This window comes from Python bivittatus, unplaced genomic scaffold (assembly GCF_059951505.1).
Source record: "Python bivittatus isolate LINGU-HERP-01145 unplaced genomic scaffold, Pbiv_v1 ctg000610_np1212, whole genome shotgun sequence".
NCBI lineage: Eukaryota > Metazoa > Chordata > Lepidosauria > Squamata > Pythonidae > Python > Python bivittatus.
This window is the reverse complement of record NW_028277088.1, coordinates 47,720,251-48,266,988: the sequence shown is the minus strand read 5'-3', so window position 1 is coordinate 48,266,988 and position 546,738 is coordinate 47,720,251. Positions and strand designations below refer to the sequence as shown.

The following is a 546,738-nucleotide window of genomic DNA, read 5'->3' as shown; positions in this document are numbered from 1 at the left end:
GATTGTACCATGTGACAAATTAGTAATACAGAAGACATTATGGGGAGGTGCCAGGAGATAGACTGAAGAAAGATCAAAGGTTTCTGAGAGGGTCATCAGCTAGATCCAGACCATTATCATCTGATAGGAAAGGAAAGTTTGCTGTTATGTTCTATAAGCCCTTTTCTTAAATCTGTAGGCTGGGCACAAACAAATATTAAACTATATTATAACTATGATCTGCTTATGTAGAATTGTTCTGAGGCTACTGAAATTGAGAATTGTTCTGAGTTAGTGCAGGAGAACAAAAGCTTGTTTGGTACTTTTGAATCAGGCTCTGTCATTTGGGAGGGGAACTGTTGAGAGTCATCCAAACACAATAAATGCAACAAACAAAAGTAAACTGCAAGAGGATGCAAAACAATTAGGCTTGGAGTTGGAAAAGTGAATCTCCTTGACAGGTCTGATAAAGATTGTTTGAAATTCCGTCTTAATTGTCTTTTCACTGAACAATAAAAAGTGGGGGGGGGAGTGTGCCCCAGCCTCTTTCAGGTGGATCTCTCAATCCCCTGTATGCATTCTGTTAGTTCCTTTTCTCTAATCCTGATCCTTATTGTCAGCCTATAAACAACTTGTCATTCAGCCATGAATCTCTCAAATGTTAGCCAATTACCTTTCAGTATATAGTCATTACTATGACTGTGGGCCATTAGAAAGTTTGTGACATCACAGCAACTCAGCCACTACTGTAGTTTGCTTCAAGAGAAAGGCAGTAAGCCAGCTTTAGTCTATTGCATGCATGGTTTAGTGGAAGTAATAACTATGCTATATCTTCATTGTCAAGTGACATGCATATGTGAATGATATTCCAAGGCACTATGGAACTGCTGTTAAAATTCCATTTTAAATGCTTGTTTTTATTCTACAAGCAATTATATGGTTTAGCGAACATTAAGGAATACAGTCATAGTAACCTGTTAGTTGTTAACAGAAACATGGGAAATCTGAGCTGCCCAAAATAAGGAAACACTATGGAAAAAGTAACCCCAAGAGAAAAACGTGAATGATTCATACTGTCCACATTTGTGCATTGTTAATAAGAACATGGTGATTTGTCTCCTGATAGGATCTGGTTGTTAGGCTGTGTTAATAAGGGATTTATTTATGTCCGTTACAGTCCTTTCAATTGCAGCCATTTCAGAAGAAAAATGAAAAACTAAAACTTGGCAGTGTTTATTTTCCTGGTTAAAAGATTTGCACATAGATATAAAATGAAAGGTCATGATTTACTTTAGTACTAACTACTGTTTAGTAATAGACAGGGGAATGCTAGATGCAAATACTTGGCTTTTACTATGATTGTATTACATATAACTCTTTTTCTGTTTAGGGAGAAAATTAGCTCCACAACATAAAATACAAAACAGAGACTCATATTTTTTGTGAAAAACAAAAAATATGTCTGGTTAGTAAAAGCTGATTAAGCCTTTATTTTAGGGACTTTAAGGCTTAACAATAAATTATGCTTTGGTTAATACATATTGTGTCCTATTTAAACTGCCATCTGGAATCTTGTAGTTTCAACTCAATACTGAGTGTTCATTACATCTAGGGATTTTGTTTATTTAAATTTAAATGGTTATAGTCACAAACAAGGCCACACTGCTGTGGAATATTTTGACCATGAACTATCACAAAATTGATCTCAGTATACTAAATATGCTATCCTTTCTCTGCAAGGATTCTTTTTAAAATACTAAACTATTATTTGGAGATTCCTAATAGCAAAAACCTAATTAATTTAGATACCAGTATAAGGGTGTTCCAAAAGACTTAGTGCAAGACTTTTGGGATACCCTGTATTTGATTGATTTATGATAAAATATTGACTAACCTGGTTATTTATTTGGGGATAATATGAGCTCATTCATTGAAAAAAATATTAGCAAAACCAACGTTATTAAATCAGGTAAACATTACTTTTATGCACTATTGATATCTTTCAGTGATTGAAAAAAAATCTGTAGAAGAGGTATGGATAAAATGATGATTTGATTCAGCAATAGATTTAAAGTTCAAACCCCAAGCAGGAAATATGTATGAGGCAGGAATTCTTTATTTAAATGTAATTGCTTTTCCCAATGTGATGCCCTCTAATTCTGGACTAAAGCTGTTAGAACTTGGCTAGCATGGTCATTTGGAAGATACTCAGTTGGGAAACTTACTAGAGCTTCACTGATTATGAGCCTGCGTGTTTTCTTAGCAACAATATAGAAGTAGTCAGCTGTTGCCTTCTTCCAGGATTTTTTTTTAAAGTTTCCCAGTCCAGCCTACAGCCCTGGTTTTTCCTTGTGGTCTTCAGATCTGACCCGGTTCAGCTATGTTTAGCTATGTGCTACCACCACATACCTCCTTTTAAAGCAATCATCTGCAGTTGCAATAACAAAGTTACTCCAATTCCTTGTATAAGGAGGTTAGAAAGAAAACAGAAAATCCAGTCATCTTTAAAACATAAATGTCACACTTCTCTAAGTATGTTCTAAAACCCATTCATCCTGCACATAGAAATGTGACTGTCTTCGAAAACAGAAATTTGTTCATCCTGCTCTCCAAAGTACTGACTTCACAAAAGGAATTTGATGTTGCTTAGTAGTGCCTTTTCAGATAAACCTTATATCTGGGAAGTAACCATGATTCAACTGGGAGTACTCAATCCTTAGTAGAGTGGCAGATCATTCCAGTCCCAGCTTCTTCTAATACATATACATATACCTAGTGGGAGAGGGAAGTTAGTGTTTGCATGCTAATATTCTTTCTACTCAGGAGGAGATGACCTGTTTCTGAGACAGTCTTTCATTTAAGTTGGTGAAAAAGCAATTGATTAGGTAAAGCTATTTAATTAGGTGGCACACCTAGTAAAACAGGAATAACTCTGGACTCTATATGGGTTGCTATGTGTAACTATGGAGAGAAGGATTCTACCTGTCTCAGGATCTCAACAATAGAAGGAACTATAAATCTAAAACATTGATGTAGAATTGCACTGTGGCTTCTTTTCATCCATTTCTCTCTAAGCTTACAATAAGAAAACACATTTCTTAGTCACTAACAAAGTAGCTTCCCCTAGGAGGGAAAGACTTTTTTTTTTTTTTTTTTTTGCCACCTATTACTGGTGATGCTGCTACTCTCTTTTTCTTCCCTTAGGGAGAAGCCCATTCAGAGCCAGTTTCAGTGACAGATGCTGCTGGAGACAAACAATAACACATGAAAGCAGCAGGTTTGAGCTTCATTTGTGCCTTAGTTTGCAGGGTGGATGGGTAGCTTGTTTTGACAGAGTATACAAGAATCATTTATTGTGTCCATAAGAGACAATTCCATTAGTGGTGGAAACTCCATGGCGTCACTGCTGCTGAGGTGGCTTGGGTCTCTGTCAGAGCATACAAACTGTATCTCTATAGGATAATGCCAATTTCTCTTGGAAATAACAAAAACAAAATTTAAAAAGAAAAGGAGCCTATTTTACATTATTACTGCTTGATCCACTGCATGTTTACTCAAGTAGAATCCATCTTAATTCAATCTAAGTCCATCTCAGTGTGTTTGTTAGAGGTCTATGGTTATGATCCAAAAAGAGCCACATCAAGACTAAGCCTTCCCCCCCTCAGAGCTTATTTTAATTTATGATTGTGTTGCTAGCAAGTAGAAAAGGAAGAAGTATAATGAGATGAGAATTTTTTAAAAAATCTTGTGCAGCTAAATATAATCCTTGCATTATTGCTACATTAGTTTCTACAGAGCTTGAGCTATCCAGCAAAACTAGAAGTAATATATAGAAATAAATGGATAGGTATTTCCATTAGACATCTCACATCACCTCATCAACATAATATATATCCACAGCTTTGTGGGTTATTGTAGGCAACACTGTAACCACATATTTTCTTTCTTGAAAATTACAGAGGTATAGTGATGTGTAATCACATCCGTAGCCCAGAGGCAATTTTTCCTGAGTCTATGATCAGTCCCTTAACAATGATGAGTGTTATATTACTGTAATTATGACTGAATATAATCCTCAGAATTTCTATGGGAGGCTGGGAAGATGTTCTCAGCAGCCTTAAACTTAAAATCTCACAAGCGTTCTGCCTTGCAGGGATTGCAGTAATGTAGAAGGACCAAAATTAAATGTGGGAAATGTGAAGATGTTCCTCTCTCTTCTTTGCTCCAGGAGCAGGAAAGCTTTTTACTAACTGCTCCATCAGCATTACTCTAAAGAATAACATGCTAACTCTTAGTAGATCTCCTATTTTTGGATAATCTACCTACAAAAAGCCTAAATACATATGACCATTTATTGGAACACAATGGAGAAATAATTGAATTGCTACTGCTAGCTCATTTATGACACGTGCTTGCAACTTGGCCCAGAACAAATGCTACACTTAATATTGTTTTTTGTCCATTGCAGTTGATAGCCCATTAAATGAATGTGGGTAAAGAAACCCCAAATACTGAAATAATTATTAGGATTTTATTTATTTTACATTATTTGTGTGCCTCCTACTTTGCCTCAGACTCATGACAATAAAACATCAATAGAAATCTCTTAACCATAAAATCAAGATAAACATTATAGGCCCAAATTACTTCCTAATAGTTAAAAACATAAAACTATAACTTCCAGGGCCAAAATATTCTTTCAACCTATCCTCCAAAGGTTCTGTGAAAGAAGATGGTTTTCACCTGCTTTCAGATCACCAGTAAGGACAGAATTGTTCTGATGCCAGGAGAAGGGAATGCCAAAGGTTCAAAACAGCCACAAAAAAAGTTTGCCCCCATTCTGCCTTCCCCCAGATAGCAGACTGATCATGTTGAACGAAAAGTATCAATCCCTATGGTCCTTTGAAATATTGATTTCTTTGGATGGTGCCCCTTTCATGTGTGCTGCGTGGGTCTCCATCTGCCTCCTCTAAAAGTAGATCCTGGGGAGGGTGCTAGAGGAAATCCTCTCCCTTCTCATTTCTTATTATGAAAATCCATTGAGGAGAATGAGACACAGTACTGTACCTTCATAGTGATTTTTTGTAATGTTAGGAGTTCTGGAAATAGAACTGTGTTCCCCACTATGACATCTTCTCCTAACCCAATGTTTTCCAGATGCATTAGCACTACAATTTCCAGAATAGAGAATGGTATAGTATTGTCAGTTACCCTGCATCAAGATAACCTTCCTACTGTTTATACAAAATCATCTCATTTTGATTAGCAGAAGGCTTTCCCCTCCAGGTTTCCCCTACTTCAACCAGTTTTTTCAAGCTCTGGTTTACCCTCCTCAAACTTTGTAAGTAAATCAGATACACGTGTGACAGCTTCTAGCTGACCTTGGCTGATCTTAGAAGCTAAGTAGGATTGGTCTGGTTAGTGCTGAGATGAGACAGTGCCTGTGAATTCCAGGTCAACTGGCTAAATGACAAAGTCAAACAAACAACATAATCTCAGAAGAGGACAATGGCAAATCTATAGATGCCAAGAAAACTGAATAGGAGCACCAGGAGCTGAGTCCAGCTTGAGGGTATTTTCACTTTTTAAGATACTAGATTACAGTAAGAGGGTAAAGAATATTGTTTCTTTTCAAATTACCAAATCCTCAAACATGTAAATAAATCAAGAATATGTAAAACTAAGGAACTTTTCATCTCTGGATGATGGACTGTGTGTTTGAGGAAAGAGGAAGGGATAAAATCATCAGATCTAGCTGCATTTAAATCAGTCAATAAATACAACTTTCTCCTACTTGGTACCTTCCAGTTGGAAAGATAAAGTCTCCTAGTTGAGCTCAGCTCTTGAGGCTTCATGGACGTATCTATGCAATTTTGCTTTTTTCTGGGGTGTTTTTCATTTTCCTAATCTAGCCTACACCCATGGAATTCCCTGGTGGTCTCCTATTCAAGTACTAAGCCTCAACCTCTTAGCTTCCGTGTCCTGACAAGATTATAACTCCCATTTTCCTAACCTGTATACCCATGCTTTCTATGAATAATGGAAGTTGAAGGGCATCATGTAGGGATTGGCTGGATCTAGGCTAATATACTTCTGAAGCCTTCTCAAACTATAAAGGATTATTGCAAGAGTGAAATAAACTAAACAGACTTTCAATTTTATTTGAAACAGGATAAGCTTTTTTTCAGTTCTTGTGCTCAGCATGAACAAAGGTAATAATAAATAGTTTCCCACCCTTATCTCCAAGGCACTGCAATGGGGTTTCTTTAGCCTCGGTTTAAAAAAAAAAACGATTGTCTTTATTTGCACAAATAGCTTAACTTGGTTAGTGAACTAACCCATTTCTTGGGTCCGCATGATATACGGAAGCATAAAATAACCCTGGGCTTCCCTTTGCACGACGCACCAAGCCACCCAAAAGAAAACGTTTATTACAGTTCCGTATGACTAGTAAATACGCCTGTAAGTACAAGGAGCTAAGTGACGACAGGCTTCGGGCGTCCCCTTTTCCCTGTCACCAATGGTGGGACGGGCAAACTCCAGGGTGCTGCTTGCTTTAAGTCCTTTCTGTCTGCGAGTCAGAGGGAGCGAGCCAGCGTGAGAAAAGAGAGCGCGGGCGCCTGAAGTTGCCCTTCGAAACAGAGAAAGTTGCCTTCCCAGAGCCTGGCAAGGGCGGGGAAGGTGGAGCCCGGGAGCGAGGGCGGACGAGGCGCTTGACCTGGCCCCGGGCGAAGTTCTCAGACGGAGCCAAATCTCGCCACCCGGCCATGGGTTCCGTCACCTCAGCGCTCACCCGCTCGCGCAACACCGTGGTGCAGCTGAGCTCGGAGCCGGCAGCTCCTCCGCGGGTCGCCTCCAGAAAGCCGCGAGCCTTTAAAAGCCGGAGCAAAGCGACCACAGCGGCAGCCGTAGAAGCGCCCGCCAGCAAGCCCCCACCTGCTCCCGGCGCCTGGGAAGGGAGCGGCAGGCCAGACCTAGCCGCGGCAGAAGGGCGTCAGGAGCTCTCCGAGGTGCTGAAGTGCTCAGAAGCGGAAGAAAGACCCTCTGGGCTACTCTTGCCTCTGCCCCGCCGCAGTCGCAGCGCCTGTGAGTGTAATCTCGTATTTTTCCGCGGAGGGGGTAAGGGAAACATAGGCTTTGTGGCTTCTGAGGTTGTACTCTGTTCTCGTACTGTTCACTTGATCTCATTTCACTGACCCGCTTCCAGCTTCAAAACTGTCCAACTGCAGCAGGTAATCAGGTAAAACTTTCTTTGAAGTGACCTGAACCTGTCTAAGGAGTGGGAGGAACTATTGTATAGCACCAAGACGCAATAGAGGGAAAGACTGGTCTATTTTCAAGAGTTCTAAATGAGTAGAAAGCTTAGGATGGTGCAATTTTTCATCTCCCTTCAGCACCTTGAGATAATAAGCAGTACCAACTGAAATTACCTCTGGTACTTCGATTTCAAAGAAGATACACTGTTTTGTACTGAAATGTGGTCTTCATATAGCCTCAGGTTTGCTTACTTTGGTGTGATGGAACAGCAGTTTTGTGAATTAAGTTCAGTTTAGGTGTTTTCAACCCTATTTGTTGCCAAAGTTTTGTAGCTGGATTTCCACCCCCAACATTCTGTGGTAGCACCTCCCACCTTGATGGTGACCAGCCATATTGGACTAACTATATCCATCATGATCCAAAAGGCTCCAGATTGAAAAGCCTACTCTATTATTGTGAGTTGCAAGTTATCAGGATACTTGGCCCTCCTGGAATCTACAAAATGACTAATTTGCAGACATGTATATTTATACAGATTTCTCATTGTACATGATGTTTTGCAGAGTGTGAAAGGACCAGTTCCTGTTTAGATAATTTATAAGTTGACATGGAGAAGGCTAGGAGGAAAAACAAAGGAAAATAGGATTAAATGGGTTGTATTTATGTCATGTATATATTATTCCAATAGAGTTAGCTACTGATCCCGCTCAGTAGCTAACTCACATAATATGTGATCGATTAGAAGCTACATAGCACCTCCTAGCAGTTTACACAGGACTGTGTAAACAAGCATGAATAGTACAGGGGAAAGCTCTTCTGTTTCCAAGAAGGCTTGCATATAAGCATGCGCTCCCTGGCTTTCATAATCAAACAACTCAAAAGCTGGTCACTTCCACCTCCTCCCATTAGATTCAGTTTTTCCCCCATAACTTAGAATGAATTGGCATTTTAAATAGCAATTTCAAAATAAGATCCTTTTTATTTCCCAGATTTACTTTTAGGTTGCCTGTACTGAGATTAAAGACATTGTCCATTATGCAGGGTTTTCGTGTCATTATCAGTTGTTAATTTCTTTCCAAAGGAAGAACCATGCAGCCAGCAAAAACTGTCCTGGCCTGGTTGGGATTCAAGGAAGTCAGTTAGGAAGTGATTACTAATAGAGAGGGGAAGATGTACACAAAAATCTAGGTTCTGGTAGTATAACAGTATTCTGCAGAACCTTTACCTGCTAGGTTAACTCTGAAAAGAGCTGTTGTTGTAGCACTTTTCTGTGATCTACTAAAATTTTAAATAGTCTAGAAAGGCCAGGTAAAGCTTTAAGTAGGAGGGCAACCTCTGCTTGCTGTTGATCATAGAGTCAAAGAATTCTTGCCCCTTACTAGCAAATTAGCCCCAATTATCAAAGTGTACAAGGCCAAGGTTACTCCTATGCTCCTATATGGCACTGAAGTTTGGGGCTTAAAACACATATCACTATTAGAACAAATGCAATCACAGCATCTGAGAAGTATCTTGGGTGTGGATAAAAGAACTTCAGCTGCTGCAGTTAGAACTGAATTGGGAAGCCATGCAATTTGTTCTTTGTCTAAAATCAGGGCTTATAATTATTGGTGCAAAATCAATGCTATGGAAACTGACAGATCCCAAAATTGTGTCTGTTAGAACAGACAAAATCTCAATTACAGACTTCTTGGATAGTACAATTGACAAATTATATTAGGAGCTGTGGTCTCCCTGTCTCATGTCCAATTGTTTCTGGAGGACAAGCTAAAAAGATTGCCACACCCACAATATTGGATATAGAAGCACAGAAAGATATAGCCACTTTTGGTAAGGTTGGCACACTGAAATGGATGAGCCATTACAAATGTACCTTCCAAATTGCCAAGTATTTAAACACAGAAATGCCCAAATATCTTAGGGCAGTATTTACTTGAGCAAGATTTGAGCAGCTGGACACAATGGTTAAATATGGAAGATTTAACCAAGTTTCTTATAATGAACACACTTGTATTTGCAGAGCTCCAGAGATAGAAGGCATAACACATATATTATGTGAATGTCAATTGTATAAAAAAGAGAGGGATCAGTATCCTGGACTGCACATTAGACAAATGGCCTATTGGGATTCTTATATTAAAACAATACATTTCATGTGTGGTCAGAATTCAAAAATTACATATAATATGGCCCTTTATTTGAACAAGACAGTACAGTTGAGATCTACGTATGTGGATCTGATCGGAGTAAATTGTAGGGATGATACAGAAATATGATTTGCATCTTTTTTCTTTTTTAATTTTAATTCGTTCCTCATCCTATTTTTAATATGTAGTCTTATTAATGACTTGTGTTTTATATGTTTTATATTCTGTATGCTGATATGGCCTAATGGCTAATCAATAATAAACTGAACACTAAACTAAACTTGTCCCTTATTATAATCTCTGACTCCTGCATGGCTGGAAAACTGCAAGGACTATGAAAAAGTTAGTCCCTAATTCTAAGCTCTCAGATAATGGAAAGGCTACATCCTTGAACACACAAAACAGATGGCAAAGGCTCCCTCTGAATTGGGGATCATTATATTTGAAATCTTTTTCAAGGCTTAAGGGGTCCTGAGCTAGGGGATGTGACAACATCTGTGAAACGGCTTTTTGCACTATGAGAAATATAGTATAGTATATTTATTAAGATATGCGTTTTTGTGAACTATAGCCATCAGAAGATATACAAAGTGTTTAATTTTTACTGGGTAAGCTACACATGGCTTTAGGGATGAGAAAATATAAACAGAAATGTCAGCGAGAAATGAAGATGAATCTCTGAGGAGTTTTAGGCTCAGCTCCAGGTGAATAATTGGAGTATAACAGGAAGTAGGTGTGCTCGTCTATTAAGAAAAAGCCCCCAAAGCAACAATAATATAGTATCTTTACAGAGGCCAGAAGACACATCAAACATTAGTAAAAAAACAAACAAACTTCAAATTCCCAAGAATGCTTCTTCAAGTTACAGAGTGAATCTCGATAGCAATACAGCAACAAAAATGGTCAGAAAAGAGAAATATTTCAGGGTTTGGTGCAATAGCTCTTTTTTTTTTTTTTTTTTTGTGCTATGTACAAGCATATGCTTTATTGGTCAGCTGATATGCATATTTTAAGAGGGCCATGCAGTTAATGTGAAGAACAAGACAAGAGTTATAAGAGTGCAAGTGAGACTAAGCAGGGCCTAACAACTTTTCTCCTTTGCCTATCTCTCCTTTTCTCAATTTATTGTTGTCATGTGGTCTAATCAGAATAAATAGGCACAACATACCTAATAATGAATTTTAAAGAAGTAGGCATTCCTCAAGTCCAGTACAAATACACTGAATGGGATTCAGAGAAGCATATGGTCTATTCTACATAGCTTAGAGGTCTTCAGCCGCCTCTTCCACCAGAGAAGAACAGGATAAGTTTTTTGTACTGGACTTTAGATCTTAGTCATTATATTCATTTTCAAATATAAAAATCTATAAATGTGCAATTATAGAAATTTCTACAATCTTGTTGCTTCAGCTTTCCTAGTTGATTCCTCATTTGTATCCACAGATTTTGTTCTTCATAGGTTTATTTAAAATGTCTGTATGCCTTCCATGTTGATTTGGAACTGGCAAAATAAGTGGCAATATCTGATAAATCAGAAAACAATTAATGTCTTCCTTGGCAAGGTACACTAGGAGAATATCAAACCCTTGGTAAAATATATATAAATAAAATGAAGCAAGCTGGTAGAAAGTATGTTACATTACCACTTTATATAAAGGAACGCTTACAAGTAGTCCTTGGGTTATGCCCATTCATTCAGTGACCATTCAAAGTTACGACGGTGCTGAACAAGGGGGACTTACAACTGGTTCTTGAAGTTGTGGCTGTCGCAGCATCCCCACAGTGACATGATTGTGATTCGGGTGCTTGGCAACCAGCTTGCACTTATGACGGTTGCAGCATCCTATGGTCGTATGATCACCATTAACGAGTTTCTCTGCCAGCTTCCCGCAAGCAATATCAATGGGGAAGCTGGCAGGAGGTTGCAAGTCGCTCCTGCAAGTCACTCCTGCTCCCGCCACTTTTTCTCCTGAGAAGCCCCTGAGTGGAAGGAGGATCTCATACTCTGTAGCGCCCCCCTGCCCACTTGCACTTGTGCCCGCCCATAGCACCCAACTGTGCACTGGCCCGCACTCATGCCTGTGCCCACCCATAGTGCCTGCCTGTCCACCCGTCCACACTTGGGCCTGCTTGCACTCTGTAGCACCTACCTGCCTGCTGGTTGCTCTCAACCACCAGCCTGCTTGCAAGCCACCTAAGAAGGAAAGTCTTGTCATGACTGCAGCTTGAGACTTCCTGCTGGCTTCCCCACTGACTTTGCTTGTTGGAAGCCAGCAGGAAGTCGCAAGTCGCAGTTATGGGAGGTCCTTGCTTAATGACCTGCATGGTTCTCGCTTAATGACAGCAATGGGGACTGCCGGGATTGCCATTGCTAAGCAGCATGGTCATGTGATGTTGCGCTTTATGACCGCATTGCTTAGCGGTGGAAATTCCAGACCCAATTACCGTTATAACTCAAGGATATCTGTATAGAGAAATTATATGATTGGTCTTGAGAAGAAAGGCCAAAATAAGATAATTTAATCTCATTACCCTGCCTTTTCTAACTTAAAGTCCTCAAGATATAAAGGAATTCATCTCCCACAATTCATGCTGAGATTATTCCTAACCATCTTTGGTCATGTGAATAGTTGAATATTTTGGGGGTGCAATTTATTTTAGGGCAAGGTGGCACTTGGGCTTCGAGTGGCATGTCAAAACTGAACTCTAAAAACTAACAGGTCCAGGATAAAATATAGTAAAACTTTAAATTTAATTAACATTAAATTAGTTGTGGGTATGCTGTTTCCTAGCTCTATTTTGCAATCTCTAGAATGCACCATGAAATCTAGTGGCAAAAGTGCTGGTTTTCAATAGTGAGTTTTTAGAAAAATGAGGGCGAATTATTTATCCGATGACATAATTGCATAACTAGCCATGAAGTGACTTTGAAGCCCCCATAGGAATATGCTGCCATCTTTATGTTCTTGCCTAGTCTTCCAGATGTTACAATGTCATAACACAAGCAATGTCACATATTTTTGTCCAATGTTGAGAGACTACTATAAAAGGCCAAGGTTCAGTCATCATTTTTTTAAAAAAGTCATTGTGGTTTGTACCTGATGCCTGATCACTTTGGCTGGGTATTTTGAAGATTGTAGTCAACACATCTGGAAGGCTGCAGCTGATTAGAGACAAGGGTAAAAAGTTGTATACTATAGGTGTAATGAATGTTTTCCAGTTCACAGATTAAAAGTGCATCATTCTGTTTATCACAAAGGAAATACATTAGTAAGCTGAGTTTATTTTAAGCCATCATGAGACATATATTTCTAAATTGGGCTCTTGAGGATTTATTTATGGGGAAAGATGTGCACAGCTCATGAAATGAACTCACTAATGATTAAGGCAAGTAGACTATAAAAAAAGGAAAGCCATAACAATTAATCCATTTGGTCAAGGTAGGGTTGCATCTTAAAAGGTGCTTAATCATTGAAGACTTCAGCAGGAACTATAAATCACCTAGAAATCTGCCAGTTAGATCTAGATCTGTCCTCTGTCCATCTGTGCTAGTGTTCATTGCGGATATTTGATCTGGGTACAATCTATTTTTCTTTCCATCTTCTTTCTTATTGTATTGATGCTAGAAGTAATACAATGGCATTTCAGTAGGGGACAGTATATTATTTTAATGTTCCTCTTCATAAGAAAGTAACAGGTATAGAGAATGGTCCCAGTACAGTCACCAAATCAGAAGAAACAATACAGTACATACTGTATATCTGACTTAGAATGAATACATTTTTACAGAATACTTACAGATTACAATAGACTGTCAAGTGATGTCTTATCCCAGGAAATTATCTCAAAAAGATCTTTGGCTATCTAAACTGTTCTGCTCAAAAACTCTGTGCAGATGGAACAATACTGGATAACAGCAATCGCTTCATTAATCTTTCTGCAATTGAATAATACAGTAAAATAATCTCTGGCCATTTTTAATTGGAGTCACTGTGACTCTTGCTCTGGTTTTCCTTCCAATTATATTTTCCTGAGCTGAAAAGGAATCCAAGGTAGGACTACCTCCTGTTTTTCAATAGATTCACATCTGGCTTCTTTTTTCTGAAAGGCTTCTATTTCTATTTCTTTACTGTGTACATGCACGCATACTGCATCTTGGGTATTTCCTGTATATTTTTATTATAAGGAGATTTAAAAAGAGAAATAGAAACACATTTAAGAATTACTTTGATTCAGTAGCAAGGGTCAGATTCACAAAACTGTCATATAATCATAGTTCTCATATCTACTTGTCACTATTGGCTATTGTAACAAATTGAAATAATCACATCTGGGATATTGGGAATTAAAAAAAAAAGAAATCTTTCAAGCTGATCAACTTACTAAGCTAATGAAGGTAAAAATGTACTTTTAATTGAACAACATGGGGTTTAGAAAGGAAATGCCATTTAGAACAATTACAAATATGTTTGATTTAGTCTCTAACGATGAAGAGGGAAACTTGAAAATTCAGACTGTTTCTTAAAATTATATACTTGTATTTGCTGGAGGATGTTCATCTATGTCCTCCATCTTTCCAGTATGACAGGCATTTTAACTGGAAAAAGACGAATATGGTGCTTTTTTGTATTTATATTAGGTATATTTATACTGTGGGCTAGGAGAGCTCCAAGTTTCATAATCCAGACCTTCAGACTCTCCTAGGCCATTGCCTTGCCACTAGACACCTTATAGGTTATTACCACTAAATTTTGTTGTAGGGGCTTGCTTACTGCAGGAATTCAAATGAAAACACCCCCACAATCTATCCCAGAGTTTCTCAACCTTGCCAACATTAAGACATGTGGACTTCAACTCCCAGAATTCCCCAGCCAGCATGCTTATCCAGTTACTGTTTGAACACATCTGGCAAAGATGTCAACGCCTCCCTTGGTAATTGATTCCACCATAGCACTTCTAATTTCAGCAGGAGATTTTTCCTAACATTCAACTGAAATCTGTTTTTTTGTGTCTTCAGACGATTATTCCATATCCTGTGTTATGGGATGACAGTGAACAGATCTTGGCCTTCTTCCTTTCTAATTCTTGAAGGTGCTATCCTTATTAATTGTATTTTAACAAGGTTCTCTCCCTATGAATGAGCTTCCAGTCCCTTGATCATCCTTGTTAACCTTCTTTGCACCTGCTATTCCTCTACCCCCCAGCTCCACCAGCAAAACTGCACCAGGAACTTCAGCTTGGGAAAGGAGGGTATCTGGATGCAAATGTTTGTTCTTGTTTTATTCTACACAAACACTCTGAACACGCATTACTCTGCCCACTTTGGTTCTGGCCACATCCAGGGCTGACATGTTGACCTTGGCAGCAGAAAATATTTTCCCTCTTCTAGTTTTTATGAATCACTAGGTCAAAATGCTAGCAATGTATAATTCTTGACCTATAGTTCAATATAATAATATCTCACCAATACAGAGTTGTCCTTCCTGAGATGCTTTTGATGAAGTAGGGTCTTTAAATGGCCAAAGGAGTGTTTTTCTATGCTACATTCTAGAGCCAGATATAAAACAGGCAAGTCTCACGTCATGTATTCCTTCTGTTCTAAGCAAGGAAATCATAGTTCTATGATTGTGTCGGATGAGATGCAAGCGCATGGTTCACTGAGGATAACAAATTTCAGTGATTTGGTGAAACCTGTTCTGCATAGTCAGCATGGGATGGGGACTGATGCTGCTTTTAAGGAACACCTTGCATGTGAATATATAGCAATCAGTTCTTGTAACAGGAAGCCTCAAGGAACATGATTCCATGGATATTGTCAGTTCATACCTATCCTATGATTTGTTTACCAAACTGTTCAAGTAATATAAGAATGGAGGATCCCATGAGAAGACTGATTCTAGGGCTTCTATGCTTGTCATAGGGGCGAGACAAGACATGGAACTCATCTGCAGTATGTAATTAGACAACCCATCTAGTTTATTCCTTGATGTTATCGGAGGAAACATGTTCCTTCTCTAAGTGGTAGCAAATGAGAAATGACCCAAATTGTGCCATCCTACCAAAAAACAAACAAAAAAAAACCCACTAAGAAAATAAGGCTAGTGATTATGCAAGTAGCAATCTTACCAGTATAGCTGCTGCTGCTGCTCTTGTTGTTATTTAATAACTGTAACTGGAGAAGTTGTAATTGTAGAATAATTATTTGGAAAAATTAAGAAAAAAAGCTTCTTTCTGCTTACATAAGGAAGATAGATCAGTGATAATAATGGTTTACAGAATCCATTTCTATTGTTGAACTCATCCATCTTTTAAAGTACTCTGTACTACAAACAGGGAAACTCTTCAGAGAAACAACCTTCTGTGTTTCAGCCAATAGATTTTCTGGGTCCCTGTTCCCCATTTCATGTTATTTGAGCTCTGTGAAATAATGGTTGGTTAGCTCTGCAGCCTGCAGCTGCTGAACTTTAATATCAGTCTGCAGAAGTGAAATGGAATGTGCTGTTGGTGTAATGCACTGATTGTGGACTACTTTAACAAATGCAAGATATTAATGTCATGCCACAACCTCTCCAGAAACAAACCAGGATTATTCAGATGTAAACTAGGGGAAAAAATTAGCATGTGTATATAAAACTAGAAAGAAAATCAAGGATTTGCACACATATGGTTTGGAAATGAGAACATCATTTAAAGTGTTAAAAAAAAAAAATTTTCTTTATTGGAGCTCTAAAATCCTGGGAAAAGGAATATTTTTCCCCTTTGGATCCAAGCTTCATATTAAAAATGAATCAATTACAACTCAAAACAGCCATAGATTGGCCCTGGAAATATACTGCAGTGTATGTTATTTTATATTTTTTGTTGTTTTGCTGTTTTGATATGTTTAAGTCAAAAGCTTTTTCACTATGAACAACATTTTTATTTCCATTTTTTGGGAATTTCTTGATTGTCTTTCTTTCTTCATGTTCATTTCTGTTGCAACATGTGGTAGGTAGTACTATGTACTACATGTAGGCAAGAGCCAAAGAAAAAAATTAACAATGAAATAATGAATAGAAGAAGCAAATGTATAAGCATCTTACTATTTTTAAAATTACCTCTGAATAATTTTGAGAAGAGTTTAACACTCTATAGATCTCTTTTCCTCCCTGCTTCAGATATTCTCTTTTGTACCTACAAGCTTTCAGGAGAGATTTTCATTGGAAAAAGTTAAAATGCCTCACTTTTACCATGGTTCAAATACAGATTTGGATGAAATGCTTTGGGTAATTGCAGTGCTGTTAATTTAAAAAAAAAAAAACAACCCACACATTTGATGCAATTTACTTTGAATTAAATATAATGCTTAAATTACCAGTAGTTGAAATCTGGAACTAGATAACAGATCCTGCAGGCGTGGCAACACTGGCGATAGACAGCCTTGGTATTTTCATAATCTGTTGTTATTCTTTTTGTTTTGCTTTGGAAATATCATAATTATCTGGGCATAAAGCATTCAAAATGTTTGAGGTCAAACAATTTATTAACACATTTCGTAGTTTGCTTAATTTTTACTTTGTGTAATGTGTTACCCCAACCATTGTGATTTGGCAACCATGATTTATGATTTAGTGTATTTAATGAACCTAGCAACTGTGATGTATTCAATACAGCACTGTTAATAAACCATCACCTTGTGTGATACGTGAACTTTGTGTGTATTCAATCGCCATTGTAATTTCAAAATTGATGTATATTTTTCCAGGCTACATACTGTGTGTGTGGAAAGCCAGTAGAATTGCTGGAAACAGGACTGTTGTTGTTGTTTTTTCATTTGTACATTGCTTCATTTAATTCTTCAATATGTGGTTTGGTATTTTGTGTATCCCTGTCCAAATGGAGCTGGGTGGGACAAACTTGCAGAGAGGATTATGTTGAATACAGCATTTGCAAACTGGTTTGTATAGTTCTTTTACATCCAGCTTTCCTACTGTTAGAATTTAAACCATTATTAGTCACTGTTAATACTTATATGATGCACTTTCCTGCCAAGGGTATAATTACACAAGCACCCAACTGTGTTTTTTAAAGAGTATAAGAAATGACTCAAGATTATTGTTCTTGTGTACAATTACACGCTCATTCTACTTAATTTGGTCCTGAAGAGAGCATGACAGTTATTATTAAGTGTAACTGTTAATGGAGTAGAATCAAGCTCAACTGCACCTGTTTTGTAGTTGTCAATATAATAACCATAGTTAGAGTCCCCTTGCCTCATTTATTCATTCTGCTCAGAAAAGTATTTCCGCAATCATGGATATTTCAAGGGCTGTAATTTATATGCTCAGTTAACATGGCACACCTATGTATATGGATACATAGATGCAGAGCAAGGAATTATGTCTGCTGATCCCACCTTGCCCTCTTTACTTTCAGAAGATGGTTTGAACAGAGTTAAAAATGAATACAGCATGTAGGCTCTGCTGATATCATCCAGAACCCTCTAAAAGGCAGTGTTTGCATCAATGCGTAGAACTGTATGAATCTCTCTGTGTAGCAGGATGAGAATGTATCAAGTGGGCAAGATCTCGTTTCCCATATTCATGCATTTATATCCACTGAGAAGGCATATGACTGGATATATGCAGAGTGAAAAAAATCTGCTTGGGATTCCTTTGGGACGAGCCACAGTCCATTTGTAATATATTCATTTTCTGAAATAAGTAAAATAATCTGCCTTTCTATATACAGATCTGATGCCTTCTAGGTGTGCTGGGACTGCAACTCCCCCCTGGCTGGGAATTCTGGGAGTAGTGGTCCTGAGACAACTGGACAGTACCCAGTTCTGAAAAGCTGCTATAAATGATTGAATACATAAATTAATAACATAATACATTATGTCTTTGCCTCCAAAACTTTTAGTTTTATGGATGTGTTTAAGGGATGAGCTAGGTTCCACCTGAAGAAAAAATTAGCTTGTTTGTGCCAAGGAGCTAAAAATTTTAGAATACGTAAGAACCATAGCTTTTCTGAGTCTCAAAAGGAGGCAAGGCCCATAATCAAACTTGTTTCCTCTGAGTGTGTTACATTTCTGTGAAAGATTTAATTTTGAGATCTTGCTAAGTTTACTATCTTCATTTATGTTCATATATGTTTAAGGGTGGACCGGATCACTCATGGATCTCCAGTCCCTATTCCATCTCTATAATGTCTATTCTGAGTCATTGCTAAATGGTATTATTCGGATTGGTGAGTGTGCTGGTCATTATAAACAAAGTGATTGGTCTTCTTGCTACTGTCCCGCTTTAGCTTGTCACCACTCGATGGGGCAAACCCAATCAATCAAGGCCCTGCCGCATGAATGGGAAGGGTCTGATTCTGCCTGGGCTTCTTCGCTAGATTGATTTGCCGGTTCTTCTTCATGCTTCCTATCTGGACATCTCTACAGTTAAAATCATCTGGTAGTAGAAGAACATATGGGAGATAAAAGAATATATGGAAAGATGTCAGATACAACAAGAGAGACAATGTACAACTAGCTAAGCCCTGTATGTGGGCTAACTGAGTCTGACTAGCTGTTGGGCAACCAGGCCTCTTATTTTAGGGAAGGGGACAGGAAAATTGTTGAAATGACAAATATAACGAAACTGGCAAATAAGCCACAAAATCCCAGTTCACGAACTTTCATTACTTTCATGATATGATAAAGAGAAAAAGAGGGGCTGATGGACCTAAAGGTAAATATACCCACTGAAGTGATTTCAGAACATAATTTAAAATGCAATAAGTGCATATAATTTTCCTCTTCCTCCCTATATAATATAACGGCAGTCTGGTCATTTCAGAATTCTTTAAGAAGGAATAGCACTAATATGATGATTCTTTTTCCCTGAATAAAATACTGGAGGTCTGGTTATTTCAGAATTCTGTTAGTCAGAAATTATACAAATGTGGGATTTATTTTTCCCAAACTAAAATAGTGGGCTCTGCTTTACTGGAAGCCTGAAGAGAAGCTGATTTCACAAGGAAGCAGGAGAGATAGATGCATGAAAGGAACTCAGAAAGCAAAGTCCTGATTGAAGAGCAAAACAAACACTACGAGAGGGAATTGACTGCAGTAGAGTGTACTCATGGCTCCCAGCACTTCCCAAACAACCTCTGATCACTCTTCCCCCAAATAGATCACTTGATCCTGTTTCCGAAACAATGGGTAATAAAACTTGATTGATTTTATGGGCCTTGAAGATGCCGTGGAAAAATACAGCTTATATACTGGTATGTGTATGGATGACAAGGATGTTTCACATATCCGTTGAGGATGAGATAAGGGCAACTTTATGCAACTAAGGTAGGGCTACTGTATTTGGGGTGCAAAAATTCAGATGACCACTAGATGCAGATGACCACTAGATGGCAGAAAACTAACTCTTTGTTGCCTTCTACTTGTCTTCTGGAGTTTTGCACCCCAGATATGACAGCCCTACATCAAAAAGGTAATTTGTCAGGCGATGATGGATCATGGTAAAGTTCAAGTCGGGACAGAGCCTTTTGTGCTTAAACACTTTCATCAATAGCCTTTTCTAGTTTGGGAGGAAGGCATGTTGATTCTAGGAAATCCTTGCAGCCCCACTACTAGAATATGATTGAGCAGATACTGTGCCAAACTCTGAATGAGCCTGTTGCTGAATTAATTCTTCTTAGCCTATGAATACTGTGAATGATTCAGTGCTGCAAGTGTTTTATTTTGGCTGTAAATTGGCGAGCATCCACTAAATGTCTTTCATTGTGTCCCTTGTTATAAATTGGAGCTGGTTTACTCTTCTAGTCTCATTATTTCAGTGCTGTACTTTGTACCTGTAGACCTATGGCATCAATTAGAGTATAAAATAGCATGAGGGTTTTGTTAGTCAGTGTGTCTGTAGCAGAAGGCAAAAACTCAATTTTGTTTTTGTTTTGCCTGAGTTGCAAAAGATAGAGATACACTGCCATCAGATAATCTGATGGCCATTTAAACTAAGTCTGCTCTGTATAATGTAGCTGAACAGCAGTGACAGTATTAAGGAGATCAGATTCCTTTCATATGTTGTATATTTGGGGGTTTGTGTATGGGGAGGATTCTACAGTACTTAATTTGTGCAATAGGGATTGTTAAGGCCATGGCTTATCTATAAGTCACACACTAATCATACAATGGGCTTAACTGGTTTGCGTGACATATGAACAACAAGGGAACACTGGGTCAGAAGAGGGGCAGTTTTAACTACAAATAGCCCTGGTTTGGTTTGGGTGTTACTTTATTCATTTAATTTGGAACATAGATCCAAAGAACAACTAGAAATTAGGTAAAACAGATGAAACAAATAGCAGTAGGTTAAGAAGTAATATAAAAACAAAGAAGAAAGTAAAATGGCAATAATATTAATAACAATAGCAAAATATAACAAAAGATCTTTTGAGCTTCACAAGTCAGTGTGGAAATCGTGGCCCAACTAATCATTCTAACTGTGATTGCTGATGGTGTTCTCTAGAGTGGTTGTTTAGAAGGAAAAGCACTATTTATATTTAGGGTCAGCCCAAAGATCTAGTAACATCTTGGGAGATTTGCACTAGGCACCAGGTATGGTATAAGAAGCATATCAAAAGAACAACTGTGCGGCTGATTCAAGTTTTGTGTCAGCGATGTTCTTGGTAAGTGATGTGCTATCTCCCCTCCATCGGTTTTGAGGATAAGGCATCAACCTTACTAAAGCAAGTATCCTTCTGTGTGTGACAAGAAGAATATTATAAAAATATTTGGGGATAATTTAGGAAGTGCTGATAATGTTATAAAGAAGAAATTATGTGTGTGTGCGCCTTCGAGAGAGAGAGAGAGAGAGGAGATATATACACACACACACACAAATATATATATATTTGAATCAGTATTGACTCCTGGTGACTGCCTGGACAAGTCCCTGCAGTTTTCTTGGTAACATTTTCAGAAGTGGTTTGCCATTGCCTCTTTCCTAGGACTGAGAGAGTGTGACTGGCCCAAGATCACCCAGCTGGCTTCGTGCCTAAGGTGGGGCTAGAACTCACCAGTTTCTAGCCTGGTGCCTTAGGTGCTACACCAAACTGGCTCTCTTTAATTGAAAATGATCTTTTAGCTCTATCTTTTTTTCTAAATCTAAATAAAAAACTTTATATTTAACCTTGGTAGGACTTTTTCTAAACCCAGAATAAGTAAGGCATGAGCTGAGAGCCTGAAATAAGCCAAATAACCATCTATTCCAAGAGGGGAGAATATGTCAGCCAGGATGAAGTGGGCTAGAGACTCACTCTCAAAACATTTGTTTCAGCCAATATTTTAACTGGTAGGATCTCATTTGGGTCTTTTATGAGGCAAAACCAAGCTTCAGCCACTAGGGTACTGGAGGACATCTCAGAAATTTGGGCTGAATCACTTCTAATACAGATGTACGGTTGTAGGAACAAAACTATACACCATACAAGAGAAGGCTTATCACTGTGGCTTTGAATAATTTGACTGCTGCCAGACTGCAATTATTATCTTTATAGCTGGTGAATTTAATTATAGCATTTAATTTTTTGCCTGTACTGAGAGGTCATAAAATTGATGTTTCCAGCTGGTAGAAGATTAGAAGTAAATGCCTAGATATTTGAAGGTCTTGACCTGCTCAACTTTGATTTTATTGATTTTTTTTTCAGTTATGCAATATGTTAATAAAGTGCTTCATAAATACCTTCTTTTTTGTATAATAACATTATTAAATTTTGAAACAGAAAAATAAAAACTAACAAGAACTAATAATCAAGAAAGAGTAGAAGAAAAGAAAGAAAAAGGAGAAAGGAGAACAGAAATGCAGAAAGATAAAGAAAAAAAGAAACAGATATACAAAAAAAGCATGACTTCTGACTTCTTTTACAGCAGATCCATTTCTTCTATGTTAAATTTACTAATCATCAAATCCACATATCATAATTTCATTTTTTTCTGTTTCCCGCAAAAAGTCCAAAAGGGGTTTCCAATTAGCATTAAAATTAGTCAATGTCTTTAATCAGAGCTGTCAATTTGCCATTTCAGCTAGCTCTATCAACTTTACCATCCATTCTCCCATTGCAGGTAGTATCGAGTCTTTCCACCTTTGAGTATATAAAAGTCTTGCTGCAGTTATCATATATATTTTTCCAATTGTTTCTCCAGCCTCAAAAGAAATGTCTCTGGTTTTGATTGTATATTAATCTTCAAAATCTTCTGAATTAATATATGAATTTGAGTCCAAATTTTTTTTAGCTTTTTTACATGCCCACCAAAGATGATAAAAAGTCCCTTCTTGTTCACATTTCCAACATATATTTGAAATCCCTTTGAACATTTTTGACAATCTTTCTGGTGACAGATACCATTGATACATCATTTTATAAAAATTCTCTTTAAGGTTATAACGTAGTGTAAATTTCAACCCTTTCATCCACATATTTTCCCATTGTTCCATCTGTATATTATATCCAAAATTTTTAGCCCATTTTATCATACAGTCTTTAACCTGTTCATCTTCTGTTTCAAATTTCAACTACCTTAGTTCTGGAGTGGTTAATTTTCAGTTTTTCATCTTGACAATATGATTTTTTTTTCTCCAAGTAATTTTATTAAAGATTATAATTACAATAGTAAAAACTAATACAAACTAAAAGAAAGATAGAAAAATAGAAAGATAAAAGGTGCAAAGGGAAAAAAGGAAAGATGTAAAGAATAGAAAGAAAAAAGAAAAGAAAGAAGAGTATAGTAAAGAAAAAGAAAAGAAATATATAAAGAAATGACTTTCAACCTTTATACAATTTTAATAACTTTCTACCTCCTCTTAAATTACAACAAATGATTTCTTCTTCTCATAATCCCACTCTTATCATTTATCTATCCATAAAACATCAGTCCTGGTGTCAGCAAAAGTCCATTAAGGGTTACCAGAGATAACAACATATCTTGTTTTAACCTTGATCAAATGAACCAACTTTATTTCCTTCCTTTTACTTCTAACAATCTTAATCTTTAGTCCATTCAAATAATTTCACAAAATTTGTTTTCTTTTTGTTTCTTCTTTGTCTAAGATTCTTCACAGTTTTAACAAGTCTTTTTTGTAAGTCCAATATGGAAAAGTTATCCAGGTCACTCTCTTGGTTTATTGTTTATCATTTATATGTCCCTTTTAATTTTTAAAACATCAGCTGGTTTTTGTATGTCCGGTATAACATCTTTTTCCATGTCATTCATTTGTAAATACACTTTCAATTCAATCTCACGAGGATCAACTGTCTGGAGCATTTGAGGGTAATCTCTTGTCCTTTCCTTTGTGCAGAGAGGTTCAAAAAGCTGGTCTACTCGCTGGTTCTTCATTCTTTGCTGTGGTTGTCAGCTCCACTTTTTGCGGAGCCATCTTCAGTCTGCCATTCTTCCTCTGGAAGTTCTGACAATATGAAGCTAATGCCCATATGTTGCAGAGTCATCTGGGATACAAATAGGATGATAGTATCATCAGTGAAGAATGGAAACTGGTTTAGGGGCCCACGTTGAGGGTGGAAATCATATTTGAGAAGAACTAGAACACTATTACTAAAAAAAGAGGAGCCAGAATGTGGCCCTGTTTGAAACCTTTAAAAGTGTAAATGGTTTCCATCAGGCTGTTTTTTTGTGAGCATTTGGCAGGCATAAAGGAGTTTTCATATGGGATCATTATCAGCTGGAAGAGGCAGTGGCATCAAATAAATGGGACTGCCAATTTATTCTGCACCCTCTCTCAGGAAAATGAGTCAGATGCTACCCTCAAGTCAATGAAGGTGGCATAGAATGAACTTTAAGTGAAGCCAAAGTATTTCTCTGCCAGGTGGAATAGAGTGGGGTTTTGTCAGCCTTCCCAGATAGACCAGACAGGAAACATGACCAGATGAACTAATTCTACTCTATTGTAATGCCATATTAACAGAAACTTGCACGTCTGAAAGTATAAATCTCCCACCGTCTCTTTTTACAGCCTGATAAGTTAGGGAGGATCCTTTCTGAGTTTCTTTCTCTGCCTGTTATGCAGCTGCAGGCTCTCCCCACCTTATCTGATCATTCCCTAGGCAGCAACTCTTCCCCCCTCTTCTCCTAAGGTCATTCCCACATACCATTACAGGTTTAGGGGTTTCTAGCTTCCCTAAAGATAGCAGAATTCTCATTAAATTTAAAACCCCAAATACCCTGTTCATACTACTTAAAATGATAAACTACTTGGACTTCTTTTAAATCTTTCCAATTTATATGTTTGTGACCTAAACCTTAAGTGATTATTGCCTAACATAAAATCCAATGTGTGATCAAGGCTTTAAACCCCAAAGTGAAACTATCTTCAAACAATGCCAAAACACCAAATAAGACAGCCTTGAGCAATGACAATCAAGATTTCACTAAAGAAGAGTTAATCTCTTGAAGCTAAGTGCTCTTCCAGAGTAAGTTGCTGTAAAGCATTCCTTTATTCAAGGAAGGAAAAAGTTATTATGATACTATGGTACTCTCACCTTGTCTGCCATGTTATGGAAACACAAAAGGTAGAGTTAATGGAAACCAATCCCACCCCCCAAAAGGGAAACAACTGTAAGCCTTCCATATCTACTGTCTTGTTTTAGGGTGTGTTGTTGTTTTCATCACCTATGGCACCGAAACAGGACAGAAAGAGCTCTGGAAGAAGAAAAGTTTTCTCCCAAGTAATTTTGGATTTATTTATTTGTGGTGGGTTTTTTTTTTAAAGATAGCTCATCAGGAGATGGAGATACCTATGAAGATGGCTGCTTTTGATGTAACTAGGTAGCTTTAAATTTTGCTGATAGTTTGCTACTCATTTGCAAGTTATTTGCAAGTCGTTTATCTTGGGATGGCAGCTGATTTGAATTTGTCATATTGTGTGAACCCAGCTAACAAACCCAGCTAGTGAGATTCAGAAATATATCCTGATCTTCTAGATCAGTGTTTCTCAACCTTAGCACCTTTAAGATATGTGGACTTGAACTCCCAGAATTCCCCAGCCAGCCATGCTGGCTGGGGAATTCTGGGAGTTGAAGTCCACATATCTTAAAGGTGCTAAGGTTGAGAAGCGCTGTTCTAGATCAACAGAGAATGGCTATGGTTGCTTTTGGGCTTCAGCACAACTAGCCTTCCACAGTCTACACTATCAGTGGTGAGTTCCTTTTTTCTGACAATTCTGTGACACCATGGATCTTAATCAAAGTAAAACCTGGCTCAGTTTCAGAGACCACCAGCTCCTACTTCACTGGGCATAGGTTGTCTAAGAGGAACAACAGAGTACCAGAAAGCTGCACAAGATGAGCTCTAAAAGGGAGGCTTACAAAAATGTGTTACAATAGAGCCCTAAACAGAATATTTCACTAGGGAATAGCCAAAATAAGAACACAAATAATTTTCCCAGGAGATATTGGAGGTCAATGAAGGGTGAGATTAGAAGACAGGAAACCCTTTTTATACAAAAATGAGAACTGAAAGATCCAATTAATTATCCATGTAAGTTGTAATAAACCAAGAGTAATAGCTTTATTTTTTTTTATTTTGTACTTCCCAGCTTGTAGGTAGCTTAACAGTGTAATTGTGAAATATTACTTTTGGGTGCTTCAACCCAAAATTAATTTTAAAAATTATATATTTTCTATTTTGTGCTTCCCAGGTTGTAGATAGCTTAAATGTAATTGTGAAATATTCATTTTGGGTGCTTCAGCATGGGTTCTTTGCAAGCTGCAGAATTACTTCAGCACTTCTGCAATTGCATTCTGTGTCTGGCAGTTGAGCTGATTTATTTGTAGTTTGGGTGTTGTGCATTTGAGATGACAGCAAAGCTAGTCTTCGCCTCTGTAGAACTTGCGCATGGTCCACTTCCCCGTTTTGCCCTGCCACACACGTTCAGATACCTGGACTTCAGCTCCTTTAGCAAATCTTCAAAGAGGAATGGTGGCATGACAGTTGCTGATTCAGCTCATAGGAATCACTCTGTTTTTAAAGTTATTATTCAGCTGACAAATGTGCATAACATGAAGATATAAATGGGAACTAGGGAAGAAGCGCTTTTGTAAAATAGTGGAATGAAAAGATGTTAATTATTCAGTGAAGATGGTTATGGATTGTCTCCAAACAGCTTTTCAGGGATTTGGAAGTAGAAAAGATAGCAGCATTAAAATGCTCTTAGTCATATCGCAAATACATAAGCTGACACAACAGGAGTGGACAATGCAATATAGTAATAATATTTTAAATAGTGATTGATCAATAATTTGGCCAATCAAAATAGTTTATAAAATAATCTAATACATCTCAAAGATTATTATTTTTTGTTATTGAAATAAAATGTTTACTGGGAGGAAAAGAGAAAATAACAGCTGGCAAGCATAAATGGTTTTCAGAACATAGGTTTTTAATCTAATTCCATTAGGTTTCAGTTAGCTGTTCAAAACACTGGGAGAACACAGCTGGCAATTGTTCTTCTGTTTTCTTTACAAAGCACAGAGTACAGCAAACTATTAATCTCAATGATTTCAAATACTGTGAAACAGCATAATTAAAAGTATAACTAAAAGGAAAAATGAAAAAAAGAAAAGAATAAGCTGCAAGAAAATATATAATAATAGATTTTATAGCCCAAGGTAATTTGAGCAAACTGCTTGAAAATCCTTTATCTCACTGTGGAATAAGAACCCAATTTAAATATCGATAAGGACTACATTTTTAAAAAATCATTGTTGGAGATAACAGCTGTCTTTTACATGTTGCATAATGGTTACTGATAATTCTTGCCATGTTGATCAATTTCTGAATTCTAGTTTAATGCAGACATTAAGCTATATTTCAGACCAGACATAACAGAAGAAGCCCCAAATTATATTTTCAACAGGAAGACTTTAATTATCCCTTATTAAGTGTTTTCTGCGGTATCCAATAAGTGCAAATTAAAGTGTTCTGTTGTTAACTACATTTTAAGATCAAAAGAAGCCTGTTTCACTGTTTTCAAAGCAACCGGCCATTGATTCAAATGATAGGACATCCAAACCCTTTATTCTAAATTCATATTCATTTTGTTTGTGTCACTTAGTTTCTGATAAGGTACAGATTTTGGTCAGCCAATTAAGAGATCTAAGCCCCTTAATAAAGATTGTATTTCAAAGGCTGTACAAAACAGTAGGACTAAATAGCTTGAATAGCACATACTTAGGCTGAATGAACTGCAAGCATTAAGGTAAGTACCGCTAAAGTTTTGAAAATTGCATCAGCAGAGATAAACTAATCTTATGCAAGGGTATAATGAGAAGCTTGATTAACCTCCCACCCCGCTCCTGTAAGCTATTTTTTAAATAAGATCTCACCATTTTATTCCTAATAAAACTAGCAACATTGTTTGACTGTGAGATCTGGTTGTGGATTCATTCCTACTGATTGGTGAATTTTTTAGACGTCCTGTATTGTTTGATAAACATCCTAAGTTACATCCTGGACATTCGAACTAGGAATTGTTCCAATGTCCAGAATGTAGATAGGATTAAGCCAAGTGAGCTATCCTGGGAATAATCTGGGTCTGGCTTCAGAAGTTTCTTCACAAGCAACATCAACTTCTTTGATTGACAGAAGCTTTGGTATTTGCTTGATCTGGAACATTGTCTTCTTTCCAGCTTGTTCCGATGATTATGCCAACTTTCAGCTCCAGTTCTAATTATAACTCTGAAGTGTCAGGGAATGGTTTGGGGTGTGGCCAAAAAAAGCTCCAGCCCACCTGCATTATTTTATTTCTCCCTTTATTTCTCTACCGTCTTCACTACCTCTCCTTGTGCCCGCCACAATGAGCTTTGGCTCTGGTCTCAGAATTATGCAGAGTGAAGAAATACACTTTCCTCTGAAGCCAGCTCTTAGAAAAAAACAACTCATTTTCAAACTTCATTGGGAGAGCTTTTGTGTTAGGAGCTCAGGAAATGATAGAAATAGTCCATATTCTTTTCATATCTAGTCTTAACCACGTTTCATTGCTGCCTTTGATACGTGTAAGCACAGCAACAAAGTGCGAGGGATACACTATAGCAAGGCTTCTCATTTTGCTAATTGTATTCCACTTCCAGACACCTTATAGATCACAAACTGAATTAGCATTTGACAGAAATACATGAAGACATTGCAGAAAGTGTTCACCTGCTTTTTCAAAGTTTGAGCTGTGATGGCCTAAGACCTCCAAACGTAAACTGACCTTTGTCAGACTTTCAACTAGTAGGGATATGACAGGCTGTGGGTAATAAGTAAAAATGCCAGGTTCTGACCAAATTACACAGAGAGGTATCACACATTTCAGTTAGGAAACCAAACAATTTATTTGACTGAAGTAGTGTGAAAACAAGACTTGGTTGTTGCTGCTTTGAGTAGTTTTCTTAATGTGCATTGATACTGTATCTTTAAATATGATAATTTAACAGCACCTTTATCAAACATCTGCATATCATTATTAGACTGAGGTCATAACTTGTACTAATCAATAGTTTGTTTGACAATAGCTCATTAAATAAATCACAGTTGGCTGAATTTACGTAAAATTCTTAGCCAACCCAAACAAAACTCTGAGCCAAAACCAAATTCTTGTCTTATTTAAAAATGTTTCATAAAAATAATCTCAGAAATCCTTGTATCAAGTCCCTTGTTAGGGCACAGAGGCCCATTTCCAGATCTGCAGCAATGTTAATCAGGTCTGAAAAAGGGTTGGGTGAAGTTGGGGCAGGATTAGTAGCCCCTTCTCCACTCATTCATTTTACACATGGAAAGTTTTATTTATTTTAAAAGACTTATATAGCCATCCATATTATAACCACAACCCAAGACGGCTCATAAACAGTAAAAATAACAAAGCTCCCAAACAGTCAGAATGCAACTCAATAAAAACTCATGGCACCCTAGGGCAACCCTCTCCCTCACATCTACATACCACCTTGTTGGGTTCCAGTTTCATCCTACCCTATGCTTGTGAGAAGAGTCAGCTCTTCAAGACCTTCTGGAAGGCAAGGAGGGTGGGGGCCTGCTGGATCTCTGGGGGAAGGGTGTTCCACAGGGCAGGGGCAGCTACAGAGAAGATGTGCTTCCTAGGTCCCGTTAGATGACAACATTTAAAGGAAGGTACCTGGAGTGTGCCCGCCCTATCTGACCTGGTGCATCAAGCAGATACCCTCAGTAACTGGCCTCTGTGCCATTTAGGGCTTTTAAGGTGATAACCTGCACCTGGAATTGCACCTGGAAAGAAACTGGAAGCCAGTGCAGCTGTGCAGCAGTGGTGTAATATAGGCAAATTGTGGAGTGCCCAGAACTGTGCACACTGTCACATTCTGGACCAGTTGTAATTTCCAGATGGTTTTCAAGGGCAGCCCCATGTAGAGCAAATTACAGTAATCCAACTGGGAAGTAACCAGAGTGTGACTGACTGAATAAATTGGTGCACAAGATGGATTTATGCAAAGCCCCCTCCCCCAGCTACAGCTGTCCAGGAGGATCCCCAAGTTGCACACCGGCTCTTTCCAGCAACAATCAACGATGACATATCACTAGACTAAGGAAGACAAAAAGCCCAGAGACACTCTGTCTTGCTAGGGTTGAGTTCAAGCCAGCTCCTCCCCATCCAGACCCTTACAACCTTCAGCCACTGGGCCAGCACCAGGTTAATGTTGCTTGGATGGCCAGGGGTGGAGGTGCATAAATGGGTACTGTCAGCATATTGAGGATACTGCACCCCGTGCCATTAGATGACCTCTCCCAGCGGTCTCATGTAGATATTAAAGAGGAGGAGAGAGACTCAAGCCCTGAGGCATCCCATATTGCAGGGGCCTAGGGCTCCATCTATTCCCCCCATTAACCAGCCACAGAGGAAGGAGGAGGACCACCGCAAAAAAGTGCCCCCCCCACCTCCTGGAGCTGGTCCAGAAGGTTAACACAATTGATATAATTGAAAGCTATAGGGGGCTAGGAAGGATGCACTGCCCCCATTCTGAGCCCTCCCCCACACACAAAGGGCTGCATTATCTCCATAAAGAGATAATGTACTATACAGTCCTTTGAACTGGGAATACAAGCTCTGCAAAAACGAATTCCCATGTTCAGCCTCTGACATCTGACACAGGGCAGCGTTGCCAAACAGTAATGGAAGAACTTCTATTACTCGGTTGCAATCACTTCTGTACACGGGCCTACATTCTTGTTGAAAACTTTTCACTGTAAGTTTTGCTAGAGAAAGATTATTCATTGTAGGACTGAGCCCCTAGAATACTTTTAATGTGAGGACGTGTGTGGGGGGGGAAATCCAGTATAAGAAAATAACTAAATTACAGCAGTCAGAGGGATTTATTTTATTTACAGTATCACTGAAAAAAGTCTTAGTGAATATTCTTTGAGTACCTCTACTCAATTTTATCTATTATTTTTGTTCAAGTCTCCTAAATACTAGAAATGAGCACAAAAAACCCATCAAAGCCTTACTCTGAAAGTTTCAAAGGCCTGTACAGTCTATGAACTAGCCCACTGTATTCAGAGAAGAGCTCAATTTAGCATCATCTGAGCCATGGAACGAATGGGCATTGGATTCACACAGAGGACATTAATAGGTTATATCTAAATTTTGGCTGAATTAGTTCAGGAAATGTTCTAGGTCCTGTTTACACAGTCTTGAGGATCACATAGATCTTTTATTCTAAACAGGCCCAGGGTCTGTATCTAGCTGTATCTAACTCAACAGGCCCAGTGTCTGATATTCATGCTGATTTCCTTTTAGGATAGATGGAACTGATGCTGATCTCTCTTAGGATGGAGACTTTTGACTCTCCAGTTGTTGCAGAAGTACAATGTTGGTCTCAGCTAGCAGGGTCAGGAGAGAAAGATGTTAGGAGATGTAGTTTAGGACCATGGATTCTTCACTGTTGTAAGGTAAAAGCTAGTGGATGACGATGATGACAGATGTAGCTGCCACAACTGGGCTGTACCAGGCTGTAGTAGCATGGAATGTCTGCAGCTGTGCAGCTTTTAGCATGCTCCCCTTCCCTTTGCTATCCATACTGTCTTTGCCCTCCTAAGCTTTGAGGGAATCATCAGGTAATGGATGAACTTGTTTCTTGGGGTCCTCTCAAGCATGATGCTGACCCAAGTGTCTGTAAGGCTGTGCTTTATGAATTTACTCAGGGCTCTCATTGTTCCCCTTCAAAAACAACCGAGAGGAGTTCTTAGCCAAGCTGTAATTAATGTCCATCTGTAAATAGAGAAGCACTATCAGTTTGAAGTTTGGCTAGCTGTTAATACTTCAGCTAATGGATGCCCGGTAATTACTATTGACAAATAGGCATAAATTAACAAAGGCAGCTCATTTATTCTCTGAAAATCATATATCCTGCTTTAGAGAGGACATCCCTTCATTTGAACAGCTGTCATAACACAGTCCTGTATCTGAAGATGTTCTTACTCTGAAGAGCTATCCCATCCATTCTGGGGTGTGTGTGTGAGTATACATAAAGGAGAGTGGGAGCCTTGAAGTTGTCAATCAACAGTTAATACTTGGACAGTAGGCTGAACAGTTTTACCCATTATGATGAGAAGTATATATTTCTCTTTGAATTACAGTGGTCTCATCCATATTTGAATACTTGGGCCAGCATCCTATTTGAGAGGGCCCCAAGAAAAAATATCCATAAATATGAACTAGCATAGACATTTTTACCACAAATCAGTGAATTATTTTACTCTCATTTTTTAAGGTGATGTACTTGTGATAATCTCAATGCAATTCCACACCACAGTTTAACCAAAGATGTTGCATTCAGAATTGCACCCATACCACAATTAGTTAAGAAGAACTTCAATACATTCAGATAAACGTCTTCTATTATTTAGTCCAGGATGGACAATCTAAGGCCCCACAAACTGAACAAGGTTTTTTGTGGCCCTGGAGCTGTCTCATTTATATATCGTTGAAATTTGGCAAGATCACTGGCCTTTTCTGAAGCAGCAGATGCATATGAGCTGTAGTGAATCCTCCAAAATAGGTTTAGCATGTTTGAAAAACAAAGAAACTTTCTCCAACCCACCAAATCCAGGAAACTACAGAAAATTTTGGCCCTGCCTCTATGTAGGTGACCTGACCCCACATACTTGAGACCTTTGCCCCACCAATTGTGGCCCAAATGTTAAATGATGTCCCTGGTTGAGGTTACCTTTTCAGAAGCCAAAATTTTAGGTGTTCCTTCAGAGATCCAGATTTTTTAGCTGTGGTAGATGTTGTCATGGATCCTGAAGGTTTGGGGAGGAGGAGGAAACAATGGGAACAAAGGTTCATATTCCCTAAACACATCAGCAGTAGCCATCTCTCTTTACTGTAAGAAGACAGATAAAGATAGGTCCCTACTCCCTGATTAATGTTTTTCCAATAAAGCTGATAGCTGTGCCACTAGAATCACACTTTGGGAATGGAATAAAGGTGTCATTTATGTTCCATCAGTGTTGACTTCAGCCTATGTTTTGGGTGTGAGAATGCTAGAAAATAAAGCTGAAAGTAACTCTGCATTTTGCAGAATTATATCTAATTTCTGAGTGTTAATTACATTTGAAATCTAAATCACACAAACAAGAAGTGAGGGAGAAAACTTGCAGCTGGATTATGCCACTAGAGATTTCAGGTGTTGGTTTATAACAAGCCTTTTATAACTGAATGTTTCTCAATAGCAAAAATAAATGGAAAAAAGTACCAAGAGAGGTGTTATACTAAGAGAAGGCTAGTCTCCTTAGAATTTAGTTGTATGTTAGGAATTGTATGCATATGTATGCAACATTCTATCATGCCAATTTTTACATGTGCTCTGCACAGTGTAGCTACTATTTACTTTGTCCTATATGAAACCTAAATTGGTGGTCCCTTGCTTTTAATACTTTTGCCCAGAACAAGTGATGTGCATGTAACACTTTGATTCCCAAGCTACATACTAGAGTCAGTAACTGCAGTTCATACCACTGAGAAGGAACATCACAGTAGACAGTTCTTCATTTGACCTTGCTAAACAGGATAACATCTAATATTGATGTTAACCAAGAATCCCCCATGTACATATGAAGTTCATACATGAGCAAGTTTCCCTATTTTTTTTTTCAGTGGTGTGTGATAATTCTATAGTCACTTTAATTTTGTAATGGGGATCATCTCTCCACTGAACTAAAAAAGAATCTTCTATATTAAAGAACTATAACAAGTATTCTTTAAAAAACAGTAGGTCAGAAGACACAGTTTATAACTCATATGACATTTTTTTTAAAGAAAAATATATTTTCAGTATGGATAAATACTATAACTACTGGTTGATTATTGCACCACATGGATCATTAGTACCTTAATAATAATACACTACCAAATTCTAGATGTCCTTGCTTAGTGTTATGATATTGAACTCATTCTTCCTTGCATCTACACTGATGCGTTCATTTATCAAAATAGAAATGTAAAAAGACATTTTGTAATCAAAGAAGAGTACAACATCTTATTAGCATCACAATCTTCTTTGTATTAATGAGAGGGCTCATACATTGCTGACAAGCCATAAACGACCAATCACAGGGGCTGCTTTCATACAACCTACTAATGCAACTCAAATGTACTGTTATGATCAAAGATCCCTAATACTAAAAAAGTTGAACAAGGAGGATAAAATTAATGAAATTAGTAAAATTAATATTAATAAGATAATAAAATTAATAAAATAGGTCCAGGTGGAAAATTTATCGCATTTGCACTAAATGTTGCTGTGTTTTCACTGTGGCCGCACAGAATTTGTCTATCGTATTGGTAATACGTGGTTGGGAGTCTGACAGCAGTAGATTGGTGTAGTCTTCTGTCCTTTCTGGAAGTGTTGCAACAGAGGAAATATCTAATCCTTACACAGATCCCTGTAAAAATTGCAGTGAAACACCATGGGTTGGATAGTTTCTATTTCTCCAGAGTCCCACGTGTAAGTATGTTTTATTAATGGAATTTTAGTGAATCTGCCCTGTAATAATGCCAGTGGTAGCTCATTGTGTCTGGTTCTTCTTCCTTAGCCTAGGGAAGGTCACTGTATGTAAATAACTTGCAAATTGCCAAGTGCTTTTTGATTTTAGGGTTCTGATATTCCAGGAGAGGATGCTAGTTTGGGTTGAATGTCATTTCCGTGGCACTCGATTTGATACCTGATGTCATTTAACCTTTGGAGAACTCTCCTTTTTGCCTGGTCAAAGCTGGAAGCTAAGAGCAAATCTGTGGCAAGATGAGAGCCCCTCAGTTTCTGAATCACTGTTGAAAACTATAATGATAGGTGGACAGCTGAGAATATTAGCAGAACCAGAGTGTAATTTTCAGCCAATATATCAAAACTAACCACCATGCCCTTGTTTCTATTTTGACCATTCCTGTCTTGAGCCTGAGTGCTGCCTTGGGGATGCTCCTTGGGGCTGCAAGTATGCACCTTAAAGTTTTTGTTCGATAAGCTCAAGTATGTTTTTCTTCATATAAAGTCTTACTGGGGTTCTATATAAAATTTGGGTGAAGGTTTTGGCTTCAAATAATTTTAAGGCTGCTGGTATTAATTCCCTTCCTTTGGAATAGAAGAATTTCTTGATAGCTATTGAGGACTTTTGAGCAATACATTCCTGATGGGGTTTCTATATCTTCTAGGTATGGAAGATCACTCCCAGGTATCTGAAGATAAACACTGTTTAATTTTATTTCCATTCATTATCCGGCTGAATTGCTTTGGTTTCCTTGCAAATACCAGCACTTCCAATTTTTAGTAGTTTATAATCAGTTTGTCTGCTTTGCTGAATTGGGTTGTGGCTTTCATAGCCCTTTTGAGTCCAATGAGAATGTGCAAGATGACTGCTGTGTTGTCTGTATGGATAAGAAGATGGATGCTGGTCTAACAATTTTGGGTGCATGAAAGTCAGGGTCATTTAGACAGTTGGGCATGAAGGTAATGTAGATGTTGAGAAGGGATGGGGACACTATATAGCCCTGACATACACCTCTCTCTATGAGTATGGTCTAGAGAGTGTTTCCTGTGGGCCGTACCTCTCTTGAAAGCAGTGTCTGAGTGCAATTTCTGGATTAGGAAGACTAGATGTTTAGCCCAACCCATCTCACAGGGTAGTTGTTGTGGGGAATATAGACAGGCAGGAGTATTAGGTATGTCTGCTGCCTTGAATTATTGTCAGCCCTTCAAGGTAGTCTAGACAGGAAACCAAAACCATGAGTACCAACACTACCTTTGTTGTAAGGTTACAGTAACAGAATCTTACAAGTCTGAAAGCACTTCTCCCCTCCCCTTACTTTTACTTTCCAGAGAACTAGGGAGGGTCCCTTCTAAGATGCTTTCTCCACTCCCATCCCTTCCGTGGGCTGAGATATCTCTTGTCACACAGCTGTCTAGGTGCGGCTCTTCCTCCTGTCTTCCAAGGTTATTCTCACCACCCATTACAATGATATATAAAAAAGCTGGGAATAATAATAATAATAATAATAATAATAATAATAATATACTTGGAACAACTTACATCTTGTGACAATACCTTTAACACGATCAAACAACATCTGCCTATCCCAGGTCCTTGGGAAGGACTCAGTAGGTGGATAAAAATGCCAAATCCAGTCTAAACATCTGGCTGACTGTGTGACCATCAATAATAATAATAATTTGTGTTTTGAAGCCTTTCCCATAGAATTGCTCATGAAATGGAATCAAATGCAGCCTGGAAATCAAAGAAGGGCATATAAAGAGAAGATGTTAGTTTGTGAAAATGGTATGAGGTGGTGGAGTATGAAAATATAGTCTATGGTAGGACATCTTCTCAGAATCCAGTTTGTTCTTGTCCAACTATACCTTCAGATTCTATCTGGGCTAGAAGCTTCTGGTGCAGATGCTTGTCATACAGCTTACTTACCATACTCAGGAGACTGATGGGTCTTTAGTTGGCTGGGTCTTTTCTTTCTTGACTATGCATAGTTGTTTTTAAGCAATTCAGGTAGAACACAGTCAGTGCCTGGGGCCTTTGCTACCTTTAAGGTTTTAATCAGTTTGGCCACTTCAGAGGGAGAAGTTGGTAGCTATTTGTTAAGAGTGTCAAGAGCTCACTGATTTTGGGTGATCTTCTGGGCATGCAAACATCTAAAGTGATTCTCCTAAACTTGTACTGGAACATATTAGCAAAATTTGATGGAGATTTCTTTAAGCCATGTGCTGTGATTTGCCAGAAAAGGGGAGAGTTTCTTTCCTTAACTAACTGAATCAGTAGTTGCAATTCCTCTGTTGTGGCTTTGATCTTCTTGTCTCTAAGGAAGGATTTTTTTTTTTTATAACTGATTAACAGTTGAAGGTGTTCCATGGAAGAATTTAGTTTGTAAATGCAGTACACTTCCCTGAATTTTCTCTTAAGATGCAGGCATTCTTGGTCAAACCATTGTTGGTGCCTTGTCTTAGAGTTAGTCTGACATGGGAAATTCCTCTTGCTGGATCCAATACTTATTTCAGTTCATTAATAAGTTGCTTGTAGAGCTCTAACAATCAACATCTGGTTCCATTAGTCGTGTCCAGAGTAGAGCAGAGCCACGTGGCTGATGCCTTTGCATTTCTTTCAGTCCACCTGACACCATGGCAGAATTCTGGTTTTCCAAGACCTGGGCAAATCTTTCCCTTATTCTTTCAATCTCATTATCAAGTGACATCCTTAGTATTACTGGATGGCGATCACTATTGACATGTAGTTCTACATCTAGGTCAGATGGAAAAGATGCTCATTGCAGGATGCCAGCCCCAAACTGACCGTAGACTGTCTTTTTCTTCCCCAAAAGGTGCATTCTGCTGGGCAGTCTCCTTCTGTGGCACCATTAAGTATATAAAGGTCCAACCTGTTGGCCGCCTGCCTTATGCAGAATCCTGCAAAATTGCATATACTGTCTTTTGCTTCTCTTGGGAGATACATACTAATACCAAATCCACAAAATCTCATTGTTGCTCAGATAATAATCAAAACCAATCATGAGATGCCTTTCTCCATTATGTAGCCTTGGGCAAGATTCACATAATACTAAACTAGGCTTTTAAAAATAATGGTTTGCTGAACACCTGCTTGTCATGCAAGAGTAACCCTGAATGATACATGTGTATTAAAATGGTGGGACAGAACTCTTTATATAAATAAAAGTGTATTTTTTTAAAGCATATGCTATTGCATAAACCAATTTTTCCCTATAGTTAGCATTACATGTGAACAAAATTCAGAATTCAGCAGCCAGCTGTTTATGGTTAGCCCTGACAGTTTATTGCTTGGCAATGGAATGTATCTGAGATTTTATTTATTTATACATCACATTTACATAGCCACCCATCTCTCATAAAGCAACTCTGGTCGGTGTACAACAATTAAAATAAAATAACAAGTAAATTAAAAAAGGCATTATAAAAAGATAAAAAGTTATTATTAGAATAAAAACATTATCACAGATTTTTAAAAAATAGATTTTAAAGTATACAAACCCCACGGAGAGAGCAGAATATCAACCACAGTGGAGTCATCTAAGGATGTCTCCAGTTCCCAAAGACCCCCAGGGCTGATAACACAACCAGGTCTTGAGGGACTTCTAAAACGACACGGCAGGGAAGGGGCGAGATCCTTATTTTGACAACATAATTGACATTTTTAAGGAGCTGTACTTATCTTACATTTTGTATCTTGGTGGGAAGCCATGGCTTTTAAGCACAAGATACCCAGGCAAAGTGGTGAAATAAAAAAAAAAAAAGGGCTAGGAATTGCATTTCTTTAATAGAAAAAGGAGTTTCAGCAGCTTTAAGCTTGTAGGACAAGCCAAAAAAACATTCAGAGCAGGAACGAAGGGAGGACTGAGCAAAGCAAAGCGGAATTACTAAAAGCAACAGTGACACCTACTGATAGCAGGAGGCAATTGCTGTTTCTGAGGCATGAAATACTTTTAAGTGGGCAATTTTACTACTGTACACTTCTCTGCATCAGAACAACGATACTAATACTCGAGATGTCCACAATTTCACTCTTCGCTCCCTTCCTTATATGCAGCTGCATTTACTTTGAAGTAAGATCTAGTGCCTTCAGTAGGTTTTATTTCCTAGTAAGGGTAGTTAGGAGTGCAGTTAATCTAGTCTATCAGTGTCTACAAATAGAAGCTAGAAACCAGGAAATTACAACCTACTATTTTAAAAAAATGGTTCTCTAGCTGACCTCGGCTGATGCCAAAAAGTGAAGAAGACTTGGATCTAGTTTGTAAATGAATAGGAGATAACCACAAATATCATAGCTGAAAGCTAAACTGGGAAGTCAAAAAACGCCTGGGAGGTGGCAATGTTAAACCACTTCTGTTGCCAAGAAAACAATTAGGATGAAGTTACCAGGAACTGAGGTTGATTTGAAGAAGACTCCATCCCTCCATCCATCCCTCCATCCAACATGGTCATCCAATTTCCCAACTGCAGCTCTGGGCACCTTATATGTGATGAAAACAAAAAGTAAGCAAACAAACAAAAAACAATAATCAACAAAACATAAAAACAACAACAAAACCTAGTATCCTAACCATGCTAATTTTCTCAGTACCAACAGGATCTAACTCTTCCCAGATAACCATGCCAGATCATACCTTAGTCAATTCCAAAGAACCTGAGGCCAACTCAGAGTAGATCTGAACAACTTCATCCAACATCTAAACATCTGGCTGACTGTGCAACCAACAATAATATGTTACACTTGTATGTTGCCCTACCCTACTAGCAATAAGGATCTTTCAGAAATCTAAGTGATTCTAGTTTTCTGAGCATGCTTGCTTTGGCAGACTCATCACCACCATGATGTTATTGCCTGCCTTTTCCCCCCAACACGCCAGCCCCCCCAACTCCTGCCAACCCTCCTCCAGATCAAAGGGTCTATCTCATACCCCAATACCACAATTATCTTGGTTAAACTGGTTCTTGGGAAATTTCTGCTAAGTACTCTGCATCTGAGTTTCAGATATCAAGGTCCCCCAACCAGCCACAAAACTACCACAAAAATACCACAAAACTTTCCCTGCTCACCCTGTTCTCACAGGGATAGCTTGAGGCAGTATTTCTCAACCCTGGCAGCCTTAAGATGTGTGGACCTTAAGTCCCAAAATTTCCTAGCCAGCATGCTGGCTGGGGGATTCTGAGAGTTGAAGTCTACACACCTTAAAGTTGCTAAGGTTGAGAAACACTGGCTTGAGGTCTAATCACATCCAAAAACTCTACTCAAACTGGGCAACTGGAACTTCCACTGCCCTTTCTATATCCCACCCAGGAGGGAGCAGACATCTACAACCCAATCAACATCAACTTCTTCTCAGCACTGTTTACTGAAAACCTCTCTCAAAGTTCACTAGTATGGATCCTGTCGTCCACTTCTTTAGAGGGAAAGTTCTGGAGCTGCTGAAAGATGAACTACACAGTACATGCTGAGCTGGAGGAAAGATGGCCACCGCCAGGTGTGCAAACCTTGTGACAGCCAGCTATGAATTTTCAGCCACAGAATAGCAGTGGCTCCAACCCAACACTGTGTGCTATTCAGAGCTGACCGGCAGTGCTGCTTCTGCTGTTACTCCATTGCCAACTCACCACACAATTCAGTTGGCTGTGCAGCCTTAAACACTACATAATTTCCAAATTGTCCATCCTTGTTGGCTGCCTGAAAAGCTGCTATGTAGGCTGTGTTCATCCCCCACTCCTGCATGAATTAACAGTCATTACATGAATTAAGTTCCATTGCATGAATTAACAGTCCAATTTGTTCTCAGGACCTTTTAACTTCCACAGGCCAGCACCAACGTATTTATGCCAACAACTTATTTGGCCTGTCACTAACACACATCTGGCCTCCATGCCATTACACAAACACACACACACACACACAAACAAAAAGCATAAACCCTGAAAAAACAAATTTGATTAAACGAAGCCCCATTAACTCAATGCAATAGCTGTTAAATACTGCATGGGAAACATTTCTAAGTAGGGAAATATTTTAATTAAAGACGTGATTAAGATTGGAATTAGAATTCGGGAATATTTAAATTTGCAAAAGAAAGAGAAGGGACAAAAATGTTTGTAAACAAGCACAGTTTAAATCTTTTCATTTTTTAAAACTATCTTGGCCTGTACCACTGTGTTAAATTGGCATTTTTGATTTGACTGATTATGTGCCATCAGGTCAGTGTTAACTCTTAGCGACCACAGACAGATTTGCTGCATGACGATCTGTCCCTAACATGGTCTAAATGTTCAGATTGCATTTATAGCAGTGTTGTCCAAACTTGGCCACTTTAAGATGAGTGGACTTCAACTCCCAGAATTCCCCAGCCAGCCATTCTGGGAATTCTGGGAGTTGAAGTCCACTCATCTTAGTGGCCAAGTTTGGACAACACTGATTTATAGTGTTTACAGAGCAATCTCTGTTTTGAATATTCATTTGCATGCTAAAAAAATGCTAGTTTCTAAGCCCACTTAGTTTGCTGTTCCTGGAGCAAGAGGCTCAAGGCTTTCTTTTTTCACTTTTTAAAAAAAATTGCCTATTAACATTAACAGATGGTTTCTGGGCAGAAATGCAAGCTATAAATTAAATGAATAAATAAGCAATAAGAGCAATGGAGGAGAAAAATGATTATGCTAGCTCCAAGGTCACTAATAATTTAAGAGTCTGACCACTAGTTACACAGCCATGCTCCTTTGACTCCCCTTGAAATGTCCCATTTGGGGTATGACTCTTATTACTACTAGTAACTCAGGAGCATAATAAGCTGAGGCTGGTACACTTGAGACAAAAATAGTGCTGGGAACAGTAGCAAGAATTGTTGGACTCCATTGCAAAGTTCAAATGGTGCAGACAACACTGTAGGTCCAGGGGATCAGATGTATAATTGGAGAACAGAATCAAGATGACCTCTATGTAAGAGAAGCTGTAAGAGATTTTGTTTCCAGCATCTGCCTTGTTTCAAAGCAGCCTTTTACATTCTAGGCAGTGATCCTGGGACCATATAATTAGAGGGTACATCCTCTTCCTAGGAAACACTTAGAACAGTCATGACAGAATCTTATGGGCACTGTCACAAAATGGCTACCATGGGGAGGGAATTGCCTATTCAGTAAATGGCTGCGATTATGGCTGTGGGCAGTAAGAAACCATCCTTTTATCAAAAGACAACCAGATGTGATGGTTTCCCACCATTTCCTTCAATCCCTCAGGAGCCTTTCTGCTACAATAACTGATACTTAATCAGAGCGGGTAGGCACAATTCTCATTTAATTTCTTTTAATTAAAAGACTCTTGAAAAATAATTAAGCCAGGGAGGTATATCCACCCCCATGTTGGACTCTAATTCCGAGTCCAAAGTGGCCAGTGGATGTGCTAGCTGGGAATAATGGACATTAAACATCAGATTAGGAAAGATTGATCTATACCAATTGGGAGGACAGTTTTAGTTACTTATACATCACCTTTCTGAACCATACTGTATATAGAAGAATGTGTGATCACTGATAATCAGGGCAGCCCATGAGGTTAGAAATATACCTCTGAAAATATACAGCCATCTGGAGTTGCATACAGACGGGGAAAGAGCTGTGAGATAGCAACCCACAACTTATCTGCTGTAAGCACATGGTTGGTTTTAATGGAATAAAATGCCTCCTTTCAGGTAAAGTAACTGCTTCCACCCTGCCTGAGTTAGCCTTGCATGTAGAATAGCATCATTTGTTCATTTAGTATCCTGCAGACCTCCAAAATCTCCCAGTGGTTACAATTAAAAAAAAAGTTAAAATCAAGACATTAGAAGCAATGAAAACAGCAATTAAAACAAATAAAATGAAACAACTAGTATTGATAATTAAAATCTGTTTGGAAAGCTGTGTTTTAAGGGCCTTTTAGAAGCTAATGAAGATGTTAGGCCCCTTGATATTTCAGGGAGTATTTATCTATCTATCTATCTATCTATCTATCTATCTATCTGTCTGTCTGTCTGTCTGTCTGTCTGTCTGTCTGTCTGTCTGTCTGTCTGTCTGTCTGTCTATCTATCGTATTTGTAATAGCTCCAAAGAGCTAAAATGGCAACAGAGAAGGCGCAACCCTGAGTGGCCACCAGATGAGCTTGAGACAACTGGAGGCAAATCTCCCCAGATGACCTCAGATCTCCATATAGAAAGAGGTATTCTCTCAAATAGCCTGAACTTAAGCCTGAACTTAAGCAGGGCTTTAAGGGTATGATCAGTACTTGGTTCAACCACACTTTCACAGGTCAATTAAGGTCAATTAAGTAATGAGAAAGAGATCCTATCTATATCCCTATATGTATACACACATATGACCACAAAGGAATCTCTCAGGCCAACATCAAAGCAGAGAAAACCATCAGGAACTCTTACATCTATTAGGCAGGCTGAGTACATATCCCCTGAAGTGTCAACCAAGCTCTGACAATTGCTCCCCCAATAGAATTACATTGAATAAGGTAAGAACATTATTCAAACAAGCACAAACGCACTGTAGCAACCCAGAACAGCAGAAGAAGGAAACAGACCGCCCATACAACACCTTCCAACAAAATGGATATCCACGCAACTTTATCAAAAAGTGCCTGGCCACTCAACCTACTACAACACAACACAACCAACACAAGCTATGAAAAGGATAACACTGCCATACATCAGAAACATCTCAGAAACTATCAACAATTACAACCACATGGCTTCTCCGTAGCACAGAAATGGAGAAGCCCTCCAAAACATCTTAAGCAAACCAAAATCCCAGTAGCACAAGAAGAAAAAACCGGAGTCATCTACAACATACAGTGTAAGGACTGTAGCAACCACTATGTAGGACAGACAGGCAGAAGGCTTGCAGAGCGCATCCATGAACACCAGCTAGCAGTCAGAAGACATGATGAAAACTCCTTAATCTCACAACACATGGACAGACTTAACCATAGTTTCAACTGGGAAACTGTCAGCATCTTACACCAAGCTAAATCCAAAAATGCGAGGGAATTCCTGGAAGCTTGGTATTCAGACAAGACAGCCATCAACAGGCACATAGAGATAAACAACATCTATACGCTATTCAAAAGAGACAATAGAAAGGAAAACAAAAGACTAGACTATCTCCTCACCACCAATCATCACCCAGATAAGCAGAGGTTAACACCAAGATTACCAACAGGCATACAATCAGCAGTAAATAATACCCTAATCAAGGATCTACCAGAAGAAAAAACAAAACAAAACCCCCACCCCCACTAACACTGGCAGGGCATGCCACTGTATATAAACAGAGAGCAAATCCCATTCCATTCTAGCACTGAAGGTGTTACCTAGCCGGGTAACAAAACGTTTGCAAGAAAACAGCCAAGCTCAGAGAACCCCAAGGACTCCACAGTTATCCCTTTACCAGGATGCCAGCCAGGCTTCAATCATCCTCCTAGCTGCTCTTGCCTGTCACCCACAAGTAGCTTCAATCATGTATACACACATACTATCAGGTCCTCCCAACCCAGGAGCACATCCAACTACCAGGACCCTCATGTCACCTCTGAAGTGACTTCTGCATTTGAGGCATTGCTGGCCAGCCAGCAAGCCAGCCTTCAAAGGGGCCTCTGGCCAGATACCAAACAGTCCCAGGGCAGGATCCTCAGTGGCTCTGAGTTGGAAAACAATGAGACCTCTGTTTCAGGGCCAAGCAGGGCCTATTGGTGAAGAAGTACAGAATGGGATACAGAGTCCCATTCTTTTCCACTGGTGTTTTTCCCTCCAGCCTCTGCCTTGTTCTGCTGGTATCAGTTTAAAAACAGTATTTACATACCAGTGCATTTTAAAATCAATACACTGTTTTTAAATATGAATACAGCATATTTTGCATTTTTCATCCCCTAATAAGATCTTGATCAAATAATATATCTTGATAATCCACTGTTGCTTCAAGGGCATACAAAGTAACTTGTACTGTATACTTTCTTAGTATAAAGGGGTTCTGACTAATTATATTGCTATTTTAAATTCTTTTTTATGAAGGCCATTTTTAAAGGCATATTTTTAAAATAAATATAGAATACAACTTATTCAAAGACCAGCTGTCATGGTAAGTGGGAATGACCTTGGGAGACAGGAGGGAGAGCCACAGACTGGACAACTGGCATGTAAAAGATTTCTCAGCCCACAGAAGGAGAGGAGGCGTGGGAAGTGTTTAGAAGGCACCCTCCCTAGTTTTCCAGAGAGTACAGGGAAAGGAGGGGAGAAATACTTTCAGTCTTGCAAGATTCTGTTAATATAACCATACAATAATGATAGAGCTAGTATTCCTGGATGTGCTTCTTGTCTGGAATACCTTGCAGGGCTAAATAATAAAGTCTCCTTTAGCATTAGGCTATTGTAGAATTGATAAAATCTACTTAATTGCTGGAATATTATTGGTGTGTGGTAATTTCTTGCACATGGGGCTGCCAGAAATTTCTTTATTTTTTTGTAATAATTTTATTAAAGTTTACAAATGCAAAGATAAAAGAGTAATACAAACTAAGAGAAATATAAAAAACGAGGAAAAGAAAAAAAGTGGAGAGAGAGAAAAAAGAAAAGGAATATTAAAGTGACTCCTCCCTCCAGACACGTATAAACAACTCCCATAACATAACACCTTCTCTAGTATTTCAATAATAAAAAAGGATCTCTTCTTCCCATAACTCATCTCTTATCAATAATTAAATTGTAAAAACTCATCATTCAGTTCTATGCAGCAAAAGTCAATTAAGAGCTACCAGAAGTAATAATATAGAAGGCTGCCAGAAATTTCAACTGGCTGGAGTCTTGGCTTCTAATCTGATACTATGTCAAACCCATTATTATATTTGTTACAGGAGCTAGTTTGTTCCCAGGTGCAATTTGAGTTGATGGTTATTATCCAGAAATCTGTATATAGGTTGGGACCTAGTTATCTCAGTTACCTACTGCAGGTAGAATCTGCCCATTCTGTGCATACAAGCAGAGTGCATGTTAGAATTTCCACCTACTGAGAAATTCAGCAGAAAAAAGGCTTATAAGTGAGTTTTCTTTGTGAGGGCCCCCTGTCAGCCCCACTAGATGGATGAGACTAGGTTATCAACTCCACATGAAGGCTATAACTACTTTTATTGAGAGTGGCTATAGTAACAGATCTCACTCGAGGCAGAAATTGCCAGGCTCAAAATTATCCTACTTTGGACACATTATGCGAAGGTCTAACTCTCTAGACAAGACTCTAATGCTGGGAAAAGTAGAAAGAAAGAAGAGGATGACCAGCAACAACATGGATGCATTCAGCTACAATGGCAATGGGTGCACCATTGGAAGATCTGAAGATGATTTTGGATGAAGATGATCCTGGAGAAAATCTATGTGGTGGCTAAGAGTCAACGCCAACTTGGTGGCACATCAATCAATCATAACAGTCTCTTGCAAGACCTTATATTCCAGTGAACTAGAGAGGTGTCTGCCTGAGCCACTTCCAAATGTCGCCTCATTGTTCTGGACTTAAAAAATGCTTCAGCCCCTTTTGCCTAGGTGATGGTTCCTGCATATTTCTCTCAAGGTCATCTTTCTTACTTTCTACAGTCCCTTCCTGTGGAACAGCTTGATCTCAAGAGGCAAAATTGGCTTCTCCCATGATGAGTTTTTCAAAGCTTGCCAAATTTTTGTTTCAAAGATCCTTTGGGCTGGGGTCTGAAGAAATGAATGAAGTGTAGAATGCTATCCTGGCTGAGGAAGTAAGCACCGTGGGTGTAATGAAGATACAATTGCTTTGTTTTATTATGTTTGATTTCTTTTCTGTTGGTTTGTTTGACTTTTGTAAGCTGCCTAGTAGGCCCCTTCATTTATTTATCAGCAGAGGAGAACCCTGATGTGAAGGCTAAACTGCTGTATGCCTGAGGCTGAAATTGCAGCTCCTCTGCTCCTTCAAAGTGGTGCCGATAAAAAACCAACATTATTTTTAAATATAATTTTTAATTTAAAAATGGTTGGCATTGCCAGGTCTTTATAGATGTCAGTGTTGTCTTTGGAGATTTCAAAAGATTTTAGGATTACAAAAATCTTACAATGAGGCAGTCTCATACAATTTCAGCTATGCTGCAGTTATTATTTTTTGATGCTGGCACCATCACACAAGATGACACAAGGGAGCCCTCCACCTAAGAAGACTGCTGATTCTTGCTATACAGATTCTCTATAAACAAGCCCCCTCCCCCCCCCCCCCCGAATTTACTCTGGAGTAAATGTGTATCAGATTGCACTGTTAGGCCTCTTTAAAAATATTTAGGGAGGAAGCTGTATGTACATCCCATGTTAGATTTATGTTAGATTAGATTTCATGAGGGGGTAGACTGCCACAGGTGTGACTCTGTCAACCTATTAATAGCCCTTCCAACTGAATGCCTCTAAGAGGGATGTGCTGAGCTTCAAACATAAACTGCTTTGCAAAACAATGCCATGCACTGGGTTCAGTTCACCTATTTTGCTTGCTTCCTCTGACTCCTGGCAATTGTTGGAAGAATCCTCTGATGGGCCTGGGCTGCAAACCTCTGCAGCAAAAAGATACAGGAAACCCAAGGTCTTTGCTGCCATCTGGGTTTTATAACCCAGATTCAATAGCCCTCGACTACACTGAAGTCTCAGATGCTTCCAGTCGGTTATAAAGGGACTGTAAGGAGGCTGTAAAGTGAAGCAAGATGCCTTCCAAGGACAAATTGCCTTGCTTCTTTTCCTCAGATAGGTGAACTGAGTTTCCTTTGCAGCACAAATTGCCTTGTTGAGATGAATCAAGACTGCCTTACACAGGCCTAACTGTAAGATGGGTTGGGTCAAAGGTTGTTCTAATCGGAAATTCTAGAAGTTGCGCTCTCCACACATCTGAAGGGCATCCCATTTGGAAGACTATACCAGGTTTCTTTCAGAGTACTATGTATGATGCTAATCAACCATAAACCTCAACCACAAACAGTTACTATGAATGGAACTATTTCCAAAACAATTTGAAGGGTCTTCCACATTTTCAGCAAATCCAAGCATGATTTTTCTCTCTCAAACATGGCTGAGAGTAGATTTTACTGCATGGTGGTTTCTGCATGCCACTGCCTGATGCTTTATTTATAGTGATTACATTACCATGATAAAGGACTATTACCAATGGCAGCAAATGGAAGAATCAATGACTTGAATTGCGTCAAAGCATTTTCCCCCTTATAATTCCACTCCCCACTCTCACATAATTTATTAGCAATATTTATTATTTAAACTCTTGATTTCAAGCTCCGGGAATAATACAAAAAGCCATTGTTAAGAAAATCTGCCCCTTTCTAAAACATCAGGCAATTAACATTATTTTTATATGAGGTTATACAGTTCTGTATTTCAGACTCTTTATATTATCACCTGTGTTAATTTCTGGTACTAGCTAGAAATCTAGTAATTTGTAGGAGGACAAAGTATGGAAGGAATTCAAAGGAAGGCTCTAGCTTTATATATATATATTATATATATATTATAGCAATATGCCATAATCATAATTACGATGCTATATGTCAAAATATATCTAATTTGTATCCCGATGATCAGTATCAGCCATCAATAAGGCAATTATATCTTTTAAATACATTTATGGGCAAATAAATATGCAAAAAGAAGAAAATTCAAATGAAAGCATGTTAATTCAGGAAATAAATTCATCTACCAAATATATAGAAAAATTGTGTGCTGCCCTTGCAACAGTGAGTCACGTTCATCTTGCATTTCGATCATTGCAATATACTTTAGATGGGGCTTCCCTGGAAGATGCTCAGAAGCTGCAGTTGGTCCAAAGTATAGTGAGTTTTCAATAGTGTGACACTAATGTTGATGTCACTGCATTGGCTACCAAAATGCTTCCAGATTCAAGGTGCTGGTTTGAACCTTTGAAATCCCTACATGGCTTGACGTCCAAGTATTTGCAAGCTGTCGTCTCCTGACCAGAATCTGCCTACTTTCTGCATTCTTCCAAGAAAGGCTACTCTGGATCTCTACCCCACTTGAAGTTGGTAGTGGCAGCATGGAGGCACACCTTTTTTATGGCAGCCCCCGAGTTATGGAACATCTTGCACTCAGTGGTAAGGAGAGGTCTTAAAGAGACCGTGCTTGCAATTTGCAAAGCTGTGAAAAGAATCTTGGCATAGATGGTAGCCCTGAGTTGCTTGTTTAATTTTTATGTGTACTGATATTTATTTTCTTTGCAATCACCCTGAGTCATGGGAAGTTAAGGTAGTCTAGAAATGTGGAAACAAAGAAGCTACTTCCCTTCTGCTTTATCTTTTACAGGTACAGTATACTCACCTTCTCTTCTGCCCTAAAGTTCCAATGCTTATAACTCTTCTTCCCTGCTGATTAACAAGTGGAGCAATCTCTGCTGAGAACCACTCTCTGGACATTCTGTGGCATTTAAGCAGATATTGTCTCTGCTCTTGGGCAGAGATGGGATTCATTCTGAAAGAGAAGGCTATGCTTCTTCCTTCCACAACTGAAAAGGGATGGAATACCTTGAGCTCCCCTCAGCACTTCCAAATGCATCCCTGCCTGAAATGGCTCTGCAACTCTCTCTCAGTATAGATATAGAGAATTCCTTAATTATGGAGTTCTTGGTGCTCTCTGAGCTTGATTGTTTACTTGCAGACATTTCATTGCCCAGCTAGGTAATGTCATCAGTGCAAGTGACTGAGGTTTGCTGCCTCTTTATATGCAGTAGCTTGGCCTGGCAATTTAATGGAGGTGTAGTTTCCTCTTTGGTGGTTCCTTGATTACGGTATCATTTTCTGGCTGTTTATTTGTCTGGTGCTGATCCCCGCTTCCCTGAATGTGGGCTGCTGATCCCTGCTTCTAGTCTTTTTGTTTCCTTCTTATGTTTTTATTGTCTCTTTTGAGTGGTGTGAAAAAGTGGTTTATCTCTATGTGTAATGGTATTTGGAAATGACCTTGGGAGATAGGTGGAAGAGCTGCAGAATAGACAATGGTTAGACAAATGGCAACTGAGTCCACAGAAGGAATGTGGACATGGCAAATGTCTCAGAAGGGACTCTCCTTAATTTCTTGGACTGTAAAGGTGAGTGGGGAGAGATGCACTTTTAGACTTGCAAGATTCTGTTAATGTAACTTTACAATAAAGTTAGAGCTACTACTTCTGGGTGTGCTCCTTCTCTGAGCTACCTCACAAGGCTGACACTATGTGCCTGTTGATGGCTGATTTGTCTGAATGCCCAGCTTCCAGAAATTTCCTAGCATTTTGGATTTGAATTTTTTGGAAATTAAAAGTAGTCAGTGCTGCTATATATAAACAGACAGCAAATTCCACATTCTCTCGCAGCTGGTTAATGAAATGTCTATAAGCAAACAACCAAGCTCAGAGAGCACCAAGAACTCCATAGTTCATCCCTGAGCTACAGATATTCTCTTCTATTGGGACAAAAGCCACTACCTGCCAGATAGCAACAATGAGTATGATTCAATTTATTTATTTATTTTTTGACCACTGCAAATCCCTTTTTCCTTATAGTGAGATTTATGATAATGAGTAAGATTGCCCTACTGATATTAAATGTTTATATGCCTCTCAGAGGTGCTAAATCTCAAAATCAGGATCACTGGGCTACACTTAAAAATACAAATAGGATTTGTTCTAGAGGACAAATCCTCTATTATCTAGAGGATATTATCTATCCTCTAGATAATATTATCATAGTGGGTAATTTTAATGCAAGAATAGGAGATGATAAGCACAAAATAGCAAAACAGTTGAAACTTGACATTGATGAGCTTTACCTTACTTTCCCTTATACACTGAAGGACTAAAGTAAACATGGCAGAGCTTAAACTAAATTTACTTTACAAATGGATTTTTTGAATTCTGAACGGCTCTTGCTTCAGAGATTCTTCCAGTAATTTTACATACTTATTGACAAATGGAATAGCGATAATTGAATGTATCTCTATTTCTATTTCTATTTCTATCTCTGTCTCTCTCTGTCTCTCTCCTATCTGCCAAAATAGAAAAATTCAAAATATGGAGGTTATTCCACAAGGCCGTTGTGATCACCATCCTATCACATTCCAATATACTGGCTTTGAAGATAGTGGAATGTTGAAAATACATAATGATCACATGCCTGCACTAAAACTTTCAAGCCAAAAATAGTTAAATCTTTTTGGTCTGTTAATTTAGCTGATAAAATCACTGCAATACTTCACTCAAACCATCTGGCAGATATTCATCTTAAATTGATTAATGCTGACCCAACTTCTCCAGTTATCCTGATCCACTGTCCACCAATCATTGACCATTTAAATCCAGAATTAAGGCAGGACACCTCTAAATTAAGTTCAATTCACCAATAACATAGCCACTGGTTTGATATGGAATGTAGAACAGCATGTTGTATGGTTAGGAATTTGGCAAGCAGAGCAAAAGATAGTTGTGCCCCATGAGTAACTATGGAACTGCTTAGGAAGAAAAGGGAACATAAACTTCTCCTAAAGCACAAGAAGACATTATATCAAACGACTCTTTGGCACTCTCTCCTGACTGCCATAGTTTCTAAAGACATAACATTATTCTGGAAACTGGTAAACACCAATTTGGGTGAAGATAAGAACATCTTAAAAGTTAGAGTGTCCAAAGAGGAATGAGAGAACCATTATATTGTTTGCCCCACATCCCACTCCAGTTAATTCTTCAATCAATCTAAAACTTTGTGAGGCTACACCCTGGCCCCCTGGCTCTTAAAAAAAAATATGAATATTTGCTCCTGGCATTGCCAACTGGCCAAGCCCCTGAAGAAGAGTATACCCCTGGTGATTTATTAAAAGCTAGCATCGTCTGGTGGAAGCCTATTTTAGCTAAACTCTTTAATAACCTTAATTCCTTTGGCCAACTTCCCCATGGTTGGAATACAAGCATAGTGATCCCAATATATTAAAAAGGTGATCGTAGCTACCCAGACCATCTGATTAACATTGCAGCTCAAATTTATGCAAAACATCTAGCTAATAAATTAGAGGACTGGATCATTGATAACAATGGGTATGAATGTCACTATCTGAAAGATAGCACACAACCTAAGAATTGTAGCACAACTTCCTTGGCAAGGGATTGGGAATTACATATCTCACTTTAGTTAGTTCTGGCAAGATATCTGAATCAGTTAGATCAGTGTTTCTCAGCTTTAAGATGTGTGGACTTCAATTCCCAGAATTCCCCAGCAGCCATGCAGGCTGGGGAATTCTGGGAGTTGAAGTCCACACATCTCCAAGCTTAAGAAACACTGGTCTAGATCCTTCTCTATAGTGGAATAGTGTTTCTACTGTATGTGCTTTTAAATTTGCCACCTTTGATTTTTTTTTTTACTACCTCCAGATTTTAACTGACCTGCACTTTTCTTTTTTCTTTTTGCATTTTTCTCTCTCTCTGCCTTTCTTATTAACCCTAACCCCCCTACCTGGTTTTCCAAATATTATTTGTGCATTTCTTAATTTTTTTGGAGCCGCATCTACTACATGCTACTTAAAAGAAAAATGGGTGCAACTTTAAAATCATCAGGACTATCACATTTTAATGGAAATATTCACTGATAATGAATAAAATACAATTTCATGACCTAGTAAAAAGATTTCACAAAATGCTAAGGCAGGTAGTTCTATGATATTTTACTAGATGAGCCCTTGCTTCATATACAGGGTTACATATAGATTATTGAAAGAAACATGGTGCTCAGCCTCTGCAGAGAATTCCAGCATTTTCCCCATAACATTTTTTTTCTGTGCTTATGCTTAAAAATATGTGGGCTGAACTCTCAGAAGCAAGATAAGTGGGTGCATTACTGTATAATCCAACCCAGGTTTGTTTAATCAGAAATAAGACTCAGTGTGTCAACCAGGCTCAGTGCTAGGGATTGCAATGTTACTTTTCTGATGATGGTTAGGTGTGTCTTCATTGCCCTGGCTCCTCTATAGCAAAGCAAAATAAATTAATACACTTTTGGTGAACATTATGCAAAATAAAAGAAATTATGCTCATGTTCTCAATATTTATTATTTATGCTCATGCCCAGCTAGGTGGAAGCAAGTAGCTAACTTTAGCTGATTTCAAAAGCTAAAAAAGATCAGGGAAAGAATCAGAAGGAATCTGGTAATACCTTTTCAGACCAACAATTTGTTGGATGCAAAGGAGTGGCTAAGATGATGCTGGATTGAAATTGGGATGAGACAAGGGGGGAAGAAGGGGGGTATACAGAGGCAGGTTATGTATGAGACAGGCTACAATTACCTTATCAATTAACAATTGTAATGTGTTAAAATTGTTGGGTTTGTTGAGACCTTCAGAGAATAACCTGAAATCATTTGATGTATGTGAGTTCAGCAATCTCTCAATTGTGCTGGCAACATTTCTTTTTTCCAAGATGGCTACTGTGAGACCTGTAATGGAATGCCCTGGAAAGTTGAAGAGCTCTGATATTACTTTGCCCTTGAGTCCTGATGTCAGACTTGTGTCCATTAATTATTTTGTGGAAATTTTAGGCCGCTTGTCCTATGCAGAATACAAAAGGGCCTTGCTGCCAGATGATAGGACTTGCATGGGACACAGCCAGGAAACAACAGAGCTATAGGCTAGACTAGGATTTTTTTTTTTAATTCCTGGAAAAGGCAACAACAAACCATTCCTCATCTAGATATGTTTATGAGAACATCAAACTTTACTCAAAGGGAATTATACTTTTTCTTGATATTGATTTGCTAGTTTTAGCACATCATGCATACAACTCACTTTACACGGGCCTCCATAACGTTTATATTTGTCTTCATATCCCATATCTGCAAATGTTCCTGTGTTTGATACTGTGAGAGGTTGCCCTGATCTCAACGGAATTAATGAAATAATTGATAATATGTTTTTGTGGGTGTGCTTGTTATGTTACCTGCAACAGTTCATTCAAAAACAGAGAATCTTGCGACACCTTAAATTTTAGCAATTTATTATTGCACACATTTCTGTTGGATCGCAGTGCGCTTAGATTGTGGATTGTGATCTATAGGAGCTCACGTAGTAATATATTTGTGGTCTCTAAAGCACCATAAAAATCTCTGTTGCTTTGCTGCAAAAATCTAATATGGCTATCCTTCTAGAAACAATAGACTACTGTAGTGCAAGAGTGGAGATTATTATCTAATAAAACTTTGTAAGTGTCTGTAGGTGACTTCTTAGGTAAACAGATACAAAACATAAAATATTTGTCTATTTCAAAGTCTACTAAGGTTTTACTATATTTATGGATAAACATACAAAGAAATCTAGTGGTGATGTTGGTTGGGACATGAATGTATGTGTACTTTTGTATAATGCTGTGTTGTTGACTGAGAACCCAAATTTATTTTCAACAAATGTTAGAGAGATCACACGATTCACTGAAGAATATGGATAAAAAATTAATGTATGAAAGACCATGGTAGTTGTGTTGACAAGGTAAAAGGACTGAACAAATCACAAAGAAACCCAAGAGCAAGCAGATGAACTTGTGTATCTTGGTAGAATGTTTAGAAAGATGGATGGAACAATGGATGGAAATTTTTTGTGTTGAAAGAAGTAAGAATGGCTGTGTATAAGAGTATGCTTTTGCCCTCTTTGTTATATGGAAGTGAGAGTTGAGTGTGTTGGGGGAAGGATAAATGTAAGCTGAAGACAGTGGAAATGGGGTACTTAAGAAGAGTGTAGTAAAGTAAGAAGAGATAGGGTCAAGTAGAATGGATGCTGACTGAATACTGTTTTAAAAGAATAGTGAATGGCTGCTACATAAAAAAAGTTTCGTCATATAGAGTATAGAGAAAGAGAGAAGTCTGAATAACAAAATAAATATATGAAAAGGTTGAAATAAGAGAAAGGAAGCCATTGTTGGATGGATGTGATGAGATGAGATGCTCAAAAAGAGAGAAATGAGAAGTTTTTTTAAAAAAATCAATGTATAAAGTTGCATACGGATGTGGTAGAGTCAAGGATGGTTTGCAAGGACAGAAAAGTTTGGACAGATACTGTATAATGAATACTGTTGGTATATGCTAGGTTTGGTTTATTTCCTTTCCTTTCTTTTTCATGCTTTTATTTATACAACACTGCTTATCTCAAAAGGGAGTCATGTGATGGGTATGTATGAATAATGATATCAATAACTATTTATTTATTTATATTTATTATTCAAATTTATATAGCTGCCCATCTCATATATATTACTCTGGGCAGCATACAAACAATTAAAACAAATATAAAACAACAACAACAAAGAACAATACAACAATAAAAAAAAACAATATAAAAGCATATAAAAAACCATCATGAACAATTCATAAAATTCACAGCTGAGGTCATCATATCTAATAATAACACTCAATACAACCACTGTGCTGGCTCTGCCACATTCCCTGGTCCCCATGCCCACTGGCAAAACCAGGTTTTCAGGGTCTTTCAAAAGGCCAGCAGGCTCGGGGCCAATCTAATCTCCAGGGGAATCATGTTCCACAGGGTGGGCACCACGGCAGAAAAGGTTCTCCACCTAGGCCCTGCCAGATGATACTCCTTAGCTGATGGGATCCAGAGCATGCTCCTCCTGCCAACCTGACGGGATGGGTAGATGTAATTGGGAAGAGGCGGTCCTTCAAGTAACCCAGTCCCATGCTATGAGGGCTTTATAGGTCATTACCAGTATACTGAATTGAACCTGGAAACATACTGGTAGCCAATGTGACTCAAGGAGCAGAGGTGTAGCATGTGCAGATCATGGAGCACATGTAACTGCCCATGCAGCTGCATTTTGAACCAGCTGAAGTTTCTGAATACTTTTCAAGGGCAGCCCCATGTAGAGTACATTGCAGTAATCCATATGAGAGGTGACTAAAGGGTGCATGGCTGTGAACAGGGCCTCCCAGTCCAGGAACAGACACAACTGGCTCACAACACATAGTTGTGCAAGGGCCCTCTTGGCCACAGCTGCCACAAGTCCAGAAGGAGCCCAGATTGTGTACAGGTTGTGTTTGGGGTAGTGCAATCCCATCTAGAAAAAGAGATGGAAAGTCCCTAGAACCAGGGGGCCCCACATCCAAAGCCACTCAGTCTTCCTTAGGCTGAGCTGAAGCCTGTTGTCCCCTATCCAAACCTTCACAGCCTCTAGGGACTGAGACAGCATCACTTAGTTGGTCCAGGGTGGATATATGAAGCTAGATAAATCATCAGCATACAAATGATACCTCACCCCGTGCTGTTGAATAACCTCACCCAGCAGCTCCATGTATATGTTAAACAGGAGAGGAGAAAGTACTGAATCCTGTGGCATCCTGAAAAGCAATATAGTGCTGCCTATACCCAGCTCCAGAGCCAATCCAGAAGGATACCATGGTTGATGATATTGAAAGCTACTGAGAGGTCAAGAAGAGCAAGGATGGATGCATTATCCGATCCCATTCCTGCCAGAGGTCATTCAAAAGTGCAACCAATGCCATTTCTGTCCCATACCCAGGCCTGAATCCAGACTAAAGGGGTCCATATAATTTGCTTCATCCAGGATCTTCTGAAGCTGCTGCATGACCACTTTGTCAACAACCTTCCCTAAAAGGGGAAAGTTGGAGACTGAACTAAAATTGTCCAGAACAGTTGGGTCTAGTAATAATAATAACTATATAGAATAATAATATCAGGTAGTCCTCGCTTACCAACCTCTCATTCAGTGACTGTTTGAAGTTAGGATGGCACTGAACAAGTGGCACTTATGACTGGTCCTTGAAGTTTGGCTGTCACAGCACCCCCAAGTCATGTGATCATGATTGGGATGCTTGGCAACCAGCTTGGACTTAGCATAATTTCAGTATCCTGCAGTCATGTGATCGCCATTTGCAATCTTCCCTCCCAGCTTCCCCCAACCAAGTCAAGGGAAGGTTGCAAGTTGCTCTGGTAAGTTCCCCCCATGCACTGTGCTGCACCCTCCTTCTCTCAGTCTTCCTATGCTCACACACACCCATGCCCTCCTTCCCTCGGCCATTGCACCACAGTACCTCCCTCCCCCAACTCATGTGCAACCTGCACCTGGCCTCTCAGGACCTCCCCCACCTCCCTGCGGCACCCACACGCTCCTTACCTGGGACTCCTGCCACTTCCGTCTTAACAACCCATGTGTCTTCAGGTTACAACAAAACAAACGGGACTGCCTGGATTGCCGTCGCTAAGTGATGCAGTCATGTGACACTGCACTTTATGACTGCATTGCTTAGCGACAGCAATCCTGGTCCCAATTGCCGTCATAACCCAAGGGCTACCTTTAATAATATAGAATAATAACTATTATTATTCTGCTAAAGCAGACAAAGCATTTTTGTAATGAGGCATGTATTTCGGATAGTTCAATAATAAAACATGTTAGCATTTCCTAAAGAATTCTTATTTACTTTTGTTTTTTCATTTCAATGAAGGAGATGAGTTTTATAATGGGGGTTTTCTTCTCTTCATATGCAGATGAAGACACTGCAGATACTAATGGTAGCCATCAGGGTAAGCTACAGGGAAAATAGTTTCCATTATCTTAATAGATTATTAGAAAATAAATCACTATTACTGAAGAGAAGGTGTAACCTTAGTAGGCATGCTTACAAAATACATCAGCAAAATACATCCCAAGTGGAGTTCTCTTGAGCCCCCTTTAGAAGATTACTTTGGACTTCTAAGTCCATGCACAGTTTGCCCTTAGTGCTGTTTGTGGTGAGATAGATCTGTGCGGTTATAATGCTAACAAATCAACACATTTAAGAATTTTCCAGGAAAACGTAAGACAGGACAGTCTGACACAACAATGCAGTAATTTCTTCTTGGAGCAGAAACATAAAACACTTTCCCCTCTTCCATTGTCTTCCAAGTGCACTCTAAAGAACCCATTCAGAGGTATGCACACACACTGTCACATAGGCAGCATCCATCTGTAAATGGCTTTTCAGCGAAATGAAATTGTCCTCTAGGACTACACAGATTCTTTCCCCCCGTCATCTTGCAGACGATGAGCTTTTGTTTTGCAGGTCTGTTGTTGATGCTGTTGCTAGGAGAGTCCTGCCACACACCCACCCCATCCCTAGCAAGAGCTTACAGCTGTAGTTCTGGAACTCAGCAAAATCAAATTAGTCATCTTTAATTTCACAAATGCATCTGTTCAGTTTAGTCCTAATCTAAAAACATAATGAATGGAGCAGCGGTCCATGGCACTTTCGGTTCAGTTGCTGCATGAAGATTACAATAATGCTCTCTAGTTGCAGGTGCTGTTGTTAGAGATCCTGATTATTAGTCAACGAGGAAACTCACAAAGATCAGAGGCACCCCAAGAGTCATACAGAGAGTTTATACAAGTTAATGCACGTAAAATCAGAATCCAAAGAAAAGCCCATAAGACAGACTGAAAATAAGAAGCCAGGAGTTCAATGTCACTGAGCAACATTGTTGACATCAAGTGTAATCTGAGGTCAATCCAGTGTTCCAAGAGCTAAAATATAAAACCTCCAAAATTCAAAGTGATGCAGAGGTATCTGAAGTAAAGTAATTATCATAGTTTCACTACTACTGTATCAAAACTGAAGGCATTCAGGATTTCTCAGAGCTATTTCCATGCTCAAGCTATTGTATTCAGTAAGTTTTTTTCAAGTTGAGACACACATGATCTTTTGTTATGTGCTGGAGACCACACTCCAAAGAGTGTTGGGACCAGATAAAGAAGTAGATGAGGCCAGGATAAAAATTAGATTATATGTAACTGAAAGATAAACAAAAATGTAATTAAAATATAATTAATTATAATTAATATGATTACTCACCATTCTTTCCTATTTTTATTTATTTATTTATTTATTTACAAATCAAATTTATATCACCGCCCAACTCCCCCACAAGGAGGGACTCTGGGAGGTTCACAACCAAACAGTTAAAACCAATAAAAACATAAATAGTACAGCATAAAATACAATTATTAAATATGATAAAATCCAAGCGATGGTGGTATTGTCGCAGCCTGTGACCAGATAATATTGGTCAGGTAGGACTAGGGAACCAGCCATCCCCAAAACTGGGGATTTTCTTGTGTTTTGCATGAAAATTTATAATTCAGTGGCAATTTCTGACCCAAAAAAAAAAAAGTGTATTCATGTCCCACCCTTTCTTACAAGAAACAAGAAGTAAAGCTTGGTTTTCTAAAGTAACTCACTGGCTTAGATTTGTGGGTCAACAGACATTGAACTGGACACAATTGTGATGCCTGAATCATATTTTGTCTTGGATGCATCCAAAGGAAATTGGGTTTCATGTCAGTAGGAGCAACTTGTTACAGAGGGATCTCTTCAGACCTAGGTTATATTCCTCAGCATGATTAAGTATTGTAAGTAAAATTATGCATTATACCTGGAGACACAACTGTTTGAAACCTTCTCTGAGATGTGAAACTAGCCATTATTTCCTTAATAAGGTCAATTGTAGAAGTGTCCTATTCTGTTTGCCATTGTATTGCTTAGTATATTTTAATGAGCTATGTTATTTTGTATTAAGTATGGTTTTCTTTTTTGTCTTTTTGTACACTGCCCAGAGTCACATAGTCTGAGTTGGGTGGGCATATAAATGCATAAATAAATAAACAGAAATCAAACAATTAAAAATGAACACAATTGCAAGGACTAAAATGAAGGTTTTACAGCCCAGCATGTTTTCCAGTATTGTTTGCCCTATTCTGTAGTTTGTCCACTATCCTGATTAATTAAGGTTTGGTTGACAGAAAAATGAGAGCAAAATATTTCTATTCCTTTATCTTAAAATGGGGGTGGATGTAATATTGCTGGCCATGAAAAATACAGACTGCCAGTCAGAGGCAGCGGTTACACACATGAATGCATATCTAAATGTGCACTAAATTATACTTACAGGTAATCCTCAACTTATGACCATTTGTTTAATGACCTTTCAAAGCTATTACAGTGCTGAAAAAAATGACTTACAGCTGGTCCTTGCACTTACGACAGTTGCAGTGTCCTGGGGTCATGTGATTGCCATTTGCAACCTTCTCAGGGGGCTTCTGACAAGCAAAGTCAATGGGGGGAAGCTGGGCTCGCTTAATGATGACATGATTTGCTTAACGACCATGGCCAAAATGCTTGTAAAATCGGGCACAACTTACTTAATGACCACATTGCTTAGTGACAGAAGTTCTGATCTCAGTTGTGGTTGTAAGTCGAGGACTACCTGTATTTACACATATCACATACCCTCTGTGAGAACAAACTTATTCACGACTTACTAATTTGCTCATTCCATTAATTTGCTGATGAATACACACCATACTTTGTTCATCCATATTATACAGTTGATTACATTCTTAACTTCCCACAGAAAAAGTGTCAAAGAACTTTCCACAAACTTTCCACTTCCCATTTATGCAAATACATATATACTTAAAGAGTCATTTTAGTTTTTAGCAAGTACGTGAAAAACTTCTAATGCAATGAAGGCATACATTTTGTTTCTATGCTTTGCATGGAAACTTCTGGGATTCTGCAGTACCTCTTTTCAGTCCTTTTGAGAGGTAACTCTAACGCTGTTACATAACAGTGATTTCACATTATACAAGGAACTGCTAACTCTTGATATTGTGTCAGACATTACAGAAAGTGCTGTTTCTCCAGGCTCCTCTTTAAGCTGCTTTCTTTCACTGCACGTGATAGAGAGCAGTGCAGCATTTATGGAAAACACACGGCCTTCAAAATGGTTGGTGATAAATAATTACAATAATATAGGCTTAGAAACCCTAACAGCTTCACAGTTTATAATATTTATAATATTAACATAATATTTATAATATTCAAGGAATATTATATGTTCCCATAACCTCTGCACCATCTCCCCCTGCAAGCCATGTTAGTCAAATAATTAACCTCACAAAAGAGGTCTGAAAGAAAAAAGATTGTTGAGGCATAGAAATAGAGAGTACTTCTGCATTATTGGATTCTGTAGCCCAGACTCATTTGGTATTCTTCAAAGTGTGGGAAGTGTGAGCTGTAAGCAGAGGGATAAACTGACATTATTGAGGGCACCTTTGTCTTATACAAGCCTATTGCCACATCAGCAGGCCATAGGTACTTTTGTCTGGATGGTTCACAGTGTACCATTCTGTGGAGGACAGGACTTTTCAGTAGGAGCCAAGTTTTCTTGCCTTGATGTATGTGTGTGCGTGTGCTATAGAGTCAGTTGATTCCTGGAGACTGCCTGGACAAGTCCCTGCAGTTTTCCTGGCAAGATTTCAGAAGTGGTTTGCCTTTGCCGCTTCCTAGGAGTGACTGGCCCAGGGTCACTCAGCTGGCTTTCCACCTAAGGTGGAACTAGAACTCACAGCCTCCCGGTTTCTAGCCTGATATATAAGGGAAGATATTTTGGGAAGCCTCTAAAAGATATCTATTGCCTCCATTTGTAATTAACATCATTAATTCTGTTCCCTACTTCAATGCCCTTCTATAAAAGAAATACGAAATTTGCAGCAACAGATGTTACAATAAAGGTACACCTTTTCTCTTCTGCTGTGGTCAACACAGAATCATGAAAACCTTTCTTTATTATTCTTCATTTTAGATCTGCATGTTAAGAAACAGAACACTGAAGACTGTAACTTTACTACAAATGTAAATCAGCTGTACATTTGTTTCAGTAAAAAGAACAAATGACCTTAAATCAATTTAATCTTACTGTTGACAAGTTACAACTTGAGCGTCCAGGTTCTGTGGTCTGTGAGTAGCTGCTATAGTTACTAAGTTACATCAGGTGGAGGAAATGGGACATATATGTTTGGAAGTCTCATCTAATTGAGAAAAAGAGCTGAATGTAAAGCAATCATTTCTGATTTGAAAACTAGTAGTTATCCTATTCAAGTGTCATTGTTCTCTAATGAATTTCCAATAACATTTCCAGAGTGCTTCATTACACCAGAACTTTTCTGTACCTGAAAAAAGGCCTGATGAATCTAGCAATGTAGGAGTTTAAGAAAGGCTGTTGACCCACAAGAAAATTCATATGGGAGCTGCTGTGTTGAAGGGGTGGAGCCAGAGCCAAAAGTGGATAGTGTTGTTAACATTGTAGGATTACATAGCGTTTATTCTCTACTGCTTCATTTTTTATGTATCTCTACTGATCTTTCACATGTACTTCCTTCCCCTCCACACGCATGTGAAATGGAAAAGAAATAAATTCTCAAGCGACCAGTCTAGAGGGCGGTGTGGGTCCACAGGGCAGGTAGGGAAATAAATGACTATAAGGGCTATAGGAAACTAGACTGAGAGCACTTATGGCCCATGGCCCATAGATTCCGTATCTGAGGTCCATCATCTTTTTTGCAGTGACCTCTGAGATGTAGATACAGTGTGAACATTCTGTCTTCCCTGTTTCAAGGAGAGAAAGAATGTATTCTAGTTCCTGAAAAGCATAATTTTGCCTCCTTAAATGAAGCTTCAGTTGTACATATTATTTGCTGACTAAAATTTACATATACAGTGGTACCTCTAGTTACGAACACCCCTCCTTACGAATTTTTCAAGATATGACCAGCTCCGGCCCCAAAAATTTACCTCTACTTGCGAACTCCGCCTCTACTTACGAACCGGATCCGCGGCCATTTTCCCTGCTGCCACATGGTCGCGGCTTCCTGTGGGTGAGATCGCGGTAGCAAGGAGACGTTCAGTGAGGCTTGTGGTGTGTTTTGTGGCGTTTGGAAGGTTTTTGTGGGGTTTGGAAGGTTTTTGAGGTTTAAAAATAAAATGCATATGTTTCAGAACTGTTTAGCCGTATTTACATTGAACCTTATGGGGAAATTTGCCTCGTGGTGCAACCAGATTTGGAGGGTGGAACGGATTAACCATATTTACATTGAACCTTATGGGAAACTTTACCTCGACTTGAGACCAACTTGAGTTGCAACCAGAGTCACAGAACGGATTAAGTTCGTAACTAGAGGTACCACTGTATATAAAAAATTCCCCTCTCACCCCTGTGGGTGGTATGTGTCTTCCTCAATCTTGGGTTCTCTACTAGAGGCCTGGGAGTTTGAGGGTTCTGCGCAGTATCTTAGCTGTTCCTAGCACTGCACTCTTCTGGACAAAGAGCTCTGATGTTGTTCCTGGGATCTGTTGGAACCACTCCCCCAGCTTAGGAGTCACATTCCCTTAGCAAACACTGACATGAGAACTTTATGAAGGTTTCTAGATGAAGCCTTGCCCAGCAACTTTGTTTTCTCTTTGTAATCTTTCTATGTCTTTCCACTGTTGCTTCCATCTTTTTTCTAATTCCTGGAATAATGCATGAAAGAAGGAGAGATGGCATGCCTGCACAATGTTTTGGGAACCCTACAAGCTGTCCATACATCAGAGATATCAATATTTAAATGGAATAGTTTGGGTCCATTCAGCTTTTCCTTTCCTCTCTTAGATTTTTCTGCAGTGATACACATTCCCAGCCTTTTCTCCTTTGTCAGCAACTGTTTTGCTCTCCCATTTCAGAACATTCAAAGAGATGAACAAGTTGGCTTGGCAACCAAGAAGTTGGGAGACTGAGTATGCTGTTAGTGAGTAACTCACCTAGTATTATAAATATGGTAAGGTTTAGTTTCTCTGTGTCTCTGTTGCTTGGCAGCAGATTTTGAATGAAGGAATTTTAGGGAAGATACTAAGAAGGCTTTTGCATTATTGGCATGGCTCATTAGTCTGGCAGGGTGATGATGATCAAGAAATTTGTCAGAGGTTTTTGCCCATACCTTTATTGTCTTTTATTTAGTCAACTGAATGTATATATAAAGCACAGTGGCGTTACAATCACTTAGAGTCACCATTATGCATATTCAGATGAGTCTTTATTGGAAATTCTGGGATTTGTAGCCCCAGCACATCTGGAGGGTTGGGGAAGGCTAGAGCATATATGCTCCATGTACACACATGAGTTGTGAATGATCAGAGAGGTCCACCCCCTCTGAAAGACAGTAATAGCATGGAAAAAGCATACATGTGTACAACTTCTGTGCTCATATTTTCTTTCTTTTTCCTAAATGTGTGTCCAACATGGAGACCTAGAACAGAGACTCTCTAAGCAAATGTGATTCCACATTTCCCCTCCTCTCATAAATGCTATTTTGTAACAAACTTTCTTAACATAACCTTTTTTTCCCTATACAACCTTTCCAAATATCTCTGATGCTATCTGCAGGGACCATGGAGTCAATCCTTCTCAGTGGCTGCTCCCCTTCTTTGGAACAGCATCGTTCCTGGAGTTTAAGTTGGCCCAGCTCTTTTTCAATGAGCCTTGGGTGTCTGATGTCTGAATCTGTTCATCCTGTGGGAGAAGCTTGTACTTTAACTGGGGTGTTCCCTGTGCTTGTACATTTATTGTTTTGGTTTACTTATTCTTTTATGTTTTTAATCATATAACTGTACTCAAATGTGTAACCTGCTTGGAGTTGGTCGTGATTGGAGCTGCAAGTAGTCCTAGTAATTAAATTAATTAATTGATTGATTCATGCAGTGATGCTGGATAGGAGAAGAATGTTAAATTTCAGAAAGCTCCTTTACAGAGTTCTGATTGAACTGTTGCCCAGGCTCAATTCTAAGTGAAGATCTTAACTCTGCAGTCTTTCTATTCCCAGGAAACCCTCTCCCATATTAACCTCTGCTACATATTAAGATCAGCTGGTGGATCCTAGTTCTTTAATTCATCTTTTTCAGTTGTCAAATTTACTGTGGCACTGAGCCAAGATCAACCTCAGAGATTTTACTATCTAAGATGGAAGGAGCAACAAATAGTATCCCCCATCCAAAGGTATCATACCAGAGCATTTGCAGAGTTATTTCAATATCTGAAGAAGAGAATCCACCAAGCAGTGCTTCCATCTCCCAGCAGTAAAGATACAATAATATTAAATTAGATAATTAACCATTTAGTAGCTTTTCATGAGATCCCTAATTTGCTGCTTGAACAGTTCTGTCTATTGGCGGGTCTAGCCCTATAATGGAGAGATCCTTTTCAGTAGAAATATTTTCTCCCAAGATTGTAATTTATGCTGCAAATTTTGATAACTAATGGTAGACTATCGGCTATGTTAGCATATTTGGTTAATGAATTTTGAGCTGTATATTGCTGTTTGGTACCTTTGTACTATTTTCAGGACATGACCACTTTTGTTTTCAGGTGAGTAGAACTTTTATTTGTGAAACATATTTCAAGAGTTCTCTTTTGATAATTACTCTTCTCTATCTACCAGTAAATAATTCTTTTCACTAATGAGGATACTTGAAGTAGTAAAAAAAAAAAAGAAAGAAAAGAAAGAAAGAAAGAAAGAAAGAAAAAGAGAAGAGAAGAGAAGAGAAGAGAAGAGAAGAGAAGAGAAGAGAAGAGAAGAGAAGAGAAGAGAAAGGTTTACATTGTTTTATCGAGAACAGAATATGACCTAAGTAATGAATCTCTGGAAGTTTCTAAATTAACTAATGGTAATTTGGAGTTTCTGATTTCAGCAAAATGGTTACCTGCTCTGGATGCAAAATAAAATGTCTAATTATGTTTTAAAATACTTCCAGGTTTGTCTGGGGCAGATTTTATTCCATCTGCTTTTTTTTTTGTTATTAGTAAAATGTCCAAGTCATAATATTGTTCCTTTCAAAAATGAAGGAGGACTCCAAGAAATTTGTACTGATAAGAAAACAGAAAAAGGCTTTGTAGCAGTTTGTGAAAGGTTTTTACAGACATTCCCATCAAGTTCAAAGGACTTCTTGCTGTGATAGAAGCCAAGTTAAAAAAATGTAATAGAAGAACAGAAAAGGAAAGGAAAGGAGAGGAAAGGAAAGGAAAAAAACCCCAGAATACTGAGTTCTAAGAGAGAACATAAGATGTTACTTTACTTGTCAGAAAAATCAATTATTGTCTTGCCAAAGTGGCCAGTTTAGTGTGGCAACTCTCAGTGTCTTATTGGATGTAATGCAGAGCATGGCAAGAGCTGAGACAAGTACTAAGAAATGGTGAAATATCTAATACAAACCCCATTCTGTTTCTGTAGGGTGGGATGAACTTTAACAGAATGTATCTTAACGGATCGTTGAACGGATTCCTTAGCATATGATTGCTAGGGAGCCAATCCAATATAATCCGAAGACAGCTCTTTCTTCTCTCGGAATGGATTTAGGAAGAAATTTCTCTACCCCCCCTCCCCACATTGCTGGAGAGTGTTCTGTAAATAGATATACAGCATATAATAGTAGAGCTATTGAGTGGGGTTGGGGAGTGATTTCAAGCATGCCTCTAGTGATGTGATAGATTTGTACAGAATCTGCCATGATTTCATTTTTCTGTTTGTATTTTCTTTGTAAATGGCGTGGAAAAAATATCTTCAAAGTCGGGACAATGATGATTGCACTTTGGGATAGCTTGTCCCTTGAGGTCTGGATTGCTCCCACCCTATTATTATTTAGGAAGGTGGTGAAAACTGTGCTGTTCTGCAGGGCTTTCAGAATGGAAAATCATTATGCGGCCGCAATGGATAGAATTGGAATGATCTGATTTTGAATGCTGTTATAACAGTAAGCTGCCTAGAGCCCGAGGAGTAGGTGGCATAGAAATCGTTATAATAAACAAATTTGAATAATAATAGGAATGAGAACACTGCTGAAAAGATACTTTCTAGCTGATATTTTCTCAGTGATGCAATGACCTGGTGAACAGTTTATTTAGTTCTACTTATGAACTCATCCTGCTCTGCACAAAACTATATCCTCTATTGTCTTGTACAAATACTTAAAAATGCAAAGAGATTGTTTTTCATAAATCAGTATAACACTTGGACTATAAATTAATACATCTTTCTAGCCACTCTACAGTATTTTTCCTTTAGAAATAAAAGTAACACTTTTCAAGCCTATTTGCAACAGAAAAATGAATAACTGTATTAGCTCAAGAGATTTCCACAGCTTTTCTACTGATCTCAAGAGAATATAAATGGGTTGCTATTAGTGCATATTGCAAATCATATTGAGGAAATCTTGGGATAGAATAGGTGCACTTAAACTATATTTATTATTTATTTATATATTATTAAATTTGTATGCCGCCCATCTCCCCCAATGGGTGACTCTGGGTAGCTCACAATTAAAATCAAAAACCCATAAACAATTAAAATACCCCATAAATGATTAAAATTAATTAATCCATTAAAAATCAATTGTAAAAACAAACCCTATACATAAATATTAAAAACATTCAAGATGACGGGGGGGACAAAATCAATTACCCCACAAGCCACCTCCACTGGTGCGAGCCCCCATCCGGCCCCCAGACCTTCTGTCATAGCCAGGATTTTAATGGATATTTATTATTATTTATTTTTATTTTTATTTTATATTATTATTATTATTATTATATTATTTATATATACTTTTTATATTTATAATAATATAAATACATTTATATTTATATTATTATATTTAATGATATCAATGGATCGGGAACAATTCTAACAAAGGCATTTGGAAATGCTGAAAAGACTTTTTGTCAGATAGTGAATCTGGCTGTACATGTGTCATCTCTGTCATAAACAAATCAGCCAGGAATTACTGGAAGTCCATGTGGATTTGTCAAGAACTTTTCCAAGACTAACTCCATCTCATTTTGTGCCTGGGTAACTTCCTTAACAGATTATGGAAATACTCTAGAGATATCTTGATTTCAGAAACCATTTGATGACATTATATGTCATTCTAATTAACAAGGTAGTTAAGTTTGGGTTGGATTGGCATGACACCTCAGTACATAGATTGCTGGCTCACAATTTTACTCTGAGTCCTCATTAATGACTCATCAAACTGGAGAGAAGTATCAACTTTGAGTACCAACAATGTTTGATCCTTGGGCATTTACTCTTTGATATTTTTATTAGTAATATGGGTGAAGAGGTGTACAGAATGCTTACCAAACTTGCAGATTTATACAAAATTAGATGGGTACAGTGCACTAGAATAAAGACAGGTATAGGATGGGAGACACCTAATCTGATAATGGTACTTGTGAAAAAGATCTTGGATTAGTAGCTGATTGTGAAGTGAGTGATCAAACTGTGTAAAAAATATGAAGTGGCTATAAAAAGATAAATAGAATTTTAGACTGCATCAAAAAAGGTAAATTTTCCTAATCACAAGAAGTAACAATTCCTCTTTATTCTGTGTTAATCAGACCCCATCCTGAATACTATTCCAGTTCCAGGGCACACCAAGAAAGTTTCAGAAAAACTTGGATGAATCCAGAGAAAAGCCAGGAGGATGATCAGGAGATGAAAAATTAAGCCTAACGAAAAGAGATGAAAGGAGCTGTAAGGACTCGATTTGTCAAAATTAAAAGCAAAGAGCCAGAAATCACATCATTTCATTATAATAACAATAGACAGATGTTAACTGCTCCTTCTAAAGTCCCTGCTAAACTCCTGATAAAGTCCCAAGTTAAACCTTAAGCATATCAAGTCTTATTTAAATATCAGGCAGTAGATATGTCAGAGTAAATGAACAACTAGGTGGATTTATAAATCATTGCTTCTTGTATTTGCCTTTTTCATCTTCTAATTTATAGGATAAGTGAAAGTGTTAGTTTTTGTGTATAGTATGGTAGTGATTCCATTTCGTAGATGCATCTTCCCTTCACTTACTCAACAGAATACTTTCTTTTCTTCCTGTGGGCAAAGCAAAAGGACCAAAGGGAATAGTTTTCTGCTGTTGGAAAATATTACACTGAATATACCCTAGTGAAAAAGATTGTTGTTCCATTTTACAAGCAGACAGGGCCATGAAGTTTGCCTGAGGAGAGCCTGCTGAATTGAATTAACCATATCTTTGCATTGAAAGCCCATATCTTTCTGGTTCAAGTTCAATGCTTTATATTATGGGTATGAAAGAAATGTCTGCGTTCATTTGGCAGGATGGCTGATTTTAACCCATCATGAATTCATGCGCTATTCAATATGACAGCAGCAGGACTGACAATTCAAATAAGTAGTGAAAAGAAATGCTTTGGTTTGAATTCAGCTCGTAATCAATTTTATTTTCTCCACTTTTTTCAAGTAACTCAAATTTACATTTTTTTCCCTCTCTCCAAAGTAATGACTACAATAAATGAAAAATCTGAAATGATACAAGCATTGAGAATTTCCCAGGACTTTGGAGAATGCTTGATTAGCACTTGGCATGCAGTAAAATGGTCAGCTTTGGAGGAATTAAAAAAGAAATTTAAAACAGTTGAATTGTTTTAGCAAAATTATTGTATTGACTTCAGGATATCTAATTCTTAAAAAAAAAATAACGGAAGTAGAATGTATTTTCCTGATCAAGTCATCTGAATATCCAGATGGTGTATTTCTAGCGAAAAAAAATTCATAAATTCGTTCACATGTAGAGATCACAAATGCCATAACCAATTTGGAAAAGATTATCATGTTAACTTTCTGGGAAGTATCATAGCATAATTACAGAGATCCTGCTTTATCCCTTTTGAGGATTTCTTCCTTAATTTATACTTGGGGAATGAATTTTATTCATGCTTGAAGACATGTTAGAAACCTGGAAACATATGTCTGAATCGAGAAGATTATAGGATTAAATTTTTGTAGAGAAATAGCACAATTTATTAAGTTATCCTTTTATTTAGAGTTCTTCTAAATGTCTCACTCACTAACTCATACATACACAGAGAATTAAAGATACAAGCTCATTAAATGTTATATCAATAGTCATGAGAAAAATAATATGTGAGGGCCCAAAGTCATTGTCTGATCATTATTGCCTAATAAAATTGATGGTATGAGCTTAGCACATGATTGGAATTATCTTCTAATTTTGTTGTTGTTGTTTAGTCGTTAAGTCGTGTCCGACTCTTTGTGACCCCATGAACCATATTGCACCAGGCCTTCCTGTCCTTCACTGCCTCCCTGAGTTTGCTCAGTTTCATGCTCATTGCTTCAGTGATGGTATCTAACCATCTCATCCTCTGCCGTCCTCTTCTCCTTTTGCCTTCAATCTTTCCCAGCATCAGGGTCTTCTCCAAAGAGATCTCTCTTCGCATTAGGTGACCAAAATATCTGAGCTTGAGCTTCATTATCGATCCTTCCAATGAGCAATCAGGGTTGATTTCCTTTAAGATTGACTGGTTTGACCTCCTAGCAGTCCAGGGGACTCTCAAGAGTCTTCTCCAGCACCACAGTTCAAAGGCATCAATTCTTCGGCGCTCGGCTTTTTTATGGTCCAGCTCTCACAGCCATACATTACTACTGGAAAAACCATAGCTTTGACTATGCGGATCTTTGTCGGCAAGGTGACGTCTCTGCTTTTTAATATGCTATCTAGGCTTGCCATAGCTTTCCTCCCAAGGAGCAAGCGTCTTTTAATTTCATGGCTGCAGTCTCCGTCTGCGGTGATCTTGGAGCCCAAATAAATGAAGTCTGTTACTGCTTCCATTTCTACCCCTTCTATTTGCCAGGAATTGATGGGTCCAGATGCCATGATCTTAGTTTTTTTAATGTTGAGTTTCAAGCCAGCTTTTGCACTCTCCTCTTTCACCCTCATCAAGAGGTTCTTTAGTTCTTCTTCACTTTCTGCCATTAGGGTGGTATTATCCGCATATCTGAGGTTGTTGATGATTCTCCCTGCAATCTTAATTCCGGCTTGTGATTCTTCCAGCCTGGCATTTCTCATGATGTACTCTGCATATAGGTTAAATAAGCAGGGTGACAGTATACAGCCTTGTCGTACACCTTTCCCTATTTTGAACCAATCGGTTGTTCCATGACCGGTTCTGACTTCTTGGCCCGCATACAGATTTCTCAGGAGACAGGTAAGGTGGTCTGGTACCCACATCTCTTTAAGAATTTGCCACAGTTTGTTGTGATCCACACAATCAAAGGCTTTTGCATAGTCAATGAAGCAGAAGTAGATATTTTTCTGGAACTCTCGTGCTTTCTCCATGATCCAGTGAATGTTGGCGATTTGATCTCTAGTTCCTCTGCCTCTTCGAAACCCAGCTTGTACATCCGGTAGTTCTCGGTTCACATACTGCTGAAGCCTAGCTTGTAGGATTTTGAGCATAACCTTGCTAGCATGTGAAATGAGTGCAACTGTGCGATAGTTTGAGCATTCTTTGGCGTTGCCCTTCTTTGGAATTGGAACATAAACTGACCTTTTCCAATCCCGTGGCCACTGTTGCGTTTTCCAAACTTGCTGGCATATTGAGTGCAGCACTTTAACACCATCATCTTTTAGTATTTTAAATAACTCAGCTGGAATACTGTCATCTCCACTAGCTTTGTTGTTAGCAATGCTTCCTAAGGCCCACTTGACTTCACTCTCTAGGATGTCTGGCTCAAGGTTAGTGATCACACCAGCATGGACATCAGGGACATTAAGATCTTTCTTGTATAGTTCTTCTGTGTATTCTTGCCACCTCTTCTTAATCTCTTCTGCTTCTGTTAGGTCCCTGCCTTTTTTGTCCTTTATCATGCCCATCTTTGCACTAAACGTTCCTTTGATATCTCCAATTTTCTTGTAGAGATCTCTAGTCTTCCCCATTCTATTGTTTTCCTCAATTTCTTTGCATTGTTCATTTAAGAAGGCCTTCTTATCTCTCCTTGCTATTCTCTGGAAATCTGCATTCAGTTGCTTATATCTTTCCCTTTCACCCTTGCTTTTCGCATTCCTTCTTTCCACAGCTATTTGTAAAGCCTCATCAGACAGCCATTTTGCTTTCTTGCATTTCTTTTTCTTTGGGATGGTTTTAGTTGCTGCCTCCTGTACAATGTTACGGACCTCCGTCCATAGTTCTTCAGGCACTCTGTCTACCAAATCTAATCCTCTAAATCTATTCATCACCTTCACTGTGTACTCACAAGGAATATGATCTAAGTCATACCTGAGTGGTCTAGTGGTTTTCCCTACATTCTTCAATTTAAGTCTAAATTTTGCAGTAAGAAGCTCATGATCTGAGCCACAGTCAACTCCTGGTCTTGTTTTTGCTGTCTGTATAGAGCTTCTCCATCTTTGGCTGCAAAGTATATAATCAATCTGGTTTCGGTATTGACCATCTAGTGATGTCCATGTGTAGAGTCTTCTCTTGTGCTGTTGGAAAAGAGTGTTTGCTATGACTAGCTTGTTCTCTTGACAGAACTCTATTAGCCTTTGCCCTGCTTCATTTTGTACTCCAAGGCCAAACTTGCCTGTTATTCCGATTACTCCTTGACTTCCTACTTTAGCATTCCAATCCCCTATGATGAAAAGGACATCTTTTTTTGGTGCTAATTCTAGAAGGTGTTGTAGGTCTTCATAGAAGCGGTCAACTTCAGCTTCTTCAGCATCAGTGGTTGGGGCATAGACTTGGATGACTGTGATATTGAATGGTTTGCCTTGGATACGCACTGAGATCATTCTGTCGTTTTTGAGGTTGTACCCCATTACTGCCTTTCCCACTCTCTTATTGACTATGAGTGCAACTCCATTTCTTCTAAGGGTTTCTTGCCCACAGTAGTAGATATAATGGTCACCCGAATTAAATTCACCCATTCCCGTCCATTTCAGTTCGCTGATTCCCAAGATGTCGATGTTCAATCTTGTCATCTTATGTTTGACCACATCCAGCTTGCCTTGGTTCATAGATCTTACATTCCAGGTACCTATACAATATTGTTCTTTACAGCATCGGACCTTCTTTTCGCTTCCAGATACATCCACAGCTGAACGTCCTTTCGGCTTTGGCCCAGCCGCTTCACTCTTTCTGGAGCTACTTGGAATTGCCCTCCGCTCTTCCCCAGTAGCATATTGGACACCTTCTGACCTGAGGGGCTCATCTTCCGGCGTCATATCTTTTAGCCTTTTAACATTGTCCATGGGGTTTTCTTGGCAAGGATACTGGAGTGGGTTGCCATTTCCTTCTCCAGTGGACCACATTTTGTCAGAACTCTCTGTCATGACCTGTCCGTCTTGGGTGGCCCTGCACGGTATAGCTCATGGCTTCAGTGAGTTACGCAAGCCCCTTCGCCACGACAAGGCAGTGATCCATGAAGGGGATCTTCTAATTTACCCAAAACCAAATTAATATGCTATTAATGCAAATGTAGGAATAATTTCCATACTTTATATGGAATGGCAGTAGATCTATCCATAGTGGGGAAGACTGCGACTCTGTACAGTGGGCCTGCTCAGTAGGCCATCCAGCTGCCAATGATTAGTGGTTTCAAACGCCTTCTGTCTAAATTCCTCTGCTCTCACCTTCTTTTTCTGTGATCCCACTCTTCAGATCTTGGGTTTCCCTGTATATCTGTCCCTCTCTCTGCCTTTCTCTTTCTAACTCAAACTCCCACCTGATCCTTATCAGCTTGTTTACTCTCTTCCAGCCTCTTCACTGCTTTCTCAGTCTTTTTGCAGATTCCCTGCACTGTCTTCCCCAACCCCTACCTGATAGTAAGAGGTCTTCAAAGGGAGGACTCTTTTGAACCATGGCCTTTGACCTGGATCTGCAGCAATTGCTCTTTTAATTAAATGACCAACTTAGATATTCCACCCAGTGGGTAATGAGTTCAACACTGGAATGCTTCAACTTTCCCATTCCGTTGTGGTGACTCTCACTTGGAGGATGAGTCTCCCAAATGGACAGAGGTATTTTGGAATGAACTAAGTGGGGTTGGTCTTACTCAAATCGTGATGCCTCTTGTTGAGTGGATACCACTTGAATTTGGACCCCTCCCCATTCAGTTTTCATTAATGTCAATATTTAAATGGTCACATCATTTTTTAAAATTCTGTGGTCGTCGGTTTTCTTCTCATACATTTAAAGAGTTTTCTGTGGATCTGCGATTTCAATACATAAAGTAGAGCTTAACAGAAAGAAATATCTCATACTATTGCACAAAAGCGTTGCACGTATTTTGAAAGTTACCTGCATATTAGTTGTACAGAGTTGGCAAAGCCATGTGTGCAGCAGCTTCACTTTTCATCCGTAAGAGATCCAAGCACCCAACAGCATTCACACTGAAGGAGAATGAATATATTGTGTCCTGTAATTGTTTATGGACAGGGAATGCGATATTTGGATTGAAACAATTAAAGATGTTGAGCTATCATTCAAAATGAAAGTCACTACGCATTGTATCTGATGCTGATTTATTATTACAGCTGGAAGAATCCAGGACTCATTTGGCTGGTTATGATGTTATTTATTTCTCCCAGACTGGAAGTGCAAGAGACAGGACTTCAGGTCCTGTAAGATCAAGCCAAAAGTTTATCTAGGCAGGTCTCTTTTTCCTTGCAGGATTCTCTGGGGGGTGGGTGAGTGGGGAGGACATTAAAGGCAATAACTCCCCATGCCCCCACAGTTACTTGGATTCCTGGAGGCATTGTTGTATGGGATGCTGGAATCATATATGCTGCCATCAGGACCATATGGATTACCGTGTGACATCATGACATAAAATAAACTCTCTTGCTTTTCCTCTTTATTAATTAGATGTATACCTTGCCTTTCATTCATTAATGTAAGATGGTTTACATAGCACATCCTCCTCCCATTTTTCCTCACCATAACTCTGAGAGGTAGGTTGGGATGAGTGACTGGTCCAAAGTCACCCAGTAAATATTGTGGTTGAAGATAGATTTGAACTTCTTGGATCTCCTTAGTGTCTGTTCAACAACTTAAACATTACTGTACACTGCAACATTCAATTTTATAAAATTCAATTCAATTACATTATTTCTGTTGGGCATAAACTTGGGCATGAAACCAGTGCATTGTTGACAGGCATTGTGATACTATCTGGCATCGTGCCACATTATTTTCCAGCACAAAGATTCAAATATGTTTAGTGAGCTATTTGCAGGAAGCAGTGTTAGGTGTTGAAGAATAGCTGCGGGGTTGATGGCAAATTGCTTAAGAGATAAGAGCAGAATTTAAGGAATGGACATTGAGGAAAATTGCAAGCTTACTGAGATAACCAACCTTCATTTACTTTGGAGTGATTTTTCAAGGGGAGGAGAAATTGCTACAAATAATAGCCAAATGGGAAATATGATTTTGTGTATTCTATTCATTGCAGGTTCTGAGATATATTAATCTCTAGGATTCTCTTTCTTTTTCTTTTTAATGAGGCAGCAAATCCACTCTTTAGGTGACCTAGAAAGCCACTTACTGAGAAAATTTTTTCCAAAGAGCTGGAGAAGCAGAGTAATAGTCATACTTTAATATAACTTTACTCTTGGCAGGTTTCAAAAGACCCTTAATGCCTTAGAACTCCCACTGTGCTGAAGCTCCTGCAGGTTTACAGATCAGTAAACTAAGGGATGTTAGTGATGATTTGATTTGTAGAGTCCATCTCACATTTGTGACTCTGAGTGGCTCACATAATTAAAACAACTACGGAAAAAAAGCAAAATACAGATAGCAATAAAAAATAACCCCATTAAAACAAAATTAAAACCATAAAACATAATCAGTGGGAAAGTGTAAGTCATGTGTCAATCAGTATAACCATCTAGCGGGCTCCATAGCATTGAATTTATAGAGAAAGATTAAAACAAAAACAGTGTAATATTTGCTTTTACAATTTGGTATGAATAATTAATAGAAATCTGTAAAGAAAAGCAGAGTAGATATTGAAAATAGTAAAGTGACTTCTGGATGTGCTTATCTCCAGTGTACCTTTACTGAGTGCAGTTCAAAGTGCTTATATCAACACCCTTAGCTGGATAGGCCCAATGTTCCTTAGGCACAACATTTTCTTCCCAAACTGTACATGATACACCATCTTTTCTCTGTTGGAAATTTCCTGTTATGAACACTTTTTAAATCTGTCTTATAAGGCTATCAAAGGTTCACTTAATGTGACAACTCTCTACTTATGGAAGCCCAAGACTAGGGGTTTTCCCTTGGCAATGGAAGACCTTTCTATTTACATTAACATATAATGGCCAAGTTAAGTATGGGTTTTTCTGGGCACATATTTATATAAAGTATTTCCCAGTAATACAGTCTTTGATCTAGAAAATTATGCCTCCTCTGGGTATAGGATCCATTTCTTGAATCAATAGAGAGAAGAAAATCTATACATATATGCTTATGAATTATTAGTAGAGCGAGAAGCTGGATAGGAAGAGTACTGATGCTTTTGAACTTTTTTTTTTTTTTGGAGAAGACTCCTGAGAATATCATGGACAGCCAGGAAAACAAACTGATGGATCATTGAATAAATCAACCCATAGTTCTCACTCAAGGCACAAATGAGCAGGCTCAAATTATCCTACTTTGGACACACCATGCAAAGACCTAGCTCTTTGGAGAACTTTCTAGTGCTGGGAAAGGTGGAGGGAAAGAGAAGAAGAGGACAGCAAGGTGGATGGACTCAGTTACAATGGTGATGAGTATACTGTTGGAAGACCTGAAAGACCAGGTTAGGGACAGATCGTCATGGAGAAAATCTATGTGGTCACTCAGAGTCAAAAACGACTTGATGGCACATAATCAAATTAATCACTTATGCTAGAGCTGAGCAACCTCTGGGGCTGGAGCACATAAGGAGTTTTAAGGATAAGTGCAAATCACACTTGCAAAACAGCCTGCTGAGAGACTTGTCTACATATGAAATGACTGCTATGATGGATGTGGCCAATGTCAGCTCTATGAGATAGACCAGACCAGGAAACCGACTCCACAGGAAGACTAGAAGTATACTTTATTGAGATAAGCTATAATAACAGAATCTTGCAAGTCTGTCTGTGTTTTCCCTTCCCTCCCATTTACACCCCAGGGAGTCAGAAGGGAGCCAGTCTGAGTCTTTTTCTAATACTTGCTAGCCTCCCTCAGTTTAATGCATGCTTCAGTACCTGTTATTGTCTCAATGACTTCCAAGTGTCTTTTCCTAGGTCTTCTCCATGGCTCCCTATAACCAATCCTAAAACAGTCATTTATTAAATGATGCTGTCTTGTCCCCACTGATGCTCTCTTGTCTTTGGGTGGGACCTTTGTGGGACCCAAAAGCATTCCTTCAAACATATATGATGCTTAATGCTGATGTTATACTTTGCAGTATGTCAGTTTTTTATTTAATCATTTTTAAATTAAAATAGTATTTCAAAAAATCAGGTGTGACAAAGTCTGTTGGGCACTAAAGGAAGTATCTAGAGGTACACTGGTGTCCACAGGTGCCATGTTGCTTTTCCTGGCTTACTACTGAATTCTGCTTTTTACATATGTATGTGTATATATTTATATTTTTTGTTTGTTTTACATTTATTTGGTTTATATCCTGCCTTCCTATTGCAACAAGATGACTAACAATAATTAAAAGAAGATAATTCAAAAAGTTGAAAAGCAATTGAAAACTAATACTAACAGCCTGCTAAAATTGAGACCAAATGTAATTCCCAAGAAAAGGTCTTCTACAACTGGGAACAATGAAAGAAAAGACCCACTTTCCTGTGCCAACAAGACATCTGTGACAGCAGGGGCATCTTCAGAAGGGCACCTCCTGCAGGTCTTAAATGCTTAAGCAGGTTTATAACAGGGAACTATTTCTTCAGATACTGAAGCTCTAGGGTATTGTGCCTGATAAAAAACCAGCAGCCAGTATAGGCCTTTCAGCAACAACTGGTCACTTTTCAAGGATAATTTTATGTGTGTGTGTGGGTAGGTGTGTATGTCCATATGCATATGTGTAAAAATTAGGGATATTCTCTTCATAGGTGAAGGCTCAATGAATCCTCTTCTGCAGTGCCTAAGGCTTATGGGAAAAGTAGCAGATTTACGCCAGTAAAAGCTCATTAAGCAGAGATGTAGTGAGCAACAGTCATGTAAGCAGTGTCACCTGAGGTAAAGCCCCAGTCAGTAGAATCACTCAGCTTTCATTGTTGTCAAAAGACAAAGGTTGTTTCAGCAAACAGTTGAAACCATCTGAAAGCTGCCAAGGATAGACCAGGCCCCATAATGTCCTTCCTCTTTGAAGGAGCCCGCGATGCTCTCCAAGAACTCTTATGTGCAAAGGTGGAGCTATTGCTAGAGGCTCATATAGTTACTCTAAGGATACCCTTTAGCTAGGAGGGCAGGAAGAATTACCAAAGCTTCCTCAGTGGAAAAGGAAGAGAGATACTGTTCCTTTATAATTATATGTGTGGATAAATTCCAATCCCACAATGTGAGGACTCCTGGATTCTTAAGGATTGCATGGAACAGGTTGCACAGAATAGTTTATAAGCCTTTCCTCTTCAAAGTGCGATGGGCAAGTTTAGAAGCAAAGGAAACTTCTCACAGCCAGACCTGGATGTTTACCCACCCAAGAAATCACAAGATAAGTTATGCGACAACAGTATGTTTTTTAGTGACCTTTTTTCCTTTAACATACATACAGAAAGTTCAGAAGGACATCTTTAGGAAGCAAAGGGAACTTTTTGTTTGTTTGTTTGTTTGTTTGTAGATCTAAGGGGCCTATAAATCCTCCAGCAAGTGAGAGTCCGGCCCTGCGTCGCCTGCTCTTTTTAAAGGAAGGAAGAAAGCTTGGGACAAATTATGTCCCAGCAGCACTGAATATTCCACAGTGTTATAGCAGGAACTCCTGCTTGGAGACATAGGTAGCCAGTATTGCTGATTCGTTTGTCTCAGAAGCATTACATTAATTGCTGTTAGGTTTGGGATTCTAGCATCTCCAGTCAGCAGCTCCGAGTAGGTATGGCAAGTGACAGTCTTAGGGGTGGAGAAATGCTGCCGGGCGCGTCTCTCTCCCTCGTCGCTCTCCCTCGTCTCTCTTTTGGCTTCAGAGCTGTGCATTAGGAGATGGTGTGAAGTCACTAGTGAGGACTGCCAACAGAGAGTCAAGGGCAGCGAATTGCCGGCTCAGAAAAGCTCACATCCCACAAGGGGAGGTTTGCTGCTGCTAGAGCTGGAGCCGCCGCCGCTGCCGCCGCCGCCGCCGCCGCTGCTGCTCGAAGATTTGCTGGCAATTCCATCATGACCGAACCCAGCAACCGAAAAGAAGGATTTAAGAAATGCCGGAGTGCCACTTTCAGCATTGACGGCTACAGCTTTACCATTGGTGAGCCCTTTGGTGGTGGGGTGTGTATTTTTGCAATCCTTTGGGTCCTCAAATCAGAAACCAGGATTCAGGGAGCGGGGTGTGTGTCGGAGCTGCCTGCCTTTTGAACAGGGTCGTGGTCCTGGAACTTCTGCCTTGCTTACCCTCCGTTGGTGCTTTGCTTCATTTCTTTTATGGAGGAAATGTGCCTTTCTGAAAGGCCCTCCCGTGCTTTTTGTTTTTGGCAGGGCTTCACTTTTGTTACCCTGAGAGCCCTTATCTCAGGAAAGCCTGTGTTTTTAGGATGACACGTTTCCAACTTCTCTGTTGCCTTTCTCTCCGACAGGCTCAGGAATGCAGAAGCCCTGCTGTGCCCCAAAGTTGTTTGTTTTTCTTTCTGGAGAGTTCACAAAGCATCTAAGCCCTTCCAATTTGACGTTTGGAGCCAAACCCTTCCTGCAATTGCCCCTATACTTTGTGAACAGGAGAGAGGAAAGGAAAGGAAAGGAAAGGAAAGGAAAGGAAAGGAAAGGAAAGGAAAGGAAAGGAAAGGAAAGGAAGAGGAAAGACATGAATCATGTTCTTTCTTCTTCATCTCTGCTGCAAACAATATCACTTCTTTAAAGACTGATGCTCAGGTCTTTTTGGAAAATATACCTCTGATACCCTATTACCCAAGATACGGAGGATGGTTGTAGAAGTAGGTTACTCAGTTTTTAGAGACATTTTGCACATGCTCGTGGGCACTCTTCTTGTTAGGATGATTTCTGTGTTCTTTTAGGAGCCAGGCAAAGACGTTCAAGAGTTGAGCCTGGTGTCCAGCCTTATCCCTTTAAGGCAAACTTGTAAATTCTTCAAGCCTAAGATGAGTTTACCCTGATCTATTGATTATCTTACTGAAAGAAGGAGGAAAATTGCTCAAACCGCAGGTGCCACTCTTTCCCCTTGTCCTTTTTTCTTCTTATCACGTTCACTGAGTGCAAAGGTTAGACTCCTAGGGTAAATGAAGCAGGCTGCTCTTTGAAAATTGAGCCTCTGACTGAACCCTACTGTGCCAATCTTTGCATACTTAACAAAACATGCTCTCCAGCTGATTTAATTTTAGTCTGTAAACTGAGTGAATAAACTGCAAGGAACAAATGATCAGTGAAGTTCTTTCTGTATGCTTTCTCATATATATATATATATATATATATATATATATATACACCCATTGTCTGATTAGGTTACACTCATTCTTTGTTATACTGGATTGAAGTTGATGGAACTATCGCAGGCATGCCACTCTGAATGGATACCTTGAAGGTTTTGATTGTGGCAGAGAAGAACTTTGTCTTGGTCTTCTGACTTTCTAACACATACTGTACTGATCTTAAATGTACAATGTCTGTAAAGAGCCACTTGGAAATTAGAATATGTGGTACTAAAAAAAAAAAAGTTGCAGCTACATGGAATTAGCTGCTGCTTCCTTTTGTCAGGATTTTGGATGAGCAGGAACTGTGAGTTTTCATATTTATATACATATTTGTATCCTGCGTTTCTTCCAGATAACCACAGCAGTTACATAGTACTCTTTTATCCAGTTTTAGTCTTACAACAACTAACCTATGAAAGTTTGCACAGACAAAAAGTGACTGGCCCAAAATTGCCCAGTGAATTTCTATGACTGAAGGTTGATTTAAATCTGGATTTCTCTGGTTGTACCTCAACAACCCAGGAAATTCTCTACACTATATTGGATCTCAGTGAAGACTACATAGGTGCCACGGAGAGAAGACAAACAGAGCAAATCTATAGCTAGTCAAAAGGCAGCTGAAGGGCCCTTAAGATCTGCTTTGCCAGAGACATTTCAGCTGTGGTCTCAAAAAGTTCACTGGTGTAAATTTATACTTAGCATTTCCCCACTGGCAATAAAACCTGGAGCAGGACCTTCCATGGCTATCTTGGGGCAGCTTTTAGATCAACAAGATCCAAAGCCTCCTTATTTGCTCAATCGGACGTACTCAATATTCCAGTCTTTAAAACCAATCTGTGTTTTTTCACTTATACGATGCTCATAATCTGCACAATTCAAAAAGCTTTTGTTGTGGTATTATCATACAGTTGCAAGTTTGGAGCTTGTAAAGCATGCCTTCAGACAATCATTATTTGTGGCTTCTTCATCTGAACCAATAGATAAGCACAGAAAATGCCAGCCAATCTGTGCTCACTCTTTCAAACTGGTCAACTGCTGCATGTCCTGCCCCGGTGCTGCAGTGTTCCATGAATTAACAAGTATTCCTTCCTTTTCCATTCACAAAAAAAATGCGAATAAGCTTCTTGCATCCCCCGCTCCTCAAGCACATGCGTATAGTCCTCGAGCACGCACATGGAGTTATCTATATGTGTGTGTGGCCATTGTAATTATTCTTCCTGACAGATTTAGCAGGAGATGATTTCAAGGGAAGACCAATTGCTGAAAGTATTAATGAAAATACTGAAAAACCTCCAAAACATTGTGTTCACTATGACACCAGATGTTTGTTGCAGGACAAACTCTGAAAGTGGCATTGTAAGAAACCCTGTGAATGTGATTTTCCAGCAAAGTCTATCAGAGAAGCAGGCTAACACAATTGCACTGGAGAGATTTTTCCAAACACAGTACCATGTTATTAAGCAGGTTAATTTGAGGGAAGGGAAGGGAAGGGAAGGGAAGGGAAGGGAAGGGAAGGGAAGGGAAGGGAAGGGAAGGGAAGAAGGGAAGGGAAGGGAGTTCTGGGCAATTTACCTAACCCTGAACCTCTTTGGGTTGAGCACAGAACAGGAAGGTACATAGGAAGTATTCTGTCCAAGGAGAAGAGAAATGGCTATAAGCCTAGGATTGAAACTGCTAGATTGTGTTTGGGTAATCTGCCTTACAACAGTGCTGACATAAATACAGTGTCATGTCAACAAGGTGTGTGTGCCAGCCAGATCTTAGCATAATAGCAGCAGGTGTTAGTCCTCAATAGCTGACATAGTTATTTTCCATCACACTGATGCCAATGGAAATAAAAATATAAATAAATGAGATGAGAGAGAGAGAGAGAGACAGAAAGAGAGAGAGAAAGAAGGATAAATGCTAACACACAACTCTTACCATGTAAGTAGGAAACTGTCCAGGTTTAAAAGTACTAGTTCCTCTACAATGGGATCTGCCCTCACCTTTCTATGTTAAGATAGACATATAAATAATGACCATCAATGATCAACTTTTTAAATGACATAGTGTTAATTGTATTAGTTTGGTCTTTCTGATTTTAAACTCTTGAAAGCCTGTTACCATCATGGGATGTGAATATCAACACAATTAGAGTTCACTGATTTCAGAGGGAAAAAAATTAAGCCCCTACCTAATTTGGCCATTTAAATCAAAGCAGATTTAATCAATGCAGGCTGAATATATCCCTTTTTACTTAAAAGTTACACTCTGCTATTGTGTAGAAGAGCCATGAAGACCCAGCTTTTCACCCAGACCTTTGGCCAGGGTGCGTGAGACTCCTTGCTTCATCACACTTGCCATCTTTGATCTTTGATTGATTTTAGTGAAATTTTTTGTTGTGAGCCTCCCAGAGTTACTGGGAGTTGGGTGGCATACAAGTTTAATTCATAATAATAATTACATGTAGTCCTTATTGTTTAGTGACTGTCCCATTTAGCGACCATTTGCAGTTACAACTATGATGAAAAATAACTTGACCAATTCTTGTTTTTATGACCTTCACAGGTCTGTAAAGCAAAGGAAAACTGAGGTAAAATCATAAGCACAGTCATGGTTTTACTTAGCAACTGTTTCACTTAATGACTGACTTGTTAGTCCCAATTGTGGTCGCTAAACAAGGACTACCTATATTATTATTATTATTATTATTATTATTATTATTATTATTATTATTATTATTATTCTAGTCAGTTCCGATACAGCCTTAAAGTGGTTATAAAATGTTTCAGAGATAACAGTAGAATAGTCATGAAAGCCACAAATATTGATATAAAAATGCCACAATACAAGGATATATGCCATATAATAATTGTGATTAAGTATTTGCCACCTACATAACACTTTGGAGCAGTCCAAATGTATTCTGTACATTATCTCAGGAGTTTTTATAACAATGCTACAGATAGTAGCACTGAGTGTTACTGCTCCCCTCAGCCCACAAGGCAGAGGATGACGGGTTGAGCAGCAATGATTTGCTTCCAACGACAGAAATTATGAATGGTGAGGATTCATCATCCTTTTCAAGATTGGGGTCAGTTCTGAGCTGATTGGAAATCAGTCTAGTTTGATTAGGACTGATTTGGAGATGGTTCTGGTCAAATCAGGATCAAAACCAAAGTGGGATTTAGAAACCCCAAACTTTGACCCTCATGGATAATCCTCAAATGGCTGTACCTTTTTCTTCTTTTTTTTAAAAAACAGAATTGAAGAACATTTGCAGGCACAGCAGATTTTTTAAGCAGGTAAAGCTTATCACATTTTAGAAAATGGGTGCATGGGATTTTTAGTACCAAGCTACTTTAAAGGAAGTGCCTGGAACTTCTTTGAGTTTTTGAATGTGATAGCAGGCATGTTAGCCTTTTGAAGAACATCACTAAATTTCAGTTAGTACAAAATGCAGCAGCCAGACTACTAACTGGTATACATTATTGCCTCTATAATATCACCCCCACCCCCGATTCTGAAAGATTTACTTTAGATGCCATTTGTTTTCAGATCAGTGCAATCTAAACATAAAGGCCTGACCCCTCCTTTTCCTTTGCTTTGTTGGAGTATCCCTTTGAAGTGAAGTGACAGGGTGGTGCCCCACTTCTAAACATCAGAGCAGAAGGAACTTCTCTTATGTATTCATCCATACAATAAAGTGTGTGTGTGTGTGTGGGGGGGGTATCCTGCAATGTACAAGGCATGCACACCCCCCATATCAGATTGAAGTGGCTGATTGAGCTGAATTGGACCAGTCTCAATTATGACTAGCAGTTTGAGACTGTGGGCTGAAGGACCATATTGAAGTGCATTGCACACAGTCCTAATAATAACCGATTTAAATCAGGAGGAACTCTCTATGCATTTTTTTTATTTTTTATTTTTTGGCTTCAAGGATTATCTGTGGAAAGGCTGACTGCTCAGGCTTGCACATATGCATATGGACAAAGATGTATAAAGATGTATGTGCACTTGTATGCATAAACATATATGTATATGATCTTCCTGCTGGGTTGGATCAAGCCTAAAAATTATGCAGTAGGATCTTCAGCTCTTTAATTGTTCTGCCATCAGGATAAGACTTTGGGGAGAACGTTATGGCCCCTCTTTATAGAATGGGTGGAAGGGCCTCACATTTTGAAGTTAATGAAGTCATCTCCTTTGCAATCTAAAGTGGGGTGCAGGAACATAAGATCTTTAAGTCCTAAATTTAGTATTATCTAATTTCATTGTTACCAGTAGCACTACAATGTCTGCATATTTTCTTTTCTCATCTCTCTGAACTTTTGAGGCAATCAATTCTGAGCAAGGCTGTTGCACTGGAGACTAAAAGACATGCAACTTTCAAATGCATTCGACAGTTTGAAAGCAAATACAAACTCACATGGGATTTTTGTTTTATAAGGGAAAAAAGTGCAGAAGAACTCCGGCTCAGGCTTGTCATATTCCATTTGCATCCTGCCCTTCTCCAAAGCGGCCCAGGTGGACTGCTAATCTCACAGCAGATTGGTGAGGCAGGTTTGACTGAGAGGTAATGACTTGGCCAACCCCACCAAGTAAGCTAAAAGGCAGACAGGGAGTTCAGCTTCAGTTTCCTATATCCAGGCCTGCCTCTTCAACAGCTCTGGGGCTCAGCGTGCATATTTCTCCACAAGGTTGGAGCACTGATGATTGGTAAATGTGAAGAACTTCTGGTAATTACCTATAGAGAGCCAAGGATATGACCTTGGAGAAACACAGAGAAGATGATTGCAAAAATAGGCTTTAAGCCCAGGAAACAGAAAGTGTGTGAAGGGAGCTCAGACCGACCCCTCCCTAATTCACTGGAGTATCAGAGGGAGGAAGAGAAAACTCACTCAAGCTTTCAAGATTCTGTTGTTATAGCCTATATCAATAAAGTATAATTGCAGCCAGACTTGTGGAGTTTGTTTCCTGACCTGGCCTATTTCAAAGGGCTGACGCTACCTAGTCAACTGCCTTGTAAAAATAAGAGCCCCTACAGACAAATGATTGCTCTGACAGATAAACTTGGCATTGCATTAGCACGGGGCTTTCCCCTTAGCAAGGACATGCTCCAGCAGCTTCTTTTTTCTTATGTGTCCTCAGATGTTGCCTTCATCTTGTCCCTAACCCATACTGCTCTGGAATTGTATTTACTCATGTTCAAAGGCATCCTGAACAACAGCTGACAAGTGTGATGGCGTTGCACCGTGAAGTGGCAGCAGGACCTGGCTTTCAGCTATTATTCAGGCAGTCGGTTGTCTGTTCTGATCCTAGTCTCCAAGCTGGGGATCAGTTTGGAGACTTGGGGTGTAAAGTCTATTTTTTCAGGTCACTTACTATCTTTCCCAGTCCAAACTGGGATCACTGGAAGGCAGAGTGGGGAAGCAAATCCTGAAAAATGGTGAAACCCACAGCTCTTGCGATATATTAAAACCATGGACACTCATAGGAGTGCTGTGATTGGTGGATGATTTTCCCACTGGCTGGGGATATTCAGAAGGTGGATGCAGGAAATGAAAATACTCTCGGCAAGCCGGGACAGAAGCAAGAGGGACTGGCAATGGGGATAACAATATTTATGCTGGTTTAGTTTTCTGCTGGATCACGGATGGGAGGAGAACACTTTAGATGAACGTGGGGATGAACCTACTGGTTTCATTCTAAATTAAAATTTTATTTCCCAATCCCTCACACAGTTGTTGGAAACTAACCTGCATTCATCTTCAGCTCTACTGACCACCAAACAGTGAGAGCATGCCTGGAAAACTATGAACCAACCAGTACCCCTTTCCCTTGATAAACAGTAGACACAATAAAAAAGAACAAAAAACACTACATCAGTGACCTATTTCCTGAGCTACTGAAGATCTTGGAACAATAAGGATCTTTTCGCTCTCACTTCACCCCACTTCCACCTGTATGTTTTATTCATGTTGCATGCATTTGTTTGATTGTTTGCATACAAATCCAAAATGGAGTGGCTCTTTAGTGGACAACTTTTCTGGCTGAAAATTTGCTTTTCATCCTGCACTTAAGCTTACTCTTGCAAGCTGAGAAGGTGGCAAGAAATATTTTTACATTGTTCAACCAGCCACTTTCCCCTGTACCTCTAACTATGATTGCATGCTTTTGTTATGGTGCCTGAAGTTGAGGAAAGGGGGAGATGAATTTTAAACAATACCTATAAACAGGCACTAGAAGCAGGACCCTGAAGGTCAGAGCCAAGAATGAATGAGGCAAAAATTTCTCCAAATGGAAAAATAAATTGCCCATAAGCTTTATGGAGTTGCAGCATTGCAAAGAAAAACACCACCTTTGTTTTGGTTTTAGACAAACCAGTACAACGGTAGAAAAAAGACTCAGCTCTTGAATACCCATGGGTATTCTTGACATCCTACATTCCAGTCATACACTGGAAATTTGAGCTGATTGTGAAGTGCACAAAGATCCCAAGTCAGAGACTCCAAAAGACATAGGCTCTCAGTCACTGCCCAGAACAATAGGCAGGGATCCTTTTGGTAACTCAGAGACAGCCCAGTTTATATCACCCAAGAGTTTTCCCTCTCAGGATCCCCCCTTCTGAAACACAATGTTTTTGGCACAATAGAAATGTTGAAATGGTAGTGTGAGCATCACCACAAAATGTTTATTTTAAAATTATTCCATTATTTGAAGATCACCTATCTAAAGGTTTTCCTTCTTCCAAGCTTTGGGTGGCCATATAGTCTACTTTACTGAGGATGGTCCTCTATTTCAAGAGTGTCAAAGGATCATATACTATTGAAGGGCTATTCAGTCCATTTCCAGGTTAATGGTAAAAAACTCCATGTTGTATATCAAAAATAGCACTTGTCTTACAGATTGAACAAATCCCCAGACCAACAGCTCACCGTCTTCACCACTATGGAGGGATGCAGGGTGTTTCTATGTACATTATAATGATCATTTCTGAATGTGCTCTATAATAAAAATGAGCATATGAACCGGTTGCGGACATCAGTCTCTGTCCTTTTTCAATGACATATTTCCTTATTTATGATGATAGATATCTAGCCAAGCTACTCTGAATCATCTCTCGCAAAACCATTCTATCTTCAGATTTCTTGGCTCAATTTTCTTTCCTCTTTATGTTTGAGACACATCTCTTTGCTATCCATCCATTCATATACCAGAAGTTCCACCATCCATCCACCCACCCACCCATCCACCCACCCATCCACTCTCAGCCCCACATGCTTGCCTCTCTCCTCCTCGCTCCCAGCCCAGATGTTCTGCTGCCTTTCCATATGCATTTCATTTATTCATTTGCCTTCTTTGATTTCCCATGTTTACTGGTCATTAGCCTTGGGATTCCTCCTCCTCATTGACCTCTTTTCTGTTTTAAACCCCCTCCATCTCCTCCTTTTACTAAGTGGCTGATGACTTTGCAAATGCCGAATGGTATTCTGAGGAAATGAAAGTGCTGAGCAGTGGGAGAAAGGGGTGCATTTTACACAGGTTTAGCTAATGGGTAAAACACTTATTCTGGAACAAAATGGGTCCTGAGGTAATGTCCAAAGGATTTATGACAAGTGTAGCACCAGGAAAGATGCAGCATTACAGTGTGCGTGTTCCCCTTTCCCTTGCTTGTCTGTGCTGGTAGAATGAAATGAAGGAGGTGGCTGGGTCTGCTGGCTGGGCCTTGAATGCTAAGGTGAGGTGCTTTTCTGTTTTAAGCAGTGATACATTAGCAAGGTGCTTCAGTTCCCTGTGCAGGCTGTGAAGCTGGGCTGTCTTGTTCAAAGTGTTCTTTGAACAAAGGGCCCTTTCTCCTAGTCTCCTAGTCTCCCATAATGTTCCAAAGCCTTCCTTAAGGGCTCAGGTCTTCTTTCCTTGGAGAAAACAAAAGAAGACTTCTGTTTTGTATTGTAGCTCCCCTTCCCTTCCCTTCCCTTCCCTTCCCTTCCCTTCCCTTCCCTTCCCTTCCCTTCCCTTCCCTTCCCTTCCCTTCCCTTCCCTTCCCTTCCCTTCCCTTCCCTTCCCTTCCCTTCCCTTCCCCTCCCTCCTCATCAAACAACTCTGACAAAATATAAAATACAAAAATGTAGCATATCCATGAAAAACTGCACTGGGAGTGGACGCTTTCCAAATACACATTATTATAGACAGACTCACCCAGCATCCTGCCCCAGTGCCTGAAGGAAGAACCAGATCTTCAGGGCTGTCCTAAAAGCTAGCAAGGTCTGGGCCATCCAGATTTTGGGGAATGGGGTGCTGTTCCAAAGGCCCTTCAAAGTTTTCTTGATGGTGTTTTTGACCTAATAACTGGAGGTGATGGAATGGTTCTCGCCCTATCACCTTGAAGCCTACCTGACCTCCCACATATTTGCCAGCCCTTAAAAGTCAGTGGGAAGAGTTCCTAGTGAGATTTAATTGAAATGTGGGAACCAAGCTGATGGAAAGATAACTGTACAATGGACACTGACACATATACCCCCTTGTCACTGTCACCTCCCAATGAAATAAGTGCAGGAACATGACATTTCACAGGCTGAAATACATTTCTAAATTTATTTTCTTTCATTAAATTGAGTAAGAACTAGTAGGAAAGAAAATGCAAGAGAATTTTCCTGCATGGTATTAATTTCCCATAATCAGAATTCTCTATTGCACCAGGGACACTGATTGGTATGGAGAGGTTTACAGTTTAAACATTTCCCCTCCCCATTGAAGTGGGCAGAATCAACATTTATTTTGCTAGTTCTGTTGGGCATACAGTAAATGGAAGCGATAGAACACAGTGTGTTCTTTGTTACCCCAAATTCAGCTCTATGTTAGTTTTTCCAGTGGGGTGTTGTTTTTGTTTTTGATGGTGGGCAACCTACCTAGTTACCCACACAGATTGTGCTACAACTGAATGAAAGCTGTCTTTCATGCACCCAAATTTTCAGCCGCAATTGCAGACAACAAAATGTTAGCAATTTCTCTTTTAAATTTTTAAATTAGATGTACAAAAAAGGTATAAAAAGTAATACAAAAATCCTGACAATTTTGTTTAAATCTATGGGCTTCTAATGCTTCTGATTCAGCTGGAACGATGATGCATTGCGGAGAACTAGGTCAATAGACTCACAGCTAAATCTAAAGCTTTGCCAGTGTGAGCCCAGCAGGGGTGGAAGTGAGCGGCATTTCCACTTTCCCCCACATCTCACAACTGGCTTTGAAGGCTTTGTTGTGGCCAAAACCTGGCTCATCTAAAGCAACCAAATCACTTTGAAGATACAATATAATTTTATTTGCATGCATACGAGCAATAGTACAATATATACTGGACCCTCAGCAAAGCTTTGATACTTTGCCATGACCAAAAGCAGAACCAGGGAAGCAGAACTTATACACCTTTGGCCCATTACTTTGCAAGGGAAAGAACGGCAAAGGCAAAACAAAGAAAAAGGCAGAGGCAGTGGAAATGACAGTGTGACGTTGGAATATTTTAGACAAACTCATTTGTGTGACCTTATTATTATTTATCCTTTCCTACTAGGTCAGCATGCTAGCCATACTATCTTGGAGATATGGTCAGTGAATAGAACGATTTGTGTTACTGGGCCACTGGGTCCTGACTGATTCTTCCCCCTGTCATCGCTCAGGGTCAAGTCAGCTTGCTGTGAATGTTTTCTTACAAGGGCATTTTCAGCAGTTCACATGGGGTGGGGTGGTGGGGGACATCTAAGAGGTTTTGTAGTGAATGCAATTTACATGTGTATGGGGGGGGTACCTTTTACCATTACAGCTTCAAGGAGGGCTTGGAGGGAAGGTATCTGAAGTTGGATTTCTCCTTCGAAGGTGTTACCTTTCTCCCTTCCTCAAAAAAGGGGATGTCAAAAATCCTGTGGCCTTCTGGCTATTCTCATAGGTTGCACAAAACAGCAGTCTAAACATCTTAGGCAGACCCAAAAGAGTGACGATGGGAGAAGGAAATGATAATTGTGCTGAAGCTCATTTATTGATGTACTCATAGTGGATTTCGCTTTCTAATACTTTATAAACTGCTGTTCAATATATGATTTAATTACATCTTGTTTACCTGTTCAGAAATCAACCAAATCCAAAATTTTATTTATTTTCATAACCAGCTAAGCTTGTTCTTGTGAGCTTTCATAGATTTTATTTTACTTATTTTAATATGCATTTTTGCAATTTTTCCAGTGGAGCAGAAAGTTTGTAAATTTTTTGCTTCAGTTTCATGTCAGGGGAGCACTTTTTAAACTTAAACTTCTTTTTAAACTTACTTTTGCTAGAGATCCTCTTGATAGCCATTGCTTCAAAGTCATTATGCTTCAAAGTCATTACCAACCTCTTCTAAGTCCCATGAATAAGATTAGGTAAACTAGTTTGCCATTGCCTTCTTCCAGGATTTTTTTTTTTTAATTTTCCAATCTAGCCTATAACTCTGAGATTTCCTAGTAATCGGAGATTTCCAAGTGCTAATCACGTCTGGTCCTGTTTAGCTTTTCAAGATCAGCCATGATAAGCCAGATGCTTATACCTAGTGGGACTCAATGAACTTAGGTCTTGTCAAATCATTCTTATGGACACTTTTTGGAAGGGGGAACTGTGGGAAAGAAGAAGAACTCTGCTGTTACCACAACTTGTGGTAGGAAGGAAGGAAGGAAGGAAGGAAGGAAGGAAGGAAGGAAGGAAGGAAGGAAGGAAGGAAGGAAGGAAGGAAGGAGGTGCAGCAACCTCCTCCAACCTTTTTAACCCTTGAGTTTGCCTCCCAGTTTCTTTCACCTCCTACCCTCCCACCTCAAATCTTAACCCCAGAAGCTTGAACTTTCAGCTTAGCCTTCTCATTATCTAAATTACTTTGCATGAAAGAGAGAAAACCAAACAAATTAAGACCCTGATTGAATTTGTATGAGGCTGTTGGTCCCATGCAGATATCATGTGTTCCAAGCCACATATAATCTGCATCGTGCCATATGTTCATTTTTCTGGGCATTGGAATCTCATATTTGCTCCCAGAACTAAATGAAAGAAAAAAAAAGGTGGGGTGGGGGGAGAAGCAGGCTACTGGCCTCTTTGGAGTTCTTGTCTATTTCAGAGCACAAAGTTTGGAGATTGACTCTGAGGTCAGAGTCACATGTATAAGCTCTGTCAATCTTGGCCATGTGTAGGAGGAGGCAGGGGGTTTCAGCCACTCATCAACAGATGGTATGCCATCTTTAGGAGTACAGAGTGTTTTTCAAATGTTCCAGTAAGGTGGGTTTTGTTTGCACAGACATTTGGTGGCTGATGTGAAACACAAATATGGTGGTTTTCCAAGATTACCCTCTCTCTCTCTCTCTCTCTCTCTCTCTCTCTCTCTCTCTCTCTCTCTCTCATACTAAAGAGGGCACTAGGCAATCAGATTTCCTCCTTGCATGTATTGAATTAAAAGATGATCAATTAAGTGAGTGGTGCTGAACTTGTGACAGCTGTGTAGGCAGCTACTCAAATTCTGACTATTTCGATTCACAGTAAATGTGCTCCCATCACACAAACCCATTAGCAGTGCTAGGAATATTTGTATAGAACTTCCCATGAAAGTATAGCTACACCTGTCCAGCTTGGCATCTGTTCTCCATGGGCTGATCTGCATACTTCCAAATGACACCACTCTTATGGTGATCCCATCTGTCCTTGCAATGGGCACACAGCTCTTGATTTTCACAAAGTGAACTCAGCCACCTGCCTGCACCTTCATGTATTGTTGTTCCATTTTTAATTGCAAGGCTAACATTTAGCTACATTGCTGAACGGCTGAAGGCATCCTCTGTTTTGTACAGATTTTGTTCGAATATATCAAGGCTCTCAAAATTGAGGACATGCTGACTGAAAAGCACACTTTGCCAGAGGGGAAAAGCAATGCAGAAAATTTGGATTCATTCTGAAACATGGGTACTTTTAATATCTAAGTTGTATTATGCTCGTAACTGAAAATTTTGACAGCAGTTGGCTGAGCTACTCTAATCATGTGCTGGGTACCATCATTTTATAATTTAGGAGAAACCATAAAGAAATAACAATTTTCATCCATGAGCTTCTCAGGGATTTCAGTTGACACCACTTCCTGTTTACCTCCTGTCCTGACATCTGTGTTCTTCATATATTGAAACATGGATAAGTGTTTCAGGATCAAGAGTATTATGGGAGTCAATGCCAGCTCAAGGGTATTTGGCACTCCTAGGCCACACTGACTGACGGCATCACCTCCCGCAGGGGTGAGTATTTGCATTTTTAGAATGATTTGGAGGGAGGGCTGGCACTGGCACCCCCTAAACTTTGGGATCCTTGGCCAGTGCCTACTTGGCCTTAGCATAAAGCCAGCCCCAATGGGAGTGATATCTGTGATAGAAATCAGAACATAAAATATACTTAATACAAAAAAATGGGGGCTATTTGTTGGTGAGAAAACAGGGTTTAAGAATGAAAACCGAGAACATATAAAATAGGGAACAACAGTAAAATAAGCAATCTTATTGCAAATTCAGCTAGTAAAACTTAAATCTCAGGGTTTTTTTAGGATAGTTCTTCCAGATACTAATGAGTGTATATATCTGATAGGACCTATGAGATCATTTTGCAGTTGGTGTAGAATGTTCCTAAACATTCCAAGTGCTCTGGGAAGAAAGATCTCATAATGTTTGCTGTCTAGTTGTTCAGGGGGACGGAATGGAAAGTGGCAAGTTTAGAAGGGACTGAAATGTAATGCAAACAGAAATAGCTTTGGGAGGTGGGGTGGGGATCTTCCAATATAAGCATGCAAAGAAGCAGGGGGAAAAGAAATAAGATATATGAATAAAAGTCAGAGTATGCAGTGGCCCAATATACTGGTATATAATGAAAGGTTGGATGAAGGGAACAGTTCAGGCAGAGTTGACTGAAGCAAGGAGTGGAGAGAACTGATTGGATTTTACATACCAATTTCCCAGTCTGTTTTTAATGTGCTCTTAATTGTTTTGATGTTGAAGTTCAATTTTATAATTGTAGTGATAAAAAGCAACATATAGTGTATAAGTAATAAAAAATAGGATATGCATTTTGTAAATACAGTATAGTAAAAAACAAACAAAATTTATTTTCCCAAGGGCTCAACTAGAGGAAACTTCCAAAAATATATGGCCACTTTATAAAGTGTCATGGATTTCAAGTGGAGCTTTATAGTGGAATGCTAGTTTATTTCTTGCTCAATGTTAACAAGAGGTGAATCAATCCAAATATTGTAGGATACATCCTAAAGAGATGTCTAAAATTAGTTCTGGATTGGATAAAGTACAACAAATTGAAATGTATTCTAGATAACGCCAATATAAAAATTGGGAGCCCAGCCCATTCTAGATAGGGATTAATTCCCTCGGACCATTGGGCTGAACTGAATTTTATGGATAGACATTCACGTGTTGTCTGTAGTGAAAGTACTTCTATAGTTAGCTCTGATTGATTCATGAACTGTGTTCCCTACCCCCCCCCCCCCAGGAAAAGTAAGATGTGGCCATGGTTATCCCATCCTTAATATTGTCTAGGCTGGTCTATCGCAGTAAGCTTTGAATAAGGCTATGTTTGAAGACCTTAAAAAAACTGGAATTGGTACATAATATTAATAAGAAATGGTTCTCACTGTCAGTAAGTAACATATCACAATTATAGTAAGGAACTTGCAGGTTCTAGTGCTTACCTTTAATTCTCTAAATGATTTAGGATTGAGTATCTAAATGATTCCAGAAGAAAGGCATTGAGCTAATGGATATTTTCCTATGGGCAATCCCACCCTTTTTTTTTAGTTGGTAAGTGCATGTACTGTAAACTAGTAGTTGATGGGTTAATACAAATCTTAATATTTATGCCTTTGCTTTTTGAGACATGATATCAGCATAGCACGATATAAGTGTTCATCTCAGATCTTTAATCAATGATATCAGATAGAGTGACCTTAAAACTTTGATCACAAAGTCAGCCATCTGGTATAGGGGGTTAGATTGGCATAATCAGGTGTTTTATTTATTTATTATACTTATGTAGCCACCCATCTTATGCACCATAACCCTGGACAGCTTATAAACCAAAATGAAGCCAGTAAAAAACATAAAAATCCACACAGAACTCCCTTAAGTATCCCATTCCCACTACATTCAATTTTCTTTTATGGGTTTTCCTTACATACTCAACTCTCACTTATGTATTACATGAACAGAAGTACAGTCTTATTTGCTTCTTTTGACAAACATGAATTCCTCAAAATAGACCACAGACCATTTGCATGTATTAAAATGTCTCCATTCATTTTCCAGTTGTTAGTAAACTTTCTACTGAGATGCCCAGATCCATCTACTTGCTCTAATTTGTAATCATTCACTCAATTTTCCCTATCAAACACAACTAGCTTGGTCTTTGGTACATTCATTTCCATGATGATACTCCTTGTTGTATCATACGATATATCTAACACTTGCTGCAAATCATTTGTGTCTCAGCCAACAACATCACATCATCTGTTTGTTTCACTTCTTTCCTTACTTCTATGTCCATTTTTCCTGAGATCCATTCTTGGCATTATCTGCCTTCCATGTTTGGGCCTTCACGTCAGTCATGCTTTTGGATTTATATTCATCCCCTTGCCATCGGCATGAATAGATTTATGCTTAAACCACATATTCAAAATAAACATTGTTAGAAGCAGATATTCACCAGTCAGTATTCTAACTCATTCTTGAGGCTCCAGATGGTCCAATTCCTTTTCTGTATTCTTTCATCTTGTTCCTACTAATTCATTCATGTCACTTAGTGGAATATCCCTCCCCAACTGCATTTATTCAAAAGGTTGCACAATGTTTCTCAAACTGAATTTTCTACTTTCAAGATTCACTGGAGCATAACATGCAACTATCACCAGGCTATGAATTCCTACTTTCATAAACGATATCATTTTCTACTTTCTGACCTACTTGAGTCCTTTTATTCATAATTAAATCTACACCTTTACTTTTCCTGCATCTATTCACTAATTCCTTTCCACAAGATCAGATCATTCAGATCCATTACATTCTTCTCCTTCCTCTAAGTTTCATATACCCAACTCCCTCCTTCCCTCCTTCCCTCCTTCCTTCCTCTTTAATCATTTAAGCCTCAAGCATTCCAAATTTCAATCTTCCATTTTTCATGGTTCTCACCAGATGATCCCATAGATATGAACCTCTGTCACCCACCATGGCATTGATTAATCAAAGCTTTCACATAATGCCTTTAGCAATATAAAGAAGGTAGTAGACTAGGTTACCAGTTTTCTTTGTATCTGGGCTACACACAGCATTCCTTGCTAATAGTTAGGATACCAGCCAGTTTTAGTGCTACAAGTAGAACCAAAGCCCAGTTTTACTCAAAGCATGCTCATGCCATTCTATACAAACTAGGATCTCTAATCTAGAGATCACCTTGCTTACATCCCATCCCGTGCAGTATATTGACACATAGACAGGATTGCATGGCTATCCCTCTCCCCTGCCCCAATCATTTCCTTTATTGTTGTTAAACAAAAGGCGACATAAATAGTGGACAACAGGAGACATTCTAGTGCAAAATGATGCCTGCTGCTTCAGAAAATACTTTTTTTTCAAAAAAAAGTGAAGAAAGCAGAGCAAAATGGCATTGGGAGGGTTTGTTCTGGAGGAATCCTCAGGAAGCCAAGGAAAGTCTTTAAAGAAGGTCTATCAGGAGCATTTTGTACAAGCTTTCTTTATTTCAATTGTATATGAGCAAGTGCAGCTAACTGATGTGATATGTTGTTGAGTCTACACCATTTCAGAAAATGGCAGCATGCTGTATGTGAAACATAGCTTATTATCTTATTAGAAATGCATTACACAAAGAGTATAAGAAAGCTAGATCCTGAATCTTTAGAAATCTTCAAAGAGATCCTAAAACCAAACTACCAAGGTTTGGTCATATTTTGTATCCTGCTCAATATGTGCTTCTTATGTAACACTAGCTCTTACACGTTTTCCTCCATACAGATATCTAATTATTTGGAGAAATCATTAAGTGATGAAAATGGCTGAGTTTCTAAGTATGGCATCTGTTTCTGAGAAGAACAAGGATAGGAAAACAGGAGAGAGAGATTTCTTGAACAATTATTTTATTAGATATGTTATTAGCCAGCTGCAGTAAAGCTATTTTTATTTAACAACAGCAAACATTTCTTCTTGTTCTTCTTTGAAGTTTGATGACGGAGTGCCAACATTTTAAAACATTAACTTTAAATGCATATTTTAGATGCCTTTTGAATCCATAAAATTTTGAAGCTTTGCAAAGACAAATAAAAAAGATGCGTGAAGCTTTTTCCCCCTTCCTGTACCAGATGTATGTGTGATGTATCTACTGACTGAATTTTGCTCTTTGGCTATTATTTTTTCCTGATCAGCATCTCACTCCTATTGGAATAAGCTGCATACCATACAAATCATGACTTGGTATGCAGGGACCCTTTTATGTCCTAGATCAGTGAGGAATATACGGGAAATGAATCTTATAGGAGACCCAGCATTCAGAGAATGAATGCAGAGTGGTTTTCATGTACCCGTGTGATGTTTCACTGTTGAATGTTTCACTGCCAACACAAAGTTTTGTGTTTCTCTTTCTCTGTGTTTTGTCTGGTACTCCAGTGGCCAATTGCTTAAGGATTCTCTTGGGAGCTTTAAACTTGCAAATAATCTAGGAGCTGACTCGTTGCTATTACATTAATAACTATGGATAGTGGCTTGGCTGCTTTTAATGTTAAATTCAAAATAAAAGAAAACTTGTAGCAATTACCAGAAAGTTACACTTCATGAAGTATTTACTGGATTTCTAGGAGGCAGCAAGAGCAATGTACTAGAATGGCATGATTACGGCCATCAAACAATTCTCTGAAAGCACATTCCACTTTTATTGTTTCAGTAGCTGTAATTTACTGGAGTCTCCAGCTCAGAAGGAAGAGCTCATCCTGTTTCTTTAAATAAGATTTCAGGGGGGGTTGTGCTCTTGCTTCTCATTCTTCACTTAAATTGTTCTCATGTGAAACTGGCATTGGGATAATAATGAAATGTGCAGTGGTTTATACTGTTTAATACAAAGCTTTGCAGAGAAACAATCTTGGGTTGAGGAAGATTTCTACCTGTCCACAAACTATAGCAAAAAAATCTCCCTTATCTGCCTGCTAGATCATCCTATCTAGCTCAGAGGACTCCAGCTGTTTAGCGCTTCAACTGCCTCATACCTTTCTGCTTGACAAGAGGTATGAGAAAGGCAAAATTGATTTTCCAAGAGCTAGCCATTGACGGTGATCCAATGGAGACCATTTTAAAATGCTTTTTCTGTCCCCAGCTCCCTCTTGCCCTTTTAAAACTTAATAATAGCAACTTAATAATAACTTAGTAACACCCAACCCTCCCCTGTCCATTGGAGTTGAGCAGCTAATAAACTGAAATCAAACAATCATCAGGTATTATACATTTGGAATATTATCAAACAATACAGTTTGAATAACCATTACAAATACAGTATGCTTTTTTTTTTTAAAGAGAGAAATATGAATTTCTTGGAAGTATGTAATCATAAACAGGGTAAGTCAAGGAAATGTGATCAAATTACTTTAAAATTTTGTTCCTTACCCCAACTTCAGATTTTGAAGAAGAACACAGCTCAACATCCCACTTGTTAATGGGGAACAGTACAAAGGCAAGCAAAACCAACACTCTAGGTCCCAGAACTTTAAAGCTTTCCCCATGAGAGCTTCAGATGTTGGCTGTAAAGAAAGATCTTTTTGCATGCTTTGAAGCAGCTCATTATTTTGGTAAGCTGGCTTTTTGTGGATACGGAAGGCTTCAGGTTTGACCTTCCAATGATATATTCTGACCCTCAGGACAAGATCTAGGAAAGATCCAATCCTATTCCCAACCCTGCTACTATCTGAGACCTTCTTTTATATTGCTCTCTTCTCTTTCCTTTACAAAAGTAAAATGCTTCTCTCTTTCTCTCATGCATCTGATGAGGAACACATGAAGTGCAGTGGAATGTATAAAAACTAAAATTAATTAGTCTTTAGAGTGCTACAGGTCTTTATTATTTCTCCAAGAAGAGTTATGAGAACATTAGAACATCAGAGTTTCCAGGGGGGAACAAGGGAGGGTGCAAATACTAACACATATTTATACCATCCATGCAGATGTGATTTACATTCTTGCAATTGCCTACATAATGCAAGTACAAAATCACAGCATTTGTGTGATAATGTCACAGTTCATGTGTCATCATCTCAGCATCATTGGAGTTTGTTGTGGACATTGCTGGTCCAGAATTTTGATTCTTCTCCAGCATTTTGGTTCTCACATGGTCAGAAGCCTTTGGGATGTTCATAAACTAGAAAATGGAGATATAGCTATCTATATGCAATGTCATTGTTCCAATGCAACTCATATTTGCTGAAATGCTGCTCCAGCAACAGAGGATTATTGAATCTTTTGTGGAATCAAAACGCAGGACACAAAGGCAAAATAATCAAGGCTTCACTGCAGTGTTTATTAGGCAGTACGTACTGGAGGGGGACCCAGCTAAAGGTTAGTGGGAGACACTTCCCTGTTGGCAAAATGGATGCCCTGACATTTATACAGGTCTACAAGAAAGGGGAAGGGAAAAGAACGCATACGTATATATATTCATATGATGATGCAGGCATACCTAAATGAGCAATACTTTTCAAGTTACTTTCTGTCCCTGTTCTTGGCTGCTATCTACAAGGACGGAACAACTGCTATCTTTAAGGAAAGCAATAGTGTCAGAGGGGAAGAAACAAATTGTTCAAGCTGCCAACTGCCAAGAAGAAGACATCCTCTCTTACATTGCTATGGGGATGTTTGTGATAAGGGGTTTACAATCAGCCTAGTTCATGCCAGTTTCAAGGGTGCTGCACATTCCTTTATGTTTCAGTTTTATTAAGGTGATCCCATTCATCTGAGGCCTCTACAAACTTGCTTCTTTTACCCAAAGATTCACCCAAAGATATATTTTCCTAATTTTCCTCACACTTTAAAAAGAGTGCCCTTGATAGATTTGTCCTCCATGAATCTATCCAGTCCCCTTTTCAAGCCATCCAAGTTGGTAGCCACCAACATATCTTGTGGGCATGAATTGCACAGATAATTACATGCTGTGTGAAGAACTATGTTCTTTGACTGTTCTAAAACTCTTCCCACATCAGCTTCACTGGATTATTCTTTTCCTAATGTTTTCAGAAGGGGATAAAAACTTCCTCTGCCCACTTTCTCCTTGCCACACATAATTTTATACAACTCAGTAATGTTTCCTCTCAGTTGCCTTCCCCCCGCCCCCCAAAGTAAGGACTTCCAAACATTCTAGACTTTTCTTCTGATGAAGATATTCTGTTGTTAACCTCTCGAAGAATTGGCACTAAGTGCTTCACATATCACAGTTTTAGCCAGTATTGGAAGTTCCACAATAAGCAAAGTGCGAGTACATGAATAGACCACTTCAGCTTTCAAGCAGGTTACAGGCAGTAAAGCTGGAGGGCTGTGTGTGTGTTTGAATTTCTGTTCAGCCTAATTTGTCCCAAAGGTTATCCACTAAATGTTTCCCTCCTAGTTACTAACCCTTGAACTCTTTCTACTAGAGTGGCTAGTATTCCCTAAGCAGAGGCTTTCATGTAATGCTTAGAGAAAGTACCAGTACCAATTTACCAATTTATTTAGTTGTTCTGCCACTTGCAGAATTCCTAACTAATAGTATAGACTGTACTGGGCAATTCTGGCACATTTGGGGTACTATGCCACGAGCACAACCAAAGTTCTAATTTCTCACAAACATGTTTATGCTAGTCATGCAAGCTAGCATCTCTACTTTCAAGACTCCATTGCAGGCCAGTCTACTGTAACCTGAATCCTGTGAACTAGGAGTTACATGCAGCGCCCTCACACACACTTAGGATGTATGGACATGATGGAGACGAGTATGATTTGAAAGGATAAAAAGGTATGGTGAGTGATGTTAGTGTAAGCTAGTTGTAGCTACATTTCCTTTTCCTTTTCTTATCTCAGCCCTTTAATGTGTGTTACTATTTCTTTGCTGTGCTCTACAGAATATTGCTTACTTTGATGAAAGGGAACAGTGTGACGTGTGTGCATGTATGTAAGAAAGGAAAACATGATGCTGAGGGTTTTTTCTTTACAAGATTAATGTTATGAAGATGTGCACTCATCAAACATATACAGCCTCTCCCTGCTTCTTTACTTTCACACATATACACAATTTTCTGCTTCTCCCTCCCTCTCTCACATTCCTATACACACATGTGGATTTTTTTGGCTATCATCTTAGCAGGTCATGGCAGCATCAGCTGTTCTAATAATAATTTTTTAAAATTTACACTGGTAGCCACCAAGACAAAGAAGCAAGGTGTAGAAGCTTCTCATCCATATGGTTCTGTCTCACCACTGCATAAATTCCTTGGTGGATGGCCACGTCAGCCTCACACTTTTGTCTACTGTTAATGCTCCAGGTCTTGCCCCATGAAATGTTGGAAGAGTAGGGCTGCTATATTTGGGCTGTAAAATTTAGACACCTGCTAAATGACAGGAAAGAGGTGCAGAATATGCTAACCCGTGTAGTGGTTGTCTGGACTTTTGCAGCCCAGGAGAGACAAAAAGAAGACAACGGGTGAGTTTGCCACAGCATGGAGGTAGACAGAGGCATTTTTAAAAAAAAAGCTAGATTGTCCAGCAGTCACAGACACCTGACCATCTTGCTTTCTAAAGTTCAAAAGTTTCTTGAATGAACAGTGTCCTCTGTACAGATTCTCTGATCTATGTGTAGAGTTTTCCTTGATCCATATGGCTCATCTAAACCACATTGTCCACAGTTTCCAGTTACAATGAAGGTAAATGGACTTTTTAAAATATAATTTAAAAAAGTATATTTAACATCCCAAGAGCCCTGCAATACCCTCATAATCCTGGAAACTGTATGGAGAAAAAAGAAATTCAAGCCATCAAGCACACGTTAATAAGTTATAAATGCACTGTTCTGGCAGCGTTCTTATTATATTGCATGGAGAAACAATAAAACTCAGTTCCTTTATTCTGTCAAAGAAAATATGTAATTTATCCTATTTCTTATTATCTTTTTTGCTCATTTACAAAAACGGTACACTTGGCTGGAGGCATTTGACTTGTCTAGATCTAAGAACTAACACCAAAAAAAGATGTCCTTTTCATCATAGGGGATTGGAATGCTAAATTAGGAAGTCAAGGAATAATTGGAATAGCAGGCAAGTTTGGCTGGTATTGGAATTGGTATTCATTTGGAGTACAAAATGAAGCAGGGCAAAGGCTAATAGAGTTCTGTCAAGAGAACAAGCTAGTCATAGCAAACACTCTTTTCCAACAACCCAAGAGACAACTCTACACATGGACATCACCAGATGGTCAATACCAAAACCAGATTGATTATAAACTTTGCAGCCAAAGTTGGAGAAGCTCTATATAGGCAGCAAAAACAAGACCAGGAGCTGACTGTGGCTCAGATCATGAGCTGCTTACTGCAAAATTTAGGCTTAAATTGAAGAACATAGGGAAAACCACTAGACCACTCAGGTATGACTTAGATCATATTCCTGGTGAGTACACAGTGAAGGTGATGAATAGATTTAGGGGATTAGATTTGGTAGACAGAGTGCCTGAAGAACTATGGACGGAGGTCTGTAACATTGTACAGGAGGCAGCAACTAAAACCATCCCAAAGAAAAAGAAATGCAAGAAAGCAAAATGGCTGTCTGATGAGGCTTTACAAATAGCTGTGGAAAGAAGGAATGTGAAAAGCAAGGGTGAAAGGGAAAGATATAAGCAATTGAATGCAGATTTCCAGAGAATAGCAGGGAGAGATAAGAAGGCCTTCTTAAATGAACGATGCAAAGAAATCGAGGAAAACAATAGAATGGGGAAGACTAGAGATCTCTACAAGAAAATTGGAGATATGAAAGGAACGTTTAGTGCAAAGATGGGCATGATAAAGGACAAAAAAGGCAGGGACCTAACAGAAGCAGAAGAGATTAAGAAGAGGTGGCAAGAATACACAGAAGAACTCTACAAGAAAGATCTTAATGTCCTTGATGTCCATGCTGGTGTGATCACTGACCTTGAGCCAGACATCCTAGAGAGTGAAGTCAAGTGGGCCTTAGGAAGCATTGCTAACAACAAAGCTAGTGGAGATGACAGTATTCCAGCTGAGTTATTTAAAATACTAAAAGATGATGGTGTTAAAGTGCTGCACTCAATATGCCAGCAAGTTTGGAAAACGCAACAGTGGCCACGGGATTGGAAAAGGTCAGTTTACGTTCCAATTCCAAAGAAGGGCAATGCCAAAGAATGCTCAAACTATTGCATAATTGTGCTCATTTCACATGCTAGCAAGGTTATGCTCAAAATCCTACAAGCTAGGCTTCAGCAGTATGTGAACCGAGAACTACCAGATGTACAAGCTGGGTTTTGAAGAGGAACTAGAGATCAAATTGCCAACATTTGCTGGATCATGGAGAAAGCATGAGAGTTCCAGAAAAACCTCTACTCCTGCTTCACTGACTATGCAACAGTCTTCGATTGTGTGGTTCACAACAAACTGTGGCAAATTCTTAAAGAGATGTGGGTACCAGACCATCTTACCTGTCTCCTGAGAAATCTGTATGTGGGCCAAGAAGCAACAGTTAGAACCAGTTACCGAACAACCGATTGGTTCAGAATAGGGAAAGGAGTACGACAAGGCTGTATACTGTCACCCTGCTTATTTAACTTATATGCAGAGTACATCATGAGAAATGCCAGGCTGGAAGAATCACAAGCTGGAATTAAGATTGCAGGGAGAAACATCAACAACCTCAGTTATGCAGACGATACCACCCTAATGGCAGAAAGTGAAGAAGAACTAAAGAGCCTCTTGATGAGGGTGAAAGAGGAGAGTGCAAAAGCTGGCTTGAAACTCAACATTAAAAAAACTAAGATCATGGCATCTGGACCCATCAATTCCTGGCAAATAGAAGGGGTAGAAATGGAAGCAGTAACAGACTTCATTTATTTGGCTCCAAGATCACTGCAGATGGAGACTGCAGCCATGAAATTAAAAGACACTTGCTCCTTGGGAGGAGAGCTATGGCAAGCCTAGATAGCATATTAAAAAGCAGAGATGTCACCTTGCCGACAAAGATCCGCATAATCAAAGCTATGGTTTTCCCAGTAGTAATGTATGGCTGTGAGAGCTGGACCATAAAGAAGGCTGAGCACCGAAGAATTGATGCCTTTGAACTGTGGTGCTGGAGAAGACTCTTAAGAGTCCCCTGGGTTCCTAGGAGGTCAAACCAGTCAATCTTAAAGGAAATCAACCCTGACTGCTCATTGGAAGGATTGATAATGAAGCTCAAACTCAGATACTTTGGTCACCTAATGCGAAGAGAGGACTCTTTGGAAAAGACCCTGATGCTGGGAAAGATTGAAGGCAAAAGGAGAAGGGGACGGCAGAGGATGAGATGGTTAGATAGCATCACTGAAGCAGTGAACATGAAACTGAGCAAACTCAGGGAGGCAGTGAAGGGCAGGAAGGCCTGGCGTGATATGGTTCATGGGGTCACAAAGAGTCGGACACAACTTGACTGAACAGCAGCAAGAACAATTTCTGTTCTGACCACATGGATGTTCTTGCAATGTTGGTTTGCAAAGAAGAAAAGGTGTCTATCTTATCCTGTTACTTATATTATTTGTGAGGTAAAAGGTTATAATGTACCAATGAGAAGAAGATAATATGCATTTTTCAGAAATAAAAGGGAATTTTTTTCTGCTTATCATCTAATATTATAACTGGCTGGATCTAGACTATTGTTTCTGTTGAAATTAATACTCTTTAGCCCATGACTAAATTCTTCCACTGATTTCCATTAATTTCACAGGGGTTAGAATTCAATAAATACTTTCAGAGCCCATCTCACATTTTCTTACAACATCATTCTAGTTTATAAACATGTAAAGGTGATTCTAAACTTAATGTGGCCAGTATTTTTGTTGTCCATTTGTTAAAGCTTTATCTCATGTCTTTTACAGCCAACTCTTATTTTGGCTGAGTTTTATATATATATATATATATATATATATATATATATATACTCCAAGTGACAATAGTTTGGAAAGGTATAATGAATTTGTAATTTTACTTGCCAAAATAGATGAAAATATATTGACACAATATAAATAAAATTGATATAATTGATATAATTGATATAATTCCATCATGGCTGGGAAGTACAGAGTTATCATCCAATATATCTGAAGGGCATCTAGGCTGTTTTATTGTGAGAGATGGGCTCTGATGATGTCTTAAAATTTGAATGATCGAAAACAGGAATCAATTTCTTGAATTCATTTAAGATCTACTGTACAGCTGAGATTCATATCTATATTATTGATTTTTCTGTGAGTTCATTAGATTACTCTTCTGCTATTTATGGTTTGAAATATTACAGAATTGTCAGCTTGATGTAACTGTATAAGATACTATGTTGTGACACCCACATCTCACCATACTCTTAATGTCATTACATATACTTTTTTAGTATTGTTCAGCTTTCCCTTTCCATTAATATACCACTAAATTTGCTTATTGGATTTATATGCCTGTTCCCAACTCTCTGGCAAATATAGGTGGTTTAATTGTGTTTGAAGTGAGGTGTGCTTAAGCACTGAAAATGTCAATTACAACACCTCTAAATGCCAAGATCAGCTTCTCCTGAAAAATAACTTATTCCACTGGCAGAATTGTCAGAATAAATGTCATTTCTTAGGACAATATGTTTATTCGTCAGCAGTTGTATTCTAGTTCTGCTAATTAAAATTCTTCATCTCTGTGGATGGTGCCCTTTTAATATTGCATCAGCATTTAGTGGATTATTTAGTTCAAATAATCATAACAAACAAACAAACAAACAAATAAATAAATAAATATTCCTATGCAGAGACACCTGATTATGTGTATTCTTAGCTTGCTGTGTCTGATGTCTGTTTTGTGAGCAATACTATTTAAAAAAAAGGAAAAGGAAAAATACGCATACACGATTTTATGAAATTAAACGCCATGTCAAAAATGTAATGAAAGAAGGCATATGCCTTGGAAAAACCACAAATATATTATTTTTCCATAGGTGGATTTGATCTTGATGTCACTTGTACACTTTGAGAGCTGTTGAGCAACTTTGCCAGATGTGAAGGACTGTTGTGTTTTGTGCTATTTTCCAGATGGGAAAGTTCAGCAGCAAGAATGTAATGATTAAGCACTAGAACTAACAGAATCCCCTTCCATTCTGTCCTAAAAAGCTGGAATGCAGAACATCGCATGAAATGTTTGTCAAAAATACAGAGAAAGATAGATATTTCTGAGGGCTGGCTCTAGTGACCCAGGCCATTAAATCCAGCTCATTATAATTACAAATGTTGTGAAGACTTTATAAATCAAACAACATTTCTCCTGGTGAGCAAAACCAGGTGAAAATGTTTCTGGGGTAACAGAGCTAAATTCAGCTCAGACTTGAATGGAAATTCAGGCCAGGATCAGGACTGGTGTTGATTGGAGGTTTCATCCCAAGAATACCTTTGGTTACTCCAAAGCAGTGTTTCTTAACCTGAGCAACTTTAAGATATGTGGACTTCAACTCCACATATGTGGACTTCAACTCCCCAGACAGCTGGGGAATTCTGGGGGTTGAAGTCCACATATCTTAAAGTTGCTAAGGTTGAGAAACATGGTTTCAGAGTTTTGTGAGAAAATTGTGCTCCCCAGTAAGGTAATGCAATAGGGCAGCGTTCCCTAGCTTGCTCCCTTCCAGATATATTATATAGTTAAGGAATATAGGAGTTGAAATCCAGCACAAATGGTGGACTGTTTGTGAGTTGGTTATATTGGTATCATTATGGGTAAACTGGGGAAAAATGTGCAAACTTAGCCATCCATTAGTGTCATAAGTCTAGTTTCAATAATGGAGCATACTGCTATTGAATCTGGATTTAAGGGGTTGACTTTAATGGACAAGCACTGAATCTGATGTGGATTCTTGTTAATGTAGTTCTTGATCTAACATAAACATTGGATGAGAGAAGGCAGATCTTAATTGATCTGTTCTCATGGAAAAAAATCCTTGTAACAAATGGGATAAAATATTTGTGATGATCTTGTACTACAATGCTGAAAGGGGTCTTACTCTCACTCCACCATTGGGCCTGTCCTACCCAACCAGGACAGCCCATGGCAATGTAGTATAATCTTTTTTCTTCTCACCCAAAAAGGGAGAAAAGAGCATGATTTGGCTGATAACTATTGCAATCATAGGTCTGCTAATGTATATTAATATGTGTAGCTTTGTAGACGGAAGCAACTGCAACTTTGGGGATGCTTCTATTTTTTTATGGAGGAATCATCACATTTAATTACAAAAAGAAATACAGAATCTTCTGGGCTGATTATTTTCTGGGTCAAAATTTACACTTTCCCAGCATTGAGCAGCAACCATTAAAACATAACAATCAACAGCATTAAAGCAAGCAAACAAATACTTCTCCAAGGCCATCTGAGTATAATATGTCTTTTATGGAGAATATAAAGCTTTACATAAACTCTGAAAAGTGCTGGCATATTTGTTTGGTGAAGCAGAAGTCAGTTTCTAATTGGTCAAGTAATAGCTGTGTTCTAATAAAATGCATTTAACTCGTTCATTGTTCTACCTTGTGTTGTTTGCTGGAACAATTCTTTTAAATATCATTAAAATACAGCATCACAAGGCAAACAAGGATTCCCCCTCCCCCTCTCCCCTCCCCCCCCCAAAAAAACCCTGTAGTGGAAAGATAGACTTATAATGGTATTAGAACAGGTGAATGTGTTTTCTGAAAGTTAATACTATAATAATTTCTGTGGCACTTTCCATAGCTTATGACAAAACAAGGACAATGAACTATGGGACATTAATCAAAACGTGAAGGTGTTTTATTGATGGAGAATTGGAAAATTATGGCAAGTAGTAGAAATAGGGATGATACACTGGCCAAGATCACACATCATATGAAACCATAATGTCATCTGTTTGATTTTGCATAGCATATAGTATGAACCCGGCCATTGTGGGTTTTAGATTATGATGTCAACCTAGCCAATTGCAGTTCATTCAATAAACTATAATTAAGCAAATCATGGTCTACAGTCACATGTACACTTTTTTAAAATGAAAAATTGAGTAGGTCAGAATGATTGAAAGAGAACTTCCTGGGAACGGAGGAAATACTGGAGCCGGGGAAGTGGAGAAATGATCACTTAGAGGAGAAAGGATGAGATACACAAATCATGAATGGTAATAAATAAAATAGGTTTATACTTACTGGTCAGGTTTACTTACTGTTGCTTAATGTGACCTTTCCTAAGCTGTCATCCTCTCCATTGTATTGGGACTACAATTCCCAGAATTCCCAACAGTTTTAACATGTCCACAGGGTATCAGGTGTGGGAAGGCTGGCTTAGATCTCTAGTTGCTGATCTATAATAAATATCTATTTATTATAGACCAACTATTATATAGCAACTATTTATTATATATTACATGGTTGTCAAACTAGAGACTTACCTGAACATTGCAATCATTACTTTTGCATTGGGTCCAGACAAATGCTTAAGAACTTTTATTTTTTTTTGGAAAGTCCATCAGAGTATTACTGGGCCAATATATTGTACAGGTAGTTCCTGGGTTAAGAATGTCTGGGTTACCAAAGACCCATAGTTAAGAATGGAGCCTACTGTAGCAAAATTTGAGTTAAATACAGAATGATTCAAGTTAAATACACAATGTTTTGAGTTAATTACACAATTCTACTTATACAGTCTTATACAATAATACTGTTCCAGCTTACGTACAAATTCAACTTAAGGACAGACCTTGGGAACGGAACGCGTTTTTAAACTGGGGACTACCTGTATACAAACTTTAGGTTGTCTCTGGTGATTGGTTACAAGCAGGGCTGTCATGAGATAAAGCACTGCTCATTTCCATCCCTTGTTACAGATACAAGTCCTAATAATGAAGAAAATCAGGTACTGCAAAATCAAGCCATCAAGCTCTATATTTATAACCGGCCTAGGATTTAAAGCCCTTACATGATAATGGGTTTCTTGCAGCTCTTTTTTTGGCCTTGGATGTGCATTAGCATTGTGCATAGGGATCTGCAGGCAGACATGGAGAGGCAAGTGATGAAATGTCCATAATGATGCCAACCCTGGGTCTTATGTACATCTGGACCCTAGCATGGAAGCATGGGGTTTGCATTATAATATTATAATATTACCATTTTCTTCATCATTGTTGTTACTGCTTATCATGGTTTTTTTAGAGACTGTATACATCTGGAAGGACACATTTGGCTTCCACTGGAAATAGAGTGTTTTATTACGGAACTGCACACAGAATAAACTTGGTGTTTTATAAACAAGTATGTGGATTCTTATTTGTTACACTCCCATAACTCAACTCTCCATATCTCTGAGGATGTTTTCTTTATTATAACTTACCTTACCTCTTAATGTAATTTATCTTGACTTAGTTCATGGTCTGTTCATAGATCTCAGTTGAAACTTAGAAACAGGTTCTATTTTGTTTTCATTTCCTTATGCTGAATCTTATTATATTTCATCTATTTTCATCTGTATTTTATAGTGCAATGCTAAACCCTATTCCTATATTTCTATACCATATTTTATTTTCACATCTCCTTGGAACTTTCTCTACTCTCTACTTACTGGCATCTCTCTCCCCAGACTTTGGGGACTTACTTTATTCTATATAATATCACTCCACTTACCTTATTTGTCTCCTGCTTATCCTTTCTTACTTTCCTTACTGCTATTACTCCAGTTAATAGTGCTTTATTCTCTCCTTCCTGCCAACCCCCATTTACTTGCTTGCTACCTCCAGTGCCTCTCTGGCTGGTTCTCCTTCCAAGGGTCTGTGTGCTGAGTCAGCTGCTCTTGATAGGACAGCAATTGCCCATTTTCTCCCTTTATCCTTCATACTTCTTCTATGGCGATTGTGGAAAGTCTTATCTTCTCTAGTGCCTGGTCATTGGACACCACTTTAGAACCTTCTCAGCTTTGTCCCTTCCCAAGACCATGATATTCTTAAATACTCTTTTCCAGGAAAGTCATTAAACTTTGGGGAATGATGGATACATTTGGAAATTTGAAAGCACGTCATGTATTACAAAATAGGAGACATGAAACAGGAGTTGTCATCCTGGTGACTGAATAGGTAAAGGATCAGCAGTTGGCCTGGCTTTAATAGGAAACAGCTCTTCCAAGGACATTCCAGTAAACTTTATCAGTTGTCTTTCCCTACTTCCTTCAACTCTGCCAAATATAATCATTTTTTTCTAGTTCATCATCTTCTTGTATTACAGACCTAAAATAATTAAATTTCTGCTTGCTGATCATTGCTTCAAGGGAGCAATGATTGTCCAGGATTGATTGATTGATTTCAGTCCATGGTCTCCTAATCCATAATTCAAAAACCTTTATTTTCTTTCTCTTGCTTTTTTTTCAGTGTCTAGCTTTCCATACATTATTACTGGAAAGACCACTGAATTAACTATTTTGATCTTTAGTTGTCAAACCTCCTTGCGCTTCATAATCTTGTCCAAATTTGTTATTGCCTTCTTCCTTACTCGCTGCACACATTTTTGTCTGTTCTTGTTTTAAAAAAATGTTTTTAACTATATAAGAAACAAAAGAATTACATTAGTGATAGTATAATAAAATAATGAATACATAACAGTGATTAAAATGAACAAAAACTTAAGAGGGTAGAAAAAGGAAAGAAAGAAAAAGAGAAAGAAAAAAAGGATCTATATAATATTAATATAAAATGAATTCAATCATTAAAAACAGTATCGAATCTAGACCATATAGAAGCATTTTGCTCCATCTCCTCATTTTACAAGTTGAAGATTCCAGTTCTTCTACTCTTGCCCTTCTTATATTTGCTGTAGAAGTTGAACAGGTATTAAGACAACGTGCATCTTATCCTATTCCTTCCATTCCCTATTTTAAACTATTGTTTCTCCATATTCTTACAATAGCTTCTTGTTCATTGTAAATGTTCCTCAAAAGAGAAAATACAGTAAGCTATTCTTGAACCTGGATGAGCATGCTCAGTCCTAAACTTTTGAAATGATAAATTTGGATATACTGTGCTAGCTAAATGCTTGGGTGCTGTTTGTAGAATTAGTGGCAGTCACATATTTAAAAGAACTTTAAGCTGGCCTTTCATTTTTTCCCCAGCATGTTACTTTACTTTTAATTTGAGGGATAGACATTTGGCTGAACACAGAAAATCTTAAATGGTCTAGGGAAAGTGGTTACATGGAATTATTCTGCCCTTCTCTCCCACCTGTACATTTTTCCTGCCTGTTTCAAGAAATGTTTGCAACTATTTGAATCAAATGGATCAACAGAATCAAATGGATGACAGTTCAGTTTTGTATTAAATTATTCCTGCAAAATAATAAAGGTTTGGACCTGTAACTGAATTATTCATGTATTCTTCCCCTGAATGAGTTGTTGTTTTAAGAAATCCATGACTGAAATAGAGGTATAAGAGAAGTAGTATGTAATTGGTCTTCAAAAAGCAATTTGGAATTGTGCTTAGTAAGCATCAGTTCTATGTTAATGAAGCTTTTGGGGGACTGTATGTGACAAGAATCACTGGAACATTAACCCATTTAGGAATTTGATAGTTTGCATACAGCTTTTAGCACAACATCTAGGCTGGTTTGTAGGTTACACCCAGTTCATTCATTAAAATGTTTTAAAATAAATAAGGAAAACTGACCATTTGCCAAAGGTAAAAGTAGGTTTAAAAACATGCCAGTTGGGCTACCTTTCAAGAAAACAATCTCAATATAGAATTATTAGTCATGAAGGATCTCAAAAGTTGTTTGCATGTCATAGATGCTATGAAATCCACTATAAGAATATGAAGGATTCTAGTGAGAAACATTTCCAGAGGAAAAAATTGCCATCCCAAGAGATAAATAGATAATGAAAGTTCCAAGGTCTGATTCATCTTTAAGAATGAAAATGTTAAACATATTCTTTCCTTGGCCATGATGTATGATTTAAAGTAATTCTTTCAGATATTGCTGAAATATGGTGCCAGTGCTTAGTGAAGACACTATTTACCGTATATAAGCACTCATTATGAGACTAGAGAATTGGATTCGCTTATCCAAACTATTTGAAACTGCAAGAATCCAAATCAACAGTTCTTTGTAATTTGGGATATTGCTCCAGAAGTTGGCAGAAGAAAATTTGATGCATGGGGCTAGAAATGGAAGAGAAATAAGGAACACTTCTAAGATCTTGGGGGAGGGAAGGAGTGGTGGCATAATGATGTTTTAACATGGAAAAAATGTCCAGGATTCCAGCACACCTATTGAGTTATTTTTATTTAATTTTTTGAAAAATACATGATACCGTTCAAAGCAGAGTTTTCCCAAGGCATTGTACAATACTCACTGTTACTAGATGGCTACTGTCAACTGACTGACTTTGATTTGGTAGTTTAGTTAATATACATTATACTTCCTACAGTATATATCCATCTTCCATGATGTGACCAGAACCAACATATGATGTGTAAGTTATGCTGATTTAGATAAAGGCAAATAAAACAATGGATACATATGAGAAGTTAAAGGCTTTTGTATTTGGAATGACCTTAGTATTTCAGCAACATTTAACCAGCAAGGTGGGGAAAACTGTACTTGAGGAATCCTCGTGGGAACTCATTTACTAATGCTATGACATTTAAATCTGAGGCCATACTCATGGGGCCTCTGTTACATTGTGATTCATAAATCTGAGAAAACAAGATTTGTAGCATGTGTATTTGAACTAAATGTTTTTTGTTCAGCATGACAGTGCTGGTATCCAAATGCACCATGAATGGATTTCTATATGTTTAAGTAGCGATGATTTGGAAGCCAAAGATAGTGTTCATTATATATTCATTTAAAATTGAACTCACTTGACTAAATGCATTGCTTTTCTTTGGTTTGAACACCTTCTATAGAAAAAGAATCAGAGGGAATGGAAGGAACCCTTTCTGCTCTGGGATAAAGTGATTCAGGTGTGATCCAGTACACTAAGATGTTGTGGAGATGGAGTACGCAACTGAGGTGCGTGCTTTGTACCTCTCTCCATAAAGAGTAGTACCCTCCAAATATTAATTAATCATAATTTTAAAATGCAACAGAAAGGGGAACACACACACACAGAGTACTTAAATTAATTCTAATTAAATCACAATTAGCTTTCATTCTATCCCTGCCTACTTTTTTGGATCATGGCTCCTGGCATGCTACTCAGAGGCCAAGGGAGCCCCCCCCCCCAAGATTGCCTAGTTCTATAATATATACAGTTCTCTGGGAATCAGCCTTTCTTCAAGCATTTGGTGGAACACATCGAATTTGGTGTAATGGAAATGGTTGCATGGACTGGTTTTGTCCTCTCTCCCAACTGTATATTGCTCCTGCCTGTTTCAAGAGATTATTGTAACCATTTAAGAATCAAATAGGCGCTCTAGAAAACTCAGGTTTTATTGCTACCAGATTGCTTTTCTCTACCAGCTCTATTGCTATCTATTCGTCCCTCCAGTTTTGTTGCTACATTACTCTCTTGAATCTATCTGTGGAAGCTGTTTTCCTATAACCCGTGACATTTAGCTATCCTTCCTGTTTACTATGCTGATTGTTCTAGACAAATTATTAAGCCATCCTTCAAGACCTAGAGTTTCTGATGTTAGGCACTCTTGAGCAAGACCGTCATAGTCAATATACAGTATATAATCAAGTTCCCAGAGAGGCAATAATGAAACATGTAATTATATTTTTTTGGTCAATGTGGGAATCCTTTGTAATCTCTGCTGATGGTACTAAATTATTCTGCATTATATGAAACTGTATTTATAGCTGCTGTTTGAAAAACACATAACAGCTAGGAGTTATTTAGAACTTCAGATTTTTTACACAAATGCTGTTGTGACTATGTTAAAAAATAAATCAAATCCTGGTATCCCTGTATGTCTGGATTTGAGAGATCTTCACTTGGAATTTCCCATTTGCCACTTGCTTGGAATTCTAATTTTCCTTCTCTGCTTGCAACTGCATTATTATTTTTCTGCAGGACAAAATAATTAAAATTACAAAAATATTTCCTGCAAAAGAGAGAAGTATCAATCGCTAAATATAAAGGAGACCTATTATCATTGTTCTGGTGTTCATGTTCAGAAATGCAGTTCAGAGAGTTCTGAAAAACAGAACAACTCCCTGAATCAAATGAAATCCCTCAAGGAACAAGCATGCCCTTTCTGCATTATAATGTTTGCCCATATTTCCTGCTCTGGGGACTCGCTGAACTCGTTGTTGATTTAAAAACAAAGTACTTAAGTATAGAGTGTTTGTAGCAGACTAATTTATGACATTTACTTAGGCAGCTGAAGAACCCATTTAGCTTGTCATGTTTCTGCCTAGTAATACAGAAATTCACAGGGAGAAGATTTGCTAAGAGTGTTTAAAACAGCACCTGCCAACCTGGCATTCTCTAGATATGTTAGTGCCACAGCAGATGGAAGCATCTAGCCAACCTTGGTCAATCTCAAAAAACTATGCTAAGTTGAAGCTGGTTAGTACTTGGATGGGAAACTTTCTGGAAATCCCAGCATTAACAGCTAGACTGGGAAGTCTGAAAAACACCCAGAAGAAAGGCAGGGCAAACTCCTCCTGGATTTTTGCAGAGAAAATAACATGGACATATCCATGTAGTCATCAAAAGTCAAGCTCAACTTGAAGGAGTCTTCGCCAGATGGTTGGACCTGCAGTCCCCTTTGTTTGACTAGTGCAGTATTTCTCAACCTTAGCGACTTTAAGATGTCTGGACTTCAGCTCTGGCTGGGGAATTCTGGGAGTTGAAGTCCAAATATTTTAAAGTTGCTAAGGTTGAGAAACACTGTACTAATATATGCCTGCTGGGAATTGTAACAGATGAAGCCCAACTCATTGGTGAGGCTTTGCAACACTCTTTTAAAGAAATATTTTCTTTCAATTTTGAGGGTCACTGCTTAAATGCTGAAGTGGGAAAAGGACAGTGGGGTCCTAAGCGTATTGTTGATTTATACTGGGTTGGGTAGAATAAATAAATAAATATCTCAAAGAGAGCAATACTGCTAAGTGGTTCTCAGATCTTTCTCATGAATAGGCTTTTGCATCCCATTGTTAGAGGACTCTTACAATATATAAACAATACAAGAAGGATATACCCTTATGGCTGCTCAGTGTATTCCACACGTATGCAGACAAGCTATGTTTGGACATGACTGGCAGAGTCAGTTGCTCCACAGGGCAATTAACACTATCATGATGAGCTGGATGGTCATGGGACAACCGTTTTTAAAGTATGATCAGTCACTGCAAAGAATACTGGGAAGTTGTCACATTCAGGTGGAGTTTTGGTGAATTTTGTGAACAAAAAATAAACCAACAAACCAACCAGCCAGCCAAGCAAAAATCCATGGATCCTGATCAAGGTTAGCGCCACTACAGATGGAGACAAGGACATTATCTACCCAACCATTTCTGCCCCTTTTACACTCACCTTAGGCTGTGTGGATCTGGGGGTAAAAAGAGAGATGGTATAGAGAAGCTCTGTTATTGTGGGTTTCAACTTGGTTTGGAAGTGCATTATACAATATCTCACAACACTGTTTACCCAATATGGCTAACTATAGGGAGATTGTTTAATCCAAACAATCCTTGATGCAGTAAAGTATGCCAGGTGAGCAGAGCCACAAAGAAAGAAAGGCATACACGCTTGTTTTCCATGGAAGGGATTTGCATACATGAAAAATAGATTTATTTATGGTATTGAGGGTACTGTTTTATATAACTGCCCATCTCCCAAATTGTGAGTCTGAATATGAAAAAGGTTCATGTTATCAGCACGACCACAAAAAAGAAAAAGAAAAAAAGATGAAAGAGAATGGCCTAATTTTTACACCATGCTAAGCCATCCTGTGTTTCCTTTGGGCTTACTGTATTGCGTACCAAATAATTGTGATAATAGATAATATGTGGTAATAGAGTTCATGACTGTTTCTATAGTTTCTGAATAGAGATTGGCAGAAAAAGGCGCTCTTGGGAACATTAAGACAATGGCTTGATGCACTGAAGACTAAAATATTAAAAGATCAATGTTCTGTGATTTCTGTTTAAAATCAAATATGGTACTTTGGTCTTTGCACATGTGCACATGGAAGAAAAGCAAAAGAGAATGAATGAGAAAGACATTTACGCTATTGATTTTAGGCAAGTATTTGCCTCCAACTGCACTGAAACCCAATGTCCCTGGGATGAATATTCATAATTATTATGGTCCTTTCTTCTTCCCTCCAACGGTCCCTCTCTCCTGCCTAAACACAAGAATCTCTGGGACTGGTAATTCTGCACAGCTCCCTGCTTCTCAAATTGTGACATAGTTTCACTGTATTAGTACCTCCTCTGAAGGAAGAGCAACTCTCTGTTCAGAATACATCTTGTTCTAAGGTTAGCATAACAATAATTAATTTAACAAAAAGTTACTGACTGAAGTGTGCTAACCATTATAAAATTGGATTTTCTCTATCTTATCCCAGCCATAGAAAGCAATTTATGGAGAATTTTTTTCCATAGCTAATGGTTAGACAAGGTACTCCTATAGCTAATAATAACATTTCAATGGGAATAAGGGAGAGAATTAATATAATAATTCCTCTTAGGTGTGACTTTCTATTGCTAGATACCCTAGAAGTCACTGAATGTACTATACATGCTATATATTTGCTATTATTATCATCAACATTTATTGCTTATAGTAAGTAGAAGATTAGAAAAGAAACATGTATGGGTAACTACACTGAGATGGTCTGCTAAAGAAAGCAGTACATTTGAGTTTCTACCTTTTGTGAGGGCATTAAAAGAATAAAGTCAGTGTTAGGAACTTGACAGCAACAGTAATATAATCAAAATATCAGTCATGCTTGTATATGCACTACAGATGATAGACTATGCAAAGAAGCTAAAATGTTTTTTCCCTGTTTTTTGAATACTGACATTTGAGATGTCAGATTTTTACCCATATTGGTGTATTATTTTGCACACAGACTACTTAATTTATGGTACATAGTGCTGAATGACAATGTATCTGTCACATCTGATAAAATGGACTGTAACCCATAAAATATATGCCATAATATATTAGTTTTAATTTTAATTTTAAAGTGTCACAAAAAGCTTTATTAAATTTGCTGAAAAACTTAACTGCTACCCTTCTGGCAACTATTTCAATTACATAAGTACTATATTTCCACTGTGCATTTATACATATAAATTAGCATATCCACAACACAATGTCTTGATTGTATTAAGATATGATGCAACCAGTGTAAAATGGTACATTGTAATTTTGATTCTTCTTCTGTTTTTCAGACTTTGAGATTCAATTTCTGATCTATTCACATAATCAGTGACTGAATCAAAGATCAAAATGAGTTGGAAAAAAAAAAGTCAGTTCACTTCACTGTGGGGCAAGCAATTATACCTGTATTCCCCTAATATTTTCCACAACAAATGCCTGAAGTATGCAATGAGTACAGACTAGCAGAAATGAGAGTAATTTTTAGCTTCCTTGCTTACATATTTCCTTGTAACTCTTAGGAGTCCATCATGAATACTTTATGCCTTTACTGTGGGAAGCTCTAATAGAATCCAACCATTGTCATTGCTATCACTGTTATTATGATTATTAGAAGCAGAATCCATGAATCAGGTCTGAAATATTATATGTTATTAATATATACCTTGAGATCTACCCAACCCATATTCTGAAATATGTAGGTAAATAGCATCATTTGTGTGCAAAATACTTTATAAGAATAAAGGTCTCTGCCTTCAGGAGCTTAACTATAGCATAAAATAGAAAGCATCTCTAATATAAGGATTGTTATTGCTACGAAGTATACAGTTATATAAGAAAGCACATGGATAACACTTATAATTTCCCCTGAAATCTGTAAGGGGACTATTATTTTAAAACAACAGCTCTAAAGTAATTACTGAATCTTGATTAAATTACAGATGTATTAATTCAACTTGGTTTTGTTTATCTTGATTGGTAACAACTGTGAAGCAACCGATAGCCTTCTTCAATATGGATTTAGGAAAAAACTATCATGGTTGTCCATGGGACTGAAATGGAACTTATTGTGAGCATTTTGACCAGCAAGGCACAGATTCTACTAGAGGCCATACTTTGCTCAAACATTCATATACAGTAGCAATAACAATCACTTTAAAAGATGCATTGCTAGAAGAATATGTATTTTGGAAAGCTGTATACCACCACCACCACCCCTGCATATTTTAGGGTACACTATGGCATGCAGCATACAAAAATCATATAAACAAGTATGGATTTTCTAGCTTTTCTTAATCCAGAAAATTGGATGGAGTGCAATACTATATTAATATTTGTGATACCATTTAGACTGCAATCTACATCTTTCTTTTTAATGGAGTGGATGGTATCTTACCCTTAATCAGAGTGCCAAACTTTTGTGGTGGCTTGAAAACATTTAATGTGGCAAAATCAGTCTTCTAGATAACCTACTATTGAAATAAGAATATGAAGAGAACGGTCTTCCTCTGGTCTTGCCCATTCTGCAAGTTGCATTTGTAAATATACTGCCTTTGAACATGGAGATTTCATGAAGCATAATGGGAAAAATTATTGAGATTTCTTTGCATGCCCCATGAAAGACAGGTGGTACAGCCAGTCATGTAATAATAGAGAGGGAGCAGGAAATGGAGGGGGGTGTAATTATAAACTGTCATCTATCTTGTATGAAATGTTTTGCTTTAATTATGCTTATCTACGTATAATGCTTGTGAGATGTTTTATGTCTGTCAGCAGAAATAATAATAAATCAATCAACATGTATACAAATGTTACCAACCAAATGTCAATAGCAGGTGCTGTATAACTTCCATAGCATTAACTGATCTCAGACCTCAAAAGATTCTGCTGTAATGGTCACAAGAACTCAATGAATTACTGCAATCTGATGATTGCAAATAAATAGGATGACACATGAGAAAAACCAGGACTGTACTTGTTTGGGAGATATGTCTGGATTTTCAAGGAAAAATAGATTGAGCAAATGGTGCTAATAACCGGAAAAAACATCTCCTCTCGGTAGTGAAATCATTTTTGAGTTTAGCACAGCGATGATGCTGATGTGATGTTGGTGCAATTTAAAGTTAGTGCTTGTTTCCTTTGGGAAACAATGGAAAAACAACCCACAGGGTTTTTTTTTATTACCAGAAAGGGCAGAAAGATTTTCCGTATCAACAACAGCATTACATGGAGGGTTTGGTTCAGTCACAGTTTTATATTTCTCAGTAGTACATTCATAATTACACACACATACACACATACTCTGAATATACGAACAATACTTGCATATTTTGACCTTCCGTATGGGAAAGAGGCTACAAAATGGACCACAATGTGGTGCCAAAAACTTGCAATACACATATCATGGAAGGAGACTCACAAAAATGACAAATGCACTCTTTCACTGACTACTTTTCCATTTTCCACTGCTGGCAGTAGGCCAAGAAAACAAGAGGCCAAGAAAACAATCCTGGCCAGTTGACACCCCATTCAGTGAACTGCCTAATCATCAGTCTTTAAGAATACGATCCAGTTATCTAGTCTAGTCTAACCGTATTACCTGAGGATAGAGCTTGGAGATGCTGACATTTCTTCAATACTACTTGTCAAATCATTGGACCTTTAATTCCAAAGGATGAAATTCTGTATAAGCTTGGGAGGAAATAAGCCTACTAGGTTATAATAATGGTTCTCCTGATGTGGCTGAACTACATGGTTCTTCGCCATTTACCATGCTGGACTTGTAATTCAGCAGCATCTTCAGGGCTACAGGTTCACTATCCTTGGCCTTGGTCTACTGGGATTTAAGTCTCAGCAGAGGTGCTCAGCATTGTGTGTTTACTTAAACCGGATTTTAATAGGTCTGTGAAAAGCAAACTGTCTAAAAAGTGCCATATGATGCGTCATGTTTCGGAGAATAAGTACAGACTGTGCAGTATCTATATCTATATCTATATATCTATATCTATATCTATATCTATATCTATATCTATATCTATATCTATATCTATATCTATATCTATATCTATATCTGCACTCAATCGTGATGCCTCTCTTTAGGATTTAGTTAAGGCAAAGGAAACCAGGGAGGCTGCAGACCACTAAACAGAAGATTGTACAAAGAAAGGCAAAGACACTCACAGAAACCTCAAGGCCCCCTTGTATCTAAAGTACAAGGACATCATACTTCACCCATGAGAATTTCATAGCAAACTCAGAAAAAATAACTTTCTACATAGTGCTAAAGAACAAGGATAGAAACAATGGCAGAGAAAAACAGGAGAGTTCCAAATAGAGAATGATGGCATGCATTCCCCCCTCCCAATTAAAAACCATGAATGAAGCAGGGCGATACACCACATCTGAAACCATACCATTGTCTCTTCCATATCATCCTCAGTTTCACTCCCCAACACTCCATAAGTAGTTTAAAGGTATTCCTAAATAAACTTTACTTTTGCCAATGTAAAAACACTGAGAGTAGATAACACTTGAAAGGAGAAAGCCGCCTGAGGCTCCAGAAAACAGCATTTCTTCCTTTCCTCAAGACAGCCTAAGCTGGTATCAGACAATGTTCCATCCATGATGCTAATGTATGAGAACAAAGGCATATGAAATGCTTGCATGTGATTAAATAAAGAAAAAAGTTCAAAATGCAACTTAGCAGCTTTTTAAAATACAAAATGAAGCTCTTGGTCTCCTGCTAAGTGAATCTGCTTTTAGTTTTGCATCTAGGCACACCATTTTCTTCTGCTGGAAGCAGTATTATGGGATAACTTACCAAACTGTAATGGAGAAAGCTGATCTAATGATTTCCTCTACTGATTGTGTTAAAGAACAGAATCTAAAATAATTCAGGGAAGGAAATCAAAACATCTCCACAAAAAAGGTTGTAATAGTTCTATCTACTCATTATATCAACATAAATAAATATATTGACAGTTTATATTACAATCTCTTTGGAAATTAACCCCACTAAATTCAGTATGATTTACTTCCAAGTGAGGTCTGTATAGGATTAAGCCATTAGCTGATGATGTGGGGGGGAGGGGCAACCTATTCTTTTCTTACATGAGAAGTGGAAAATCTGTGTAGCCTTCCAGATATTGATTGATTGATTGATTGATTATGTTCCATCAACTTGTTGATTCTTAGCAACCACATAGTTAGAATTTCTCCATAACAATCTGTCCCTAACTTGGACTTTCAAGTCTTCCAGTAATGCACTCAGTGCCACTGTAACTGAGTTCACCTGCCTTGCTGCTGGTTGCCCTCTTCTCTTTCCTTCTACCTTCCCCAGCATTAGAGCCTTCTCCAGAGAGCTAAGTCTTCACATAATGTGTCTGAAGTAGGATAATTTGAGCCTGGTCATTTGTGCCTGGACTGAGAACTCTGGACTTTCTCAATGAAATTTCTTCAACGATTAATTTATTTCTTTTCTTGGCTGTCCACAGTATTCTCAGAGTCTTTTCCAAGACCAAAGTTCAAAAGCATCAATACTCTTTCTATCCTGCTTCTTCAAAGTACAATGTTGCTGAAAACCAAATTCCAGCAGCTCCAGCCAATATGGCCAATAGTGAGGAATGCCAGGAGCTGCCATTCAACAATAACTGAAAGGCAACAGGTTCCTCATCCTTGACTTACGTTCATAACTACACCTCTCTGTAGTTATCAAATCAAGACAAGCTTTTCACAGCAGGATTTCAGCATCAGCTTTCCCCTCCCCTACCCCCATTTTCCTATTCATATTTATCCTTCATCAGTAAGTCTGATGAACTTGAACATTTGCATGTTAATTCTGAGATGGTCTTAGTTTACAGCATCTAGCTGACCTTGATTGATCTGACATGCTAATCAGTGTCAGTCCTAGTTAGTACTTGGATTGGGTACTGCCTGGCAATTACAGGGCTATTGGCTAGATTGAGAAGTTGAACAAATATCCTGGAAGTACCAAGGTGCCAAGAAAACAACTCTGTTAGATAGGTGTGATTGAGAAGAGGAGGAAGATATTGACAGATCATTGAGATGCACCATAAAGACATTTTTACTTTGCCCTATTAATGTAGGGTCCTTTACTAAGGGGATGCCTTCCAGATAATTTCATTACAACTCCTATCAGCTGCAACCAATAGTTAGGATTAGTCAATGGTTAGGGATGATAGTTACTGTTGGCCAAAATATATATTGAGATTGTGTTTAGATTAATGTTTTGTCATAAGGAGACTTACTGAGTCAAGAAACTGATTGTTGGAACCTGTGGTGAGACATAACAAAACAGTTTATTCCTTCTCTTTTTGGAAAGTCCTGCATGCAGAAACAAACACTTTGGGGCATCCTGTCCAGTTGAGCTGGGCATCAGGCATTTGTGGATGAGATAGTAATGGAAGGAGTTTCAGAGGAGGGAGATAATCCAAGATAAAATGTATTTTGGAGCTCTGTGGTGGGCATAGAAGATCTGCTGGGACTGCTAGATTTTTCCACCAGAGCTCTGCTTTATATTTATCCAAACTTAATGTGTGAGTGTTGTGTAGTGGTTGGGATTTTGGACTAGAAATATAGAAGCTTGGATTCAAATCACCACTTGGCTTTAAGGTTAATACATGAGCTTAAATCAAGTTATCTCACTGGAGCATAGTGAGGATAAAATAGAACCAACAAATCACATACTTTGCCCTGGGTTATGGCGAAAAATAAGATATACATTTAGTAAATAAAAATAGCTGCAGAAATTTTCTTCATTCTCTTGCATTGAAGATTGGAGACCGTCAGTGCTATATGTACTTGTGATGTGACTGTATGAAACATGGATATTGTGTTTTTATCAAACTATGATTATAGATTTTTGAGCCAGGACATGAGTATTCTGCTGGCACTGCATTTCTCTTTAATCTAACCCTAGTTTTCCTTTGTTCATAAAGAAACATGTCAAAAACATCCCAAAATAGGGAAGTAAATTGGCAAGTTTCTGCAAGTTTTTAGCAGCATAAGTTGGAGAAAAACAGACCAAGAAGCACTGGGAAAGGAGAAATAGGCCAGAACATAGTCTCCATTTACTTGAGAATACACCTCAGTGAATTCAGTGGAGGATGTGGTTGCTGAGTAAAAATGTCTAGGATTCTATTTTAAACATGCTACTTATTATCCAGTATTGGGAAGAACGGGAAATGTAACATATTTCTCAAGTATATGGAATTTAATATGAATGGTATTTTCTCTTTTAGTCGCAAATGAGACTGGAGACAAGAATGCTCGTCCCCTGTCACGGTTTGCTCGTAAGTAGTCTAGCCTTTTAATTTATTTCCTGAATGTTAGTAATAAATATATATTGGAAGTCCAGACTTTTTAGAAACAAAGCCACAAGTCCTAGAAGAAAAGCCTGGCAATTCTCCCTTTCTCCTGATATTTTAAGGCGTAATCATGATGATGGTTCCTGCTATCTTTCCACTACTTCTACTGGCAGAAGTCAACTGTCCAGCTTTACAGTACAGATAATTTGAAGAATTTGGAGGATAGTCCCCTGGCTGAAGATATTTTCCCTTGAAGGTCTTGGACTGTGGAGACCCTCATGTGATCTCTCAGTCTGGCTCAGAAGGCCAAGGAAAAAGTCCTGTCATTCTTCTAAGCCTCCTCCTCTAGGATTCCTGTCTTTGGGCATGGAATTCCATGAAGTGACTGTGTGCAGTTGTTCCATACAGCTCAGGTCCCAGAGAAAAGGGCTTGGAAGAATGGTGATTGATAAGGAGTTGAAGTTCTAGAACATTCCTGTTACATCATCTGCACTCTTAGAAGTCATCCTGAGAGGCAATTGTGGCTCAGTAAAACATACTTTCTCTTTTTTGAAAGACTGTCTAATCCACATCCAGCAAGTAGGGAATGCTGGGCACTGAAATGCCCTTTTCATAGTTGAATGAGAATGAGAAATGCCAGGACACCTGATTCCAGCTTTTGCCCATATGGAGACGTTTGCTTATTTCTTTTTACTTTGCAAAACTTTCCACCAGTAAGTATGCATTTGCAAATGCAACTTTCACTGTTTTTTTAGAAACAGTTTTTAAACAAAGAGAGGTAAATTTACCACCTTTTGCTTAAAATAATGAATTGGCAATGTGTCAATGATTACAATAATCGGTATGCTCAGTGCGAGCTCCGTGATCAATAGATTTATACCAATGGATGCAATATTCCCACAAAGTCACATGGTGGCAGTGTAACTTAATTTTAAACACTGTGGGCTTGTTAATTGTATACAGAAGGCAAATGAACAGAGGATTAACTTCAGTAGCTCACTGAGGCCTTGTGTGTGTGTGTGTGTGTGTGTGTGTGTGTGTGTACATTCTGTAGCCCATCAGGATCTGAGGAGATTTATTTTTGAAATTGGGGATACTACATACTGAAATTGTCACTCAGAGGAATAATAAAGCCAAAGGCCAAGTGGTTAGAAGTTCTGCGGATTTCTTTCTACACCAATCACATTTGATAAGCAACACACTGATCCACATAATCTGAAAATAAGATTTTGTAAGTTACATGAATGTGAAAGAATGCACATTATAGTCAAAATTCTATACCTGAATAATTTTTCCAAAGACCTGCAATCCTCAAATGCTGGAGCCTACCAGGGTGCCCTCAGAAATCTCCCTTGGCATATGCCAAGGTCTCTGCCCAATTTGACTTTTTACTTTATAATATTAAAAGAAATTTATAAAAAGGAAGCTGGGGTGCTGCAAAGCAAAGAACCTGTCACCAATATCTTCTTTATTTCCAAGCATGCCAATGGCCCCATAAGCTCCATAACAATTATGAATGTTTTGTTTAGGTGTACTTGCCCAAGAAAAGACAAAAGGAGGCTAGATAGTAGGGAGTATCCTGTGGAAGGAGAGTGCTGGATGGGATGGCAGTAAACATCCAGGTAAACTAGTACTGTATACTCATCTCAAAAACTAGTTGGCCCTGTTTGAATTCCTGAAGAATCAAAGCAGGAAACCAGCGCTCATTGTATCTCATTCTGTGTGAGGGCTCTGAAGTATACACTCCCCATCCAGTTTACAACCTCAGTTAAAGCTTGGCTAGTCCCAACCTGATAGTATTCTCAATTCTGATACTTTTCAACTTGAGTATCATCTGCTTACTGTACATGGACTGCTTTGAAAACCACTTTTTGTGAGCTATCACATTTTTTCTCAACTATTTTAGCTGATTTTTTTAGAAGTCTTAATTCTGCTATTTTTCAATAGGCTGTGCATGCTGAAATCTACCAGGAAAAAAAAAAATCTTCTACCTCTATGGCCTGCTTTGAATAATAACCCTCTAAGGTGGAGGCCTCTCTCCATCACATTTCCTAACTTGTAAGGATTTGGTGTACCAGTTCAAGAAAGATGGATTTTGTCTAAGGAGTATTTTTGAAATTCAATTCTGGAAAAAAATCAATTGTGAAAAAAGGTTGTAGAGCTTAATGCAGACTGAGTTCCATGCATGCAATTTCTGTACAAATATTGCACGCCTTCAACCTAAATGTTATCTTTTTTCTCCTTTCCACAAAGTTTGACATATGAGTTGTTTAAATTATTCCAGTTAGGACTGAAACAGAACAGCTTATGTCCTGTCTGGGTTGAGCAGAGGTGAATTTGGATGGCAGTGAAATTCTCAACTGCCATCTATGTCTTTCCCATTCATTCCCATTGCAAGAGGCCCTCTCAGCATTTCCTGAAGCAAAAATATCTGAACGGTAATTGCAGCAATGGAAGGCCACCTCTCTGGATAGGAAAGTGAAGCGATTTCAAATATTGCACATCTTATTCCTGGAAAAGCAGGCAGCTACATTTCACACACTTCAGGCTTATGTGGAACTTCTAAATTGTAGTTTTCTTGAAGGAAGCATGTGCTAGGGGACCTGTCAAAGATGACTGTCAGGTTAAAAAATGTACTCCATCATGCTTATGATATAGTTTTATTGGTTTAACTGTCCAACTTTTGCAAGTGTCCGTACGAAAATATAAAAGAGCATGTATCCCCTAAAGTGCTTGTGAATACAGTGAAAGATTTTCACTCAACTACTGTATTAGGAAATATATTGAAAAATGTTATTCTACTTTGTCTTTTAAAACTCCAATCCTTCCACAATAGAAAGGGCCAAAATTATGGTTCCCCCCTCAGTGATGTCATAATGCCCTCAGCCACACTGTGGAGGCTTCTGAAGCCAATTCCCTACCTCCTTTTTTTTCTTTTCAAAGAAATATGTGACTTCCATCTGCAAGGAAGTTGTGCGTCCCTCTAAGTTCGGAATCTTTAGCCTCCCTGATACTGCCCAATATCTATGACCGCTGACTGTACAGACTGGGGCTACTGTGAGTTGAAGAACAGCAACATCTAGAGGTCCACATAGAGGGTTATTTTATGAATTTAATGAAGTCCCTTCTCTTAGCCTCAAAGGGAAACAAAGCAGACAGAATGGTTGGGGCCATCTGACATCCTTCACCAGATCAGTTAAAGACAACAGTTGCATTTGCACAGCATCCCATAATTAGTTTTAACTATGTTTAGGTTTTTTTTGTGGCTTCACAAGTCAAGGAAACCTAGTCAATTTGATCAATGTAAGCTGTACTGCAGTGTGTGAACTCCGAAACTGGTTTAATTTATTCACCAAGTTAAATCTGTTGGTCAATCCAGCCAACTTTACTGGTTGTCTTTGGCCCCGGAAGTGATAAACTTTCATGTAGAAGTATTAACATTTGCTTTGTCTTCTCTTTTATCTATCCAGGATCAAAATCTCAGAACTGCCTGTGGAACACCATTTTTGGTGGGCTTACAGGAAACCTCAAGGAAAAACAGAAACCAACAATCATCCACGATCCAAGACCTCCTGAGGAAATCTTGGCAGATGAGTTGCCTCCAGTGGAAAGTCCTGAAGCACTAGTGAAAACTTCATTCAGGTTTGGTGGATAACACAGATGTACATATCTTAATATGGAATTTCCTAACTTTCTGGGATAACCAGAATAGTAGAGATTACTCTCTAGAGTCTTTCAAAAAGTGCTAGAACTACAAATTTTACAAATGCTAGAAGACTATATTTCTAGTTAAAATCTAGAATGCAAATGTTATTGTGGCCATTCCTGATCTTTATAAACCCTCATCGGGCTTCCCTAACCTGGTACCTTTAAAAAAAAATGGGGCTACACTTCCCAAAATTCTCAGATAGCATGGCTATTGGAATATGCTCTGTTGGGAAATGTAAGAGGATACCTTTACTGGAAAACCATTATGATGATGTTATGATGACAGCTTTGTTGAAGGCAAAGATAATCAGTGCAGTAATAACATGCAGAGAGGAATGAGAAACTACTGTGAACCCTGATTCCAAAGCAGTTTTAAAGTCATACTGTCAAATTTGGTGTGTGTGTGTGTATGTATGCATACACACACACACTCACACACAAACACACTTTTGTTTTGGTAAGTGCATTTTGCTACTAGAAGTATATGGTACATGATGATATTGTAATGATCAAGTCAAGAGTTAGAATGTTCCTCTGCTGCCTTTACAATTTTATAGCCACAGAACCAACATATCTTTATTAAAATATCAAAGTTTCTTCTTATTGCAATTGGTACTATTTCACATTCTTTTAGCATCAGTTTTAATGCAATCCAGCATCAGTGGTCCAACACAAACATAATCTTTTGAGAAATTAAAATATTAAAATAGATCTGAAATTGCTTGTTGTTTAAGTTGCTTCCTTAAAATTGTTTTTATAGGAATAAAAAGGTAGTTGAACTCACGTTCTGGCAACTTACGAACATTTCCTATAGTTTTGCCACTGTTTCTTCTGGAATTTTTTTTTTAACGTACCTATCTATTCTACAAATGTAGTATTACCTGGAAGTTTCTCATCCAAATAGTATTCAGGGATGAGGCTGCTTAGCTTTGTAGGAACTTAGGATAATTTATCTCTTCAAGCTATCCTGGGTGTCTCGGAAACCGACCCTGTCTGTTCTGTCTGTCTTTTCTCAAGGAAGGATGCAGCAGCCTTTGTTGTTGTTCAGTTGTTAAGTCGTGTCTGACTCTTCGTGACCCCATTAACCACATCGAGCCAGGCCTTCCTATCCTTCATTGCCTCCTGAGGTTTGCTCAGTTTCATGTTCACTGCTTCAGTGATGCTATCTAACGATCTCATCCTCTGCCGTCCTCTTCTCCTTTTGCCTTCAATCTTTCCCAGCATCAGGGTCTTTTCCAAAGAGTCCTCTCTTCGCATTAGGTGGCCAAAGTATCTGAGCCTGAGCTTCAGTATCAATCCTTCCAATGAGCAGTCAGGGTTGGTAATTTCCTTTAAGATTGACTGGTTTGACCTCCTAGCAGTCCAGGGGACTCTTAAGAGTTTCCTGTAAGCCCACCATGCAGCAGCCTTACGGAGTAGCAGATAAAGGCTACGTTTAGGTGCTCTGGAGTGCCTTTTTTGCTGCTGAATCCAAAATATTCACAACATTGCTGGTTAGTGTTTGGATAGGAGATCACCATAAACATCAAGGCTGTAGGCTAGATTGGAAACTTTAAAAGAATCTGGAACAAGGCAATGGCTTCAGTTATTGGAGACTATTATTTTCAATAATATATACACATGTGCGCTTTTATCCAGTATAGATTTTTAGACAGTCTTTTTTGGCAGATAAAGTTCATCATAAAACTTTAAAAAATTGTGAAGTGTAACTGTTCTGGTTTGCATACTGCTTTGAAAAGTAGGAATTATTTATATAATGAACAGAGTAGCAATCAAATTCCACAAGAGAGTGCCAAGCAATATTTTAAGTATATAATACCTTGATACTTCTACTTCCATTCCTTCTACTATTTCTTTATTTTTCATTCAGATTTCCATCTCTCCCTTCAATCAGCCTCCAGCAAATGTTTTTGGCTCCTACATTTTGTATAAGTATATGACTCTGATCTCCAACATTTCACTGTGTTCTTTTCTGGGATTTGTGAAGAAAAGGAATACTCCGGGGAAGAGCTCCTAGGAGCTAAAGAAAGGATGTTCTTGTGATTTAGAGAGAGGAAGACTATTTTTATCTCCTTGTTCTTTGGATGCTCTTAGGCAATTGAGGCTAAAACTTTCTCTGAGATTGGAGGAATCCCTACACTTTTAGCCTTCCAGAAGGTTATGAAGACATGGCTTTTCCCCCAAGCATTGGGCTAGGATGAGGGTTGAGTCAGGAGGTTGGGTGGGTGCGGTGTTGTTGTTTTTATTCTTGTTTTTACTTGTTGTTGTGAGCCACCTAGGACCATTATGAGATAGGCAGCCATGTAAGTTCTTTAAATGAATAAATAAAGATGTTAACCTGAACACAGAAGGACCTATCTCTGAGTAAATATGCAAAAGATGTTGAGTGAAACTTAGGTTGGTGCAGCAAAAAAGAGAAAAGTGATGAAGCCACTAATGAATGATGATGGCAATTTATTCTGTAATGACATATTTAGATGTAGGTGCCTGTATTAGTTATCACCCCAGCTATCAGACAGGATGAATTCAATACATTTGCTGGAAACGCAATCTCTATCTGATGCAGAGTAGGTATGCCTTCAGTTCCAGAAAGAGGTGTTGCCTCTTCAATCTTCCTTTGCACATATGAGCTCCTGAAAATGAGACATGAAACGAAATAGAACAGGAGACCATTAGCATTATTCGTGTGGTATGCATTGCCCAGGTGTGGAATTGAAGAGTTGACTCACTGGATGAAACTATATATATAGCTGCAGAATTAAGAGTCTTGTAGATCAAATAATTAGAATATTTTAAATTGATCTTTTAGTACAGGGTTCCTCAACCTTAACAACTTTAAAATGGATGGACTTCAATTCCCAGAATTCCTTGCTTCATCTCCTTGCTGGCTGGGGAATTCTGGGAGTTGAAGTCCACCCGTCTTAAAGTTGCCAAGGTTGAGGAACCCTGTTTTAGTACCTTTAAAATCATTCACATATACAGTAATCTGTGAAAAGCCCTTTCTAAATGAGACACTGATGATGTGCAGGGCTTTTGGTATTAAGTGTTTTGGGTTGTTCCTCTTCACACTTAAAGAGTTCCTAAACCATGCAATGATCCAAATAGTATTTAGCATTTGGATGTCAATGTAACTTCTGCCCAGACTATAGCACATTGACTGGGGATTAGAAGGGTTAAGAATTTACAGTGGCGGTGCTGGGCTATATGGCCAGGAAAATATTCCAGGTTGCACCATTCATTTGAAGTGAAGCTGGTGAGTTTAATCCTTGCTGTTCTGATTCAAAACTCTCTATGAAGTCCCATTTTTAGCTTATTTCTATAAAGATGTGGCATTCTGCCAATAATGAAAGGGAAAAAAGGCATAATTCTTTACATAGAAGATGTAGTGGGGAAGGAAGAAAGGACGGTTACTGGAATCAGTGACTGACAGGTCTGCCTTCAAACTAGAGCGACTCTTGGAATCAGGCAATTGCTAGTTGTCCTAGTCACATGTCTTGGGGAAGATGGAATGGATGTGGAGGGGAAAACCTTACTTTTAATGTTTGCTTCAACTCAGTATTGCCAAGTCTCTCATCTTGAGCAATTGGGTCATGATACTTTGTAAACTATATAAGCTAAGTGATTGGATTAATAACTATTTTATTTTATGGATAAAATAGTCTAGTATTCTCTTATTTTTCTGGTCCAACCACATATAACAGGTGCACTACATTCAGGGAGGAGCATAATACAGGTAGTCCTTGTTTAGCGACCACAATTGGGACTGGGAACTTGGTTATTAAGTGAAGCAGTTGTTAAGCGAAACTATGACTGTGCTCATGATCTTACTTCAGCCCTCCTTTGCTTTACAGACATGCAAAAGTAGTAAATGTGAGGATTGGTCATAAAATTACTTTTTCATCACTGTTATAACTGCAAACAGTTGCTAAACAAGGTAGTCGCTAAATGAGGACTACCTGTAATTCCATATGATCTGCTTTGCCACTCAACAGTCCTGTTTTCTATTTGGCCATTATGTTCTTTATTATATCTTTGCTGCAATTTTCATATATCCTGACTGCAACATTCAATTAGTTCTACCCTGAAGCAAAAAAGTTATGAATATGTTTTTTAAAATAAAAGATTTTAAAGGTGCCTCATTGAGGCTTATACTTATTTATAAGGAATCTGGAATAGCTTGTTCACTCCTAATAGTCTAGATTCCCTGAAAATTTGATCCTATTTTGATGAGAACTGTTTGATTTTTTTTCTTTATTTTTGATAATGGGAGGGTAAAGGCTCAAAAGCTGGGTATCGGGTAATTTACAAAACAAAAACAAAAACAAAAAAACCCAGATCTACATACATATGTATTCATCATGTTATTCCATTTTGAGGTATGTAATGTTATGTAAAGTGCAGAAAAGGAGTAAGAAATAATAGTCAAATAAAATAAAAGGCATGAGATATAAGAGAAAAGAAAATGCAGTTAAATCTAGTTCATACCACCTGCATTCATTATGTCTGTCCATATATTTCTAGCCTTGCAAATCATCCTTTCTTCTACCATATCTGTATAACAATTTATACATTACCTTTTGTTCTGCAAACTCCTCTCATCTCTCTTTCTCAGGATTTAATCTATTCCATCCAACCATAACTTTCTCTTTGTTCCCCTTCTCAACCTGTTACTCTTCCTTTACATATGTGTTTTGCAAACAGATCTTCATTAATTCTATCTACATTTCAAATCACACCAGTGACCTTTTGTACTGACTGCTTGCTTTTGTATTTAATCTACATTCAGCACTCACTCATTCTTTACTCTCTTTTTGTTTCACCAGACATCCTTCTTCATAAGTTACCCATTTCCACTGCATTCAGCTTCTTTCTGTTTCTCCTGACATTCCCAACTCTCACTTCCGTGTGACAAAGTAGAGAGAAGCATGCTTTTCTACAGTCATTATTGCTTCTTTTGACTAACGCTCATTTCTCACAACAGGCAACATACTACCCACTGGTCATTGATCGAAATAAAGATTGACTGACTGCTACCCACTGCCTTTCTATTAGCATCTGGACTTCTTAAAATTTCTTTGCCATTTCTCTGTCTTTAGTAAACATCCTACAAGGACAAAAATTTGTCTACTTGCTTTAGTTTTTCACCATTTATGTATAACTTCCAGTAGTTCAAAAGCATCATCTGCATACAAAAATACATATATGTTAACCAACCAAAACACCTCTAAAGTTACCATCAGCATTTTTTATACATTTATCCATAAATACATTCAGCATTTACATCTCACAGTTAAGGGAACATCACACAGTATTGTTTTACTCCCTGCTCCATGTTCAGCCGTTCTGTAAGTATTCAATTTATTCTCAAGTGTGCTTTACTTCCATTATACACTGATTTTATCACATTTAGCAACAAATCTTCAACTCTGTACTCGCCCACAGTATTTCATAATTCAGACCTGGTCACTCAATCAGCCACTTTCTAAATCCACAAATATATAATAAATATTCTTTCTCACATTCATACATTTCTGAATGACTTGCTAAAACAAAAAGTCTGGTCTGTGCATTCCTTGCCTGGCATAAAACTACACAGTGCCTTCCAAATTTTACTCATTGTTACCTTTTACTACCTTTACTACCAAATTTTACTCATTGTTACCTTTTACTACCTTTACTACCAAATTTTACTCATTGTTACCTTTTACTACCTTTACTACCAAATTTTACTCATTGTTACCTTTTACTATTTGACATTTTTTCAGTTACACCATCCATACCTGCAACTTTACCATTACTGACATTATCACAAAAATTATTTCCTTTTAATATTTTTTTTCTTGGACAAAAACTTATATTGCTCCCCCCCCCCCCATTTATACTCTTCAACATGTCGCTCTCAATGCTGTACAAGTCTGCACAATATGCCTTCCATCATCCCCTCTCTTCAGTGTCATCACTTTTAATTCAGTTTACTCTGCAGGAGTCTCCTTGTTTATTCCTTTTTACACACTTCAATTAAAAAAAAAAATCCATTAAAATTGTTCTGCATTCTCTCTGCCTCTTTTAATCTTAACCTTTCATTGCTTTCATAGCAACTATCTTTTTCTCTGCATATACATTATACAATGTGTATATAACTTTCTCTCCTTATTTTTTGCAGCAATCATCCCCTTACATTTTTCTCATATACATCCTCTTTCACTTTATCATGCCACCAAATAGCCAGATGTCAACTCAACTATGGAGACCAGACCAAGAAATCAACTCCACCAGAAGACTAAAACTATTCTTATTAATATTGGCTATAGTAACATAATCTTTGCCTCCTCCCCCTCTTAAACTCAGGTGAATTAGGGAGGTCTCTCTCTGAGCATTCTTTCTGCATGTTTTGGGCTTAAGACATGTTTTTCTCCTTGTTACTTTGGTAACGAATCTTGCATATCTCTATCAAGGTCATCTTCTTTACACTCTATACCATGTGATTAGACTTATACTCGACCATGTATCTCAAACAAATAGATCTTTCTAAGCAGACACACAATTATCAATCTCATTCATACTTGGATCTCCAACTGGCCCACTTTTTCTTTCCTCTTGTGTCTCATTGACGTTTATCCATTCATATCTCCTAACAGAGTAATTACCCCACCCAATCACTTTGGTTTAGACCACACATTTATTCCCAATCCTTGTTACTGGTTTTTCTTTTAGTACCATTTACTGGTGTTTAACATGCAGCTGCTACCAACCTATGAATGCTTACTTTCATATGCATTCACAACAATATAGACTTCCAAGATACATTTTAACCCTTTCACTTGTAAATAATTTCATTAATAAATAATTATAAATAAATAATTCACCTTCACTTCCATACATGTATTCATTAACTCCATTCCATAAGATTAGAGTATTTTATTCAAATCTATTACATTCTTCCCCCTTTTTTTTTAGTTTCACAAACAAAGCTATTTTTCTTTTGTTCCTTCATTTCATCATATTCTTTATAATTTACTCTTCTTCCATTCAGGTTGTAAACCTCTACATGCAATGAGTGCATCTGTACAAACTGGTCAAGACTTTCACTAATGCTTTCTTGTAAGGGAGAGAAGGAGCAGACCAGCCTTAGCCATACTCATTTACTTCTCTCTCTTAAAGCATTAAGCGATCAGACTTAGTCAAATGCAATAGCAGCATTTCCTGCTAATGATCAGGTTTGGCACATTTTGGGGAGTATAGCACAAGCATGACCAAAGTCTACCTTTATTCCAAGCAGGCTCACGCTGCTTTATGCAAACTGGGATCTCCAATCTAGAGATTATTTTGCAAGCCAACATACTGTTGTCTGCATCTTATCAGTAGGCGGTACATATAGTATACTAACACTCAGATCATACCTTCAAAATTAATGAGGCCAAGGGGATGACATGCTTTTTCCACTCATCATGCCATGTGAGGTTAGTGACTGGTAAGAAAATGTTCTGGGATGTTCTGGGATGTTCTATGTTATCTCCTGGGAAAGGAACATCTGGAGTGGTGGAGGGTTAAATACTTTGAAGAAAGGTACTTCCAACTACAAATTATTTTGTTGTGTTACAATATACCTGCTATCATCCTAGCCCAGCCATAATAACTAGGATACTGGAGAGTGTCAGGTTGGGGAAAAAGGAAATTAAAATTAAGTTGAACTAAGGTAGACAAGTTTCAAGAATAAGTAGTCCACAGTGGTATAGAGCTGGCAGCCTTTTATTTCCCAAAATTTCTGCTCTCTGTCTCTCCCCACCTCCCCCAGTGTAGAATGAATCTCTCTGAAACATGATAGCCCTTTGGGCTCCTTTCATTACATCATTAGGATTTAAACTTCTGGGACATGGTGATATAATTTAACTCCTCTTCCAAATTCAGTTCCACATTAATGTTAATACCTTTGTGATTTTATTTTCTTGAATAAGAAGAAAAGATTTTTCAGTCTGACAGCAATTTCAGAGTGATGATGGGGGAAAGAAATGACAGATTAACTTCAGATACCTTCCTTAGTGTATCTTTTCCAAGCTATAATTTGGAGAGAAACTGATAAGACAGTAGGAACAAAGAGAGTATGTTTAACAAAAAATAATTATATGCTTCTTGGCAGCTTTATGAAAAATGTTTTTAAAAGAAGAGTTTGTATGTGACGCTGATTCTGACAGCCCATTGGCATTGCCTGTTTGGCAGAGGACAATTGCTTTGTTACTTGTGTGTTTAGTCTGTTGACCTTCAGCCGTGGAATATCTTGCATAGAGAAAGCTACGTGAATGGTGACAGCATGCACTGATCCCAATGCAGAAGAGTGCTTTTTGGATGTTACTACAGCAGATGTATCTTGAATACTTGCTGAATCACCATAACGGGTCTATACCACTCCCTTTACATGTTAAAAGGATGTGTGATGGCATTGGTATAAGTTGACAACAAATGCAAGCAGAAGGAAGATCCCTCCCCTTCCCCTTCCCCCCAGCTTATTTCAAGATTACCAGATCTGGGCTGCCAAAATCTGGGCAACCCCTAGATAGCAGCAAGAAAATGCTGAAGATTTTAATTGTTTGTTCCCATTTTGTGATCAGGATGGTTCCTTGCATGAAATGCTATGTCTGTCATGGAGAATCATTCATCACTCTCTTGAACAAATAGCTGGATCACACATGTCTTGAGAAGTATGGCTGTTAGTGCAACTTTAGTTTCCCCTTGTGAAATCAGTAAGAATCGTTTTCCTGAACATTCTGGTGAGATTCTCCCTCTGTTGGATTTGCTCAGATGACTGTTTCAGGGCTTCCAGTTTGATGATAAATAGTTTATCAACTGGGTTGGTGGTTGAACCAGGAATATACAATTTTCAGCTGGTAAAGAAGAGAAGCTGACACCTGTTAATAAATCTTTTCAGAATAAAATTTAAATGCATGGCTTTATATAACATGGTGCTTCCCAATGCTATCTTCCCAATCAAAAACAAAAACATATCACTATTTGAATTGTGAACTGTCTGTATATTTTTGCTTTCCTTTTCAAGAATTTTTGTCACCTGTTCCAGGATCCAAGCTGTGGGCAGGAAATCAAGTATTTTTTTATTAACCAAATGTATATAGCTGCCCTTCTACCAAAAGAAATTTGGGTGGCATAAATAATATCTGATTCCTGGTACCAAAATCTCTGGTTCAAGGTCTGATGACCACACATGGAACCTGGAAATTAATGTAGCAGGTATCCCAGCTTCAGCTACAATGCAATGCAGTTCAGTTCTCCCAATAAAGTTCATCAGCGTGTTGGTTTTATCTAGGACACACACAGAGTGTTTTGGGAATAATTAAGCAGGTTGGATGTAGTCACTGAGTGATGCCTAGAGAAAATGGGGTGTCTATATACTTTTCAACTGGAATTGCTGAGCCCTATTAAAAAAATGAAATTAGTCAAATTGCATGTAAGAACTTCAGTTTAAATGTAAATAATTTCTTCTGGAGCTCTGACTCCAAGCACACAGCACACAACACAAGTGTGGAATGTCATGTATGTATGTTCTGCTGAACATTTAACAAGGTCATATGTTCAGGCCTCTGGCCCTGAGTTTCTTGGAGGAGAGGCAGGATATACAAATCAAACAGAAGTAATATCTGCACTTTGATCCAAAAAGAAGTACTGTATTTTCTTTCAAACCAGCCATCATATAATGATAATAAATTGCCACAGCACTTTTAATAAATTATTTCTTGGGCATAATTTTAAATTTGTTTTGGAGATGAAAACTTGAGAATATTGGATTGTTATTAAAGAACATCTTTTGAGAATGTCTCTTTTTCTTTACTTACTTTAGCAAATTTGTTAATTTTATAACACCTAATGCCAGCAGTACTTTACTAATTAGCAAGTTATCCGAAAGGACCAGTGTGTACTGAGTCTAATATACATTTCTGTGTGGAGTCCTTGGGGTTCTCTGAGCTTGGTTGTTTTCTTGCAGACGTTTCATTACCTGGCTGGGTAACATTTTCAGTGTTAGAAGGGAGTGGGGTTTGCTGTCTGTTTATTTATGTCTGTTTATAAATGTCCCAGAAACAACTAACAGACTATTACAACCACATGGCATCTCTGTAGCACACAAACCAACTAAAGCCCTCCAAAACATCTTAAGTAAACCAAAAGACCCAGTAGCCCAAGAAGAAAAAACAGGAGTTATCTGCAACATACAGTGTAAGGATTTTAACAACCACTATGTAGGACAGACAGGCAGAAGGCTAGGACAGTGCATCCATGAGTACCAACTAGCAGTCAGAAGAAACAATGAAAACTCCTTAAACTCACAACACATGGACAGACTTAACCATAGTTTCAACTGGGAAACTCTCAGCATCTTAGACCAAGCTAAATCCAAAATCATAGGGGAATTCCTGGAAGCTTGGTACTCAGATAAGACAGCCATCAACAGGCACATAGAGATAAACAGCATCTACACACTATTCAAAAGAGACAATAAAAAAGAAACAAAAGACCAGAACATCTCCTCACCAGCAGTCAACATCCAGATAAGCAGAGATTAACACCAAGATTATCAGCAGACAGACAATCAAGCAGTAAACAATACCCTAATCAAGGAATACCAAGGAGAAAACAACACCTCCACCAACACTGACAGGCAAGTTACTGTATATAAACAGAGATCAAACCCCACTCCCTTCTAGCATTGAAGATGTTACCTAGCTGGGTAACGAAACGTATGCAAGAAAACAACCAAGCTCCGAGAACCCCAAGGACTCCACAGTTCAACCCTGAGCTACATGTATTCTCTTCTACTGGTACATTTCTGTGTGACAGAGAAAAATATCAATGTGACCCTTAGATGATTGGAATGAGATTGGAATCCAGCAGAATATTTTTAGAATATTGCAAAAATCTAAACTAATGTAATTGTTGCGTTATAAGCATGTGCAATTTTAAACCTTTCATGAGTAAACTGTGTTAATATGGAGATTACAATAATGATGATTGTATTAACTTTTCATATATGCTTCATATAATATTATTTATAAGGATGTACCTGCACTCCAAAGCTTATCCCCCAAAGGGATCTCTTGTAAATGTTCAGTGCTAATGCTTAGAGAATACTTGCAAAGGTTTTCCAGTGTTTTGTTTTTATGAGTGCTCTGGTCAAATGTTTATGGCATCCCTAATGGCTTATGGACAATAAGACAAAGAGGTATAGCTACATTTCAGTAAACCTTTGTTTTTTCTGCCAAAAAGACTAATGACTTTTCAGGGGAATCAGACATTCAAAGCCTTGTTCAGGCATTTTGGAAGTGTATGTATGGAAACCTGTTTTCCAATTGTTCAGTGTGATTCCAGATGTGATTCTTTTCAAATCTTCATATTTGGTTTGGGGATGGAGTATGCAGATACACATCACTGAATAGCTTCTTCATACATATAATTTTGACACCTAAATAGCACTCAAGAGAACCAAGTGTATTTTAGAGAAGACTGAAGACCATTTTAGGCATTCATATAGGAACCTGAAGCAGGAGATGATCAAAGACTGTGTGTACGGCTGATCTGATAGTAAAAAGCCAATTTTTTTTTTTTTTTGCCAACAGTGTTAAGTCAGGAACATAATGTAACCTGAAGTTGGTAGTAAAATGATTAAAATTCTCTAATTACAGTTAATAGCTTTACTTGATCTGTTTGACTTTTCAAAAGAGTTTTAGTTTACAATCTTTGATAGAAATGGTACTCCTAAGTCATATATTTGACTTCCTAGTAGCTTATAAAAATAGTTCTGATTGCTTGCAATAAAATGCAAATAACCGGTTGTTAAAATTATTTTAGGTTTTAGTATGTAACTAAATAGCATGAATTATGAATTACTATGAATGGTTGCCATCCAATGTATTTTGTATCCCCCGCCCAAATGCAGGGAAAATTATGACATATCCTCTCTCAACATTCAGGGGGGTGGATGGGAGGTTGATCTCTGAAAATTGTGGTCTTTCCAGCAGAATCAGTCATTTCCAGAATATGCCTGGAAGCGTAAATACACTTTCAAAGGAGTAAGACCCAATACGTTTTATTAGTGAATATAATTGCAGTAAGATTATGCTATATATTATCTATTACTCTTTCACATAACTAGTATCTGCATGTCACATTGCTGATGCTAAATTTAGAGGTTACATGCACTTCTGGCTTAGACATTGTTATCAGCTGGCTGTCAACTAATATTTTTGGCAGGCAGAGATTAGAGCCATCTGTAAGTATCACAGGTTCTGTGCACTATTCCTTGTTCAAAACTAAGCACTGCATATTAAAAGTCAAGAATCAGCAACAACAAAATCAACATCAACCTGAAAGATATAAGTTTAATTCATCTATTTATCAGACTGGAAAAGAATCTGATGAAAATCCTTCACTTTCTTCCTATAAGCACAATATGAAATGGAAACTCAGCATAGAGGCATAAGCTGCATTATTCAGCCATTAACATTCAGCATTATTATCAGCTTCTGTTGAATGCACATATTTTTAACCTTGCCACCTACTTCTCTCCTGCTATTACAAACCATTGCTGCAAACAAAAGGGCTTAAGGCTACCAGATCTATGCCGCAAAACCCCATACAACCATTATATAGCAGCAAAAGGATGATTAGGTTTCTTTTGTATCTCTGTGCTGTCATCTTGTGGTCCTCTGGAATTTTGTAGCCCAGATCTGGTAGCTCAGATAAGCCTGCATGTGCAGGAGCTAATGTGGGACAAGAGATGAGATGAGATGAGATGAGATGAGATGAGATGAGATGAGATGAGATGAGATGAGATGAGATGAGATGAGATGAGATGAGAGTCTGGATTCTGGCCTCACTCCCATACAAAATCAGCTCCTTGGTTTTAGATTTTGCCCTTTAGAACAGCAAGCCCTGAAAAGAAATTGTACTCAAATCAGACTGAACACCAATAGAAGCCAATTTCAACAGGGGTAAAAACTCATTTTATACTTTGCCATTGAACATAGCAAGGGGATTCTGAGGTGGGTCTAAGTAAGGAAAGAATCAGGGGAAAAGCTTAAATAATTCTTAAAACGTTGTGATGTCTCTTCTAGACGAATCTCCATCAGGCTCCATCATAAAGTAGAAGCAGGAGGTTCATAAACCACTGGATCAGATTTTCAGACCTATTTTCCACATTGTGGGAGGTTCTTGATATAATGATCTACATTTCCCAGAATTTCTACCCTTGCTGGTGGAGAATTCTGGGAGTTGTAGTCTAAAACATCTAAAGGGACTTAGGTTATAGAAGACTATATATACTAGTACTATGTATATTATATATACTAGTACTGTATATATAAAACCAGGAATTGGTTTTGCAGTATGGCTCCTCTTCATCAAATGTGACAGAACTATGTAGAGAGTAAGGAAGATGATCTTGATGGAGATATGCTAGATCTGTTGCCTAGGCAAAGGTGGCTGAAGCATTTTTTACATCCAGAACAAGATAATATTTGGAAGTGGCTTGGGCAGGTGCCTCCCTAATTCACTGAATTATAAGAAGGAGGAGGAGATACAACACAATCACACTTGCGGGATTCTGTTATTATAGCCAATGTCAATAAAAGCAGTTTTAGTCTTCTTGTGGATTGAATTTCCTGGCCTAGTCTACCTAGTGAGGTTAACATTGATGCATTATGTGGGCATCAGATTGCATATAATGGCTGCATTTGCTTTTCTAATTATTTAATCCAGATAAATGTATTTTGTGAACTGGAATGGAATCAATATATCACAATAAAAATGTTTAATCTGCTATATTGTTCCATCCCTCTTCATCTGCCTTTGTTTAGAGTGAAATCTAATTCTATACCTGCTTGCTCCTGCAACCACGATAGATGCCTCAGCTACTTTGCAATTGGAGTAAGTGGTTGCATCAAGAACAATCAGTCTCAGATGAGGTCCTCATCTTATTACCAGTACTGTGGGTTTGTAAGAACATTTTTAGAAGTGAGACCCCAACTTTCCCTGGCCCTGAGTGTTAAACTGCTGATATTAGAAGGGAAGGGACATCCATAGGAGGGCAAGGGAACTAGCAATATCACATGCATCACAATGTCATCATGCAAATTACATAATTTGCATGATATGAGCAATAACATCATTATGCATTATGTCAACATGTCTTTACCAGATGCCTGCAGACAGGGAGGGTATCATGATATTGTTTGACATATATAATTGCCCAAGCTCTGGGGAAGGGAGCACTTGAACTTTCCAGCCCCACTGTTTCTCTTTTCTGTTGCTGCCTGTTTATCTACTGTCTTTGAGGGAGAAAATGGTGAATAAACCAAGGGATGATAAGCACCACAGACCTTACCTTTCTTTGTAGGAGGGGGCATGGTCTATGTCCAGAAAGAGGCAGGCAAACAAAATGAAGGATGAGGTTGGGTGGAGACACACAGGACTCACAGAGAATATCTTAACCCTCCTCCGGTGGTTGGGGGCACAATAGCAGTGGGAAGAAAGTATTGTGGTCACTTCAGGTAGGTCTTAAGACAGACATTTGAGGGCCACATGCAGGGTGCACACCATGGGTTGACTGCCTTAAGTACATCTATTTGTTGATAGCTTAGTGGGTGCAGTGGTCTTTTTCCTCAGACGAAACTACTAATTACAGTTGAGATCAGATATAGCCAATCTGGTTGTTTTGCATTTCAACCTCCAATAACCTCTGCAATCATGTCTACTGGCTAGGGACTGTGGGAGAAAAGGACTTCATGGCCTTTCTCTAGCCAAAATCATCCTGCAGAATTTCTGGTCCACAAAGCTGAAGCATATATTACCTTTGTGTTTTCGTAACTCTGAGCAGGTAATGACATCAAGAGGCCTATATGCTTCTTGGTTGTGTTCACCTTGGCTGGACACTGTTTATGCAGGCCTATCTAGTTAGACATTAAAAACCTGCAGAACAAAATTGTGGAAGATTGTACAGGGCTCGAGGCGGTTTAGACTCAGGCTTTCCTATTACAGTATTTAAACCTGGGTCTTTCAGTATTGCCAGCAACTGTTGGCTAACGCTGAGCCGGTTATAAGCAGTCCTAGTTATGACCTGGGCTCTTATGACCATAGATTACCCTTTGGATTTTTCTGCTGAATGCCTCGAACTTGACAAATTGGACCTACAAGCATTCCTGATTATCATTCCTGCTTTTAATGTGCACTTGCTCTTGGTCCTTTGTCATGGCTCTTTCTTTGCAAGTTGGTATTTGCAACCACCAAAATAAGAGAGAACAGAGGCTCAGCTATTTATGGTTCTGTTGTTTCGTTGTTGAAGGTTTGTTTTTAGTACTTTCGTAACCATCCAGTGAATTTGGAATTTTGGCTGAATTAAAAGCAAACAAAATATAATCCCAAGAGTTATCATATTTTTGGTTTCTCCGTTTACGGAACCATAACAAAAGAAAAAATTGGAAAGCAATTACACTGACATAGGATGTACCAAGAAGAAACTATATGAGAAACAGGAATATCTGCAGGAGGTGTCATAAAAGTCAAGATGGTGATCATGACTAGGTGACCAAAGCTCCACCCCTTTTGTATGTGTGACAGTGTTATGTGCAGGTACAAATAGGTAGGTTTTATGCAGTTGTGATTGCTAACTTGAATTTTTAACCCCTTGCCCCCCCCACAACACAGCAGATGGGAAGGGTTCAAATGAGTGTTCTAGGCCTGGATCTGTCAGAGGCTTGAAAGAACCCTGCAGCTAGGAATTATGGAAGCTGAAGGACAGCTGGTTGGAGAAATTTGCCACAACTTATGAGACAAGCTTTCTTAAACTAGAGGAGCCATCCAGTTCCACATTCTACCCCACATAATTACCAGCCAGATGCTATTGGAAAGCCCATAGGTTGACACAAGTCAATAGCTTCTCCTTTTTTTCCCTTCTAGCAGATGGTATACTCTTTCTGAATCTGGACATAACATATAGTGACTAGCAGCTCTTGAGACATACCCTCCGTGGATTTGTAAAATCAGATTACAAGCTAGAGGCCATTACTGCAGATTGTCTAAGTTAAATGTGGACTATGAGAAGAAGCACTTTCATTTGACATTTGACTTTTTTTTTTTTTTGGAAAATTCTGAAAATTTCTTGCTTTTCTATAATTTTACAGGGAAGTTGCCAAGTGTGCCCATCTGTTAACATTTTTGGAGAAAGGAAGGGAAAAAGAAAACAAACATTTATTTTGCTCCTGGAAGGACAAATATGAGTGGGGGCACTTAATAAGTCTCTCTCTTTTTCTTAGTGGAAGTAGAATGCAACTTGCCTTTGGACAAATTATCTATTTTTGGCCAAATGTACGGAAGGAGAATAAAGTTATTCTGCAAAAAAGAAAAAAAAATCAGTAGCTGAGGAAATTAATAGTGGACATTAGGTTCTTGCACGCTTGAAGAGGTATTTTCCCCATCTTGCCACAAAAGTGATTGCTGTTCCTATTCTTACAAGAAACGCTTTTAAAACCAAAAATCTGGGAATGGAGATAAATTGAAGCTTCCATTGGCATCTCAAGGTTGCTGTACTGTTAATGACTTTTAAATATTCCAGTTTTAGCAAGCCTTTTTTAGATTGGTACATATGAACATTCAATAAATCTTTTATATTTTGCAAAATACGTTTTTCCCCTTCTCAAAAGAAGCATGGATGGATTTGAGTCAGATCACACCAGCACAGAGAAATTTATTTCTTTAATTCTTTGCCTTGGTTGACTGAGCCTTTAAACTCTAAAAACAGCATTATCCTCCCCTGAAGATCCATTTGTGACACAGGATTTTTTTTGTGGGGGGGCAGGGTTAGGTATGTTGTAGCATGAATACTGAAGCCGGATCAAATCTACAATGAGGGAAAATCTTATACTGTACCTTTCCTACTTTACCCTTCACCTAGGATCCCCATCCAGTTCAGGCTTTCTATGCTTCCTTAAGAAATGAAAGGAAAACTGTTATCTACATTTTAAACCTGTGATATGGCCCACAAGCAATGTTGTATATTAGGCACAGTGTATCTGGACTGCAGAACTTCACATAATCACTAGATGGCGGCAAAGATATCCAGAACAGGTTCTTTGCTTCCACCTGGTGATCATATGGAGGTTTGCAGCCCAAAAGTGTCTATTTTAGACTTAGTTGTCACAATTGCCACATATAATTTGAAAGCTCCCTTAAGTACACCCCAGATCTGTTATTATTGAACCTTGTTTAAAATGTATATTTTATTAAACACTTTTGAGAGAGACAGAGAGAGACAGAGAGAAAGAAAGAAAAAGAAAGAAAGAAAGAAAGAAAGAAAGAAAGAAAGAAAGAAAGAAAGAAAGAAGGCAAAAGAAGAGAAGGAAAACATATTGAGTAAATAGGGAATAAGGGATTTACAAGCATCATAAAATTAAATAGGATTACATTTGTTATATAAGAATTTCCAATTTTTAATTGAAGTTTTACATAACTGAATATCTTATATTATTTTAAAATATAAGAGCTACAGGTCATAATGAGTACAATATAGATCAGAAAATAAGATAAAGAAATACAATAATTTTAACAGATCATTGAAAGTTAGAATGTTAGGCAACCCAAATTCTGTATCTGGTACAAGCCCATATCTGGAATTATAATCCAAAAATGGTTTCAAGTTGAATTAAATTCTGTGTCAGATTTACTTTTGAAATATAAATATAAAACATAAAATTATTTTAGACATTCAGGCATACTCCCACCATGTAATAAGCCATTCTTCTACAAAGGAATTGGGTATACTTTCTAATAAGGACATCTTATAGCAGTTATCATGTACAAAGCAAGTTCGATATACTTTGTGGTGTTTGGTAATATTTAATTTTAAAAATATGTTGGAAAAGAAATTCAGCTTTTAGAATTTGTTTCATTCTATTATAAATCATCTTCCAATTATTAGAATTTTCCAACATTGCCATAAAATATGGAAAAATGATGCAACCTGATAAGTACATTTCCAACAATTTATAGAAAACGAACTGTCCATTTTAGCAAGCAATACTGGAGTAATAAATCAGTGGTAAATGTTAGGTGTTCATGGACAAAATCTATCTATGTGGTCGCTAAGAGTTGACACCAACTTGATGGGACATAATCAATCAAAACGTTAGGTATAAATTAAAAGTTTTTCTTCCACTGAAATTTCACTGAAGAATTCTGATAAACCTGAGGTATCCCCAGAATATAGTCTGCAATGTTCTCCCCACAGCTGTTTTGGAAGGGAAATATAGGAAAACCCCTTATGAAACTCGATATTGCCCTGTGACATGGGTGCTGTAGAAACCACAGCTGGTGTTCTTTTGTACTGCCAGTTCTACAGGGACATTCACCACCAGCTGATTACTCCTTTTTTATCTAAATTTCCAGGGCACGCTGATAATTTTTATTTCTATTATTTGTTAGACTATCAGGGTAAATTTATCTCTTTAAAAGTAGCAAAATTTTGCTACATTATGTACAAGCTTTGCCCACAAACGGTTGCCAACAGTCATTGATGATAGGGGCTAGCTTTGCTTTGTTTTACTGAATGCGTTTTTATTGGTCAATGACCAAAATAAAGTTTCTGTCGGTTGGTCTAGTCTGCAAGCCATTAATAAAGGAGACTGATGTGAGCTTGAAATGGAGTCAGTGATGCAATCATGATGAAAGTATGATCTATGGGTGTCTCAGTGTTTTTAACCAGTTGGACAAAATAAGCCATTAAAATACTTTATACCCCCCCACCCCCTCCAGATGTGTTGAAGTAGAAATCCCAGGATCTCCTGCAAGAAGGGCCCTTTTGGAGTTGTAGCTGAACACATCTGGGGGAACAAGGCTAAGGAAGACAAAGCTACACAATTTAAATCAAACTGTGCTCAGACAAGTGCACAAGGCTACCCCCCCCCCCCCACATTTTACTGGAATAGAGTTACCATAAATTTTCTTTTATTGTACTTGCTCTGGGAAGCATCCTTTGATGGGTCCTTGTTTGTGGATTTATTTGCTACTAACAGCAAGAGACAATCATTTAAATTTCCCTTCAGTGGATAATATAGTATCACACTAGTGCATGGTGGGAAATTAAAGTGGTTTCCTACCATTGGCATCAGCAGATAAAGCCATAACCCAGGAGAGATGTTGGTGTCAATAGGCACTGCCAGGAAACAGGATCTAGGCAGCGACCCAGACTGTTTTGTTGTTCTAGTACTCCCCAACTCTCCTAATAGGGAGCAAGGGATGCGGTGTACTTGGGGAGGCCTTTTTACATGACCTGAAATTGAGCAGCTATGCTGTACTACGGCTTCTGGTGCTGCCTTCATAAAGGGAATTTAAGGGATATATCAGGAGTCTCATAGCTGGCTTATTCCCCTTTATCTACAAAAAATGTGGTGCTGGCTCCAAGCAGATTAGTTTTCAATCTGTTCTTTTTAAGTACTGCATGTAAGGAGCAAAGGTGCAGTTCTTCAGTCTGATGAACTGTGACAGATTCAGGTACCCAATCTTTTCATATTTTTAAGCCAGAAGATGAAAATGAAAATAGTGGTCAAGAGGTTGACTATTTCTCTACATTGGACAATTCAAATGGAGGAGTGATTTATCTTCAAATAAGGATCTCTCTCTCTCTCTCTCTCTCTCTCATTATAGTAAGCCCAACTCAATCCACTCCAAAATGAAGGTCCTTCATTGGAGTTTATGGACTATAATCTATAACCCTGGTCAAGTGTGGGCTGAAAGTTTTTTGACTTCCCTCTCTAGTGCTGAGAGAGAGTGACTAGCCCAAAATCAATCACCTAGCTGGCTTTTGTGCCTAGGGGAGGAGTAGAACCTGTGTTACTCCATTCCTACTCCAGCAACTTAATTACTACACCACATTGGCTCTCATATATCTATCTGTATCTGTATCTTTCTTTATGTGTGCCTCTCTCTCTCTCCCTCTCTCTCTCTCTCTCTCTCTCTCACACACACACACACACTATATCTCATTGGCAAAACTCACCACAGTTTTCTATACATGTCCTTGATCACTGGTGATGAAAAAATGTGGCATACATTTTTTTTCAAATGCAAGTTTATGAAGTTTATGCAAGTTTACCTCTGGCTTCATGACCAGAGGTATGATCTGAATCCTTATATGAATCTCTGATTGCATTTATGATCAGATTGAACAGCATCCCTTCTCTCTGCCCCGTCTTTTAAACCTAGCTAATTAAGCCTCCCTTTGGAGTGGCAGAGTTGACTATGGGGAACTATTTTGGTTTCACCTTTTTTTCCTTGCTTAGCCCACATTCAAAACTGAAGAATAGATAGCTCTCAGACCTCTTGTATCAGAGGTCCCTCCTAGGAACATTGTACAGAAAGAAAGATAGCTGTCCCAACCATCTTTTTGTCCCAACCATCTTTTTTGTTCTATGCCTGCTCCTGAAAGGGGCATTCCCAAGGGGATTTATGGACCCATTTTGAAAATCTATGGGGTGGTTGCTGTGATAGTTGAGCTTCTAACTAACCAGAAAAAAGAATTAGGGGAATTATTTTAAAATCATCCCTTGGACATTCCAAATGACTCATTATGTTCAGGTGTTCTGTTTCTCTATTTGTGGAGAGAATGAATGAATGAATTTATTTATTTATTTATTTATTTATTTATTTATTTATTTATTTATTTATTTATTCTACCTTTTGTTGTGATATTTAAGCAAGGAATGCACAGCAATTCAGGGAGTGGGAGCATTTAGAGAAGTGGCTGTCAAAAATCTTAAATGTAGCAGTATTGTTGAGTCACCTTTTAAAACTGTATTTTGGACCTAGTGGACATGACTTTGGGATCCCTAAAAATAGCTAGAATTCCATATAGTCCCCATCATTTGCCATGAGAACCTTTTGTGCCTAGGCTACATTTGATTATATTGGTTATTTCTGGACATCAGAGCACCTATCTGTGTCTACATAGCATGAGAATTCAGAATTAAAGCTTGAGCAATGAACCCATAAACAATACAGAAGTTGTTTTTTGTTTCTGTTGGCCTGGAGCAGGTGCCTATAACTACTTATGCTCTTGTTTTTCCCATTTTCTCTTGAAAGCTATGTATTTTATGCCCCAAAGCTTATAATTTTCTATCAGCACTCAGACTTTTCAAACATTTAGTCCACCACATACATGGTGCCTGCTTGATTTGACAAATGATAACTTCTTCAACCCATCATTTATGCTGGCTCAGAATTCTGGGACTTATGATCTTTACAAATCTGGAAGACATCAGCTTGGGAAAAGGGATGGGACTGGATATACTAACTGTTTTTTCTCTCTTTTTAACCTATGTATCTTTATTTCTGTTAGCCAAAGCCTTAAATTTGGCCCCTGAAGGATTGAGTGATCATTTCCCCATTTAAAAAATAACTATCCTGACTTTGAAATGCAGTGCATAAATGTGTCATGTGCACATCACATATCTAGAAAGGATCTCTTTATCCCTATGTTCATCTTCATATGTAACTTCACATGAAGGCAAGTGGTAACACTGTACCACAGATTAGAGGAGGGCAACTAAATTTTGATCTCCATCCCAGTCCAAGAGATATAAATCAGTAACTTTGTATTGGTATATGAACTGATCAAACTCTGAAGTACTCATGGATTTATTTTTTTCTTACATGTTATGGATAAATTTGAAATGCCATTAAATGCAATTCCATGGTTGACTCAGCCCTTGAGAATACTCCCCCTCTTGCTAAGATGAAAGCTAAGGTAGTCCCAGGATTTGAGGGAAAATAAAACTCAGCATAAAATGACTGATTTTTGTATAGTTAGATAGTGCTTCTCTGTTAGGACAATTTGGGATCACGAAGAGCAGTTTGGGGTAACTTTCATTCAAAAGGAATTCATTTTTGTGAAGCAGGCGTTTTTCTTCCTCCACCATGGGCAGTTCCACATGGATGCTTTTCTTCTGTGCTGTTCCTGAAGCCAACTTAAAAAATTCAGGCCTGGATCGCAACAGTTTAGCAATGGGCCCAGGTTGGTGCTCAGTCCAGTCCATGGTCCCCACAAGCCCTGATTGGTTGTTCCCTGCTTCTTGCCCTTCCCATTAATGCACGGGGAAGGCAAACCTCCCTGCCTGGCCTCTGTATGGGTGGGCCTACCAGTGTTTACCTTCTCCTTTTAGATACTATTCCCTCCTTATTGCTTCCCATTCTTTTTTTTTTTTTTTGCTTTCCTGGTTGTTTGCCCACCTGGATGACTTCACACACACCCTTCTTTGATGCTAGGGCAAACCTTTTTTCTCCTATTATTGTATCGTTGTTATTTTTTATTTAGTTTACTTATTTAAAAGGTTTGTATGGCTGCCTATCTTGGAGCACAACTCTGGGCAGCTCACATCAACAAAATAATTATAAAACCATAACACCATAAAACAGAAAGCAATAACCCAGCACCTCGGTCATCTTCCTGGGATGCTCCAACAACCATCCAGAGGCTCCCATCACTCTACGCCAGTGCCTGGGTAAACAGCCAGGTCTCGATGGCCTTCCAGAAGGCTAAGAGGGTAGGGGCCTGCTGGACCATTGGAAGGAGGATATTCCACAAGATAGGAGCAGTCACAGAAAAGGCATGCTTTCTAGGTCTTCCTAGATGGCAGCATTTCAAGAAAGGGACCAGGAGCATAACTACCCTATCTGATCTGATGGGGTTGGCAGATATCCTCAGGGAACGGTGGTCTCTCAAATAATGTTTTGATGTTACACTGATTATAGCAAAGGGAGCATGTTGTTCCTTCATTCCACTGTGGATCCATAGGAACTTTGTGGCAACAAATAGTTTAGGGTTCAGCTTCACAGAAGCAAAGAAGTAGCATTTGTTGAAACTTTGTAGCATTGTTCCAATGTTCCCACATTGCAACTTTTTTTTTTTTTTTTAAGAAAAGGGAACTATTGTAGTACAGTGGGCACAAGGTGGAAAACAGAGTATGCTTCACTCAGCTTGGGCAGAAACCAAAACGATATCCACTGGGGGATGTAAGGGTAGAATGGAGTTGTCCTGGAAGAAGAAACAGAGAAAACATGGTGGTCAGAAGACCCCATGGTCTTTATGGGCCATTGTTAGATCAACTGGAAGGGAAAAAACCAAGTTTCTGACTAGTTGAGAACATAACTGCCCAGCAGTTCAGAATAAAATGGCCTTACAGGGCAGCAACCACCTGCTGGAGGGGAGGGGTATGTGTTGGGTGCTGCACCCAATCTGAGCTGGAGGTGTCACTTGATTGGAATGAAATGCAATAGACAAATCACCCAGAAGGGCTTAAAAGGCTCAGGATGGAAAACGGTATTTTTGAAGTGGGATATCATAACACAAGCAGAGGTAAAATTGTGATGAGGTAGGAGTGGAGGAGGGGGAGGCATTATCCGTTCCTATACTCAAAAAATGGTCAGTGACTTGTACTGGTAATGGAGTAAGCAGGTGTAGACAAGTGTATATCTGGTCGATGTCTGCTTTTGACAAACTTGTGGATGTTCTTCTGAAATTTTCTAATGCGTATTGCATTGAAAAATACTTGACAATTAATGGTTAGGGAAAAAATGAATAAGGTCTTTTTAAAAGACTGGAAACCTTATATGGACTTTTTGCCGAAAGAAGAAAAGACAGAACTGATGATTTATGGATTTGGGGATTATCAAGGCTTAAAGAGGGAAGGGAAAGTGTAAGATGGCAATTACTCAATAGAAAGAAGGGTAGAAGTCAAAATTCTACATTTTCTTTCTTTCTTTGACTTCTCTTTTTTCTAATTCTTTTCTTTTTTCTTTTTCTTCTTTTCATTTTTTATACTTTTATTGTATTGTAAAATTCTAATTAAAAAAAAAGGAAAATACTTGGCACTTACGATTCTGTGACTATTTTAATGAATTGATTGTGTGGAATGATCAGCCTTCAGACAGACATAATTATAATTTCATAAAGTGAACTATAAACTATTGAGGGAGTTTCATTTTTTGCACATGGCCTGAGGGCATTTGAAATGATGTCAAACAACTTAATTCACCACAATCAAGAGGGAACTAGCAAAGGTGAGAGACTGCATTTTTGTCATATCAATAAAGTAAAAAAGCAGGATGTGGAGAAAAGTTAATACATACACGTATAAATTTATTGTATAACATTTTTCAACCCTGACAAGGGCTAAAAATGTTTTTTAGATATGTATAAATAAGAAGAGCCTTAACACAGAGGAGTTTAGGTATAGAACGTAAAATAAAAACTAATGCTCACCCACAGTAATTGAATTTTAGTTCTCAAATCAGTTTCATACTTATACCAAATTGCAATCCCTAAACTTAAGGAAGCTTTAACATTAACCTATTTTAATGCCCTCCCCACAGCTATTTTGAAAGGGAAGTATAAGAACATTTCTTCTGAAGCACAATATTGTTCCTGTGGCATGGGTGTGATAAATACCATTGCTCATGTTGTTCTTGTCAATTTTATTGGGACTTTCATCGCCAGGTGATCAAAGTCCAGGTTTTTTCTCTCTCTCTTCATCTCTAATTGTATATTTCATTCTTTCAAGCAACTTTGAAAATAACTTTTCATATAGCTTTTCTAGTTACACAATACAAATCGCTGATTTCTTTAATTCTTAAAATATGTTTCTATTGCATATTTGATATTAATTCCTCAATATAACAAATGTACTACACAAAGAAATCTTGGTCTGGTTATTATTAACTATTATGAATCTTCAATATAGCCAGGGGTGCCTTAGACTATTGGGGCCCATTGACTTTTAAATCTATGACTCTGACTAAAGATCCCCCCCCCCCAAATAGCTAACTTCTATATTGCCAGAAATAGAAGACCTACAACCATTTGCTTGGTTCTTCTTCACAGCAAGGTTTGTCCTTAATGCAACCTAATGCTCCTTTTGAACCCAGTAGGACCCAGCTGGTTTGTCTGCTCAGCATCCCATCCGACATGATACTGGTGTAGACAAGGCTTGAACATCTATCACGTTTCCCTTACTTATTTTTTATTTTTAACTAGCCTGTCTGATAAACAATATTTGGAAGTTCAAAAGACTGCACCCTATTTTATAAGCCTTCACCCGCCCCAGTAAAGGCATTGGCTAAAGTCCCCTTGTGAGCAACATATTTATTTTTTTATTTGATTCCTGGTATTTACATTTTAGTGAAATCAGTGGAATGCAGAATTGTGGGCTATGAACCAGAATGTTGATTCATCTGTTGGATAAACATGGCCACTATCTTAGGTGGCTTCAGTTGGCTCTTCAAAGGATTAGACAACATTTGTGGGGAATAGGTGCATCAGTGGCTATTTGATACAATGGCTTTGACTCAGGAAAGTGGCCAACAGGTAGCCATTACTGATGAAGATGGCATAAAGCTTAGGAATAGACATAAGGACTTGCTAGAGGCATCTGATTGGGGACTGTGGAAGATAGGATAGATGTGAAAGGACTGTATGTAAGTTCTGCAGATACGGTACGTGGCTTGTTAACACTCTGTTGCAGTCAGTTCTGTGGACTGTTGATCTCTCAACACTCACGCAAATGGGCTGATTGTTCATGAACAACTCCATCCAGAAAAATCACAGGGCCTTGTAATAAAAGGGTGTTGTAGGGAAGGGTGACTTTATACTCTGAAATATTTAATTAGTAAATCATAGGCAACATGCTCTTGTTACCACAATATTGTTTTTTGCTTGTCACGTTGTCATAATAATGATTAAAATAGCCGACTTAGCTGTATGCTGCAAACTGTTCAGCCTCCACTTACTGGGGGAAAAGCCCCCCCACCCCAAAGCAGATTGGCTCTGTTCTGTGGAGTACTCTCTGTTCTTTTTGCTACTTTGCATAGCAGGAAAACAGACATCGATCAATGCCAGATTTTCTTATTTGGCTGTTTTAGATTGACTTTGTGGCAACAAACTGATTTCACTGAATACGTTTGCCACTAGAGGTTGAACAAAACCCCATATGAAATTATATTTCAGAGCATCACCTATTGAAAATTGTATTACTATAATTAAAGCCACCCATGCCAGTGATTCATAAATGTTAGTGTGTTGAGAAATTATTTTAATTTTCTTGTTCTTTGTGAACCACCACATTTCCTTACATTATTGGCATGCTTGATCTTGAAGTTCTTCTCAGAGTAGAAGAGCGCCTTCTACTATATATCCTTACTGTCAATGAATGGGAAGTGTCATTGAATAAAAAAAAGTTAGGTTGGCACATGTCCTTTGTCACCAAGATGCCAGTATAGTAAAGGCAGTGTCTCCTTCAAATCAAACCTGACTCCTCTTTTTTTTCCTTTTCCATTTCTTTTTCTATATTTCTTTTTCACTTTCTTATTACTTTTCTTTATTTTTCTTTAATTCAACATTTGTATTGTTTTTAATTCTGTTGAAAAACATCTTCAATAAAAATTTATAAAAAAAGAGGATAAAATATAAATGTATCTATAACTGCTGTCAAGAAGATCAGAAGCTGCATGACTTCTGCAGAGCGTATGAAAAGCTCCACGCTATGTGTTTTAAACTAGAAAGTCTTTGGGAGCAGAATGGATCTTTGACCACTGTGTAATGCTGATGGGTGCTGATGGATAATCTACTCTGGAGCCCCCATGTTTGCATCTCCATTACCTTATTGCTCAACTCTACAGAAAATACAGAATTAAACTAAACCCAAAATACTGTCAGGCCTAGCCCAAGGAACTCCAAGAGACAATACAAAATCAGTTCAGCTATGTTTATTAGCTACAACCTCTAGCAAGAATCTTCCCAGACTGAAACCCCAGGTCCCAAGTCAGCCACCCACAATAGTGTGAATTCCTCAGGGAGATGCCAGTCTCATCCTCTTGTAGCTCTCACGCTCCTGCAGCGAGCTAAGAAAATGCTTATCTCCCTGAGCCTGGCCTTCATAATTCCATTCCATCACAAATGCAGAACAATGTGCATTTACATTCACATGTATATACTTACTATAACACTTTTATGATTGCACTGTATCTCAGCAGGTACCCTCAGAAATCTTTAAATTGTTTATAACTGAATGAAAAATCTAACATTTCTACCAGAATTTGTTTCTTTGTGAAATGCTGTTCCATAAGCTTGTTTGGTTTTGACTTTGGCACTTTGGGATGGGTGGGGGCTAGCTTCTGAATTTCATTACTGAAAATTAACTGCTAGTGTGGTTAAGCACATTATGATTATTTTCCTCAGGTTTTAGCATCTATTAGAAAGAGGACTTCTGTGATTTAGCTTGAGAGGAAGATAAGTGCACTTTTTAATGCTGTTGGCAAGAGTGCAAATTTAATGCAGCGTAGTTGGAAATATTGATTTTAGAGATGTAAGCATATAAATAAACTTGACAGTGAGAAAGAATGTATTGGAATAGCTGTGTTACTGAATGTTTAGACATGATTATTCCTATTGAATTGAATGTTTTGGACTTTTCATATTCACATTTTGCATGCGTGTCACACAAAGTATATTTTAATACATAAAGGGGAGAGGGTTGATTCAGCCAAATTTATGCTTAAGTCCCATTGATATCATTGAGAATGAAAGATGGACTCTTTCAAGTTATGCTGGATTTCTGGTCATTTCATGGGCATCGGTATGGAAATGGATTTTTACTGATACTGATTCCTTTTTCTGGATGCTTTTTGACTTCCTGGGCTAATCTACACTCATGGAATTTCTTGCCTTTTGTCCAAATACAACCAGAGCCAGTCCTCTTAGCTTTGAGAGATAAGCCAAAGTTGATTAGTTTCAGGCTATATAACTGGGGAAGTCCTCCAAAAGCCACAAAAAGGGATCTACAACAGACACTCCAATTTTATTATAGGAAAAGAGGGATGGAAGAAGGCTGGCAAGCATATGTAAGAGAAATAGAACAATAGAAATAAGGGAGGGACTGGGACAATTTATCACTCCTGATCTCCTGTTTGCTTGCTTGCTTATTCATTTCATTCATTCGTTCATTCGTTCATTCAGTATTTATACCCTGCCCAAATCTTAATGGACTAAGGGTACAACAATGCTAAATAAAACAAAAACAAAAATATAAATATATACACCATCAGCCAAAGTGATGCAACCCATAGGGCCTCTATTAAAAATCTAACTCTATTAAAAATTGTTGACACAGATGAAGCTAATGTGATCATGGGAAATCTCATGGGTCATGTGGGTGTTGAGGGCCATACTCAGTCCCCAGTTAAAATTTCCACTCACCCTAAGAAGATCTCTGGATGACCCTGGGCCAGTTACACCATCTCTGCCAAACCTTCCAAATAGGGTTGTGGTGAGGCAAAAATGGAATGAGTATGTATGCTGCCTTGAGTTAGTTAGGGGAATGATATTATATAATACAATATGTAGATGTGTGTGATCATAGTACCTGGAAATATATAACAGGTCCTGAGTGGGGTAATGTGTCTGTTAACTGGGCCACAAGTGGAGGTCCGTATTATTGAAATATTTGCAGTTTGGTTCTAGGACAGTTGAAATGGTTTCTGGGTTCTTACACATTTAGAATGAGAATATCTGAAGGCACTGTACTTGGCTTTCAATAAGCTTATTTTGGAAGAGGATTTTTTAAAAATATACAATTAAGATTTCACATACGGATGTATTGTAGTGGCTGATGAACTTTTATACCCACAGAGTTATGCTGTGTTAAAAAAAGAAACAGGTAAAATTAAGGTTAAATCCTGATGACTTCCTGGACATATCTGTGTAGTTCTCTTGGCAACACAATGGGGAAGATGTACACTGCTTTCTTCCAGGATGCTGTTAAAAGTTTGCTGTTTAGTTTTCAGCCCTATGCATGTGTGAATGCACACTTGGTATTGTTCGTGATTGGTATTCCTGCTAATGGATTCTTAAACTGTGCTTTTAATTTGTTTCTGGTTGCCTCGTTGTTTGATTTGCAGTTGTTCAGGTAATAATGTGCTCCAACAGTTTATTAGCAGAAGTTCCCTGGTGTATTATTACAGTTCGTGTATTGATGTGTTGTAGTGAAGAAACAGCAGTAACCTACGGGCAAATGTTCTCCTTTCAGTGGAGTTGCCTCCCTTCCCTTCATCTCATAACCATTTCATCAGGCCAAACAACAACAAGAACCCAACCTTTATACCTCCCCAACATTTCTGAAATTGTCATAGAGAGCAACTATTCTTTTAGCATATCTGTGGGAGAATGAGAATGAGTCATGCTTTTACTCTCATTAAATTGAGGCATAAGAAAGTGAAAGTATAATTTAACTTTCAGAAGGGAATAATGACTTTATAGTGCTGGAGGTTTTATTATTTTTTTCCTATTTTTTTAAAAAAGCAGATTCCTCTTTGAAAAAGTGTTATCTATCAGAATGTGATTACGAAGTGATCTCTGTTGGGCATCTTTCTTACAAAAGACCTGGTTTAATTGGGAGCCTTCCCATATTAATTTTTATTTATTTATTCATGTGGTCAGAGCAATGTACAAGGCATTTCCTCTCCCAATCCCCCCCCCCCCACACACACAACAGCAGCCCTGTGTAATAGCTTGGGGTGTGAGATAGCTACTGGCTTCATATCTCTCAGTGAGCTTCCATGAGTGATGGTGGACTTCACTCTTAGTCTCTCTGACCCTAATCCAGCAATTTTCACCACTATATGCGCTGCATAACATAGCAATGGTTTGAACAGTTCCTCCATCTCTAAATGATGTTTTCAGTCACACTTGTACTTTATGCCCTATGTTTATACTATTAATAATCTCAACAGGAAAAAAAAATGAAACTAGTGAGTATGAATGAGATCCATGACTCTCTATTCTCTCAAGGTTATATCAAACTCAAAAAAAGGCTACCACTGCTTACATTTTGTAAAACCACCCTGCACTTTTTTCATACAGTATAACAAAGAACTGCAAGGGAAATTAAACTATTGAAAGGGAGTGCTAAATAAAGGCAGTGTAAAATTGCTTATTGTTAGTTGACTTTTGTTTTGAAATCTTTAAAATCTCGTTCCCCTTATGATGCTTCACTCTGTTTACATAACACTTAACAATTGTTTATTTTTAGGACTTCTAGTATATATGTGTGGCTTTAAGGTGGATTTAAAGAGCAGCATTTGATATTAGAGCTATTTCAGTTGTTCTATGTCTGTTGTTATAGGATTGTATGATTCATTGATAGAATTGCATCAGCCAGAGGAATAGATTCTTTCTGACCTTCAACCCTCTGTGTAGTTATAGATCTACTGTGGAGGGTTGGAAGGTTCTCTGGACAGATTTGTAATGCCGCCCCTCCCCACAAAAAAAAAAAAAAAATTATGGCAAAGGAAAGTAAGGGGAATTCCCACTATGTGAGCAGAAGTCCTCCTGTTATTACTGGATGTGCTTTGTGGGGAAGGGATCAGGTCAGATCAAATCAAACTTTTATTATGGCCATAGTCAAAAAGAACTTGATGGCATATAATCAATACACACACACACACACAAACACAAACACACACATATATAATGTTGCTTATTGTTATGGATGTACTGTAGCCAAAGATGCAATCTCCTTGGCTTCAGTTAGGCAGTTTATAGCTAGTTTATATGGTTTATCAGATATTAACTATCACATAGTGGTTGTTGATGCATCTTGAGAAAGTAGATAGATAAAATGTATTGCATTCATAGACCAGAGTTTAAAGTAAAACATGTTAAAAATAAAATAAGAATAAAAACACTTGAGATAATACTTTAGATTTATAAAGCTGCATCTTGTTTCTCATGCTTTTTGGGTTTTGAGAATGCATAATATTTGTACATCTCATCAAGAGTGACAGACACATCTATGGTTTTATTGCACACTATTTGAATATGTATGTAAGCAGATACTTGTCTGATATTTTCAACTGGAACATGATGAAATATATGTATGTTCCTTATATATTTAAGGAAGCATGAGAGTCTTGGGGAAAAGATATATGAGATTTCAGAATGTTGAGTGAGAATTGTCTTAGGTTCTTGAATAAAATTTCGGTGAACTGCACCTCTGGATTACAGTAATAAAATTTATATTACATGGATGAGCCTATTGCAAAAACAATAATATGAGGTATCTTAAAGATGAACAAATATATTAATGTATAAGCTTTCATTAGCCCAATCATTTCATCAAATGCACAAAATGTAAAATTTTCAGCTGACAGATATATGCACAAAACAAATATGTATGAACACATAATTCAGATTTATAAACACATTAGATTCACATAAGATTTTAAGACCTTTTAACTTGTTATAAAATAATCATATGAAGGACAAACCACAGTTATCCTTAACCTATAGAAAAACACTTTTGCAGAAAGTCACACGTCTAATGCAAGAGAAATATTTCCCCCACAAAAGCCAAAAACTTGTAAGGAATCAATCTCAATTGAGGCTTGATTCCTTTTTTTCAGTAAATGATTTCAGTGATGGAAATTTTTCTGAAGTGATTATTTTTCATCTGTTAGTGCTCTTATAATTAATTCCGTTTTGTTGAACTTGCTTAATTTGGGAGGGGGCAATTAATGTTAAGTTTCCTGTTTAGTGGATCCATACTTGATTTTAGCTTCCCTGAAAACGTTAAACTACTTTTACACACAGCTTTCTCTTCATCCATTGCTACCTTACGAAGGCATGGCAAACTGTCCTCAAAACAAATGACTTCTCCAGAAGGGCAGTAATGCTTTACTCGCTTGCTTGATCTATTTGAACTGAAGCCAGCTTTTCCCCCTTTGGTGATGATCATCTCTCACTTCATTCCTATAGTTCTGTTGGGTACTTTTGCCTATGAAATATAGTAACAAAGAAAGGGAGAAAGAGGGAGACGTTGGCAGGCTTGTGCTGACAGATGACTTTTCCTCAGTTGACGGTTTTCTTGCCTGTCAGCAAAGCAAGCGGCTGGTAAGTGGAAGAACACTAGAAGGGGAGGGCATTTGTGGGTGTGTGAAGCAAAGAGAGCTAGAGGGAGTGAAGGATTCAGCTTTGGAAGGGAAGAAGGCTGCTTTTCAGACCAGAGAGCAAAGACAGAGAGTCCCGCAGATTGCAAGGCAGAGAACTGAATGCTGTACTTCTGCAAATACTTTCAGGCCTTCTATTCAAGCAGCTGAATTGTCAGCAACGGTTTTTCTACCCCACCCTCCCTCGCCCTGAGAAAGATCCTTCAGCGGGCATTACTGATTGAATCCTTGGCTTTTTGAGTAAACAAATCAAAAGAAGTATCTGTGGTTGCTTTCCATCTGGAGCTCAGCCTCTAATCCCATCTATTGCTCTGAGGAGCATGGCATGCCACCAAGATCCTCCTCAGAGAACACCTGAAATTCTTGCTGGTTGCATACCCTCTTTCTAACCAAAGTGTGGAACAAAGGGGTGGAGAATATTTGAAGGCAAGGAAAAAAAATGTTTGCTGCTTTTGGTCAGTCTTAAAACAACAAAAAGAAAAACAAAACTGGAGCTTGTGCATGTTTCGGGGGATGCATCCATTCTCTAAGCTTTAAGCAAAGTGAAAAAACACAGAGCAATGGAGTCTCCAACAAAGGAAATTGAAGAATTTGAAAGCAACTCTTTGAAATACTTACAACCGGAACAAATAGAGAAAATATGGCTTCGCCTCAGAGGACTGTAAGTAATTCTTCATCTTGATCATTTTTTTCCTGTCTCTTCTTCCTGCTTTTCTTCTTTCCCATGTACTGAACAGGACATCCAAAGACATTCCACACTTGCTTACTGTATATCCAACAGTTTCCAGTCAGTCACTTGCAAGAGTAAACAAACCGATATCTTTTGTTTTATAAGCTACCATTGCATATTACAGTGAAGAAGTGTCATTTATGTCAGCACAGAAGTTATTTATTGTAATGGGCAAGTATGAATGAAAAACAACCACATCATATCAAAGCCAACCATATTGACCCATTTTTTTCAATTTGTACAATCCTCCCCTACGCTCTGCCATGTGGAGGGAAACACACCTGAAAGTCACTTCTAAGGTCAAGATGTTCACATTTAGTTTTGTTAATACTTATGCCCATGATTCAACTTTACATGAGCTTACTTTGAATGTATCCTAGCAGTGCATGTCGCAAGAAAGGTGATGTACCCGTGGAATAATGTTGTTCAGTAATTAAGGAATGTTTTATCAGTTTTCTCTCTCTCTCTCATTGTACAGCCAGGAAATTAGTGGTAGAAATCTTAAATCTGTTTTATTCAGTACAGCGCTTGTTTCATACAATTTTTTTTTTATCATGCCTTAAAAAAATTGACAGTGTGTTAAACTGAGTGCATCCAGATGTTTGGAAAAGAATGGTGATTTCTTCCCCCTCCCCATTTTAATAAAGCAGGCTGTAAGTTCACTAGTGACACATGGGGTATGGAGAAAAGGCTTAGCCCAAAGTAACTTAGTTCACCTTCTTTCTACTCACGGATCTCAGCATATACTTTCAACATGCTCTTTCAGCATGTTTACTTATGTATGTGTAGATGAGTGTAAATCTTCACTTGGTATAGTGCATAATGTACAAAATAAAATTATTTTGGCAGTATTGTACTAAGACTAGAAATGAGTATGATCAGTTCCAGGAAGAAATCTAATCAAGCCAAATGACAGCTATCACATAAACATTCCAAGCACAATTTAAAAAAAAAAAACACTTGATTTTTTTCAGGGTCTGTGTTCAATATTGCTAAGTCTGGAATACGATTATCTAAAATATTTAGTACAAATTCTGGCTGTCTCTGGTGGTCAGAAGTGCAGGTCTGTCCTCTGGTCAATTTCTAATATTATAATGATCTGTTCCATATTACAGCTCTATCATCACTTGTCTAGTTATAGCAAAGTTAATTCAAAAGGCCTACCTCCATTCAGGGTAACAGCTTCTCACAGAGTGATGCACCGGGCAGGACGCACCTCAGGGCATTTCCAGAACATGATCTCTGTGCTAATAGTTAATCTCTCTGTCCTCTGTGAGAAGTGTCAGGATGCACAGTCCAAGTGTACTTTTCAATGGTTAAGCTTTACCATCTCCTTCAGTGAGAAAAAGTATGCTCCAAAGGTAATTACTTTTCACATTGTGGTACTTTTTGCTAATTTGTTGTATGTAGACTTGACACTTTGCAACCCCAGTTTTCCAACTGAGCTGAAGACACTAAATGTTTCACAGTGGTCCTTTCCATTTTCTTGTGATTGTTCTCTGCTGTATCCTCCATCCATGTATTTTAACAAACAGCAAGTTATATAAAGAGTTGCAGCAGAAAAGAACAAGCAGGACTTTTCAGAAAGGCACATAATTGTATTTAAATCAATTTAATGTATCCATCCATTTGTGTGATGGGAATTGTTCTATCATTATCCAGTACCTTTGCAAAGCATTTAATAGGAAGTAAAACAGTTCAGTGTACCAGAACACACTGGCAAAGGAACATTAGTACAATTAGTAAAGCTGTTAGAAAAAAGTAATAATTACTTACTATACTTAGTAGAAAGCACTCTTATGTAAACCTGATCTATAGGAAAATTGGCAGTGTATACCAAATAACTTGGTTCTGCCTCTAATGCTACTATTGCTCTGCATATTGCCCTAAAGGGATGAAAAATGCTTCTTCACTGCATCCTAAAGATGATTTATTTATTTCTTCACGTTTGTATGCTTGTGACATATGGTGGTTTACAATAATAATAATTAAAAAAAAAACTAGTAAAATACAGTTGAAAGCAGAAGGCATAACAACGTAGCAAAATACTTAAGGGGAAAAACAAAAACCATTACAAGGACTACAGGAACTGCTCCAATACTGGGCAACATCAGCTTTCAAAGGCAGTATAGCTCCCTCTGTATTGCTTTGCAAAAGAATGCAAGAGACGGTTCCAACCTAGCCTCCAGTTAGATTGCTGCCAAGAAGTCTCATCTTGGGGCTGAACTGGAAAAGATAACAGAGGATCCTGAATTGCCAGGACTAATTATAGTTCAAAAGACAGTGGGGCCTGTGTGCCCAGTTCTCTCCTCTTTTCCTTTTTTCCTATGGCAGCCCATGACCTAAAGTTGCTCAAAGTTGAGAATTCACCCTATATGTGTCTCAATCAGAAATATTGAAGAAGCAAGACCAGTGTGACATTCCACTCCCTACTTGACGGAATGGTGCAAAGAAGCAGCATATCAGGCTGTTGTTAAGTTCACAGTGGTACAGTACTAGTTAGTCAGTGGTTGGCTATAATCGATTCTTGATCCCAGAAATGCATGCCTAGGGGGGCTCCAGCTGTCCATCAGCGGTTCAACTCCCCTAATGGAATGGAGATGAGATTTCCTACCTCCCAGCATCTTCTGATGATCAGACAACTGCGTTCAACTCTTTTCATCATTAGTGCACTATAAACTGAAAGCAAGAAGGAAAAGTAACATCAAGGCCAGACTCAATTTGCCTAAAGGACAAATTAAGTCAGTTGTTCTCAGATGACTCAAACAACAAGCTATTTAAATGAATGAGCAAGCCACAACTCCTCTTTGCCCTTTTTTTAGTAAGAAGTGCTGTATAGATTGCCTTTCTATCAATACACCTAATAAAGCAGGGTACAGTCTTCCTTCTCCTTGGCTCTTGATTATTCTCAGTGATGAAGTATAATAGGAAAGGCTGGGGAACAAGCAAAACTTATGATAATGACATAGAAAGCAGCCTCCTGTGATTGTCCATCTACGTCAATATTGTCTACAGCTGATTTAGTGGCTCTCCAAGATTTCAGGCAGAAGGTTTTCCAGCCTAGTCTGGAATGGAAGTGCCAGAAATTGAATTTAGGAGCATTTGTGTGCAGATGCAGTTTGTTTATTTAATCAATTTATAGAGCCATTCTATTAAGTACTTGATTTAAGACTAGTGGGCTATAGCACTTGCCTTAGAGGAGAACACAAGGGAGACGTTTAGACTCTCTGCAGACTTCGTAGAGTTTTGATCATAAATCCTGTTGACCCTCCACCACGAAGGGGCAACTGGTCAGGAACATTCTGAAAAAGAATGCAGTTCAGCTCCTCTTCTCCTCTGCTGGCTCTTCATTGTACGAGAACCCTGGATGGATTTGTCATGCATATCCAGCGTATTTTACCTTAAACTTTTCAGGTTTTTGCCATAAGTATGCGGCAACAGCTTCTGGTGTTATTCCTAATCAACAGACTACTAAGATAGCAACTAATTGTTCTTGCTGCAAGTTAACATAAAGTTATGAAATTCAGTGGAGCTGGAACAAGTACCTTGTGAAAATTTTGCAATCCATCTTATGTTGCAGAGCACCCATGCATCTCATAGTTCTATGTAGGTATGACGCAGGAACATTTTACCCCTTGCCTAAATGCCAGATTTATGGGATTGATCTTCACAACTTAGAACATTTCAGGGAACATTGGGGGCACAAGAAAATGGTTTTTAAAAGCTTTTGGCTCCCTGATAATTAATGATTATCAGCATGTCTGCTTGTAATGCCAGCATTACTTTATTGGTTAATAATGATAAAATCATTAGTTTTTCCATTAAGATTTTTGAGGACCAAAATGCCAGTACTGTGTTCCCTGGGTAGTGAGCTAGTGCTCATGAGGCAGTTGTAATGATCTGGAGAACCCTTTATTAGTACTTTAAAGTTTGTTCATTACTATGATTTTATTCCAGCTTTTTCCTATATAATGGTCACCGTATTTTACATTGTATATAGTAAAAACAGTAAAGCGCAGCAAGGAAACTAATTATAAAGGATCATCTCGGATAGCTTAAAACAGAAAATATACAGCATGATTTCAAACTGTTTTGGCAGGTGGGGATGGGAGAGGAATTTAGGGTGAGACTCTTCCAGACAGCTCTGGCACCCAATTCCACCCTTAGCAACCCTCTTCCCCCTGACAAAATGGCAGAAAAGAGGCTGAAATATTTTGGCTGCATCTATTCCAGTGATATCAGCCCTTTACTTGATGGTTTCCTGTGGTCCTCTAGAATGTTTGAAGGCTCAGGTGTGCTCCCCTTGTTCTTCATTGATTGATGTGATCTAGACTCCCCCTTTATACTCTGGTGAGTACTCATGGGGGCTAGTAAAATTTAAAAACCAAAAAGCAGTATACAAAGTTAAAACTGTAAATAGTAAGTAACAATCCAATAGCACCAAATAACATTTCATAGTTAAAAGTCTGGCAGAAATTAAGCATCTTTACAGTTTTTATAAATATGGAAATAGGTGTGTGTGTAGGGGGGGCAAATACATTCTATACCTTAGGAGCGTTCCCCATTTGCTAATAATTTGGGCCTTTGACAACTGGGTCATCTTTGGAAGAGCTTCTCTTGTACATTTTAACAGCTGCATAGGTTTGTCATATGAGAAGCAGTCTCTTAGGTCAGGGTTGCTCAACCTCAGTAGCTTTGAGAAATGTCAACGTCAACTCCCAGAATTCCCCAGACAGCATGCTTGCTAGAGAATTCTGGGAGTTGAAGTCCACAGTTCTTAAAGTTGCAGAAGTTGAGAAACACTGCCTTAGATAATCAGTCCCTAAGCCATTTATGGTTTTAGAGGTTAATTCCAACTTCATAAATTATGCCCACTAAGCAGGTGGCCATCACCGCAGATTTTTCAATATACACATCATATTATGATGATGTTCATTCTGTCATCGATTCCAGCTCTTCATGATGTAACAGGCACCATCTCACCACAACTGTCATTCTGTTTGTGTCATCACTCAGTTCTTGGACTTTGAATCAATTATCAATCTGTCTGCTACATTTTGCATTAACTGCAATTTCTGGACACTTTTCAATGGTAACCCCACATAATACAATGGAGCAGAAATCCAACAAGTACATGCTGTAAGAGGCCTGTTGAAATAAAAACAAAAACATTTTGGCCTGACAGCACAAAGGGACTAGGTAGCCTTTTTCCATGTAGGAAATTGCAGAGTTGCAGCCACTGATTCTAAAGTTTTAAAAACTGGTTATGCCTATCTTGAATGACAGTTTCTCAGGTGATAGTTCCCTCTCCTGAGATTTTGCAACTCATGTCTCCAGTACATATTTCGAATTCCCTAGAATCTAGGACAGTGTTGTCCAAACTTGGCCACTTTAAGATGAGTGGACTTCAACTCCCAGAATTCCCCAGCCAGCCATGCTGGCTGGGGAATTCTGGGAGTTGAAGTCCACTCATCTTAAAGTGACCAAGTTTGGACAACACTGATCTAGACTCTGCTATGCTTTGGATGTGAAGGCAAAAGGGTGTTTGAGAGTATGCCTTGTCTGCAGTCTTAAAGTGGCCATATCTTTTTGGGGGATTGCATGGTTGCTTTCAGAGTTGCAGACAGGTGCTACATTTATGCTCCTGCGTGTTTTGAAGCACTGTTCTTCCTTTGAATCAGAAGCACTGCAGTTCTAGTGATTCCACCAGTTTAGAGTACACGGCCTGCCTTTTCCACATAGTCTGATGATCATCAGGGTAGACAACTGACATATTATTGGCTCAGCTTCTCTTGGCTGTAGTTAGCTTTGGAGAGATTGCAGACCTATACCTCAAGTAGGGTTACTATATTTAACCTTTCTAAAAAGCGGGCACAGGAAAGGTGACTGCTTTCTCTAATGTGCCATCCAATATGTATTTGTGCATTTAAGGCAGCAGACGTGGAGGCTTCTCCACATTTTTTCCATGTGCCATGATGGGAACTTGAACTTGGGTCTTGCCAGTCACACTCCAGTGTAGTCACACGTGCATTTATACTCCTCACTGGTGCCTCCTGAAGTGATAGCAAATGGGGGAAGGCTGAGGAAAGGAAAATCCTAGATTTGGGGGGCAAAACAAACAAAAAACCGAACAATCCCAACCAAAAGAGGGCTGCATTCTAAGCCTGGAGCTGTCAGTGGAGAACATGTGGGAAAGTTAGCAGCAAAGGGGACAGGGCTGGGAAGGAACAAAATAGCTGCACAAAGGCAGAGGAGAGGGATGGGCCAAAGAAGATGAAAGAAAATGAGAAGACCAAGGAATGAGAGATTTGGATGGCACTGGGATATGAAAGAGGAAAGATGGGGTAGGGGAGAATGTGCTGCTCAGAAGATGTATCAGCCTGGTGGTCCTGGATATTTTAGTAATTATTATTGTCCTAGCCAGATGAGGCACTCAGAAGCTAAAGCCATCCTTGTTGGAGAACTACCCAGTAACCATAACAAAAACCTTTCTGCAATAAAGTATTCTTCCAAGCTTTACAAGTAATATCATAAAATGCCTATTTCCCATTCAGGATACACGTGAAAGAACCTAATAGCATCAATGCACATGTGGAGGCTCTAACTCTGGATTATGTACTTTTCTGCTTTCTGGGAACTTCCCATGGCTCTTTTCTACAATGTTCTACAATGGCAGAACAACAGGAGCTGTCAAGAGTAGAATAGTAGTTCATTTGTGAAATGTATAGCCTGCCTCAATCCATCTAGATAATAAAAACAATAATAATAAGGCAATAATATGCAGTATAAGCAATGTATAACTATAATAAAACTGATACTTACTGGACCTTGATGGCTCTGAAATCAATCCTGAAAGGCACTGCAGAAAACCAAGGATTTTACAGCTTTTTGAAAAGCCATAAGAGTATGGTCCTTCCTCATCTTGGAGGATAAGCTGATCCATAGGAGGAAAGCCCTTGAAGAGGAATTTAGCTCTGGCCTTGAGAAGGAGGTAAGATGGGCAAACTGGTTTCTCAGTCCTGGGAAAGTAGACAGCAGGAGAAAGAGAACAGACCTGCCTTGACCTTGTTGTCCTTAAAGAGAACAGCAAAGGTTTTGGATGGGCTTTCAAGATTCTGTTAATATTACCCTAAAGTAGCATTCCTGGATTCCTTGGGATGTCTATTCTCAACCTGGCCTATCTCAAAGGCTAATACCTCTACAGTGGGTACCTGCCTTTGGACACCCTCTGATCATTCCTTCTTGTAGGTAGAGTTGGTATTCTCTGACTAGACAGAGAATTGGGTTGGAGGGGCAGATTTAATCAAGAAAAGGCAATCTCTTTGGTACCCAGGCCCCAAGCCATTAAGGGTTTAGTGAATGAGCCACTATCATCATCCACCATACAGCCCCTTCCCCTGCCAAATTTGTACAGATATAATAGAAACTGCTAGTGCAGAAACTACTGTGCCAATTCCTTGATCCCTGCATTCTTTTATCCTTGTACAACCTTTGCCATTTAGCTTTCACATCTTCAAATGTGCTATAATCTGTAGCAATGACAAATAATTTCCAAGAACAGTTTGACATATTTAACTGCATCCTTTCCTTAGTCACCCAGCATCTAATTATTCTTGGTTGAACGTGTGAAGGGACTTGCAATGATTTGAATTAAGATTCCAACTTTGGTGTTGGTTTATTTATGGAGTCACCACTTGATGCTGAATCAAGTCATTCATTTTCTAGACTCAGTTTTTGAACTGGAGACTTTGACCAGTTTATTTTGACAGGGTTGCAGGTACATAATATGTGGAATTTATCAAGGTTTAAATTGGTTCTGATTTTTTTTTTTCCTGGTGTTTCCCAAAGCAATATTTCAGCTCAGGGTTTCTTTCTTCTGCAACTTGAATTTCTTCACTGAAAATAAGCACTTCTCTAGAAGGAAAACCATTATAAATCTGAGACTAGCCTTGTGTGATGCATGTCACTCTCACTGTTATATTCCTATGCTGTTCTATACAATATGGAAACAGGCACAGAACATTTGAGTATCTTCTTCATCTCTCTCACAGCTCAGTAACTCCCAGCCACATAAGTATATCCATTTCAGGCCTCATGCTTCTTGATTATTATCTTCCAAGGAACCTATAGGCAGCTACAGTGTTCAGAAGTAAGGAATCTTGATCCATAGCCCAGCACAAATATCAGAGAGGAGGCTATTTTCCCTATTGATAAATTCCCATTTATCAGAAAGGAAAGATGTGACATTGCTGGGTAGGCACCTAAGAATATGTCTAAGGACACACTGGTATGCCAAGATGTCACACTGGAGATCCCAAAACCAGCCATGATGAACTCTTCCAGAACCCCTTCTTTCTCCTTAATAAATATGAAGAAGTTGAAGATACAGTCCACCTGCACATTTAGTGCAAAGCAAAAAAGTGATAAATAGCTTTATTTTATTGGAAAATCAATAAAGAATCAATAAAAATCAGGCAAGCAGAAACTCACATACTTTGAATATGTGACATGAGTGGATGGTAGACTAGAAAAAATAGTTATGCTTGGCCAGGTTGAGGGAAGCACAAGAAGGGGCAGACAATAAATAAAGAAGATGGATGGGATCAAAGAGATTTCTGGAATGGCCATGAAACAGCTAAGTGTTATCACTAAAGAAAGGGCAAGCTGATTAACTTTTGTCTGTAGAATTACCAGTAGCTGAGTCTGACTTTTGACTAACTAACTCTGGTCCTCACATATAGTATTCCTCATAATGTTAGCTTTCTCTACACACACACACACACACACACACACACACACGCACGCACATACCAGAGTTCCTCTTCCCCTGAAAAGTTTGTGGTAATGGTTTTCCTGCTTTAGTGAATATAGGAAACTGTTTCTGATGATTTCCACTCTGTTTTAGTAATACAGTATTTCACTAGCCTTGCCCATCCTGTTCCTACATTTCAGGGCAGGAAAGAAACAGTTCTTAATCAGCCTGTCTGTCTCCCTGTGCGTTTACAGTGCAAAATTGCTCAGTTCAGAATGACCCTTCCTCTGTTTCTAATCTATCTTCAAATACACTCAGAAAAGAAAATTAAAATGCCTTGATCACCCTTCCTTTTGCCCTGTCAATTATGAATGATAATATCGAAAATGTTCGTTTTTATTAGCCCCTGAGAGTTTATGGATTCTTCCTTCCACTTTATTATATGGGGCAAAACAGAATGAGCGCAAATAATGTATTCCATATTCAGAGGTAGCTGTGTCTGCTTGCACATTATTCAAGGAATTGCATTAAATCTGTGGACTGTTGACCACTACAGATGCTTGGTTAGGGTCTAGCTGGGTTCTTTAGAAACAAATTAGGGGCTCTTAATTGCTTTTAACAAAGCAGTTGCCAGAAGGTACATTGCTGAATTTACCACTGCAGTATATGAAAAAAGCAATCATTTGGAAGTTCAGCTATCTGCTTTCTTTCAAAAAGGACATATCACAAATACTAGCAATCTCGGCAGCCTCTTTTTAAATGTTCTGTTTTGATAAAAAAATGAGGAGAGCTCCCTATGAAGTCAGTTACATAGTGAGCATTGTTCCCTTAGGTGCTTAAGCTGGCACCATTTAATGGAGGTTTTCATAATCCCTCAAAAAGTACTCCTTTGCCTGGAAATTTTTAAATTATTCAATGTTCAAGTTAATTTTTTTTTCTTATTATGTGCAAGAATTGCTATTGCCTCCATGTAGTTACTCCATGTCTTCTTAAATCACCCTGGAGAATTTAGTTATATAACAGACTCACTGTGTAAACTGTAGACATTTTGTTCACTTTAACTTGCTCTGTAGGAGGCAACGGGCATTTTGTCTATGAAATCAACTATAAAATATATTGAATGGAATGGCCAACATGACGTGCACATTTCAATTTACTTTTGGGATATGAAAAAGAATGAAGCTCTTATAATATGGTTAATTTATTTTGGGACAGTTTAACATGCTGTTTGCACCAGAAAAATTGCAACAAATTGTCTGTTGGCAACAACCACACTCAACTGCAGTTTTGAATTCAGTTCTGCAAGTGCTATAGCAACAACTGTAATAATTCATAGTTTAATTTATGAAGGCTTAGTTACACTGATTCCCAAATAACTATAAGACATTGAGTAAAAATGCATAGGATTTATTGATTGATTTCAATAATTACAGAATTGCAGCCATCTTATGCTGCATATGGAAATAAGTTGAACTGAGTTCAAAGGGATTTGTATGTATTAATGAATAAAATTTCAGCCTAATGACTGTGAAGCAAATTTCCATGAAAGTAAAGTTTTCAGCTGAGCATCACTCAAATGTATTAAATAGTTCCCTAGAAGTCATTTAAGTGTGCTTTGCATAATACTTTGAAAATACAGTATATAGGTTTTAAAGGTGCGTCCCAGATGCAGTTCTAAACTCCCAACTATTATAAGAAAAACCCATAATTTAAAGATTGGCTTCATTTCATAATTACTCACTGTTTTACAAACTGGAAACTTCATTTCAGCCTCTGAATTTCAGTTTCTGCATGTGTGTGTACATGTGTACATATACACAAATATACCCAGAGAGAAATACACCCCAATAGTTATATATCGATTTGCTTATATTAGTACATAGGAGATCTTGCTCATGGTGGCATTTTTTGGTGAACACTTATATCTGGCTTGAATCCAGTGGGTGTTGATTCAGATCATCAATTAAAGAAGCAATGGAGAAAGCAGAAAGCAGTCCTTATTAAATTGTCAGTATATCAGGCAATGTCAATTAATTAAAAATTTAAAAAGGCAAGATACTGGAAATGAAAGAATGATAAACTTTGCCTGTTGTTTCATTTATTATTCAGTTGTGTCATGTTATATATACTTAAATCAATGCTGATAAAAGCACGTGGGCAAATCAGAAAGCCCCTGTTCAATTTTTAAATGTTGTGAGCAAATATTCATTTAAGAAAATATGACCCCTCAAGTATATATTGCTCCTTGTACTTGCCTTTTCTTTAGAAAATTACACCTGGGAAAAAGAAAACAAGTACAAATCATATATCTCAAGAGGACTGTTGACTCTGACTGCTTTTTCTGTGATATTATATAAATGTTTCTGACCAACCTCCCCTCCCATCTATTTGCTAGCAGGATTGGGAGAAGATGGAAACTCTTCCTTATTGATTCAGGCTATGAAAGCTGCTTATTCTTTATGCATTTTTCAAGGTCAAATGAAACCATAAACCTGGCACTCATATACTTAGATTAGTAGTAATATATTTACATCTTATATTAAGACCAACATTTTTTCCTACATTAAATTAATTCAGCTGAAGTGAAGCATTTTTTATATCCCCACGATTTTAAAAGTAAGGCACTTTTAATCTATCCCACTGAAATCTATAGGATTTCAAAGTGCAGCACTTTGTCTAGGATAAATTTAGTGGTTAGATTATATACTATGGGAACTGTGTGGCTTCAGGGCTATTATTCAAAATGTGCATTCATTCTCATGATGATACGCAGCTAATTCTACAAGAATGCAAGTTCGGATGAGCATCTGAAGTGCATTCAAATGCCCTTTGGACTCTTCATCTTGTTCCAAGTAACAGAATACTTATTTGAAATGGTCTTGTTTGGGCAAAGGAGCTCTGAATATTTATATGGGATATGTGTGTATATGTATGCGTGCGCATGTAGGCAAACTGTCCTGTTTAGGCTTGCTAAATAGGAATCCAAGTATTTCAGCCTGTATTACAGGGTTAGGTGAGGGTCTGCCAGAAAACATGAGATTTAAAATTCTGTATCATGCCAGCTGTCTAGTAGCAGAGAGGCGGGTGCTGATGACAGTGGGGGCTGAGTGAAAGAAAAACAACCATCTGATAGATTTACTAGAGCTTAGAGCAAGATGCAGATCTACTTCTCTGTCTTTGAAAGCAGCTGTTGCCAGACCTTGATGCAATTCCATGTTATGGTTCTTATCTCAATATTTAATCTGAAACTGGCTGGTGACCTCCCTCATTCATCTCTCACTCCTTTTTTAGCTCACTCCACAACCCTAACAAATAACAATCAGGCAACTGGCCAGTGGGTACCAGAGTATTTTTTTGTGTAGTAATTAATGCCACACAAAGGCTCTGGCTAAGCAAGAAAACCCTGTCCCCCCCCCCCTTTCTTTTTTGCAAATGCATGAAAAATATTATTTATTAAACTAGAGCAAGATGAAATGGGAAGGGAAAGTTTCTTTTAAATAAGTAGTCAAATGAAGGATTATCATCAGTTGTATTGTTAGCAGATTCTTCTTTGCCTTTATTCCCAAATAAGAAATATTGCAGTTTTGCCTTCCTGTTCAATGGCTGTCACTAGGTTTTGTTTTCCTAGGCACATAGGCAGAATGCAGTAAAACAGTGATCAAATAATTGGTTTCTTTCCATCCTTTTTTACTGTTTAAGAATGATCAAATGTGCAATTGCTGGAATCATAAAGTAAAATCTTGATTAAAATTAGAATTAAGATGTTCTCAGCCAGCAACCGGTAATATACGATAGCAGCGTCAAGTGAATTATGTCTGTATGTTTGAGAGAGATAAAGCATTCTGAACTATCTCAGTATCCTCAGTTTTTTAAATTGTACTTTTATGCATTGTTTAGTAACTTCTGATCACCCAGTATTTAAAGCTAAGCAAATTATAATACAAATGCATCTTAATTCTAGAAAGCTAATACACAATTTTCTAGAATGTGTATTAAGGTGAAAGCTTGAACTGTAGAAGTAGTGACCTGGAGGCATTGGCCAAATTCCTTTCAGCAGGATATGAACTTGAAAAGCCCTTACACATCACTTTCCTTTTAGCTATATCCATCATTCATTGCCAATTCTCAAAGGAAACAAAGTGATAGAATGAGACCAGCAGAATAAAATTGGATTAAATAATTAGAGCCTTGTAAATTAATGTTTTACAATATCCATTGACATTTAAATATCTACACATTAATAGATGTCCAGCAGTGTGTCTCTCTTGTAACATTTGGCTATGAAAGCTGGACCATTAAAAGCTGAATGAAGAAAAAACAATGCCTTTAAATTATGGTACTGAAGAAAGTATCTTGGACAGTAAGAAGAACAAAGCATTCAGGACTAGATGAAGTAAAAACAGATAGCTCATGGGAAGTATTAATAATGATGCTAAAGCTTAACTATTTTGGACACCTAATGAAGAAGGAAGAGTCTTTTGAGAAGACCTTGGTACTTAGAAAAAAAAGAAGACAATAGAAAAAGATGTTGGCAAAGGACACAATGGCTAGACACTATCAGTGATATAACAAGCTTTTAAAAACTCAAAGAGGTAGTTACTGAGAGTCCTGGCAAAGTGTTGTTCATTGGGTCATAAAGAGATGGAAGCAAATGAATTATTGAACAACCATTCTGTGTATTAGAGTCACATCATATCTTGGAGACTTGCCAAGGATCCAGCATTTCAAGTAACTTTTATATCTATATCTACATACATAGATCCTTCTCTCTAGAAAATTAACAGAGAGAAGGCTATAAAGTAGACATAACTTTATCATTCTTCCATTTCTTTGTAAGAACAAAGATAAAAAATTGGGTATGAAACAGGGGTCTTCTCTCCCACATGCACAGTTCTACATGCACACATCAAACAGGGCTTTTAAAATCTTATCTGATATGGTGATGAAATAGTTCCTCTTTTAGAAGTAACTTCTAGTGTTGATAAGATTTGAGGGTGGGTAAGTGAGCTTATCTAGAGTAGCGTGATGGCAGCATTGCTGGTAATAGAAAAGGTTTCTGAAACATTGATATGCACATCAGAGCACATTATATAGTTCTTTGAATCTGATTCTTTAATAATGGAACTGAGACTTAGGATATTTGTACAGTGGTTATTTTATGCAGTTGACCAACAACTTCTAGTCTTATTTTTACAACTACTCTGACAAGAGTTAAAACTCTCTACAGACTAATCGGGTCATTTAAATAAATTGAAACCTTCTCTGCAAGTCAGCTCAAATTGTGGAATCAATTCCCCATGCCTTTTCTACTAATGTTACTGCCATTACAGTAGAATTAATGATACATAAACAAAACAGTATTACTACCTTTATTAATAAACACCATAAATCAAGTTGCAAGCGATTGCTGGCATTCTAGCTTCATGAAGGTTGGGAGCAGATGGAGATACGTTAGTTGTCTTTTTTATTAGCACTATAATAGGTTTCTGGATTGGGGGATTTTCAGCTGATTGTCACCTGCCTGGGCTTAATATAAAGACAAAGAAGGAGGGAGGGAGAAAGAGAGAGAGAGAGAGAGAGAGAGAGAGAGAGATGAAAAAAATACCATTATGTTTTCTGATTTCAACAGCACTTGTTGTTATTTCACTTGTCATGATCTCATTTAGAGAAGGGACTATAGCTTCTGTACGTGCGTTCCTCACTGAAGGGTCCAGATCCAATCTCTAGTGTTTAGTAGTTAAAAAGAAGCAAGTTGCAGGTCATGGACAATCCTGACCTGAGAAAGTGGCTGATAAGTATGCATTGCCATATAACCAGACCTGTATGGGATGCCTTGTTATCTTCTTCCTAACACTGCATATACTGTGCCTATTTCATTGTAACAACAGCTGTAAGAACCAGCACGGGGACTGTCTGCCTCTACATACTAGGTACATGGGAGTAACAATAGGAGAGGAGGTCTACCTTGATCTCTTATTTATGGGCCTCCTAGATGCATCTGGTGTGCCACCTTGTGACATGGAATTATTCTAAATGGGCCTAGGCCAGACTCAGCAGGGCTAGTCTCATCTTCATGTTCTCATGATATCATGTTCAGTCTTATTTAAAATATCTGGAAGAATTTTTAAAGGAAATAAAAAGGTAGTATCCTAGAATGAGGGATGAATGATGTTTTCATTATAGCGTTGCTGTCTATAGAGGGAAAATGTGCACAGTTCTTATCTAAATGATATCCTCTTGAATATTCCAAAGAAAAAATTCAACTTAAAAGGCCCTGGTTTGATTGAGTCTTTTACTTCTTTGTTTATTTATGTATTTATTGCATGGACTATACTACCAAAATCAGGACTGACTCCCAGTAGTTTACAACTGAGATTCTAATTTACAAAAATAATAAATAAATGAATGAAAAAATAAATAAAATAAAAATTCAAGAATAAAAATCAATAAAATAATGTTATGTAAAACCATGGAACCAGCCCCAGTCATTAATAATAATTATTAGGCTTCAAACATCCTATAGAAGATACTGTGCTATCTGAGTCACTGAAGTAAGGCCATTCCCCAAGGTGGAGCACAGCACCATACAAAAACATTACCTCTGGGCCCTCAACATACACTCCATATTTATGGGCATATATCCTGGTCACATCTATAAAGTTTAAATTCAGAGAGTGTTAGGCCGATTTACACACTGCATATTAATCAAAATCATGAAACTTTTTCCCTAGACAAGGCAGTTACAGAAAGTGATGGGAAGGAAGTGTGCTATGCACACCCCTGTGCCTTCTTCTGTGTTCAAAATATGCCACTTTGAGGGGAAGGGCCTTTAACATTATCCACACCAACTACATCTGTGTCCTCTGTTTCTTTGTCTGAAGAACAAGGGTCTGAGGGGAGTAATTTGGAGTGGAAAGTATTGGGAGGAGAAAGGGCTGAACATCTTCACTCCCCTTCTCCATGAGTTACATTCCAGTACTCTAAACTCTTCTCCCCAGTTTTTTTCTCTAACAGAGAAAGTAATCAAATGTTTCTTATTCACAGAAGCTAATGTTTGGTATCAGAAATATATCTGGTATAGCTAAATCTTTTCTCTGCTCATATAGGGTAGCTGGGAGTAACAATGCCTTAAATTTTTGGCATGATAAAGATTGTGGATCATTTCAAAGACAGATCTATGGCTTCTAGATAAATTTACATTGAATGAGCATGTCTATAAACATGATTTTAGATCTACAGAAATATGATAAGCCATAGTTAAATGAGAAAGAGATATGAGAAAATAATTCATATTTCACATAGGTGACTTTTCCCATCAGTGACTTGTAGGCCTTTCCCTACCACCTTTCTGCCAAGTTACAGTCCTCTTCACCAATTCTTGAGCAGGCAGAAAATTATAATGGCATGACATTTGTTATTCCTATTGCTGACCATTATTTGATTGAATTGCATATATTTCCAGTCATTGCCAGTTCCCTGGTTTACCTACAAGGTAATGGGTGACAAACACTAACTTACTTTACATACGTAGTGGTATGTAAAAGGTATGTAAAACACGAGTCATCTACAACATATAGTGTAAGGACTGCAACAAACACTATGTAGGACAGACAGGCAGAAGGCTGGCAGAGCGCATCCATGAACACCAACTAGCAGTCAGAAGACAGGATGAAAACTCCTTAATCTCACAACACGTGGGCAGACTTAATCATAATTTCAGCTGGGAAACTGTCAGCATCTTAGAACAAGCTAAATCCAAAAATGCGAGGGAATTCCTGAAAGCTTGGTATTCAGACAAGGCAGCAATCAACAGACACCTAGAGATAAACAGCATCTGCACACTCTTCAAAAGAAACAATAGAAAAGAAAACAAAAGACCAGAACATCTCCTCACCAGCAACCATCACCCAGATAAGCAGAGGTTACCACCAGGTACACAATCAAGCAGTAAACAATACCCTAATCAAGGAACCACCAGAGGAACAAAACAAAACCCCCACCCCCACCAACACTGGCAGGACATGCCACTGTATATAAACAGAGAGCACACCCCATCCCATTCTAGCACTGAAGATGTTACCTAGCCGGGTAATGAAACATTTGCAGGAAAATAACCAAGCTCAGAGAACCCCAAGGACTCCACAGTTCAACCCTGAGCTACACATATTCGCCTCTATTGATACCTAAAGATGTCCTTAGATAGCATTAAAAATAAAACTGAAAAATAATAATGATGCTAGAAAATACTATAAGGCACTAGTGGGGATCCTGTTAGAAACACAACAGTGTACAGAATTGGTAAGCTGTTGTAATAACAACACATAAAATATTGATCACAAAAAAGAATACTGAGGGAATTCTTCATTTTGTTTGTTTTTCTTTCTCTATCTCAGTCACACACAGACACAGAGTTCACTCCCTGCTGGTACATGACATATTATTTTACAAGTTAACTTTTTACATGACAGATTTGAGCTTGCTTGGTTGGAAAACCAAAAAAGGCATTCTCACAAATTTTCTGGATGACTTATAAAACTAGCTAAAATAAGTGAGGATGTACAATGTCAATTATTGACAAGATATCTAGGGATGAATTAGGAGAGAGAGGGAAAGAGAATTTCTAAAAGCAATTCAGATTATTTTAAAAATATGAGTAGGAGTGAAGAAGGAATTTGACTAAAAAAACTAGTAATGAGGAAAAAAAATGGAGGGGGTATGCTGCAGTGCAATCTACTTCTATTCCATATCATTTTGGGGTGTGAAAAAATAGAGCAATGGGTTTCCCCAGATCTTTCCATTCCTGTTGCCTGGTCAGTTGAAGAGTTTGACTATATACTCATAAATTAATGTGCATCTTGTGAGAAATTCTAAAAGATTCATTGAGAAATCATATACTGATTTGTCCTGCCCATATACTTTATGTTTTAGAAACACACTGCTGTATTTCTATCAGAATTATTTTCAAGAAAACATTAAATCTACCTTATCCAGAATGAAATGCCACAAACAGTTATTTTCTAGAGAGATGTACAATCAAATTCTATCATTTGATGTGAGTGAGTAACTGAGCCCCTGTGGACAAGGGGCTATTGAAACTATAGCACATGCTCTGTTATACTGTATTTTTTATAATGACTCATGAACCCATCTAATAACTCCTCGTCTGATAAAATATCCGGGAAATTCTGATCTTTTTTATGTCCAGTTGTTGTATCTGATCAGAATGATTTAGTTTCCATGAATGTAGCTAAATTTGGTTATACTGTCTGCAAAATTAGGCAGATTTTGACTGCCCACAGATGACTCCACCAATCTGTATATATATTATCATGTGCTGTTCATTTTATTTAATATATTTTTAATGTATTTCAATGTATTTCAATGTATTTTTATTTGTAATTGTGGTCCGTGACCGTAATAATGATGATGATGATGATGATGATGATGATGATGAGTAACTGACAAATATCTGATACTGGCTACTTCCAATCTAGGAATATTAATACAACTTTATAAAACCTTTGTGAACCACAATGAAATTATCTTTCTTTCTCTCTTTTAATTTCCAAGTTTCTTTTACTGCTACACATAGGAGATTGCCATTGTTGACCATAACGTTGGTTTATTGTCCCGCTTAATGCTTATTTTCCAATAATTGGTACATCACTTATTTAAGGATTAGTGATTTGGGATGACTTCTGGGGACATAAATAAGGAGTCATGTTCCCACACACTGAGGGATGGAGCAGGTTGAAAGTACAAAAGGTACAAAACTCAGGCCAATATTATGGCTGGGAGGATAAAATGTACATTCATTATCTGACTTGTATTGATGAAAATCAATGGTGTTCAAAGGCCACTGAACTTTTAGGTGACTTTATTTCAATATAAAATGTATGAAGCTGTCTTCTATTGAGTCAGATCACTAATCAGTTCTAAAGCTCAGAGTTACTTACTGTCATAGTGTTTTGCCTGAGACCGAAGACTGTAGGAATTAACCCTGAAAACCTAGAGCCCTGAGGAATAAAACAGTTTATAATTCTATCAGTTAAAACACAACTTTCTGGATGAAAACTAAGTACTCTGTTACTAAGTTATGATCCTTCACTCCTCTAGTTCAACTAATGATACATATATGCATATTACATCTGTTCCTAAAAACGTAACATAAGAGTGAACTTGTGCTAGTTTAATTCTCTTGGCTTTCTATCAGAGGTGGTTATCTACTGAAATGTTTGATATTCTGGGTTGATTTTAAACTGATTGTCAGGAATTCTCTTATTCAGATGGGAACACTCAAACTGCCTTTTGTCTATGATTGGTAGGAATAAATTTTACGAGTTATAATGAAAATGCAGTGAAATAAATATAAACTTAAGAAGCACCGGTGCTGAACAAGTTAGTTAGGAACTTCTACAAAGCAGCTGCTCTTAGATCTAGATTGCTTTTTAGCTGGGCATGCTATGGAAGTTTATAAAACCAAGGATTTACCTTGCCTGTTGATAGTGATTGGAATGGATATACAGGGTGTGGAAATGAAATGGCATTTGATGTAGTCTTGCTCCAAAATTCCATTGAAAATATGTTGGACCTTTCACAGAAACTTTCCCTAACTTTATTTTCTCACACAGTTCTTGTACTTTTTAACATTTAATTTTCCTGATTGAAAAAAAACTGTTTTTAAAAAAGAGATATCAAATCAATCTTCATCAATCTGCAAATGACTGGAAAAGTGAATGAATCAACAGTAAGAGATCAACTTTATCAGATAATTAAATAATTTAAATCACCTAAATATGTTGGAAAGAAAACACTACACATCTGAAAACTGAGGCATAACCATTACATTTTTCTGCTTTAATATGGCAGTGCTTCGAGAATTTTAAATTCTTATGCTGACCACATCATTCTAACTAATGTGCAGATTTAAACTATCCACTTGATTTATACTTTTGTAGTAAATGCTGTGAGGCATTTTTAAGGTGTAAATATATCAAAATAGTATGGAATATGTGTTCCAAGATAATTTTAATGTATTTTGATAATTACAGATATTTTGATTTTTTTTAAAATCACCAGTTATCATAAAAATGGAATGGAATTAGGGATAAAATCCAGAAGTGACTCAAACTGCAAGTTATAAGTCCATCCCTATTTTAATATAGCTAAATGAACTAATCATTGCTTATTGCTATGTTCAGAAAAAAATAATCCCTCTAAATGTTTACGTGCTCAGCACTGGGAGAAGCCAATGCTTTTCCAGCATGATAATTGTAATGTGGACATTACTGCTAAAAAAATAGGTCTCTCCTTGTATTTTTAGCTACATCAATCATGAATAAGGCAACAGACTTCTACTTTTCCCATACATTCCCGCAGCAATTGTATCAGCTAATATTATCAGTTTTCTTATTAGCAACATATTTTCTCTTGGATTTCAAATTAAAAGTACCACTTAATATTATTTAATTCTAATCCAGCCTCATCACCACTTCCTATTTCCACCCATGTTGCAGGCTGATGCTGTTCAGCTCTCATTTTTATTTATGTTCTTTTCCTGCAGGAGAAAATATAAGAAAACATCACAGAGGTAAGAACAGATTGCAGAAGAATTAGAAGGCATTTGAAAAAGATTCACCTATTATGATTCTGAAATTATGTATTCTTTTATTACTAGCTTTGATGCTGTAAACTTTCTGTACCAAGCAAATGCAATATTAACCCACACTAATCTAATCTTTGTGATCTTTTAATGAAACTCAGTTGTGGACTGATAGAAAAAATATGGCAGATACACAGAACTTGCATGGCTGACTTTTCTATTACCTGGCCTGATGTTGAAGCAGTGGAATTTGAGACATATTTCTTAATTCTCTTACTGGCTAAGGAAGATATCTGACCAAGTAAAAAATTAGGCTTTGACTTTGATGTATGTTATAAATAAATTTATATCTTCTTTTGAGGAATCTGTTTGATGTTCTGAAATTGTGCTATGCGGTTGAAATAAACTGTAGGCATGTCTTTCTGCAGATAACAGGTGACTCTGATTAATATTATGAAGGCATAAAATGTTGGCCTATTGTTTCAATGAGATATTGTTGCCTAATTCTTATTTACTCTGATTTAACAGCCAAATCCATTTTTTAAGAGAGGACAGGATTGTCTCAGTCCTCTGCATAGGGCCTGAGGGCTAAACATTATCAAACACTCTGTAAACACGCACAGGACTGAGCTGTTGATTATCTCTTTTTGTGTCTTTGCCATGAGAACTATAAAGAGAGTCCTGATTGATTCTGAGTCTGATTTATTGCTTTTGAAGCCTTCTTACAGTGCTAATTGCTTTTGATTTTCAAGTGGAAGTTAATGGAGAAGTAGTTCAGTCATGTTTTGCACAGACTTCTTGCCATTTTCACAGGCTTGCCTAACTTTTTAATGAAGGCTGAACACTTGTCATTCTTGGGGCAACTTTTCCCACTGGGGATGCTATCTGAATCCTCCTTAAATATTGAGTGACTTAAATATCAGGAACACAACTTCTGCATTGTTACTAAAGGTTTTTGGTTCAAATTCCTCTGAGAGCTGAAGATTCTTGGACTGAGCTCCAAAGGTGCTACATTGGATGGGTGCTTTTATGCGGCAGACAGAGTGTTTTAATGAATCGTTATTGCTCCAAGGGATCTGTGCTGAATTATTACTAACGTTTTATTTGCTTCAGTCAAAGGCCACTGCAGGACAAATATACTAATTATGGTGATGGAGAGAACAGGGACATTAAGAGAGATGCTAATACATTCATTTTGATTGCACAAAAACAGATACCAACTAACTTTTCCAAAGGTTTACCATATTAATTTAAAAGGGAGCTTAGTTTCTTCCACTCTCAGTGCTATAATTTGTTATAAAAAGAGAATCATCTTGGATTTGCTAAAATATGATAATGGGAGCAGTCAAGTTTTTCTGTTTTATCTTTCTTTTTGGATGGGATAATCTGAAATTCAGGATTGATTTGATCCCATAAATAGAATAAATGCCATTAAACCCAGCCATCTCTTCATCTGAAATGAATTGAAATTCCTGCAGAAATTAAGTCCGTTCCCTGCATATTCCTGCCGGCTACCCACATACACACTTCACAAAGTGCTTAGTTAAGAAAAAAGTTCTCAACCTTTAGCAATTTTATCATGATCTCTTTCTCAATAAGCCAATTCCATTGGTGAATAAAATGGGACAAGCAGTAATTTCTTGACATTTGATCACAAAACTAAGTAGGGCAAAATGTTTTTAATTGTTGTGCTGTCACAAATCCACTTGTAGTTAACAATGTTGACTCCTGGTGACTGCCTGGACAAGTTTTCTTGGTAAGATTTTGGAAGTGGTTTGCCATTGCCTTTTTCTTCCTAGGGCTGAGAGAGAATGACTGGCCCAAGGTCACCAAGTTGGCTTCATATCGATGACAGGACTAGAACTCACAGTCTTCCAGTTCCTATCCTGGTACCTTAACCACTGCACCAACCTGGCTCTCAAACTGGCTTTGGTTAACAGATAGACAACCAGATAGATTCCTGCACTAGAACAATATGACCTCTTAGATCAGTGTTTCTCCACCTTGGCTACTTTAAGATGGGTGGACTTCAACTCCTGGAATTCCCCAGCCAACATGGCTGTCTGGGGAATTGTGGCAGTTGAAATCCACCCATCTTAAAGGTGCCAAGGTGGAGAAACACTGTCTTAGATCCTTTCCAAGTTGTAATAGATTATATCCAAGGGCCTTTCCAACCTTCTATGATTCTAAGTACAGTTCTTACCCAAAAGGATTCCTTTCTGTTAAAATGGGATCAGTGGGAAGGGAGAAAACACAATTTATTTTAGAAAATCAGGTGGGCTTTAGTAAAGGGAGGACCACATTCTATAGTGTCTTGTAAATCTGAAATATTTAAATAATCCCTGAAAAAAAGTATGACTCCTTTATGGATTTATCTTCTAAAACATACTCATTTTGTACATGAATTCTCTCCAATTCACACTTTTTCTTTGCAGTGATTCTTTCCAATTCACACTTTGAATTCTGCTATGTAGTAAACCAATAAAAATGTATACTAAAGGAAAAATGATAAAGATGCCTCTGCTCAATGAATATAATATGTAGAGATATACTTAACGTATTAAGACATTTGTTTGCCAGATCTATATATATTTGGCAAAATTTATAAACACAAATATGTATGTTTGGAGAAATGTTCACAAAAGCAATTTATGGATTTAGTACATTTATACCTCACCTTTCCTTTAGAAGTTCAAAGCAGTGCCTATAGAGACCTCCCTAATTTCATCATCAGAGACATTGCGCTGAGAAAAAGTGACTGGCCAAAAATCACCAAGTGAGCTCCATGAATTTGAACCTGGGACTCTTCAATCTCAATGGTGTTGTCTAAATTAAGCACCAACCATTCTTTGGGTATGAATGGAGTAGGGCTAATAGAATAGATGGAAATACAGCCAGTAGGACCACTGGACTGGACTGAACCAGCTAGATAATAACTGCACAGTCACAGGCCAAAATTTCAACCACTAGCCCCACATGCATTATATGAAAATTATGAAGAGCAAAATGAGAAATCGTGAGAAATGAAAATAGATAGGTTCCTAAACACCAGAAATGGAAAAATAAGCATTGACAAATTTACCCATCCCTAATTTTTAACTTATCTCATTGGTCTTTCACAGAAAGAATATCTCAATTTCTTCAGTAATTATAAATAAATATGCCACTGACACTTGACCTTTGTTAATCCATGCATAAGCATATTTACAAAGAAATAAGGGCCCATTCACACAATATATGTGACTATTACACCATCATTGCTTTGCTTTGCTTTACTGAATTTATACTACTGTCCATCAACAGAAATTCTCTGGATGACTGTAGAGGAGTTCAGAGATAATCTTGGTGAAGGAATGCAAGAACCATTAAATAAAAGACAATTCAATTCTGGGAAAGAACAAAGTGTGAGAAAGAAACTTGAAGTAACCCTGCTTTAATTCTGTCTGGGAAAAGACGCAACAAAGGGAAACTCTGTCAGGCTTTCAAGATTCTGTTATTATATCCTCTAACAATAAAATAACAGTTCCAGTAGTCTTTTCATTGCCTGCTTCAAGGCCTGCTTACCTCAAAGGACTGACAGTAGCTTACATGCCAAATGAAATGTAAAAGCAGACAAAAACAATAATTAAAGGCAATTAACAATGATTCCTGTGACAGTATTTGTAAGAGTGATTGTGTTAATTAATCAACATTTATGCATAATGAAGCAATTAAAGCTTGACATAACAATAAATACCTTGCTTGTCTTTAATGAAAGGAAGCTTACAAGAATACAGTATATCAAATATCTTTAATAGTAAGATCTACAAATTAATGTAATTCAAAAGTACATTTAAAAACAAATGAATTTAATATCACTGAAGTGAATATTTAAGCCAAACAATAAGCAGTTTAATGTTCAAATGTGTCTTTGACTTTGCATCTTTTGGGGGAAATTCTATAAACACAACTTTTCAGTATCTTTCTCCACATATTAGAAGTATAATAAAAAGGCTTTTCCTCCCTGCCTTTTCCACTGGGATTCTTTTCTGTTCATCTGAGCATATAGTGTCAGATCAATACAATTCATATGAATTTATTTTCCTATATATATATAATTTTATTAAGGATTTTAATTACAATAGTAACATCTAATACAAACTAAAAGAAAGAAAGAATAGAAAGAAAGAGTGAAAGGGGCAAAGAAAAAGAAAAAAACCCCATAGAAAATAGAAAGAAAAAAGAAAGAAAAGGAAAGTAAGAATATAGCGAAGAGAGAGAAAAGAAATATATAAAGAAGTGACTTCCAACCTTCATCACAACAAGTATAAACTATTTTTGTAACTCTTAACCCCCTCTTAGTTTACAACCAATGATCTCTTCATATTCCATCTCTTCTCTATAGATAAATCTATAAAGCATCATCTTTTCAGTCCTAGTGTCAGCAGAAAGTCCATTAAAGGTTATCAGAAATAACAACATATCTTATTTTAATCTTGATCAAACAAACCAACTTTATATTCTTTTCTTTTACTTCTAACAATCTTAATCTTTAGTCCATTCAAATAGTGTTGTAGAATTTGATTTGTTTTCATTTTTTTTTTTTGTCCCTTCTCACAAGATTCTTCAAAATCTTTTCTAAATTCAATATAAAAGAATTATCCAGGTCATTCTCTTGGTTTATTATTTATATTTTCCTTTTGATTTTTAAAACGTCAATCGATTTCTTTTGTATGTCCAGTGAGACATCCTTTTCCATATCATTCTCGTAAGCTGTCATTTGTAGTTCCATTTTCAATGCCATCTCCATCTTGTCAAACAAGGCTTGTTCCTCTTCTGCCATTTCTTCCATGACAATTTTGCTTTCCATTCAAGAAGGAAAAATACAGTTTATGGTTTTCCTTTCCCAGGAACATAAGCTGCTACCATAGCAAAAGATCTAACTCTTCCATCTGCCAGGATCTATTACAGTGTTGTATGTTGCTGTTTTGGGGAAAATACTCTCACTTAATTCAAATCTTAATATAACAAAGATGTTTGGAATAATTAGGAAGAGCACAACTAGCTGATCACCAAAGCCACAGTATTTTCAGTGTCAGATTCAATGATTATCATTAAGATTATTGGGAGAGACAAGAGCTGGGTGGGAGGGGAGAGGCTATATGATATCACATATGTTTTAGGATCCAGCAATTTGTCCTATTTAAAATAACCTCACTTTATTCTTCTTTAACACTGGATTAATGTCCTTTTCACATTGCATCTATTGACCTTGCAGAGTGATTTTAATTATCTAATTCTTTCAGCTCCCACAACTAAATTCAATGAAGCTAGACACAAAGGAAACAATTCTTGTTCTTTACAAAAAGGAAAAAAAATAATTAACAGCAATGCCTTTGCTATAGTTGTGGAGTGTGAGGGAAAAAAACCCTTCTGGTTTAATTTTAAACCTTCATCTTTATTACAATAAAGTAGGGTAAATGTTATTAATTTATGTTAACAATTTTATATTCCTACTTCTAAAGAAATAGTAATCTTTGACATGATGTTATTCATCCTCTTTCAGGATATGCAAGTTCTAAAGGGCAAGCCATATTTTGAATGTGGGCATTGATATCTTTTCTACAAAAAATAAGCCATTAAAGTGATAAGGATAATTCAGCCCCCAAACCAGGTCTGAACCCAGACTGAAGGGGATTAATCATATTCTTGAAGAATGTGATTAATCATATTGAAGAATATATTCAACTGTACAGCCACCATCCTCTGGAGAACTCTGTTTTCAAAAGTGATATTTGTGACTGTATAGTAGTTGATATAAACCATTGGATCCAAGGAAGGTTTTTCTTTTTAGGAATGGACATTCACACCAAGCTGTCGGCATAAATCTTTTATGAATTATGCATTCACTTCTTCCTGCATCCACCTAGTCAACTACTTTCAGACAGCATGAATAAACAAGGATGGTCAAGGGTGAAGAGGACTTTCAATAAATAACAGCAGCAGCAGCAGCAGCAGCAACAACAACAAACTTTTGTCAGGCCTTCAAAACTTACAATAATCCTATACAACTGAACACGTCAGGTGATACTGTAATAAAAGTAGCATGTAAGGTGGGATGAAAATGGATGATTTTAGCATTGAAAATTTGCTATAGAAGATGTGCAAGGACCCCAGCATTAGATCATTGGATTTTCCTGATTAGATGACAATAATCCATAACTGTATAGAAAATTTGTGCTTTTCCAGGTAGCAAAAATGCTTCTCCTCCTATTTTGCAAACCTCATTTGCCATGTAGCAAACATGATTATGTATGGGGACTGCATATCTGACCAACCTTATGACAAAATCTTACAGTATACCAACTCTGGATATCCTCTGGTTTGTTTAATCACCTGAAACTCCTTGAGAAACAAGGAGTATCCCAGCAAGGGAGAGGTTACTTTGGAATGACCATGTCAATAGGCTGTAATTTTCACTGCTGCATAGGATTGGCAGTCCTAACTGTTGGAAATGCCTCCAGAACACATAAGATTTTATAAGTCTCCAAGATCCCTGACAATCTTAATAGATCTCCTAATCATGCAGAACAGGGCTGAAATAATAATAATAATAATAATAATAATAATAATAATAATAAGAAGAAGAAGAAGAAGAAGAAGAAGAAGAAGAAGAAGAAGAAGAAGAAGAAGAAGAACAACAACAACAACAACAACAACAACAACAACAACAACAACAACAACAACAAGAAAGAAGGTGCCTAAAGCACTGAAATTCAAATTTACCAGATTATGTTTTTCAACATGTTGTTGATCCCCAACATCCAGACCTCATCTTTATATACTGAGGCAAAGACATTTGGCAATGATAAATTTAGACAGTGTTCTGGTTATTACTGAGGTCCTGAAATCCTAAACTGGCTAAATTAGGACACTCAGTTACCTCAGATTTCCATTGAGGTTGTCACATTCTCCAGTACCATATTGCAGACTTCCTCAGCCAGCTCAGTCAGAGAAGCTGGGCCTAGTATACAAACAGCAATCTCAGTATGGGTCATTGATAAAGTGCCAGGTAAAAGCCCTTCTTATATAAAGACTCACCAGTTTCTAGGAATTTCCTTGGATGATGTTTCTATTGATCACAGTTGCCTCAAACTTCCCAACCCAAATGGACAACCCTCTAGTGACTCATCTACAGAAGATAGGATGAAGTAGCAGGCATATTGACTTCCACTTGTGCAAAGTTGCATGTTGTGTTAATGCTTGCTAAAAGTTTGCCTTAACATAACAAGGTTAGTTTGACCTTCCCCAGTCTCCTCTGATTCACTGGGAGAAACATCCACAAGCCTAATTTTCTACATCACAGGAGAAGCAAAGAAATCAGAAGGATGACTCATTGGCATAACCTTTTCCTGAGTTTATAACCTTTTTATTCAGTGCAAAACAGGTCTTGACCTTCATGCAGGGCTTTTTTAAGACAGGACCAGGCCATTTTCTTCTCCGTTGCACCCTGTATCAATGTCATTTTTTTCTCAGTTTGAAAAACAATGCTAAATATGCATGTAACCTCAAAACCTCTCTATATTAATCTCAGAATTAAGAAAGAAGTCTAATAATCTGAATGCTTGCTTCATTTGCAAAGTAGAGGATTCCTGCAAATGATCATCTGTTTTGTGTTTCATAAGCTAATATAAAACATGGATGCCATTCTTTCCTGGCCTGCCTTTATCCCAGATACAGCCAGAAGTTCTTTCACATGGAATTTAAATTCTATCACCTCTTATCTCTCTTTTTAACAGATTACATAAAGAAGAGTTCTGCAGCACTCTAATCCTGGAAAACTTGCATACAATTCTGTCATTTTTTAGTAAGTGCCAGTACCTGTATTATCCCAACTTGCTTTATTCAAGTTATTTTTTAAAAAAGTTGATAATCTTTTTCTCCTTTTCTTGGCAGCAAGAAAAGATAGTGATTTACTTTTCATTACAGATCAGCATCACTGTTTATTTGGAAGAAAATTTCATTTACCACCCCAGTAGTGAGGCAGTTGGAGGACCCTAAGTCCAAAATAGACTATGCATTCTCTGTTTGCTCGCCTTTTGCCTATTGCCCAATTCAACATAGCCAGAGGCAGCTGCAGATCAACTAGATGCCAACCAGGACCTTCCCTGAGGGGTAGCTGTGGTTCAGCAAAAGCACAAAAAAATCTGGGCCACCTTCAGAACTACCAGATTTCCTGTAGCAAGAAGATTTATGAATGAAATCTATTTCATCTACAACTGACTGCGTCAAAAATAACTGGAACTAGGTTTGATTGCAGAATTATAGTCTTTCAGATTCCCTATCCCAGTTTTTAATCCTTCACAGGAAAAGTGGGGGTTGTGGTGTGATGGAAGGTCCAGTTTGTTATTTTTGTTGCTGATTTCACTTGGTTTGGGATGGGAAAAGGGACAGTTGTTATTTTCACAGGTCAGCTATGAAAGTAACTGATTCAACTTGAAAACATAAAGTCTAACTGGTGAGGTATCTGGGTTCTAAGATGTGTTTAATGCTGGCATATCTGTGGGTGGGTCAAAAAGTCAATAGGGTAGCTGTGATGGTGCAGTTGAAGTCGCACACCTTTTTTTTTTTAATTTATGTTGTGTGGTGAAGGTACAGATCACCCCTTCCTCTTTTAATAAGCAAGGGCCACCCTCTTTGAGCCGGTCTTTACTGTAGCCCTGCACAGGTGGAGAATGCAAAGTTCTGCCTACCTTCTGAAGGTGGAGAGAAGGTTCATAAAGGATGCTTGTTTGCATCCTTTATATGTGAGTTAGCACATCTTTATACTGAGTCAGCTCTTAGCTTCCCCAAGTTAGCCCCAAACAACCCTTGGCAACTCTAGTACACCTTTACTCTAGTTATTAGAGACTGTTGATTCAGGACTCTTCAGCAGTTAATTTAGCTCACTGCAGCAGTTTCTAAAGTTTCACTTCCTTAGTCTAGTAGCAGTTCCCTGTTCTTTTAGCAAGCTAAGCATTTGTGTTTTGGCTGTTTTCCTTTGTTCCCACCTGGTTTTGTCATCCTGCCATCTTCATCCTTCTTTTTGTTTCTTGTTGTTTTTCTTGTTTTTAATGTTTTAAACCATTTGCAACTGCCCAGAGTCACTGGGAGTTGGGCAGCATATAGATTTAATAAATGATGATGATGATGATGATGATGATGATGATGATGGTTGGTCGCACAGTCAGCCAGATGTTTAGACTGGATTTGGCATTTTTATCCTCCTATCGAGTCCTTCCCAAGGACCTGGGATAGGCAGATGTTGTAATTTGATGGTGTTAAAGGTATTGTCACAGGATATAAGCTGTTCCAAATAAAGCTGCCTTTTGCAATTGACTGATGGTGATTTTGTCAATGCCGATGGTGTTCAAGTGGTGCTCCAGATGTTTTGGGATTGCACCCAATGCACCTATAACTACTGGTACTATCTTTGCTTTCTTTTGCCATAGTCTTTCTACTTCCACTTGCAGGTCTTTGTATCTTGTGATTTTCTTCAGTTCTTTCTCTTCTATTCTGTGTCTCTGGGTATTGCAGTGTCCACTATCCAGACTTTTTTGTCTGTCTTATCAACAATTGTTAAGTCTGTGGTGTTTTGTGGCAGGTGCTTGTCTGTCTGAATTCTAAAGTCCCAGAGCACTTTAGCTTCTTCATTTCTATTCCTTTGTCTGTTTTGTAGTCCCACCAATTGTTGCTTGCAGCCAAATGGCATTTCTTCTTCTTCTTCTTCTTAATTGCTTAATTGGTTAGGCCTAGTGCAGTTAGAGTAAAGGTCCCAGGGATCAAAATTATGAGTCTGGAGCCATTTTCTCCTTCAGTTACACATATAAAAGGGGGCAGGTTTTTGGTCACCCTGTGGCCTCTATCTTAAATTTTTGACCTCCCCCCACACAGATCCCCGTGGTTTAATTCAATTGCTATTATACTGTATTACTACCACATTGTCATCAGTCCCCTCAACTTTGTGTAATAGGTTTTGAACTTTCAAAAGGAAAAAAAAAAATCAGTATCGCCTATGATGAATTTTAGCTGAGCCAGGAAGAATTTGTTGCTGCTAGAGAATGAAAAGTTGATTCAGTTGTTGCATCTTCCAGCTAGGCCAAACTAGGAGAAGCAGTGACTCAGTGGGTCATGAGCAGATTACTTCTGCAGATCAAACAACAGGACCAAAGGCTCAGTGCATAGAGTGTGTGGGGAAGTCCAAAATATTTGGCCCCATACAGGTTATTTCTCCCACCTTCAGTAAAAAGGCTCAATCTAAACATTATTAATACTAAATTATGTTTTGGATATGGACTCTTCCATTTGGGGTGTTTGGGCTGTGGCCCCTTGCACCCCCCCAAAGGCCCAGCTTCATGTATTGACTTTCTCTTTTGCTCAGGAACACTATTTGCAGGTTCTTAAGGGAGACGCTGTTTGCATGTGTGTGTGTGTGTGCACGCGTGCATATGTGTGTTCAGTTTTCAGGGCTTATGTAAAAGATGAATCCAAAGCTTTTCTGATGCAGACTTCTAGTGCTACTGTTTTCATCTTTGTTCTGTCACACTGCTTTCTCCTAGTTATTTTCACCTTTCCTCTCTCCAACGGATGTGCTTGTCAAATTGCTTTTCTCTCAGTTCATATATTTTCATCTTCACCTTGATGTTTTCCTAATGGAATTCATCACCTGCCCTCTCTTGCCTGTTACAGTGTATGAAATCATCACCTTTCTAGGAGATCTCTGCTTTTAATTGTTTACTGCTAAGCACTTTGAAGATCTAGCAAAACTGACGTAAACAAGAATAGGTGTAACCCTCTATACATCTGGTTAGAAGTTCAAGAGAAGTAATGCCTAGATAACCAAAATGGTTTTTAGTCCATAAAAACTTTATTGAATATACTTATCAGTGAGGGAAGAAATTCTGCAGATTGTGTCATTATACAGCAGAAATGTGATATACGCATTTCTGTTGCACCACATTTTGTATGTAATGATCCTTTCGAGATCAAGTGTATGATAAATAATCTTCACAATGCACTGGAATAAATCTATTATTTATCCAGGTATCTCTGGAAGCATGTAAGAAATTAAGATTTGTTTATTGATATATCTATTTAATACCTGTATAACAGAGATAAACTGGGCTATAAAGAGATGGAAGAAGTTACCTATGAGTTAGGTGGAGAAGAATAAATGTAGTAAAATAAACAAATTGACAAATTAATACCAAACTTTTTATGGAATGGTCAAACCACAAGGATCTCTCTTTTAAGACTGGGGATTTCATATGCTAATGGCCGTGCTCATTTTCCTGATTTCAGATTATACAATTAGGCCTGCCTCTTAAATTCAGCTAAGTATTAGAATGAAAATGATATCAAATATGTAGCGTTGTGGGCTCTGCACAGTTACCTGGTACCTTTGAAATACCCTCCCCACGGCTGTTTTGGAAGGGAAATATAAGAAAACCCCTTATGAAACTTGATACTGCCCCTGTGACATGGGTGCTATAGAAACCACAGCTGGTGTTGTTTTGTACTGCCAGTTCTTACAGGGACATTCACCACCACCTGATTACCCTTTTTTATTTAAATTTCCAGGCACTCCGATAATTTTTATTTGCATTATTTGTTAGGTAGCCAGGATAAAACTATCTCTCTAAAAGTAGCAAAATTTTGCTACATTATGTGTAAGCTTCACCCACAAATGGTTGCCAACAGTCATCGATGTTGGGTGTTAACTTTGCTTTGTTTGTTTTACTGAATGTATTTGTATTGGTCAATGACCAATATAAAGTTTCTGTCTGTCTGGAATCCAGCAACTTTGAAATATGGGAAAGTATTTGTTTCCAACTACTGTACAGTAGAGATTCTGATATAATTTCATCACTAAACTTTGGGCACTGTTAGGTGAGATTTGATGTGAACTCTTATGAAAAATGTATGATCTGGAATCCTTTTTAATATGGGGGAAATATTGCCACTATTATGTAGTTTGTTAATGATATTTTAAAAGCTTTTATAAGATTACAAAAGGAATACAATTTATCTAAAACAGCTCAGTGGCAGGATATTCAATCAAAACCTCTGTTCTGTTCTTTGTTGGTCTGGTAGCCTCAGCAGCCTCTGAAACTCTGGTAGTTTTGAAAGGAAGACAAGAATGTGCAATTATTTCACTGATTTTTAGACTTCAGGTTTAGTTAAAATAAAACATGAGAATTATTATTATTATGACTGGTTGCACAGTCAGCCAGATGTTTAGATTGGATTTGGCATTTGGTCCTTCCCAAGGACCTGGAATAGGCAGATGTTGTTTACTAATATTAAAGGTATTGTCGCAAGATGTACGCTTGCGACAATACGTATGTACGTATGTTCCAAGTAAAGCTATCTTTTGCAATTGACTGATGGTGATTTTATTAGTAATAAGTTTATTATTCTTCTTCTCTGGGTTGGAAAACAACCTGGAACTTTTCATATGATTAGATATCCTTCCTCTGTTCTACTGTTCTTCCTCTCTTTTTCTCTCTTCATTTCTTTGTCATTTCTGTGACCCTGGGCCAGGGACTTCTCTTCCTTTTCATCTTGGATGGCTGATTCATATGGGTAGCATTTGGAGCCCAGAGTCATCAAAAAGTTAGGAGGCTTTACAACTTCAATGAACAAACAAACAAGCAAACAAACTAATTCACTGGAATTACACTTGCCACTTATCACTTGTTTAGCACAGGACAGGGTAGTTCTTTTAGTGTCCTAAAAACAAATTTACAGATATAGATTTAATATCATAATACATTTGAAAAACTACAAGCCCTAAGCAATTGGGCTTACTGTCTAGTAAATCTGCTTAAGACTTAAGTGTGCATAGCTGGAATGCATCTGCATTATGAGTAGTGCCTCACACTAAGCTCCAGTTTCACAGGATATGTGCTGAAAATAACTATGTTATCCTTCATTGCTCATATTTCACTTTATATCCCAGAGAACATCACAGAATGCAGAAAAGGTCAAAGATGCATATATGAAATTACCACAAGCCTTGAAAATGCATATACCAATATCTTACTTTTATTGTAGTTTGTTATTAGTATTAGTAAATGCATGTGATTACCCTGTTCAACAAGTATTAATATTGTTAGCTTCATGTGTTGACTTTCTGGGTATAACATCTCCTTAAGGAAGTTTACAAAATTTTAAAAAAAATAGAGAATTATAGAGAATTGAAATGATGAACCATTAGTTCTATAAAAGTTATAAAGAATCACAATAATGACTTGAAGGAAACAGTTAGTGATTAATCTCAATAGCCAGCTTTATCAACATTCCAACGCCTTCTCTTATTCATTTCACCCACTTGAGTCTGTCATGTCATTTAGTGGATAAGATTCTTAGAACACATTTTAATGTTCTGTATATGCTAACTGATTGGCAGCCTAGGAACTCTATTATCATCCAGTTGTGGAATCTAATTCATCTATTCTTTTAATTCCACTGCCTTGATTTGACATTCTGTTTTTAATCTAAAATGTAGAATCTAAGTAGAAGGCTCAAGAAAACAACAACAGGACATTTATTGCTATTTAGAATAGAGCTATTGTTAGCCTTTATGAAACTTCAAACAGAATAAATTCCTCTATTGGATAAGGGACTTGGAGTGGTGAGTTTGTCATCTCATGGAATTGATAATAGGCTGCATCACATTGCTTTTCTATTATACTAATGCTGAGTAGAGATATGCATTGTTCAAAATTCATAACTGCTCAGAGGATGACTATTTGGCCATACCACCAGATTTTTCTTGGGAACACTGAATCATCAGCATGGCTACAACTACCTTTGTTAGCCATGTTCGTAAGAAGCTAAGTGAAGTTGGCTCTTTAGTGGCATTGGAATGGTACAGTATTCACTGTTCTATGTAAGCCACCAAGAGTATCTTTTGATTGCAACAGCATAAACATATGTTAAATCAATCAATCAATCAATCAATCAATCAATCAATCAATCAATCAATCAATCAATTGTATTAAATATACTGGATTACTGTTGGACATCTAGTGAGATACCAATAATGATATACAGTGGTGAGTAGTGGGTATCCAGTATTCAATGTTGAGTTACTATATATTCTGTATTATTACACAGAAAGGTTTTTCCTTTATCTGATCAGAGGGTAGCTAGAAATAAAGTGTGGCAAGAGGGGAGATAATACAAAGCTGAGCAACAGCAGACAATTTCCACAGGAGAAATGCTACTTTGCAAATACAATCTCTTCTATATGCCTGTATTTTTAAATGATGACATTGTTGTCATAGTTTTCCAGGATTGTAGTGGGAGAGTATAAAACTAGTAATTTCATTAATCACATCAAACAAGTTACATAAGTATATATTTTAATGGCAGTGAGGGTCATATCTGCAACAAGATTGTGTCTTTTTAGATTATTTTACAATCTTCTTTATTGATCTGATCCATCTCTTAGTGAATCCATCTCTTAGTGATCCATCTCTCAGTGAAGCATTTCAACTGATCCCAGCGATTTTTGGAAGGGGCCTTAAAGCCCTGTTATTATTGTGCTTTCTTCCTGCAAATGAGAACAGTACTGGAGTAGGCAACCTAGTTTGATGAAATCTGTGTTTAAGTAGGTATGTAATAGCTTGCAGAAATGAAGACTAATAAACATTTTATTTAGTGCAGTTTCATCAGCCTGGTGTCTTCCAAATATGTTGGGCTTCATCTTCCATAATCACTCCATCAGCATGCTTTAAAGGAATATAATGCTTTAAAAGTGTAGTCTGTTTATTGACTTTTGTATTAATTAACAAGAAAACAGTATCTGGGGGAGGGATGTGGGGGGAAAACTGGTAAGAGCTAATGCAAAATAGTTACTAGGGCCAGAACAACAACAACAAAATATTATTTTAACTAAAATTAATTTAGATTATACAGTTAATGTGGCTATTTCATATTTAGTGAAAAAAATATTTTTTCCTTCTTTCACATTAAGCATTATAATTTGATGGCAAATTTTAGTAAGGTTCTGGAAGCTAAATTCAAGTATTTGGGAGAGCATAAATTTCTGATTTCCTATTTGGAAACTGGACCTAAGCAGCCTCCTGCCTTTGTTGATTTTAACTAAGAATACCTTGATTGTTAAAACCACATTCCTACCTCATTTTCTGTCCTGAAATGCCCTGATTTTTTTCCAGATTTGAGTTCAGGTTTTTCAGGTGCTTCACCCAAGAATGTTAAATCTTAAAATGAGTGTAAAATTAACTGCTGATGGTGTATTAGTCTTTCCTGAAGAAATGTCATGGTAACCTTGATCAGAACCTCTTTTTCCCTCCTTACAACTGACTCTTACATGAAATGCTTCTAAAATTAAATTGTTGCTCTGAATCAGCAAGTTGGAATTAGTTGCTTTAATCATGCAATCCCATGAGTAGAAAAGCAGGTTCTGCCTGATTCAGTGGATTTATTTTCAACTTCCTAGTGAGTGTAAAACAGAGCTGCAAAAAGTACAACCTGAGGATCACATGCTCATCAGCACCCCTTTTATGGTCTCCAAATCCACACTAGATGGGGCTAAAATTTTTGGTTTTTCTTTTTCTTTTGATATCTTTTGGAGGTTTTAAGGGATAAAATGGGTGCCATAAGATAGGGGATGCTCATTTTAACCCCTAGAACTCTTGTAAAACTTCTACAAAGTCCTGTTTCTGTCCAGGTTTAGCAGGTTTAGCAGTTGTCCTTGATCCAAGAGAAACTGTGCATCCCTAATTTAGAATTAATTAATATGCATCTTTGTTGAATGACTGTGTTTTGACTGGGGTTCTGTGACATGAATTTCTGTTTTAACCTGCTCCCTGCTTAGAAATATTCAAGTTTTTACCCAGAATGGAAATCCCAGAATCACAATACTAATCCCTACATTCTACTCCTGCAAAAGTTTATAGGATGCACTTAAGACAGTCTATAATTCTTAATTTGCCTTATAAAAATAGTTACTTATTGATTTCCTTGGTAAGAAGTAAAGCCTGTATTGAGTTAGAATGACATACAAGATTATACAAAGTTCTTAATTTCATCAGTGCACCTACACATGTTCTTCTAAAAATAATTTCTCTTTCTCAATTGCTATTGAGAAACTGTCTGTTTTCAAAATGTTGGTTCTCTTAATACTCTGGGGTGAGTCAGGTCTTCAGAAATAAAATGCAAAATCCAACTCTCATTTGGCAGTTTTCAACTACATGTACAAGTTGCTCTGAGTGTAGTAATTACAACCAATATGTGAAATTGACAGAAACCTAGATTAAAAAAGTTTAGCTCTATTGAATTATATTGGCTTTTTCCTCAGTCATTGATATACTTTGCAACTTGCTGTTCTTTTATAAATGTGGTAATTAAAATGCAATGGCAAATCAGAAAAGGAAAGTATTAGGATAACCACAATATCTTGGTGCAGTGTAAATTACATAGAGAGGTCTGAATGTTTGTCCAATATAAACTATACTTAGTGGCAGGATTAGAGTTGGAAACATGGATTCTCCGTTTTAGGGATATTCAGCCCTCTCTTTAAATGTTCATTTTTATTTAAAAATCAAAGAAAAAAAGCAGGTCTTTTATTCAAGGAAATACAAGAGAAGGTATGAAGAAATAATATTATCCAGGTAACCATTAACAAGTAAAGTAAAGATATCCGGTCTTCCAATTTCTAGCCAATTGATGCAAAAGCAGTGAAATATTAAATACAAGTTTTAAGCCTTTCTTTTTAAGTTTATAAAGTTACATTTCACTATTTTGAAACAGAGGAAGTACAATATATTAGATGGCTGGTCTTTCAGTTTACTGTTGCTTAAACTAACTAGCAGGACTTTTCCAAGATATCATCCAATGATTTTTTCCTCAGCCCTATCTAGAGAAGCTAAGGACTGAACATGGGGCTTTCTGTCTTCCATGCTGTCTGTTGTTCACTCCTAATTAGCCTCCTTGTATAATTCTGACTGTTTTGCAATGATTGCTCCTTCTCCCTTGGTTTCCTTCATTCCAATAATTTTGGCTATGGACCTGCTTAGTAGAGTTCTGCTGACTTTTGAGAGATAACAATTCAACCCAATGTATTTATAATAAATATTCAGCTATCACACGACGATGTAAACTGACAACTCCCCTGACATTTAAAGAGGGCTGGCCTTATGGCTGGCTGCCTTGGGGGCAGACATAGAGTGATGGATCCTTGTAAGAAGGCATTGCTGCTATGTTAATCTAGCCTATAGTCTTCAGGTATAATGGATAATACTAACCTAAGTCTTGAAGTTAGATTTAATTTCTAGTCAGTCATCATCTCTCTGTGATCATGGAAAGACAGAGTTATCTTGTACTTTACCTGAAGTAAATTAGATTACCAGTACTTCTTTCTTATTGAAGGATAATTCACTACAAAATAAAGCAATATTGGGAAGCCATCAAAGTATAAAACAACCGACTATTACTTGATAAACAGCCGTCATTCAGTTTACAGAACCTCAGCAAATTGAGATGATATTTGTTGAGGAAGATCGATTGCCACACTAAACCAACAAGATTGGAATATAAATGTAAGCTGTTTCTGTCTACTGATATAGTACAAAAATGAACAGTCTACTTGTTGGCTGCTGTTTAACATCTTAACAACAGCATACCAACTGAAAATAGAATGGATTTCTATGGATGTCTACGATAAGGATCAATAAACTCCTGTGATAGACTTTATAATTTACTACGGAAGTCATAGAACCCATCACAAGTAGGATAAGCCTTGGATCCATCCTCTGGACAAGTTAGTGTTCTGTATGTTTCATATAAGATGTGTGTTTGTGGGTAGGGGTGAGTGAGGTGTTCAAAAATATTGACTTCCAAACTTTAGTTTGAACTGTTATAGTGATCAGACTATATCATTTTGGTCAATGTGTGGCACAACTGAGTATCAGCTTTGAAGATAGTTGTTCTCATTTTTGTTCAATGTAACATAGAGGTAGTGATACATTAAATCACCCTTTTCCAACCTGGTACCCTCTTGGATGTGCTAGAGAGTTATGGGAACTGAAGTCCAGTACAATTAGAGGGTAAAATTGCAATAAGCAGAAGACTTGGCATTTGCCTATAGTGATCAATGGTTAATGGATTATTACCAATATAAGGTTATCCATAGCTATTTATCATTAAAGTGCTATGTTGTGCTTCTCATTTCATTCCTTGATTTTGAAGACATCAGATACATACAACTGGCTTTTTGCTGGACCAGCAGTTTTCCACGTTTACTAATAAGACACATCTTTACAAATTGAGAATTGATTATTTTACCTTGGAGTATCTTAGAGAACAGTAAATAAGTAAATCCCATTGTTGTATTATGTAGCATTATATTTGTGATGCTCTTATACCATGATTAGTGATAGGACAATCATTTCTTTTCTGTGATACTAAATTACTTTCAGACGAATGAGGCATGCAATGCAGTCTGTATTGTGGCAAGCTGTGGTCTAAATAGGAGGCAGTGTAAGTATCGCCTTAATATTGTAGAAGATGGGGAAAGAAACAAAACAACAGCACTCCTTTTTTTTTTTAAAACAATTCTCTGTATTCTTCAAAGAAAAAAGAAGCTTACAAAGATTAAAAGACAGCCCCAGACTTTATACAGACATGACTGAAGACAAAGGAGGAAGGAGGTAACAAAAAGCAAATTCATCTCTCTTCTTTAATTACAACATACCTAAGGGAAGAGTAGAACTCTTGTGATATAGATTCAGATTACTCTCCAGCTTGCAATTCTGTTCTCTATGAAAGCAAAGAGACAGCAGAGATAGAACATACTACCCATAATCAATTCATTGGTCCCTAGTCTAATGAAAGTTAATTGTATCTTAATCCCACTGAAAATTTGGAATGAATAGACCAAATTAATAGCGGCAACTGAAATCTCATAGCTTTCCATTGGACTTAATCATCCCTATTAGTAAAGTGAGAATGTTCTCTCCAGTAGAAATCAGTGGGATTTAAAAGAGCTTAACTTTGGCAAGCAGGATCATGTTCCATCTGTTTAAAATTAGACTATTTCAAAGTACATCATTGGGCAGTGCCAGAAAAAAGCAGTTTGAAAACCAAGTTGATTGAATTATTTGAAGTTTTTCAGCAACTAATGAACATCCCTTAAATTTGGTATGCTTGAATTAATAGACGTTAGTATTCCATTTTAACGTTAGGAACTTCTTTTCAGAGAAAGTTTTGTTCTTTACAGTTATATAGCCTGCTTCAGTATAAAATGACACTTTTTTCCCTTTCAATTTCATCAGCATGTGAATTATAGTCCCATAACATCTGGAAGTTCCAGGTTGGGGAAGACTGCCATAGGGTATCAGAGACTAAGTAAATAATTCTTCCTCTTAAATTAATCAGAGATTTTTTTTTAATTCCTTCCACTGAATTCAAAAGAATCGAAAAGCCAGAGCTACTTAATTTTCACTTTACTAAGCTTGATTTTAAATTCAAACATCCTATCCCCAAAGCTTCAATGCTATAATTAGAACTACTCCTGTCTTTTTATGAATGCTGGCATTTATAAACTAGTATAATTCATGATCCAGCATGTCAGATAAAGCTCACCATATATACATGCTGTGGCTTGTTAAGAGATCTGTTTTTATAGCATGAGGTGGCAAAAAGACTAATGCATTTATCAAGTCTCTAGGAGGCATGTATACAAAATTAGTAGCCTACATTTGGCTAAGTAAATCAGAAATTGTATCATCCTAGTAAGAAACATGCACAACTGCTTAGCTGCTTAGAGACCAGCAATATATATCATTGTATGTTTACTAAGATTATCAGTAAAACTTTACGGTGCTTCTCTAACTTTAATACAAGCAACAACAAGCAATGATGGGAAACGCTTTATAGTTGGCCAGCTGGTAAAGCTTCTCCCATAATCGTGGTAGGAAAAACCTCATCTGCTAGACTTCTCTCTGTGGTGAATTCATTCAGCAAATCATGCTGTGAAATAGTACATGCCCTTGATGAAGACTGGGTGGAATATATGCAAGAGCTGAAAGTATGAATAAACAAGAGCAAAATTATAGTTTGAAAATGAAATGCTTCTTTATTGTAAGCTTTGGCATCTAAAATATGAAAAAAAGAATGTGGTTGTGCTAATCCTGGTTCTGAACTAGATTAGTTATTTCAAAAATCAAAAGAAAATATTTCCATTACTAAATAAGGCTGCTTCTGATGCTGTGGTATGCTTAGGAGGCACTGCATGCTCAGGGACTGTAGATTGCATGTTAGTAATTAATGTCTTGATAATGATATCTCATCTGTGGAATTCCTTCCCTTACACTATGGTAATATGAGTGCCAAGTAAAGGATAAAACAGAAAAAACAAACAAAAAACAAATGTTTAATTTTTGATAATTTGACTATGTCTAAATTCTAGGGATATTATCAAGAGCATAAGCATTTTTTCCAATAATTTTATTAAAGATTATATTATACAAATAAAATTTATACAACTACATAATACAGAAATACATTTAAAAAGTGGAGAAAAAGGAAAAAAAGAAAAATAGAAAAAGAAACCTCCCCCTTCATCCCATGCATGTATAATCAACATTAACAACTTATCACTATCTCTCAAAATACGACCAAACACCTCTTCATTCCATACCTCACCCCATTTTCTATAAGCCCTAAAACCTCATCCCTCCATATTAAACAGCAAAAGTCCAGTAAGGGTTATCAGAAATAACAATATAAGTATTACAAATTACATCTATTACACCCAATCTGAACCCTTCCTTTCAATTTAAACAGATGTCCCCTATTTCCTCTCTTCAAATAATGAAAGTCCAGTCCCAGTCAAAAAACAATTAAACAGTACCAGAAATATCCATCATCATCCAGTCACAATCAAGAAGCAGTTGAACATCACCAGAAAGAGCAACCCATTATTTTAACCTTGATCAGATAAACCAATTTTGTATTCTTTCTTCTTTCTCCCAACGATCTTTAAATTCCTCAAAGAAAGTTTTAACATCTACCTTCTTATACTCTTTTTAGCTTTTGTCTCAAAATTCTTAACATCTTTGTCGGGCCCCCTTTGTACTTCCAGTGTGGCAACTCCAGCAAATCCCTCTTATAAATCCAGTATAAGAAAATAATCCACATCGCTCTTATGATTTATTATTTGTATATCTTTTAACATTTTTAAGTCATCATCCAATTTCATTTGTAAATCCATTATTTCCATCTCTTTTTCGTAGGCTGTAATGTTTAAATCCACCTGTGAGTCAATTTCAGTTTTATTCAATGAGGCTTGTTCCTCTTCAATAGCACCTTCTGATTCTACAATAGAGTTAAATAGTTCAAAAACTTCCTGATCACACAGATCAAATATTTCTTTTAAGGTAGCCATCCGGTGCCCTCTAGGGTCCAACCTTCAAAGTTGCCTTATCTGTTTCAGAGTGTAAACAAAACAAGAAAAAACAATTCCCACATTCTTTCAATTAACTTAAATCATCTGAGACTTTAATCCATTTTAAACTTTCTAAAGCCAATAATAATCATCCTTTTGCTGTATATTATAAAAAGTATAAATCTTTAAACTTATAAACTTCTTTTAAAAAAGTATTGAAGGAGACTCACCTGGTGATTTCAATAAAACTTGCCAGTCTGAAGATTCTCAATCTTTAAAAAATGAGACAAAGAAAAAGAAATTAAGTCCAAAGTGATTAAGAGATGAGCCTCAGTCAAACTTAAAGGCCATATAGGTGATATTAGTGGCTATAAGCACAGTGGAATCCTGCAATTCCCAGCTGATTGCAAGCTGACTACAAAAACACAGTTCCTGCCATCTGTTCACAACAAAACAAACAAACAGCTGTACAGAGTACATGTGGGTAATCTTGTAATCTCTGTTTACTGCAGAGAGATTTCAGTAGCCAGAAGTACCAACATATCTTATTTTAACCGTAATCAAATAAACCAATTTTATATTCCTTCCTTTTACTTTGTCTTAATCTTCAGTTTGTTCACATATTGCCATAGGATTTGATTTCTCTTCATTTCTTCTTTGTCCCACCACACAGAATTCTTCAAGACTTCAACAAGTCTCTTTTGTAAATCCAGTAGGAAAAAATTATCCATGTCACTTTCTTGGTTTGTTATTTGCATTTCCCTTTTAAATTTTAAAACCTCTGCCAGTTTCTTCTGTAGATCCAATGAAACATCCTTTTTTAAATCATTCTCTTGGTCTGTCAGTTGTAAATCCACTTTTGATACCATCTGTATCTTGTCAAATAAAATTTGTTCTACAGCTGACGTGTCTTCAATACCATCTTTTGGACATAGTCTACTCATAGAAGCAGACATCATTACTGACATTGTTGATGCTGTGATACTATTTTCTGATTCCATTCTTCAAAAGTCTCCCTCAGTATTTTTATTGTCATAACATTTTGCCCCATGTTACAGGCCTGTGTATCTTTCATCTACCTAAAATCTTTAGTCCCCTCTAGTATCCAGTTTTTGAAATCCTGACTTTCTAAAATCTAAGTTATGTCTTGTAACCACCAAAACAGGATCTGTTTCCCATAAGAAGCTGTTTGTACTTTATAATTAATTCCAAAATCTTATTGTAAAAGTGTCAGTATTTCAATTTTATCTGGAACCTTAGTCCATTTATAACTTTCTAATATTAAAATCTTATTTAGCTTTTTGCTGTTTATTTCAGATTCTTTAAATTCATAAGCTTATGATTAAAATTTTCTTTCGTTCATGATTGAAGGCAGATTAACCATGTCTTTTCAAACTTGTTGTTCCAGAGGTCTCTAATAGCTTAGAAAAGAGCAATTTCTGAAACTGATTAAAAATGAGGTTTGAGAACTTAGTGTCCTTTAAAAATCTCCACTGTAGTTGCAAGCAAGATGGCTAATCCATTTTTCTCCTGGTGCTCAAACCCATGGAAAGCTACTATCCTTTGGTCTCCTCATGGGTAGTAGTACTCTGGAGAATTTATGGGTAATCTCCCATCCTCTCCTTTATCCGGAGAAGTTCCAAGGAACTGGTCTACTCAGCGGTTCCTTGGTCTTTGCTGCTGTCGTCAACTCCACTTTTGCAGAGCTGTCTTCAGTTCACCATACTTCCCCCACCATACCTTGAACTACTTTTGACTAAGTCATTAGGACATCTTGACACAATGACTCACGCATTACTGTGGTACATTCTCTATAGAACAGTTCTTAGCATCTGAAGTAATGGACAACAAAAAGCAGTGGCTAGAATGCTTTATGAAACATCCCATCATGCACAGTCTATACCACTGTTTCTCTGTTCACCACTGAATCAAGTTTAAGGCTTCAGTACTGATACATACAGTATACCCCCGAATAACTTGTGATTGGCTTCCTCCACAATGCTTTCTTCCATATGGTCTGGCCTACTTATTGAAATCAGAGGAGGACCCGGTCTACTTATAGTATGCTTTGCAGAGATATATTGATGACAATATGGAAAGTGCTAGCCTCTGGGTTGTAATATATTCTTCCCATATGGCATATATTTTCGATAAGGTGTGCTAGCAAAAAGTGTACAGTGGACATTCCCATATGCCAACATGTTGTACAGGCTGGTGAATGTTGGATATTTTGTGGCATATTATTTGTACTATTGTGTAAACTGCCTTGTTTTCTTTTATGATTAGAGGTAAACCAAAAATAATTTTAATAATATATAAATGATTCCTATGCAAAAGTTTTAGGCAGGTATGAAAAAAATGCTGTAAAGTAAGAATGCTTTCAAAAATATATATTGTAATTGTTTATGTTTATCAATTTACAAAATGCAAAGTGAGCAAACAGAAGAGAAATCCAAATTAAATCAATATTTGGTGTGACCACCCTTTGTCTTCAAAACAGCAGCAATTCTTCTAGGTACACTTGCACACAGTTTTTGAAGGAACTCAGCAGGTAGGTTGTTCCAAACATCTTGGAGAACTAACCACAGATCTGGTGTGGATGTAGGCTGCCTCAGATCCTTCTGTCTCTTCATGCAATCCCAGACAGACTCGATGTTGAGATCAGGACTCTGAGGGGGCCAAACCATCACTTCCAGGACTCCTTGTTCTTCTTTACACTGAAGATAGTTCTTCATGACATTGGCTGTATGTTTGAGGTCATTGTCCTGCTGCAGAATAAATTTGGGGCCAATCACACGTCTCCCTGATGGTATGGCATGATGGATAAGTATCTGTCTGTATTTCTCAGCATTGAGGACACCATTGATCCTGACCAAATCTCCAACTCCATTTGCAGAAATGCAGCCCCAAACTTGCAAGGAACTTCCACCATGCTTCACTGTTGCCTGCAGACATTCATTCTTGTACCACTCTCCACCCTTTCAGCAAACAAACTGCCTCCTGCTACAGCCAAATATTTCAAATTTTGACTCATCAGTCCAGAGCACCTGCTGCCATTTTTCTGCACCCCAGTTCCTATGTTTTCATGCATAGTTGAGTCACTTAGCCTTGTTTCCACATTGGAGGTATGGCTTTTTGGCCACAATTCTTCCATGAAGACCACTTCTGGCCAGACTTCTCCAGACAGTAGATGGGTGTACCTGGATCCCACTGGTTTCTGCCAGTTCTGTGCTGATGGCACTGCTGGACATCTTCCGATGTCAAAGGGAAGTAAGCATGATGTGCCTTCCATCTGCTGCATTAAGTTTCCTTGGCCAACCACTGCATCTACAGTCCTCAACATTGCCTGTTTCTTTGTGCTTCTTCAAAAGAGCTTGAACAGCACATCTTGAAACCCCAGTCTGCTTTGAAATTTTTGCCTGGGAGAGACCTTGCATCTATAACTACTTTGTGTCTTGTTGCTGTGCTCAGTCTTGCCATGGTGTATGACCTATGACATAAAACTGCCTTCCACAACCTCACCTTAGTAGTAGAGTTTGGCTGTTCCTCACCCAGTTTTAAGCCTCCTACACAGCTGTTTCTGTTTCAGTTAATGACTGTGTTTCAACCTACATATGAAATTGATGATCACGAGCACCTGCTTGGTGTAATTGGTTAATCTGACTCTAATCCTACAAGATCCCTGACTTTCTGCAAGTGTACAAAGTGTGCAAGTGTAAGAATTGATGCTGATTTGAAGCCAAAGGCTACTCACACCAAATATTGATTTGATTTAGATTTCTTTTCTGTTTGCTCACTTTGCATTTTGTAAATTGATAAACATAAACAATTACAATATATATTTTTGAAAGCATTCTTACTTTACAGCATTTTTTTCATACCTGCCTAAAACTTTTGCACAGTACTGTATATCTTAAGTATCTTGAAAACCACTCCCTTAAAGAATCAAACTTTTATTTTCATTTATCACCATTTCATTTTATTTGCCCAGAATTGCATTGGACAATGCATCAATTGAATTAAAAGCAAATTGTCAACATTCTCAGGTATCGTTAAACTAGATCATTCTACCCCTTTTGGATTATTCTGCTATATAAAGCATGTTCTTTGGGTACTGAATCTTTCTGTTCACTTAAATTTGCTTCCTATAATTTACAAGACAGCTGTATTATCTATATTCAATATACAATCCATTTCTTCAGAAAGGTCATAAACCTATCTAACCATTATTATGGGGGATAGTAGTAACAGCTAGTCATTGATTTTCCAATCCCTTTCTCTTTTTAATGGTGCTATTATCTATCTTCTGCCAGCTATCATGTCACTCATAAATCTTGTTTAGCAATCAATTGCAATACTTCTGGTCTTTAATTTAATCTGATAATCTACTAATAACTTCTGACTTTTTCACAGTTATGCACTGATTTCCCCCCTTCATTATCTTTCCTTTCTTCCTGCCTGCCTGCCTGCCTGTGACATTCCTGTTTAATGCTCAGTATTGCTACCTAATATCTCGCCAGAGTCACAAAGAGCATAAAATGATTCTAGCATGTCCAATTTATCTCTGGCCCAATGAAAGAATGTCGTATTCCTTTGGCAACATTCCCCCACTATGTGGGTGTTTATTTCTGTTTCTGTTATCTTGACATTCTTTAAAACTTGGACTAGGAAAGCTACTCAAATGCTCTGAATTTTGATTATCTTCAGTTATGGTCTGTGCACAGTTATATAGTCTAAAGGGCAAAAAAAAAAAAGTGCTTGTCTTATTGCTTAGGACTGAACATTCAAGTAGAATGATCATATGCAAAAGGACATATGGATTCTGTACTTCTAAATCAGCATACTGAATAGGAATTTGAACAGGTTATCTTGTCATGCAAGAGATTACCTAATGGGAGTGCTAGGCTGGAAAGCCAATACTAGATATTGAATTCAGGTTTTGGCCCATCCTTATCAGTTCCAAGAACACTTACCACTTCAGCATCGCAGTATATTCCCTTAACACTTATCATGTAACTAAAGAATAATCTCTTACCAGGGAAGTCTATTAAACCAAAATATACATGCTTCTCTCTTGAGGAACATCTCTCCCCTGTGTTTTGCAGCAATTCCTATCTTTGAGTTAGGTCATCATTCCATGGAAATAAAGGTCAGGCTTATGGATAAAGTGGTGGATTCAGATTGTACATCTGCATAGCCCTTACTCCCCTCTCACACAAGCCCAGCAGTATATATGTTTCATCAGTTAGTTACTGTAATTGGAAAGATTGACCTACTCTGTTTTCAAAACTCTGGAATGTAGATTGATGGTTTCCCTTGTGCCAGGTGCTTTAGAGTTGATTAAATGGATGCCAATCTTTGTCCAATTTCTATGAAAACCATTGGCTTGTCTTTGGTAGGAAAGAACATAAAACATGGTTCCAAACTAAAAGAACTATTTGAGCTCTTGCATTTTTGTTTCCAGTTTTTACCTCTCCCTTCTCTTTTGCCCTCTGAACCTGGATCATTTTAAGGTTTAACTCCTATGTTCAGGTTCACTATAAAAGTTCTACAAAAAAACTCAACCCTGGTGATGCCCTAATCATCCCAGTGAGCTAGCTTAGATTTCATGCAAGCAACACTTTCTGAAATTCCCTCTTTAAAGAATATGACACAGTAGCTTATCCTGAAAGAAAAGTGGTTTTTGAGAAGAAGACGGCAGAATTATTCTTGGTATTTTAAGCTAGGTAAGATATGTGGGTCACTGCCTTTATTTTGGCTGTAACATGCATTGTTATTCCCTTTGCTAAAAAAAGAGGGGGAAAGCTATTACTGGAAGGAAACCTCGTTGCTGATTAGGCATTCTTTTTGAGGCAATTTATTCCTTGAAGTTATTGTGCTGTCAAACATTATCTGTTTGCTATGGCAAAGTTGCCTGTGGCACATGTCTCAAACATGTGAAAAAACAGCTAGAAGCCTTGTGCCTTTAATTGTAGCAATAGCCAAGATGAATCAGTATGTAAACAATCCCAATCATTGTATTTCTATGCTGGGAAATATTTGTATCTCTTGAATATCTGCCTGTCATTTCAAAACTAGATCGATTCACAGCAGAAACTCACAAAGCAAATCAGTACCACGGATAGCTCCATGAGAATCCTATGCTGTAAGTTTAAGTGTGCCTTATGTAATGTCCCATGGTGGGTTTTGTAAGTAGACACTGGAAGCTTACCTGCCATGACAACTTCAGTGTAAATAGCATTATTTCTGTCTAGATTTCATGAGTAATTTGTGATTGAGAGCACAACTAAATACAGTATACAACATGAAAGGTCTCACTGAGCCTTCTCAAGCTTATGTTGAGTCTAGAATTAATGCATTTGGATCTTGATTCTGAGACCTAAAATCTTTGTATCCTGGAATTTTCAAGGATGCTGGGAAAAAAAGCTAACAGCAAATGTGTAAAAGAGTTTCTGGACCAAATTCTGCTTTCAGCATAGTTAATTGCAAAACTTCCATTGATGTAAGTAATAATTGTAATATGTTCAGGGTGAGTTTTATTTGAGCTCATCCTGAAGACATAATGGCTGACATCTGCCTACAGATTGCCAATATATTCACTGCTACAAGATTGTGTTTCAAAGTGCTTTCACAATGAATAATGCAGTATGAACATCAGAGTACTCTTTTCTTAAATTACAAGCCTTTCCTAATTTAGAGCTCCTTTGGAGTTAACTATGACAAGAATTTGATTGAATAATGTATTATTTAGGTTTACCAAGATGAGATAAAAGCAGTGGTCAAGGCATACAATTCAAACTTAAATCTTTTCCCTTATTTTCTTGAATAGATAATAGGACATTAAACTTATAGTGAACTAGAAATCAGTAATGTTAATAACAAATGAAAGGTTCATATCAGTTATACAAGCTTACAATGAAAACAGAAACTTTCTTTTCCACAAAGAAATCAAATTATTGCAGAAAGAGTCTACTTCACTTGAGCAAACATACACATAGAATATTACTTCGCCATAATTGATAATTAATTATAAATATGTTCTTCAGCATTCCTCAACCTCTTGCCCTTCAGATCTTTTGGACCAACTCCCATGATTCCTCAACAGTGTGGATACCAGCCAGAGGAATGCTTAAATATATAAGTTATATATTTAAGTTCAGGTTGTGTCACTGGTTATATTTGCATAGGTCTATTTCAAGGGCAGTGGTCTAAAATAGATTGATCTCAAAGAGGTTTCCATGAGTAGACTAACATTCCTCACTTGATGGAAAGTGAAAAAGGAAGAAGGAGAAGGAAAAGGAGAAGACTGTGAGTTTTCTTTCATTTGATAATGTACTCTTATGCTCTACATCAACTTCATTTAGTAAATGTTTGGCTTTTATCCTGCAATCATTAGCTTTGTGTTACATTTTAGCAACTAAAGATGGAATGCAGTCCTGGAGTTATTCTTATCACTCCACAGACTAATTTCACAGAGGCTGAGAATGGGAGAGGGAAAGAAAGATTGATCTTCAGTTATTGATTTAGTAAATCCATATATAATCTGGCCAACAGAATATAATAAGATCGCTGTTTGAAAGGGGAATTTCTCCTTCTTTAGAAGATAAGACAAGACCTTGTCTTTTCTTTTAAAACTGACATTTTACCCTGATGTTTGTTGACTCCATGTGTTTATATTATGTATGTGCACGTGTTGTGTGTTTGTCTTAGCATGAAAGCAGTTTAAATGGACTCAGCATGCATATATCTGGGCCTATAACTATTCCCCCAATGTCCCCCATTGCTTGGAAGTGTCTTAACTAATGCTCCAACCTGTCAGCCCTTTGAGGCAGGCCAGGTCAGGAAACAGACCAAAGATTACAGGAATTTTATTCTTGTAGGCTATAATAACAAAATCTTGAAAGCTTGCCAAAGTTTCTTTCTGCCCCCTCTTATACCAAAAAGACTCAAGGTGGGGTTATTTTCAATTTCTTTCTCATACCTTCTTGCTTCCCAGGACTGGGTTGTCTTTTATTTTGCCTTAACTGTTCCTGCATACTGTTGACAAGGTTATCTCTGCATTCAGTTTGAAAAGGATTTAAAAAAAAAAACCTGAAAATGCTCCTTTATTGTTAAAAAAATATCATGAAATCTATACCAAAGAAGAACATACTGCTTCATTCTCTGAGTAATTAAAAATATTGCCTTTTCCAAAATGGGTAAATTACATATTTCCAATCCTTAATGTCTAGAATAATATCACTTCTACAATTTCTCAATATAAATCTTTTAGTAACCTCCCTTCCCAGTACAAATATAATTCCCCAAAGACAGATTCCAAAGGTTTGGCATATAATTCAATATCACATTAACAACTTTAACTTTTAGGGATTTCTCCACAAATCTATTTATGTATATTGAAATTCTATTCCAAAAGGATATCAATACTTCAAATACCTCTTATACCAAAAAGACTCAAGGTGGGGTTATTTTGAATTTCTTTCTCATGCCTTCTCACTTCTCAGGACTGGTGTGAACCCTCAAATTTTTTACATCTCCAACAAAGAAAATCCGATATCTGTCCTTTCAAATGCATTCTTTGGAGAGTTCAATAGTCTTGAAATATTATTTTTTGATGAATCAGTTTTAGTCTCAAACCCATCAATACCAATTTAACATTTTTAAGAACTTGCAAACATTGATGTGGCATTATACATCTTGTTTTGAGATGATTTTCAGCTTATCTGTAGTGAGGCCATACTGAAGGTTAGGGACAATGGCATATTGCACCATGAGCTAGAAGACCATAAAGAGAAGTCAATAAAGGAAGACAGCAAAGGTCATCAGCACAGGCTGTCATTTATAGACTTGTCAGGAATGGAAAGGAAGGAAACCAGAAATTATTTTCTTCCAGTTTATATATGTGCATACATTTCTTGGCCTATATTTATCAAAATAAAAAAATAAAATAAAGTGTCCTGAAGATGAGGTCAACTCCAGGTGACAGCATCCATGCAATTTGCTCTCCAGAATTACAAAATTGGTTTGCCACTTTTACACGTAGTGACTGTATGCACAGAGAGCATGTAAATGTACTTAGACAACTGTTTCTGCACTTGATCAAGTTGCCTGTTGTTAATCCTGCAATAAATCTATTAGTTCTTCCCATGGGTTTCCACAGAGGAAGCGGATGGGGGAATGATAATATGTACTTGTGTCCAATGCTAAAAAGTTAGTACATAAGGATCACATTTGCATGATGACGCTACTATGTATGTCATCATCTTGGCATCATTGCAGTTTGCCACAGACATCATCATGTTTTCCATGTTAATTATAGCTATTATAGCTTTAAAAAACTCTGGAACTATAATATGCAGTAAAAAAACCTTGATCACTTGGCTGAGTACAACTGAGGCTATTTGGGGAGATCATGATTTTCATTGCATATTCTACACATTTAGCTCTTCCTCATCAGCATGACCCCTTATTTTTCAAACTTCCCATGTGGGAAGCGTTTTTCATATTTATTTCCCTGGTATTCTTTAATGGAAAATTAGCATTATTTAAAAAAAATAAAATTAACATTTCAAAGAACCGTTTCACCTATGGACTTCTTTGCAGTGTCAATCGCATTAAACATTACAAACATTAAATGTTATATAAAGATCTTGGCCATCAGAATGGGCATTGCTGCAAAATAGTTTTAATTACAGTTCCAATACCTTGTGAGAAAAAGAATCCTCAGCAACATTAAAGGGTTCTACTGCAGAAGTATCCAAATGTTTCTAGAATTTGTTAATGGGATGATGGAGGAAGAGAGCTGTGTTACTGTAGAGTACCAACCATTGTTTATTTTGAGGCACAAGATTTTGGGGGCTGCAGTTCACTTCATCAGATGAGTGATTGTGAAATTCCTAAGCCTATATTCAGAATCTGGCGGCAGAATTTGTATCCAACAAGATTAGTTTATCTTAACCCTTTTCCTTGAATGGAGAACATTGTCTAATATTTTATTTTTGATAGCAGAGGTGCTTTTTGTAAAGTTTTGGGAGGATCATAAATAATATGGTTTCGTTGTTGTTGTTTAGTCGTTAAGTCGTGTCCGACTCTTCGTGACCCCATGAACCATATTGCGCCAGGCCTTCCTGTCCTTCACTGCCTCCCTGAGTTTGCTCAGTTTCATGCTCATTGCTTCAGTGATGCTATCTAACCATCTCATCCTCTGCCGTCCTCTTCTCCTTTTGCCTTCAATCTTTCCCAGCATCAGGGTCTTTTCCAAAGAGTCCTCTCTTTGCATTAGGTGACCAAAGTATCTGAGCTTGAGCTTCATTATCAATCCTTCCAATGAGCAGTCAGGGTTGATTTCCTTTAAGATTGACTGGTTTGACCTCCTAGCAGTCCAGAGGACTCTTAAGAGTCTTCTCCAGCACCACAGTTCAAAGGCATCAATTCTTCGGCGCTCAGCCTTCTTTATGGTCCAGCTCTCACAGCCATATATTACTACTGGAAAAACCATAGCTTTGACTATGCGGATCTTTGTCGGCAAGGTGACGTCTCTGCTTTTTAATATGCTATCTAGGCTTGCCATAGCTTTCCTCCCAAGGAGCAAGCGTCTTTTAATTTCATGGCTGCAGTCTCCGTCTGCGGTGATCTTGGAGCCCAAATAAATGAAGTCTGTTACTGCTTCCATTTCTACCCCTTCTATTTGCCAGGAGTTGATGGGTCCAGATGCCATGATCTTAGTTTTTTTAATGTTGAGTTTCAAGCCAGCTTTTGCACTCTCCTCTTTCACCCTCATCAAGATGCTCTTTAGTTCTTCTTCACTTTCTGCCATGAGGGTGGTATCGTCTGCATATCTGAAGTTGTTGATGATTCTCCCTGCAATCTTAATTCCGGCTTGTGATTCTTCCAGCCTGGCATTTCTCATGATGTACTCTGCATATAGGTTAAATAAGCAGGGTGACAGTATACAGCCTTGTCGTACACCTTTCCCTATTTTGAACCAATCGGTTGTTTCATGACCGGTTCTAACTGTTGCTTCTTGGCCCGCATACAGATTTCTCAGGAGACAGGTAAGGTGGTCTGGTACTCCCATCTCTTTAAGAACTTGCCACAGTTTGTTGTGATCCACACAATCAAAAGCTTTTGCATAGTCAATGAAGCAGAAGTAGATATTTTTCTGGAACTCTCGTGCTTTCTCCATGATCCAGCGAATGTTGGCGATTTGATCTCTAGTTCCTCTGCCTCTTCGAAACCCAGCTTGTACATCCGGTAGCTCTCGGTTCATGTATTGCTGAAGCCTAGCTTGTAGGATTTTGAGCATAACCTTGCTAGCATGTGAAATGAGTGCAATTGTGCGATAGTTTGAGCATTCTTTGGCGTTGCCCTTCTTTGGAATTGGAACATAAACTGACCTTTTCCAATCCCGTGGCCACTGTTGCGTTTTCCAAACTTGCTGGCATATTGAGTGCAGCACTTTAACAGCATCATCTTTTAGTATTTTAAATAACTCAGCTGGAATACTGTCATCTCCACTAGCTTTGTTGTTAGCAATGCTTCCTAAGGCCCACTTGACTTCACTCTCTAGGATGTCTGGCTCAAGGTCAGTGATCACACCAGGGTGGACATCAGGGACATTAAGATCTTTCTTGTATAGTTCTTCTGTGTATTCTTGCCACCTCTTCTTAATCTCTTCTGCTTCTGTTAGGTCCCTGCCTTTTTTGTCCTTTATCATGCCCATCTTTGCACTAAACGTTCCTTTCATATCTCCAATTTTCTTGAAGAGATCTCTAGTCTTCCCCATTCTATTGTTTTCCTCGATTTCTTTGCATTGTTCATTTAAGAAGGCCTTCTTATCTCTCCTTGCTATTCTCTGGAAATCTGCATTCAGTTGCTTATATCTTTCCCTTTCACCCTTGCTTTTCGCATTCCTTCTTTCCACAGCTATTTGTAAAGCCTCATCAGACAGCCATTTTGCTTTCTTGCATTTCTTTTTCTTTGGGATGGTTTTAGTTGCTGCCTCCTGTACAATATTACGGACCTCCGTCCATAGTTCTTCAGGCACTCTGTCTACCAAATCTAATCCTCTAAATCTATTCATCACCTTCACTGTGTACTCACAAGGAATATGATCTAAGTCATACCTGAGTGGTCTAGTGGTTTTCCCTACATTCTTCAATTTAAGCCTAAATTTTGCAGTAAGAAGCTCATGATCTGAGCCACAGTCAGCTCCTGGTCTTGTTTTTGCTGTCTGTATAGAGCTTCTCCATCTTTGGCTGCAAAGTATATAATCAATCTGGTTTCGGTATTGACCATCTGGTGATGTCCATGTGTAGAGTCGTCTCTTGTGTTGTTGGAAAAGAGTGTTTGCTATGACTAGCTTGTTCTCTTGACAGAACTCTATTAGCCTTTGCCCTGCTTCATTTTGTACTCCAAGGCCAAACTTGCCTGTTATTCCGATTACTCCTTGACTTCCTACTTTAGCATTCCAATCCCCTATGATGAAAAGGACATTTTTTTGGTGCTAGTTCTAGAAGGTGTTGTAGGTCTTCATAGAAGCGGTCAACTTCAGCTTCTTCAGCATCAGTGGTTGGGGCATAGACTTGGATGACTGTGATGTTGAATGGTTTGCCTTGGATACGCACTGAGATCATTCTGTCGTTTTTGAGGTTGTATCCCATTACTGCCTTTCCCACTCTCTTATTGACTATGAGTGCAACTCCATTTCTTCTAAGAGTTTCTTGCCCACAGTAGTAGATATAATGGTCACCCGAATTAAATTCACCCATTCCCGTCCATTTCAGTTCGCTGATTCCCAAGATGTTGATGTTCAATCTTGTCATCTCATGTTTGACCACATCCAGCTTGCCTTGGTTCATAGTTCTTACATTCCAGGTACCTATACAGTATTGTTCTTTACAGCATCGGACCTTCTTTTCGCTTCCAGATACATCCACAGCTGAACGTCCTTTCGGCTTTGGCCCAGCCGCTTCACTCTTTCTGGAGCTACTTGGAATTGCCCTCCGCTCTTCCCCAGTAGCATATTGAACACCTTCCGACCTGAGGGGCTCATCTTCCGGCGTCATATCTTTTAGCCTTTTAACATTGTCCATGGGGTTTTCTTGGCAAGGATACTGGAGTGGGTTGCCATTTCCTTCTCCAGTGGACCACATTTTGTCAGAACTCTCTGTCATGACCTGTCCGTCTTGGGTGGCCCTGCACGGTATAGCTCATGGCTTCAGTGAGTTACGCAAGCCCCTTCACCACGACAAGGCAGTGATCCATGAAGGGGAATATGGTTTTGAGTATAAGGCAATTAGCTGTCATGAGAATTATGAATCATCCAATTTTTGAAAATATTAATATGTATAATGGATTTATTCTCCCTTGAAAATTATAATCCTTTTTCCTCAAATGAGTGGGTTCACAAAGTTGTCAGGTTTCATAGGTATATGTAATGGCTAGTTCCCAGCTGATTAAGGATTCAAGAAACAGATTTATAATAGCCACCTGCAAGCTCCTTTATTGTCACTGAACGGACCCACATGTTAGCTAGTTGGGTTACAAGTTGTAAGAAGTTCAAGAATTCTATTCTTATTACAGAGGATTACCAGACTATTTGCATGCTTAATAATGAAAGTTCTTTACAAGGAAGCTGATAACAACTGTCATAAATGAGTTATTATTGTGACTGACCTTTATAATGAGAAGGTAATATTGTTAGGCCATTCTGAAGTTGAGAGCATCCAGAGATCTCTTCAAGGTCCGCGGCATGTTTTGTGTGTATAAAAATTTAAATTGTAGTTCCTCTTTTATTAGACTATGCATTTTAATTAATGGACTATTAAATGGAAGATCAAATCTTGTATATTATAGTGTCTATCTCTATGGAGATTTATTTTGAACATCATTTAAGAAAGGGCATCAGCATAGAAATATAATGAAGATGAATAAGCAAAAATAAAGTCTCATTAATTTGTTATACTTAAACAATAACACAGATGTCTTCCCTATCACATTTATTCAGTGTAATTACACTGAGTACTTGAGATCTGAAGCTTATGTTAGGGTTTTATTCATACCATCAACAAAACAAACTGATAATATCTTTGCTGGATTGTGCGTTGGACAGTGGCAACCCAGGAAAAAAAAAAAAGAAACTTTCCCCATTCCGATTCTCCAGGTTTTTTTGGAAAAGAGACTCTTAACATTTCATGAGTATTTTATCAAACGCTTTCTCTGTGTGATTGCATTCTGCTATGTGTATATTTATGTATAACTTTGGGACATTTCTGCAGCCCACCAAAACTTATAGTATAATAAATGTGTTAGTGCTGCAGGACTTTTTGTTTTTTTATATAATAGGATCCTATTTTTGAATGTCATCTATTAGGGGAAATAACAGCACCCCCACTCAAGGACTTCATGGTTAGAGTTAGGGTTACATTATGAGCAAACTTCCACACGTATCTCATTTAGCAAGTGATGTTACTCTTACCTTGGTCTGTCCTGAGACAGTCTACCTTTTCCATTAGGCCACAGTGGTACAGTCAACTGAACAGGAAAACAGTATTTATGGGGAAGAATGAATCAAACATATGGACACTCCTGGATTTATCATGATGAAAAGCGTCTTTAATACAATTTGGTATTGGAAATCTCAGGAGAGTCTGGACACTTGCATCTGCCAGAAGAAGAAGATTTTGTATTTATTCTACTGTCTTTTGTCAATTTTATATAAAGCAATGTTTTATATACTTGATTATTAGCTGAAAATATTTGGCTGTGAAGGGTGGGGGTGGGTAGGTGGAAGTCACCCAATCCAGAAAAAGAAAGATGGGGGAAGCATACATAGCAAATAAATAAAATTAGTTATTAAGTGTAATAAATTTCAAGTATAATTTCTTTTTCAGGACTCAGGAATTGCCAATAATCTCTTCTTCCGTTGCATAACATTTCTAAAATATAGTAGAAATACGTTTGGCTCAATAAATACTGTATATTTCTTTGTATCTCCTTTTTCTCCTAATATTCCTCTTTCCTTCTTTGTACAGTATTTCACTGTTATCACAACGTTTTTGTTAAGTACCAGCCCTTCCCCCTGTTGAGATTTTGTTATTACATCATGTTCTTATGAGCAATGTAGCACACAGGATACTTGCTGAATCTGTGATAGAGCAGCATGGGAGGGCGATGGAGCGGAGTCCTACTGTTGCAATAGAGTGGGTTACTTTACTCTGGAAGTGATATATGCTGTCCTCCCTACAAAACAAAGCAAAAGCCTTTCTGTTCTCACATACCATTTGTGTGCATACCATTATACCACATAAAGTGACGGTGTCAAAGGGGAAAGATTTATGCTATCTGGTCTACATTATTTCAGTTTCAATTCACAATTCTAATTTAGCGATTGACTGATAAAGTGACTCTACTTTAAGGCTTGTAATGGTTTTAAGTTCTAATAAAGGAGCATTAGAGCTGTGGGCTCTGGTTACGTGAAGTAAAGACCTTTTTTGCCTTTTCTCAAGGCTAACCATGTTCAGTGTCTCAGTCATTCTGTAAGACTTAATTTTCAGCCTCCCCTTTATCCTTGTTGCCTCCGTGTCTCTTCCTTTTTCACTGTCTCTAAAACTTCCTTCAAATGCAGGACACAGTACTTGAGACTTTTTACATTGTCAGATCTTGGGAATTCATGAGCTCTGTTGAATAATTGTTTGATTTCAGTGAGTGTCAAGTCTTATGCAATGATATTTGTGTAAAGTTAAACCCTTGTACTCTCCTCCCAATACTCTCATAAAGCTACTTTTTCCTTCTTGAGTTTGGGCTCCCTGATTTTAATTAATGATTTTGCTTCATCCTGGAGTAGAACATTGTATGAGAAACTGAAACGCTGTGGTTTCTCACCTGATCCAAGTCTGATAATGTGACATGAGCACACAGTAGCAATGCTTAAACAGCATGCCATGAATCTGGAAGGCCAACTAGATCTGGCTGCCCTACCTAAAGGTGTATTCCTGGGGGGTGACTCCCCTTTTTTCAAGCTACCAGGATATTTAAGTCAAATAACAGTTCCCAAATTCTGAACAATCCTAACTCGAGTAGGATTGAATGCTCTTCCAACAGCTGTTCTGGAGGGGTAATTTTGGGATATTTCATTCAAATGGTATGGAAGGAATTATTGAACCACTAAGCCATGTTTTGTTACATCGTCCTTATTACACAGTTGCCCAGTTACAGCTAATAATTCCCTAGCTAGTCAGATTTCCAGGCCATACAGATTCATTCTATTTACAGTTAGACCAACCAATGTGATTTTACTTCTCTGAATATGACTACATTTTGCTTTACTATCTGTAAAATAAATAGTATTTTGACCACATCAATTTTATTTTTACAATTTTTATTTGCAGTCTCAGAATTTGTCTTCTTTCTTCTTTTTTGAATTGATCAATGACCATAATAAAGTTGCTTTCTTTCTTTCTTGACTGCTTGCTTAACTGAAGTCTCCATACTCCCCCAAGTCTTCATTGAGAACTTGTAGGGGATGTGGGTCAAAGGACTTCTGTGGGAGAGGGGAAATAGAGGAACTGTGATTGAAAGACATTCCTCTATTTGTAAGGTGATATTAAATTATTTCTAAGTTTTATTTACTTTAGTTAAATCTAATATTTTACCCAATTGGAGGATTTTTTTCCAAATTAAAACAATATAGCCAAATAATAAATTTAGCAGCCACTAAATAATGCTACTAGCCAAAGTGAGCCTTTTTACTTCTAGCTATCAACTTTATGGTCTGGTCTTGTATGAAGAAGCAACAGCAAGGCTTAGGTTTAGGTGCTCCCCCATTTCATGCATGCAACACTTTCCAGACCAACTTCTGGTTTCTTGGCAAAGCAAATATCCTTTTTAGTTCTCTTGGGTACATGCACAAGCCCTGTTATTGACAGGATGAAGGTTCAAGGTTTGAAGAACTTACATATTTCATCTGAATATGCTCAGGAGCATCCATTTTGTTGGGAATCCGACTTTGTTAAAGTTCCTGACTTGTTACAATGTTTTTCTGAGGGGTATCGTTTATTAGCATGTTTCCAGAGAGCTGGGGATGTTGAAGGCAAACCTAACTGCACACCTCTTTCATGCATTCCTTCCTGGGACAATAGAGTTCTTTGTGAACTGTAGTTTGACTTATGCAAAGATAAGACTTTCTGCATGTGAACACAGTCACTTTGTAAATGAATATGTTTGTGTGTCTGTGTCTGTGTATGCATGTATGTGTGTGCACACAGTTGTGTGTAGCAGGTCTATCATATCAAGAAGCCAAAAGACCAGAATTTAGACGACTTTGTAATACAATCTTCCAACTTAATATCATGTCCACTGTGGAGAACTATGACACACTGGAGAAAATGAAATAAAGGTTTAATCATGGATATATCTACATATGTTTGTGAATTTTGAACCTTCTTGTTTGATAACTTAACCTCAGTTTATCTGACTCTAACTGCATAGTTGGAATTCCTAGATTTTGATATTTGTTAGCTGAGCAAGAAGTAACTGGTACAAAGAAATACAAAAAAAGAGAACAGAATTGCAACTGCAACCTGTCTCAGTACTTGGCAAATTGGGTTAAAATTGCAGCTCTGTCATAAATGTGGAAAAGCTTATCATATTATAAAAAAACCAGCCAAGGATGGAGTGAAAAACATACCTATTTTACAATAGGAAATACTGAAATATCGCATTAAAGGTTGTACATACACACTGAACTACTTTTTCTAATAGAGAGATCCAATATGAGGGCTTGTATAGCATCTCATAGTAATGTCTGAAGATGCTCTACTAAGTTTGGCAGGTCACAATCTCTTTGCTTTTAGTCAGCAGGAGAACATTAGCAATCATTTGCCTTATAGGATCAGCGAGAATTAAAATTAATTGTGAGGTAATTTGCACGTGTAATATGTTATTGAAATGCTAAAACACGTTCTGAAAACAAATCTCTTTAAGTACTGCTGGGATCCGTAGCTTCTTGCCTTATATTTGCAGGGCCAACTGTGAAGTACCCTTAAAACTGGACACAGAATAGATGCATCACATTTTCTGGGCTTAGAATATATTTACAATTCTATTTCAAGCTGGTGAGCAACACTCTGTTTGGTATGTTTCTTCTTACAACTTGACAAAATCTCAAAAAGATTTGAACAATAGTACAAAAGTAAAGAGAAATATGTTTCGGTAAACCTGTTCAACAGTGAAGACTATCATGACAATTTAACCTATTTTTTCACCTCATAGTAAGAAACAAACATGTATCTTCCTGGATTGGATGATGTGTAAGAGGTTTCATGTTTCATCTGAGCAGTAGCGTATTTCTGAATTGGAGTGTGTTCTTTGTTTCCAAAGTGTTTTTGTTTCTGGTGTATTCCTCATAACACTGTTGTGTCTTTTGGTTTTTGCTTTTGGATAGATTTTTAATCCTAACTATTGGTCCAGCACTGTTAAGTTAAGCTAGAACCTTTCCCCTAGTGTTCTATAACTTTTCTCCTAAATTAGTAACAAGCACTGATGTTTCTGCTTTTAAATAATATTTTCCATTCTACTGCAAAATGTATTGCACTGTCTACAGTCTGCAGTTGATTCCAGTATCTCAAGAGTTTACCACTTCATCCTTCTATATGGTTGAATCATAAAATAGGGTTGGGTAATTCAGTTTGTTGTGTGAACCTACCTAAAGGCTAGGCAACTAAGAAAGAGTTGTCATTAAATTGTCTTCTCTTTCCTAGTTGACAACTTTGTATTGAAGACATTGTGTAGGATTAACACCGGAAGAAGAACAGACTTTACATTTTGGTGGACAGTGTCTGTATTCAAATTTTCTAATGGATTAGACAGATATCAAGTAGTATGTTGCCAACTCCCTAACAATTTTATTATATTGGATTTTGAAATGCTAGAATGTGTGTGTGTGTGTGTGTCTGTCTGTGAGTCATTGTGAGTGTAAAAGTATAATACATTTCTTCAGTAAAGGAAGAGGTGGCACTAAAATGTATTTAAAATTGCTGGCATTTAGGGGAACAAATGAATAGCCATGTAATGAGTCTGTGCTAGTTCCTGATTGCTGCTCTGTTTGTGCCCATTTCTTGATTGATAGCTAGAACTATGAGTAGAAAAAATGGTCTGTTAAACTGGTGTCTGACAAATCATCTCTGTACATAATTGCTTGTGCTTTGCAAAATGATCTGCTATTGTAATACAGAGATTGATTCTCACACTTAGAAAAGAATGAGAAGCAATTTTCAGAAGAACCCGTTGAAGTAGCATCTGGCAGTTAATGCCAGGTTATATTTTATCATAGAAAAGGGTGTCAAGCATGGGTTGGTACACACTAGGGAAGACACTTTTTTCTTTTTACAGATATTTATAGAAACATGTCTGTATTCTCCTGGCTTTTAGCTGACAAACCACACTGACCTTTTTTACTGTGTGTGAGAAGCTTGTTTTGCCTTAGCCACATAAATGATAAACCTGTCCTTTATTGCTGCTGCAAATTTTAAAAATACCTGAATCCAGGATGCTGATATTTTTTTCGTATTTCTGAGATGAAGCTGGTATTGTGTTTACCTTTTCTCCTGCAGTTTCTATTTAAATGTCACAAATTAGGCATATTGATGACAATTGCACTATTAACACTGTATGAGCAGCAGTTTCAGTAACAATTGACTCCCCAATAATTGCTATGTGTGTCAAAGCATGTGTGTGTATCTGTGTGTGTCTGTGTGTGGCTATCACAGTGTTTTTCCCCTTCTTGATCCACCAAACTGCTACTACATTTTTAAAAGCTTTGATTCATTCTTGAATTAAGCCTCATTATGTAGTGTGGCCATATATGAGAGCATCCACTTTTGCTTGCCTACAATAGCTTTTCACATGTTTGTGGTAGGACATTGTCTCAGCTTTACTATGGCCATTTGTGTAAAATGGGAGATGTGGAAATGCATTTTTGTATGTCACTTCCCTGGTAAGAAAGCTATTTCCCATTTGCAAAGTGTCTCAGGGAGCACCAAAAAAGTCAAGATGTCAGCCTCAATTTTGCAGTTGAAGCTCTGCCCTTGTTTACATGTGCAATCCATAAAAGGGCAGGACAATTCCATATTCACAGGGGCCAACGTGACTCCTTTGACATCCCCTGTGAACACTGATCATTTTGCTCTTCCAAAAATATTCTGATGATAGGATTTATCTTCCTTTTTGAAGAAGGAGATCATATCGAAGTATATTTAGTCATGAATGTTACTATAATACCTCCCTCTTTCTTTGAAGCTATTTGGAAAAGATTTCTGATGGTTATGTAGAAAAGCTAACTAACAAAAGGTTGCAAAGAAGTAAAAGAGCAATGATAGTCATTGCTTTTACGGATTCTCTTTTAAGGCAGTAACTGGTTATCGACAGAGGAAACTCATCAGGTATTTCCAGAAACTGAAAATCTTTACATCTCTGATCTTTTCTTTTTTTCTGTTTTAAAAAATCCCACACTAACCTGCCCTTGACAATGAGTGATTGGATGGATCAATATATCCTCCTTGTACTGAGCTGATGTGTGAAGTCTATCTTTTGCTTCATGGATTTTTTCTACAGGAAAAGAAAAAAATAAGTTGCAGATCATCTGCCTCCTGAGGGCTGGTGTGTCCCCACTCTCATTGCCTTCAGGAAAGGGGTGAAATCCTGGCTGTGCCAGAAGGCCTGGGGGCAAATGGGGGCTTGCACCAGTGGAGGTGGCTTGTGGGGTGATTGACCTTGCCTCCCCCATCATCTTGAATGTTTTTAGTATTTATATACAGGGTTTGTTTTTTATACCTGGTTTTTAATGGATTAATTTATTTTAATTATTTATGGGGTATTTTTAATTGTTGATGGGGTTTTTGATTTTAACTGTGAGCCCCCCAGAGTCACCCACTGGGGGGAGATGGGCGGCATACACATTTAATAATAAATAAATAAATAAATAAATAAATAAATAAATATTTGACTATAGTAAAAAGTGTTAGGAGTACTCCAGCTGAACATCATTCAGCTGAGAATGGGTGAGATTTTGTGGGAGAGGCAAGCTAGATGTGACTTGAAGCCTATTGTTAAATTATGTGCTTATGATTCCCATGTCTGATTTATAGAAAACAGCAGTGTCCTCCAATATAAACCAGTGTTGGATGTTACCCTACTTCCTGCACTGTTGCCCTACTGAAAATCTGCTAGCCCTAATATTTAACCTGCACTATACTGATGACACTATCCGAAAATGCAAAAGATCTGCAAAATTAAATATAAAAAAGACCAAATTAATTACAACAGGTAGAACAACCAGTCTTAGAATTGACAATAAAGATATAGAAGTGGTGGATAGCTTCTGCCTTTTAGAATCAACCATCAACAGTAAAGGAACAAGCAGCCAAGAAATGCACCACAGACTAGCACTTGGTAGACCAGCCATGAAGACCTCGGCAAAGATATTCAAATGCCATGATGTGTCTATAACTACAAAGATCAGAATTGTGCAAGCCATGGTATTCCCTGTGACACTCTATGGAAGTTAAAGTTGGATTTTAAAGGAGCAGGATAGGAAGAGTATCGATGCTTTTGATGTTTGGTGTTGGAGAAGACTCCTGAGAACATCATGGACATCCAAGAAAACAAACTGATGGATCATTGAACAAATCAACCCAGAGTTCTCATGAGGTACAAATGACCAGGCTCAAATTATCCTACTTTGCACACATTATGCAAAGACCCAGCTCTCTGGAAAAGGCTCTAATGCTGGGAAAGGTGGAAAGAAAGAGAAGAAGAGGACAACCAGCAGCAGGGTGGATGGAATCAGTTACACTGGTGATGAGTGCACCCTTGGGAGACATGAAAAAACAGATTAGGGATAGATTGTCTTGGAGAAAATCTAAGTGGTTGCTAGGAGTCGAAAACAACTTGATGGCACATAATCAATCAACCAATCAATCAATCAATATTTAATATTTCTCTAGACATGATTGCTTTTATAAGTGGTCCTTCTGAGCATTTTTCCAGAAATTACTGCTAAAAAATACATCATGCTGTTCAGGTTTTGAAAGGCAGTTTAGTAATAGGATAACACTAATACAAAAAAATTGTTATTGTTAGAAAGATTAAATTTATCATCTAGAAAGCAACTTGTTGAAACATAAAGCACATATAATCCTATGAGCTGCTCAGAGATTTAAAAAAAGCTTTCCTTTCATATCATGATTAAGTCACATCTGGGGAAATGAACTTTTAGGCAGACTGAGCATTTTATCTCAGTCTACTCCCACAGATAGTTTAGATAGGCTGCAGCTTTTCATCTTAACACTTCTCTCATCCATAGAATAGCACTAGAGATCTCAGTTATCTCACAATTTCCATAGTTGAAAACATTGTTCACATTGACTGATTTCAATACTGGTGAAATCTAGACTCATTAATTGGTCTTTATTAAGACGATAACTGTGCCACAATAAAATGCTCTTTTTCAACATAACTCTGCTAATGTGAAAAGCATTCTTGAACATTGATGGTAATTTCTAGTGCTCCGCAAAGCATTCAGAAAGCACACTGGCATAAATGAGTGAAGTATTCCTTCTCAAAGCATGTTGGCAGCTGCGTTGGCATGTTCCTAGATGGTCTGTGCATGAATGCATGAATCGATATGTACATGTACAGACAACACTTCTGTTGGGACTGCTGATAGTGTGGCTTGAATGCTTTGCAAAGCTCTCTAATTTTCTCTCTCTTCTCTTCACTTGATTTACCATAATCTTTACTGTGGCCTTTTAGATTTAGATAAAGCAGTGAAAGAGGATGTGTAGATAGTTAGACTAGTGTTTCTTAAGCTCCACAACTTTAAGCTGTGCAGACTTCAACTTTTAAAATTCTTGGAGTTGAAGTCCACACAACTTAAAGTTGAAGAGGTTGAGAAACACTGTCTTAGACTGTCTCGTATCAAATGGGGGAGTTGTGTCCATCTTCTCTGACAAAGACTACGTTCAGGCAAAATGTGAGCATAGCATAGTGTTAGTTGCGACCATGCCCGATCACTGCAACTGTTTTCCCTGCTACTTCATACACCTCACCAACACCCTTTATAAGAATTAAGTCCATTGGCCAACTTGCATCCATTGCCAATCAGACATAAAAGAAGCAATTGTTTATTTTATTTATTTGTTTCATTTAGATTCTGCCTTTCATCTAGGAACTCAATACAGAGGACACAGTAATGGCCTTTGCAAGTCACCCAGACTTTAGTTTGCAGTGTTTCATCTAAGTTTGCCTTTTCATACATAGTTCCCATTCTGAAGGAAATAGGCTTCAGAGAAGCCATTTCCCTTTGCAAGTGTTCGATAAACATTTGTGATTTTTTTCCAGTGATAAATATCTGTAGGATTAGCTATTAACTTCTCTTGCCAATGTATATATGTGCAGGGAAGGCTGAGAAAAGAGAAACTTGCATAACATAACCTCATACATTTATGGCAGAAATGAAATTCAAACCAGGGTTTTCACAGCACTTTGCTGCTATATTATAGTAACTCTGCAATATATAATTATATCTAATAAAAATATGAGCAGTCAACCACAAAACCCCAGCAAAGTTGAGAATAACAGGAGGCAACATCTGAAAGTAGTTTTAATTCAGAATGTCATATAGCTCAGGAGCTTGACAAAGCAAAATAAGGATAATGTTATGATCTAGGGATACCAGACCTGGGCTGCAAAAATCTGAGGGGCTGCTATATGGCAGCAAAGATGTAATTTTCTCTGTCCCTTTGCTGACATCTAGTGGTTGTTTAAGGTTTTGCAGCCCAGATCTGGAAGCCCTGTTATAAATGCTAGAACAAAGATGATTGCATGGATAAGGCTAGTAGAGTTATTACTTCTAATACTAAGTATTAGTATTACTAAGTATTACTTAGTATTAAAGTACTTCTAATACTAAGACTATTGCCTTTTCCCCAAACCCAAAGTGTATTTTTAATTTTTTTCAGTTTCCTTTTGTATGTAGGATTAACAATTGTTTTGTTAAAAATAAAGATATCAAATAATTTTTTTTTTTAAATGGAGTTTTACAGAAAAGCATTGAACAATCCTGAAGATGCCTCTTGAAATCTGAACCCATATTACTGTTAGGATAGATAGATGTCATAGACGCAGATACTCTTATTTTAAACAGTTTCCATTTGTGTGTTTCCATGAAATCTCATTCATAGTGATTTTTTCCTCACCCTCCCATAGACACATATGCGAAAAAGTGCTATCTAGAACTTAAAAGAGAATTATGTGTGCTAAAACCTAGATTGCTTCATCTTGTTTCAAGAAATGTCTTACATCCCTTTCTGTGAATGGATTTCTGTTTCAATATTGTCAAGCAGAACTCCTTTTTCTTGAGCCAAACTAAAACTAAGTAAATAAATAAAAGTACTATGAATTATTAAGGTTTGGACTTGGGTAGCTTAAAAATCAATAAAATCAATTTCTTGTCTGCTCTGAAGAATAAGCCCGTTCATTTCCTCTAGCATATCTAAACAGAGCATGACTCCAAATGAAATATTGTTCTTAATTAACCAGCAGTAATACTGAATAACTTGGTCCTGGAATAAATAAGAACAGTTGGCATTGTCATATATCCTCTGAAGATTTTGTAATAGAAATCAACATTTCACAGCATTGGACCAGAAGCAGACTATCATGCAGTAGTAAGATTTTGGTACTATCTTCAGGGGCGTCCATGAAGACTGTCCAAAAAGTCAAGAAATATGTATAAAAATATGTAAGATGGTAGCTACAACTGCGTGATCGAAGCCCCACCCCTTTTTCATGTGCGTTGTTGTCATGTATGTTGTGACAGACATAAAAAGTGGCAGGCTTTCAGTCATGTGGTTGCAGCCACCATCTTGAATTTTTTGATGCCCCTGTGGATGCCCCTGCCTACTGGCCTAACCACTACCTGGATTCAGAATAAATTAGTTCCACTCAAATCCCATATGAAAAATTACTTATGACTTAACTTAGTTTGGATAACAGCAATGGGATTCAAGTCAAACATGCTTAGCCTGGATCCAACATAAAGTAATTATTTATGATGGATATAGCAGTTCATTACTAGCTTTTCTTACATTGGCAGGCATATAAGCATCCACTATGTTTTAATTACTTTCATGTTGGGTGCATACATTTTCTGTAGGATTTGGTAATAATTCCTTTGAATATTAGGTTTATAATTAAATTTAAAAAATACGCAAAAACCCCAAAAGCTTTTGGCAATATAAAGCATAAATCTGTAACTAACACAGATCTGTAGTAGCAACTGGTATTTGAAAGTACTTGGTAACTGGTTGGTAGTTGAATGATTTGGTCGTTTTTATATCAACTTTGTTCATATAACACATCAAAAGTATTATTAAAAGTCAATCAGGAGCTGTATTTTGAAAGTGCACAATTTTCCAGTATTTTGCTACAGGTCTAAGCAGATTATAGCTTCAAGTAGGAAAAAATTATTGAAATAGATGTCTATGTAGGCATGCCAGTCTTTCTCCTTTTGTTCTCTAAAAAGATTAATTGCTGTCCGTGTTGGATTGTGGACAGTATGTCTAATGGACTTTGTAACTCGATGCCATTAAAGTATCAATTAAAAACATGCCAGGAAAGTATTGATTGTTGTTAATACAACTTTTCTTGGAAAGAATTAGTAAGGAAAATTGATAAGAAGAATGCAAGCAATTTATTACAGTCTTAGACCAGCTCAAAGAAAAATAGATTGTCAATATGTACACACATATAAGACTAAGATCGTTAATGCAATTTGTCTTGCATGTAGTTATAATTAAGAGCAAACTGGGCTGTGAAATTTTGTTCAGTCTTGTGAATCCTAAAAGGCCCTAACAAACATGGGGATAAGCAGAATATTTTCCCTTGGTACACAGTTTCATTAGATTGTTACTTAAAGAGGCATTTTTCCTGTTACTTTGCCAATGTATTTTCTCCATAAACAATTATTGTGCTCCATCATTTTAACTTGGCTCTTCCCTCTGCAAAGGAAACTAAGGAATCCATCCAAATATATCCTTTGCTCTTTCCAGGGCTTTTTTACTAGTATAAAGCTAGTATACAGCCCCATTCAACTATCAATTGGGTGTAACCTGGTTTAGCTTTTTGAGATCTGCCAAAGTTCTGCTACCTAGCAAAAACAGAATCTGATTAAACATAGACTAATTTTTCACTCCCTGTCATGACCTTATACATTTTAACTTTAAGAGTTTATACTAGAATATATACTGAGATCCTGTATTTGTTCAGAAGGCTCTATAAGCAATCTGTTTTAACCCACATCTACAACACTGGAGGACAGTACTTTTCTTGCCAGTTTTACCCAAACAAAAACCAAAGAATAGACATTGCTGGAGGGTGAGCAGTTCAGCAGGACCACTGGAAAGGTCTCTGCATTACTATTAAAAACCAGTGAAGCATGAGTGGAGAAATTTGATTTAAACATGATCTAAATTTGATCCAACAAAATGTTAACATTTTTGTAATTTTGAGATATACTGTGTGTATTTTGTTATTTAGAATATTTTAACTCATTTTTCTATTAGAAAGCATAACTTTTTAAAAAGACCAACTCTGTGGTGTTGCTTGTACTTAGTATCTGGGAATGTACGTATATATATTTTGCTAAAAATAAATATGTTCCGGCAAGATCTCTTTAGTCTGACTTAAATCTGTTCTACTTACAGTGCCTTACACAGCAGATTGATTGTAGAGGGCATAGGGAATGGCCTTGAGGACAGGACAAAAAGCTGCTACCAAGGCAATGTCAGATAAGAGAGGCTTGAGCCCGGACAAGAAAATAACTAGTGAAAACATCTCCTACAAGCCCCTCCCTAGTCCCCATGAAGATAAAGTAAGGAAGGGGGAAGCACATTTAGACTTGAAAGATTCTGCTACTATAGCTGTTACAATAAAAGTAGTCCTCTTTCTTAGTCTGATCTACCTTATTGGGCTGACAGTGATAATTTTCCACAATATTATTTATTATGTTATCTGTTGCAAATAGTTGAAAATAATCTGTGTGGAATATTGCATGCCCTTCCAGTAAATTGGAAACACACACACACACAGGGAAAAAAGTCTGTAATCCTAAATTTCTTTATTTCTTCCCTTTCTTCAGTTAGAACAAAATCTAAGGATAATTTGCATGTCAGATATGCTACCAGAGCAAATCTAATTAATGAATCTTTTACTGTGGCCTTCCCTTCTTCTGCCAGTAAGAAAATGCTACCTTATTTGATAATAACTTTATTTATTGAATCTAATTTGATTCAGTTGGCCATTGACTCTCACAATTTAACTTGATGAATTTGAGAGAATAGAACAATGAGTGCTTGCTTTTGTACACATTCAACAGCTTTTTTTAAAAAAACAAAAAACAGAAAACGATTGCTTAGAAATGTGTTAATAATCTATTTGATGTCCAAGAAGACACATTTCTTGATAGGTTAGAATTTCTTCCCTGAAGATTTGTCAAGTTAAGACAGTGGAACAGCCTGGCTGATTTATTTATTGAAAGTATATTATTAAATCTGTATTCAACTTTTATGCTTTGATAATGTCAGCTTTACCAGGTAGACCAGACAGGAAACATGACCAGATAAGGTAATTCTACTTTATTGTAAAGCTACATTAACAGAGTCTTGCAAGTCTGAAAATACAATTCTCCTACTGTCTCCTTTACAGCCTGAGAAACAAGGGAGGGTCTCTTCTGAGCCTCTTGCCCTGCCCACTATCCAGCTATGGGCTATGCCCTCTCTTATCTGACTTTTCCCTAGGCAGCATATCTTAAGGACTTGAGGCAGCTTAAAATAATGAAAATAAGATATAAAACATGATGGTAAAATCAGTACAACTAATATTAACATTAAAATCAACAACATTAAAATCAGTGAACATGCTTGGTGAAAGCGATGCATTTTTGCCATGTTCCTACATATTGGGACAATTGGACCTAATATCCTGCCCTGAGGAGGGAATTCCATAGCCTGGGAGACACACAGGAGAGGATTCTCTCCCATATCAGCAGATAGACATGTCTTGGGCAATGAATCTTTTTGCAAGGGTAGCTGCACAGAGGGTGTTTTGTTTTTTTTGCAATAGCCAAGATTGGTTGTAACTAAGGGCTGGAAAATATCACCATTGCTGATCAGTTCAGAAAAGATTGCAGTTGGTGCACTAGACATAAGCGTGCAAACACGCTTCTTTGCCCCAGCTGCCATCTTGCAAATCTAGTCCCAACTGGGAGGTCAAAAAGCCCTCCCAAATTGTGAACCTGTGTTTTCTGGGAGAGAGCAACCCTGTCCAAAACAGGCTTCATTTCAATCCTGAAGTCTAATTTTCTTCTTTCCAACACCATCTCAGTCTTCCCTCGATTTAATTTAAACTTGTTCCTCATCCAGTCTATTATCAAAATTAAACAACATTCAACATTCAAGATTTTGGACGCATTCTGTAAGTTAGCCCATTTGAGGTACATTGGTTCAAAAATTGTTGCCCTATGATGCACTGTTTCATCCAGGTGAAGATTACAAACATGAGAGTTTTAGTAGTATATAGATATAATATTATATATTAATACATTACAGTTCACTGTGGTTAAATTTGAAAATTAAAGTATGTTTGTAGGAACTCAGATCTTTTCACAGGTTAGTAAATGATAGTGTGTTTACTTATAGCTAAAATTTCAGCAAAATCCACGAGCACCTTCTCTGGTAAATTGCTTTGGATAGCATTGTACTTAGAATAATCCAGTAACAGACTGTACAATGACTTCCTGGGAAACCTCCCTTAAGCTGCTCATTTAGAATAGTGTTAGTAACGTCACTGAAACAAGCAAACAAAAAAGTAATTCATAACAACCTTTAAAAAATATGCAGTGAAGGTTTTTTTAAGATCAAGGTTTGTTGCCCCGAATTGCTCTCAATCTCATTTAACACTTGTGCTAAGTTTTTGGTCATTAGTAATGCCCCATTAAATTTGTATTTGGCTGGCTGTTATACTGAATACAAGGTTCTCTGTATTTGAGTAATAGATTACAGCACGCTTCAGTGTACACGTCACCCGAATGACAACTTTCTAATAAATGAAACAAAGCCTTAAAATTTTGTTCCCTGTTAATATATCATAAGGTTCAGTTGTGGTGCCAGAAACTACTGCAGAAGGAGAGGATTCCAATGGCTTTTATTCTTGTGTGGAAAAGAGGATTTCTGCAACAAGTAAAATGTTTTGCACCTGACCACCCCTTCATTCATTCTATTTTGTAGTAACAGAGCCACCAGCAGTTAAGACTACAGAGTGGGAAAAACTAACAATTAACAAAACAGAGGGAAAGTTTTGTAATACTGAAGCATGATATTGAAGGGCTAAGTTATTTAACAACATTGGTTCAAACAGAATGGTAAAAGTCAGGATTACTTATCTCATGAATAAATGATAGGCAGGTGGATGACAACTCTCAAAATTTTCATGTAGAGGCTTAAAATGATAGGAATGGGATGGAAAGTTTCCAGACAGCATCAACCAATAGTTATGATGTTGAATAGTAGCCCCATGGTACATTCTCTGAGAATATTTACAACCACCATAAATATCTCATCAAAATTTTCCCCATCTGATCAAAATGTCTGATATATTCCTAAGGCTGAATTGGCAGGAGCTCCTGAAAGGGTTTCCTCTTAAGGAAATTGGAGAAGTTAGGTAAGCATGCTACTAAAAAAAACTTCACAGAAAGGAAAAACAAACGATTATGTGAAGTATCCACACTTTATTTGTTACTATACATCAGTGATTCTTAAACTGGGCATATCCTGGAGGTAAAGGAGCAGTTTGTAATTAATTGTTTGTGAGTCAAGATCCAGTTTGGGACTGCTGCTGTCAAGACCCTTGGGCAAGACAACAGAGTCTCTCTCTCTCATTCTCTCTCTCTCATTCTCTCTCTCTCTCTCTTTTTGTGGGGGTAGTGATATTTGAGACCAGGAAAAGGGGTAATTGGGTCAAACAAACAAAAGTCTACAGAGAAGTGCTTCTTGGTATATTTCATGCCCAATGCCACTACTTGACGATGATGAGCAGATCACTGGAGGAAATGAAGTTTTCCTTTCTTTTTTGGAATCTGGGTAGGCAGAGAGAGTCCGTCATCTTGACTAAAACCATTTTGCCCATTTGCTGTCCTGGATCAGCAATATCCACCACAGACTGTGATGATGCTGAGATGAAGTCATGCAGGCAGTTGATATAATCACATACAGTAAATGGCACATTTACAGACTTATGTTCTGACAATTGATGCAAGTCCATAAGATAATGCACTTGCATGATCATGTCATCATACATATTTCATTACTTGCCTCTCTTGCTGGAAAGCTGCAAGCTGCAAGTCATGTGGTGGGGGAGGCACTGAAACCTTTCCACCTGCCATAGAATGGCTCTTGGTCTTTTTGGCTGTGCCAAGAATATACATTCTTCTGCCATCACAGCATGGCAAATCTGTAGACATTTTTACACATTTACAGAATCTGGCCAGAAATGAAAAGGATATGTCTGAGAAATCTTAGTTTTTCACATGTGGGATTGGGAGTAGGAACACTGGGCACAGGCCCTCTCCTTCATCTATTATATGGTTCTGAAGTTTGACTATGGACTCATGTATCTATGATGTAAAACATGGATTGCAATGACTCACCTTGACCCCTCTATCACTCTTCCCCTACTCTCCACTCCTGATTTACTTGCATGTATAACCATCAAGTAAACCAGTTCCCACATTCAATTTAACTGGCATTCTTAGCCTATATAGCTGTGTTTGTCAAACCCAATTTATGTCCATGCAGAGAAAAAAAGGTATCATCACAAGCAATATCCCTGTATTTAGGGTTTAAGATTTGGATAAATGTCTTATCCAAAATGGTGTCATTTTAATCTGTTGGTAACTGGTTGCATAATAATGTTCTGATACAGCTGATTTTGAGTTTCAAAATAATTGAATGTGTGTGTGTGTATGTGTGTGTGTGTGTGTGTGTTTATTACTCTCGGCATTGGCAATGCTTATCTCTCTCTTTTTGGTCCTTTTAATTGCCTGTTTTTATTGATCTCTGGAGCGCATTCTGTTGCTAGGGCCTAGGTTGTGCAACATTTCTGGCTCAGTTTCAACAAAGCATCTAGGAACTACAGGTCCAGAATGTATGTTTAAGGAAACAGATGGTGACTTGATGGATGCCCCATTGGAAGTGACAATATAATATTTACTGATGACATTTAATAGGCATCCCTCAAAATATAGACAATTGCTTGTCTGAAGGGGAGGAGCACAAATCCATTTCTACTGGGAATATGAGGATGTAGCCCATGCAAAAAGAAAAATAGCATTTTTCTTGTTATTTTCATAATTTGAAAACATGTTGGACTAACGCCACTCTGTGTAATATGCTTTGCAGAAAGCAGTTGGGCTTTAGCACCCAGGCGGATGGCAACTGGCCTTGGCAGATCAGAACTGGTTGCTCTGCCAAGCCCTTATGTTGATGGCACTTCTTAAAGAGCTTTTCTTTGGAATCTATTATGGATGAATAATATAAATATATTTTAATATATCTATGTATTATGCAAGATGTTTTCCCTCATCAGTTTCATCACACACAGCTAAGATTAGTGAGACTGAGCTTCTAGTCACATGGTAGGTTTAAGATTAGGCCATGAGACCACCACCTTGCAGAGATAAACAAGGCATTCCTAAGCCCACTGCCTCAAAAAAATAATTCTTCCTTAGTATAGTGATCCTTATTATCTTATTATCTATTACACTTAGAGTTGCAGCCTTATATAATTTTACAAATGAGGACTAAGTTGAATAGAGTCCTGGATTTTGTACCAGATTCTTGCCAGACAGCACCACTGATTGAAACAAACTCTTTCACAACTGCCTAAAGCCAAAAGTGAATTATCTTAACAAGATTTACTGAGATGAAAAGGATAGGGTTACAAGAATTCCAGCCAATGGATTATGTACCATTTAGAAGCAAGATGTTCCCATGTATGTTAGGATGGAGATTTTCTTATTTTCTTTCATCCTGTGATCTAGGAATGATTTCTTCAGTGACATGGGGAAGCTTGCAGCTGGATATTTATACTATAAAGCAGCTAGAATGTCAGCAGTTGTGTCCTGAAAAGCTTAATTTCCAAATAACAATGCTGATTGTTCACTTGGTGATACTCACTGCTCTGTAGGAAGTGCAATGATAGAAGACAGACTCATACTTTTCCTGCAGGAGCTCCCCTCATGTAGAATGTCTTCCCACGGCTCTAAGGACCACATCCTCACTTTCAATATTTAGGAAGCTTTTAAAATCATGGCTTTTTCAATGTGCATTTAGGGACTGAGGCCAGAGTGTTATGAATGTTTGTTGTTTGATAATACAACAAAAATTCTGATTTTATTATTCTAATATTATATTTGCTGACTATCATGAATATTTTGATTTATTATTATCATGTATTTGTATGTTCTTGCTTGGAGGCCACATAGAATTATAAGCATAAAAGCATGTGAAGGACCAAGAAGCTCTGCTTGTGGTCACTCCTGCCTTAGCCACTTCCCAATTGGACTACTGCAGTGTGCTTTAGATGGGGCTGCCCTTGAAAAACACTAGGTAGGTTCCACTGTGCAGAATGTTCTGGGCACACCAAGGTTTGCTTGTGCTACACTCCTCTTGTGTGAGCACACTTCCACTATGCTTCTGGGTGCAATTCAAGGTGCTGGTTATCACCTTTAAAGTCCTGCAAGGCACAGGGCCAGGTCACTTATGGGACCACCTGTCCCAGAGGGTTTCTGTCCATCCCACTAGATCCAACAGGGCGGGCATCTCCAGTTCCTCTCTATTAAACAAGGTCATCTGGAGGGAACTAGGAGACATGGCTTCTCTGTCATGGTGCCTGCTTTATGGAACAGCTTCTCCACCAAGATCTGGAGGGTCCAAATGCCCAATCTTCCTGGGCTTCCAGAAGGCTGTGAAGAGCTGGCTTTTCCCCCACGTGTTGGACCGGTATGTTAGTTGAATCCAGTACAGATATAATGTGGTTACGTTTGTTATGGTGCCTGGATATTGTATTATGGTTATTTTTAATTTAGTTTGTATTTGTTTGTTGAGGTTATATTATATATTTTTTGTAAATTGTTATTAGCTTCCCAGGTGGTCATATAAGTTCTCTAAATAAATAAATAAAAGAAGAAAATAAGATGGTTGTGGCAGTTTTATCTCTGATCCATCAACTAATATCAAGAGCATATAGCCTTTAACACTGAAGGTAATAGAATTCTGACTAATAGCCACTGACAGCAGCATAGTTAATATGATTCCCTTTAAAGGCATCTTCAGGCTTCATATCCAGGCTGAACAGAAATCATGTCTCATTAATTCAGCTCTCTGCTAGAGTTCACAGAAGACTTCTAGACAAGTCTTGACTAGAACACAATCTTTCCTGCAGACAATAACGAAGCCTCAAACACAAAGGTTGATTGCCCACTGTGATGCAAAGAAACCAGAAACTTTATATAGCTGTGTTTCAGAATTTACTTGGGGCATCTTCCTTCTGCCATGCTGCCTTAATGAATTCTTAACTGGTTGCTTGATGGTCTTGGGATGCTGCTCTTTATAATCTGGGAACTATTAGCTCCCACTTCACCAACCTTATCCCTTATGCTCTCCGTCCTCATAGCATCTAAACTAAGAATCATCACACTGTTTTAAAATAGTTTCATTGTGCACTATATAAAGAAGTCTTCCATCCATCCATTTGATGTCTCCAATTGTTCAGTTTCATGGAATCAGTGAGAGACAAAGTATTTCTCTAATGGGCCACTTTATCAGTGCTGGTTTAGCATCATACCTGCATACCTACTATCTCTAGTAATAGGAATATTTCCCTGTAAGATTAAATAACAAGGGATAAGTTTGCTGGATCCTTTTGTTGTTTAACTCTTCCTGAGGAACAGCAGCTGGTTGTGTGGGAAGAAGACAGTTTAGGGCCTCTTCAAGTTGAGATGTGAATCTTCCAAGACACAGGAAGGAATTGAACCAACATGGATTTCTAGATGCAGTGAGCATTTAGAGAGAAAGTCATTATTTTATGTTGTTTTGGAGTGCTCAGAGCCTTGCCCAGTTCCTGACAAAGCTGTTTTCCCTGCCAGCATAATCTGTGGCAAAAGCTATGATTAATTCATGATACTTTAAAATACTGGCCTGGATCAAAGAATGGATCTACCATTTATATTGCTTTAGCATTCTAATTCTTTTTCTTTAACACCCATTCATATTTCTAGTTGCTTTGGGGTATCTTAAAAATTAAATAAGCAGAGTTTTTGGTGCCAATTTGTGTTTTATGGGGGCATAAACTGATAACATGCCTCAGAAAGCCTAAGCCTCTTTAGATTGTCTATCAGATATTGTGTTCTCCATTCCAAACATAATGGCACTTCCATACCACCACTACTTCCACTCCCTAATCCCTCAAAAGCAGTTTGAAGACAATCCAAGTGCTCAGAACAAGGAGCTCCAAAATGCTGCATGTCCTGCAGGAACAAAAACCTTCTTACCTCCACTTGGTGCAAAAGGATAATATTATAAATTGTTTGCAGGCATAATCTCATCCCATCCTTGCTTCATATTGTGTGCAATTGTCTGACCATATGTAACACTTCTCCCCTCAATGCATAGTTCCTCTGTACTAAGTATTCTGACACCACAGGTTTGCATAAAGGCTGTGTTTTATTTTCCTTTCCTTTCCTAATGATATCCAGCATGAAGTTGCCTTTATTCAGAACAACCACTTGCTGGGTTAATAGTTGTATAATTTGATTTTATATAGATGTATAATTTAATTTTACAATTTTTCTTGCATGGAAGTTTTTCTTTCCAAAACTCCCCATATCCTCACAGCCTAATCTATGATTAATTCAGGATATTGCATGATCCTAGCCTGGTTAAAAAAAACTGCCACAAATGTGACATCTATCCAGCATACTGTTGCCAAAATAATTTTTGTCTCTCATTTCTCTGGTCATATTGCACACAACCTTACCTTTGCTACTTTGGATTCCTGTTCAACTTGGCAAACATGAAGGCAATGTGAGTTAGCAGGTCAGGTTAGTAGGGTGATCAATATATTTATTGTACATCTAGTAGAGAAGCAACATAGAAAAAGTACCAAGAATAATACCAAATAATGAGCAATCAAGAATGTCATGGCAGATGAAAATACTATTCTACTTCCAAGTGAAATTCTGGTCTTTCATATAAGACCAGAAGTGCTATTCAAGAGACAAAACGTATTCACCTTTCCCCTGTGAAGCCTTTCTTTTCAGCTGAGTAGTCCTGCATCTGTCAGTCCCTGGATCTCCTTCTCTGGGTCAGTCTTGGCTGCTGAAACCCTACACATTGCCAAGGATAGCTCTGGCACAGTTTCTTTTGCTGTTCCTCTACCTGTGAGTTCTTGAGGTCCTAGTGCATCGTAGATGACAATTCTTACACAGGGCCACGACAAAGCCCCTTCTTGTCTGCTTCTAGATCCAGTGCAAGCTTCTTATTCTTACTTCAGATCTCTTCCTGATCTTGCCCAGTCTTTCAGTCCTTGTAATTAGGACTCATCTCTTGAGATCTTCATTCTTTGAAGTACATCATTTTCTGTCATCTGAATATTTCCTAATCCCTCAAAAGCCTCCACCCTTTTCTCTTTGTTGTCCTATATTGCTTGAAACAGTCCCACATAACTCCTGCCTGATAACTCTTATTTCCTTCAATTCTTCCTGTTTGTTTAGGCCTTTGGCGCAAGCTTCCAGTTTCCATGCCCTCTTGTCATTTAAGCACCCCCCCTCTAACTGAAGCAATGAGTCTATCTCTTCTTCTTGCCTCCCCTTTTGTATGAGAGTTAAGGCCAAAGCCAGAGGTTCTCAATTCAGAGATGGCAGATATATAAACATTCAACATCACATAGCTTCAAGGCCACCAAGCATCAAGCAAAGAGTCCATTCATTTATGAAAAGAGTGGGAAGAAAAAGCAATAGATTTGAACATCTGTGGATATAAGACAGAGACTGTACTGTTGCACTGGCAATAGGCAATAAACTATTTCATTTGGCATCAATCTTGTTTGCAATAAAAGATGCTTTTATTGTATATGTGGGTTTCTGCCAAGTCCTAGACTAGTAGTTACGCCATGTAAAGTCAGGGATCTGTAGTTTACTGCTGAGTTGTGGCCAGGAGAGCTGACACATTGATCATAAAATTTGAAATGGGGAAAACAAAACATTATTTCAGTGTAGCTCTTTCCCAATGCAGATGTGTCCCAATAAAAAATCAAACAACATGTAATTTGACAAATCATTTGTAACCTGTTTAGTTGTTGTTGTTGTTTAGTCGTTAAGTCGTGTCCAACTCTTCGTGACCCCATGAACCATATTGCGCCAGGCCTTCCTGTCCTTCACTGCCTCCCTGAGTTTGCTCAGTTTCATGCTCATTGCTTCAGTGATGCTATCTAACCATCTCATCCTCTGCCGTCCTCTTCTCCTTTTGCCTTCAATCTTTCCCAGCATCAGGGTCTTCTCCAAAGAGATCTCTCTTCGCATTAGGTGACCAAAGTATCTGAGCTTGAGCTTCATTATCGATCCTTCCAATGAGCAATCAGGGTTGATTTCCTTTAAGAAACCTGTTTAGACAATGATCCATCTCCTTGGTCCTTGAAAAATACCATGATATATTCAGTGCTATCTTTTTCATGTTGGTATCATTGCCATGAGGAGTATCTTTATAGAATGGATATATTAGTAGAATGGAAGAACATGGCTTGTCAGCTGTTCATTCTATGGGGTTTAAAACTTTTGATAAAACTTATGATATTGTAAGATTTATAGTAAGTAAGTCACATGATTGCAATTTGGGTGCTCAGCAACTGGCTCACAATTTTATCATATAATTTCTGATTTGTTCCGCCTGTATGTCATATTTCAAAAATGATTTGAACATATATGTCCTAATAAGTGATCTTGGTTTTGAATAACTATTTCAAGGAATAACTATTGGAAGGTCCAAGGACTTCTCAAGGTCCTTCTCCTTTTTGGAAACAACTTTTTATTCTTCCAGCAATTCCTACCTATAATGAGCAGTTCTTGCTGTGTCTTTAATCTATTTTCTGAATCTGGATGTGCCATATTGGCATACATGATTAAATCTTTCTTGCTGTAGTGCTGGAAATCTTTCTTGCTGAAATAAAAGGCATGTAATGGTGAAGCTAATGGTGAGGTCACCGGGCTTATTCTTGTTTTTAGGATTCCATATTTTTAATGAACTTTGCCTTATAATATGTCCTTTCAATTTCTTTTCTTCCTTTGTTTCTTTGGCTATTAAGATCATTACTGATGCCTGCACATTCTAAATAACCCTATAAGCCATCTTGAAAATGCTTTTATGAAAAGAAACCTTCTATCAGACTAGTATTGATTAACCTAGACAATACAATGTGAGTAGGTTTGCTATGATAACCTAGATAGCACCTTTTATGGATTCTGTCTCCCAGTGCTGCATATGGTATCGTATCCTTCATATATTAGTATGACTGTGTATTACAAGGAAGTTAAGGATTTTATGGGAGATATTAAGTTGCACTTACACTATGTAGAATTTGAGAAAAGGAATTCTATGAATCAAATTCTTGTTTTCTTCTCACAGATTACGATCTTTGGTAAAACAGCTGGAGAGAGGAGAAGCTTCTGTTGTTGATTTAAAAAAGAACTTGGAATATGCAGCTACTGTGCTGGAATCCGTATACATTGATGAAACTAGGTGAGATGATTATTTTGGTATACTTACGTTTTGTTTTTAACTTTAGACCTAATAATGTTTTTAAGGTGAAAGGAATATTACATACATATGAAAATCATTTTGCTTCTAATAAGATTAAAAATGACATGTCTGTGTTCCTGGAAATACCACGAACAATCAGTAAACATGTTATCTTAAGAAATGAAAAAGCACTGTTCCAGTAGCATTATGCCAAGGTTCCATCATACACTTTCTCCTACCTATTCTCATTTTTTATGAGATGGAAGTGATATATTAAAAATACATAAATGAAACCTTATCTACTTGGCCCCATCCACAAAGCACAAGGCTGAACTGAATTTCTTCTATATTTTTTAAAGGCCGGGAGGATGCATTTAGTTCAGAATTATTTAAAACATTTGCCTACTTCCTGACAGTTTAGCCACCTTTTATTTTATTTTTTAAATTATCATTCAATTTATACTCCTCTTTTCTGTTTGTATGATAATTCAAGAAATGATAATAATATTTATTGTTTTGTATACCAAGGATGTGTTAATGATTACCATGGACATTTTAAGTTATGTATCACCATTATAGTTTATTAACTACTAGGACTCTGTGCACATTGTGGCAGCATACAAATCCATCAGCTTATGGTGGTATACAAATGTAATAAATAAAATTATTATCACTAATATCATTTATCAATTCAAATATTGATGAAGAAGATGTGTTTTTACCTAGTACTGAGAAGGGGAGGCCAAAGGCAATCCTTAGGGAGAGCATTCCAGTTCAGTGTTTATGTCTGCTTTTATAGAAGCCTTGAAAGACTTAGAAAAAGTATAGAAGAATTTGGAATAAAAGATTTTATTCTTTAAGTACTGAGAAGTTGCTACTGGCACAAGCGTGAGCTTCATGTTTTCTTTTGCCTTCCTTTCAGCTTGTGGAAATCTCTCTACTGTAGAATAACTTATCTTGAGCTTTTGAAATGGCAAAAGAATGGAACAAACATTGGACAAGCATTTTGGCTGAACAGCTTGCTTTTGAAAACATGCTAACTAAGTAGAAATGTGCAGTTTTGTCCTGGATATATTGCAGTTTTAATCATGAATAACACTAAAAAAAATAATGCAGCATTATGTGATTGTTCTGTCTTCTAGAAGCATGGTACTTTGCACTCTGCTGTTGTTGTTCATAGAGAAAACACAACGTCAGTAATATTTTTCATTAAATTTACCCCCTTTGCACAATAAAATAAAATAAAATAAAATAAAATAAAACAAAACTCACCCAACCAACAGATTTAATTTTGGGTTCTGCATGTCTGACAACTGGAAGAATGTTGTTCCAAGGTAACTATTGCTTAACATTTTTCCTCTGTCCTCTCCCAGGCGCCTGTTGGACACAGAAGATGAGCTCAGTGATATCCAGTCTGATTCTGTGCCTTCAGAGGTACGGGATTGGCTGGCTTCTACCTTCACCCGACAGATGGGGATGATGCTCAGAAGAACTGAGGAAAAGCCACGGTTCAGAAGCATTGTCCATGCAGTTCAGGCCGGAATATTTGTGGAGAGGTAACAGACAGTGGGCAGAGACTGCAGATTTTATCTTTAACCTTGAATAAAGGCTATTTGACATAGTTTTTGTTTTGAGGAAGAAAACCAGGCTAAATTGGGAATGGACACTGAGAACAATTATTGTAAGTTCTTATGATCTGATGATGAGTTGTGCCTTCAAGTCAGTGTTGATTCCTGGCAACTGCCTGGACAAGTCCTTGTTTTCTTGGCAAGATTTCAGGAGTGGTTTGCCATTACCTCATTCCTAGGGCTGAGAGAGTGTGACTGGCCCAAGGTCACCCAGCTAGCTTCATGCCTAAGGTGGGACTGGAATTCATGGTCTCCCAATTTCTAGCCTAATGCCTTAACCACTACACCAAACTGGCTCTCTTTCTTATGATCTACAAAATTAAAATAACCATGAGCAAAATCATGGCCACATACCATGGCCAAATACAGATATATTGCAACTATTTTTCATTTATAATAAATTAAATTGAGACTTAAACTTATTTAAAGTGGATCCATTAAAATGAATCAGATTTAAGATAATAATTTAAGTCTCATTGATTTCAATAGGCCACTGTTGGTTTAAATTTGAATCAAATCCATTGTTTTATGAGGCCTTGGAAAAGAAAAAAGGAAATTATAACAAATAATATTTTGTTTTTTGTGAGGGCTATAGAAAGCAATCATAGCTGTATTGGTCCAGGTTGAAAAGAAATTCAAAATTCACTGCAGGATAATACCTTTATTAGGACCAATAAAATGTCACAGCAGAATGTGCAAGCTTTCAAATTATCTAGAATTCTTCATCAGGCAAGATCTTACAATAACATCCCAAAATTAGTTTGGATATTTCAGCTATAAGATGTACAGTTCAGTCAGTCCCGAATGGAGATTGTAGATTGAATGCATAATTAATGTTAGTTAATGTTGGTGGAACATTACACCTTGCATTCAAGGGAAAAGAAAATGGTTGATCCAGACATATCTGAAGACACAAAAGCTATTAGAGCTCAACAGTTTTCCTGCCATGGCCACAATGACAGTGAGTTGCTTAGAAGAATATCTGTATCTGTATCTGTATCTGTATCTCTATCTATCTTTATCATCTTCTAGTTCTGTGCAGTCTTAGGTTCATTCTGCACACTCATAATCAAAGGGATCTTGTACAATTTTTCAGGATCATTTTGCAGATTCAAATAAACATGTACAATGAATGCAATAATTACAATGCAATAGTACATATAAGATGCCCTTCCTTCCTTCCTTCCTTCCTTCCTTCCTTCCTTCCTTCCTTCCTTCCTTCCTTCCTTCCTTCCTTCCTTCCTTCCTTCCTTCCTTCCTTCCTTCCTTCCTTCCTTCCCTGCCTCCCTGCCTCCCTGCCTCCCTGCCTCCCTGCCTCCCTGCCTCCCTGCCTCCTTTCCATCAGAAGCCCTCAAATTTGGAAGGCTGTCAAGCCCATTTGAAATCTTCAGATGAGGCCTTTTAAATGGTTGCCATGAGGGATAAGCCTTTCTCATTCACAACAAGGGTGCCATGGAAGATTTGGCCAGTCCCACATCTATTGCATGACACTAAAATAAGCACAGTAACACACACATATGAGAAAAATGACAAACTATACATTTAGCAAAGGCAAAACATCCCCTACCACCTGCTGTAATTCCTTTGGACCCTTTTCTATTGTTCTAGCAACATAAAAATGAACCAACCATTGAACTGTAGCCACCCTATTATTATTTCCCAAGAATGCCATTTTTAGGCCCCAGAATTATTCTTGCCAACCAGCATGACACTGGCTGCTGGCACTTCTCTTTGCAGCCCACCAGCCGATCCAGATTAAGAAGGGGCAGAGAACCTGATAGACGCCAAGGGTAGTCTTACATTGGTACACCATGTGCACCTTAAGTAAATTGTATGTTCATCATACCATAACATATGACACCTAATATGCAAAGTGCACTTTTGTAGAAACACTAGGTCTGAATGGAAGCTATTTGTCAATAGAAATAAATTCTATTTGTCATAGAAACTGAAAAGATATTTTATGGATTTGCATATAGATAAGGGATGGGTTATGGGAAGAAGAGATACTTGTTTGTAACCTTATAGGGGGTCAAGAGCTATCAAATTTGCCTTTACTTGTTGTGATGAAGATTGGAAGTCACTTCTTCACATTCTTTCTTTTCTTTTTCTTTTTCTTTTTTCTCTTACTTTCTTCTTTTTCTTTTTTCCTTTTTATTTCTTTGCACTCTTTATTCTTTCTATTTCTTTTTCTGAGTTTAGTTTGTATTCATTTTTGCAACTGTAACTAAAATCTTTAATAAAAATTATGAAAAAAAGAAGCAAAAGGGGGAATAAACAAAGAAAGGCAATTGATGAGTCATATCCACTGTAAAGAACTTAGTTATGCTTTAATTGTCATTTCTTACACTTATAACATTATTTTTATCATGCTAGAATGTACAGGCGTACATCCAATATGGTTGGACTTAGCTACCCCCCAGCTGTAATTGCAGTGCTAAAGGTAATGCCAATGAGCCATTTTCTCTTATAAAATACTATAACAACATTATGGTCTTGACTGGGTTTCTGCAGTATACTTTTTGTTTTCTCTAAAGTTTAATTCTCATATTCGATGGAATCTGTTTAAAGAAAAAAAATATAAACAATATATTTGATCATCATAGCCATCTATTCCTAACCTTGGTGTTGCCAAAATGAAGAAATGTGCATTGTGACCTCTCAATACAAGCTCTGCCCTTTTGTACTTGTGCCATAATATTGCACGTAAGTACATAAGGGACAGAGTGCATCATTATGTAAATTTTGTCAAAAGTCCCCCCTTGCACCCTATGATAATTTACCTTAACAAATATATTATGAAACTGTCATTATCTTACATATGCATATTTACTTGAGCATAAGCACTCTACCAGCGGTGACAGTTTTGTGCAGCGAAGGAACAGTGTGTGTTGCTTTGCAATCAACTAGATCTCAGGTGTAAGAGAGTCTTCTTTCATGTGCATATCAGTGCAATTGCAACCTTTTAGTAGTTCTTTCTCCTCAAAATGAACTGAAACTTTGTATGCACTTGCAGGCATTTACATGGAGATATAAAACATTATTTGAGTCGGCAAATGGAGTGGAAGAATTCCCATTCAACTACTGTTTCAGCTCACAACTGTTGACATTAGCAAATGTGGATCAGGCCTGAATCCTTGATTTCAGTACATTCTTTTTCTACATAAGGGAATTAAACTTGCAACCCATCTTTCCTATGGCTGGTATCTTCGGTCAGCTACATTTGTCAGTGAATCTGTATACAGAGGGAGTTCCATGGAGCGATCCTTCAGATCTTGTGTTAACCCTAAAGAATTGAGAAAAACCCTCGCTCATAGAAGAGTAAAATGAAATTTTACTATTTTACATAGTGACCTGAATTCACTGTAATTGTAGGGCAGCTGCTAAAAATCACATGTGGCTTTAGGAACATTTGCAACTGATTTTGGTTTAAATCACTTCTAAGTATCCATATGAATGAATATCAGTGTAACCTGTATTAGCAGAATTGCACTTATCCAGTTGGATGTAAAAATTTCCTTACTATGAAAAAAAAAAAAAAGCCCTGCTCATTAGAGACAATTTTCCTGTTAGAGGAAGTTAACTTTTTCATTTTTTCTTTTTCTTATTTGGCTTAATTAGAACTGAACTATATGTTCAGGATAATAAATTATACGTTGTTTTATCAGTGAAAAGCAAGCTAGAAAATGTAAATATCAATAAATGAATTTGCATGTCCAAGAAAAGAGCTTATTGTTCTTATCACTTGAAATGTCAATGGTAGACTGGAAGCATCACAGATTTTAAGTCTTCATAATGCCTACTTGCTCTAGAAATGGACACTGCCAACACAGTTCTTTTGCGGATTTGAATGCAAATATTTTTTGTATCAACTGTAATCAAATGACATCCTTGTACCAGACTCTGAAATTCTTGCCTTACCTTTTGAGTCTGGTTGACGTCATAAAGTGTGTGTATATGTGGATGCCTGTACCCATACTCAACACACATTCAAATTATTTCTCCCCAGACTTTGGTCTGAAATTAACTCCCTGTGAAAATATTCTTATTAGATTTTAGGCTAAGACAACTTTACTATTTACAAATGGCCTGTGAAGAATTGTCCTTTTGTCTTCTTTCACAGCTGGAGTCAAATCATACATATGCATGTATGAAAGTCAGTCATCTTGTTTTCCATAATTAGAATACCTTGGGGAAATAGGAACTAATCTGCAGTAGAGGCTGAACATAGCACCAGAAGATTCCAATCTGGAAATTTAAATCTTTTATGCGTTATTACAGACATGTAGGCTCACTGTCCATGATTAGCTGCAAAATAAAATGGCAAATGCCAACATGAAGTCAAATTTTCAGATATTTCCCTTAGAGTTTTTGTGAATTCTTTGTCTGGAGATAAAGGAACTGAAAGCCCTGATACTTTTTTCATACTGAAGATAAGGGATAGCTAAGCTAGTTATTAAATGTGTTCTCATGTTTAAGTAGATTGAGTTATGCTTTCACTAAAAAAGAAAAGAAAAAAGCAGATGATTTATGGGAGAAAAGCCAGCAATCTTGTACCTTAATGTTCCTCACAGGGGTGTTTTAAGGTAAAGAAAAGGGCTTCTTGGAGAAAAGGCAAGATAACAATTTAATTTATGTACCTCTATTAAAATATTCCCTGCCTAGACTTTATAGGGAGATAGACTCACACTTGGGCCTTATTACTGACATGAGTCTTTTCCACCATTACAGTTTTATTTAGAGCAATTTATATGGGAAGACCCAGGTTTATTTCTAGATAAAAATCTTAGAATGCTAGAGATTAGGGCTGTGATTACAGTGATATAGATATCTTTAGGACTGTTCTGAATTCATTTGATCAATCAATTCTAAACACAGTAATATTGAATATGGTATTTGCTTATTCCAAAGTAGGTACTCATAAGTAAATAAAAATTAAACACCTATTGTTAAACTGACAGTCATGACAGCTATCCAAAAAGAATTTCCAAAGATCACTTTACCAAGAGATCCCTCAAACCTAAAGCTGGCCCATTACAAATAAATCTTGAAATGAATAAAATTTAAATAGAGCCAGTGGCTGATAGTTTGCAGTTTAAATGTTAACTGAATGATCACTCAGGGTACTTAGAGCTCAGCTTATCTGAATATGAATTAGGAAAATTCTAACTCAGCATGTTGTGGACCGTCCCATTTCCCAATGTTAACATTACAGAGAATCAAAAGCTATCATCTCAGACCATTTTTTTCACCTACCACTATGCTTCTTCTACTTACACATCGGTGAAGCTGAATAAGGGCATTTTAGAGTACAATGATGGTATTTACTTCTATTTTCAAAGCATTATTTGAAAATATTAGGTGATAGATACCATGACAGCATGGGTCCTTCCTACTGTATTGCTTTTCTGATTGCTTGGTATTTCCACTTAATCTGAAAACACAACAGGAAATATTACAGCCAGATTACATTTGGGATATTCATTCATAATGTAATCAAATATATGATATGAGTAATGTTAAATGAAATTGTAACTTTCCTTGTAATTTGTAATTCAATAGGGTATCTTCTTGTCAATGTTTCTTACATTTATATACTTTTCTTCATATGGATTAAAAACATAGAACAAAGATTCAAACCAGTCTTTGGTATTAACATAACATTAACATAGGTTGGCATAAGCAATAGTTATTATTATATATTTAATAATTAAACAGTAAAAAATGTGTTTCTTTCTTACTTCTATGTTGTATTTCTGCTACATAACCATCCAGGCAGCATGCAACAAATTAAATAAAAATGAACAAAAAATTAAAAATACTTCAAAACATTAAAACCAAAAGGAAATCCTGGATTGTAGTTGGAACATTGCAGTGACTGAGCACCATGTTAGAATAAGCAGTCATAGGGTATCTGTATTTGTCTATCTGCTGTTTTCCCTCTACCCACACCCCGCCGTGGACAGAGAATCGCTTAAATATTCTTGCAGATGAGAGGTATAGAAAAGTATGGGTGGGGGGATTTATGATTATGAATTTTTGGATCATAAATTCTGCCTGCTCTTCTGGCTTGAGCGTGGCATCCAGTGGCATCCATAACAAGCCACAACAGTACGTGATGCAAGTTCTTCAAAGTAGCAAATTCTGAAACACAAATAGATGAATTTCTGGCTTTATCAGAATCAAAACAGAACTCTGTAATTAACATAAATGTGTGTGTGTGTGTGTGTGGAGGGGGAATCAACAACTCCAACTCTGAGTGTAAGTGGAGTACTTAAAATTACCAGAATTCTATCACGTCAAACTCAGAGCACATTATCTATTTTATATTAAAGTAATCAGAAATAAATAGTAAATATCATACCTTGAACTTCCTGAAGGGTGTGTGTGTGTGTGTGTGTGTTCTTTTGTGCAGATGGTAAAGAGAATATACTAATGCCTTTTTTTCCCTTCACACAGAATGTAGACAAGTGGTCATTTGATGTATTTGCATTAAATGATGCCAGTGGGGATCATGCACTGAAATTTATTTTCTATGAACTGCTCACACGCTATGATTTGATCAGCCGTTTCAAGGTCAGTAGTCCTGTACCTTTTCCTTTCTCCTATTCCATAGATTATTGAAAACGACATATCAATAATTTATATTTCTGATTTTCTTTTGTCATTGTTGTTTTGTATTTTGGCTGCTGATTACAACACACTTGTCCCCTGATTTACTTAGAACGTTCTTAATATTGCAATTAACTAGAGCTGGCCAATTTCAGAAATCCATGATTCCATTGTATATGGAATGAAATTAGTAGCATTAAAAGGCTTCTCCAAAGGAAAACTTCCCACCATTAATATTCCAGATATTATGGCCTACCTACATCATACTTTCTGAATTTATGATTTTCAATATTCTTTGCTTCCTATTGCTATCCAGCTTATTGTGGCTTATTTCTCCTCCATTCTGTCTTCAAATTCTATTTGTGGGCCAGACATGAACACACTCTGAGGAGTAGTTGCAAGGAGCTTTACTTAGGATTTAATAAATAGAGGCAGGGCATGTGTGCAAACACACGCATAGAGCAGCAAAGTCCCAATCCCTTTGTTTGTTTCAACAGCTTGTTTCCAAAGAGGTTTGTTGTTGTTGTTCAGTCGTTAAGTTGTGTCCGACTTTTCGTGACCCCATGAACCATATCACGCCAGGCCTTCCTGTCCTTCACAAATGGCCAAAGTCCAAAGTGGGGGGTGGGCTATAGTCCAGAAGGCCAAGAGTCTGAACATGGGTTGTTGGTCCAAGTTCCAAGTCCCGAGGAGCAGAGTTTCCACAGGCAGCAGGTTCAGGAGGGAAATGCACAGAGTTCCAGCAAGTGGAGCAGTTCTTTACAATAGAGAACTGCTGGGCAGTGACAGGTCTGAAATGAGGCCTGCACCATATGCAGTCAATCAAGGGCAGGAATGCCCTGGCTGCACAAGAAGCCTTCTCTGTTCTGCTCTGTGCTCAGCCTTATGTGCTCTAGGGCTGGGAAGAGGTCCTGGATCCAATTCCTCACCTTTTTCTGCCTCGGGCAGACTTGTATATTCCTTGGCCATGTCAGCCTCTAATGCCTGATTGCTAGGCTCCCCCTGAAACTGGTATTCATACAGGGTATCTTGAGCGCTTATTCCATTTCAGACTCTTCTGAAGCTGAGCCGTCCATCATGCTAATGAGCTTCCATTTTTAATGGCACGGCTTTGAATGTGATGATGATTGGGAGGGAATAGGGAGTGCAATCTTTCACCTGTCATTCTCTGTACTGATATCTCATTTTCAACAGAACTACTGGATGTTCTCTAATGGGGAAGTGCAAAAGCTACAATCATATAAATAGGATTAAATAGCACAAGTGGTTGCTCCATTAAACTACCTGCGTTTTGGGAGACAAAGTGTTATGTGGGTCCAACATAGCCATTCCAGGAAGTAAAGGAGAATAAGCTTCCCTTTTTCAAAGATCCCAGACAAGTGCTGCTATAAGCATCCTAGGTGAAGAATTTAATCCTTGTTCGTGACTGTTTATCCTCTCCCTCCAAATCCATTCAATTCTCTATTAGTGTGTCTATGTATTTATATAAATATAAGAATTCAGCCTTTATTTATTTATTTATGGACAGTAGAGTACAGTATATCTCTACAGAATCCGGACCTTAAATAATGAAAGAAAAACTTCATGTAATAATGTCCATATTACTCTATAAAGCAAAAGAATACAATACTGCCTCTGTCTGCAATGGTAATTGAGCAGAAATTTGCGACTCTCCTGGAAAGTATCATTGATTTAACAGCTACAATGAATCAATTACAATTTCTAGGAGAGTTACAAAATTGATTTAACAACTACAATGTGAAGAAGTGCACAACAATGTACTAAGCGGAAGGGGAAAAACCCCCCACAAGATTGCCCCTTTTACCCTTCTTTATTTTTATTTTTATTGGCATTAGAACCATTATCAATGAAAATACATTATGAAGTTAAAACATCAGGAGTTAAATTAACTCAAGGGCATGAATTGAAATTATATGTTGATGATATTGTATTTACAATTCCACAACTGAAAGTTTACTTAATACTATTAGTTGAAGGTATACAGCAATATGGTCTTGTGTCCAGTTAAAAAACTCAAATGTTGACATGAAATTTGGTAGAGGAAGAAAAGCAGTATCTCTACTTTGTATCAGAGTTTAACTTTACTATAGAAAAGGTTAAATATTTAGGAATTTACATGAAAAACATATCTGGAATTTATTTAAAAATAATTACTTATCATATTGGAAAAGTATAACAGTATAAATTTCTCCAGATGTGATAAATTAAATCTGTCTTGGCTAGGTAGAATTTCAGCCATCAAAATGAATATTTTATCAAGACTTAATTTTCTTTTTTCAAATGATTTCAATATATACTGAAAACAAGATTAAGTGATTGGCAGATATGGTCCAATAAAAGATCAAGGATTATATTCAAGATTCTACAGAACTCAAAAGTGCAAGATAGTTTAACTAATCCAAACTTTAAATTGTATTCTCATGCTAGCTGCTTAATGTGGATTTTAGAGTGGATTCTACTTCCTTATTCCTTGGCTACATCTATGGAAAGAGCAGGACTTTCAGATGGTTTGCATAAATACCTCTGGGTTGACACAAATAGAAACAATAGAAACAAATAGAAATAAAGATCTATAAGAGAGATCTTGCAATAATAAATAATATATTGATTATCTGGGATAAATATAGAAAAAAATCAGTCTAGATTTGTTTCCTCTCATATTGTTATTAATTGTTTATTTTTATGAAGGTACCAAGAAATTTGTTCAGTGGAAAGCTAACAATTCATTCAGATTGTAGGATTTAATTATTATTTAATTTATTACTTAATTATAGATTGTAATAATTTAATTATTAATAAAATGAAGATAAAATCCTTTGAAACTTACTTCACAATGGTTTACTATACCTGATTAGTTTCAGTATCTTCAAATATGTAGCACAGTATCAAAAGAATTGCAGAAGCAAAGGGGAATACTGGGAGATTTGACTGAATTTGAAGATCATATAAGTTGTAACTCAGAACATTTGTTGATGATAAACTGCTAGTGTAATATAACTCAGAATCCGAACAGATCAAAGATTGTATGGTTAAATGGATCCAGAATTTTAATGCAATAATAGATTCAACAATGGACACCTCAATGGAAGAACATTTAGTTGATTCCAAACATCATACTCAGAGAAAATTGGTATAAGAAGTTTTATCATTAGTACATTGCCCCAGTTTTATTGCTAAAATGGATAATTCATTTCCAAAAAATTGTCAGAAATGTAATGGAGGGGTCAGATATATTTTTCTATACTTGCCATAAAGCTCAACAATTCTGGAAAATAATTCATACTGGCATGAAACAAATCTTTAAAATTAAATTCCTATTTCAACCTATGATATTCTTATTAAAGTTCACCAGTCCATATATCTCTTAAAATATACTGAATTAGCTTTATATATAACTCCTACAAGGATATAATATGCTTCTTACTGGAAAGGTCATCTGATCTCTTCAGTGGAAGACTGGCTAACCAAGTTATGGGAATACTGTATGTTTTGATGTCCAGAATAACTTTGTACCTTAAAAACAAATCTGAAACAGAATTCAATTCAAACTGGAAATCATCCTTAGACATTGTAATATGTGGATTGGTGCAACATCCAAAATGTGGGCTTTCTATGCATAGAATAGAATTTTATTTTATTAATGCAGTGAATCTTTTTGTTACAAACATAATCAGTGAGACAATAGTATTGCAACTGTTAATAGCTTTTGAGAAATCAGTATAGATTTTTAGTAATGTGGACTGAACTTACTACAGTGTTATTCATTATTTATTATATCTTGACCTTGATTCTTGATATTCATTTTAGCTTTAATAATGATTCTTAGTTTTTTAATGTCTTCTTCTGAATTTCTGTGTTAGTTGATGAATAAAGTCATAATTAAGTATTTGCACCAAATTGTATAAATTAAATAAGAAGGACATGGAACAGCGATATGGTTTTACTCAACTCTGCTGCCATCTTGAATGAATGAACTGTATGTGTAAATGAATTAAATAATATTGGTCCCCAACAGTCAATCTTAACTTAATATTGGCAAAATCACAAAAAGTTCCAAAAGTACAAAGAAGGAGACAAATTATGCCCAGTCTGCTAAAAATTGTAGGCAAGTCGTATGGGAGACATTTTTATGCAAAATTGATGGACTAGATGTTACAGTTCAGTGTGGGGAAAATCCATCTATTTTCATACAGTGGAAATTCTAAAATCAGTGCTATGCTAAAGCGAAAATTGGTGATAACTTTCATATTATAAAGCAAGCAAGAAAAAAAACCCTGCATTTCCAAACTTATGAGTTAACCCATAACCTAGAGCAACTGAATAATGATGATAAGTTTCATATCTCTCCCATAACCCAGGATAGTGGTCTGTAAATAATTTTATAAAACTAGTTCTATAGTGTTATATTGAAGATGTTATCCATAGATTAAACATCTTAATTAAGTTTGAAAGAAAGTGCTGAGGTGGTTTTTAAAAATTTTTACTTATTAATATTAGTGAGATGTGGGGCACATTATATAACTCTAAGAAGATGCATTGGGTGATGGCATTTGCCTCAAAGGATGTCAGAATTTCCAAGCACGTGAAACAGTGTTGATGAAAATTTTGCTAACGTTAAAACAATCTATTGTGCTAAAGTTGTTTTTCACAATTTCACAATACCTTCTTTTCTGTGTTTATGTATAGATTCCAATTTCTGCTCTTGTCTCCTTTGTGGAAGCTCTGGAAGTTGGCTATAGCAAGTATAAAAATCCGTACCACAATCTAATGCATGCAGCAGACGTCACACAGACTGTTCATTACCTCCTTTTTAAGACAGGTGTTGCGGTAAGTGGACAAATTATTTTTCCTAAGAGACCAATATGGAAATGGTTTGACCATGGAAGGTTGACATAGGCAGGTTTGAAGGTATTTATGGCATATAGTAAAATTTAGGTGTGCTAAAGTAGGTCTCTTTCCAAGCAGCAGAAGGTATATATTTTGATTGAATGCATGCCATTAAGGTGTTGTCAACTCTTAGTGACCACAAGCTTTTTATTAAACTGAGACTATTTGGAATATAATTTGTTGTTTAGACATATGTTAAGCGTAAGGTGTCTTTAGGAATTTTTCTAAGATATTGTTGAACTTAGGGTTGTAGGGTTCTAGAATTAGCTAAAAGTTCAGGTAGATTAGGATAACATTATTCATTGAGCTCTTTTATTAGTAGTTAGGGTAGATGGTCAACTCCAGAGTATTAATGTCATTCTAATCTTTCTTACAGAACACATTCAAGCTTTAATGTAATGTTATCATAAATCTGTTAAACTGCAGTCAGTAACGTAGTCTAGCAAAGACTTAGGTATGTAGGTCTGAACCTGTGTTGCAACTCAGACCACAAATGGCCCTACTCTCTAGGAGTTTGCAGTCTATATCTTTTTCTATATTAATTTGTTCAATATGACTTTCCCATAAGCTGATAATCCTTATGGTGCTATTGACCCATGTTTGGAACAATTTCATATAGGGTGTGCTAAAGATATACACGGAGTAGAAAATAAATTTGGTTTCAGTTTTGGGACAAAACAGCATATATTTCAGTGAACAAAACTTAAAACAGCATGACCTTAGGAAACAATGGGAGCTTGAAACAAAGTCACCAAAATGGTGGGGCACTACATGCTGCCTGTTACTTGCTACTCAACCAACAGGTTTGGCCAAAGGTTTGATCATTTAAAAAAAATATAAAAGAAATTCCTATAGCAAATTATGGAAGAAGCAGCTTTAACTTTTGTAACCTGTGAATGTGTGCTACATCTACATGTAGATGTAGTGGAAATCAAGAAATCCATAGAAATCTATGGAATATGAATATTTTTATGTTTTAAGATATCACAAACCCTTTATTGTTTTTACTACAACAACCAAATAATTGGCTATCTCTCTGGGTTGCATAATGACCTCCATGATACAAGCAGTTTGTGCCATTTCTGAATGCCTCTGCATGACAGAAAAGGACTATAAAAACATTCAGTAATAAAATATATAAAATATAGCTGTGAATCAAAGAATAAAGTGAAAATAAAGTCACCTATTCAAAATAGTAATAAATATACCAGGGCAATCGCTATGTTTCATGACATGAATCTAAAATTTACAGTCAATGCATTTTAGAATGTGCCAAGCAATCGTTTCACAAATGTGCTCACAGAAATCAGACACAGGCAAAAACATAAGCAAAGCTTTAATCAAGCGATATTTTCTCCTGCTTCAGAAGAACCCTGCATTCAGCATCTCTTTATATTTCTCACAGTTAATTAATATAGAATATAACATTAAACTGGGCAATAAAGACCCCAGCTGTGAATGTTATGTGGAAGCCAATTTCTGTCAGTTCATTTTGACTAAAGAAAACCCTTTGCTTTAAAGCTGAGTGTAAATAGCTACATGATCTTGCTCTGTAAAACAGCCATAGGTGTGCAGCTGTCTACTTCCTGATTGGTAGTTATCTCTTTATTGGAAGCAAGAAATCAGAGAGGCAGCAGGAAGCCTACGTTATTTTAATGAGTAACATCATATTGGGAAAGACAGCTGTCGTTGTCTTCTAGTAGATAATTGGAAATGCCAATTAAAAAAAGAGACAGTGAGAGACCAAGATAATCAGGGTCGTGGACATCTTTCAAGTATTATGTTGAAGAGAAAAAGCATGGATAGCAGAGGATACCATTCTTCCAACCAGTCTAGGAAGGAGAAATCCCTGTGTGCATGCAGTTAGACCGATATAATTTCTATGCATGCATCAGGAGAAAGAAAGTTTGTTGTTATATCCCATTCTATGCATTCCACATGTGTGAGAAGGGCTTTGACTTTACAAAGGTTTCCTACTGTAGTTTGGAGAAGTTAAAGACACTGTACTTAATCTACTGTCCAAATCAGTACACACAATCAATAGAAAATGGCCGTTGTTTGATTATTATTAGGTGTGGAATTTTTTCAGTTGCTGTGATATCAGCATGGTACTTTCAGATCAGAATATCATACTTTGCTGGTCTATTGTTCTTTATAGATCATTTCCTCCTTGTTCAGATCTATTGAAAATGATTTGATTATGTAGATTCATGCTAGGTCTGTGAAACATATTCAAAAGAGGAGACTCAGTGTAAGCATATCAGTTTGTTTCTTCTTCTATATTTAGAATCCAAATATAGGTTTTACAAAAGATTGTAATGATTAGACATTAGTACATGGCTAAGCCTATTTGTTTTGTGTTTTGTTTTGCTTCTGTCTTAAGAAAGGTTATTCCAGATACAGCAAATTCTGAGCAAGTTCAGCTTAATGTTTTTTCCATACGGGCCAGTGACATTTTTTTTATGATGATAAGACAGCTGAAAGAGCTTACTATTTGATGGAATCTCTTATATATTTTTCAAAAATTTTATGTATTTATTTATTTATTTAGCATATTTAATAGCTGCCCATCTCACAAACACGTGACTCTGGGCAAAGTACAACACATTCCTATATACACAACACAAGTAAATTCTATTTACTTGCTTGGATTTACTAGTTTGGGTTTACTACTTAAGAAAGAAAGATTGCAGTCTGTAAATTTGGTTGGATACTATTTAGACTGATGTTAGGTAATAGAAAATGTGCAAAACCAAGACAGGGCAAAATGTCAATAATTCCTGTCTCCAGTCCACATTCTTGTTCATGAAAACTTGAACTCTTTAAATACAATAAAACCAATAAGCCATCCTAAAGGCAATGCAATCCATGTGAATCATGATTACCAATGCTTCGGCCTCAAAAAAATGAAACAAAGTCTACAGAATTTTCTGAAGACCATTTGAAAAAGACTTTTGCCATGTCACATGGCTAGATTGGAAGACTGAATATAGCAAAATGAATTTTGCTCCTTTAACAGGGAATTTCAGGAAGGGCTAAAACCACAAGTTCGCTTTTCATTTTAGTTGAAATCTAAGAAAGTTTTTAAAACTAATAATTTCAGCTGGACTTGCAGCAACCAATATTTTTCCTGGATAGTTGTCTTGTTACTCTTGTAACTTTCAAATTTTATCTGAAGCATGCTCACATTATTGTATGCAAGCTAGAGACTACCTTACAAAACAACATATTGTTCTCTACATCCTGTCAGCTAGGATGTATATCCAATGTAATGACATGCACAAATCTATGTCTGTCTGTCTGTCTGTCTGTCTGTCTGTCTGTCTGTCTGTCTATCTATCTATCTATCTATCTATCTATCTATCTATCTATCTATCTATCTATCTATCTTATCTATCATATTTTATTCCATTTTTTAGGACAACATATTTACATTTGTTTCATCAGCTTTTGAAAGTTTTTGAGGGATTCCTCTATATTAAGTTCAGTCATTGTGGACAACTAACCCTGAAATACTCTTTATAATTAGCTGTGCAAAGTACACATATGAAATAACATTTTCAAGATTAAACTGGGGAAAGACCAAATGGATGGGGATATTGTCAATGTTCTCAAGGATAAGATCCAAATCTCCAAATGTTTGCGATACAGTTTTCCAATAGTTGTGGATGGAATGAAGAAGAAAATGGACAGACCTATTCAAAGTTTATTTTACTGTCTGGATAGAATCTGAATAGTTTGTGTGGTGCCTTAAAATTCTGAAAAATCAAGATTGCCTATAGACCATAGTGCAGCAATTGGGTTAATTGCTTTTTAAATTCTCCATACTTGTGCAGGAGCTACAGCAGTAATAGTTTCAGACTCCAACATTCTTGGCCAACAGAAAAAGTCTGCCTTACTAAACAAGATCTTTTTAAACTTTGCAAGATAATATATTATCTGACTTCTCAAAAATCTCTTTCAGCACTGGCTGACAGAATTGGAGATCTTTGCTATGATTTTTGCAGCTGCTATTCATGACTATGAGCACACTGGAACTACTAACAACTTCCATATTCAAACACGGTGAGTGCTGAAAGTTGAGCTATGATCAAAGAAAACTGGAGCCATGTTGAACGGGAGTTTGCAATCTTGATTTAATCGTTTTAGATTGCAAAACCAAACATTGGGTATATTTGCTATGAAATTGTTAAGTCTCAATTTCATCAGTATAGTTCAAATTTGGCTTCTCACAATTTGACCATGGCCATCAAAATAAAGGACCAAGCTGGTAAAAAAATATGTAGTTGACAGTTTTAAATATGGAAATCTCTTTATATGTAGGAAAAATAAAGTTTTACCTACTAACTATTGTGCCTAAAAGAAATTAGAGGCTGGAATGAGAGTTTATGATATATACAGCTGCCAGAAAAAAGTGGTCACCTCATATCTACTTCTTTATCTAATTTCATATAATTTATTCACATCCTGACATCACAACATTTTGCTTTTCCTCAACCCTTCCAGTGGCATCTGGTTGATATTAAAAAATATTAAATCAATTACAGGTAGTCCCTGGGTTAAGAATGCCCGGTTTAAGGACAACCCATAGTTAAGAATGGAGGCTATTGTAGCAAAATGCGAGTTAAATAGACAATGATTCGAATTAAATACATAATGGTTTGAGTTAATTACACAATCCTACTTATACAGTATTATACAATAATACTGTTCTGGCTTACATACAAATTTGATCTAAGGACAAACCTTGGGAATGGAACTCATTCTTTAACTGGGGACTACCTGTGGTTATAGTTGGTAATCCGAAAGAAATAATATTGCATTATGAATATCTTTTGCTTAGCAGATTGATGAGTTTATAGCCACAATAATGAAATTTAGACACAGCTTTGCAGCACCTTTCTGTCATTATGCTACAGGACTTCTTTTCCAACGCGCTGGTATTTGGCTTTTAGGAAAAAAATGCACAAAAATGGCATTTGTGCAGCCTTTTGTCAGGACACATATGCCTATTAGTGATGTAGGAAGCACCAACAGCCACAGATGAATAAAAGGGTTTATGCTGTGTATGAAATGCATAATTAAAAATCAAAATATATAATTAGCTTTAATTCCGAAACAATAGCAGATAAGTTGCAAATGTATAATGTCGGCAACAATTTGGAGGAGGACAATTTCAGAAACATTTCTTCTGCCATAACTGAGTTTGTATTTGATGGTCTAAAAAGGATACAATGAACAAACCATGGCATTTTCAGTCTTAAAGGAAGGGGTATATACATAAAGACTATCATAGCAGTTTGGGAATGGAATAAATTGCTTGTTAAAGGCTATCATGTAGAGGCGGGTGAGCTATCACTTGCAGAGTTTGTCTTTCTGCATTGGGCTAGATGGTCCCAAGGCCCCTCCAATCCATTATTCTATATCCAAACATACGTGGCTTATTTTTAATTGGATACCGGTAATTTCAAGGGGAAATCAAATTCTACCAAATTTGCAGGAAACTTAATTTCTGAACAGTTGAAGCCATCAAATTTCATATAAAACAGGGCATACTTTTTTACAGTGTAAGCTATTAAACTGGAGTCCTTGGGGTTCTCTGAGCTTGGTTGTTTTCTTGCAAACATTTCAAAACACAACCAACATGAGCTATGAAAAGGATCACACTGCCATACATCAGAAACATCTCAGAAACTACCAACAGACTATTACAACCACATGGCATCTCTATAGCACACAAACCAACTAAAGCCCTCCAAAACATCTTAAGCAAACCAAAAGACCCAGTACTCGAAGAAGAAAAAACAGGAGTCATCTACAACATACAGTGTAAGGACTGTAGCAACCACTATATAGGACAGACAGGCAGAAGGCTTGCAGAGCGCATCCATGAACACCAGCTAGCCGTTAGAAGACATGATGAAAACTCCTTAATCTCACAACACATGGACAGACTTAACCATAGTTTCAACTGGGAAACTCTCAGCATCTTAGACCAAGCTAAATCCAAAAATGTAAGAGAATTCCTGGAAGCTTGGTATTCAGACAAGGTAGTCATCAACAGGCACATAGAGATAAACAACATCTACATGCTATTCAAAAGAGACAAGAGAAAGGCAAACAAAAGGCAAACATCTCCTCACCAGCAATCATCACCCAGATAAGCAGAGATTAACACCAAGATTACCACCAGACATACAAGCAGTAAACAATACCTTAATCAAGGAACTACCAGAGAAAAAAATAGAACAAAACAAAACCCACCCCCCCACCCCCACCAACACTGGCAGGGCATGCCACAATATATAAACAGAGAGCAAACCCCATTCCATTCTAGCACTGAAGATGTTATCTAGCCAAGTAATGAAATGTTTGCAAGAAAACAACCAAGCTCAGAGAACCCCAAGGACTCCACAGTTCAACCCTGAGCTACACATGTTCACTTCTATTGGTAAGGTATTAAAGGGTCTCATTTTATTTTCTGCAGAACAAAGATAAAATCTACTACAAACCAAATCATGAGTGTGCTAAATTTAATAGAAACCAGTGTAGGGCTTTTGTCTATACCAGTCACTCACTTGGATGCTACCACAATTTTGCCTGTGCTAGTGTGATTTGAAAGAGACAGACAGTTTTCAATTTATATGGACACACACACACACTTATCAATAGGCCACAAATAGAACTGAGAGGAGGGAGGAGGAATTGATTAGATGAATTACATTAAAAAAAAAAATCCTAGTCCAACTGAATTGAAGGCATTGGATATGAAAAGAGAAGAAAAGGAAGAGAATTTGAATAATAAACTAAAGTGAGAGGATGACAAAAAGAGAATCAAGAAAAGATGATAAAAATAAAACTCAGTTGGCTGTTCATAAGAGAGCGCTTTCACCTACCCAGGCCCATAGAAAGGTATCCTGGGTGAATGCATATCTATCTGTTCTCTCATGAGTTCACTGACCATGTAAAAGCTCTGATTGGGGTTTCTTACTGTAAGGGACACCCTGGTTGCAGGAGAATCTTGTCAATCCCAGAATCTCTCCCTGCTCATCAAGAAGTTATGTGAGCAAATATGGAAGTTTTCAATTCTCTTCTTCACCTTTGGGTGTGAAGTCCTGTTCTTTCCAGTGCACTGGGAAGAGCAACCTATAATATTCTAAATCTATTCAATACCCCAACTAAACCAGGAAAAGTTGCAGATCAAGGTTTAAGAAGCTAGTGCAGCCTAGAATGGATTAGAGGAATATTCAAAAATTGGTTATAGAATTGTTTGCAGTCAATATAGCGGACAACAGCTAGAATAAAATCAGAGTGTAAATGCCAATAAATAGGGCAGAGGAGATATTATCTATCAAGTTCTACAATAAGAGTTACAGATAAAGCTTGGAAAAGCTCACATTTAGGGTACTGTAAAAGGTGGGGGGTGAACAGGAGAGGAACTCAAATATAACCCAGTCCTGACCAGGTGATTGGAGCCAATGTGTATAATACAGAGAGACATTTTGGAAGTTGTCAAAGACATTGTCAAGGACCGTTGTCAAGGATCATCATACAAGCTTCCTCTGTATGAATGGAGTAACACTTGAATGTGTCAGGAGACTGATGAGCTGATGGACATATGATGCGTGTGAGGGAATGAGTGTTTAGGAGAATGTGTGAGTACTTTAGTGAAAAGGTGAGAACTGTAAATGTCTGGTTTTGATGGAGCAGGTTTAGTGTTCACACTGGAACCTATACATTCTCCTAGTTACCAAGAAAGATGGGGAGCAAGTATATCTGTTGTTGAAGTGGTTACAATTTTGAGCTTGGATGTAAGGAAGCTACTCGAAACCCTCTTCAGTCATGAAATGCACCATATGGCCTTGGGGAGGTCTTTCGTGATGAACCTTCATGCAATGTAATTGCAAGACTAACAGAATGCAATGAAAAATGATGTATTCCTTTTTGCCATAGATTGTTAAAAATATATTCATTTAATAAGACACTAATATTTAGTCTGTTAATCCCATTATTTACTGCCTTCTGGCCACTTACCTAGAAATAGAGTTGGCACCCTTAAGGCTAATGGGGACTTGCTTCTGAATAAATATGTATAAGCCTGGATGGTTTTTTTGCTACAGTTTATGCCACAGCATTCTGAGGAAAAAGGACAATTATCACACACACACAAAATATAGGTTTTATAGCCACCATTGCACTTTTCCTGACACCTCAGAATAATTTAGTATCTGAAACATTTCAGGTAAATAAAATGGTATCCACAGGAATGTTTAATGACACTAAGATACTGTACATATGGAGTGGGGGAAACTCCTGAAAGTCTTAAATTGGTAATCACAAATATATGTTCTTTATAGGGACAGAGTTTGGAGTAAATGAAAATTTAACCAGATGGGATGTGCTTGGTTCTCTCTCCCATTTATTACAAAATAATAATTACTCCTAAATATTGGAAATGAATACTTTGGTACTGTACAAAAACTTTTTAGCTACATTTAGAAGAATAAAGCCAGTCTTTGCATATAAATATGGAGTCTTTTGTTCTGTAGGTCAGATACAGCCATTCTGTACAATGATCGGTCTGTGCTAGAAAATCATCACCTGAGTGCAGCATTTCGTCTTTTGCAAGATGATGAGGAGATGAACATTTTGTCTAACCTCTCCAAAGATGATTGGAGGTAAGAATGCCTGTTGACCTTGATGGCTGTCAACATGATTGCTCTGGGTATTCCTGAAATGTATTCAGTGGGAATCTTGATTCATGGACACCCAACGGAGGATACTTTGTTAGCAGTTAATGTGAGAAGCTATTGAGAAGAGGAAATGTGGGCTGAAGTCATTCAGTTTAAATATAAATAATTTTTAAGAATGCCATAACAATGAAGCTTTGCTTCTGCTGTGTCTTCCATGGAATGACACCTAGTAGGGTTACTGTTCCCAAAGAATGGCAGGAAAACAAAACAGGACAAAAAAATTGCATGTGGTCAAAGGGATAAAATGTTGAATTATCCCAAACCATATTGGCCTCCAAAGCTCATTCAGTTATTTCTCAATTATAAAAGTGCAATGTATTTCAAGAAGAAATGCACCTTTTTCAGCAGCTATCGGTAAAAAGCAATAAGATCAAACATGGAAAATTGTATATTTTCTCAGTATGCTAGTTTACATGGGAGGCAAAGAAAAATAGGGGAAAAATGCTTTTTAAACATGAGTGCAAATTTCATGTTGAAACTTACAGGGTTTGTTTATTTATGTTTTTTGATTTCTCTGTAAGTCTTCATTGAAATACTTCTGTGGCACTCATGCTTAGTTGTTTTTTTAGCTGCCTGTTGCTGGAAATAGGAACCTGAGGTAGATGGATTCTTGCTGTCAGCCTTGCGAGGTAGTCCAGACAAGAAGCACACCCATAAGTAGTAGTTCTACTTTATTGTAAGGTTACGCTAACAGAATCTTGCAAGTCTGAAAGTACATTTCTCACCTGCCGCTTTTACAGCCCATGAAACTATATTTTCTATTTTTGAGGATAATGTTTTTTTTTTCAGTTTACAAAGCACACTCCTATGGATGGATTTCATTTGAATCTTTATTTTTACTTCCCCAAGCCATTCAGTTAGTAGCTGAAATCCCAAACTGTAAAATCTCCAATCATGTTTTAAAAAATAGTCATGTTGATTAGTATCATGTCCCTATTTGTTTGTGTAATGGAATGTAATCCCTGGGAATGGGGAAGGGATGAACAGATTGTTGAGAGGGAAGGTTCAGAAAAGATTACTCAGTTCTGGGAAAGAAGAAACCATGAGGAAGAAACTCAGAATAACCCTGCCTTGATTTTGTCTGGTATAAGATCTAACAGATAGACATTATAATAGGCTTTCAAAATTCTGATATAATACCCTGCAACAATAACAAACATTCTGCTGATCCTGTTTCTTGACCTTGCCTACATCAAAGGGCTGACAGCTTATTTATTACATTTATATTCCATCTTTCCTCTGGTACATCAAAGGGTGGGGATGGGGGAAGTCAGTGTTTCTTCTAATAGCAACTTTGATTTTACTGAGAGATAGTGGTTGGCTCAGCGATACCAGTGAGATATATAAATAAATGAGACTTTCAGTCTGGGTCTTCCTGGTCCTGGTCTAATATCTTAACCACCACATTCCCCAATCGATCTTGCTAGTGCAGGTTATTTGTTGTTGCTGCTGTTTCTTCATCTCTGCAACCATAGGCCTGTGTTACTGGACTGTTGTGAGTGAATCCTGCAACAGAAAAACAGTCATCCGTGTAATGTATGCATATGTTCTTGTGTGAGTGATTTTGCCTGCCTAGTGTCATATTCAGCTTGATGATTCTGGAAAATGGCATTTCACAGAAGACAGTGTCCTAAGGTCACTTGGAAAAGCACTTTATTATCTCTTAGCAAACAAGACCTTAGCATATGACTAAATTGCACACTCCTCCCTACCCAGAAGCCCCAGTAAAAAAGATAACATGAAGTGTTGGGTGACGTACATGGGAACGAAGAGTGAGAATGTCATAAATAATGTTCAGACAGAGAAACAAACAAACAAAAAAGTGTTTCTTATATGTTATTTTTCTCATTCTCTCCTCCATCACTCCCCACTCTGGATATCTGCCTACAGAGAATTCAGGACTCTAGTGGTTGAGATGGTGCTGGCTACAGATATGTCCTGTCATTTCCAGCAAATCAAAGCTATGAAGAATGCATTGCAGCAGCCAGAAGGGTAAGAGACCTTCTGATACTGTGGAGAGGAAAGGCCTCCATTACAGCTGGTACTTTGCCACTTCATTATATGAGCCTCAAAAATATCTCACTGGGGAAAAAAAAAAGCCAACATCCTTTGATAGTTGTGACTATTTCTTTTTCCAGTGACTGGATTCACATGTAGGTGCATCGTTTCAGAACAGCAAAGACAATATTTCCTTGATTGTACCATGGCTGTATCAGATAAAGCCTGCTTTACTGGTTACTGATTAATGTAATGTATTTTACATTGGATGGCCCTTAAAGTAATCAAGAATGCTAGTAGAATGCTTGTGGGAGATAAACATCTGTCACATTAGTCAATGCTAGTTACACGGAATGTATACTTATTACCAGGGCCAATTCAAGGTGCTGATATTAATATTTAAGAGTTTGGAACCAGCTTATTTGAAGACCCATCTGCACCCACATGATCCGAAACATGTTTTAAGAACAGTATCTGAATACTGCTCCCTGTTCCACTAGCAGGAGTTACAAGATAGACGGATACAAAAGACAGAGTCTGTTTGGAATTCTTCCTGCAGCAATTAAGAGGATTATTCTAATCTGCATACGCCTTCAACCAAGAATTTATATCCTACAGCTACTACTATTTTTTTTATTTTTTGTTATTTTAAAGAGTTGAATATTGTTTTTAGGGTTGGATTAGGTTTCTTATATTCTTAATTAAATGGCAATCCAGCTTGTGAAGATTTTGCTACGAAGAGTGGGCTATATATGTAATATTTAAGCATTAAACTTTCTTCTGCCCTACTGGGGTAGGCAAAACATCTCTTCCACCATGGATCACAAGCTGATGTTGGCTCTTTTCCTTTTGAAGAAGATTGTACAGAAAAGGCAATTAAGGCTAGAGAAAGGCAGAAATGTCCTTTTGAAATTCATTACCAAAAGGGCAGAAAATTAGTTGGATGATTTGTCTGAATTTCTTCAGAGGAAGGAGGAATTCTCCCAAAAATGTCTCAAGGAAACACCCAGCAGTGGGAGGACTTCTTTCATTAGGTTTTCCCTTAGCTGAAACTGCAAACCACTGGAGAGATGACTGCACAATAAAATCTAGGACATTCATATACCTTACTTAGCCATTGTATAACTAAATAGGTGCAAGAATACCAAACACCACCTATTATCTTCCAAAGAATTTCTCAGCAACTTCTCTCTTATCAGATGGAATGAGATTTCATGTATTTTGTAGGTGAGATGTTTTTAGCCATTATTACTGTAATGACTGCATATAATGTACATGTATATATGAACGAAAGAGGAATTCATCTGCCTGGATTCAATAAAGGCATATATCTTGCTTTCCATTTTAAAATACTCTCTTTTGCTTTGGATCAGAATTAGGAGCTTCTGGGTAGAATTTGTGTTTCTTTTCTTCTTTTTAGAAACAAACCTGCTTCCTTCTTATTTTTTGGCTATTCCAGATTTTTTCCTTGGATTTTGTTTCTTTCTCTAACGTCAGTCCCCAAAGTTCCTTAAGTAGGCATAGAATTTGCAGCAAGGTCCATGCACTATATTTTATCTGCTGGAACTGCTTACAGCTTAAATAGGTAGGCTTGAGGTACCTATAGAGGTAGGATATATTTGTATGTCACTGCTGGAAACTTCTCTGGGGGGAGAGCATCTAAAAGGGAAGAAAGAGCCTGATTGGAATTGAAAGCAGAGTATGACAAATGTCACAGAAAGGTAATTATATGTAAGGTAATTATATTATTATAAGGTAATTAAAGGTAAACCATATCCATGCATACTTATTGACCTTAGCTTCTGTATTGTAAGCCATGAGTTTTTTTTCTTTAATATTAGAAGGAAATATGGAGAAGTCATATATTTCAGACCCATATAAGGCAAATACTAAATGTTACTTAAGATCTGATTTTTTTCCTAATATTCTTACTGGCTTGAGTCTAGAGACTGACCTTGTATTACAACAATGTTGTAGATGCAGCTTCACAAATTATTCCACTTCAAAAAATTATTTAATACTTTAGAAGAGATGTGGGGTCAGTGGGACCAAATACTAATATTAATCCATAAGCTGTCTGTTAGCATACCCTCATTTCCTTGGTTAGCAGTCTTTTAAAAATCTGTCAATGCAGACAATTAATTCGTGCCATTCTTTTGGGTTTTCAGAATTGACAAACCAAAAGCCTTATCTCTGATGTTGCATACAGCTGACATCAGTCATCCTGCCAAGGCATGGAACCTCCATCATCGCTGGACCATGTCACTGTTAGAAGAGTTTTTCAGACAGGTAACTTGAAGAAGAATGCATTCAGACTGAAGTAGCAACTGCATTTTTATCTGATAACTTGGTGTTGGCTACCAGTATAGACATTGATAGTCTCCTTATTAGACTAATACATAGTTTATGGGTCTATGAATAATTATGGTTCAGAAAGTTTAGTTAGTCCAAAACAGATCCACTATGTCACATTGGGACTTCTCAATAATGTCACATGATCTTAGCACTTTGTCTATTATACTGGTTTCTTCTAGGCCCAGTTCAGACTAGTAATACTGATCTTGAGAACCCAAGAGAATTGGAGCCAGCAGAAATCTATCTTCATTGCTTCCAGACTACATATGAGTCTTGAGAGCCCTGGGTTCTCATGACTTTTTGTCCTCTCAATAGTATACCTTCCTCTGACTTGCTGATGTTACACTCTCTATTACTGCTGTTAAACAAGGCAAATATTAGTAATTTGGGGTGCATTGTTTTGTTAAATTTTTCATATATTTAACAACTTAAAGAAGTTATTAAGGATGAATGTGAAAAGAGACCGCCAAAGATCAAGAAACAGAAGAAAGCAAACTAGATGTCAGAACAAACAATGGAAGCTGCCAAGAAGAGATGAGATGCCAAAGCCAAGAGGGCAAAGATTTCAGGAAGAAATTTTACAAAGAATTTCAGAGAGCTATTAGAAGAGATAAGAAGCAGCATTATAACAACATCTGTGAGGATGTTGAAGATGGAAACAGAGACAGGAAAGCAAGGAAAGTCTTTCAAAAGATCTCTGAACTCAGAAAGAGGCCCCAACTTGGAATTGGTATGCTAGAAAACATTAGTGGGCAAACAGTAACTGATTCAAAGACCAAACAAAGATAGAAAAAGTATATTGAAAATCTGTACAGTAGAGATTTCAATGTTCAAGATACCTCAGAAGACATTCCCTACTTACAAGAACTTTTAGTACTAGAAGATGAAGTTAGATCAGAACTCTGGTCATTATCAGGTTGGAAGGCTACAGGAATTCATGACATATCTATAGAAATATGGCAAGCAACAAAAGAAGAATCAATAGAGGTTCTAACTGAGCTATGCCAGCAATTCTGGTGAATGACACAGGCTGCCTCAGGTCAGCAAAGGAGTAAGACAAATCTGTATATTCTCCCCCTTTTATTCAGCCTACATGTAGAATATACTGTATATTGAGGGAAGCTGGACTGAAAGAAGATGAGAATGGTTTTAAAATTGGAGGAAGAAACATCAATAACCTGTGCTATGCAGATACTCTGCTAGCTGAGAATGCAAATCATCTGCAACCTCTAGTAATGAAAGTCAAGGAGCACTGTGAAAAAAATGGGGCTAAATATAAAGAAGACCAAACTAATGACAACAAATACAACAAGCAGTCATATAATTTATGATGAAGATATTAAAGTGATGGATACCTTCTGCCTTTTAGGATCAACTGTCAACAGTAAACGAACAAGCAGTCAAGAAATACACTGCAGACTAACACTTGGCATAGTAGCAATGAAGGCTTTGGAACAAATACTTATATACCAGGATGTGTCTATTCCTATAAAGATCATAATCATGGAGGCAATGATTTTCCCTGTGACACTCAATGGAAGTGAAAGTTGGATTTGAAGAACCAAGATAGAAAGCGTATTGATGCTTTTGAACTTTAATGTTGGAGAAGACTTCTGAGAATAACATAGATAGCCAAAAAACAAACAAACACAAACAAATCATCAAACAAATCACCCCAGAAGTCTTACTTGAAGCACAAATGACTGGGCTCAAATTATCATACTTCAGACACATTATATGACAACCTAAGTCTCTGGAGTAATCTATAATATTGGGAAAGGATTCAATTACAGTGGTGATGGGTGCACCATTGGAGGATCTGGAGGACCAAGCTGGGGACAGATTGCCCGAGAGAAAATCTATCTATGTCGTTGCTAAAATACACTTGTAATCTTACAAAGCTATCAATGCCTTTTAAACTACTCCAAAAATGCCTTTATATCAGATGTCCTGAGCTAACAATCACTGAACTCCTGTCATCCTTGCTGCTGGGTTCAAAAGGTGTTTCAAAGTTGATCAGATGGCTCTTGAGTCATGTTTTTTTTCTATGATATACGGTCTGTATGGAATATCTCTATAGCACAATAACTATTTTACAACATTTTAATCATAGGATACCTGAAAAATCCCATCACTTAATAAAAACCAGCAACAATACTTTCAAACAAGACTGAATACAAGAAAAATTGCAAAAACAAGTTTTTACCCTAAAACTGAGTTCTAAGATAGAGGGGGCTTGGTGGATCTCCTTGAGAAGCTGATTTCAATGCTGCAGCAATAGTACATGAAATTTTAGTGCCCTAAGCATTAAAAGCACTTCGTATGGAAAAGATACCCAGAAAAAGTCTGCTTTCAAAGTGGGATAGTTCATAGAGAAGAAACATTCCCTTGAAAATACATGTTGGCTGATGCTGTTTAGGGCTGCTTAGAATTAACATACTGAATGTGGCTTGAAAACAAACAGCCAGCTAATGCAATTATATCAATCCCTTGAAATATATTCTATAAACAGCCCTGTCAGTACATGGCCTCCAAAACCTGATTAGAGAAACAAAGAATGCTGAACTGTATGGGACCCATCCAGCTTTCTTTTTCAGGGCATAAGAGACTATTAATTATTAGTGTGACTGATCATCAGCTGTCATACAGATGTTTACACTCCCATATATGTATCTTAAACATTTACCCTCATACACTTCTGTTAGGGGTAGAGAAGGAGGGAATGAAACAGGGTGGCTTTTGTTTAATTCCTTTAAGTGCATCACATTACTCCTGTTTGGTATTTTACAATATGATATGGCCCTATGCCTACTGGGAATGCTAGCTGACTAAGCAGCAGCTTTTAATTACAGATTTTAATGCTTTATTTTAGTAGGTAAATTATTTAATCCATCTGCCATCTTCCATTTTAAGCAATTCATATTTGTGTGGGTAAGGGGGGTGGGGGAATGAAGGTTAATCTTTGAGATTTTTTTCCAAGTATGTATTATATATTTAGTTTGAAAACCTAGTAGTTCCAACAACAACAAGGCCAACAACATACTGCATATTCCACAAAATGACTTTTTCTTGTAACAGGGTAAGCTTGAAGTTAGGGACATTAATACTACATTCTGTAACTTTTAAGAAGGTAATATACTGTATATACACAAGTCAGGCATGACAAGCTATGATTTCTTACTAATGTAAGCCAGAATGGGTTTTGAGCAAATTCCCCAGATCACTGCATGCAGGTTTGGGAAGATGTAAAGTTTGTATACCTTTTGATTTTAAACCACATTTTTTCCATTTCATTAGAACTGCAAATTATCTTCATCTGGAGGTTTAAATCTCTGCCCTCATGTACAAGGGGGAGCAAAAGTACAAGAGTTCAAGTCATGTTCATAATAGCAGATAATGGTTTGCTGTTACTTTTGCACATCATCCAAGCATTCAGTTATCTTCCATGACTTTATTAGACAACTAGTATTATACGATGATGCTTAATATTACTATTATAGATGGTTGAATGTTCCCATCACATTAATCCAGAAATAAACCAATTTCTTCTCCCACACCCATAATTCAAATAGGTCAGCTGTTTTCTTCCATCTCTCCAAGGTCCACTATGGGAATCTACCTTCTAAAGCCATGGATACTCTTAGCCTTAGGCATAGTGAGGCAGTTGCCTTATGGAAGCTCATAAAGGTGTAGTGTTGGCAGTCACTTGGCTATTTCTTCTAAGACCATTAGGGTTGTTGGCCATTCCTTTCTTTTGGCTATCAAGCTATGTGCAACATGCAACCAGGCTTGTTGCCCCAGGAGCAATATTGATCCAGTTTGTGCTCCAACCTGCCTGTATATATGTAATGGGGAAGGGATATATTATCCTGGCAACAGAATGTTTGAGGCAGACTCTCTCCAAAGCATATTTTTACAAATAGCAGCAGAGCCCGCCTGCCCTCCCTCCCTCCCTCCCTCCCTCTGGGGTACCATAGGCTTGTCAAGAATACCTGCAAAAAAGAAAAGAAAAGAAAATTCCCTCTTTCTCTAGTTAGCTGGCAATCTTATCTAACAAAACCTGTGTTATGAAACGATGAGCTATGGCAAAATCCCAAATATGGTGTCTAAGTACACATGTTTGCTTTACATAGTTTTTGATGCTGAGTTTGGGGGGGTTGGGTTACCTGCTATCTGGTTTTTGGGGTTTTATTGTATTTTAATTACATTTTTAAATTGTGTTTCTAATTAATTTTTTTAAGTGTCAGATGTCTGCTTGTTGACAAAAACTAACATATAGAAAAATAACAAATAGAATGCTTGCCTCCATGTTAAAAACTGCAGCTTTCATATCTATCTGGGAAGAGAGGGAAGACACTGGCCAAGCAAGAAGATTCCACACACCCAAAGACACACACACCATTTTGGTTAGCAAACTTTGCCTCCCCTTTTAGTCTTCGCCCAGATACTAAGGGGAAATTTGAGAAAAAACAGAAGTCTGCTGTTTTGCAGGGGGGGGAAAAATTGAAGGTCTAACTAATTAACTTTCTCTAGGTAATGCTCTACAAGAGCCAAACAAAGGTTGGGCCAAATCGTATTTTCTTTTCTGCATGAGGTGTTAAAATCACAGAATATCAGGAATTTCTTCTGTTAAAATCTCACTCAGATGAGAGGGAAGAGAATGAAAATGAGACATCTTTTACATTCTTGTGATTTTTTCTTCTCTCCTTTTTCTTTTCAGGGCGACAAAGAAGCAGAACTAGGCCTTCCTTTTTCCCCTTTGTGTGATCGTAAATCCACTATGGTCCCTCAATCTCAAATAGGTAGGTAAATCTAAGAAGATCAGAAAAATGTACCTTGGTGGGAATACAGTACTCAGAAGGTATTATTTTGTATAATATTATATGCTAAATGAAACCATAATTTAGTATTTGTTAGCTTTAAAAGTCACCAAAATGTAACCAAATTAATCCTATGTATCATACTGTAGTAACTTTTAAATTCATTGCATTAATTAATATAATGGGATACGATTTATTTCTATAGATCTCTTGGTTGTTTGAATTAAAAGGTAAATGTGCAATATAACTCTGCAAGTTCTCCAACCATGTTCACCAATATGTTTCGGGTAATGTGCATATCTTGATAGCTTTGCACATTAACCATTCAATTAATATTATCTCTAATTTCAGAGGCCAATTAAGGGGAGGGGGGCAGTGGGAATGATGAAAGCAGCCCTGTGCCATTGTGATCTGCCCTTTTGTACATGCATTGCAGTGTCATTAAGACAAAAGCACTGGATCCTGTAGATGCATCTGTTTAAGTTGTGTATGATTCCTAATGTTCAGGCCAATCTCACATGACAGCTAAAGCATTATTTGGATATACACCCACCTTTCTTTTCCACTTGTGTTCCAAACATTATGGCACCTCTTATTGCTCTGTTTTAGCTCGTTCTCTGGTGCAATCCTTTGTTAACACTGCGGAGGCAGAGCCACACTGAAAGCCATTTGTGTTTTTCCTGTTCTGTCCATCCCCTTATCTCTAACTAGGAAGAACATAGCTTGCAAGTGCCAGTTAGCAAATGCCAGTCTTAAACCCTTTCCTTCCTTACCATCTGGATTTCAGATGATTCCATAGCATCCTGGCTCCATTTAATGATTTTATATTTTGCCCAAGCTTTAATGACCTAGATTTTCCCCAAATCCTGTATATACTTAACCTTACATACCACTGAATAGAAAAAATCATGATATACAGTAGTTTAGTCATTAGTTGGCAATAAGACTGAAATGCTCCAGAGCAGACTTCAGAGTTTCTTATTACTGGTCTGTTAAGGCTGAAGAGAGACCAAGTTGTTGGGTAACTTATCAACTTCTGTGCTTTCTTAGCTTTTCAATGCAACCATTCAGTTACACAACATATTTTCATCTGCCGGGATAGAAGTTCTTAATCTTGTATGAAGAGAATAGGCAAGAACATTAACAAAAAAACCTCTATAAAAAAGGACAGGTATACAGTCAAGTTATTTAATTTCAAAGTTATATTTCCTTGTCATGGAATTGCTTCCAATTGCTCATGGTTTCCGAACCCAGTTTAAGTTTATTTCCTAAATAAATGTGATTTCCAGGATTTGAAGCTGGAAATCATGAACAGATTTATTAAATGTGGTATATATGATGCACACATTGTAAGGGCAATCGGAGGTGCCCCTTGGCTGTATGAACTGTGAAGGAGTTTATAGGTGCTAAAGCTCTTCATCACCTTGGTTGAAAGAATTGGAATATTAAAACATCAATGCAATGAGAGTTTGTTGAACAAACCTTCAGTGTGGTAAAAGGTTAAATTAGCAGGTAGATTAGCACCAGACAGGGGAATGCAGAAGAGGCAGAAAGCTACAGCATCCTGTTATCCTTGTCTGAAGTATAATATTAAAGCAATTCTGAATTTTTTTGCTTGACTGCAACTTCTAAAGGAGTTTTAGGGATGCTGATTATGCTTGTAATTAGATCATAGTTTAATTGTAGAATCAAGTTTCACATGGCAGAACCATGATTTGTATGGATAATCTTTAATTAAAAGGTTTCCATGTCTTGAGATCTTGGAGGGCTGACTGGATTGCTTTGTGGTAGGATTCCCTTTATAACTATGGCCATTTATCCTTTGGTCTTACTTTCCTGGACAGAACTTGTGACAGAATTTGACTTTTAATTTAAAAAGACTTGCATTCGTTGCACAAATAACTGGAGAATCAATGGTGAATTACACTGTTAGCTGAGATAATTACAGCAAATAAATCAAGCACTTACAAAGTACTACTAATTTATATAGCCCTCACTGTTGGAGCATTTTATTTAATTTGTGGAAGTTTACTGCATCATATGGTGTTAATAATCACATTCTGTCCATAAATCTCACACGATAACATTATAACATTTTCTCTTCTCTGTTTGCTGCTCAGTGGGCAGTTACTTAATAATTTCATGTAGTGAGAATATGTTTATGAAGATTCTCAGTCATCCAGGTGGAATTGTCTGGAGGTTGAGTCATGTCAACTGGACTTCTTTTCTTTTTTTGGTAGAGACATTTGGTAGAACTGCTTGGACAAGTAGCAAAACGTCTCCACCAAAAAAGAAAAGAAGTCCAGTTGCCATGACTCAACCTCCAGACATGTAGTGAGAACAACTGTTTTTTCCTTTTTTTATACATAGATATAATATTATTCTCAAAGATGTTCTGAGAATATTCCATGACAATAGGAGAATATTCCATGACTGATGTTCTTATATAATGGATTAAAATTCTATTGTGAAAAGTAGTTGGTTGATTTTTCTTACAAGAAACACCATATAGTTATAGATCATGGGCTGAGGCAAGGGCATCTGCAGCGAGCTGAGATTTTGTCAAAATGACAAAACACTTATTCTGATATCACAACACAAGCTTCACCCATTACGTACTTGCATGTGACATCATGACAATGTACAAGAAGAATGGAGTTTGCATCATGACACATTCTTTGCCATCTGCTCCCCTTGCCACCTCACTGATGGCCATGGATGGAGTTTACTATTATGATTAAATAAATGTGCCAAAAATGGGAATCTGCATGTTAGATATCAGTAGGATAATAACATAGCATCATCGCCAATGTTATCAAAAAGGAGTTACAAAATACTTCCTCTAACTTTACATGCAAATCAGAGATTTATCAAATTATATGTATTGCATATGTATAGCTGGACATTATTTCAACCACCTTAACTGTTAATCAGGCTGAATCACTCCTTTTGATGAAAGAGATCCCATCAGGTATTCATAGAATGTGTATCTGCTACATTTTGCAAATCAAAATGAGAAATGTAATATTAGGAATACAGGGAATTTGGGGGTGGGTGGGTCACAAGCTGAGCGTTTGTAGTGTAAAATCTTCAAAAATCAAACGAAAATAAAATCTGGAACTAAAAAAGGTTAAATGTTGAACTCACAAAAGTAATTTTTGATTTAAGTGTCTTTTAGAGTATAACTTTATTCATATTTGTCTTGGCTTTGAAGTTTGATACTTTGTTTTTATAATACAGGAAAGTTTTCAGTGAAGGAGCATGCTGTATGGTACAATGATTCGATTTAACTGCCAAAGCTGTTTTTAAACCAATTTATTTTATAAAGACAATTTTTGCCATCAGTCTAGTGCTGATATCTGAAAGTCAATCTGCTTCCTCATCAGTCAGGCCAAATTGCAGTGGAATGCAAAGCCAAGAAATTGTAATTACTTAACAGGAGGCTTAGAAGATGTAAATGCGTATCCTTCTGTCTGAGACTGTAGGAGGCTTGTTTGATAGGAGACTTTCGACCTTGTTGTCATCAATGCCTGTTTCTGCTGATTATTGAAGTAACAGTTTTTAATTTTTGCCCTTTGCCTGGCAAAGAAGAAGTCCACCTTTTCAGAACATGCTAAACAAACAGCAGATGTCTAAAGCCTCTATGCATTAACTCACAGGCCACTAATTTCTTGAATGTCAGTCACTTCTCAGAACCACATTATTGGCTACCTAAAGGTTTTATAGGCCAGTTTGAGCTCTTCACTCTGTTTTTAAATCTACGGTTGCCAATGACAGCAATAGGCTTCGCCTCTATTCTTTATTGTGGTCCACTTGAAGTGTTAAAAAAAAATCATGCTTTTGTTACTACTATTCTGTAATTCCTTTGGCTTCAGTCGCATATTGAATTGTCCCATAAACAAACAGAAGAGAAATAGCTGATTCCTTGGAAAATTGAGCAATGCCACATATTCTGATGAGCTAAAAATATTAAGTCTGGAAGAGAGAATATAGCCTGTCCTGGATGAGATTACACTGGTCAAACATATTTGCAATTTAAAGCTAGGTGAAGAATATTCTAGGAGGCAGAACCAGTCAGGAGTACCAACAGTTACACTCTTTCCCAAAGATGCTACTGTTGATGTTATATTCAAAAGCAGTACTGTAGTGCTTTTTGACTGGGTCTGCCATTAAAAATAGTCTGAAGTTCCAAAAGTTCCAAAAGAAATGGAGACAATGATTGTAACACACGTTTCAACGTCACAGTGATTTCACTAAATTTCAGGTTGTTTGGGAGTAGATGGAGAGAAAGATAAAACTTTATATACATATGCATTATATGTTTATTGGGCTCTATATATACATACATGCACACTTAACATACATACAAATACACAGAGTAAGTTTAAGTTATGAAAGCCACTTCCAATTCTCCATGAAAATGGGGTGATGATAATAGGAATATAGCTCTCATCTTCTTTTGAACCTGCCATTAATCAAGTTAAACCTTCTTTTGTCCCTCTTTTTTTGGGCTTCCTGATGCATGGGGACAAGGGGCTGGACTTCAGTTACACAATCACAGCAGCTGTCTTGACTTTATTTACTTCCCTGTGAATGTTTCTACCCTCTGTATATAAATCCAATCTAAAATATTGTGCATGTTTTGTGCAGTGCAATCTTTTACATGTGTGTTTAGAAGTACATTATTTACTTTACTTTGATCAATTTGCGTAAAATTACATTCTTGGGATCATCTAATATTAAGTAGCAACAAACTTAGTTTGCCCATAATAGTGCAATGATGATATTAACTGAAAAGTTCCCACATGAATGCGACTCACCCCTTAGTTTCTGCTGGGTGGATCAAAGGAACCCTTTCAGGTTTCCTTTGAAATTAGGAAAAGAAAAAGAAAAAATGACCAAATTAGGCTGTCAGGGAGTACTGATAGATAAGCAGTAATCCAAGGGAAGTGATTTGCTCCGAACTATTATGTTTATTATTCTCATTTTTTGAGATAAGCAAAGTTATAAGGAATCCTAGCTGATGCAAACTGGGCTTTGTGTTCCATGCAACTAAATTAAATAAGAGGATTATGTGGAATTGTAATTACATTTTGCATTAGTAGACATATTTTAATGCTGTTGTTTCTCTAGATATTTCTATAACATTGTGCCCAATTTGCTCTGCAAACAGTGAATAATAATTTCCAGCTTTATTTTTGTGAAGTAGGGATCACATATTACAAGATAACTTACAATCTGGCATTATTGTAGTAGCTAATTTTTCTGATCTGATTTACAGAAAATATCCAAAAATACATCTGATGATTCTTTTTATCTTGTAAATCAAATGCAATGGTTAGGATTAAAAGGTTTGAGGGGTCTATTACCCTTTCTCTTTATAGATGCAGAAGTATGCAGAATTAAAGAAGTAGAATTATGGCTTCATTATTATATTACTTCTATAGATTTCATTCTCCAGGCTGGGTCATAATCAGCTGTATTAATAATTTGGCTCAGATTCTCAATAACCCACACAAAACAAGCTTATTCCCATCTGTTGCATGTTGAATTGTTTACAATGCTTTATTTTGATCATTTAAGGAATTCTCATATCATAGTTAGGGATAGTAATGCCTGTGGCCAGGATGCATAGATCTTTTACCATGTTGTTGCAAGTATTGGTGTATTTATCTATCAGGATGTATGATATCAGAGTAGCTGATCCACTTGCATTTGATTCTGCTCTGTGTTTTTCCAGGATTTATTGATTTTATTGTGGAGCCCACTTTCACTGTGCTGACTGATATGACAGAGAAGATTGTAACACCTCTCATTGAGGAAGCCTCCAACTCTGGTATGACAGGGTTTAGGCGATCCAGGTCAGTAACTATAGATATATATTTGCAGTAGAAACTCATCTCCCCCTTTAAAGAGTAGATAGATAGATAGATAGATAGATAGATAGATAGATAGATAGATAGATAGATAGATTTTCTGGGGAAAAGAAATAATCTTTTAGTAATTTAATAATTTTCTTTTTCATTTCTTTTAAATTTGTAACTTTAAAATGTCAATAAAATATTATTAAAAAAAAGAGAAATAATCTAACAATGTTCAAACCAAATGTGATATGGTGACCAGGAAATTATCCAGGTTGACAAGGCTAATGAGTCCATTACAAGAATCGCATTTGGAAGAAGAGAATGTCTTGGGATGATTTTGATGAATTCTTTGGGGTAATTTTCTGGCCAAGTACATATTATCTGCTCTAGATATTGAGCGTTATTCCATATAATGTGGTTGTAGTTGTAATCCAGATATAAGATTTAGGATAATGTCTGTTTCATGTGACAGTAGCATCCAAAGATATGTTAGAGGAATCCACATTCCACTTTTCATAATGAAAACAATTTGAATTCTTCACTACAAGCACCACTTTAAGGCTAGATGTCTTCTCCAACTCAGACTCTTTCTTTCTTTGCCCAACTATGGGCCTTCGTATAAATTAAAATCTGAGTAAATCAGAACATGCAGTGTTTGGACTGCCTCAGCATCAACTCCATGCCTCTATGACCCCATGATATCAGCAGTTCAGCTGATTTCCAGCTCAGCTGCCATGCAACTAAAAATGTGATAGAGCTGGGAGCAGATTGTTTTTCTATTGGTGGGTACTTCCATCCCTCCTGAGTTCTTCTCCCTCTCTGCAGAAGTTCCACTGCAGTGACATCATGCCAAGCAGCTATTATTTTACCATTCAGTTATTTTAATTTGTGAACAGAGTAAGGAGAGTGGGTGTGAGTCAATTTAAAAGTATTTCTCAAGGTTTGGGGTGTGAAAAGAATAGTAACATGGGAGGGGGCTGTGACTAAAAAAAATGGGCCAGGAATATTCACATGTATCAAAACAAAAAAGTGAAAGGGAGGAGAAAACGGTCACTTCACTTAACATTTCTTTAGTAGTGAAAAAGTAATTAATGTTGTGTTATGCAATCCCAGTCTGAATAGCCTTAGCCCCTCAGAAGTCAAAAGATCAAGTGTCAAGAGCACTGGGTCAGAAGGAAGTGCCTCACTCAACTGTTCCATCCTCACTGTGGACTTCAAATGTTTTAAAGCCACCTGGACAGAAGTGGTGCAACAAAACCGAGAGAAGTGGAAAGCCCAAGCAACCAAAGGTAACAAGAACAGTACTGGCAAATAATGTCCAGCAAAATGGTGGATAATAGGCATGCTTGTGACCATGTGTGCAAAGGGAAGGTTTCTAAAGACCCTTGGAGGTTTCTGGTGAGAAGTTTGTGTGAACCACAGAGAAAAGGATTTCAATGGCTTCCTTTCTCATTATGGAGTAACAAGGAGGAGCACTGCTAGATCACATCTTTCCATATCTAGTTTTTGCAGTGATATAGGAGAAGGACCTATATCAGGAGGAAGTGGAAGTCTAAGGGGAAACTGTCTACTTCCTGATATATGTACTCAAGCAAACCGTCTCAATACTAGAGAAAAAAAGTACTGTAGAAAAATGTTTCTCTGTATTGTGGAAGTCAGGATAAATATTTACTAATACAGTAGCTTATTTCAGGATCATATGAGGAAACCATGACTTCATATAGAATATATCTGTTTGCTCACTGTTTGAGTAATTTGGTATCCCTGAGTCAAGTCCTCTGTACAGATTCACTTGATTTATAGTCTGTGGCTTGGTTCAATTCTTTGAATGTTGGGCATTGGATTTATAGAATACACAGGCTGTAACTTGGCTTATTTTCAAGGAATCTGCTCTGCATGGGAATTAAGTTATAGATTCACAATTGTCTTTCAGACAAAATGAAACTTTAAACCTATGTATTTCTAATATATATAGTGATTGTTTCCTTGTGGGTCTTCCAAATGATTTTCCTTAACATGCTGCAGATATGTTTGAGTGGATGTTTTCTTTATTCATTTGGCTGAATTTTAGTTGTTGCACTGTGTCTGTGATCCAGTTAGATTTGAATTATGTTTTATGTATTCATTATTGCAATTAATTCATTGCCAGTTTTGGTCTAACAGTCCTCATAAAGTGGCTAACAATGAATATGACACTATAAGTAAAAATGCTGTAAGTATTGAAAAACAACCCTCCCATAGGGCAGATGGTGGTAAAGATTTGTGGGGAGAGATGGGGGGAGGGAGAGTCCAACAGAGCAGACACCTGTGCTGTTGTCAGTGGTGTTCTTCTGACTTCAAGGATCCTGACATCATGTAGTGTATATAGGCATATTGTTGGTGTCAGGAAATTTGTAAGCATATTGTTAAGGTTGGTAGCCTTTTACTTACACAGGCTATTTTCTCTAAGTTTTACTTTTTGTCTCCAGTCTCCACCCTGGACCTCCCTGTCATCATACTCTTGATTTTCTGGCATCACCATCAACTTTTAAGAGTTGATCCTAGTAATGAACTGCTAATAGGAAGGGAGAGGAGAAAAAAGCATGTCAGCTACCATTGAAATCCAAATCAGAAAATCAATAGTGAGGTCCTATCTAGGCCTCCTTCTGACTACTTCTGTGCTGTCAAAGTAATAGCCTTAAGCCTGTATTAGCTGAAATGTTTGATTCTCCAAGCATATAATTAGATCTTTGAAACATTATGGGTCCTCTCACTCATAACTAGGTGAACTAGTCTGAAAGCTGCTGAAGACTATCAGTTGCAACATAGTATTATGAATCAGCAATGAAAGGCAAACATCAAAGCATTTTAATCTTTTGACATCAAATTAAGAATCAAGGTTATGATAATTGCCTGGAACCAGAAATACTTTCATCTAAGCTACTCTACCCGTGCAGAATGCAGTACTTTTCCCTTTGAACATAGCACCATTAGAAAGTTCTGCATGTTGTTTTTGTACTCAGTGTCTTCTCATGTGTGGGCAAAAGTAGTGGGCTTATTGCAAGCTCCTTCTGCTTAAAGTGTCACTATTCAATAGAAGCAAATTAGGAACCAGAATAAACATATGCCCCAAAGAACACAACATAGGAAAAAAATAAACTTAAAGCATGATGTAAATTTATGTTTAATTTTGACAATAACAGGCAGGTTAGATTTCTGGTAGAGACCATAGCTGATCCCCACCCCACATTTTATTTATATTAACACCAGCTTTCTATAATAGACAGCTGTTTGAGGATAACAAATCTATCAGAAGTTGTAAAATATTTACAAAACTTCTGCCACCTGTCTTAAAGGGGCTTTCACTAGTTTTTTATTATTATTATTATTATTATTATTATTATTATTATTATTATTATTTTACTGAAAATGGCATTATGAATTTTCTATAGTCCACACCTCCAAATTACTGAAAGGACTGCATTATTTTTTTATTTTTATTTTTTGCTGGCTCTGCTTGTGTCCATTGAATAACAGCCTGAATGTGGACATTTGGAGCTGCACAGCTGTGTCCATAGGGTGAAATTCTGGGGGTCCCAAACCTCTCCCAGAAGCCTTCTGGGTCTATACAACCTAGGCCTGCCTTCCAGCCTTGGAGTAGCTTTTTGGTTGCCACCTCATATCTTGCAGGGCACCTCAGTTGACATCCTCCCTCTAACCCAGTCATTGCGAGCAACAGGGCACCCAGCAATCTGTACTGACCTTCTGGTGAATCAGAAGAAAAAGGGAAATGAAAAAATGAAACGGTTTCTATAGCACCATCTCCTGGTAATGCATCAGCCCTTCCTGCCCCTCTTTTGAGGAGCTAGACCAATTTTCCATAGGAAAGAAACCAAATCACACTTTATTAAAAAGGAGAAAAATGATCAAATTAAAAAAAAAAAGCCCTTTTTCACTTCAGATATTAATATGTAACTGTTCCTTGTTCAAAGACAGGAAGGCAGAGCTGCCTCAGTTAAACTGCTGCTTCCCAATGAGTTAAAAAGGAAAAAAAAATTAAGATACAGGATTCCAGTCAGAGCACAAATTGCTTTTTTATTACTCAGCTCAGAAACTTACTAAGCTCCAAGCCTACCAAGGAAAAGTGATGACCTCAAGACTTGTAAAGCTGCATTCAGGCATGCAATCGAGAATATATGATGATTATGGGAATTGTGCACTATTCCCTAATTTGAAGAGACATAATCAGAAAAAAAAGGCTTCACTCTCTCACACACAGCAAAATAAAACAAAGGTCTAACACAGATTCCTGGCTGAAACATTTATCTAAAGTTCTCTGCTTCTTTTTCTCAGCTCTCCCCTAGCTTCTTCCAGCTGTTTAGCAGAGCTGTTAAGGAGATGGTACACGCCCTTGACATAGTAGCTCTGTGTCCATAGAAGTACTCCCTTTGTCTTTTAAAAGAACAATTTCCCCCCCTGAATATGAGTAATAAAGTTGAGGGAGTCTTCTCAGCATTTGTGTTAAAGTCACACCTGAAAGAAGGTGTGTATTTAAAGTCAGATGGTGTCTGGCATTTAGACTGGCAGGGAAGTTGCAGCATTTTGAACTCTGCTTAGCATACACAACATTATACATAATAGAGGATTTTGTTTTGGGCATTACCTCTTTTGGTAATTGTTGTAGTTGGGACTGCAATATTTAATCAACTGTCCAGATTAATTACAAATACAAAGTCATTTTAAAAGTATCTTAAAAATGTATCAGTGCCTTCTTATAACAGGCATTACCTTTTGGGTAGAGATGTAATATTTCTCTATTAAAATGTTTGTTTTCACTTCTAAATTTGTTTTTTTTCATAAGCAAATTCATGCACATTGAACCAATGATTTATTATGATTGCAGTTCTTTCCATGCTTATTTGGGAATGCGATGGCATGGGCAGTTTGGGGCACACCGTGGTATGCCCCTCTAATACCCTTGCTCCATGACCTACACTGGCTCCTTGTGGTCTTCCCAATGCAATTGCAGGTACTAGTTTTTCCTACATGGTGTAGAGCCAGATTACTTGTGGGACTTCCAACAATTCAGGTTATCACACCAGATCTGGCAGGATGGACATGATCTGGGTCCCTTTCTTGAAGCAGTGTCATCTAATGGGATCCAGCAGGCATTGATTTCTCTGTTGCAGCACCTGCCCTATGGAACACCATTCCCCCCAATATTCAGATTACCCTAACCTTGTTGGTGTGTTGGAAAGCTGTAAAAATGTGGTTACTCCCTCAGGCATTGGGTTAGAATATTAGATGATCCCAGCTATATGGTTGTAGGATGTAAGGTTTTTTTGAGGACCTTGGCAGTGTTGTATTAATGTTATTGTTGTACTTATTTTTATTTGAATTTTTGGTTTTGTTACAGTTTTAAGTATTGTTAGCTGCCCAGATAAATAAATGTCTGTAATTGCTTATGCATATTGCAAATAGGTTGAATGGCAAGCAAAATGTAATGGTAATGGTTACTAGCTCACATCCCTTCATTGAGGATGAGCAAAGATAGCATGTTCCAACTCAGTTTTAGGAAAGCAAGAAGTAGATTTCAGCTAAGTGAGAGTGGTATTTCTTAACATTTTTTAGGCTTTATGTCAAGACCTGTTTCCAGCAAATAAAAACAAAGGAGGCATTTTGGTAAGTCCACTAATTGTTTTTTATCTTGCCTCCCCCCCCCCCCTTGTTTTGTCTTTGTTTTGCTGAGGATACAGAAGAAAAAACAAAGAAAGAAGCAGAGGAGAATTCTCAACAGGGTACAGATGACAAGAAAACAGAAGAAAATGAAGGGAAAAAGACAGCTGAGGATAATATTACCACGAAGTCAGAGAAGACTAAACAAGGGAATAAAGAAGGGAACTCAGGAGACAGTAAGAGCACTGAAGCCAATAAAAGCAACATAAACGGGACTTGCCCAACTGGCAGTAGCAAACATGGAGCTTCTCAAGGAAAAAATGTAACGGAGGTGGAAAAGGGGGCAGAGTCAAAACCAATAGGAGGAGAGTCAAAACGGCATGTACAGAATGGTAAGTGCTTCTATAGTTTCACAGAAGTGAATTTATGGGCAAATTCACTTATTGCTTAGCTGTTCTAAGATGGGTAGATGAGTCATTTAGTTGCATATTTGTGTTAACTTTAAAGTAGCACAGTGGTGATTAAATGTATTCCTGCTATTGATAGTTTACTACTGTCTTATCAACCGGATTACCCATTTTAGCAATTTTAGAAGAACAGAATTTGAATGGAGAACCCCAGCTTGGTGCCCTCCAGAACTTTTTGAACTACAACTGCCGTACTCTCTGGGAATTCAGGAAACAGACTCAACCATTCTGGAGGGCAGCAGACAAGGGGAATTTGATATATAACATCAGTGCCTTTCAGTGCATAACATTTTCCTTTGTTAAGTTTCTTTGTGAGTTGTACATGTGTGTATGTGTATGTATGTGCATGTGTGTATTTATATCTATATATCATTATATTGCTATCAATATATTTGAGTAGCAGAAAAGAATCAGGGCCAAAAGGAACCAGTTTGCTCCTCTATATAAATAGTATAGGATTCCTGATATTTAAACCGATGCTTGTTATTGATTGCTTTAAAAATTCCTAGAGTATTTAACTGAACTGAGTAACTAAAATAATCCTGACTGGGTCTTAATCAATGCCAGCTGAAAGCTAAATGGCACCCCTAGGTCACATTTGACTGATGGCACCACCACGTGTTGATGCATTTTTAGAAGAATTTGGAAGGAGGGGCAGTGTTGGCACTCTCTAAGCAGTGGTGCCCTAGGCCAGTGCCTGCTCAGCCTTAGCCTAAAGCTGGCCCCGGTCTTAATCATGGTGCTGACAACTGAGAAATAATCCCATCATACACAGAGAAATATAACCAGCTCAGATCCCATAGGCTTCTAGACGATATCATAGGGAATTGTCCCGAATCATGATTGCGCCAAAGTGGCAAAAGATGCCTTGTGACAATTTCAAGCCTGTCCTTTTGTACTTGATCTCTGCATTGCACACAAGTATGTTTCATGCACACTTTGTGTTGCAATGCTGTGACACAATTTTCATCACTTGCTTCTTCTTGTTCCCCCACCCACTCTGATGCCTATGGATGATAGAGCACATAGCCCTCTGTTTGAAAAATGGTGAATATAAAGGATACTGTATACTATATCTCCCATGGTCTGATTTCATATTGCAGATACAAAGACATTTCAAACTGAATGCACATTTCAGATTGCAAATACGATGCTAGCACCTAACTGATCTTGAAAGGCTAAGTATTGAACCTCATATTAGTACTTAGATGGGGTATTATCTGGGAATCCCAACTTGTAGCCTACATTGGAAAGTTTAAAAAAAAGATCCTTATTATGATTTCTTTAATCACATCATGGTTAGCAAATCTGGGCTTAATCAAGGACAGATACTTTTTTGTGCCTCCAGGGGCTATAGGAATGATATGCTGATGTCACTAGGAAATGGGAGCCAAGAGTTTTTTCCCCCTTGCCTTTATTTATTTATTTATTTATTTATTTATTTATTTATTTGATAGGCTGCCCATTTCCAGTGGCAGTGTATGATATTAAACATATACTGTGTATTATATTGAACAATTTAAAACAGAACAATACAGAAGAATATACAAACACTCAGAGAAAATATCTAGCAGACCAGACATTCCACAAGGGGTCTGCCATCTGCTCTAGCCCAAAATCCGGGGGAAGAGCCAGGTTGGGAAGGCTCATATAAATAACACCTGGGTGAAGGGCATATGAATCTCTGGAGAGATTTTGTTCCAGAGGGCAGGTACTTAGACAGAAAAGGGCTGCTTCCTGGGCCCCACCAGATGACATTGTTTAATTGATGGGGCAGAACTATAAGCCTTGCAGACTTTATTGCCAACCCAGCCATGAAATCTAGTAGTTTAGACAGGGTTGTCACTGCATAGCAAGGCAGCCAATATAACAGCAACAAATCCAGCTGCTCCTTAGAATCCACCTTTAGCCAGAGAGTCTTACATCTGGTTATCTGCAGAACTATCAAAAGTCTCTTCAGTGACATGCCCCCCTTTCCTGGTCACACAGCGTACACCAAATTCAGAACCCAGGTGGACATATCTCTGAACAGCCCCCCTCCAGGCCCCACTCCAGCCCCCCTCCTCCAGGCCCACCCAAGTCTCGGTTATACACACCAGGTCAGCTGCCTCATCTACAATCATGTCATGGATGATAATGGCCTTATATTTAGGAAGGGGGTTAAGATGCAAAATAAGTTTGTTAAATTTGATGAGGCTTAAAATTTAAGAACTTATTTCTGCAGGGAAAAAAATGGAAAAAAAAAGTTACCAAATTTGTGGGTCAACAGGTGGGATTAAGAATTGCAGGCAAATAGGTTGCTTCCTCTTGCCTCAGCATGTGAATTAAGCCTCAGAATGAATGACTGTATGTGTGTGTGTGTGTGTGTGTCTGGGTGTGTGTGTGCATGTATATACACACACAAGTTCACAAGCCTCAGAATATATAAAAAGATATACTACAACCTTCTGAAATTCTCCCTCCCCCAGTGCATTGGCTACCCATCCCATAATCTCTCAAACAGCAAATTGGTTAAAAAACATCAGTAACAAAAATGTTATATATTTTGTGTTTATTCTGCTCTCTGCATTTATTTTGAGGTGCTTTAATTGGGTGAGAGATGTTTACAATTATTTAACATTCTCCTTCATGTGATTACTAACTTCCAGGTGAATTAAAGGATGATAGTAAGAAGTCAGAGAAGAAGGATCAGGGAAATGAGTTGAAAGAGGGTAAGGAACAAATATTTGCTTCTATTTCTTCCTCAATGTATGTAGCTCAAGTAGGCAGTTTTGCTGGCCTATGAGCTGCTTTGAGTCAGCAGTGAAATGCACAGAGTCATTCTATAGCAGAGCCAAAGTTTGGTAATCAATATATGAAGATGTTTTCATTAGAATTGTATAAATTATATGAAAATGTAATTACCTTCTTTGTTCATTATTGGTTAAAGACTAATTCTCCCATAAGCTGGTTGGAAACTCCAAATAGTAAGCTCCTTGAAGCCCCCCCCCCCAAAAAAAAGAGATGAACAATCCATTGAAACTCCCCTTTGAACTACTTCTGTGTTCAGCATTTGGAAGAGAAATAGACACATAAAGTAAATTCAGTTGTAATGTAATAAAACTAAAACAATATTCATAGTTAGCTCTAAAACGTGAGTGCTCTTACCTTGAAATTTCCAAATGGAACATCAGAAATCTAATTTTGATATTTTTAAGAGAAACTGTGTAAGTCCTGCTTTCTTTAATTTTGCCCTGCACACACACACACACACACACACAGCCCCTCACACCCATTTGCTGAAAGAAAGAAAGAAAGAAAGAAAGAAAGAAAGAAAGAAAGAAAGAAAGAAAGAAAGAAAGAAGGAAGGAAGGAAGGAAGGAAGGAAGGAAGGAAGGAAGGAAGGAAGGAAGGAAGGAAGGAAGGAAGGAAGGAAGGAAGGAAAGAAAGAAAGAAAGAAAGAAAGAAAGAAAGAAAGAAAGAAGGAAGGAAGGAAGGAAGGAAGGAAGGAAGGAAGGAAGGAAGGAAGGAAGGAAGGAAGGAAGGAAGGAAGGAGAAGAAAGAAAGAAAGAAAGAAAGAAAGAAAGAAAGAAAGAAAGAAAGAAAGAAAGAAAGAAAGAAAGAAAGAAAAAGAAAATCTGTTATCCTTTGCAAATCTGATATTTGTATTACTAGGTAGCTTTTAATATAATCCTCAAATTGCCATATTTCATATTGGACTCTTTAGAAATTAATAAATCTATTATTTTCATTTAAAAACAGCTACCATTCCTTCTGCATATTATTATTACATATTAAGTTCTGCACTTCTGATTTGAAATACTATTTGTTTGTCAGTTTCTTACTAGATACCATTGTCTTTAGTTGTCATGACAGGAAAATTCATAAGTGCATTGGGGCTACATATATCCAAATATATTCCCCATTTCAGGACAAGGGTCTACACCCTAATTATTGTAGGGGTGCCTTAAGGGGTTGAACTAGTCATGGCATCATTCATAATTTCTATGTGAATAGCTATGAAGAGTGGAGGGAGAGAGGATCTGTATCAGAATCCTGCTAGGCGAAGATGGTTTTGCCCTTTCTATGTAGTCCCAATCCAAATCATTTTATCCACCCTGCTATTTCATCAGGAGGAAGTTGCCGATGGAGCGAATGGAAATATTTCTCCTAATGGTGGCAGCCAGCAGATTCCTGATCCAGATTAGAACCATACAGGCAAAGATTAACATCTCTTCATCTTGATACAGTTCACTATCTCTCACATTATTTTCCAGACATAATATTCACAAAATTGTTAATTGCTTTAATGAAGCCATGCTTAATTTAGCCTTTAGTTCACAAGTGCTAGAAACTATTTTAAAGCAACTAGAATAAGAATTTGAAATATCCACATAGTACTGTTGGAGGTTAAGTCCATCCTACTGCTGTGCCAATGCATTCCATGCTTTAAACATTAGCAAGGAAGGAATTAAGAAATCTGTAACCTATGCAATGTTCAAGTTAGTTATTATTCATTTTATGATTGCTTATTAGGTATTGGAATTCCTTCATATACAATAACTATTATATTCTTAAATATTAATAGAAACATAAATGGGCATTAATTTTACACAAACTTCCTTTTTTGGGTGCCTCATTATACTAAACAAATATGTATTTTTTTGCTCCTGTGGAATTGACAGCCAGTGAGAGATGACTAAAGATTAAGTGAGAATGATAATATTTGTATCTTTTAAATAATCTGAGACATGCTCCTTTGATATCTACTTCATTAGAAATATTAGAAATAATTTCTCAGATAATACAGAAGGTGGTAGGGGTGTTCTCATGTACAGCTGAAGGTTGTGAACTGTATCACTTTTGGTTAGTTAGCTAGATGTCATGAAGTCAGACATGACTGCAAAAAGAAATGTTCATCATCTTGACCCATCTTTAATAACAATGTGTAGTTCTTTCAAAAATATTCTAGAATCCTCTTTGATTTGGTCCACCTACTTTGTTCTGTTTCCCTTTTTCCCCTTCCTTCAGCCTTGCCAAGTATAGTAATTTTTCTCAGTGGATTTATATCACATGCCCCAAATATATGAGTTTCGCTCTACTGGTCTTTACCTCAAGGGGGTCATCCACCTTTATGTAGTGCAGGATCAATTTGACTGGTGTTTTTTGCAGTCTTGGTAACTGTTCCAAATCCATAATTCAGAGGCATTTATTTTCTGTCCCTTACTCTTTCTCATGTCTACATTTTACAGCTGTACATTCCTGCGGGGGGCGGGGGGGACACATTGCTTTAAGTATTCTGATTTTTTTTTATATTGAAATATCCTTAGGACTAATTACTTCTCCAGCACAATATTCATTCTTGACCCCAAGAAAACAATTCTAGTAATAATTCAACTAATTCTAGAAATTCAAAACATTATGAGTAATTTAAAACAAATTATCTGCAACCCTGTTGCTGGTTCATAATCTTAGGTTCCAGAAAGGTAGAACCCAATGCAAATACCAGCATACCTTGCTATGGGACTGGCACTCCTGCCATTGCCTCAAAATGCCAGGTGCTGGACCTAAATCTGAGGATTGTCCTCCCTTGCCCACAGTATTACTGTGTGGATATGAAATTATTTTAGAACCTACAATGCTTACTTAAGAATAAAATGGTCAAATCACTACTGCAGTAGGAATTGGCCTCTCTTTTTTGCATGGCACACTCCAGATATTAGCAAGACTCTTTGAATATAAAATCTCTCATATCTGGGCAAGCATAGGGTTGCCACAATGCCTAGAGAGCATGAAAAGGTCAGAATTTTGCCTCTACCTAGCTTCTCATCTGGATTTTTGCAGTCCAGATATGGTAATCTTAGGGTATGGAGGTTAAAATTCATTCCACAATTTGTCAAGAGAAGCATTAGAGCCTGTTGCCTTTAGCACTAGATGGTATAACATGATCAATATCAGCATGCATGTGCATATATGGTGAGTTCAAACTTCATTAATAAGGCAGCATCTTATTTGTGTTCTGCTTCGTTTTAATTTTTATAGTAGGTGCATCTAATTATTAAAAGTGTAGTGGCTCTGTAAATTAAATCTAAGCTCTTCAGTTTCTTCTCTTATTAGTTATATTGGGATGGGTGTAAAAACCAACACCATCTTGTATGAGAGCTCAGGTGAGAAAAGTGTTTATATGCTCCCTTCATCAATGAAATAAAGAATTGTTTTGATGTCTTTAGGAAAATTATTATTCATTCTTGGGTGCTATAGTTGGAAAGGAAAAAGATAAAGTAAAATAAAATAATTAACACTTATTCACCGTATTTTCCCTGCTTTTTAGAGCAACCCTGTTAATCATCTATAGGAACAGAATATAAATTTAAAGCTTTGTCTGAATCAGAAATGCAATGCCCACCCACCCAGCCACCCACCATTCTTTTTGTTTTGGTTCTGTTCACTGGTCATCATTCAATGTTGTTTGCTCCTGATTGTCTTTTGGAGTGTTTAGCCTGCAGGAAATCTAATCAATAACAGGACACCAAGCTCATGCTGTAAGAAGCCAGATTGAATAGCTAAACAAACACCCGTAGGGTGAATGTTACTCATCCAATCTGTTTAGATAGCATTGATGAATAATGGCCGTATGTGCAGAAGTCATCAAGAAGCGAGCAGATGAACTTGCTGGGGAAGTTTGAGAATGTTAAGCAAATTGACTTAATTCACACTTATTAGAATAATATACGTGCTAGAACATTGTTGTACTTTGGATTACAACTACCCTCAAATTTTACTTGTAAATGTTGACAAAAATGTTTATTTGAAGGGAAGGTATATATGAAAAAAATATTTGGGGGAGGACACTTTTGCAAATATACATAATTTAGAACAGTGTCTATCCATCTCAGAGTCTTTAAGGTGGGTGGACTTCCACTCCCAAAATTCCCCAGCCAGTAGTTCCCCCAGTCTACATCTCTGAGACTGAGAAACACTGATTTAGGAGGTTACAATTTAAACTGACATTTCTATGATTTTTTTTTAAATTCCAAGAAAATAAAGCAGAATAAATTTATAATACACAGGGGAAGACAAATCACCCGGATTTGCTTTCTTTTACATTCAGAGATTTTTTTTAACAGATTAATATTTCTGTCCAGATAATGATACATTTGCAAATTCTGCTAGGTTCGTATAACAAACAGGAACAAATGTCATTCTCCCTATCTGTATTTGCCAAGTTTAGTAAGTATAGCTATTTCGAACAACCAGTCTGTTATGTAGTTGCATAAGAGCAACTTCTTGTGCTTTTAAAAGAAGGCAACTCTAAATCCTGCTCTCAAATATGCTGAATACATTCACACTCCAAGCCCTTTGGGCAAAGGGCAATTGGTTTCCATTTCTCCTACACTGGATTGTTTTTAAGATCTCAAGTTCCCAAATGATTATAAAAAACATTTGGAAAGTTCTCCTAAACACTCCCCACCCCCAATGAGATGCTCAGTAATCCCTAATGAGAAAAGATGTGAGGCCCAAACATGGACCAGATAAAGATTGATCCATTTATTGTGCCTTACTTTCAAGAAAACACAGGGAAGATATGGGAGAGAATTAGAACAAGCTCTCCCCTCTCCTTCTTGGGATTAGCCACCACAATTTTTAATGGAATGTTTTCTATTCCATTTGATTGTGTTAGTCTAATATGATTCTGGAAAATAAAGCCATAGGAGAAAATGAATGCCTGCAAAAAGAGAAGAGAAGAGAAGAGAAGAGAAGAGAAGAGAAGAGAAGAGAAGAGAAGAGAAGAGAAGAGAAGAGAAGAGAAGAGAAGAGAAGAGAAGGAAGGAAGGAAGGAAGGAAGGAAGGAAGGAAGGAAGGAAGGAAGGAAGGAAGGAAGGAAGGAAGGAAAGAAAGAAAGAAAGAAAGAAAGAAAGAAAGAAAGAAAGAAAGAAAGAAAGAAAGAAAGAAAGAAAGAAAGAAAGAGAAAATTAAACAAGTAGGAACAGTTAGAAAGGAAAGGAGGTGAGACAGTAGAGGCCCTATTGCCAGTGATGCACATAAAGTGGTAAATGTTATTGGCTCATTGTGGGACTTAAACCACAGTTGTCCACAAGACAAGGAGTCCAAAGCATTTATTTACTGATGAATAGTTAGCAAAATATGTTCTTCATATGCACTCATACTATGAGATAAAGTTGAAAAAAAAGCTAGAACATACACTTATCATAGAAATTGCTTCCACCTTGTGGCCAAACTATATATTACAGATTTTATTCTTTGGGGAGTATTATTTGAATTTTTCAGTTTCGCTATTTTCTGTCTGTCTGTCTGTTTGCCGGCCTGCCTGCCTGCCTTCTTTCCTTCTTTCCTTCCTTCTTAGCATAGTCAGCTTATAAGGGCACTCATTGCTTTTGGATCCTCACTGGTTCCAAATCTGTAAAAGAATCAATATGATTTGCTCGCTCATATTCTGTCATAACATTCTACGAATTGTGAATCCAAAACACATATGTATATTATGTTTTGGATTGGAGTATTCTACCCTAATAAGGGATTCTGGCCTCTAAATTGGCTAATAACAAGAAAAGCAACATTATTAATAATTGTATAGCTTCCATCTGGTTTTCAGAATTAAATGAATTAAATCAGGTCAAGAGCAAAATACTCCTAAAGTACTATGAGGAGATTATGGTACATCATTTTTATTACTAATAATACCTCCATTTGGGCTCACTGATGATGCAGAGCAAGAACTACAAAGGGAAGGAGTGACTGGTGCAAAAAAAAAAAGTTCTATTTTCACCTATTGAAACATTTTCCTATTCCCTTTAGCTCTGCCAATGGAAGCTCTTTTTATCAATCTTTAGAATTAAATTAAACCTCCATGTTGATGTCTGAAAGTTTTAGAGACAATCTATAGGAGAATACTGTTGCTTTCACACTAATACTGGAAACAGTACTGGGTACATGAGGATGATTTATACACTGAATAACATAGGATTATGTCATGTGTACTATTTAGGAAGGGTGTTTGCTTTTGGATGTAAAAAAAAATCAACATAGTAGCTGCAATCAGACAACTGAAGCTGCTTTCTTGACTTTTTTGACCTCCACCCTGTGAACACCCCTGCCCTCAGGCCTAGGCTTGATGCTCAGCCTCAATTCAAGAGCCTATTACCATAATGAATCCTTTTTTTTAGTTGCTGTGTTACTCTCTTAAGGTAATAGTTCAGCACACTGTTCCAGATAAGAGGAAAGACAGCTGATGTTTTCTTGGAGAAATGCTTATTATTATAGTGGGCTATGCATAGGGAGAGGCTTGTATTTGTACGTCTGGTACATATTTTCTTCTGCCCAATTAAATTTATTAATCTGAAGACCAAAATTGAAACTGAAATTGAAATGGGAGAGGTTGTCATTGTGCCTTCTCATTACTTACTGTGGGATTCCTTTCAGCCATTAAGGCCCAAGGAGATAGGGTTCTATTCACCTGACTGTCTGCCCTCTTCATACCTGCCCTTTATATCTCTTAAAAGCCAGCTAGTTTAGGATGTTGGGGTGGGCTGAGAGCCTGGTGAATGCCTCATTAAGGAAGATAATGATGCTGACAGACTTGAAGTTATTGGCGATTTAACTTCTCCTGAAGATCTCTCTGAACCCGGAGGGATTGTTGAACTACTGCCCTATCACTGGGATGACATTACAAAAAATGGTTGAAAATGTTTATTTTGGTGTGCTGAGTTTCAGCAAAGACAATGAATACCATTCTCATTAAAGAAAAAATAATAATTTCAAATTAATTTCTTGACCTTGAGGGGAAAAAAATCTACTGAAGCAATAACTGTTAGACCAACTGAAAGTTTACAAATTAGGTCCAAATTTTAATGTTTTCTGGTGAAGAGTTCCTGAACATCTTGCAGTTATTTTGTAATCTTTAAATTGATCTAACAAATCTATTGCCTCTATGGACTTTTGGTCTCATTATAAAACTTGGTGGAAAACAACACTGTATCAAGAGCTAATACATAAATACACAAAAGTTAGTAGTTTGCAGTCATTTTTTCAACCATTTACCTGGCTGCTGGGGGTTGTGAAAGGAAGCTAGATTCCTGTGGTGGATGCAAAGGGTTAGGGTTTGTATCTCTCTTGGCTCTAAAGTAAAAGCTCTTTGCTGGCTTGAACTAAGTTAGCATGAGAGTCACATGACCACCACACAAAATTACCTCATTATCTGTCTTTGCCGTACCACTTAGTAATGATGCAAGTAACTCAAAATGGCTCTTCCAAGTTAACAAACTATACAGGCAGAACCAAATTACAAGGAATAGGTAAACTTCATCTGTGGAGAAGCAGCAATTGCATTTCTTACACTTATTACATACCAAGGTGATTCCCATTTGAAAGAATAATGTCTTCTTATGTCAGTGTTGTCCAAACTTGGCCACTTTAAGATGAGTGGACTTCAACTCCCAGAATTCCCCAGCCAGCCATGGGGAATTGAAGTCCACTCATCTTAAAGTGGCCAAGTTTAGACAACACTGTCTTACGTCCATTTGCAATGGAGGAGGACTGCAACTTCCAAATTGGCATTGTAGAAATAGGGGATTCTTAATGGGGAAAACAGCTGTTTATCCATTTAAGCTAGATTCATGGTATTGTTTCAAACACTAATATTCTGTTGCATTTCTTGCAACCACTTTTTGGGGACTACGCCCCGCTGAACTTAATGAAGCTCACTTTGGAATGAATAAATATTAAGGCTGTGTACTTTGTTCTGTTTCAAAATCACACTTTAGTGACCTTGGGGCACAGACATAGCTCCTATCTGCAATGCCTGAAAACAGCTACATGATCCTAGGAAAAGACAGAACTACTTCAAGGAGTTGCAAGCATTCCTGTGCACTCCAAAGCTTCTATCTGGAATTGAATCAAAACTGCTGCACATCTCTAATAAACATAGGATTACTGAAATCAACCAAGAGATCTAAAAATAAATGTGTATCTTTAATGAGTGGAATTCACTATAGGGCCCTTCTGTAAGCTGAAGGTTGGAAATATACAGTATGTCTTAACAGTAAACTGAATGCATGATTACTTCGTATAACACTTGGCCCCTTCTCTAAATGTCTAAATGGTAAATTGAATGTGTGATTATGCAATATTATACATGGCAGTTTTTAAACACTTTGTTTGGATTTGCCTAACTTTTTATCAAGAATGGCAGCCTTGTTGGAAATTATAATATCCATTATCAGCAAGCTAGACATTGTAACTGTATGCTTTGTGACTATATATGGGGGGGGGGGGGGGGATGGGTTGTTGTTGTTGATTATCTTTTTGCTCAATTAACTTTTTAGTTGATCGAAATATTCCTCCTCTCCAGATTCACCTTCATATTAATAGGGAACACATTTTTTAGATCTATAATCGTGAGTGAAGTCCCCAATCCGTTCAAGGCTAAGCTTCTCATTTAAGAATTTGATGCTAAAGACTAAAGAATCTGGAGCTAAAGACTAGCTGTTTAAAATATTATAATTTGTTGCTTTAATTGTTTTTATTTAATTTTAATGCACTAGATTATACCAGAAAAAAGCAAAGGTATTTTTAGAACAAGGCAAAACCTATTCAGTAAGGGAAGCAAACTGCATATTTCTTTCTAAGCTGGTTGGAATTCAAGCTATCCTATGAACTTACTGAATGTAGCCTGCTCAAAGCTGGGGTCCTCTAGATATGCATGACAACCACTCCCCTCAACTTTTTGCCAACTTGGCCAACACAGTCGGAGGGCACCAAGTTCTGAGTAGTTGTGACAAATTCTCTGTATGCAATAACCATGAGGAATGTTCCCCTGTTTTATAACTTTGTGTCTGATGCAGCTTCCAAGGTCCATCCTTCTGTTACAAAAAGATAGGGAACCTCTTCCTCAAGGGAATACCTGAAATGTCTCAGGTTACTTGTCTAATTTTTAAGGGAGGCACTATACCTCAATCACAGAGTACCAGCTTTGCTGAAGGAAGTTCTAGGTTCAGTAAATAGGAATAGGAGATACCTCTTTTTCAAACCCAGGAGATAATATTGAGCAAGATGAGGATGGTCTGACATGGTATAAGTCAGCTTTTTTATATACTTGTGTAAGTTAATTTACTTTGGGCTATTCGATGTATAACAAAAAACAAGTATAGCTCAAATTAGTGGCAACTTCTTAATTCCATTTAGATTATTGTTTTTATTTTCATAGCAGGAACAAAAATGGCAAATATAACGTATTCCAGAAAGCAAAGGAACAACAGGACTGGCAACACAATTTTTTATTAGGGTTCCTGCTGGCTATTAGTTATGATATCTTCTAGGCTATTCCCTTCCCTTCCTCCTTGCTCTGCCCTGTGTTCAAAGGTTGTTAGTATTCTGTGAGTATGCTCAATCTTCATTTTCATGTTGGGAAGACTCTCTTTTCAAAGGTTTTGTAAGTATTTCTGGAAACCATGAGGCTTCCCTAAGTTTCCTTATAGCTCCCTCTTTGGCTGCATAAGGCACTCTGGGAAACCATTTGCTTTTTTCGTAGGACAGTGTGATATTTAAAGAGAATATTATTTGTTGTCCTTCCAATTTTTTACACTTCTTGGACAGGAGGGAGGTACATTGACAACTTTCTTTCTCTCTTTCTCTCTCTCTTTTTTTCCAGATACAGAAGAGTAAAAAACAAAACAAAACACATACATGTAATCAAAAAGGGACTGCGAGTTTCTTTCATCATTTTAACTGATCTTCACTATCCTTCTCCTTCCACAAAGACCAATTTCTGGGGAGGGCCTTATGCGGCTTTCCAAGCCACAGCTTCTCCACCTCCCACTAGCAACTTTGCCATTAATGACTGGGAGGTGGGCACGTCCTACAGGATTTTTTCCACTTAAGGTTTTCATTTATTTGAGTCTTTTTTTTTTTAATGAATTCCCTCTAGCAAAATGACTACTTTTTGGGGACTTACAGAACAAGCAGATGTGAAACCTTTTGATGGTAACATGAGTGCCAGCTTGCGAACAATATTCTGATGTGATGAAGCAGAGAACTGATACGTTCATGGAAAAAGCCTTGAAAAGCACTGTTATTTTAATGTCCAAAGAAAGGGGAAAAAGAAGACGAAGAGGCATTGAACTGTCTATCAATATGAGCAATGGGTTTTGTTTTGCTTTTTTACAAAAAGAAATCTGGCTATTTTACAAATAAGTGAATTATTGAATTCCTAGACAGCTTTATAGTATTTTTTTTAAAAAAGCCAGTAGATTTCATTTGCTAGATATCTCCTTGGTTTCTGTTTTTGAATGCCATTCATTTGGTTCATCATGTTGTTGTTTGGCATTTATTGTGGAAATAATGTTACTGAAACCAGTAGTGAATGTGCTATCTGTATCGTCTTAACAACCCATTCTTCTTCTTCTTCTTTTTTTAAGGCTTAAAAAAGGCTACTTCTGGCCTTTTAGCTGATTTGAAAAACACTTAAAAACTGTAATGTTTCCTTCAAGCTCAGCTCAACTCCTGGTGACTTCATAGACAAATCAGGGTATCCTCAGGGAACTGTGAAAAAAGTCAAGATGGCAGATGAAATTCTGAGATTGAAGCCCTCTCCTTCTTTACGGGTGGTGGTGCATATGTGATGCATGTAAAAAAGGTGCAGAGCTTCAGTCATGCAGTCACAGCTGACTTTTTCACCCCCCTGTGGACACTCCTGAACATGGCCAAGTAGTTTTCTTAGCAACCTGAATTCCTCCTTTTATATTTGTGCAATATAGTCTTTTATTGTTGAATGAGCTAGGGGAAATGAATTGGCCAAGACTGTGTATCAAACATAATGCAATGCAATTTTTTTATCAGTCAGACTTAACAGGTTTTGCTCACTTGTTTGCCTCCTAATAAAAAACAAGGGGAAGTGGGAAGCCTCATCCTGGCATCTAAGGTTTCCAGGTGATGCAGCACAACTACTGGTCACCTTTCACCCCAGAGGCAATTGTTCCTCCATATCCATTATGTATGTTCCAAATTACAAAGCTGACCTAAACATTCGCTGATAGAATTCCTTGCTATCTACTTTTATATTATTCATTGAGAGCTTGGTCCTATGCAAATTTATTTGGAAATAAAACCTGCTGAATTCGGCAAGACTAAGGACAGGACTAAGGTTTATCCAAAGTGTTGCATGAAAAACTTAAATCATGCAGAATTTCATGTACCATGGGTGGCATTACACTCTGGCTGCAGCCTTATATTTGGAATAAAGCTCAAGTGAATTGATGGAAGTTCTTTGAGTAGACAGCACTGTTCAAAAATTCTCATAGTAAGCACTCGTCTTTTTCTGTTTTGCATTTAGCATAACCAAGAAGCTTCCCTCTGATAGATCACTAGTGCATGACGATTCTTAAGAAAGGGACACATGATAGTTCAGAAATATAATTTAGATGCTGAGCCTTATGAAATTCTGGCTAGGATAGTGATTTATTGCATGTCCTGAACCTTCTATATATCAGTCCTGTGCATAGGATTGCAAACATATTTGATTTTCAAACTGTTGAAAATCCTCAAAGCAACATCAGTCCTTCTATCTGACCACACCACCAATTCCTCATGCTAGAGCCATGTAAAACATATTTTTGGTGAAGTGATTTGAAGTTATAAATATTTTTTCACTAAAGCTCAAGTTGAAAAAAAAAAAATGACTTTCTTTTTCATCCTGGATTCAGAGAAATCAATAAGGCCACCTGGACACTGTGTTTCTTCTTCTCTTATTCTAAGTCACCTGACTTCCCTTAACTTTCAGGCTACTAGTTTCCCCTCAGTATCCTTGAAAGTGAACATTCTTACAAACTTGTGTGGCAGATGAGAATGTGCTTGAATTGTTTCTGCCATGGGTTCATTGAATGAATGAATGAATGAATGAATGAATGAATGAATGAATGAATGAATGAATGAATGAAATCTATCATCACTCTCTCTCTCCCTCCCTCCCACAAAGCAATCCCAAAGTGAGATTTGGCCTAGGGCAAATCATTTTTTTCATAGTGTAGTTATTATTTGTAAAATTAATTTCATAATGAGAAGCCATGGTGTGTGTGCTTGTGTGTGTGTGTGTGCATGTTTAAGAGAATTTGTCTACCAGGAATTCACTGTCTAGTTTTGTGCAAGAACCTTTTAGCCTTACTTCCACTTCTCTTTATGGGAATAATATTGTGATGTTGTCCTATATTTTATGGGTATTTTAAAGGTAAGCATAGCAAATACTGGTGTCAGCACTATAGTTTGTGAAAATGTAATTTTGTTGTGCTCTGGGCTTCTAGCGGGTGGGAAACAGAAGCAGACTATTCAGATGAAATGGCAGAGAATATGAAGTACAGCAAGACCACAGAGGTTTGGTTTAGGGACTGGCAATCCAGGAGACTTCATTCTGCAGTCTCCTGTTAGGAACAGATTTATGGCCCAACAAATTTCTGAACAGAGCAATTGGAAGGAATCAGTTTCCAGAAGACTGCACCCTTTGATGAACATGGTATGTTTCTGAGTGTGCTAGCATTTTTAAACATTAAAAAAGGAACCACCTCTTAACACTCTTAAACAAGTACAATCCCTGTCTACCCCATCATGGGTGTTTTTCTGGGGAAGGAAAAAACTATTTAAAGTTCATTATGACTAGCAGATGTCAGCCTAGCATCTACTGGAAGCAAAATATATAAATTTGCTACCATTAGGATTCCAGACAGAATTCAGTTTAATTCCAAAAGTTGTTCTACCAGTCCTGACACTATTTTCCTCCTCTATGAAATGAAAAATACTACATGTTTATTTTCTTATATAAACCCCAAGGACTGCTCACATTAAATATGCTAAAATTGGGCTCATTTTTAATTTAAAATAGCTTTTTTATTGGTTTCATAATTGCAACTAGTTCTACTGGGTAATGCACACATATGGACATAAGGTCCAAAGGCAAAAGGGTGCTTCAAAGGCCATGCACATACCACTTCTCTGCAACTCATTAAGGCCTTTTCTGGGATACTTGTGACCACAGGGGTATCCATGTGATCACAAGAAAAGATACAGCTGCTTTAAGAGTTGCAGACAGGTACTATGTGCTCTGAGGCATATTTTTGTCTTTGTGTCTGAAGTGTTGCAGAGCCTAAATGCACAGCTTGTTTAATAGTGCAATCCAATTTAAAAATGTCTTATTGAGTTTTATGGGGCTTACTCCCAAGTAAGTGGCTGTAGAACTGCAGTTTCTCAGGATGCATTTTCCTATCAACAATGAGTAGGATCTGGGGTTACACAGGAAACCCTCACTGTATTTATTACTCAGAGAACTATTTATCACAATTCTATATTGAGGTGTACTTTAAACATTCAGGCTGCCTAATTCTGTTTCTGACAGTTTGTGGCTTTTGCACATATAGCTTAGCCCATTCACGCAGAAGGCAGTCACTGGCCTCTGCCTCTTTCTTATTTAATATTTTGTACATTTTTTAGGTTTGAAACTCTCTGATGAGACTCTTTGATGCAATGTTAAGTCCCAACTAAACCAAATATTTTGTTTACAGAGATGATCACTGCCCCCCTCTGGAGTCACTTAAGTTTCCTTAGACATTATCTCTTCACAAAATGTGTGTTGAGTTTGATCACATTTACTTTTAGTTTATTTTTTTATTACATTTATCTACAAGACAATTGAGAAGACAGTTCAGAAAAACAGGAAATGCCTTAAGTATAGCAAGAGGTAGAACTGAAATGTGTGTGTGTGTGCCTTCAAGTCAGTTTGACTCCTGGTTTTCTTGGCAAGGTTTTTAGGAAATGGTTTGCCCTTGCCTGCTTCCTAGGGCTGAGTGAGAGTGACTGGCCCAAGGTAATCCAAATGGCTTTGGGCCTAAGGCGGGACCAGTTTCTAGCCTGATGCCTTAACCACTACACCAAACCGGCTCAGAGCTGAAATACCAGTATACACAAAACACTGGGCAAAGTGGCAGAGTATGTCTACCAGTACTAGTAATGGATTGAAGTCATGATGTGTATCTTGTACTACAACAGAACACCCCAAATAATACACATTTTTAGGTAAAATGTGAGGCATCATTCTTTTCTTCTCACCTGAAGTCAACTTAACTGTTTTTCAAATTTTACTACATAATGAGGAAAAATAACTTATGGCTAAAATTTACATTCAAGTTTCTGTCAGCAACCATTAACAGAAATAATAATAATAATAATAATAATAATAATAATAATAATAATAATAATAGTCATTTCTAAACTACAAAGCGGAAATTCTAAGATACGTGTTTTATACTTCTTATTCCAACATTCAGAAACAGCATAGCTTTGCACATCTTGTTCTTTCAAGCTTCTATATTTGTTGGAATGAAAGAATCTAAGTGTGTTTCTAATGTGTTTTTCTATCTGTATTGTCACTTGGAAAATGAATGAAAATGACTGCTTCATGAACAAATGGAAGCTTTTGAAGCTCCCTGACAGAACACAACATTCCAGTTCCTTAGCATTTAGTTTTATAAATGCTTTTCCTCAGTAGAAGGAATGTACCATACCTGCTGCATCTGTATTTGTTTGCTATTACATATTTTAAGCTGGCCTTCACAAGAGTTACCAACATATCATGCTAAATCAGTGCTTGCCTAGTTTAAAAATATACAGTATAGCTGGTCGTTTGCCACTTAACATGATTCAGATCAACATGTCAGGAGTTCACCCTCCTTTTAACCAATATGTGAGGGAAAGGCAGAAGCCCCCATTTTGACTACCTGGACAAAGGGGATTCTTTTCCCTCTCCTAGTATTGCCTTTTAGCATCTGACTTACACAGAGAGAAATATGGGTGTATTAGTAAGACATTTGTGAGATTTCCAGAAGTACAAAGCAATTCGGTCTATTTTCAGATTCATGTTGAAATTCTATCCTAATGCATTGAGTTCAACCATAAAAATAGATTGCTCTGTCAGCAGATGTGCCCAAATTTAAGAGCCTTGGAGCCTGCAGTTTTTGGTCAGTCTGATCTGTCTTTTCTCTGTCCTGGCTGTAAAGGATGTATAAAATCAAACCACTGCTGATGGATATGCAATTCCCTGGTTGTTGGAAGCCATTTTCAGAATCTTCACTGTGATAACAATAGACTCCTGATCCAAACTGATCTCGCTATGCATTTGGCAGCATTGCCCAATTTTTATAAAACCAAGCATTGATGGAAACTAATCAACTTTTTCTGAACCTTTGTTTTTCTGCTGAAAGAGGACACCAGACAAATCTAATACCATCATATAATTGGGTAAATGTCAGGGAATACCCTGCTGTTGATGTTGACGGAAAGCACCATTGCCTGCTCCAAGCTTCTTAGCAAGTATAGTTGCAGCTACTATGTTTGTTTTCCTAGCATTCAAGACTATAGAAATTGCAGTTCCAGGAAATTGTGGCTGCTATCAAAGAACTGTATCATTTGCTATAAAAGAGATATTTGTGATGGTATCTGTTTTTTCATCCACAGTACAGTATGCATGAATAAAACGCTACATGGCATAAGACCTGGTTATCTGAGGGACTGCCCATCTCCTGTGGTGTCTTCCCAGCCAGTACTAGCCACCAGGGTTGATGCGCTCTGAGTCCCTTCAATTAAATAATGTCATCTATTGGGACCCCAGAAGTATGAATTCTCTGTCATGGCGCCTGCCCTCTAGAATGAGGTTCTCCCTGATATCCATGTGGCTCCCCCTGATGGCATTCTGGAAAGCCATAAGGACCTGGCTGTTCTCCCAGGCCTTGCGTTAGGGTGGTTGGGGCCCCCTGTCAGATTTGCTTGGGAGTTTGGGTGTGCTTAGGCAGACTCACCATCCATTCTTGTTCTTTATTCCTTTTTTAAAAAGCCTTTTTTGTATGGTATTTTCTGTTTTGTTTGGTTTCATTATATACCAGCCAGAGTAAATTTGAAGTTGGACAGTGCTTAAATTTAATCAATTCAATTTGATTCAATTCAATTCTATTCCATTGCATTTGAGGAACTAGAACTTCGGGTGTATTATATTTTGGGAAAACAAAAATGTTGCCTTCAGCAATTATCACTGAAAGCCTTGCCCATCTAGATATTTGGGACAACATTTGCAAAAATTCTGTAAATTCTGCAACTAACTCTGATACTCCGTAAGAATTCTGTGTAACAACATGTTACATGTTGTCTGCTATCAGGACAGACAAAAGAAAGTATACCACACAATAAATGATTTAATTAAAGAATCTGCTGCCATAAAATATGATGATAGCTATTAGTACAGCTGCTCAGCCAGATTCTTGAACAATTTGACTGTCAATGGGTCAGGTCAACTATATGAACTTTCCCTTGCCCACCCAATGCCAGATATTGGAGGTCAACATAATGCTATGCCCTCATGTCCTACTTGTGAGTTTCCCAGAAACTTCTAGTTAATGATTTTGAAAAACTGGTTCTGGGCTTGTAGACTTAGGTCGTCTAATATTCCTATATTCAGATGTCATTCTTTCATAAAGTTATCTAATATAATAGCATGGAAGCAATGACTGGGGCATCATTTCAGTAGAAATTTGCAGGAAGATACAAGATAGTGTGGATATTATATAAAACTAGGCATTATTTTTTCCTTGTATTACCTAATGCTTATCCTAAAATTACTGTAATAGCACTTAAACTAAATGAACTTGGTGACCTTTTGTCAAGGGGAGAGAGAGAAAAAATGAATCTAAGTATGCTGGTCTCATAACTATTTTCCACCTTAAGCTGGCATCAAGAAGGATCCAAATACATACCTAGCATTTTGCTTCATATTAGCAAGAATATACAACGGAGATATCTCAACTGAAATGAACTCAGGGCCATTTTACAGATTTTATATATGTAACAGAAAATGAGTATATGACATACTTGGTTTCTAATATATGCTTATCGTATTGCTAATTATTATACACATGAAATATTTTACTCAGTCTTCTGACCTGACACCCTCCGGATATTTTATCTAGATTTCTAGCCAACATGAACTTTACATATATTGGCTAGGAATTCTGGGAGTTATGGTCCCAAAGCTTCTGTAGGCATAAGATTGGGGAAGGCTGATCCAATGTACACTGTACACCTAAATATGGTCATGCTTTTGGAAAATGTGGATGCGTATCATCTACAATTATTTTCCAAAGAAAAATGTTTAGGAGGGGATAATGAACTTTTTGCACCATCCAATAAGAGAAAGCTCATTTGAATTCATTGCTCAAACAAGGAGGACATCAATATCCTAAGCAAACATCCTTGGTTTGTTCCAGCTTAGGCTCAAAATATAAGTGGCTTGTAGACATGCAGCAATGATTATTTTCAACACTTGTGAGAGTATTTTTTTAGAAAAAATATATTTATTGTATTTTTTTTTAACTGGGAAGAAGAGGCGTGTTGTCTCTAAATGTATAAATTGGTTTCACAGCTTTTTGTTTTTTCTGTAAATGAATTCCTGTATGTTCATGTTATTACCAAATAAAAGCAATGAGATCTCCATTTGTATTGAATCCCAGCTCTGCTTATCTATATCTAAGGAAATAATGAAGATGCTTTAGAATGACCATCAGTGTTGTAATAGGATTTAAGGCACATCTAAACATGGTGTTGTTAATGCTCCCAGATTGGCTCGGTACCCACATGAGCTTATGATAGCGGCAGAAGCTGAATCATCTTATTTTCAGCACAGTGAGTCCAGTTTTCCAGGACCAGTGGCAGAGCTCTTCAGAGGTTGGGAACTGAACTAAGATGGATTTGGTGGGAAATCTTACCTCATCTTCATTCCTGGTTCTTGGGCTGTCCCATCTCCTCGTAGAGATTAAGTCACCATCACTTCCTCCTGTCACTTCTACTGTTTTAATAAAAATGCAGAGGAATGGTGTCTTGGTTGTCAGGGTGGCTGAACAAAGCAAAACAGAATATGTCAGGGGCTTGGGGCAGTGCTTGGATTTTTTTTTTTTAGCACATTCCTATTGGCCAACTGAAGAGTGCCCTAATTGACTATTTCTATTGACTATTATGTATGTTTTGGGGATAGAGGTAGTGTGGATGTACATTGGCTACCTTGAACTTGATTCTGAGGTTTTAGGCAGAAAACACTGGCAGTGTGGAAGGGACCTTTATAAGGAAAAGGGAGCAGATCTTTTCCTATTATTTTTAGCAGGATGGATCCTTCTCATACTACTAGTAGTAGCGAGATCTAAACTTTCATGGAAGAGAAAAACCTTAGAAGCCATTTTCCTCAAGTTAGCATTGCTCTGCTTTCTAAACTTTTTTTTTTTTACATATATATATTGAGAGATATCCCCCTATCTGAATTTATCTGGGTCTTTTAAAACACTCAGCAGTGTAAACTATAATGAGATGTCTTGGCTTAATTCAGTTCAACTGCATTCATTAAGACAGGAGTGGGCCACAGACTTCTAACATATCTCACCATTGGCATGCTTGCTGGAAATGCTTCTAATATCTAGTCCCTATTCATCAGGGTTTCATAATGTACTGTGTGTTTTGTGGTTGCACAACCTGACAGTCTGCTAACTTTGGTGCCCTTTGCCATATCTGGTTTTTGCAATCAACTTAGTGGGAAAAAAGTGAGCAGGTCTAGTGAAAACCCAAATAACTACAACAGACTGGAGTGTGGCTTCCATGGAGTTCTTCTGTAGCAAGCAAAAGCCTTATTCAGGGTCTCATGCTCTCTCCTCCCACTTTCCCCTACATGGAAAGAAAAGCTTACACATCCTGCTCTGAGGCAAGCTATGGATTGCAATTTTATCAAAATCCAGGAAATCACACTGTGCAAACCACAATTTCCATGCCAATAAACCAAGATTGCAAAGTATAATTGGATCTTGGTTTGCAATCTTGAGATGGTACAAACCAGGATTGAATGCTTCTGATCTCCAGGAGGGCAATAAGTAGGAGTGCATAGCCCAAGGCACTAAGTTATATTATCTGAAATTATCTAAAAGTAGACATAGAGTTAGGGCTACCAGTTCAGGGCTGTAAAAATCCAGATGACTACTGCCATCTAGTGGTCATCCAGAGGTTTGCAGCCCACATCATGTTGACTTAATCATGGTGACTACGGTGGCACATCAGCAATTTGGCTTTTTAATCTGAGGTTACAGCAGTGGAGGGGAAGCAAATACAAATATATTAAGATATAAGGAAATTATTGTTGGTGGAAGCCATAACAATAATTCATCTGTTTTTATTCTTAAAGGTTCAAAACAAGTAATGAAACCAGGATCTCTTCCTGATTCCACAGATCGGCTGACTTTGCCAGGTTAGTGGCTCGAATTGTGTTTGAATACCTATTCAGATATACAAGTATCTGAATCGTATTGGTCAATTGTCCTTCAGTTCAATTACTTCATCGACACTGCCCATAAATAAGTATTTCCTATTTCATGTGTTGGACTTCATCTCCTACAATTTCCAATAAACATGATACCAGCTTGAGAAAAGCTGCCGCAAATAACATTTAACAGTGTATTTCCTGTGGACTGGTACTGAAATGATTAATACTTTTTCACTACGTCATGAATCAGTTTTCTTGACAAGATTTTGGAAGCGGTTTGCCACTGCCTCCTTCTCAGGGCTGAGAGAGAGTGACTGGCCCAAGGTCATCCAACTGGCTTTGGGCCTAAGGTGGGACCAGGTTCTAGCCTGATGCCTTAACCACTACACCACACTGGCTCTCAGTCACAAATCTGTAGCCTATGCCTCTATCTATCTATCTATCTATCTATCTATCTATCTATCTATCTATCTATCTATCTATCTGAAATCAATTTTGCTGAATAATACAAAGTGAAAGGTTGAAGCTCTGGTTCCTAGTGTGTGTGGGAAAGGAGCTGGACCACAAGAGTACAAGCTGTTTCATTCTGTGGTTAGAAAACAGCAGTCACTGTGCTGGGGTGGGGTGTCTGCTCTTTGGTTGGGCTGAACAAATCACTTTTTAAGCACATTTTTTCTCATATATATGGAGTAGTGTCACTTTTTGTTTTTTAAGTGACTCAGCTCCCTGTGCCTTTTAACTATCATCCAGATGTGCTCAAAAGCATGGTCAGCAAAAATGCCAGGCAACTTTGATGTTGAATTATGAATTCTTGATTATTTGCTTTTTTATAATACACTTCTTTTACAACCTTCCTAAAACACAGTGTACAACACAGGACTCAGTGAACATATTAGATCATGCAAAATGATTCAGTCTTCATTCTCAGACACATTGGGTTTTAGCCATCCATTTTGTACTTTTCCTAATGCTGAACAGGATTTCTTGACAACTGAAATGTATCCAAATAATAAATGTGTTTGAGAGAAATTATACATTTGAATATATGTCGCTACAGAAAGTATGCTTTTAAATGCATAGTTTGAAAGTTTTATTTTGCTTTTCAATGACGATTCTTGAAAGTAATAGATATCAGACATGGATGGATGACTGTTCCTCTAATTCTCAACACAGCAGAACTTCATTGTTGTATGAAGCTCAACTTAAGGGAATCTTTACTCTGAATAATCATTTGTTTCCTTTGGTTATCCTATATATCCATTCAGAAAGTCCATATTTTGTATGTGTACATTTCTTTATTTTCTGTTAATTTTACCTTAGATGTAAGCTAAAGCTTACTCTATAATATAGTCATGATTAAACAACAATAATAAAACAATCTCAAGTCCATTTTATATTGTTGATTTATCCGTATCACTCACTGTAATGCTGGTTCAGAATATAATTACATAGTGAAATGTGAAAAAGCCCTGAATGTCTAACCTAATCTTTCTAGAGTATAGTGGTAATTGTATTTACCTGCAAGTAAGTTCCAATGAATGCAGTGAGATTATGTGGGGGGAAAAATGCATTAGAAGATTACAATCCTACGCACAACTGGTTAGGGAAAAAAAAACCTCTCTGGTTTCTCAGTGGAACGAGTTATGTATAGTCTATTTCTCGTTGCTTTAGGTGGGTCTTGCAGCATAAATTTATGCATGTTTCCTGAGATGTAACATTTTGTTTATTCAGCTGGGTTTATTCTTACACATAAGGCATAACAGCACTTACTACTTAAGGCACTCTTGTCCTGTGCTTATGCTGACTTAACTCTAAACCAGTTTAAGAATCCTGTCTGGATGAAATACTTTGACAACAGCTTGCAAGGTATTCAGTCTGGACTGCAGGATGCAATGTCCTTCCATTGGACAGTTCCCCTGCTGTTGTGCTTATCCACCTTTATCTTCAAGAGAGCAATGACCAATTACTTTTGTTCTTCTTATGGACAATTCTTCCGGGACATATAGACTTTTGTGTGTGAGAGAGAGTGTGTGATTTTGATTGATTATGTGACATCAAGTCAGTGACATATATAACATACAAACTATCAATTCTTTGTTGTAGTCCACAAAAAGGAAACATACTCTACTAATCTGATGGATATAGGTTATAGTAACAGAATCTTGAAAGACTGCTCACTTCCTCCCTCTTATATTATAATGAATGGAGGTGTCAGTCTGAGCTTCATTCTCATGCTTTCACTGTTGCCCAGGCTTAAAGTATGTTTTGTTTATGTAACTGTCACTGCCCCTGCCTGGAGTCCCCAGATTATCTCCATGGCTCTCTCTATATGACACACCTATATATTATACACATGCATGTGGAAGGTGTGTGTGTGTGCGCACACCTTTGAGTCAGCGTTGACTTCTGGTGACTGCCTGGAAAGTCTCTGCAGTTTTCTTGGCAAGATTTTCAGAAGTGGTTTGCCATTGCCTGCTTCCTAGGGCTGAGGGAGTATGACTGGGCTGAGGCCACTCAGCTAGCTTTGTACCTAAGGCAGGACTAGAACTCATGGTCTCCTGGTTTCTAACTTGATGCCTTAACCACTACACCAAACTGGCTCTCTAGACGTACATGCACACATACACGTAAATTAAATTTATATATACAAAATTAAAGCATGAACATGGACACACAGATAGGCACAACAAGCAACTGTTCAAAAAATATTTTCTTATTACCTGATTGCTTCCTTATGTCTTTAAGAAGTCCCTTTACTGTAAATGCTGCAGTAGCACAAGGTTTTAAACATTTGCCTTGTAAACAGAAGGTTCCTAGTTTGAAATCTGGTAGAAATACATTTCTTAAATTCTATTTTTCCTCAGCTTTCTATTTTTTAATAACTCCATGCACTGGTGGACTAACTTAAAAAAAAAATCACAGAGAAAAGTAGGAAGCTCAGGGAAAGAAGAATAAATTTTTAAAAATGGCCAGATTTCAAGTCAGGAAACTTCTTTTTACAAGGCCAATATTCTAATCAATATACTGTTACAACATTCATGGTAAAAGTAGCACAAAAACATATTAGAGAGTACGGTAAACTTAGTTGAAGTTGAACTGAATAACATTAGCCAACTAGATAACCCATGACACATTGGGTCATTATTTCAGAGATATTTCCTTACCTAAACAGAGAAACAGAATGACCAAGGGCAAAAAAGCAGTGAGAGTGTGAGCGACTTATGACTTTCTGCCAGCTTCCCCATTGACTTTGCTTATGGGAAGCTGGCAGGGAGCATCAGAACCCTTCCTTCCTTCCTTCCTTCCTTCCTTCCTTCCTTCCTTCCTTCCTTCCTTCCTTCCTTCCTTCCTTCCTTCCTTCCTTCCTTCCTCCCTCCCTCCCTCCCTTCCTTCCTTCCTTCCCTCCTTCCTTCCCTCTTTCCACGTATAATATGGGCTTGTGCCATTTGCCCTCCCCTCACAACCTTCAGGACAGCCCCAATGAAACTGCCTCCTCTTCCTCCTCCTCTTCCTCCTCCTTGGCTGACCCACGGAACTGCCTGCCACTTTGCTGCCGGGAGGTGGAACAAAGGGAGCCATGGACTGTGAGGAAAACTGCACCCTCGCTCCCCATTCCAGCGTGTCCCCAAGGGCCCCTCACTCAAGGGAGGAAGAGGGCTCACCCATCAACCACTGGCATCCCCCAGCCAGCCCTACCTCACCAGCAGGAATTCAAGTTGTTCCCTCATCCTTCCCTCAGTGACCACAGCTGTTAAGAAATTTCAGATTTCTGCCTCGTTTCCAAAACAGCCAATCATCACTCACCCATTGGGCCTTGCTGCAAGCTGATTAGGTGCAGAGAACAGAGGAAGGCGGGACTTGGGCTGACCACCGCAGCGCAGCAGTACAACAGTGCTGAAGCAGCCACAAATTTCCCAAAATTTCAATCCCACGGGAGTAATGGGTCCCAGATTTTGGATGCATTCTGTAAGTTAGCCCATTTGAGGTACCTTGGTTCAAAAATTATTGCCCTATGACACACCATTTTGCTCAGTTAAGGTTACAGACATGAGAGTTTTAGTAGTATATAGATGAACAGGAGTGCTCAAGGCAACATAACAATGAAAAGTATACTTCAAAAGTGGAGGAGAAAATCATGCCCTGAGGTCACTTTGACAGTGAATGGAAGAATAATAGAGGGCAATGTTATCTGTTTCTGCCCTGCCCTGCCCTGCCCTGCCCTGCCCTGCCCTGCCCTGCCCTGCCCTGCCCTGCCCTGCCCTGCCCTGCCCTCTAGTGATGGGGCAACTGGGTAGTGCAGACAAGCCCATGGTCACAATTGATTGTATCAAGCCCATTTTTATAGTTATAGAATATAATAATCTGACTTCACTTCAGCTGAAGATCTCTTAATATGGTGGCACCTATGACATCCTTAAGACAAAACTCTGGGACAAGATGGCTATGAGATAAATGCTGGAGGTTCAATCAAACTATATATTTCTACCTTTCTTGTTCAATTTTCAGTAGAATCAAGTAGAAACAAGTCAGCTTTATCATAAACACCATACAGTTCTGCATGGATTTGTTAACATACTCTGATGTTCTTGTAAATTTCTCAAAACTAAGTTCTGTATTATGGCCATGGTGGCAAACAGTGAGGTTTGCTAAGGTAACAGAAAGTTCAGCAGATGTTTCTTCCAGACAGTCCAGCAATCAAGCCATAATGATCCAAGGATACTTTTCTCCTGCCACTTCGAATCATCACACACTGTTATATCATCAAATACTTGTGGACATGAATGAAAATAAATTCTCTGGCACCAGATCAAGGTGCACCTTATGAAGATCAGTCTTATGCCATATGCCAGAAGCAATTCTTACATTAAGGTACCGTACAGTCAGTAGCATACAAGTATTCTACTCCAGCACGGACTTGCTCTAGCAGCACTGCCTAGTATAAATTGTAGTTTTAGAGGTAGCTATCTTCTGCTTCACTTTGTTCAATCTTTATTCTTATTTTTAATGCATCTCATTATGATTGACATCCTTTTGTATGATATTTTCCTTTCAGGAAAGTAAGAAATTCTTCGGAAAAGTGCATGATCATATCAGCATGCCAGCCAACTGCTTAACAAGCATTTGTATACATTTTCATCTAAAAAGTTCCAGGTAGGTAAAATTTTAGCCTTTATGACACATTTACATGGCATCTTAATGTAAATGTCTTAAGTAAAACAAGACGGAATCTTAATCCTTACAGATTTAAGCTTGTAGTATTGTTTTAATAGGCAGTTACCCCAATTCACCTGGAATTATTTTAATATCCATTTTCTCAGATTGAATATCCTTTGAAGCTCTTTTTTGTTTGTTCATTTTAATTATAAATGATTTCATATATTGTATTACTGCTTACCCTCAAGTATAGATTATTCATCAGTAACTTAATCACACTGGCTCCAAAATAGAACTTTAGAGAATTTCATGGCCTATATAATTTATTGTTGTTGCTGTTACTATGTAGTTATTATTTATTCAATATATTTTATTTCTATGTATTCTTCCTATATATTTTATATCTATATATTCTCCCTCCTGAAGTAGCTTACAAGAGAATTTTAACAACATTTTAATATTTTTTAAAAAAACATGCATATAAAAATTAAAACTAATTTCATTTAAAAAAAACCAGAAAAACAAAATAAAAGGTATTGGGAAAAGCAGCCTGAAGCTAATACTAAGTGGATGCAAACAAAGAGAAAGAGAAAAAGAGAAAGAGAGAAAGAGAGAGAGAGAGAAAGAGAGAGAACGTGAATTAAGCTAATATACACTTGTTATTTTCTTGCATGCTAGCATCAATATTTCTTATGGGTACTTGTATTAATATTTACTTTTTTCCTTAGATCACCTGAATTCAAAAACCAGCAACAATGATCATCCACTATATGGAATCAAAGACAACAAAGTATAAATCAAACTTTCCTAGAAAATAGTCACTGACTGAAAAAGTATATTTTATGATCTTTTGTTTCTTAATACTCCAAGAATTTATATACATATGAATGATAGTATGTAGCCAACCGTATTATATTGTTTTCTTTAATAAAGTTCTACCACACAAATGTGCAGTTTGATATAAACAAGATTGTGAAACAAAGAGTTTCTTCCTATGTGCTTAGTATTGTGTTAAAATTTTGAGGTCAGTACATGTGAACACATTTATCAAATAACCTGCCTAAATTCCCTCCTTGGTCAAGGATATGGAAAACTACTGAAGGTTGTTTCAGATCCTGAACCCCTTTTGCCACTGGCATGGCAACTCACCTCCCCCTTCCCTCAGCTTCCCATGTTGTAGTTTTCTGAGTTGGATATTCTAAATTCCCCAAATGTTAATTATGGAGTCAGGCTGAGAATCAGAAGGGGAGATTCAAAACAAAAATATTTGCATAACTATGTGAAAGTAGTTATAATGTTTTGGATTTGGCCCAGTTAACAGGAGATCACACTGTGCTGTAGACTTAGTCTCTGGTATATCTGGGAGATTTTGCTTGATCTGAAGAGCTTTATCCACTCAGAAAAGAAAGCTCTGGGCTAAGTGAAGGACAAGTGTAGCTTCTACTTGATCACAAAGGTTCAAGGAGAGTAAAAATAGAAGCTGCACATTCCAAATCAAATTGGACACTTCATACCAAATCTTGAGACAAAGCAGAATTCCTTCAAAATATCGCCGAATTAACTTGGATCTTCAGAAGGCTTCCTGCACAAATTGGTGTTTCTGAGAACTGCAGGGACCCTGCCTGCAGGGGGAAAAAAGCTACTTTTAAATTTTGTTTTCTCTAAAAGTGGGAGAGAGAGAAAGAATGGAGATAAAGTGAGTGACTTACAGTCTCCTAATTACAAGGAAGGTTCATACTGCTTTGTGGGGAGAACATTGAATGCTTTGATTGCAAATGTTGTCTAATCCAATCTAAAAACACAAATTACATTTTTCTTTTAAAAACAATCAAATGTAATCTGTATCTCTGTTTTGTTTTGGGCTTCGCATTGTTTTCAACCAAAAGTCTACAAATATAGGCCACCAGGTTTGGTTGTGGCTTAGCCATTATGGTGTGCAAACCTTGGTTCAAGGCACAGTATTTGTGTGAACCCAGCAAGTGGTGTTTTTTTTTCCTTCAATATTCTGGGACAATCCGTGTTCATGCTAGCAATTCTGTGGGGAAGTAGCTGTTGTCCTCTCACAACAGTTAGGTGCTTCTAAGTTTCAGAGGTGGCTTTTTATTGCACATGTCCAACAGTAAACAGTGTAAACAATAAAATGCCATACTACAACACCTATGTCACAGGGGGAGGAGATGGTTGTCAAGTGTAGGAAAACTTCTCTGTGGGCTGGAACTGTATGATTAAGTGAACCGTCCACGAGGAGAAGTGGACATTTTTGGTGGCAGGGGGCTGGTTGCAAAAAGATCAACCCACTTCTTCTCTAACCCTGCTGCTCCTGGTACTTGAGGTGGGAAAACCCATGGGAGGACACCTTTTTACTGCCAGTTCTCTGATTCCATCTCTGAACTCCTTTTTTCCTTCCAAGAGGGGAAATCAGTCTTTTTGGTGGCAGGAGAATAGTCACTCCAAAGACCTGCTCCTCCTCCTTCACTTCCTGCTTTTCCTGCCACCTAAAGCTTGGCAAGAAAAATGGGAGAGATGGATTTTGTGCACAGGGAAAGCAGAAGAAGGCCGTTTGCACCAGCCTCAGGAGGCCAATAGGAGCAGGCTAGGCCCTGCCCCTAAAGCTACCAAATTTCTTGTGGTCTGGCCAGTACCAGGTTCTTCTAACTTTTCATTTTCTTTGTTATCCTTCATGTGGATGTTCTATAAATTGCCTAATCCTTTGTAGAGCTAAGCACACAAGGGGGAAAAAAGCAACATAAAATTCTGCATGCCACCCAGTTTAAAGTGGTTAATTCATCACAATAAATGTTTTGAGGTAGTGGCTCTTAGTGAGAGAGATGCCTGAGGCTTTAATTAGTACATACAGTACTGGTGTTCTGGCAGGAGATCATCTGCTCCACTGAATTTAACAAAATATACATAGCACTAAACCTTGTGGTACTGTACCTAATCATATTTTATTTATACTTTCATTTACAGCTAATTAGGAACTTTTAAGGAAATTGTTGTCAAATATGACCAACATTTCTCCAAACAATGTTAGACTTTGGTGTTGTTATTCATTATGTTTATTTACTTGTTTATTTAGCATATTTTTATTCTCTGCTATGCAATTATTTCTCTCTGGAGTGTCTCACATGAAGAAGTCAGGCAGAGAAACAAAGAGACTAACCCAGGCTTACAGTTTTACAAAAAAAAAAAATAATAATTCATTGGAAGGAAGAAGTAGGAGAAAAAAAAATAAGGAAGGTCAGTTCTTTCTTACAACCTGAGCAAGTGGTTAGCTATAACTGGTGTGTCTGTGCATGTGGCTTCAAGGCAGCATTGACTCTTGTTGACCGCCTGAAGAAATCCCTGCAGTTTTCCTGCCAATGTTTTCAGAAGTGGTTTGCCATTGCCTGCTTGCTAGAGCTGAGAGAGCATGACTGGAAAAAGCATTCTGAATCATCCGTTCTTCTTTCTTGCCCCAATCAAGAATGGAGGCCAGCAAATTTCCCCCCATTGTTCCTGCAGACCAAGGACAGAGCAGGGAAGAGTCAAATTCCTGCAGCTGTTCTTTCTTTTGCCAATGGATGGATGGATGGTGTCCCTCCTTGCCTTAACTTTGTTTCTGAGGTGCCAGTGAGCCATTTCCCCAGTGGCTCTTGGTTCTACAAGCTGACAGGAGAAACCCAAATGTGCTTCTGTTACACTGCGCATCCCAGAGGACCCCTAACTGGAAGATGGGAAAGGAGAAAATCCTTTCATATCCAGTTGTGGGGAATGCACATTTTGCTGAACTGATGGCTGCTGAAGATTTGAAATCAGTTTGTCCATTATAATCACAAACCTTAAGAACTACCTGTAGCACAGTTATGCTTTGGCCACAGATTTTGTTTCCTTCTCCTCATGATGTTGTCCTTGTCTTATCCTTAGCTCATAGGTGAGACAGATTTAAGACATCATTAGCTCTGTAAAAGTAGCTTTTTCTTTTATTCCAGCTCCAAGTCAGTCTCAAGTAGTGTAAAATCTCCAATGTTAGTAGTGTCCATACTGTAGAACCATCAATTACCTTGGAAGTGAAGTCATGTAACCAGTCCAGGGTGTGATTGGAGTTGAATTTCAGGGGTGTTGGGAGCTGTTGATACACTCCTCTTCGGTTCACTGCCCAGCCCAAATAGCCCAGCTGTTTCTGTCCAAGGTTTGGTCCTCTCCATTAGTACTTCAATTCCTAAGTTCCTTTCAGATTTATCACTTCTTCCTTTCCCTTTTTTGACACAAGTTCTTTCCAGACTTCCAACACAGTCGTAGACAGAAGAACTGTCCTCTACTATTTCATTTAAGGAAGAGGGACTATATTTTTGCTTATTTCTAGGGTTATACAGTGCTTCAAAAAGTGCTTTGTACCACATAGCGCCTATTTGCAGTTCTTGAAATAAGCAGTGTCTTTTCCAGTTGTCCTTCATGCTGATGCATTAAAGACTTGCGGACAGTTGCTACATTATGCTCAAATTTGAAACACTGCATAGCATTTCTTTGCTACTTTCCCAGTATTTGTTGATTATTAACCACACCCGACTGTCAGTTCTTCTGCTTTATCACAACCTAGCCAGTTGTGCAATTCGTTTTCTCTGGCTATTTCTGCCCTGATGCTTCCCCATATGTCTCTTTTATTTCACGCTACATTAATTTGGGAAGATGCCCAAATAGGATGTGAGATGAGGAGCAGATATATCAGTGTAGTGAAAATAGGCAGACTCCTGGACCTTCTCGTTCCTGCTACTGTGTCCTGATTAGAGGATGTTGTCACTGCTGACTGACAACATGTTGAGATGGGATGACAGTGAAACCAGAGGAGAAAAGTAATCACCTGTCCTATCATGATGGGTACACTAATGAATCCAGACAATGACATTTGACAGTGACTCAGGATAGACACAGCCCAGCAGGACTGGGATTTGTAATAAGGAAGACCAGTTGTTATGCCAATATTTAATACCAACTTAGAAATGGGTGGGTAGCCCTTGAACTCAGTAATGGGAAAGACCTTTCATCAGCTTGCCAGTTGTCTGAGATCTGACAAAGTTCAGGTTTACATGGCTAGAAGCTGTACCTCAGTCAATCAAGATGGCACAACATCTTAGTGATTATGACTTATGACCCAGGTTGTAGTTGCTCAGGCAAAGCTGAATCCCGAACTTTGTTTTAAATTTATTGAATCAATATGCAAGGTCTGGATCTAATGTGGATGCTCACTGCTCTCATGATAATACTTGAATAAAGGCAATTAAGATTCTGTTACCTTTGAACGTCAGTACATATATCCGTGCTTCTGTTTGCACAGTGTATAGGTCCAATGCAAATATTAAGAATGATTAAAATAAATAATATGGTCTCTGGTTGTGCTAGAATTGGAAATTTAGAAAGTTTCTAAGGTAAGCAACTACTAGCTATGCTTTTCTCCTTTTGTATCCTCTTTTCTTCTCTTGCTCCTTCTCTTCAGTATCTGCAAATATCTTGTTCTTACTTTCACATAAGTGATATCTTATGTGGCTGTGGAATAGTTGTTAGGGGTTAATGGGACTCCAGAGCTCAGCAGTTGATTTATCTCTGTTACTTCTGTTTTTATCTTCTGCTCTAGTCATCAAACCTCCAATACATCTGTCCAAGAAGTCTAATTTTGCCTCTGCAAGTACTACCTTCCCACCTTTTCACAAGAAAACTGAGGACTACTTGGTGAAATATAAACTGCTTGACCAGAGGGGCAGAATGAAGAAGATTCAGCATATCTCCCAGCACTGGAATAGGAAATAGGCCAGGTCTCCACTTATTCATGGAGGACACTTTGAAAGCTATACAAATTGTTCAACCAACAAGCAAGTATGCAACTGAACAAATATAATGGAAACATTCTCCTTAGACGCATTCTCCGTGATTCATCAAAGATGCTCCAGATGCAGCAGCAGAAAATGCTTTCCACTGTCTATACTTTTTTTTTTCTTCCTAGCATTTTTCCCGCATGTGCAGGGTCTGCTCTTTTTTTTCCGGATTAACCAAATGTGGATCCGTTGGTTGCGACAGGGATTGACCAACCAGCTTGTCACCTGAGCCTGACGCTGGGGACTGAGAGAGAGTGACTGGCCCAAAGTCGCCCAGCTGGCTTTCATGCCTAAGTCTCACAGTCCACAGTCTCCTGGTTTCTAGCCTGGAGCCTTAACCACTAGACCAAACTGGCTCTCCTGTTTTTTCCCTCTTGTCTATACAAAAGACTAAAGATCTACATGTACGTTCATGACTATATGCAGGTTGACTGTTTCTGCTTTCTTCCTCCTGATAGAGGAATGGCATGGTCTGTTATGCCAGTCTATAGCTTGTGAGAGTGTCTGAATTCAATTTTATGGAGGGTTGTGGTGTTGGCAGTGGGATTGGAGGTTAAACATGAAGCAGTATAAAATGATGATGATGATGATGATGATGATGATGATGATGATGATGATGATGATAGCCTGAATCAGTCCACTGCAGGATGAAGGCCTCTTCACTGAAGGTTATAGATCATAATCTACCATGTTGGTCCAACATGGATTGGTAGGTAGATTTTTTTTAACTTTGCAGTGTGGAGACAAGAAAGAGTGACTAACCCAAGTTACCCAGCCAGCTTCCATGCCTAAAAAGCATTAGAACTCACAGTCTCCAACCTTCTAGTCCAGCACTTAACCTCCATCACTACACATACTGCCCTCCATATATGTAGCCTAGTCTCTCTCTTTATAGGCTAGAAGGGCCAAAGAGTTGTTTCTCCCAGACATCTAGCTTTCTCAGAATCTTGGATATAACAGTTTCTTGAAAGGAATGGAACTTCCCTTGGATTCCATAGTGTACTTTGTCCCTTATATGGTCTATCTTTTGGACTTGTGTGTGTTTATTTATTTGTTAGATTTATCTCCCACTTTTTCTCCAAGAGCTCAAGGAGCTCAAGGTGACTTTCATGAGATTTCCATCCATTTTATCCCCATAACAACAACCCTGTGAAGTAGTTTGGGCTGACAGAGACAGAGTCATTCAGTGGATTTCCATGGCTAAGGGTGGACTTGAACCTGAGTCTCCCCACTCATAGTCCACCATCTTAACCACAGTATCACACAGTATCAGTTCCATCTACCTAGAGAACAGAAGACAATATATGTAGAACAAAATGAAGAATCCCTTTCTCTAGGCCAATGTCTTTGGAATAATATTCTTCTGAATATTATATTTGATGGCACTATCCATTAAATAGAATGGGGAAACAGTTAATTTGATCACTGCTTGAGTTCATTTGCTTATAAACATGGGTGAATTTTTTTCCTTCCCTTTTTTTCCTGCATGTCAATTTCAGTTTTGAGTTTAGGTGGGAAAAAAGATGAGGGACAAGCAAATCTTTCAGTCTACAGAGACTCATGCTTCTCTGGTGATAATTCAGAAACATGATTTATCTTATAAATTGCAGAACGGAATGCCTGTAAAATGAACCGCCTGTCAGAAATTTGGGCGAAAGGAGAGGAAGTTGTGACAACTCTCAGGTAGAAATCAGGGCCTTAGATATTTTGTTTCCTGATCAGTACAACAAAACAGGGCCCAAAGCATAGATATATAGTAGCCAAGACTGGGCACAAATACCTCTCTATAAGAATAAAAGTCCAGCATTAATCAGTGGAAAAATGCTCATTGGCTTCCCTTTCAAGCCATCTTAAACCAGCTACCTGATGTAGCGACCTCACTCTGCCGAATGATAGAATAGGGCGTTTTTATTTGTTTAAAGGTTTTTCCTCCCAAGTGTGTAACTTCTGGGCATTGAAACTCAGCCCACACATAGGCAGTATAGACATTTTTGGAGGAATGATTCCATATGTTGAAGATACTTTCCTGCTCTATCTGGTTTTGTAGTTTACAGATTGCTTTACTATCTTATGTCAGACAAAGGCTTGTCAGACTGGGAGTATGGTGGGGAGGGATGTGATTTGCTCTCAGAATTTTATGACTCAAAGAGAAGATATATTTTGTCAATGTGTTGCTTGTAAAGTGCCATTAGATTATTTGCAGAAATGGCTGTATAAAATAAAATATTCTATTCTTTCAAATGAATTTAATGTGTATGTCATATTCCTTTTCCTGTCACCATTTATTTATTGATTCAGGACTAGCCTCCAGAATGATAGCATTTTGTACATTTAGGCTTTGGAAAGCAAATCTTTATATTGGGATATAGGACATATATTTTTCTTAGACTGTCTGATAGATATTAATTTTACCAACACAACACTGCCATCTAGTGCTCGACCAAAGCAAACACTATCACAATTTTTTCTTTTTGTTTTACTTTTACAGTTTATTTTATTACTTTGTAACTAAGGGTGTATTTATCAGCCACAATATACACTGGAAATTTAGTAATCCCCTATGTTAGTTATGAACCTGAACATGTGTCTTAATTATCATTGATCTGAAATCAGAACTTAGGAGAAATCCAACATTTTCTTTAACAAAAGTTCCAAAATGAAGCCGGAAATTATGTAAGATCATGAATTCCTGAAATATTTTTCAAAGTTATTTTTCTCTCAAGTTTTAATTTTGACTTAGTAGTTAGAAATTATTTTTTTTCCATTGATCTGAGTTAAAGATTTAATATCATTGCCTGTGTTCATGCATAACACCAGAGGTGATACTAAGTTACCAAAATCGTTGGAGCAATTTTGTGTTTGTATGAGGTTTCAGAGAGCTGGAATCTAGCCTGAGCACAGATTATTGAAGCAGGTTTATAACTTTGACACAAAGTTTACTCAAGGAAATACAAGATGGGATGGGCAAAACCAAACTCTGAACTTGCTACACCCTGTCTGACAAGAAGATAGACAGCGTGCTCTGTGTGTTTGTGCCTTTGGAACAAAGGCAGAAAAGTCAACCAGGTTAGCACTCTTATAGGCAATGAGCAGACGGAATGGAAGACAAAGTGGGGTTAGAACAAATCCCTAATTACCTACAGGCTGATGTTTCCACCACTTTTTCCTCTTCCTTTTTTTTTTTTTTTTTGCCAACACATGTTGTGTTACAGGAAGTCTTTAGAATAACCTGGGCCGCAATGTGTCATTCTGAGGAAAAGTCTTCAGGAGATGCTTCCAAGAATGAGGCCATTGGGCCTGGTGGCTGCTTGCGAAGACATTTGTGCTCCAGAGAAGCTATTAGTGGACAACTACCCAATATCACCCCAATGAATGAAATACTTTCCACCACCCAATGAAATATTGGGTCAAGGTGGTCCTTGTAGATTGGCAGCTACTAGGGACAGTCTTCCTGGCAGTAGATGAGAGTAGTGACTTCATTTTCTAGGCTTCCTGACCTGCAGTGAGGTGGATGGATAGATTTTCCTATGGTACAACTGGAAGTTCTAAATATAATGTGGATAGTATTCTGATTAGTACAAAACACAGTTTGGTGTGATGTCTGAATGAAGTGATTTGCTTTGAAAAAGAGCAAACAGTAAAACACAATAGAAAAGGAAAGAAAAATCTGACAGGTTAGGTCAGTGTTGATTAAGTTGTTTTAATATGTACAGTTTGTCCATTTTAACCAGAGCCCATGAAACAATATCCAACAAATCTGTTGATTCAAGACATTTATTAAGATACACGTTATTCTTGTGGAACAGGTCCAGATAGAACAGAATTTCCAGGAATAATACAAATACAGTCATTGCATTATTTATGTGTGGTTACTGAGCCATGTTTTCCTTTGTCCCTTTTGAAAATAACGTCTTGAGGATGAAAAGGAAGCAGAGGAAAATAACAGACTTTTTGCTAAATTATAACAGAAGAAGTAACAGATTTGCTTTATTTGCATGAAGAAGAAACATGGATTGACAGGAACTTAAAGCTCTGTAAATCACCTCAACAAAGTATTTATAGGAGATCATATGAAGTTCAAAGACCAAAATCGGTCAAATTAGGACCTTTTCACAACACATACACACTTTTATTATACCATATAAATTCTAGTCCCTGGTTTTCCTGTTCCTTTCTCTCTCTTTTTTTTAAACCAAAGAAAATTAAGACAGCTTTTCCACAATTACAGTCTTAATTGTAATACTGTATCCAGTTGGTTGGTGGGCTGGGAGTAAGTTAGGGTGTGTGTGTGAAATCTTGTATAGTACTGCAAAAATCAATAACTTAATTCTCATCATGATTGTCTTTTCACTGTATTTCCCAGAAATAAATTCTAACTATTAAAATACATATCCAGGGGGGACACAGGAAAGAGGACCCCTGAAATTTGTGTTGCTTGTTTTTTATTTCACTGTATGCTGTTTCAGAGGGATAAAATTACTTTTTCTGTCTGATTTTTAACTCACATTTCGGACACAGTGATCTTTACACAGAGTGGAAAAGGAGGCTTCTTATAAGACTACACAAATTTAGTGCCAGTCAACGCACAGCAAACAAAATAGCATTAAATCTGGTTGGCTGCTTCTGGACTTGAAAAATCTTTGGTTTGAATTGGCAGAGTGCTTAGATTCTCCTATATGCCTTGAATAATGATACATAAAGCCATAGTATTGCCATACTTCACGTAATAAACTATACAAGCCAAGGCAATCAAAGAGGCATAGAACATTGATATATGTCATCTATAATAGTGTATGCTTGGCTTGGAAAAGTCATGGCACTGAGCTAAAAAAGCAAATAAAAGCTGAACAGAAGAACAGTTTCTTCTCACCTAAAACACATCTGAAGATTAAAAGAATCATCTACTTAAACAATTTGTATTCTAGTCTCTTAGTAGATTACATAGCGTATATACACTACAGGCACTTCACTTCTAGAGAGCTCCTTTACAGATGGCACAGCATTTTCTAATATGAAATTTGTGACGAAGGATTGCGGAAGGCTGCATGACATCCTCATTTGCTAATGAGGGAAAATGCAATCAAATCATTTGTACAAATGAAGCTAACAGACAAACATTATCCTTTAACTGCCATTCTTGATTAACATTAACAGTTATGGACTGCTTTGTCATTGACAGTAGTGTGAAAATGGTATAACCTCAGTGTAAATAGTCCATAGATATATCTTTCTTATTAAGCTCCAAGAAGGTTATGATGTTTTAAGAGATAGCAAGCAATATTCTCATCTCCTAAGTTGCTTCCAGCTGCAAGGTGATTTCTTATAACTGTGATCTGTGACAATTGATCTAGAACTGCACTTTCACCCCTTCATATCTGTCAGGAAATATGCAAGAATTAACATAAAACCAGAATAGAATTTTCATATAGATCAGCTTTCTACAAGATAAGGCCCTCTGGATATGTCAGACTCCCAAGAATGTATATGAGGGTTGAAGTTCAATGAATCAGAAAGTACAATGCTGGGCATAGCTTATATGGATAATGTACAAAATATAACTGTTGACTGAAAGTAACCCCCACATATTAGTTCAATAGAAGGTAATGGCTGCAACAGAATATTGTTAAACAATACAGATTCTGTGAGTAAAATGAAAGGACATCTTGGCCATGATGACTTTATGCATAACCTTTTGATAGGAAGGGTCTGATTTTCTTATCAGTAAAAAGTGAATTATGTTGCAACAGTGTAGAAAAGCTGAGTGGGTTGAGTGTGGGTATGGAAGCAATCTCATATGTGGGATGGCGATGTGCGTATGATGGCCACTGTGTATTTACAGACACATGTGATGTATATTGAAATTCAATTCTGCCAGTCATTATTTTTTAGGAAACTATCAGGAAGCTATTATTCCTGCAATTATGTAATTTGTTGATAGAGATACCAAGTACCCTTGATTTGAGAAAATAGTTATTGTATATCAGAAAAAAATGTTCTGATGTAAAATAATAATAAAAAAGGTCATTTTTACTCTATTGCAAAACAATTTCCAAAAATGGCAAAATAAATTCATGAGTGTGTACATAAAGGAATGAGAGGGAGAGACTGGGTACAATACTAGGTCTTCTGGTGCTGACAAGAAGGTTATTGTTGGTTACCGGATTTTGCTTTTTGACTACCTAAAATATTGAAGACACACTGAGGTTCATTTTGGTGGAAAGGTGTAACACTATAGAAAAAACATGATCCACATTCATATTTAATGGAATATAACTGAGCAGCAATATATGTAAGAATGCTGCATGGAGTCTATTCCATTTTTATAAGGACTTTGCAGATAATTATTTACAAAATCATGACAATCTGACTGGAATCTAAAATGGTGATGTTTCTGCCTCCTTTTCTTCATCTTCAGCAATCACGGTCTGTTCATCTTCTTTAAGTAGCTTAATACCTTCAACAAAGGAAAAGAGACAAATCAAATTATTATGAAAACCGCTGTTTGGATCAAGAAGTGCGAAGTACTTAGCTTGCCTGTACTGGCTAGAAGAGATCCATGATTTGAATTTTAAAAAGCAGAAACACTCAAAACAAAAGCTTCAAGACAGCATCTGGTTTTGATTGGACACAACAATAAAGGAAGCATATATGGCCTTTTCCTCACATTGCTCTCATGATTTCAATACCTCACTTCTCACTATCATTTCACTGTGGGAAAAAGTTCTGTACAAGAACAAAACATATTTGCCTATATTGTGAAGCTCCTGTTACACCAGTGGGTTTAATAGGAACTTTGTGAAGGTGATTTCCATCCGGAAAGTAGCTTTTATCAGTGCCACTGATAGGCTCAGACTCCAAGCCAGCTGTTTAAATTTTTTTTAAGAAAACCATTCCTGGATCTTAGCTTTACATCCTCCTAGCAGCAATAAAATATTACATTTAACTGGATGGCTAGGAAGTGGGAGTGGGCTGGAGAGGAAGAAATATCAAAAGATGAGTATGGCTCTTTCCTCAGTATTTTTTTCTACCCTAATGAAAGGGATGGGGTTAATTATTTGGACATGTGTGTCCACAAATGAGATTCCCCTCAATGCTGCAAGTGGTACTTTCCATTCTACAAATTCAGGTTCCAAGCACTTTATTATTTGGCATACATAGACCAGATCTGAAAGTTATGGGGAACAGTCCTGAAATTGATAACCTAGTTGAAGCTGCAGTTCATTCACTGCTGGCCTTTTGGAGGAGAATAAATGCCAGAACAGCAGTGGTGAGAACTGAAAGGGCAGAAAAGTCCTTAGTATAGTCTACTCTGTGCTCTCCTCTCCACTTTCTTCATAAGCAAAGGAACAAAAATGAGTATTTTATTAGTAAGTGGCTTCAGAGTATTAATGATGAAAAACACATAATTAATTTAGTGTTGCTTTTTCATTCTGTGATGCAGATACATATGAAAGAAAAAGCTATAAAGAGAGAGCCGTGGAGCGTGATGGTCAATGTGTTGGACTTGTACCAGAGAGACCCAGGTTCTCATCTTCCCTCAGCTGCAAAAACTCACTGGGTGAGTTTGGGCTAGTCATTCTGTCTCTGTCCAGCCTGTCTCACAGAATTGTGGTTGTGGGAAAAATAGGAGGAGTGCCAGGTATGCCAATCTTTTATTTTTATTTTTATTATTATTATTATTAGTAGTAGTAGTAGTAGTATTACTATTATTAAGTTATACATCTTGATACATTGTATTGTTTCAATACAGTAATGCTTATGTAGTAATATGATTAAAGTATGCCATCTTGAGCTCCTGAACAAAAGGTGGGATATAAATGTAACAAATAAATAATAGCCTCCTAAATAAAGGATATCATCTATTTACTTTAGCTGGATATTTTAATATTTTTATACACTGTTTAGTACTTTCCATTAAGTCTCAGGAATTAAAGCAAAGGTTGACTGATTCAGTTAACACAGCAGGAAAATGAACTTTTGAATTTGGCTGGGAAGACATAAATTCCCTTAATTCTGCCATTTGTAAATAGATATTTATAATACTTGTTTTCTTCCCACCTTTTTATTTGGGATTAAAATTTTTGGAGACTTGCAAACGCAGCTTATTCTCCATGGGGGCAGTATTCAGCTTTAAACAGTCCTTCCTACTTGTGGACTTTCTCCCCACTATTTCAAAGGCTGTTCCCAGGATGGGAAACCTCACCCAAATCATTTGGCTTTTTCAAGAATCCTCTATCCTCCTATATCCTGATTTAACCTCTTCCAATAGACAAGGTATATGTAGACATTCTTCTAACTATAATCTGGTCTGTCATAACTATGGTTTATCTGAAAATTTTAGCTATGTTTTAACAAGCCAGAATTAAATTTTCCCTGACAGTTTTGGGAACTTCTTCATAGTTCGCTGTATCCAACATTTTTTCAAAAAACACCACCATCCAAAAAAGGATAGCACATATAACAAGCCTGTCTTTATAAACTGCCATTTTTAAGGGTTGAGAATGCAATCCTATACATACTTTCCAGATATGAAGTGAAAATCAATTGCATGTATTAAAGTCTTAAATACATTTTACTTTAGGTTATATTACATACAAAGGGCCGGTCAAGATGGAATGGGATTTTGTAATTCTTTTTATTAAAATAATGATAGATCAAAATCTAACAGGATGGCTGTTTCACACAACCTGAACACAGAAGGAGCAAGCCATTTTGGTGAATATGTTATGTAAATCTGGATATTCTTTACTTGCAAATGGGACTTGTCTCATTCACTTCTGTATTAACAAGTGTTGTTAATACAGAACAGCATGATAAAGACATTACAGGTATCACAGTGCTATGAAGATTAATAAATTAGTAGAGAAATTATTACACAAAGTCTTCATTGACTTTATTTCTTTTTTAGTTATATATAACCTGGTTGAGGGACATGACAGTCTGAGGCCAAGCTAGTTTGGCTTGTTAATAAATCAGCCTCTAAATATTTCCTGTCAGTGGGTTTTTAACTTGCCAGGAGTGTGTTGATTCAGCTAGACCTTTCCTTTGCCATATTCCTTCTTTTCTGCTGTATAAAAACACAATTCAAATAATGAAGCACTTCATGAAGATGGAGAAAAAAACCAGTTTCACCCAGAATGGAATTTGTTTACCTCAGCATTCAAATTAAAAGAGAAGAGTGTCAGTGACAACCCTTTGCTGGTATTACCCAAGGTGCCTAAATGAATATATTGGATTAAAGTTGAAACATGAGTTAATATATGTTATTCAAAACTAGAAAGTGCTTGACAGGACATATGTTTAACAGCTGACAGATTCTTATCCTGGTTGTCATCATGGGACATAATTAAAGGAATATAAGTATCTCCTCTCACATTTCAGCACAGACTGAAAACTGAAGAGGCAACATCTACAACTAAGAGTGGTTCAGAGTAGTTTACACAACTAGCAATCAGTCACAATATTATCCATAGTTAGTGCTTGGCACACTAACCAGGCCCATCCCTCCATGTACCATAAATATGTAAAAGGGAAGGTCTTCACTGGAGCAGAAGGAAGGTGCAGATCTATAAGGTGAATTATTTTTCAGTTACAGAATGTCCAAATACCAGCAGCAGTTCTGACATATAAATTAACCTCCCTTTTTATTACTAATCTCCTTCAGTTTTGGAATCAATCTTTTCAGCAGAGTTCAGCTGAAAAAGTCAGGCTCTTAAGTGTAATTTGTTGGGTCTCTAGAGGAGATGTGAGAAGTCAGAACCTTGAGAGCAACCTATATCCCTATTGCTGCCTGGACAGAATGAATTTGATATTAACTGCATTTGAAGTATGTCAAGCTTTGCCCCTTAAGCTAGCAATTTTAATTAGACTTTAATCCCTTGATCTACCAAATGATTACTAGGTTTTATCCATACCCCAGCAAGTCAACACTAGCCAAAAGGCAGGGCCTGCTCTTGGACAGAGAAATCTTCAATGACCTTATTGAGGACATCGATACCTCCAAAATCCTGCTAGATTGCAGTTCTCCCATTTGCTTCATGTGCCTTTTTAAAAACCCTCTTTTTTAACAGAATTGGAGAAAATTCTTGTCCCATTACAGATTAACATCTGGCTGAGAACTAGAGATCCCCTCTTGCCCTCCTCCCATTCTCCTTTTCAACATCTGTGAGGCTCAGAGGCCACAACTTAAGTCAGAGACTATAAAAGACTGTATTCAGTACAGCCTATAGCATCTGGCCATTTCACCAGAGCAATAATATTCCTAGGATACTAACCTGGGAATGAATATGTTCAATTAATATATACAGCAAGAACTTTATTGACCATGGACCATTTAGTCTAATGAATTCTGTGGGCTATACTGCTGGCCACTATCTCTATATCTCCCAGTAAGAAAATAGGATCTAACTACACCAAAGCTATCTAAGAATCCTCAGTGTAATACTATGCATACTTGCACAAGAAACTCCTATCATACACAATTAGGAATTACTCATCAGTGTAAATACAGGAAGATAGACAGAAAAACAGTTATAAACCAACCCATCTTTCTGTATACTGACTGGTTAAGTTAAATTTAATTTTAAATTTAAATAAGTTAAATTAAGTTAAAGAGCAGAACCAGAAGAAAAAAAAATTAATATTGCTTGAATTAAATGATTAATAAAAATAATTGCTGGTAAAATGATTAGCATTTGTGAACTTAATTGATTCCCATCTGCCTTTATACATCCAGAACATTTTCTCACACACAAATTACATTCTCACAAACTCACATACACACAATTGAAATAGAGTCTGTTTGCAGCAATCTAGGCATAGAAAACGTAAATCTGTGCATGCTACTCAGTAGTAAACACCACTGAATTCAATGGCTGTTATTCCCAGGCATTCATAGGCTGCTGCTGCACCTATGAATGATTAATTCTTTTTGCTCCATATAAACTGAGGTTTCCAGCCAGATCCTTGGGATTTTGAGTTGGTTTTTTTTCTCTTCCTAATTGCCACAAGGAGGGTTCGATAAAGACCTTTGTGCAGTGAGAGCACAAGGAAACCTGTGCATATTTACTTTATGTAAGTCTCCTTGAGTTGAGTGGCTTCATTTCCCAGGTGAGAAGGACTTTCAGTCTTGTTTGATCGGCATGCTAGTTTCACTCTCTGCCCATTCCCCTCCATGAGTCAAGGATCAGTGTGTTTGCAATGGAGAGTCTCTGCATTCATAGAGACTTCACCGTCAAGAAGCCTGATTTTCATGCATTCTTATTTGTGCGTAGAGTTACCAAGGCTCTCTACTGCAGACAATCCATTCCATGTGTATGGAGGATGACAAGAGGAAGATAGGCCTCCTGTCTGTTTTCTGCCACCTATTTTCATTAACTTTACCCATTCACTTACTTTCAAAAGGGTCTTCCTCTATTGCTCCATTCTCAGTGAAGGCAAAATGGCTTTACACTCTAATTCATAGGTAACTATTCAGAGATAAAGCTCATCTCCCTTTGGCGTATGTTGTGGTAAAAAAAAAATTCTGCATTCTTTTTCTATTAATTATCCTTCAATCTGATGGCAAAAAATTCTTCTGAATGTTCTTTTAAAGATAAAGAGAATTCAGTGACTTCCTTATGGTGGAATGTGGTGTTCTTGCACTTATTTAGTTGAGTAGCGGCAAAGGAAAGTGTATGAATGTCCTGCCTTTCACTGTATACCAATCATTCTAGCCATCTGTAGCATCCTTGGATTTCCACAATTCACTTAATTCCAAGGGAAGATATAAGATAGAACACCTGCCATTGGGCTTCTTTGGATGGAGAAGTGTATGGGGAGCCCAGGAGTAATGGAGAGATGTGCAACAGGGGGGGAAAAAAACTTAGCATCATCTTTCAGCGTTCAACAATAAAGTAAGTTCACAAATACCACCAAGAAAAATCCGAAAGAAATCCTCATGCTCCCTCAGATGAAGACCAAAAATCTCTGAAGCCTCTTTTGCAAGGGAAGAATACCTGCAAGGCAGATTTTGACACAGTGTCGTGTATTTGGATTTATATCAGTCTTTTTAAATGTAGCATCCCTGATAGCTGACAGATCAAAGACCTTTTCAATATTAATATCTTTACATGCATCAAGAGAAAAATAAAGGAGCTTTGGTAAGCAAGAAGTCTGAATGCAAATTTGGCTCAGCTGCTGAAAAAATTGAATGACTAACAGCTCTATATTTCTTACTTCCAGTCCACATAATAATTGAATATTTCAGGTCCTGTATTAAGAAAGTGGTCTTCCAGACTACCTCATTCCAAGACATTCAGAGCTTCGTATGCCATAATCAACTCTCAAATAAACCGGGAACCAGAGCCACGGCTGCAATATGGCAGTTCCAGGCTTCCTGTTACTGGTCTCATTTCTAAAGATAGATTGGTTTCAGAATTTTGCCTCCTTTGCCTTTTCATATGTGGTTCAGCTTATTTCCTGAAGACAATTTACTTCAACCACACCAAAAAATAAAATAAAAACAGATCAAAAGCTTTATCTTAAATGGGAATATTTAAAGATGGTCTACTTTTTAAAGCTTCTTGTGAGGAAAGGCATTTGGCAGACCGTTACATCATTGGGACTATTAATTAAGTGATACAACAGCTGAAATAAACTGCTGTTAGTTTGCACTCTGGGATAATATCTCCTTCCTATGATTTTGGCAGCTGCTTCAGAGAAAGAAAATAAGAAACATTTACTGAGCTATAGTAAATATAAGAACAGAGTTATTAAATGTGCCATTTGGCAGTTTGGTATAGTGGTTAAGGTGTTGGCCTAGAAAGCAGGAGACTGTGAGTTCTAGGTCTGCCTTAGGCATGAAAGCTGGCTGGGTGACTTTGGGCCAGTCACTCTCTCCCAGCCCAACCCACCTCACAGGGTTGTTATTGTGGGGGAAATAGGAGGAGGAAGGAGTATTAGGTATGTTCACCCCCTTGAGTTATATAAAAAAAGGTGGGGTAAAAATCTAATCATCATCATAATTCTGTAGGAGAGCCAAATTGAAAATAAATCATAGAAATTAGTTACTGAAAAGATACTTGGATTTTTATTTGCAGAAACAGCTATGTGAAGGCTACTTTGGTGGCAGAAAGTAAAAACTTATTTGGTGAAACTATTCATAGTACACTTTGTCATTTTCTTGCTCATACTTACTGTTGCCTTATATAAGGGTTAACTGAATATCACACAAGTGTAAACGGTGTTCTAGTACTCAACCACACTGTGTTTGGTAAGTCATGGTGCTGCAATCTTATAATTTTGGAATGGTAACTTCACTTGTAAATGCTGTGTGTTGTGCTAGGATTACAGTCAGGTTCGCTGGGTCAAGTTGAACTCAAATCCCAGCACTCTTTCAGAGCGTAGTGATCTTCAAACATTCCAAAGCACTTGGAAGTTGAGTCAAGGAATCACTCAACTCGTCTCAATATCCCACCAATAGATGGGAATCAGAATTTGGACACAGCTCATCCTCTTCTTCATATCAAAATAAAATTAATTTCTAAACCAACTTGTAGCATCTCTTCATACCAGATAGGACCAGTGCCATCATCTATCATTCTAGGACAAGTGCTGCTGCTTTCTGTTTTAATGTTTTAAAAATGGGTCTTAATAGCACAATACTGCAAAACAAGTGCTGACTCACTTAGCCACAGCTATTCATATCTGACTTATCTGCAATGAATCTGAATCCTGCCCCCAGCATACATGTCAAGGGTGGACAAAGAAACATTAGGGTTATGGTGGTAGAAACCTGTCCATGGGGAATATTAGGCAGATGAGCCCAACATCCTAGTAAACTGTTCCTTTTCATTGATCCTAATATACTTTGATACAAGTCATTTTTGACAGATATAGAACATGATTAAATTATTAAGGAAATTATCAGTGGGAATGTAGGAAAATCTATTTCAACACTATTTTATCTGTATTTTCTAATTTTGATTAAGTGAGCACTCAGTTTAAGTTCAAACAGTGAAGTTTACAAATATGTTGGGTTAAAGTATCAGTTTATAATGGATGACAACTGTGTTTAGTTCTTTTTTCCTTTTCTCTGACTTTCTTGAAAATAATGTTTATCACCTTTGCAAATGAAATCATAAATAGGAAAGATTTTTTTTAAGTCAAATGTAGAAGAAAGTGAAATTGATTTGCTCATACAAGCAAAGACACTCATAAGCATCTGGTATAAACCATGATTATATGAAAATGACAGAATATGCATTGTGACATCACAACTTAAACCTACACAAGTTTATATTTGTGTCTCAACAGAGGCAAATGCATAAATAATGTGGTTTGTGTCATGAAGTCACAATGCATGTTTTGTCATTTGTCACTCCTTCCCTGCACAAACACACACACACTCCATGCTTACGGAGGGACTTCGAGTGTTTAGGCAGCTTTCCCCAATCTTTGCATCCTCTAAATGTGTGGATTTCAAGTCCCAGAATTCTCAGCAAACCTTTTAACTCTCAGATGAGGAAGACTGACTTAGTTCTGAAAAAGAAATCTGATTCTGAATCCCTGAATATTCATCAATCTGCATAGTGCTGAGTTAGGCTTGCCATCTCTCTCTGTCTCTCTGTCTCTGTCTCTGTCTCTGTCTCTGTCTCTGTCTCTCTCTTTTTTTTTTTGGCTCATTTTTGACAGCTACGCAACAGCTGGATACAACATGTTTCTTTCAGTGTGGGGAATAGATGTATCTATTAAATTTGGCCAATTCAGATACAGTAGTTGAGAATTTATTTTTCTTTCTTCTTGTTAATTAAGGATGAAAATGTTGGAAAAAGCATAACAGGCAGACTTTGTCCAGTCCTAACAATGACAATGTCTTTGGTAGAAAGCATGACACCAGATGATGTCTTCTAGCCAATACATTTGCCACTCGAGCGTAATACAAAAGTTGAACAAAAATAGTGTCTTTTAAAACAGTGAGTTAACTTAGTGTGTCTTGTGCAGCATTGAAACACCAAGTGTGTTAGTAAGAAAATTAAACTTTTGATTTAATAGTCTGTTAATGAATACCCCCTTTGTTTTCTAGCTAGGGAGGGAGGAGCTTACTGGAGAACATATAGACTAAGGATTGTGAAGCAACAAACAGCTGTGTTAGTATGTTATACAGAGTATGTTATGTTATACTGTATATTACAGAGAAAAGGGTGGGACTGATTGATAGATGTGGATTAACGGGGTGGGGAAGGAAAAAAAAAGGCTTGTATATTTGCCAGTGGCTGAATATTGCCCAGCTTTCCTGCTGAGACGTGTGGCTGTAATCTCCAACAGCTTTAGCTAATGGGAAGCTATAGAGCTTCTGAAACCAGCAGTATCAAGTACTTGTAGACTTGAACACCCGTCTTAAAAAAGGAAAACAGAAAAACAGATCCAGAGATCTTTCATGCAAATGCTTTGTTCAAGAGTTACAGAATGCTACTTTAAATCTGCTGACCCTTCTTGTTTAGATTTGCTTTACCTGCAAGTAGAGGTGGTGTGTTTATGGCAGGAGTATTTTTTCTTCTGGGTTTTTTTTGATCTTGCTCTGTTTTTTGAACATTATTCTTTGGTGGTTTCTCAGAGAGGTCACACCTCTTAATTAAATGGTCTGAAAGAATACCTGCAGAAATACAGTAAGAAGCAGAAGTAAGATACTGTGAACTATAGTAATTTCATCTTCAGGAGGTCATGCATATATGGGTTAAAACCTGATTAGGAAATAAGATCTCTTGCTTTGATCTAGGAGATGCAATTGACCTATTGTAGTTTTTTTTCCAGCTTAGAGCCCTCCAGATAGATTTGGACTATGATTTCCAGAATTCCCAGATATCACTACCAATGGTGTAAACCACAAATGGGATTTTCTGATACTAAGCTAGTTGGCTTTCTTTTTAGCATATGTAAAGTTTAAATAAGTTAAAACTGAAAGTTCACTGAATTTGGGGGGATGTATATGCCTCATTGCTTCCTCTTCTTCTATTTTCATGTTCTCAAATACAGCAAAGCCTTTTTACTATGTGAATATCCAGTCTGATATCCATTCATCTACATCAGGATCTTAAGATATAGAGTGCTTAATTCAAAGTGTTTAAAATTGAAAAATAGAAGTTTCGTCAAAAATATTGAGCAGAAGCTTGAAGCGTTGTTGGTAAAATAACCCTTGTAACTCTCCATCCTACCTAATTAGGTGCTGGCAATTCTTTCTGCTGATAGTTGTGGTAATAACAGCAGTAACAATATTCTGGATCAAAATCTGATAGATAGGAATTTCCTCCTAAATAATCCCACAAGGCCTAAACTGGACAAAGCCTAAGCAGGCTTAGCTGTTTTTATGAAAGGGGACCTGGGGCCAATTTTGATTATGGGTTCCATCCTGAAAGTGTCTTGTCTTGATGTCAAGCCTCTCAAGCCAATAGGACAATTTTAGTTATTAATTTGTATCCTTGAGATAAAAGTAATTTCTACTCCCCCCTTCAAAAATAGTCATGATGAATATTAAATTTTAATGTTAAGTAGAGCTACCATGTCTGGATTACAAAAATGTGGGAGAATCACAAAGCAGCAGCAAAGAGATACAGAAAACTCTAATGCTTTGTGGGCATCTAGCAGTCATCTGAATTTTGCAGCCTAAATATGGTAGCTGAAATCAGCATATAAAATTGGAATGCAACAATAGTCTCAGTGGCTTGGAAGGATCTGGGTAGAAGTATGATAAAAATTCAGAATACCATATGGAGAAACAGGCACTTGAGGCACACAAAGCCACAATAAGCTATTATGGCATCTTGCCCCCACCACCCCATTACCTCCTCTGCAGCACCCATAGTAGCCTACCTATAATTTAATCATGGACTCTACATTCTATACTTGCATTCTGTATCTCCCCAGAGCCTTCACATGACCCAGAAGCCTATTTTATCAAGATACTCAGTTAGGCAAAGGATGGTGCTCATGTTCACATTAATACAGTATGAAACTGAGATAGGCAGTCCTGTCCCTTTACCAATGAATCCTCTTTAGAAAAGTACTTGAACCAGGCTTCTGTTGCTAGGAGTAAAAAATGACTTGGTGGCACATAATCAATCAATCAGACATATATTGCATACAACATATGATATGAATAAATAAAAGTCAGGGAACTGCTAAATAACATAAGATGCTGTTATTCAGTTTGAATTCCATGCAGGTATCAATGGCAATATCAGTAATGCTAACCTGCTATTGGCGGGGGGGTATTTATTGCTGGTGTGTCTTTTCTCTTTGGTTTTCTCTGTTCCAGGTCATTTTTCTGAGAGCCTTGATGAGTCTTCCCTTTTCTTGGTATCCTTTTGAGTTCACAACTTTTAAGCAACTGCTCAGAAAGATCATCTGTGGATTGTTGGGATTTTTTTGAAAGAATAGGTAACCATGATCAAAACAGTCACATAAACTTCAAACTTGGATAGCAGGAACTTAATCATTGGATTCACATGGCCCTGCAAATACAACTTAATAGAAGTTCAATATAGCCACAGTCAAGGATTCATTAGAAAAAAGTGAAGTTGGAGGGAAGGAGACATTCAGTACACTTCCAAATGCCAAGGAAGGATGGTTACTAGGAAAAAATTCTTCTTAGGTGTAATTTCAGGTTTGCTGGAAGAAAACCATGTCACCATTTTTCCTCTCACAAGCTGATTATTATTTGAATCACTGCATAGTGCCAAAGGCCAAAGGCAACATGGAACGAGCCTCACACGTGTTTGAGCAACAGGCTGAAATAAGGCAATCTTGATTTTTGTGGGTCAGTGAAATCTTTTTGCTACCATGTGGCTTGTTGGAACACATTTAGCAAACATTTGTGTCTGGTTGGTAAACTCAGAGCACTGAACTGAGGTAAAGTAAGGTTTCTGAAACATGAGCAAATATGAGTTTTGAGAAGCTAGCAAAATTTAAATGTGCCTGTTGAAGCAGAAAAAAGGGCACTGCAGCTCTCCAAGGCAATGGTTTTAAAAGAAGCATCCTCCTGCTCCTAAAATATTCACAGTAAAGTTTACATTTCTCTTGACCACATTGTTTGTAAAATCTTCTAGGAAAGGTTTGTTTGGGGGAAATACATACATGATTGTATTAAAGAAAAAAAAAAGCTCATTTTTATTATTCCCTTTTCCTGGTGTTTTGGGGCAGGCAGGCAGGAGAGAAAGAGAGAGAGAGAGAAAGCTCTACCCAATGCCTCTCCATCTGGCATCAGATGTGTCACCAGAAGGCGCAGTCTATCAAGTTTCATGAGAAACAGTTGTTCTGATTAGGGGGAAGGGAGAAAGGGGGGCACTAAGGGAAAGGAGTGTCAATGGGCAGGACTTCATAATGCAAAGACTTTTTCTCTAACAGCCACAGGCAATGACATCACCTCCCTAACACTGACCCAAATGGTTACAGCAAGTCTCTCGCCCATCCAGTCTGTCTTCAGACTTATCATGAGATGTCTGCACATATTCAGTCGACATAGCTGAAGGTTTTCTGCAAGAGATGCAGAAACAAGGTCAGACATAATCTGTAGGTGGTGAGACAACACATATTCCAATGCCCACATCTTTTCTTCTGATCCAATTTAGGAACATTTCATCTCATGTCTTCCCATCACCATCCCAGCATGCATACATATGTGTGTACATACATAAAAAATACATTTAATACAACTATAAAGTAGTGTTTTGTAAATCTATCACCACCAAAAATCTGTCAATAACAAAAATAATTATATTACAAAGTATGTTTCAGTCATATGTGGAATGCTTTGGCAAAGACAGAACACTTGAGGAGCCACTAACATTTTCTGGTATTTAAAAATATTCCCTGATGTCAGTTTATGGGCCATGATGCATGGCTTCATAAATTCAACATTGCAAACCAGTCATATTTTATGGCCTCCCAGGTTCTTGGCTAGCTGCCTTGTACATAGCCCATCATAGGCTGCAAGAACAAAAACAAACGAAGAAAGATTTATCCAGTTGCTATCCAAAGCTGGTGGATTTCATTTGGTTTCATGGATTACTGATTATGTAGATCTGTCCTTCAATCTCATTTTCCTTCCTGACTCTTTCCTTATTATTTTTTTTTAAAATAATCTAATCACTAAATACTTGAGTATTCTTCTGTGGCAATACTTCTTCCATTGCTTACTTCAAGGAAAGAGTGAATACTTCTGAAATACTTACTAACATAGTGGCCACAATTTAATCTTACATTCGAATACCTTTATGTTTGCCACTTTTTCCATGGAATGTTGTTTGTATAAGAAAAGAGAGATTTCAGAAATGGAAAAGCATGTCTTAAGGGATTTTGATGCATGACTCCCACCCCTCCCCAGTTAAGGTACATACCCAAGTTATTTTGTCATCTGAGGCCAAAAATACCACAGGCACCTCTTCACTTCCCTTGCAGCTAAAATACAACAGTCATAAGTTTAATAATTAACAATGTGCTACCCTTTCACAACACCCAAAGTTTGAAGCACCTGAGCTGAGCCAGACTATCTCTGTAATTATGCCCCATTCTCCCCAAATCTGGCATTTCAGGGCAACACTCACCTGACCTTCCAAAAACCTGGTTGGAACTGGGATGGGAAACCACCAGGAAATCCAAAGGATGTAGTCTACATGGGAAAGTAAAAAGAAAAAAATGGCAGAAGAAGGTACAGGTAGTCCTTGCTTAATGACCACAATTGGGACCAGAATTTAGGTTGCTAAGCAATGCAGTGGTTAAGCAAATCATCGTGTGGCTGAACGTGATTTTATGACCTTTTTTGTGATGGCCATTAAGTGAATCACATGGTTGTTAAGCAAATCATGCAGTATTAAGTGAATCACATGGTTCCCCATTGGTTTTTGCTTGCTAGAAGCTGGATGGGAAGGTCTTAAAGGATCATGTGACCCCAGGATGCTGCAACCATCATAAGTGCGAATGGTTGCCAAGTGCCCAGATCATAATCACATGACTGTGGGGGTGCTGTGATGGTCATAACTTCAGGTACTGGTCATAAGTCACTTTTTTTAGTGCTGTCGTAACTTTGAATGGCCGCTAAACAAATGGTTGTTAAGTGAGGACTACCTGTAACGGTAATCCAAGAAAATGACATGAACGTGTCTATGAAATCACCAGGAATCAAGCTTAATTTGAAAGAGAATTTATTTTACTTACTGTTGAGCATAGAGTTTGGACTATAGGCTGCTTATTTGCTTTACCTTATAGTAGTAAATACAATCCATCTTCTCCTGCCACACCAAATTGGTCCCATTCTGTTCTGTTTTCAAAGAGTAATCCTACTGATGGGTAGACAGAAAACTGAGCCTTATGTAATTTCTTTCCAACAGTTCCTTGAATTGGAAGGAATAAAAAACTGGTGGGAGGTATAGGCATTACCTTAAGTCTCTTGGTTGAAAGATGGAGTATAAAAAGAATGAAATTAACTACATAAGCAAATATGCCCAGAGCATATTTCTGAGGAGAAAGCACTTCTGCAAATTTACAGTACTAATAAGTTGTGGCCCATATTCAGCCTCTCCCCACCTTTCAGTCTTTACAGCAGATTTACCCTTGATTTCTTTTTCCCTAAAACATTAATGTGTATATGCACAGGCATTTAACCTGATGGCACATATATGTCTTGTCAGCTGTGGATGTGGGAGAAAGTCCAGCTCACCCTATTGTAATTTACTTTTCATCTCTTATTTTTATTTTCCTGCCCTTTCTTTTTAATAGGTTCCCCACAAAAATCTAATTACATCCAGATTATCCTTCCAGAATGCATGTGTGAATCTTCCATAACATGCTAGCAAATGATCATCCTACTGAAGGATTTTCCTGGTAATGGTAAATTATCATTAATGTGTTTTGGTACTGTGAAAAGATGTTTATCGGTTTTTGCATAGCTATAGGGAATACTTTCCCTCTGCTGTTGAGACGCCATAGCTTCATAAATGGTAGCCATGCATATTTTATAGAGTTCATGGCCTGTGGTACATATGCACCAGCTTTCATCTGCATTTTAAGCCTAGAGGTCTCCAAGAGAAAAGGGAAGCAGCAGGGTGTCCAAAGAGCAAACTATGACTCCTGGAGTTAAAATTCTGTTCCAATTTATGCCTGCTTTTCTTTTAACACTGGTCATGTCTTCATTCATGTTTTTGGCAAATTGCTCCTGACAAAACCCCACCAGGTTCTTTAGCTGCCCACCTTAAAACCAAAATCTGGGTGCCTTACAAGCCCTTCAGGATTGTTATTATTAAAATCCACAGGGAACGTCCTTGGAAGATTCGGTAAGTTTACAGGGAATTTCAGATTTGCAGAAACGGGAAGCAGTTTTGGCTCTGGGGCCACTGAACTGTTTGGGGTTGATAGGTGGGACACCTCACAGTCTATATAAAAACATGTTCACTTGCTCTTTCTCTTACATTTACATATACTTATCACATTTCCCAGTTCACACAGAGAAATTCACCTTGTACCATAGACCAAGCACACATAATTATTGGGGGAGGGGAGTTTTAATCTTGTTCCCTTTTCCAGTGACCTTCCCTAAGATAGCTATTTTTCTGTGCTATTAGCAACTGGGAGACAGGGATTGATAAGGATTGCTGGGGAGGGGAGATAGGGCTATCAGTGAGAAGGGGATAACAGAGTAAGATTGCTGGAGAAACGTAAAGTCCTCTCTCCTCCATAGTCTTTATCAAGATTACTATTTTCCTCCTGCTATTGACAATAGGAAACAGCATCTGCTCTCTGATGCCCAGCTGCTGGCTGATCAGGTGGACAACAGGAAAAAATGGGCAGGGCTGCTAGGAACTCCAAATCTTCATGTGATTTATAAGCTGCATATTGCCTATATATTTTGTCACTGATTTGTAGATTATGAAGCAAAACATGTATTTATTTGTCTATTTATTTATTTTACATTGGCTCATGTGATCATGGGAGCTGGGGTTTTAGGGTCATCTTTGCATTTATCCACAGTAATCAATGGATTGAATTGAAAGCTAGATTAGGCATAACCTATAATAGACATGTATAGATTTCTATGCATAATCTGACATATGTCAAGGGATCTGGATTTCTAGAAATGTGACTTTTTAAAATTTAACTACAAAGTTTCAGTGGGAAAGCAATCCAAATGCACAATCTGCAAAAGGGCTTCTGGGTTGTAGAATCAAACATACATGGCTCACGTAATGCCGGCCTTATCCTTCCATGTGGCTTCTTAGCACACTCATTTTCCTATAGTTTCCCACTCCTCTTATAAATGTCTTTCATTCTAAAACCACACTGCTACCTGTGAAAGGCAAGTGAAGTTTGCAAAACCGTAATGATTTTTCAAAATAATGGTGTATTTCAGAATGCCTTGCAACAATCCTGCAACAAACTGTGCAGATGATCTCTTGCTATTTAATAAAATCTGTTTTATGTAACGTTAATGCCTGATTACCACCCACCCACCCCCGCATCCTTATAGCCAATAGTTTACTCTCACCCCTACAGATATTTCAGCAGAATATAGATGAGGTTAGTGGGCTAAAGTGAGGCCCTAGAGCAGTGTGCCTCAACCTTGGGAATTCTGGGAATTGAAGTCCACATATCTTCAAGTCGCCAAGGTTGAGAAACACTGCCCTAGATAGAAGAATTAAAGCCCCCAGTTCAACCTTCTGAAGGAGCTTATACCAGGGCAAAGGCTTCTAGCTGCTGGATGTTACTTTGGTTTATGAAGTAAGGCAGGAGTATCTTTTCTCCGAAAGCACTGTTCAGTGGACACTGCCATCATATGTGTACTACAATCAAATGACTATCCTCATCAATCATGTCTAAACTCTACACTAATACTCTGGAGGAAAGGAACAACTGACTTGCTTTGGGATGTTATCCTTTTAAGGATAGCAAACCTTAAAATGCTGTCAGATCCACAGATTCCTACATTTTGATCACATCATGGTGGCACGCCTAACTCATCCCTGAGCATTCTTCTGAAAGTGGTTATTTCACCATGGTTTCATAAAGCAAAGCTTGTGGAGTTTGACATGCCAGGAAGATGCCAGATTCTTACCTTAAGTCTGGATAGCAAGATTGCCCATATTGGTAGGTGAGCTCTGTCTCAAAATTAATTGAAAAGATGACAGATTTCTATATCCTAAGATACTATTCCATCTCTGAGATTACTGTCATTATGTTGTTAGAAAAATGCCTCCCTGGCTTCAAGGGAAATAATTTCCTTGTAAAGAATTTAAAATCTAGTAGCATTTTATTTCAGAGATAATGAGGAGCACATGGAAAGTACAAAGACATGCTAATACTAGATTCTTAAAGAAATTTGGGAGGATCTAAGATATCTAGTTTTCAATATACATTAATATCTTTTCTCGAATAAGAAGCTTCTTTTCACACATGTCCCTAAAAGTAACATTAAACTCTATAAACTGTCATTAAAGTAGAGCATATACAAAAAAGTCATGTTTTTCATTCTTAATAGACATTTTAAATAGCATGGAGTACATACTACCATGGGTTGAAGAAACTGAGTGAAATATTTTCTAAAAGCAACACTTTTTCAAGCAACTGAAAAAAAAAGAAAAGTTTTCAAAAAAGGCAGTCAGTATTATAGGCTTCACTTTGGAGTGTGTAGATAAGATGCACCCACTGAAGCCATGTGATATACACACACAGATATTAATTTCACACAAAAGCTTTCAAGTACTAAATGCTTTTGGGATCTGAGCCTCATCCCATTCTTACCACTAAACTGGCTTAACAGCTTAGACTCAGAACTTAAATAGCACCCTAGGACTACAACAGTGGCATGGATTTCATTATATGTGATTAACTTGAACTGAAATAGACTCCGAATTAAACTGTACAGTTCAAAATTACTCACCCCCATGTGAGTGGTGATCAAGCTGAAAATAACATTCAAATACCTACTCTCTCTCTCTCTCTCTCTCTTTCTGTATATGTGTGTATGTTCTAAAATATATGAGATCAGCTTCCGTCCTTCTGTCTCAGTTCACAGCTTTCAGCTCACAATTTTCAACTCTTCCAAAGTAGATTCATCTGCCAGGGCATTTTAAATCTTCCTGACAGAGGAACTGATCTGTGACCTTTACTGCTATCATAGAGTTGGCAGATAGTTGTTTAGCTTCTTTAGAAAGACTGTATTAATCGTTCCCCCTCTATCCCACCCACCAAGAGTGCTGAAGAACTTACCAGACGGGGTGGCTGGGGTAGGTGTGATAGGGATTCGGTGTTCACCGGAGCAGGAACTTTCTCCTCTGCTGGCACTGGATGCTCCTGCACGCCTTATCTAGGGAGCAGCAGTAGCTGTTGCTATGGCAATGCTTTGTTTCCAAAGTACCCCAGGAAGGCGAAGAAGAGGTAACCTTTAGCCTGAGCACTAGTGGATTTTAATGATGGGGGCCTGCCGATTTTCAAATCAGTATCATAAGGAGGAGCGCAAACACACAAGTTAAAAAAAAAAACATCAAGAAGAACAATTCGTTTTGGAAATCCTCCGCCTCAGAATCTGGGCAGGAAACAATTTTGTATGGACAGAATGAACACAAATTGAACCTTTTATCAAATGAAAATGGCCAGCTTGGAGCTCTAAACCCTCAAATCTAAACCAAGGTCTTTTCCAAACACTGCCAAGTTAGGCAACTGCCGAGCAAAACTGAGGGCAGCGAGGAGAGACAGGGGACTGGTTTGAAGGCAACATATAAACATTCCGAGCCAGGTACGCCGTGTCTAGGAATGAAGCTGAGCTGACGACTGTGGCGGTGCTGGTGTTTATCGAATGGTTTGTTACACAAACCTGACACACTGCTGCCATTTAGGGACCCAGGCAGGGAGCCTTCTGTGGCTCTGGCGTTCATGCCAGTCATGACCAGAACTGGTTATTTTAGCTCACTGCTTTTGATAGAATTTTTTTTTTTTTGGAGTAGGGGAAAAAATATACAAACATGCTGGGTCTCTGGAATATTAGAGGAAACTTTCTGTCCAACAGACAGCATTATGAATTGGAGCCCTTTAACTATTCAAACGGAAAAGGCTTCAGCTGGGTCATTTCCTTTCAGATATTGCTAACAAGTCATTGTTCCCCTTTCAGGGTTCTCTCTATTCCAGGAGCAGGGACTTTATTAAAAGAGAGAGAGAGAGAGAGAATAATCAGCCCCTGAGGACCACAGCAAAAATGGCACTGATATAGTCACATTGGCTGAAAGAGCAGGGCCAACTGCAATCTCAAGAACAGGGATTAAGGTTTTTCAGAAGCAAAATAGGTGTATGTCCTCTTAGTAGAGGCTTCTCACACCTATTTAGAAGCTTACTTTAAACATTAGCCAGGAATTTCAACACCAACTTTTGGTAGCATAGGTTTGGGTCATAAAAATGAGGCTGGGGTGGCACATATAACCTGTGGTTGGCCTACTAGAGAGTTGTCAGTTCTTCAGTGTCAAGATACCAAAAAAAAAAAAAAGGTTTTGCAAATTTTGACTATTCTATTTATCTAGAATTCATATCTGTCTCTATCAATCATGCAGAAATTATCTCAGCCTCACTTCGGAGTCCTTTTTGTATTGTAATATTCATGAAGTGAGCCTATAAGGATCAAATATTCTACATACTTGATGCTCAGCAAAATAGATGATAAGGTTATCCAACATGTCGTTTATATGTTAATAATAACTTCATAAAAAAATTCCCAGTTTCTTTAGTTCCTTCCTTGGAAATGTCTTATTATGGAACAATTTCTTACTATGGAGTACTTTTTTATTTTTCAGCAGAATGGGGCTTTACTCTGGAAGACAAACCAAAGCCATTAGGAAGATGTGATGTGTGTGGCTGATTATCTTTTCAGAGAGCTCTTCCTGATGTAGAAAACTGTACTGGTGCGAAATTTGCCATCCCCATTGCTGATCCTTATCCTGTCTTCATTGCCACTTTTAAGTCACTTTAACAAAGGAAGCAATCATTTTTATTCCTATATACTAGGGTTGGGAATTGTTCTTCTGTTAAGGGCTGCATGTTGTGAGCTGTGTTCCAATGCTGTGGACAAGGTTGATCCAGTGATTGGTGGGATTAGAGACAAAAGCGAGTAGGCCGTTCTTTTTTTTTAAAAAACCTTTCTGTCATTTCCTTTTTTCTTTCTCTCTTCTTGCAAATTAATTGCAGAAGTCTTTTGAAATTAAACTGAGAGCTGCAATATTGCTTAAAAGAGATACTTTGCAGGACAGTACCATCTCTACTTGATATAATAGGAAGAGGCAGAAAATATGGTGCTAAGTATGGGCCTGACCATTGTGTGACTACCAACATTAAACTAATATTGGAGAGGAACACAGATGCACTTAATTAATGTTTAAGGTTAATTTTTTATTACTGTATTGCAAGGAACTTCCTAAAGAGTGTTGCTGCTTGAAGAGCCTCTTGTATGTGGTTTTAATTAAATTTATTTTAGTGCCACACTGAGCGAGAAAGAGGACAATGGCCATCCTTTCATAAGAACAGGTTTCACAAAGATTTTTGAAAACAAGCATTGGCTTGGTAATAATAATTAAAAAATAAACTCAAAAGTGGGTTTCCTATTATTATGCAATATAATAAAGGGATAAATATATTTTTTTAAAAATCATGGTAAATGGCTGTAGAAAGGCAAATAACGGAGAGCTTTCTTTTCACTGGGTAATAACCCAACCAGCCACATGTTCTATAATAAACCTCTATATTTAAAAGTGGTATATCTGATTACATAATGCTGGAATCAAACAACAAAAGATACTTTCCACATTTTGCTCTGTTTGTGAGCTTCCCTGAGGATATCTCATCAGTTGGCCAGTCTAGGGAATATAATGTTGAACTAGATTGATCTTTAGTCTGATCAACACAGAGAAGTCTTTAAAAGATTTGCACCTGGCCAACAGAGCCTAAAAGGATAATAGGAAGCATTCACAAATTCTAGATGCACACTACAAGTATAATAAGAAATCAGTAGACTGCTGTTTGGCTACTGGTTTTGGAAAAATCACTAATGCTTCTGTAGATAATGTATTTGCTCTTCATTTCAGCTTACATTAAGTGAAAATGGGCTCAGCAACATACCATATCTAAGATTGCTCCTACGCTACCACATCCTCTGCATGAACATGGTGAGATAGAAAACAACTTCCTTATATAAGATGGCTTCTCCTTGGTCTTCTCAGGCTCCTGATCACTGTAGGATATCCTTTTTCTGTGTCCCTTTCAACTGCACAAATCTACCCTATTCCGTTTCTTTAAAAACTAAGATTCTTTTTCAATTTGTTATGCAGGAATGACTTTGGCCCTATATAGTCCCCATAGGCATGCTTAGAAAATAAAAACAGTGATGGGCTCCACAACTCAGTAGTTTATTGGGGAAGTGGGGAGGTAAGCTGACAGGGCAGAGTCTATCCCCTAGGAGCTAGAGTAAGGCTATCATATTGAGATGCAAAAATCCAGAGGATCATTAGATGGCAACAAAGATCCTGAAGTTCATCCTGATGTTTGCAACCAGATATGATAATCCTAGGCTAGAGGGTGTGTCAGGGAACAACCTTGCAATTTGCTTTCTGGATATGGGTATATTGTACTAGTCGCTCCCATTACTGTGGTGATTTTGTGAATTGACAACTCTCCTCATGGTAACCAGTTTCTGAGAATAGCCATTACATCTCTCAGAAGTCCAAATATGACTAACCCCTTCCCCGCAGCCCCCATTGCTTTCTCTCTGGAATATATGCAACCCTTTGAGCTTTACTGTTCACTGCAGAAAAGGGAAAAGCAGTGGAGTTTGTTATGTGTTTTGTACCTGCCATATTTGCCCCAAATTCAGAAAATGTGATAAGTATGAATCAGATTACTGTGATATGAATTCTGTGAGGGTAATTAAAGGACATATAAAACAATGTAAATAGCAGCACCCAATGAAGCCGCCTATTCTGATGCAAATCATAGCTTCTGAAGGACATTTCTTTGTGGGGCAACAAGAGTGTATGAAAGTGTTAAACATTCCCTCCCCTTCCATGTGGTCCTAGTGGTGTCCAGGCTTCTCAGCCTCTGATAATTACATTTTGTAATTAGCATGTTACTAATGCATTTACTGGCCCTGTATCTCCACCATTCTCTAATATAAAATCTAGTTCTTTATATGCATTGAAAAATCTCCATGATTCAGTAAACCGCCCAGTACAAAGTTTTAAAAAATGAGGCTTTGGGGCATGTAGGCTAGTAGGCGCACATATACGCCCTGCAGATAAAGTAGAATGCTGAGATTACAATCCCCTCAAGATTTTCATGGAAAATGGTGTCTGAAAGAACACTCCCCAGGGAGAAGAAAGCTTTGGAAATGACTTGGTGAATCCAGCATTAATGTTTTCCACTAAAGAGTGTCCAGATGCTCTTCCTCTAAAGTTCAGCTGCTGATCTAAAATATAATAGTATTTCCCCATCCTCTGCAGAATAATTACCAGCAATACTTGGCAGGTCAAAATGTGCCTTTGGGGCTTGGTTTCCATTTCTTAGACTTTGGATCCCATTCCATGTTGTACTTCTATTAATTTTTCTGGCTTGAGCATTCTGCTTATTTGTTTGTTTAAACTGGGATTGCAATTTTAATCCTTTTAGGGAAATAATTTAGTCATAAAAAGATTTGAAATTAAAGAAATGAATACTATCTAAAATGTCAAGTTCAAAATGTCATATACCCTAACATTATACAACCATGTCTCATATATATTAATGGCACTTTACATAGTGTATGAAGGCAAGCACCAATGTCATGGAAAGGATTACGGAATAGAAAGCATTAAATGGCTGCTTTTTGCATTGGAAGGATATCAAGTTCCCCAAGGATTTGTACTAAAACTGATGCTTTTTAAATTGTGCATAAATGAACTGAAAATTGGCAAACTATTCTGATGATATCAAATGATTTAGGGTAGTTAAAACAAGAATGGAAAGCAACGAGCGCCAAAAGGATCTTTCCTTATTGAGGACTTGGCATTAAAATGGTAAATAAATGCAATTCAGTGTAAACAAGTGGAAAATGGTGTATATTAGGGAAACATCTAATTGCATATACAGTATATGATGATGCAATTTGATCTGGCAGGGACAGACCAGGAATGTGGAGCTATGGGAAAACAAGAAATGTCATGCCCATTACAAAAAGAATTAAAAATAAAACTGCCAAAATCTTAATGTCTTCATACAACGGTATGATACCAGCACACTTGCAATATTGTGTATTGTATCTGAGATGTCACCATATCTCAAAAAAAGCTATTGAAGCACATTTCTTCCTGCAAATCCAAATTACTGTACAATCTTATTAGATACTATTTGTATATAAGGTTTAAATACTGCCTTTCGTCCAGGAGCTCAAGGCACCCAACATAGCACCTCTCAATTTTTTTCCCACAACAACCACCTTGTGGGGTAGGATTGGTCTGAGAGGAGAGTGGCTGGACCAAAGTCACTGAGTGAGCTTCCTCTAGAATCTGAGGCAGCAGGTCACTCAGCGCCGATTACTGGGGACCATGAATCTCAGAGTACAACCCTCATGTTCATAGCCATCTGATTATTGTGGGAAAAAATGCTGGACTAGATAAACTTTTGGCTTGATGCAATATCACTCTAAATACAAAGGAAATGAAAAGCAATACCTCACAATCTAATGGTCCATTTGCACATAGAGCAAAAGCTAGTTTGTGGAGTTTTTAGCAGTTTCTGCACACTGAATCAACTGACTTCAGAATTTAAGCAGATCTGCTGCTGATCCCAGAAATTCAAGAAAGGTTGCATTGCCATGGTTTGCTTTAGCTGTCAGGTGGGTTGGTTCCCCATTGGTGGGGACTCCCATCTGGGTCTAACTCCCAGTTCCTGTCCCCACCCCTCTTTGAGTGAAAGTGCCAGCGCTTGTTACTGCTCACCCAGCGCTTTCTGGCTGCTTCAAGAGGTGGCTTTATCACACCTCTGCATGGTGACAAGTTGTTCAGGGGTTTTGTTGTTTGTATTTTTCACCACCGTGGAAAGAAAACACCATGAGAGAAAGCAAGGAACTTGATGGGATATGGGTTAACTGCTATATTTAATATTCTCATTAACAAACAGCAGGAAATGTTGGCAGGGCTGCAAATATCCAGGCGACCACAAGATGGTAGCAAAGAGTTAGGGTTTTCTGGAGTGGTGATTTTGATTCTTGCAGCCAAGCTACAGTAGCCCTAGAGTGCTGGCTAGATCAAGGTGAAGAAGATGGGGACTGTACAACCATACAAATACGCGATGAGTTGGAGGGACATACTTGGAGGCTGTGGAGAAGCAACCTAAAATTAATTGCATAAGATCTAATGAAAGAAATGAAGGGTGATGAAAGCAAGAATAGAGAGGGAAGGGATGTTATTTATTTCAATTGCATGTAATTGGGCTTAGTTACAGTATAAGATAGCAATCAACACTGAAATTGTACTAAAGGTCCAAATAGTATTAGGAGATGGCAATTGATCAGGAAGTAACTGGAAAGGGAAAAGTTTAATCTAAATGGATCAAATCTTACTAGAATTCCTGAATTTCTAAAATGGAATAATATAGGCCAAAGGCCAATAGCACTGTTACTATTTTAACTTTCTAAATTTATAGCCATAGTGTGAAAATACAGTTTGACATCCTTTTGAATTTGCTTGGGGACAACTCCAGGAAGTTATTTGTTTTTTGCAGCCTTTGAGCTAGTTGTATCTGTCCTTGGCAGTCATCCCAAATCAGGTTTTATACACAGCTCACTCCCTGTGCTGTTTAATTCAATCAGCATTCAGACATCTGTTTCCATTTGTTTAAACAAAATATGATCTATAGCATTACCAATATGAAGTGATACTGAATATAAGCAGTTCCAGTTTGTCTTTCACGATTGTTTAATAAAAAGTGAAGACTCATAAAAACACAAGCTGTGGAAATAGTAATACAATGTCCAATGTACACTGAATACCTACGTTCAATATGTTGTAGATATTAGAAGATGATTCCGTCCTTAAGAGGGTATTAAGAGAAGGGTGGCCTCTTCCAAGGAAGAATGGATGGTTTCACCTGGTTCTGCTATGATGTTACTAGAACCCTTTGCTAGAAACTGCAGAAGAAAAGAAAGCTGCCAACGAATACTCAGTCTAAGTTCATACACTGCTTTCAACCACCACACGCTGTTTAGTTTTAGCTTAGTCTGATGTATGAACTCAGTTAGAAGCAGCACACGGATGTAAATTGAACGTTACTTATACAGCAGCAAAAACAATGCAGGGTGTTGCTCTAGCCCCCCTCCCCATTCCGGTTGCCATGGAGTAACAGCTGGGCCATTGCTGATGTCAAAAGGCATATGCCATTAAAAGCTGCACAAATGGTCGATGTGCTTGAGAAATGCTCAGCGGCTCATCCTGAGTGAAGTGTCACATCAAATGGAATAAGGAAGAAATTAAGATATCTTTCTCAGAAGTCAGGTATGATTTGAAACAGTGATATAGGCAAAGTTATTATAGTTCCCTCACTCTTTAGTAAGAGAGATTTCTGTGTAATAGGAATAGATTTATACATGTAATATATTTAGGCATCTCAGAAACAATGAAGACATAAATGCCACAAATGCTGTTTTTCACTTTATTAAGCTATGATTTAATGCGAATGAAATTTCCAAAATGCACATCGATTTTAAGCCAGTATTAGCTATCACAAAACTATGTTGTGGGTAGGCAGCCACAGTTCTCCATTTCAAAGACAGAAAGAAAAAATGTGTACATGGATTTGTGAAACTGGTAGCGCAATAGGACTGAATATGTGTGAGGGAGAAAAAATCTGAGGTTTACTTCAGGTTGGCTCTACATTCACAACATTATAACTTTGCTACATTGCTTTCTTACAATCATAACACTTAAGGAATGTTAACTAGTGAAAATCTAAAATTTGATGTATAGCATTTGAGAAGTATTATTTTGACAAATAACAACGGGTGATATACCAGCCAAAGAACAGATGAAAGATTTAATTCTCAGGAATATTGTTGAACTGACTGGCTACCAGTAAGGTTGATTTTAAAAACTGAGGGAATGTGTTAGAACAATGTTTCTCAACCTTGACAACCTGAAGAGTTGTCCACACATTTTCAAGCTGCCAAGGCTGAGGAACACCGAGTTAGAAAGATATTAGAAGAGAGACCCACCATTTTGAGGAGGGAGGGCTTATATCAATTTTGAGTTAAAATCCATAGAGGCTGTCGATATCTGTTTTTTTTTTTTATCCATTCAATTATAAAGTTAGTAAAGTTTCAAAACATTAAAATAAAAGAGTACAAAATATACAGATTTCCTCAAAAGGAACTAGAGCACCACATTCCTGAAGCAAAAACAAGTTTTCTCATTTTATTTCTCATGATGGAAAACAGCTGTAACAACTGCCCATTAACAGTTAATTCTTGCTCCTGCTGTTTTAAACCCCTACCGGTAGATGGCGCCTAATATCAGGGAAAAAATAGTTCAGCCAGCAGAAAATTCTTGGAGGAGGCCACACTGTGATTAATTATCTCACATCATCTTGTTGTTAAGCATCAGTCTTACATGTAAAAAAAAATTTGTTTAATTCCAGCAACAATAAAGCAATTGAAACAGAGCTTTTGATAAAGGATGCTTTTTCTTATCACTTCCTTATTCGGTATAGATCTAATGACTGTTACCCTGATGGCTCTCTAATCTATTTTATAAAATCATGATCAGGTCTTTTCCCATGTCCATCTCTTTTCAGTATATTTGCTCATGAAATCAATTAATATTTAAGGAGAATTCTCACACAGTAGAGCAGCTTAGTTCCAGTTCTCTGAAGAGATTCAAAAGTTTTTCTTCTAGAAAATAACACTTCAAGCAGAATGGCTTCCATCATTCCCTTCCTTCTGCTGCATCATTATTGAAAGAACTTCGGAAAGATCTTTTCAGCTAATAAGATAGAAAGAATAAGCCAGAAGTTAAGAATGAACAGATTTAGAGTTGCAAAAATGTGGCTACCTAGTGACAATCATTAGGGATAGACAAATAATAACAGCTAAAATAACTTGCGGGGGACGCGGTGGCGCAGCGGCTTAATGACGCTGAAAGTTGCCGGCCAGAAATGGTCGACGCTTCAGCGGTTCGAGTCCAGCCTTTGCGTTAAACAGGGTGAGCTCCTGTTTCCTCCCCAGTTCCTGTCAACCCAACAGTTCGAAAACTTACGTGAGTAGATAAATGGGGACTCTCACTCCGGTGGGAGGAAAAATGCTGGCGGTGCCTTGCAAAAAAGGAGTTGGGAGCAGTTGCCGGTAAGCGCGAAAAACTGCGCGCGCCCGAAAAGGGCGTGAAGCAACGGAAACCCTGCCTCCTGCGCTTGCCAGCTGGGCTCTGCCCTAGGAAGGAGGCTCTGGCAAACCACTTCCGAAGAACAGTTGCCTTGAAAACTGCAAGGACTCGTCCAAGCAGTCACTGCAGGGTCAGCAATGACTGAGCGCAGACAAAAAAAAATAAATAAATAACTTGCAGCTTCCATTAAAGGTGTCAGGATTTATTAAGGCTTTTTTGGATAATGGAGGGAAAGGGGGGAGTGGATGAAGGCTTTCAAATGAATCAGTCATTCTTCCTGGAAATATAACTGCTGAGTAGTTCCCTAGATCTCCACATAAACCCTCCCATTTCTTCTACACTATTCCAAATCAGAAAATGAAAAGTTTTCTGTAAAGATAATAACCTCAAACCAAAATTCAAATACCAAGTTTAACAGTTCTCAATACAATATGGGTTAGGAAATATACAAAGTCTGCATCTGTTGCACTGACAATTTGTAAATATACAAGGGATGCTCCTGAAGTGCAGCAGAAATTACATTTATTTATGAAAATAGATGTTTGTGTTGCATAGAATTTATATTTGGCTCAGTTCACAGTTGCATGTAAATAGTCAGATCCTTTATTTCTGTTTCCTAACTATGGCCAAGCTGGCTGGGAATTCTGGAAAGTGTACTCCAGTGTAACTGTTTAAGATTAGGGTTAAGTAACTGTAATAAGATTAGGGTGCTCTTAGAAATAATTATTTTACTTGAATGACCTGCAAAAATTTGAGGTAGTGCATGAAGAAATTTAAAAAGATTACCAAGTGAAGGAATTAATCTGCATCAGCTCCATATGTCAGAAGCTCGTTTGGAGATATATCTGGGGGCTATATGAATTTTGAATCTTTGCACTTGAAAGGCTCTCTTAACATATTCAGGTATTTCCCATTAATGTTCCAGTTTTTTTCTCTCTCTTTCTGCTGCTAAAAGTGAAAGCTGTGGAGGTTTTTCCAGGGACTAGAGAGAAGTGTTTCCTTTTGAGGTCAGCCAATTGCCCTTGAAAGCAAAATCCATTTACCTTATTTATCTTATAGCCTCTTGAACATACTTCTAGGAACCATAGTGGACCAATGATCACTTCATTCATATCAATTATGGAACAAAGAAGATGCTACATCTTAATATGTTAACTATAACACAAAGAAATTGTGTAAGATGCTTTAGAGTATGTATGGACAACTGGTAGCATGTGGGATGGACTTGAACACCACTGCAGTTTATTCAGCTAGTGGCATCTACACAGTATTTTAATCAAAACAAAAAGTTTGTGCATAGTTTCATTGTTATGAAATGCCAATGAAATGATTTCAAGTTGTATGTCACTCTCAGAGGCATCCACAAAAGTAGCCATGATTAAGCCAAGATATAAAATGTGTATCATGATACCCAAGCTCCACCCTTTAAGTACTTGTATGCAACATCATGACATAAGTACAAAAGGGGCAGAGTTTACACTGCAACACAATTGCTACTTCTTCCTTACAATCACACTTTCATTTTATAGTGTTTTTTGGGGGGGGATGTAAAAACATTAATTGTATAAATAGTGTGCAAAATGCTGTAGCTGACCACCTCCATTGCATAAATGCAGACTATCTAAGCACTCACTTTCTTAACAATAAGTTCCTCCCCTCTACCCCTGATGCATATCCAAAGAACAGAAAGCTTGAGAAGAAAAGCTCCATTCATCTCCACTCTAGGAACCAGAGGCACTGAAAAGCAATCCTTACATTCTGTATAATGGCTTTGAAGTCTATTTTGGGCTGAGAGGGACCTTTAATTTCTTTTTTATTCTTGTGAAGCTCCATGGGGACTGATGTCAAGCTGGTCTTGGCAGTTGCTAAAGCTGAGGCATGCAATTCATTCTGCCTGGCTAAAGTAGCTGAAGGACTTGATGGAATTGTTGCACTCCTGGCTGGGGGCCTGTGTCGGATGTCCTTCACACACCCAGCCCTGGTAAAGAAAGCAGGAAAGGGGTGTCCAGTCTTATCTTCACTTTCTTCCCATGAATCAGAAATTCCAAGTTCTGAGCATAGAGTAGACTGTGCAATTAATAGTTGATCCAATTGCTGCAAGAGAGAGAGAGAGAGAGAGATTGCCATCTAGTTGTAGTCCAGATGTTTGCAGCCCAAATTTGATAGGAATTCATAAGTAGCCACTCCACACAACTTGCTCAGGGCGTTGGTTTGTCTTTCACAATAAAATCCCCTTCTGTTTGAAAATGAGAAATTACTCCACAGGTCTCATTTCCAAGTGAATGGAATGAACTGGCAAATTCAGTGTGGAGCCATTGCCACCATATAAATGTTGGGGAGCCTTATCTTCAAATATATGGAATATTTGGCTATTTTGTTTTATTTATGTACATTCAATTCATGCATATTACAATGTTGTAAGGTTCAGAAATGGAGCTGAGGTAATTTCTATCGAACTGCTGTAGTTAGCTATGTAGATAATTCTTTAAAATTTGCATAGTGTGCCTCCTTTTATATTTTGCAATGGAAGACACTATAGTTCTATAAAATTATATGTGGCCAGTAAATAATGGTGGATATACTACAGGCTGCATGTGCAGGTGCTGTTTTTTTGCAGGCCAGAGCTAATGAAAACAGAATTTTAAAATGAAATAGAATATGGGATACAGCAAAATGTAACTTTGTAATATAAGTGTCTACTCAAGACACCATTTCCTTGCTAAAATTAGAAATAATTCCCATCATTTGTAAATGTTTACAAATACATACAGCTTTTTGGCTTTTTCTTTGACGATGACCTTAAAAAGCTAAGTTGAATTTCACAATTTTCAGTTGTTGTACAGGAACATATGTATAGTTGAAGAAGAACTTTTTATCAAGGAGTTAAAGAAATGGTATGGATATTTTCCCAATGTTTTCTCAGAGTAATGGACACTGCTGTTCAGAGAGAAGTACTCAAAAGCCCCAAAGCCCATTTTTGAATTCTCCAAAGAACTATACAAGGTGAATGCTCTCTAAAACCTCTCCTACCCTAGGAAATGAGCAAAAGTCTTACCTGTTCTGGCTCTCAACCCTCCCCAGAGTCCATACAGACTTGGAGAGAACTTGAGGAAATGCTGCCTGAGAGATATGCTGCTTTTCCTTCAGCTTACTGAGCTTGGCCAAATAAGCTGAAGGATGGCTCAGCTCAATTGTTCACAGATCATTTAGTACACATCTGTGAGTTCTGTTTGAGAGGCTACAGCAAGTCAGTGCAGAAACACACTGCTCCGGAATGCCCTATAGTACTCTAGCTCTGGGAGCAGAGTGTTCCCAAGGTTATTGAAAGATAGTCTCATGGAAAACATGACACCTTGAATCAAAGGCAATCTGCTCATATAACCTACCATTAGAATTCTCTCCATGGCCTGGCAAGCCGGGTCCTGTAACTGGCATTTCAATTTAGCCACCTCTTGATGAACAGCCTGTCGCAAGGTCTGCATCCGTTGCCTTTCCTCTCTGTGGAACATGACATAGAGACAAGACAGAAGATGGCAACACAATCCTCAACAAAGCACAGCTCCCTTAATATAATCACAATGCAAAGGTAAAAGCTTTTGGTCAAGGAATCATACAACTTCTTAAATCAATGGCTTGATCCACTTAATTTCCCGTATTTGGGAGCAGTATGGAATCATGCCCATTTGTCCACAGGGTTCAGTTAGAATTACAACATATAACTGTAACAGATGGTTATTCTTAGCTAACATTAACTGTTTAGATTTTATAAAATGAAAAACTAACACACTTTTCTAGTCTTTTAAGGCTAAATATTGAATATTGAATCTCCCCACCCTGGTCAAATGGTTGGAGAGATGCAGTAGTGGCAGATCAAATGGGAAAGAGGGTACAACTGGCTCTACTTGCTATTGATACCATAATGATTTTTGCTTCGAGATCACTCTGTTCTGAATGCAGATATTTATACATTATTTTAAAGACGTCTTTTACTATACTTTACAGGGCAGAGAGCAAACACATTTGTTGGGCAACTATAAGCCCAACAAGTGTGTACTGTGCAATGGAATGATAACTATGTGTACATGGGATGTCATTACCGTCCTTCTTTCAACAGAACATTGGGAAAGAAAGCCTCTTGTTCTGCTAGGTGCTGCTCAATTTCATCCAGCCTTTCTTGAAACTTCCAGCATGAGTTTTTCATAACTTCAATTTCATGGACTGTACACTAAATACAATACCAAGAACAGACAACAATTTACTATGTATTTACAGTATAACAGTTATATGGTAGGCATGCTCATCTGTTGAGCAGTTACTACAAGAGGTTCTATAGTTTTGGGCAGAATCAACTTGAAGACCTTCCAGGAAAAATGCAAGGATGTGGGGAACCTATGACTATCCATGTATCACTGAATTAAAACAGCAATCCAACTAGCATGGCCAATGGTGAGGGAATAGTAGCTCTGTAACATCTCTGAATTAGTGGGAACCTCTATTCTCTACCCATTTATGGAAACCCAAATAATCATGCAATCCTAAAAAGAGAGACTCACTCTGGTTGCTAATATTTGTTTTATTTTATTGCCATTCCCCATTTCCAGCTTTACTGTGAGCCAAAAGAGGACTTTCTTTTTTATTACCTCCCTATTATATTCAGGATATTAGGATATTATAGGTTATTCGGGATATTATACCTTGAAGTCATATGCTTATATTTCTAAACAAGAGACACATATATACAACATCCTATTTTTAGGGTTTTTTTAAGTCATAGCAACTAAACATTTGGAAGTAGGAAAAAAGAGAAAACCATAATATTTCATCTGAATTGTTTGTTCTATTTACTCACAGTATTAATCTTGATGCAATGCAGTGTCATTAAGTATTGCCTTCTACGTTTACTGAGTAAAAAGTGGGAAAAATGATTCTGCTTTCCACAAATGTCAAAAGATGGGAAAAGATGCTAGGATCATATACTTAAAAGCACAACTTAGTCAGTTGTGAGTGGTTTATGAAACACTGCCATCTTGTGGCAAAAAAGCAGGAGTCTGGTAGCATCTGTGACAAAAGCTTAATGCCTTTTAATAAAATCTGTTCCTTGGAAAAGGTGCTACCAGACTTCTGATGGCTCTCCTCCTACAATGCCATCTTACAGACATATCAGTCAATCCCCAAAAGTTACAACCTAAAAAAAAAATGTATTACAAATAGTATTGAGAAATCCATTTCTCCCCCCTAGATAACAACAGTGTTTACAATGGACTTCCCAATTACAATTTGGTTTTCAGGTATCAGCGGTGACCTAAATTTTAGGCCCTCCTTGTACCATGATTGCACAGGGGCTGAACACTGTAAACACACCATCTGAATTTACCTCCTTTCTCTAGAAACAAAACATATTTTAGGTGGACACATACTTTAAATTGCAAACGGTATACTGGTTTAACCAGGTAACTACTCTATATTCATTGAACACATAGAAAAAGAGGTAGGATCACACCCACTGACTCCACAACCAACCTCTGTGTGATCAACCAAACCTTTAACCAGAATCTAATGCATGTCCAACTTCAATCAACTGTGTATGGATAGCTCACACAATTTGTAATCCTGAAAAAAGCAGAATTTCCAATCATACAAAAACAATAAAAATATTCATATAGACGTTGTAGATCTGAAGATTCTATGCAGAGGTTCATAAAGGGAACGTGGAAAAGTTCTTCATTCCCTCTCTGCATTCCATTTAGTCTGTGTGAAATCACTGCCTGAATAAGGTGACAAGAGATAACTGTAATTAAGTTTGCTGAACAAGAAAGCTTCCCCACGTGTGAAAAAGGGCAGGGGAAGCCAAATTGGAAGCCTCCAACTAAAAGGGTTTGGTAGCAGGTGATGAAAGAATGAATGGCAACAACTCTACCTGAGACCCTCTAGAGTTGTTGCCATTTAGACCAGACAGTAGCACTGGACTGGTGGAGACATGCTCCTATAGAATTGCAGAATTGGATGAAGGAACTTTAGAGTTCATTAAGTTCAATGCCCTGGTCAGGGCAAGATCTGCAATATTTCCATCTGATGGCTGTCAAGCCTTTGCTTTAATACCTACGGTAAAAAAAAAAAGTCCAGCACTCCCCTAGCACTCTACTCCAATGTCGAGCAGCTCTTGATGTTTTTCCTAATGTTTACCTGATATCTCTTTCCCTATAATTTCCACCCAGTGAAATTAGTTCTGCTCTCCAGGGCCATAGAATGTAGTTCTGATTCATGTTATGCATAAAAATGTTTAGATAGCTGGAGACAGCTATCAGGTCTTCTCAATCTTATTTCCTATAGCTAAACATACAGCACATTTTTTCCAACCATTTCTCATACAGCTTTCAGTCCTTCTACCATTCTGGTTGGTGTTCTTAAATAATCTGGAGTTCATTGTTATTTCAGACATCTAACCTGATTGCTAGCAGAACATAGTCTTAACTCATCAGACTGACAAAATATTAACTATTACATTTCATTTAGCAATACTCACAGAAGAAATATTTCTCACTGCTGAGTCCTGCAGTAGTCTGAGAGTCTTCTGAAGCTTTAGCTCTATAGTGCTGGGAGAAGACCAGCACATCATGGAATATTTGCATGGTGGAGCTAAGGGGAAAGACCTCATAAAGCAACAGTGATGGGAGTTCAAAGAGCAACAGTGAGCCATTGGCTGGGCACACCAAGTATTCAAAGGTTCGTGGCAGTAAGCTCTGTATTCCCTATAAAGTCCTGTATCTAAAGAAGCAGACTTCACAAGGCGACCATGCCCATGAAAAGAAGGGAAGCAGTGAAACAGGGGAAGAGTTTCTTTCTTTGCTTGCCTCTTACTGGTTTGAGCAGAAGCTTCTTTTGTCTCCTTTGATTCAAGGAGAACTGATGAAACCAGAGACTCATTCCTAGGGCACTGGGACATCTTGGATGAGAAAGCCATAGATGGATTTTTGATGGCAGTTTCACCCAGTGATATGCTTTGCATATTTGATATCAGTTTTGAAGGCATCTGGACTGTAACAGATTTAAAAGAGTTTGCATTTATTTCAGAGTCAGGAACATACCCATCTTTGTTTAATTCTGTACTTGGTGGTAATAGATCCAAAGGACCAAGTTGTCTATTTTTAAAATAGGAAGGGGAAAGGCTGGAGTCTTGAAGAGTGCAACTATCTGAAATAGCATTGACCTGTGGGGATGCAGCCCTGCTGTCATACTCATATTTGGAGGCTATAATATCCACATGCCTTAATGTATCCTTGAAATTAGCATCTTGACACTCACTTGTGACATTTGTTACTGAAGTGGGAAAGTCCAACTGTTCATAAGGCTTCATTTCATACAATTTTCCTTCTACACACTCTGCTGTATCTTCTAAAACATCTCTTCTACATACAAGTCCTCCTCCTCCTCCTCCTCCTCCTTCTCCTCCTCCTCCTCCTCCTCCTCCTCCTCCTCCTCCTCCTTCTCCTCCTCCTAAAAGTTTTTCACATTCTTTTCTACCCTGACAGTTTTGGCCACCACTAAATCTAATTAGTGGTGACATGGAATTTTCCTCTGTGGAAAAAGAACCTATAGTTAGGTGCTTTTTACTGAAAGAAGAAAATTTATTCCTTTCTGGAGCTGAAATACAGTCTTCTTTCTCTTGTCGTCCTCTTCTACCATGCATTTCATTCTCATCCATCACATTTACTGCTTTCCTGACAATATTTTCAGACTGACCACTGTAAGTGTCATATGAAATATCTTCTTCATTTATGGAATAAAAGATTTCCTCTCCCTGTAAACTGTTTTCTTCACTCAGGCTAGGCAGTAATGAAACAGTGTTATCATCTATTATTGATATGTTAGAAACAGCCCCTTCTATATGGGACTGGTGATCCTGAGTCATAAGCAAACATTCTTCCCTGTGTTGTGAAAATTCTTGATAGTCATGGGAATGGCAGCTGAATCTCTTGGTTATCGGCGGAGGTAAACCCTGAAACAAAAATCAAAGAGTCTTAAATATTCACATTAAGCAAAATCAATGTTATTTGAATGAAAAAAAAAAAAACTGAACTAGTTTAGGCTGCAACCTTATTTCCATTCCCTTGAGATTATATGCCACTAGTCTCAGTGGAGCTTAAAATTTGAGAAGACACATATAGAATTGTACTATTAGCATGGCTCCAGCTTATTGGATTTAGCATGTTTAAAGTTTTGTAGTCAGTTATATCTTAACTGCCCACTATACTGGAGTTTATATGTTTTCCATAATTCATGTGCTAGTCATTAATGGCATTTTATTGTTCTGGATATTTAAAAATGATTTTAGTAATTTATTAAGTTTTTAATAACTCTGTAATCTGCTCAGAGAACTTCAGTTATTGGGCAGATTAAAAGAATAATAAACTAAGAAATATATTGTCATACTTAGCATTTCTCTACCCGCCCACCCCCATGCCTTTTTAACTTAATGGAATATGATTGATATTATTTCAGCATATAAACATAAGGACACAATACTAACAGACCAGTATGAACAAGATTGTACATAAGACTACACATAGGACACTAAGTGATGTGCAGTCTGCTATAATTGTAGTTCCAGACAGAGCTGTAGTTCTAGCTGTAGTTCCAGGTACACTAGTTCCACAAGTAGAGGACCCCAAGCCAAAGGACCTCTAAAACTCAGTTCCACTCAGTTTTTTTATTAGAAAGTCCTTAAAAGTCTTACTTGGCCCTGCAGTTCTTTCTTGCTATAGAGATTCCCAGAGTTTCTGCAGCTTTGTTCTGCATAACTTTAAATATGAAAAAGAGATTAAAGTGCCACTCTCAGTAGGGGAGAAGAGAGAAAGAGGAACGAGAGAAAGAATGACTGGGAGGGGTGGGGAGTGGAAGAAACTGCAAAGGGGAGCATCCATGACTTTGTGGGACCCAGCTCTCCCGAACCTTGCAGCACCGCACTTCACAGATGCACTAAGGCAGCCAGAATCAAAGTCACTCAGGAAAAACCGGAGCAGCTGCCTAGTGAAGAACCTTGAGGAAATACAGCAAGGCTTCTAGAATCTGAGTATACTGCATGTCGCAAATAATGAGAGAAATTGGTGCTGAGTAAAAATAGCTATAATAAAGGACCAGGGTAGATGAATACGGTCTAGTTACTGTATATTTGAAATTTGGGTTTGCAAAATAGCAAGGATAACTATTCCCACTATTCTGTTGTGAAAAGAAAATGCTCAATTCAGAAATGTATTTTAGTAAAGACACTTCAGAATTAATATATTCTGAAAACAGCAGGGTCACTTAGAAATCAGCAGAATGGCATCTCCCAAGCACTGAGTGTAGTTTTTAATTGATTTCAGCTTCTGATTCCCCAGTTACCTGCAGTGGTAGGGGCTCCAAAGGATCTTCCAGAAATCCACTGCTGTCTGACTGGCAGCTGTTTGCTCTTGTTGCTATTGCATCTATTGTTAGAAAAATTAAAGTGAGTGGAATAATTGAGATGAAGAAAATAAGACTTTTTATTTTGGGTGTTTCAGCATGCAGTGCTCATGATAACAGCTAAAAATGTTAGATGGGGTCTTTTTTTCTTTTCTTTTCACTCCTAAAGTCAAAGTATGTTTCTTAGAAATCTCCTTACTGCTAACTACCAGTGAAAATATATTTGTTAAGAGTCTGTCCCTAAAACCTTATGGGATCCTCTTGACGAAACCAAAGGAGAGGGATAATAGGATTTTATAAATAATGCACAGGGTCAAGAGGGTAGGACTGTACTCATTCAAGGTTCTCCCACATCATTTTGGCTATATTGAGAAAGTAATTGAAGGTGTTGTACAGTATACCTGGAGGAGCCATCTTGAGGCAAGCTGAATTAGGCATATGTATCGCATTGGTCTACTTACATTGTTACATTTTATTTGATATATTATAAGTTACATTCTAATATTGTTATGGTTTTTATTTCTCTCTCTGCTTTATCTTGTCGATTTGGTTTCTTATTAATTCAGATGGCCAAAGGCCACAAAATAAACATAACCACAATGATATGACTGCCATGCATTAAAGGGAAAAAATATAAAACCAAGGATCATAAAAGCATATTAATCTTCATAAAGCTTATGCACAGTAAAGTAAATGCAAGAATTTAATCTATAAACAATGGGGATTAACCCCAAAGATAAAGCATACATTAAGTCCAGTGCTGTGATCCCAAACACATTTACCTAGGAGTAAAATCCTGTGGAGCCTGGAAAGAGTATTTAATTTGGAAAAGTATACTCCATCACTACCTAGTCACCAAACCTGTGGCATTGTGCAGAAGCTTCTGTTGCACAAAGGTCTACTTATGTTCAGGTCGTGGAGGGAATTCTGTCTCATAAAGAAAATCAGTATCCTAAATATAAAACAATCCCACCCAATTATTCAGCACCAACTCAGAACAGAAGAGAAAGATTTAGAGAAGTAGCAGCTCAAAACTTTCATGAGCACAGCAACAGCATCACATCATAACGCTGTATAAAAGCTACGGTATCTATAGTCTTTCACGCACATCTGATCACAGTAAGTGGAGTACTTCAAACTAATGGCCAGCAGGTGGCAGAAAGAGACAAATATCAAATACAGAACATACAATACAGGAACAAAAAAAGGTGAGTTTCTGGAGATTCTGGAGGCTCCTGGAGCGCTGGTCATTGTTCTGCAATGTTGCTGTTTGAGTTGGTTGTAAAAGTAACAATAGGAGCTTACTTATTAGTATATATACAAAGGCTCACACTGTAGACTGAAGCCTATGCATTTAGAGGGTCTAAGTCTTAAGTAAACACATACTGTACAATAGGTGAAGCTCAAGACATTGCTCTCACTGGTCCCGTTGTTATGACACATTTACAGTCCAAGTCAGTTGACTCTTTTTGTATGCTGGCAGCCTACAGGATTATCACCACTGCCTGCCCAGCAACTCTGAAAACACTAACTGGTGCAGCATAAGGAAGACTCCCGTTTCATGGAACAACTCTGATAATACAAACCAGCAAAACGTTTTTTGAAATGCATCTTGAAGCTAAACATCAACGACATACAACACATCAAAGTTCATTAAACAACCCAAACATAACACAATTTTTCTGAAGTTCTAAATGTACCCAGAAGTCCAGCATGTACAAGATATAAAAACATGCACAGACTGTAAACATACACTAAAGTTCAGTAAACCAACACAAACCATCAACACAGAATGATATGCCATTCACAGAATTTGCAATTTAATTGCTTTTTAAAAGAAAAGTACAGATGGGAGGTCTTTACACTATGACTCTGGGGTAGAGTCACTGAGAAGTTTAACCCTTGGATTACTACTGGGAATCCAATCTGGAATATGCTTCCTGAGCTGTTTGGGGGAGGGGAGGAGATTTCACTCACTCTAAAATGTTTTCCCAATGCAAATAGGAGGGATGTGTCCACTATTTAGAATAAACAGGGGGCAAAATTTTAAATCTCCATATTCCCTCATAGCAGGGCTCCATTCTACTTCACATCTGATTGATTGATTGATTATGTGTCATCAAATCAGTGTTGACTCTTAGCAACCACATAAATAGATTTTTTTCCATTATGATCTGTTCCTAACATGGTCTTTGAGGTCTTCCAATAGAGCACCATTGCCATTATAACTGACTCCATCCACCTTACTGCTGGTCATCCTCTTCTTCCTTCCACTTTTTCCAGCATTAGAGCCTTCTCCAGAGAGCTAGGTCTTTGCATAATGTGTCCAAAGTACGAAAAATTGAGCCTGGTCATTTGTGCCTCAAGTGAGAACTCTGGGTTGATTTGTTCAATGATCCATTTGCCTGTTTCCTTGGCTGTCCATGGCATTCTCAGGAGTCTTCTCCAACACCAAAGTTCAGAAGCATCAATACTCTTCCTATCTTGCTTCTTTGAAGTCCAACTTGATATTCTTGCACGTTTCCTAAATCCCACAAAATTTCAGCAATTTGACCAGATGAGATTACCAATGCTTTGCACAAAATTTCATGCACAAGTTCACAAAACCTATGTGTAACCTTGCACATGATCACTGAAATCTCTTAACATTTCACAATATCATGGGTTATTTGATATCAAGCTTTTCTTGGAGGATTGGTAGACTGTTGGCCCTGATGTAACCAATTGTTTAAATAAAAGCTCTCTAAATACCATTCTTCCTAGAGCCTTTGCCTTAGAGCGTTATTAACAGTAAGCCTCCTCCCTCTCTCCACACATATTGGAATCAAAATAGCACATCATCAATGTTAGAAGAGTATAGCACTATGGATAAAAACAGTGTCTTTTTTTAAAAAGTCAACTATCAATGACTCCCATACAGTCTGAATTTTATCAGAAATGAGAATAATAAGCCCATCTTTGAGTCACATAAAAATAATTGCCAATCTCAGAATAAAATGAGATTAATAAAAGCATCACAAGATGCTAATTCACCTTAACAATGGCCTTTGACCCCTTTTCTTCCCTAAGGAATGATACATCTTTGCCAGGTTCTCAGAATGTCCTTCCTTCCCAGATGTTCATATTATCTTCATCTTATTACCTGGCTTTAGTCCAGTCTCTAATCCCTGCCAAACAGTAAAAAAGACAACTGACATCCGTGTTGAGTTCTAATAAAAATGAGACACAAATCTGTGTGCATGAGAAGCAGAGATGATACTGCAGACCAGCCTTCCCCAGCCTAACACCCTCCAGATGTGTGGAACTTTAAAGTCCCTTATCCCCAAGCAGCACAATTAGTTTGGGAAAGGCTGGTCTGTAGATTTTTCTTCCCTTGGCAGTTGCTGGAAGAAAGTGGTACTGGAAGAACTGACTCTTTGGAAATTCAACATCTGAAAGGAAAAAAACAACAACACTAAACTGTCTAATATCATTGGCAGAAAACATGGGCAAACCTAATATAGGATAGAACATTGTATACATTAAAAATACCAAGGAAAGATATTTGGCTTCTGGCACAGAGATCATCAGGCAACAAAGCTTGTTCTAATATTGATTTATATACAGTGGGAAACAAAGTCAGTTCACATGCTACCTTTGCCAGCTTTCTTGCCTGGAAGTTGTTTTCCCAAGCCCCAGAGGGTAGCTTCCTATCATTTAAACAATACAGAACTCTCGTCTATAACTAGCTGGATAGCTTTTTGGTGGTTGAGGCCCTCATGTTTTAAAATGATTACTTCAGCTGATGAGGGAAGAATGGACCATAGGAACAATGACATCATTGAAAGAAGACATAAGATGTCAATCTGTTTCTTTTTATTTAGCACATCTAATTCCTTTGGTTTTCCACTGATGGAAGATTACATTGTCATTGTTTGGCAGTTTGCTGCTAAATTTAGAAGTTTTAGAAGTTCCAAGGATTGCATGTGTGTGTGTGTGTGTGTGTGTGTGTGTGTGCACGCGTGCATGCACGTATTCCTGTTTTATAGTGTAGATGGACCAATTTTCTGATTTGGTGCTAATTTGGTAATTCTTGCAGATACAGCTTTGTCCCTTAGACCTGAGTTTAGAACCACCCTCAAGAAGACAATGAAACATGAATTGAAGAGAAAGAACGCTCTCATACGTCACATCTCCTTTGACGCCCTTTGAAGAACAGCCAAATTTACAAGAAGTAAGGTAGAACAGGGCAGATAGTGCTGTCTGTTTATTCACTGAAATGAGCCAATGAACTTATTAGCATGAGATTTAGGACTGATGAAAGAAAAAAATATTTCACCAAATGCATCATTAATTTACAGAACTAACTGCCACTAGTTGTGGTAAAAGCCACTAGTGTAGATGGATTTAAAAAGGGATTAGCCAAATCTACAGAGAATGAGCCCATCCATAGCTATTAATCATGATAGTCTGATATGAACCACAGAATCCTAGAGGGCTTACATCATTGTGCTTTGTATGCTCTGCCTATATGTTTCCCACCAAATGTAGAAAACAGTTTTGGAGTAGAAGGAATTTGACTCTCATCTAGCAGGACTTACGTTTTTAATTCAGGAAGGTAATGGATTTTTGACATAGAAGTTTCTTTTATCTTGATTTCATCTAAGCAAAGATTTGATTGACAACCAGATTGGTGTAGTGGTTAAGGCACCAGGCTAGAAACTGGGATAATATGAGTTCTAATGCTGCCTTAGGCACAAAGCCAGCTTGATGACTTTCAGCCAGTCACTCTCCCTCCGCACTAGGAATATGGAATTGGCAAACCTCTTTTGAAAATGTTGCCAAAAAAACTTCATGGACCTGTCCATGTAGTCACCAGGAGGAGTCAAAACTGACTTGAATAACCATAACAACAAAACTTGGTTATCTCTTAAAGGAAGCAAATGCTTAAATGTCTTGCTGAAGACCAAAGTGATGCCTTTGAGTGGCTCAAGGTTCACTCAAAGCACTTCAGCTACTTCAGATCTTTCAAGAATCCCATATCACTGTCATATCTCTTCCCTTATCTCATAGCAACCATAACAATCAGACTACAATCACTTCACAGAGTGGCCAGGGTTTTTCTGGAGCCAAGGAGAGGGGGCACAGTTGACAGATCAGACTCTTTGAGTGACAAAATGACAGGCTTCTTTTTCGCTATCATGGAAGCAAAATATCACATGGAAGGTGTAAGAGCCAGGGACCACCATGACAGGTTTGTGGTGACATTAAGAGAGTCACCCATTAAATTGTTTGAATATGATGCATGAGTTTTCTACATCAGTCTAATGTTGGCCAATTCCCAAGACATTACTACTGCCAAATTATTATATAACACTCAGTAGCAAGGACATAGTTCCCTCATATATTCTTTTCTATCTGTCTGCTACCATCTGGTTATCATTGTGAACTGAGGACAATTTGGAAAGGACAAGAGCACAACAGAGAAAAAAGTAACATTATCTGGCCAGCATGGAGGAGCAGCATGCATGAAATGACCATTGAGAGGAAGCAATTGAGAGGCATATCCTTATCAACAAAGATTGAGTGATGCTGTTATAGGATTTCACTATGCAGAATGGCCAAAGGTGTCTTGTATAAGCCTCTGTAATCATCTGCCCTTGCCTATGCAGACCACTACAGTTGTGCATCTCCATTCTGCTGATTTCTCCTTCCTCACTACCAAAACGAAACACTCTTTGCTAATGGTGCAAGTTCCCCTCCAGGAGCAGCCCTTCACTGTCCCAGCTGCATCTTCTCATTGCCCTCTTGTCTGGGAACCAATGGCACTGGACAGACCTAGATATAAATTATCTACAGTACCTTTCACCTGACAAAGTCTGACCTTCATGGCTAGGCTTTAAAATTCCCATTCCACTGAAGGCATGGAAAGTGGGACATGGGGACAATTTCCAGTACAAGGTTGTGGTTAACAGCTTCTGTTGTTTGTCCCTTGCTGCCACACTGTCCTCCCTTCAGCAAGCTTTCCACAAGATACAGCAAACCCATCAGGAACCTTGACTGATTTATCAAGCTTGGGAGACAATGGTTGGCTGGTGAATGGGTTAATCACATTCTACCCAGTAACTTCTCCATAGCATATCACCTCCTATTACTTCCAGTTCTTTCTTGGAAACATGACTTAAGAAACCCTTAATCATGTTTTAGTTAGGTCCAGCCTAACACTATCACATCTATTAACTTAATATAACTCACACTTAATAAGATTCCATTTTCTCTCATAAATATTAGACACAGGTTTAAGCTATGGATGAGGAAATTATGACCTTACAGCTGTTTTCAAGCTGCAGCTTCCAGTGTCTTCCACTATTGGCTGTGCTGTGGTCTCTGGGATGTGTAGATTAGCAGTATCCCTAAAGCCAATTTCTCCAAATGATGTATTTCCATCTCTTATCTTACCTACCTGAAATAAATAGGAAGTTTATAGTAATAGAGCCATGAGCTGGTATAGTGTGAGTAGAACTAGGAATCTCACTGATTGACTTTAGGTCACCCATTATTTTTCTGCTCAATCTATCTCAAAGGGTTGTTGCTGTAGGGATAAAAATTGGAAGGAATATTATGGAACCATCCTCCAGGTGCACTACATGGAGGTCTGGGAGGAAATGTTGGATATAAATTATATATCACACACACACATCTGCACACACCATCTGTCATTTTTTTAAAAAAACAATAGCTTTCCCATCCAAATATAGGAATGTGCTTGAACATCATTAAAACCCATTATTATTGCTTTAAACATATTCAGTTATGTTTTAATTTATCAGTAAACAGAGGCACTCTAGGATTTCACATAAAATCTAAGAGGCATGTTTTGAAGAAACATGACAAGCTAAGTACAAAATACCTTTTGCTTCAATCGTTAGCATTTGGCAAGGAATGGCCATCTGTGAAATCGAACAGAAACTGTCCTGATGCCACTAGAAGCAGGGAAACCATTGTGACACTCTTTTTCGCCATCCAGCAATCATTCCCATATGTACTTTACCAGTGGAAAATAAACAGGATTCATGCTATTGGAACACAGTCAATTAAGAACAATGCCGATTGCCTTCTGCAGATATTCCCATGGTGCCAAACTGTATGTGAAGAGATGGCAGGGTGGAGGAGAAAAAGGAAGAAGAAGAGGAGTGAAGGTGTGATAATTAAAAGAATTGCCACTCGGTAAGTCAGGGGAGCTAATGTGTCAACTCAGCAAGCTGGGGAAGTAGAATGTGCCCAGCTGCTGTAAAGACTCAAGTGTGGTTTGCTCCCTGGCACCACTTGTTGGGACAAGATGAATCACAAATGCTGTGAATGTGAGTTTCCATGCTACCCTGTGCCAGATGGAGGTGGTTACTTCTCTGATTGATAGTGTCTTGGGCTGCAAAAGGGACTTTGCAGCCAGTGAATGCTGTTGTACTGGCAGAGCCGCTTCAGGGATCAGCCATTCCTCTTTTGGTCAATGCTGCCTTGGAAAAAGACCTGAGCAGAACTGGAGGAAGAGGGGAGGAAAGAGAATTCTAAAGCAGAGAACTGGAGAGAGAAATGATTCCATTCCTACTGCAATTAGGTTTTTTGCTGATGAAACTCCAGCCATAGGCTATATGGACGTGACTAATAACACCAGGACCATTTTGCTTATATTCATGCATTTTGTACAAAGGCTGACTGAATATAGGAAGCATGTATTTGTGTGTAAATCATCTTGATTCCCAAACCCTGAACCCAAAGCACTTTCAACATGGGCATGGGTGAAGATTGCCCCAATCTTCATTGCACTCTCTCGTCTTCAGTCCCTTTGCTGCATTGCCCACCAGCCAGGATCTTCAAATGAATGCTTTATCAAATATAAATTGCCAATAAAGTAGCTACAGCCTCCTGCTGGGAGCTAACTGCCCGTCAGACATTTGCTGGGTCCTTCTAATACAGGACACTGAGCAAAGCTTCATTACAGAACAATGGTGGTTGCTGCCAGAGCTTACAGATTTGAATAAACAACAAATAAGCAACATCTGCTCCAGCATATGTGTATGGTGGGAAAAAAAGTCACAAAATAAAAGAATTTGCAAATGCCAAAAGCAAGACTAAACTGCCAGTGCTACTGTAGAGTGAATTTTTAATTGCACATGCATACAAGGCAGGCTGGGGGTATTAGTCTCACATATGTCTGCTTGCTGCCAACCTGGGAGTATAGATGAATTTAATTAAATAAGGATTATCCCTTCTCCCCAGTACAATTACTTATTTATAACAATGATAGAATTGCCTAATAAAAAAATTGTAATATTTTCTTTTAAAAACACATATATACACACCATTGCTCAAAAACAGTCTGGCATTCATTTAGGAATGCTTGCAGTTTGAGTGTCTTTTAGAATTAATTCTCTCATTTTGCTAAATGGAAAGAAAAACAAAAAACAAAAGAGCAATCACAAAGCTTAGTGCACACATGCGTACATACACACATGCATGCATGTGGGTGTACATGTAGTGAACACACACACTGAATTTGGATAAAAATAAAGACCTGGCCATAGAATCCAGGAACACCATCAAAAGGATTTTCAAAGAATACAATTGTTGATTCAAGTCTAGCTTATACATCCAAACAACTGGTCATTTTAGTATAGGCTCAGATGCTCTTGGATTTTTTGACCCTGTTTATTTATTTGTCTATTATCCAGCTGTAATGCTATCCGAGGGATGGGGATCTTGCAGATCTCCAGTTCCCAGCTGTCTCATGATCAATAACAGGATCTCCTTTAAAGGGAAAATTTTGTCTGTTAAATTACTTCCAGCCATCTCAAAGGTCCAGAAATTCAGTCAAATAAAATTTGATCCATCCATCCAATACTGATGTTACCATATCTTTTAATCAATTATATGATCACCAAATTTTAGGCTCTGGGAAGGTAACATTGTGTTAAAACAAATTAAAAATCAAAACAAAAAGAATACACCTGCGGTCAACCACAATCATTTCTTTATTCTATCACAGAATAGGCTCATCTAACATCCTGGCTCAATGTCCCTGTATCTTAGGGGCATGCTGTTCCACATGGCAGAGGCTGCAACAGAGTAGACATGCCTCCTGGGTCCCATCAAAATGCAACGTTTCATAGAGTGGAGCATAACATGCTAACCCTGTTGGATCTTCTAGAATGGGCACAAATAATTGGGGATAGACAGTCCTGTAAATAACCCAGCCCTCTGACATGAAAGAGTTTATAAGTGATAACCAGCACGTTGAATTACACATGGAAGCCTACTGGGAAGCAGTGCAGCTCTCAAAGTAGTGGTGTTACGTGGCTGACCCATTCTGGACCAGTTGTAACTTCTGGATAGTCTTAAAAGGCAGCCCCATGTAAAGCATGTTGCAATAATTGAAACAAGAAGTGACCAAGGTAAGAGGATCCCCAAATGATACACAAGTTTGTCTGGGAGAGTGCTACTCCATCAAGAACTAAAGGTGGAAAGTTCCCAGATCCTGGGGCCTTAAAATGCATAGCAGCTTAACCTTGCTATAGTTAAATTAAAGCTTGCTCTTCCCCATCCAGTCCTCTACAGCCTCCAGTCACTGGTAAAGAATCTTGATGGCATCACTTTGTAATCCAGGCTAGAGACATATAACAGCATCATCAGCATACTAAGTTACTTGACCTCATGCCAACATATGATATCATTCAGAGATTTCATATAGATGTTAAATAGGAGCTGAGACAGTATAGAGCACAAGGAACCCTGCAGAGCAAATATCTAGGGCTAAATCTCTCCTTTCCTACCAGCACTGACTGGAAACATTCCCAGAGGAAGGAGGGGAACCATCACAACACCATGGCCCACATTCCCACAACCTGAGGCTGATTCACAAGTATACCATGATACATCAAGGAGGGCCAGGATGGATACAGCTCTGCATCTTGATCCCACCAGGTATCATCAACAGATGTAATCAATGCTATCTCAGTACATCCTGGTCTGAAACCTGACTGAAAACAGTCCAGATAATCCATTTCTTCCAGGGTCCTCTGAAGCTGCAAATCAACCACCTTTTCAACAGCCTTCTCTGAAAAGGGAAGTTTGGAGACAGGATGAAAATTGTCCAGCATCCAGGCTTTTTGAGGAGAGGATGAACTACGGCCTCTTTAGAGCAAGTGGAACTGCCCCTTCCTTCAAGAATACATTCACCACCACTTGGATCCGACTATACATTGGGGGCCTTGAAAACCCAGGAGGGACATAGATCTAATACAAAGGTGGCCCCACTGGCAGTCCCAGGAACCCTATCCACTTCATCAAGACCGATAGGCTAGAATTCTTCCCAGGTAACTGAGCCACACTATGCCTTGTTCAGGTCCATAAGACCTGAACCACTGGAGTCTAACTCAGAGTGGATCCAAATGACTTTATTCAACAAATACCTTGAATATTCTTCACAGGAATCCTACATATGTTCCTCTAGCCCCCCACCCACACACCCAGGAGAGACTGGGTCACCTTGAACAGGGCTGCTGGCTTGTTATCTATATACATAATGCATAGTCTATGAATAGTCTTGTGACTAGAATACCTAATAATACAAACAAAAATACAAATCCCGTGTGCTTACCTGCTGAATCAGTTAGGATCAGAACTGACTCACAACCAAAATCATAATCAAACAACCATTTTCTCATTTTCTTTGCTAAAGCATAATGTCCTGATTGTACTTGGCTACAATTTGATCATAGTCAGAGTTAGTTTAGAATAATTAGTATTACATTTGATGAATAAATGTCAGTTTGTACAGTCCACAAAGGTGTGATACAGCCACCACCTTAGTGCAAATAATATCTTCTTTCCCAAACCTTCCACAACAAATTATAGTTAAGTAAAGCCTATAATCCATCCGTACTTTATCACTGTATGCAGATTATTGCTATGCTCAACAGTAGGATGATATGTCTTTTCTTATGTGATGATATATTATGCAGTCATTTTGAAACCAGTAGAGTATAGCAGTTTCTACCTCATCCCCTAGCTTTTTATCCATGCTGGTATCTACCAAATATTTTTGGACATATCAATCATATTTCCCAGAATTTGTTGTTCAATACATTTGGAATGCACCAGCTTGAAAAAAGCTGAAAGGTATCTAACATAGGCCCCAATTTCATCATACGTTTCCACACTGTCTTTGGATCCACTTGAAACTAATGTAGCACACAGCAAGAACAGATCTCAGTGATTATCAGTATAGCAAAGAAATCACTTTGCTGGCATATTGCAGAGGTTAATGATATAGATTGTAAGCATTGTTACAATAAATACCTGTGCAAATCCCAACCATGGAATCTCAAGCTTCTGCCACCCTGTCCAGAAAGTCAAGATTACTCAAATGTAGTATTCTAGGCAAACAAGTATGAAAAACTGCAGCTTATTGAAAGTGATTCCATCAAGAAGAAAAAATAAGCAAGTTCAGTCAGATTCTTGCTTCTCCAAGGCAAAGAAAATGATGTGCAAGAAAGAGAAATTTGACTCTTGCATGGTTTCAGTCTTGTAACACCTCATGGGATTTCCTCAAACAGATTCTCTCCAGATCCTCTTCTGAATTTTGATTCAAGTTCTTGCCCATTCCATCTAATATCTAGCAAGAATAAAGCCTCCCATCATAATAGTACTGATATATAGATGGAATAGATATTTAGCTGAGTGATCAATTCGTGGATCTGGTATTTATATTACCAAGGCTCTACTTTAAGACAAACCTGCAATAGGAGGAAGGGGAAGAAAGAAAGAGAGTTTAAATTTGCTAATACCTACCTGAAGTGTTTTCAAGGGGATTTCCCCAGAAAGTTTCATCTTCAAAGCTCTGGATCTGAGACAAGAAAAAAGAATTCCTTAAAGCAGCTTGTTTTTTATTATTAAAAGTATATTTCTTCTCTTTAACATTAGGATTTTAAGTCAAAGCAACAATAAACCTTCCAGATGTTTCTCTGTTGTTGGTGCCTCTTTTTAAAAATAATTTTGCATTCCAGATTTCAGGTTGTAAGTTAGTATTCATAGCATGTTTTCTTTCCAAACACAACTCCCTACTGCTGGTCAAACCACAATGATGCCAAATGGAAATAATCCCCTGTGTACTGACAGAAATGGAGCCAGGCAGGGCTACTGAGAAGTAAGAGGTAAAGGCATGTCTAGGGAACTTTTGCAGAGGCATTTGCAGAGGTATTTGAAAAAAATCCCTAAAAAAAAAAAAAAAAAGGAGGAAGCCTTCTTCTCTCAAAAACAACCATAACAAATACAACAGCCAATGATATAAATGGGAACGATGAATATTATTGCAAAAAAAATGGTTGCAAGGGGAGGATGCCCTGGTTCACCCTGTTTGGACAGAATTGGTACTGCAGTGTTATGCTACAAATTCTCCTTAATACTATGTATGTAGTGATAATTTTTAAAATGTCACTACCACAGTAATCCAAGCATTAGGGCTCAGCAGACTGAACATATCCAGATAGTCATAGTGCTGGAAAATCTAGCTCCCCCATCCCCATCCCCTGTTTTTTCATTGGGGCTTGAAATAAATCTTGATTCTCCAGTCTTTGTTCAATACACTTTTTTTGTTCAACCACATTCATCTTTTTGTTCACTTGGTTTTTGGAGATCTAGAAAGTCAATAAAATGGGGGATATTTTTGAGCCCACCATGGGCTTTCATTGCAGCCATTCTGGTGATCACAGCTTTGAAGTATGTAGGTATGTAGAAGAAAAAGTGTCAGCAGCTGTAGTAGCAAAGTTAAGAAAGCAGTTTTTAATGCTTGATATTTCTGCATTAATTCAGACATTCTTCAGGAATATCTGATGGGGGGCAGTCCAAAAGGTCAAGATGGTGGCTACAAACACACAAATTCCACTGCTTTTTTACATGCATCACATGTAATACATGTAAAAAGAGGTGGGGCTTCAACTGCAGAGTCACAGCCATCCACTTGACTTTTTTGACCACCTGTCCCTGAAGATGCCCCTGAATTTATACAAAGCAATTCAGTGTTCAGGCCATAGCAAAGTGCTCAAAAAGTGGCACTGAGTACCACACCTATCCCCAATGACTTTTCTATTTTCATTTGGAGTACAAACTGGATCTATCCTAGAATCTACTCTATACATGAACAGAGTGGAGATATTTTCCAAATTAAGCATCTCTAAAAAGAAATGAGCTGTAAGAGTTTGTTTTGCAGAGAATATGAAAGGTTTGGAATAAAGTGTTACACACCACCTTTTATACTCCCTTCTAGGGAATAGTTGAGAAGCAAGACTGAGATGTAACCATACTCATTTGGAAATCAATTTACTTTAGCTTTTATTCTGTATCCTAACCATCATAGGCCATACCACTATTTCCTATCTACAGAATGCCAACATATAAGATTTGGTCTTACCTCTTCCATTTCAAAGGAATCTGAAGGCTTGCAACTGAAGCCGGATAACCTCCTGAGTGTATGGGTTAAAAGCAAATTGGGCTCCTTGCGTGGTCTTTCTTTACTGAGAATCTCAGAATTAGAAGGTAGGTGGGGCTGGTTTAAAGATAGATGAGGCAACCCCCAAGTTTTAGTAGCTATGAATTGTGGAGATTGAGATATAATCATACCCTCCTCCTCTTCCTCATTTGGGAACAGTTCTTTTAGAGAGATCAAGGCAGCATTGTCAGATAATCCTGTTCTAGTCACCAAATGTAGGTCAGCAGCAGCAAAGTGGTCTTCCGGGGTCTTACATATACCAGCATTTTGATAAGCTTGAGATCCATGTGTTTGCCTAGATATTTTTCTCAGGAGCTGACCTATTCTTCTCTTCTTGGCCTGTGGCTTGCCTTTTAGAATATCAGTTCTGGCCTTCTCTTCTCTCTTTCCTTTTTCCACCTTCTGCTGCATGGTGCTCACATTACTCAACAAAGAGGAAAAAGCGCTAGTCACATGATCCAATATTTCCAGTTGTCGAAAGCGCCCTTAAATTTAAGAGAGATTAAACAAACCTTGTGCAATTATTTATTTTAGTTATGGCAAAAGTTTCAAGGCTTTTAATACACAAAGGAGATTTGAAAAAAAATGTGTTTAAATTATATCCTCATCCCAGAGTGGAATCAGTGGGACTAAGCATGATTAGGCAGATTGGGACCCTTGGGGCCAATTTTTTTAATGAGTAATTGGAAAATTTATGAATATTCTATGCCTCATGCCTGCTCAGCCAAATACAATCCAACATTTTTCAATATCACATAGATGAAATGGAAAAGATTTTTAATTTGGTATCACTTCCATGTATACATGCCATAATTCAGTTTAGTGGACTTATACCAATATAAATATCTGTTGTCTTTGTCGTTCATACTGACAAGCTACATATTCTATGGTGTGGTTGTGTGTTGCTGCTTCGTTTAAGGGAATATCTGGGGAGGATGTAGCAGAAATTGATGAAATTCTTGACTGCTGCTCTTCATTAAAAGCTGCCAAACACATTCCTTATGCTATTATTCCTCCTTCACAAAGAAGCAAATACGCAAGGATATATTCCAAGGGCACTTATTAAATAACGCTCCATCCCAGATTTCCATCCAGATGTTGACACTCCAAAATATTTGATCTTGTTTATGGAGCAGTATAAATAACTGATATTTTACTCAATCAGCACATGAGCATGGACATGAATTCTCTTCATGTTGTACAGAATTCAGAACAAGGAGCTAGATGATCAAAGGACAACTGATTAAGCTTGTTCCCAACAGTCATTTGCTCAATGAACTTTTTTTCTTTAATTTTATATAAGACAGCATTAATGGCATCTGCATTGGTCGAAATTGTGCTACCCTTCAAATTTCAACAAAATTGGTTTTTCTTCAGTAAATTAGTAACAGCTAATATGGATAATAACTTGGATTCTCCATCTTAAATGTTTGTGAATGGGTCATGGTGATTCCGTAATAAATTCATATCTGGAAACAGCCCATCAATTATTTACTCACCATATAAATTGGGGGCTTCAACATTCATGCGTTGTCTTTGAGCTTCAATGAACACTCTGATATTGATTCCTTTAGCCATGGATGCACAACTGATGAACCGAGAAGGAATTTTAGTGCAGATGTCAGGTTCCTCAACACCAAATCCCAAATCAAGCAAAATCTCAACTGGGTCTTTTTCTGAGAAATCCAGCCATTCAGTGACACTGTAAGAAAAACATCAATAGAAATTATTCTGCTTGACTGATCTTTTCAGTAAATATTATGTCTCATACAAATATACACATACAAAGATAACTTACATGCATGCTTCAAAAATGATTCATCATTCATCTGCTACTAATTAACATAGCCACATCCTTTTTCCAGGCTTCTGTGTTAGATAAATAAATGCCACTGTTTTAAGGAGCTGACTTGAGTGAATCCTAGAAAAGGATATGGCTGCTTTAATGAACAGGAAAGAGGTCCTGTGCTTACACTTGGGCAAGGTTCAAAGCACTTGTTTAAAATAATTTTCAAAGGATAGATTGGTAGGTCGGTAGATAGATAGATAGATAGATAGATAGATAGATAGATAGATAGATAGATAGATAGATAGATAGCTTCCAGATCACAGTTATATTTTACAGCTAGATAAGTACGCAATGGCCTTTGAGAATTTAGAAGATACAACATTGAGTTGACACTAAGAAAAATCTGTACTTTTTCAGAAAAACACAGATGAAATTAGAGGACATGGACTTGTATCTTTCCTCACTTATAGACTCTGGTTATATAATGATGCAAAGGTCTGTTTTAAACATGCCAATGATTTCCAACTCTCTTCCATACCAGAAAAATATTTGAAAATATTTTGTGGATCCATTATTTGCTATAAGCTTGTTTATACCTGTGTCAACAGATGGCTGCATCTGGGTCAGTTTGTATGAGCTTGATAACCAAGCACTGGGTTGGGGCTTGTTAGTATTTGGATAGAAGGCTGCCATTGCTTGGTTGAAAATTCAGAATTATAGGTTAGCTTCGAATTTTAAAAGAAACATCCTGGAAGAAGATAATGACAAATTACTTCTATTTTTTTTTTTTCAAGAAAGCTGTATTGATGGGCCCATGTAGTCATCAGGAACTGAGCATGACCCAAGAATATCTTTACCTTTACTTTATGGGTTTGGTTATAAACCAAACAAAACAGCTTCTAAGCACGCATAAAAGATGATAAGCCCTAATTGAAGGGAAATGAGAAAACACCAAGTGATTTCATACCATATGCTCTTGAGATCTCTTTCATGTAACTGAATCAGATTTCTGGACTGCTGATTAGGGAAACTTGTTTATTTAATTGTGAGTGATGGTTTGAACTCTTAGAATTGGGATTGAGCTCAGAAAATATTTCCCCAAAATTGCAGAGTAATGATGATGTAAATCTTGTTTTAAGGTTAATTTATAGACATCACAATCTGCTGCCTTTGAAATCATGCCACTGGGACTATAACAGGGCCTGATTCTTCTGGATTAGATTCCTCTAATCTAGAGTGCCTACAAACCCCTCCTTCCACTATCTACTGCACTGCCTTCTTCCTGCCATTGAATTCTACCCTTCCTATTCACTGGATCATCTAACTTCCTACTCTAGAAGCAGAAAGAGGAAGGGAGGATTTGAAGGAGGGAATTTCTGTTTTCTCAGAGACTTGGCACATTATTATGTCTGTGAGCAGTCACTAGGACATCTGGGAAATTTGGTTTCAGCATGAAGATCAGCAGCAGAACTACAGGGAAAACTGTATTTCCTAGTTTTGTTTCAACTTGCTTCAGTTAGTACTCTGTGGGAATGACAAAAAGTCTGTTCCATTCTATCCCTCCATTCCACTAGACATCTACACATGCAGGGGAAAAAATGGGCAAATGAGGGGGAAAGTAGGAGCCTTGACCATAGATGAGTGATAGGAAGAAAGAACTTAAAATTAATATCCAAGTTAGATCAGAACTTTCAGGGCTATAAGTTATATTTTATAAATTGCAACCTACAACTTAGATATAAGTTGTAGGTTACACTTTATAAAATGTGTTACCCAGAATATTGGGAAAAAACAAGCTTATTCTTATATAAGTAGAAAGGCAGAATAAATTCAATAAATAATATTGCTGAACACATAGAATTACATGAAATTTCCTGAACCCACAAGTGAGTTTGTATAACACAGTTGTTCGGATTGCTGTAGAAAAACCTTCCTTAACCTGGTGTGGGCCAAATGTGACATCCTGTTACTCCTATGACCTTGAATTAGCACAGCCATTGCAGAATACAGATTCTGGAGCACTGCTACTCCATATTTTGAATATTTCTAATCAGAGCTGGAATACAATCCAGTGAATCAGTCACCATATGTAATGGTATGTGGGAAAGACCTTGGGAGACTGGGCAAAGAGACGCTGCCAAGGGAACAGTCAGATAAGAGACAGCATAGCCTGCAGCTGGATAGTGGGCAGGGCAAGAGGCCCAGAAGAGATGCTCCCTAGTTTCTTGGGGTGTAAAAGAGACAGGGGAAAATTGTACTTTCAGACTTGCAAGTTTCTGTCAATGTAGCTTCACAATAAAGTAGAATTAGCTCATCTGGTTGTGATTCCTATCTGGTTTACTCTCCAAGGCCGACACCATAAAAAGTTCACACAGGTACCTAAGAGAACATCTGCTAAAGAAAACCAAATAGCCAATATCCACATACATGAAAACATCACAGAGGATGTTGCATTTTGCCTTCTAAGGGTACCCATCTATTTGGGTCCTCCACATACCTAGAGCTGCCTGGATGACAATATAAAAGCTCTAAGCATTAAAATTAGGCCAGCACTGACCTTTTTGGTGGACTGAGGAGAGAACGAGATGAGCTGGCATTGTTCCATCTTGAGAGAATGGGCATTTCTGAAAAGTGATGCAGGGATCTAGAGCAGGAGAAGGCAGGAATGAAATTTGTTTACACTTGAAGCCCTTTGGGATGTCATTATAATTTCTTTCTAGACTAAGCAATTGCATCTTTATTTCAGTTTGAAATGTTATTTTGTAAGAGCTGTTCCATAGCAAAGCATGTAACAGCACTGTGCAAACACATTTCTTCTCAGGAACAGTACGTTACAGTAGGTGTTAGAATGTAGGTGTTAGGTACCGGTAAACGCTAATTATAAAGGTGGCAGCGCTTCTTTGCTTCTGACAGATGGCTTATATTTGGGATCCTTTGGGGAGAAGACTTTCTTTAACCACCTACCATTTAGAAAGTTATGATTGTTTGTCATAAGGCTTTAGGCAGAACACGTAGGAACAATATTGGACATCATTTGTTGTATTTCCGGACATTATCATTTAAGGACAAAAGGGTTGTGCTGAGAAGTTATAAAAGAGTCTCTGTCCCCTTTACCTTTAAACTCACAGACAGGCCTCAGTCACCCAACTTGTTCTTAAGCACCATGTTGGAAAAGCCCCTTCAGTTTCTCAGTCTGGGAGTTGGGATGGAAGGAAGTCCCACATGTATGTTTATTTATTTATTTATATATTTATTTGTTTGTGGAGTATATTGCCAAGGAAGAATCAGCAACATAACACCCATTAGAGCTCTAAGAGGTGCCTGCTACAAAACTACAGCAGAGCTGTGCCAATTAACTGAAGAACACTGAATTATCTTCCAAACCCACGCTGTGAACAAGTTCCACAATTAAACAAAAGGTCATCTGGACAACATCTGTCTAAATGAAGTAGCCAGCTCTGACTCCTACTACTGGGTGAGTGAAGAAAACGCCGTGAAGCAAACCCTAACCTGGCAACTGTAACTACTGTTATTCTTAAACAGTGTCTGGAAAAATATTTGCTGCCTCAACATGCCACATTTCTGAACATACAATCCTATCAAAAAATTAAAAATAGGCAAGATTTTGTTGCATAAGACTGCACATGAGAAAACTAATACCTCATTAGTTGTGCAAAAAAGCAAGTTTTCAGTAATTTTGGAAAGGGTGCATAAGCTACTACTCTTTGTGCCACCAGTCCTGTAGTGGGAACATTTATGTGTGAGCACATGTTAGTGTAAGCGCACAGAGAGCAGAGCAAAAGTTGTGGAAATGGCTACCAGCTGTGTATAATCACAAATATGTGACTATTTCTCCATGCAATTATTGTGCAGTAGCTCCTTAAGTGCAGAAAAATGTTATTGTGAGAGCCATACCTAGACTTACCATATCGTGTTAATGAGCTTCTGGATATGCATCAAAGAGGGCAGTAATCACTTAACCTTCTTGTTACTTGCTTGCATTAGCATCAAATATTAGCCCATATTTTAGCAAGAATACTTTACATTTACACCCACATACAACTCTGGCTAATTATACACATAGCACATTATATATATATATATATATATATATATACACACTTAATACTAGGAAATCTTAAATTTCATCACTATGCTAGCAGATATTCTTTCTGCCATTCCCCCATGAGCTTTTTTTCATAATTAACTGCACTTCCTTTTTGGAATTTTGAAAATAGAACTGTCTACCTCCTATTAGACATTTGAACATAGTGTGTAAACCTACCGCATGTAGTTTTGCACAGTCATTTGTACCATGCTCAAAGGAGGTGAAAGAGCTGCAAAAAATGTATTTCATTTTTTATTTTTTATTCCATCCAACATTCAAAAGTACAGATAAGCCAGACAATGTTAAATAAAGTTGGAATGTGGTGGGATAATATTTTGGGAAAGGAGACTCAGTTGCAGAAAGAGCAATTTATTCAAAGACTGAAACAATTGGAGAACTTGGAAATTCATTTTCCTGTGATAATCTTTTTGAGTTGCAAAAAATCTTATCCTATGTAAATAAATAGATACTAATAGTATTGCCCAGCATTTTATCCAATTATTTTTAGAGCAGGAAATAGAGCTTCACCAAATATTTGTGAGGGTCAAAAGCCAAGCTGGTGCCTACTTTGAAGGGTGACAATCAGCTTGTGTGACAGATGCTGGGGAAAATAGGAGCAGATCTACATTCTTTCCTCATGAGTCTCTTTCCTGGATATTTCGTCAAAACAGAGCCCTGGGTGCCACACAGCTTTTATTGTGCCCTCTAAACCAGTCTACTGCCCTCTAACATGCTCATGGAGAACTCTAGCCTTTTGCTACTGCTGAGGTAAAATTCAACTGCTACTTCAGGTGACATCTGGCTATATTTTTCTCTTGGGATGAAAAATGACTAGGCTTATCCTGGCTGACAGAAATCATCCTTAATGGTGGAAAAGTTATTTCTAAAGTAAGCACCTCAAAGTGTGGCCTTGCTGCCAAGGTCATACTTTGGACAGAGAACTTACTCCATAGTTTTCCCACTAGTTCTCATTCAATTTGATGAACGTGAAATTGCTTTTGAAGTTCTGTTGGCGGAATGTTTTGTTTTTTGTGCTTTTTTTAGTTATAAGGTGGCAACAGAGACATCTGCAGCGAGCCACAAGGTTGTAAAAATGATACAATATGCATAAAATGTCATGATGCAAGTTTCCCCCATTTGTTCTTGTATTGCAATGTCACACACAAGTATGTAAGGGGCTAGATTTGCATCACACCATTGTAATGCATGTTTCATCACTTCCTCCCTTTTAAAGACATATGTGTACAGAATGTTCTATCTTTCATTCTAGAATAACCTCACAAATAATCTGGCTTCTGATGCTTCCCTTCAATTCAAAGGAAGTGGCCTTGAGAGAACTCCTCCCATAGGCCCCTTTAAATTATACTGTAGTGCTAATCACTACTAAGGGAAAGAATAAGAGGAAGTCTGTTCTTCAAACTATTGAGGAGAATTTCGCCTTCTCTTGGTTTTGAGGTCTGTCTGGTTACTGGAGCATTGTTAAGCCTATTTGGGAGGTTGTGTTCCAACTCTTCTTTTACCTGCCTCAAAACGACCAGGAGAAAAAGTCCACCAAGCAACTGCTCAGATGTTGCTCAGAAGCCCATCCTTTCTCTAAAGTAATGTACAGCAAAATCTACATCTGTTTCCTTCTTCTTGGGAAAGTACTTGATGGAAGGGAAAAATCCTACCACAGAAATTTCTGAGAAACACAGATGCTAACTGTGAACTATGTAATATAATCAAATGTGAACTGATACTAGACCAAATGGCTTCAGTGCCGCTCTCCTTGGTATGAAGAAGTTGACTTTACAAACAAGAATCATACAGCTCAAATGTGACTGTACTCCATCTTGCTATGGTATGCAAAATATTATTATGTAAAATTAACTTATTACAAAGAAGTCCAACTAGCAATTTTCAATTACTTAACACATTTTCACTGCAGTCATGGCCATCTGAAGGTTATCATTTGAAGTATAAAACGGTGTTTTAAATTAGTATCAAATTTCAAGAATCAAATAACATGTATTGTCGAAGGCTTTCACGGCCGGCATACGATGGCTGGTGTGGGTCTTCCGGGCTGTGTGGCCGTGGTCTTGAAGTTTTGTTTCCTAACGTTTCGCCAGCACCTGTGACCGGCATCTTCAGAGTGCAAGAGCACAGACAGGAGCAGTTCTCTCTGTGCCCAGAACTGCTCCTGTCTGTGCTCCTGCACTCTGAAGATGCCGGTCACAGGTGCTGGCGAAATGTTAGGAAACAAAACTTCAAGACCACGGCCACACAGCCCGGAAGACCCACACCAGCCAATCAAATAACATATTTTCTGAGAAGTAGAAATGGGACACTGAAGACATTTTCAGAGAAAACAGTCTAATAATAATGTAAATTATAAATGGGAAATAAAACTAGTTGGACAATCAATTTAATAATTTGTCTGAACTTGTTCCTGATCTATTTTAAAAATATACATAATTCAACGATTGTTATTATTAAATAAATGGTATAAATCTTATGTAAAGAATTGTTTTCTCCACTGACCTACTCTATGTACCCCCCTTATACCAAGTTATTTCCAATAATACAGTTCAAGTATCCAATTACCTTCTGTTTTGTCTCTGCTTTCTTGCAGTCTTTTGCTTGCTCCTAAGCTGTTGAAATAAGGGGGCGATTTGATGTTGTTCAAGAGAAAAGCATGAGTAGCCAGAACTAGCATCAAATTTAGTTACAAAGCATATCTGGCCAAGACTCCTTCAAAGACAAGAAGTTTCTCAAATGGAAAAGATCATTAGTGCATGCACTAATCTGATACACTTTTTCCATATCTTCTTTTACCATTCATGTACCTAGATAATATTTTGGAATATTTTACTATTCAGGCAGCACATTAATAAAAGTTTCATTAAAAAAAACTACATGCTACAAGTTATTAAAGAGGGAAAAAGACTTTTGAAAATGTTGACACTTGACACTGGTGCTCTTCTTTACTTGTCTTCCTCTTTCATGTGTCTCAGCCCTTCCACACTTTTCACAAACCTTAATACAAAGGCTATACAAATCCTTTGAAAGAATGCTTCAGAACACGCAGGAGGGCACACGTGCATCTCTTTCTGAATTGTAATTCAGCCTCCTTTCTTTCTGGGCTCACATGACTGATTTTTTTAATCCTGCCTGTATTATTTTTATAAATAACCCAAGGTGATGAACATACCTAATACTCCTTCCTCCTTCTATTTTCCCCACAACAAGAGGGAACTGAAGAGAGTGACTGGCCCAAAGTCAGCCAGCCGACTTTCATGCCAAAGGCAGGACTAGAACTCATAGTCTTCTGATTTCTAGCCTGGAGCCTTCACCACTAGACCAAACTGGCTCTCTTTGGAAGCTACTCCTGGCTATCTCTGCATGCAATGTTTGCACACACATGCAGAGACAATTGGGAGCAGCTTGCATGAGTTCAGAATAAAATGTGGCCTCTTGAACTGAAGAGGTGCTTCAGCTGTGATCCAAAGCACCTTGTCTAAGAATTTGCACACCCTTACTAACCAAAGTTTGTGAAAATATGGGAGAAAGAGAAAAGCCAGTGAGAGATAATCCATGAAGGTTTGTGCAATGATCTGCAGGCAAAAAAAGTTGATTCACATCAGTTAGATGAATGGGTAGAGGTAAGTTTATAACTTCATGGATTCTGGGCACCTGATACTGATGGAATTGGATATTCAATCTCCTCATCAAATCTGCAAACACATGACATTTATTTTCCCATGTGACCTCAGTTCTATTTCTGGATTTCTCCCATCTGAAACACCTTAAACATACTAGGACGGGTTCTCAAATTTAACCACAGGGATCCCCTAAAATGAATAATGAATTGGTGTGACTCTCCCCCAGGCTCACCTTCCTCCACTTCCAAGGGAGGCTGTTCCTGGGCTTCCTCTTGGGTGGGCAGGAAGGGTGTCACTCTGAGTCCTGGCACTGAACCTGCACACCCATTCACAATATTCAGAATGCAACAGCTTCCTAATGAGATGGGCAGCACTAGAGATGTCTGAAGCTGACACTCACTATGACTCCCAATATCAGAAGAAGCCCAGGAAAAGCCATTCTCAGAAAAGAGGAAAGATAAGGCTAAGCCAGAATGCCTTCACACTGACGGGTCACTTTGCCAGCACTCAGGAACAAGTTGGGGCTATTGCTGCAAGTGCAAAGGTCTTTGAAGGAGAGCCCAGAAACTAGATCCCATATACATCCCAGTTCAGCACCAGCAGTTCAGTTAAAGGCCACACATTCCAGGCAGAGTAGGAATGAATGTGATCCTTTCAAATTTGCTCGTGATCCTATTGGGGATCACAAGCCACAAACTGAAAACCTTTGTATTAGGTGATTGATTTTGCATATTAATTCCAGTGAAATTCTTTCTCATGCTTAATATCCTGGCACTTGAGACACAATAGTCTCCCGATATTCATACCATATATTCTTGCAGATGAGACTTTGTTAAAAAAAATACTTATCCTATTGAGAATTGTTCATACATACTAGAAACCAGAATTCATCCAGTTGCAAAGATTTTCTTCCTTGTGGTCCACTAAAAATTAGACAAGACATAATATTATTTATTTATTTGTCCCAAACTTCTTTCAAGGAGCTCAAGACAAAAGATTTTTCTTCCCTTTTCTTTTATCCTTATAATGAAAACATAATGAAATAACTTAGGTTGAGACACAGCTACTATATCTTTAAACATCTACCTCAACACTAACCATCTAGAGAAGCTCAGAGCTATAGTGGTGCATAAGAAATTTTCTTTTCTTTTTACTAATCAAAACCTTAAATTAACATGTCGACATATTCTTCATGGCAATGAGTAAGTTAGTAAATAATGTTACTAGTAAACATAGAATTTGGAAAGAAGGAAAATTAACAACTGAATCCATTGCAAAACATTATCAGAACACTTTAACCATGATCCTCTACCATAGGTCAGGATGTGCAAATAGGAGTTCTCCACTATTAACTGGAGTCCATACAGAGCTATAAATAAGTGACATGCATTGAAACCTCATTTGCCCATTACTTGATGCAATGGGCTTCTCATGTACTGGAGCAAATTTCCACTGTGATTTATGTCATTTGAGTAATGATGTCACTGCATGGTGATATCACCACACAAATTATGCAGAATGTTACAAATGACACAATTAGCATAACTGGTATGATGATGTCATCATGCAAATAATGTAAATCCCTACCACTCAGTGGACATTCCTGAATAATGGACCCACTTCTTCCAATCAGGCCATTAAAATGAGCTTTCACTGCATAAGTTATGACACACATAGTGACTCTCAAGCTTCACATTGTCTTTTTCTGTTCTTCAGAAGACAACTGGAATTTCAGCCCGTGCTGTCCAAGAACCAAGTAACAACTACAGTTCATAATACATATACTGTAAAAAATCTTTTATCATCTCAAAACATCCATCTTTATGTCTTAGTTCAAAGACGCTTAGATAAAATGTAGAATGTGTTCTGGAACATCTGAGGCAAACGTAATTCTTCTTCCTTATTAAAATGGATAATATGTGCAAACTCTATGATGACCAGCATATTCTAAATCTTTCCTCCCCTTCAATATTCAGTCAAATGAAAAGTTCTGAAAAACGTAGCTTAGGACAGTTTATGCAATTCTATCCTCCAATAGTCTTGCATGGTAGGTTAGACTGAGAGACAATGAATTTGCAAGGTTATCCAATGACCTTTAGGACTGAACAGACTTTGAATGTGGGTCTCTCTGATTCCTGCCAATGCTGTCCATGAGTGTATCATTTAAAATAACAGTCTGAAGTCTTATTTGTTCATATGTAGACAATTCATATATTCATATGTAGACGATATGGAGTCCCGCCTTAGGTACAAAGCTAGCTGAGTGACTTTGGGCCAATCTCTTTCAGCTCTAGGAAGAAGAAGGCAATGACAAAACACTTCTGAAATGTTCCCAGGAAAACTGCAGGGACTGGTCCAGGCAGTCACCAGGAGTCACGACTGACTCGAAGGCACCCCCCCCCAAAGACAATGCATAAGGGCACCCCTACAGTATGAGAGTATCTACTTTCCCCAAAGACAGTCCAATAAATGGGGAAATACTGAAAAGAAAGGAAGTAGTAGTTCCACTACATGGCACAGTACTTCTGATTTTATTCAAGAGGGGCAGAAAGAAGTGATACTGAACTACTTCCTATGCAAAGATTGTAAGCTACTTCAACATAATGAGATCTTGAATACCTTTTAGAATTCCTTACCAAGTTGCGGAGTAGAAGTACAGTCTATTGCTATTTTTGGAGCTGGAAAATCATCATCTAATTTTGTCCATGACAATTTGGTTGATAAGAGGAGTTCTCTCTTCTTTCTTTGAGTTTTATTAATTCCATGATGATGGAACTCTGAAGACATCTCAGTATATGAATCTGAAGACTTGTAAAAATAAACCAAGATCATTTTATATAATAAATGAACATTAATTCTCCTAATAAATGAACATTTATTATATAGGATAAATAACATATTTATGGCCATGGGAAGATAGGATCTATTTTTACTATTTTTTAGTAAAAAGTAAGGCCTTCTTCAGGATACACTAGATATTGCATTGATTCTTTTTTATGTACCTCACATAATTGATGGCAGTGTTACAACCAAGCAAGCAGGCACCCTCTCTTTTCTCTTTTTTGAACCCTGGTGCCACATAATTTAGTAGATGGGCCCATTAAATAGAGTGCATGTTAACTGCATAAACTGGGAAGGCTATTTCCAAAACAGCCATATTTAAAGAGTAGACCCACTGAAATGAATGGGGCATTGTAATTCTGACTCTAGTTCCTGCAGTTGATTACCTGCTGATTTTTTGCCGGTATCTTTATTTTTGCCTTATCTTTTTATTTATTTTATTTATTTATATTTCAAATTTAGTCACCACCCATCTCACTCAAAGAACAACTCTGGGCGGTTTACAATTAAACTTTTGTGGATATCTTTATCCATAGAGTAGCTTGCTTAATTTATTTCTTTTACACACACACACACACACACACACACATACATACATATATATACAGTATATTTAAAAGACCTAGATAACTACCCATCTTATATGCCATTACCTTGGGCAGCTCACAAAGCAACAATAAAAACATCAAAACCTATAAAGGCATAGCTAAATCTCCTGGCGCCCCAGGAACAAATACTCCTCCATACATCCACATTTGATTCCAGGAGCTCCAGCCTCACCTTACCCCAATGCTTGCAGGAACAGCCAGTTCTCCCAGTCTTCCAGAAGGTGAAGGGGAGAGTGGGGCCCCACCAGATCACAGAGGGAAAGGCGCTCCACAGGGCAGCGGCCACTACAGAGAAGGCATGCTTCCTGGGTTCCCCCAGATGACAACATTTAAGGGAAGCAAGCTGGTTAAATAACATTAACTTAAACAGCTAAGAGAGATTTATGATGCCCCCATGCTTGGATCTCCTGTAAGAAAGCTTTTCATTATAATGTAATTGTCAGATAAAGGCTTTTTAGGGAGGTAACCAAACTCCAAAAACACAGCCCAGTGCCAGGGGTAATTCCACTTCTGGAGGCAGCAGGATGACACATTAACTAGAGCTCCAGGAAAAGTGAGAGCAAAAAAATCCCTTGATAAAAGTTCATTCTGGCCAACCACTTGATTTCAATATGCACAATTAATGTAATGTACAGAAACCAAGATATTCATACTCCTGAAATATCAGGAGCCCAGAGCTGAAGTAAAGGCAAGGAGCTTAAATATATCTTTACAGAGGCAGTGTCTTTCCTGTAATGGTCTCACATCTTTAGAATGCATTACCAACTGGGGCTCATTAAAACCTATCACTGCAGGCTTTCAGAAAAGCCTTTGAGCCTCATTTATGTTCATAATTTTCTCAGGAAATATATTTTGATAGGACTGATGATGCTTTAGGTGCCAGTTTTACTAGTTAGAATAATGGGAGTTCTAAAAATGTAGAGAATTAAAAAGTGTTATCAATTAGCCATCCAAAAAGAATGTATACAGCTGTGAATGCAGGCTGAAATGCTATGATGTCCTTCATTTTGATTGCACTGTTGCATGTTGTGACAGTGGTCCATTTAACTGTGGATAGACTTCTAAATGCAGATTTCTCAGATCTACAGAGCCAATCACTCTCCTGCCAGCCTCCTTTTATAAGGGCAAATAAAGGCCATTATGTTGCATGCAAGATATTTTTATTTTATTATTATTGTTATTTTACAAGGGGTTCCGTGGCAATTTCAGCCAGCCTTAGTAATGGAGTGAGGAAGCTGCTTCAGCCAGTAAATTCTGGATATCATGAAAGGGCAACATAGTTTGTTTGTTCTTGCTGTATTTTTACTGCTAAGAAGAGATTTTTTTTTCTTTTTTCTTGTAGTTTTTGGTAACTTTTTTCTTAGTTACCAAAGTAACCACATTGGCATTGGGTATAGCATACCTGGAGATGGGTTTTCCATTTGCTTCTGCTTCAGGGAGCCAAAAGTTGTCTATCCTCAAGCAAAGAAGCTTACCGGGGGCGGGGGTGGGGGAGTGTCCACTTATAACATCACAGGGTTGTTGTTGTTGTGAGGGCAAATAGGTTGGGGGAGTCTATGTATGCCATCTTGAGCTTTTGAAGGAAAAGAGGAATATAAATCAAATCAATCAAGTAAGTTTGGGGCAAGCCCTATAATCTTAGCACATTATGGACAATAACAATGAAGATTTTTTTTTTTTAATGAAATTAAACCTGGAGGAGGAGGAGCTCAAGAATTTGGGGGGCACAGGCTGGTCTATTTCTGAAGGTTTCTGCATCTGGATATGAAGAAACTGACTTTCTTTTTGAAACAGCAGTGCTGTATACTAGAATTGATCCAATGTTAATAGCAAAATCCCTGTTGCCAGGATACTGCATGCTCATTTTTAGAGTAAACCATGAACGTTAATTTGTGAAAATAAAATCCTTCTAATATTCAGACATTGGACATCAGAGAACATTATGCCGCTGAATGAAAGAGGTGCATAGGCACACATATCCATGGGAAACGATACAAAAGAAAACCCCAGCATATGCAGGCATAAGACATAAAGTCATAAACTTATAAAGGCTGTATAATCATATATGAGCCAAAAATCATAAAAAGATACACGTATAAATACCAGCAGCTGGAGCTGGAAAAGCAAATCTGGGAATTTTAAAGAAAAGTTTTAGGTTAACCGGCAGTATACTGCTCTAAGACGTTAAAACTGGGAAAGTGCTGCCAGAGGCCTCTGTTGGGCAGGCGGGGGGAGATGGAGAGCGCAATGCTCCTTATTAGATAATGGCTCTAAGTATAAGTAAAGTTATTGGCTCACCTTAATATAAGCAGAAGGACTTGAAAGATGAAAGTGGAGAAATCTGAAAGATAAAGGGCTCAGTTCCAAAACTTGTAACTCAGGAAGGGGTAGAAGCACATAGTGTCAAACTGTGCTGACAATGCATTCTTGTTGGCATCTGGAATAAATTCATCCCACGCCAGTGCTTTAGGAAGACTTCAATGAAGCACAGACCAAAATGCATCCTATAAATAATTATCCATGTAATCTTTTGAGTATCTCAAGGTGGGTGGGGAATTCTCCATCTCCCTTCCTTTGCCCCAAGAAAGCTCCCTCCCTACACTCCTTCTACTGAGATTATAGAACAGACTTCCATATTCTGATACCTTCCAGATATGTTGGACTTCAACTTCCATAATCTCAAGCCAGCCAACTAATTATATTTCTCACAATACCTTGGTTTAATACTATTTAAATATTCCTGGATGTTGTGGGAGATCCTAGATATTGAGCCCATCAATCATAGCCACCAGATAGTACAGAGTTGGACAGGGCAATGTACATAGGAGGTCACTATGCTAAAGTGCCAGGAAGTAAGTAGGAGGCAAGGAGCTGCCCCCAACACTCAGAGAGTTGATTGGGAGAAGAAGTGAACTCCCACTGCAGGAACATGTCTCTGAGTATGTTGGTTCTGTGGCTTCACCTCACATTCCTCAGCTTGCCCTGCCACATAACTCCTCAGGCACTGGTTGCTTAATTTAAATGACGATGGTTGATGATGATTAGATTTTCATCCTACCTTTTTTACTATCTATCTATCTATCTATCTATCTATCTATCTATCTATCTATCTATCTATCTATCTATCTATCTATCTATCTATCATCTTCTATCTGCCTCCTATTTTCCCTACAGCAACCACCCTGTCAGGGGTGTTGGGCTGAGAGAGTTTCTGGCCCAAGGTCACCTTTCATGCCTAAGGCAGGCCTAAAACTCTCAGTCTCCTGGTTTCTATGCCAGCACCTTAACTCAGCACTACACCAAACTCCTAGGACTGTGACAATATAGGGACATATTTCAGTCATGAATATACATCTATATGTATAGTTGGTTGTGCTGAAGAATTCCAATAGCACAATGTTTTCCAATGCATGTAAGTCTTTGCACAGCCCTTTGTACACATGGAGACCCTCATGCTACACATGCTATTGTTTTACACATGGATGTGTGAGGGAAAGCTATATTTTATATGAAACAACTTGGTACTTCCCTGGTCTTATTCACATGGGCAAGTTTTATTAATATTTAAATGTAGTTGAACAAGAACTCACCCATTATGTCCTCAACACTGGTGCACTCAAAATGCTGAGAGCACAAGGGCTGTCCAGCATTCCTCCAGTAGGAGAGTGCAAAAATAATCAGTCATCCAGTGTGCCACTCCATGCCACATCCATCATTCATATTTTGTCCATTTGTATATTACTTTTTGGAAAAAGGTAAACAACTGACAGGGATCTGCAAAGCTTTCTCTTTGCTCAGTTAGAAAGACCAATGAGGAGAGCACAGCACAGAATTGCTTTAACCCCTAACAGCAGGGGGAATAGTCAGGAACTGGGAGATAAAAGTTCCCACAAATGGGGAACCAGGCACCCCAAGCTCTGCAGTGCTGCAGCACAAGTCCATTGACACAGTGATTCCCTTGTGCTTAACTGAGTTGGAAACAAATTGAATCCATTACCCAATGTAGACAATCAATTGGATCACAGGGACATATGGAGGTGCCCTAAAACAAGGTTTTACCTAACAAGCACAGCTTATGGTAAGGGATACTTGCAGTTATAGCTAGCTCAGCAACATTTGAGGGATACGGGATCACCAGCCCTGCAATCAGACCACAAATAAAGCCCCTTCTTGAAACATGTTAAAAAAAAAAAAATCTCTCAGAGCACTTGCTGCACTCCAAAACTGAACCTATAGTGTTTGCCTAGGACATAAGTTCATATCACTTAAGGAGTTGTTATTTCTATAGGACAGTAGTTGACAAACTTTTGGTGGGTAATTCCATATATCGTGGAGGAAGATCAGAGTCATAGTCAGTGGAGTTGGATAATGTGGATGGAACTAAGACTTTTGGAATGGATATAGGGAGGGTTGTCTAAGATGCCATCCATTGTTCTTTCCCTTCATGAGCTTGTCAGCCCACTGCTGTCACCATATCTGATTTGCATGTCCTCACTATATGCATCTATTCTGTATACATATTGTAGTAGTTCTCCTTGCTCTTGTCCCAATTCATGTACTTGAAGAGGACAGATGAATAGAAAGCAAGGCGGAGAAAGAGGAAGGCCCATTGCATATTAGTTTTGGGACCCCACTATGAGGAAGACCTTGTAGATGCCCAGTAATTCCAACTTCAGATGCTAGGGTTAAAAAACAGTGGTGGCTCAGAAAGAATCATATACAATTTATTTTAAAAATAAAGGAAGAACTATTCACCATTGATTTTACTGTGATAGCAAATATTTCTCACCAAATATTTGCATTATTTACCCACTCTTAAATTTCCTCCACCAGCTTCAGATACTTGGAACTGGCACTCTCCAAAAGTTGGAGAGAGAACTGAATCAAAAATTAAACAGCAGTTTTGCTTATTTTAAAATCACCCCTACAGGTAACTGCAGTGCTATGAGACGAATGACAGAAATCTCTTATTCAAAACGTGTATTAAAATGTGGTTGTTTTAGCCTACTGTATGAAGAATATTGTGACTATTTCATAGAATTTATATACCTAACCAAGATGGTAAAGGAGCAGTGATTAAATAAATAATAACAATAATTTATGCACCTTTTGTATGTGATAAAACCCTGGTATTTGATTAAATATCAATTTATCAACGTTATAATAAATAAAAATAAAGATATCTCTTTGATTAAATCAAGAATTCAAATCATCTTGCTTCTATACTGGCACAACTTCCAAAACAATAGCTATATTACTTTATCACTGCAAATGCATCTGTGTTGTGTTACGTTAACAACAAAATTTAGCAGATTGGTAAACTTCATTTTCAAGGAGACTTACTTCCAGATCTGCGGTGCAAAAATCCAGATGGCCACTAGGCAGTAGCAGAGAGACGAAGAAAATGTTAACCCTTTTCTGCTGTCATCATTGTCCAGATTTTCCCAGCCCGGTTCTAATAACACTTACTTCCAAGTAAGCTTATAAGAAAACATCCTGCTTAATAGTAGAATACAAGTCTTAAATTCTGCTGCATTCATGAAACCATTTCTTACGAGCATGACTTCAAAAGAATGTAGACAAGCTTAGGAGCGCAAGATACAAGTAGAGGCAGATATAAAAAGATACAAAGAATAAAAACAGAAAAATTACCACTATAGGAAGGGGTCCTCAGATGGTGTCAAAATCCAATCTTGTTCCTTTCTGCAGCTGCTATGCTCAGAGAGCGAGATGAGTTTTGCTAGCCCGGTGCCTCTATATTTGTGCTTTTCCAGAGACCCCTGGACTCAAAAGCCAAGATGCCCAAACTTTTCTTTCTGGACAGTTTTTCCAAACTCAGATAAGATAAAAAACCTTCCATGAAAGGCCAAAAAGGCTCTTTTTTTTTTTTTTTAACCAAATATGGATCTTTTATGGGTGTTGGGAGCTACAGTAGATAATGTTCTGATTGCCTTCTCAGCAAAAGGAAGAAGAATTAGTTGAAGTTTTAGTTACGCAGAGAATCAGGGGAAAATGTGGGATAAAAGAAGGGGGAGATGGTGTTGAAGCTCATTCTGAAACAAGAACTCTGTACTTTTCCTCCACAGGAAGACACTGCTGCCCCTTTAAAACAGCTTGACCTTTTGGAGAAGGGTAACTAAGGAAGTACTACCAACTTATCTCCTCTTCTTTTTTGGGGGGGGTGGGTTGCCATGGATATAGTGCTGAGGGATACAAAGCCCTCCAAATTTGCATTGCAAAGCAACAGAAAGGAAGGAAGGACACCCAACTTGGTATTCTGAATGCAGAGAGCTCCTGGAACTTCTATTCCAAAGCTGGCAAGGACAAACGGGTACAGTAGTGCTACAGAAGGACTTATCGAAAGGACCTCTATTCAAAATCATGATTGTGCAGCCGTGACATTAGTATGATATTAGCCGTGGTATTAATATATTAGTTGTGTATTCATTTATTGCCAGTTGTATTCAGATGTATACTCCCTGCATTAACTTACCACCTCTCCCTACATTTCTCTATTTTCTAGCTCAGTTTTGTCATCCGGGGGGATTACATAATGTTCTACGGCCTTTCTGAAGCCACTCTCAGCTGACCGTTGACAGTGTGGGGATGTGCAAAATCCACAAGAGAAATTCAACTGCTAATGCTTTCTCTTCCTAGACCTTACTGTAATTCTCTATAGAAAATGCATTATTTAGATATCAGTTTAGCAGTCCAGTCTAGTTTTTCATCCTTCATTTCTTTTTTACTTTCCCTCTCTGATTCAAAACTTCAAAGGCTCATGAACATAGATTTTCACTCATGATTACAATGCATAATGGATTTCATTATCTTAGTTTTTTTTTTCTTTTTAGTCTCACAAGGGATCATGATTCATCACCAGATTGGCAGTTTGAATGTAGAAGATCAGCAAGTAGCCATGGTTTTCCTCTAATGAGATAGCTGTGAGAAATAAACAATGACATTTTACAAGTCTGGAATATTTGAGTAGGAGCTGCTGTGTTGTATACTTTCCAAAGGAAGAGTCTGGAGAAAGATTGAGCTGAGTGGGCACCAATCACAAATATGAATGTAGGGATATAAAAGAAATCTATCACGTATGTCAGTGCGAATGAATTTGTGAGATTTACCAGAATGGATTTTGCCACAGCACTGACAACAAGGTTAATTAGAAACCACTAGTATAGTTCTTTCTTTGGTCAAAAATCCACAAAAAATAAAACAAAATACATGGAAATATGTACGTTGGTGTTTAGAAACAGACTAAGCACAAGGCAGCTCATAGATATGAGATGGACAAAACACTGAAAAGCCAATATTAATAGATTTTCTTTGTGGAGAATTGTTTTAGTAGATTCTTCTTGCAACACTACTTCACCCACCCAACACTTCTTCCACCAAATGAAGCACATTAGAAGATGGCAGGACAAAGTCCTTATTCTGTCTCACATCTTTTCCAGAGGGGAAAGACATGGAGTAAGCAAAGCTAATAGCCACCCACCACTTAATTTTGCACTTAAAAACACTCTATACGTAGATCATGTGTAGTCTGCACTGATTCCAACAGCACCCAAATATGTCAATAGTAGTCCTCACATCTCATAGATTCCTATGGATAGTTAGAGAATGAACTTTATTTCCTATTGACAATGAAAGATAATCCTGTCCTTCATTTTAATATGGAAAAGTTTCCTTCAGAGAACGTTATGTAATAAAGGATAACATTAGGGTCATTTCTCAGGTAATTTTGAGAGTTTCTTCAAATTGTAAGTCACCCAAAATCACAGGCAGCCCAATGAATCAATCAATCAAATAAAATTTACATAAACAAGTATGTACTTAAGGGATGTTGCTCACAAGAACCATGTTACTGTAAGTTCAGTCTTTTTTTTTTTCTGACTGAAATCCACTCACACACACAAAACCACAACCTTCTTATGGTCCACCATAACTGGAGGTGCATTTGATAGGAACTCAAGAGGGGACCTTCTCAATTTTGGTTATTTCTTTTAATTCTTGTCTCTTTTAATTGTGTAATATTGTGTTTATATATTATTATTACTCATCATGAGCACCCCCTTGGATAAAAAGGCAGGATATAAAATTAATAAATCAGTTAAAGTGGATTTTTGTTTTATTAGCAGGGAAGGATTGTAGGGGGAGTCAATTATTGGATAAATATACTCCATTCAGATCATCATAACCAGAGGAAATAAATAAAAAGTTCTACCTGTTGAAGTATCAGTTCCTCAGACTATATTGAGCAAGAACTTTCACTGGTAGAATTTTCTAACTGTGGTTACACAAATACACTATATTAAAGCACTTAAAGGAAGCAAGGAAAAAGATTTTTTTAAAAAATCATACCATGCACTGACAGCTGACATTTTCATAAGCCACCCCCAGCCTCAGGTCTGAAAGAAAATCTGTTTCTCAAACATATTTGGTCTCATTTAAATCACTGTTAAGATCAAGGAGGGTTTTATTCCCAAAGTAGAAATACCTAGGCTAGGTGTTCCAACTAATACCTCTCAGTTATGTCCAATGACTGTTTTGCTGAAAAATTATATGCATTATGTTTTCAACCATTCTTATTTAATCTGATTGCAGGGAAACTGTTTTGGACTTTTTTCCCTCACAGAGGAGGGAAAAAAAGGTGAAATTGTCATGGTGGGGAGTGCTTATCCCAATTTTAAGACAACCAAGTTGTGTGAGGGACTGTTTTGCCTTTCACTCTATTCTTCCACAGTCTACAGCTTCCCAGATTTCAACCTCATCCCAAGGCACTCCTCCAATGGGAACTTTTTGGATCAGAACGTGTAGGCACCCAGGGTAGCTGCTGAATAATGGAGATCTGTATAGCAGAAAGCAGTGATGCTCTCTGCCTCTTCAGTTTAGTTTATTATGGTCAAAGAATGGAACAATTTAAAAGTAACATAATAGGAAAAAACATACATCAAAACAAAGCATAATCTGGATAAAATAATATATCAAAACCCATATAAAATCATTGTAACATGAATATTATCAGACTTCCTCCATTTGTAGCAGTCATTTGTGTTCCAACATAACCAGGATACAAAATCTAGCCATGCTACCTGATCAGCTAGTAGGAGGCTGGGGTAGTTATCCTTAGTCCTACCTAGGTATTGTGTTAAAAATGGGGAAATATATAGAACCTGAATGTCATTATAAAAGAGGTAGTACAGCAATACATGATCCATAGTTTTGCTCACCCCCTTTCCACATGGGCAGAAACATTGTGAAATCTGCCCTCCAAAAGAACAGATGGAAAGGTGTTATGCTGGGCCAACATACAAAGCTCCACTGGTATTTTTAGATGTAGTGTTAAACAAATTATGGGCACAAACAACACTTATTAGGTTTTACAGGGATGAAGTAAGATGGAATCTGGCTGAAATCATTTTGCAGGTCAATATCTCTGGCACATTGCTTAGAGAGGGATTTGGCCTGTTCAAAGCCCCAAAGGATCAATGTATTAGGAGAGAGCCCACAGTTCCTTAAGGTAGACCAAAGTGATTTCCACCAAGAAGGTTGACATTTATCTTGGAGGGTCAAAGCAGACAAGCTGTTTGGATTGAAAATTAATTTAAGCCAATAGCTAATATGTGCTATCTGTGCTCAAGTTTTAATTGATACCAATCCTGCTTGGCCTGGAGAAATGAGTTCGGGATGCATCATGGCACCAAAAATGTGTCCCACAAGAAGCCTGATTGAACAGCTTTTAATGGCTCCATGTCCTAATAAGCACATATTTGGAAGTTGTAAGAAAACTGTGCTATTATTTTATCTTCAAACACGTTTAGTCCACCTTGCACATAGTAACCTACCTTGATACAGAATGGTAGCTACATTCCTTTTCATTTTCTCTTTGAACAATTGAATTTGGGCCATCCTGGAACCTGTAGCTTGGAAAACAATTCCAATACATTTGAAGCCCCTTCAGTAAAAAAAACAATGAACTCAAAAACACTATCCAAATCAATTCTAAAAAAAATTTAAAGCACTCTGAAAATGAGGAATGAGGGGGAGGGAATTTTCTTTTTTAGGAAAATAGAAGACAGACAGATGTTAATATTATGTGAGGTTTAAAACACCTGGATGACATGCGTTTAAGAAAGATCAATACAATATGTGGAAGGCTGGGAGTTAGTGATATTATGTAGTACAAAGCCAGGTATTGACAACAGCAGTGCTTTTTTAAAAGCTTTTTTTTATTATTTAAGAATGCCAAAAGCAAATTAAGGCACAACCAGATGGCTGTGTTAAAGGGCTATCCACAATACTTGAGCTGGCAGAAAGTACACAAATATAAAATGTGCTGCTCCAGTGGGTGAGCTTTCTTCTGCCACAGTAACAATGAGTGTTGATTATCTGATGTGGGACAAGTTAAGGAAAGCAACTGGGGATTCCCCCTGATTTGTCCTATCCTCTCACTACCAATCACTCTCCTTAACGTGGTTTGTGGAAGGCTTGGGGAAGTGTAGGTTGGTGCTTGCAATGGTGGATTTATCCACCTGCCAAGTTCCCTGATTAACAACTGTTGCTCTGGGCCTGTGACCTGTCAGTAAAGTTATTTCTGAATATAGTTGTAGTGCTCAGTTAATTGGCTGTAGATATAGAGGACAGTTTGAATGGATCAGGAATTTCCTCCTGCTTCATCCTATGCCCTTTATCTGTATCTGTGAGGCACTGATCAGCCTAGCTTTGTATATCAATTTAGTGTTCTTTCAAAAGAGTTCTAGACCCATGTTCTGAAAAAGCCCAATTGGCAAATCACAGACATGGAGGAGGAATTGTGAAGATCATTATGGATGCTTTCTCCTACTTCATCCCATGATTCTCAACCAGGCCTATCACCTGGGTATTCCTTTGCTGTTGTTCCTCCTTCACAACTATGGCCAATGTGGAGTGCAACTGAGTAAAGTAATGAGGCAAGTTTAACTTTCATGATTTACTCTACTTTCTCGCATAATGCTTTGCTTCAGCCACACCAATTCTCTAATGAACATGGATGCAGGAGGAAGAGGTAGATGCCATGCTGAACCTCATCTTGGTATCTGGGGCTTTAGAGATCCTGGGGACCAGCACACCCTTCTATCAATCTCTATATACAATAAAATCTGGGAGGTTGTAGATTGAGGGTATCCTGATCAAGTATGGATCAAGTTAATCGATTTTGGCTCAGATGAGCATAATGGCAGACCACCAGTGTCCCACTGCTCTTTGTTCTTTGATACCATGAAAAGACTTGGGATGGCCTGCAGCAAATCCAACTAGATGGGCCTGCACCTGGCAGGTAAGGCAACTTCACTGAATTTTCCACATCTGTTCTTTCTTTCTTTCTTTCTTTCTTTCTTTCTTTCTTTCTTTCTTTCTTTCTTTCTTTCTTTCTTTCTTTACTTTATTTATGCATCACATTTGTCACCACCCATCACCACCACCCAAGTAAAAAACTTACTGAAGAATTATTCAGCCAGTTGAGTTCTAAGGAAGACTGGGGTTCAGATGCAGGGGGCATAGAATGGAGATTTTACTGTTTTTGCCACTAATGCCATTGGTACAACTGAAGGACTGCACTCTGGCCACTTAGTCAGCCAACTGAGCCCAGTATTGTGCTTCCCTGCAACACACAGTGCTGGTCTTCATACATGATCCTACCCCCAAACATGACTCTTAACTGATTATTAAAATGGACACTTTATTTATTTAGGCTTCTTTGGGTTTTCTAGCACAAGCATCGCCATTGAGGGTACTCATTACATTTTTGCAAAAGACAATCACTTCTGTGGCTGTTACTCTTGCACTTTAACCCATTCCAGTGTTCTGTTACAGTGTCCTTTCAGGTGGATTCAGCACCAAGATAAACATCAACTTGCACAACACTGAGATGCTGTGGCAGTACCAAGATAGCTTCCATTGGGAGTTCATGCTCCTCTCAGATCAAGCTTCAACAAGTATCTGGCCTCCAGCCTTGGGTAGGGACCTTTGCTTTGCTATGGGTTGTAGTGTGTGTGTGATAAGGAATGAATCCCACTATTGTGATTGGCCTCCAAGTGATGTTATTCACTTTTCTTTCTAATGTGATAGTATTTCTTCTAGTTACCATTCACCCAGGGCATGGCCCACTGAAGCAGAGAGTTATGGTGCATGGGCATGTTCACCTCAGAAAAGAGGCAACTTTCTACCATTTTCGCATCTCATTGCATGCTCTGTAATATACTAGGCAGTATTAGGATAACCTCAAATGCCCCACTAACCACTATACTCAGTTCACAGAGTGCCAGTGCCAGAGTGGTAGGTGGGCAAGAATAAGCATGTTTTTGTCGTCTTCACATGGACCAGTTGATGATCTGGCAGGACCACAAACTGCAGTTGTTCTGCTAGAAGCAGGCTGAATGGAGGAAGAGCCCGCTAATAATTGCTGTTATAGGCAGCTGTTGATTATGTAGATTCAGCCACTCCAGCCTAAAATACCCCTGTATATGGAAGAAAGTGTGTATGGCTATAAAATCTGCAAGTACATTTCTGTGGAATCAAATCTGTGATTAATTATTAAACTTATCATGTTATCTTGAGCTAGTCCCTTTCTTTCTCCATTTATTGCAAGGGCTTATATACTGTAAGAATCAAATACGGTAATTTCAATGTCACTCTAATTTCTTTTTAGGGAACAGGGATCCAAATGCAAGAAATAAATTTTCTATTATTGCAGATGAATTTTCTAATTTCGAAGAGCCTGCCTGCCTGCCTGCCTGCCTGCCTGCCTGCCTGCCTGCCTTCCTTCCTTCCTTCCTTCCTTCCTTCCTTCCTTCCTTCCTTCCTTCCTTCCTTCCTTCCTTCCTTCCTTCCTTCCTTCCTTCTTCCCTCTCTCCCTCCCTTTTTTTCCCAAAGCACAAAAGCCCTGCTGGAGGAAAAGCTGGCAACTGTAGGTATAGTACATGCTTTATTTTTAATTATCTTTAATCTTCTCTGGAACTGCTTCAGTCAGACAATAACCTGGAATTTTGGACAATCTCCAATCTCATGTAGTATGTTAAATAGAACAACAAAGTTCAGATGAATAAAAAATGAAAAACTGAAGGCCCACCACATTTATAACCATGGAGATCTGATCCTCAGATGTGAGAATAATAATAATAATAAACCTCAGAAAGCAAATTTGCTTTCAGATTTTGAATAAAAATGGAGAAGAATGCAAAACTCTGGACAGATGGGCATCATTTATGCAAAATTAAGCTTTTTCAGTTCTATTGCTATGCCATGAGATATGAAATGGATGTTTAAAATCCTGTATTGGAGTGTAGCTATGAAGTTTGTGAAACCAAAATACCAGACAAAGTTATTTTCAGGAGTATAAAAATTTACATTACTGTAGCCCACATCAGGATTTTCACCAAGCTTTTCAAGTTGCATCCAAAAGTATTTTCCTGTTACAAGCCTTAACAAGCTGTCACCATGAATGAAAATATATTAACATTTAAATGCTAACCTTTCTTTAAAACATACACACACTCTATAAACACTCATATATATCAGATACGCTTGTCTTGTCTCAAGTTCCAAAAATCTGTTAAGGACCAAGGAAGCAATCAATGAGTTTTCAGTCTGAATTGTCCTAAAATACAAGAGAAACAAGGACTGCAGCAAATGCCTCAATTGAAATTCAGGGCATAGTATGAAGAAACTTGATGCTGGAAAAACAAATTAGTCACTGCCTAGCTGGCAAACCTCAGAATGCTAGATGAAGTTCAAAGGAAGAAAAGTGGGGTGCCAAACTTAGTATCCTGTCCATTAATAAAGAATAAAAAAGAGTGAATACTTCATGCAGGGATGGATAATTTTTGGCCCTGGGCCCATCCTTTTTTTGTGGATGCTGGAACACTTTCAGATCACACACTGACATTTGGTGGCAAACCACACAAATTCCACAACATGATTTGGGATATTTTAATCCCCCATAAGAGCCTTTGGCGTAGCGGTTAATATACCAGGCTAGAATCCAGGAGACTGTGAGTTCTAGTCCCACTTTAGGCATAAAGTGCCAGCCCTTTGTGGTAATCCAGACCAGGAAACCAGAATCGTGAATACTAATACTACTTTTATTATAAGATTACAGCAACAATCTTGCAAGTCTGAATGTGCCTTTCCCCTTCCTGCCCTTATGTTCCAGAGAACTAGAGAGGATCAATTCTGAGACACTTACTCAAATTACATTCCTGCTTTGGACTCAGATTTCATTTATCAGACCTTGCTTAGGCTGCAGCTCTTCCTCCTGTCTCTCAGGGTTACTCATACAGCCCATTACATCAACTAACTTTGTTATTGACTTTGAACCAGTATCTCTCTCAGCCCTAGGAAGAAAAAAGCAATGTCAAACTACTTGTGAAAATGTTGCTAAGAAAACTGCAGGGACTTGTCCAGCCAGTTGCCAGGAGTTAGGACTGACTCAAAGGCACAAAATAAATAGATAAATATCCCCCAAGAGACTTAACAACATACAGGATTGAAATTTTGACCTGTAAACCCTAAGCTATGGGAAGCTGTAGAGGCTCTCTTTGGCAAGCACTAACAGATAGAATAGAGCTGTGTAACAACTGAAGTTGGCAACAATGCCAAAATGTGTAATAAATCAGTGATGGGCTTGAACAGAAGATGTGAATGCATGCAGAAACTAAGCACAATTAATGAAGGCCATGTAAAGCCATATAGGAGGGCTTAATTTATAGAAATTTTTCATATGTGAAATTATAATAAAATTGTAACAAATGAAAAAAAAATCTGAAATTTTGATAGGCCCCTTCAGATGGTGAGGCCCTGAGCTGTAGATTGTTTAGTGTATGCCTAAATCTGGCTCTGAACATTATTTTACATCCTTCCCTACAAAGGAGCAAAAAACGATCAAACATTTTGATGCCATTCCCTCATTATTTCACAACCATGTCCAGAGGCATCCACAGAATCTGGAGGTTTCAGGAGAATGACAAAACACATGTCATGATGTCAACAAACAAGCACAACCCTTTACATATGCACATATGAAGCCACAACACAACACACAAAGAAAAAGGGTGGAGTTTGCATTGCAACACACATTTAGTCATCATTGTTCACAATGAGCTGACTCTTTGAAGCAAACATGTTCCCACCACATCACTTCTGGGATTCTATGAAAAAATGAGAGAGAGAACATTTAAAAATGATACTGTTGAGAGCATCCTTGGAGATTCGTTGTGGCATATATCTCTCTACAGCAGTGTTTCTCAACCTTGGCAACTTTAAGATGTGCGCACTGGAGAATTCTGGCTGGAGAATTCTGGGAATTGAAGTCCATGCATCTTAAAGCTGCCAAGGTTGAGAAACATCGCTCTAGGAGAAAGTCAAGCTACACAGAGCAAAGCTGAAAATCTCCAGGAAGCAAATCTCATTCATCATATGCTGTGCAATCTCGTACATATGTAATCGCAGTTCTCTGCAAGTAAACCAGCCACACATCATCACATTAGCCTTCCTAAGATCTTAGGACACTAAACTCACATGATGATGATGATAATATGAATATGAATATGAATAGGGACTGCTTTCTATAAAATTAGTATTCAAAGCCATGAGATACCATCCCCCCATCACTTGATTCTCAGTTTCATTCATTCAGATGTAAATAAATTAGCCAAACAAAGCTTCTGCCTAACATGCCTAACATCATTAATTTGTTCAGTTTTTGCTGATTGAACCATTCAGAATAAGCAGCGCAAAGTACAACTTTCGTTCTAGGAAAAAGCACACCAAATAAAAGATTCCTTCCTATTTTCTACAAAGGAAAATAAAGGCACTCTTCAGTCTTTTTAACAGGGGACAGATGGGATCATCACCTGATAGTATCCCTCATCACATTTTGCAGAAGGAATGTGGTTTTTTCAGCACAGTGTGTCCTGAATTTTACCCTCTAAAGCAATACTTAAGCCCCATCTACACATTTCTCCATGGTGGTTGTATAAAGGTCAATTATATAAAGTTTTATGGATAGTGTATAAAGACAGATATTAAAAAGCAGAAAAGAACAAGGAAATACAAGACTTAGATTGCATGGGATATTTAAAAGGCTTATGCGAGTGGAAATGTTTTCACCCAACACTGGAAGCACAATAGTAAAGGCATTAGGTAAATTCTGAAAACACAGCTTCAAGGGCTAAAACCTGAAAGGCTGTTCCTGATATTTAATAAGTACTGCTTGAATGAAAAGAAGAACAAAGTCTGTGACAAAAGGCTTTAGATTTAGAACTGTCTTACTGATAACATAACTTCTCTGGGCTTTAAATATTTAAATCAGCATCTTTATTTGAGATCAGAAACAGAGTGGGAGCAAACGCAGTTGACAAAGAAGGCATCAACTCTACATCAGTTAGGACCAATTCATAAAGACAGCCTTGTATTCAACCTGCTAATAGCCTAAATGGGAGACTATATGTGAACTGTGGCTCAACTATCTCTGTCTTGATGAGGCCATTGGACATCCAACTCCTAGACATCTTGGAGGGATGATGAGCCTCCTACCCAGGGAGAATATAACATTGGTCTGACCTAGCAGGGTCAAGTGTAAAAGTTCCTCAACTTTTCCCCAGTGGCAGAGCTGACTGAAAGCTGAGGCAGTATTTTATCAGAAGCAGAAAGTAGAGGCAATCACTGCTACGCAAAGAAGATAATTTTAAGGCAAATGTGGCTGAAATTGAGGTGAGAAATCCTGATGACAGTTCATCGACTATGCCAGTAATCAGAGGGATTCTTTGCTTCAACCAAGTTTGCCTGTGCTTTTAAAAGCAAAACAGATTACTATGTTGCTTTGCTTTGTAGGGCTCTGAGATTTTGTCCCGCAGTTCTCAGTCAGCAGAGCACCCTCCTTTAGCTAACCAAACTGTTGGGATGAGGAGATGAAGTCGAGATGATGTCTTGATGAAGTCAACTGCATTGCCTCCATGCTTGTATATGGCATCTATGGCATGAAGCAACTTGTCGAGACAAAGAACCACCATCTTGCACATTTACAGAACAGAAATGTTATCTTCTGCCACCAGGAGTCATTTCCACATAAAAATAAGGAGGGAATTGACACAAGATGCCTATTTCTAATATTCTGTAATGAATTACCCATTCATAATTTGAAGTGTCCTGGAGAAAAGTTGGACAACAGGAACAATCAATAAATGATGGGCTATAACAAGAAAAGCACTTTTAAAAATAAGCCCAGTACAAGCTGTCCAAAGCATTCCTGGCTTTTTGTATATGTGTGGGTGTCATAATTGTGTTTTTAGGCAACTGGCCCACCCTGATTATTTTTGCTGAGAAATAATATGCTGAAGTAACATTGCCTGTGTTAAACTAAAATTTATCAAGCTCAATATGAATACACTGCTAAATGTGAACCATCTGTTCCATGCCCTTTCCCAAGAATCATTCCACCACCAGAATCTGTGAAGCTTTTCATGACAGAATTGTTTTTGCCTTTTTGGGTAACCTCCATGGCATCACCCTTAGGCTTTATGCATTTCTTAAGAACAGAACCTGTCACAGATGCTGTCTTTACATGCATGTTCATTCACATACATACACACGCACCCAAATGGATATTCATCAGCATTCTGAAAAGTTTGTCGTAAGGCAATTCACCATTGTTGTATTTACTACCTGTCAGTCCACATTGTGGGGTTTTGTTTTGTTCTGAAATGAGAAGATAGAGCTTAGAAGAGTACCATAGACAAATTATCAGCTAGGGAGCTGTTTATCTGATTCAATTCAGAGGCAATAATTAACTATACAGAGGATTTCATTCAGTTCAGAGAACGTTAATTCAACACCTATAAATGGATTTTCTAGTGTTGCACAGTTCAAATCTGAAAACCTAATAGTAACACTTCACAGTATTTCTATAACAATCTTGCTGTTTTTCTTTTAATTCTGTTTTGGAGCTTTAAACTCAGCCTGATATACAGTAGACAAACTTAGTTTCTACAACTTTTTCAATCATGTGAACTCCTCACAAAAAGCTTTGGCAAAGGAGCAGTAATTTTATTTGTAATCTCAATGTCAGCAGCAATAATAAATACATATACAGGTAATCCTTGTTTAGTGACCACAACTGGGACCTGCAACTAAGTCATTAAGCAAAGCAGTAGCTAAGTGAAACTGCGACTATGCTTATGATCTTACTTCAGCTTTTCTTTGCTTTAAACAGACCTGTGAAGGTTGTAAATGTGAGGACTGGTGGCAAAGTTACTTCTTCATAACCGTCGTAACTGTGAATGGTCGCTAAATGAGGCAATCACTAAATGAGGACTACCTGTACTGTATATGTATACTTTTAAACTTTTAGATAATATAGAAATGGTATATTATCTATCTCTATCCCTACAGAGGTAACATATTTTTACAGATAACATATTATTTAGTTGTAGTGACCTTCTCAACAGCCTAGTAAGATTTTGTACTGCTGGGACTAATGTGAATTTGTGCAGACTCTCCCCAAAGAATAAAATGAATGATTTCTTTGAGAGAAGGATTGGGCAAGAAATAGATATTCCACTTATTTTTAGTAATTAAAATTTAAAACTCTCTCATACACCCCCCCCCTCTCTCTCTCTCTCTCACACACACACACACACACACACACACACACACGAGCTTGCCTGGGCTTAAAACAGGTCCTTGTGTAATTTAGACCTAATCTAATTCCTTTGCACCCCCAATCTGCTCCTCCTCCCTGTTAGCTTGGCCAGTGGAACCACAGTTGGGTGGAGTGCTATAGGTTGAAGAGCTTCATGCTGTCTCCCTTTTATCTCTTGCTTTCCCCCAAGTCATCTTTTTTTCCCTCTTGTTCCAGGGAAAGACCCACTCAAGCTTTTCCTCTTTGTTCCCTTCTCTCTTTAGGCAGCCATTTCCCTTTTCTCCTCAGCCATCATTCCAAGCAAAACCTCTCCCCCTCTTCTCCCTTCTCTTTCCCAAGTCTTTGTGTCACACCCATCTTCTCAGCTCACTTTTGTACCTTTCCTTAGAACCAAGTTTTTTTTTCTGCCCCTCTCTTTCTTAGGACAATGCCCTCCTTTACCCAGAGGTCCAGGTTTTAATTTTCTTACTGGCTCCAAGCTGTTTCACAACATCCACCTTTTCTCTCCCTTAATCTCTATCCTCTGTTCCCCTTATCATCTCCAAGGATCCTATTTCCTCTGATTCTGATTTATTGGTCACAAGAAGATTCCTGGCACCTGGTTTCAACATCCTTACTTCTCCTGGCAAATTCCTACCATTTGTGTATCAAATTTTTACCCCATTTATTCCTCAATTCTAATGCAATCAGGTGGATTGCAAAAAGAATTAACAAACTGGTAGCCTTTGACAGAACCCCCCATCTGTCATTTGTCTTGGCCCCATTAGAGCCTAATAAAAGAGGAGGCCTGCCTTTTGGAATGTTAGTGGAGCTCTTTCTTATCTGCATACCATATTTTTCCGACTATAAGACGATACTTTTTTCTAAAATCCTTACCCTAAAAACTGAAGGGCGTCTTATTCAAGGAAGTCAGCTGAGAATTGCGCGGTTCCAAACTGCCCATACTTTGTTTCTGCAGAGAGGCTTCCTCCTATTGCTAGCCTCCAATCACGAGTGAAATAGCTTGTCTCCCAAACAGACTTCCTCCAATCAAGAGCCTGATGTAACTGACATCAGCTGATGCTGAACAAACCAATTAGAGGAAGGCTGTTTGCAGAGACAAGCTATCTGCAGTTTCACTCGTGCTTGAATGTAATCAGTTAAGCAAAAGAGCCTGGAAATAGAGCTGCAGAGAGACGGTTTGGACCTCCTCCCACCGAGTGTATCGGGTCAATGTTAACTAATTACTAAATAAAAATGTGTTCTGCACTATCTTTAAAATATTGATTTTTTAATTTTGGGCTGGAAAAGTGGGGGTCGTCTTGTACATGGGGGCGTCTTATTGTTGGAAAAATACGGTATTTTGTGTGTTTCTTTAGGTAACCCTAAATATGTCAGTGACAGCACTCCCCTGTATCCTAACCTCTGATCTCCTCAACGTCCCTTAGGCGGTTGGGTTAAATTAGTTCGTATTGTATTTGGAAGAAAAATAGTGAATCACACTTTCTAAGTTCATTAAAATGTACTACTTTGAAATTATGATTCACAAATTAATGCTTGGCAAAGTAACAAGATCCCATTTTCTCTTCATTTTTACACTAAGGACTGAGAAGGGAATTGAAGAAGATTAATTACATTGCTTGCTAATCAATGCAAAGACATATTTTTCTGCTCCTCCGCCTCATAATTTTTATTTCATCTAGTCTGAAAATTTTTAGGGTTGCCAGATGTCCCAGTTTCTCTGGGACAATCCTGGTTTTTGAAGGTACATTCCATCTGCTCTTGAAAATATTCCTGTTCATTGCTCTCTGGTAGACTGTGTGCTTTCTGAGCAATCAGGCAGCAAAGGACTGTGGGAGCAGAGCTGATAAATTATTATCCAGCTATAAAAAGCTACCCCAATTCCCCTAATGCTGAGACATTAATTCTGTAGGGTGAACTTGTCACAAGAAGTTGATGGTTACCCTGACATGTGAAGAAACTGCTATAACAAGTAAAAAGTTGTTCATTAATTGTAACATACAGAAACATTGTATGGGTACTTTCACACTTCATGTACTGTATGAGAGAATTACCGAATCTGCTCTTGTTATAATGAATCCACATCAATCTATGACTGTATGTGGGCCAATCTGGGAAACCATGGCTAGAAAAAAAACTGCTCCAACTTGCTTCCCATCCTCCAGCTAGCCTATCTGTCCAAAACACAGTGGGCAAATACATTATTTTCCATTTTTCTTCTACAGTTAAAATGGGTTCCTGAGACAGAGATGGATAACTATGTAGTACTTGTAATGAAAATAACTGAATCTGAAAGTTGCCTCCAGATCTTAGCAAAACATTACGAACAGATAATCTTGAGAAGAAATGGACAGGAAATATGTCAGCTGAAAACATAGGAAAGTTTTCCAGGTTAGAACCCTAGTGGAAAATATTTGACCTGATAAATTCCCCCCTCCTTCCTCCCTCCCTCCCCTCTCTCTGTTGTTAAAGCTACAAATGTCACCACTTGGAAACCATCTATTCTAGCCCTGGGCTAAATCTTGAGAACCAGTGAGATCTTCTTATTTGGGCAGAACCTAGAACAACCATTTGGGCCTGATTTTGAATGCTAATGGGGAGCTAGGTCCAATGCACAAATTATCTGTCCAGGAGGGGATGGTACTTTTTGTTTTTCTGGCACCTCGCTTCAAGGCAAGTAGGTAGGTAGGTAGGTAGGTAGGTAGGTAGGTAGGTAGGTAGGTAGATAGGTAGATAGATAGGTAGATAGGTAGATAGATAGATAGATAGATAGATAGATAGATAGATAGATAGATAGATAGATAAATAGATAGATGTTTATTGACTTTATTTCCTACTTTTCCTTCTGAGAGCTCAAGGTGGCTACCATGAACTTCTCAGAGTAGCCTCATTTGAGGAGAAAGACTGAATGAGATGATCTTGGAATCAGATGAAGCCTGTCTGCCCACAGTCTCTAATTTACTTACGGATTTTAGGTCTGAACCAAGGCCATCCACTTTTTCAGAACTGCAACCAAGACACCCAGCTTTGAAGATTTTTCTTGATACCCAAGTTCATGGGAGAAGTGAGGATGCTGTGTGGCAGGGCAATGCCCAGAGTGATAAAGAACTACAAGCCTTCAAGGTTAAGCTTCTTGGGAGTAAAGAGCTATCAGACATTCTTCTAAATGGACTATAGTTGCTAGAAGCTAAGTGAAGCTCCCTCCTGCTTGAACCTGATGTGGATGACAACTGGTTGCTAAGAGTATGTTTGGCTAAAGCTGTTCTCATCCCTAATCTGTGCCAATTATCAATATTGGAAACATTTTTACACAGTTCTTCTGAATATCATGATATTTATTTTTACTTGTTTGTCCTTTTAAAATATAATTTGATGCATTCAAATTTAAATAGTTAAAGTTTGGCTCCCAGAGACAAAAACTCTATTTTTTTTAAATCTCAGAAATTCTAGATCAGACAATAGTAAACAAGGTAGGTTAGTTCACTCATTCCACTCCAAGCGATTGAGATGGATTCCTGGAATCCATTTAGTGAATCTACCCATTCTTCTTTACTCAAATCCTGCAAGGAATGGTGCTCATTACAGATAAATTACAAAATGATGGCATCCCATTGAAATTCTGGTCACCTGTGTGGATGGTTCTGCTGAATATTTCTCAGCAAACATTAATTCTCAGTAAATATAACTAAAAAGAAGAGGCAGTAATAATTCAGTTTAATCTCCCCCCCCCCTTGAGTCAACCCTGACTCCTGGTGACTACAGGGATGTATCCCTGCAGTTTTCTTGGCAATATTTTAGGAGGTGGCTTTGCCAGTACCTTCTTTCTGGGGCTATGAGAAAGTGACTGGCCTAGAGTCATCTAGCTAGGTTCTATCTTTAAGGACTACAATTTATGATCTCCCGGCTCATTACAGATGGGATCCCCATCCCCTGGGATCCCCAACCCACCCACCCAAAAATTCCAGGCATTTTCACCCAGACACCATTTTTGCTCTCCAAATACTCTCCCATAAGTTTATCCTTCTTGAAAGAAAGTCTTAACTATGCACTTAAATTATCACCATTTCTCACTCTAGTTCTTGATGACACTGGGGTTTAAGAGAGCTACTTTAAAAATAAAGCAGCAAATCCATGACCTAGTTCTATTGAGTGGTAAGAATAAAGCTCTTCAGTATTATAATGGAGGTTTCTGAGGTTTCTTCAGTGCCTTAACCACTGGACCAACTGGCTTTCTTTTTTGACTTAGCAGCCAATTCTATCAAGTGGTTCCCACTTGATCTTGAATCTTGATCTTGAGGCCACAAAGATAAGTACATAGCGGATTGCAGATAATGCATTGTTAATTTCAATAGGACCTGGGTGCATCAAACTCTTGCTTCCAGTTGGCCATTATTATTAAAAGTGGCCCAGGTCATTTTTAGGAATAAAAATGAAATACCATACATAGAGCTAGATCATGCAAGGATGACTTTCTGGCACAAAGAATCATGAGAATACACCCATAATTCTCCTTTCTGCTTCCTCCTTCTCCAGGGAATGCAGGTTAGGCCTTCCTTATGAGTGCATAATTTTACCGCCTGGACAGATTTCTAATTGTAGCAGCCATGCCAGAGGGAGCAGGAGTAAATTAATTACAAAGAAGACGGTATGTAGTCACCAACAAAAACAGCCAGATACATTCGACATGGTGTCTGACATTTAAATTAAGGAGGGATGAACCAGAGGGAGTCAGCCATTATCTCTATATTTTTAATTTGGCGAAAGTTAGTTCAAAAGTTTGCCAAACTTGTTAAACACGTAAAAGAATGTGGCTTCTTTTCTTTTAACTTAATAGCATGCACAGTTCCTATGGAGACCAACTGAGACCATGGCATATGCAACCTGGGCCCTCCAGATGTTTGAACTGTAACTCATATAAGTGTCAACTATCATTCGTAACTCATATGAATAAAATAACTCATATAAGTGTCAACTATCATTGCCAGGGCTCAGAGTTTCTGAAGTTGTAGTTCAAATTATCTTGAGAATTTGTAGTATCAGTGGCTTCTGATATCCTTACCACAGATCTAAAAATGCCTGCAGTCAGCAAACTGGTGAACAATAGCTTTCTTCTCACCAAATACATAACATACTGCTTTTCTCCAGGGAAGTCATAGCTTCAAGGCAAAATTATTCATAAGTCTGCTTTCAAAGGGGTTGACTGGAATGTGGCTGCACTATCTACTGATCCACGTTTCCTTGTCAATGCTGTGATGCTCATACCATGTTTAATCTATTTTATTCTAAACTGCAGTGAATGTTAATAATGCAGGCTTCCTTCTTTGATAAATTCACCTTTTGAGCATACTGAAGAGGTTAGATCATTATTCCTAATCTTAGAGAATTTATGAGAAATGCTTCTGGGCAAATGCAGTTCAAAAAAATCTATCATCTCTCCCTCTCTCACCTTTCAATCAATCAATCAATCAATCAATCAATCAATCAATCAATTATATATCTATTCCTTTTGTGTCTTCACCAAAAAACATTGTATATAGAATGAATCTGTATCCCCAACCCACCCACCCAAAAATTCCAGGCATTTTCACACAGACACCATTTTTGCTCTCCAAATGCTTTCCCATAAGTTTATTCTTCTTGGAAGAAAGTCTTAACTATGCACTTAAATTATCACCTTTTCTCACTCTAGTTCTTGATGACACTGGGGTTTAAGAGAGCTACTTTAAAGATAAAGCAGCAAATCCATGACCTAGTTCTATTGAGTGGTAAGAATAAAGCTCTTCAGTATTATAATGGAGGTTTCTAGGGTAGTCCTTTTACTTTATCAAAGTACTATAGTAACATTCTCTCCGTCTTGCACATCAAAGAGTTATCACTGGCTGGATTTAGGATTTTGCCATCCCTGGTTATGGAAGGAAGATTTTATAATAGTCCATCCCATAATCACTTGTGTCCTATTGGGTCAAGGTGATTGAGACACTGTTGCACTTCCTGCTGGGCTGCCCTCTGTATCAAACCTGGCATTTTGAATTCATACAAACCTTGTTAATTCATTGTTTAGGTCATGAAAAGAGGCAAATTCTTTTTCCTTGCTAGCAGATTGGTCTCCTGTAGCATCTAGGAGGGTCGCCAAATGTTGTGCAATTATAATTGCTGGAAGAAGGCTCTGGATTTAACACTGGAAGAGTTTATTCATTTGATTTTTTTTTCCTGAGCAGACACTGTTCATTATTCATTTTATTAACTATTTGTCTCTTATCCTATTTATTTCTTATTTTGGTTTTATAGTTTTGGCCTTTGAATCCAAAACAATAGACAACCTTTTCTCCTTTGCCTTCTCCTTTATATGATTGCTTTCTTATAGTTTGATCTTTGACCAAAATCAACAACCTCTTCTTCTACCTTTTCCTCCCCCTTTTTCTGAAAATGGCTCATAATTAAGCTTACCACAGTGGTTTTCAAGGCAGAGAACTCTGGATCAATGTTTCCTCCAGGTGACCAATCGGAGAATGCAAAAATCAGATCTCTGTCCCATTTTTTTCTTACTTTGTGCATTTTCCCCCTTATCACGAAGCTATTTCAGAACAAGACTTTTCAGTGTGTTAATGGGAAGCAGAGTTACCCCTTTGCTCAATTTAAGATGAGTATGAAGATAATGGGGCACCACAGGGATTAACCAGTTACATGAGGGAGGCCCAGTCATAGGAAATTTCCGAGCCCAAAGATACAGCATTACAACCTCAAACCTTATTTTCTCCCTTGATTCCTCCTGAGCCTCACCTGAGCCAGAAGTTGATGACTCAGGCTTCCTAATGAAGACTACAGGGTCAAACTCTCAGGATATGCCCCCAAACCAAGAGAGGTGCAAAAATCCTATGTGGAAATACCTTTTGTTTAGCTAGCATGACTAAGATCCCTAGAAAGTTCTATATCATTATATCCCCAACCTGTCCATAGATTTGCAATAGCTAGGGACAATGGACCATGAGCTAGGACAGCCCAGATCATTTGATAAAGTTTTTTTTCTGGGGGGTGGGCACGGATTTTTATTCACATCCGTGCCATAAAATGCCTCCATAGAATGGACGTGTCCCTTCCATCCAGCATCAGTGAAGCAGTACTAGTAGATTTGATATACTAGCTTTTAATATCTGCATTGTCCAGCCAGTACTCATAGAAGGTCATTATGCACTAGCTAGAAAAAGGGTCAGGCACTAAATCTGCAAATTATTCTCCTGTTAGAGGAGTTAACAGTGAATAGAATACCAATGTGGCTGTAAAGTCTGAAGTACAGGACACACATTGGCAATCTGTGCCCTTCCTGGCCTCCTTTAAATGACAGCAAAATGGACAAGCAGATGTAACTTGGTAGCACTAAAGCTCCATGCTACAACCCAGCCATGCAAGTATAGTTGAGAAAAAGGTTATTTCCAGAGGACAGACGAAGTTTGACTTTGTATAATCTAGAATAAGGTTCTGAAAAGAATTGGCTCCTGCTATTGTTTATGACTCACGTTTCATGAGAAAATGCAGCAGGAACATTATTTTGGTTTGTGGCACTCAGGTGGTTAAATCTGCACAATTTCCTTTTTGGAGCTCCAGTTTTGCTGACTTTATTTCAAGGCAATCAAAAGTGCCTCATTTACATTCACATTCACATTAGAGGCCCATATGTTAGCCCTGTTTAAAGGCGATATGCTGCATTCATTATGAAATATTTAGTTTTCTCATACTTTGAAATTATTGTGATATTGTTACAACACTTATTATATTTAGCCTCAAATGCATGCTATTTTCTTTTTCCTAATTTAATATTTTTACTGTTGCTTTTGTTATCCTCATTGTTGGGTTTGTTGATGATGACAGCTTCTACAAATGCAATTTTATTTTTGTTTACAGCATAACGGCAGCGTGCAAAGCAGAGAAATAATTCACCAGCCAGCTCTTTCATGTGACAGAATCTTATTCCTCAAACCTAAGACTTCATTAGCAAATGAGTATTTCAATATGCCTTGCAGAAGATCTCAAAAACAGCCCCTGAGTCATGAGGTAAGCGCTTTTTACACCCAAGGTACAATTTAAACAGCTTTAGAAATGGCCACACTAGAGAATGGCTTATGCTGGTATTATTAAGAATCACCGAAACCCCCATCTTTTCTCTAAACTGCCTGGGGAACTGCATATGGTTCTCTTTCTCCACCCATTTTTATCCTTACAACAACCCTGTAAAATAGGCCCAACAGAAAGATGATGATCATCCTTAAACTTTTCATGAACTTAAAGTTTGAAAGGAGACTTCAAATTTCTCTGAACTTCATCCAACATTTTACTCTCAAGATCACTCTGATCTACAAAATAACTTTGGCAGGACAGGATGGAGTGCAGGAATTCAAAGCAGACTCAGCGTAAAAATAGAACTTAAATTCAGTGCTTAGCTAAAAATAAATACACATATAAAGGGCTGATTGGGAAAACCATATATAGTGTTGCTCCTTGCTTTGGAAACTGGCCTGAAACAAAACCGATTCAGTCATTTGACAGCTGATCTACAGCTGGGTAATTACTATTTTCTTGTGCTGTCTTTGAGAGACAGACCTCATAGACAAAATATTGAGATAATTCTGGCTGGAATCCTCTGGTTCATTCACTGGGGTCCATATTAGGGCTAACATATCAGAGTAGCCGAAGCCTAGAGGACCCTAGGGGCAGCAGAGAGATAAAAAGAATTCTAGCAGTTGTCTAGATTTTTGCTGCCCAGGTATGGTGCCCTTAGTCAGTCTTTGTATGAGCAGACCAAGCCCATTAAGGATGCTTAAAGAATCAGATGCTTAAGTTCCAAAATGATTAGTAAGGTACTGTATATTAAGAAAAGACAAGAGAGCCACTTTGGTCTAGTGGTTAAGGCACCAGGCTAGAAACCAGGAGACTGTGAGTTCTAGTCCTGCCTTGGGCATGAAAGCTGGCTGGGTGACTATGGGCCAGTCACTCTCTCTCTCAGCCTAACTCACCTCACAGGTACATGTTCTGGCAGAAAGCCTGTATCTCTAAGTATCTCTCTGTAAACACTAGGACCAGGTAATCCAATGAAGCTGTTTTAAAGGAGATTTAGAATAGACAAAAAGGAAGCACTTGTTCATAAAACACTTCAGTGGTGAATGGAATTCATTACCAGAAGACACAATGGTAACCACTAACTTGGACATTTCAAGAGCTTTAAAAGAAGATTGGTTAAATTCATAGGAGGCAAGAATATCAAAAGATTCAATATTATTTCTAGTTTGCCTACAGCTTACCTCCAAATACTATTTACAGGGGAAGAGCAGTGGGAGAGAGTTCTGCTCCTTCTTGTGAGCCTCCCAGTGAGCATACAGACTTTGGGAACAATAGCTGGCATTCTATAAACTGTAAAAAGGATTCTGATTGCTGTGAATAAAACATTACTAAGCTAGAAACAGTACCATTGGTTTGAATAAAGGTTCCCCTCTCCCCCGTTCTGCTAATACTGTATTATTAGAAATGGAGCGGCAACTATTAGATTGTTTAACTCTGATTTATAGTTATTTTTCCGGAGAGGCAGATTGAAAAAAAATCTAAATAAATACATGTAAGAGCTAAGTATATGTCTAACCTCCAGAACATTTTGTTTCCCTTCTGGACCACTTGGATCCAAAGATCATTCTGAACACCATACACCATTTTCAGTTTGGAAGATGCACTTTCAGAAAAATGTTAGACCACCATGGAAACATTTGGATCTGTGTGGTTCAGAGGAGAAACAGAATTATAGAGTTCTTCAGAATGTCCTGTTCTCAGAACAGTAGGTTTTGAACATCTTTAATACAAGCTAAATGAGACCTTGACAAGATCAGATAACAAGCTGATCTAATCCCAGAATCTGATCCAACAGTAGCCAACCAGATGGTTTTACACAAGTCACAACAGGTTGTGAGTGCAATAGTAATCCCCTTTTTTGTGTGTTCTCCTGTATTGAGAAGAATACATCAGAGCAAGGGTTTGTTTTTCTTTTTCATATGAAAGCAAACTTAGCTCATTTTGCATTTTATGACTCACTGTTACAATACATGAATAAGACCTAGTTATTTCTCAAAATTCACATTTCTCTGAATTTGCAATGCACTTTGTCCAACATTCTGTGTCCCACAGTGACCAACCAGATGTATTCAGCAAACTCTCAAAGGTGGATAGGAGGACGATATCCATTTTCAGCACATGCTTTGTTTAACCTTTTTTCTTCATTTCAGAGATCATAAACAATCTTCAAAAATAGTAGCCATTGTCAGCCTGATCCTCCCATAATTATTTCCATTGCATTTAGAAAAAGGTGCACAAAAATACATACAAATTTTAGTACAAACTTCTAACATTCAAACTAATGTTCAAACTTCATGGCATAGGGCCGGGTTACTTGAGGGACTGCCTCGCCCCAGTTACATCTGCCCATCCCATCAGGTCTGGAAGAGAAGGCATGCTGTGGGTCCCATCTACCACAGAATTACATTTGACGGGTCCCAGGAGGCGGGCCTTCTCTGCCATGGCACTCACCTTGTGGAATCTTCTTCCTGTAGAAGTGAGATTAGCTCCATCCCTCTTAACATTCCACAAGTCCCTCAAGACCTGGCTATGTGATCAGGCCTGGGGCTCCCAGGAGATGGGGGAGATTTTGCAATGGCTCCCTTTTTAATGTTATCCCCTCCTATTTTATGTGCTTTTATAGTTTTTGTATTTGTAATTGTTTTTATGTATTTATTCTTTTTAATTGTTGTATGCCACCCAGAGTCACTTTGTGTGAGAGGGACGGCTATATAAATATGATCAATCAATAAAAATAAATAAATAATGTGAGAATGAGACAAATTGAAATTGCAAGTGGAAGAACAAACAGAGTAATTGAAATGTTCATTTTGCCCATTCCTAATTGTGTGGTATATTGCCTCCAGTACTGGAGGTTATGTATACTCTGGACTTTATGATAGCTTTATTCTATTTTTCCATAATCCTCTTTTAAAGCCATTCAGGTTGATGGCCATCATTATAGTCTGTGGGTCACAAATGCCAAAATTTGATAATGAGCTTCATGAAAACATTCTCCCTTCTGTCTGTCTTGCATTTCCCACCATTAACTTCACTGGATGCCTGCAGGTCCTACTATAATGAGAATAAAGAGAAATTTCTCCCTCCTATTTTATTCACAATCTGAATAATACTTAATACATCTCTATTGTACCTCCTTTTACTCTTTGTTTTCCAGGCTAAATACTGTAAACTTTCTTTGTAGGGGGATCACTCCAGTCCCACGGTTATTTTGTTTGACCTTCTTTATAGGCATATACAAAATGTTTTGGCCTCATTTAGATTCGTTTTACTGCAAACAGAGTCAGTATGTTTATAATAGGAATACTTTTTTTTTTTCCTTCTGGTTGTTCTTTATATGTCTGTTCTTTTTGAGCAGTACTCTTTGGTGTTTTTTTCAGAGAGATCACACCTGTTATTTTAAGTGTTCTGAAAAAAAGAGCCTACAGAAATATTATAAGAAGTGAGAATAAGACTTTTTCAACATGATATTTTTATCTGCAGGAGGTATTTTTCTTTTTCTCCAACTCTATAGATTACTTTTGAGAGACAATGAAAAGATTTCCATAAAGCCATTATGATTTACCATCCTTATGATCCTCAACATGGTATTTCCCTTTTTTCAGAAATAGCCAAATTTGGGCTGATATTTTCATAGGAACTACTTGTCATGTAATGTTATACTTTGTTCTCTGTCATGCTATTAATCTACATGAATAAATCAGTTTAGTGGAGTCAGCAATGATGCCCTAGTGGTCAATATGACTGGACATTTTGACAATACAATCTATTGTATCTATTACATATTCTTGAATTTCCTGTATAAGCTGCTGGTTTCTTTATCATGTTCATACACATACCTACCAATTTTTAAGGAAGTGTTTAAAGTTGGCTTGAACCTATGAAAGGCTGGCTCTCCTACAATTCATTGGTTATTTTCTTCAGGACAGCACAATGATGTTTGCCATTTTACTGAAATTTGGGCTTGGTGAAGAATAGATTGGGAGAGCTGCAACAGAGATGACCAAGTATTTGGGATCCTCTAATATCAAGGTTAAATGTCTGGAAAAACTAAAGTTCTCTTGCAGTATTCAACAACTTTGAAATAGAACAAATACTCACCTTCTACTGGCTGCTGCCCTTTTAAGTCCCAAGATCAAACCCCCACAACTTTGTTTTGCGGGAATTGAATAAAGTAGTAGATAGGAAATAGATCACCAAGCAGCAAGGAAAGATTTAAAATATGTTGGGCGTGGAATCATTGGCTTGTATTCTTGCTTACTGTGACGGTTACTTCTTATGTTGATAGGGCTGACACTTATCAAAAGCACAAACAGATGAAGACTGCTCTTCCTTCACAAACAGGGGGGAGTTCAGCCCTTAGCAAAAAAAAGGGGGACAAAATGAACAAGAGTTTTGCTACCCTAACGTGACTATCTATAAGTGTCTCATTTAAAAGTAAGCTACTTGCTGGAAATCTTATAATTTTTATCTTTCTTCTAATAAATACTGTTAACCATAACTCACGTTCCTTGGATTAACTCTTTCCAGTCCAGGCTGCATTGAGGCTGACACTTATATTTCCCTGGCAGAAATGCTCTGTACATCATTTGCACATGCTCACATGAAAGTTTGGCATTCTCTAGTCTGCCAGCTGATAAACCAACATTTTTCCAAAAATTAGGCACTGGGAAGAGGAGCTGAAGATAGCCAACCAAAATATTACAGTAGAATATTATTATGACTACAGGTAGTCCTCACTTAATGACCACAATTGGGACTGGCAACTCCATTGCTAAGTGATGTGGTTATTAAGCAAAACATCATATGACTGCAATAGACTTACGACATCAGTTCTGGTGCTGTTGTTAAGCGAATCACCCACGGTCATTAAGCATGACATCACATGACTGCAACTTGTGCCTTACTATCAGCTTCTCCATTGACTTTGCTTCTCCGTTGACTGCTTGTCAGAAGCCAGCTGTGAATCTCGCAAATGGCAACACATGACCATGAGGACAGTGCAACAGTTATAAGTTCAAGGACTGGTTGTAAAGTTACTTTTTCAGTGCTGTCATAAGTTTGAACAGTCACTAAACAGGGCAGTCATTAACTGAGGACTATCTGTATTATTTCAACATCAGATTGATTTAGCACTGCTATAGTACTGGACACTTACATGGTTCTTCAATATGATGTATTTATATTTCAAAATAAGCCCAAATGACACCAAAAATATTAAATAAAGGGGAGGAAACACACAGATAATCTTTTGCACTCTTAAGAACAATATTCCCATTAATTAAATGTTAGTCTCATAAATCAGCAATAATATAAGTATGTGTGTTTCACCACATGATGTCACACTATGCCCACAATATGGGAAGATTACCTGCATCTTCTAAAACCAGCCATTTCATTTGTCTGCTTCAACTAATTTAAGTTCGTTATTAAGAATGGAACTCTTGCCTGTATGTCCCCCCAGCTCCTTGAATGATGTTCTGTGCTATTTCAAAAGACCTCTCAATACAATACAATAAGATGTACTAGGAGCAATGAAATGCTACATAAACAGGCTCCAATATAAATGGAAGCAAATTGACAGCCTTCCTTTTCTATTTTTTGCTATTACACTATTAGCACAGTACAAAAGAATAGGATTTCCCCCTCAGGTAAAATCTATGCACAAATTGCGCTGCTAACAGATGGAGTAAGAATGCTTGTCTGCACTCACTTTGTGTACTGCTCAACCTTTGTTAACAGATGGAGATCAACAGGGTCAGACATAGTATGTCAGTAGCCTGGTACTAACAAGCACACCTCCAAACATATATGCCAGGTGCCTCTAAGACTGAGATTATACAGCACGTGGGCAATTCTGTTTTGTAATCCTTGAATTTAACGCAAAGTAATAAGCACCTAGATTTTTACAGATTTCTGCTGGATCAAATCCAGACTTGTCAGAACAGAGTCTAATCAACTTCTTTTTAGCTAAATAAATTATGTGTTGAAGATGGATCAAATATTTTTTCACTAACAAGGGTGGGCAATCATTTTCTGGCCATGAGTAAGTGTTAAAATTATCATCATCTATAAGGGCTGTGGGGATTTTGGTTATATCTTTGGGAGGGAAAGGACTGAACATTTTGGCCCTTTCTAATTTGTGTGTGTGTGGGGGGGGGGTTGAGTTAAATAAAAACAAAAACATGAATATTGTGCCTATGGGATGCTTAATGTACATATTTGACTTTTATTTTTTACTGGAAAATGTGGCACTGAATCTTGACAATATGATGAAGACGAAGAAGAGGTCCAAGGGTCCAACCTGACATATAGGTCCAACCTGACATATAGGTTAGAGCAATGTTTCTCAACCTTGGCTACTTTAAGCTGTGTGGACTTCAACTCCCAGAATTCCCCAGCCAGCAAGCTGGGTGGGGAATTCTGGGAGTTGAAGTCCACACAGCTTAAAGCTGCCAAGGTTGAGAAACACTGGGTCAGAGGGTAAACTAATTAAAAATGGTAACTCTGTATCAGAGGAATCCCAGGATGCTGTATATAATATTAGAAAAAGACAAATGCCATATAACAAAATATTTCAAAATAAGATGTATACATTATTTTTAAAAAATAAAAGATTATCTCCCACAACTATGAGCTAGTGTGATGTAGGACTCAAATTTTGGAATCAACTCCTCCACTGAAATCTGAAGCTCACTAATGTCTTTGACATTAAGAACAAAATGGGGAGGGTTTAATGTCAAATACAACACCCTGATCCACTTTTCAGAAGGATGGGATAAGAAGGCAATATACCCGCAGCCATGATGCAGGATTTTGAAGGGTAATCTCACAGTGTGATGATACCATAGTGAGTGCCTGTTTTCAGGGAGATAGATTATCTTGGGGGGGTGGGGGTACTTGCCATGTTCAGAGCAACCATCTGTCAAGCAAACGTAGTGTGGAGGTAAGGGGTTTGGACTGGGTTTGGGGACAGCCAGTTTCAAGTCCACATTTGATCAAGCAGCTGGGTGGATAATTCTGTACCAGGCCAGTCACTATCTCAACCTACTTACAGAGTTGTTATAGGGGAACACAAATGGACACCTTCCAAGTATGCTTAAAAGTTAAACATGCAATATAGTTCAGTGCTTACAAGAAGCTTTATTTATTCTTTTACCTCCTTTGTTTTTAAAATGTATTCTAACGTTTAAAAATGTGTTCTTGGAAACATTCATTTTTGAAGAAGGACAAGATCAAGGAAAAACTAAAGACCAAGATGAAGAGATAAGAAGAGTAGCATGTAGACAGATAAACCGGCATTCAAAGCAGAGGGACAGTGGATCAAGGACAAGGAGCCAATGGGATAAATTAACCACAAAAGTACTCCTTTTGATGTGAATTTCACATGGGAACCAAAAGATTTCATTGCAGAAATACAAAGTATTCAAGGAATCAGCCTAAATTTATGTTGCTATCCTACACATTTTACTCAAAAAGAGAAAGGCAGTTTCAACTTCCAAATAACATGAATAATAATAATATTTAATAAAAGGCACTACAAACTTTCAGCTTGACTAAAAGATGGCAAATTAAAACCAAGCTATGACTGCCAAAGTCTGTCTTCTAAACAGACGATTTTCATTGTTATTACAGCCCTCCTCTTCTTAAAAATGCCAGTTAAGTCAAATTAAGCTGCTCTGCAATTGGCTTTTCTAATTAATACCAATAGTTTATGGCAACTGTAAGCAAACAGAAACTCAGGGTGGTGGTTTTCGTTTTTTGCCACAGTAGTAATTTCTTTTTGTAGAACCAATGACCCTGGCAAAAACAGAGAGGAAGGGAGAGGGAACACTTGAAACTACAGCATATTTTGTTTTTGGTCTATCAGTTTCAAGCAAGGTCTGGGGTCTTCCTCTTTCCAATGGATGCAATGTAAGAAAAAAGACAAAGGAAAGTCGTCATATGAATGATGGAAGCAGGTGAAGGGCTAAAAGAGAAGATAGGATTCAGCAGTGGTTTAGAACAGCCCTTTTCAACCTTGGCAACTTTAAGATGTGTGGACTTCAATTCCCAGAATTCCCCAGCCAGCATGGGAATTCTGGGAGTTGAAGTCCACACATCTTAAAGTTGCTAAGGCTGAGAAAGGCTGGTTTAGACAGCTTTTGTTTACATGCATATAAGTACAGCAATGATAGGGAGGAATAACACAGTACTGCTGCTATGTCACTTTAAATAAAACGAGCTTCATCTGTAATGCATTTCGATCACAGCTGCTTAGCTAGTGGCCCCGCAGGAAAGACTACGCAACCATACAACTGGATTCGTACAACATACTGAACCAGAAATTAGCCACATACATTTTAACCTAATGGATTGCGCAACCCAGACAATGGGTTAATTCATGCCACCCCTTCTAAAATCTCCAGCACATCCAGATGCAAAATGCCTTTGATAAAGCAAAGCTGCTCATGTCCCTGTTCAGCAGAAGGAACAACCAAAAAAAGGGGAAAAAAATGATTCATTGAGAGGTCAAAACCGTGTGTTTTCACCAATCTGCATTATGTCAACGTTGTTTTGCATCTGCTGCCCTCCGTTTTGAGCAGCAGATGTGGAACTTTCCCCATGAGTGGTAGGACTTGATGGTTTGGTGTTGTGTGAGCTCAGCAAACTGGACTAATTGAAGGAAGTGTGGTTAAGTCAACTGTGGAAAAGTGTGTTCTGTGAAGACAGCCAGGATGAGATGGATCATGTTTTCTGGTCATAGTTCTAACAAACAAATATTAGGCTACCTCCATATGAGGATTCTGTGCCAGCTGGAAAACAAAATCAGGTGTCTGTGATCTGATAATGTAGAGCATGCTTGTTTATGGCTCAACTTCAGTAGACTTGAAACTGCTGAGAAGCTAATATTTCCTCTTAAAACACTTGGAAAAGCTGTGATTCCACCAAACATGTGAATGAGAAGGTCCGCCTTACCTCATCTTCCTAGAAATCTCCTAGATTTCAGTTCATTAGTAGGGCCTTTATGGGCAAAAGTGGCATGATGGCTTCACATTTTTTTAACATGACCATTCAGGCAAACTCAGCATGAAGTGCATGGATAGTGGAAATTATTTATTTCATTCCCCTCTTCTGTGTGGTGGGGGCAAGACCTCCCCCCTTTTTAAACTTCAGACTAAGGCAGCTTATTATTTGACATTCTTTATCCTTGTTCCAGCATTTTGAAGTTGGCAGGGAGGACAACCATGCATCAGTTTGAAACTTCCTGAAGATTTGGGAGCTGAATGTGTTGGCAATGTGGAATAGATCTTAAAGAAGAGTTAGGCCACCTGGAAATCTGTGTTAGATTACTACATTTCAGTTGTAAATATCCAGATAACCACTAGAGGGCAGCAAAAAGAGTTTTCTGTAGGATCTTGCTCCCCTCTGACGGTTCATGTTCTGACATATAGTGGTTATCAAGATATCTGCACCTGAAATATGCTTTGCCTAATCATATCACTTTAAGCTGCTGCAGGTACACCTGCATATGGTTTTTAGTGGCCTGGTAGGGCTGCTGTGGTGCTGGCATAAATCAGCAAAAGGAGAGAGAAAAGAGGCATAGGAAGCTTATTTCCAGCCTTGAAGTGCAGGTGTACTATAACAAAAGCTGATGAACTGACCTGGCTGCTACCCAGGACTGTTATGGGGCAGATATAGACAGCATTCCCATTGGTCCAGCCTTGTACATAGGTGTTGGGGGCTAGAGGCCAGGATGGGGTGCAGGGAAACACCCACCTACCTCCTCAGCTGTTGGGGGACATGCTGCCAGTCTAATCCAAAATTGGAGAGAGAGAGGAGAGGAGAGATAACAAGGGAAGAAAGGAGGAGAGAAAGCACAAACTACATAGACTGTTATAGAAGGGAGTGCCTGGAGAGAAAAGTTGATGTGAGTGTGTGGAGCACTTGTCAGTTCCCAGATCAGAGAGGGGAAAAAAAGTTAATGGGTGGCTTCTCTGGAAGAATAGAAGCAAAGTCCCAGAGAGATGGAATCTTCACCCAAGACCCAAGATGAGAAGGAGGAGGATGGCTGGCTATGGATAGAGAGTTGGAGTCTTTGGTGAAGCCCTAGTCTCTGGGGAAGGACTGGGCAGAACACTTCCGAGAGGTTCATTCCACAACAGAGGAGACATAGACAACAATCAGCTGAGCAGACCCAAGGAAAGATGATAAGGGGCACTGAGCACACTCATTCGTAAATCCAACACATTCCTTCCTTTTACTCTCTCTTGATAATTCCAGAACCTGGGGAGGAACACAGAGTGAAGTGGGAGGAAGTTAAGCATTTAGGAAGAGAGGCCACTAGAGGGGAATAATCACTGGGAGAGAGACTTAACAGAAAACCAACACTGGGTAGAAGCCAGGATCTTCTTGTAAATACCTTTTGTAAATAGTTTTGCTCTATATAATAAAGAAGAAGCCTGAAAGCCTCCATTGTTCCTCTGTGCCAACTGCCATCCTTGGAAACTTAAATACACCTCCAGTTCTCAAAGAACCCAGTTACACCATGGCACACCCACCCCTCTCCGGTCCCTGACACAGTCTTGAGGGCCATTCTGTTTTTGGCAGAAAGAGTCTAGATCAGGGTGTTCCTCTGTGCCTGCCTGGTGAAGTTGAACTAGTAGCACTATTAACACTGAACTGCCACGTCTCTGATTTCAGGAGAATAGGTGAGAGACTGCTCTTTATTTGCCAGGTCTCCAATGACATGGGTCATTTCTGTGAGATCAAAGACTTGATGAGTAAAGAAGGATCTTCTGTCTCAGTCTGACAACCATCCTAGCTGAGGGACTTCAGAGGTAGCACAATGCAGTAGGAAAGATCTCAGTGAAACCCCTGTTTAAAAATAGTGTGAAAACAGCTAACAGGCATGGAGGACAATTGCTCCTGCATGGAACAACTGGTTCCCCTGCTGTCAACTCTTAGGCTACTTTTAAATAGAGGTCCAGCACTCTTCCAAAAGAGTATAAAAGGTTTAAAAGTATTTAAAGTAGTCTGAAGAACAGATGACAGGTGCTGGGGGCCATGTGGTAAAGCAGGATCCCTCTGGCTTTACCACACAATCCCTTAAAACCTGCCCCTGTTTTTCAGGCTGCATAAAAGGTACTGGTAGGTTACCAGTCTGGCAGTCTGCCCGGGCTAGGAGAAGGCGGGCAGGAGAATCTGGCTACAGCTCCTCTCTACCTGCAAGGTCTTCCATCTGCAGCTGATCTGAGAAATGGGGAAGGACAGCCCATTAAAACAGAGCCTCTCCTGCTTTACTAGGCAGCCTCCACTCAGCTGGGAGGGGTGCTGGACTACCAGGATCTACCCAGTCCATGGATCAAGCTGTACCAGATTCTTCCTAGTGGTTCATCCATGTGTCAAAACTCACTTCCTCCCCCAGTCCCACCCCACATTACGGAATGCTATTAGCAGTTGTTTTTCCCATTGGTAGGTGACACTTTGTGGAAGGGGAGACAAAACCAAGGAATCCACCAAGTGCTTTTCTTGTCCTGCATTAAAGCTGTAAGCAACTCACCAAACTCATCATTTACACAGAATAGGCTCAGTAATCTCAGTTTTATGCTGGCATATTTTTCTGTTTAACTCAGAGGTAGATTGCATGTTAGCATGGCTTTCTGGGCATTCTCTTAGAAGCCTTCCAAACAAAGGAAGTACTTTTCTGGAGAAGACAATCTCCCATTGGCCATATGATATTGCGACCAGGAACTTACAGCTTTGAGCAATTTTGACATCTCCTTATGCCAATAGCATCTTAAGCCAGAGAATGCTTTGTGCTTGAAGGAATAGCCCATGCATTCATTGGGGGGATTCTTGGCTCATCCCACCTCCCATCACTTAAATGCCACCACAGCACTATGCGGGCATGATTAGATAAAGAACTCAAAGGCAGAGCTTCTGGCATTTTTAGCATCAAGCATTTTGAAGGCAATGGAGGTTTGCGATTATGGTAAACAAGACATGTAATCTCTTATTTTTGTGAAGAGGAGGAAGGCACACACACTTAAGCATGGACTTATATCAGGGTGGAGGGGAGGGAGATGGAACATACCAGTCACCTACTGTCCAACAATTTTTGTGCGCTGATAGTTCTCTGTGAACTCTATAAAGTAAGAAAAATGGAAACATGCCTGTCTGAAAGCATCCTGGTGTCTGAATAGATCTGAAAAGAATCAGAATAGTTCAGATCAGTCTCAGGTGTTTAAAACTGGTTTCAGAAGAATTGAAAGACAGAAAAGATTCACCATCTGGAAGTGCTCTAGGACTGGAAGAAAGAACAAAGGGAATATCAAGCATGCCAAGGTTCTGTCTGAACTCTAGAGAAAAGGGCTATGATTCAAGATAATGGACATTCAGCTACTCACAAACATAATGAAATGGGAGAAAGAGTCTGGGGATTGAGAATTTTAAGAACAGTAAGCACAAACTTAGGAAGAAAATAAAATAAGCTGGATGGTCAAGAAGGGACTTTGTCACTCAGAATGTGTCAGATGAATTGGAAACAACAGTTTTGCTATACAGAATGGTGATCCTTAAAGGGGTGACCTCTAGGTGTGCAAAAAAAAAAAAAAGTGATTGCTTGGTTCCTGATGAACAAAGTAGAACTTTAGGTTATTTTTCTTAGTACGGTTGGTAGAACTTTGTCTATAGGCCTTTACTCCTTAGTGTTCCTGTAGCCAAATACAGGAAGCACACTGATTTTTGATAAGACTCTAACTGGAGAAAGTGTTCCTGCTTGCACCCTTAAGGCAATCTATGATAGTTGAATTGAAGGCTGGAGGCACTTGTCCATGGGAATGTAAAAGTTATGTAGGAAATAACCATTTAATTTGCTTTTGCAGCAGACAATTTCAGTTTATCTTCCCAAACAAAACTAAAAAGCAGATTATTTGGGCCAAGACAAGAGAAGACACACAAAATAGCAATCAAACCTAGCTCTCTGGGGAAGGTACATGCTGGATTAATACATCATATTAATCCAGAATTTGGTTTATCTGGTTAAGCATAAAGCAATGTGAAAACCCAACCAATTATGATTTAACCAAGAAACCATGGTTAACAAATCATAGCTTAGCATGTTTGTGAACCAGTCACAGAGGAGTAGCCAGTGCAAAGAAGTTTTTAATAGATGTAAATTTGTTTGTATTGCAAATTATATTATCAGTACCTTTAGTTGTAGCTAAAGAGGTGAATATAGGTGTATTGAAAGTCAGTCTTTTAAGGGTTCAGCCTGCTAATTAGCAAACCATATTTAAAGCACAGAGCCATGACTTAGACATGTGGATCAGTAAGCAGCAAAACATGTCAGTCAGTCATATTATTTTGGTCATTGGCCAGCAAAACAAAAGAGTCAGAATTGATTAGAGTGAAACAATCTATAAAAATCATATAATGATACAAGTAAAATTGTAAGTTAAAAGTTTAAGAATTTGGGGCAGAAATACATGCTAATGTTATATTTGTAGCTATGAGATAAAGAATTCAAATGCAATATCAGTCTTATAAAACCTCACAAAAGCATCCTATAGTTTAAAAGAACCACTTCTATTACTCTGCCTCTTTGAAAAGATATTTTCATTGTCCTTTCTCGGTAGATGGCATTTTCTTCTAAAACATCCATCTACAGCTAAATATCTTCCATATGTCTTGGGACTGCAGTCTTTAGAATTCCCACTCACTATGTTTGTTATTCTGTCTGCAAATGTTAGGTAATGCCCCGATACATTTGACATCAGGATGGGGAGCGTCATTCTTGTTGCATTAAATTTGGGTCCTTTTAAGAAACACTGGGGATAATGGAAAGTTTCTGGTTAGGAACTTCTTTATTATGAAAGTCCACCAATCTTAATAAAGCATGTCCCAAAGTTTTTGTTTGAAAGTATTGTGTGTTAGCATAGACGTATTGCACAAAACAGACTACAGCACTGCTTTAGTATAAAGTGAATGATATGAGTGCTGTCAGGGAAAAAACCATGTTAAACCCGGGAGGCAGACACACCATAAAACAAGTCACTTCAAAGTTCTAAAAGCTTTATTAAATGTTAGTTTAACAAGCAAGTAAAATTCAACTAATAGCATACAAGGTACTCAGATTCACATTGCAATGCCCACCATCACGAGCAAGCGGTCAGGTAAGACAGCTTAGCCATGTGGCACCGACCCCCTCAGATGCAATCCTTTTTATCCTCAAAAACCACAAACCACAGACATGATGCCTAGGTTTAGCAACTGAACCATAACTTCCTTGGTGCTAATTTTACCATACTTTCCTGTTCTATTTGTCCCTGTCACATCTGTTCCCATCAACAAGTCTGCTTAATCTTGCAAGTTTACTTATTTCCTGGTATTGCCCTACAGGTCACATTTCAGCTAACTTGGCTTTATTAAATGCAATCAAAACTAACATTAAAACATATAGAAGGCTACTAATAATGTTCCTCTCACAGTGCCAGCTGTTGCCTGGAAGTCTAGAGATGTTTAAAACATGCATGGGCCAAGGGGATGGAGTAAGCAGAGGCTGCAGATAATGGAACTGAAGTATAGTCATTGCGGAAAATAAAATAATGTGCTGGAACTAATCCTAGGCAAAGAAATTATAATGCATTTGATTCAACGAGTTCTTATTCCATTTGATGAAAGAGATTTTCTAATAAATTGTTTTAGTTTTTAATAAATGTATTTTAGTCATGGAGTGAATATGGTGTTCCTATTCTTTATTAAGTTATAAGATGACCAAGTTGTGCGTACATGAGTGTTAGCCCTTCAAGGCAGACCAGATTGGGAAACCGGAGTTATGAATGCTAATACTACTTTTATTATAAGGTTACAGTAACAGAATTTTGCAAGTCTAAACATGCTTTCCCCTACACTCCCTTTATCTCTGTAAGAACTAGGAAAGATCAAATCTGAGACGCTTTCTCAAATTACATTTCTGGCTCAGACTCAGATTTCTTTTACGGGTAGTCCTCACTTAGTGACCATTCATTCAGCAATCGTTTGAAGTTATGACAGTGCTGAAAAAATAACTTTATGATCCATTTATGATCATTTATGACCTTCATAGTATCCCTCAGTCATGTGATTGCCATTACAGTCAGTATGTGTTGTCCTGTGCCTGACCTGTGTTCCCTGCCCCCCCACTTGCAGAGCAGATTGATTGGAGAGAAAGGAATAGAAAGTAAGCTGCTTGCTCTTCTACACATCAAAAGCAATGCAATTGCCCAGCAGCCTGTGTCTGGAAGCCACAGCATACTACACAAACAGCTTACAGTAGTCTGTTGAAATCTCTTTCTCTCTGCTCTGCGGTGGAGGGGGAGTGGGGGGAGAAAAAAAGCAAGCAATTTTTGTAGGCAATCTCTCCTTTTCCTGCTGCTGGTGTGATTGCATTGCTCCCAGTGTGTAGAAGAGCAAACAGCTAACTCTCTTGGAATCCCTCTCCAATCTCTCTGCTCTATAGGGGTGGGGAAGGTCAGGCAAAGGAGAGATTGCCTACAGAAATAACTTTTTTTTTCTCCCCATCTCATAGAGCGGAGAGATTGGAGAGAAAGAGATTTCAAGAGAGTACTCTAAGATGTATGCATAGTGTGCCCATGGCTCCCAGCCCCTGGCTGCAGCACAATCACATTGTTTTTATGTGTACAACATAGTAGCAGATGCTCGACCATTCCAAAGGGCAGGGGAGTGGTTAGGACATAAACAAATGCTGAAGGTGTGAAACAGAGTAGTCTTGTCTCTTTCCAGACTGAAAGCACAGTTGCAGTCACGTGATTTCCCAGTTAATGACTGCTTCACTTAGCAGCAGGATTGACGGTCCCAATTAGGCTTATTAAGCAAGGACTACCGGTATCTGTCCATTGTCTTGGCTGTGGCTCTTCCTCCTGTTCCTCAAGGTTTCTCTGACTTCCCATTACAATGAAGCCCTATCTTTCATGGAACAGTTATTTCTCTAGCGGTCCACAACCTCTCTGGCTTGCTATCTTCACACTAATTCTCAAGAAAGATCACTAGGAAAGTTTTCTCATTAGCAGTGCTAATAATAGCATTCAAGGGAGAATCTTGTCATTGAGAATTGTTGCAAATCTTCTTTCTCTGGAGAAAATGGAAGAAATTGTCCATCCAATTTATTTTCCTACAACTTGGTGGAAAAAGTAGAAAAGCAATTTCTGCCCAGTTTTAATTGAAACATTTGTGTATCTTGCACAGCTATGAATCTTGTGGTACTGGAAATGTAGCTATTCTTGTTTATATTTTCGTATTTATTCCACAATGATAATGTGCCAACTATTTATCTATTTGCCCGCACACATACACACTTTTTCCATTAGGAGTATTAAACATTTTAATATAAGAAATAAAACATATGTTGATGCACACCAGCCAGAATCAAATATACCAGCAGTACTGGCAGTCCTTGTTTAGTGACTACAATTGGGACCGACAACTTGATCATTGAGTGAAGTGGTCGCTAAGTGAAACCACAACTGTGCTTATGATCTTACTTCAGCTTTCCTTTGCTTTACAGACCTGTGAAGGTCATAAATGTGAGGATTTGTTGTAAATTTACTTTTTCATCACCGTCATAACTGCAAAGAGTCACTAAATGAGTCAGTCACTAAACAAGGACAACCTGTAATTTGAATATATATTTGTCTCTCTGATAGCAACATCGTCAAATAGGGCTTCTTCTCAAATTTTGCTATTTGCTACTGCTCATGTAGCAGGATTATACATTCTGTTTCTTCCTTCCCAGCAAGAGATTATCCATTAAATAGATGGAATCCTGGCTCAACTCAGGGCAAAATCCCAAGATTTCAATCTCCGCTATTTTAATAACTGATGGGTTTTTTTTATTGTTAGGATCTCCTCATTCTGGATGTTCCTGTACTGCAGCAATGCTAAGGAGCAAGTTATTCCAGCTCTATTATGAAGAGGGCAGGGAGGAGATTACCTACTTTTATCTGCATTGAATTAGAACCATGATTTTTCTTCCCCTCCTACTGGTTAGTGGGCTCAGCTTTAGTTCAGATATACACCAAAAAAGGAACGTCAAACAAATCGCAAGCCTTCATAGGAGATAAAGGGTTTTACAATTAAGTGAGGTGCTACAGAGTTGAGAGAATAGTGCTGATCATCAGTTATTGGTAGCTCTCTGCTACGTTGCAAATGAATTCAGTCTGGGACAGCATTCCAAATTGCTCACACAAGCTTTCTTTTATTATTTCTGTTTGGTTATGCTCTGACTCCCTTCCAGAATTGTACTTCATGCCCTCGTCTGAAGTTGTTCAAATGGCACCCCATGGCGTAGTGTGACAGTGAAAGGATATTGCCTTTGGAAGCTGCTAATGGTCCATGAAAAGAAAACAGCAGAAAATGGGGAAGGGGTTGTTCCAAAATAATAAAGAACAAGGGGGAAAAGTCTTTGTGCTCAACTATTCTTTGCTGTCAGATATTCAGGAATGACAAATCTTGGGTTTGGGGTTAAAGATTGAAATAATGTTTGTCAAGCATATATAAAACTATAAGAAGGAATAATACTTAAATGTGAACATTGAGATTAACAGTCGCTTTCACCAACAGCCGTAACTTATTTTCTACAGCTTGGTTCCTTAAATAGTATGTTAGCTTGCAATTTATTTCTGGATGATATCAGTTAAAGATCTAAATGGTGGAAAGTTTCAAAGAAGATATGATGCTATATACTGAGAATTAGCCATTTTTCAATGAGAATTAGGAAATTTCACTGAACGCCCTTTCTCATTAGGGGCAGGAGTAAAGGCAGATTTCATGGCCAAGGGGTGAGCTTTTTTTCTTTTTTTCTTTTTTTCTTTCTTTTTTCTTTTTCTTTTTGCTGAAAGCCATAACAAACATATTTTGGGTACTGTAAATATAGGAAATAGCAAGGACACAAAATGGTTAGGGCTAGAATGTTTGCTTTTATTTTTAAGCAATGTTAAAGACTCTATTTTAAGGCTTACACGGTAGTTACATTACAATTTCCTGTTCCCTAGCTCAAAATGGTAGGAAAGCACGCCATTACTTTTGCATTAGTGGTCACAAGAGACTCTGGAGGAAACACAAAGTGTATTGGTGCTCTGTGATTGTTCATCTGTGCAAGAAACCCTAACTGTCTTTTATACCCTTCAAGCAAGCTGCCCATGACCACGACTAATCTTGCCTATTGTTTTAGATTCCTAACACAGAAGACCAAATATCTAATAGGTACAGTGGCCATACGTCCTTTATTATAAAAGACAGTCCTTTACTCCAGAAAGCTGTCCTTTAGGTTCATTTAATTTAATTCGTTATTTTCTTGGTTCTGCTCTAGAATCTTCCTTTGTAAAGCAAAGTTATAAACGTAAACAATTAATTCTTTTAATCCTTGTGAACCTCTTTCAGATTTGCTCCTTTTTCATGTTTGTCTTTTATTTTTTCCAAGAAAATATGAAACCTGTACATAGGTGAGAAGATAAAGGTATCGGGATCTTTATACTGCTGTGTAGATTTACTGTGGTCCAGCATAGCTGGAACTCTGTGGCCATCATAATGGTTTTCAAGTTTGTCTTATTTGAGAAGATAGTTTCATAGAATTGTTTTTTATTTATACTAGAGTGTGACGATAGATAGATAGATAGATAGATAGATAGATAGATAGATAGATAGATAGAAATGATAGAGATACTTATTGCAATTCCATTAGACTACGTATGTATATTGAGAGTCAGTTTGGTGTAATGGTTAAGGCACTGGGCTAGAATCCAGAAGACCGTGAGTTCTAGTCCCGCCTTAGGCACAAAGCCAGCTGGGTGGCCTTGGGCCAGTCACTCTCTCTCAGCCCTAGGAAGAAGAAGGTAAGGGCAAAGCATTTCTGAAATCTTGTCAAGAAAACTGCAGGGACTTGTCCAGGCAGTTGCCAGGAGTCAACACTGACTCAAAGGCACAAATATATATAGATAGACATTGACATTGACATTGACATTGACATACAGATACAGATACAGATACAGATACAGATACAGATACAGATACAGATACAGATACAGATACAGATAGATATGAATTATAGTGCCTTTGAATCAGTACTGACTCCTGGCAACTACATGGACATGTAGTTTTCTTGGCAACATTTTTCAGAGTGCTTTGCCAGAGAGAGTGACTGACCCCAAATCACCCAGCTGGCTTTGTGCCTAAGGCAGGACTAGAACTCATGGTCTCTCAGTTTCTTTTATCAGAAAACAAAACAGAAATGCTATATTCATGAACAAGTTACTAGGCTTACTTTTAATATTTACATGCCAATGGTAGTTAAGATTATTATTAATAAAAATGGTGAAAATGACTATTGCATCTGGTCTAATGCATTGTTATTCATCAATGTGAGGAATATTTGTGTTGCTTGTATATATTGGGTACTTAGAAAACAGCCATGATAAATGACATCTCTTAGTATGAAAGTTAAAAACTAGAGCTGATGTTGTTTCTTTAATTTGTTTATCTTTGACATAAATGTCAGACATACTTCTGGAACATCTAGCAAACAGTGCGCTATTAAATGGCTGCTTTTTAAAATTGTTTATAGTGTAAGGAAAGGATATTAATAAATAATAAAATGACGGTAAAAGTCATTTTACCAAAGGGCATTTACTTATCTTCAAATTTTATAGTCAATATTAACATTTTCCAATATTATTATCAGCATTAATATTCGTTGTTGCAATATATGCAGAAAATAAACTCACATTCATAAAGAAAATGGACTCAAGATGTGAAAGATAATAAAAGTAATAATAATAATTTAAAAAACCTTAAAATTCAAGTTTATCAAAAAACACTGTAGGGATAAACAATGCTAGCAGGAGAATGTTAGAGATTTGTATGGGAATGATAGTGGTAAGTTAAAGAATGGAACTGGAGAAAGTGCTATAAATGTTAGTGTCCAAAGAAAAAAATGAAAAAGAAGTCATAAATACTTCAAGTTTGTTGAAAAGCGATAAGGCTGTGAGTGTAATTGGAAAACATTAAAATATGGATGCAGTTTCATAACAGAGTGGCTGTGTAACTTATTTAACATGTGTGTGAAGACTGCATCTGTGCCTGACAGTTATAAGAAAGTTGTTGTAGTCCCACTAGTGAAAGGTAAGTAATGAAAATAAAAGGTAACAAGAGTGAATACAAAAACTACACCAGAATTAGTGTGTTAAGTGCATCTGGGAAGGTAATTGGCAGAATTTAGACTGAAAAGGGAAGAGGGGAACAATGAGAAAAATGTGGGAATTGCAGTGAGACTTTAGGCTGGGATGTAGTACTGTATATGATGGAAGTAAAGCATACGTAAGATAAACGGAATACTTAGAGAGTGTTTCAACACTAAGCAGAGTGTAAGACAAAAATATGTGATGTCCCTTGGAAGTTTAATGTATTTATGGATGAATGTATAAGCTACGTTTGTATATTTTGTTTACAAAAGTCCACATTTCTTCATATCATGACTTTTGTATGCAGAAGATGCCATGATTCTGGACAAGAACACAAATGGTTTGCAACAAATGTTAGATTGCATTATGCAGTGAGGAGTATGGATCTGAAATTTAATATATCAAATACCAAGATGTGTTTTACAGAGAAAATCGAGTAAGAATTGCAAGTCATACATAAATGGCAAAAAAGTAAAATAAAATGTGCACTTTGGTAGAATGTTCACCAAAGATGGGAGAATAGAGAAATGTTAAGACACACAAAGCTGGTAGGGGTCTAGTGTGGGGAAATGATGTTTGTCAAAAGAATAAAAAAGGCTGGATATAAAAGCGTGCTTCAATCTGCTTTGTTATATGGAAGTGAGAATTGGGTATGCCAGGAGTAATATGGATTCCTCCTTAAGGAGTGTACATGGTAAAACAAGAAAGGATTAAAAATCAATGAGTGCTGAATGAATTAATCAAATGGAAAATAAGTGGCCAGTTTAAAAGAAGGATACTCAAGTTGTTTGATCATATAAAGAGAAATAATGTAGATCAAACTGGAACACAAATATATGAAAGAAGAGTGAATGGGTCAAGAGGAAGGGGGAGAACAAAAACATCGTCGTTGGCTAGAGTAGATGAGATCCTCCAAAAGATAGATATAAGAAATTTAAAGAACAAAAGGAATTGTATGAATCACTGTACAGATATGGTGGAAGCACCAATGCTTTACAAAGATAGAAAGGTAAGGAGAAGTTTAATGAATAGTACTAACATACACTCTTTTGAGCTATGTTTTTTCCCCCCTTATATCAGGCCTTGAATATCTTTGGCTGAGTATTTCTGATTTTTTTTCCTGTGCTTGCCTAATGTTGCTTATCATTAAATGGAATTATATGATAGGTAGGTATGTGTGTGTGTCTTGGAGGCCAATCTTTTTTTTTTCTTTAAGCTATAAATATTTGCTTTTTCATTTCAGCAGCTGCTCTTTAGGGAAATTGGAAGGTAACAGAAGGATCAAACTATGCCAGTTCTTATAGCATCTGAGGAGACTTGGCATTTTGGTGATGCTTTTATGTTTTCAACATGATCTAAACATGCCAAGCTATGCTGAGAATCTGGCTCCAATTTATCCAGAATTTAATGCATTTAGCCAAGAAATAAATCTATTTTGCTTTTTAGCATCTCCCTAGCGTAATTGTGCATTGGTCTTGCCAGGGCCATTTCCCTCTTTTCCCAAATGGCACCATAAAACAACAACAATAGCAACAACAACAATAATAATATTTTGTAGGGTGAAAAATGCCGCCCTAAGAGACAGGCATGTTTATTGTGTACTGATTTCCCCACAGAAATTAATTCCAAACAAATTTACATTCCACATTTAAAGAAGACATAAATTATTCATATTTCCTATGATCAGCATTCGGCATGTCTTACACTGGGGTACCTGTAATTTTTCAGTTTACCCATTTAAAAATTTCACTCGGTGTCTCATTAGCATGTGTTTTGTGCTACTATTCCGCTGAGGTAATTTAATAGTCTTCAATAGAATTATGTTCAATTAAAATGTGTCGGCTTTTACGATTCCAGATCTTTTTAGCTTGTAATTTAATTGCTTTAGGCCTCAGTTTTACTTAAGTACTGTTGACACACCTTGCTTACTAACTCTACTCACAAAGTATGAACAACTGAAGAGTGCATGTTGAAGATCGTATGTAATGCCAGGGTACACTGTTGTTCTCACCCATTTCAAGCCCAGTTCTGCAGTCTTACCCAACTGGGGCACTTTTGCCTAAAAGAGTGATGGAATAATTGTGGGCTCCTTCAGCGGGATGATGGTTCTGTGTGCATTTTGCATATCAATTTAAAACAGACCTCGTCTGGCTTCAGATCAGGGAGCATTTCCTTAAAATCTTGGAATTTTATAGTAAGGTTGAGCCAACCTTGTCTTTTGTGAAGACGATATATAGCATTCTGGCTTCTGAACGGTGTGATGTGATCGTTCACGTGGAATGGTTGACTCACCTCAATGCAAACTGTAGATGTTTATGTGCCAAAGAAGGCCCTATATATTGTGTCTGCCACGGAAATCAATATTTCTTGAGAATGAAAATTCTATTCAATCCAGGATAGAAGCAGCAGCCATCATATCTTGTTACCAAACATTGAGAGATTCGAAGAAGTCTTGCTTGAGTTAAATAACTAACACACAAGACCCTTTGCCAAAGAGATACTAGCCAACACAATGCAACAGGCCACAAAATGCAACAATGGTACCAGGGATCATAGTATTCCAGGCACCAGCAGCAGCACAAATGCTTTAATATAGAACATGTCAAAAGTGTACTTTCCCTTATAACTAAACTGTTTGTAATGGGGCTGATAAATTCTGCATTTGATTCTGCAGGGGGATCTGTTTTCTTTGTTCATTTGTATGTTTGAGGAGAAAGGGGTATGATAGTGGCCCCCAGAAATAAAGTCCAGTCCCATGGGCTAAAGACCTCACCGTTTCAAGGTCAGACTCACAACTAGGGGTTCGTATAGAGGATATCTGTCCCTGAATGAAATGGCGTACAGTTTTATTTCTGCATGACACGGTACATTTATATTTTAGCGTCTTCAGTGAAAAGGTTAAACACCTCTTTCATTCTTCTTTTGAAGTGAAACCTTGATTTTTCAGACTTCAAAACAGCCTTGACCGACAGGGGACCAAATCCCACTGTAACCAATGTCCTTTATGTGATGTCACTGGGCAAATGATGCAGCTGATATCATTTGGGTCAATTTACATCATTTGCATAAGGAGGTCACCACATAAAATGGTGTAAAATCACTGCAGTAAGATCGCCTTCTTACTTTCATTCATAACGGAGCAGCCTGTTTCTCTTTTATATACACAACAGCGCATATAACAGTGATACACACATCTCAGTGGGTTGTTGTTGTTGTTGTTGTCTAAGCACCAAACAACATCACTAAATAGAATAGTTAGTAATAAAACATATCATGATGGCAGCATTAATTCCTGCAGGTCCCCATGTTATCAACTCATGGTACCTAGATAAAGAAACTATAGCTAACTTACAGAGAGCACCACAAAGTGCGTAAACATAAAATTGAGCTTCCACGACTCAGGTACTTCACTGTTTCCTGTATTTTTTATTATTTTCCTGTTTGACAGAAGCATATACAGTGGTACCTCGGTTCACGAACGCTTCTGTTCACGAACAATTCGGTTCACGAACAGCTCTGTTCACAAAATTTTGCCTCCGTTTGCGAACGCCGGATCGGGTTACGAACAGAATCCGCGGCCATTTTCCCTCCCGTGACACGTGGTCGCGGCTTCCTGTAGGGAGGGGGACTCTCCCTCCAAGCAATATCCACCTGCCCACCCGCCTTCCTGTCCTCCATGCCAGAAGTCGCGTCGAGCAAGGTTAGCTTTCTCTCTCTTCGTGCTGTACTTTGTGTCATATTTTTGCGGTTTAAAAAAAAAAAAAATGGTTCAGAACAGATTAACCGTAATTACATTGAACCTTATGGGGAAATTTGATTCGGGACGCGATCAAAAATCGGTTGGCGACCAAATTCGGAGGGGTCAGAACGAATTAACCGTATTTACATTGAACCTTATGGGAAAATTTGATTCAGTTCACGACCAATTTGGTTCGCGACCAGAGTAACAGAACGAATTAAGTTCATGTACCGAGGTACCACTGTATTTGAAATACTTGTCCATAGTTTTCCTTCCAAGAGATCCACAAACAGAATAAGGAATGAAAAGGTTCATATATACTGGAAGCTACACAACCACAAATATTTACTTTTATACAGGGATGTCCACAGGGGATGGTCAAAAAAGTCAACATGTTGTCCACAATGGTGCAATCAAAGTGACACTTTAAAATAGAGTTTCGATTGCACTCACGGCTGCCATTTTGACCACACTGTCAGACACCCCTGTTTTATACAACCATTTATATACTGTTCTGTACCATGGTCTCCTATCCCAGGAACAGAGATCCATATACATTTTTGCTGCTCATGTACAATTACTTTGTTTTTTTCATTTTTCATAAGTTGTAAATAATATTTTAAAATCTAATTCTTTTCAGGACAATTAACTGAAGGTTAGAGGAAGGAAAAATAACAACTCAACCCTTTCTAATATCCAGTCCCCATTTCCATCTGCATTCCATAAAGTTCTGCTTGATTTGCTTCTGATAGGAGCTTGGGGCAAGTTTCATTTCTCCAAAAAGCAGCAGAATTGTCCTATTTTAGCTGACCGAGTTTTTTTATATATATAATTTTTTATTAAAATTTTTACAAAGCACATAAAAACTAACACAAATTAATAAAGAATAGAAACAGTAAAGAAGAAAGGAAAGAAGAGAGAGAGAAAAAAAGGGCAGGGGGAAAAGGGGGAAAAAAAGAAAAAATAGAAGGAAAAAGCTTCCGATTTCCTTTGCAGCAAATGCAATTGCAAAATTATCTCTTACTCTATGATTACAAAAAAAGCTCAAAAAAAATTATCCATTTTTTTTTTTTGCTAATCATCAAAACCACAAATCATGTGTATTTTATTTCCCCCCGTTTCAGGCAAAATGTCTATAAGAGGTTTCCAGTCAACCATAAATGTAGATATTGTTTTTTCTCTGATCAGAGAGGTTAATTTAACCATCTCCGGGAGTTCCATCATCTTTACCAACCAATCCTCCGTTGTAGATAATGTTGAACATTTTCACTTGTGAGCATATAATAGTCTCACTGCAGTTGTCATATATAAAAACAAAGTTCTGTGACTTTTTCCTAATTGCTTGTCTTTGTACTTTAACCTTTAAAATCTTCTGAATGAATGCATATATTTGTATCCAAAATTTTTGGACTTTTTACATGTCCACCAAACATGATAAAATGTCCCTTCATGTTTACATTTCCAGCAAAGATTCGAAGTACCTTACATATTCTAGACAATTTCTCTGGTGACAGATACCAATGACACATCATTTTATAAAAATCCTCTTTAAGGCTAGAACATAATGCAATTTTCAGGCCTTTCAACCACATATTTTCCCATTGGTCTATTTCTATATTACAGCCAGCATTTTTAGCCCACTCCATCATACATTCTTTCACTTGTCCTTCTTCTGTCTCATATTTCAGCAAAAGTTTATACATTTTAGCAATAACGTGTTCATCATTAGTACATAATTCTCTTTCAAACTTAGTCTTACTTTGTTCAAAACCATAAAATCTTTTATCCACTTTAAACCTTTCTGTTAATTATACATAAGGAAATGATTGACAAGAATATCCTTCTGTTATCAAATCTTCCCTTGATTTCATTTTATAATCCCTTTGAGAAAGTTCTAGTACATCTCAGTAGATTAACCATTTAAGTTTACTTATCATTTCTCGTCTATAAAATGCTTCTTTCTGACAGCCATGAAGGTGTTTTTGGGCAAAAGCTAAGTTTGTATTTATTCCATACTCTAAGAATAGCCTGTCCAACATAATGATTTTTAAAGTCTACATTCACCTTAGCTTTATCATACCACAGATTTTCATGCCACCTAAATCTCAAAACATTAGCCGACCAAGTTTTGATTCAAGAAGGCATTATGAAGCAAGAACCCACCAGTAGCAGGAATGATGTTAAGTGATGTTCATACAAAAGATACACACCTAAATACTTCATTAGTTTATTATGCAACAGAAATGTCAGTGACCTCCAAACTTTAATAACATACAGTAGAGTCTCGTTTAACCGACCTTCACTTATCCGAGATTCCATCTTATCCGACGCCCCTAAAAAAAACACAACAACATGCATAAATCGGTGACGAGAAAAGTGTGCCGCTTGTTTGCGAGCATGAGTGTACTGTTTCTTGTTGCTCCTGACGGTGTGGCACCGCAACACAAAAATCGATTGCAACAGGCACAGCGGATCGGGTTTTTTTTACCGCACTCAATTGTTACTGTGTGTTATCCAACATTTTCGCTTATCCGACATCGGATATGTCAGATAAGCGAGACTCTACTGTACCATGAACAATAAACCCAGCCCAGATTACAAGTTTACAGCATAAAAATAAGACACGTTAGTGAAGAAAGGAATGGAATGGACAGTTAATCAGGAAAATCCAGGCTGAAGGGCTAAACTTCCAACTGAGAGAAAGAATCGGATGCAAATAATTTTCTGTGGCTGCCACAGTCTTGCCATATGAGATTCAGATGGCCCTCTCGCTCTTTGTCTTTAGAAAAGCAAGGAAGAACATACTTTTTCATCACACTTTGGGGGTCTGATGCTTCTGCTATCTGTTCGTCATTATAAGTTTCAACTGCTATTGTTCCTTTGACTTTTGTTTCTATTGTTAATTTACATTATTGTAATCTGCCCTGAGTCTTTTGATTTGGTGTGTTAGAAATGAATTGAAATATTGAATAAATACATGTATTGCAGTGAAACAGAGATATGGGTGGGAAAGATCAACACAGGGCTGATGCAATTTAATTTAATTTAATTTAATTTAATTTAATTCAACTGTTACAAGACTCAAGACATCTAAAGCTTCCAAATGTTTCCCCCTTCTGCCACTGACCAAATCCAGTTCCTTAGCTTCAGCTGTGGGACCATCTTGGGATGCAGTAATTACTGTGAAACATTTTTTCGTATAAATTATATTGTTTTCATATGAAAAAGGAGGACAATTTAACAACAGCTTTCTTAATGAATGGCCTCTCAAATGCCTCTTCCTCTATAAGCTGACAAATGATCAGTCACTGACCCTAATGCCAATTATGTCTATGGCACTGTGTTTTCTATTACAGATTGAAATAATTTGCAACGTTTGAGCAGCAGGGGACAGAAGTGAACCAAAAATTCATAGAGTGTTCCCAGCAATTCACAAAAGATATGTCACATTGGTTTTATTATCTTGCCAGAAACCATGAGGGGACTCTTTTCAATTCTGCCAAATGAAAGACGAAAATCACACTACTACAAAGCATGTATGATGTCTCAAGAATTATAAAATTAAAATAATTGTATGGATTCAAATCTTATAAAGAAGGAGATTCATGCATATGCATACAGTCTCTGTCTGTCTCATTTTCTCTGTCTAATGGCTTTTAGGTACAAGAGGGTCATACAACAAAACCCTCAGCTGTGTGCTGTGCCTTCAGGTAACAGTAATTCCATGGCCCTCGGTGTTCTTGTACAATGAACCTGTTTAGTCATTACTGACTTGCTGTATGTGACAGCAGTGTTTCAAAGTGTAAAGTGATGTGCATTAAGGTATCCCCACCCCAGCTCAATTGCACTGATAGGTCTGAGTTACCTATAATTAAAGCAGGAAACAGCTCTAGCTCTTGAAGTCATAGTGGAAGGTCCAGTGATGATGTCAGCTCAATCTGGGGTGGTTTTGAAAAAGACAAATTCTATGCTAGGGTCAACAGGAAAGGAACTGAAAAGAAAACTGCCAAAATTGTAATGCTCTGTGGTGCTCATGGCATGTCTGCATCTGAGGTTCTATGCATAGTTCTGATTGCCATATATGAAAAAGGTTACAATAGAGGTAGAAAAGATGCAGAGGAGGGTAACCAGAAAAAAAGTGGGTATAAAAGCCTTCTTTATGAGAAAAAGCTAGAACACTAGCTTAGAAAAAAGAGTGACTGAATGGTGACATGTTCAAGCTGTTTAAAATCATGCATGGCATACAAGGGAACAAAGAAAAGGTTTTCTCCATCTCTCAGAACTTTAGGACTGGAAATAATCAAATAAAGCTGCCTAGAAGATTTAGAACAGACCAAAGTAAACACATCTTCATGCAGGACATAATTCACCTGTGGAATTCATTGCTAAAAGATGTGGTGATGGCCACTAACCTGGATGGCTTTCAAAGGATATTAGATAAATTCATGGAGAGCAGGCCTGTGAAAGGATTTTGGTTGTGAAGATTGACTTTATCTTGGGATTGGGGGAAGCATGGCTCCAATAGCAGTTGCAAGGAAACAATGACGGGAGAGGGATATGCTTCCATCTCCTGCTTATGATCACCCTGGTTGGATACTATGAGAAACAAAATGTTGCCCTGGTTTGTTCTGATATTCTTATCTTTACTGTACATCTCTTCCTCTCTATGGGGGTGGAGCACTTCGTTCTGTTTCCCTGCTCACCCTATTTGCCAGTAGTCCAATCCCACTGAGTCATGGGTGCACGGGAAGAGAGTGTAATTTTTTTCTTTTTTGGCATATTTACAAAATAATATGTTTTCTGTGTGTACGCATGAGATTTTGGCTCCAGCTTCAGGAACAAGGAACAAGTGAGATCCTGTAGCAAAACTACATTTGGAATTCCAACTACCCCACTCCATTCCCAACGGTTCTTCCCAGTTGATAGTCTTGGGGCTTTCTTCACATTCCCTAATTGCAGCAGAAATATGCTCTGGTTACCGTTTTTTATGCCATGGCCTCCGTCTCATTTCCAGTCCAAAGTTGAAAGTCATGTTTAGCTGTTCCAGTTTAAAATAGTGTTTTCCCTTTCTCCTGACAAAGTTTTGCTCGACATAATTTCGTATTCTTCATCAATAGTGAGCAGAATGGCATTTTATTCATTCATTCATTCATTCATTCATTCATTCATTCATTCATTCATCAAATTTGTCACCACCCATCTCATGAAATGACTCTGGGTGGTTTACAACAAAATAAACATTCACTAAAATACAACATAAAAGCAATCCTAAGAAAATAAATCCTAAATAAATTCCAAGAAGATAGGAAATTGGCAAGCGATTCCAGGGAGCATCATTAGGGGCCTAATCACCCCCAGGGCCGGGTACAGCCCATATCACCCCATGCACACTGACAGAGCCAGGTCTTTAAATCTTTTTGGAAAGGCGGGGGGGGGGGTAGGGGCGTGATTGGGAACTGCCCTTTAGGCACTTGTGGGCATTTCCACCCTCTCATCCTTCTCTCCAGTGTTTCTGCTCCATCTGCAGCAGAAACAGGCATCTAACTTCTGCCTGCATAAGGCCTGACCAACATCTTCTGAAGCATTATATGGGTTCCATATATATACAATTCTAGTGCTCTTTCGAAAGAGCACTAGACCCATTTTGAAACACAGGTTTAGCACTCTTTTGAAAGAGCACAAGTGTTTGTTGGGACCATACTTTTTACTGAATTTAATACTTTGGTGGAGGGGTTGGCATCCTTGTGCCTATTCAATGGGCTACCTCTGGGTGTTGCCAACCACAGCCACTTGCTTCCAGCACTGCCATTCACCTGCAGTTCTAGTAGTGGATGACCCTCCCCTATTACTGATTGGTCCCTCCTGTTTCACCTTATGCCATTCTTCTGTGCCTGTGACCTGTCAACCAGACTTTTTTGAATGCAGGTTTAGTGCTCTTTCAGAAGAATGCTAGACCCATATGCCAAAATAGCCCAAGTGAAAGATTATAGGCCTGAAACCACACTGCACTTGTGGCATATTAGCCAGGCCACTTGACAAGCGGCTAAACCAGTTATCTTAAGCACCCATCCAGCATCACTAGCCTCATTCCACCATGTATTATAGGGAGCAATTAGTGGTTGGTTTTGTGGTTGTTTTTCTTACTGGAAGGTAACACTTGGGAGGAGAAATGGGGCCAGGGAAATTCACTACTCACTTTTCTCATCCTATCCCTCATTAAATCGGCATGGACAATACCACTTGCTAGCCTTTTACTCAGGCAATAGGGACTGGTAATAAGGATAGCTCAATTTATCTGCCAGCTTACAGGCTACAGGATGGTGCTAACACAGCCATCTGGCTATGTCCTTAGAACAAGCTTGCTTATTAGCTCTGCAACCTCTTCTGCTACTACTGAGCCTATGCATACCAAGGAAAAAGACTGTCTGTGCTTTTGCTGTCAGCAGCATTGTTACTGCTTCTTGTCGTTTACATCTGCTCCTATCCAAAGTGTTTTAAGGGCTTCAGAAGCTATTTTTCTCAGCTGAGGAACAGAAGGAGCAAGTTCTTTACAACCATGGAAGAAGCTGGCTGCCCAGAGCCCTGAATACTCTGAAGTACCATATATGGAATAAAGTGGCTATTTACGTTCACTTCTCCTTGCTTCAGTCATGGCTGCTGCTCCAATGGTAAGAGAGGAGTATGGTGATCAGGGGAAACCACTTTTGGCCAATCAGCTTTATCCAAATGGCCAGGTGTTCAGTCCACGCACTGAGCCGAAGAATGCAACCAGCCACTTCACTGGAGTCAACAAGGACCAAAGCCGACCATTTTCAACAGCAGCTGGGTCTTAAGATTGTGAGAAGAAGAATGTGCTGGAGGATTGGAAAGACAGCCAGTTTTCTCTGATATCGCTTTCCCACTCAGGTGTAGCTTGTTATGCAAACGAAAATTAATTTCAGGTTACATGTCCCTTCCTCCAAGAATAGCTCAACTACAGCAGCAGCAGCAGATAAAGGAGGCGGGGGCTGCTTTCTCTCTCGTTTTCTTAGTTTGCTGAGGGGGATTAGGAGTTTTTTTCTCCTCTGGCAGGGCCACTGACACCGAGTCGAACGGAAAAGATAGAAGTATCTATATGCATATTTTCTATATGCATGCATGCGAGAGGGCTGATCAGCTAGGTGGCAGGAAAGTCGTAAAGGGAGCAAAGCACCACCTTGCTGCATTCAATGACCAGAGATATACCAGGCAACTTAGATTCCTGAGGATACGTCTTGCTGCTACCCCCATACAGAATTGTCCTTTGGGCCATCTGCCGATACTTCAGCAAGAGAAATTAGTTGCTAAAGTTAATGCAGCTAAATAATATCAGTTCTCAATTGCTGCATAACAAGCCCCTTTTAAAAGGCGATCTATAGAAGCTAGTTCAAGAGCTGCTAATATTAGACTGATGATGAGAGAAGAGGAAAATATGAGCTCAGTGAAAAGCTGCTCCCAGATGGTTTCCTGAGGTCAGAAACTGTGACCCCCTTTAGGATCTTAAAAGCTGTCTCGGCTTGTCTACGATCCAAGTCTTATAAAATAAGCTGAGACAAGACATTTTCCATGGTTGTGTTGCTCAGTTGCTGGGCAGAATAAATGTATCTCCAAATGATAGAGGGATTTCTCAAATATACAGTTCAGCACACAAACTCATTTTGCACTCAGGATCTTAAAAGTAAATGTTGCTGGCTTCCGTTTACCTTTCTGTGCAATGGATTTGCATTGCTTGGTTGCTGGTTCAGAAAAAAATGGGTATAAAAAATTGATTTCTATTTGAATTACCTCAACCTTTTATTTTTAACTGATGGTCTTCATTTAGTTTACACAGTTGGATGCAACGGGTGGCTGCTCTGGATTCAAAAGAAGGCTCTGTATGTTGCTGGGTGCATATTTTCTTCCTTCCCTCCCAAATGTCTTTTGCTTCAAACATCAGCTAGATCAAACTCCTTTTTCATGACTGAGGCTTATGGATGAATTTTGTTTCCAAGCTTAGAAAAAACGATGCAAGGGCATCTGTGGATGGAGAGGATGAAAAAAGTCAGACTATATGTGTGACGCTTATAAAAGGGGAGCAGAGCTTCTCATACAGAGCTGCTATTGCCATCTTGACTTTTGTTCTACACACACACGGAAACTTCCCCTGAAGTTAGGCTTCCGGATGTTCTGGGCCTAAATTCTATTCCAGGAATGCTGAGGCCTAAATGGAAAGCCAAATAATATGAATTGTCAGGGATGAGAATTCGGAATCTTCTGTTTTCTATCTTCTCAAAATCCTGCATATTCACTTGTGTAGTATTTCTTGTCAACATTTGTATAGTAGTTCTTGTCAACACCCATTTGAATTATAATCGATTATATTCTGAATTATTTTAAGTAAACAATTTTCTATTTTTTCAATGGTATGCTTGCCATTGTCTTACGGGTATGAGCTTTTTTAGCCCATCTAAAACTATCTCTTCCATGCAAATGCATGTCAATTTTGCTGTCATATTTTCCCAACTTATTAAAAGGGTTGCACTTTGCCAGTATAATTGCAGAGTCGATTCATTATTTACAATCCAAGTCTTAGCCTCCATATCTACTTAATATGGGTAAAGTGTTTAGTTTTCCATTGTAGTCCAGCTGCATCACAGGAATCAAACTTGTAATTGCCTCTTTGGGATTTAAAATCATTATATTTGTGCTTTAATGTTCTCTTTTGTTTTGCTTGAATCACTTTTTCAGGTCTGTGAAGTACAGCTGGCACAATAAAAGTTTGATCAATGCATAACGAATGTGGTGTGTATTTCTTCCAGAAATATAAAACTCAGGTGAAAAATGTTAATCTAGGAAAATTATCTTTGTCAGCTACTTATTTTTGGAATTTAAATTGGTTTCAGTGTTGAAGAATATGATTTGGCCTGGGGTTTTCCAGTCTGGGTTTTACAGCAGTTTTATCTTCTGTGTACCTTTGACATATTGAAACATGAGATTGTTTGATGTAGAGTTTCAATGATCAAAGAATAACTTTTTGTGGGTCTTAGTATATAATACCTGGTTCTATAAGATAATGGAAACACCAGTGATGTGAATGGATAACCTTGAGATCAGTTGATGTCATTTACATCTTCAAAATCTCTCTTTTGTAATACTTTCATTATTTCCTATTTTGAACAAAAATCCAGTATTTGAGGGATAACTAAAATTCAGACACTGACTGCAGGCTATTCTAAAAAAGTGATTTCTGAGGGTGGAGGCCAGATCATTTCCAGTTCCCACAACTTATCCACCTGAAAGGGCAAAGATACATTCTTGAGCTGTTTGGGGTAAACGTCAAATGAAAACAGAGGTAGAGCAAACACATTATGCCATTTCTCTTGTTTCATACCCCTTTGTAGCAAGAGAACAGAGGGCTTCTAGGGGGTATTGATTTACTATTACAACTCAAGCTCAATACTACCTACAGGATAGTAGCTAATCTAGCTACTATCTGTTGTTTGGGTACACCAAATCTGATCATATGCAGAGTAATTCCTTCCAATATGATTTTCTGTTTTTTTCAGTGGAAGTAGATGATATCAGGTGTGTCCACAGCGAGGGTCAAAAAAGTCAAGATGGCAGCTGCAACTGCACAGTTGAAGCCCCTTCCTATTTTTACATGCATCACAGTGCATGTAAAACAGGGGTGGGATTTCTCACAGTCACCATCTTGACATTTTTAGCTATCCTGCAGATGCTTCTGTGATTTATAAATACATACAGTATCTTTTCTGTTTTCTGTAAAATTTATTAGTATTCCAGAAAGTAGAAATAAGATTGAAGGAGATTTTACTTTATTATTTCTAAAAAAGAAACCCTGAAGTGGAAGCCTGTCTAAATTTTTAATCAATGTTTAGCCAGGTCTAGGTTGAGTAGCTAGTCGGGATATGCCATTCAATGTAAATACAGTTTTATTTATTCTATTTTGTCAGTTGTTTTACAGTTAAAAGAGAAATGCTGTTCATGCAGGGACATTTGTATACCATGTATCCAAAAATACAGTTTTAAAGATGTAACTATTGCTAATGCATATTTTTAATGCAGCTACTTCTAACATACACTTTTTAATAGGTAAATACATTCTTCTACCTCCCCCTGGGTACACTTTTTGTGCAAATGGTTATGCAGAGATTGATGATGTTAGCAAACTCCATACCTTCCTGCCTGCTGTGCCACAAGAGACTCAATTTCAGTAGACAGCACTTACTGGCAGCCACTAAAATTTAGAGGTTTGTTTTACATATCTAGAATACAAATTGCATGAATTGTAAATGACATTTCAGTTAGAACTACTCCTAGTATGCTAAAACTAAAAAAAAAAACCCTGAGTTCTGAAAATGAACAGAGTCAAACTATCTAGTACTAACTGGTCCATCTAGGCTTATACTACCAACACTGGCTGGAAGCAACACTCTACAGTTTCAGCAGCAATTTTCCCAACTCCCCCAAGAGATGTCAGAAGTGAACCTGGGATTGTATGCATGCAAAACAGGAGCTTAGCTATTTATTTTTCATTATACACATTCTACCTTCCAAATTATAAAAACAATCTAGCACTTTTACAATATAAATGTTTAAACTAGAATTGGAGCAAATTCCCCAAATCTTCACTGTTTTCATTACAAATATAGATATGTCATTCACCCATGGTTTACTCAGTTTCCTGGGTGCAGATGACACATTCAGCCACAACTTAACCACACTGGTAGAATTCACACAATATGCTAGACAAAATGTGCTTGGCTAGTTGGTGGCTTGTGTCAACCGAAGCATTGTTTTCTGTACTATGGCTGTTTCTATCAGTCTTCAGTTTTTACATGGAGAGTTTTTGTAATTAAGCTGGGAAACAGCATGCATGCAGTTTTTTCTTCTATTAAGTAAAAGGAATGGTAATGTGACTGTGAACATTATATAGTGACATTTTTAAAAAATAAATACATTCCGGGCTTAGAAGCACACAATCATTTGTCTGTCTAGCTTAGCTAAGTGCAAAAAATGCACATTAAAAAAGGAATGGAAAGCAAATGCAGAATTTGCACCACTTTAGCTCAATCCTGCCAATCAAGTGAAAGAATAGTAGATGAAAACACAGGGTTGCCAGAGTAAACAGGATCCACTAAATCAGGGAGAAAATTTTGGGGTGGGTGGGTAGGTCAGAAACATCCCTTTCAAAATATAATTCAAAGAAAGCTGGAGAATACAAACATTTTCTTTTCCTCACAATGGCTTGGTTCACATATATTGTGGTTGTTTGGTTTTGGCTTAGTATGATATAGATTCACCCAGAATAGCTTAATGCTATATGCAAAGAAGGCCACAGTGACTTCTTCAAGAAACCACCAGTCAGTCAATCTCACCTGGGAGCCAACAGCTGAAGTAAATTCTTTTGAGGAATAGCAGAGTTTATTATTTGTTCATTAACAAATAAATAGTGGTTGGGTGGTAGTTCTGTAGGTTTACCAAGCAGATCCAGGGCAACCATTGACCTGGGAAAAATGTAGTAAACCCATTGTTGCCAACTTTCTCTTCCTCTATAGTTTTGTCACTGTAAATTACAGATGAATATGGCTGGATAGAAAATTCCATCCATCCATCCATCCATCTGTATGCCACCTCAGTCACCCAATAACTCTAGGCAGTTTACATATTAGAGTTAAAAACAACAAACAGAAGTTATCAAAAATAACAAAAAGCAAGACAATAATACATATAGAGCATTGGGAGAATAGCCACCATAAAAATGATTATAGAAATCAGAATACACGATCAGGAAGCAAATCACTGCATCCTATCCCAGGGCCTGCTGAACAGCCAGGTTTTTACCACTTTATGAAAGCCCAATAAGATTGGGACCATTCAAACCTCATGGAGGATACTGTTCTACAGGGCAAGTTTGGAAGTTAGTAAACCCCGAAAGATTTACTTTTCTCGTCTTAAAATAATCTGACTTCACCTTTCACTTGGAGGGTTTAAGAGTTCGCTGGAATAATTTACTATTAAACTGTAAATATGCAAGCAAGTAATGCAGTTCTGAAATTGCCCAGCCTAGCAGTTTTCTTGCATACAAAGGATACCCTCAAGTCGAGCTCAACTGCTGGTGACCAACTGAATACAACCAAGTATTTTCTCAGCAGCAAGGCAGAAATGCTTTACCATGACCTTCTTCCAAAATGGTTTTTGACTTTCAAGTCTTTCCATTCCACTACAGCCATGGAATTCCCTAAAGGTCTCCCCATCTCAGTACTACCCAGGTCCAAGGTCAGCTTGGTGCAACCACATGCTGAGACTGCCCTCCATACATTAGCATGCCAGTTTCCATTTTATATGTTGCTTCTAATGTAGCCAAAATGACAGCAGACACACATATTAGCAGAAGGTTTGTAAAAATACAAAACAAATATTTAGAAGGCACCAATCTGAAAAAACAGCCTGACACAGATTTAAGCATGACTCCTGGCGAAAGAGTACAATGGAATGAGAACTCCTGAAAAGGCATGGTGGGCAATCTGGAATCCTGAGCAGAAGCATTCCCATAAAGCATTTGTTACTAGCAGTTTGTAGGAATCTGAACAGAGAGCTCACCTTTACCAGCATTTAGACTAAAGGAAGTGAAATCTTGCATTTCCCCCCCCCCCTCTTTTCCTCCTGATTTTAAAGAGAAGGACCTTTGAATAAGACTTACTTAGTCCTTCACATCCCTGATCCAAGGAGGAAACTAATTATCTACCTTTCAGAATATTTACCTATTAATTTCCTGCTTTAATTGTTGTTTCAGTGGCCTAAACTAGTTTTGATGGAGGAATGCTCTTCCAAGAGCGTGGAGGACATTTCCAACTGTGTGTGAATGCAGCTGTTATCTCTAATCAGCTTGACATTTTGATGAATCTTTCATCTAGGAGTAAGTTGAAAAGCTGGGAGCAAAGCAAATAATAAAATGCCGTAACTCTAATTTGAAAGGTACACATCTGAAGTTCATGATGCCATGATGTCAAGCTTGCCAGATGCCAGCATTTGGGATCTGTTGTTCTCATCATGAAGCCCTCTTCCACTCTTCTAGAACTCATACTCTATGTAATGCAATGCAGAATTGTGATCATCCTTGCTTAATATGTACTGCTGATGAACCCCCATCATTATCAATGGGCTGAGGCATCCATAGCTAACCATAATGACAATGTGCCTTGCAACATCAAATCTCCATCCTTCTGTACTTGCATTGTGATGCTGCATGCTAGTATATAGGGGATGGACTCTGTATTGTGACATACTTTGGAAAGGTGAGAGTACTTTTTATACACTTCTGATATGAAATTACTGATTAATGTTGGTAAGGATGATGGAATGCGTAGCTTTGTGGACATTGAACTGGCAAATTCTGTTACAAGAGTCAGATGCTCCCTACAAATGCATCTCCTAAATTCTTGCTCAAGAATATATTGAATTCATAAAAGTAGCTACATAAAAATATCTATCCTACATCTGTCTTAGGATGGCTGACTTAAAGAAGAAGAACTAGAAGCTCAAAATGATGTAGTTCAGTCGTATACCATCTGATTTGTTTGCAGGGCATATAGAGGGGAGAGGAGGCTCAGAAAAATAGCTGCCATGATTGATTGAAGCCCTGGCCCTTTTTAATGTACATCTCTGTTTGTGTGTGAGAAATCCCAAGTTCAAGCTCTGGTATCTCCCAATACAGCTGTAAGAATTACTGACAATATCTTGTCTAGAACATATCAGTCAAACTGACAGTATTTCTTTTTAAAACAGTCTAGGTAAAAAGGAATCCATCTACTAAACTGTATATTTTGAGCAGATTTCTAGGAATAAAACAGAAGCTTATACAAATATATCCATGAAAGGCATTTTCAATCATTTTTTTAAAAAAAAAACTTAAATTGAGCAATAGTTGTAATTCCATTTAATTTATCATTTTGAAGTTCATGCCTGGGAAAAAATTCTAATTATTCATTAGAACTGAATGAATAATTCAGGACCAACAATTAGCATATTTCCATCCAACAAATGACCAACTATAAAGTGGTTCTATTGATTTCTTACTAATTATTTAAAATACATTATTTATCTGATTATAAACATAACCCAGCCTTCTACAACTCAGTGCCCTATAGATGTATGAGGCTACAACTTTCGTCATGCCAAATATGCAAGATTAGGTAAAGCTGAGTTACAGTTTCTTAGAATTAGAAGTGGACGTTGTTTGAGCGAACTTACACAAACCTACAACAATACTTTCGTATAACTCATATGGTAGATTAATTGTCAATAATTTTCACATTGCCCTGAGCTTTTAATGTTGGCAGTTGCATTGCTCTGGGATTCATATTAAAACAAAAATAGCCATACCTTTGTCTCTGACCTCAAGAAGATATGATTAAAAATACAATTATTTGTCATTTTTACTCTTTAATGCAAGATAGTAAACCAAAATATGTTCTGAACCTTTCTTTGATTATATTTGGCAATAATTAAATGGAAATAATATTTTTGACACAGTTTATGTGAGTGATCTCAATGAGAACTTACTTGATACTGATTTTATTTTTAACCATGGTCGCAAAAATGGATACCATGTCTTTCTTCCTTGGGAGCATGCAGTTGGAAAGCAGACAGAGGAAGAGACAATAAAATGTATGGCAACAATTTAAACCTTTTTTTAAAAGGCTGAGTAAAATACAGTCTATCCCTTTTGTACAGAGCTTTCTTTTTTATACTACAGTTCCGTTTGAAGGGGCTTTCAAGATGTTTTTTAATATTTGTGTTACATTATATTTTATCTCCTTTGTTGTTAAGTTGTCTTGGGCACCATTGTATTGAAAGGCAGGATATAAATTCAGATCATCATGCAAAGGCTCATATCGCAGAATTCCATTGCAAGGAAAAGAGAACAGAAAGCAAATTGGGCCCAATGGAAGAAAAACCAATTTTATACCAAGCTCAGAGGTCTACAAACAAATATTTTAATCATCCATTTTTCTAACAAAAGACACAATGAAAACACGCGCGCACACACACGCTCATGCTTATTCCATCCTTTTTCGCCTCATCTGGCAACCGCTTTCCGGTCCAGCAGATACTAGCATCTAATGAGTCAAACTTCCCATTTTCAGACTAATCAGTCGGCTGCACTAATTGCAAATGCAAATATGCAAATTTATATTAATTAATTACTCTGCTAATTAGTTCTGCGGTCTTTTTGGGTAATAAATCATTGTGCAGTGGAAAGGAAACAAGTCCTGTCCCATTTCACCCCACATAAAAATTTAATGCACTCATTGGAGAAAATATATCTTTAAAAGTCTATTCCAATCACTGTGCTCCAGCTGACGGAGCTCCTTAAGGTAGGCCCCATTGTGAAGAGGCTTCTACATCTTCAGCAAATGCCATCACTAAGGTGCCTGTTAGCAATTTAATTATCACATTATGGGCTTCAGAAAAAAAGCTGGTTTGCTGTGCTGCAGGCTGTGACTTCAAGCTCCCTGGCTTCACACATTTTCCTGCAAGACTTCTCAAAAAAATGAACAGGCAGAAGAAAATATTGCAGTCTCTCATAGAATATGGATTGCAGTGAGTTTGCGAGAGTTGTGACCAGCTATGGATCCAGTCCAATAGATAAAGACCTCCTTTTCTCATCCTGGCATGCAGGGCACATTCCTTTGTTATGTTATGTCTGGCACTTTTCAGATATTCAGCTCCAGGAGACATCAAGTTAGTGTTGTGCCTTGAAAATTCAGTAAAAATGGAATAGGATGGCAGTAAGTAGTTGTTGCAACTGGTGGTTATAGTAGTCTTCTAAATGTTCTGAATACAAATGTGGAAGACCCAGATGGTGAGCTACTCCCTACAATTAAAAAAAAATGCTATGGATCCAGATTAATCAGTTATTAATAAATGGAAACTTTGTTCATTTTCTCACATTTTGATGATGTGTAAAATTAGTGTTATAACACTGCAATAGTTCTACACATGTCCATGCTAGACTTATCCAAAGATTGCAGTTGTGACATATATAACCCCCAAATATGTAACATAAGCCTCAAGTTCTGTTGCAGAATGGATATCTCCTCATCCTGATTAACCAGATAAAGTCTTTTTAGGACAGGCGATGTGGGCAGTTGCCCCAGGCCTCACACATGGATGAGCCTCTCTCCAGATACAATTCAGTACTTGAAATGATCAGACAGAGGCATTTCATTCTAGGCACAAAACAATATCTTTTCAAGAGTGCTTCAGTATTTTGGATTTCTCTCACCCCCCTACTTTCCAGATCAATAACTTAAATAGAAAAAACAAAGGGGGGGGAAATAAAATACCTGCCTAATAAAAACAGAATGAGGTGAGGTCTTAAATGTTCCCAGGTTTCCTTAAGTCTTAAAAAAGCCCTGCACATGATCAAAAACAGGACAAAGTGCAAAGTGTTACTGGTGAATCAGCAATCTGGAAATAGACAAATAAATTGCATGAGCAAAAGCACTTGTGAATAAGGAAGCAAAAATAACAAGTAACTATTAGCCAGTGAGGTCTAGGAAGACAATCTTACTAATTCCAATATGATAATTGCAAAGATATAATCTACTACTATATCATACCAATATGATGGTTACTTGATTCAATATGATGAAATAAAATCTATATGCCCATTCTCCTTAACAAAAATAACTCCTCCTTTTTAGGATGGCAGATCCTGATACTCCACAGGGATCCAGATAACTATTTGTATCACTATAGTAAAAATGATCATGTTCAAAACTGGTTTATGTGGGGTGGAATGTGCTGTTCAGACAAAATTCTCACTTCATGCTAATATATTGCTCTTAAGGATTTCAAATTTCCAAGACTTTCATTTAAAAGTAATTGGAATCAGCTAAAAATGTCTATTCCCTTTATTTTCCCTGCTCTACATTCTGCCAATAAAAGTCTTTTCAACTTGCTCCAGCTTTTAAAATGGTGATAGTGGTTTTTACCTTTCTAGAATGCATCTGTCACTTAACATGGCCAGTGTTTATACCACTGGGTAAAAGTTTGGCTTTATTGGTTATGCTGGCAAGGATGATGGGAGTTTTAGTCTGACATAACTGGATGAAGGATGAAGAGTAGAGAAGCCTGCTTTAGTGAGAACATGGTTAAATTGTTGAGTTTTATTAGCTGATTAATTGTTTAATATTTAAAACTCTTTTTAAACAGTTAAAGACTGGAACAAAATGTTTGCAAATAAGTAACCAATTAATAACACAGGATGGAAGAGATTTGATTGCATACACTTCTTCACAGAAGCATCAACATGTAAATCAGCACTTGTTGCGCGAGTGCTCGTTAATGAACGAACTTTTTGGCATTGTAATGTTTTTGTTTCTCAGCCTGCTTTCTTTCTGCTTGTGAACTATTGCATGTATAAGACTAATTAGGCCATTCTTCCCCAACCTTGCACACACAGGATTATTGGAAATGAAATCCAGCACATCTGAAGAATAGGGAAAGGCTAAACTAGGCCTTTCTCTGGAGAAGTACACTGCTGACAGAACTATGAGAGGAGCTCACATAGCTCAATATCACATACACACGTTCCACACACACCAAACACTTCAAGTCAGAGAGAGGGTTTATCTAACCTTCTCCGTGACACAGGGCCATCTCAACAGACGCAACTTGAAGAAGAGCTGCAAATGTCTCTTCTCCTCCATTCTTGAGTAACCAGTTCTCTGGAATTGCAACAGGTAGTCTGGATTTTTTTAAAGTTTGCCCTTCATCGATTCACTTTTTTTCTGCCCTTTTTTGTCCATTCTGCTTCTGTCTCCCCTCCCATACAGCTACCATACCTAGGTGCAAAAATTGGGATGACAGCAAAGGGTTTGGCATTTTCAATATTTCTTTGCTGCCCACTAGTGGTCATCTGAATTTTGCAGCCCTACTTCTCAAGGGATTGGAGCAATCATACATGGAGGCCTGAGACTTCCAAGAGGGCTGCTTGGTGGGGAGGGAAGTATGAGGGACAAAATGAACAGCTGAGCCTTGAAGGAAGCATTTGAGCCTTTCTCCTTTCCCTGTCAGTACAAATCTAAAAAGTTTGAATTGAAGTCCTGCCCCTTTATCAATTCATCTGACATTTATGCACATACAAAAGAAGTGGGGTTGAGTTATGCATTCCATCTTGGTCTTTTTTATATCCTCTCCCACCCCAGGCATTGTTGTGCCTGGACAACTGATGCTGCCATGATCTGCCAGTAAAAAAGCCATACTGTATACCTTACATCTGGGGGGTGGGGGGAGGAGCCAAGATGGCGACAAACTAGCAGCTTCTAAAATAAGCTCCTGACTTGTGACTGGCCTCACTCCTTCAGGCTCAGTCCCTACAGCCTAAAAATGCCATCCAGAGGCAAGAAAAGAACCTGGACCAGCTCCGGTAATGATACTGGGGCCCAACAGATGAGGATTGACTCCTATCTCCCCACCACAGAGACGACACAAAACGTGAGTAACAGATGTACAGCATCAGGATTCCCTTCACCCCCAAAGAATAGGGCAACACAGAAGCCAGTAACAAGACAGGCCTTTTCCCCAACCTCTGAAGCTTCAGCCCAAGTCACTCTCTGGAGCATGGAGGTAGCAGAGGTAACCTCCTGGAACAAGTCTCCCGCTCCCCCCACAACTACACCACTCAACCTTTCCATGGGGTCTGCTTTTCGTAAAACTCTGATCTTTATATTGCAATGGCTAAATGGCATTGCAGTTAAACTGGACAGCTTCCAACAAGCCCTTGATCTGCAAATCCTCCATGGCAATCAGGCAGTTAAAACTGCAGGAGAAGCTGGCCACGTTGGCTTTCCAGCAGCTTTCCAGCAGCCTTTCCTTCGACATCAACAGGGCATCCAGAAGCAGTTCATGCAGCCAGCTACCACCATGTACTACAGAAAAAGCAACTCCTCCTATAAATCCATCAGCATGCCCATAGATGGAGAAGATTATTTCAATATATGATTACTATGGCAAGACTATTACATGCACAATGATGGAAAGATTTGGCACTACCCACCATGGAGGAAAGGTTGGTGAAATTGACAGAACTTGCTGAGATGGCCAAGCTGACTTCTTTGATTAGAGAGATTAACAACATTCATCAATGACCCCTTATGGACTTTTTGTGTAAAAAATAAAATTATTTTGTGACTTGTGGTTTTGATGATTAGAAACCATAGGTTTTGAAAAGAAGGAAATTATGATGTAATCTTAGAGAGAGGGGCGTGATTAGAATTGTATGTATAACTGCTGAGAGGAAGATTGGAAGCCATTTCTTTATATTTCTTTTCATGTTTTCTGTTCTATTTTCTCTTTCTTTTTTCTATCAACTTTTTTCTTTGTCTTTTTTCCCTTTTCTTTTTTTCTTTTCTTTTCCTATGTCTTTTTCTTTGAATGTACTTCTTATTATATATGTAAAAACTCTTAATAAAAACTATTTGAGAACAAAGAGTGCCCATAGATGGAACAGCCACAAGATTATTGTGACCTCCCTATCTCAGCTCCTAAATTGTAGAACAATTGATTGATTTGACTTACATGTGCTTTTGTATGACTGTAAGTGCATACATGTGTTGGGGGGAGAAAGTTGTCTCTGTATGAGAGAGAAAATGTAGTGGGGGGAGAATTTGTGTAGGTTTCATGAGTATACATCTAAGTCTTTATTGTTATACTTGGAGGTATATTTCGAATTTTTAAAAATCACTCATCCTTCTTTTCTCCTTTCTTCAATTATGTCATCCTTTTTCAGCATTTAATAGGGTATTTTAAAGGCCAGCCTACCCCACTCATTTTTAAGTAGAGCTGCACAAGAATAGAGCTGACCAAGTAATTTTGATGTCCCAAGCAAAAATATCCTATCACATACTTCCACAGTCAATTAAAAAGACAACAAGAATGAATGAATCAATGAATGTGTGTATGTGTGTGTGTATGCAGTACTTTTATGGCATTGTAAATTAGCTATGTGAATTGGCTACCTCTGGCTCCTGGTAAAGCCATGGGTTTTTTATAAAATATATTTTGGTAGAAGATGGTTTGATCATTCAATTCTGAACTATTAGATTGGTGTGTTGGTGTGTTGTCTGAATCTGGAGCATGGGTCAAACTGTGATCAAGGCAGAATAACTTACCTACTTTTTGTAACCATTTGCCACCTGCTTAGATTAATTTAGGATTGTCACATTATCTGGGCATGGACAGGAGGGTTAATCTGTGGTTTAATCCTCACTTGCTGATTTCTGAAACAGAGTTAGGTAACTGGACCATTTATTTGTTTGTCCATGTATATAAAATTGTTTACTAATCTAATTACAAGAGTCTGGGCAGGAAATAATAACACATTTTTACTATGTTGTTTTACTAACAACATCCTACTTCCAATAAAATGACACCATACAGCAGTACAAATGACTGACTTTCACCTCCAGTTATACCAGACCAAAAAGGTATTGAAAGAAGATGGTCTTCAGTGCCTTCTAGAATGCAAGAAAATTTGCAGCTAAACCTCTCTTTAGGGGCAGCATATTCCTATTCCTGTTGGCTGTTATTTAAAAAAAAATGTAGTTGAATGAGTTGAAAAAAGGCGGTGGGCTTCTGTTAAACATCCTCTCATCCACAATGGCTCCAATCTCAACTGAGTAATTACAGTTACATTTTTTTAAAAAAGGGGGTGTGGTCATTGAGCCACCACCACATTTACTGACATAACTGAGCAAAATGGCTGCTAGTAAACTGGGGCTGGCCTCAGTTTACTATTTCATCAATGATTACTGTGCATTGATGCTTAGCATGTCATGTGAACACACTCAGAGTCTGAAATGGTACCGCAAAGATGCAGGTTGTATGTGAATGAGGTTGCAATGCTGACTTAATGTGCTCTTTTGGCTAAATACAGAACAATGATAGCGAAGAATGTTGAAAATATTTAAAGAATGCTAGAGAGATGAAATTGAATAATTGATTTACTAATCATTACAAATCTAGAATCACAGATATTATAGATTAATTAATCTGAAAGAAGGTCGCCTTGTCTATAGATCATTCAGAAGTTTAGGTCGCTTATATCCTGATTGGTTTATCTGAATGCAACTGAGAAAAAGATACTAAAGGATGTAGGTGTTGAGATATGCATTTTAATGTTTAAAAGACAAAATAACTTTGTCTACAGGCACACAACACCACAAGGACTCAAACTGTTCTCCATTTTTAACTACCTCCATCCATTCTGATCCTTCCCAGCTATTAGCAAACATTTCTCCCTGAGAAGCTTCAGGTTTGCCACATCAGCTAAATAAGGATTTTGACAATTTTCCACAGGTTCTGGATGAATAATTCATACCTCCTAAATGGTGAATGGACTTTGTAAGTGATTCTTAGAAGCAGGCTTTAAATTATTGAATTGAAATAAATAGTTGCGTCTGAAATCATGCACAATATATATTTTGCTGCAAAAGCCACACATTCTTTTTATTAATGTCAGCTTTTGCCCTCAGTTTATAAAGCTATCATGACTTTGGTTCTAGCAGCAATAACAGTTGAGACTCTTCAAAAGATCCAGCAGATCTAACCACTTATCAATTGCATTAATTGATTACCTCTTCAGGATTGGATGACATCTTTTGTTATTGAAACTGTGAAAATGTAGCTATTTAATGGCTCCGGAAAAGAAACTTGTTTCCTTCATCATTTATTTAGTTAGCTGGGTATTACTATGATGTTTATACTGCCCACCTTGTCTATGATTCTGGGTGGTGTCAAATAACAATAGGAAAGGTATTAAACAAATAGTTCATGATTAAAATAAAAATAAAATACAGATCAGCGGTAACAAGAGCAGCAACAAGATGGTCCCACAAGTATGGTGCTAAGTGTCAAATGCCTACTTAAACAGAATTTTTTTCAGTATCTTTTTGAATGTCAGCTATGAGGCAACCAAGCGCACTTCTAGGGGTATCACATTCCAGCTATCACCGCTCTCTCTCTCCTCATGTCAAGGGTGAACTTGGGAGCTGATAATAACTGTCTCTTCAGAACTTGGGTGGCTACATTTCTAAATGGATAAACAGTTAGGTAAGGAAAGAACATGGCCATCTGATACATTAGCCATTTAAACTTACATATCTGCCCAGCAATGGAAAGTGAATAGGGACCTCTTGAAAGTATTGCATTCAGCTGGCAGTCAAAATGGGGCAAGCTGGAAGAAGGTGTCCTCAGTTTCACTGCCCAATTACAGAATGCCTTCCCTTTGCAAATTTCGGCTGGTGCTGAAACTAGTTTGCTTCTAGCATCAAGTAAAAACCTGCCAACAGTTCACCATGGCCTTGGGATGACTTTACGAAGCATCTCAACTACTGTTCTTTTATGGTCTTGTTTTTTTGTTTTTTCTCTTGGTTTTAACTCTTGTAATTTACTATGGGTTTAACATTTCGATTGTGAATAGTTTTTTTAAAAAATATATATTTTCTTCTCTCCTGTTTTGGGATAACTTTTAATTAAAAGCAGTCTACAAATTTTTATGCATAAATATCTGTGCTAAACAATTTTTTATTGTTATTATTATTATTACTGCTACTAAACGAGACATTATCTACTATATCTTATCTGGGGGAAGCTCACTGATCAACCTCACAGCTTCATCCTAAAAAGAAGACAGGTGATACAGATGTCAATGTGTTAAGAGATCTATAGTAATAAATCTATTATATATGATGTACCTCATGGCAGACATTTTAAGTTGGAAAAAACTTTTATTTCTTTTATTACCTTTATTTATTCCATTTACCCTATTTATTCCTGATTTATTTATTCCCTATTTAATCCCTGATTCATTTCTTCATTAGATTCCAATGTCATCTGGTTCTTTATATAGTCAACAATTAAATTATCTGTATTTGACTTAATTAAAAGCTTTATGTAATGTGCTGAGTTTCTAAAAGTCTAGGTGTATGTTGAATTGTAGTTTTAAAATATATTCATTCAATTAATAATTTATGTTGACAAAGTTAGGTGCACTCCATGTTTCTTCAAGTTTTTGATTCTGGACACAAAACATCAACTTTTCCTGCATTTCAGGGAAGAATGGAAGACTACTTCTCTGTGGCAGTTGTGAAACTTTTGAAGAACCACCATGAGAACACAGCAGCAACACTGAAATTCTGAGAATAAGTCACGTCATATTATTATCATCTCCTCACCACTAAAGAGATATATATATTTTATTGTGTTTTAATTTTCTTGTATTGTTGGCTATTTTGGAGGCCTGCTCTCAGGTAGAATGTTGGCATATAAATAATTTAAATAAAGACCACTTGCTTATTTAGATAGGAAACTGATACATGTTACCTAGTCATGATGTTAACATAGTAGTCAATTGGCTATGAACATCATCCCACAAGCTTCATTAAAATGAAAAGTATTTCTCAAGAGTTTGGTTGCAGCCATATTTGTTTATATATGGACAGGTTCTTCAGGAAAGAAGGCTCTAGTAGTGCAGAAGCTGCCTTTTACTCTGAGGAGTAGGTAGTAAATCAGATGCCAGTTCCTTACCCAATAGGGTGGGGGAGTTGCTTTCTGATCTACAGACCTGGCAGCTGAGAATTCCCATAAGAGAGCATAGATTTTGGATCAGAACGAGCCTTCCTCCATCACCTGAATTTCAATTCAGCTGAACTTGAATATAGTACTTAAATAATAGTAAAATGAGGCAGCTTTTTATATTCTCTTTGTCTCCAAAGGACATATATGCTCAAACTGGTGTATGTCTGTATGTATGTGTGGATGTTGGAGTAAATGTATACTGGCTGAGAAAAAACAAATATGCAAAATAAATAAATAAATAAATCCTCACACTCAGCCTGAGGGCAAACAGTGGAATGAGAAAGGTTGGGGGAAATGGTTGCTATAAACCACATAAGCAAAAAATAAAAATAATGATTGGGGAAAATGGCAGTAAAACGGAAAAACCCATTTCTCTATAAATAAGCTTTGCGATCAAAGGCTTCCCAGGAGAGATGATCCATCTCACCCAACCAGGGCAGTCTCTGGAGGGGGAGAAAAAAAAATCTGCCTCTGAGCCTCCTCTGAATCTTTATCTCTCCAGCAAATAATGATCCATCACCCCATCTTTATTCCTATACCAGGTTTCTGAAATATATTTTCAACCAATTGGTGGTTACCTGTATTTCTCTTCTGGATTGATGTAATATATAACCTGCCTTGCAGACTGAACCCAATGAGTTTACCAGGATTAAAGGTGCAGCAGAACAGAAGGGTAGTCACTCAGTCTTAACCTACGATTAGATTGCCACCTCCTGGCCACCAGTGTCCAAATCTTATATCTTACAGATTACACGGAAAGAGAAAAAGAGCTTCTGTCCTAGACAAGGAAGAGTTATGGATGGCCAGGAATGACTGTGATGCTGTTCCCTGTGAAAATGGACTTTCTTAGGTCCTTAAAAGGAATTTTCTTTTCCTGGGTTCTTTATTATTAATTCTTTATCCAGTTAAGGGTTGATTAGAGATGTGTGAGCACCCTTACTTTTGTGCTCTTCAAGCATTAAAGGCAAATATTTGAAAAATCTCAGGAGCATGTAGCCTTCTGGATTAAATCCCATCTTGATTCTAGAGCATTTAAACACACAAAGCAGAACAAAGAGCGATGTTAATCAAACATAACACCGTGATGAGAATGACAAATGGAGCTTCTTCCTTTAATATATATCTTAAGACAGATATATGTAACCTAAGAAAGTACTGAGGGTGGCCCCAGAGTATCTCCAGTCAAACATGTCCCAAACATTGTCCCAGCCTTCCCCAACTTGATGCTCTTAAAAAGTTACCCAGCTAATTAGAGATGCTAGTGCTTCATTCAACCTACCCAGGCTTATATAGCAGCTTGGTTTGGAATAATATATGCAGATTTGCACAGTTAAGGGGAAAGTTATAAATCAGTGCAGGGTGAGTAGGCAACATAAGGACTGCATGATATACTCCCCTGCCATCCATCACTTATAAAGGTTTTTCCTTCATTCCTTTTTGGAGATTGTCTAATTATCTAATAGCAGCAGCATGGGATATATAGGCTAGAGGAGACTTAGTGGAATTATTCAAAGATTTTCACTCAACTACCTGACATCTTGAAAGTATGTATTAGGAGATTATCCCACTCCTGCTAGTAGGACCGAATGTACCTTAGCATCAGCTCTTGCCTAGATTCAGCCTATTCATCGGTATGTGCACAGGGGCCCTTCGTGCAACTGCTGAACACATCACTCCTCAGTGTACATTAGCAGGGAGCAGGTTGCGCTCAGCAGCATTATTTCACAACCTCACCATTCATGTTTTTAGGGTGCGTGAGGGAGTGTATGGACCGCTCGACTACACGCTAATAACAGCAGGCAGAGGTAGGGGGTGAAACAAGGGTAAAGCTTGCACTATGACGTTGCAACGCTCTTTTCATTTTCCCAACCTTCCCCAACTGAGTATTGTCCAGTTACAGTATGTTGGGTTTCAATGTCCATAATCCCCAGCCACCAAACCTTTTCCCAACTGAAGGATGAAAATCAGAATGATTGACAATTCTAAGCTCATTATTTTAAATGGCTTTGAAGCATTACTGAGAGATATTCAAGGTACAATTATTGTCAATGCTTAACAGTCGTGGTCCCGACTCCATTTGTTAGAACAGATACAACTCCACCCAAACGAACCCCAAATCGCCATATGAAGTTTGAGGCTTTCATTTGGAATGGTTGTGATTTTTGCATTTGCATTTGTTAACTTTTCATCAACATTTCCCTGAATTAAAGACTCCCTAAGTACACACCAACCGTGATGATCATTAGAGTTATGGACCCTTAACATTAAAATAGTTTGTGTATGTGTGCATGTGCATTTATCTACTTAGTCCCGCTCTTTCACCAACTATAGGTTGAATAGCAATTAACACTAGACCACAGCGCATCCAAATTAACGATAGCCCTGCCAATCCTAATTGGTATTCTAATTAGTCCGACAATTCTACTAATTAAGGACATTAAACTTTTTAACAAAGGCTATCATTCCTTTTGTATTGCATGTGTTAAAATAGCTTTGGAAACATGGTGGGGGCGGACAAATAGGAAGGTTCACTTACTGTCACCGAGCTGTAATGATTTCTTTAAAAGGTTTCAGATGACTCAGTTTGTACTTTTCAAAGAAAACACTGTCTCAGTTTCGTTCTTTTCAAATAAATAGTGATAAATTGTCCAGAGAAATTTCTGACGAAGGGGTTTTTTCCCCATAGATTTAAGCCACTATAACAGGCACGAATGTCATTCCTACTGGAACTCTTCACATGTTTAATCTTAAGTACAAACCCTGACATTAACCCCAGAACTGCCTTGAGGAAAAATGCAGGAACAGCCTAGGATATGGGATACAGGGAAGCCTTGCTGAGGCATTTTGCTAGTTTTAGCTAGGCCTAAAACAGGGGGACTAAATGTCCAAGGGTAAAAACTGGGACACATTGATTTGTGTACATTTATATCCTTATCAATACTCATTTATAACTCAGTTTCTCAAGAGTCTCACCCCAAGCAAAAACTAAAACATGATGTAGCAGATTTTACACTTCAAGAAAAGTTAGCTGCCCCCCAGGAAACATGAGAAAAAGGGACGGAAATCACTGCTTTTGACACTTTTCTATAAAACAGATCTTTTGTTTTTCAAGAACATACTGTAGAATTCAATACAGTGTGATTTACAAATGATTCTTAAGCAATTACTTTAAAGTTGGAAATTCCATTTGAATTCTCTCATCTGTCCAAGTATCAGCCCATAATGGAGAAAACCCGTTCTACATTTGCCTCAGGCAGATATATGGCAAATTGTATGAGGAAACCAATGATTTTTGGAAGTAATGTCTGTTCTTCCAAAATGGGCAAACATTTCTATCCTTTGCCCACGTGCTAGCTTTTCCCCTTTGTTTCATTCTGCTCTTTTGTCTGCACAATATTTCATGACACATGCCAGTTCATCCAATCCCCAGAGATACGGAGGATGCCCATTCTCCTGGGGTTCCAGAAAGCCCTTAAGACCTGACTCTGTTCCCAGGCCTGGGGTTAATGTGTATGTGGGGCTCCTGCTGGGTTTTATTGTTACTGTTATGGCTGTTTTTAGTCTGAGCTGTCCATTTTGATTTATGTATTTAACTGTTTTAACTGCTCATTTAGATTTTGTAAGCCACCCAGAGTTTCCTGGAATGCCTGGCCATAACAAATGTAAATCAATCAATCAATAAATAATCAAATAATTATTGGGTTTTGTTTGTTTTGCAATTTTGCAACTACAAATGAGAAAGGGTGTTCTACCTCTCCCCAGGATCTTGTTTAGGAAGGTCCCTGATAATTGTATGTAGCTCATTGAAATGTGCCCCCTCCCCATTCTTCTAAGTAAGCTACACAGTTGTCATAGAAAGAAAGCAGATAGTTTGGGAACTAAGTTGTGTTGTTCCTTGCTCTTTCAGAAGAATCTTGAAATGCAGCCACCCAAAACATGTATCAACCAACTTTTTTTTTCATGTCTCATAATTTCTGACAACATCCATCACACTGGTGTTTAGTTTTTCTATATTGGACAAAACTATTAATATGTATATTAATATATAACTATGTAATACTAAACAATATAAATCCTCAATTAATAATTATGCATGTGTGTGTGTGTGTGTGTGTGTAATTTATATTTATTCTATCAGTAATCTTCCCTTGTTTCATTCAGGAATATGAATAAAATATTTCATTCAATGGAAATCAGACCTTCTTTTTCAGAAAAAAATCCTGATTTATTTTCTTACTTGCCTTTCCCCACCTCACCCGATTAGAGAATTCCAGTCCCTGGAGAATATTTCACTTTCAATTTTGGTATGATGGAATACAGCTTCCCCATCAAGTTTCCTTCCTATTTTGAACCAAAGGAATCCCATAACACTGACCTTTGGTTATAGCAGAGAAAGTTAACAGAAGTGGAAAAGCATCTAGAGAAGGCTGACTAAAGCAATGATATGCAATCCTTAATTATATAGTTCAACCAAATCCCAAAGGCCCTATGGGAATTATGAAGAGTGGAAGACAGAAGATTTATTTAACTGGTGTGAGAAGAAAAATGGGATAAAACAACATTAAATATATACTAGCCATACCATAACTGGGCTACCAAAAATTCACTAGATTGTAGCAGACCAGATATAGCATGCCTGCTATACAAAGATGAAGCTCTGTGTTCTTTAGCATCTCAGGCCCACAGGAAGCTTAAAGTTCAGGAATGATGTTAATAGGTTTCAGTCTTTCATAGAACCTCTTTAACGTCAACATACAGAAGATGAACTGCTGTGGTTTCTTGGGCTGATTACAAGTCAATAGATATTCCTTAGTCCTTAGTCCTTTATATCACTGAATGTATTCTTTAATCCAAACTTTATGTAGTCCCAATGTCAATTCTCTTTAGTCTTCATCTCTATAATTATACTGGTGATTAGGACTAAATTGGTCATTAGGGTACAACCATTCACACAATCTCAAACCTTCAGGGGGTGCTTGCTGGAGGATGAAGAAATCTGCCAGTTTTTGAGCCAAGATATACAATCAGCTCACAAAATTGTTGCCAGAGCCCTGTAGAATGATTTAAAGTAGCCTTTAAAGGGAATGGAAATATGAAAACTAGCTAGAGTTACCATCTGTTTTCCAAGTCCCTGATCATGTGCCTTCAGCAATTGCTATGACCATTGCATCTTGAATGTCTATGCAAGATATCTTCTTGTAGTAAAAAGCTTTCCTTGTTGGTCTTTGCAGATCAAAGTGTTGTTAAAGGCACTGAAGTATGGTCTTGTTATCTGGCAATCTAAATGTTAATATGTAACAGCAAGAGATCTGGGAATAATTATGTCATGAGCCTATCTTTTATATTGGGGTCAGCAATGTGGTACCAAAAGCACCCACAGACTTCAAGAATTTGTATACATAAGCCAAATTTTCCTAAGGTAGGCAAATCTGAACATAAAAGATTTTGACACCCTTGATTTTGTGTAAAATGTAATGTTGCATGTAAAGTTGTAATGTAATGTAATGTAAAATGTAAAGTTGCTGAGCCTTGTTTTATATTAGTAAGTTAAGCAGGGAAAACAGTATCACCATCAATCCACTCTGAGATAAAGATTTCCTGTAATTTAGAAGCTGTGCATACTACATTGCCTAGTGATTGGAAGAATCAAGGAAAGACGTAGCATGTTGTGTGCAGTATTTAACTTTTTATCACATTCAAGCCCATCCTGAACTGCTGTCAGACATCTCTCTTTAAAAATAGTTTATTACTTTGAATCTATTGAACCTTAAACTTTCCTACACTCTCCATTCATTAGCTTCACAATCACTTCAGCCTGGTTATTCAAGCAATCTGCTAACCATCTATTCAAGATGCATTCACTTCCTTATGACATGGGATTCCAGTATTAAGAAATAAGTGAAGGGCACAGGGAAATATGGCTTGTTCCAGAACATGCCAGCTGTCTCATAGAGCCAATTGATTTCCAGAAGGTGCCTGGGGAGATTCCTGAGATCCTGCTGAGCAGTTATTCAAAGGCTTCAGTTGCCAGTTGAAATGCTATGGCAATGGTAGCTTTGGGTGGAATTGTGCCTAAGCAGACTGCCCTTGCTCACTGATCCTTATAAACAAAGGAACTCCATGAAATGAAGAAGCAGGAGAGATGCTTAGAGTGATGCTGGCAGAAAACAAGGAGTGAATTTGACCTGATATGGGTAAGAACTTATGTTGCTATAAGAGTAGTAAAATGACAATATTTCTTTGTTCTTGTTATATCAGCGGATTGTTGCTCTGGCTCTGTTAAAAATTACCCAGACCTTATTAGGGTAGGATGGACTGGAAGAGCGCTCCATTGTGGAGAGTTTTCAAGACATCTAGAGGATAAAATTCTCCACAAATCCTGTGGAGGTGACTGAGCCTAGATCCTGTGAGATTATCTGGTGGTCCTGAGGAAGTTGACAAGTTTCTCTGTGAGATTAGTTCTGCCACCTGTAGTTTAGATACCTGCCCTTCTTGGGTCAGTCAACCCAGCAATATTAGATAACTATTGTTCTGTCTTCAACCTTCTCTTTTTAGGGAAGGATATTGAGAAGAGATAGATTTGCAGCTATGGAAAACCCTAGAAAGATGGATTATCAGGAGCTTTTCAGCTGGATTTCAGGCCTAGATACAGTACCAAAATCATACTGATTGTTCTTATAGATTACTATAGCATAACTGGAATAGGGGTAGTATGATTCTCCTGGGTCTCCTGTATCTCTCAGTGCTCCTTTTCCTTCCTGAGAGGGAGATTTCAATCAAGATAGTAGCAGGGGGACAGCATGCAGCCCAGGGCCCTCTGTTTCACATGACTCCATACTCTCATCCTTCCTGTTGAACATCTGTTTGAAGCTGGGTGAAATCATCTATCAGTATGGGGTCAGGTATCATCAATATGCAAATTATACCCAGCTATACATCTTGACCCCAGGCTAAACATGAGATGTGATAAAAGTCCTATCCTGGTGCCTGGAGGTTGTTATGGTCTAGATGTGGAAGAACAGATTAGGGTTAATCCCAGCAGGATGGGATGGTTCTGGGTACAGAAATCTTTTGATTCCAAGGATATTCCATCTGTGGTTCTTAACATGATCACACTTTCTCTTGCAGAATGGATTCATATCCTGGGAGTCCTCCAGGACTCACAGCTCCTGTTCAAAGAACAGATGACAGCTCTCCCAAGAGGACTTTTGCACAATTACATCTGGTGTGCCTGTTATGATGCTTCCTTAACCAGAAGTCCCTCCCTGATGCCTCAGTCACCACCAATGATTATTGGATCACTGGATTGGTATGTGATTATTGCAATTCATTTTAAGGGAGCTGCCCCTGAAAACTACCTAGAAGCTTCCACTGGTCCGGAATGCAGTTACTTGAGTCGTGATGGAAATTATGAAGTTCTCACATAAAACATCCCTACTTCAACAGTTGCGCTGGTTACCAGTTCCTTCCAGGTGCAATTCAAAGTGCTGGTTGTTAGCTCTAAAGTCATACATGGCTCAGGATCTCATTATCTGGTTATTACCTTCTCCCAGTGGTTTCTGCCCATCCAATAAGATCAGGAAGATAGGCTTGCTCTGAGAACATTCTCTTAGGGATGGTCATCATCCAGGAGGACAGAGTTGTGTCTTCTCTGTTGCAGATCCCATTTTTGGAATAGTTTATCTTCCAAGATCAAACTAGATCCCACTCTGCTGGCTTCAGGAAAGCCATTAATCCTGGCTTTTTAGAAGAGTCCTGGGAATGGAACCAATCTGAACAGCCAGCCCCCTTGATGGACTCTGTTTTGATGTTTGAGGGTTCCCCAGATGCAGAAATCTCTTGTAATTTTAGTTGCAATTGTTAATGGTTATCTTGCTGTATTGTTTTTTCTTTTTCTTTTCTTTTTTTGCCTTCTTGTTGAAAAGGAGGAAAATCAGCTGCTCAGAATCCTTTTGAACTGGAGTTGCAAATAAGCACTGGCAAACAAACAAACAAATGATTTAGTTTATATGCCAAGGACTAACATATAAAAGCTGCAAAAGTCCAGACAGCCATCAGATGGCAGCAAAGGAGTATAGAAATCCCTAGTTCTCTTCTGCCATTTACTGGTCTTCCAGAGTCCTAATAAATGAAAATGAAGGTTTTACAAATGGAAAATAGGAAACAGTACAGAAAACAAATACCTTTTAACAAAATTGCTACTATTCTTACTAACACCACAGAGTCACTTGGGTCCATATAAGTGTGTGTGTGTGTGTGTGTGTGTGTGTGTGTACTGGCCACCAAAATATGGCTACCACTGTAAGACATGATGATAGACATACTGACATGGTGACAGTCATCTTTTCGCATCGTCTACCACAACATGGCATCACTGAATGGTCCCAAAATGCCAGCTTTTGGGAGCTGATAATAATATTTCCTTTGAGTTTTGGTTTTGGTTTTTAAACAGGAGATGGCAGTTTCATCAGCTAAATGATGGTGCTAGCTGGGCCTTAAAGAAGAAAAGTGTAAGGCTATTCAATACAGTTTCCCAGAAAGTTTAACCAGGCCAGAATTATAATCTCAGAGATAATTAACTTCTAACAATCTATTTGAACTCAAATTTTAATTTATAGTAAATGTTGCTTGCAAATTATTGAGTATGCTACAGTCATCTAAATTTGTGATGTTATTTTCTAATATGAATTGAAACTTTCTAAAAAGTTTTCACTTTCTTTTTAAAAATCATCTTGAAGTGATATTTGGAAATCTGTAATTAATTTTAGTTTAGTTTCTTTCTGAACAATCAGGCAATGGAGTTACAGGCCATAAAACCTGTACTAAGTCTTGAGCAGAAATGCAGAGTACAAACAAAATGAATGAATTACAAATAAACAACAAACTTAAAGTACAACTTCCTAATTTTAGGGAGTCTGAGCTTTATTTAAAAGTCTTATTCTGTTCAACTATGAAAACTGGAAAGATGCCCAGTATGGAATATTTGGAATAAACATGTTTTTTCAGCCTGCCGTACTAAGATAATCTAACCAGGCCATTTCTTCCAGATTAAATTAAAAATCAAGAGATCAATCTCTTTGAAACAATCACATTTAAACTTTGCATAATTAACCTTAAATATAAAATTACTAGAATCTATAGGCCTCATACTTTTTTTTTAAAAAAAGAACTATATATTATATATAACTATATAACTATAGTTATAACTATATCATATATATATATTATATAATATATAATTATATTATAGACACCTTTAAAGAAATTTTTGGGTTTACTCATTTCTCACTTATTGAAAACTGTTGGCCTACTGATTGCAAAAATTTTAGTCCTTCATGTAAATACTGTATGCTATTTTGTAAGGAACGTTTCTTATTTCTCTCTTCAAAAATTCAAGACAGGATATCAAGAATAGCTATCTGGTCAGTATTTGTAGTCATCACATGTTCATTTTTATCAATCAAAGGATCAAAATCATTTAGAAGCAGCTTTCTTGCCGAATGAAAGATGTGCACCCAAAATATATATAGGCGGTAACACAAATGATGATTGCCATCTGCCCAAGAAAAGGGATCTGTTTATTGTTGGTCATAGCCATCCATGGGGTCGGGGATGGGAGCATGCAGGGTGACATCACAACAAAAATCCTGCGACTTCTGTAACTGTGATCAAGGATGATGGGGCAGGCTTTGGGTTGTGATATCACCCTGCACATCTCATGTTTTTCATCATCACAATTAGGACTGGATGCCTATCCTGTTGGCTGCATTATGTTTATTACCTATTACTTTTTAATTTTAATCATATTTTCATTGTTTTGGTTGCTTCTTCACCCAGTATATACTGCTGTAGGGTCAGGGGTATGAAACCTTATTTAAGATTGAGGCCTTCGAACAGTGGGCTGAGGGTTGGTGGGGTCACATCAGTAACTCCGTTTTGCTTAATTTCATTAAATTTGAATTGATATTAAATCCTGTTCATTAAATATATATCCATGATGATAATGCAGAGGCAACTAGTATAAGGTCCTGCATCTGGGTAGGAAAAATCAAATGCAATAGAAGTGAATATCTGTAGCTCAGGTTTGAACTGTGGAGTCCTTGGTGCTCTCTGAGCTTGGTGGTTTCATTGCAGATGTTTCATTACCTGACTAGGTAACATCATCAGTGTGAGTGAGTTTATAACAGGGAACAAACCCCACACTCATTCACACTGATGATGTTACCTAGTCAGGTAATGAAATGTCTGCAAGCAAACAACCAAGCTCAGAGAGCACCAAGGACTCCATAAAATCAAATGCATAAGTACCAGAATAAGGATTCCTTTGCTGAATCTGCAAGTCCACTTTGGCTGCCATTCTGACTCAAATATTCTACCCTCCATCTCCATCCTCCACCCCCAGGTCACAGACATCTATGAGCTGTGGTTACTGTTTTAAGATTCCTTTAAATAATTGGTTTAGAGTAATCAGATCTCAGAAAACATTACTCTTTGCAGTCATTTAGTAGTCAGCTGGACTTTTGCAGCCCAGATTTGGTAGCCCTAAGCAGGGTTCCTTTTAGAAATGCTCACAGATGTAAGGATTTACTCTAAATAAATGTACATAAATAATTGTAACTCTCAGTAAAAAACAGGCTATATATTTAATATATATACTTATATGTTAGTAGGTATACAGTTAATCAATAAATAATACATACTTATATTTATATTAATGTGTATTATTAATATATATTAATTAAATTATATGTATATTGATATATATTTATATTTAAGAAGATAAATTTCTATCTTTATTTTCTACTTTTCACTGAAATATCTACATCTAAAAAATGGAATATGTGAAGAAGCCATAAATAATGTGAATTGTTAAGAAATCATTCAGATATTGCCAGATACTGCAAGGCAAAACAGTTTCTGGGGGCATGATTATGTTAGATGGCCCCAAGAGGGTTTTTTCCCCAACCAGGCTGCATAAATGGTTGTGTATATACTGTATGTATATGATTTTACTATCCATAAGAGCAAATATTCCACTTTCCTTTTAAGCAAATACTGAAAATATGCTGCCTTCTAATTGCTCATAGTAGAAATCAAATTTTTCAGTCTCTTTATCTTGATCCAGTGAAAGTTGTGGAACATACATGGTTATACTGATGTATACTGAATAAGATCTCATCAAAACATAGTTTCACATTTAGCAGATTTCAGACAAGGGCACTATTTCCACTCCCAAACTCCATCATTGTTTTACGGCCAGAGAGAGGGCCTGCTTTCAAATCTTCCAAGCTTCCTGCTACTACGTGATTGTTGTTCTTTTTTTCCCAATGCAGCTTAAGTTTAATTGCTCAATATCTTTGTGCCTTACACTTAATTTAGAACATGCTGTGTGCTTTGAAACCAACTGTTCATCCCAGCATGTACTCTCTATATACTGTTGTAGTCTTTGTGCCAAATCCTGCAGACCTGAAAGAATCAGGACTCTTGCAGACACCAAAGGACAATGTGTGGTCACTAAAAGTCTGTAAATAGTCACAGAGTCTTGGTACCCAATTAAAGTATATGTGGGGAATCCTTCACTGAAGAATAATATGGAGTTAGTCCATTAAGAAACAAATTAAATCAGCACATGCATAACAACTAGAAGAAGAAAAAATAGAAGGCATCAAGTCCTGAACTTCTCAACTTATATATATATATAGAGAGAGAGAGAGAGAGAGAGAGAGAAAGAGAGAGAGAGAGAGAGAGAGAGAGAATTTTTATTACAATAATAAAATCTAATGCAAACTAAACTTAAAGAAAGAAAGGAGAATAGAAAGGAGTAAAAAGTGCAAGAAAAAAGAGAAAGAAGAAAGAAAAAGAAAAGTAAGTATATAATAAAGAGAAAAGAAAGAGAAAAAGAAGTGACTTCCAACCTTCATCACAAGTAGAAATAAATTAATAACGCTTCACCCCCTCTAAGGTTACAAACATTTATCTCTTCATCCCATATCCCATCTCTTATCTATAAACAAATCCATAAAATATCACCTTTTCAGTCCTTGTATCAGCAAAAAGTCCATAAAGGGTTGCCAGAAGTAACAACATATCTTGTTCTAACCTTGATCAAATAAGCCAACTTTATATTCCTTACTTTTACTTCTAACAGTCTTAATGTTTAGTTCATTCAAATATTGTTATAGGATTTGATTTCTCTTCATTTCTTCTTTGTCCCATCGCACAGAGTTCTTCAAGGCTTTAACAAGCCTCTTTTGTAAATCCAGCAGGAAAAAATTATCCAGGTCACTCTCTTGGTTTGTCATTTGTAGTTCCCTTTTAAATTTTAAAACGTCAGCCAGTTTCTTTTGTAGATCCAGTGAAACATCTCTTTCTAAATCATTCTCTTGGCTTATCAGTTGTAAATTAACTTTTGATACCACCTCTATCTTGTCAGATAAAACTTCTACATCTGACATTTCTTCAATGACAACTTTTGGACATAGTCTGTCCACAAAAGCAGACATCATTATGGACACTGTTGATATTGTGGCTACTATTTTCTGATTCCATTCTTCAAAAGTCTCCTTCAGTATTTTTATTATCAAAACATTTTGCAGCATCTTACCAGCCTGTATATCTTTCCTCTACTTAAAATCTTTAGTCCCCTCTAGTGTCCAGTTTTTGAAATCATGAAATTGCTTATCTATGTTGTGTCTCATAAAAACCAAAACAGGATCTATTTCCCATGAGAAGCTGTTTGTACTTCATAATTATTGTAAATCTTATTGTAAAAGTTTCAATATTCCAATTTTACCTGGACCCTTAGTCCATTTATAACTTTCTAAGATCAAAATCTTATTTAGCTTTTTGCTGTCTATTTCAGATTCTTTAAATTCTTAAGCTTATGATTAAAATTTTGTTTTGTTCAGGATTGAAGGCAGACTCACCTGGCATTTTCCAATTTGTCTTTCTGAAGGTCTCTAATAGCTTAGAAGTAGTTAATAAGAAATTTCTGAAAGTGATTAGAAAGTGAGGTTTGCGAAATTAGTGTCCTTTAAAAGATGGCTAATCCCATCGTCTCCTGGCACTCAAACCCACAGAAAAGCACTGTCCTGCAGTCTCCTTGTAAGGAGCAGCCATCCAGAGCACATGTGGGCAATCTCCCATCCTCTCCTTATCTGGAGAGGTTCTGAGGAACCAGTCTACTCATGGTTTGCCACGATCGTCGACTCCACTTTCACAGAGCCGTCTTCAGTTTGCCATACCTCGCCCAGAAGTCAACTTCTCAACTTCTCAGCAAACGAAAACAGATCCTGCCCCATGATTTAGAATCAGTTGTGCAGATCTTGAAACTGATGAGGGACTCAAGAATCAACAGAGTATTTGTGCAGCAAAGTCCAAAGCCCTTTAGCTAGCCTAAAGTGTCCCTACTCAAATAATGACAAATAATGGAGGCAGTGGCAAAATGCCACACCTAAATAGGTGTGCCAAAATCCATCTTCCTCCTCCTCTTGTCACCCAGACAAGTTCATGGTTACAAGTGTTTACTGTGTTCTTTTTAGTTAAAAATATGTCATTCTTTCCTATAGCAAACTGTAGGGAAAGGTCTTTAATATTAGGGCAGCAGCAGAAGCATTGCCTATTTTAAAGCTTTATTCAGAATTTAAAGATGAAGTCTGCCTTGTGCTACTTGGGGACCTCGTGGCGTATTCTTTGCCATGCTAATACACTTGCTATGGTTCCAATTTTAGCATATATCCCGCCTTCTTCTTTTGTGTTCTTCTGTTCTGGGTGTTCCCAGTCTAGCCTGGTAGTGGTCTCTCATCCAAGTACTAACTGTGAGGAAGTTGGCATATACTAGATGTTGGACCTGCCATGTTGTGGGAAGAAACGATATATTCCCTGCAAAATGTTAAATGTCTTGGTTATTCCAGGTCAGAAGTGACTGTAAGCTGATCTTAATAAATATAGTTAGTTCACCTGTATTATGTTGTTGCCTTATCAGATACAAATGGTACACTAATCAGGTCTAACTTTGCTTAGCTTTTTCAAGATTGGCTAAGGTAGCTAGTTGCTGCTACTTGCTATGAGAGGGTTTGGGGTTGTGCCTTTGAGTCAGCCTTGACTTCTGGTACCTACATGAACACTTCCATGCAATTTCCTTGGGAACTTTTTTGGGAGTGGTTTGCTATTGCCAACTTCTTCCTAGGGGAGAGAGCATGACAGGCCCAAGGTCACTCAGCTGGCTTTGTGCCTAAGGCCGGGACTAGAACTCACAGTCTCCTGGTTTTTTGCCCACTCCCATTACGCCAACCTGGCTGTCAAACTGGGTGTGAGTTTAGATGAATTTAAAATGTGAAACAGCATATGGGGGCAATAGATGTATGTTGTGCAGGGAGGTTGTGGTGGTTTTGCTGCTGTTGTTCTAATATAAGAGAAATATGCAAGCAAACGTAAAGCATGGAATAGCGATATGAAAAAGATTAGCTGAATAAGTAAAGTAACTCACCTATTTCCATTAATTGTACAACCAAGATCTAAAATGATCCACCTGCATTACTGGTGAAAAACAACTGTTTTGGTAGCCAGTTATAAACCTAAATAAAAAGACAAGGCCAAGATATCATGGTCGTGCAACTTTCAAAAGTAGGAATAGGGGATCAATTCATCTGATTTACATTTTTAATGTTAATATATCCAATTGACAATGCCAAAACCTCTACATGAATTGGAACAGAATTAGATGTATATGTCCATCCTTCCCCTGATTTTACAACTGGTATGTCTGATTTAGAGAAAAGCATACACAGGCTTGACAAAAACATATTAATAGAAATTGCTAGCAAAAAAAATTAGGAAAACTGTATGCAAAAAAAAAAAAGTGTATATTAGCAAAGTAAGCCCAAACAAGCCCACACATTATTGTTCAGATTTTAAAAAAAAAGAATCACAAAGTTACCTGATCACAGTCTTCCCCACCATCATCAGGTACACGTCTGAGGTATTTTTATTTACATTTTGTTTTATTTTCAAAAGTGACTTTATAAATCCAGATAAAAACAATGTTTTGCAAGCTTCTATCACATTTTGGGATGATGCAGTTCCTCTACAATATTTGGCCAACATATAAACGATCACCCTACTCACAACTACTAAGAACGCTACTGCTATATAGCTTGACTTATTCTTCAACCTTAATACACTAGCGCTGCTTTCTTGGAAGTCAAATGCAGGTTCTCAATCCGCTTAACCTTCATCAAGGCTTTCCAAAATGCTTTCATCAACGTGTTCCTCGTCCCTCCCACTCCACCAGCTACAATTGTCTAAATCCTGCAAGGAGTTCCATGTCTGCTGCAAAGATAGTTCTAAACCTGGACGGGGGAAAACAAAGTTTGTAAAGAAAAATGGCAAAGCAGTGGCTAAAGGATAGCCTTCTGCCAGGTCTTTTCTATTTCAAATATCACACCAGCCTGCCACATGGCAAAGGAAGTACAGCTGCACATAACATTTCTTCATCTTATGCACGTGCCCACTCTTGTGGGTTAAGGTTACCACATATTTGTTCCCATGTCTGTGGGTCACATCATCCTCAGGAAAAATTGATTTTTTGTGTTTGATTCTTTTAAATATATTTTTGCCCTGTATTGTTTGCCAAACTGTGAATGCATGCTAATATCATAGGACTGTGGTGCAGAATATGTTTTTGAAGAAAAATCAGTAGGCAAAAATATTAGGTGTGCAGGGTGGATGCTTTTAAAATCTGGACATTGCAGCTATTTCGCATTGTAACAATTTCTTTGAAAATTGCTAAAAAGCCAATTGATTCAAAAGACATTAATATTAATAGAGCTTTCTATGATTTACTGATATCCTTCTTTTTGTGATAAAGATAGCATCTGAAATAAATATATACAGTATATATGTTTGTGTGTGTGAGATATGAGATTTGAGATATGAGATATATTTATATTTATATAATATTTATATAAATATATTATATATTATATATAAATATATTATATATATTTTTATATATATATATATATATATATATATAAACACAATACTTTAGTAGAGGAAATCCTTTAGGTTGATGGGAAATGATCATACACTGATTGGGAATATTACACTTCCCAGCTTGGTAATCGATTTACTGTATACTGTGTCTGCCTTTTTAAGAACAACTCTTAAAAACATTAACTTTTCAATGATTTGTAAACTTACAATCCTATGCATTAGTAAGACACTAAATATGGATCTATTGTAAAAATTAACAGCTGATTTCAGGGCCTTCCAAAGATAACCCTTTCCATGTTTCTTTTTCTTTGCATAAATATGATTTAATAGTCTGTTGTATCTTACTTAGGAAAAAAGTATTCAGCAACAGACATAAGCAATATTCAGTCTGAGCAAACCTGGTAAGAATGGGAGTGGGAATGAACTTATTCTTTATTTAAATTTGCCAGGTAAAGCTAAAGCTTGTTCCCTCTTTTAGATACAGTATCTTTCTTTTTAACATATAATCCTAATTTAGATTGTGGTGATGGCCGGCACCTTTCCATGGAAGTAAAAAAGTGAAGAATGTGGAATTTTTAAGTTAGAGGATTAGAAAAGGGTGCCCCAACTGTTTTTTTTTTTTCCTTTTCTGATTTCTTTTAAAATATCTGTCCCAATTTAAATAGAATATTGCAACAGTAATAAGATCAGAGCCAAAGAATGCTGATGTGAAACTTGGGTCCACTGTGAATTAAAAATGAATCATACATATTTGGTGTGGAGAGAATGATTAAAATCGTAGTGGAAATGCTGACACATGCTATAATAAAATGCTATTCTGTTGTTTTTCATTTTGGGCAAAATAATAGGGAAATAATGACAAGATTTCACAGATATATGTTTGTGTGTGTCTGTGTGTCTGTGTGTCTGTGTGTGTGTGTGTATATATATTCATTCCTGGGTGTTTGTTTCTGGTTGTGAGTTTCTGTGTGTGTAAAGCGGCAAGTTAACCATTTATTATATGTGACTTCTTGGAGATGGTTCCTCCTGAAAAGCAAGGTGGAGTTTGCCAGTAACACTCTGGCAAGTGTGGCTGGGATGGCGGATTTAACTGTTTCTTGCCTGCTGAATCTAACGAAGCAAAGTGGGGGAGAAAGTTGGAGAAGAATACAGAACACTGAAAAAGTAGCTAACAGGAACAAAAGCAAACACGGCTTGTGTGAAGAACAGCAAGAAGAAAGAGTGAAAAATTCCAAAGATAAATAACTGTGGGGATATTGGAATAATTAGAAGCAAAACTGAAATGCCTACTTTTTCACGGTTTCAAAAGATGAACCCTAAAGAAACCCCAGGAAAAAACTGCTCTGCCTCTCTTGACACAGATGAAAGCTGTTTGTGCATGTGGACTGTGTGGTGGTCTTAAGGGAAAAAACTATAGAGTGGCAGCATACATGCACTGAGAAAAACACTAATTTGGGGAAATTTCCGAGTAGCCCTTTTTTCTCCCCTCCTTCAGAAATGCCCCAGAGGTCCTTAGAAAGACACAGGAACTGTTCTGCACAAAGGGGAAATAAGTATACAGTGATTCGGAATCAATCATTGTTTTTGCTCTCTCACTGAGAAATTTTCTCCCAACAAGGCTAGGTCAGAAACTATTTCTAATATCCCTGACATCCCGGTCAGGTTGGCACAGTTCTTCCTCTTCAGTTTTACAGGTCCTCACTGAAAAAAATAGGATACTCAGTGCAAATGAGTTTCACCAACACGCCAAAAATCCTTTCTGCGATAAAATCAGCATAGTATTAAGTAAAAAAATCAGAGTTACCTGTGGGTAAGAAGTGGGAAATGTTGGCATTTCTGCCTGTTCAACAAAACTCACAGAAATTCACCTCTGCATGTGAAATGATGGTGTAGATTCCCTCCCCCCCCCCGCTCGCTGTCTCCCCTATCAGCCTAACCTTCTGTGTTGATACATGAATGCTGGTACCCACTTAGAGAGATGCCAGATGATCAGTGCAGAATGAAGGTCCCAGGAGAAAAGATCACATGGTTTTCTCTGCCCTGTGACGTCACCAGCAGATGGCATGGGTACCAGCTCTGGCAGTTGGCATCAATGTCACTTTTTAGAGATCAATGAGATAGTGCAGATATACACAGATCTAGACTCCAGGAGATGATGCGACATTCAGATTGAAAAGATTTGGAAGGCACCAAAAAAAAAAAAAATGAAATCTGTCAATTGAATCAGATTTTTTAAGGCCAAGGTAATGCAAGTAAATAAATATTTGTGTGTGCGTGTGTCTGTGTATTTAAGTGGGGCTGCTGAGCATGCATGCAAGAGTTTAAAGATACAGGAGAAGTAAAGGTTGTGTTTTATCAATGCTCTGATTTGTTGCTGCTTCTGTTTCACTGTTTCTTAAATGTTGCATACTTTCACCAATTATGTAATATTGTAAGGGTATCATGGATAATGCTGAGAGTTGATATTTTGATGGTGGGCTTAGTTTAGCTTAGTTTTTAAATTGAAAAATCTGCCTCTGAGTCAAGGTTTCTTCTGTACTTGTTTGTGAATTTGTATACGTGTGTTTATCCGTTAGAGAAACCTGAAAGGCTCTTTAAAAACTGACCTCAGGGGCAGAAATAATGTAATGAGGACCAAATGATTTTTCTCCCCCCTCTTTTCATTCCGGATTCAGAACACACGTGCACAATTGCAGTCAGAATCCTGAAACCGTTTCTGTCAAATATTAGCTGGAGGGAAACGTCTGTTCCTTGAAGAACACAGATGCTACAGTAAAGTGTGAAAAGGTTTAGGTTTGCCTCTTTTTTTAATTTTTATTTTAATTGAAAAAGAAAAAAAAAAAGGCACCAAATACCTTTATTTTAGAATTGGAAAAAATTGTATAGGATGTTTAGCCTATCATTTTAAAATAAAGAAAGAACAAGAAATGTATTGCCAAATGCTTTCTATGAATATTTTTGCTACTTTTCCAGACCTACTTTAATAGAAAAAATAATAATAATAATCCGTGTATCACACATTTTCATACTGATCATTAGAAAATGCCTCTCCACTTTAATTAAGTCACTGAATGATTCATTTGCCTCCTTTTCCATTTTAATTCTTTCAATTAATTCAGATTTATCGTGATGATTTGTAGAAGAATATGTGCAAAATATTGTAATATAAAAGTTGATTTTTTTCCCATCAGCTAAAAATATTTTAAGTTTTAAAATTATTGTCTTTTTTGATAGTCAAAATTATTTGGATACTTGAAATTAATGCATTTTTATCTTATTTTTTTAAATGAATTTTACATTGTTAAATATTGTCAGCTTTTGTGTTAAAAAAAAACTTTAAAAAGGGGAAAGTAGTTCAGTTTAAAAAAGTGTTAAAAGTGTCAGTGTTTTGTTCTGATTGTTATATTGCATTTTGAATGTATATCTTTGCATTAAATTAATATGTAAAAATAGCAAATAATATTTTATTTTTTTAAATTGCTCTATCTCTTATGAGTGGGCATTGGGGTATCCATGTGTGTGCGTGTCTATGTGCATGTGTGTGTGTGTGTATGTGTGTATACACACACGTATATTAAAATGTAAACAGACACTCTAAAATCCTTCTGTTGGCATTCTTTCAGATCACATAAAATTATAACATCATGTTAACGCTACCATTTGACGAATCTGTTGTAATGCAAGAATCGCCGATCTGCAGAAACTTTTCCAGAGAAAGTGAGGACCCAAAGCAAATAAAAAAGCCAGAAATCTTTGCAAAACAGATTATGCTCCAAGGGACAAGTATTAAAAGATCTCCAGCAGAAGACACAGAAAAAGAGGAAGTAGAAGATGACCGAGAGGAAGAGGATGAAAATGGTTTGCCCAGGAGGAGAACTCTTCGGAAAAAAAAGATGACCAAGATGAGAATGGATAGGGTCAAATTCAGGCGTCAGGAAGCGAATGCCAGGGAAAGAAATAGAATGCACGGCCTGAACGATGCACTGGATAATTTAAGGAAAGTGGTCCCTTGTTATTCCAAAACCCAAAAGCTGTCTAAAATTGAAACTTTGAGGCTGGCAAAAAATTACATATGGGCTCTTTCAGAAATCTTGCGAATTGGCAAGAGGCCTGATCTGCTGTCATTTGTGCAAAACTTGTGCAAAGGTCTCTCCCAGCCAACAACAAACTTGGTGGCAGGATGTCTACAGCTGAATGCCAGAAGTTTCTTAATGGGTCAGACAGGAGAAACGGCCCATCATCCCAGATCTCCCTACTCTACTTTCTATCCGCCCTATCACAGCCCAGAGCTGAACACTCCCCCGGGTCATGGAACGCTTGACAGTTCCAAGTCCATGAAACCCTACAATTATTGCAGCACGTATGAATCCTTCTACGAAAGCACGTCTCCTGAGTGTTCCAGCCCACAGTTTGAAGGCCCCTTAAGTCCTCCCCCAATTAACTATAATGGGATATTTTCCCTCAAGCAAGAAGAAGGTTTGGACTATAGCAAAAACTACAATTATGGCATGCATTATTGTGCAGTGCCACCCAGGGGTCCCCTTGGGCAGAGTTCTGTATTCAGGTTGCCTACAGAGAGTCACTTCCCTTACGACCTACATCTGCGCAGCCAGTCACTCACCATGCAAGATGAATTAAATGCAGTTTTTCATAATTAATGAGGAAAGTGAAAAATAAACAGTGGTCATTCACCTCTCTGTCTAATTAAGATAAAGCAGATGCTTGTGCCCTGGTTAATTGATGCAACTCTATTAAAAATGTGTTTGCTAGGTTCAGAAGTGTGTCAACTGTTGTGGGCCTTTTTTATTTCTATGTAATACCAATAATAATAAATAAGAATAATTTTATTGATTTATATCTAATCCAATTTGGATCCTGGTAAGCACTGTGAAATTCTGTTTTCACTTTTTTTTTTTTTTTAAGAATTATTTGCTTTCCCTTCCTCCACTGTTTGCTTGATTTTGTCAAGCAGGGCGTTGAAATAAAATGGTTGAGCTGATCAAACACACACCGTTGAAAGTCTGCAACTGTATTTTAATTGTACAGCCACTATACGAATGCATGCTGCTCAGATCCAATGAGTTTAAAATGATGTATTTATAATAATTAGAAATGATATATTATGTAATGAGGAAGAAGTCAATTTTTATCTTGAATTTTTGCGGTTTTTGTTTAAGGAAAAACTGTCGCAGGCATCATGAGATGCAGTAGAGATGGTGCAGCAATATTTTAAGCTATGCAAAAAAAAAAATCTAAAGAAAGTGCATCAAAATAAAATAAGTGGTAGTCACTTACTGTTCTTCAGCTTAAAATCTGGAAGAATTGCTGGCAGGGGCTACTTATAATTCTTGAATTTTTTTGTTAGTTTTGCATCCATCATTTTAATATAGCATCTGCACTTCTTTTGTATTATTCTGCCTTCACATGTAGAGTTTGTACAACTGTGTTTTTCTTGACTTTATTTAAATGCAATTAAAACCTAAATGTTTTTGATCATGACATCAGTTATGACATACTGATATCAGATGGTCATATCTGTGGACTATGGCTGCCTTCTTCTTTCTGTGGGATGGTTGTATTCACAGGCTAAAAAAAGATGTTGATGTCTACTAATACAAACCAACCGTTAAGTCTGTTCCTATGAAATAAATGAATCAAGTCAGAGCATTTAAATCAGAGTGCCAAGGCTTGGCAGTAAAAGTCAACTCTATAAAGCCGACTGATGGCTGGAAGTCATTGTGGACGTAATTCTTCCAGGACTGCTCTTGTAATCCTTGCTGCAAACTTGATTTGCACTAAGTATGGTAAATTATGCATAGAGATTCAGGGCATGATTAGGATTACAGCAGATTACCGTTTTAGAATTACAATAAAACAAGAGTTAATAAAGTCCTAATTCCTCATTGTGAAGTTCAAATATTTCACAAATAATCAAGATACTTGGATCGATCAAGATACATTTTTTTCCTCTTAAAAAGATGGCAGCTGAGGCAGTAGGCAAATATGGCATTGTATAGGCATGTTGTCCTGCTAAGAAAGCCCTTTCTATGGTGGGTATATCCTCTGAGGAACGAGAAAGTGGGAGGAAGATCTTATAGCTTGGACAGGCTGATATGAGAAAAGGTGCTCCCTCACCTTTTCCAAACTATTGCGGGCTTTAGCTTCATTCAGTGAAGTAGGGGCAAGAGTGGGGGGAAATCTAAGCACTTTCCACACCTAGCTTTTGGATATTAGGTAAAAAAAAAATGTAAGCATTCATAAAAAGCAGCATGAGGTTATGCTGTTGTACATGTCCCAGCAAAAGTGTTTGGATCTGAAATCTAACGTTTGGTGGCACACCCTGGTCCCATCATCAAAACCTGCTTACTTTTAAGAACATTCTATCAATTTCCAAAGGGGATTTCACTTTCAGATAAGCGTGCTCCAGGTTAGTGGCTTTTATTTACTTTGACAGTGTATTATTTCGCCTCAAAACAGTCAAAATTCTTATGCCACAGAAGTGTTTACATAAACACAAGCTCACAGCTTTTGGTATTTCACTGGGGTTATTTGGGAAGATGAGCTGAGTGTTATCATTTGCACTCCTTGAATGTGTTTTCTGAAAAAGAATACTTAATGCTGCATTTCCATATAAGAGACTCATTTTCAGTAACCTTGTGTAGGGTAGGGAAATTCAGAATTTTCTCCGAGAATACAACCCAGGAAAAACCCTATACATTTCTGTTTGGTGCTTTTTTGAGTCAGCACAAATTAGGGGAAGAAGTTACCTGGCATCCTGAAGGTTAAATACATGATTGGTTTCTGGCATCTTGTATGGTGGCTTAGTAGTTACTAGTGTATACTTGAATTAGGGTCTTCTCCTTTAAGGAACAGTCCTCTCTGTCATCAGCTAAATGTACCTCTAAAATTTGGTTCCATCATACATGAAGACTGTGTACTTTCTCAACACGTGGCTGCCTAGCATTTAATGTCTGAGCATTTCTACAGTATATTCATATGGAAATCAATAGGATTTGTTAGTCATGACCTTTTGCCCAACTGATTTCAATGAGTCAGTTCTGAACTTGATTACATCTGGACGGAATCCATTAAAAAGTATTATTTTTGAGGTGTTGAAAGCATCTATCAGTAATGTAAGGGTAATCACTCCTTGATGTGCTCAACATATGGTGAAAATGAGTGCTAACAGGGACTTTAATGTGCAGAGTATAGTACTGAAAAAGTGTTAACAACTACATCTTTTAAACTGAAGAAATCTTGCATGGAACTTGGCTCAGAGGATCAGGGATAATGTATATGTGAAATGGTCAATAAGAAGCATCACTTGAGAAAAATAGCACCAGATGGTAAGAACCAGAAGAGACTTTTGTTTTATTTGTGAACCACTGGTAACATTATGAACAGTGTTAATTTCAATGCACATGTGTGTTATATATCAAAGATTCAGGGGTGCCAATTGAGTAAACATATAGAAAAATTCACATAGAACAAATGTCTCAGCCGCCACTAATTACTACTGCTCCTCAGAGCAAATAATACATTGTAGTCTTGTTTGGGCATTCAACTGAACACATGTAAGACTTCATACTAGGTTGTGGACAAAACTGCATCTGCGGTCCTGCTCTTCCTAGCCTTTACACATTCAGCCGGAGGATGGAAAAGGAGGCCTACTTTCCTTTACCTGGATCGTGCCTCTCAGCAAAATCCAAAACTCTACTAAAGAAGGGTCCCAGAACATGCAGAGAGGCGTACCATATTCAAACTAAGGCAAATATGCATCTCCTTCCAGGCTCCAGTTGGATATGTGGAGGTTGAGGAAAGGTGACCTTCCCAGTCTGAACTCTCTATACATTCATCTAATCTCTGTAAGTTCATGACTAATTACAGGCAGTTTCATATGACTGGCCTAGAAGTATGCTGAGTTTCTACTGATACATCTGTACATGCATTCACACATTCACCAGGCATAAGAGCAGGCTGGCCTGGATCTTGTGCAGAACCAACGAGAAGTCACTATAACAAATCACTACTGATAGATGACTCTTTCATGGATTTGTCTTGTCTCATTTCAAATTTATATTTGTGACCATCTCCAGGGACATAGCTTTGAAAAAGAGAAAAACAGTCAAACAGAGGGCTCTATTAACCCATAATTTTTTGAGCCATTGGAGTTGTTCTAGTGTAGTGTATATATTCTTTTTCCAGTCTCTCCATTTTCAGCTTTCTGGGCAAAGTTATAACCATTGTAATAATGCTTATTTTCAGTATGGCTTTAGTTGCCACTCAACTAAAGTTGTCAGGACCAAAAAGAAAAAAAAAAATCAGTGAATCACTGCTCTCAGGGGCAAACTAAATATGACATTATTCACTTTAGTAAACGTTGTGTGTGCAATGTAAATTAAATATCTGGCCTGAGAGGGGACAGTATGGCTTGTTATTGTGGCATGGTAGAGGATCTAAGCTATAATTTGGGATGGCATATAGCCCACCTGCAATGAGATGGAAGGTCTAACTGGAAGCAAGAACAAATTTCCTCCAACTGTAAATAATTGTTCTAGCCCCTCCCCCCAACATATCGGGGATACGTTAAGTTCGAAGACTTAAAAATGATTTTCCTCCACGCCACAATTCTGATCTCCTTCACACTGTCCCCAAAGCATATTTTAAAGTAGTTAGGTATTTATTTCAACTGATTTACCAGTTTATATTTCAGTGAGTTTCAAAGGTTGCTTTTTTTTAACAACTGTTAAAAAGAAACAATAACAAAAAGAAAAACCCTCTTTCTCAGTCTCTTTTCCCCTTCCAGGCTACAGGACGTCCTGGCAATGGAGCGGTATGGCCAATCATACAACATTGCTACTGGGGTCTTGTAACTGTGACCTGCCCTTGTGTTAGGACCATCTTATCTTTGAACAAGAAAGGCTGCTTCAGAACAGCAAGATTCCAACGCCATGTGATTCAAGGGGTGACCCACCAGTGGGGTCTTAATGATGGAAACTCTTGCCTCTCCCAGTCTCCCAGCGCTGGGCTCCTGTTGTAGCAACATGTTGGCACGATTAAGAAAAGATGCTTAAAAGTGTGGCGTTACAAGTAACAGAAATTTGGAAGGCAACAATGGATTACTGTTAGAAAATGTTTGAGAGTTTTCTGTACATTTGTTCGTCTTTTTTGTTTTTGTTTTAACAATCAACACCTCCATCACATAGCTTTCTCTCGGAGATTTGTTGCAAAGCAACGGACAAACATTTGCAAGTGCATATATTTAAATGAAACATAAGAGAAAAGGAATGCTAGCAAGCTACAGTATTTATTTGTGAATAGGGGGAACAAATGTTTTAGGGACAGAACAAATTATTGGCCAGCTTGAAATAATAGAAAAGGAACACAGATTGGCCTACAGTTATCTAACCTTAGCTATTACCCAGAAACAACAAGCACTGACTGGCTGATGGGTATTCTGTGATCTCTAGATTTGCAAATATATAGACATGAATGGGCTCACATAGACTTGTTCGAATTAATCTGCAAATAGTCAAAACAGGTTTGATCTGTTCCAGGCATATTTTAAACTTTGTTGAGAAGGTTTAGGAGATGAAAAAGGCTGGCCATTTGAAAGCTGTCTGCTAAAATGAAAAAAACTTGGGGAAAACCCAAATCAGCTCACGTCTGCCCCACGAAGCTATTATGCAAGCCTAACTGGCAGATCGTGGAGCACTAGCTTTTAAAAAAAAACCCTACAGTTTAAATTTATGATGGTGAACTCAAATTACCTCTGTTCTAGAAAAGAACAGAATCTAACAATGTGACAAAGCAACTGTAAAATAATGTTTTGGGCAACAGGAAAATTAAAAAGGAAAACTAAAGGTTCCTACAAGGGCAACATCGAAACCTGCAGATAAAACCTGCTGAGGTTAGATTATATTTTTATAGCAGGGCATAAGTTCCCTATGCAAAAAATCCCAGATGGTGGCTTCAGGCATGTCCCCCAGCTACAAAATGTACTCCGAAAAATTCACTCATACCAACCCCTGATCATTTGCAAATGGTACTGATGATTCTTTGCATGTATTCGCTTCATCTTGCTTCCTGAAGCTGACAGCCTGTTCAGAGCCAGGGACTTTAATGGGAGTGGGGAGGGCACGTAATTCTTGGAAGAACTAATCAGGCAGAATTCTTTCTCCAACAGGGAGGTTGTACGATGCTTCCCTGTGAAAATAATCCTCAAATAAGGGCTATCATAGACAGTGGATTGGATGACCCAGGACAATTAAAAGATATGCTGCTTGTTATGCAAAAGTATTCTGGTGACAACTGACTCCTGTTCCTTAATCTGGCCCAATTTGTTACACACTAAATACAGTATTCCAAGAAGTCATCTATGAAGTCAGCAACACACTTATGTAATTAGCAACCTACATTTTAAATTATTTGTAATGTTCCTGAAAACATTACGGTATTGAAACACAGATGATTACTCTACAATTAATTAGTTAAATGGCAATGTTATCAACACAGGGCAAATAGTTACTATTTTTGGCATAGGAAACTAATTAGGACAGAAATACTCTCCCCAGACTTTTTCCAAATAGCCTTTTCTTTGCTGAATAAGATACAAGAGTGGCTGTTCTGATAGCTACTAGGCAGCCAAGAAACTGGTTACTACCGATTTACCCTTTTATTTGACTTACTGAAGTGGACAATGTCTATAAAATATTGCTTATGATTATGATTTCTGGACAAGTTGAACATCAGGAATTAATTATGGGGATATGTGACTAATGAGTATGCCCAGAACTTACATCCTTTGGATTCCTTAGTACTCTTATTGGATCAATGCCTCAAAGATCCAGTAGCATCTGACTGACTGAATTCACTGCCACTTGAGGAAATACCTTAAATTAAAATAATACACAGTTTGGGACTTTAATTATTGAAAGGAGCACTTTCCTTTACAATGAAATTTAACACAAAGAGAAGCAAATGTGCATAACTCACAACTAACTAAAACATTATAAAACAGATGCAAAGTTTCAAGTTCTCCAGATGTTTCCTCAAACCCAGCGTTAACTCTACAACCTCTAGAACCCAACATTAACTCTAAAAACCAGTGGACGACTGGTTTTTCTTTTTTCTGCTCCATCCCTTATTGGTTTGGTTTTGCATTATATTGCAGAACAAAAGTGTTCTGAAGAACTTGAAAGTTTTCACATTCTTTAGTTGGTTCTAATAAGCATATGAGAACCAAACATATTAGGTATGGATTTTCCCCCCCACATTAATCAGCACAACAATTGCCATAGCTGTTGCCCCCAAGTAAATAAAAGGTTTAGAGAGACAGAGAGGAAGCAGGGAGTCTAGTCAGGAAATAAAGAGGAACCTAGAAAACCACTCAAATTTGGCAACATCACAGAGACTGGGTTGATTTTTCAGTTCTATTATCCTTCCCCTTTTTTCTTTTCCCCTTTTAAAAGGAAAACCTAGTTCTGGCCTTAAAATGGAACTTCCTTATATAATTCAGGGTACAAACTTAAACTGTTTGCATTTAACCTGGTAGTTGCTAGAAAAACAAACTTCATTGTTTATGCAGTGTAACAACAAAAAAAGATACTAGATCTAAAATTAAGTTACAATTTCAGAACTGTAACAGTTACACTATATCATTATCACAATCAATGCATTTACTATTTGTATAGCATTTTGTACCACACAGATAGGATATGCCAGGTGAAGCTGAAACTGGCATATTTGAATAACCTCAGAAAATGGCAGCCATGGTATAAGGGTCCTGACAAGTTCCTCTGAGTTTGGACTGAGAGTAATAGTAGAAAAGTTCCAAAAATTACAAAAGAAATGACTACAAATCTACCAATTCTTGCCATTTTAAGCAAGAAACTTAAGGACAACTCATTAGAGAATGCCCCAGTGTGGAAATGCCCTATATACTCCTATGCACAACATTTAACATACAGACAGTTGTGTAAAGTCATTCATTGTATATTTAGATAGATGTCCTACTCATCCATTATGCCCTCATACAACTGAAAGGCTGCATAACTTTTTCTCTTCCATTAAAGGAAAAATTTGCACCAGAGATAGTGTTGCTGAACTATAGATTCAGCATCCCACTATGGTGGGTGGGCCAGCTGAAAATTGTAATTCAGAACCTCTGAAGACCATTTTTTCTTCATCTCTGGTCTATACTTTTCCTTCCCAACCTGTGAATGCCAGGGGTAGATTAAGGGAAAGGCCACAGAGAGAATAATAAGACCCTATTTTCCTTCCTATGATTGTAGCTACATGAAGGAAGAATGCGTGAATGGAGAACCAATCCCCAATCTTGCCAAGTACAACATTTATACTGTAAGAAGTTAGTTTTAGGAAACCCTAGTTCTGGACAATTAGTGTCAATGTGGCATCATGAAAGACTCAGCAATTCATAATACAGAGAATGTTATTTTTTTCAAGCTTTTCCTGTTACAAAGTTTACTTCTGTTCTTCAGAATACACAGAGGTAATTTAGCCTTAAGTCTCCAAGCAAATGTAAAACATTTTACCCTAGCCTGTTTTTTTTTCAACAGTGAGGGAATTATTAAATAAGATCTGAGCTCTTAAAATGATAATTATGCACACACCCCTATATAATATATATACACATGCACAAACACACACAAATGTGGTTCTAAATGTACTTAAACCTTACTAGTGAACATGATGTTGGTTATTAAAAAGTAATTCTGGAGAAATTAGCTTGAAGCTACAAAATTAATATAATTCATTTATTACTTGCAGCCACAAATCAAACTGCTGTTAACACTGCTGTACAAAATTTAATAAGCACAGTAAGATTCCATATGGCTGCAGTTTTAGAATCCTGGTCACTCTGCCGAGCCATCAGCAGAATAGGCACGGTCAGGCTGGAAGTATTTATTGCAGACATGGTCTAAGATAAATGTTTGCAAACCATGAAAAGAAATTTGAGGTGGTATGTGCATTGTTACTGCCCAACAGAGAACCCATTGATCCAAGTGGTTGGAATTCTATTGACTTTGGAGGAAACTGCTGCAGACATCCTGGAGTTAATCTGACTCCCATTGGATTCACTGATAAATTACCCCACTGATCTCAATGGCTCTCAATTACATTTTGCCATGATTCAACAGCTCCAGTTTGCAGATGAGTCTCAGAGGTACCCAAATAATCCCATATACACATGGGTTGACTCATTCTCTTTGCCTGTTTGACAGTGTTCACATGCATTGAGAAGACTGCTCTTAAAGCAGAAATACCGATTGTTCTGGTCAGTCTGTACTCCCAAAACTTATTTGCTGAGCTAATTTGAATGTGAGGAGAAAGGACTGAGGAAAGTGAACAGGGGAATTACTAAACCATTCCTCTCCCTTCTGATTTCTCCCCAACCCTTTCCTTTAAGTTGCTTCCACACAAGCTAAGGGATTGGTCCATGAAAAATAATCAAGTAGAGTTCTCTTTGAGTTATACCAATCAAGAGTCTTATACCTAATAAATCATTTGTGGCATTTGTGCACTACAGACCAGTTCCTCAGTAGTAGCATGGAAGTGTTATCCTGAGAAAGGCATGTACATTCTAGTATGAACTCCTATTTCTGCATGATATATCATGTATCTCAAGAAGTATATCATAGTCTATAATAAATGTACTTGTTGAAGGTACAAGATTCTTACTAATCACCAGTGGAGCTGCTCAGAGATGTCCACAGTAGCTGTCTAGAATAGAACTGGCTAAGCAATAAACTCAAAATGCAATTCAGCAAAGTGTTCTTGCAATTTCTGTTCTTCAATCTCTGTTGGTGATTGTGCAGAGTAAAGCAGAACTAGGGCTGAGCCCAGTTGAAGTACATTAAGTTGAAAAACCCACAACTCCCTTGGGCTTCTTAATTGCTAACATTTTTGCCAAGTTGTTTAAATGGAATTGTGATTCAGCTGAATTGAATCCATGGAGTCTTTGGTGCTCTCTGAGTTTGGTGGTTTGCTTGCAGACATTTCATTACCCGACTAGGTAACATTATCGGTCACATTAGTGAGTGTGGAGTTTGCTCCCTGTTTATATACAGTAGCTTGCCCTACCAGTGTTATTGGGGGTGTGGTTTTCTCTTTGGTAGTTCCTTGATTAGGCTATTGTTTTCTGCTTGATTATTTGCCTATGGCTGAGTCTGTCTGTGGTTGAGTCTGTCCATGTGTTATGAGATTAAGGAGTTTTCACAGTGTCTTCTGATGGCTAGTTGGTGTTCATGGATGCACTCTGCTAGTCTTCTGCCTATCTGTCCTACATAGTGGCTGATATTGTCCTTACACTGTATATTGTAGATAACTCCTGGTTTTTCTTCTTGGGCTACTGGGTCTTTTGGTTTATTTAAGAAACCAACTTTTTGTTTATTTTTACTACTTTTGGTTTACTTTTACAGTAGCCATGAACACCAACTAGTAGTTAGAAAACACAATGAAAACTCCTTAATCTCACAACAAATGGACAGATTTGACCATAGTTTCAACTGGGAAACTGTGAGCATCCTAGACCAAGCTAAATCCAAAAACATGAGGGAATTCCTGGAAGCTTGGCATTCAGACAAATCAGCCATCAATAGATACATAGAGATGAACCCCATTTACACACCATTCAAAAGAGACAATAAAAAAGCTAAGAAGGAAACAAAAAGACCAGAAAACATCCTCTCCAGCAGCCTACACCCTGATAAGCAAAGATTAACACCAGACAAACAATCAAGCAGAAAACGATACCCTAATCAAGGAACTACCAAGGAGAAAACCACACCCCCAACAACCCTGGCAGGGCAAGCTACTGTATATAAACAGGGAGCAAACCCCACACTCACTAGTACTGATGATGTTACCTAGTCAGGTAATGAAATGTCCGCAAGCAAACAACCAAGCTCAGAGAGCACCAAGGACTCCACAGTTCAACCCTGAACTACATACAGTATATTCTCTTCTATTGGAATCAACTGTATCCCCTGCAGCAGGAAAAAAACAAAAACCTCTAGATAATCCCTTTCCAACCTGGTATTCTCCCACAACCCCCATTTGGCATTGCAGTCGTGAGTGATGGGAATTGTAATCCAACTTCTCTGAAGAACATTTGATTTCAGAAAAACCACTTGAAATTACCTCTAAATGGTGTTGTCAACTTGGTTGGGACAACAAAAGGAAAACATCCTGGCACATACATACTGCAATATTCCTCAGCATAAGGAGAATGTCAACAATAGCACATGAGAAAGGTGTATGCGCACATTCACCCACTCTTACACACACACACCTCTGATTAACTTTTGCAGGAAGAACTAACACTGTTTGCCTGTGTAAACGCTGTGTGAACATAGTTGTCAAGAGACACAGCAGCAGGAAGGAAAAATAAGAGAAAAAGGAAAAGGGAAGATTTTTTTTAAAACCCCAAATTGTCACCTGTAACAGTCTCTGTACGTAATTCCTTTTTAAGGTGCAAGGAGGATGCAAAACTACAGACATGTTGAATTTGCTGAAAATATGTGTTCTGTTTCCCCTAGCGCAAAGAGATTGTTCCAAGCCTCTCCTTTGTCTGCTATGTTCTCGTGAGTGTGCAGACCTGTAGGGAATATAATGAGGCATCGTGGCTGCACCTCCTGGTGTGATGTTTTTAAAACTTCATTTCTAGCAACATATTCCTCAGATGCTCTCCTCAATTTTCTTGAGGCATAAGGACCAGTTGATTATGCAAATGAACACAGAGAATGCAGGAAATGAGTTAGACACAGAAGGAGTTGCTGGCAAATGCCACCGCTTCCTAAGGGCATAATGGTGAGAGACAGCTGTTACCGCCAGCCCAAGAGCATGGGCTGGTGGGAGTTGCTTTGCTCGGCTGCAGCGCTTAAATCCTGACTGTGATTCTCTTGACTAGGGGGGAAAACCAAGCCCTTTGGTTCTAGTCTTTGCTGTTTTTATTTGATTTATTTCACTGAGGTGCTGCCTGACTCCAGACTGACCCTGGGCAGCTCACAATGTAAGAGACAATTTTTTTTTTAAAGTAAGATAATACACTGCACTTTATATATTGCTTTTTGCCTGAGGTTGTTCTTTGCTTTCTATAGGACTGAAATTATGAGATCCAGTAGAATGGATTTTACATATGATAGACAGCACAGTTAAATGGAGTCCACTAGTGCCTGTCTTTCTCTGGCCCGTGCTTACAAAATGTTGTGTGTGTGTGTGTGTGAAAGATGCATCTAAATGAGACTGCATATTTCTGAGATTAACTACATTCACAGTTACATTTTTTTAAAAAGCTTACATCAAGGAAAAATCTAAAACTCATGTGTGTGTGTGTGTGTAAGTGTGCATATATATATGTTTGTATTTGGGATACACGCATATACATTTAAGAAGAATATTTCAGAAAGTATTTCCAAAAGAGGATTCTGCACTGCAGCAGATTGAAAACTGCTTCACGTCTCCCTGATCCCGTGATGTTGGCAGTATTCAAGAGATGAACAGTGAAAGTTGCGGCGCAGTTAAAACTACGGTGAAACTAGTGTTTTATTTTGTAATGCTTTGAAATTTGAGCATGCTGGGTGGGAAATTCTAGGAATTGAAGTCCACCCATCTTAAAGTTGCTGAGGTTGAGAAACACCATAACAACACGCCGCCCACATCCATTACTATAATTTTATTTTATAGACATAAACATATTAATGAATCCCAGAATTCTCCTGTATACAATGGAAAAGTAAAGATTAATATATTCCATTGGACCTCATTACCCTTTGTACCACTCAGTTACATGCTGAACATCCAAGATAGCAAGAGGGGAAAAAACCAAGAATGAGATAAGGGCAAATCGCCCAGAGTTTCCATCCTATCTGAGAACATGAGCACCTATCCAAGTGGCAAGTAACTGGCACTATTGGATGACACGCTAATTTGGCTAACTTCCCAGAGAACTCTCTTTGGTGTGGCTAGCTCAGGCCCCTGGCAGGTTTTTGAAACTACTCAACCTGGTTTAAAAGGCTGCAGTTCTCTTGAGATGAATCCATTGTCTTGCTCTGTAGCTTCTCTATTAAGACAGAAAAGGTATGAATGGGCGTGTACAACGGATTTGAGCAGGTGTCTGTGTGTGTGTGTGTGGTGTGTGTGACAGAGTGAGAGCAAGAGAGGTGCCTTCCATTTGAAGTTACTTGTATTAGTACTAAAGATTTATTTCAAGCAAAGGAGCTGCCACAGACCAGCAAGTTAACACTCTAATTTGACTCATAAATATTCCATACATTATCCATGCATGTACACGGATAAACAGATACGCACACACCCACACACACATCTCATCATGAGCTGAAAAAAAACATAGCAGGCAAAATGGGGTATATCCTACGTTATTTTTCTCAGAGTCAGAAGAAAGTAAGTAGTTCATAAATTCCTTCCGGAGCTTGGGGATTTTTGATGTAATGAGTTTTACAGTTTCAGAGGCTGCTTTACTAATAATTATGTAACAGTAATTAAATCTGAAAAAGGCTGTACTCTAACTATGTTGATTTATTGCATCTCCAGCAAAGTGCTCCTAAGGCATGCATTGGTTATGTTCCTCCCTCCTCCAGTTTTTCTTTAAATTCTCATGGAGCACTGGGTCACAGATGGTCTGAGATGCAATAGTTTTCCTATTAAATTCCTAATAATCTTTTTTTTTCCAAGGCTGAGTCATGGAGGCCTGGGGATTTCTCATTTTAATTAGAAGGTTTAAGGAGCTAACTCTGTTTGAAATGTCCTCCCAAGATAGATGGGTGCAGGTGATCCCATTCAGAAGAAATGATACACTATCAAGGCTGGTGGCTCATTTCCATATTAGATTGTGAGGCGTACTGGCAAAAATCCGAACCCAGATGTTGATGAGGTGCTGTCAAAGCCACCATGAACTTTTACCAACTAAAATGAAAGGAGATAATTTCGAGATTAGATTTTAAGACTGGCTTTGGCCCTGTTATAATTTCACCCGCTGAGTTCTGCCTTCAGCCTTTCTGTCAGAAGTCTATGCGTGTGTCCTAGAAAATATCCTCCCTAAAGAAATAACTTCTCAAACACAGCATGAGTAGTTTGTGTAACCAAAAGCAACACTAGGAATGGGAGCACATGGGAAAGGGAGATGACCAGCCAGAGACCAGGAAGAAATATTTGTAGCAGCAAAGAGGTCTCTTTATCACAACATCCAACATTCTTGCTTTGGATGTTGAAAAGAAATTATGTAATGGGGGCTCAGGACTTTGCCTGCCTATCTTTTAGCAGGACAACATTCCAAAGACAGAATAATATGAGCCCAAGTTTTGGGTAGAATGAAGCTGAGGAAGCAAAGACAAATTTGAAAAAGGTCCTGGATCAGGTTGGGGACTGGGAGAAAAACATTCCCCTTCCCCCCAAATCCCCCAGCATCCTGTCTCAGGCCTGAGACACACATACATGCACAAAGGAGTACAGTTCAAAGGCTTTACAGCAGTGTTCCTCAATCTTGGCAGCTTGAAGATGTGTGGACTTCAACTCCCAGAATTCCCTAGCCAGCATGGTTAGCTGGGGAATTCTGGGAGTTGAAGTCTACACATCTCCAAGCTGCCAAGGTTGAGGAACACTGCTTTACAGTACTTAGTTTGAGTAATTACAGCAGTGGCAGGCAGGGGGTGTATGCAGATGCACTCAAGTTTTCAAACCATCCCAAATCCCTTGGAAATTTACACGTAAGATCCCAGTAAGCAAAAGTTCCAAGCAGCAGAAGCATCATCAGGGCACAGTCCAGAAGTCGAGGAGGCCTCATAGCTCATCAGCCGGCCTGAGTTCAAAAGCACAGTTTTCAGAGGCAAAAGTTCAGGGTACAACAGAAAGAGATTCCAGCAAACGGAGTAGTTGTTCCCAATGAAGGATTGCTTGCTAGCAATGGCTCTAAAATAGATCCCCATCTGGTGTAAGCAATCACTGGTGGCAACACTCTTGCCTCGCCAGGAGCTGTGCAGACCTCTTGTCTGCCCTTTGCTCAGCCCTATGTCCTTTAGGACTGGGAGGAGGTCCTGCCCTTATCTTTTGCTGCTCCCAGCTGCTCTGCAGGGTATGTAGCCAAATCAGTCCCAAACGTCTCCCTGCTGTTTTCTGAGGCAGGCTGCTATTCCACAGGGTCCTCCGAGGTAACCTCCTCCTCCTCCCAGTTGGCCATGACACCCAGTGCATCTCTATAAGAAAGGCAGATGGGCAGCGGCTTGGAATGCTATTGACTCCGCCATTCTAAGTCCCGCCCCTCTTCCTTCCCACTCATGTGACCTAGAGCAGAGCGTTTTGGAGAAGCTCAAAAGAAGTTCAGAAGCTCTCTCTAACTTGTGTAAAAAAAAAAAATCTAGTCAAATGATGAAAGTCATGTGCATAATTACAGATACTATAAAAAAGAATAGATTGCTTTTCCATAGGTATTATTCCTAGGTAATATATCAAGCTATCCAACAAGCACCCCTGCAAGATCCTTAAATTGAGAGTCAAAATTGTCTAGTTTCCCCATTGCATGTGGTCAGTTCCCCATTTCTTATCCTCTGCCAGCTGATGTTCTATCATTAGGTTTGTAATGTGAAAATTAGGTTGATTCATATTTACCTAGGCCTAAGACCCAGTGAATTTCTAGTGAGTTCACTTTTGCTACCACATAATAGCATGATCGAGGAGACAAATCTTTTCAATCCTTTACCTTACACAGACATACTTATTTTTGCAACCTGTTTAATTGCATCCACATCTGTCTGTTCACAAAACGCTGCTGAAAACCCCATCTGCCAGTTTCACAATCTCTCTTGAAAATACTGTAAAGAAATCTTTTTCACCTTTTTTTTCACTACCATCACCACTACTTTCCAAATTTAGCTCTACAATAACTGCTTGGCATGTGTTACATTCTAGGATTTTTAAAGCATTCCCAAAGAATTTTTCTACATTCTGTGACATATCCTAATATGATCCCCATATTGTAAATTGGAGAGACTGAGGTTAAGAGTCACTTACCTGAGACTATCTTATGAGTTCATAGCAGAGATAAGATTCAAACCACAGTCTTCTCCATTTGTAGCTCAGTCTTTTCCAAATTAACCCTAATCTATTTCTATGGGTGAGTCCCATTGTTTGATAAAGTTTGATGCAGGGCACTTTTAATGATGTTACTACACTCAGTTATATTACAAGTATCACACCACTACACTCTACCTGCTATTTTATAATGAACATACATTATACTAAGCTATTTGTAAATTTGAATGCGAACACATTCACCTCTGATGGGAAACCTTTCAGGATTGGAGAGTCTGTAATCCATGGAGCTATCAGCACATCTGTTTGAAGGCCCAGTAATATTAATGTTAGTCATGAGCACGTGATGATAACAGCAATACAATAAATACGATTCCCGAGAGCAGGAACTGTTGGAATCCTGAACCAGTGCTGGAGATCTGTGAAGGACTGAAAGTGTGGAATAGCAAACAGAAGTTTAGTGAAGTTTTAATGCTGCTGTATGAATAAAAAGAGGATGGTAGAAATTCCATTCTTTTTTCATGCATGCACTGCATTAGATGCATGTTAAAAGAGGGAAGGGCTTTGATTATCTAATTGGGCCCACCTAATTGTGCCCACCATTAAGCTCAGGTCACATCCCTGACCTGAACTTAATGGTTACCTAGTTACCCGCATTTAGCGAAGCTGAAATCTCTTTTTCTTCAATTTTTTATAGTGTGATGGATGAATTACAAAGTAACTATGTCACCATCCATGTTTTTTTACACTAATGTCTCTCAATTCTGATGTAGGGAAACCCACAGCCATATTGAAAAATGATAATATGAGTCGCCTAACCTTGCAGTGTACTCTCGCCAGCCCTAGCTGCAAAATGTTCCTAGATTTCCTTTTGCTTCTTGCACAGAGAGTATATAAGTCTGAAGTTTATGCATAGAGTTTTAGCTAGTATAATAACATTTTTTTTTTTAACCAGAATCTTATCTCGTCATAGTTACATTTTAGGAATTATCAGGATGACTTTTAAAACAGCTGCATCTTTTTCTCAGCCTCATACAGAAGCCTGAAAAAACTCAGGGTGCTTTAACCAATAGCAGAAAGATGCTATGCCTGCATGAAGTTTGACAGCATCTCTTCCAAATCCATTTACATAAGTTCTGGTCACTGAAGATGCAGACTACTGCAAATCTCTCTACATGAGGCTGCCCTTGAAAACTATTTGGAACCTTAGGTTTGTAGAAATTTCAGTGAGGGGAATGTGATTTGGAACCAATCTTTTTAATGCATTAGCTGCATTGTTTTATAATTTATCTGAGGATTAAATCAAGATGCTGGCTATTGCTTTAAAGCCTGAACCAAGAGTGGGGGCCAAATTCCAATTTCAAAACAATCCCGAGGACTGCATTTCCTTTATCTTTCCTGTGCCTGAAGTAATGAATATGCTCATCAAGAACACTCCAGTGTCAGCATTCAGTGAGTTGCAGAATACAAGGTAGTCCAGGGAACATGAGATTTTGCTTCAGTTTGCACATTCAGGTGGCAGTCAAAAAATCCTTCTTTGAGTACCTTGTTTCAAGTTTCTTTTCTGTTGTTTTTGGAAACACCTTGCCATAGAGTTCTTGTCTGGGGATTTGTTTCAATGAATGATTTAGTCTTTTGAAATGGTTTGATGGGGTAATAAATGATAAGCTGCTTAAAAGAACACAGCTGGATAGAAATGTTCTTTTTTTTTTTTATAATAATATTTTATTGAAATTTTAAAATTACAAGGTTAAAAGTCAGAAATGAAAAAGAAAATGAAAAATACAAATTATAGGAAAAAGGAAAAGAAAACGTGAGATAAAGTAAAGGAAAAGAAGAAAGGCATGAAAAATAGATAGCTTCCAATCTATCTCTGGTCTTGAGAATAGTAAGAGTGTCATAGGTGCTAGTTTTTAATGCATTATATAGGAATAATTCTTTGTCAGAACATATCCCATTACATTTATAATCTAATCTTCAAATCCCCATGTAAGCTTCGCCCCGCCTGCATTTTGCAAATAGTCCATCAATGGTTTCCATTCCTTAAGGTAATAATTATTTGATTTTTCTTTTAATAAACTAGTCAGTTTATCATTTTCTGCCATTTCCATCAGTTTTAGCAACCATTCTTGTATTGTTGGTAGTGTCTGGGTTTTCCAAAATTGTGCATACAAAAGTCTTGCTGCGGTAATCATGTATTGAGTAATTCTGATAAGATGCTTTCCGATTTGAAAGTCCATTATCCCCAATATGGATAGAAATGTTCTGATATACACATTTTCACACCTAACAGCCTGTATCCTGCACTTGGACAGTGCAGCCCTATTCCGTTTAATCAATGGTACTCACTTCTATGTAGGTGGGCATAGCTTGTACCCAGGCAAAGCAATGTAAAGAATAAAAACAAGGGAAGATGCTGAGTGGATGGGCTGCTGAATCCTGATGGCCAGGGTCACTAGAGGAAAGATAAGTACGAGAGTTCCAAGGCTGAAATGTCCCCCCATTCTAAGGGCATGTTGCAGAACTGAAGGTTTTACATATAGTACATTCACTTTTGGTTTCATCTGCCCTCAGTGCAGCTCCAGTGCAGACAGACAAAATGTTCATGGCAGCATGGAAGCTTGCTTGGGTGATTCTGTGTTTCTGTCTGCAAACCAAGATAATGTCAGGGTTTGGGGAGGGAAAATAGTTGTAAGACTGCAAAATTGAGAATGCCTAGGAAGAAAAGTATAGAGACTTCTAATAGAAGTAGGTGACTACTATATTAGAACAGCTGGTAGAATAAATGAGAGTAAAGTGGCTAAAGTTCAGATAAGCAGATTAGGACTTGGGGGCCATATCTATTGTATGGGGGGGGAAACAGATCTGGAAAGTGGTATAGTGGTTAGGTGCGTTGGACTAAGACTCAAGTGTCCTGGCACTCAAGCTATGGAAACTCACCAAGTGAGTTTGAGCCAGCCAATCTCCACAGAGGCAATAATTTTATTTGGCCTAGTAAAAAATTAAGATTCCCTTGGGTCAAGTTTGATTCCTGGTGACTTCATGAACATGTTTCTGTAGTCTTCTTGGCAGTAGTACGAAAATGGCTTGTGACTGCCTTCTTTTGGGATGTTTTTTAAATTACACAAAATTGCTACAAGCTTTTGCCTTTCAAGAACTCTTAATCAGACGATGTCACTTTTCCTTCATCAATTTTTTTAAGCAGCTCTCTAGATTAAAACTTTATTAGTAAAAGCATTGTTTCTATGTATTCTGTTGTGGTTTTTTTCCCCTTTCACAGTCAACATGGCTATTACTGCATGCATGCCTGTCTGCTTTGGCAGTCTAATCACCTCAGAACAATTGTTCTGTGGATAAAATTTAACTAAAATTAGAGTAGGGATTATTATCTATGCTGCCTTTATTGGTCGGGGACCATAAATAAATACTTTGAATTTGAATTTGCTGCCATGAGCTTCTAGAGCAAAGGAAAGAAGCACAAATATTATTTTGCTGCAGATTTTACCCATAAATAATCATTAGCCCCCTTCCTCATACTTATTAACAAACTTCCAGGAAAAAAAAATCTGTTTTAATATAAAGAAGAAAGCTCTATCTAAATGGGAGATATTCTCCAAGCTCATCAAACATTTTGTCTATAAAACCACAATGAATGTCTTTAAAAATGTTAAGGTTGCAGAATATTGGTACATTTAAAGTCTGATGATACCCAGGAAACATCTAAAACAATTTTCTGCCTAGGAAAACATTGAAATTTCTAGGGATTCTTCCCCCCTCCAATGGAAATGTTTTAGTTCCTCAATGTGCAGACAAAACTAACTGCACAAAATCTTGAGGTTCTGGTTTGAATATTTGCAGGGAAGTGAGAATAGCAATCTCCAGCAACCAATTCAACCCTCCGCCCCCAAGATTATTCTTAGGTGCCTTGCAACTGGGCTTGACAATTCCGTATGAGTGCTTGTTATTTCAGAGTGTGGTGTACTATTCACATCTCCCTTAATGTTTCATTGTTTTTTTTGGGGGGGGGGGTTGCTTCTTTAGAAGACAGCTGCTCAAGGTTCATTGTAATACCCTGCACAGCCAATTCTTGTGCTTTTAGAAAAAATAATGAACATATCGTAGACTTTCAGCAACCCATACACGGTTGTCAAAAAGTCAGAGCGTACTATAGCTGATTTAAGACGGTGCACGAGAGGACATACTTCCTAAAATGTAGCCTCATTTATTCTGCAAAGCTATTGCAAAGCCAGCAGCAAGCTCCTTTTATGTACAGGCAGAATCACTGGCAGACCTCACTTGCGCTGTTTAATATGTTGAACAGTCATTTCTAAGGAAGAAGCTCTGAACTGCACAGATTTAATTGAGAACATTAAAAGAAGAAAAAAAACATTCACCCCACCTCCCTCCCATCACCAGCATGACTGCCATACACATCTTCTGTATAAACAGTAATTTAGATCAAATTTGGAATAAGCAAATGTTAGGTCCTGTTAACAACTTCTATTTATTGCAAAAATCGGTGGGGAGGATGGTGATGATGATGATCATAAAAAAAAAAAAAGAACTATAAGCAGAAGGTTCTTTTCAAACTACAAATAATCTTCAGTTAGTGACCACAATTGGGACCGGCAACTTGGTCGTCGAGCTAAATGACACTGTGACTGTGCTTATGATCTTACTTCAGCTTTCCTTTGCTTTCCAGACCTGCAAAGGTTGCAAATGCAAGGATTGGCATACAGTTCATTTTTCATCACCATTGTAACTGTGAGCAGTCACTAAATGAGGCAGTCACTAAACGTGGATAACCTGTAATACTTTTTTAACAATCATCTCAAATGCAAATCTTCCCCTTCTTACCTCTGCTAAGCCTTCTATTGTTTTCAAATATTCCATTTTTACATGAATGTGGTAGGACTCTATGGATTATAAAAATGTCAGGTAAGGAAGTAGGGTCCTCCCACTTCATCTGGACAATAATCCTAGGAAATAAGTTTAGCCTGGAAATAGCAATTGACTCAGATTCAGTCAGTGAGTTCTGTGATGAAGTGTTAAGCCTAGATCTCCACAGCAGCAGTCCAACAGTGGGACCACTGCATCATACTAACCAAAATAGAAAATATGTCAGTACTGAGGGGAACGTCCAGCTTTGCTGGTGGAGAAAATCTTTAGGGGATAAAAATAATAAAATCCCATGGGGCTGTTCCCTTTAAAACAGTCCAATAGAATAAAACAAGCACAAATCTATTGAAGTGTTTATTGAAGAAAAATCAAAATGTGAAGGCAAAAGGAAAAGAATGTGAAGGAGAATAGCGTATCCTTGAAGAGGACAACGCTGCCTGTCAGGTGCCCTAAGTAAGGACACTCCAAACTGCACCATTTTGTGGCAGCCCCTTCTTATTTGTAACGGAAAAGTCATGATTGCTGCCACTGACTGATAGTCCTCCTTTTGAAATGTGATCATTCAGTCTCAGCAAGTCCCTTGAAATTGTTTACAAGCAAAGGTTACTGCAATACAACCAACATGGTGCTAAAGAATGTCTTGTTCTGTCGATGATATAAAAATTAGGTCAAAGCCGATGTGAAATATATTCTACTTCACATGTTGAATACTAAATCAATTTGCAATGATAAGACATTCTGCAAATGCCTGTGGGATGAACGGATGTTTCTAGAATTTGCCGGATTCTGCCATATGTTGAGCTTTTGTTAAGGCTAAGGAGGAAACGGTGAGCTTTGCCAAACTATGAATGCGTGTGCAGGTTTGGCTTCTGTGATATATGCTTATAATTCTGCTCTGGTAATGAGAAGGGAAAGTATCCCCAGTGCTGTAATTGTGAGGAAAATCCAATTATTTTCCTTTTCAGATTTCTGAAATAAGAAAAAAGAAATCCAGATCTTATTGGCTGAAAGGAAAAAACTGCTTCCTTTAGATGGAGAAAGAGACAGTCCGTATAGTCATGCCTACAAAATAAGTTCTTTTGACAGTTTCTCCTTAAGGTCTTATAGAAGTCTAAGATCCAAAAAGATTATTTATAAATAAACTAGGGAGGAATTCTATGAAACCAAATGGCATGAGAGGTGTGCATGGGGGTGTGTGTGTGTGTGTGTGAAAATACAGGAACTTTAATAATGTAGAGGGGGAAAAATATCTGTGATTCCAAGAAAAGAAGAAGCTATTGTTCCACCTTTCCGCCACGCATGACAGGTGCAGAAGGGTAGTACCTAATATAACTAATCTTTGACACAAGAATTAAGTCATTTTTGCATGAAAGCAGGTCATTAGAAGCTAAATTGAATTATAAGTAATACCATCCCTATAGAGGATTGTAAATTAATTGGTTTTTAACAATAACATTTCTGTGTTTTATTAAAGCAGTGTAAGAATTCAGCAACGAGAAGAATGCAGCAGATAAACAGGGCAGGTGTTGATGATGCAAATGAAATAGATGACAGATGGTTAGTAGCACGATCACTCACTGCGTGTGTATAATGGATAGAGGTAATCAAATTCCTCAGTGAATTGGTGACTTTCTTTACATCAAGAACTTTTTACCGAGAGATGCTTGCAGAGCTGTATTTTAAACATTTCTTCCACTCAGTGCCATTTTCGCTATTAGATGGCTGCTGCCACGCTGGTTCCCAAGCTGTAGGAGCTAAACCAACGGATTTTGATTAGCTGAATATCCCTTAATAAAGATGGGTGCTGCCCTCCCCTGTTCCCTCCCTTTCTCCTACACAATTGCTCTGCCCCAGGAATGTGAACATTTTCCATTCTTCTTAATGAACAGTTCTGTGCAATCTGAAACATTGCATGCCTCAGTCCAATATCACACGGAGCTTTCATTTAAGTTGGATCTTTTGGATCAAGCCACAACCTTGTTTTCATGGACCTGCCCAAGCTGAACAGAAAAAGGTGCACAGATCTACACACAGATTGCAGTTACAAATCACATCAACTCTAGAGAAGGAAGACTTCTGTGAATAAAATTTGAACCAACTAGAATCTAAGTACATCTGACCTTTTAACTAACACTTTTTAACAGATAAAGAAGCTCATGGTTACAGTGTAACACAGTTTGTTCATTGCAATGACAAACCTTGTAGAAAAGGACCTGTGAAAACCTTTCAGCCTGAAGTATCCTTACATAATATCTCCAGGTATTACCTTGAGCTACGTTTGGGCAGAATCCACATGACAATGAATTCCACTATGGGTTATATATTTTTTGAAATTTTTTAAAAAAACTTCATATCCATTCATATCCACCTTAATTGAAAGGTTTACTGGAATTATTACTGTTGAAATTTTTTTTGCTGAAAGTTAGAAACCACAGTTGCTTCCCAGTGTGGCTTTATAATTCAATCATTGACTTGTTCAAAGAACTTAATCGAAGGGTCATCTTACACTTATAATTCGTATGTGTTTTCTCATATTTTCTTCTTAGTTTTCCTTAACACCCCACCCCAACACATAAAGTAGTTTAAAAATGCCTTTTGACTGGAAGCAGAGCTGAAGGGCAAAATTTATTTATTTGTTTGTGGCGCTTCTGTCCCGCCTTTCTCTGAGCTCCAAGTTCCTTCCTTGAGGCCTCCTATGATTTTTTCCCCACAACAGCCACCTTTTGAGGCAAGTTGAGCTGAGAAAGATTGATAGGCCCAAAGTCACCAGTGAATTCAAATAGGGACTGAACCCTGCTCCAAATCCAACAACACAGCATGCTATTTTAGCCCTTCAACCCAACATGCAGCTCTTGGCCTTCTTTTAAACCTTATTAATTATAGAGATTCTGCCTGCTTTTGATTCTGGCCCTAACCACTGCTAAAAGGTAGACTCTGACCAGCTTTGACCAAGAGAATGCAGACCCTGTAAAGGAGGAAAAAATGTTTCCTGGACTTGACATTGGTCAGGGATAGATACAGTAGTCTGTTGCCCAAAGACCCCAGGCAGTCCCTGGAACTTCAACCAACTGTGCTGTTAAATTTCAGTAGGCAATTAATGAAAATTGCACAATTTCCTGCCATTATACAGTGTGAAACCTAAAACAAGCTTAACACTTTCCACAAAAGAAAGAAAAACCCAGCTCTGCCAACATGTGTGTGGCATGCCCTCACTTACATACTTGACTCATTCAAAAAATACTCAGAACAGCCCCTGGCCATCAAAGGCTGTTTCCTCTCCTTTCTGATGAACTGTACACTTCTGTCTTAGCAACAAAATTCACTAGGAACGTGTTATGATGCATTTTGGAATTATTATTTGCTGGTGTTTTCTTTTACTATTGATAAGTCAAGATAAGATGGAGTTCTCACATCTTCATCAGGAGACTGGGGATGAATGAAGGTTATCTGGTAGATTTCCATCTATACATTTAGCTTTCATTGCTAATTCAATGTGCATTGCATATTTCATTAGCTGTATCCTTTAAAAAAATTTCCATTTATGTGCAATACTTTCTCTTTTTATTTTAGTTTACTGAAATATAATATTTTGAAATATACCAGGCATTCCTTAGAACCAGGATTTTTACCATTAGTACTCTGGATCCAAAACCCATTCCCCAAAGTTGTCTTCCTTTGCAAAGAGACATTTGTTTTTCTGCCTCATCCTTCAAGGGCTGTAGGGTGATTTTGTACTTCCTCTTAGCTGTGTTGTGAAGCAGATGCTATCATTTTTGTGGTTACAATTGTTGTTGCCTGCTACACATCTCACTCTGCAGCTGCCCACACTACCAGATCTGAAAGAGTCCTATGAAAGGAGTTCCTTCGTAAACTCTTCCATGGGGCTTACTGGCCGCATGGAAATTCAAGTAGGCTGCTCTCTTTGAGCTCTCTCATGAAGTTGACTGTAACCCTACAGAACTGCAGTGGTTGACATTTCTTCTCAGAAGTTGAAATAACTGGGACAGTTTGGGGTACGTGCATCTTGACGCAAAGGTGGAGTGGATGAAGAAGGATTCTGCTTTTCTTTATTATTTTTTTAAAATTTTACAATATTTATAGTCCACTCCAATTGACAAAGACTCTGGACGGGGCACCACAAAGTCAGGGATGCAAACAAAAACAAATAATGTGACCTATGCACTGTTAAAAATCCCCATAAAGAAAAATCTCATGGGCACCCATGACTAAAACTACCCTAAGGACTGAAATTGCAGTTTCACCTAATTTACGAAACACTGATAGGGCAGGGGCCTGAGGGGAGAGACTGTTATAAACAAGGGAGGCCACCAATGGGTAGGCTTCTTGGCTGGTCCATGTCCCATGTACTGTTCAAGGAGGGGAAATAGCTCGTGCGTGTGCCTATGGTTCCACTCTCAGACAGTTATGAATCTGGTATTTTTCCCCTTCAATATTTGTTTAAAATGTCTGGTTCTGATCATGTAATAAAGTAGTAACAACCCTAGGTGACTCCTCAGATTTAATTCCATCCTGATGTAATTCAAGCAGGCAATGCTCATTGGACGTATAGACAAATTGGCCAGCCATCAAAGAGTCAAATCGTTTTCTAGTCTTTTCCTACTTGGAAAAAAAAAAAATTGAAGGGTAGGATGCTATTTCTTTCTTTCTGACATTTTTTTTCCAAAGCTGCCAGCCCTGGTTTATATTCTTTTTGTGATACTCAATCTTTTATGAAGCTTTAATACCATAAGCGATTATTTTGGTTTATTCATGTCTGTATTTCCAATAGGTACCTGCCAACAATTTAAGCGTTATTAAACCATTTTACTATTTCTAGTAAAGGGAGTGCAAATTCTGCTGAAGACAAACTAACTGTTAGGGAAGTTAATTCTTTCTGAAGTTTTTTTAGTCAAAGATGAAAGACTGCTGGGATGCGTTCATGAGGTGATACCATAAAACCTAGAGGATGAGCTCCAGAGGTTGGAGAATCTTCTGGAGGAAAGGTATAAAACGCCATTAAAAAGCCTAGTAAAGGGTCACTTGCATCCATCAAATGATAATGTCCAAGATATAACCAGAAAGTTCAGATGGAAAATTTCTCTCACACAGCTGAAAAGAGAGAAAAGAGAAAATCAGGCTATTCTGAAATTGTATGTGTTGTATTTGTGCTGTCAAGTCAGCAACAAATCCTAGGAGGCATGGTGTTCCAGAGGGCAGGTGCGGTGACCTTTACCTTTTTGCAAAAAAATGTTTTGTTGGAATCAATATGGAAAGCCATACTGTAATTTTCTTGGAAAGATTTTGGAAGAGGTCTGCTATTGCCTCCTTCCTAGGGCTGAGAGAGAATAGCTGGCCCAAGGTCACCCAGCTGGCTTTGTGCCTAAGGCAGGACTAGAACTCACAGTCTCCTGGTTTCTAGCCCGATACCTTAACCACTTCACCAGACTGGCTCTTTTCATCCTGAAATTACTGTCATTCAACCTGTTGGGAGAAAAAAATGTTTTGTTTTTTCAAGAGAAGAGCACTTTGGCAGAAATCTCTTGCTGAGAGTGTGGGTCTGGCACTTACTTTTACTATAAGGTAATTGAGGGGCAGCAGCAGCACTCATAGAAAAGCTGCTTTCAATGCTGACACTGCTTTAATCAGACCTCACCTTGCCACCGCCATCCCCCCCGGACACCACTGCTGAGGGATATGTTAGAATGTCCTGTTCTCAGTTGCTCATTTTCCTGCACATCAATTTCTTTTTTTTTCTAGTCTTTTCCTACCTGAAAAAAAGGGAGGACATAATTTGGGAACTCCTCCTATGGCACTTTTTCATAATAGCAGGGGAGTTGCAGAGTGTTGGAGACATGTTTGACAGAAACAGTGACAATACCTTTCCATTTTAAAGGAAGCTGAAGCAGCAATTCTGAAGTAGTAGTAGAAAAACAAAAGCAGGTAAGAAAACTTTGGGGATTCTTGGGTTGATTCCAATTAAATATTAAGATAAATTAATTGCTCCAATGACTGAACTGCATATTGGGGTTTCTATTATAATACTAAACATGACATATATTTTTAAATGAAATGTATTGTCATCTAGCTGTTTTAAAGAACTCCTTTTGCTCTATAAAATATAACATCTCAGCACACTTCTGAGTCTTCACATGCAGACAGTGCCTCCCTTTGTTTGCAGAACACATATGTTTTCACTTGTCAAGCTTAATCATATTATAAGTTATTTACACCAATTTAATTGGTACTGCTGCTAAGCTTTATTTGCATTAATAACACCAGTACAACACAGTGATCTAGCAAACACATTCTTGTCTCAAAGTAGTTTGTCATGACCCAAATCAGCCTCGAATAGGACAAGCCCAAAGCTGATTCAGGGTTAACTTTATGCTGATCTTGTTCTAATCCAGAAAAGCATTTGTTAAAATGTCAACGTATTTGTGTCAGAAGGCTCAACTGCATTTGAAACAGAAATAGCAGCCCCAAACATGTATATTAGACAAAGGAGATGTGGCAGGACAGGAAACAACAAGAAGAAAGCATTGCCATTTTCTTTCTGAGGATTGTGGCTGCAGTCTTATCCTGTTATCTGGGAACAGTTTGATCCTGTACCCGAGGAAATGGATGGGGTCCTCCAAATAGTCAGTGCCACCACTTGCCAGCTAGACCCATGCCCCTCCTGGCTGGTTAAGGCTACATGGGAGGTGACATGTGGGTAGGTCCAGGCGATGGTGAATTCATCCTTGAGGGAGGGAGCATTTCCAGCTGCCTTTAAAGAGGCGCTGGTGCATCCCCTCCTCAAGAAGCCATCACTGGATCCCACTATATTGGACAATTTTCATCCACTCTCCAACCTCCCCTTTTTAGGAAAGGTGGTTGAGAAGGTGGTGGCGTTGCAGCTCCAGAGGATCCTGTAGGAAACGGATTATCTGGACCCCTTCCAGTCAGATTTCAGGCCTGGATTTGGGATGGAAACGGCATTGGTTGCACTCATGGATGATCTCTGGTGGGAGCGGGATGAGGGTAGTGCATCCATCCCTGCTCTTCTTGACCTCTCAGTGGCTTTCGATACCATTGACCATGGTATTCTTTTGGCCGACTTAGGGAGTTGGGAGTGGGCGGTGCAGTTTTGTGCTGGTTCTCTTCCTTCCTCCAAGATCAATCCCAATTGCTGTGGATTGGGAGCAAGAGGTCCAGCCCATGGCCCCTTCATTTTGGGGTGCCGCAGGGTTCAGTACTCTCTCCGCTTCTTTTTAACATCTACATGAAACCGCTGGATGAGATCATCTGCCACCATGGGCTGAGATATCATCAATATGCAGATGATATCCAGTTGTACATCTCCATCCCAGGTGACTTGAGTGATGCTGTGACCACCTTTTTGCGGTGCCTGGAGGCTGTGGGGGTCTGGATGGGGAACAACAGGCTTCAGCTGAACCCTGGTAAGACAGGGTGGCTATGGATTGGAGGCCCTTCTATATCTGAGAACTTACCATCTTTAGTGCTGGATGGGGTTGCACTGCCCCAAACAGACCCTGTGTGTAATCTGGGGGCCCTCCTGGACTTGCGACTCCTGCTCGAGGAGCAGATGGCAGTCATGGTCAGGAGAGCCTTTGCCCACCTTCATGTAGTTTGCCAGTTATGCCCTGTCGCAGATCAGGAGGCTCTTCAGTTAGTCACTCATGCCCTGGTCATCTCTCAGCTAGACTATTGCAATGCGCTGTACATGGGGCTACCCTTGAAGAGTATCTGGAAGCTACAGCTGGTTCAAAATGCAGCTGCACGGACCGTGCAGATGATATCAGGTGCCCCTAGGATGGCACATGCAACACCTTTGCTGTGAGAGCTGCATTGGGTGCCAGTTTGCTTCAGGGTCCAATTCAAGGTGTTGGTTATCACCTTTAAAGCCCTACATGGCATGGGTTCAGGTTACCTGAGGGACTGTCTCATCCCTATTACATCAACCCCTCCCACCTGGTCAGGCAGAGAGGGCATGCTGCGGACCCTGTCAGCAAGAGAGTGTCAGCTGGCGGGGCCCAGGAGGAGAGCCTTCTCTGCTGTTGCCCCCACCCTTTGGAATATCCTCCCCCCAGAGGTGTGGTGGGCCCTACCCTCCCAGCATTCCAAAAAGGGGTAAAGATCTGCCTCTGCCAGCAGGCAGGGGTGACATGAGCTCTAACCATCCTTGGGGGCGGTTAGCACCCTGACGACACTCCCCAAGTTATTTGTCAACTCCCCATCTTTCTGGAAGTTATTTATTATTAGGATTGTTTTTACATTGTATTTTAATGAATTTTATCATTGTTGTAAACCACCTAGAGTCGTTCATGAGATGGGCAGTGACAAATCTGATAAATAAATAAAATAAATTAATAAATAGACTTTGGTTTCAAGCTTGAGTAACTAGGGAGCTTAAAATGCCTTAAAGAAATATAGAGATACGATGTCTTTATTAGACTTAATGATTCCAGTAGAGTCCCACTGGATACCTTTGTCCCTTTAGAAAATAAAATAGGAAGGCTTGATTTAAACAAAAATTAAGGATAAGTCACGTTTGAGTATTATATTTATGGGCACAAAGCCAAGCATGGATACATCTAGCTCAGTTTTGGATCCAGGCCAAAACCCAAGAGTACCAGTTGTTTGATTTTATAGCTAGTGAGGAAAAGAGTGTGGAAGAGGAAGGGGGAGATACATAAGACATATAACACAGTTATCTGGTGATCAATGTTTTAAGCCCTGTTACATGCAGGAATATATGTGCAAAGAGAGCATAATGTTATACAACTTTGTACTCACTTTTATATCAGCAAAGGAACGATATAAGAATGAATAGTGGAAAAATTACTAACATATTACTAGATTATTGTCTCACTCTCAGAAAAACTCCATTCTCTAGGTGAAAGTGTTTAACTATGAAAGCTATCTATAGAGTGTTATGACACTTTTGAGAAAAGGGGGGGGGGCTGCTTTGTGTTTGTATACCTATTTTGTCATGTTTTCCAGAAATGTAGTCATGTGAGTCTGTTGCCAACAGCATCCAGGAACACATGGAAATCAGAGTTACCGTGTCTTAATGCAAATGCCACCACTTTTATATTATGATGTCACATACATACCTAAAAGGAGACAGGTTTACAGCACAATGCAGTAAGATCCTGCAGGCACTGCCCATTATTGCAGCACAAGTCCCAAATGTGACACTCGAAAGACTAAAAAAAAAAAAAAATTAAGTGTCACAGGATTCTTTGGTGTTCTTATTTCCTGATGCTTTTAATTAATTATATTCAGCCTCAGAGTATTTGGAGATTGATGGGCCTACCTTCAAATCAAAGTGAAGTCATTCCATGTCCAGATTGCCAATTCTTGTCTTGATCACATTAGCCACTCAGAATCGCTTTGGAGTTGGGCAGTACTAAATCGGACAAAATAAATAAATGAAACACTGGTTGAGTGCTGAAACTGTGCCTAGAGGTTAAGTGGAGAGCTTTGACTTTTGTTATTTACCCCATAGTAAATAAAAAAACATTCCCTTCTCCTGAGCAATTTTTAAGCCATTTTAGTTAGCTGATCTGATCTAACTTAAGCTTATATGTTTTAAGGAAAAGACACACCAAGTTCCTCCTCTTTATTTCCATCACATATCCAATCAGCTTCATTTATGAACACCACTTCCTTTTGCACAGATGTCTATTTCCCTGAAATCTGGCAAAAGTAGACTCTATAAGGAGCTATTATTATTGTACATTTCATTACGTTCTGAGCCCAAATTAACAGTTATAAGCATTTTTTTAAGAAACGAGAATATGGTTTTGTTTTTGTTTTTTGCGAAAACTGGTGTGATTTAGCCCCACATAATACTCTAGTTGTCTGAAAATTGTATCCCATTCTGCAGAAGAACTGTTTTTCCCATTTTAGTCTATACTTTAGAACAGCATGACAATGAATTGGAATTTCTGGAAATTTGATTCAGGTTCCTAAAGAACATTGGGTGGTCTCTCTCTGCTTCTGTTTTCAAGGGAGAGCATCTTAGCTTTGTAATTTTCCCCTTCCCTTAAGATTAGGGTAATAGGGTGAAAGTGAATGCAAGAAGAAAATGGGAAAAAGGACAACAACACTAGGGAACTAAGGAAATCAAAGATCAGAGAAATAATGTTTGCCAAGGAGAATATTGTGCTATTTCGAATGTGAAGATGAACATTAAAGAAAGTATTACGCAGTACTCAATTCATTGGGAGCCAGTTTAGTTCAGTAGCTAAAGGCCCCAGGTTAGGAACTGGGAGACCATGAGTTTAGCCCTGTCTTAGGCACAAACCCAGCTGGGTGACCTTTGGCCAGTCACTCTCAGCCCTAGGAAGCAGGCAATGGCAAACCACTTCCAAAATCTTGCAAAGAAAACTGCAATATGACTTTCCATATTGATTCCAACAAAATATGTTTATACAGAAAGGTAAAGGTCACAGCACCTGCCCTCTTGAACACCACGTCCCCTAAGATTTGTTCAGCCCAACCCTGCTAGTATTCCATAAGACTTTGAAAACCTGGATGTTCCTTCAGGCATAGACTCTTCATCGATGTGAATCTGTAGGGGGTTTTAATGTTTTGATTTGGGTTTAACCTCAGATGTAATTACTCTATTATTAATTGTTGTTGCTTTTTCATTATTACTTGTTTGGATTTTTAATCCTATATTAGCTGCCCGGAGTTGCCAGTTTGACATTCTTGGGAAGAAGCAGGAGCAAGAGAAGGAGAGGGGGAGGGAGAGGGAGAGGGAGGAGGGGAAGGAGGAGGAGGAGGAGGAGGAGGAGGAGGAGGAGGAGGAGGAGGAGGAGGAGGAGCTGCAGCAGCTACCTTTCTTGATTTCTGGTGACTTCTTAGACATGTCCATGTAGTTTTCTTGGCAATGATATTGAAATAATTTGTAATTCATTTCTTTCCTTTTTTTTTTTTTTAACTTCCATTGAAATACTAACCAAGTCTGATCCTGTTTAAGGTCACATATAATACAGGTAAATGTCAAAAAAAGGGGAGGGGGGAACAAAGGTGCAAAAGAAAAAGAGTTGGCCTAATCCTTTTAATGCAAAGAATCAAAGGTTACAAAACCATCAGGGAAGATAACAAAAAGCTTATTGAGAAAATCAGTCTGGAAATAGGCTATCAGTTAATGAGTTCAGTAATTAGAACTTACATAATGACAGCTATGTGAAGATTGCCAAGCTGATGAATGAATCCAGTTGTATCTGTGTAGCAAGTGTAATCTTAAACATCCATGTTATCCATAGCATGAAGTCTTATCCTTTATTTAGAATCCTTTATTTATCTCTTTGCAAATAGGAACAAACAAGCATTCCCATGAAGGTTATGTAAGATATGATAGGATGACAACTGTAATGAACAATTGACTTATGAGGCAGATTTCCTTTGTTTTCAGATAGACACTGATTTCCTTTTACCAATCATCTTTGTCAGATGACAGATACTGACTTGGCCAAAAGACGGCTGCAGTTTTGGCTGATCTAGAAAACACTTCCAATTCTTGAGAGTTTAAACATGTGATATTACCATGGTGCTTTTCTGTAGGCAGTTGTCACCTGTCTGAACATTCTGTATTTCCATCTTGTGCTGGTTGAATGGAGGCAGCTCCAGGTTTTGACCAGCTCATGGGTAAATACACTGTTGGGGAATCTACAACGAGATGACAGTGATTCCTCTTCCTCCTTCTTGATAGAGAAGAGAGCAAGAGCACAAAAGGCAAAGAGTAGAAACAGTAGCTAGCCTCTCCTATTCTGGGAATGGGAGAAGGCAGGTGAGTGAACAGCAAGGTGCAAGCCCCTCTTGGTTCCAGGCCATAGTTGACCTTTCTAGTAAGCAAGCTTTGGCATCTTCCCAAAATGTTGGTTCCTAACAAGCCTGCAATTGAGCCTTCCTTATCTCTAGGAAATTAAAGACAGGCATGTTTCCAGCTACTTAGGGCTTACATGCACTATTAAAATGATCACAAAGGATCTCTAGCTGAGTGTCCATCTACCTTGCATAATCTGTGTAAAGTGCAAATAGGTTTCTGTGGAGTCTCTGAATTCTCATGTGACGAGTAGCAATTCAGTGTGGGAGGGCCCACATTTCAAGATAGAACAGATGGAGAAGTTCCACGTTCAATCTCCAGCACCTCCAGGCCGGACAGAAAGAAAGCTTGAAATTCTGAGGAGCTGCTTCTAATCATGATAACAAATATTTAGCTAGATAGATCAATAAAAGAACAGTTTCTGGTGTTCCTAAAAAAGTAAACATTTCATCTTTTAGAAGTCCTAACATACATGCCTTCTCCTTGCTAATTTTCTAAATGCTACTTTGCCAAAAAGATTCATTGGCTCTACCACATAGTCAGTCACAACTGCACTAAGTGCACCTCCACAAAAGAGTGTGTGTCAGGGCCTGTCTGACCAGATGGTGTCGCCTTACTCCAAAAGCTGAGTTGGCAGGGTTGTTTTGTCTCTAGCTCTGAAGTGGGTTATTTGAAACCAGAGCAAAACTGGTTGTTACTTTCGCAGGGTTGAAGCTTATGGGTAGTCCATTCTCCCATTGTTTCTCCCTGTCTTCTGGACTCAAGTGAGCCATTCCACTGCATGGCAGTTATAGGTGGAAAAAAACCCCAAGCCCCCTGGCTCCTTGCACCTTGGATGGTCCCTGCAGAGAAAACAGTCAGAACTCCTATCGATGCAGCGCATCCAGAAATAGTTCATATAAGGCTTGGCTGTACTGTACTGAAAATGGAATTGCTGGACATGCTGGCTGGGGAATTCTGGGAGTTGAAGTCCACATGTCTTAAAGTTGCCAAGTTTGAAAAACACTGGTCTACATTGTTTAAGAAGTTGCTCTCACTCCAGTCGCTCTAGAAACAACCCTGGGGAACAACCCCACTGGAAAAAATACTTGATTGAAAACGGCTAGTATGGTATCATTCCACCTCTGTGTGTTTTCACAATAGTCATTGGTGGCATGGCAGCTGGAGTGTTTCCGTCTCTCTCTACCTCTCTCTTTTTACAGACACTGTCTCTCCCATAACTTCCTCCCCAAACAGTATCTTTTCTGAATGTCACGAGGGAGAGGCAATGTTTGCTTCCCAAGACCATACAGCAGCAGATCAGTTCTTGACTGAACTGCTCCTTTTGGTCAGCTGGAGGGAGCACGGAGGAGTTTGTGGTGACCTCAGCATGTTTCCTGCATTTAAGAGCCTGCAGCAGAGCAAGCAGATCATTTTCAAGCTGCTTTGGAGGGGCAGGCAAAGGGGTGCCCTTATGCTGCATGTCAAAAGGCAGATCAGGGAGTTGTGATGTAAAACTTTTGTTGTTTATTGAATGGCCGGCATTCATGATAAATGATAAAGTGTGGCCTCTGGAAAAGGAAGAAGATGCAGCCCTAACTTTGTGCTGGGATAAATCTCCCTCTTAAAGCAAGCTAAATACTGCAGGAAAGTAAATTTGAATAAGTAATAAGGCTGCTTGGTTTACTGCTCTAAAGTGCTTTGGGTATTATAACTGTTTGCATTTTATTGTCTAGAGTTTGATTCCAGGGGAATAAAATATGATAATTTCAAACTTTAAGCCCCCAAACAACATCCCAAATCACTTGTATCACTCTATCCTTTTTCTTAATTCTATATACCACAATCTCATTTCTGGAAAATAGAATTTGCAACTTGCTTAGGGTGGGGTTACTATTTTCTTTTGTATATATCCATAGACATACACAAACACAGCTCCTGTAATGATGCCAAAGTATGAAAATGCACAACCTATACTCAAATATTGTCCTGCTTTCCTTGCTGAGCAGGAATCTGAGTACACAAATATACACAGTGGCAGGGGTGTCCACACAAGTGTCAAAAAATTCAAGATGTAGCCACAACCATGCTATCAAAGCCCCCGGCCCTTTATGTTATAGCACACATAACAAAGGGCAGGACATTGATTTCATGGTTGTGGACACCATCTGGAATTTTTTGACAACCCCCCCCCCCCCAATATCGTGGTTTGTGAGGCTGCATGATGTAAAGTCCTCAATGCAGGCATTAATAGTGTAATTATATGTTAGGTTTTTTCCTTTCAGAATGTCTGTTTTGAGGATCAGAGTACATAAATCAGTGGAACTCTGGTCCAAGTCAATGCCACATGTTCTCACATGCTGTTCCATCTAATTTCTCAGGGAATCATTTAAAACATGTTCTCAAGATCCACTATTGGGTTTATATTTATATGTATATCTTTATGCCACCAGACACACTTTTCTTCTATTAGGCAACTCTAATATTTCTTTCACACAACTCTCCTTGCTTTAAGGTTTATTTAAATGCAACTTAGGCCTAACATATTCTGTTTTGCTTCAATTTCCAAATACACATTGAATTTTACACTATTTCTCTATGATTATTTTTTCCAAACTTTTCTAGCCAAGAACAATTGATGGCAGGTGGCTCCGTTCATACTGCCATCCAGACCATGCCAGACTGCTTTGGCAGATCACAGTATTTCAGAGTAGAAAAATAATCTGTCATAGACTTCTTCTACAATGCTACTTTGGGAAACTTTTTTCAAATCCTATACCTAACATCTGCACACTGCTAAGGATTCTGGGAGCAGGGAAGCAATGTTGGTCAAAAAAACACCACTGACCAGCTTTTAGGTCTTCATAATCACTCTGTGATCTGAAAAAAATGTAGCTTAGAATAAATCCAAAATGGCAGTTGGCAATGTGGTGTCCATACATAGCCATCCACTGCTAGTCACAATAATGAATAAAGATGAAAATGTGTTGTGATGTCATGATACAAGTCCTACCCTTTTGTATTTGTGTCCCAACATCAGCAATAACAGAACAAGCCAAAATTATGTGAGTTAATATTCCAACTCCTGAACTGTATCTCTAGTAGCAGAGCAATCACAGCCAGCCCTTGCTGAATATCCTCTGCAGTCTCTAGTACATACAAAACAGTGTTTTCTGTTCTTTAACCACATTTTGAGATCACTAGAAATTATTAAAACATTCTGCCCAGTTTGAGAACAAGACATTTCAAGCTTCTTTTTCCAAAGGTTATGTAAGTAATTAATATTGATTTTATTTCGATGAAGATTCTCAGTCATCCAGGTGGAATTATCTGGAGGTTGAGTCATGGCAACTGGACTTCTTTTCTTTTGGTTTGATAGGTTTCACTGCTTGTCCAAGCAGCTTCTTCAGTCTAGAAAGTTGGTTAGGGGGATCCCATAAATGGACTCTTAAAATCAGAGTCCAGGAGGTACAGGCCTTCACAGACCATATAAACACCATAGACTCAAACATCAAGTTCACCAGGGAAGACACCAAGGACAACAGGCTGGCATTTCTAGACTGTGAGGTTCTAATTGGGGCCTGTCGCAAGCTAGAAATAGGGATTTACAGGAAACCCACACACAGAGACCAATACCTGCAGTTTGACTCCCACCATCCACTGCAGCACAAACTAGGAGTCATCAGGACATTACACCACAGGGCAGAAACCATCCCCACCTCCATAGATGCCAAAAAGAAAGAAAACAGACACCTGAGGACAGCTCTTAAGGCCTGTGGGTATCAAATTGGGCCTTTATTAAATCCACTTCTAGAGCCAACAAAAAAACAGCAGACAGAGCTGAGACCCAGAATCAACAGAAGAATGTTGTCATTCCATACGTGGCTGGTGTGTCACAGAAGATAAAACGGATATTTGGAAAATACCACCTACCTGTGTTTTTCAAACCCATTAATACACTGAGACAGAGGCTTGTACACCCTAAAGATCGAACACCGAAACATAAGAAGAGCAATGTAGTATATGCAATCCAGTGCAGTGAGGAGTGTTCAGAGCTCTACATTGGAGAAACCAAACAGCCTTTACACAAGAGGATGGCCCAGCACAGGAGGAACAACAACACAGGATCAGAATCAGCAGTTTACCTTCATCTAAAGGAAAAATGACACTCATTTGAAGACAATAATGTTCACATTTTGGACAGAGAAGATAGGTGGTTTGAGAGAGGAGTGAAGGAATCCATTTATGCCAAAGTGGAAAATCCTTCCCTCAATAGAGGTGGAGGCCTCAGACACGACTTGTCTCCCATTTTTCATGCTGCTCTTTCATCAGCCCCCAGGAAGATTAAGACCACTTCACAAGTTCACCAGAAAGGCAGCACTTAATGACCCACTTGGGGATGAGTGAGGGATTAGGAGCAAGACTTCCACATCCCAAAGACTCTACTAATCACATATCCTATTGTCCCTTCAACAAGCCCATCATGTTGGTGAGAAACGCAGCCACCCTGGAAGACATTTATGGGGTCCCCCCTAACCAACTTTCTAGACTGAAGAAGCTGCTTGGATAAGCAGCAAAACATATCAAACCAAAAGAAAAGAAGTCCAGTTGCCATAACTCAACCTCCAGACTGATTTTATTTCCTTCCTTCCACTATTTAAAAATAAGTTATTGGCTTGGAAACCTCAGCTGAGACTTCCAGAACGTTAGAACGTTAGTAGCAGAAAGAGCATCAAATACAAAATGCCCCAATAGCAAATGCTTAAATTGAATAAACTACCAAGAAGCAAGGTGAGATGAATTACATGCAGTCCTACAAAAGTGATGCGAGAGTTTTAAAGACTGCTTAAATAGCACTAAGCTAATCCAAGACAATCATGTTGTGGGAAGCTCAGTTCACTAGAGCTGGGCAGTGATTTAGATTTGAAGGGAAAGGTGCTTCAGAGCAGATGGGTTGCTCGCATAGCACTATTGGTAACTCCTGAAGGCCATTCTGTCTTTTCTCAGGACTGTGCTTGCCCTCCAAAGCCACGCTATAATGCCAGGAAAAGATGCATTTGGTTGAAAGAGTTGCCGACAGATGCTTTGTGCACACCCACCTACCCTCCAAAGAAACTTTTTACCTTGTAGCCCAAAGCGCTGCACAGTCGCGAAAGCACTTTAAAAAGCAGTAGCCTTAACACGGGGTTATTTTGGAACGTACTATATCCGTGATCCCATCTTTTCCCTATATATCATATATCTTGTAGCAGTATGGGCAGGTATTGAAAATAAGTCTTCTAATACTGTACTTAACAAAATTTCAGTGGGGTCATTTAGTAACTTTCCAACGGAAGCTGGAAGGAAGCTGGATTTTGATGTTCCTTTTTCCAACCAACAACCAAAGCTAAACAAATACCTAATGATAGGTTTAAGAATTTATGGAGTGAAATTCCCAAAGGATAGCTGTCACAAGGAAATTGTTTAGAAGTATATAAATCCACTTAAAATAATGTGAAAAAATAAAAGTTGGAAGTTCTCTTAAAATCTAAATTTAGGGAGTTAATCTTAATTTTAATGTCCTTTATCTTGTTCTCAGTATTTAATGGTATTTTGAGCCACCTGTCTAGAACTTGTTTCATTTGTACCTAACTAAATTCAAATTCAAATTTACAGTTTGAGAAAACTTTCTAGAAATCATTGCAGTATATCAAAATAAACAAAAGAAGCAGAGTACGATTTAAAATCTCAGGCCCTAAACAATTTTGGAATTCTTACTGAGACTGAATGACATTGGCCTGATTTACCTAATTTATCCAGTAACCAGGCAAGATATCAAGCTCTCATACTAATGAAATAAATTTAGTTTATATCTGAAACATAATACATCATCTACACAGAGCAGTATTTTATACTTTTTCCTCATGTACAAATTTAGAATTTCTAAAAAGGAAGGGCACAGCATCAATTTTTAAAAGGAGAAGATATCCTATTGGAAATTACATTAGGGAATGAATAAAACCTAAACGACTTATGAATTTAATAAAATAAATACATCAATTTTAAATGGACAAGAGTCAGTCTTTTGATTACAGTGGTATAAATACAGTGGTATAAATAGCATAGTAAGAGAAAATCGCATAAATGCTGTCTATCTTTCAGAATGATTTGAAATGTCAGAGTACGTAGAAGATCTTAAATTTATAATACTCAGGCTAAAAATATTCATATAATGACACATCTCGGCCCAATAACTAGACATCCATGGGGAGGGGACAAGGGGGGCAAGTGATGTCACGTGTCACAACAGCATCCTGCAAATGATACAAATTATGCAATTTGTGTTGTTTATGCAATGACTTCATGATGCACCTGACATCATCACGGCTTCTGCCAGGCAGTTATGAATGCAAATAATATTTATGATTCATAGCCTTGTTTATATATTTGAAGCTACTTTATAAAAGAAGCAGCATCAAGGGAAAAAGTGTTATTTTTGAAAAGGCAATATATATAATGCACATGATTCACAGTTCCTGTTCTGGAACAAGAAGCCACTTTTTAAAAAGAAACATATTTCCAATGTAGTGTTTTTTTAAATTATTATTTAAGTATCTCTAATTGTTATATTTTTCATTCTTGAGATTCAAAGGTGAGATGAAATAATCTCCTGGTGTTTCACCAATCATTGATACAAAAATAAAATAGAAAAACAAAAACAATTGATCTGCAAATTGTAATAATCTCATCTTCATAACAAAAGCATTGGACACTTCACAAACTCATGATTTTGATGATGTTTATGACTCATATGTCATCTAAAGAAGTATAGATTCCTTTGATCCACATTTTTGTAATTAAGAACTTTTTAGTTACAAATATTTCATTCATCTAGATTAATGAATAAATATTAAATTTCAGGATTAAGCTTGTTTTTTGAATTGTCATAAACTATCCATCTGGGGCTGTTAATGGTCTTGATGTCTTCTACTATGTTATTAGGCACTTGTATATCCTGAAATGACTGAAATGACTCTGTATGTGTGTGTGTGTGTGTATGTGTGTGTGTGTGTGTGTGTGTTAGTAGGTATTATGACCAACATTAAATACAATTTTAAAACAATAAGGATAAAAAGATACGGATCATTATAAATAAAATGGGACATTAAAAATGTTGTAAAAGTCACTAAAACACCCAGAGCGAATTTGCTAAATTACTAAAGTTTTTAAACAAATTATCAATTACTCCAAGCAAAAGGAATAAAATATTTAAATTTAATAGTGACTCCAATTTTAAACTACTTAAGTGGTAAATCTGGTACAATAAACATAAAGGAATGAATATAAGTGTATTAGCTATTACTAACTGTTATTTTATTGTTACTGTAAAATTGCAAGACAACATTTTTACAAATGTCATTGTAAATATCGTTGTCAGGGTACAAATTCTACCCTAAGTGACTATAAGAAGTAGACAAAAAGAACCCTGAATTCATGTGTGTGACTACAATAATTGATGTTATTGTCAGTCATGTCCTGACTCATTTGACAACTGGGAAGGTTGCTCTGAGTACTGGTGTGAAGCTGCTAGTCCATATATTCATCCACTTGGATGGTGTAAACAACCTAGAAAAATACTCAGTCCTATGGGGTTATCCCTGTAGCAAGCATTTTTCTCAAGAAAAATATTTGGAAGAAACTGTTTGCTTAACCAGGTCTCTTAAAGTAAAACTTTCTCATGGGTTTCAGAAGAATATGAAACTTGAAGTAATTGACAGGAGAAATCCTGGACTTATCAGAGTGGCCACTGTGGTTGATAGAGATGACCAGAGAGTTAAAACCCCATGGCTGGGGTAATATTTATGATTATTAGATTGATGCAGACAGCCATGACATGCATCCTGTGGGCTGGTGTGAGAAAAATTGGACCTCCTCTTCAGCCCCACCTTAGTCCATTGGAATTAGGAGATGCTTTAAAACAAGGAGGGTACCCTGTGTGTGAAGGAATGGTTGGATGAAGGCCGCGCTCAAGGAGATAAGCATTCCCTTAGCCACCAACAGGAGCATTGGAAGTTTAAGATGAGACTGGCACCACCCTAAGGAATTCACAGTGTTGTGGCTTGCTGGCTTGGGAAGTTAGATTCAGTCTGGAGAGATTTCTGTCTTGAGGTGGAAGCTAATAAATGCAACAGAACTGTATCTGTCAGGATCTGCGCAAGCTAGAAATCAAAGTTTAACTGAATGTAGACTAATGATGCATAGTGGACAGGGTTAAATGTTATAATTGTTAATTGGAGGCCTGCTTGCTTGTTCCTGCCATCAAAGTCAGGAGAGAGGGGGGAGGAAGCCAAGCCAGGTGCTACTATTATCTCTGCAGAGGCGCCAGCAAGGTCAAGCAACCGTGAGACCAGGAGAAAGGCGCGAGGAATTTCAAGCGGGAAAAGAAAGTAGAAGGGGGGGAAGGGGTTAAAAGGAAGGTTTTTGCTTAGCAATGCTTAGACTCAACAACCTATAGATGCTGTACATTGCTCTCAATAAAGAAATCTTTAATGGAACTAATTAGAGTCCAGAGGATTTACTGAGCTTTGGGAATGAGTGTGCAGACTCTGACAGTATCTGCACTGTCTCAGGGAGTTCTTTGGGCTGAACCTGACACTATGGTAGACAGCAGAGGAGTTGGACACATTTAAAAAAGCCAGGCATATGAGCCATTACTGCCCATATTCTGAGATAAGCCAGAATGAAGAACATACTCTATAGACAGGTGAATGTACAGAAGCCTCTGAATAATCCAGCTATGCCCTGGAACAGAATGTCAGAAATAAATGAAAGACCAGCCTTTTCTTTAATCAAGGGCAGGCTACATACTGTTGTTCAGACATACTGTAACAGAAAATGTTCCAGTCCCAGTCATGCTGTTGTGGAGACCATCATCAAAGGAGGAAGACCCAGAAGTTAAACTTCTCTGCAAAAAATCTCTAATGGTTAAGGAAAAAACTACAAGAGAGAGCAGACCAAAGAACTTGTTGTAGAGAGTGAGGAAGGTTACCTTGGCGGAAATATGCAGGAACCATTATCTAGGCCAAAGGGGCTGAAGTATTTTTTAAATCCAGAATAATGAGATAATGGCTCAGACCATTCCTTAATTCACTGGAGTATAAGAAGGAGGAGAATGTACAGCACAACCAGATTTGCAAGATTCTGTTATTATAGCCAATCTCAGTAAAGGTAGTTTTGGCCTTCCTGTGGAGTTGATTTCCTGGTCTGGTCTACCAAGTTGGGCTGACACTTCTTGAGAAAGTTGGATGTGAAGAAAAGGGGAAAAAACATGTTTGCAAGTGAAACCAAAGCCATATCAAAAGTTCCCATCTTCACTCAGTTATTTTATGTCCCAGGCCCACAATCCCTACATTTCCATTGCAGTTGGAACAGGAGAGTAAGCTGTTCTACAGTGGTTGAAATTCCTGCCAGAAAGGTTTCCAAGAGGATCACAGATGAGGTCTCCAGAGTACATACAGAGGTTTTCAGGTTATGAGGAGAATGGCAAGATGTTGAAAATGAGCAGATTGATGGAAAAGCTTTCCTTCTAACGACACAAGCAGATATACTCAGAATAATGAGCAAAGAGGTCTGCAGGATCCACCTTTTTTGTCAAAATGCTGAAAGCAGCATGATTCTGTTGTCATACAAGATTCACCCCTTTTGTACGTGTGTTCCTCATCACAACACATGTACAAAAGCAGAACAGCAACATCATATTAGCGCCATGTAGCTTTTGTTATTTGCCTCCTTGCTCCCTTGCAGCCATGGCTGATACTGAGCATTAATCTGGCACATACCCTAAAAATGGTCAGCCTCATCCTGATGTTCAAAACTGCTGAGAAGAACTCCCAGACACACATACAGACACACACACAGACACACACACTTTTATAAAACTTTGAACTATTAGAAGCTAGAGCGAATTATTAAGACCTTTACTCCCAAATACATAATGCCAAACTAGAAAACTTGCAGAATCTAGATCCTTCTTTCCTTCTTTCCTTCTTTCCTTCTTTCCTTCCTCTCTCTCTCTTTTCTCACTAAAGATATGTAAGGGATTTTTTTAAAAATAAAGCAAAACAAAACTGAATTTTCTGTATCATTAATTTTCTTAACAAGCCATGACAGTTGGTGGTGTTTGTTCTTTCTCGTTATGTGTGTCTGCAGAAAGAAATTATCCTCCCCCTCGGAATGTGCTAATTTTTCTATTGTTGCCATCTTTGTCTCAGATAAGGTTTTTTTTAATGCACTTTCAAACAAGGCAAGCATTTGGAGAAACAGTTTGCAGACGGTGCAAAATGTTCTCAACTATAGATAGATCAGAAATTGAACCTGGCTGAGAAGCATGAGAGAAGAAAGACAACAGAAGCTGTGGTCCCCAAAACCACCCCCAACCCGAGGCTGAGAGGGTTTTAGGCAAAGTTTGTACCAAATTGGATCCCGTTTCATTTACAGCACCCTGCCAAGCTTTCCTGTCCAAACCTCTGTATAAGAGAAACTTCACTAGAAGCTCAAGGTCAGCATCATCACCATGTGATTACAGATGGAGCAACACATTTTAATGGAATGGAGTTTATGCCGAGTCTTGATTTTTATTTTTATTTGATAAATGCTCTTGTATGGAATTGATTTTGATAATTTAGCTTGAAACCTCAAGCTGTTAATTCTGAATAGTTTGTGCTGACTGTAAACAGTTCTTTTAAAGCCTAAATTACAGTCTACTAATATGGGGTTTGGGTAGGTGGAGAACTGATACATTAACCCTGACTATTGACTGTACTGATGAACTAGGCATTTTATCCATACACACACACCTGTGCATAAAGACACACACACACACACACACACACACACACAGATGTATATATTCTGCAGAAGATAAGCTAAATCCCAGCACATTCTTATGACATAATAAGAACAAATATATCTATTATGACATAGGTAGCATTGGACAGAGAAATTCTGCAATTTTCTCAACCAATTCTTACTTGATTTGGAGAAAGTGTTTGCTTTATATATTCTTTCAGGGTAGAAGACAACTTTGGAGATATTTTCATAGGTGGAGCAGTGGAATATAGCGTTCTGGCTATTACTTTATTTTTGAGATGGGTGGGTGTGTTTGATGTCCTGTGTTTCATTGTACACTCATCTCAACAGTGGTCTGTAGTCTCACTCATTTTCTATACTTCAATTAAATCCAAAGAGAAGTCATAACAAAAGAACTCTTCCTGTAGGTTTCCTTTCCTTTTTTTTTTTTTAGTGCCAGTGTTTTGTCACTGCTGTGTAGGTCTTTTTAGAAAATATGTCTTTCTCATGGAGTATATTGTAGAATATCTTCACCTAATTTCTCTGCCCACAGATTTGTTGGAGGATTTCAAAAGCTCATTTTTGCTGTTTTAGGGGCAAGTTTTCATGGATGCAGATGTAGATGTTAATGTAAATATAGATATAATGGAATATCATTATAATGATATAATATGTGTAATATATTCACATATACTCATTGTTGGAGAAGGAAGAATAGTAAAGCAGTTATAAGAAAAAATGAAATATTGGTAATACAAAGATGATTACCTATCTCCTTTTCTCACTTTCCATTTTCTAACACCGTTACCATCCTTTTTACTTTTCCCACAACCCTAGCTATGGGTATATATATATATGGATGGATGTACATCTCTCTCTCTCCCTCTCCCTCTCCCTCTCCCTCTCCCTCTCTCATGTAATATTTTATTCACCTGATCAGGATTCCCCTCATGACCCCCCCCCATCCCCACCTGCTTAGTGGTATTAATCATGCATTGTATTGCCTAATTTGTAAAGTTATGCATTGCTTTGGATTTGAAGGGAAAAAGGTGTTTCAGAATGTTTGGGACTTTTCACTATAGTACCTCGGTGCAATTGCTTAAATCCAATGTAATTGTTCATGGGGTCATGCAGCTGCAGCCTGATGCTAGAAAAAGACATGTATGGTGTGAAGAGTTGCCAGCAGGTGCTATGTGCTCCAAAGCATCCTTTTGCCTTTGAATTTAAAGTGCTGCATAGCCTGCTGTACTAGTTTAGTCTTCATCAGGAAATTCCATTCAGTAGCCTATCAGATATAGGTCCTGGTATGAATTTTCTAATGATTAATATGGATCAAAGATCTATTTGCCTACTAAGCATGCATGCTGTGTTTGATTTTTTTCTATAAAGGTATTCAATTTGCAATTTACATCTCCTAAATGTCCACTCTGGTTTTCTTCCTAACACAGGATTGAAGCATCTATACCAAACTAAAAAGACCATGTATGTAGAAATGCACACTTTTCAGCATTTTGCATGGTAGTTCACAACTAAAAAAAAAAGCATTTATTAAGGAAAAATAGACATAATAGATATATAGAGAACGGAGACAACCTCAGCCAAGACAAAGTGCATAATTAATTAATTCATTTCATAGGTTTAAAGAACCCCCAATGCCAACTGACTCTGGATGGTTTCCATAATAAAAAGTCTGAACAATAAATATAGAGAAACAGATGATAAATATCCAGGAAAAAAAGCCATACAAAACAAATCTTACAAGGGCTTATCTACCACCCTGCCCCAGGACCTGCAACAACAGCCAGGTTTTCACCATATTTGGGAACATTATCAGAGTGAGAGCCATACAGATCTCTAGGGAAATGCTATCCCAGAGGGCAAGTACTGCAACACTTCTGAGATGCCAATAGATGACATTGTTTAATTCAGGGGACCCAAAGTGCACCCAGTTTGCCAGATCTTACCAGCTATGCAGAAACAATTGGAGATAGGCGGCCTCTCAGTTAATGAGGCCTTATGCCATGAAGGCCTTTATACGTGATAACCAGCACCTTGAATTGCACCCAGAAGTGAACTGGCAACCAGCTCATGGAGCAGTGGTGTCACACAGGTAGGAAAAATTATACATAAATATGTATAATATGGGTGAAATCTTCAAATCAATTTGAAAGAACTCCAAGTATATGACTGGAGTCAGAGTCACTCTCCAGCATCCCTCAGTATTGGTCATATAGATAGGGCTGCAGGGAACTGTAGATCAGCAATATTTAACACTATACTCCTAGTCTGCCCTCACAAGCAGCAGCTGTGCAGACTTGCCAGCTCCTCGTGCAAAGTTCAGCATTTCTTGCAAGATCAAAGAGCTGGGCCAAGACAGAACATAAGATGGCACAGGATTAGTTTAGAGAGAAGAGCTGTATACTTCAGATCATCATGCACCGTCTTCACCTGACACTAAGCTTTTTCTATTATAGCCATTTATGGTAAGATCTACCTTTATCTTTAAGTACCTTAAGAAATTCTGATTTTAATTGTTCATCAAAGCCCCAAAACTCCAGCAAGCAGATTCTATTTCTTTCAAATGGCAGCTTCCTCAGTGGACCAAAAAAGGAGACAAGCTTAGATAGCTTTAGATGTGCCTCTCTGTTTTTATCTTTTTCATTCTATATACTGGAACTTCTCTAATGGATTTAACTAACGGGAAAAAATAAATGAGAATATTGCTGTTTATAGTGCTGTTTTAAGTGTGTTTTTTTCCTTAATGCATGAATTTGGTAATTAAATCTATTTCTGCTGGTCTTGTGGCCATATGTTGGCAATATGTAAAAATACATCTTGTTCTTCCCCCACCCCATTCTATTAAAAAAAAAAACCTTTTGTTCCTAGTACAGACTAGTTGTCAGATTGAGCTCTCCAGATTCCTGTGTGCTGGTATCCATAAGCTTTTTTTTTTTTTTTTTTTGCCAAGCTGCCAGTCTGGAGCGTCACACCTTACTGCCTTTAAAGATTGCCCTGCAGAGATAGAGGGAAATGGCAATTTTTACATGATGCAGTCTGGTGGCCCAGGAGATTTGAAGTCAGAACTGGTGCCAAGATTTACCCAGGAGAGTAAGCAGAGGCAAAACAGCAAACCCGGGCCAAGGAGGGGTGGGGAAAAGGGGGAAGGGGAAAGGGAAAGAGAAAACGTCAGAGCCAGAGAAAGGGTGTGTGAAAAGTATGGAAGGGGAATGGACACTGTGTGGTATCTGCATGCGTATATTAGAAGAACTGAGGTCTTAAAGAATATCAAAGAGAAGGGGTTGGCTTTTTTCCTTCCTTCCTTCCTTCCTTCCTTCCTTCCTTCCTTCCTTCCTTCCTTCCTTCCTTCCTTCCTTCCTTCCTTCCTTCCTTTCCTTTCCTTTCCTTTCCTTTCCTTTCCTTTCCTTTCCTTTCCTTTCCTTTTTTTTTTTTGCATGCCCCAAATTGTAGTAGATTGCAGAATGTAAATGAGACAATTATTACACCAATGCTCATCAAGCTGTGCTGGAAAGACTTCAATAGCCTGATGAATATGCATGCAAATTTGTTAATTAAGTTAATTATTCTGCTGAAAATTCATTTGTCTTCCAAGGACATTTTCCCAATGATTTTAACATGCTTCTGCCATTAGTCATGCTCCATGCTATTTAACATTACTTTTTGTCCACTTTTTTTCTTTACTTCTTCTCTCTCTCTCTCTCTCTCTCTCTCTCTCAAAACAAAATGAGTGGCTCTCTTAATTGAGCCCTGTGATCCTGGAAAAGAGACTTATAGCTGGCTCTGTCCGAATCACTTATGCTACATTTCATTTAAATATTTCTTTGACTTCGAAAATGTCACCTAAGAGAATAAAGAGCTGCCCAGACGTGGCATACGAGCTATGCCATTCAGGGAAGGTCTGAGAGGTAAATTGGTGGCCATTAGAAGGTATCCCTCCACCTGTACTTTACTTTTATTTAACACCAGTAGTTTCCTAGCCTCCCTACAAAAGGTAAGAAGGCTGTTCCCTCAACTTCTCCTGCCTCTAAGCATATTATGGAATATTCAAAATGTTTGCAGACATGAACAAGGTCTGGGAGACTTTTCTGTCACCATGAGGCCCAAACTGGTTACCATGGCAACCAAAGGGAACACAGAGTTTAAATTCGCATCTGAATGGCACAATGACATACTTTGAAGAAAAGGAAGGAAGGAAGGAAGGAAGGAAGGAAGGAAGGAAGGAAGGAAGGAAGGAAGGAAGGAAGGAAGGAAGGAAGGAAAAACCAAGCATAGGAAGATCACTATAATATAGGACTTCCCTAGTTTTTGTAGCTCCCAAGAATGCAACCTTTTCATTTTCTTTCTTTGAAATTTCAACTCCCCAGAGTTGCCATCGTTATATAGCATCCTTGGGTAGTTGTCAGGGCCTTAATGTCTCCATTACACAATGCTTGTCTGGAGGTCCCATCAAACAGAGTTTCCTGGACCACAGCTCTAAGTAGCGTCAGACTGGGTTTAGCTGCCATTTCAATTTCCCAATATTCTTTTTAAAAATGTTTTGCAGAGGAAAGTTTATATAAACGGGCAGGTTGGATGTGGGCTGGGCTTTGCATTATTCTGCAGGCAGATAATGAAGGTGTGTGTGTGTGTGTGTGTGTGTGTGTGCACATTTATGTGCTCCTGTGTTTCTCATGCAAGCGCTGCTAATGCTGTTGAGGTATAAATGCAAAGACTATTCATACAGTACCATTTGTGTTAGAACATTGAGTTTTGGGTTGTGTGGGTGCTCTTGTGTCTTGTTGATGTTGAGTTTCAGAGTCTATTTGAAAATGCAAAGATTGTTGATTTGGGCTGCTTTGTCAAGTTTTGTTTAATGTGCATTTTATGCATGATTATGCATATACATTCTATCACACTCTTATATCTTGTTTTTGTAATGATAAGGTAATTCATTAAATTAAAAAAGGCCTCCCTCCCTCCCTCCCTCCCTCCCTCCCTCCTTCCCTCCCTCCCTCCTTCCTTCCCTCCCTCCCTCCCTTCTTTCTTTCTTTCTTTCTTTCTTTCTTTCTTTCTTTCTTTCTTTCTTTCTTTCTTTCTTTCTTTCTTTCTTTCTTTCTTTCTTTCTTTCTTTCTTTGCCAAAAGCCTCCCTCCATGTTGCTAGCTGTGGCAATTACTTTGTTTGTTCCTGACAGGCAGGCTGCTTTAAAAAACAACAACTATTGTTTGATCTAATGAAGTAAGTGGGATGGCAGTACCTACTGAAAAATTAGCCAAATCAATTATTTTTGTTATTCAGTATTAAGAAAATTTCATTGGAATGGAAGTACAATTTCTGCCTGCTTGCTTGCCTGTTCGGGTTAAGGCAGATGTTAATTGAAAGGAATATTTAAAAGATTGATTCTTTTGTCCTGCTAATGTGTTGCTTGATGTCTTAAAATTTCTTTAAGAGCTAAAAATATTTGTTGAGAGGGCTATATGAGAACATTCTAATTTAAAATATTTTTTCCATCAGTTAGCACAGAGAGCTATGTTCCTATGGGGATTTGTTTTAACATTTTCAAAACTGTTTTTTAAATAGTCTCTTTTGCCAATTTTTCTGCAGGCTGACTAGCTGGTAGCAGTCAGCATTAACTGCCATCCTACCTGCTGTTGTGGCTCTGGATGGCAAATAAGGGACCAGTAGTTCCCACTGTTTTCTATGGCTAGAACAACTTTGAAGAACATGGGACAAACTACTTCAAAACTTCTTTCATTAGAACACAGCCAATTCAAAACATGTTTAAGGAACCCTTCAAGTTTAGATGTTTTATTCAGAGCTCAACATATGACACATTTCATGCACATCCCTACTTTTAATTAGGGCTTCTTCGAACCTGATGGATAGCACCATAATTGCTGGTAAAATAACTTCGATTATTTCCTTGGGATGAAACATTTACAAGAAACAGATCTTCCCCTAACACACAAGAAGCTTACAAGGGGGAGATTGTCCTTTTGAATTGTAAGATACAATTAAAGAAAGCTAGTGAGAAGAGGATTACAAAAGGTAAGAAAAATTAGGATAATTAAGGAATTAATTAGCAAAAAATTCTCTTTTGTGCATCCTATATGCAATACACTATACAGCCTTGAATGGCACTGTAGTGTCACCAAGATCATAAACCAATTAGGATGATATTTTAAACTCTGTAGTTTCTGTAATTCCATCTGCTTTAGATGGTTTAATTAGGGAAAGTTACAAAAGCCAACTGTATCAGGATTTTTTAAAAGCAAGCCCAAAAGCAAGAAAAGCTTTTTAAAGCAAGAAAAAGCAGTCACTTTGTATACTGTATATAATTAATCAAACTGAATAAGAAAGGTGTGGGAATTGGATTGAAGGTTCCACCCTTCCCTACTTCTCTCCCTCCAGAAAATACACTAAATACATTAAAGGCATTGAATAACAACCAATGTTATTACCTTAAAGAAAAATAATTCATTTCCCATCTCTTCTCTTGAAATTAATGCTGAAATCTTAAGTAATGTTGAAATTTAACTGTGACTGTGTGCACAAAGCCAAAATTAGCAGCTGGCATTCTTGGACAGTTGTCCTCAGACCTCTCTGGGTCCTCTACAGTAAGTGAGAGTAAGCAGCCATCATAAATTTCCCACAATGCTTCAGAATAATACTGTATCACTTGCTTCAGAACATTGTTGGAAACTAACATTTTGGCTTGTCTGTTCATTGTTATAGCTTGGAAAAATGAGCTGAGTTCAATTCTGCTCCACTAGATGGAGATCTAGATCAGGTTTTTGACCCTGAACCTGAGGCAGAGGATTAGGAGGCTGTAGAATTCAAGCCAGGTTGTCTTGATTCACTTTTGGAGTCATTCTTTGGTTCTAAGAAGGTAGTCACACCTGGACAATCTTCCCTGGACTCAGAGGTTAAGCAGCCCTGGTTAGCATTTAGACGGGAGAGCTCCAGAGAATGCCTTAGTTGTAGGCTAGACTGGGAAATTAAAAAAAAAAAAATCCAGAAGAAAACATAGATGGAAAACCAAAGACAAGAAATACTTGCTGATCTCCTAATACCTCCAACTATTTTCTTGTGGTTGGGGACCATACTATCTTACTAACTATCTAGCTAGCTGTCCTCAAAGGGCTCCAGAAAATTTGGCCAATAACTTCAATAATATGATCAGAGTGAGCAGTAGTTATTGTTTTTTTTTTTACCATATTTGAAAGGTTTGGTGTGGAGTTAAAGGAAAATATCTTAAATCTCCTCAAGGTTTAAAGCTTCCATTTTGCTCTTTCCCTCACTGGAAAAGAACTGATTTTTTGGGAAGAGAAGGGTTGAGAAGGGTTGAAACAGTGATATGGGAGGCTTAAGCATACAATCCCAACTGAGATTCAGATTTACATTTATTTTGTAATATATTATAAACTTCTTTAATCCTGAAACAAGATATCAAAAACAACAAAACTCTGACTCCCACCCCCGACAAAGGGCCTGTATCCCCTGAGATTAGATTGACCCTGACCCTACTAGCCTTTCATAAAGCGTTGAAGACCTGGATGTGCTCCAGGGCCTGAGGGGTGGAAGGTTAGATGGCTCATTGAGAGGTCTTTGTCTATTATTTTGTCTAGGTTTACCCTCAGCAACCACTGTAGTTTTTACCCTTTGTTAATATTCTTTTTTATTGTTCTAACATGTTGTTAGCCTCCCAGAGTTTCATTTGTGAGATGGACAGGCATATAAATTGACTCAATCAATCAATCAATCAATCAATCAAATCACAATTAGATTTTCACAACTAAAAGCCATCTATATTTGCTGAATTACACTATCCATAATTCACAACTGGGTGTTCATTGTCCATGCAGACAGGAAGTCATGTAGATTAGCTTATCTGGATATACTGGGTAGGGAATGTTTGGTCTAGATTAGGTTTGATTTGTTGTAGAAGGCACAAATTTTACATAGTAAAGAACAAATTCATGATGGATTCTAGCCTACAAGCAGGCAAGAATTGTCATTTTCTCCTTGATCCCACTTTGACACAGTACTAAGCTCCAGTTCAGGTGCATTTTAACCCATGGGTATTTGATATGTCTAGACTGAAATAGTTCAAGAAAACTATCAATACTTGCTAATACTATTTATACTGGCATCCGCAGTTGGAGGTGAGCAATATGTTCTTCACTTTCTCAGCTGTAATCACAAGACTATAAGTTCCTCAAAGGCATTTGGTCATAATCAGTTTTTAGATATGTCCTCCACAAAGAAGAAAATGTATGGAAGGTAAAATGGGACATCATCCTATGGTCCAGAATCATAGACCCATATTGTAGTTAGTTTCCCCACTTGAACCACAGAGGGGGATCTCAGATTCTTCTTTCTGTCTCTTCACCATTTCCAAGGTAAGCTGTTCACAAACTTGATAAAGTTCATGTCAAGCCCCTTACAACAACTCACAACCAAGAAAGCAAGATTCTTACAGTTTCAGAGAAGGCAGATTTGTTGTAGCAAGAAAAAGATTATGTTACATAATCTTGGAAACTGGATATGTGTATCTTGGCCCTCATTTATCAGTGAGTATGTTAAGACAGGACCTCCCTATTGCCTTTGATCTTCTTTCTAACTAAATCTTGATTTAATGGGGAGAATGCTAATAGCTTATTTAATACCACAAAAATATCCATATGTTCTTGTTCCACATTACTTTGGAAATGTCCATTTTTGTTCCCACCCTAAGAATTTTATAGCCCCAATCAGGACATCCCTATTCAGGGCTATAAAAAAGAGACAGATTAATCAGTTCCTTGTGGCAGTTCCTAGCACTCTCTCTGTATTCTGTTGTTGGATTACCTGGAACTTTGACTGTTTTTGAACTTGAGATTTGTCTCTACAGGCTCTTTTGCAAAAATAAGCTCTTGGGCCTGTTTTCTACACAGAAAGCTTTGAGTTTGCAGCATGGTTTGTGTTATTTCAGTTAATGATTTACAACTTCATTAAGTACCTTGAGTTCATATCAGAAGCTGGCTGTGTGCATGTAACTGGTAGCTCAGAATGGCGGAATGTTCCAATCAAGTTTAAATTAATCTAGGGGTTTTTTTCCTGATAACATTGCAAATTAAATTAAGCTGGTGAGCAAGGACTTGATCAACTGCATCCTTTTAGAGCTTCATATTAAGTGCAAATTTGCAAACTAAATCCTCCATATCCAAAATCAATTAACAGTCATGACACCATCATGTTATATCTTTATCCTAGCCTTTAGGGAGGACATTATTTTCAGGTAATGTTGTCAACATGTAATATTTCACTAAAATAATATTTACATTCATATTTGTAAATCTGGCTGAAATTTTGCAAGACCATCAGATTTCATGAGATTCTGGCAAACACCTACCCAAGATCTCACACAATTCCACATGTAAAAGCTAAAACAAATTTTCAGATGATAACAATATCAAAATCACATAAAATTTCAGGCATGTACAATTTTTCATTAATTTGTATATATTTTGAAGTTCCACAGATGATACCAGATGATGTTATGGGTGCCTTCTTCCAACGATCTCCCAGTGAAGCAGGGATGATATGTTTCCAGTGGTAATCTGACCCAGTAGGCTCTATGGCAGCAGATTTATCTGCCCAGATTTACTCCAGGTCTTGGTCTTGGGAGACTTAAAACATTCATACTGAGACTGCTTTAACGGATGCAACTCACGATTTTATGGTTTCCAATGATGTCATATGGATTGTTTCAGAACATATGCATGAGGCAGGTCATATCCTCAGTCTGACTTCTGTGCTGGATAGGAATAGTCCATATAAAGGAGTTCAGAAGTCATAGCCATAGACCAACCACTACTTTATAAGATTTGAAGCATATTCCCATCTGTATGGATGGGGGTCAGATTAGATTGGTCCATATACAGATGCTGAGGGAGCCTACTGTATTCCAGGCTATTCTGTGGAATGTTTCTTTGAACCTAGCTGCAAACCAGCTGCATCCCTATCTGAAGGAGAAGACTTAGCTTCAATGACTCATGCACTGATATCCTCAAGATTGGAGGTTGTATTTTTTGTGGGATGGCTGGCCCTTGAAGATTGTCCAGAAATTACAGCTCTCCTTGAAGGCAACAGCAGAGGTGATGAGTGGTGCCTCCTGAATGTCCCACATAACCCCTGTATTGAAGCAACTGTACTGGTTGCTGATTGGTTTTCAAACCCAATTCAGGGTAATCTGAGTGGTAGATTGCTTAGATGATTTAGGACCAAGCTACTCCAATGAGTGTAAAATAAGTGCTGAAGAGATTCCAGTGAAGCATGGACTCATTTTCTTAAGAAACCGTGCTTCAGTTTTCAGATGTTCAAAATGAATTGACATATTAGGACTGCACCAAGTTCATTTAGTTTGGGTATTGCTTCCTCTGAATAACAGATGTGTGTGATTATGGGAACATGGAAAAAGTCTTGCAGCAATGGCTGATAGCGATTGACTGAAAATTTGGTGCACAGAGCATCCCTATATCATTACTGAGACATTAAAGAAGTCATTTTTTTCCCTTTTCTATTAGTTGCAGCTGAAGACAGTATTGTCAGAACTAAGATAATTTGAAATTATACACACACACACACACAACTGGCGCAGTTAAAGCCATTAGCTATTGTATCCCAAATATTTTGAAGAAAAAAATCTAACTGAATTAGAAACAAGGATAGACAGTCTGGCATCTTCTAGATAGGTAAACCATAATCTCCCATCATTTTCAGTTAGTTTGACTAACGGCAAGGAAGTATGGGAGTAGTGATCCAATGTTGCCTACTCCTGACCAGGAATACTGAGGGTGAAATGTGAATGGTATCTGGACAATATATGCCTGTTATGCACAACCAAACATGCACACAAATTTGTGTATAAGCATGGAAGGAGATGAGTACACACGCAATGGTGTTTTTTTTTTTAAAAAAAATCATGCTTTCTACATCATGTAACCATTTATGAGCAGATTCCTCTCTTTAATATTCCTGTCATGAGTTACTAGAAAAGAAGAGACATTTACTCCCCATTTGGGTACTCAGTACAGCATCCATTCTCTGGGTAGCATTTTGGCAGGTAATGATAAAACAAATGCTTTCCAAAAAGTGAAAATAGCCCCCTTTGGTTTAATGAATATGGGTTGAGCTCGTGAAATGCTAAATGTTAGCAGCAGGCTTTTAAAAAGTTACAATATTAAGTGAAGTTATCCCTTTAAAAAAATCTTGTTACTTTACTTGGGGAGGAGGGAGTGTTAGCATTTGTTTAGTAGATGTGAGAAAATAGATTCCATTGAATACTGCTAAAATTGAATAAAACTCTATTGAGTTTTAGCAGAGGATCCAGCTATTTTGTTCTATTCTATCAAGTTTGTTTCTGGGAAAAGACTGAAGAGAAAAATATGTTTTCCCTTCCTTGGCTGGGAGGCCTCATTTTGTTTTTGGAACAAGACCAAAATCTAGTGTAATAGTAGGGGCTTCCACCCTACCTTTATACAGAAAATACAGATAGTTGTAAGACATGCCATATGCAACTCCCCCCACCCCCCAGCTCCTTTTTGCAGATGACAGAGCCCCTCTGACTATTATGGCTGAAAATGATTGGCACAGCTTCCTGGGATTTTGAGCAAGACAGAAAAACATGCCCTAAAATAAGTCTAACATTGTTTAAGAAAGCAATGAAAACTTCAAAATCTCTCACTTTAAAATAGGGAAAGAACAACATTCAAGGCCTTGTTCCACATACATAATATGACTCTACACTCTTTCCATCTTTGTCCCACACACTTCAGGCATTATTCCCATGCCTGATATTAGCCGTGACCTCCCAGCACCAAAAACTTGCTTATTCTGGTTCTTGGAGATGCAGGTTGGGGTACTTGTTCCTTGCACTTCACTCTCCCCTCAAATTGTCCCTCTCCCCAAAACTAAGGTCTTCTTCATCTTGAATGAGGTTTCACGTGCAATCTTTCTGCATATCATAAGAGCAGGTCTGCCAAACGTCAAGTGGAACAGGTCTTCTGGTGATAGCATTTAATTGTGGAAGTCTTTCTCTGTTTAGCAACAACAAGCACGAACTCTTCTAGGCTTTTGGCACCAGCTAAGGTTTTTTTTTTATTCCATCAGTTTTTAGTGCCATCTATGCAACCATAATCTTTTTGTTGTTCCTTTTAAGGTCTTGTTGGCCTTTCTCTAAAAAAACAAAAACCAGAAAACCATGCAGTTCCTTTACCTTATTATAGTTTATATGCTTGTGATCATTTGATGAAAATTGGGTAACAAAGATTATAAATAAATAAATATATGTAGCTGGAGTGCCACAACTACCAATATCTTAAATGTGGGAGAAAGGTTAAACTGTCATTGCCTAAATAAATAAGATAATAAGGAAACAACTCTTGAATAGGCATTCACATCTTGGACATCAAAAAAGTAGCCAAAATGGAATGCAACAATGTTTGGATCTTTGTTTATTGATGTTAGATATTTAGCAACTGCTATAAATTTTAAATCTCTAGAAGATGGTAGATTTCATGGCTTTGCTTTCAGAAAAAATGATTAGAGAATGCATTACATTGGATAATAGATATGCCCTGACAATATAATGTCAATTAAAAATAGCAATTCATTGAAAAAGAATACATAAGGAAAGCAACATTAAAATACTAGGATTCTTGGGTGAGCTGTTCACATTTTCTATTACCATGATAAGAGAAGAAATGTAGGAACTGACAGAAGGCCTATCAAAATGTATTTGGTAAATATCCTTATTTCAGGTAAAAGTATAGGGCTTTCAGTTCTGTATTATATTTTTCTGAAAAAAACAGATGGTGGGTGAAATCTGGATTCAGATTCTATGGCTTTGAGTCTGGATATAAGGAAATGATGCTATTCCAAATCAGATTATTGGCTCATCTAGCCTGGCATTGTTTAATCAGTCACCAATTCTTAAGACTTTGCTAGCTTTTAGAGTTGCCACAAATACAAAGGAACTTGATCAATGAACTGTGGTTCAGAACAATGGACGTTCCATCTCTCCAATCCAAAACTCAGCTCCTTACCGATGACTAACATTTCACTGTTCCTTCACAGAAGTTTTCAAAACCATTAAGCAACAATGAACAAAAGCAGAGGTACATTATCATTTTTCAGCTGAAACCCTTTGTATGACATGCTGGGAGGTACATTCCACAAACTGGATGGGGCTAAGACCTAAAATCAAGTTGCTTTAATTTAAAATTATTTAAAGCTAAACTAAATAAATGCAATTAATAGGTTTACTCCCCATGTGGTTAATAATTTTCTTTTGCTTTCTCATAAAAAAAAAAAATGACAGTTTGATGACAGTTCTGCACACTTCCATTAAAGCATCAGCATGGGGAAAAAAATCTTGAAATGCAAAGGAGCAATCATAGAACTACACAAAAAATAATTTAGTTCCCATTTCTTTAATTCAGCCAGACTGATATAAAGAAAGTGCAATAAAACTGTCCCTGATTTATTCTACCAGACTGCAACTAAAAGACTCCAGGCTTGAAAGGGGGAAAAAAAAAAAAATCTCTGCACAGAGCAAAAAGGGTAGCTCTCTTTTTCTAGACATCTTTTCTAATATACAGGCATCCTTACTGCTTTCATCATTTTGAAATGCAGAATCATTCTATTACCAAGTTCCTTACACATTCTGATATGATATAGTAATTTGTCTGCTATTTATGTAAACTACCTATGAATCACTACCACGTGGTTCATTAATACTTCATTAAAATTAAGTTTTGCCCATAGGTGTCCAGTACAAATCACAGTGACAAAAGACAAACAAAAAACAAAAAACAATCAACCAGACACACAGTGCTACAATCTCTGGCCTTTTGTACTAGTTTTCTGATGTTTAGTGGAAGAATGTAAGTCACATGGTTTGCATTACAACACACACTTAATCTTTCCCCCATGGTTTTGCCCTCCAATATTAGTACATTAAAACTTCAGGATAGTAGGGGAAATGTTACAAAAAGCATAGGGATGTATGTATTCCAGATTTTATATGTTCAAATGATTTAGATTTCTTCTTCCCTACATTTCTGTAAAGGGCCTCCATAACAGAGAAAAGAACGAAGAGAAAAGGGCAGGACATTTTGTATGCTGCCCAATTATGGGCTAAACATGAGATCCTCTGCTCTGGGGCCTGGACCTATGACTTATCATCTAAATTTAACAGTAGCAGTCTCCTGCTTCTTTCCATACATGCTTGTAATTTACACTCATCATAATCAAAGATCTGGATAAATGTACCATCATGGCCCCTCCTAGCACCCATTTGCAACCTCAGGTTCTTGTACTTTTTGGGGTGGGGTCATTTTACATTTTGGGTGGTTTTGCAAAAGTTTAAGACACCCAATGCATTTATTTAAAAACATAAACATTCCCATAAATGAAGCAGGTTTTTCTCTTATAAAAATGTGTAAAGAGAAAACGTTTTTCCCTATAAAAATTAAAACTATCCTAAATCTCCTAACAATAAAACAATTTCTTGCTGGCTGCTCTTGATGCTGATGGGCAATATTGACAGGCCCTTATCCTTTTGGTAATCCCACCCTGGTTGTAGAATACCTTTGCTAGAATAGTGTGATGGGAGAGTTGGTCTCTCCCACCCCCCTCTCCCACCCCCATCAGGTCTGCCAAACCCAATTAGGATACAGTAGTCCAGGGTGAATCAGGGGACTCACGGGAAGTCAAAAAATTCAAAATGAAAGCCACAACTACACAATCAAAGCTCCCTGCTGTTTTGCATGCATCACCCATTAAAAAGATGTAGGGCTTCAATCACACGGCTGTGCCTGCCATCTTATCTTTTTTAACCCCATTGCGGATACCCTTGAGATCATGTAGCCAGGATTTCCTCCATTGGTGTTATTGTTGCCACCTCCTTTCCCCACCATTTTAACCAGCAACTTGACAAGGCCAAAAGAATAAAGATGCATTCCCCTTGTTGTTAAGGGGGGGGGGAGGAAAATGAAAACATACAAATAATTTAAGCCCAGCAATTGTTAATTGATTTGCAAAGACTTAGGCCAACTGAGGCATATTACCAGATTACAATCCTCAAGACACAACTGGAACCAAAATGTTGTTTAAAATACTTTTTACTTGATTAGAAAACATACTACAGCAAAGAGAAATGTGGATGGGTGTTGGGCTTAGATCCAAGGATTGAATTCAAAGAGAACATGTAAACAAAGAAAAAATAAGTAAACTCGCTCAAAATGGGGACTGAGCCTCATGGAAAAATAATTATGAAAAGAATCAGGCAAGTCTTTAAGGGCATCCAAAATAACTTATTAATTAAGCATGTTAGAAGTCTGCATGTGATTGATTCCTCCCTGAAAGCTAGAAAATTCTCATCCAGATCATTCATGTGATCCTGAATGGGTCCTGGTTCCAGGAAGACTCAAGGAGAAATGCCTGAAAGAAAAAACACTCAAGCTATTTAACATCAAGATCAGTCATGTTTACACAAAAATGTGGCCAAAGGTCTTTCCTGGATTATCTTACTAGAAGTAAAGTTATTAGGTTACAGTCACTTGAATGTCTCTTTGGAACCAATGAGGAACTCTATAGAAATGTTGTCTTTCCTTACTCTACTTTAGAAGGGCAGTAAAGACAGTTCCGTACTGCTGGGTTTTAAATACTGTATTATTATTCCTCATCCATTACTTTTAGTGTCATTTTCCACTTTTATTCATTATCCTTTGATCCTGGGATTCATGGTTTGATGATAAATCTTAATTAGTATTTTTACTGTACATCAGACCACAAACTTGATAGACAGGGGGTTCAATATGTAAATTTAATAAATAAGTAAGGAACTGAAGGTAAGTTAAGGAAGAAAGAAGGCTAAGCAGGTTCATATTGTTTTACTGAGAGGAACTGTGCCATTGTGAAATGTGGGGGGGGGGATCATCAAGCTGTCTGGGAACTCCTTTTCATTTTGGAGGTGGTTAATTACATCACATACGTAAAGTTAATATGTTGCAGGATGCCCTCCCTATTGTTATGTTGGCTGTTAGACTATACTTTGATCAAGCACAGCTACCAGTGATCAGACATCAGTTTTTGAGCAAAATGGAAGTCCCATGTACCTTTGAAAAATGAATGGAAAGGTGAATAATGATGAAAAAAAAAGATAATTTCCCCATTCACACATATAGTAAAAGGGGGGAGGGGGAAAAGATCAGTCTAAAAGTACTCAAGTGCTCCAGAATAATTGTTTCCATTTTTTTCTACCATCACAGAGCTCTCTTCTCAATTCCATGCAGGAATTCTATCTAACTAATATCAAGTCTCCAATTGTGAGGTGCTTCCCATATTGTGCAGATATGGGAAGTCAAGTTATCTTCAATCAGCTTAGGTAAGATTCATAGAATGTGTTAAATATCCCTATTATATCCATGTATATGTCTCCCCTGTGGATCCAGCATCACAGAGTTCTCTCCACTTTGTGAGAAAAGTTCACAGGTAAGTTGCTACCACCACTTCTCCTTCCTCTCCAGTCTATCACTGTTAGGAATAATCAGGTCAAGGCATGAGGGTTTTTTTTTTTGTTTTTTTGTTTTAAATGGGTGACCATTTCAGTTTTCATTTATGTTTTGCTTATATGTTTCTTTTAATTTATTATCTATCATCTATCCATATCTATCTATCTATCTATCTATCTATCTATCTATCTATCTATCTATCTATCTATCTATCTATCTATCTATCTATCTATCTATCTATCTATCTATCTATCTATCTATCTCACAACTGGCTGGCTTAAAAGAACAAGGGATTTAAATTGGGGTTAATGTAGCATTTAATACGTTGGACCCAGATTCAAGTCCCCCCTCAACCACAGGGCTCACGAGGTAAGATTGAGCCAAGAGACTGACTTACCTTACAGAACTATTCTAGGGATAAAATTAGGGGAGACATATAGAGAAATCACTAAGTTTGAAGCCCAATTACCCTCTCCAAGAATAAATAGTACTCCAAAATGTAGTAACAGAAGCTTTCTCAATCAGGTCTCTGCCCTAATAATCAGACCTGGTCAGCACCCAACTTAATGGTGCATATGCCAGGTTCAGAGAACCCTCCAATATGGATGCTAGGCTTCTGTTTAATTAAAACACACACACACACACACACTTAAAAAAAACATCAAAGAGAAATACTGTGTGAGGCAGAGAGCCATATGGTCTTCAGAGCCCTTTGTTGGACCTACAATCGTTCCAGAGAAATGAAGATTACTTGGTGCTTTTATTTAGATCATAGGCTATGTATCAATGTCATTGCCATTCAGTCATTACTATCCTGGATAAATTCCATAGTGCTGCCCAGGTTCTCTTCAAATCTAGTACCAATTGGTTTTTCTAACTTTGCAAAGTGTCCACATGTAGTTCTGAGCCTTTGCCATGCAACATCTGGAAGACAGTGAAGTTTGGCCAGATGCAGTGAAGGACACTTGAAAAGCTTTAGCCTTATCCTTGCCCTTGTATTCAGTGTAGGCATCTTCTAACAATGGTATAGCAGTCAGGCAAATTGCTTGCTTGTTTAACTTATATTCTTCTTTATAGTACTAATATAACCTTCTAAGTTGTATATTTCCACATCCTAAAAAGTCAGGTTGCAATCCTCAGCTATGTATGACACCTCTAAATTACTGAGGAACAAAGTAGCCACAGTGTATTATATGCATTCTTTTTCTAAATGCTTTGTGCATTTTCCTCTTTAGTTTTATATAGTAAATGGATTATAGATGTATTACTTATTTATTTATTTATTAAATTTCTCACCCACCCATCTCCCCCCAATGGGGGAACTCTGGGCGACTCACAACAAACATTAAATACATAAATATATATAAATACATAAAACATCAGTTAAAAGCATTACTAAAAAGGGGAAGGAGAGTCCAAGATGAAAAATCTGAGGCTGAAGACAGGAGGCCCCATGCTTGAGGTATTCCCTCCCCACCCCAGGCCAAGTGGCAGAACCAGGTCTTCAAAGCCTTACGGAAGGCCAGGAGTGAGGGGGCCAATCGCACCTCCGGGGGCTGAATGTTCCAAAGAGCAGGGGCTACTGCAGAGAAGGCCCGCCTTCTGGACCCCGCCAGTTGAAGTTCTTTCACTGGGGGGGTCGGAAGCATGCCCTCTCTGTGTGATTGGGTGGGACGGGTTGAAGTCATGGGGAGTCATATGTATTTACTTACCTACTTACTAGGTCTTATATTAGTGGTGTGCTGGTAAATGTTTAACAACTGGCTCTGCCAGCTCCATAGCTGCCACCATGCCATGCTGCTAGCCACTGAACGCTGATTGGCGCACTAGGCGTTGTGGCTCAGCATTGCTCTTAACCAGCTCGCAAAATTCCAGAAAATGTAACAGTTGGCTCCAATTGTCCGATTTAAGTATAAGCTAAACAAACTATAGCTTAGGGCCTCACAATCCGCAGGGCCTTGCAAAATTCAGAATATCAGTTTTCTGATTTGGCAAATGAGTTAATTATTACCTATATTAATAAAAGTGTTCCTGATTACTTATTTGTCAGCCTTTTGTATATATATTAATGTATCTTAAAATTATTTTAAAAATTATATTTAAGTATTGTTTCCAGGGCATATTATATTATAACCTATGAGAGAGATCAAGCCAGCCAAATGATAAATATGTAATCAGTGAATGCATTCATTTGAAAATAATGTGTATTTTTCACTTTAAATACCTTGCTATCAAATAATTAAAACATATATATGTTTTCAACTTTTTTTTGCAGCAACCCAAGGTCCTGTTTTGGTACACATCTTAGCGAGACCTTCTGCTATAACTTTTTAACAAGGGGCCTCCAAGCCTTATATAGCTTAGGGCCTCACCAAGTCTAAATCCTGCACTGATGCCAGTATGAGCAGGCTCAAGCACACTACTGCCTTATATGCTTCTCTAAACCATGGAGACATAGTCATATGAGGCTTAAAAATAGTGTAGCAAAATAATAACATCAACAAAACCAAAATGAAACAACAAATTACAGTTATGGTAATCTTTGTGCCAAATAAATAAATAACCATCATACTTACTTTAGCAAGGTTCCTCCCTCTTCCCAACAGTTCCCCAGCTCAAGCCTTTTAAATAACCTCTTCCCCCTGCTCATTCACCAGATAATTTCCTACAATAAACTTATTGTGGGATAAGTTGACCTGAAAGATCACATTCAGTTATCAAAGGTATTTCATGAATAAGAAATGACATGATGCTTGCCAAAGCTGATAGTGTATCTAGATCACTAAACCAGTTCTGATTATCTCAACAAGCCGGGCAAGTAGAGTTGCCTCTACTTGACCACATGGGTGAGATCTTCCTTTTAGTCTGAGACGTGTATCAGTTTACAGCTTGTGGAAATGATATGAAAAGTGGCCTCCACTAGAACTGAAAAGCAAAATTATTAGTTTGGTTGAAAGGAACGTAAGTTTTATAAGATTTCTCCTTACTGTGGAATTCTTAAATATTCAGATCCTGGAAGCCCTCTGCTGGTTACATGATGGCATCTTCAACTATAAGATGATACATGAGAGTTAATAGGATAATCATACTGACAATACAGTATATAACGATTTGAGGCTGTTTTATTTGAAAATCTGATGTATATCAGGTTAATTAGGAGTACAAATGTTAACAAGTGTGTTGTTAATTGGCATAGCTGTCTAGTGTTTTGAGAGTTCATGTTATTTATTTGCACTTTACAAACTCTACTTTCTGCTTTAAGTTGAGAAACTACAGTACATCCTACTCTTGGTATGAGGTTGCCTGAGTTCACAGTTTGTTCATCCTACCCTAGCTTGGCATCTTACAGTGTGTTTGTACTGCTACTCCCATGCCAGTTCAGAATACTGGGTGTTGTAGTCAAAGCACATCTGGAAGGCACTAGGTTGGGAAGAGTAGTCCAGATAATTGATATCACGCAAAACATATGACTGTCCTTCAGAAATAAAAGGTATATTTAAGTCTTAATAGAAACAGAAGAATAGCCAGGTTCTTACGTTTAAATAACATTTCCACCTTTTCTATTACAACTCTTGATTCCACAAATAGAACAGAATATTTCTGAATCTATTTTCACATCTTACGGTAATTTCTGTCAAGCTGTTTCTAGGTGGACAAAGCACTTCTGAAAAAGAAAAGTTACACAAGAAACATTTTCTAAATGTTTCCTTTTGCTTTAGGCAATTAAAACGTCTGACTTTTTCTCCCAATACCCAGTTATTTTTTTGATAATTTCCCTCTATTTGTGATGCATGTCATTATATTGCTAACAGTATCATCTGTCCATGCTGATCAGCAGTCTTGAAGGATTCCAAGGAGTGCAGAACTATGAAAAATCTTTGGGTTGGAATTAATCTGTAAGTGGACAAAATCCAAATTGTCCAAAGAAAATGAGGTGTGCTCAGTGATCATCAAATGCTGGGGATGGAGGAAGAAAAACAAAATTGGATGGGAAGAAATTGAATAGAATATGACAATGGATTGATTCAATGGGATTGTTCTGCACTTTAATACAACCCCATGATCTCCAGTGGGAATCTGGGATGAACATGTCACTTGAAGCCACCCTCTTCTCAGCAGCATATAAAATGTTCCACTTGTCACTCCTTGTCAGGAGTCATAAAGCAAATGGCACCCATTGGCAGTTAGATCTATGGAAAATGACATTTAAGTAAGAGTCCTTTCTTACTCTATTGTCCCATTTCCATTACTCGGCATTGCTCCTTTTTCTCTTTCAGAAAATAAAGGATTGTCAAAGTTGGGATGCTGGTGGTTGAATTGGAAGGGGCTGGGTCACACTCAAAATCTGAACAGGGCAGACCTGCTTTTTCAAACCCTTCTATTTTTATTACTTACCCCATCCCTAGAAGAGTCCAGTTAATGTTATTCTGAGGGGAAGTCATTTCCTTCTTTCTATTTCTTCCCTAATTCCTATGTACTTTGGGCTTTTTGGGGGGTGGGGGTGGAGGGATACTTTGGCTGGAATTAAATCCCACATATAATGCAGTGTAAATGGAACAAAAAGCATATTAGATCTAAACATATTTACAGGATAATTAAATCCCTTGGAGGAAAAAAAAATCTAACACAGAATTTGGAACATTATTTTCCAACCAACTGATGGAAGAAAAGTAAGGAATACGATATCCCTATAAGTTAGGTAAAGTACAACCTATAGTTTGCAAAAATGAATTAAAAGAAGGCCAAATTACTTTCATGTGAATGTTTAGACACCATTATATTTCCCTCCTATTTTCATTTGAGGAGTTTAAAAATGGTGGAAAGAATCTTTGCCATGCCAAAAAGACCTCCACTGAAGGATTATTCCATTCAAACGTAGCTGATTTTGTATTTATCATTTGTTTAAATATTGTATATTGAGCAGTTTGCAATAATTATACAATGAGCACAATAACTGTAAAAAGACAATCTCAAGGAGAGTTATTGGCTAGGGAGAGCTATCATAAAAATATGATTTTTTACATGCCACCCTTGAGTCCTGGTGTGCCACAAGGAATAGATAAAGGAAGATATTTTAGATGGGAAATTGTTCCTCAACCCATTGGTCATTTTCCCGCTAATGGCTTCCAGCAACTTCAAGTGTCTTTTGGCATCACCCACTACCATTTTTGACACAATGGAAAACCTGTCCTCCTTACCTTTTATATAGGTAGAAAGAGTATATAGGATAGCTCTAGAGGCCAGACATCACTAGTGCCACACAGGCTACCCCATCACAGTCTTCTCCATCTCACAGTGATATGTATATTCAAGTACAGTATAAATTAACAAATACATTCACATACAGAAATGTGATGCAAACCTATTTGGTCCTGCACTTCTTTTGGCAACACAGGAATCACCATGTCTTCCATAAAAAACACACAAGACAATAGTTATTTTAAAAAATCAATTATGCCCCCCTCCCCCCCCCCCATCATTTTGTCAACAGTTTTAAAATTCTACAACTGAGCCAAGAAATCTCCACCCCAACACTCTCCTTATCGCTTCGGGACACAAGAGAAAAGTACCTGCTGGGGACCTAATTGCAAGCTTGAACAGTCAGGGAAGCAAAGCTAGGAATATGTGACGAGTTATAAAATGCCTGCAGATTTTACACCCAGACAGAGTCTACAGGAAGTTACCTTGTGCTAAGGAATATGTTCCTTATCCATTGGACGTCTGCCAGAGAGGATTGATTAAATTAAACAAGCTGGATCATAGTGACCTCTAGGGGTAGAGAGAACATTTGCAACTGTGGTCCAAAGAGAGAAAATGTGCAATTTTCCACTGCAAAAGGACTTGCCTGCATATGGTATGTAAGATTAAAAGAAAACCTCCACCAGGCAAAGAGCTGGCCATATACCTTCATCTTGTCTTGCAGATGTGTTATTAGGAACAATGTATCGTGGTTCTTTTATACAAAAAAAAAAAAAAGAGCTTACACAAGAAACAGGAAGTATTCCAACAAATCTTTTTCTTTTTCTTTTTCTTTTTTTTGTCATTCATGCTTGGGGTAAGGACTTGGGGACAGCTTTTGCTTTGGACACAGAAGCTGCCAATCCAAAAAAAAATTGTCTATTTGGAATTATTTTTCTTAAACTTTAAAGAAACAAGTAGCTAATTCATATTCCTATATTGAAAAAATAGATTTGGTTTTGTTTTTTAATCCAGTATCCACCTGCTTCCTTTGGATTGCAGTCTGGAAGTGACTTTTGGGGAAGTCAGCCTTACTGAATTTGCAGCCTTACTCATTTTCAAGTTTAGGATCAGGTAAGCATATTGAGAGATACATAAAGCAAGATAAGCCACAACCCTAAAAAAATCTCATGACACTTTGTCAGTTCTTCTCCTCGGTGTATAGCATAACAGTGGAAGTTGCTGTAGCCAGCAAGCAAGGGCAATCAATTATCAAGTGTCCATGCTTGCAACGGTGAATTACTCCACTTTGTTATATTTTACAGAATCAAGGCTGAAAAGTTGAATGTATAACCTGTTCTTAAATAATATTATTTCTATCTCTACCTTCCATCATTGTGATTGTGGCAATTTGTAGCATGACCCTGCGTTTCTGGTCACCACACTGAGATTAGTAACAGCAAGGAAAAAGGTGGGGGGTGGGTGGGGGAAGAGATTTCCTTGCTCACTGAAGCAGCAGAGAAAGAGAGTTGAACAGTTTGGCAAATCAGCCACCCATCACAAACCAGAGCATATTGGAAACCTGGCTCAGATTTCTTCTGGGTCAAGGAAGTGACTCTGCATTGCTACAGGCGTTTCAAGACATCTGGTCACTATTCTGCTCAAAAACACACATGAATGTGCTTTAAAATTAATTTGCAAGGGAATACTCTCCAGTGCTGTTGGTGCTAATGTAAAACAACAAGAACAGCTTAAGGTTTACAAATTGAGATCCACATTTCTGACAAGTAGAAACACAATTTTAAAGATTCAGGATGACAGTTGAGTATGAATTCATAGACAGATAGAACCTCCTTTTGAATACCATTTCAAACTGCAGATTTGTCAGTTCCAGCAGTTGGATAAGGTAAGGGGGGAGCCCTTGTAGATGTAATCAGTTACTGCCATAGAGTGACAACTGAGAAAGAGGGCCTAGAATACATGGGAGGGTGAGGCCCTATAACACCCTTCCCACAACCTGATGATCTCTACTCCAGATAAGTTAGAACTACGCCTACCAGAATTCTTAGTCCAATGGCCATACCAGCTAAGCACCCTGTAAGTTGTACTCCCAACACATCTGGATGGTGTCAGGCTGGAGAAGAATTATAAATCTGTAATATGGTCTGCATAAGCGCAAATCATACATACTTAGGTCCAGACTGAATGATGACATTTGCTAGCACAGGTTGCTCATAGTCTCTATACAAATTAAGTGTTAATATTATAGTGTTAGTAGTGATCAGTCCCAGTGGATCAGTGAATTGTACTTTTTTACTTTCCAAAGCTTAAGCATTATTTCTGTCTGCCAGCACAATATAGCACCTGGAGAAATAGATTAGAAACATGTCTGAGATATGAAGGCCAGAAGATAATTTATACTGAGAAATGGCAGACTGGCATTGATTGCCTTTAGCCTTATACTGTACTGAGAATTCTCGGCCTTTTGAGAAGGAAAGGACGAATGAGTGTTCCACCCGGTAGGTCTCCTGCA

At 37.9% G+C, this 546,738-nt stretch overlaps 4 protein-coding genes, 2 long non-coding RNA genes and 1 pseudogene across 14 annotated transcripts; 4 read left to right on the top strand and 3 right to left on the bottom strand.

Annotated features, from left to right (window-relative positions):
* The first annotated feature begins 78,516 nt into the window (after window positions 1–78,516).
* PDE1C (phosphodiesterase 1C) lies at window positions 78,517–317,346 on the top strand. 3 transcript variants are annotated; one of them, XM_088149941.1, is made up of 19 exons: window positions 78,517–78,658; window positions 122,480–122,530; window positions 126,016–126,187; window positions 238,607–238,720; window positions 240,094–240,276; window positions 242,725–242,791; window positions 246,808–246,924; window positions 251,668–251,808; window positions 255,833–255,933; window positions 260,418–260,546; window positions 262,512–262,613; window positions 264,788–264,908; window positions 269,695–269,776; window positions 275,535–275,655; window positions 276,772–276,947; window positions 281,394–281,705; window positions 284,429–284,491; window positions 304,021–304,083; window positions 314,864–317,346. In XM_088149941.1, the coding sequence occupies exons 1-19, from the start codon at window positions 78,574–78,576 to the stop codon at window positions 315,034–315,036; spliced, it is 2,373 nt and encodes a 790-aa protein (XP_088006067.1). In that variant the 5' UTR covers window positions 78,517–78,573; the 3' UTR covers window positions 315,037–317,346. The 3 variants fall into 3 exon arrangements, with proteins under 3 accessions (XP_088006067.1, XP_088006069.1, XP_088006068.1); XM_088149942.1 differs by lacking the exons at window positions 78,517–78,658; window positions 122,480–122,530; window positions 126,016–126,187 and adding exons at window positions 158,207–158,954; window positions 179,339–179,365; XM_088149943.1 differs by lacking the exons at window positions 78,517–78,658; window positions 122,480–122,530; window positions 126,016–126,187 and adding an exon at window positions 158,203–158,954.
* LOC112541946 (uncharacterized) lies at window positions 138,616–161,797 on the bottom strand. Of its 3 annotated transcripts, none has more exons than XR_015797717.1 (3): window positions 160,188–161,797; window positions 158,912–159,113; window positions 138,616–139,186 (listed from the first exon to the last, which is right to left on the bottom strand). It is a non-coding gene; the product is annotated as an uncharacterized LOC112541946 (long non-coding RNA). The 3 variants fall into 3 exon arrangements; XR_003085875.2 differs by having other exon boundaries at window positions 158,912–159,059; window positions 160,188–161,774; XR_003085874.2 differs by having other exon boundaries at window positions 158,912–159,088; window positions 160,188–161,750.
* Window positions 317,347–318,794: 1,448 nt separating the features above from the next.
* PPP1R17 (protein phosphatase 1 regulatory subunit 17) lies at window positions 318,795–339,771 on the bottom strand. 5 transcript variants are annotated; one of them, XM_025168832.2, is made up of 8 exons: window positions 339,336–339,771; window positions 338,182–338,224; window positions 334,682–334,746; window positions 334,475–334,535; window positions 333,517–333,611; window positions 332,331–332,483; window positions 330,595–330,735; window positions 318,795–321,555 (listed from the first exon to the last, which is right to left on the bottom strand). In XM_025168832.2, the coding sequence occupies exons 5-8, from the start codon at window positions 333,596–333,598 to the stop codon at window positions 321,476–321,478; spliced, it is 456 nt and encodes a 151-aa protein (XP_025024600.1). In that variant the 5' UTR covers window positions 333,599–333,611; window positions 334,475–334,535; window positions 334,682–334,746; window positions 338,182–338,224; window positions 339,336–339,771; the 3' UTR covers window positions 318,795–321,475. The 5 variants fall into 5 exon arrangements, with proteins under 5 accessions (XP_025024600.1, XP_088006065.1, XP_025024601.1 ...); XM_088149939.1 differs by having other exon boundaries at window positions 334,682–338,224; XM_025168833.2 differs by lacking the exon at window positions 338,182–338,224.
* Window positions 339,772–348,052: 8,281 nt separating this feature from the next.
* Window positions 348,053–383,793, bottom strand: ITPRID1 (ITPR interacting domain containing 1). The gene is made up of 15 exons (XM_088150573.1): window positions 383,643–383,793; window positions 381,881–381,929; window positions 379,949–379,995; window positions 377,543–377,594; window positions 375,815–375,901; window positions 372,968–373,170; window positions 371,391–371,953; window positions 369,773–369,827; window positions 357,887–357,969; window positions 356,015–356,501; window positions 355,029–355,822; window positions 352,603–352,730; window positions 351,892–352,003; window positions 350,261–350,599; window positions 348,053–348,109 (listed from the first exon to the last, which is right to left on the bottom strand). Exons 1-15 carry the CDS (start codon window positions 383,791–383,793, stop codon window positions 348,053–348,055), a joined length of 3,207 nt encoding a protein of 1,068 aa, XP_088006699.1.
* A 23,871-nt stretch (window positions 383,794–407,664) lies between these two features.
* On the top strand, window positions 407,665–438,790 carry LOC148214619 (uncharacterized). Its single transcript, XR_015797792.1, has 3 exons — window positions 407,665–407,776; window positions 411,031–411,180; window positions 438,555–438,790. It is a non-coding gene; the product is annotated as an uncharacterized LOC148214619 (long non-coding RNA).
* A 39,715-nt stretch (window positions 438,791–478,505) lies between these two features.
* NEUROD6 (neuronal differentiation 6) lies at window positions 478,506–479,519 on the top strand. The gene has a single exon (XM_007437934.1). It carries the CDS (start codon window positions 478,506–478,508, stop codon window positions 479,517–479,519), a length of 1,014 nt encoding a protein of 337 aa, XP_007437996.1.
* Window positions 479,520–517,768: 38,249 nt separating this feature from the next.
* LOC148214618 (lethal(3)malignant brain tumor-like protein 3 pseudogene) lies at window positions 517,769–520,656 on the top strand (annotated as a pseudogene).
* The last annotated feature ends 26,082 nt before the right edge of the window (window positions 520,657–546,738 follow it).

Excerpts from the sequence above, each read along its gene's own strand:
- PDE1C (XM_088149941.1), top strand. The coding sequence starts at position 78,574 with ATGACCGAACCCAGCAACCGAAAAGAAGGATTTAAGAAATGCCGGAGT. Across the intron at positions 122,531-126,015 it reads TCCCCTGTCACGGTTTGCTC|GATCAAAATCTCAGAACTGC; the intron begins GTAAGTAGTCTA and ends TTATCTATCCAG. Across the intron at positions 260,547-262,511 it reads CTCTCCAAAGATGATTGGAG|AGAATTCAGGACTCTAGTGG; the intron begins GTAAGAATGCCT and ends ATCTGCCTACAG.
- PPP1R17 (XM_088149939.1), bottom strand. The coding sequence starts at position 333,598 with ATGTCGACTGAATATGTGCAGACATCTCATGATAAGTCTGAAGACAGA. Across the intron at positions 332,484-333,516 it reads GACTTGCTGTAACCATTTGG|ATGATCTTTCTGAGCAGTTG; the intron begins GTCAGTGTTAGG and ends AACAATCCACAG. Across the intron at positions 321,556-330,594 it reads CACACCACCTCTACTTGCAG|GTATTAAGCTACTTAAAGAA; the intron begins GTAAAGCAAATC and ends CCTTTGTTGAAG.
- ITPRID1 (XM_088150573.1), bottom strand. The coding sequence starts at position 383,793 with ATGTCTTCAGAGTTCCATCATCATGGAATTAATAAAACTCAAAGAAAG. Across the intron at positions 371,954-372,967 it reads TGAAGCCCCCAATTTATATG|GGCGCTTTCGACAACTGGAA; the intron begins GTGAGTAAATAA and ends CTTAAATTTAAG. Across the intron at positions 352,731-355,028 it reads CAGTGAGAAATATTTCTTCT|TGTACAGTCCATGAAATTGA; the intron begins GTGAGTATTGCT and ends TATTGTATTTAG.
- NEUROD6 (XM_007437934.1), top strand. The coding sequence starts at position 478,506 with ATGTTAACGCTACCATTTGACGAATCTGTTGTAATGCAAGAATCGCCG.